Source organism: Gigantopelta aegis, chromosome 9 (assembly GCF_016097555.1).
Source record: "Gigantopelta aegis isolate Gae_Host chromosome 9, Gae_host_genome, whole genome shotgun sequence".
In the NCBI taxonomy this organism is placed as follows: Eukaryota; Metazoa; Mollusca; class Gastropoda; order Neomphalida; family Peltospiridae; genus Gigantopelta; species Gigantopelta aegis.
Window position 1 is genome coordinate 58,905,108 of NC_054707.1, and position 536,213 is coordinate 59,441,320.

General features: G+C 35.7%; 5 protein-coding genes and 1 long non-coding RNA gene across 10 annotated transcripts; 5 read left to right on the forward strand and 1 right to left on the reverse strand.

Annotated features, from left to right (window-relative positions):
• Positions 1 to 2,812: 2,812 nt before the first annotated feature.
• On the forward strand, positions 2,813 to 27,030 carry LOC121381099 (probable hydrolase PNKD). Its single transcript, XM_041510214.1, has 10 exons — positions 2,813 to 2,992; positions 11,579 to 11,697; positions 14,407 to 14,519; positions 16,808 to 16,866; positions 17,736 to 17,828; positions 19,168 to 19,331; positions 20,592 to 20,678; positions 23,095 to 23,162; positions 24,874 to 24,921; positions 26,002 to 27,030. Exons 1-10 carry the CDS (start codon positions 2,904 to 2,906, stop codon positions 26,191 to 26,193), a joined length of 1,032 nt encoding a protein of 343 aa, XP_041366148.1. The 5' UTR covers positions 2,813 to 2,903; the 3' UTR covers positions 26,194 to 27,030.
• Positions 27,031 to 35,053: 8,023 nt separating this feature from the next.
• LOC121381184 lies at positions 35,054 to 36,237 on the forward strand. The gene is made up of 2 exons (XR_005959061.1): positions 35,054 to 36,084; positions 36,115 to 36,237. It is a non-coding gene; the product is annotated as an uncharacterized LOC121381184 (long non-coding RNA).
• Positions 36,238 to 38,687: 2,450 nt separating this feature from the next.
• On the forward strand, positions 38,688 to 76,802 carry LOC121380457 (leucine-rich repeat flightless-interacting protein 1-like). 2 transcript variants are annotated; one of them, XM_041509276.1, is made up of 7 exons: positions 38,688 to 38,902; positions 59,903 to 59,989; positions 62,399 to 62,458; positions 63,136 to 63,216; positions 65,184 to 65,354; positions 67,509 to 67,601; positions 69,347 to 76,802. In XM_041509276.1, the coding sequence occupies exons 1-7, from the start codon at positions 38,864 to 38,866 to the stop codon at positions 72,845 to 72,847; spliced, it is 4,032 nt and encodes a 1,343-aa protein (XP_041365210.1). In that variant the 5' UTR covers positions 38,688 to 38,863; the 3' UTR covers positions 72,848 to 76,802. The 2 variants fall into 2 exon arrangements, with proteins under 2 accessions (XP_041365210.1, XP_041365209.1); XM_041509275.1 differs by lacking the exon at positions 38,688 to 38,902 and adding an exon at positions 42,223 to 42,623.
• Positions 76,803 to 105,283: 28,481 nt separating this feature from the next.
• Positions 105,284 to 121,940, reverse strand: LOC121380458 (glyoxal reductase-like). 2 transcript variants are annotated; one of them, XM_041509278.1, is made up of 8 exons: positions 121,774 to 121,908; positions 116,179 to 116,343; positions 111,700 to 111,780; positions 110,625 to 110,732; positions 109,253 to 109,441; positions 108,498 to 108,697; positions 106,580 to 106,673; positions 105,284 to 105,841 (listed from the first exon to the last, which is right to left on the reverse strand). In XM_041509278.1, exons 2-8 carry the CDS (start codon positions 116,180 to 116,182, stop codon positions 105,696 to 105,698), a joined length of 822 nt encoding a protein of 273 aa, XP_041365212.1. In that variant the 5' UTR covers positions 116,183 to 116,343; positions 121,774 to 121,908; the 3' UTR covers positions 105,284 to 105,695. The 2 variants fall into 2 exon arrangements, with proteins under 2 accessions (XP_041365212.1, XP_041365211.1); XM_041509277.1 differs by lacking the exon at positions 116,179 to 116,343 and having other exon boundaries at positions 121,774 to 121,940.
• Positions 121,941 to 134,471: 12,531 nt separating this feature from the next.
• On the forward strand, positions 134,472 to 435,207 carry LOC121382339 (receptor-type tyrosine-protein phosphatase N2-like). Its single transcript, XM_041511925.1, has 23 exons — positions 134,472 to 134,815; positions 175,093 to 175,140; positions 266,523 to 267,386; positions 269,530 to 269,613; positions 271,491 to 271,580; positions 279,529 to 279,648; positions 282,497 to 282,658; positions 287,451 to 287,526; positions 306,999 to 307,079; positions 331,700 to 331,776; positions 364,313 to 364,386; positions 380,495 to 380,683; positions 381,673 to 381,803; positions 400,886 to 400,940; positions 405,533 to 405,680; positions 410,434 to 410,507; positions 413,416 to 413,493; positions 414,233 to 414,352; positions 414,859 to 415,025; positions 425,678 to 425,731; positions 426,236 to 426,300; positions 428,587 to 428,660; positions 431,487 to 435,207. Exons 1-23 carry the CDS (start codon positions 134,704 to 134,706, stop codon positions 431,556 to 431,558), a joined length of 3,015 nt encoding a protein of 1,004 aa, XP_041367859.1. The 5' UTR covers positions 134,472 to 134,703; the 3' UTR covers positions 431,559 to 435,207.
• A 53,937-nt stretch (positions 435,208 to 489,144) lies between these two features.
• LOC121381011 lies at positions 489,145 to 530,075 on the forward strand. 3 transcript variants are annotated; one of them, XM_041510086.1, is made up of 9 exons: positions 499,714 to 499,841; positions 511,072 to 511,471; positions 513,643 to 513,848; positions 515,894 to 517,032; positions 520,325 to 520,936; positions 522,284 to 522,528; positions 523,153 to 523,260; positions 526,411 to 526,568; positions 529,184 to 530,075. In XM_041510086.1, exons 2-9 carry the CDS (start codon positions 511,209 to 511,211, stop codon positions 529,195 to 529,197), a joined length of 2,745 nt encoding a protein of 914 aa, XP_041366020.1. In that variant the 5' UTR covers positions 499,714 to 499,841; positions 511,072 to 511,208; the 3' UTR covers positions 529,198 to 530,075. The 3 variants fall into 3 exon arrangements, with proteins under 3 accessions (XP_041366019.1, XP_041366020.1, XP_041366018.1); XM_041510085.1 differs by lacking the exon at positions 499,714 to 499,841 and adding an exon at positions 489,145 to 489,323 and having other exon boundaries at positions 526,411 to 530,075; XM_041510084.1 differs by having other exon boundaries at positions 526,411 to 530,075.
• Positions 530,076 to 536,213: the final 6,138 nt, after the last annotated feature.

Consider the following 536,213-nt stretch of genomic DNA (forward strand, 5'->3'; position numbering starts at 1 on the left):
ATGTATTTTAAAGAAAATTATTATTGGCATGTATAAAAGTAGATCTTCAGAGGTAAAAAAACCCACTTCAGTTTTCTATTTTGATGGTACCAACTAAACTCATTCTGAACAATAAGGATGGAAACGTCAATGAGAATGCTTTTGTTTTCAGATTGAACAGGTACAGGCTAGTGGAAATCTTGAAATTCCTTCAAAGTTTCATTTATATTGTCTTTCAAACTATTGTCAATAGATGGCACTAGCTGACTATTTCACTTTCACCAAATGGAGGTAGAATGTAATCCTTTGCATTTAGTTCAATTTCTAAGTATCTTTACAGCTTTGGCCACATATACTTGGTAAGTTTGCAGCCCTATAATACATAGGTCATATATACATTATTCATAAACTGTGATCTGCAGTAATAAAATGTATCTTATCTTATTTTATCGTATACATCTAGTGCCACATCCACTTAGACTACTGTAACAACACTGCAGTTTTTTAGGGTCACAGGTTTGGTACTGCATATAGGAATGCAGGACTGGCTTTATCAAAAGACCACCCTACCCCTCTGGAGTAGATGCAATGTATTCATTCTGCCCACTGATGGATAGCAGGTTGAGCAATAGTGGGTGCATCCTAAGATGATGAAATGGTTTTAAAAACTTAACAGTGAAGAGCTGGAGTGTGGATCATATGCATATACTTTGGTGTAAGGCAAAGACACAGGTGTTAGGTAAAGGCACTGGTCACATCAGGGTAGCAGTTCCATGCACCCCGTGCAGTCCTTTTACCTTTTTTGCAAAGAAAGCAGGAGGAGTATTATATCCTGTTAAGCTATGGAAAAGAAGCAGAGACAAGTATGTATCTCTTCCAAGGATGTCATATATACTATTGATGTAATGATATGTAAAGAATTTACCTGTGCAACAGGCAAACCATATTCTCACATTTGTTTTTCCCAAGGTAAACAAATGATGGAACTTGCTAATTGGGACGACATATATATTTGTGTTAACAGTGCGCACATGATGGTTGGTACAGTCGTTCATAATAATGTTCTGTACATGAATTAAAAGTGTGATGTCTTATTCCTCATAGTCACATGGTAGCATTGAACAAACATTTGCTTGAAGAATAACTGTGGCACCAAACGTAATGGTTATTTCTCTCTGTCGTGGCAGTCTATGGTGGCAATATTGGTAGTGTGGAGTATTATTTAGCTCCTCTTTGTTGCCTGGATCACATAAAATGTCAGTCCAATTTCATAGAACCTTGTTTTTGTAAGTAACCTGATATTTCATGAGTATGCTAGCAACATCATTTTTTTTCTTTTGACATAAACATAATTATATGGATGATAATAAGATGAATGGTGAAACAACAGTACTTCTATTTCGGTATGGGACTATTGACAGCCGTGTCCCTTGTTCTCTGTCAGATGATCTCAGTATCACCCGAGTCCGGGATATACAAATCCTATAGTGTTTGTCGAGCAATCATTCCCATGCTGGGTCAAACATTCGGGGGAAAACCATAATTGCATCCAATACCGACCTCCTTGCGTTGGTATAGGACACATACATCATGAACAGTAATAAAAGCATCCACGGGAGAAAAGCAAAGAAAAAGTATTCAAGGAAGCAGGCATCCTGGCTAAAGTGAAATCCCTGGCCTTGCTGCTCATCAAACATCTTCAGAGGATGTTAACACTACTTTGCTTTGTTTTTTGGAAAAAAATAAATAGCCAGTCTGATATGCATGGAACTGCTACCCTATCGTTACCAATATGACACTCAACTCTTAGACCAAAGCAGACACAGATGGTCCATTATCTCCTGCTACTTAAACGCATTAATATAGGTGACATTTTGACCTCTTTAGGCCTGCTTCATGCTTCAGTTGTTCAAAAAAATACACAACTGCTTTGTAATAAACATTTTGTGAGACTTATTGTCATTATAGTATGATTTAAGGTTGATGTTGGTGTTAGTACTGATATGTCATAAAAGTATCAATTTCTGCAAAAACTTACCTTGGCTCGTTTGTTTCCGTTTCAATATTTTTTTACATGGCTGAACATGGATGCCTTTAAATTGTTGGAAATTCCTTCTGACACAATTTCCAGCAATTTCTAGGCCTGATTTTGGTAAATGTCCCAATAGATGATGAGGAAAAGTTGAAATCCGTAAATTTTGAGCTTAACCCAAAATCGGTGACCTTTTGACCTCTGATGACCTACTTTTGTGGTTCATTTGCATATTATGATATGTAATCGTTTGAGGGCTTCAAAACACAAGTTATTCCAAATTAAGTTTCCCCTACCCCAAAAATTTGCGTCAGATTTTTTTCCGCATATTATTCAGTTTTCAAGGTGAAAATGACTGAAAGCTACTCAATACTGAAGGCTATCACCTCATTTTATTATCTACTTGCATAGACATAGCAAAAAAAACCCTATGAGCCTTTGTACCTCTGGGTGGTACCAAATTCTGGTCTGGCCCATGGACTATTTAGGGGGATTATTGTTTTTATGGTGGGGGGTAAGTTAAATTTATTTATTAATTTTTCCATAGCAGATGAATTGCAATTAAGAGGACTGCAACTTCCTTTCTGGTTTATCGGGAACTAACTCACTCACACACACACACACACACACTCACACAAACACACACACACACACACACACACACACACACACACACACACACTATCTCTCTCCCCCACTCCCTCTCTCTCGTTTTGTTTATAATATATTTTTGTAGAATAGCAGGGGAGGTAATTAGTTATCTTTTCATGATATGTTAATGGGAAATAACTCCATTTAAGATCATGTTTATTTTGCAATGCATCGAACCGTGAAACTCTTGCATATCTCCTTGGTTTTGAATGCATTTGTTTTGTTATTTGATGTTGTGTAGATGTTGCCCTTTTCTTCGCTTTTCCAGTATTTGTTTGCCGTTAGCGCATTTCTGATGGCAAAAGCCGGAGGCTGTTTCTTTCAGATCGGGTAAGCCCAAGGGATGATTCCACAGGCAGTTGATGACAGGATAATTTAAATATTCTCAATATACTACAATATACCCCTCAAAAGAACCCTCTACGGCACGCACTAGCCTACATACAAACTCCTGAAAATATTGCTGTGGTCAAAGAGAAAGAAGAAAAAAATATATATATATATATATATAAAAAAATAATTCAAGTAGACTTGGTAGTATAATTGTATCATGAAATTTAAAATATGATTAATATTTGCAATAATATTAATTATCAGAAAGCTTGTTTTATTTCCATAAATTAGCATGCCAACCACTAACACGTAACCTATATTGTTACAAGGCTCAACAAGCGTTTTCCCGACACTGAACGCAAAAATATAAATTTGAAAACTGACTTGAAATAATTGAAAAATAATTAATTAATTTTTTTAAATCTCTAAACTGGTTTATGAAGTTGCAATAAAATGTCAAATGTAGATATTATACAAAGTAATTAAAAAACTTAATTTTCAAAGTCTGATATATAATATATGGTCCTGATGAAGTGTTTTTAATACCTGATTATATCAACGTCATACGGTATTTTTCAAGAAGCATATGATACAAATTAAGCTGTAAAAGGTTTTTTTAACTTATTTTTACCATGTAGTTTCTTGTTTTAAAATTTGCATTATGGGCGGGGTAAAATCCTCACTTCGTCCTGGCCGGGAATAAAACGTGAATCAAAATGCTTAGGATAGGGTGCTGTTAAAACAAAATAAAACAAAACAAAAATAGTACTGAATGTTTATTGGACATTGGGATTTCAATCACAGTGACTAACTCAATGCAGTAACCACCGTATCATGTACTAGTGTCATTGGGAAATGGTTTATTATCCTGTCATCATGTACCTATGGATGATTCATATCAATCATTGCCATTGGATGATTGGTTGTTCTTGGTACATCATCATTTCACATAATATCATTTAAACAACAGTTCCACCCATTCCCCCATAACAAATGTTTATATTCAAGATTATTGTACTCAATGGGTGTATATGTGTTGACTCCATACAGGTTAGAGTATTTAATGTGCACATTCCGAACAAACTGTTGTAGCCCACGTCTGTCCTGGGCACAGGTGCCGGATTCTCCGTCCAGGACAGGAAAGGGATGGTGTGATTTGGATGGTGGACCGCCTGCACTAGCTGGTGCAAGGAAGCACCAGCAGTCCGACCGGGGCCAGTAATAGGCAGAGGGTGGTATGATGCTATGGAATTTGGAAAGTCCCATAGGATTAAGCCAAAGAGAATGGGTGCACACTTTTGAGAAGGATATTAGATGTAATTTTGAACGGTCTGCCAAAAAAAATAAAACGAAGGGAGCTACATGTAGTTTTGGAAGATTAGTATGCCGAGTAACTCAGACTCTGACTCCATACCACATGCATGTCATTTTATATGATCCATATATGAAATAAATTATCGTTCGTGGCCCTGTTTCGGTGAGGGCCCTGTTTTGGTGTTTTCATCATTTGTGCTCAACCGTACGTACATTGAATAACAACTGTCTGTGTATAAATATTGATATGATTTAGAATCGAATGCTTATGCTCACCAAAACTGGTCCACCCATGATATTTGAATTGAATATAAAACTTTTTATAGTCTAGGCCTATAGATTAGAGTCTAAGTCTTAGATTAGAGTCTAAGTCAGTGTCTGATCAATGAATAGTGCTACCAGGCATTGTTGCTATATAATAGTAATGACAAACCATTAGCATATGAAAGCCTGCTGATTATTATCAATTGAAATGCATATTAAGGGATACACCCAACAGTTTACAATTTTTTTTATAAATTATGTTCTCAGATGAATGCATCACGCTATTCAGTTACACTTACGAACCACCAAGAGCTGTACCTAGTTCAAAATAACTGAGGGATGAGGAGTGGAAAGGAATTGAACCTGACATATAGAGCTCTCTCTGACTAAAAAAGGGCACAACAAGCCATTTTTCTAAATTTTCTGGAGGCATCTAGCTTCCCCTGCAATGTTTCTGCCAGAAAGAAATTGTTGGGTATTGTGTGAATGCAACCACAGTCAACAGGAGGTATAGGGGGCCTCCCTCAGAAAGAAAATGGGTTAAGTTTAGGGTTACGGTAAAAAAAATCATACAATAACAAAAACAATCTGGGTATGGAACCATATCCGTTTTACCCTCTGGCAGAAACCCTGCCCTGCAGCTCACTTGATATGACCCTGGCCATAAACAGTATTAAAAATAATAAAAGAAAAAACAGGGATCACACTGGAAATAATTTTGTTTCAAACAAAGTTTAGTACAATGTGTTTAGTTGAAGATTATTAAAAACTGGCGAATTTAAACAACATTTTATTAACCAAATACTAAATGTTGTAGCCAGTTTGTATAAAAAAAATAGCAATTTGGCAAAGGGCGAGGTGAACTCTGAAAAAGAATATAGAAATCTCATAGCACTTTACGAAAAATTAAATGTAAATAAATAGTAATTAAAGTAATACGTATATTATGGTGTTTGATCCACTTTCTGTGGGTGTTGTCTTTTCATAGTTAGGCAAGTAATACAACAATTTTGTAACCTTCAGTATACTTGAATTTTTACCAGTTCTCATTAATCCAACAATTCCACTTGTACACATAGCCATCAGTTCAACAATATATGAAGAGTTTCATCACAAAACGCGATAAACGCCATATTAAAAACCATTGTGCGAACACCACTCAGACACTGTTCATATATAGACAAACAAGTTCAAATTCTGTTTTCAGCAAAATGCGATATGATTGTTTAAAGATATATTGCAGATTGCAGAGAAACTGACAGTGTTTATGGTGTTTTGGAATAAAACGTTTCTAGGATTGGGTGTGTATAGTGGCGTTTATCGCGTTCTGCGATGAAACTCTTCATATGTTGATACACTCATGTGTTTCTGTGTATAGTCTGTATCATACATTTGGAATAAAAACAATGTATTCTGCTCTCCAGAGGCTCACATAATACAACTTTTATTTCTACTATGTGATATTGATGATACCAAAACCTATTCTGGTAATATGTGTGTATTCGTCTCTGACAAGGAATCTGTGACTGATTTAAGATCATTACAAGTAATCCAGTAGCTGGGGACAGAATTTGTTAAAATAAGTAAGTAGGTGTGCAATTGTTGTGATTGCCTAAAACAGTCATTTCACTTTTTGTAATTTGCTTGGATGTAACAACATATTTAAACAACAATGTATCAGGAAGGCCTACATATAATAATATTACCAAAACTCCTTTTAGTTAGTTTGATTAGTCATTGTAGGACTTTATAGATTTATATAAACATTTAATCTAAATTAGTTGTAGAAACTATTTGCTGGGTTTTTTTCTTCTATTTTGTTACCTTGTTTAAAGATAAAGCTGGTAATTATTCATGTCAACATGATTTCGTGATTAAGTTATAATCGTAAAAGGTGTTGCAAGTAAAAAATTAATGTTAATCTTTGACTGTAAAATGGTATTGTTCAAAGTGTGTTAGAAAGGAAGGAAGGAAATATTTTGTTTAACAGTGCACTCAACACATTTTATTTACGGTTATATGGTGTCGGACATATGGTTAAAGGAGACCGGACACCAAAAGACATGTAGTGTGTAATGGATTAAGTTAGCGTCAAAGTCTGCATTACTCTTAACGCCCGGCTCGCTGCGAGGCACCGGTCAGCGGGCGGGATTATGCATAGATCTGAACGAAAGCGAGGCAATACGTCATCGGTGAGAGTTACCAAGCAATACCGGTACACGTGTTCATTCTTTGGTTGTGCCTTTTAGTCGTCTTTTTTTTTCTGTCTCCAGGTTTATCGGAAATTTAATTTACAAGATAATTAGTGTTATTATATACTGTCGACGTAATTATATGATGGTTAACTGCGCAGTGTTTAACTGCAACAGTAACATCAATGCATCCCAAGAAACATCATGGTTTCGATTTCAAAAAAACCCCACGAAAGTTGTTTTAAAACATGGACGCATTATTGTCGTCGAATGGGCTTTACACCAACTAAATACAGCAGGTTATGGTACATTTACAATGTGAAAATTAAAACAAGTATGTACTTAAGATATACATTAAAATAAAGGTATTGCAATTTGTTCACATACGAATATTTAAACTTCACATTTATTTACCTATAATTACCAAATTAATTTTCACCGACTGCCCATAATGACTCCATACTAACGTCTTTTGATCTAGTTGGTTTGTTAACCTCATAACAAAACACCTTCAAAATGTAAATTATTACGTTAGTTAACAATGTTTATTGTCAGTTCAGTATATTGTCATTAAAATTAAAATGCTAACACTTTGGCAGGAACAACATAATATGTACTCTGGCCATGATGTTAAATAATTTTAAAAGCTATGTCGATTATTAAAGCATAATAAAATTGCTAACTTTTCAAACCCTGGAAGGGTGCAGGGTAAACATAATGTACTAAAAAATCTCAGAAATTCAAAAAAAAAGAAAAACGCAAAAGGGTACAAATGGGTGAGTATAACTCCGATTTTATGTTTCCTACCGCGTTCAACTGCTTTGTGAATATAAGGTCATGGTGCATGTCCAAAACACTGCCATTCAGGGTCTGGGGCTGTGGTTACGCTGTCCGGAGGCGTCGGTTCCAACTCGTCCCATAGATTCCAATTGGGTTCAAATCCGGTGATATCGATGGCCAAGGAAGGACATTAATGTTGTTGTTCTGTAGGAAAGCCGTTGTGAGACATTCCAATGTTGGAACACTGCGTTTGGCTAAAACGCAGCTACTGTACACCCTGCACGTGGACAGGTCAGTTCCAAAATGTGAATATTCGCAAAAACGCAGCCACGTGCAAACCATGTCACCACTGCACGTGCGTTGTCTGCACGTGCAACATGAACACCGACAGTATAAAAGTGCAGGGTGTTCGCTTGCCTGGCCTCTGTATCTGGCCGACAGTTGACAATCCAGGACATGCCACGTCTCAGTGAACCGCAGAGAAACAATGCCATCGGCCGACTAGACGCAGGCGAATCCAGAACGGCCGTTACCAGGGCATTCCATGTGTCCCCAAGCACCATCTCCAGACTGTGGGACCGTTACCAGCAACATGGATCAACACGTGACCTCCCTAGATCCGGTCGACCACGGGTCACTACCCCCGGGCAGGACCGCTACATCCGGGTACGCCACCTTCGGGAACGATTGACTACTGCCACCTCCACAGCCGCAGCAATACCAGGTTTGCGCAGGATATCCGACCAGACCGTACGGAACCGCCTACGTGAGGTAGGAATTCGTGCCAGACGTCCAGTTCGAGGTGTCATCTTAACACCACAAGACCGTCGACTCCGACTGCAGTGGTGCCAGATTCATCGACAAAGGCCTCAACTGCGATGGAGACAGGTGTGGTTCAGTGACGAGTCCCGATTTCTGCTCCGACGTCATGATGGAAGATGTCGCGTGTATAGGCGTCGTGGTGAACGTTATGCGGCAAACTGCATGCAGGAAGTGGACAGATTCGGCGGGGGTAGTGTCATGGTGTGGGCAGCCATCTCACACACTGGCAGAACTGACCTGGTCCACGTGCAGGGCAACCTGAATGCACAGGGCTACATTGACCAGATCCTCCGGCCACACATCGTTCCAGTTATGGCCAACGCCAACGCAGTGTTCCAACATGACAATGCCAGGCCTCACACAGCACGTCTCACAATGGCTTTCCTACAGAACAACAACATTAATGTCCTTCCTTAGCCATCGACATCACCGGATTTGAACCCAGTTGAGCATCTATGGGACGAGTTGGACCGACGCCTCCGACAGCGACAACCACAGCCCCAGACCCTGCCCGAGCTGGCAGCAGCCTTGCAGGCCGAGTGGGCCACCATCCCCCGGGACGTCATCCGTACTCTGGTTGCTTCAATGGGCAGGCGGTGCCAGGCAGTTGTCAACACACGCGGAGGCCACACCCGGTATTGACTCCAGATGACCTTGACCTTGGTGGTGTGTCCTATCACTTACTCACAATGGACTAGAGTGAATTGTGAACAATCCTGCAACATTTGGTAATTATTGGACTCACCATTCAATAATTAAATCAATTCTCCAAATGTTACGACAATGTGGTTTTGCGTTTCTTCTTTTGAAGAGTATATGTACTCTGGCCAGAAGGAATGATGGTTAAATAATTTTAAAGCTAATGTCGATTATTAAAGCATAATAAAATTGTACTTTTCAATGCTTTCTGTATGTCATATTAAAAATACTCTACACCAAATAATTATTTTAATACCTACCCTGGGTTTCTTCCAGAGGGTGCGGAGGGTAAACTTACATGTATGTACTAAAAAATCTCAGAAATTAATGTGTGTGTGTATATATATACACATGTGTATATATATATATATATATATATATATATATATATATATATATATATATATATATATATATATATATATATATATATATATATATATATATATATATATATATATATATATATATATATATATATATATATATATATATAATGTTTTATTTTTTCGATAGATTATAGTAACATAATTGCTGTTTAAAATTTATAAAAGTGCATGAAATAAAATGTTCAATCAAAAAAATCATTTCAAACCTATAACCACCCAATATACTCCTTTGAATATATTTAGTTTTTACAGGCCCGTAGGCACTGATGGACCGGATATAAACTCTACATCAGATTTTGGTTACAATGGTAAAAATTAATGTGATAAAGAAAAGCTCACAAGTGGGGGGCACACACACACACACCCCACCCCCCAGTTCCTACGGGCCTGTTTTATTACGTACCCTCAAATTATTTTCTCCACATCAGATTTTTCTCTACATCAGATTTTGGTTACAATGGCAAAAATTAGTGTGATAAAAAAGCGCACAAGTGTGTGTGTGTGGGGGGGGGGGGGGGGGCTGTTTTTTTACGTACCCTCAAATTATTTTCTGGCAGTAAACCTGGTACCTTTGGCAGAGGTTGAAACAATTGGTCGCCTAATTTTCGACTGTTGCCATAAAATAATATAATTAATCACTTTTGGCATCTAGCAATTTAAAGCAAATTAACAAGAGTTACCACATGGAATAAGCATCATATATTATTTTGTTTTACCTGTAATATATTTTCATCAGGACTTCCTTCTTCCTCCATGAATGATTAAAGAAAATAACACTGGATATATTGTAATTATTTTTATTTTATTCCAATATATAACAAATGTCAGTATGTGGAGCAAACTACCTGAAACAGTTGGTTTGAAATCATGATTACAAAATCCTAAAGATAAAAGGAACTGGCTCCTAACCTCACCCTCTACATATTATCAACATTTGTACAGGCCTGTAGGAACGATATTTGAAGTGTGTAGGGGGGTGGAGGGGATACAGTCTCTAGTGAGGGATACAAACTAGATTTTTATCTTTATATCATCTTTACTTATGCAGAGTAGTGAAAATTTAAAACATATATTTTTATCCTAGAGTGTGTGATGGAGAACAAGTCCCTAGGCCCGCCCCTGTTCCTACGGGCCTGTTGTATTTTATATTAAGAAATGCAAAGACTACATAATAATATTGTCGATAAGACATATTAGTTGTAAAGTGATTGTCAGTATGTGGCAACAGTATATTTTCTAACATTTCTGTGTTTCTGTACCCGGCTGTGGACAGTTTCGGCAGCTGATCAATTGTCGACAGTTTCTGGCAAAAATCGGAGATCGGAAAAGAAAAAAAAACCCAACCAAGACTGGCACGCTTAACTTAGTCAATAAGGGGAGCGCGGTAGTTGCGTGTTGTGGTTTATGACGGCAAACAATTCATTACGCCGTATATATGGTTTGGTGTCCGGTCTCCTTTAAGGACCACACAGATATTAAGAGAGGAAACCCGCTGTTGCCACTTCATGGACCACTCTTCTTCAACCAGCAGCAAGGGATCTTTTATATACACCATCCCACAGACAGGATAGTACATACCACAACCTTTGTAACACCAGTTGTGGAGCACTGGCTGGAAGTGTTTGAAAGTGTCTCTTATTCAGCAATTATGTAACACATAAATCTGACAATTTTTATACCCACATTTGTCATATTATATTTTCCAAACTCATCCTTTTACTCATGCCATAACGTACATATAACTGACCAACATCATTAGGTTTAGTGTTCTTATTTTTTATTTTTTTTAATAGTAATATTAGCTTGAAAATAAAATTAATTAATTAATCATCTTAAACTTGGCCATTTTAATAAATAAAATAAAACAAACCCAAAAGTAACACATTATGTAGTTGCTTTCTAGTTTTAATAAAATTATAGGGTACAGATTTTTAGACCATCAGATTTTATAAACTAGTATCCCAGCAGGCTAGTACTGAAAATGCTATGATCAAAGTCTGCATTTGAATACATTTTCCAATGCTATAGAACCATAAATAAAATGTGCTGAGTGCGTCGTTAAATAAAACATTTCGTTTGTTAAATAAATTTCTCATTTTATTACTTATTTATTTTATTTACAGCTATTTCTTGTACACACGGACACGGATTGGCTATTGGTACCACCAGAAGGAAATCAGTAGAGCAAGACAAAAGCTGGGTCATGCTGGACATTCCAAAACAGATGTCATCGAATATCAAGGTATGTAAATTGCATATCATTGGATATGATGTAGAAATATCCACATAGAAACACCTTGAATTATGAATTGATTGATGCAAATCAAAAATCCAACTGAAGCACATCATTTGTGGCATTAAGCTAAAATTCAATATATAGTTTTGGCAAGCATACATGGGTATGTATTTTGTTAGGATCCATATGTAGGATATACATATATATATATAGTAAGCAGTGTGTTTTCATCCTGTTTTCTTTATTTGTTTGATCCTGTCACCTAGATGATAATACTAAAAGCATTTACATAAGGAAGTTTACACATAAGAATCCCAAGTTTGTCTCATATCTAATATATAGGGAATAACTGGTTACCGTCTTAAGATATCGGCTTTATCCTGCGACGGTTAGAATGGCGAATGCAGTGAGGCCCTGCCGAGCTGCATTCGTTATTCGACCTGAGCAGGATAAAGCCGATATCTTAAGACAGTAACCAGTTATTTCTTTTATCCTGCAATACTACAGGAATATTTGGAAACTAATTATTTATTCCAGTTTTGTGTACGCAAATCGAGCACTGTCAACCTAGCAAGGCTTTTGCCGCATGACGTCATACAAGATGCATGACATCATTATTTGCAAGACGCTATAATTGTGTCACATTAAAAAAGCGTTTCTAAAATCTAATTCATAAATAAATATACAAGTTTTGTATTATTATCTCAAAACTAAAAGTTATTTGTATTTACTGCACTTCAACAAATGATTTAACGAGTATGTTTATTGAAAATCTACTCTGAAATACTAGAGTCGAGTCTGGCTTATGTCACGTGACCTATATTTTTGGTCAGTGACCGAAAATATAGAGATTTATCTAGTCATCATATCTTGCCAATGTATACAGTGATTGCTGGATAAATAATAATACATATCTGTTTTAACTATTTAAATAGTTTTCCCATATAACATCTATTTCAATTTCATTTCAACTTATTTTCATACTTACATCTAATTAAGGTTCAAGTATACTGTCCTGGGTAAACATGGCAGCTATCTGGACTGTCTGTCCAAGACAGTGGGTTAGTTGTTAGTGAGAGAAAAGAAGGTGTAGTGGTCTTACCCATTGAGTCGTTAAAAGTCGCTCTGGGTGGGAGCTGGTACCAGGCTGTGAACTCAGTACCTACCAGCCTTATGCCAATCTAATTAAAATTAGCTCCACTGGTTAATTACTATTACCTGTGGATCTAACAGCACCCTGTTGGAGCTCATGTCCAGTTGACCTTTCATTTGACCAATCAAAACCTTGCTTGCAAAATCATGCCAGTGATTTAAAAAGAATTTGAAAACATTCAGGATTAATAAAATCTGTTTATACTAGTATACAATCCAGAGTTTATAACTGCACTTTTTCCCCTGTTTTTTAATGTTGAAATAAACCAATAAATTCACCTATTGTATAGATAGTCTCGCCTAATATTTTTAGAATTTGTATGCTCGCCAATAATACGTATGCCTTAGTTATGTCCAATGGCTTAACCACGACACCACCGAGGCTGGTATAACATCTATAGTCCATCCAATGGGGAATGCCTTTTTTTCATGCTATGGTATTTATTACTAGTTATTTATTTTTCTGAGTCAATTTATTTTCTAAATTGGACACAAAAATTGTATTTTTTTGTTATTTCAAAAACACTTTTACTTTTCTTGTTATGTCAGACAAAACTGAAATTATTTACCAAAAAAAACCCCATTTTTGTAGGAGGATGAGACGGACTACAGAGCCCATGCTTATAAAACATTTTAGAGTCCAGACTTAATCTCCAGTGATGTCACATTCATACAATTTGTATGGCATTGTTATGACATTACTGTCTCAGACTATTAAGAGTCTTGAGTCTAGACTAAAAGTTTTGGCATGCGCTACAACAGCTTGCTCTGAATGTGCATGTAAAGCCCTATGACCTGACCTGCCTAAAAGTTTTATAAGCACCAGGCCTTGTCTACTAGGGCTGACACTGGAAAGTTTTTTTGGTTTAGCCAATTTTCATTTATAGTATAGTATAGTATAGTATTTCCTTGAAAACAATTAAAATTTGATTAATTTGAGGAATATTTTATTAGCCAAAGAATCCTAGTTTTATTAAACCCTTGTTAATCTGCTTTTGGCGCTTAATGTTAAGCAAATGTGATAGGGTGGGAATTGTCATGTTTTTGTTTTTTGTATCAAAGATCTATCGATTCTTCCAATTCCTATGTTGCTGGACATCACTGCATGTCATTTTTGTTTTTTGTATCAACGATCTATTGATTCTTCCAATTCCTATGTTGCTGGACATCACTGCATGTCATTTTTGTTTTTTGTATCAACGATCTATTGATTCTTCCAATTCCTATGTTGCTGGACATCACTGCATGTCATTTTTGTTTTTTGTATCAACGATCTATTGATTCTTCCAATTCCTATGTTGCTGGACATCACTACATGTCATGTTTTTGTTTTTTGTATCAACGATCTATTGATTCTTCCAATTCCTATGTTGCTGGACATCACTACATGTCATGTTTTTGTTTTTTCGTATCAAAGATCTATTGATTCTTCCAATTCCTATGTTGCTGGACATCACTACATGTCATGTTTTTGTTTTTTCGTATCAAAGATCTATTGATTCTTCCAATTCCTATGTTGCTGGACATCACTACATGTCATGTTTTTGTTTTTTCGTATCAAAGATCTATCGATTCTTCCAATTCCTATGTTGTTGGACAACTATGCCTACCTCATCACTGACAAGTCAACAAACACCTCTGTTATTATTGACCCCGGTGACCCAGAGCCAGTGCAGGTATAGCCATTTATCAAGTATTTCAGATAAGGCCGGGTTTCTAGAATAAGGTAGCCTGATGCCCATGGCAAGTGGGTTTTTTACAGTATTTAAAAAACCACAAAAAAAAAATCCCCAATCCCCAGCAGAAATACCGCCAGTTTTGTTCACGAATCTCAAATTAAAATTAAAATTATCATCAACATATACCATCTATTTCTAAGAAATACTGTAACCATATTGTTTATACTGGTACAAAATTATTTCATATTCTAAGTAACATATTGTAGGTATAATGCAAATGGTCACCAGTCAAGTACACCAAATTAATTTCCATTGCTAATAATGTTAACATTTTGTAATAAAACTGATCTATAAACAATGTATTGATCTTCTTGGGCAGTATATATAAAAAATGTGATACATTATATATATAATTGTCAGAGGTGCAGAAATGGAAAATATTTCACTAGCCCGCCGGACCAGAATCAATTAAAATGCATTAGTCCACCAGAATTTCTAGTAGTCCACTAGCCTGTTGAATAATATTTTGTTTGAACATAGTATAACATATATATTTTTAACAGAAACATTATTAAGGACACTTGGTACGTTGTTAAGTGATCAACAGCACGTGGCAAATGAAATCAAAGCCCCAAACATTCACTGACATTAAATCAATAAATTTTGAAATATTCTGGTAAAGACTAAGTTTTTCATATTTCTTTCATATATCCAGTCAGTTTTCAATAACTCAAGTTTGAAGGAGACAAGAAAATAGTTTGAGTTTCAGGGAGTTGAGTTTTCGAAATTAATATAGAACAGTTAAATTTTTAAACAGGAAGTAAATGATAAAAAGAAAGTTAATGTATTTTGCAGATGTCAAAATATGGCGGAACGTATCTAACAAATAAAACGCTGAACGCCGAATAACACTCAGTACATTTATTTTTCACAAAATTATTTTAGATTATTTTAATTATTTTAAATAAGAAAAATCATTCAAAAACACTAATGCAAACAGGAACTAAAATTTATTTTTAAAAAGAAGAAGAAGAAAAGAAACAGCGCTAACAATTATTACAGGTGCTCTTTGAAGTTAACCAGACTGTCTGTAATTATGTATTACGTAGCGAGGCTCTCGAGAGATTGTAGATGGAGTTATTGAAGTTTGACTGTATTTACAAAATCCAAGTGACATCCCACAAGTATTTAACAGAAAAACTAGCAACACACTTTCAACGTAAACAAGCCATTTCTAGGACGTATATATTCTGTTTCCATTTCTGGAATGTTGCGCTGTTTGGAACTCTGAAGTCATCTATTGTCAGTGAAGTACATTTATTGTTGTGTATTTCGTCATCATTCTGAATTGTTTGTTTGAATGGTAATTCTGGCATTGATTCGATGCTAAAAAAAATAAAATAAAAATAAAATGTCAGTCAGTCAGAATAAGTCAGATCGCCCGTCAGACTAGTAGTTTCATTTTTTAACTCACTTTTGCACCCCTGTATTATATTTTATTTACCTGCAAAAAATAGGATAGCACTTGGCATTTGAGATAATTAAATAATGTGTTTATTAGCAACCCCCAGTTTTGCAGACTGTAATTACTAAATAAAATATTAATATATTTTATTTAGTAATTATTTATTTGGAAACATTAATGCTATTTGCACTTGGAAATAAACATAATACAAATTGCATGTTAATTATTATTAATAGTGATTATAAAGTGCTTTGGATATGGGGTTGTTGTTGTTGTTTTTTTGGGGGGTTTTTTGGGGGTGGGGTACAAATTTGCATTACATACATAACTAGGGCTAGTAGATTTTTAACCATAGCTAGTGGATTATGAAAATCACTGATGATCTGATCCCATGGCTAGTGGAATATTCTAGAAGCCCTGGATAAGGACTATTTCATAAATGTTTAAATTGGGAATGGGGAGCAAGGTATTATTTGCATTGAAAAATATTCTTGCATCAGACTGTATATTTACCATTTTTCTTGAACAATGAAGTATTTTAAATTAGTAAGCATTTTGAAAAAAGAAAAGTCATTCTGTATAATAATGAATAAGTTACTTTTATTATTATATTTTTAAATTATATGCATGCTGTTTTTAAATATCAGAACAGGACAGAATCTAAACTGGATACCATTTAAAATGGAACTGTTTAGTTGGTTCTGTGAGTGTCCAGTTTATAGGGGTTTCACTGTATTTTGTAATATTTGTACATATAGACCTCTTGTCATGTACATATACATGAGCATTGCTAGCAAAAACATTGTCGTTTTTCTTTCAGCTAATTCTTGATGAAAAGGGAATAACTCCAGAAGCATTGATAATAACACACAAACATTGGTAAGTTGTCAGTTCAATGATACAGAGATTATTACAAATTATAGTTGATAACTTGTTATCTATAGTTAATTCAGTTCCTTTTCAATCATTCGAGCCTGAACTATCAAAGGTATGCTATGCTATTTATTCAGCTAATGAATTTATGTAAATTTTAAGATTTAAACTTACAATTAAAGTATTTTAAGATTTAAAGTTAAACATTTCTTTCTTTATTTATGCTTTTATAATATTTTATCTGCATTTTGTAATTTTAAAAATGTATAACAATGAAATTGGGATTAAGGAATTTTAGACAAACACTTTCCTCATTTAGACAGTCACTTTCCTCATTAATTTTGACCAGTTTTATTATTTTGGGGGATAATTTCACAAAGAAATTTATGAATTTTATTCTTTCTTGGACCATTTCCTCCCTTCTCTCTTGGACTACCGGGGCCAGGATTTAGCTCAGTTGGTTGAGTGCTCGCTTCAGGTGCTTGCATCAAAGGATTGAACCACCTCAGTGGATCCCTTCAACTGATTGGGGTTTTGTCTTTCCAATCAGTGCACCACAACTGGTCAAAGACCGTGATATGTGCTTTCCTGTCTGTGGGGAAGTGCATATAAAAGATCCCTTGCTGCATTAAGAAAATGTCTCGGGTTTCCTCTGATGACTACAAGTCAGAATTACCAAATGTTTGACATCCAATAGCCGATGTTTAATATATCAGTGTGCTCTAGTGGTGTCATTTAAAAAAAAAAAAAACTGTACTTTTACTTTCTTGGACTACCTTCAGTCTAATTATTTTTTATTAAAGTCTGGCTCTCTGTATAAATGTGGTTATATATAAAGATAATATGCTAATGCACATGTATTTTTGTCTCCCCAGGGATCACAGTGGGGGGAATGGAGTAATGAAGAACAGATATAGAAACTTAAGAATTTATGGAGGAGCTATGGATCATGTACCAAATATTACAAAGTATGTTGTTTGTTATATAATATTAATGAGGGATGTGTACATGCTGTATCATCAGATAGTCATTTTAAAAGCAGGGTCACATGGCATTTATCCCACTTATGGCAGATTGATTTCAACTGTATGACTTGTAATATACACTGTCTGCATGTTATTGTTCATTTACAATGCTCGTGACCAGGCTTTGAAGTTAGCAGGATTTCATGCTTCTGCAAATCCCAGATTTTAGGTCCAAAGCGTAACATTATGAGATGGAATTCCAAAATATAAACAACTATACTGTTAACTAACAATGAACAATGTTTTTTTTTTTAATAGCTACATAGTCGTAATATTACAAAGAATAAAGCATATTTCAGGTCATATTAATTATATATGTATATGTATATATATCTATTGAGGCAATATTTTATGGGACCATTTAGTACGTCAATCCAGGAAATTAAGAAAATGGCCACAGAAAAAAAAAATGCTATGGAAAAATGGTTTCCAAGGCAATTTTGCAATTAATGTGAAAGAGAGAAGTTTAATTTATCAGTAATATTTTAAAAAAAAAAGAAAAAAAAGGGAAGGTTTCACTGAAAAATAAATGCTGCAGAAAATTTAAAACACCATGGCAATCTCCAGGTTTGTGTACATTAACTGCAATGCAGCCCTTCATTTAAGTGGTATATGGTTTAGAATAAACATGCAAGACAGGATTCATTGTCAGATAAGGTTTCCAGTCTTCTGAGGACACTGACTAACAGATGATTTCTGAGCAGTATTTCCTCGTGTACATTCACCTTAAAAAAGTAACAAAGTTTTCTCCCTTTGTTTTCAGTAAATCCATTATTGTTGCTCCATCTTTGAATGTTACATGATATAAAGTGAAATGTGAAATAATAGCTGTATATAAATATAGTCTGTTTTTTTATTGCATAAATTTATGCATGCAGAGCAAGGACTGAGTAGGTAGAATATGTGCATGGTGATTTATTGAAATGTCACCTAATGAACTTAAAACAATCATTTTTGTTTCAAATGCCACTATTTTACTTTCTTCAAAATTTGTCTAAAAATCAATGAAACCTTTGTTTTAGATTGATACATGGATTTGTCATTTCATGTATTCAGTTAGTTTCAAAACTATCAGTCATCAAGTTCTATTTGCACTAGTAATATTAAATAATAATGATAAAATGTGTAGTATATTTTTCAAGTATTTTTGGTCTTATTTGGTAGAAGAATTAATCATTATTTAAAGATGACTGAATAATATTGTTGTCTGTTAAGATTTTGAATCCAGGTAATTTTGTTTTTAAATACATGCAATTCAGCAAAGTATTGAATTTCATTTCAGCCCTGTTGCAGATGGTGATATTTTGATGTTTGGCTCACTGAAGTTCCATGCCATGTTCACCCCAGGTCACACGGTCGGCCATATTGTATACCTCCTAGATGGCAGTCCCTTTGGTGTTCCTAATTCACTCTTCTCTGGAGATCATGTCTTCCTGTCTGGTTGTGGTAAGTACACTGTAAGGGGGAGACCATGTCTTCCTGTCTGGTAGTGGTAAATACACTGTCAGGGGCAGACCATGTCTTCTGTCTGGTTGTGGTAAGTACACTGTCAGGGGCAGACCATGTCTTCCTGTCTGGTTGTGGTAAGTGCACTGTCAGGGGCAGACCATGTCTTCCTGTCTGGTTGTGGTAAGTGCACTGTCAGGGGCAGACCATGTCTTCCTGTCTGGTTGTGGTAAGTGCACTTTCAGTGGCAGACCATGTCTTCCTGTCTGGTTGTGGTAAGTGCACTGTCAGGGGCAGACCATGTCTTCCTGTCTGGTTGTGGTAAGTGCACTGTCAGGGGGAGACCATGTCTTCCTGTCTGGTTGTGGTAAGTACACAGTCAGGGGCAGATGTAGGATTTTTCGGGGGGGGGGGTGCTACTTTTAAAAAAGGGAACCCATTAGACACAGATCTTGGATTTTTGTCTCACCTTGATGAGTCAAAAGGTGAGATGTAGGTATCACTTTTATTGTGCATTTAGCTTCATTTTTTACTATTAGACTAATAGACTCCATCATATGTAGACTAGATCACAGTGAAATTTGGTTTAAAATTCCATCTTTGAATGTTCCTCTCAATGTATGTTAAAATATAAAGATTACATTGACATTTTTTAAATAACTAAATAGCTTTGTATGTTGTGCAGTGCCTTGTCACTGGATTATTAATCCCTTACCGGTCTAACTGGAGGGGACTATAGGTTTCATCTCCATCTGTCTGTCTGTCTGTCCTTCTGTCCCAAATATACCATAGTTTCCTAGATTTTTTTTCTCAAAAAGCCTGGATATATTGAGCTGAAATTTGTGTATAGCTTTACCGTGTACTGTTACAGATCAAGTTTCACTTTCATGGTGAATTATCCATTTGTGACAGAGTTATGGCCCTTGAATTAAGAAGATAAAACAAATTGTTGGGGGACATGTATTGTTTCAGCAGTACTCTTAGAATGCTTCTTGTTTTTTAGAAAATAGCTTTTGTCTCCATCTTTCTGTTAGTCTGTCCCACATATACTTTTCCAGACCTTATTTTTTGGAATGGTTCAAGATATCAAACTGAGACTGTGTATAGTTTTGTCATGTTGAGTTACAGATCAAGTTTGACTGGGATTTGCCCATTTATTTAGAGATAGCTATTTTTTTTTTAGCCTTGTACGGGACATGTACTGTGTTAGCAGTACTCGCAGAATGCTTGTTTAGGAAAGGAATATATTTTCTTTTGCAGGTCGAATGTTTGAAGGTTCATCAAGCACTATGTTACGATCTCTAGACAGCATATGTAGCCTGGGGGATGATGTGTTAGTCTGGCCAGGTAAAACATGTTGGGCCGAATTTACAAAGCCTGTTTATGTCTAACACACGTCTAACTACATATATTTACAATGCTTAAAAATCAGCATTTAAAAAAAAAAAAAGGCTTTCATAAATTCGGCCCATTATGATTACAAGCTTCCAATGAGATGGTTTATGTAATATGTCGGGTGATTTATAAAAAAAACATACCACGTTTGGAAGTTAAGCGGCAAAAAGGTCTGCAAAATTAACCATTGACAATATGCACAAAATCATTTTATTATGTGGTTTATTGATGTGTCAAATGTTTTACTTTGATGTAAAGCATTCTATTACATTATACACAATTTAATGTAAAAAAAACCCACTGTACTACTGAGAAACTTCTCGACATCTACCACAACCAATAGTCCTCTTTTTTTCAGGATGCAATGCTCATCTGTACTTTTTCAAATTTTTTTTAGATTTCCCCCCAAAAAGTCAAGTTGTACTATGCTAATTTTGGGATGTGTAATTCCTTTTCAAATTTAAATTTATACCGGTATATCTTGATATGTTGATGTGTATGTATTTAATAATCTTAAATTTCTCGCTCCAGCCAGTGCACCACAACTGGTACATCAAACGCTGTGGTATGTGCTATCCTGTATGGGATGGTGTATATAAAAGATCCCTTGCTTCTAATCAAAAAGAGTAGCCCATGAAGTGGCGACAGCAGGTTTCCTCCCTCAATATCTGTGTGGTTCTTAACCATATGTCCGACACCATATAACTGTAAATAAAATGTGTTGAGTGCGTCATTAAACAAACCATTTCCTTCCTTTAATAATCTCAATAAAGGGTGGGTGGGACTTGTCAGTAAAATTATATACTGAACAAAATAAGAAACTTCCGCTAACTTTGCTTGAACATAACTTGATGAAAACAAACCGGGGGAATAATTGTTATATATGCGTTTAAAGAGTGTTCCATGATGCATCGTTTGGTGCAAAAATCATGGCCATAGGTTAACAGAAACTGGGAGAAATTTTGACCAAGTGTGGTAGGGGTTTTAAAAAACCCCACCAACTTAATAACGGGTATGACCACCTCTTGAATTGACCACTGCAGTGCATCGCAGGCGCATAGAATTGACTAAAATGTTGATTTCTGCCTGTGGAATATTGTTCCATTCCTGAATGAGCGCTTGACGAAGTTTGTTGACGTTGTTATGGAACAGAGGAATTACGTGATGAGCGAGAATGTCATCGCGGTAACGTTGAGCATTTAAATTGCCATCAATGACGACTAGTGGTGAACGATAACCATGGGCAATGGCTGCCCAGACCATGACACAACCCCCACACCCGAAACGATCTCGTTCAAGAACACAACAGTTCTTCTACGGTAAACGCGCCATCACCACGTTGTAAAGAAAATCTGGATTCATCCGAAAAAAGAACGGTATTCCAGCGTCGCCGTATCCAACGAGTGTGTACACGTGCCCAATTAAGACGATGATGTTGCGTTAAAACGCATCCGACATAAGGACGTCGTGCATGTAAACCGTTCTCCCGCAGACGATTACAAACAGTTTGCCCACTGATTCGGTTATTATGAAGCCCAGGTGTGTTAGCAGCAGTAGCAGTGGCAGTTTGGAATTGATTGCGCAAATGCGTGTTCATGATATAGCGGTCTTGACCACACGTTGTAAAACGCGGACGTCCACGACGTGGCAAGTCGTTGGTGCTTCCTGTCATTCGAATTCTTAAGCGAAGATTTCGTATCGCTCGACTAGAACTCCCAACATGCCTTGCAACGTCTTCTGTCGACATGCCAGCATCAAGCATGCCAATCGCCCGTTCGCGTAAATTATTGGGTATTCTTGGCATACTAAACATGCTACAATGTAAAAAACTTTAATGTTTTTAAAAATTTTGAAGCGTTTTCGTTCACTTGACAACATTGTCAGTAAGACAAGTAAAACAAATTGACCGAATACTACACGGGACATGTCGAACCATGCATGCACGTGTAAATTGAATTTCACTTTGTCGACGATTAACAGTGCCAAAATAATCGATAAAATTCATGAATCCTGATAATACAGCTCAAGGCTAATACTACCTATATAATTTCATTACACAATGAATTCTTTAACACAACAAGTACTATATGTACAAATCGGAAGTTTTTTTTTTGTTCAGTATATTTACAGTCTTAAAAATATACATTTGTTTAACAGTTGTAACTGTGGATTGATCAGGTGTTTATAAATTTTAGGTTGGAACAAAATCTTGTTTACATTATGACATGCAAAGCACTCTTTAAAACTGAATGTCTATACATAAATGTGTTAAACCATTGAATAGTGAGAATGCCATGGGTTAAGCACACATGACTAACCACTGATTTTATTTCTTTATGTATTATAATGTAGTATTTTCTATTTACAGGTCATGAGTATGCAAGTGACAACCTGGAATTTTCATTACACCTGGAGAAAGAAAACTGTGATGCTCAGGTAATTAATTAATTAATTAACTATACCTGGACAGGTATTTTAAATAATTAGAATTGAACAGGTATTTAAAATAAACAAACCTGCTGAGGCATTTTTGCTATTCACATTTTAAACATATTCACCTGGACTGATACTTTAAACATACACACCTTTAGATATAGTTTTATCACCTAGGGTTTTTCTAATTATTACTAGATTCATAGCAATATCAGCAAAGCAGGAAATATTTTAAATAGTTATATTTTGCTTTGTTTAATGATGCCACTGTTTGATTTATTAATCATCAGCTATTAATGTTAAACATTTGGAAATCTTCACTGGTAGTCTTCAGAGTTTTTCTGTTAGCCACAAGGGATCTTTTATAGGCACTTTTCCACAGACAGAACACCACATACAGTGGCATTTGATATACCAGTCATGGTGAACTGATTGGAGTCGGGAAACCCAATCAGAGAATGGTTTAACCGATGAGGTTCGGTCCTTTAACCAAAGCACCTAAGGCGACCACTTTACCGATGGAGTAAGATCCTGCCAACACTCTTGTTCTCAACTTGCAAACTTGTTTTCAGTAACAGTATCGTTTTTAAAAATTTTCCATAAAATGATAATGGGTATTAAACAGAATACCCAATTTGCTACTTGGCAATACCGTTTATCTTGCACACATGAATTGATGTGGGACAAGATCAATTAACTTGTGCAAGATAAACGGTATTGCCTCGTAGCTCATTGAGTATTTTCTAATGGTTATATGGTGTCACATATATGGTTAAGAACCACACAGATAATGAGAGAGAAAACAAACTACTGCCTCCATGGGTTACTCTTTTTGACAGCAGTAAGAGATATTTTATATTCCTCATCTCACAGACAGAATAGTACACACAACAGCCTTTGTTACACCAGCTGTGAAGCAGTGGCTGGAATGAGAAATGGTTCAATAAGCTCATCAGTGGGCATCAGTTGTGGATTGGGGGCGGGATTTAGCTCAGTCATTTGAGTACTTGCTTGAGGTGCTTGCGTTGCAGGATCGAATCACCTCGGTGGATCCATTCAACTGATTGGGTTTTTTCTTATTCTCATTTCTCATATGTGCTATATGTGGTATATCAAAGACCATGGTTTGTAGGATGTGTATATAAAAGATAATTTGTTATTAAAGGGGAAATGTAACCGGTTTCCTCTCTAAGACTATATGTAAAAATTACCAAATGTTTGACATCTAATAGCTGATGATTAATAAATCAATGTGCCCTAGTGGTGTCATTAAACAAAACTTTTAACATCCCACATATACCCACCCACTCCCACCCCTGGCAATAGCAACAAACTCTTAGAAAAATATTGCTTTTTAGTTACACATTACACAACAAATCAGTGTTTTGTTTTGCAGTTGGTGACAGAAATACACAAACAAAAAACAAATCCAGTTTATTCAAAACTTATTTATGAATCTTGAAAGAAATAGTTTTTAACTCAAGTTTTTAATTCTAAAATTTAATTTTCAGCCACATTAATGATAAAGTTATGAATAAATTTAAGTAAATTCCATTACTTTAATGAAAACTATTGTTTAGCTTTTTAATTTCAAGAAGTATCAACTTATGATTAAGACCTGTGATTAAATTTTATTTGTTAGTTTATGACAAGTTTTAATTAATGGCATACTGCTTGTTGCTATAGTAACTACATTTTAATTACTTACTCACAGGAAAAATATGAATGGGTGAAAAATCAACGAGACAACAACTTGCCAACAGTAAGTATTTTCTTATGTTTTCTGGTTAATTTGTGCATAGAAATAATAATTTAAAAGGATTTGGTATCCATTAAAGATATCTGTTCCCCTTACCTAACATAGTACAGTATTTGTGCATAACTACAACTTTTCTTTATTTTAATATTTCTGAACATCTTGTGTCGAATTTATAAAGCCTGTTTATGACTTACACGCATGTAACTACATATATTTACAATGCTTAAACACTTGCATTTAAGATAAACAGGCCCCTGTGGTGCAAGGGTGTAACATTATCTTTGAGAATGGGTAATACAGCACAAATTGAAATTTTGAGTAAAAGTCAGTATCTACATGTATCTGTGATATTTGTATTTTTGCACAGTTCTTTACACTGTTTTTATTTAAATCTTGAATTTTTATATTGATGTTGATCATCACCTTATTTGTTTGCATTACCATAGTTTGACACCCAATAGCCGATGTATTTTTCGTGCTGGGGTGTCGTTAAACATTCATTCAATCATTCATTCGTTCAAGATAAACAGGCTTCGTAATTTGGTAATTTGGTAATTTTTACATATACTAGTAGTCAGGAAACCCGCTACATTTTTCCATTAGTAGCAAGGGATCTTTTACATGCATCATTCCACAGACAGGTTAATGCATACCATGGCCTTTGATTTACCGTTCGTGGTTGGAACGAGAAATAGTCTGTGAGGAAGTGCATATAAAAGATCACTTGCTGCTATTTGGAAAGAGTAGCCTATGTCATGGCAGTGGGATATCTCTTATACTCTAGACCAATAAGAGTAGCTTCTGTTGTAGCAATAGGGTTCTTTTCTTACTCTGCGGGTCAAATGTCACAATTACCATATTTTAGAGCACATAACAGACACTGGATAAAAAGTCTCACTATAACAAACATTTCCCACTGTCCCTTTCCATTCTCTCCTTTGAATTCCATCTAATTTGTTCCCAATCTGGCAGCTTCTCCTGTCTTTCAACTTCTTTCACTGTCCACCTCTACATCCCAGTCCTTGTCTTTCCAACCACAACAGATGCTTGTCTCTTCTCACTTTAGATTTTTTTTTGTTCCAGTGTCCATCTACAATTGGTGAAGAAAAGAAGTATAACCCGTTTTTACGAACTGGCCAAGAATCTCTACTACATGCCATTGGACTTTGTGAAGGTGATAATTTTGAACATTCCACAGAACCAGGTTTTGAGATTCGAGCCCAAGCACTTGCAGAAGTGAGAAGCAGAAAAGACTTGTTCAAGTACAAACTCTGATGTTTTCATTAATGTTAGGGAGTGATGTGTTCTGTACCATGTAGAAGCAACCTCAGCTATCTGGACTGTCTGTCCAGGTCAGGGGTTAATGGTCCCCAGTAGTTACTAAGGTAATGCCACGTGATACGAGTGTTTTGTACGAGTGTCTCATAAATGACAATACGGACATTACGATGGAATCAGTTGCGATGCAGTCAGCTATTCCTGTATGAGACACCCATATTGTGTGGTGTTGTGTTTTGTGATTAGTAAGAGTTGGCGTAGTGTTTTTATATTGCTCCAATTAGCTGTTAAAAGTCACTCTGGGTGCAGCCCTGCAGGACACAATATTTCACGTGAACCGTCCTTCTGTTCTTGTCAACCACCAATGGGTTATGTGGTGTATTGAGACCTTCAAAAATTTAAAGTTCCAACCTTAATATCACTGTAATTTTATACACATATTCCAAATATTCAAATTGAAAGATGTACCAGCTCATGATAAAATAAAATATCTTAAAATACATTGTGAATGTCATTCAGAACCATAGTACCATGTTAGGATTAGGTAGCTCATCGATGTTGTAAATATAATGGATATAACCAAACAGTCGGTTACCTAGGTAAATGTTCTGGACAGGAGATCTGGTGCAAACAGAACTCGTGCCCAGTATGGACGTGCCTGAACCTTCAGTGCATATGGGCACGTTAATAGAGTTTTTCTTCCTCCTCCCTAGTGTTGTGTAAATCACATCCTCATTTTCTTAATTAGTTTATTAAAATTAAATACCCATTCTCAATCCGCTACATAAGCAGCACCAAATTTATAACAACTCAGAATGTGGTGGTGGGGGGGGGGGGGGGGTTTGGTGGTTTTTTTAAAAAGGAAGGGAGATAAAAAAACGTTGCTGTAGATAACGTGTTTTTTTTTTTATTTGTATTGTTTCTCCCACTGACTCATCCCCAGAGCAGTGAAAATCGATGGTCTAACATGGTGGAGATGCATAAAGGCATGGAGAATCGTTTGTTTGAACTTTAATGACAATTTTAATGAAACATTTTTGAGTTTTTGTGAATGTTACCAATTGAAAAACAATGGCGGCAAAACTTGTGGCAAAAGTTCCGAAACCACGCTACTTTTGCCGATAATAATTTCAACTTCAATCCATAATGCACAATGTTAATAACATTTCATGAACATTTAACGGTATGATATATGTGTTTTAATGTCGACTTGGCAAAATGTTGACGGGAATTACGATGATTTTATGGAAAATGACAATTTGTACGGTAGCCGTATTACCGGACAGTTTGGACTAAATAGCTTTTTGGATGATCCAGTGATTTCGTTACCATTCCTGAATCCAATCGATATTTTGGACATTCATATTTCAACACTATCACCATCACCAATAAAGAATTCTAGCAGAAAAGAATTTATAACTAGCAGTGACAGTGATTCTGATGATAATTGTATAATGACTGTCAAATTAAATATTAATAAATTTCATGGACTGAGTTCAGAGAGTTCATGTCCTATGCTACATTGAATAAGATTGCTTCTGATGATAGTGAAAGAGGACCTGCATTAACATGGTTTTTGTCTTTGCCTGTGAGACAAAGAGAGTTGTGGAACTCTGTGAAAGATGCTTTTCATGAAAAATATATTGACATTGACTCACAATGTAATCCAGCATTGTGGGCTGAAGCAGAATATTTTCAGAATTCCAAGCTAGCCCCGGGACAACCTATTGAAGAGTTCCACAGTAGTTTAATTGATAAAGCCACGCGTTTGCGAAAGTCACAGATGGACATCTTAGTCAAATTTATTGAGGGCTTGCCGGAGCAACTTGCCTTCTTTGTTCGTGCAGGATCGCATAAATCCCATTTAGATGCCATGGTATCAGCGAAAATGGGGGGAGCTTATGGCTATAGAGTTCACGTGCCTACACTGAGAGTGAATTTGACAAAACACTGTATTCAGGAGACCAATTCAGGCCAAGCTGGAGACATGGAATCAGCCAATCATAGAGAAGTTGAAGAACTTCGCGATAAAGTACGTTCATTAGAAAAGACTGTTAGTGCATTGTGCTTAAAGAAGCAGTCGTCGTCACAGAGTCGGCAGGATTCTAATTTTGAAGGTTCAGACTTCAATTGTTATGGCTGTAGGGGAGCGGGACATACGCGCCGAAATTGTAATCTTTCACCAAGAGGTAGGGCAAGGCCAGACATTAGATGTCAGATTTGCCATCAAAATGGACACACAGCTGATAGTTGCAAATTACTGCAGCCGGTAAATCTGGCTGATCACTCGGAAAACGGACAGACCCTCAGGAAGAATTAAAAAGTCAAGCACAGTTTTTTGGGGACATTGATTGTGATGCTTGCAATTTTGACAATATTCTAAAGTGTCCACAATGTTTTTGTTTTATGCATAAATGTGTTTGTTCTAATGATGATAGTGCTGATGTTTCTCATTTGGAGGACAGTTACACAGAATATGATTATGAGACTACACCTGTCAATCATGGGTTTATTTACATGCCAGTATCAATTGGATCAGTTAAAGTAGCAGCTTTATTAGATTCTGGTAGTGCAATTAATTTGGTCTCAGAACACTTTTACAGATCATTACCCAGTGACTGTTGTAGATATATACCAGATACTTCATGTAAAATTACAGTTGCAAATAATGTTGAGGTCCCTGTTCTTGGATTGGCTCAGCTTAAATTACAAACTCCAAATGGGAAACATGGTATAACTGTTTATGTGATGACGGATACAAGTCATCCTTTAATCTTGGGTACTACCTTTTTAGTTAAGAAGGGAATCTCATTAGATTTTCGGGATTGTAAGTTTCAAGTTCAGCAGTCAGGGGTCCGAATTCGTAAGAAGGTTACTATACCAGCCAATACAGAAATGGTGATATGGGCTAATGTTAGTTCTAAACTGTACCCTGGATTGCAGGGCGTCTGTATGCCAAATACTAGGCTGCACAGCATTAGTAATATTGTAATTGCAAAAACCCTCGTTACTATTGGTCATGATAGTAAAGTGCCTGTTAAAGTATGTAATCCCACTGGTGAGCCGATTACTCTTCCTAGAAGTATGATGTTGGCCAAGTTTAATAAGCTAGGGGAAAATGATGTTGTTCATGCTTATCCGGTAAACCAAACCAATGTGTGTGCTCATGTTCAGGTGAAAACAGGTACTAAAGTGCAGGAATTGGGTGTATCTGTAAGTGAATGTTTCAACGTAAACCAGAAAGATTTTGAAACGTTTTGTGACAATTTTGACTTTTCTGGAGATGAGTGTAATTTATCTCCTGAGCAAACTCTTCGTATGAAACAATGTTTGTATGCCAATAAACAATTATTTTTGACCAAGGAGAATCCTAATTTAGGTCACACTAATTTAGTAGAACATCATATTCATTTAAAGCCAGATGCACAGTCAAAGTATCAACGTCCGTACCGTCTTCCTCCTCATAAGCGTGAAGTGTTACGACATCAGCTGGAAGAACTTGTGAGACAGGGTATTATTGTTCCTGTTAGCGAGAAAGAAGACATTCCAATAAGTAGTCCTATTGTTCTTGTGGAAAAACGTAACAAAAAGAAAAATCTTCAGCCAAACACCAAGGAATTCAATTTGGCATCATATCGATTTTGTTGTGATTTCCAGTTTTTAAATTCTCAAACTCAGGATTTTAAATACCACATTCCGGATTTGCAAGAATTAACAGATTCTTTCAATGAAACATGTCCAAATTACATTTCCTCTCTCGACATGAGCTCAGGACTCTTCCAAATGTCCATTTCTGACGATTCCTCGAAATATACTGCCTTCATTACTTGTTTTGGGACATAAATTTTTTGAGGTTGCCGATGGGTTTGAAGACATTGCCAAGTTCATTTCAATTGTTAATGGATAAAGTGTTGAAAGGTTTGCCGTTTCGATCAGTATTGTGTTATATTGATAATGTTGTGATATTTTCTGAAACATTTGAACAGCATCTGATAGACTTGCAGACTGTGTTTGATCGGTTTAAAAGTGCAAATTGGGAGTTGGGTCCTAAAAAGTGTTCTTTTGCTCAACAAAAAATGTATTTTTCTAGGTCACGAGATCTCCAGAGATGGTATTCGACTGCCTCCTGATAGAGTTCAAGCTGTGAGAACATATCCAGTACCTCGAAATATTGGTGAATTGAGGCGCTTTATGGGATTAATGAATTGGTTCAAGAAATTCATTCCTAATTTTAGTTCATTTGCATCTGTGTTGAATGCCTTGTTAAGAAAGAACACACCTTTTATTTGGAATATGGAACATGATAAGGCTTTTGAAACTCTAAAAAGACATTTATCTGAATGTGAAGCTTTGGCTTTTCCGAGGTATAACTTGCCTTTCACTCTAGCAGTAGACACTTCCAGCCGTGGGATTGGGTATGTGTTGTATCAAGTGTATCCTGAATGTGAATTTCCAGTTGGAACTAAAGAACGGTTACGCACCAGAATTATACGGTTTGGTTCCAAATCATTAGCTAGCTATCAGCAGTCTTATGGACCTACAAAACTGGAACTGCTTGGTGTTGTTAACAGTATTTTGGATTGTGCAGGATATCTTCGAGGAACACATTTTACTGTAGAATGTGATCATCAAGCGTTACGTCCTTTATTTCAGAAGAAAATTAAAGGTGCGATCTATGAAAGGTGGATGGCAATCCTACAGCAATTTGATTTTGTAATTAAATATAAAGCGTGTACAGAAATGATTGTGCCCGATGCTTTTTCTCGGTGTCAACCCCCATATGTATTAGAAGATAGTCCGGATGAAGATGATCCATACTTTCCCTATGTTTTAGAGAAACCGTGTCAAATAGTAACAGAGGAGGGTGAAGTTTTGTTTTCATCGAAACTTATCCCTGTCACCGACCTTGAAGTAAATTGTTGTCATATTGACTGTCAACAAGACTTTAATGCTGGCACTTCTCTTAGAAAAAACCAACCTGAGTATGATGGAGACACTGACGAAGTGCCAGAGAAAACGTCTTAAGCGTGTTAAAAAGACTAAGCGTAAAAGGCGGGATAACTCAGCAAGACCTCTAAGTTCTAGTATGGGTGAGGATTCACAACTGCCCCATAAGACTCTGTCGGATTATGGTGCTACTACAGTCTCATCTGAACACTTATCTTGTGGTGGAAATGTTGCTGTCGATTTGGATTTGGTACATACAAGTGTCGAGGAATCGGATACTTACCTTAGTGTAGAGGACACAATTGCTCACCAACTGCAGAGTATTGATTTATTTAAAAATGGTGATTTTGATATGAACACAATGCGTGAACTCCAAAGAAAAGATTATACTTTGAGCAAATATATTCAATATTTAGAAAATAAGTGGCTTCCTGATTCACAAAAGGCTTCCAGAAAGTTGATTCTGCAGGCGTCCGACTTTATTGTTGTTGAAGGACTCCTTTTCCATAGTTTTGTACCGAAAAGAAAAAGAACAAAGTGTTTATCCCAATATCAATTGGCTATTCCAGAAGTTTTAATCAAAGAACTTTTGCAATTATATCATGATTCACCAATGGGAGGTCATGCCGGCATTAGAGACACTTTGGACAGAATTAGAGATTTGTATTACTTTGAACATTCATCCCAAAAAGTGAGTGACTACATAAAGTCTTGTGAACAATGCCAGAAGCATAAAGTTACCAAGTTACATACCAAATCAACCCCATCCGCTCCTTTTCAAGTGTTGTGGAAATTGATTTGTATGGACCCTTACCAGCTAGTAATCTTGGAAATACTTACTATATTTACAGCTGTTGATATGTTTAGTAAGTATCTGTATGTTAAACCTTTGGCAAACAAAGATGCCCCGACTGTGTCAGTTGCTTTGCTTGAACTGTTTACAATGTTTGGAGTTTGTCAAACTCGTCAGCGATCAAGGTTCTGAATTTGTAGCAAAAATCACTCGAGAAGTGTGCAGATTGTTACATGTGGCACAGCAATTCACACCTAGTTATGTTCATCACTGTTTGGGTGCTGTTGAGTGATCTCATAGAACATTAGCGGAAAGACTGACGCCGTATATTGATGACAATAAGCGAAATTGGGATGCTGTGGTTGGCGCTGTAGTTTTCTCGATGAACTCTTCATTGAACTCGAGTACTGGTTATTCACCTTTTGAGATTGTTTATGGTTGTAGACCACAATTTCCTCTCATAGATGTAAATTCAAGTATGAAGTTTGAAACCTTGCCTAATAATGTACATGGATATATCAAAAGTCATTATCAAAATATAGACTGTATCAGGAAACGTGCTGGAAAATGTGACAAAAGCAAAACAAGTAATGGTAGACGGAGCCAATGAGTCTGTAAACCCTCTATGTATAAATGTTGGAGATTATGTCTATATGTTGGAAGAACCAACTGGTGTTGAAAAGAAACTGCAAAATCGTTATGGGGGACCATATGTGGTTCAGGAGATTAAAAGTTCCCATCTAGTTAATGTATTGGATCCTAGCACAAGACGAACTTTGAATCAAAGTGTACATAAAGATAGGTTGAAGATGGCCTATGTGAGAGCACCGAATCCGTTACCCTATTTTCTGGATACAGTAACCACTACCAGTGGTGATATTACCAAAAAGGCTGAGAAAGTAGTCAAATGTGATGTTCAAACCCAAACCGATACTGTTGAGCAAAGTATTGTAGGTAATAGAGTAGTACCGAAACCAGAAGTGAGTCGTCCTAAAAGAATAAGTAAGAAACCAGCACGATACCGTGACCCAGACTATGTGGACCCTGATATTTTGTTTAGTGCATGCGACTCTGAAAATAGTGGATATCACAAGATCAGAAAAGTGCTTAGTCAAAAGCATACCCCAACTGGTGTGATGTATTTAGTACAGGTAGTTGGTGAGCCTGCTCAAAATGCAATATGGGTGAAAAGTAATTCATTGAATCAAAAAGCAAAGAATGCTTTGTTGACAAAGTCTCCCCCTATATTTTAGAGTAGCATAAAGTACTTGATATGTATTAAGTATAAGTAAATGTATTTCTATCATCTCAGTAACCCAACTGTATATATATATTGGTTCCAGTTAACTGAAATTACTATTTGTAATTTTTAAATAGTTGCATACAGTTTCTTGTTTGTTTGGGGTTTTTTTTTACATGTGTATGTAAACTCTTTTATAGTTATATCCTATTACTTGATAGGTAATTTGAGAATTTTTGAAAGCTAGAGTGGTGCACATACAGATGACATTATAAGACAAATGTTTGATAGGCTTGTGTTTATCTTGTATTGGTTATTAATGAATTCCTTGGAATCCAAGACTTGTGTGGATATTCATATGTCATTGTTTTTGTTGCTAAATAGACTCATGACCTATAAGCTATGGATGTGTGGATGTTTAAAAAAAAAATTACAAGTATCTCATGATTTATTGAAAGGAATGAAAGTTTACCATATACAATACTTCTTACAAGCTATTTTAGTTAACTGTAGTGTATACTATGTCTGTCCATTGTCACGCTTATACTTTTATCTCATTACTGTACCTGTAGTTACAGACATATACCTAGGTTTTGCTTTGATTTGTTTTTCAATTTAATTTCTATGTTTATTGTTAAATAAAATTTCAATTTGAAATTTTATTTGCAATGGCCGGAGATGTTGTGTGAATCACATCCTCATTTTCTTAATTAGTTTATTAAAATTAAATACCCATTCTCAATCTGCTACATAAGCAGTGCCAAATTTATAATCAACTCCGAATGTGTGTGGGGTTTTTGTGGGGGGGTTTTAAAAGGAAGGGAGATAAAAAAAAACGTTGCTGTAGATAACGTGTTGTTGTTTTTTATTTGTATTGTTTCTCCCACCGACTCATCCCCAGAGCAGTGAAAATCGATAGAGGATCGATGGTCTAACACTAGGTAAAAATGACTTCCGGCTTCTTAATATTTTGAAATATTAGACTAATGTTAACTAAACTCATAGGGTCAAATTGACAAAGCCTGTTTTAGTCTTATCTGCATGTAGCTGCATACATGTACAAGGCTTAAACACCTGCATTTAAGAAAAACAGGCTTCTTCATTCGGCCCATTGTCGTCTGTGTTATTTCGCACCCATCCCACCTCAAAATCATATACTATCCAGGTACTCGGTACTTTTTTCTCTCTCTCTTTTTTTAAATATTATGACACCTGGTTAATGTGTTTTATGAATGACACACCACCTAAGAGTGATTTGTTTTATTGGAATGTCATTGTCACCTTAATAGAAATTTCATTGAATTTTCATTAGATTTAATGGCATGATCTTTACTCGCTATGTTTTATATATCTGTTCCCTTCATATTTATTGTTTCTAAGATCTGGTTGTATGTGTTGTATAATTGTCAACTGAAAAAAAAAATTATGTGAATGTTTTATACACTTTTAATACACATTTTATGCTTGTACATAATTTTTTGAAATTTTTGGTACATATTGACACTTTAACAAATAAAAAACACATAATTGTAGAGTTAATAAAGAAACGTGATTATTCCTGCTAACTGGGGTCAGCCATTTTCTTTTGTTTTCAAGGCATCCAGCACTCTAGCTTGGGGCGAAATGACGTCAGCTCCGACTAAATCCTGTATGCACAGTGTAAACAAAAGCAGTAATTTATGACAAGGCGCTTCTCTTTGATCAACCTGACTTGTAAAACAACATAAATGATGTGATAATATAATAAACTATTTAACTAAATATATTTCAAGTTGCATTAATGGAACGAAATGGGGTTATAGTATTTTTCTTTGTTAAATAATCCAGAGGGAAAATGTACACTATTAGGCCTATTGGTATGCTACGTTAGAGCAAAAACGACAACCCACCCAAATGATAATTTTCTTTTCTTTGGGGCTACGTAATTGGTCAGTTCTGTGATTTTACATGGGAAAGTCTACTTAACAATAGTTTTACAGAACTATTTACAGTAATAAAACATGTCCATTACTATTTTAGGGGCGATAGGTTATTACACAATACCGGTATGTACTTTTGTGTCTAGACAGCGGTATTTAATTGGTTTGTCTGGTTACCTATCAAAAATACACCTGCTAATCAGGAATCACAGGTAGAAGCCACTAACAAAATAAACCATTTAACTAAGAAAACACTCCGTGGATCATTTTAGTATGTAGGTTAATGCATGGACAAAACGTGGTACAATTATTTTGACTTGGAAGTTAAGCCACTTTGACAATGGTGGTTTATTTTGTATTGAAAAATAATATATACTTATGGCTGGCTTACTGGGATGTATATTATTACAGAACATTGCATGCCTATTTTATCATCCCGCAAAAACCAGGTACAATTGTTTCTCAAGTTCTAAGACTCATTTCTGACATTAAACGTTAAGTATTACGTAACCACCAGCTCGCCAAAGGGTGTATTCACTGGAATGGAACAAAATGGCTGCACCCGTTATGTATAATAGCCATCACATTTAACCGTTTTATTAATTAACTATAATAATATACTTGTTGATATTAAACAATAATGTGCATTATATATCGTTGAATATACATACCAGTCCAAAGGCTTTGCGCGAATATTCTTTCAAAGACACACATATGTGCATACATACAAACACACACACACACACACACACACGAACTCCAAACACATACACACAGTGTATATGTTTTGTATATGTCCAAAATGTATAATTAGTTTTTAATATAGTAACAGTAGACAATTGGTATTTAAATTGGCAGCTGTTTAATTTTTTCTTATATTACTGAAATACGACTGGTTCTGTTTGATCTTGGGTACCATTGACAATTATCACCATATGCACAAACCGTAGGCATTGAATTTAATCTAGTGACTGGTAACCCATGAAAAGGTTGCTACAAGATACGAGCCTGGTATTAAGGTTACAATTCCTAGTATTTTTATTACAAAAGCCCTTCACAGACACACAAATTATCTTATTCAGTCATATCACTGTTTTTACTTTTAAATATTGATAATTGTTGAATAAAACAACTGATCCATGTGTGTTGTTCTTGATTTATTTCAATGTATGAAACTGTACATAAAAAGGCAGGCGTTTTCATGTTTTGTACACTTTTAAAACAACAGAAACCTTATTGGTGGATCCAAAGGGTGTTACTTAGGTCCCATGACCCCCACAACAAAATGTAAGGATCAACTTCAATAATCCACCTCCACAAACACACATATTCAAACATTAGACAAATATCACAACATAATTTTTTATTTTGTTTAATCTACAACTCGTTATCGAAATTAGGGCCCAACATTTGTTGCTTCATATTTTGTTTTGCCACCTTTGTGTATCAAACCATCCAAAATTGTATTCGATCTTGTGCATCTGAAGAAAGATGGCACAGATGCAGTTATTTATAAACAACATTTCATGGAAATCCAGGACAGATACTGTGATTACATTCCTGTTTACACGGATTACGGGATCCATCAGATAATAATTTCCACAAGATTGCCCGATTCGGCATGCATATTTACTTTACAAGACATTAAAGCCTTGGAAAAAAGTATGGATGCATGTGCATTCAAATATATTATTTCTCGCTCCAGCCATGACTGGTGTATCAAAAGCTGTGGTATGTGTTATCCTGTCTGTGGGATGGTGCATATAAAAGATCCCTTGCTGCTAATCTAAAAGAGTAGCTCATGAAGTGGCAACAGCGGGTTTCCTCTCTCAATATCTGTATGGTTGTTAACCATATGTCCGACGCCATATAACCGTAAATAAAATGTGTTGAATGCATTGTTAAATAAAACATTTCCTTCTTTCCAAATGTATTGTTTTTACTCACTTTCTTGTTTTCTTACTCACTTTCTTATCTCCAGGCATTACAGTATATGGAGCTGGAGCATCCCTTTGTTGGGATGATGATACGAAAGTGTGTCTTTTCATCTACTGCCAATAAAGATGTTATATTTTGTTGGGTACTCGGCCATGTTAGCATTAATGGTAATGTAAAGGCAGATTCTACTGCCAAGTCTGCTTTGAATTTTCCTCATGCCAGTGTTGGTGTACCCTACAGTGATTTTAAATATTATATTAACCAATATGTCCTTTCGAGTTGGCAAAGTGATTGGAACGATGCGCTCGCGAACAAGCTTCATTCTGTCTAGCCAGTCCTGTGAGTGGCAGTCCTCCTACAAGCGGTGCGGGAAGGATGAAGTGGTCTTGTGTCCTTTTGGCATCGGCCTATACCGAATATTTCTGTCTCTTTAAAGCTTTATTTCGTGTTTTATATTTTTTTATTATAAACTAGACAAATTATTTATTTAGTATCGGCCATACACATTTAACACGCTCATTTATTTTAAAGAAGAATCCTCGGTGTGACCACTGTTAGACAAAAAAACACCGTACATTTTCCTCCTACACAGGATCACACACACACACACACACACACGGGCCTCCTAACTCAAAGACCCGACTCTCATGTGTTAGTCTAAGTGCTATTCTCGATTCAACTAAAATGTTCGGGAATTAACGTATTACGCAACACGCATTACGTTAAGATAAAGCACTTCAATTGATTTCTACCGGCCTCGGTGGCGTCGTGGCAGGCCATCGGTCTACAGGCTGGTAGGTACTGGGTTCGGATCCCAGTCGAGGCATGGGATTTTTAATCCAGATACCGACTCCAAACCCTGAGTGAGTGCTCCGCAAGGCTCAATGGGTAGGTGTAAACCACTTGCACCGACCAGTGATCCATAACTGGTTCAACAAAGGCCATGGTTTGTGCTATCCTGCCTGTGGGAAGCGCAAATAAAAGATCCCTTGCTGCCTGTCGTAAAGAAGAGTAGCCTATGTGGCGACAGCGGGTTTCCTCTAAAAACAGTGTCAGAATGACCATATGTTTGACGTCCAATAGCCGATGATAAGATTAAAAATCAATGTGCTCTAGTGGCGTCGTTAAATAAAACAAACTTTTTTCAATTGATTTCTATATAAACTGTTGTTTACACAACCACGCACTACGCACCAGAGTCTGGAATTAAAATGCATAATGCTATTTTACTTTATTCTTTAGTCTCGTTATCATCTATCTAGTGTTAGTGTCGGGTAAGGGCCTACTCGGGTGCGGGTCGAGTTTCATCCTCGAGGCTTTACTACCTACATGGATATTCTGGCTTCGGGGTGCCCGATCATCGGTTCCTATCGCGCGTGAAAACAACGTCATCAACAATCATGTTATTTCGCGCGGACTAAAAGTTGTACACGTATTGACAAGCATTGTTCAATACAATAACAATCGTAATAACCACAAACAAATATGATTGCCATCACACTATTATCGATACATAACGAATATCGTGTGACGTAAACAACACTTGACAATGGTCATCTACGTCTGGACGACGCAACCAAGTAACCAATGAAAATATCGTTTTGCCGTCTAAGTACATTAAATGTGTCTAGACGATTTTTCGTGCACCTTTCTAAATTATATTAGTTGTTTGCAATGGAATCGGGAATCGGAGAAAATACAACACAACTGTCGGGTTGGTCCCCATGTCGGTAGAGTTGATAGCATGTCGTTGCATACATAACGTCACAATGAAATGACATCACGTAGCATAATTATATATAAAAACATTTTAATGCATATAAATTTAAAATGAATCTGGCAGAAAATCTGGAATGTGATAAGGAAATGGTAAATTATATTTTATTTTATTTTGAATGTTTTGTGATGTGACTGACATATTCTTCATGATATATTTGGCCGAGTGCATAAAGCGCCCTCAAACAAAAAGTACACAATTTACAATATTCCACCTCCACTGTGTTTTGAATAAGACCATGCACGCCGTGTATCACCCACGTGGTTTCTGTCCATATAGCCTAACAGTCGTCGGCCAATGGCAGCTGTTCCATCCATGCACGGAGTAAAACACAAGGGAAAGGAATGCTTGGTTAACGACACCTCAGCATACTTTAAGCTAGATATTTGGGTTTTAACATAGGATTATTTTGTGGTTTTGTATAAATAGTATTTACTGTTGGAAAACCAACTGCTATTGTATAGGCTACTCTCAACAAAATTACCAAATCTGCACGCTATACTAAGGGGCATAGGCACATTTTTTCTTCAGTTTTATATGTAGTAAGACGAAAACAAAGGGTGGGGGATGGGGGGTGGAGAAAGGATAGATTTAGGGTATCGCAGTTCTTCGGTTCTTGTGGTCATGCACAGTTATACTGGCAACTAGATTTGCTTATGATATCAATTATTTTGTCTGGCCAGAACCTTACCTAGCCTCACAGTTTGTCTCCTCCCCCCCCCCCCCCACACACACACACTTACAAAAAAATTCTGGATCCGCTCCTGAACATAGCAAACTTAAAGTTTTAATTGAATATAAGCACAAAATAAATAAATTAAATTATAAGATACAGAAATCATCTTATCAGACAATGTCAGACCATACTATTATTAGATCTACCGCTCATCGAACATATTTGGGGTATAAAGTGAAGGAGAAAGGAGAGGAACATTTGTTTAACAATGGTGTCTTAACATATTTCGACCATTGATTGAGATAAAAGAGGGAGACAGAGAGAAACTGAGAGAGAGAGAGAGAGAGAGAGAGAGAGAGAGAGAGAGAGAGAGAGAGAGAGAGAGAGAGAGAGAGAGAGAGAGAGAGAGATGTATATATATATATATATATATATATATATATATATATATACTAATTACCGAAACGCATCGAGGTATATTGTACATATGTACACTTTCACATATAGACAGGACAAAACATACTGGTGATCACTACCTTTGGTATACCAGTCGTGGAGCAGAGATGGTTGTATATAAATGGCAATCGATCCTAAGACCCATCGCCACGCCCTTTTTGCGCGAAGTACTACCATCCGCCGTGACTATATCTCCAGAACCGTTGGACATAGGAGGTTGCCTGACCACTCAAACAGTGCGGAATGGCCACATTATGGGGGGTCAGTAATACATTTTAATATTTTGTTACACCAGTTGTGGAGCACTGGCTGGAACGAGAAATAGCCTAATGGGTCCACCGACGGGGTTCGATCCTAGACCGACCGCGTATCAACTAACAGATAGCCCAGATAGCTGAGGTGTGCGTGTGTGTGTGTGTGTGTGTGTGTGTGTGTATGTGCCCAGGACAGCGTGCTTGAACATTAATTGGATATAAACACGAAAATAAGTTGGAAAATGATCGATTATAATCGGAAATTAGCTGTACCGATGTGATGATCGATTATAAAAATCCATAATCGATTGTGTGGGAAAATGTTAACTGTACAATTTTGTTTCTCCAGGTTATATAATGGAATTGATATAAATATGTTGTGGTCGGGTTTTGTTTGGTTTTGTTCTATTGTTTGTTGTTGGGGTTTTTAAACATGGATTGGACAAAAAAAGGTGGGTATATGTGGTGCTCCCCCCCCCCCCCCCCCCCATCTGCCTTTGTCCGTCCTCATTTGCCTTGGTACCCTGAATGTTTTTCTTTACTTTTTCCATATAGGCAAGGCAACTTTAATAATTTCGACTTTGCCACCAAATGGACCAAAACTGTCATTGTGCATCGCAATATGATTAGGTGACGCAGTTTACAAAAATAATTTGAAGGTGAAGGTGTTTATACATATCGGCAAAATACCTGCACCACCACCACCAACAACAATAATAAAATAAGTATAAATACACACGCGCGCACACACACACACACACACACACACACACACACACACACACACACACACACACACACACACCACAGTCTAACAAACAAGCAAACAAACAAATTTCTTCTTTTTCATTTAAAAAGCCTTAAACTGGATGACAAATCGTCATAAAATGCAACGTAGGCCTCCAGTAAATTTGTATAGGCAAAATAAATCAAAAGTATATTTTAAATTATATTTTTGTTACCTGTGGTTATTATTAAAATCAGTGTTGATATATTAAACTGCTTGTGGTACCTAGTCCAAGCTTTGAGGAAAGCAAATGAGTGTTTAGGTTCATAGCCACTGAGTTTTTAAAATCTAATTATTGATACGAGGACGTAGGCCTAGGTGCCTGCATGGTAAACTTGCAGGGTTTTTTGACAGAGGGTACGAAGTGTAAAAGTACACTATTAAAAAATTTAAAAAATCTATTAAAATCTTCGAAATTAATGAATATATTTTTATATTTTTTTTATAAAGATTATAGTAAGAGGACTGCTGTTTAAATTGTGTCAAAGTAAATAAAATGCAGTGTTGAATTTCAAAATATTTCAAATCAATGGGGCACTTAATTTATGGTCTGTTTTGTTTTTATTGCGTACCCTCAAATTATTTTCTTGCAGATAGCTTAACTTATAAGGCACTCTTAAACACTGGTTAAGGGCTGGTAAAAGGAGATTAAATGTAGTATTTAAACAACATACAATATAACAATTCTAATACATGCATGATAGATAATTATTAATAGGCCTACGCAAGATTATATTTTTAAAATAGAAGTATCTTGTGGACACTAGTGAAATCCCAGCCCAAGTCTTTCTACTGATCAAATGCACGCCGTAAACACTTAAATATAAATATAGCTATCCTAATCAGCACCAGTAGTCTTTATTTTAGTATAATTTTTTTTCTATTGTCATGTAAACCCTGAACGTAATTTCAGATACATCTTCATCTTATCAAAGGTGATATAATCATATATTATTTTTTTTTTGTCCATTATAAAAGCCCGGTAGTCATTTTCCAGCAAGTCAGGCAAAAGGCTACCAGTTTTGCAATGTTATAATTTACCAGTTTTGCAATGTTATAATTAAATTGCTTGCTGGAGTAATAAACATGCATATAAATATTAACCTATAAATTATAATATTACCGTAGGCTTGTTGCAATAAAAACATGTCAATGTACTCGGAGTTTTCCGGCGGAAGAAAACGATATTTCCCGAACATATTAATCCGGGTTCTCACAAAAAGGAATATGGCTGCCGCCAGCAAATGTAATGATGGATGTCACGATTTTAGTTTCAGTGTGTCTACTATGTGTGACTTAAAGTGACAGACATGTTTTTAGTATTTTGTTTGTGGCGCTAATTACACATTATTTTGGGTTTATCTCGTATTCCACAACTTTGTACCCCGAAATATGAACTTTGATTTACTAGCTTTTAAGGGGTGGATGCCAAATCCTGAATTCGTTCAGCATTTCAAATGACACTTTAACATTGTTAATGCGGCATCGGCACTACAGAAGAACCACATGTTATGAAATAGATTTCTTTTTGGATTATTGTCCATATTCCTGTCAACATGAATAGTAGTGACAGACGACGCCGAAGTAACAATCGGCAATATTCGGCAGAAGATCAAGCGCTAAATCAAATATCAAAAGAGGTGGGTACAAATCATTACTCTTAGATGATAAACACACAATAACAAACATTAACATATTGTAAATGGTTTATGTAGTAGCCTGATAAAAACATTATTCAGAGGCAGAAACAATATGGCAAGTTCTTAATTATAGAGCTCTGGTTATCACTACTAATTTTCATAAAAATTTATTATATTGATAAGACCCAAAACAAAAAGATGAAGGGTTGTTTTTAATGTTTTCCTGACCAAACCTATTTTACTGATTTTTTTTCCCCCCAAAAAAAGACAAAAAAATACTAAGGGACAAAACTCTTTGGCTACAACTTTAAAGGGAAAATCATTAGCACAATTTCTACTACATAACTTGTGTATACAAAAAGGGTCTGACACATACGCAGAGTTCGAACTGAACAACAACATTTGCCTCTGTAGGTTGGGAGAATCATTGACGGCACTTTTTTGTCATCGGCAAGGCTCCTAAATGATGACAAAATGTACAACATAGACCTAGAACATATTATCTGCCAGTATATAACATAAATTTGTACATTTGAAATATATGTCCACACACAGCAAAATAACCTTTCAGTCATGTTTATTTGTTTCAAAAATCACTTTTTAAAATTGCCATTTCACCGCATAGAAAGCAAATTCTTATGTCAAGTTCTGCATGTACTGTTGCTGTTGCCCTGACACTGGAATGCACAAAAGGAAGGAGCGGTGTTCATTACAATATATCAAGTGCACATTCACATGCCTGGAAATAATTGTTTTAGTGGTGACTGTCAAAGTGACCTATGTCAGTCAATTTGAGGCTGCAGCATGTCAAAATTGAAACTGTGCATGTCAATCAAATGTTCAAATAATGTTTTAAGAGTTAATATTGTTTTATATTAATCATGTACTATTATATATTATACTCATAGAACTACTATTCATGATGCAGTGAAACCCATGAAAACATTACATCCATGGGCCAAATTGAGCCCAATGTAAAAAGTATGGTTTCCATGGGTTTGGATTGAGGTAAAAGTCTGTTTTATTCTGTTCATTGTTAAATATAGAAAAGGTAATAAAATGAACAAATAACTACAATCAATTGTGGACAAAATTATGCACTTGGATTGTGGGTGGGGCATTTTGTTCATAATTAAACAAGTTGATGTTTCTGACATGCAATTTCAGCTGATATATTTCCATGAAGCCAAGTTGAAAAATTCATTTGGTTAAATATATATGTTACAAAAATTTACAACAGAAAATAAAATTCATGACTGCCCAGTCACTGCGATAAGGCCAACAATATGTCAACGAATTCCAATCACATTCGAAACTGAAATATCTTTGTATAACAAAGCACCTAATTAATATATTGGATACTATGTACTTATTTTAAAACAAATATATGTTTCCATTTAATTTTGATTACTTAATTGACATTCATAAAAACTACAACACAAGCTAACCCAGAGCATGTGCATATCACACTACCTATTTATTTGGCCAGTGTAAATAATGGCCACTACCCGCAGGACTATGTAGTTTCTGAGGTACAACTTACATTAAATAAACACAGTTGCACTAGATTATTCGTCCACTGTTCAGTTTAGACAGTTAAATTTCCATGTTAAAAGATTTGTTGGACGTGATACAATATGAAATGACCAACAGAATTTTGAAGACCATGAGTTATGACATCAGTCGTTGTAAAGCATGGGTTATGACGTCACACGTATGTAGAAATCGTCTAGCCCTTAGGTCAGACAGATTTATCTAGCCCTAGGATCAGGCAGATTTTTCTAGCACCATGCAAAAGCTGGATAACCCTGTCCAGTGGGCAAGACAAAATTGTTGCTAATATTAAGTTTGTGACTGTCGAAGCTTGACCGGCCACAGTCCTTGACTGGCCATTTATTTCCAGGCTTGATTAAGTAGTAGTAGTAGTACTGACTGTTTTCTATGAATTTCTGAATCCAGAAGTCAGAAACTATTTTAGTAATGAATGTCATCTGAGTATATAGTGTTAGAAAACCAAAATCTCATTTTCACTGTTGTTTGTCTTGTCTTAAACATCTTCCAAAGTCATGACACAGTCATTTGATGTGTAGATAGGAAAATAATTTTGCTGAAAAGTTATTGCAAAATAATAATAGAAATATCTATCACCGTTGTGAGGTATAGATAAGGCTATTTCATCCTGAGGGATAAAATGTTTTTTGTGAGGGCAGAGGTTTACCGAGGACCTTACAAAAACATTTTTCTCGAGGGTTGGAATTGCCGTATATCTATACCTCACAACAGTGATTGATTCTTTTTTTTGCCCATTAAATTACAGTAACAAAACATTAATTTTGTAAGTGAAGGTCTGTTTATTGTAAACGATTCGTATACTGCAAACTCATTCAATTATACACAGAAAAATATAGTCCACCTTATGCAAAGACATAAATATGTAATGTTCAGCTTACCAATAAATATAAAGTTAAAATATTAATTTGTTTATATATTTTTAAAACAATGATACAACGTGAAATGGCAAAGAGAATTTTGAAAACAATGAGTTATGACGTCAATCATCGTAAAACATGAGTTATGACATCACTACTATGTAGAAATCATCTAGCCCTCGGGTCAGACAGATTTATCTAGCCCTAGGGTCACACAGATTTTTCTAGCATCGTGCAAAAGCTGGATAACCCTGTCCAGTGGGCAAGAATCTTTATTACATACTCCTATTGCTACTTTCACTATTACTAGTCATTAATTTCAGCCCACATTGACATAGGCCTTGAATTGAATGGTGTTCATGCAGCAAATTCCTGCAGTGCCCTAGTGATATTCTCTGGACAGTGCCCTAAAAATAAACAATCTTACAGCCAACCCTGCCATATTTTGTATGCTACTAATTGGTCATCTTTCTTTCGCTAACGTATTTTCGTGCTTATATCCATTTAAGGTTCAAATGTGCTGTTCTGGACACACACCTCAGCTATCTGGGCTGTGTCTTCAGGACAGTGGGTTAGTTGTTGGTGGTTAGTGAGAGAGAAGAGGATGTAGAGGTCGATTTTGACCCTCACGCAACAACATTTAAAACAAATTATTTCCTGTGGTATGACGTCAATTTTTGAAAGGTATAAAACCACATTTGCAGCCAAAATGCCATCGTGCATGAACTAGGATGTGCATTCTGATTTCAGTTTAAGTATGTCCCTTATTTCGGTATCAAATTTTATATACCCACCATTTCTGTGCAATCCATGCTTTAAAAAAAAAAATTAAAAAGCAAAAAAGTGTTGCATCTCCGCACCAATTCTGGAAATTTGGTCTGACCGGAAACCAACTTTTTGGCAAAATGCTCCTAAGCAAATCTCCATTGGTCTAGACCAGATGGCCTTGCCCTTTAATTTCATAAATTTGAGTATGTCTTCCACAGTTTACCAACACACAACAATGCGCTAACCAAGCTCTCCCCCACCACCCACCCCTTTTTTTTTTTGCTTTGCTTTTCGTTTTATTGAGTTTTGAAGGGTGTGGTGCCGCGCAGCCGACCTCCTTTAATTTTCACCCAGCGAGAACACTGACATGACCCATTTTCAACTGAATTGTGCGTAAATATGTGGATGGCAATCATGTACACTTTTATACCCATGTTGAGAACGCATTGCACGGGCACAACATAAAGAATTTCAGGCATGGGTACATTGAGACAAGCCATTTATTGGGGAGATAGTAGGTACATGTGTTACAGTTTGCATAACTTTTACCATTTTGTTGTGGCCTCTAACCGGAAGTACCATTACTTGTATTGAAATCCAAATGCTACTTAGGAAACCTCACTATGGGACTAACCCACGAAGGCCATACATTCCTTCTTTCATAATTAGTGTGTAGGATGGGGGCATCATTAACATGTGTAATACTAACAATATGAGTGACCCTTCAATAGTGATGCTGAGTATATATATATATACACACATGCTTGTGTATTACCACATGTGCACAGCAGTCAGCCATGTAAAGGGCTTGGCCTTAACCTGGTGTGCTGCTTTCCAGTTTATTGGTTTCCTGTCGTTGATTAGCCAAGCCCTTTCAACCAGATGCAATTTTCTCAGTACAGAGTACAGCTACACCTACCTGGTTAGCTGTTGAATCTTTTTGTAGTTGCTTATTGTGGTGTATGTGTTTGTTATTGTTTATATGCGTGTGTGTGTGTGTGTGTGTGTATGTTATTGTTCATACTTGTAAGAATTCAGCTGTGCTGGGTGTTTTTTAAACAACATTAATCCCTCCCACACATTTGATCAAATACACATTCACACCATCCACTGTTTAAATAACCTACTTTTGTGCTTCCATATGTTCATTGATCATTAGGTCTCTGTGCCAGCTTTTACTTTCATCACAAATACCAAGCAGAGTGCTCATAAAATATTAAAGAATAAGAAAACGAACTTAATTTAACGATTCCCCAGCAGATGTGACTATTTGGTTTTTAACATAGTTATTGCAAATCATGGTTAGGATACTACATATTACTGCTAAAATGTCTGCCATGGATTTTTTAATATAAATTGACAAAACATACATGTACTAAAAAAAAAGTACAGTACTATATTTGGTTGGAGGAGTGGGAAAACTTAGGATCATCTAGGAACATGTTCAACCCACCACACCTCAAGCAAGCACCCTTCTACCTAGCTATAATGCAGCTTAGGTGTGGCACATATATTACTTTTCAGGCAGTTGATATTTGTAATATTTTGAAATAAATCTGTACATGAACATATATATATACAAATTTATGCATTGTAAAACTTGGGCAATCCTAGTCGTCAATATAACTTTAACTTGTTTAGTAAATGTTTTCTGGGGTTTTTTTCTGTATGATATTCATGAATGTATTTTTTTATTTGTTTTTATTTTTTATAAAGAAGCCTATTCAACAGCTGTTTTTAATGTTGCTGTAATGAAATGCTTTGCATTTTTGACAGCTACAGGTAATCTAGTCCCAGATTCTGTGTGCTTCATCTATCCTTGTCACTGTACTACACCTGTACGTGTACCTACTATACGGTGTACATACTTGAAAATGATATTTGTGTCCGATGTTACCAACATGTTTGCCAAGTTTCATGTTGCTTTAAAGTCCTATCAGTTTAAGTTCACCCGATGAAAGCTTGTATAACTGATCACCTGCCAGCTAGTTGTGTGTGGACAATATATAATTTGTAGTCTGTGCATTGTACATATAGTAATCTGATAGATGGATTAGAAAAACATGGATACACCTGTGGACTGCTCTTTAATATTGACCAATAGTGGCAATTCTCTTACTCGTGTACACTAAAATTACAAATGAATGTGACATTTTTGTTTGATGAACATTGGTGAAGTCTCAAGGCAAGATATCTATAGTCTGTACCATCCTCCTACAAAAATGTTTTTTTGGTGTAAATAATTCCAATTTGGTTTGACGTAAGAAAAAAAGTAAAATTGTTTAGGAAATAAAAAAAAACCAACAACCCACCTAGAGGCACTGATTTTCCGTGATCGCGGAAATACTTATCTGAAACGGAATTCCCGATTTTTTTCCAAAACATTATTTAACTTTAACTTAGCGCATTTGATTAATTAAAATTTATTTTTCGAGCTAGAAACTATGGACACCGACATCTGCCTGTGCTACGCTACGACACTAGTACCTTTGTATGTTACGCCAAATGTTTAATGTAGAGTATCTAGACGTTTTACCAGTCGTGTTTTCTTCACTTATTCCCGGTGATTTAACGGGAAAAACCGAACATTGTGAGCTAAAATTGTCTGATATTTACTCAAGTGAAAGATATATTATGTTATGTTTGCTTATTAATTTTTAACATTTGCGGCATTGCCATATTTCCGATTTCACAAAGGAATGCAGTAATTGCATATTGTATGCCAGGCTTTGTTCAAAATAAATTATACAAGGGAAGTGGTTTATAGTGACACTAGTGTGATCGTTTGTAATTATTTTCCCCGATCATATCTTAAAGAAAACCGAAAATGTCCTAAGTCTGTGTCGTGGCGTATTCGTGTTTAAATTTAAACCAAAAATAAATACAAACTACTGACATGGTTTGCCTCATTGCATATTTATTTTATACCAGCAATTAATTACGATGTGTGTGTGTGTGTGTGTGTGTGTGTGTGTGTGTGAAACAAAAACAGAATTTGTTTAATACTGAAACGGAAAAAAACTGAATTTGTAACATTATAAAACGGAAAAGGGAAAAATCTGAAATGGAAAATCAGTGCCTCTACCCACCAACAACATTTGTGTGCAATTTAGAAAACAATCGGCTCAAAAATAAATAACTTGAAATAAATTGCATACTATAAAAAAAGGCATTCTCTGTGGTAAGGAACATGTAGGTGTTAGTGTTACATTTTTTTTGCAATGATGTCAGATTGCACATTTACTGATTTAGCTCATTAAGTCTTGGGTTAGCTCTTTACTTCTTACAAACTATAAGTCCTTGATTATTATTACTCTTTATTATTTAAAAAAAAAATAGTTTGATAAAAAAACATTATGTACATAGTATACATGTAGTTGAGGTGTAGTATATCTAGGTGATTGAATCCTTGTTTGAGGTACAATATGATGATTTCTAGGGATGTGTGGTATTATTGGTTTCCTGATATATTATGATTCAAAGGGTAAAAATATGTATTATGATATTTGTAAGCTACCTGTGTCAATATACTCTGTAATTTTTATATTTTAAAGTTCATTGTCACTCGGAAACCCAAGATCTCTTAGATTTTACTGTTTTTGTATCTGTGTTCAAAGATAAAAGGAAGGGCCTGGCATATTATTAAGAAAGCTTTGTTACCGAAGCGATCCATGTAATTCATCTTTTGAATAAACTTCATCTTGCATCATGTATTTAAAAAATATTTTGTTATATGCTTTTATTAAAATTGATGGGGCGGAACGTAGCTCAGTGGTAAAGGTCTCATCTGATGAGTCAGTGGGCCTATTGAGCTATTTCTTATTCAAGCCAGTGCACCGTGACTGGTATATCAAAGGCAGTGGTATGTGCCAACCTGTCTGTGGGGTGGTGAATTAAAATATCCCTTGTTACTAATGGAAAATGTAGCGGGTTTCATCTAAGACTATATGTCATAATTACCAAATGTTTGGCATCCAATAGCTGATGATTCATAAATTGATGTACTCTAGTGGTGTCGTTAAATAAAACATAATTTAACTTTAAAATTGATTGATACTACTGTAAATAATATATTGTAATATGTATCGTGACACAGGAAACCAATATAAATAATAGTACCCAACCAGTCCTTGACAAATGGTGTGCCACTTGCCATGGTGTTTGCTGTATAGGTACATAATATAATATAGTGATAAACCAACTGTTACATAAAAAAACACCACTTCCTGCTACTTTGAAATAGTATGACCTATATACAAGGTGGCTGATTTAGATTCCAATAATAATATACAGATACTTTTAAAAATGATAGTTTTTATAATGAGACATTAGTTTGATAATGAAACATTAGTTTGATAAACATGTCAGCACAAAACATTTACTGTAGTACTTATCATTATGATCATCAGAGTGATAATTTCAGATACATGTATTACTAGTATTCAAAGTACAGGTACTTGTTTGACACCAAGACGACCTATGGCTTGTGTACATCATACATGTATTTGTTGAGCTTATCTAGGTGTGTACATCATCAGCAAAGGTCAACTGAGATGAAGTTAATTTTTTAACACCCATGTGGATTACATGTTTCTTCAAGACTTCTACATTCTAGCTTTTGGTGTGTATTTAGTGCATCTAATAGTAATTTGTTGTGTAAAATTTAACTTAAATTCATTTGAAAACTTAAGTGAAAATGAAGAGATAGTGATAGATAGCATGTATATATATATGTATTCCTACAATGTACCTGTAAAATTGTTATATATAGTAATACTTTAAATTGATGACAGTTGACTAACTTGACCATATTCATATCACAAAAATTAAATTTTTAGTATGTTTATATACTTAATATATATTATATATTGCTCGTTTACCACTTTAACATTTCAGCAGAGCAGTTGTTTTACATTCACATTTCCATGTGGGCATATTGCCCAGCATTTCCATTTTGTCTTTGTTATAGGTAATTACAAACATACATGTATGTATATGCTGTATGTATATGCAACTGTGGGTCTTAATCATTGTTGACAGGCACTTTTGCCATTTTACGATTTATTTAAACCATTTAGTACAAAAATATTGGTATTCCCCACCCAAAAGAACACTTCCTTTTTAGCTTTTTGCCCAACAGTTACATTTGTTGGGACACAACCCTGTTTATATAATTCCCCAGTGTTTTTATAAATATATTTGTGAGTGTTGGTGCGTCAACATTACGTCAAAGGTACACATGTGCAGGTAATACAACACATTGACATCCAATGGGTGTGAAAATTACATTCTGTGTGTGCAACTAGTTGACAAATCTTTGTAATTTACTTAGGAGAACTAGAACAAATTGATTTCATTTGCTAAGCATTGAAATTTAAAGAAAGAGGATTGTGTGTGTGTCTTTGCTTCTGTTTTTATTTATATTACTTGTAACCTCTCTGGTGGAGTTTTAGTACAGTAATGCCATTAGGACAATAGAAGTAACAAGTGAAAATTAAGTTATAGCCAATGATTACCATCTTCTAAGAAAGACACCATTTCATTGGTTTATAAAAAAAATATTGGCATACTATTTATACATTTAATCAGTGAATATTAACCAGTTAGGAACAAGCTTTCAAACACCTTAAGTAAATTTTGATTGTGTTGGGAAGGATTTATTTTTTGTGTGATTTTATAATAAACAAGAATGATTTTATTATAAGATGGCCCAAAATTGTCAGTGTATAATATACTATAATACAAGCACATTTTGATGTGTGTTCATGGCTTTGTAACATACATGTATCCATCTATCCATCCATCAGGCCCATAGGAATGATGTCTGAAATGGGGGGGGGGGGGGGGGGGGGAGAGGGCACGGACTCTAGTGGGCTGGCACAAGCCATATTTTTATCTTTATTTATATAGAGCATGACAAAAAACATACATTTTCATGGGTTCCATCCATTTGTTTAAAACTGAACTTTAAAAAAAATCTTTGGACACATTTGTTATTTTTTTTTAGAGTTAGTCTAATTCTTTCTCATTCTGTTTTGTTTCTTATTATCTCTAGCTGGCTTGCTGCCCGTGTGTGATGTGTGTGTGTGTGTGGACCTACCCTGTAATTTACTTGTATGTTTGTACATGTTTATGACTAATGGCAACACACAGATTACACAACTTGCTGTTATGGTTCCTGTTACATGATTGATAAGCCAACTTGATTGGGTGAGCCAGTATATGTATGAAGCTCCATACATCTCTTGATTACCAACAACTTTAACAGATGTTTTCACATCCACCAAGTCTGGAAATTAGTTCTGTTTGCCTTGAGAATGTCAACAGATCTGTATAATTTACTCTGGAGAGCTAAAACAAATTGATTTAATTTATTGAGCATTAAACAAGCTGTGGGTCTCCTTAAGATGTGCCTCCTGTTTATTGTACCAGGCAAACTTGTCAGGTCTGTGAATGTGTGCACAAATATCAACACAATAAATATTACTACAGTATGTGCACACGCATGCACAAGACAAAAAAAACAAAAACAAAAAAGGAGAAAAAGAAAGAAGTTAAATAAATACCATGCAGAAAATCTGAATTCTGCAGTAGAGAGTTACCAAATCCAAAACAATTAAAATCAATCAAAGTTGATGTATGGAAATTGTCTGGCACTCGCGACATTTGCCAATTGCAAATTTTAAAAAGAGTTGTTTGGTGAATTTTGTTTTAGTTTGGCGAAATAATTTCTTGTAATAATTGACATTTTTTAGAAAATAACTGACAATGTCTGCTGCAATTTTAGAAGTTTAATAGACAATTTGGCGAATTGTTTTGCTCACCCAGAGCTAACCCTGATTGTATGTATATAGGTGTAGTTGATACTTCAGATGCATCCAGGTGTCATGAGTATGACCTGTGCAAAAACAAATACAAATACAGGTAACCAGGGCTTTATATCTCCCTACTATATGGAGACTTTGTCTCTTTCTGTATGCAGAAAGGTCGTTTTAGTTCAATACTGTCATTAGCAGCTGCTGTAGAGTTAATATTCAGAAATACATTTCAAGTTATTTTAATGTAATGAAACAATATTTCAGTGTTTTTGACATCAGCATGTTTGTACATAATTTGGGCATATATGTATTTTGGGATGGCGGTTGTCTCAAGTCTTCCACATTGCTGTTGAAAGAATACACTACAAGTATAATGAGGAATCTTAATTTTGAAACTAAATTGTTTCTCACTGTCTAGCATTTCCTTCCAGCTTAAAATTTTAGCTCATTGGTAAAGAACTCGCCAGATGGTGGCCGATTGGGCTATTTCTTGTTCCAGCCAGTGCACCACAACTGGTATATCAAATGTCATGGTATGTGTTATCCTGTCTGTGGGATGGTGCTTATAAAAGATAGCTTGCTACTAATGGAAACATTTAGCGTGTTTCCTCTCTAAGATTAATTTTCAAAATTACCAAATGTTTGACATCCAATAGCCAATGATTAATAAATTAATGTGCTCTAGTGGTGTCATTAAACAAAACAAACATTAAATTTTCCCTAACAATCTCAGCATTTGTCACAACTGACGGGTACAGATCATAGTATGTGACATCACAGTGTTATTGTTGTCATTGTTATTAGGGGCAGGACGTAGCCCAGTGGTAAAGCATTTACCTAAGCTATGAGTTGTTTCACATTCCAGTCAGTTCTCCACAACTGGTGTAAGAATGTACATGTATGAACTATCCTGTCTGTGGGATGCTGCATGTAAAAGTTCTCTTGCTACTAATCGTAGTAATAGTCTATTGTGTGACGGCAGCAGTGTTTTTCTCATTATCTGTGTGGTCCGTAACCACAATATGTCTGACGCCATATAACCTCACATTGTAATTAAATTGTGCTTAATGTTTCGTTAAACAAAATATTCTTCCTTCCTTTATCTAAAGTATACATGTAATTATGTTTATTCTAAAGATAAAACTGTGTTTTAAAATGCTCTCACAATGCTAGTACATGTATATGGACACCAGTAGTTTCCTTCTGGGTGTTTTATTATCTCTACAAATCTGGCAAACTTTGTACACATGTACGTGTATGCAACTGTAGCAAGACAGATAGGTTTGCCAAAAATAAGTCTGTACTTGTAAGCATTTCTTTTGAGTGGAACACGTCAGATAGTCGGTGTACACATTTACATATATGTGAAATACATGTTTGAACTTCATGCCTGCATGCATGCGTATCTCACAAAGATGCAGGATTATTAAGGCTCTAGCCAGTGTTAAAGAACATACTGATTGGTGTAACCTGACAAACACGAACATGTAACACAGGCAGACATATTGTATTTCCAAGCTGTACGTGTAATCAGTAATGTCTGTGGTTCCTTTTTTTTTTTTCTCTCTCTCTCTCTCTCTTAAATAATCCCCACAAATTACCAACCAACATATATGCACATGTAAATCTGATGGGTTTTTCTTTAATTCTATGGGGTGGGATGTAGCCCATTGCTAAAGCTAGCCTGATGGACTTTCTCATTACAACTAGTGCATCATGACTGGTATACCAAAGGCTATAGTATGTGCTATCCTGTCTCTGAAATGGTGCATATAAGATCCCTTGCTACTAATGGAAAAATTTAATTTTGTTTATACTCTCTAAGACTACTGTATGTCAGAATTACCATATATGTTTGACATCTAGTAGCCGATGATTAATAAATCAATGTGCTCTAGTAGTGTCAATAAACTAAACATTTTTTTTTTAATTCTCTTATTTAACTATTAGAATTGGATCATACAGAACTTTACAACAGTACCCAATAGACTTTGATTACTTGTATGTGTTGGGCTGTCATTAAATAAATATTCCTTTTCCTTTGGTTCTGCTAGGCGTCTGTGTGTACAGGTACTTGTACCATGCTCTGTGTGTGTGTGTGTGTGTGTGTGTGTGTGTGTGTGTGTGACTGTACCTGATACTGTTTCAGAAGTACATGTAATGCATACCAAAGAGAGAGCAGTTAGCCTGTACTGAACAGAGAAGTAAGGTTACTGAACTATTTTTAGTAGTGTGATGACAAACTGGTTCCTCTTGAGAGTTTTATTTGATTAGTAATCCAGACAGTGCTGAGTATGGCAAAAACTGGATAATACATGAGAACAGCTGTCCTGCACTGTCTACTGTAATCGCTTCCTGCTAGTGATATATGGCTTTTGCAGTCTTGATTCATACATTATTTATTTCCGTTTGTTGAATGGGGATTGATCAACAGTTTAAAAGTCGAGATACACATCTACATGTATACACATGTGTTGAGATATCACTATGTATTGTGTCAACGCCAGTGAATGATATCTTTATGCAATATGTCTAGGTTGTTACATGTCTTTATTTCCAAGCATACTATATACATTTTATAATGGAATATTGTACTTCAGGTGCGGGACTTGAAACAGCTGCCTGCAAAAAACGAAAAATTAATATAAATTCACCTGCTACCTAGTTCTCTCAAATCACAGGTCATTTTGCAAGAGACAAAATTATGTGCGGTTATCTCATATTTAACTTGTGATATGCTATATTTTAATTCCAAACTGCTGTAAAGTGCATGTCAGAGGATCTAATTTTTCACACCATCCCCAAACCCTCCTCTCATCATGTTCTGTTAACAGCAGGAAATATTTTTAGGCCTGCTTTGTTAAAATAACAGCAGACCATATTTTATTTCTTATTTCAAGCCGTGAGGTATAATTTTTCAATTCCAAGGATGGGGATCATGACATATAATTCATTGGTAGAGCACTTGCCTGAGGTGCTGTGGGTCATATGATTGATTCTCATCTGTTAACCCAGTGGATATTTCCAATCCCAACCAATGTACCATCATGGGTATATCAAAGATTGTGGGGTGTGCTGTCCTGTCTGAGATATCTTGCTACTATTCAGTTGGAATTGCGTAAGATGTGGCAGGTTTCCATTCTCACTATTTAGACCCAGGTGTTCAGTTACCATGTACATGTATGTTAAACATCACATAGCCATAGTCTGAAAGTGTGCTGAGGTGTGTCATTAAACACGTATTCCCTTCCTTTCTTAAGATGCCGTCTCGAGGTGTTAATATTAGCTTTTATCCTTCTGATGTCCGGTTCTGTTTTCCGTCATGTTGACAGCTAATAAACCAGCATGCAGAAAGATAATTTTTGTTTCCAGTGATAAACTTTACTGTAGAATTTGCTTTATTATATTGGGTTACAAGAATCACTACTGCTGCATGTTAGTATATATAATGTACACATACAGTCCATAACCAGGTTGGCATACCGCCATGCTGCTTTGACTTGGCATCATCCTCATGATTTTCTACATCATGTTCACCATGCTTGCAAAATCTGATGGGGTTTTCTGTGTGTTTTAAATCTAGCTTTTTCTCAAATTTAAATTACACACAGTTTGTGTCCCAGAAGCCAGGGAATTGGATATACATACATATACATTGCTGCTCTCCTAAAACTCTACTGGCAATGACTGGACATCTGCATTAGTGTTGGGAATCGATGGGAGTTCCACTGATCATCGATTATAATTGGTTAACACCAGCCAATCAACTTCCATTTACACAATCGGTTAGAATTATATGAACATAAGAAGTATAATAATAATACTTAAGGACCATGCACCTAGTGTCATGTTTACTCGGAACTAGACCCTACAGATAGCTAATGTTACCTAAGTTAATAACCTTTCTTTTTCTGTATACTTGAAAACAAACACTGACCCCAACATATTTACATCAGCTGATGTTCATCATCTAAATTGGAGGAACAATGACAGTTAACAGTTTCCCCACACAATTGATTATGGATTTTTATAATTGCATGATCATCACATAATGGGTTACGTTTAGGGTTAGGGTTAAGAAAATCATACAGAAATGATAAGAGTAATTCATTTTGTTAAAACGTTAACTTAAAAAAACCCAATTCTGCGAAAACATTTGGGTATGGTGCCATACCCGTTTTACCCACTGGCAGAAACCCTGTAAGAAGAGCCAAACCGACCAATTTTCTATGATAATCAGTTATTGGAACATCGCTAATCTGTTTGCAGTTTGAAAAGTACAGCACACAGTATTCTGACCATGTTGCCAACTCTATTTAATGTATGCACATTTTATTTGTAATGATAGATCTACATGTATTGAAATTGCTTTGATGATTAAGTGGTACTACATTGTACTTGTTAGGCTGTTTGTTATATTGAGATCAAGCATACGTAGCTAACCAGACAAAAAGAGTTGTCAGTCAACACAATACTCCTGTGCATGCATGCCTTGCACTGTACATGTACCGTATATTATATACAGTATGTTGACAGGTGCCAGATAAGGCATGATTTAATGTCTGAATAATCTGTTGCATACTGAATGTACATGTACACATGCACATATGCATAATTAGGTATTCCTTCAGTTGTGAACATCATCTTGTATTTTGTGATCACACGAGCATTAAAATAACTGCTTTTATTTATTTTTAGTTTGCTAGCCAATATTGTACCAAAAATAAATAAAATAAAATTTCAGATAGGATATGTTACGCTGTTAAGTCTTTTGTTACTGATTTAGGATCTTATATTACTTTTTTTTTTTTTTTTTTGTGAAAAAAAGAAGTTTGTTTTGTTTAACGACACCACTAGAGCACATTATTTATTAATCATCGGCTATTGGATGTCAAACATATGGTCGGTTTGACAGTCTTAGAGACGAAACCCGCTACATTTGTTTTCCATTAGTAGCAAGGGATCTTTTATATGCACCATCCTACAGACAGAATAGCACATACCACGGCCTTTGATATACCAATCATGGTGCATTGGCTGGAACAAGAAATAGCCCAATGGGGCCCACCGATGGAGATCGATCCTAGACCAACCGCACATCAAGTGAGTGCTTTACCACTGGGCTACATCGTGCCCCTGTTTTGTTGTGAAGTGATTTTTGTTTTCTTATTTTATTTTATTTTCAATGTGACTGCAGATCATTTTAAATTAGGTTTGCTACATTTGTAAATGTCATCATGAATTGCAAGGAAGGTATGTAGGCATGTACAAGTACATGTATGTTGATGTCAAATTTAAATGCAAGTTGAAACTTATTACATGTTAATGTTTTATAAAGCACTTGCAATGTTCATATAATTTATAAACAGTGGTCAGTTGATATACATGTAGAAACATTTGTTGCATTCCTCACCATGAAAAGAATTGAGGAGACTCGGTGAGTAATTACCCCTAAATGATACCCTAATTTACAATGTAGATTATGGGGAGCCAGTTAAGAGTGTTACTGTGTACAACAAATGTTTGAGAAAGACACTAGCCTTTAGAGTATGTGCCCTATATACAGTGAAACCCCTCAAAGCTGGATCCTGTGTGAACCGGAATCCCCTTAAATATCTGTAAAGAAAAGAACCTCTCTAAACCGGATACCTCTAAAAACCCAGACTTTTTACTTTGTCCTGAGAGTGTCCGGTTTACAGGAGTTTCACTGTATATATTATAATTTACATGTATAGTAATACAGTTGATTATTTCTACTAGCCCAGACGAATAATTCACTAGCCGGGACCGGTGTTAATAGATTTGTCGAAGCCTGATATTAATATCGTATAAAATTAAATATACAATAAATATACATGCATAGGGGTGAAGGGGAGTTGGGGTGTATGTGAGGAATTACTCTCCATGAACTAGTCCCAAGATACTGACGGGGAAAAAAGAGTGATTCTGATAACTCCCCATGAATAGTAAAGTCTGTTGCATAATTTTGTTGCACTGTAAATCTTTAGTTCTGATCAGTTGCATCAGATCAGTATGCAAACATCATATAATGTGTACATTATTCCCAAATAATCTTTTCTGGTGTTTCCTTTTTATGTATTTATATTTATTTGTTACATGTAAATAAACAATTTTGTTAAGGGGCAGAAATTAAAAAGTTGAAAATGAAAATTATCATGCATCTACGGGTATATATATGTAGTTGGAAAGAGAGAGAGAGAGAGAGAGAGAGAGAGAGAGAGAGAGAGAGAGAGAGAGAGAGAGAGAGAGAGAGAGAGAGAGAGAGAGAGAGAGAGAGAGGGGGGGGGGGTATTGGGGTATAAAAATTAATCTTCAAACAACTTAGTCATCTTAATTATTACTGAGACATATTATGTGGAGAGACAGACAGACAGACAGACAGAAAGAGTGAGAGACAGAGTGAGAAAGATGTACACTATAAAAAGTGTTCTCATCTAAAAACAAGTTAAAGGTAATTTAATGCACATATTTCAGTGTGAATGAAAGCTTTATTACACGTGTCATGTTTGATTAACGATACTTTTGCTTGTCCATGACAACTGATTGATTTATATATAATGGTCACCTACATGTTCATGTACCTGTATATCTGTACACATGTCTCAAGAATCGTTAAGTAATTGAAAAAAAATCTACTTTTTTTATTGTTTAATTTTATGTTCAGATATATACATGTACATGTACATATATATAGGTACATAGACATGCACAGATACATTGATGACTCCACATCACATTATCACTGGCAATTATCATACTAGGTTAATTTTAAAATATTAACATGGTCTTGGCAATAGAGTTAATCTGTTAGTGTTATTGACATGAACGCTGCCAGAACAGGTAGACACGTCTTTCTGTGCTTCATGATTCTTATGTCTGTAATACTAATAGAGAACTTACATATATATACAAATAGCTCACGGTTTACATGTGTAAAAGGTAATAACCAATACCGAAGTGGACCACCAGGTATATAAACAGTTTTGGTATGTGCTGGCCTGTTTGTGAACATGTACATACATGTTCGTGTCTAAAAGACTTCCAGACCAGGATGTTTCAAAGTAATTAATTGTGTACTGTGGACAGGTTATAATTATTTTATTGCAAACGTAATAGCAACACTAAATTTCTTTCCTTTCTGTATGGAAATTTATAGCATGTAATATGACAAAGACCCTGGATAGTGGTTACATGTATATTGTACCTGGTACTCTATAGTTATTTATTATTTAATATTTTGCAGGCCGAGTCGAGATTAGCTGCTAAGCGAGCTGCCCGCGCTGAAGCTAGAGGAATTCGTCATCGAGAAATAGAAAAACAGCAAAGAGAAGTATACACACAATTTATAATACTTACTAGGGCTATTCTGGAATTGAACGTATGGGGGAAGGGGGGCAGGGGGAAACAATTTTTGTATGTACCCCTCACCGTTAAAATAAGATTTCATTTAAACAGTTACTTATGTGTGTATATCTAAGAATAAGACATTTAATGATAATTATACCTGTAATGCCTTTCACCCTACCCCATTGATCAACTCTGGACCAGCCCTTAATTACTTTTATTTTCTATTAGTTTTCACACTGATGTCTTTTTCGGGTTTTTTAAAATAGAGTATACAGTAACCAAATGTATAATATTGCAAGTTAAGACATTTATTTTCAATTCCTTTGTGTATATTTTAGTATGAACAGCAGTTGCCTAAATAATTTGTACATTCGTCATTTGAATTTTTTTTAATTAATGTTGATAGTACTGTATATTTACAGTACACATACTTTACTTTTGAAGACAAATGTGGTATGAGGTATCATGTCTTTCTATCAAGGAATATAAATAATTTCAGTAAAAAAAAAACCCATGCAAAGTAAAGCTTGCATATATTGACACAAAGAAGTTTTGAATAGCACACATTGAACAAACCCTGAATCAATATAATTATACTAGTATTCAAACACGAGTTGGCTGGGGTTAAAGCAGCATATTTTCAATAGTCTTATTCAACTTACCGTACTAGCACAACAACAATGCTATACGACCCTGAGTTTTTACCTCCACTGCAGATTTATCTCCCCTTGCCGGATGCATGACCTACATCCACGCATGGGTAGACTGTATATCCTCGTTTTTGATTCTGCAGTCCTCCATTGCAGCCGTGTTCGAGTTTTGCTCTAGTAAACATTTGTCAAATTGTTTATTAACTTGTAATTTTGTTTTATGTTTACTTACTCCGTCATACGAGGTCTTTTGGGGGTGGTTTACACAGGTGGTTTAATGTCTGACACGGCTTTCTCGGGCTCCATCTGGTTGGTTGTGTGTGCCAAGGGTGGGTGTCTTAAACGACTACCCCAGTTTGACAAGCATTTGTTGTGTCGGGCATGCCATTATGGTTCTTTTGAACGGCAGACAAGTTTTTTAAATATTCAGCGGGAGGTGCGCTGAAACAGTGTTTTAGGTGAACGATAAAAAAGCTTCTGAGATAAAATTAGGGCTAGTTTAAAGACAAAAGCACAATCACGTCTCTCATATGTGAATAACTGATGATGAATATGTGGTTTTCAACAAGAGATTTGGAAAGATACACTGGTGGCACCTAAGTCTGCGCACCTAAGCATTTGTGTTATATTTTAAAGTTAAAATATTTCTTTAAAAATATTTATTTCACCGCCACAGTACAATGGAGCAATAAACGTGTTACAACTAAAGTTATTTTACTTTTAATGTTTTTTAAACTCAAGTAATGAACGTATTTTTAGTGGGACCCCCCCCCCCCCTGCATTTACTGGCCTGCATGACGGCACATAAGTCTGCGCAGCAAACATTAAAACAACCACTTCTGTCGCTAATGTTTACATAAAACAGCAACAGACAATGGATCCGACTTTTTATAAGTTCTAAATAACAAACATTTCCTATTATAGTCTGTTTCAGAAACATTTAGATTGTGCAAATGAGATAAATATAAATGGTGTTCCATGCTCCTTAGTTTGAACAACACAAAATGACTATAAAAAAAAGCCAATGTAAAAAAAAATTGATCATTATTCAACAAAAATGGTCTGTTATTAACTGTGTAAATGACCACAAATAGTGTTCGTTAGACAGAAAGGACAATCAATGATAATTTTGAAACAGACTATAGCTGAAATAGCAATCTTCAAAGTCTGTGTGCAGCCATTTTGCATTGTGTCACTCGGAGGGAAATTTAAAGTATGCTTGGATGTTTACGTTAACAGATAAAATAAGACATTAATTTCATTTATGGATTCATAAATTACAATAAGGTATGTATTGAAGTTTCTATGTAAACTTGTGTAAGTTGATATACAAGGTTGATCATTACAATTTTGACAGACACGTGTTGACACTGACAGGTGATCGAAAAACACGATCGAGACTGGCAAAAGTATACTTATAGTGCATTAATTCAGAGGGTTTTTTTTCAATAAAATTGTTATCGACCAGTGTTATACATATATTCACAATCAAGATGTGTTGTTTTAACAATGGTTTTGTGAATTAAATTATCGTTGTTTGTTTGTTTACAAACATACCCCGACACTTGTTTCAAGACGTAATCTAACGTCATTAACACGCGCAGACTTTTGTGCCATGCAGACTAAGGTGACATGAGTGTAATTATATGAAGAATAGACAACTTACGAGGTGTCCACTATTTACAGGTGGCTGTTTATCAGAATCATCTGTATATTGTTTTATTATTTTGCCATTCTTTCAGGCTGAGAGAGAGCAGCAAGAGAAATCTAATGATGTTAGTGGAGATGCGCCTATCAGATCGGTAAGTGTTTAATTAACACATATTTGTAGACATTAATGCAATGTTTTGTACAAATGCATGTAAATCCTAGTGTACTTATTCCCAATTTATTATATCTTAAATTATATTTGATAAGAAATATATACACGGGTGTAATTTTTCAGCTTTTTAAAAAATATTTGCAAATATATTTTTGCAAATTAGATTAAAATGTTCTTTATTTCATTATGGTGTAGATTTTTCAGTTTTAAAACATAATTTCCTCGTTTATTTTTTAAGTAGGCATAACCTAATTATATATGCAACTGAAATTGATTTAAAATTACACATTCAATGTTGTTTCATTCATTAGTAACAGAATTATTTATTGAACATTTGACATAAAAGTTTATAACATTGTTCTGAATTCAGCACCTTCATCTTGGTGGTTTAACCACTGCGCCATTGATATGCTTCTTAACAGCTGTTCCAAAATTGATCGCCTTAATTATTATTTTGTGCCTCGTTGGTCCACACTGACCTGTTTTTTTCTCTATGTATACTTAATGTAAATAAAATGTTATTTTGTGGCTGGTGGGTATACAAAACAAAATGCCTCTCGCTTCGTCCATGTGATCAATTGTGGAACAACCCTAATTGGGTGTTTTATGGAATAACATTTTAAAAGTCTCAGTTTATTTTTTACTCTTCATTATTAGGCCGGCCGGCAGGATGGGTCTCGGAGAGGCAGTGATGACTCCACAGAAAGTTCTGAATCTAAACCAGATAGGAATTTCAAGGTTTGTCCTTATTTGAAGCAGTTTCTGACATCATATAATCGTAATTACAATAGTAGCAAACCACAGTTATTTGTGAATCTTCAGCAGAGATATATGCATACCAGCCCATGGCATCCTAAATGCCCACCTATCGTTTATAAATAAAGAAAGATACAGGTATTTTTAGTCTCGAGGAAATTACAAAAAGGGGACTTATTTTAAATACTTTTAGTTAAATGTTTGTGTTACTTTCATCATAATGTGTCTGAACTGCATGATTTTGTGTACAATTTTGTCAATATTCACACCCATACAAACCACACCCAAACGGGAGTTGGCGGATATCACACATATATTCATGAAGACTTTGCTCATCAAACCTTACAAAAAACCCTCATTTTAATAAATGTTTAGCTATTAAATTTTTCACAAAATCAGCTTGTTTGAAAATTACCCCAAAATTATCACGCCCCACTTTTGTCACAAGAAAAACCTGGTGTATGAATACCAAGCCTCGCCTCATTACAAACCATTTGCACTGCTGGTGACACCAATTATTATTTTAAAAAAGAATTCCTTCGCTATCACTAAGCTTAAGAATTTACTTTCTATTCCAAATGATTAGCCTTCAAACATTGATCTGTTCAAAACCAAGAAGCACCCGGGTACACAAGGGAGCTAACTATATACTGCTACCAATGTGTTAAGTGCATTGTTAAATAAAACACTTCTATCTTTTTTTCTTCTTTTTTTGTATTTGTAGTAGTCAAATCTTAACTCAATGTCAATCTTATACAGTCTGTGATATGGCAGTAACATATTCATGAAATCATTGGTATTTAGGTGGATTAGGAAGTGTTGAATGACAAAGTATTTGATGAAGATTTGTTGATACCAGCAGACAAGAATTTGAGGTTTTATCAAAATAAAACAATACAAGAGCATCACTAGTCTTTCCATTTAGTGATATTGTGCATGGTTGTCGGCTGCAGATCGTGCAAGTTTTATAATCACATTATAAAATTTTCTGAATTTTAGACATCAGCACAACCTGAAAACCCCTTATTTGTGCCTGCATATACTAATGAGTTTTAACCTTTAGACTACTGGATATTTTTTTTTTACAAAAACCACATTGATGGTTTATGATATTTTAGATCAGTTAATGTTGATTAAAATTAGGCAAAAGATTGAAAAAGTCACATTTGTGGCCAGCTGTCCAGTATTTATGTCTATTATTCCCAATAACAGTGGTTTTCTGACCAAAATAAAAAACAAAAACAACCCCAATATTTGGTGATTTTTGTTGTTGGTAAAATTATCAAATTTATTATCAAATTAGCTGTCACAATCAGCTATCTATCCCTGAAAATTGCCGCCATTGTTGTCAAGCGAAAATTCTTGCTGAAAACCACTTTTTTAACTCATAATTCCAAGGTATTTTGCATTGAAAAACCAAACTTTAAAGACATAGAAAACTGAGTTGTCTTCCATTTCCTGTTAATAAATTCTTTCTAGTGAGTGTCGTGTGCAAAATAGCAGGAAATATGAATTGGGAAATGCACAGTATATAGTGTACAGTATGTCGACTGACGTGACATCGGTTGAGATATCTTGCCTTTAGTAGTCAGAAAGTCAGAAGGTTAAGGTTGGATTTCTTTTTCTCCTCCATCCAAATTTCAATTCAGTAATGCATCATCAATCTCGGTCACTTAACTGTCTCCGTCTCTTCAGTTACAGTCACAGAAATTACTTGAAAAGTATAAGAAAGCTATGATGTACATGTGCCTGGGTTATCAGACATCACACTTATTTCAACTCCTGTGTTTTCATTATCCTTTCTTTACCCTTTTTTTTTCTTCTTTTGCCATACATCTTCTATAACTTACCATTTGTGACACCCAATAGCCGATGTGTATTTTTGTGCTGGGGTGATGTTAAACGTTATTCATTCATACATCTATAGATCTGTGTGATTTGTGTTTTAGGCCGAGTTACGGGAGCTGGATGAAAAGTATAAGAAGGCCATGATGACGTCTGCCCAGCTGGACAATGAGAAACAGACGCTGATTTACCAGGTGGAGCTCCTCAAGGATCAGCTGGAGGAGCAGGAGGAGAACTTCATAGAAATAAACAGAGAATATAAAGACAAAAGTAGGGTAAGTATACTATTATATAGAAATAAACAGAATATAAAGACAAATGTAGGGTAAGTATACTATAGAAATAAACAGAATATAAAGACAAATGTAGGGTAAGTATACTATAGAAATAAACAGAATATAAAGACAAATGTAGGGTAAGTATACTATAGAAATAAACAGAATATAAAGACAAAAGTAGGGTAAATGTACTGTAGAAATAAACAGAATTAAAAAGACAAAAGTAGTGTAAGTATGTTCAAGAGAACTTTATAGAAATAAACAGAGAATATAAAGACAAAAGTAGTGTAAGTATACTGTGGAAATAAACAGAATATAAAGACAAAAATAGAGTAAGTATGAACAAGAGAACTTTATAGAAATAAAGAGAATATAAAGACAAAAGTAGGGTAAGTATACTATTATATAGAAATAAACAATATAAAGAAAAATGTAGGGTAAGTATACTATAGAAATAAACAGAGAATATAAAGACAAATGTAGGGTAAGTATACTATAGAAATAAACAGAATATAAAGACAAAAGTAGGGTAAATGTACTGTAGAAATAAACAGAATATAAAGACAGAAGTAGGGTAAGTATACTATAGAAATAAACAGAGAATATAAAGACAAATGTAGGGGAAGTATACTATAGAAATAAACAGAGAATATAAAGACAAAAGTAGGGTAAGTATGTTCAAGAGAACTTTATAGAAATAAACAGAAAATATAAAAACAAAAGTAGTGTAAGTATACTATAGAAATAAAGAGAATATAAAGACAAAAGTAGGGTAAGTATACTATAGAAATAAGAGAATATAAAGACAAATGTAGGGTAAGTATACTATAGAAATAAACAGAGAATATAAAGACAAATGTAGGGTAAGTATACTATAGAAATAAACAGAGAATATAAAGACAAAAGTAGGGTAAGTATACTATAGAAATAAACAGAATATAAAGACAAAAGTAGGGTAAGTATACTATAGAAATAAACAGAATATAAAGACAAAAGTAGGGTAAGTATGTTCAAGAGAACTTTATAGAAATAAACAGAAAATATAAAAACAAAAGTAGTGTAAGTATACTATAGAAATAAAGAGAACATAAAGACAAAAGTAGGGTAAGTATACTATAGAAATAAGAGAATATAAAGACAAATGTAGGGTAAGTATACTATAGAAATAAACAGAGAATATAAAGACAAATGTAGGGTAAGTATACTATAGAAATAAACAGAGAATATAAAGACAAAAGTAGGGTAAGTATACTATAGAAATAAACAGAATATAAAGACAAAAGTAGGGTAAGTATACTATAGAAATAAACAGAATATAAAGACAAAAGTAGGGTAAGTATACTATAGAAATAAACAGAATATAAAGACAAAAGTAGGGTAAGTATGTTCAAGAGAACTTTATAGAAATAAACAGAATATAAAGACAAAAGTAGGGTAAGTATACTATAGAAATAAACAGAGAATATAAAGACAAAAGTAGGGTAAGTATACTATAGAAATAAACAGAGAATATAAAGACAAATGTAGGGTAAGTATACTATAGAAATAAACAGAGAATATAAAGACAAAAGTAGTGTAAGTATACTGTGGAAATAAAGAGAATATAAAGACAAAAGTAGGGTAAGTATACTATAGAAATAAACAGAGAATATAAAGACAAAAGTAGGGTAAGTATACTATAGAAATAAACAGAATATAAAGACAAAAGTAGGGTAAGTATACTATAGAAATAAACAGAATAAAGACAAAAGTAGGGTAAGTATACTATAGAAATAAACAGAATATAAAGACAAAAGTAGGGCAAGTATTGACTTAAGCAGAAAATATGGAGACAAAAGTAGGGAATGCATGACGCACCATTCTTTATGTTTATTTTGATGGCATTAGTAATTCAGGTCATATTAATGTGAAATTTTGGTGATAGTGAAGTTCTGAGGGTGGAACATGTATTACATGTTCAATTATACTTTGATTAATATGGCAACAAATCTTGTATGTAACATCAAGGCAAATGTTGGTACATGTTGACAGTGAAAACACAAGTTTATTAATACTGTAGTTAATATATTTTTATTTTACAACAGTAAATGATGACTTGAATTCCAGTTAATAACATAGATCACTAGCTTGATGCTAATTTTTATTTTTCAGGAATTAGAAATGAAGAAGAAATCCCACAAGGATTTAGAATATGAGAATGCTTGTCTGAAGGAACAGATGGCTTATAAAGATAGGTTAATAGAGGTGTGTGCTGGTTTTCACTGTAATACTTACAAAGGTTTGTCAGGGCTTGAAATATCAGCCTGCAAAAAAATGTCAGTTTTTAGCAGATAAAAGTAGTTTTTTAGCTTCAGGTCTGATTTAAGATTCTTGCATAAAATATTTTTACTAAGGAGACCTGATTTTATCCGAAATGCTGATAAATGACCATTATGTACAGTATATAGTTTTAAGTTTTTAAAAGATTATTTTAGCTTTTATTTTTATTCCTGATTGATCATCAAATAAAATATAGGTGTGATTTAGCTCAGTTGGTAGTGTGCTACCTTAGGTGTGATAAGTCACAGGATCGATTCTCAACAAGGGACTCCCTATCCCAGTCAGTGTCCCATGACTGGTACACCAAAGGCTGTTATATGTATTATCCTGTCTATTGGAAAGTGCATATAAAAGATCACTTTCTGCTTTACCAATGGGAGTAGTCTGTGTTAGCAGTGGGTTTTCTCTCAACAAAGTGTAAATAACCATATATTAAAACACCAAATAGTTGTAGTTTAAAAAATGTGCTGAGGTGTTGTCAAACAAATAAATATTCCATTTCCTGTAAAAGAGATGGTAAGTGGTTAACATGTGCTTTTATGTTCAGCCCATTTTTAAAAATGTCCTAGCAATATTAGTATGGATCATTTTATCAAAGTTTTATTGCTATTTTATTAGTGCTCTTATTTTGTAACATTTTTCTATGATCACAGAAATACAATCTCATTAGATAAATGCCCCTGCGTGTGCTGTAACCTCACCGTGGTGCAGGGGTGTAACATTCTCTTTGAGAATGGCCAATACAGCACAACATTGAAGTTTTTAGTAAAATTCAGTATCCGTAAAATTCTGTGATATTTGTGTTTTTGTACAGTTCTTTACACTGTTTTTCTTTAAGTCTTGAATTTTTATATTAATATTGATCATCACTTTATTTATTAGCATTACCATAGTTTGACACCCAATAGCCGATGTATTTTTCGTGCTGGGGTGTCGTTAAACATTCATTCATTCATTAGATAAATGTTGATTACATATATTGTACAGGGGTGGGAATTCTCCTCGAATCAGCTGTTTTCCTCTCATGGAACATTGCGTTTCCTCGCATTTTAATTGTCCTTTCCTCCAAAATGTGTCAGGTCTCACTACACAGATGTCATCTGCCATTGAAACCCATGTTAAAATGCCCAATTTCAAGCGAAGATTGCCCATAGAACGGGTTCTCGTTGGCACTAACAACATACACCATTGCGAACATACATTATATAAGCATTTATTTTCACTGCAAAATTGAGAACATTTCCGTCTCAGTTTTTTGCTATATGACCGCATCTGGCGCTGTAGTACCGGTCCGAACAGGTAGTTCATTAACCGATTCACTCCGGCTGTCACTTGCGCTATATACCCATGTCCCAAAAGGTCGATGCACAATATTACAAAATAACATGGGCAAAATACAGCCAGAAGGCTTACCATTAAACATACATGTTGTTTTAATTCTTCACCATTTCCTAGAAGTGAATATGTGAACCATAACATGTGTCACAATTAGGAACTATAGTGGACCATGATGAATGAACTCTCACCCGGAAGTGATCTGTGTAGTGAGACCTCAGATGGCAGAGATTTTAACCTAGGATTTCAAGAATTTCCGGGACTCCTCTAGATTTCCACTTTTTTTACAGTTCATCATTTCAGACCCCTGATTGTATGTTATATTTGTGTTCCAGGAAAGCGGTTTAGTGATAGTAACGGCAGGCGAGGATGGTAAATATATTCTCCAGAAGAGTGACACCTTGTCGAATGGGCCGGTTCCCAGCGGCAGCACAGCCCTCCTCAGTTCAGAGACCATCGACATCCTCCACAAGGCCGGAGAGGGATCACTAGGTACAGCTGGCATTGATCGTAGTTGTAGAACCGCGCATGCTAACAATAACATGGAGAATGTACAGGTAGCACCGTCAACACAGCATGTCCGTGGGGCCGATACTGTAAACCCACATGTAGAGTCAGATGAGCATAATGATAGCACGTCTGAAAGTGTAGAGTCAAGTGTTGATCCTGCACCTGTATGTGATGGTGTATCTGAGGGCAGAGAGGTTCTAAGGGGAATGGCTCAACAGGGCATGGAAAGTGAACATGATAAAATGCATGGAATAGGTGTTAGTGATGAACTTGACACAGGTGATAGAATTGAAGTTCAGAAATCTGAAAATGATGTTGAAGTTGTAAAGCATGTTGAGAAAGTTGATGAAAATCTTGCAGAAGCTGTAGCTTCTGCTGAAAAGAAACCAGAAAGTTTGGGTGATTCTTTCGCACACGAGTTGGATGTTAGTGGGACCACTGAGATGGGAATGTCCAGAGATGACTCGGGTATTTTCTCTCCTGGTGCACCCCCTAACATAATGGTCACAGGTAGTGATGGTAGCAAACTTTCACTGCAATCTAGTCAGTCGGATGATGATGTTGACGAGTTCTATGATGCAATTAGCTCCACTCCATCCCCTTATGAAAATAAACAATTTAATATGGTAGAAGTTAAAGATAACGAGAGTGGAAAAGTTTTTGATGATAAGTTTGACATGGAAGAAAAGAGTGAAAATGCTTCCTGTGGAATAACATCAGATTTTATTGATGATAAAAGTACAGTGGTTGTAAATAATGATATGAGCATGAGTGTACCAGAGACTGATAAACATGATAGTGATGAATGTGAGAAGTCAGAAAATGTTTCTGGGGGAGAATCAGAGGCTAACGCTGACGTGAATGAGATTGTGGGAAGTGAGCTGAACAAAGAAAATGTGGAGTTAAGGACAACAGTTAGTAACAAGTTTGTAAGCAGAGATGATGGCAAGGAAGAGGTTGATGTAAGCAAAGATGATGGTAAGGAAGACATTGGCATAAGCAAAGATGATGGTAAGGAAGAGGTTGATGTAAGCAGAGATGATGGCAAGGAAGAGGTTGATGTAAGCAAATATGATGGTAAGGAAGACATTGGCATAAGCAAAGATGATGGTAAGGAAGAGGTTGATATAAGCAAAGATGATGGTAAGGAAGAGGTTGATGTAAGCAAATATGATAATAAAGAAGAGATTGATGTGAGCAAAGATGATGGTAAGGAACAGGTTGATGTAATTAAAGATGATGGCAAGGAAAAGGTTGATGTAAGCAAAGATGATGGTAAGGAAGAGGTTGATGTAAGGAAAGATGATGGTAAGGAAGAGGTTGATGTGAGCAAAGATGATGGTAAGGAAGACATTGGCATAAGCAAAGATGATGGTAAGGAAGAGGTTGATGTTAGCAAAGATGATGGTAAGGAAGAGGTTGATGTGAGCAAAGATGATGGTAAAGAAGACATTGGCATAAGCAAAGATGATGGTAAGGAAGAGGTTGATGTAAGTAAAGATGATGGCAAGGAAAAGGTTGATGTAAGCATAGATGATGGTAAGGAAGAGGTTGATGTAAGCAAATATGATGGTAAGGAAGACATTGGCATAAGCAAAGATGATGGTAAGGAAGACATTGGCATAAGCAAAGATGATGGTAAGGAAGAGGTTGATGTTAGCAAAGATGATGGTAAGGAAGAGGTTGATGTAAGCAAAGATGATGGTAAGGAAGAGGTTGATGTGAGCAAAGATGATGGTAAAGAAGACATTGGCATAAGCAAAGATGATGGTAAGGAAGAGGTTGATGTGAGCAAAGATGATGGTAAGGAAGAGGTTGATGTAAGGAAAGATGATGGTAAGGAAGAGGTTGATGTGAGCAAAGATGATGATGGTAAGGAAGACATTGGCATAAGCAAAGATGATGGTAAGGAAGAGGTTGATGTGAGCAAAGATGATGGTAAGGAAGAGGTTGATGTGAGCAAAGATGATGGTAAAGAAGACATTGGCATAAGCAAAGATGATGGTAAGGAAGAGATTGGTGTAAGCAAAGATGATGGTAAGGAAGAGGTTGGTGTAAGCAAAGATGATGGTAAGGAAGACATTGGCATAAGCATATATGATGGTAAGGAAGAGATTGATGTGAGCAAAGATGATGGTAAGGAAGAGGTTGATGTAAGCAAAGATGATGGTAAGGAAGAAGTTGATGTGAGCAAAGATGATGATAAAGAAGACATTGGCATAAGCAAAGATGATGATAAGGAAGAGGTTGATGTGAGCAAAGATGATGGTAAGGAAGAGGTTGATGTAAGCAAAGATGATGGTAAGGAAGAGGTTGATGTGAGCAAAGATGATAATGGTAAGGAAGACATTGGCATAAGCAAAGATGATGGTAAGGAAGAGGTTGATGTGAGCAAAGATGATGGTAAGGAAGAGGTTGATGTGAGCAAAGATGATGGTAAAGAAAACATTGGCATAAGCAAAGATGATGATAAGGAAGAGGTTGATGTAAGCAAAGATGATGGTAAGGAAGATATTGATGTAAGCAAAGATGACGGTAAGGAAGAGATTGATGTGAGCAAAGATGATGGTAAGGAAGAGGTTGATGTAAGCAAAGATGATGGTAAGGAAGAGATTGGTGTAAGCAAAGATGATGGTAAGGAAGAGGTTGATGTAAGCAAAGATGATGGTAAGGAAGAGGTTGATGTAAGCAAAGATGATGGTAAGGAAGACATTGGCATAAGCATATATGATGGTAAGGAAGAGGTTGATGTAAGCAAAGATGATGGTAAGGAAGACATTGATGTAAGGAAGAAAGACACTGATGTTGGCAATGATACAGTTACAGCAGAAACAAGTATCAAAGATTTGCCTGAGGCTTTAGTTAAAGAAGAGCCAAACCCAAATGATGACAGTGATTCTAAAGATGATGTGAGAGAGTCAGAAAGAAGTAATACTGATGTTGATTCCAGTATTGATGTTAAAGAGAAAAGCCCCACCACTGAGATAGAGAGAGTCTCCAGTGCAACTTCTGATGATGTTGAGTACAATTTTGATGACATTGATGAGGTCTTAGATGATGATGATGCACACAAATCAAACACAGCAGTTGATAGTCATCCAAGAATCAAAATGGAAGATAGGTCTGATGAAGCATCTGGTGGGAAAGAGGATGTTGGTTCAGTATCAAACCCAGTTACTGGGAAGACTGAGGAAGATGATCTGGAAAGCCATCTGGAATCTCTTTCCTCTGGTACTATGGTGATCAAGGATGGTGTCAAAGACCGGCAGTCACACAATAGAAAGTCAAAGAAATTTGGGAAATTTTTCAAAAATATCTTTAAGTAGGCTTCATTTCTCGTGATATTCAAGTTTGGTTTGATGACTAGTAAGAATTGATACTATATTGAGGCTATTGAAGAAGAATATTTCACCTTAGTTAATAGGGAGTAACAAATATATCCACAAATCATGAGTATCACGTCTAAAGTGGTAATGCATTAGACAGCCAGGACACTTGACAGTTTACTTTATCCACATTTGACAAGTTTTGACTTCTCTGTCCTTTTACTATAGATACATATTCACCTGTGATATACTGTGATTTATATGTAGCTCATGGATTGAGCACAGTCCTTAATGATTCGTTGTCCTTGATTATAAGTGGTCTCCATATTGCATTGGTTTTATTTCTTTGGTACAATTGTAGCCACATGTATCCTTATTCACCAACATTGAAGAAGAATTTTTGACTTGGTATCCATTAAATCAAATTTTGTTTTCAAATGTATGTACATTTAATTAAAATGTGGTTTCAGTGCTAGTGGAAACGATTTTTTTTAAAGTTTTATAATTTCTAACAAGTTATCTCTCTTCCTCTGTTTTTTTCTTTTCTTCTGAATAATGTTTTGGTCAGTTTGTTTAAATCTCTATCTTGAGACACTGAAAATGCCTTGTTGAATTTTGTACATTACTTATTTTCCTGTTTAATCAAGAAAAGACTGTTAATCAAGAAATATAACATTTCTAATCACATATAACCCAAATAAATAAGTATTTTTGATGTTACAACATGTACTTATTTGAGATTAGTGATATCTAGAGAAATAACCACTTTTAATACAAACTTGACAAGATCTGATGATTAAATCTACCTTCAATGTTATTTTACTTCTTTAAAACTATTTGCTAGATGAGAAGGTGATGCCTTAATTGAGTGACATTTTTCAAAAGTTATGCAATTTGATAACAAAATGAAATCCGGAAAGTCTTTATTATGTTTAATATTTTTTACTAATCTTCTCAAATCTGTATAATTGTAGTTCATTTAGATTTGCAATTCCTTAGGTCTGAAGTGATCCCATACTGCTTTTGTTTTTTGTAGTTCTTAAAGTAAAATATTTTTTGTACTTTAAAAAATCTCAGAAATTTAGTTTAGGTGTTACTCTTTTCTCTTAAATGTTAGAAAGAAAAAAACTTAGGTTCAAAGTATAATGTTGTAGTGGTTTTGTTTTGTGTGTGGTTTGAATTGTGTCATTACTTAGTTTTTTCATAAAGTGTTATGATATTGTTTGGTTTAATTATCAGTTAGTTATACTTGGCAAAATTTCTAAAAGTTAAATTGGATTTAGCAGTAATCATTCAGATTAAATGATGCCTTTAATATTTGGATACGGTTTGCAATACATTAAAGAATGTTGGATCATTGTTTGATAGTTGTACATGACAACATTTGAACTCAAATGTTTTGTTTTGGATATATGCTCGATCTCACACAGCTACCATTAGTGTGTACCAAACAGTGTTATGTGCAACATTGGGATGTGTATATTTGGTAAAATGGTTTTCGTGGTCATGTTGGATATTCCAAACATTGTGTTCTAGTTGTGTCTTAAGATATTTCAGTAGTGAGTACTTTTGTACTTTCACTATTACTGAAATAATCTGTGTACATAGTTATGTGTAATGTTACTCAGAGAAAACATCGTAAAGTCTGTATTTGGTCATTGATGCAAAAACTTTTTTATTAAAATAAAAATAAACTGAAAAGTAAAATATTTACATATGTAATTACTGATAATTAATTATAATATAATTTACAACAAATTCATTGCATGTTTGTTATTTTAACAAAGGTGCAAAGTTATAATAGCATATTAATATAATCAAAACAATTTACTTTTTGCTGCTTATTTACTATTTATTGTGATATTTAATTTATATTAATAATAGTGCTAATGTATATAAATAAAAGTTACAAAGATTGTTATATTACTAACTACATATAGATCAAAATAGTCAATCAAAAGTTGCAAGTACCTACACATATTGATGAGCATTATAAGTACAAAATAAAAAAGTGTTGTAGAACTGACACAAAATGATGATATCTTTTGACCAAGTTTTCAATAATTCTTGCATTGTTTTACACTTGGGTTCAAATAGTTTTCAAATTGCTCTTGAATTTTAAAAAACTATTTGCTTTTTTATATATTGGATATCAATGAAAACAAGATTCATTAATAGTTGTACGTTATCTTGTAAATACATTTAGTTGTTGGTCATAATCTATATTTAAACTATAGAAAATAATATTTTAATATTTAAAATATTGTTGGAGATAAGAATTCTTAGGTTAACCCAAGGCTTGCCATGATTATTTCTGTAGGTATGTTTTTTTAATTTTTTAAAATAATACATTTCATTCTTAGTACAGTCATATTTGAAGTACTCGAATGATTTTTGTCTCATATTTTACATATACCGTAGTTGATTCTTGCAATTTTTTTTCTTACATGTTAAATTGTTTTGGCTGTTGGTGTTATTTTGTCTACAGTGTACATTGGGGTGGATTTAGTGGGGGTGACACAGCCCCAATCTCTTATTTAGCAGCAATCTGCACTGTTACATGTAATACTTTTCCTTCTCTTATTTATTATTGGGGGTAATATGTAGCTCAGTGGTAGAGCACTTTCCTGACGTGCAATGGGTTGCAGGATCAATAGACCTCGAAGGTCATGGGAGTTTTCCCTTCCCAACCAATGCTTCATGACTGGTACAATGAAGGCCAGGCATGTATTGTTCTGCCTATGGGAAAAAATATATAAAATTTCCCTTGTTGCTCTATTGGTAGAGGTAGACTATGTGGCATCAGCAGGTTTCTTCTCTTTCACTCTTGATCAATGTCAAAATAACCATGTGTTAGATATCAAATAGATAGACATTAAAATGTCCTCAGGTGTCATTAAAAAACACATTCCCTTCCTTTCCATTTTTTTTAAAAACAATTTTCCAGTCGCCCCATTCTAGCCCTCACCTTTACATTCACAGAATCCCATATCTGTCTCTCCTACAAGATTTTGACAATGTGCTGCATTCTCTGTCAGTCCTACTCTTATTGAAGACATTTTTAAAGCACCAAGTGTTTCAGTAATCAAAATCCCTCGTTTTAATTTTTAAAAATTTATTCTTGCCATTTTTATTATTACATTATGTGATACTCTGCAACATTTCCTATAGTATTTGAAGGCATTTTGTCTTAAATTTTGTGTATATACATGTAATCTTTCTTTCTAACATTTCTTAACTTCTACAATCTTGGTTATTGCATTTATCTTGTTTTGACCACGTTATTATCGACTGTTCTACATTCCCCCTTTATTCCCACTTATAATGCAGTTTCTTTTTATGGCAGCCATTTTCCCACTACTTTAATCTGTTTTATGTCTTGAGAGAGGGAGGGGATATTTTGTCTTTCTGATTTTTTCCCCCCTTTATTATTATTTTTGCCCAGTCTTATATTTGACATATGGTTGATTCTTGCCGTATTCCCCCCACACTGTGTATGTTACTTTGTTCTGGGTGTTGGTATTGTTTCCTGGTCTCCTCCATACTGGTATTGACACTTGTGCTCCGAGTCTTTTGATGTCTTAGTATTCCTGTCAGCTGCTGGACAGCTTAGCAAACAACAGTGTAGCTTAGATCTGTTTCTGTCCGGGATGTCTGGTCTTGGCACGGTGTTTGAGGTTCATGGTGGTTCATTATTGTAATGTTTTCTAGGGAGTGTTTTAGTTTTATTCTATGTGTCATACTTGGAGATAACGGCATACATATTCATAGATTATTTGAATGCAAGGCGTTATGGTCAAAGGCATTGTATTTACATTACAATGTGAGAATTGGAATGAATGAATGAATGAATGTTTAACAACACCCCAGCATGATGTGAGAATTGGAATGAATGAATGTTTAACAACACCCCAGCATGATGTGAGAATTGGAATGAATGAATGTATGAATGTTTAATAACACCCCAGCATGATGTGAGAATTGGAATGAATGAATGTGTGAATGTTTAACAACACCCAGCATGATGTGAGAATTGGAATGAATGAATGTTTAACAAGACACCAGCATGATGTGTGAATGTTTAACAACACCCCAGCATGATGTGAGAATTGGAATGAATGTATGAATGTATGAATGTTAACAACACCCAGCATGATGTGAGAATTGGAATGAATGAATGTATGAATGTTTAACAAGGCCCCAGCATGATGTGAGAATTGGAATGAATGAATGAATGAATGAATGAATGTTTAACAACACCCCAGCACAATGTGAGAATTGGAATGAATGAATGAATGAATGAATGAATGTATGTATGAATGTTTAACAACATCCCAGCACAATGTGAGAATTGGAATGAATGTATGAATGAATGAATGTATGAATGTTTGACAACACCCCAGCACAATGTGAGAATTGGATGCTGATGTGTTTGAAGCAGAACCAATATACTAAAAAATGTACGAAGTTCACTGTACAATCTGCAGTCATTTTCATGGCCAAGTTTTTGGAAATTCAATGAATTTGTATCACAGGAATGTATCAAGTACAGAATATACATGCATAAAACATACAGGTATAAGCACACACACATACATACACAAACATAAGACACACACACTCACAAAAGTGCACACCACACACACACATACCACACCCACACATACCACACCCATCAACACATTCATCCACAACACGCATACTTCTACCTGTGATATTTGTTATCATATTTACTGTTCTGTTTGTGAAGTGTTGACTCACATATAGATAACAGACATCAAAATTATATTTTGTCTTTGCTGTAAAAAAAAAAGGTGTGGCTTTAGTAAGCTTACAGTAATCAGCCAGATAGTAGTAGAGATTTACCAACATCAAACTTGGTTTTTCCGTAACTGGTCTAAATAAAGCAGGAGAGAAAAGACAATAATACATATAACTAATATATTGATATGTACATGTCGCTTAGAGTAATGCTTAGGTAGGTATACAATATGTGTGTGTGTGTGTCACTGTATATATTGGCAAGATACGATGATCAGATAAATCTCTATATTTTTTGTCACTGACCAAAAATATAGGTCACGTGACATTATCCTGACTCGACTCGAGAGTTGCTGACTAGATTTACAATAAACAGTTTTTAAATCATTTGTTTAAGTACAGTAAATACAAAATTTTGTGATAACAATACAAAACTTGTATATTTATTATGAATTAGAATTTAAAAATGCTTTTTGAATGTTGACAGAATGTAGCTAGTGTCTTACAAAAAATGAAGTCATGCATCTTGTATGACGTCATACGACGAAAGCATTGCTAGGTTGACAATATTCTATTTACTTACAAAAAAATGGAATAAATAATGATTTTCCGACTATTCCCGTAGTATTGTAGAATAAAGAAATTACGGGTTACCGTCTTAAGATATCGGCTTTATTCTGCTCAGATTGAATGGCGATATCTTGAGACAGTAACCAGTTATTCCCTATATATACTACACTCATCCCTTCAAATTACAGTATACACATTTAAAATGGTGGTGCATTCAAAGATACTTGTAACATATTACATCTTACATATAATAATTTTGGACTGTGGGGTGTTGATTTTATCATTTATAATTCATTCAGTAGCTATTTTTGTTTTGCCTTTAAGAAAAAGCAGGTGAGATATAGTTATTACTTTTCCGGCGACGGCATCAACATAACGTTGAACGTTAAAGTTTTGTGTTTATATCAGTTTCCCACAAACTATAAGTCCTAGGGCTTTGAAACTTGGTTTATAGTTGCACCTATGGATGTTCATCACAGTGCACTGAAAATGTTTATGATAGGCGAGACAGTTAATTAATAGAACTTAATTAAATATAGATAGCAGAACATCGATGAAGGGCATGCTGAAAAGAATAAGATTAATTTTAAATGATAAGATTAAAATCAGCAAATTAGTTGTTTTGCATCATGATCTGGTTTAAGCATGTGTTACAGTCTGTTCTTAGTGTTTGGTTTTTGTATATGTGTGGTGTGTTCACATGTTTGACTTGACATTACGAGAAGAATTTCAAACGCATGTAAATGGCCAGTTGTGTTGTTAAAAAGAATGTTTAAAGCATTAAAAATGATCATTTTGTTAAGTTAGAAGTAAGAAAAATTTTTATGACAAAAGTTTAAAAAGGAAATTGAATCAATGTTACTCGTATATTATTCTGACTTGTGGTGAAACAAATTTGAAGAAGATACATTGTATACAGTAATTTTCGACGTTTTCTGATTTACTGCATGGTGTTCAGTTTACCATTTTGTTAAAGCTTAGTGTTTGTTTTTTTGCTGTAACATGTTTTATATTCAGCTTCAGAATTCATATGCATTTTGAGAGACATTCCTGACTTATAGCCATTATAAGATGTTTTCAGTCGATAGAGCCATTGAACACATACTCATCCTAACTTTGTAGCAGTACAAACGAATTTTACCTCCCAGTAATTTCATATTTATTTAAGAATTATTAGGGAGGTGAAATCCTGTTTGAGCTGCTAAAAACATTCATTGTTTTGTTGTTGTTTTTGACTTTTTAAGGAAAAACCAACATGACATAAACTTTCCAAATATACATTTTGTAGCTGATCCGATTAAATTGATGTGCCTGTATGTCAAAGGCGTGTTAACTCTGTACTATGAGTGAATGTTAATGTAGATTGCCCACCAATCAGATGAAAGAATCAAATTGAAATCAGACTCCACCATTCAGACTCCCTGTGAGGTCTGAGCAAAGCTATCATTATCCCGTGTGACCCTTAATTGAACCAGTGAAAACACTTATAACATTGCTGGAATACATGTATAATTCTAGAAAATAATGCATTGGAAATGATGGTTCATGATAAAAGGTTACTTCACATGATACACATAATGACATGAAAACCTACAGTCATCATTGGGGCTATCAATTTTGTTTCATCAATATTTTTGCAGTCTGATACCATCTATATTAAATCAAGACATTTAATAAATGCCTGCTACATTTTGAGATAGAAAAAAAATATATAAAAAAAACTAAACATTTTATTTGATCTAGTTTAGGTTAAATTAAAGTTTATTCTCAATATTTTTCAAACAGTGTAATTTCCATGTAAGTGGAATGGCCATATCTATCTTTCACACTGAGGCCCTCAGTCGATTCATTGGGTGTTTACATTCCAACCAGTGCTCTACAACTAATATATCCACAGCATGTAGTATGTGCTAGTCCTTCTGAAAAGGGAGTGGGATTTAGCTGGTAAAGCGATTGACTGATGTGCTTCCGTCGCATGTTCGAACCTTCTTTGGTGGATCTTTTAGCTGATTAGCTACAAATGAAAAAATGTAGCAGGTTTCCTCTGAAGACTACACTTTTGTCAAAACTATCAATTATTTGACATCCAATAGCCTATGATTAATAAATCATGTGCTCTACTCTAGTGGTGTCATTAAACAAAACAAATTTTGACTTTATTTAGTATCATATGTGGTGTTAGTGCTCTGTTTCTTATCACACCATGTAGACCAGTGTTATTATATTAACCATACATGTCTTAGCATCAAATACATTTCTTACACTTTCCTTTTGTGAGAACACCATGCATTATTTCACACATGTTATCAATTAAAAGACATGGTGGACTGCTTTTGGGTGAGAACCTGGTCACCACAGCCATACCATCCAGTGAAATAAGCACAACTGAAATTGAGTATTCTATAATACAATGTATAGAGGTTAACCTGAAGCTGATTGCTCTGTGACGCATAATTGAACAAATTCAGGGCTCAAACTGAATGACGAGATATTAATTGCCATAGGTAGAGAACATCACCACAACAATGGTGAAATGTATACACCTGATGTACATTAACTGCCAATATTTAACATTTGCACATTTGAAATGTCTGCATATAACAAAATAACCTTTCAGTCATATTTATTTGCTGCAAATGTCACTTTAAAAAAAAAAAATGCCATAGGCATAGGGAGACAAATTCTTAAATTCAAGCCCTGCAAATTGTATCTAATGGCCACTCATGTAATATTACCTATGTTTTTTTTTTTAAGTGTTCTGTGGTGTCATTAAATATTCATTGTTGGTTTTTACTTTCTTTTGTTCTTTCTCTTCGTTGGATATTTAGCACTTGTTTATACATGTATGTACATGTTATGCATATGTAATTTGAACCCAGTCGAACCTGGCACCAATATATGAACTGCACTGCACAAATGTATAATTAAATATATGTCAGTGCACATTAATATTAAATATTAAGCAAGAGATGTTAGAAAAACAATACTGTGTATTGCTATGTATTGAGTTGTTGTTTTTTACTTTGATGTTACAATTTTTACATGTTATTAATATTTATGGGAACAAGCCAGAGTCATTGAAAATGATAAACTTGTTAGTGTTATGGCAGAAGTCTGTTTATGTAGCCCTTACATGTACATGGTGTTTCAAAGCATATCCCAGCTCAGTAATATTTTACACATATGTTATAATATAGTAATTTTTTATGTCTAGATTATTTTTCTTTATATAATATACATGTATGTATATGTATATTTTAAAACAGATTTATTTTCTTTCATCATAATACAGATATATCAAAAACATTAAAATTAGCATGTTTTATTCATACAGTTAGAGATTATATTTATCATAAAAAGCTGTGTGTAATATTATATTATTAGCTTTCAGAGTTTTGTATTATGTTTTTGCTATAAGTATATCATTTTGCTTTTGAAATAAAGGCATCATTTTTAAACGTAATGTCTATTGTTATCTGTTTAACTGTTTTTCATTATAACGAAACATTTCAGATATTTCTAAATCCTTTAAAGCTTTGAAAGTTTGGCTCTGGCTTGTTCCTCCCTCTTGCATTTTCTGTATGTGCATGGACTGTCATTTTAGTTTGCATTTTGTATGGACAGAGTTTTATTTAACTTATGTTAGGTTAGACGTATGAAAGGTTTCATCTGGTTCATTTCAGCAAAGTTGTGTCTGTTTTAGTCACAGACGTATTAAAACAAACCTAAAACTAAAAATGTGGTCATGTGATTTTGATTCATCTGCCTTTGTGCAGTTTAAAAAATTTAAATTATATATAAATATTCAATTATAAATCTACAGTTAGATGTAAGGAACAAGCCTACATGTAGTTCTGTATAATGTCTTAAACATTTAATGACGGGCCATGAAAAGGCTGCTTTTGCATTTTAGCTTAAAGTATCTGTGGTCAAATCTACTTGGTCTATGCCTCTGTTATCTAACTCAGAGTATCTGAAAACAATGTGGAGAATTTGTTAACCAACCTAGAGCCACTTTTATCTGTCCTAGAGCCTATGTTCTCCAACAAAATAGCCTCTCTTATTCAACCTGTGTATAACCTCATTCCGTCCAAGGCTGTGTTATTCAACCTAGAGGCCTTATTGTCTAGTCTTGAGCCTCAGTCAACCTAGAACATTTTAAAACCTTTGTTATCCAACCAAACACCTCTATAATCCAACCTAGAACCTCACTTAACTAACCTAGAGCCTCTCATCCACCCTAGAGCCTCTCTTATCCAAACTAGAGCCGTTTATCCAAAGAACATTGTAGAGCATGTTATTCAACCAAGAGCCCCTGGTCCTATTATTCACTAATTCCGCCTAGAGCCTGGTCCTATTATTCACTAATTCAGCTTAGAGCCTAGTCCTGTTATTCACTAATTCAGCCTAGAGCCTGGTCCTATTTTCAGCCTAATCAGCATAGAACTATGTTATTCAACCTGAAGCTTTACTTAATCAACACCGAGCCTCTGTTATTCAGGGTCTAGTAAACAGGTTTGAATGATTCAATCATTTATATGATGGGTCAGATTATAAATTGAGGAATAAGCATATGAGACAAGGAGTTGGTGGGGGGGGGGGGGGGGGGGTGTGTCAGTTTTGCATTCAGGCAAACACAGGAGATGTGTGGCCAAAATGAGCTAGTCTGAAAACTTTTCACCACGTATTTCCAGCATAGAACCCCATAATTATACATGTAGCTGTTTGGTAGTAATTTTTTGATATGATTCTAAAAGTCAAGTAGCTTCTTTCTACTTAAGTAAATTGCATATAGATAGGCAGACCATTTTTACATTTGAAGGAAACTGGTCATGTTTAAAAGTAAAAGACCTTTAATTTTGTGGCTTCTCCAGAAAAAAATCTGTTCTTAAAAATTAATTGCATCAAAAAATATATTTGAGGCTGTCAGTTGGATCAGCAGGAAACTGATCTTGCTCAGTTGGTAGAGTACTGTCTTGAGGTGCTTGTGTCATAGGAACCTGGCCTCGGTGGCGCAGTGGTTAAGCCATCGGACTACAGGCTGGTAGGTACAGGGTTTGCAGCCCAGTACCAACTCCAACTCAGAGCGAGTTCTTACGGGTTCAGTGGGTAGGTGTAAGGCCACTACACCCTCTTCTCTCTCACTAACCACTAACCAACTAACAACTAACCCACTGTCCTGGACAGACAGCCCAGATAGCTGAGGTGTGTGTCCAGGACAGCATGCTTGAACCTTAATTGGATATAAGCACGAAAATAAGTTGAAATGAATGTGTCATAGGATGAATCCACCTTGGTGAACCATTAGGTATTTTCCCATCATGTGGGCCCATTGCTGTGTTTGCTCTGTTTACTTGCTGCTGTGCCTCCAAAATTGGTCATTGTTGGTGTCAAGAAAAATCCTATGGTGCTCTACTCATACATGTAGGTTAAAATAATTTTGTCTGATAATACTGGATAGAAAGTAAGTTGCTTTTGTGCCCATCTTTTGAAGAAACGGTTTGCTTTGGTGGCCCACCAACTTACCTTGGTATTCCAATTTTTGTTATTAAACTGAAGACAACAATTGCCATTTCTCCTCTCTTCTTCTTCTCCCCCCCCCCCCCCCCCACCCAGTTCATTAAAATTCAACTCCTGCATGATCCCTTGCTGATAATGGAAATGTTAAGCTGGTTTCCTCTGAAGATTATTTGTCAGAATTGCCAAATGTTTGACATCCAATAGCCGATGATTGATTAAGCAATGTGCTCTAGTGGTGTTGTTAAACAAAATAAAACTTTTAACTTTGGACCAGCAGCCAGTACCTTGGGAACAATTTTCTATGTTCTTTTTGAACATATACATGTATGTTCAAATAAACTGGAAACAGTAATAATTAAAAAGAAGTTTATATTGAAAAGATTTGAACATACTGCACTGATGTGCATGACATTTGATAATCGATGCCATTAACCTCATTACTAAACAGCACATCCCACAAAAACAAATTCCAAATTAATTGTAGTTAAAATCAATAGTTAAAACACTTGGTTCAAACAGATTATTACTTGTATTTGGGGTTTTTAATTTGCATTTTCCAAATTAATTCTTCTAAATGTTTGCTGGTTTTATTTGTTAAAAAGAAATGAAAGAGGCAAAAAGTGGTCATCATATCAAGATGATTATTGTATTGTCAACTCGTTTAGTAAATGCTGTCTACCATACATGTAACTGTACACTTATGAACATGTATACCATGCACAATCAGTGACTTGTAGATAGTACATCAAATACTGGTATGTAAGTACTGCAAATGTCATCATTTAAGAGGAACTATCACTCTTGTTCCCCATCCCTCCCATAAAACTTGTTCAAGCAAAGTAATTTTTAACTCCCCTTAACATGTGAATTTATATGGTTTTAATATGGTAATATCTTAAATGGCATCGCACAATTTAACTTAGGGGAGCAAGTAATCACTAGCTGAAAACAAATTCACGGTGACTTCTGGAAGATGTCCGAAGAACCATGTTTATGAAAAATTCATACAAAAGATCCTTTGCTGTTTTTTGTTAAGAGTAGCCTATGTGGCCAGAGCAGGTTTATTCTTTTTTCATATGTTGAAAACCCCCACAGATTAAACCACAGTTTAAAATGTCCTTCAACAACATTCCTTTTTTTTTTTTTTACGACAGCAGTAGATACTTAAGAGCCTTTCTACCTCAGTAGTCCATGTACTGTGAAAATTACAAGTATAGTGCTTCATGCTGTTTACTCATTAATGGTCACAGTGTACCGGTCTCCATCTTTCTTAAAGATTTTTCTATTCATTTATCTCAGTTCCTCTCAACCGTGCAAGGTTTTCCTGTTAAAGGAAATGTCCTGGTGAAGGTTGTCTATATGCAGAAATACGGGAAGCATGTTGGGCTATCAGTAATGCATTCATTTATTGAACTGTTTATAATCGATTAGTGAACGTGTTAACCGAAAGAACCCAGCAAAAGTTGTCTGTATGCAAACATGCATGTAAGGGGCATGTTAAGCTTGCAGCAGTGCATTAATTTATTGAATCATTTATAATGAATTTGTGAAGGGTTAAAGGAAATGATCTTTGTGCAGTATGGGTGCAGCTTGAGCTAGCATTAATGTATTTGTTAACTGAAGCGAGTGCGATTGATTTGTGAATGGAGTAAAGTGCAGTGCATGTCAGATGTCTGAACACCTTCATGCTTTTAATGTTTACACAGTACTGAAAAATGTGAAGAGAGATTCACTGGAGAAAATCAATATTAAATACTGAAACAAATCTGGATAAAACCAATATATGTGACTGCATCTCAGTGCTTGAACTTCATGATGGCACTAACAGCAATTGCCACAGCTGTGATATGAATTATCAAAGGTCAGGGCTTTACCGAATGCAGTTTTTGCCCCTGGATAAAAGTATTACAGAGTTCGAAATAGGAAGTAAAATATAGCCTGCTATTATTATTTTAACCTAGAGAATGCCAAAATAAATATGTCGTACTAAAAAACAAAAAAATTACTGCTGGAAATATCACAGCACGAGGTGAGGGGAAGATTTGGGACAGTGTGTGAAACATTTAGGATCTCTGAGATGTATTTTAGAGTTTTATGGAATTAAAATGTAACAGAATCATGAGATAGAGAGCAGATGAAATAATTGTACATATATCTGCACCACGACTGGCATATCAAAGGCCGTGGTATGTACTACCCTGTCTATGGGATGGTGCATATAAAAGATCCCTTGCTGCTAATCAAAAAAGAGTAGCCCATGAAGTGGCAACAGCGGGTTTCCTCTCTGTATCTATGTGGTCCTTAACCATATGTCTGACGCCATATAACCATAAATAAAAGATGTTGAGTGCATCATTAAATAAAACATTTCCTTCCTTCCTTCCTTAAAAAATGGCCTGCAATTTTTGGGTGATTTTAGCAGGTGAGAGAACATTGTAATCTTATGTACAAAAGGTCGGAATGAGTATGTAAAACAAATGGGGGTGGGGTTGAGGAGGAATTCATATCTGATCACTCAGCCAGTCTTACTTTTCACCGAATCCACAAACATCATTCTAGCAAGCTGAAAGGTATGTTAACTATTTTCCTTTGATCTGTGGAAACTAGAAGGTCTGCACACCCTTGTTCTGTTTTAACAATGGGTCGTAACAATAGGTAGCACTACATGTATAACAAATAACATGTGGTCAGGTCAAAGCTTGAAGTAAAGCACCTACTATAAAAAGTCCTGTTAATACTACCAGTCCTGCCATTGGTGATGAAAGTGACTGTTTGTTGTCCAAAAACATGTTGTTTCTGGCAGTAAATGTATCTTGTTTTAAATCCAGTACCACCGTGTCAAGTAACCTTACGCTAAAAACATGTGGGATACCTGTAAAACTATAGTCCTTCCCACAGGGAACACCCTTTTTCATACTATGGAATTTACTACAAATTATTTATTTCTGAGCCAATTGTTTTCTGAATTGCACACAAAAATAGTATATTTTTGTTATTTCCAAAACACTTTTATCTTACTTTATACGTCAAACCAAACTGAAATTATATGCTAAAAACTTTTTTATAGGAGGATGGGATGGACTATAGGTGCTGCAATCTTGTATGAAACAACGTCTCATTGTATAAATATTATACCATGGCCTATGATATACCAGGTGTATAATACCCCAAGTGGATGCTTTGCTACTGAGCTATATATATTGTATGTCATATGTTCCTACAAACTGTTAAAAAAAACCCCATCTCATATGAAAAGTTTGTCAGCAACTAAATGAAAGATATATCATATCTTTAACGGAGCTGAATTTATTTTACATTTATCTGAAAATTCTAGATTTTGTTTATTGTCTATACAAGGTTTTCAGGGACTGTTTTTTTTTTTTTTTTTTTTGTCCCAAATTTGTCATATTCTTCATCCAAAACTTACAATATCGATTTGGCTGATGCTTTGCATATGCATTCTTTCTGGGGACTGCCATCTTATACCATTGTGCAACCCTAACCCTTGGGCCAATCTCAGTACCCACCAATATTAAATTTCTGGATTTGTTTTTCCATAACCCATTTTCATCTGTGCGTAAATACTCCAAAATTGTGAGGTATATTAGCTGTGGGAAATGGTTATATGATAATAGTGAATTAATTGGGCAAACATTACAACTGGTAGTTCAGTATTACAGTAGGTTTTATGACCACTAAAGGTCTTGAAAGACGATTGGGGTCAGAAGTCAAATTTGAAAGTTGACATTTTATTATCAGTAAATTGCAAATTCAAACAATAAAAATGACTAAGAACAAAACAATAACAACTATGATCAACAAAATGAAAACGATTGACAGAAATAATGTTCCACAGTGATTAATTGACCCTCCTGGAAATTGTCAAAATCGAGAATGATACCCCACGCCTGTGTACGGGGCAACTGCGTGATACATGTGCAAACTATGGAATGTGTTTCGGTGTGTTGATAAACAGACCTGAATGTTTTTTACTAGGATTTCTGAGGTCAAAACGTATGTTCTTTCTAACATTAATATTTCAGGTTCCCCTACTTTTTTTGAAGAGTATATATAATATGGGAATGGGATATATTGTATGGCAGAATGCTCAAGTTTTTCAGTTTATCTTTTGCATTATTTTATTTGCTGAGTCATGTCATTGCCTAACTGGATTTCTCTTGTTTTCAGATGATAAAATAAAGAGATTAGCTTCTGACAAGAAACAGTTATTAGATAAGGTAAGAGTTAAAGATAAAATAAGTAAAAAAAAATTATTGACATAAATTTAAAATATAATTCTATTCTTGGAAAGTCATTACGTTGAGAGGTTCTTTATAGCATTGTAAAGTTTAAATCTGTAATGGCTGTTCTTAACTCAGATTGGCAGACATTTGTGTTTCTGATGATTAATGTAATAAAACTATATATTGGAAGAAGATATCTAAAAATCCACATTTTATTGGTCTTTCCTCTATTACATAATATACTGGTGTCCAAAAGAAACTTTACATAATAAAATTCAATTCATTTTATCAATATTGTTGCTAATCTAAGTGCATTGTGTATTTAGATGTTGGAACTTCATGATACTTTCATATCCCACCATACCGTTTGTTCGTTTTCTATAAGACAAGCTTTATAAAGTTTCTTTTGGATGTCAGTACGATATATGAATACCACTACATTACTACGTTCATCTGAAGTAATGGTAAACCTGTTTTAATAATATTTTACCTGAAGTTTTTGTATTATGTTATGTGTTGAAATATAAGTTTTGTCTTCCAATTACAATTTCTGGAGTCCACATCTAGTCCTTCATTTTTATTATACAAAAGTATCCACGTACAGCTTCACTTATGTTCTGTTTCTAGTTTGATAGTTGCTTTGAAAGACTGGCTGTGGTGGTTTATATATATGTGCTTTCTATATGTGTGCTTTCTCCTTCTAGCTGAAGACGTTAGAAAGCCAAGTAGATGAAAGGTTGTCCGTTAAAAAAGATGATGCCTCGTCCAAAGTGCCAATGGTTAATGGGCCCGAAATGCAGTTGTACGAATTCCAAAGTATGGATGTTTTTGTTTATTTAATGTTGCACACTTTGTTATGGTTATTTTTGTTCAGACAAATGCTGTTAACAGGACTTCTAGATTATGGTAGCCCCACTCCCATGGCTAATGATATTCAATGTTGGGCTAGTAAATAACCACTATTGCCATGCCCGACGGTTGCAGGTAAGTCTATTTTGAAAATATAAATATCCTGCCCCCTCCCATCCCAACCCCCAGTGTTAGTGTTTTAGCTATATCTCTCTCTTTAGGTGAGATATCCAATTTTCACTATTATTTAGTAAAATTGTATTAACTTAAAGTAAAGTAGGGCTAGCAAATATTTAGTCGTGGCTAGCACATTTTTTAAATCACTGATCCCATTGTTAGTGGATTTTATAAAATTCTAGAAGCCCTACTGTTAAGGACTGTTATTTAAAAAATGACATCTCAAGACCATTGGCTTCTTAAAGCTATATGATCTCCTAAATATGTGGAAATCACAGTGTCGTCTTACTAAATCATCTTTATGATGAAAATATTTATTAATTTATTCACATGGAAAAAAAAAAAAAAAGACAAAATGTTACGCATGAATCATAATACAAATTAGATATGAAATTATATAAGATTTATATTAACTAAAATATACTAATGATTTTTGGGTGAAAATTACTTTTGCAAGAGTTCTATAGTAGAGGTTGTTGTTTTTTGCAATAATATCTTCTTTTTTTCCAGTGTCAATTATTTATTAGCTTTTCTTCCGAATGGATGTATATTTTTAGCAGTATATTATGTTGGTCACAAATTCACCAACAACATATTAAGTATATAATAATAAATCTACAACTATTACAGTTAATATATACTAATGTAAGTAATACATTATCATGTATTTCATTATACTAAGACACCCCCCCCCCCCCCAAAAAAAAAAAAAAAAAGAAAAAGTTATGCTAAATGTGCTTAAGAAAAGAAACTTCTTACTTCCAAAGTGAAATGAGACGCTGAATTTAAGTGATGCATGATTTGTCAGTATCATGAGAACTGTCACACCATTGAATGTAGCGTGGAGGTTAAATTGCAATGCATTAGTATTAAATTGTCTTAGTATATATAGCATTTCTGGAACAAGAAACAAAAAAAGTTTAGTTTTTTTAACGACACCACTAGAGCACATTGATTAATTAATCATCAGCTGTTGGATGTCAAACATTTGGTAATTCTTACTCGTAGTCATCAGAGGAAACCCGCTACATTTTTTCTTATGCAGCAAGGGATCTTTTATATGCATTTTCCCACAGACAAGAAAGCACATACTACGGCCTTTGACCAGTTGTGGTGCACTGGTTGGAACAAGAAAAAAAACCAATCGGTTGAATGGATCCACTGAGGTGGTTCAGTCCTGCAACGCAAGCACCTCAAACGAGCACTCAACCGACTGAGCTAAATCCCTCCCTAACAAGAAACAAATGAAGGACTAAAATCATACAGTGTTGACAGGCAAAATAATTTTCAAATACAAAATGTATATAATAAGTGAGAAATAATATCTTGTTACTTTCTCTTTTGAAGAAGTGAAAAATATTCAAGCTTATTTTGTTTTGTTTTGTTTTGCAGGAGAGGCTAGTAAAACAATTCATGAATATAAATTTAAACTACAGAAAGCAGAGCAAGATATTGCAACATTAGAAGGTTCGGTAAGTGAACCAATAACATTGAAATTTGTTTTGTTTTGCCTCAGGATTTATGTCCACTTGTACTAGTTATAGCACAAGGTAACAGAACATTTTTGCTATTAGTATTACAGTGGTATTTTGTATTTTAATTCCAATACTATGAGTACATTGTACACTAGAATACCTGTATTTTGTGTTCAGGTAACCCGGTTAGAATCCTGAATAAAATTGTGCACATGTAAATGTACTTTGTACAATAGTATACCTGTATTATGTGTATGTACATTGTACAATAGTATGCCTGTATTTTGTGGATGTACATTGTACAATAGTATACCTGTGTTTTGTGGATGTACATTGTGCAATAGTATACCTGTGTTTTGTGGATGTGCATTGTACACTAGTGTACGTGTATTATGTGGATGTACATTGTACTCTAGTGTACCTGTATTATGTGGATATATGTACGTTGTACAATAGTATACCTGTATTATGGGATGTACATTGTACACTAGTATACCTGTATTTTGTGGATGTACATTGTACACTAGTACACCTGTATTATGTGGATGTACATTGTACTCTAGTATACCTGTATTATGTGGATGTACATTGTACTCTAGTGTACATGTATTATGTGGATGTACATTGTACACTAGTGTGCGTGTATTATGTGGATGTACATTGTACACTAGTATACCTGTATTTTGTGGATGTACATTGTACAATAGTATACCTGTATTTTGTGGATGTACATTGTACACTAGTATACGTGTATTTTATGGATATACAGTACACTAGTATACGTGTATTTTGTGGATATACAGTGTACACTAGTATACCTGTATTTTGTGGATGTACATTGTACAATAGTATACCTGTATTTTGTGGATGTACATTGTACACTAGTATACGTGTATTTTGTGGATATACAGTACACTAGTATACATGTATTTCGTGGATATACAGTGTACACTAGTATACCTGTATTATGTGGATGTACATTGTACTCTAGTATACCTGTATTATGTGGATGTACATTGTACAACAGTATACCTGTATTATGTGGATGTACATTGTACGACAGTATACCTGTATTATGTGGATGTACATTGTACACTAGTATGCGTGTATTTTGTGGATGTACATTGTACATTAGTATGCCTGTATTTTGTGGACGTACATTGTATACCTGTATTATGTGGGTGTACATTGTACACTAGTATACCTGTATTTTGTGGATGTACATTGTACACTAGTATAACTGTATTTTGTGAATATACATTGTACACTAGTATACCTGTATTTTGTGGATGTACATTGTACAATAGTATGCCTGTATTTTGTGGATGTACATTGTACAATAGTATGCCTGTATTTTGTGGATGTACATTATACAATAGTATGCCTGTATTTTGTGGATATACATTGTACACTAGTATACCTGTATTTTGTGGATGTACGTTGTACAATAGTATGCCTGTATTATGTGGATGTACATTGTACACTAGTATGCCTGTATTATGTGGATGTACATTGTACACTAGTATGCCTGTATTATGTGGATGTACATTGTACACTAGTATACCTGTATTATGTGGATGTACGTTGTACATAGTATACCTGTATTATGTGGATGTACATTGTACACTAGTATATCTGTATTTTGTGGATGTACGTTGTACACTAGTATGCCTGTATTATGTGGATGTACATTGTACACTAGTATACCTGTATTATGTGGATGTACGTTGTACATAGTATACCTGTATTATGTGGATGTACATTGTACACTAGTATATCTGTATTTTGTGGATGTACGTTGTACACTAGTATACCTGTATTTTGTGGATGTACGTTGTACAATAGTATGCCTGTATTTTGTGGATGTACGTTGTACAATAGTATGCCTGTATTTTGTGGATGTACGTTGTACAATAGTATGCCTGTATTTTGTGGATGTACATTGTACACTAGTATGCCTGTATTTTGTGGATGTACATTGTACAATAGTATACCTGTATTTTGTGGATGTACATTGTACACTAGTATACCTGTATTATGTGGATGTACGTTGTACATAGTATACCTGTATTATGTGGATGTACATTGTACACTAGTATATCTGTATTTTGTGGATGTACGTTGTACACTAGTATACCTGTATTATGGGATGTACATTGTACACTAGTATACCTGTATTTTGTGGATGTACATTGTACACTAGTACACCTGTATTATGTGGATGTACATTGTACTCTAGTATACCTGTATTATGTGGATGTACATTGTACTCTAGTGTACATGTATTATGTGGATGTACATTGTACACTAGTGTGCGTGTATTATGTGGATGTACATTGTACACTAGTGTACGTGTATTATGTGGATGTACATTGTACTCTAGTGTACCTGTATTATGTGGATGTACATTGTACACTAGTATACCTGTATTTTGTGGATGTACATTGTACAATAGTATACCTGTATTTTGTGGATGTACATTGTACACTAGTATACGTGTATTTTATGGATATACAGTACACTAGTATACGTGTATTTTGTGGATATACAGTGTACACTAGTATACCTGTATTTTGTGGATGTACATTGTACAATAGTATACCTGTATTTTGTGGATGTACATTGTACACTAGTATACGTGTATTTTGTGGATATACAGTACACTAGTATACATGTATTTCGTGGATATACAGTGTACACTAGTATACCTGTATTATGTGGATGTACATTGTACTCTAGTATACCTGTATTATGTGGATGTACATTGTACAACAGTATACCTGTATTATGTGGATGTACATTGTACGACAGTATACCTGTATTATGTGGATGTACATTGTACACTAGTATGCGTGTATTTTGTGGATGTACATTGTACATTAGTATGCCTGTATTTTGTGGACGTACATTGTATACCTGTATTATGTGGGTGTACATTGTACACTAGTATACCTGTATTTTGTGGATGTACATTGTACACTAGTATAACTGTATTTTGTGAATATACATTGTACACTAGTATACCTGTATTTTGTGGATGTACATTGTACAATAGTATGCCTGTATTTTGTGGATGTACATTGTACAATAGTATGCCTGTATTTTGTGGATGTACATTATACAATAGTATGCCTGTATTTTGTGGATATACATTGTACACTAGTATACCTGTATTTTGTGGATGTACGTTGTACAATAGTATGCCTGTATTATGTGGATGTACATTGTACACTAGTATGCCTGTATTATGTGGATGTACATTGTACACTAGTATGCCTGTATTATGTGGATGTACATTGTACACTAGTATACCTGTATTATGTGGATGTACGTTGTACATAGTATACCTGTATTATGTGGATGTACATTGTACACTAGTATATCTGTATTTTGTGGATGTACGTTGTACACTAGTATGCCTGTATTATGTGGATGTACATTGTACACTAGTATACCTGTATTATGTGGATGTACGTTGTACATAGTATACCTGTATTATGTGGATGTACATTGTACACTAGTATATCTGTATTTTGTGGATGTACGTTGTACACTAGTATACCTGTATTTTGTGGATGTACGTTGTACAATAGTATGCCTGTATTTTGTGGATGTACGTTGTACAATAGTATGCCTGTATTTTGTGGATGTACGTTGTACAATAGTATGCCTGTATTTTGTGGATGTACATTGTACACTAGTATGCCTGTATTTTGTGGATGTACATTGTACAATAGTATACCTGTATTTTGTGGATGTACATTATACTCTAGTATGCCTGTATTTTGTGTTTAGGTAACCCGGTTAGAGTCCCAGGTGAAAAGGTACAAGTCTGATGCAGAAAGAGCAGAAGGAATGGAAGATGAACTGAAAGGAGAGAAGAGAAAATTACAGAGAGAAGTACGAACTTAAACGTTTTCTTTTTACTAATTGGGGTATTGTAATTTGTGTATTTGTTACATTTCTTGTTCAGCAAAGAGTTCCAATGGTAAGTTTAAGAGTTGCAAACATTCTTTATTTGAAAATGAAACTAATTAACTGCTGGATATTAGAAGAAGAAAAAATCATCAAGTATGCATAGTATTTTTGTTTTATTTTAGCAAACGTCATCTGGATTACATTTAGCTTTGTACTGTGGTATTGTGGAATTGTTATTAAATAATAAAGATTATTACACACCAGTGTAAGATATTGCTCATATCATAACAATCACTCAATATCTAACTAGTGTAATATTGGCATGACGTGAGCGTGACGTAGATCGCTTGCTGACCCAATTCGTAGAAAACTAACGTGTAGTAGAATGCGACATCTGCTTACTTCTGTGTTGCATTTTTTTTTTTTTTTGCAGTTGGTTTGTAATAAATAAAATACTAAACGAGCTTGCCTGTCATTTTTACGAAACTCGTCAACAGTGTTGGTATCAGATACCAAACTGTTCACTCATTTAATGAAAATGGTATGACAGGCAAGCTCGTTTAGTATTCTATATGTATATTATAGAGGCATGAAATAAATTAAATTTTGACACTAAAACTTTATGTCACTGTTTAACTGCATCTGTTCATTTTAGCTTTAATGAGTTGATTTTATAAATGTGGTATTAGTAATGTATCTTTGATTTCTATCTTTCAGCTGAGAGAAGCCCAGACCCAAATTGAAGAATTAACAAATCAGAACAAACATTTACATAAAAGAATGGAAAAAATTAAACAAACACGGATGGCCCTCGGTGTACAATGAGATTTTAATGTGTCCCCCATACAAGAGATTCAAGTGGTTCGTAAGAAGTCATTGGCAAGTTCGTGTTAATTTACAAATCTGACCAATCGGAAATCTGAAGACAGGAGTGCCTTGGGTGTCTTTTTCAGATGTGTTTACTTTATCTAAAATGGATGAAGAGATTTTAAAAATCTGTGTGTGCGTGTATGTTTGGATTTTTCCACTGATTCCCAAATTCTTGGTTTTACTTGCTTTGCCAAAGACATTTCCAGTGTACAGCCATTGAAGTTGTCTTCTTTGCAAAGTCTGGTTTCCTCTGAAGCCTGTAGTTACTTCCCTTGAGTGTTATCTGCTTGTTGGTTGGTGATCTCCTACCTGATTACATACATATCATTCTTTCAGCTGATAGCAATGTTTGCGTCATTACAGGAGGCATGCCATGTAACGTAGCGATATATACAAGTTATATTTTGGACCTGTATCTATGTATATGTCAGTTATAACACTCAGATGACTTGGCTGGCTGTTTTCCCCACAGTAGTTCAATATCTCTCACATTTTGAACATATTTAATAATTTATCAGTGTTATAATATTCATTATGGCTTTTTCTTTTTCTTTCTTTTTGGACTATTTTTATTGTCCATGATGTAATTATAGCAAGAATGACATAACCACAAACAGGTTCTTGATTAAGTTAGATTTTGTGCCTTGTTTAATAATCTTGTCTATTAAATTAATTAATTAAATAAATTTTACTTTTTTCTAACATGCATTTAAGATGAATATCTACAAGTGCAATAGTGACTTAAGTTTTATTGATTTGGGATTTTTAACGTTAATGAGAAATTATTAATTTGTGAATACTGTCTCCTTAGAAATGATGTACTTAATAATATGGAATAGATTATTTCCTGTTGATTACACCTCTTGAGGTCAATGCCAAAGACATGAATTTTGTTATATAATTATGTTGAAATAAGAATAAAACAACCCTTTAAAATATTTTTTTTAAATAATTGAAACTATCCTAGAATGTATCTCAGTGTATCGGTCCATCACAAACAATAAAAGCCCTTAGGAACTGAGTAGTTATCCATTGTACTTTGCACTCCCATCTTTCTACTATATACATATAAAGATAGAACGATAATAGTACTTCTGGACATTTATTGCTACCATGTTCTCAAGATGCAAGAAAACCACATTTAAATCCTAAGGATACAATGCCCCCACAGCATTCAAATGGCTTGGGACCACCACTTCAAAAATCATTCTTACGGAGCTAAAATAATGTTGTAAAATAAAATAAACACGGGTTATTAAATATTAAATGTTGCCATTTTTTTTTTTTTTTTTTTGTAAATTACTTTTTTAAAATGTTAAATGTGGCAGTTTGTTTTGCTTGCCCCAGGCATAGCAATGTACATTACATGTACATGTATGTGTATTTATAGATTTCTAGCTGTGGGAATATGTTGTTTGATTTAAGAATGAGTGTCGCTAAGTTGTTTAAAATGTATAGATATTTAATTACTTTGGGGATTCACAGAGCCTAATGACTACACCAGCACATGGGTATATCCAAACAAATGTGTGCTGTTTGTATTTTATTCTTAAATGCTTATAGAAGTATACCAGGCTAGTTATGAACTAATATTTTTTACATTACAAATCCGGCATTCCATTGAAGAAGGAAGCATATGATGAACTTTGGATGTTGATTTTAAATTAATATATTCTAGCAAAAGACTGTGGTTTCTATTTTTATGAATGTTTTATGTTATTGGGGTGGTATTGGATAATAATGCATTAAGATACTGGTAGCTGTTAGTATTATATATTCCAAGGGTTTTTATGGAATAAATAGTTTTGTTTTGTTCATCTGTTTGTGCGTGTATCCTGAAGTGAAATCAAAAGTGACAGATGGGTTTCTTTAACGCTGATTCGACTATTTATTTAAAGCAGGTGAGTACATGTATGCACCCAAAAAAAGAGAGAGAGGAGGAGAGAGAAAAAAGAATCATCATCCCTGATGTCTAACATAGTTGTTTTAACTCTCGGTCGGGAGAGAGAGCTGAAATTCACTGCCACAATGTATACTACTTACCGTATACCAGAAAGGAATCTTTTAAAATTTTATATGCACTATCCTATAACAGACAGAAGAACTAATACCACAGTAGGGTTTATGCTGGATGACAAACATTAATAGCAGTTTGGCAAATTTGATCAGCACATCTGTAGCCAAATTCACTTAACATTTAGCTAAACAAAATTATTTGTTTAAATATCTGTACACATACAAACAACACAGGGTTTTCGAATTAGCTTTTCGGCAGATTGTAAATAAAATATATTTGCCATATTCAGCTTTAAATCACATTTGGTGATTTGGGCAAAGATGGCGTAAAGCCTGCATAGCCTTTGATGGATCACTGATTGGAAAGGGAGGCCATTAATCCTATGACCCCTAACAAATCATTGCACTACCATTGAATCATCTGTCCTTACTGTTCTTAAACCACAAACAAATGTCTTTGGATATTTCATAACTATGAGCAAACAATACTGAATCTTCTTTAAACATGAGTTGACAATGAGCAAACATTGCAGGAATGGGTGGAACACAATTACATTCACAACTCAATAAGTCACTAGACTTAGAATTAATTGCATTGCAAACTTTTCCTGTTGGCCAACAAAATGTACTGATGGAAAGAAGTAAAGGAACACATGGTATCTGAGACCAGATTTAACTCTCTACCAGAACAGTTCTGTATAAAATACAGAGATTTAATATAGAAATGAATGTCAGTACTGTGTATATATCCAGTAAAGGTTTAGTCACGTCCATCCCTAAATTAACTGCCAATAACATGTTTGACTTCCTGATGTTTTGGTTTTGTTGCAGTAAATACAGTGTATTTGCTGCTACTATTTATGTGTTCCCTTAGTTTTTCCATCAGTATAAATAAAATATAATATTTTGTTATTTAAACTACTAATGTGGTGCAATGTATCACAGTTATTTTGGTTGGTTAATCCTCTGTTTTTAGTGGAAGTGATAACAGATAACAGTTTTGCCTATTTCCATCAAAATTCATGTACATATTAGTCCTCATTTCAACCTGTACATTTGGGATTGTAAAGAAATTCTTTCACTTTAATGTGTTATCAACAGCTCTCAATTTGTTTCAGCATTCAGTAATGCTGGTGTAAAGCTTACGTAAAATTGATTGATTCACATTAGCATTTTTTGGCCGAGGCAACTTTAGTTAAAGTTTGAACCAAAACCTACATGTATGATATGGTCAAACAATCTACAATAAAATTTGTGGTACATGTTTAATAGTACCAGTAGATTATCTTAAGACTTAAAAATCAGTGTTTTATTATTGTACAGAGCTATACATGTAGGGAGTTCAAACAGAAACAAATTGCATAGTGCATTTTACCTGAAGCAAATTATGTATTGTTGCCACTGCATCTGCTTTTGCCGAGTCCAATTTTTTTATTACAAGGGCTGTTCAGTAATGCTGCTGCTGTTGTAAATACATGTATCTGTTAAAATTGGTTCTTACAATTTTCAGTGCATTGCTTCTGCTCTTGCTCAGCAGCCATCTTTCCAAAAAAATATCCTTCAGGGATAAAAAATGTCAATGGAAAGAATATGTTGCAGGCTCTTGGAAAGTAGGAAGTTACTATTAAAATTTTATCATAGAATAGGAACAGGCCTAGTGCTTATAAAACTTTTAGAGTCTAGACTCAAGACTCTTAATAGAGTCTGAGACACTAACGTCATGACAATACCATACACATTGTATGCATGTGGTGTCATTAGAGATCATTGAGTCTGGACTCTAAAAGTTTTATAAACACAGGTCCTGGAGAAGTTTTCAGGTTTAGTCTGTGTCAAAAAGGAACCGATGAATTAGCATATAACTATATACTAAAATTCATACAAAAAGATATTATTAAACCATGACAACTCTCATGACATTTTTTACAAAGAATTTCTATGTAAACAAAAAAGTGTTTCTAAAAATAAATTACCGTAAAATTGTATAGATGAAATGTCATTTTTAAAACGGGAGAACACAAAATACTGGAACAATTAAAGTAGGCAGTTTCATGTGTATTGTTACATTGATAAAGCAGTACACAGAGGCTAAAAGCAGAATAATTGCTTTCCTTTGGCTGTTCCATCAGTTGCATTCATCCCTGCGTTGATAAAAGATTTAACCTATGTAATTTGACGATAACTTGTTGTGGACTTCTGTTGTGAACTATGATTTTTTTTTTTAAATGTCAGGTGAGTTGGTATGGATTTAAAACGTAAGAATTTATGTTTTTATTAAAAAACATAATTAACTTTATTCATTATAGAGTTACAATTCATTGGTTCCCTTTTGATGCAACTGGACTATAGTGAAAATCTGATCCTAACTTTTTTTTACCCCCAAATTTTCAGAGTTGGCTGAAGTATGCTGTACATGCATTTGCTTGTTGCTAACTGCAGTTACCGGTAATGTTTTTAATACCTGCATGCATTTTATTTGTCGGTAGCATTAGTTATACAGCTTCATAATTTGTCTTCATCCATTAATGTTAATGGAATTGGATTTCCTTAACACGGTGGAAGAGTATATGGCCATTTGATTGGCTGTTGGGTGTTCAAACCAGTCTGTTGTTTAGGGGTGAAAACAATCAAAGTTTTCTTAATTAACATTTTATTCATGTTTATTTATTAGACATTTATGTTACTTTCTGTGGTTGATCAAATAGTTTGCCATTTTACCTGTCTCTGTTTTATACATAGAGAATTCGTCAAGAGTGTTTTTTAACATGGAAAATATCAACCAAGTCTGTGTTAGTGGGCATTTCTCAAGGCTCTGCCGAGACAAATGGCAATTATCTAGACATGGTTGATATTTTACATATTAAAAATCATGAGTAACAAATTCTACTTACCTTATAACACTTCTAAAATAACATTTTAATTTGATATTTAGTAAATCAAAGTTCTAACGTCACCTCACCAGTCATCGCGATGAGCTCAAATGTAGTTTAACGTCACAAACTTCAACTAAATCTCACCAAAATGTTACTCTTAGACTGTCTTGTCTTGTTGGCTGTAAACAAATGACCCACTGACAGCAAAACATTATTAACAGAGTTAAATACCAAATAGGTTTATGACATGGATATTGTGGGTAAGTTATAGGATAAATACATGTATGACACAATATTATTAACTGCTACAGATTTTAAACTTGCCATCACCAGTGAAAATTTAAGAATATTAACGAAGAGAGTGTATTTTATTATACTTTCATTTCTTATCCTTTACCCGGCTGTTAATTGTTGACATGTAGTTACTTAAATTGATAACATGCACAACATCAGGCCTAATTTTAGCCAGCCCTTTTTCGCCAATCGTTTGCAAGCTATTATAACCGATTCCCATAATGGCCGTGTGGCATAAAAACCAGTGTATCGACAAACTGTTGGTTGAACTTGCCCCAATATTGTATTGTATTGTCTGGCTTGAATTCTTGTCCTGAATCCAGAATGAAGTGTACTCCTTTTTTTTTTCATCTTTTAAAACCTTTATTTTGCTTTTTTCTTTTCTTTAGTGTTCTTTGTATAATGTTCTTTAATATCTCCTTGTCTCAGTGTTTTTTGCTGTCAAGCAGTTTAGTATGTGTTCTCCAGTTATGCAACAGGGACTGTATATATGTACAGTGAAACCCCTCTAAATCTGACACCCTCGGGACCAAGTAAAATGTCCGGTTTTAAGAGGGATCCGGTTTAGAGAGGTTAAGTTATGTCCTGCTTTTTAGAAAGAGACTGTAAAATGTCTGGTTTTGAGGAAATTCCGGTTTACAGAGGGTCTGGTCTTGAGAGGTTTCACTGTAGTTATATACTGCAGCTTGTTTATACTCGTCAGTCTAAACTTATTTTTTTTATTTTTTTTTTATTAAAGAGAATCGGTCATGGGTTATTAGTGACAGAGTTATGGATTCTGTTATGCATCTAAAATGTAGCTTATACACAGTCTTCTTAAATATAGGTTAAATTGTGGATGTATTAATTGATATTGGGAACTGTATAAAACGGGTATATCTCAAATGAATGAAATATGTATTACCCCAGTGATATTTTTAGATTAAGCTAATCAAGAATAGAAGGATAGTTCATGTTCAAACATTTTTGGAGAAGGAAAAAGGAAACTTTAAATTTTAGTTGTTTATTTTTTTATTTTAATATTGATCGCATTGTCCATTACTCACTATTTTTATCTAAATATTGTATTTTTGCAATGTGGAACATTCCAGTGATATATATTACAATAAACCCAGCCATTCCATGTGCAAATTAGACTATATGCAGATAAATAAATTCAGTGCAATAAAAATAGTGTTAAAGGGTGGCAGTTAAAATAGTATTGGGTGGGAATGAGAGAAAAAACTAACTTTTCTTACTTGGCATTAACTTTTTATGGAAAAAACAAAAAAAAAAAAAAAAAAACACCTTGTAATGCAGTTACTCTCCATTAAAAAAAAAAATTTGAAGGTAGTGATCAATTGCTCCTCTAACTTACATTATGAGGATTACTTTAAAATATTATCATATTGATAACATATAAGTTGACATCCTAATGGGAGCTTAAACCTACTCTCCTTGAACTAGTCTCATGGTAGTGATGGAGAGTGATACATGTAGCTACCCTTAAATGGGAAGATCTGATGATGCAAAACAGAACCTATAAAGTTGTTACTAAAAACCTGTTCCCAAGTCTCTTTAAGCCACTTGTTTCACTGCTCAAATGTAGTCAGGAGGCCTTGTTGTCTCTCTTAGTTTCTTTATGGTGCTGTTCACCTAAGTGACTTTTTTTTTTTTTTTAACAGCTGGTGCTTTTTTTTCTCAGATGTTTCAATTGTCCAGTGACTGAAGAGTATTACAGTGTATTTTATTGTAAGCCAATGTTACATAAATTAGCAATATGCCAACAAGTCCAAGATTACTGTTACTGATTTTGAGTCCAAAGGTTTGTACCCATTCTGTTTTCTACAAATACCAGGACACCGAAACACAAATTGGATTTGCCAAAATTGATAATTTAAGCAAGAAGTTGCAAGTACTGTAAATCGTAGAATATAGCAAAAAATTTGCAAAATGTAAATAAGTGACACATTAGTGACATAAAACGTTAGTGAGGTTGTCATATCAAACACTAAAAAAAAATTTGAAACAAAACAATCGCACAAACATTTTTTGGAACAGTGTTGTCCATCTCTTTAAATTTAGCGACATGTCTTGAATGGCCTTGTTGAGTTCACTAAAATTTCATGCTTACTAACATTTCCTGATTTACAGTAGTTTGTCATTTCATGGTAGAAAAAACAATTGTAAAAATATTTTACACTGCATTTCAACTACCGTAGTCTTTGGAAATACTGTAAAAAAAAACACCCCTGAACTTAAATAGTTGTCTTGAGCTATGGTGTAGGTGTGTCATAAAATAGGGAGTGATTCAAACTTGACTGCTGATCTAAATGTAATAAGACATCTTCCATAGTACTTGATTTTCTGCTTTATTTTAAAAGTGCCAAATGTATGTTATATTCAGATTTGTTTAACAGGTGGAAATTCTCAGGGGAAATATAATTTTTAATCCCTTGTTTTTACACAACCCGTATGCCGAAAAAACCCTTCAATAGTGTTTATAAAAAGTAGAATATGGATTCCAGACTTGAAATAAATGGACTAAACTACATTTTTTGGTTTAAAAGGAATAGAATGTTTGTTTGGCACGACAGCACACTTTGAACTATGTCTGTTACTGTTAGGCTTCTCACAGTGTCTGGAGTGTAAAACTTGAAACTGCTCACAGTTGACAATGACCAGCAAGGGACTTTTATATGCACACTCCCATACAGGACAGCACATACCACTGCTTAGAGAAAAGTAACTCAGTAAATGTTTCGAAAGTGCAGGCGTCGATACAGACTTTTTTAACAATTCGATTTTTTTTTTCCTTTGTTTTATGTTACAGTAATAATTTAAAATTTGTTTTGTCTTCCAATAATGTTTTGTTTTTTAAAAATGACAACAATTCTGTTTACCAATTTGTGTGTGTATATATATATATATATATATATATAAAAGAGCTAGTCTAAACGGAATCTATATGAAATTATCATTATTCACTGCTGATTATTATTTATGGACTGAATTTTTACTTCGGTTTCAGCAGGCGTTGGTCGGAATGTTGAACTAAATTCAGCTTTTTGTGAAGTTTTAATTTTCTTCCAGTTTTGGCTCCCATGCAAAGCAAAATGTGAGTCAATAGAATGACTACATTGTAGTTCCACTTCTGCTTTGGCCCCCTTTGTTTACAAACAATATTCTAGAATATTTTTTAATACATTAGCAGGGCACGGTTATGGTCATTTACAAGTTTTCTTCAGTTGCCTTTAGTTTATGAATGCTTTAATTGATGATTTTCATATTGGGATGTTCATGAAGTGATTCTTTGATCTGCACCCCTACCGCCACCACATGAGGACATAATCATTTGGGACGGTTAAACATTTCTGAAATTGCTTTTAACTCTTAAAACATTTTGATGAATGGCTTCTATATTTGGTATACTTTTGTTCCCCAGAAGAGTTTCAGTAGCACACCTTCAATTCTGTAATTATGATGTGAAGGTCATTTGGAAATTGTTAGAATTTTTTCTCCAGTTAGTAAACCTTGTAATTCTTTTCAAGGCTGGCTTTCACATTCGGTACAAGTGTTCAGTAAGAGAGGCTTTTAGCCACACATCTCTCAGGTCTAAGAACCCGACCGATCCAATGTAATGTCATGGTCATTTTAAGTTTGTAATTGCCTATAACTTTCATGGACTGCTTTAATATTTGGTATACGTTTTCACCAAGTGATATTCTTCACACTTCATATTTCTGTGATCATAAATGTCATACCAGAGCAAGGTTGAAATTTGTTAACAAATATTATAAAGAAAGACATCCCTTGAATATGATTTCTGAAATAGTTTGTACATGTATACTAGTGATTTTAGAGAAAAACAAATTAACATTAAATTATAAGCAAGACATTTTATACAATATTTCTATCTGAAAGATGTCCATGGTTTAGAATAACGGAATGAAAATGTTGCATCAGGATAGCCAATCAAAATACACAGATTATCCATGTTATTTATTTTCTTAGGATATTGAACACGATCATTTGTAATTGTACGATGCTTATACACCAAGCCTATGCAAATAAGCGTGCTATTTACATGTTGTGAGCAGTTGGCTTATTTCTTTCACTCATTATTTTCAGCTTTATATCAGTTATTTTACATTAGAGGCTCCTCATTGTCCAGAGAACATGCAATGTATTTCTTGCTTCTTCTAAATGATCACTGTCTGTAGAAGTCTCATTATTCTCAAGAAACAGATTGGATGTAAAAATATGTAATATCTTGTGCATCAATGATTTTTTTCTTTCTGCTTTTCTTGGATGTTAATAATGCAAAGTCGTCACTCAACAGTTGTGGAGTCACGCTGTCAACTCAGCATGTCAAAAAAATATTAAATATTATGAATGCCGGTTTTGTGCAAAGTATTGCTTGCACAGAAATGTGATTTTGTGAATAACCCTCAAAGCTTGGTTGTTGAAAATAATAAAATATTACAAAGAGCATTGTGGTTTGGGTTTTTTGTTGCACTCATTTTAAAATTTATTTTAGCAGTCATGTTTACATGTACAGGTATTGTTATCAGTAGATCTACATTTGAATTATCAGCAGATTGAAAATAAATCTTCAAACGTTCGTTTGTGCATGTGTTTACTTCTGAATGGTAGGGTAAAATGGAAGTACATGTATCACATGAGCTTGTTTTACTGCATAAATGAACACCCATCATTTGAAAATGAAAACAAATGTGGTTACAGTTTCCCCCAGCATGTCTGTATTGTGCAATGAGAGAAAAAACAAATGAATGACCGTTTAATGACACCCCAACACAAACAAAATATCAACTTTTGGGTGTTGAACATTTAGATAAATAGTATGACAAAAAAAATGCATGACCAACATCAGTATAAATATTTAATAGCAAAAATAAAACTGCAAAGAGCTTGAAACCGAAAATAATGTTTCTTCTATCTGTTCTGTCAGATTAGTGGCAAATGATGGGCATCAATAGTCATCTTTGATCCGAGCTTTAAAGACCTCTGTTGAATACATTGTTCAGGTATCACACAACCTCTTTCAAAGACATGAAATATTTGGGTTTTTAAATATTGCTGAGCAACTACGATCTGAGAATGGTGTAGCTATCTCTGAAAGTTTGAAACTTGCATAGCAAATCGCAAAGTGATACCGAACGAACGGTTCCCTGCTTTGTCAATCTTGTCAAAATGCTGCCCAAAAACCTTTGTATCACAACTTCTGAGCAAACGTAAATGTCATATATCATTAAGAACAAAAACTGGTTGTAATTTTATGTCAGACTATGTTCACTGGATTCCATGCATAATGATGTTCACTGTTCAGTTTGTTTAAAGTATCCATGTCCTTTTCACTCAGTTCAAAGTCAAAGATGTCAATATTTTCCTTGATCCGAGCAGGATGAATTGACTTTGGCAAAACACCTAAATTGTGAAGAAAAAATGTATACTGATTAACATTTTATGAATGAGTAGTGCAAACTTTATCACAGTTCTGTCTATGATAAATTCTTAGATATAAAAAAATATAGGTTAAAGAAATAATTCTCTTTATTAGAATAGTAGTAAATATTATCTTCTTTTTTTAATTACTTTTTATTAAATATACACATAATATACCATATTGTTTAAGTTGTATTTTACTCATATTATTTATTAAAGGCATACATTACAAATATTTCTACCACTCAAAATGTGCTAATGTTCGCCTATTTATTCCAGAAGCATATCAAAACACATACCGGTATCTGCAAAACAATTTGGCTATCATGTCATTTTCTCCTATTTTGTGACAAATACCTTGAAATTAAATTTGACTTAATCTATACCAAATAAAGAGTTTTTAAATTGAAAAACGTCAAATTTAATGTATAATTATGTGTCCATTATAGAAATTAGTAAGTTTCAATTGCAATTTTGTATTGGAATTTTCCCGGCATTTTGAAGATGGAAATCATGCACCCAGTTTATTGTTATTGTAACGAGATGCAAAGTGACATCACTGTAATACTGATGTCATTCAAATTCAACAAGCTACCGGAGTATTGTCTCATATATGCGCGGCAGTTGTGTGCGTAAACAATACCCGAATATGCCTTTAAAACAACCTTTTTTTAACTAAAAAATGCTAATTGCTAATAACATTGAATGTACATGACCAACCATAGCCTTGTTGAATGGCCCATCTCAGTAAAACTTGAGCTGTAGATTTCTTGTACGATTCAGCAATACTCTGTATGACAGGCAGATCTATTAACTGAAAAATAAAATAAGAAAATGTGCAACATTCCCATGCTTCAGCTAAATATTTCTTCTGTTTTTTATTATCAAAGATAACAATTCAAAATATTGTGTTTATTACCACCCGAAAATAGAGCATTTGGGCAACCCAAATATAAATAAATGGATCCAAATAGATAAATTGAGCAACAGTGTACACTGGAACCAGATATACACGTCGAAAATATGCACATAAATCATCAATGAAAATATAGCAAAATCCAATTCAAATAAAATCCAAATAAATAAATAAATAAATAAACGGTACTGTTGTTGAGCGAGAAACTGACGGTTTGTTATATAGTAAATATGATTAAACAGTCTCATCCTCTTAATATAAAACAACACTCCAAAATGCCTTGTAGGCTGACCAAGAAACAACATGGAACTGGCTTCTTTTTTTCTTCTTTTTGTGTGTTTCATTTGTTTGTAAATACTAGGACCACACTTGAAATGTTTTACGTTTAAACTTTAAATAACTAACGTAAGTCATACCTCAATATGACGTCACTTATAACAATTGACAGCACACAAACCCAAATAATTTGTTATTTCCAGCCTCTGAATATGCATCTATTACAATAACTAAGTCAATAAAACAATTTAATTGGCAAATAATTATGTTGTTACTTTGATAACTTCATTTAATAGAAAGATTAAATGTTATTATTTTAGTTTTAAGCTTTAAATTTTGAGAAAAGGCAAGCACAAAAAGTCTGAAACTATATAGTGAAGCATTAATTTTTAACTTTGATAAAGTTTTAACAATACTTGGATGACAATAACACTTGAAAAGAAGCAGCATTGAATCAAACAGGAGTTGCAGAGGATGGTATTGTTCAAAGATAGGGGTGGTAAAGACCTAGCTTGATGCATGGTCGGTTTGGGATCGATCCCCAGCTGTGGGCTCATTGGGCTAAATCTCGTTCCAGCCAGGCTACCACGACTGGTATATCAAATGATGTGGTATGTGCTATCTTGTTTGTGGTATGGTACATATAAAAGATCCTTGCTACTTATGAAAAAATGTAGTGGGTTTCCTCTCTAATTCTATATGTCAAAATTACCAAATGTTTGACATCCAATAGCCAATGATTAATAAATCAATGCTCTAGTGGTGTCGTTAAACAAAACAAACTTTGAACTTTTGTTCAAAGCCACTTCTGGCTTCAGGGTATAGTCAGCTAATGAAAAGAACAACACACTAAGCTGACAAAACATTTTGCTCGTCTTATATGCAGTTTTCATAGGATAGAACATGCTAAGACATTTGGTGTACCAGCCATCTGGCCCTGGTTGGGACAGTCCTTCAAGGGCAATCAGTCCTAGCATGGATCACAACTCAGGCGAATGCTCTACTATTAGCTTTAGAAAAGGTAATGAAGAAACATGATGCTGCATCTACAAACGAAAGAAGGAAGACCTGTTTTATTTTACGACACATGTAACACATTTGGTTTTATGGCATTGGAAACACTGTCAATGATAACAAACATGATGATAGAAAACTCCACTGCTGCCACACCATGGGCTACTTTTTTTTGGGGGGGGGGGGGTATTGGCAGCAAGGGATCTTTATATATGCACCATCTCACAGACAGGATAATACATACCATGGCCTTTGTTACACCAGTAGTGGAGCACCAGCTGCAACAACAAAGAGCTCAATGAACCCACTGATGGCGATCAATCCTAGACTAACTGCGCATCAAACAAGTGCTTTACCACAGGGCTATATTCCTCCTCCACATAACAGTACCACACTTTATTGAATACCAATCACACATTTTATTGCACCAACCATGTTGTCTAGACCTCCTCCCAGTGATGAATAGGCCTGGAAGTGGATTCCGTGCGACTTGCACAATGCTGCGAGCTGTGCCTGGTTTGTGTGTGGGTGACACTCAATCTGCAAGGCGGCTGGTTTCACAGCAGCGTACCCCAGCAGCTCTCGTATGTGGTGCTCCACATAGTTTGAGATTCCAATGGAATGAAGTTTGCCTACAATTATTTAAAAAATATGCTTATATTTTAATAGAATTCATCAAAACATAAAGTTGCCGAGGCAATTTCATTCAAAAGTTTATCTGGGCCCGTGCTTATAAAACTTAAAGTCTAGACTTTAACGTAATGCTATTTGAATGGCGTTGCCATGACATTAGAGTCTGGACTTTATTAAAGTCTAGACTTTAAGGTTTATAAGCACGGGGCCTGGTCTTGTTGCCAAAATCTGAATCTGTTTATAAAAATGAATACATCTGAGATTTTCATTTTGAAAACACACAGATATGACTCATTTCTAAGTTTGCCACTAGTTATGGTTGAGGACACTCTTGAATTTACATCCAACTTTAGATGGAAGTTCGATTTACATTTCTGTAAGAATACCTCTTCTCAGTTGTAGATTTCTGTTTACATGCAACCCTAAACTTACACCTTTTCAAGAATATGGGCCAAGAATATGAAATTAAGGTTTTCTTGTATGTTCTTTATCAGCACCCTTTCCTCCCCCAATATTTCAATAAAATAACTTGTCTACTAATGTGTATTACCAACCTTCGTTGTACAGCTTCTCCATGTCATGCCAGCTCTGTTTGCGGAGATCGCGCTGCCTGACATCATCTGGCTTCATACTCTGGACACCCGGCCAGTGGATGAGGTAGAGATCCAGGTAATCCATCTGTAGTCTCCTCAGAGAATCCAGACACGCTTCATAGCAGGTCCCAGTCCCATGGTGACGAGGAGCTGGTAGCAAAAGTTAATCATGTCAGGACATATTTCTAAAATTAAGTAAAGTAATAAAGAAAAGGAAAGGATTTTTATTTAATGACACCTCAGCACATTTTATACTATGGTTATTTCGGTGGAAGAAAAAGAGAGAGAGACACACACAGCAGAGAGAGAGAGAGAGAGAGAGATACAGAGAGATACAGAGAGATATACAGAGAGAGAGATATACAGAGAGAGAGATATACAGAGAGACAGAGAGAGAGACAAAGAGAGAGACAGACAGACAGATAGAGATAGAGAGAGACAGAGGGAGAGTATACAAATTCTAAAAATATTGGGCGACATTATTTATGCAATAGGCGAACTTGTTGGTCTATTTCAACATTAAAAAAGCCGGGGGGAAAGTGCAGTAATAAACTCTGGATTGTATTCTAGTATAAAGAGATTTTATGGCTATGCCATCACAGGGTTTTTTTCCGTCTTGAAACAAATTTTATATAAAATTTTATATTGAAATTAGTTTCCGACATACTTCGTAATTCACCCGAATCATTTCGTATACCCTCGGCATAATTCTGAATGCAAGTAAGGTTTTGATTGGTCGAATGAAAGGTCAACTGGACATGAGCTCCAACTGGGTGCTGTTAGATCCACAGGTAATAGTAATTAACCGGTGGAGCTAATTTTAATTAGATTGCGTTCTTACAGGCCTGTAGATCAGGTTTTATTTTTAAATGGGTATCTCAATACAATTACATTTCTATTAATATTAATGATCTTTTTGCTTGAGGACACAAAAAATTACTGCCCTTCTATGGTCCTTCCCAGCAATGAACAACATTTTCTTACAATGGTATCTACTATAATTTTATGTATTTTCTCAACCGATTGTTTTTTAAATTGCACACAAAAATAATGTTTTTTTTGTTATTTCCAATACACTTTTACTTTTTTCTTACCATATACGTCAAAAATAAACTGAAATTATTTACAAATTTACAATGTCCATTTAGCTGGGAAGGACTATAGTTTAAATATGCTATTCTGGTTTAGCAAGAGAAAACTATATTACTGTAACCTAATAGTATTCTTTCTTTTTTTACTGCAATTTAATTCAGGCTAGCTATGTTCCTGATTAGGAAAAGATATCATACAGGGTAAGGCAGGTAAGATTTAGTTATCTAGCTAAACAACATACACAGTTTGGAGGTGACAAAGATATCTTCTCGCTTGAGTCCATGTTTAGGAAGCAGGTGTTTCAAGGACGCACCAATATCCTCTTCGTTCTTGTACACTGAAGCTGTATCTGTATTAAGAAAAACAAAACAATGTCAAAACTAAATTAATTAATTAATCACTTACACTGATGCCTTTTTGTATATAGGTATGTGTATGTATGTGTGAATCTATGTATGTACATCCCTGACACTGCTATGTTTGTGATCTGGGACAATTTAAAAAAAAATTAATTACCGATTAGTCCAACACATGCAACGCAGTTAAAGCCTATTACATCCTATTGATGGTTGAATAATAAACATTACAAAGCCTTCAAATGGAGTGTTCTTGACTGGGATTAAGAGGTCATTTACTGTTGTAAATGTCCAGGATGATGATGATGATGTAAATGTCCAGGAAGACGATGTTGTAAATGTCCAGGAAGATGATGACGTAAATGTCCAGGAAGATGATGATGTAAATGTCCAGGAAGATGATGACGTAAATGTCCAGGAAGATGATGATGTAAATGTCCAGGATGATGATGACGTAAATGTCCAGGAAGATGATGACGTAAATGTCCAGGAAGATGATGATGTAAATGTCCAGGAAGATGATGTGGTAAATGTCCAGGATGATGATGACGTAAATGTCTAGGATGATTATGTTGTAAATGTCCAGGATGATGATGTAAATGTCCAGGATGATGATGTTGTAAATGTCCAGGATGATGATGTTGTAAATGTCATGTGAACTGGTGCATTATAGGATCGAGTCCCGGCATCAGGATACATTTTATGTTTTTATTTTTATTTTTAGCATTTTCATTATAAATTTTGTGATGGAAAGATTTGTTTTTTTAATTAATGATTGTCCAAAGGGCTATCTTTGTAAAATCACATCTGCCCTTTACAAATACTAATTTTCAACCTGGTATTAAAATAATAAAATACAGTAACAGCCAAACACAAGAACAGAAATAAGAATTAGAATTCATGAAAATATTCTTATCAGTAACCAGCACAGCGAAAATATTTGTAGAAGAATAATCAAACCTATTGATCTGTAACCGGCAGACAGAGCTGTATCCAAACATTCTTGAACAGTGTTCGCTCCCTGTATCTTGTATGTTCCCACTGGGAAAAGAACACAAAAACATTCAGTAAATATTTAAGGCATATATAAAGTTTGATGGATTACGTTTATTTTTGTCCAATTATAGATTATATATTACATTGTTATGGCACACCCTGCATATTTTCATGTACAGCAGAGACAACTTTCTCAGCACATTTTAAAAGATTTTGAATATGTTATGTTCATGTCTTGAAATATATGTATAGAAATGCTAACACAAGTTATTGATTTGTTGTTGATACATTACTGGATCTTCCATTACATTGTCACATCAGTGCTCAAACTACCCATTATTATATTCTGATTAATGGTCATATAGCCAGTATGATCATATAGCCATAATTCCATTATTAATATTACATAGACTGAATACTGACAACGGTGGAATATGAATCCATATATTACAAGTGATTTTCTTGACAAATCAGTTATATGTGTTCAGTTAATACCTTGTTGATCCATTTGGTACCATAGGTTCAGTTGTCCATTATGGTACCATGCCTTTATGTCAATGTATTTGAGGTTGTTAGGGAAATGATTCTTAAAATTAAATGATGCACAAACAAAACTTACATTCTTTATTTATAACATGTCACTGCAATGTAGATAAATAAATTAAACATTCAATGTTAAATGTTAAATTAATAATCTCCCTGTGGAGTCTGTGATAAAGTTTATTAAATTCTAGTAGTACATGTATATATTATGGGAGATCTTGACCAACGGCCCTGGTACTAATGTACCAAGCCTGAATTTGTCATTTCATTTCAACTTATTTTCGTGCTTATATCCAATTAAAGTTCAAGCACGTTATCCTAGGCACACACCTCAGGTATCTGGGCTGTCTGTCCAGGACAGTGGGTTAGTGGTTGATTGGTAGTGGTTAGTGAGACAGAAGAAGGTGTAGTGGTCTTACACCTACCCATTAACTAATTAAAACTCACTCTGGGTGGGAGCGATACCGGGCTGCGAACTTTGTATGGTAACTACCAGCCGTATGTCCAATGGCTTAACCACGACACCACCGAGGCCAATTCAAGCCTGCAGATACTAATGTACCAGGCCTACAGATACTAATGTACCAGGCCTGCAGATACTAATGTACCAGGCCTGCAGATACTAATGTACCAGGCCTGCAGATACTAATGTACCAGGCCTGCAGATACTAATGTACCAGGCCTGCAGATACTAATGTACCAGGCCTGCAGATACTAATGTACCAGGCCTGCAGATACTAATGTACCAGGCCTGCAGATACTAATGTACCAGGCCTGCAGATACTAATGTACCAGGCCTGCAGATACTAATGTACCAGGCCTGCAGATACTAATGTACCAGGCCTGCAGATACTAATGTACCAGGCCTGCAGATACTAATGTACCAGGCCTGCAGATACTAATGTACCAGGCCTACAGATACAGATAATTTGTTATTAAAAGTAACAACAAATAATGTATATGATGACATGAAAAAAGATTCAAGTTTATATGGTTTTAAGTAATTTTGGAGATAAAACAAATAAACAAGAGTACCGGTGAGGTACATGATAAGCCCATTATTTGTATCACAGTAACTTAGTTATTGTATGTGACACACCACTATCCCAAGTTGTTCCTAATTGTGAGGTTTGATGGTCCTGTATGCATCTGTATGCAAGATATGATCCGGACAAGGAATGACTGTTATGTGCAGTAGACCATTAAATGTAGATCACAGTGACCTAGTAATAGTATGCGACATACCACCATCCCAAGTTGTTCCTAATTGTGAGGTTTGATGGTCCTGTATGCAAGATATGGTCTGGACAAGGATGGACTATTATGTGCAGTAGACCGTGAAATGTAGGTCACAGTGACCTAGTAATCGTACACGACACACCACCATCCCAAGTTGTTCCTACATGTGAGTTTTGACGGTCCTGTATGCATCTTATGCAAGATATGGTCTGGACAGGAAAACGTTAACAGATGCCATACCATAATACGACCCATCATAGTTGGGCGTATAAAAAGATTATGGGGTATTATGGATCGGCGGGCCTAGTTCAGAATCCCCATAATATATACTATTATTTCATTCATTCATTCATTTCAACTTATTTTTGTGCTTATATCCAATTAAGGTTCAAGCACACTGTCCTGGGCACATATCTCAGCCATCTCAGACAGTGGTTAGTTGTTAGTGAGAGAGAAGAGGGTCTTACAGCTACCTATTGAGTCATTAAAACTTGCTCTGGGTGGGAGCCGGACCCAGGTTGCAAACCCAGTATCTACCAGACTTAAGTGTGATGGCTTAATCATGACATCACGGAGGCCAGCTGCTATTTATTTAACTTTTTTCTGTTTTTATTCATCCTGCAGGTTTTCCTTTGAAAGGTGCATAGGGGTGATGTTGCGGTTGGGTTTGTGCAGAATATGATATGTGTTGCCCCTCCCAGTTGTTGAAAGGTGAAGAAAATAAGGATTTTACATGTTCATATACCACAAAGGTTTTGAACACGCCTGTCTTGGGCTTAACCTCTCACTTTGCCAGTGACCAAGTCCGAGACAGGAGGGGGGTAAGTATGAGGTGGGCGGAATTTGGAATAGAAATTTTGAAGTTAGGTCAGATACCTAAGACCAAATTTGACCTGATTCACTCTACTCATGTTTGGACACAAAAAACTTAAGTCAAAAAGTTAAAATTTAAAAAGTTTGGCCGAAAAGTTATTATGGTAATTTGAGCAATTTTGACAGGCTGTCAAAATAAAGTGTGTCGGACTATTTAAAAAAAAATAATCATAAAATTTTGAACTTCAGCCAAAACATTTAAAGTCCAACTAAGCCATTACCTGGAGGTGAAAGTTCGTCGAATGGTTGGTGCCTAAGATAACATAATGAACTGTCTGCCGCGCAACTGGGGTACAAGCTTCCTGTACCTGTGACGTAGCGGTTTTTTTAGCTAATTCGACGTACTGGGCACCACCGATGATCTTTAACACTCTGTGGATGGTGTTGCTATCCATGTCTCAAAAGAGCAACCCTTGTTTTTAGAGACCATCGTGACACAGCATCACCACGAGCAACCCTTGTCTTTAGAGACCATCGTGACACAGCATCACCACGAGCAACCCTTGTCTTTAGAGACCATCGTGACAGGACGTCACCACAAGACAGACAGTTCCATCACTTAGGTCCGTGCTGTGGATTGACAGCTCGCTACAGTCGGGGAAGCGTTTGAAATATCCCTCTTGAATACCGTCCGGCAATGAGTTCAAGTTGGTGATGTCCCCGACCAAGTACTTAAGAGTACTGGTGTTTGTTCTTGCTGGCCTGCAAGCTACAAGCGGCAAAGTCCCTGCCGTGGCCAGACGTAGAAGGCCTTGCCTTGGCTGGCTGATCACTCTGGGGAGTGACGACCTTCCTCTTTGCAATGCATCCAGTCCCAGACTCGACAGGTGTCAGTTGGGTCGAAGCTGGAGTGGGAGTAGCAGTCGGTTCCAACATCGCAGTGTTGAGATCCACTGCTGGTGACTTGGTCCTGGCAGGCTTGGCTGACTCGGTCCTCTTCACCTTAGGTCGGGCAGGGGGCAGCAATGCAGAAGGAGCCACCACTGGCAGTTTTGGCCCCCCTGTGCCACCCATGGCACATATTTCCTCTTCCTTTTCTTCCTTTTCACTGCGTCGCCATGCACCAAAGTCACGGAAACCCATGACTCAGTGTACACGACATGGAAATGTATTGATGAGTACCCCCAGTTGGGGGGGGGGGGGGGGCGGGCAACTCAAGTGCGCAGGACGATGTATCTAGTCTCATTGCGATACAACTTGGGAGTGACAATGTATTGAATAAATTTGAATGTTTTTGGCACCTTCTAACGTACCAGATTGCATTTCCATAGTTATCTTCTCTCAGTTTGACTTTGAATATATATAATAATATATATACATGAATTTTGTCAAAAACGTAACTCAACTCAGTCACTTTTGTTTTCCAGAAGACACACTGAATGTTTACATTGGACTGTAGCTTGGGCTTTCCTCTATACGTGTAATGAAGAATGTTATTACTAGTGCTGCAATGATAAACCGGTATACCGGTATACCACGATAATTGATCAGCTCGATACAAACCGCAGTACAGTTTTGCGTATTGAGATTTTTACATTCTATTTTTTCCTTGCATCTTATTTGACTTGAAATAGGCAAACAAACAAACAAACAAACAAAACCCCCATCATTTTATTAATTGGTGATAACAGGAAATGTAACAATCACATCAAGCGTAGTTGGCTTACATGTTGGCATACAAAGTGATAGGTCGGTTATACTTGGTTCTAACTTGTAAACAAAACGTGTTAAAAGTCCAATAAAAATAACCAGTTAACGATAATTACAAATAAATGTTTTGTTACTTACACATTATTATTCATTGTTCATTTACGTTGGAATACGGCTATGGCTACCATCTTCAAAGGAATAAACCAACAAGTGAGAATCAAACTTCGCTGTTTTTCCCTGAACTTGAAAAACTTCGATCGATCATTCAAAACACCTTGGCCAATAACCTCTGGTTCAGTCGAGCTGCCAAAATATTGCGACTCAATACATACATTTCCGTATCAAGCGAGCAGCAATTGTAAAGCCCAATAGTAAGGATTACTGAATGTGACAATTTATAAATAGTTTGACACCATCACACCGGTGTTCTAGTAGACTAGTATTGTGTTAAAAAATAAAAATGACCAAGAAGAACATTATGCTACTAATAAATGTTGTGGTTTATGTAATCATTTAGGTCTTGATGGAATCAATATTACATATATTTCGATTTATTTAGTTAGTATTATTTATTTAACTCAAACTAGCTATGTTAAGTTCTATGCACGAAAAACATGTGCAACAATTATTTAGCAACTGACCATCAAAGAAACAACGACGTGTTTGATGTTTATGATGATGCGTTTAGCCTGACAGCTGAAACTAATAAAGATCATTATAAAGTTTATGCCTTCTGCTTTCATTAAAACCCCCCATAAATATTAAATTTAAATAATGTGTAAAATGTATTATTACCCCACATCAATGATGGTGTGAAAATGTAAATACTGATGTATGTAAATATTGCATTTTGTCATAGGTGTATAAGTAAAACAGCTTAGTTCACACTAAAAATATATTGAGATTATGATCACATTTTGAGTGGATAAACACTCTTAATTTATTCATTTAGCTCTTAGAATTTGCATACAAAAAAAGATTTACAGTAAAATACTTTTTTTTCTCACAATTTAGTGTAAAACAAAACGGTACTATTGCCCAATTGAGATTTACTGTAAATTCCATTATGTGTTGTGCATGTCAGCTGGTGGTCAGCTATTATTTTTACCCTTTATGTTCTTTCGAAAAATGATTTTAAAGTGGAACTAATAATTAGGCCTATGCTCCTGTCTGTCTGTGTATCTGTCTGTCTGTCGGACTATTTTTCTTCTTTTTTTAAATTACTATTATTATCATTTCGCAAGTGTTTGTTTATGTACTATGTACGGTACTATTATGGTCTACTACATAACCCCCCAAAATATAATTAAAATATAATTTCAGGTCACATTTTTCAATGCCTTGGAAATGCCAATGGACTCATGAGGTTGCAATGTACCAAAGAAAGTTCTGTGTTAAAGTTGGAGGTGCACCGTCAAATATTTCAATGGCAAATGACATCTGTGTAGTGAAACCACCAGCAGGGAACATTTTTTTTTTTAAATATTTTATTAGCGATATTTCTAGTCCATTGAAAATTAATTAGCAACTACTATTTAATGTTTTCAAATTGTAGCGATCTCTAAAACTTGTGTAGCAAATGATGTTCCCTGACCAGTAAGTGTACCCCCAAACATACAAATGTAGAAAGTTCTGCAATTTTCAATAACAATTAGGGTTGCTAATAAAAACAACATTAATCAAATCTTGTAAATGGTACGTGACACCCTTTTTTCTTTCTGGCAGATTAAATATATTGGATTTATTGGTAAACGTTAACATTATGATTATTGACAATAGGAACTGATTGTGTATATTGGAAGATGACCAGTCATAACGTCCCCGTGTCAAATCGTCCCCGCATATGAAGGACCATAACATTTTAAATAAAGAAAGAAAGAAAGAAGTGTTTTATTTACGGTTATATGGCGTCATACATATGGTTAAGGACCACACATATTTTTTTAGAGGAAAACCGCTGTCGCCACATAGGCTACTCTTTTACGACAGGCAGCAAGGGATCTTTTATTTGCGCTTCCCACAGGCAGGACAGCACAAACCATGGCCTTTGTTGAACCAGTTATGGATCACTGGTCGGTGCAAGTGGTTTACACCTACCCATTGAGCCGTGCGGAGCACTCACTCAGGGTTTGGAGTTGGTATCTGGATTAAAAATTCCATGCCTCGACTGGGATCCGAACCCAGTACCTACCAGCCTGTAGACCGATGGCCTGCCACGACGCCACCGAGGCCGGTAGCATTTTAAATAATGCCCCGATGTGCTTTCTAGGATGTTAATTTGACTAAATTAAAGTTCAAATGTTACAGTACATTTCATCCCTGCATACAAAGGACCGACCATAACATCCCTGTGTGCTTTCTAAATGATTCTAGACGGTTAGTTTATTATGTTGTAAGGATATGCAGAATTATAGTTAAGTATACAGTATTAAAGCTGCATATGGTTCTTTGCATTTGGGAGGCTGTGCGTTAAATAAACAAGTGAACGGGGTAGGTGGAAACATCAAAGAATTAGCCTTATTGGGCATTAAATGTCTTGTCTCTGATGTTTGGTCCTCTACAAAGCAAGTTTAAAATTTACTCTTCCCTGGCCAGTAAAGTATAATATTTTAGTCGCCAGACACTTATATTTAGTAGCCAGTTAATATATACTTGTAATTAAATCGATTCATCTGCCATTTTACGGCACATTACTAATGCAATAATTGTTACTAGAACTGCATTCGAATGAACTCGTGAAGACGTGATTCCTAGTTGTTAAATAGCAATTACAAGTTACTGTTTGTGTCTGGTATCACTAAAACAGTGAACGACTATTAACTATTGTTATCAAATTCCATACCCAATAATTGTTTTAAACGAATTAAGTGAATTACTATTTTAATGGCACTGCTAAGATATGCATTTAAATTGCAGTACTCATTAAAAGTTAAATAAAACATTGTGATAATATCTACCAGGCTTCAATGTGTTACTAGTAGTTACCAATGAGCTACCTTACTTTTGGTTTAAATAATATTTATTTTCATCACATACTGCCTTGTAAATCCATAAATACTGTTTTGTAAATAGTTGTGTCTTTAAAGCCATCTAAAATCAGGGCTCACGCGACCAGGCGAAGTGAGCCCAAACTTCGCCTTGATCTCGCCAACTTCGCCCTGACCGTGTGTCTGGAGCGATATCGAAGTCGCCTTGTCAAAACAGAGGCCACATGCTTGGCAACATTCGTTCACGGGTGAATGAATGGAATGAATGTTTAACGACACCCCAGCACGAAAAATACCTTGGCTATTGGGTGTCAAACTATGGTAATGCAAACAAATAAGTCGTTCACGGGTGACTGACCAGGAATTTGGAGATGGTGACGTGCTTAATTAAGGATTAATTATCCCAGTCTTTGAAGATAATACAAAGGAAAATAAAAGAATGTACATGTCATCACATGAATCCGTAATTTGGTATTTAGGATCATATCGTCCATACAATTTGTTTCTTTGAAGTATAAACTAATAACTCGTAATCAGTGTCTGCAAAAAGGGGCTTCACGTGATTTAACATAAAAACGCAAGTAAATTACTAAAAATTCAAGTCTCCCTCTGGTTAAAAACTTCTCCCTCTCAAGGTCTGGAGAGAGAAGTCACTTTTCCCTAAAATTTAGACCTAGTTTGAGCCCTGTAAAATAGTCATGAAAATAGAAACATGTTTTCATCTTCCACTGGTGAACATGACTTCCGACATAATTAAAACGACATTCACGACTGGAGACGTCGTTATCGTGGAGGGAAGCATTATCACGATAAACACGAGATGATTGAAGCGCAGCATAACACATATACAAGTCGACATTTAAAATAATTAACGTCGGAGTTTTAAACAGACAAGTAAAGACATACAGTGGCTCAACAATCTCATTTTAATACATAAATAAAACCTGGCTCTAAATGGGATAGGACCGACTTGGTCCAAAACTGGACTGGGCTCAAATTATTTCCAAACGCTTGATATTCAAGTTAAGGGAGATAACATCATAACGAAGTATTACCTCCCCCTTAACGTCACCGTGTTTACTCTTGAATACTGGAAAATCTTTATTCATAGTCCGATTAACACGTTTCAAACTTTAATTTTTCAAACAAACTACTGATAGAAAATATGTTTTATGGAAGATAAATTGCTACTGGTCCACTGTGTTTTCCGATGTCCAGTTTTGTTTACAGATTAAAGTAAAATTATTGGACAATCGCCAACTGGAGAATGTGATTTTATTTTTTAGAAGCCAGGGAATGTTTTTAGTTGCCATGGCGAGTATTTTACTCGCTTTGTAGAGCACTGCATGGATATCTTTATTGGGCATTAAATCCTCAAAACAGACAACAATCAAATTCTAAATGTTTTGTCTCCGATGTTTGATGTTAATGAGTGGGATTATGAATTAGTTATTATAAGCAAGATTTAGTGGCCTCTTTGATTTAACATGGATAAATATAAACTATATAAACCCAGTGGGGATTCAAGAGAAAACACTAACAACTATGACTGATTTAAGACGAGACATCAGCATTTCCAGCCAGCGACCCGTGAGACTGAGACAAGAAGGTCTGAATTGTGATGGTTGCAGTCGTTGGCAACACTGCACATGCCAAATGGGCATTAGCCACGAAGAGTACAGAAGGGCTGTGGCAGAGGGGACTGACATCGAATGGTCATGCTTGACATGCCATCTTAACATCACCGGACCAGGGTCAACCCGTAGTTGAAAGTAGTCGCCTTTCAACAGAGGAGCTTGGAACAAAGAAATGTCAGTTGAAGATCATGATTACAGGGCAGACATCAAGATTGATCACGTTGATGAATCTGACGACGACCCCATCCTTGGAGATTTTGAAGTCCCACCTAATCTAGATGAATGGTCCATGGAAGACGACACCCCAATGGCACACAACCGCGAAGATGACAGACCCACCACTTACAAATAATCACAGATGGGTCGCAGAAAGGCAAAGAGAAGCTCGCTGATAGTAATGGGTACACGTATACCATGAAGACACGCCGGGCTAACAGGAACAAGACACGCAGTGTTCGAAATAAGAATGTATAAGACCCTGTATCCGACAACTCTCGATTTCGAAATAGACCCTATGTTTGTTCCAGACCAATTCCTCCGCGGTGACATCAAAGTCGACGATAAGCAACATCTGATTTTTGCTTCTGATAAGATGATAGTTGCTTTCGAATGCCAAAACGTGGTATATGGATGGAACATTCAAATTGGTCATGGAGCCATTCATGCAGTTAGTCACAATACATGGCTTTGTTCGCAGCAGTGATAATATAAAGCAAGTTCCACTAGATTTCGTCCTGATGTCGAGGAAAAGGAAACGAGATTACAAGAAAGTGTTGAAGGCCACACGTAGGATGTGTCCTGAAACAAAATTTGAAAAAATTGTCATAGACTTTAAAAGTTCGGTGTGGCATGCAATGATGCAATCCCTCTAGACTAGTGTTCGGAAACATTCATATCAACTATCAAAGGCTGTTCATTCCACTGGGCACAGTGTTTGTGGAGGAAAATTCATGAAATCGGTCTCAGGATATAAAAACTACGACAGCACTCATAGGTTTTTCAGGCAATTCTTGTCATTACATACAGATGACCACATAGTGACATACCTACAAATTGTCCAATTGAACAAGTTACAATGTTTGATTACCTCGCTCATCGATTTTACTTACATCCAATAATGGGCATTAGTTTTCCTGTGTTAAGACGTAGCAATCGTTCACAACCCATTATGAAGATATTTCACGACATAGATTATGTAAATAACTACTAACAAAAATACTAAAAGTCAATAGTTCGTTTTGCCAAATTTTGGCTTTCCGAATACTGTGTTCGGAAGAACAGAGTTATCTCCCTTAATTTAATTTCTACCCATTTTCGCTACACACGTTTACATACAATCTTTATTGCACCCTTTATGTTTTTATTTGTCACGGAGAAATTGTCTCATTAACAACAAACTATTATAATGATAGCAACAGATTTAATACACACACCTGTGTTCAAATGCCACATCATAATCTAGGCCCGCACACACACACATACACACACACAAGGAGAGTAAATTTTTTTAAGTACTGCAAAAGGATGAATTATAAATTTATCTTAAATCAGGCCCGTAAAAACAATATCTGCATGGAGTGGAGACCGTGGTGCACATACAATTGGAGGGGGGGGGGGGGCGGGAGAGGCACTGTCTATTTGAGAGGCACAAACCTGATATTTGTTTTTATTTAGAGTACGAAAAACAAAACGTACATTTTTGTCCGGGGGGGGGGGGGGCACATGATCCTCGCATCCACCCACCCCTCGGTTCCTACGGGTCTGTAAATATGGTAGGCCTAATATTTTAAATGGTTCCCCATAATATCTAAGTTAGATGCATAAACTGTACAGGGCCGTACCCTGATCAAAATTCTAGGGGAGGGCACTACTTTCTATAAACAAATGAAACACAGTACAAATTAAACCCTGAGATGTGCATGCTATTTTCTGGAGTAAAAAAAAAGGTGAGATTCTCAGGAGGGCAATTGCCCCCCCCCCAGGGTACGGCCCTGAAGTACGAGATAGGGAAAGAAGGGCAATAGCCCTCTCCCCGCCTCCACCCCCCCCCCCCCAGTGCTAGAGCAACTCCTGAAATTCGGGCAAAAACAACAGATTTGTATGGGGGCAAACTCAGCTGGCTTGAAACCTTTTCAACATGTATTTGCATCATTCTACCAACACTATTAATTAGTTGTAATACAAGTAAAAATGCGTACTGATTTGTTTGCAACTCTATATAGCTGTTTGGCTGTAATGCTTATGGGGGTAATTAATCACTCGACCCCCTCTATTTTTTTTTTTTTTTTTTTTTTTTTTACGAGGTGTTCAGACTGTAGACACAGATACCATTGTTGATGTATCGTGTACTCGAGGGCGTCTTCTGTTTATGATCATTTACATGACATTTACAGACAATGAACACGACAATACCAGAAAGGTTAATTGTGTTTGTGGGCAAATTATTATATTATATCAGCAAGAAGCGAAAAAAATATTGCCATCTAGGCCTACATGTACATTTAGATCAATCTAATAGTGACCATATATGTGTACAAGCGCGTATGCAAAGGGATGTCGAACCCCCATCCCACCTAGTCATGGCCGCCGGAACTGGGGTGGCAGGGGCGGCGGCCGCCGCTCAAATAATTTGATCAGTTGAGATCGCCGTCCAAAGAATTTTACCACTTTACAAAATTTTATTTGTATTACAAAACGGTCGGGGTCCGAATGAGTTTTGTCATTATTGAAAAACAACCAAAAAAAAGAAAGAAAAAAAAGGGTCATGGAAAGAGCGCCTATCAGTGGTGTGGCCTGAATGCATTTATAAACTTTCAAAAAAGTTTTTAAAATGTAACTAAACGCTCCTTAACGTTTTACTATATAATTTGCATTTCTTTTTATATAAAATAGCAATACATTTTATCACAATCAAATATTATTTATAATGTCCAGAGGCCATTAAAATCGTTTTTCCAGTATCTACATTTCAAAATTTTCCCGGGGAAACATGCTCCAGGACCCCCTAGCAAATTCGGTGCGCCACCCCAATGTCACAGTCGTTCCGGAGGCCCTGCAGGCTAGCTCAAAGCGGATGAGCATGTCTCGACTCCTCCCCCTGCATAATGTCCTGCACACGCGCAGAAGAAGAAAAAAAGGGGTTATTTTACGCACTTAAAACTAAGGATGATCACTTGCGAGGTCTTCGTTTTCAGAAAGACCATGTCACATAATTTCATAAATATTTCATTTAGCATGTGTACCGTACTACCGTGATGGAAAAAAAAAAATGCTTTAAATCTAATAACAGTGACCCACTCAAAACAATATACCCAGATAAAGAATTTTCAATAGGAAAACAATTTCTTTATGAAACATGTGGAAAATTAAAATATCAAAGCATGCATTTTCTCAATGTTCATTGAAAGGAACTGAGGACTACGGCATGTTAACTGTTTACGGTGTTCTATTCAAGCGTATTGAGACTGATAAATAACTATGGAACCAGGCGCGTGCGCGGGGGGTTGGGGTCGACTTCTTTGTTATTTGTTGGTTTTCTAAGCAGGTGCGTATGTAAAGGGTTTTTTGTTTGGTGCGAATCATTTTTTCTAGGGGAGCATGACCTGACACCCCCCACCCCCAAAAAACAAACTATATATAAAATAAAATAAAATAAACATAAAAATTAACTCGCCAGTCTAGACTCTCCTGCACAAATCTCTGCACATGCGCCTGCTAAAGGAAATGCAAGTATGAATGACAGAGAGCAACAACTGTTAATCAAAAAGACACTCTGATCCACAACAATCAGAAATAAATATTGCTGTACCATCAAGCAATACACTAGGAGCTGTTAACACTGATATTCAACAAGAATGTCAAGACCTGGTATAATCAAATCTTATCTTGTTATTATTGCAGAAAATAATTCCCAACGATATATACACTGTCTGTTGATCTACAGAAACTAAGCCCTGGTGAGTCAACTGTGATGTTGATATGTCGGGCTTTGAAAAAAAAAAAACAAGAAAGAAAATCCAGACACCAGTCTGAGTGTTCTGTGTCGAAAATGCTAAAACTGTTGTAAAGCATGCATCCGATATGAACATCACAGCTGTTAGAATGGATTCAAAGACATCATCACTTGCACGATTTTGGCATCAGCTTGACGTAAGATATTGAACGATATTTGAGAAATCGGAGTTAGACGACACACACTATATGTGTATATATATATATGTATCTGCATATATATCGTTATAAATTGATACAAAGGGAACATGGCACTCTTTCTCAATAGAATTCGGACATCTTTGCATCTGAAGCAAAGGTCTTGTATAAGAAATTGGCACAACTACTTTAATTGCATCGTAGTTGGTTTCAAAAGGTAAAATCAGACAATGCACTGAAAAGATTGTTGAACTTCAAACGCAAGACAACCTTTATTGGTTGGGCTGAACAGTAATATGGACAACGACCTCTGATTGATTACAACTTTACAAACAAAGGAGTTTACCATAGTTCAAACTCAGAGCTGAACAGCCATTAACAGACAGAACATCACAGGCCTACAAGGCATTTGGTCTGTAAAAACTGAAATCCCGAGTGAGCAGAATTATCTGATTCAACTAAAGCATTTATGCAGCATGGGGTATACAGTGATATTAACGCAGTGGCTACAAGCATGATGTCAAATGTGTTACCCATTTTCTACCCAGATCTCGTGTCCTTTGAAGAAGGCTGCTACTACACTCTTAGGGAAGCCGATATGTATATACTCTGTCAAAAAAAGAAACGCATAGGCGAAATATTCATGGAATTATCTCTTTAATACAAAATTATATAATTTCGTTATTTATGATCGCATCACAGTCAAATTTGACATGAGTATGTGACAATGTTCTTGCTATGGAATGACGGCAGTGGAGGCGTTTTCGTCACCAAACAGCGTCGCACGAGGGCGCTGAAATCAGTACCTTGTGTGGCCACCAGCAGCAGCAATCACTGCGCGACATCTCCTTGGCATAGACTGAATGAGTCATTGAATCAGGGCCCGTGGAATCCTAGCCCATTCTTCCTGCAGTGTATGTGACAGTTGCGGAAGCGTCTGAGGCTCCGGGTCACGCTGGCGTACACGTCTGTCCAGTTCGTCCCATAGATGTTCAGTGGGGTTGAGATCTTGTGATCCTGATGGCCATGGCAGCACATTAATGTTCTCATTCTGTAGGAAATCCATTGTTACACGTGCCGTATGCGGCCTGGCATTGTCCTGCTGAAAGAGTTCTTTCTGTCGATACAAAATGGGAAGCATGTGATGGCGAAGAATTTCATTCCGGTAGCGTACAGCTGTCAGGTTGCCTTGTACAAACACAAGTTCACTTCTGCCGGTGTATGAGATGGCTCCCCACATCATGACACTTCCTCCACCGAATCTGTCAACTTGGGCGACGCAGTTTTTGGCAAAACGTTCATTGCGGCGTCTGTAAACACGTTGTTGTCCATCATGTCGCTGTAGAAGGAAACGTGACTCGTCGCTGAACCATACTCGCCGCCAGTTTCCCAAGTTCTACTCCTGTACATTCGTGCACCAGCGAACACGTAAATCGATGTTGACGTCGCGGGACGGGGCCAACATACGGTCTCATAGCCCGTAAACCAGCTTCTCGAAGTCGGTTCCGAATGGTTTGTGCAGACACCCTTCTCAAACCAGGTATGCGTCCAGCAGTGTTCGTTGCTGTGGCAGTTCTGCTGTGTGCAGAACCCGGATGTAGCTATCTTGTGCTGCAGTTATTATGCGAGGTCTTCCACTTCTGGGACGGTCTTCAGCTGATTGAAACTGCTGGTACCTGTCCCAAAGATGTGAAATGGTGCTCTGATGGACGTTCATGTGGCGTGCGACTTCTGACTGCGATTCACCTAACTGGAGGCGGCCTATTGCCATGTTTCGATTTGGCAGGCATAGTCTTGGCATCTTGTAACTCGTCTACGTCGAAATGGAAATGAGGCATCATTGCGAGCATTGCAGCTTTAAATACCCATCACTACCCCAATCTTTTCCCCGAGTTTCGGGTGCATTCGCCAAAATCTTACCATTTCACGCCGATTTCCTGCAGTTGTTACACAACGTGCCACAACGTGCGTTAAATTTGTTTTAGGGTGCATTTGGGCATGCTGTCCAATTCCAGGAACATTAACAAACATGGTCATTCAACAACATTGTACAAACCCCCCAGATATTTTGTCAAATCAAACACTTTTCTTCTTTCCCTATCACCTATGCGTTTCTTTTTTGACAGAGTATATTTAAGTCCAGATTGCAGCTTGCGCAATGAAATAGGCCAAGTTGTCATGGGAATATAAATTTAATATCCTAATCCTCAAAACACGCCATGAGTCATGCATACTGTCCAGAGATATTACGTACCTCGGGTTCTGCTGGAAATGGAGGTTTTGAATGTTTCACCATGGTACTGTTATAGTCCCCCCCCCCCCCCCCCCCCCCCCGCCTCGTACGCTTATGAATACTAATCTGTTTGATGAAAACGCAATATTTGTATCCTGGGGCCTTAATCATAAAGCTCTCCTAGGCTCACTTAAACAACATCACATCGTATTTGCATGTCATTTTGTATTGCCCTGCGAGATCGCAAAGTTGCAAGGGTTTAGTGACTTAGGCCCCATTTCATTTTATTTCAACTTATTTTCGTGCTTATATCGAATTAAGGTCCAAGCACGCTGTCCTGGGCACATACCTCAGGTATCTGGGCTGTCTGTCCAGGACAGTGGGTTAGTTGTTATTTGGTTAGTGGTTAGTTGGTTAGTGGTTAGTGAGAGAGAAGATGGTGCAGTGGCCTTACACTTACCCACTGAGCCCTTAAGAACTCACTCTGGGTTGGAGCCGGTACCTGGCTGCTAACCATGTACCTACCAGCCTGTCTTAGGCCCCAGGGCCCCGTTCGACGAAGCAATCTTAGCGTATGCACTAATTGTGTTTGTGTGTGGAGGGGGAGGGCGGGGTGAACCCACACTATCTATCACTCGACAGGAGACAGGAAAATATAAAAGGTGGTGGGGGGAAAAGAGGCTTGATTGGGGTGGTTATGCACGGCCATAAAATGGATATCTAGTGGTCTAGAAATCAATTAAATAGATGAAACAAATCAATCAAAAACTAGGTCCATATTCTGGAGTGTTGTGTTCCATGTTTTGAAGAAGCTAAGAAGCCAGAGTCATTAAGAGCGTGTTACAATACAAATGTTACATTAGAAAACATTCATACCCTGTTCTCAACAACGGCTATATTAAACAGAAATACACTACTAAGACACATTTATTAACAAGCGCGGATCCAAGATTTTTCAATAGAGGGGGCCCAAAACCCGTTGTAGTTTTTTAAAATAGAATTTAAAGGTCCTTGACAAGTGGACGGGATAACTTTGCATTTTTGTGTATTATGTAATATATAATGTTTCAGCAAAAATAGAGGGGGGGGGGGCGGGCCCCTTGGGCCCCCGCCTGAATCCGCGCCTGATTAATTAATCATCGCCTATTGCCTATTGGGTATGAAACGGGGAACAACCTCAATGGGTTATCGAGGGGATTCTTCAACACAAACACCCCCAGACGAGCGTTCGATTCCCTGGGGATGCGGAACCGGGGTGGTGGATACAGCTCCCCACATTTTTCCCTGCTACTATGCCCAGAAGGCTGAAAATGCAGCATTTTTTAACGCTTGGAATTCAAAGTATGCCCTTGAACTCACTATAACAGGTTTGGGCCCTAAAATACACGTGTATTTTCATTCCCCAAATCATCCGTTTTCAAATAAACTCCGAAGGCCCTGATCCTGTTCCTGAATAAGAAGAGAAAGAAACCCAAAATTTGGCTACGGTAAAAGAACATTGTTGGCCAAATGATCCTCGGTTTTAGTATATGTACAGTAGCTGCGAAGTACTGTAGGTTCTCAATGACAGCATTTTGTGGCATACAATTTGTACCACGCGTCATTTTAAAGGTGAGGAGAATTTCACCACCAACCTTGTATATCACATAACAAGCTGGTTTTGAGCAACATTTCTGCATTGTATACTCTTTTCGCTATTCATCTTTGAGAAGTGGGACTCTTTTTTTTTAATCACCTTTTTATGTAATGATTCTGGAACAGGCCTCATTTAAGCTCTTTTCACCGCCGATCCCTAGTTCGATTACACTCGAACACAACCGTCGTGTTATTAAAGCGGGCATCTTTAAATAGTCGATGAGCTTACACCGCAAATACTCTACTACACAGACTTGTGTTCATTGATCAGAAAACACGTACGTCATTCTTATTACAGTGATCAATGGCAAACTGACAAATGATTGTCTGAATTACTACAGAGCTTGCACAATACGTGACGTCATCTGTCATTTAACATCGTAAAGGAGAAAATCCTACCCATTATGTACCATTTACACGCGCGTTGAACATGTTTTAGAATCCTAAGAAAGTTAAATTCCTGAGGGAGTATAATATATATGCATATATCTCAATCTTTTTTGCCCGAATTTGAAGATTTGCTCCAGCCCGGGGGGGGGGGGGGGGTGTGTGTGTGTTACCCCCTCCCATGCCTCCTGTCTCGTAAGCTTATGGGCTCGGGATGTATGTATGCATGTTTTGGTATGTATTTATTGATGTATGAATATTTATATATTGTATAGTCGGTGGTGACTATTGGACTCAACCACATGCATGGGGCCTACAATCTACGCGGTCGATCCCGCTTACGTGCATGAAACAGTGGGCAGACCTGGCACTGGCTAGTATGTTATGTGTCACGGGGATCCTATAATACCCGTAACTGAATGAAACACGATTATCAAAATATCTCTCCTAACTGTATATCTATTAGATCTCTCTGTAACGGGCGATTATACCCTAGTGTGGCTCGTCTAGGTATAATCAGAGATACGATCTTATATAAAGTATATGTAATATAGCACGTTTAGTTCACTAGAGAAAACAACAAAAACACAATACACTTTGGAATCTGTATTAACCTACGCTGACAAATGTACTGCCGCAGTAGTTAATTAGCAACAACAAATAATAACAACCCAGAACTGATCACTTAATTAGTTAATCTCTAGGTGTCTAGTTTACACAATATGCTAATCACTACACCGTGACACAACACCCACACGTGTGATAATTGAGAAACGCTTCCAGGGGAACTTAATTAATAAAGGAATTACAACTCTATTCCTAACTGGTTAATTTTTAATTAACCCTTACTACTCATTCAGTAACGTGTGATAATTGAGAAACGCTTCCAGGGGAACTTAATTAATAAAGGAATTACAACTCTATTCCTAACTGGTTAATTTTTAATTAACCCTTACTACTCATTCAGTAACGTGTGATAATTGAGAAACGCTTCCAGGGGAACTTAATTAATAAAGGAATTACAACTCTATTCCTAACTGGTTAATTTTTAATTAACCCTTAACTACTCATTCAGTAACCTTGTAACACAGAATTAATACTGGTACCTATCACAATAAAGACAATAACCTACAGTTTATCTAGGTCCTCTAGGATGACTGGTTAAGCTTTATATATATAGAACAGTGAGCCTACAGTTTACTGCGTCAGATGACCGGCAGCACCGTCTAAATAATATTGATATAATACAGTATAATTACCAAGTCCAAACGGACGCGATCCCTGGAAGCCTTCCAATATGTTTCTCCTCCGATATCTCTAAAACCCTAGCTATTTATTATAAAATCCCAGACTGGTCCGGAGACAGCACGCGGAACCGAATCTTATGATGTGTATATTTCCACAGTGACCAAGCGGTAATTTTCTCTTGGATCACCAGACTTGCTGACGCCTAGTCGCCAAAATCACGGCCGTAAACCCCGCACTCGCGGAGGTAGTACGTAACTACTGGCCACATGGCCTCCGCACTTGGGCTGGGTGTGTATTAGGCACAGCTCGACGACCGTCGCGCAGAGGTATTACGTAACAAAGTGCCCACCTGAGCTTAAGTGCATATTGGAACTGCACACGGCCCTCTAAAACAATTAATATCGCCACAGGCGAAAAGAATTAAGAGCATGTTCCGTCACATTATGATATATGAATATATATATATATATATATATTGTGTGTATGTCGAGGTTGACTGTTACATACATAGATATTATCGCACTGGCGCAGGGGATAATTAAATCCTTTCTGGCCTCACAAATTGTCCCATGCCGTTGCTGGGACTCGAACCTGTGGCACCGAATCGCCCGCAAATTGCAAGACTAACCACGATGCGCTCTGAGCTATCGAAGCATCCATTAAAAGGATGTTCTTTAACTCAACCACATGCATGGGGCCTACAATCTACGCGGTCATTCCCGCTTACGTGCGTGAAACAGTGGGTAGACCTGACACTGGCTAGTATGTATTGATGTATGAATATCTATATATTGTATGTATGTCGAGGTTGACTGTTACATACATAGATATTAACGCACTGGCGCAGGGGATAATTAAATCCTTTCTGGCCTCACAAATTGTCCCATGCCGTTGCTGTATGTATGTATGTATCAAGACTAGTTTTTATCAAAAAACAAACAAATAAAACAAACTAACTGATTATTCGTGTGTGGATATGAAAATATAGTCCTACCAATTTCGCATAAGAAAAAATGTCGATTAAGAACGACATCTGACCAAGCTAGGGGTGGTAGCTCAGTGGTAGAGCGCTCGTTTGATCGGTCGGTTTGGGATCGATCCCCGTTAGTGGACCCATTGAGCTATTTCTCGCTCCAGCCAGTGCACCACGACTGGTACATTAAAGGCCGTGGTATGTGCTATCCTGTCTATGGGATGGTGCATATAAAAGATCCCTTGCTGCTAATCGAAAAGAGTAGCCCATGAAGTGGCGACGGTAGGTTTCCGTAACCATATGCCCGACGCCATATAACCTTAAATAAAATGTGTTGAGTGCGTCGTTAAATAAACCATTTCCTTCCTTCCTTCTGAACCAGCTGGTAATTAATAGCCTATTTTCACAGGTTATGTGTAGATAGAATAATTTCGTTTCATAAAGTCGCATTTCAAATTGTTGATTTAAACAATATTAATTCAATAAAACATGCTTAGACTTCTCTATATATTACACACACACACCGTTAGAACACATTGATTTATTAATCATCGGCTATTAGATGCCAAACATTTGATTTTTTTTTTACGTAGTCTTAGAGAGGAAACCCGCTATAGTATACATTTTCCCATTTATATTCACCGCCCCACAGACAGGATGGCACATGACATTGTATGCCACGGCCTTTTTGTTATACCAGTCTGAAACGAGAAATAGCCAGATGGTGAAGAAGTATTTATGATGAATACAAAACTGTGCATTGATTGGGCTGATTTCTAAGAAATATATTATAACTGTTACCGTTATTATTTAGTAGCAATAATGAATTTTAAAGTATATATATATATATATATATATATATATATATATATATATATATATATATATATATATATATATATATGTATATATATATATGTGTGTATATATATGTATATATATATATATATATATATATATATATATATATATATATACTCTTCAAAAAAAGAAACGCAAAAGGGTACAAATGGGAATATAACTCCGATTTTATGTTTCCTACCGGTTCATGCTTTGTGAATATAAGGTCATTGCATGTCCCAAACACATTCCCACGGTTACATTCGATAAAACGCAGCTACTGTACAATAAAGTTCCAAAATGTGAATATTCGCAAAAACGCAGCCACGTGCAAACCATGTCACCACTGCACGTGCGTTGTCTGCACGTGCAACATGAACACCGACAGTATAAAAGTCATGGGCGGATCCAGGAAATATTTTTAGGGGGGGGACCAAAAAAGAAGGGCACATTGACTCGTCAAAAGGGCACCTTACTACAAGTTTTGATATTTACAATTAATATGAATTCCTATAGTTCTACGTCATAATATACTAGCAATAATGAAGTAAATTGGCGTCACTCGCGTTAGAACCTCAATGGGGCCCCATTGAGACTCAATAACACAGACACATATCTGCAAGCTTGCGCATGTACACGAAAATCTTGATTTCATTTATCTACAATATAATTATTGTTTACTTAAAAAAAAAAAATTCTACAAACAAAAAGGGCACTTGGACATTTTGAGGGCACTTGAACAATTTTTTGGGGGGACGCGTCCCCCTGGTCCCCCCCCCCCCCCTTGGATCCGCCCATGAAAGTGCAGGGTGTTCGCTTGCCTGGCCTCTGTATCTGGCCGACAGTTGACAATCCAGGACATGCCACGTCTCAGTGAACCGCAGAGAAACAATGCCGTTGCCAGGGTATTCCATGTGTCCCCAAGCACCATCTCCAGACTGTGGGACCGTTACCAGCAACATGGATCAACACGTGACCTCCCTAGATCCGGTCGACCACGGGTCACTACCCCCGGGCAGGACCGCTACATCCGGGTACGCCACCTTCGGGAACGATTGACTACTGCCACCTCCACAGCCGCAGCAATACCAGGTTTGCGCAGGATATCCGACCAGACCGTACGGAACCGCCTACGTGAGGTAGGAATTCGTGCCAGACGTCCAGTTCGAGATGTCATCTTAACACCACAACACCGTCGACTCCGACTGCAGTGGTGCCAGATTCATCGACAATGGCCTCAACTGCGATGGAGACAGGTGTGGTTCAGTGACGAGTCCCGATTTCTGCTCCGACGTCATGATGGAAGATGTCGCGTGTATAGGCGTCCTGGTGAACGTTATGCGGCAAACTGCGTGCAGGAAGTGGACAGATTCGGCGGGGGTAGTGTCATGGTGTGGGAAGCCATCTCACACACTGGCAGAACTGACCTGGTCCACGTGCAGGGCAACCTGAATGCACAGGGCTACATTGACCAGATCCTCCGGCCACACATCGTTCCAGTTATGGCCAACGCCAACGCAGTGTTCCAACATGACAACGCCAGGCCTCACACAGCACGTCTCACAACGGCTTTCCTACAGAACAACAACATTAATGTCCTTCCTTGGCCATCGATATCACCGGATTTGAACCCAAATAAGCATCTATGGGACGAGTTGGACCGACGCCTCCGACAGCGACAACCACAGCCCCAGACCCTGCCCGAGCTGGCAGCAGCCTTGCAGGCCGAGTGGGCCACCATCCCCCGGGACGTCATCCGTACTCTGGTTGCTTCAATGGGCAGGCGGTGCCAGGCAGTTGTCAACACACGCGGAGGCCACACCCGGTATTGACTCCAGATGACCTTGACATTGGTGGTGTGTCCTATCACTTACTCACAATGGACTAGAGTGAATTGTGAACAATCCTGCAACATTTGGTAATTATCGGACTCACCATTCAATAATTAAATCAATTCTCCAAATGCTACGACAATGTGGTTTTGCGTTTCTTCTTTTGAAGAGTATATATTCAAATTGTTAAATATACAGACAAACATATTCAGTAAGCATGTAATATTTAGTCATGTGCTTGTTGTCATAATTAATAACAATAACAACAACAATGGTGATAAAACATAATTATGTTTTATTTACAATGAGATAATTTGTCGTATTTATAATATAATATCAAATAGGTCTATTTTGGTTTGTAGAACTGTCTAATTAGCTGATCTTTCCTGAAGTAGGGATCGATCAAACGATTTTCCATTAGCCGATAACCCACGCACATATTATTTGGTAGGCTTTCTGGAAATTCTTATTTATCGTGCTTCTTCGGGCCAATATTCCACACACTGACGCCTAACGTTGTCCTTGCGGAGGTGATAACAACAGCGTCATAGGAACGTCACTTGCACCTGCATATTTTATTCACCTAGGACGTCACAGCCTCATTAATATTCATCAGCCACCTGCCATATTGGTATCTTTTCTTTCGCGTGCCAGATTTCCTATCTAAAACATGTCTCTATCATTGTGAAAAGGATTTTACCCGTTTACTTTTAAGTGGTAATGGAAAACATGCTCTGAAGAAATGAGGAAAATGTCCAGGCTGCTTTTTATTGCGGTCTTGGCGGTGTTCGGAGAACGAACAAGCTTGGGATTCGGAACTCCGTTACAATCGCTGTTTCCACTTGGAACTATAGGTAAGTCGCCATGTGGTTTCCTTGTTGACATACATTTGGTGTCGTCTGCTATTAAACTATACTACTTCCGCCGATTATAGAAAATGAAATAAAAACCGATCTGTTACCACGCGTATGCTTAGCAGTTCGCTATTCTTATTTTCATCTTTCCACCATTGATAAAACATACAATAACATGTTTATAATAATATGCAAATCAGGACATACACATATGACTATTCATTCACTCATCGATGGGTGACTGGCTAATAGGAATAAATATCTAAATGTATATGTGGGGAGGGTTTTCACTACCCTTGACCCAAAAAATAAAATCTGTACAAATTATAATTATGTTGTTATTGATTAAAATAAAAATATTTAAATTATTAGATGTTTACCCCTGCATCTAATGTAATAACAGATTATGGATGTATCCCAGTTGTAAAACACTTCCCGATGCCTGGTTGTTCTAGGATCAATTCCCATTGGTGGACTAATAGGGCTCTTTCTTTTTCCAGCCAGTGCTCCACATCTGGTGTAATAAATTGAAATGTCATGGTATGTACTATCTTGTCTGTGGGATGCTGCATATAAAATATTCCTTTCTGTTAATCAGAAAGAGCAGGCCATTGCTGTTGGCTGCAGGTTTGAATCTGTGTGAACCGTAATCATATGTTGGATGCCATATAACCATAATCATAAAATGTGTTGAATATATCATTATAAATAAAACATTTCTTCTTCAGATTAAGTACCCCCCCCCCCCCCACCCCCCACCCTGAAAGGCAAATTAATATGTAGCTACCATCTCCCAAGCCTACATGATACTATAGATCTACGTTCTTTCCCATAAATAGGATATCGCATACCAGGAAGGAAGGAAATGTTTTATTTATTTAACAACACACTCAACACATTTTATTTAGGGTTATATGGTGTCAGACATATGGTTAAGGACCGCACAGACATAGAGAGAGGAAACCCGCTGTCGCCTCTTCATGGGCTACTCTTTTCGATTAGCAGCACAGGATCTTTTATATGCACCATTCCACAGACAGGATAGTACATATCGTGGCCTTTGTTACACCAGTTGTGGTGCACTGGCTGGAACAAGAAATAGCCCAATGGGGCCACCGACTAGGATCGATCCTAAACCGACTTCACATCAAACAAGTGCTTTACCAGTGTACTACGTCCAGCCCCCATACCACAACAGATAAACATAGGTGTTGGAAGATGACTGTGACATGGAAGTCAGTAATATATTCATTTGATTTTCAAATGGGGATTGGGAGATGTATTATCATAAGACTTGTAGGGGTTTAATGCCTCCCAGACCCCAGTGTCTGCCTGTGGTATGATAGATTGTAACATTGATCGCCCTTGATGAATTAATTTTTTCCCATTCCAACCCGTGCCTTCTTTGGCTGGTATATCAAAGACAGTGATATCTACTTTTCTGTCTATGGAATAGTAAATATAAAAGTGGTCAAAACCCCCCGTTAACCCTTCTGAATTTGGAATTGGCTAAAAAGTATGGGGACTGTCATTTTTATATTTCGTACTTATCACTATAAAGATATTTGCCATATTTAATGAAAATCGTAGGCTTACAGGTTAAATATTGTTAAAATAGCAACAGATTCAAAATTGTAAGTAAAAAAATGTGACTTCAAAACTTAAGTAAAATTTTATTTACCTTAAAGTTTGTTTATGATATGACAGTGTTTACGGAGAATGAACTAAAGCCAAGGATAAAATAAGCGAGAAATGGGAAGAAATAAAAAAAAAAAAATTCTCAAGGTGAAAAACGTAGAGGGCAGACAGTGGACATTAACAACCTTTTCAAGTAAACAAAAGTAGATAAAATGTCACTTACCTTTTAGTGTCGTATTTTTTATTTTCGGTATTGAATCTTTTAACTATAGGCCTACAGTTTTCACTGAATGAAATATAGTAATGAGTGTGGAATATTAAAATTATAGTTCCCATACTTTTTAGACAATTCTATATTCAGTAGAGTTATCATTTGGGGGGGGGGGGGGGACCACTTCGCTTTTGGCATCACATTTGTTTACTTATAGTTTTGAATCTGTTGCTGTTTGAACAATATTTGACCTATAGGTCTAAAATTTCACTGAAGGTGGCAAATATCCATATCCATACAGTCTCCATACTTTTAAAATAATTATATATTCAGTAGGGTTATAATTTTTTTTTTATATATGGCTTTGGTGTGAAGCAGCCAATCAGATATCTTTAAACTGATATCAAACTTGTGTTTTATATATCACTATGTGATAACAAAAATGTCACGCAATGTTGTTCTGTTCAGCGGGTATGTAAAACAATACATGTATGATATTAAATTATTGATGAAATTGTAAAGAATATTCAATGATATATATGCACAAGCTATATATGCACAAGCTATCTCAAGAGATATATAATGTGATCAAAAAACATTGCAAAAATATGTAATAGTGTTGGTTATAAAGTGCTCCTGCTGGAAGTCAGATCACTGAAATAGCTCCAAAATTATTTTCGATGAACCGTTCTAAATTACGTGCCAAAAATTACGTCATGAAATTGTAAAAACTTTTTTATTTTTTGACTCAATCCTATGGCACATTTTAAAAATTCAATGGCACCACAAACATCCCTACTCACTATCAACCCTGGTCGGGCTGCTTGTGCTGTCATGCACTTGCCAAATGTCGTCAGTCTGTCCCCCCAATCCCTGTCGACATCTGTGCCCATGACAGGCGTGTTCTATAACAGCTTGTTCTGAATGTGCATGTTAAAACCTATGACCTGATCTGACCTGACCAGTGGCTAATGGCAATTTCCCTATTAGCTAAGTTGGTAGAGTGCTGGATTTTCAAACAGAGTCCATGGTTCGAATCCCTTCAGTGGAGGTTGATTTTTATCTGTTACAATTACATGTGTACTTGCACAAATAAAACTGGCCAGAATATGTGCCAGCTCAAACCATTGCAATGACAAATTCATGTACTGCAAAGTAACGGATTTTAAGGAAAAAAACAATTAATTAGGCGTACAATTTGTAGGTGTTTTATTTGCAAAAAAAGTCAGCAATTGGCCAGTTTGGGCTACTGTCAGAATAGAAGCTACGCAGCTATAGAACTTAATATTATGTGTGGGTGTAGATGGAACTGTGAGAATGGTAATTAAGTGAAACTCCCCTGGCCAGCTGAAAGGCATGATTGGATGTGCAAGCATAGAAATATATCATGAATGGTCTTTCGGGTTACCACCACCTAATTGTCAGAGGTGTAGGCTGTGTGGGGGGTGGGGGGGAGGGTGGATTCAGATGAATTCCCCTGCTTAGATTAGAACAAGTTACGTTTGTTTTATTTAGCAACACCACTAGAGCACATTGATTTGATAATCATCAGTATTAATCATTTGGTAAATTTGACATTTGGTCTTGGAGAGGAATCCTGCTACATTTTACCATTAGTAGCAAGGGATCTTTTATGCACCATCCCACAGATAGATATAGCACATGTGACAGCCTTTGGTATACCAGTTGTGGTGCACCAGCTGCAATGACAAATATGGTAGCTCAAATGGCCCACCGACTGGGATCGATCCTATACAGACCATACATCAGGCTTCCGCTTTACCACTGGGCTACGTCCCACCTCTCTTTACAGTTAAAGTGCCATGATAGGCTCTTCATATAGGTATCCAGGGAAAATAATAGGCTAACTTCATATAGATGTAGATAAAAGCGACCCCTGCAATTAAAAAAATATCCACGGCAATAAAACATGCCTTGAAAAACTATTTCTAATGTAGTCCACAGCCCATAACGAAAAAGTGCCCTGGAGAATTAAAAACTCCAGGGTAATCTCCACAGGGTTGTAAAAGGCAGGGAATTTTTTTTTCAGTATCGCATCGCGTTTCACTATACACAAGTTTCAGAGATCACTACACCATTTTAAAACATTACACAGTATTGATAACCAATTTTCAATTGAGTAGAAATATAACTAATCAACTTTCTGAAAGCATAACGTTTCCTGAAAGGGTCCACTAGTTTCATATTTGAACCACCTCCCCAGGTCTAGATCATGCTATGTCCCTGTGTCTGTTATTTACATTTTTACACAAGTGTCAGTAAAGTATCTACCTCAGGTCTGGACCATGCTATGTCCCTGTGTCTGTTATTTACATTTTTACACAAGTGTCAAGTATCTACTTTCAGGTCTAGACCATGCTATGTCCCTGTGTCTGTTATTTAAATTTTTACACAAGTGTCAAGTATCTACTTTCAGGTCTAGACCATGCTATGTCCCTGTGTCTGTTATTTACATTTTTACACAAGTGTCAAGTATCTACTTTCAGGTCTAGACCATGCTATGTCCCTGTGTCTGTTATTTAAATTTGTATACAAGTGTCAATAAAGTATCTACCCCAGGTCTAGATCATGCTATGTCCCTGTGTCTGTTATTTACATTTTTACACAAGTGTCAATAAAGTATCTACCCCAGGTCTAGATCATGCTATGTCCCTGTGTCTGTTATTTACATTTTTATACAAGTGTCAGTAAAGTATCTACCTCAGGTCTAGACCATGCTATGTCCCTGTGTCTGTTATTTAAATTTTTATACAAGTGTCAGTAAAGTATCTACCCCAGGTCTAGACCATGCTATGTCCCTGTGTCTGTTATTTACATTTTTATACAAGTGTCAGTAAAGTATCTACCTCAGGTCTAGATCATGCTATGTCCCTGTGTCTGTTATTTACATTTTTATATAAGTGTCAATAAAGTATCTACCCCAGGTCTAGACCATGCTATGTCCCTGTGTCTGTTATTTACATTTTTACACAAGTGTCAAGTATCTACTTTCAGGTCTAGATCATGCTATGTCCCTGTGTCTGTTATTTACATTTTTACACAAGTGTCAGTAAAGTATCTACCTCAGGTCTAGACCATGCTATGTCCCTGTGTCTGTTATTTAAATATTTATACAAGTGTCAGTAAAGTATCTACCTCAGGTCTAGACCATGCTATGTCCCTGTGTCTGTTATTTACATTTTTATACAAGTGTCAGTAAAGTATCTACCTCAGGTCTAGATCATGCTATGTCCCTGTGTCTGTTATTTAAATTTTTATACAAGTGTCAGTAAAGTATCTACCTCAGGTCTAGACCATGCTATGTCCCTGTGTCTGTTATTTACATTTTTATACAAGTGTCAGTAAAGTATCTACCTCAGGTCTAGACCATGCTATGTCCCTGTGTCTGTTATTTACATTTTTATACAAGTGTCAGTAAAGTATCTACCCCAGGTCTAGACCATGCTATGTCCCTGTGTCTGTTATTTACATTTTTACACAAGTGTCAGTAAAGTATCTACCTCAGGTCTAGACCATGCTATGTCCCTGTGTCTGTTATTTACATTTTTACACAAGTGTCAGTAAAGTATCTACCCCAGGTCTAGACCATGCTATGTCCCTGTGTCTGTTATTTACATTTTTACACAAGTGTCAGTAAAGTATCTACCCCAGGTCTAGATCATGCTATGTCCCTGTGTCTGTTATTTACATTTTTACACAAGTGTCAGTAAAGTATCTACCTCAGGTCTAGATCATGCTATGTCCCTGTGTCTGTTATTTACATTTTTACACAAGTGTCAGTAAAGTATCTACCTCAGGTCTAGATCATGCTATGTCCCTGTGTCTGTTATTTACATTTTTACACAAGTGTCAGTAAAGTATCTACCTCAGGTCTAGACCATGCTATGCCTCTATGTCTGTTATTTAAATTTGTATACAAGTGTCAGTAAAGTATCTACCTCAGGTCTAGATCATGCTATGTCCCTGTGTCTGTTATTTACATTTTTACACAAGTGTCAGTAAAGTATCTACCTCAGGTCTAGATCATGCTATGTCCCTGTGTCTGTTATTTACATTTTTACACAAGTGTCAGTAAAGTATCTACCTCAGGTCTAGATCATGCTATGTCCCTGTGTCTGTTATTTACATTTTTACACAAGTGTCAGTAAAGTATCTACCTCAGGTCTAGACCATGCTATGCCTCTATGTCTGTTATTTAAATATTTATATAAGTGTCAATAAAGTATCTATTCAAGATAGAGTACAACAAGGGATTGTATAGGAATAATGAAGAGAAAATATATTTGTTGTATGTAACCTATAGGTTACCAGACCATATTTTGTGGTAACCTGAACAAATGGGTTATCAGACACTGCTTATTTCGATGCCTGATGTTAAGTCTCTGAAAATTGTGAGATCTATCGCAGGCACGTGAGCAGGAAATTGTACTGTGGGGTCTAGACTCTGGCAAGCGAAAATATATTGAATTTTCTTTTTTAATTTGGAGCAGTGGGGAGTGTTTCGACCCTCCCGAAACCACAACCCCCACATACATTTATGTATTGCCCACACAAATCTAATATTGCATAACCTATTTTTCATTCACATAGTAAATTTAAGACTGCATTTGCATGGACATAATAGGATATTCACAAAGAAAATGGGTTATCTCAATTTATTTTTGGCAAATTTTCAATTCTTGGAGGCTTGTGATGTGCAACCAGAAGGTATACAGTGAAATCTGTGCTAATGAGTCACCTGAATTTCATCAGTCTTCAAAAATTATCTACTCGGACATCCAGCTTAATAAGGAACCAATTTTACAAAACATTATTTACATGTTCAGATAAATTCCAAATTAATTTCTCACTTTGCAGATTGTAAAAAAATTCCATGAAGAATAAATGAATTCAGATGGATTCCCCAAATATAAAGTAGTGGATAGCGAAATATATTCCAATAATGATCAAGGTTTACAGAATGTATACGTACAATATATTTAATCTCAGTTTTGTTATGTATTTTTACAAATGTAATCTTAAGGAATAATGATTTAATTTTTTAAACAAAGAAATAGAACAGAATTTCAGCCTTTGATATATCATCAGTGTGGGTAATGAATGTATGCACAAAAACATTAGTATGAATATTTGAAAGAAATGAGATGCAGTTAAATTTCTTTATGATGAATTTGTTTGCTTATTGATGTGATACCCAATAACCGATATATTTTAAGTGTTGGGTGGCATTAAACATTCATTCATTTTATTAATTCATTAAATTCACTGATGAAGTTCTGGCTAGATATATGGAATCCTGAATGTGGGATTTTGTCTCTACATTGGATTCTTCCTCAATGTGGGATTCCTCTTCAATAAGTAGTCTGGATATGGATTCTTTCAAGACAATAATGTTTTGCGTATGATATTTTTGCTGAATGTGGAATTGCATAATTGTGAACAAATCTTTAAATGTGATTCTTGCTGAACTGTAATGAATGTGGGATTTATGTGGAATCCAGACAAGTTCTAAATTTGTGATTATTATCCCTAGCGTTGTCATAAAGTGAATATAAAGTCCTGCCCATTTGTACATGCTACATGACATCACAATGTCAACACTCTGTGACGACTTCATTTCCCATCTGAATTTTATGAAACTACATATACAATGTAGGAATAGGATCATAATATTTTGAATGAGTTCACATTTCGCCTGTCTGTGTCAAAGGTTAATTTATTACTAAAAATAGAAATATGACCACTCTACTGACTTCATTTCTCATCCAATTTTTATGAAACTTCACGGATGGAAATAGGATCATATCTTGAATGAATTCATGTTTCGCCTCTTTATATTGAAGGTCAAGGTTGCTGTTACTAAAAATAAAAATATGTTACTGCTCTGACGACTTTATTTCTTATAAAATTTTCATGAAACCTCACATTTAGGAATAGCAGGGATCACCCTGGATCAAAAATACCTGTAGCCAAAATATTAGCCAAATGGAATTTTTATTAGCCATATTGAAAATGCTTTAACCAAATTTGTTTTACGCAGTACTGTATAGAGTATTTATATATGAATATGAAAATGTATCTTTTTCAGCTAATTGTGTACAAACTGGAATAAATAGGAATAACAAAACCTCAATGGGGGTAGGGGCAGTTAATATATTACTTTGATTTTTCAGCGGGAGTGGGGTGCAGTGGGGAAGGGGGTGATGCAATATCTTCAGAGTTTGAAACCAGTACCCCCTACACCTGCCCCACTTCTAAGGCCTATGACATTAAATTAACAAACATACAGAAATATGGGGGTGGGTGGATGTTTATTGAGGGTAGTTGTTTTTCTTTCTTCCTTTTTTCCCAAATAAAAATTTGAGAGCTTTTTTTATATAGAGCTCATTATTTCTTTAAATAGCAATCTTTATGTTAATTTGATTTTTTTTTTTTTTTTTTTTTTTTTTTTTTTTTAAAGTAACCCATCAATTCCCCACCCCAAACAATTTCATAATTTATGCCATGTTGTTGCTGTTGATTTCAGCATGTTAAATGCTTGTTGTGATTTCTGCTTGCAAAATACCTCGGCTAAGAATGCCGACTTCACAGTATACTCCATTTATTTAACCAAAACCCCCCCAAAAAACAACGTTAATAAAATTAAAATTTACGGTCTTTTTAAAATCCAGCTAACTTATTAAATGTCACCTCACAGTCTTACAAATTTATATCTAAAATTATCTCACAAATATGATTATTGTAAACTACTTTTATTCAGTGTACATTTAACTGCGATTTGCATAAATACTGCATGTTAATTTCCCGCGATAGTGATCTGCATGCATGCTCTTGACCATGGGTATGAAATTAACAAAGACAAAGGAATAAACAAAAACTGCAGTTAGGTATTCATTGATGCGAACAACTATTGTTTTTTCTACAAATTTACATCAAGATTTACTTTTGCGTAATCGTATTGTTTAATGTCCACAACGATTCTCTTGACACGTGGGTGTCGGCTGACTGAAGTGTGACGTATATTCGCACCGAGAGCTGTCCTCAGTTCAGCCAACGAACGTTCTTCCTAACATTCACGAACTATGTGATTGATGTTCGTCATGTCCATTTGGTTTAACGTGAAGCGCACAAACCAGTCTACCCCTGCGCGTGCTGTAACCTCACCGTGGTGCAGGTGTAACATTCTCTTTGAGAATGGCCAATACAGCACAAATTGAAGTTTAGAGTAAAATTCGGTGTCCGTAAAATTCTGTGATATTTGTATTTGTATTTTTGGCACAGTTCTTTACACTGTTTTTGTTTAAACCTTGAATTTTTATATTGATGTTGATCATCACTTTATTTATTTGCATTACCATAGTTTGACACCCAATAGCCGATGTATTTTTCGTGCTGGGGTGTCGTTAAACATTCATTCATTCATTCAAACCAGTCTAGCGAACGTTTTGTTTTCGCTCGGTCTGGCTGAACTCAGCCCTTGAGATAGCCTACATGTCTTTCGGCCCTGAACTGGCATGTGTATTAAAATTGACATGCTTTGTCGGGCTGTTTTTATTACTTTGGTTCAAAGATTTTACAAAGTAAAAATAACAAGTCACAGATCTTCCAGACATTGCTGTCATACATGTTGAATGCATGCTGTTAAAATTAATAACCGTGATTATTAAAATAAGCAAACATTATAAGGCCTACGCTGAATTCTGCATGACACCATTTTTTTGTTACCGGTCGCGAGATCGCTATTACGCTAATTGAATATTTGGTATTATTATTATGTTTGAAGTGTCGGATAGATTATGTAACTGTTTGTTCACATCAGAAGACAGAAAATGGCTTAGCCAAAATTTTAGCCACTTGCACATTTTATTAGCCATTTTTTTTAAAAATTAGCCAATGGCTAATTTGGCTACCAACAGCACGAGCCCTGGGAATAGGATCATGAAATCATGAACAAGGTTGTGCTTTACCACTGCATCAAAGGTCAAGGTCACTAACTAAAAATAGAAAGTATGACATCATCACTTCATAGTGACATTTTGTATCTTTTTTGCACCAAAAATTTTACATACAGGAATAGTATTGTGATGAATTCTCATTTCACCTCTGCAGTAAAGGTCAAGGTCACTTTTACTAGAAATAGAAATAGAATTTTGGCGCTCAGCAACTTCTTGACTTCTCATCCCATTTTCATTAAACTTCACATATACATTGTAGCAGTAGGGTCATAACATCTTGAATGACTGTGTTTTGCCTAATTTGCGAAATATAGAAATTACTACTTTAATCACTGCTTTACCAACTTCATTTCTCATCATATTTTAATGAAATTTAATAGACAGGAATAGGATCATACAATCACACAGGTATTTGCAGTGTTTCCAGTGCCTTGTTTATATGAGGAATTCTTTCTGGATGTAGAATTTTCTGATAAGCAAAGATTTTGTTCTATTTCTACACAATATACCTTTGTATGACACCCAAAAGCCAATTTTCTTGTTAATGCTAGATTGAAATTAACTAAATTTATTCTTTCTCCACCAAAGTGTGGCTAAAAGTGAATTCTTTAAAAAAAGAAGAATTCTTTCTAAATTGGTAACATTTTCTGGAGCAATAATTCTCTTTGTATGATGTTAATGGAATATTTTTTTTAACAAAACAATGCATTCTAATTTCTATTCAGAGAGAACTTTCTAATGGATATATTTCAGGACGTTCTATTGGAATAGAAAATCTTGTTTCAGAAATGAAATTCTTTTCTGGTTTTTTTTAAAATATAAATTTCGATTCCAGTGGAGAATTTTTTTCTAAACTTGGTGTTATGCTGGAAAAGAAAATGGACATTTAGCATTTCCGCACGTATAATGGTAATTGCAATGTCTTCTAGAGTTCTAAGAGAAGAAACCCACTGTCACCAGACACTGAGCCACTTCATTGAGCTGTGCACAATTCTTGCTGTGAGCCAAGGGCGAGATGTATATAACCCAGTGGTAATTGCTAGCTGAATGTATGATCAGTCTAGGATCAATCCCCATCGGTGGACCCATTGGACTATTTCTCGTTCTAGCCAGTGCCCCACAACCAGTATATCAAGTATATATACTACTCAAAAGAATTTAAGGGTCAAAAATTTATAACCAAATAAGTTTCAGAGTGTATTAGATTGATGATGTAAACTACACCAATTTTTTTTTTTATTGTTCCATATTTACAAAAAAACACAAATAAACGTCACTGTATACAAGAAAGTCACATGACATGCTGTCAAAGTTGAAGGTTGTCAAACATGGATTTTACACATTAGAACATTCGTTTAATAGTGTGTGAATCCACCCCTGGCGCGAATACACTCGACACATCGTTGCCTCATGCTGTTGATCAGACGTCTGAAGAACTCTTGGGAAATGGCCTGCCGCTCTGCCATAAGAAGTTGACCCAGATCATGAAGGTTGGCCGGAGGGGCATGGTTATCCCGAACTCTCCTGCCTAATTCGTCCCAGGCGTGCTCTATTGGGGCCAAGTCAGGCGAATATGCTGGCCAATCCATCCTGGCGATACCTTGTTGTCTGAGAAAGTCCGTTACCACCCTGGCGTGGTGGGGTCTGGCATTGTCATCCTGCAGAACTGCCCCGCCGCCAATCTGCTGAAGGCCTGGGAGAACCAACGGCTGGATAATCTCATTCAGATAGCGGGTCCTGTGGTGGATAGAGATGCCGCCCCACACCATGACGCTGCCACCACCGAACCGGCGACGTTGTCTAACGTTAACGTCAGCGAAGCGCTCCCCAGGACGTCTGTAGACACGAACCCGACCGTCGTTGAACTGGAGACTAAACCTGGACTCATCAGTGAACATCACTCAACCCCACTGAACACGTTGCCACTGCAGATGAAGCGTGCACCAGTGGTCTGGCCGTTCTGTGACGTGGTAAGAGTGGTGGTCGAACAGCCTGGCGACAGCAGCGTAGATTATTGGCTCTCAGACGATTGCATATGGTTTGATCAGACACTCGAGTTCCAGTCACAGTCCGCAGATTGTCACGTAATCGGCGTGCAGTGGTTGTGCGTTGACGTAGAGCCATATTGGTAATGTAGCGGTCCTCTCTATTTGTAGTGCTTCGGGGTCTTCCCGAACGTGGACGATTTCGAACAGAATTCGTTGCTTGGTACCGTTGCCACAGTCGGCCAACGACACTCTGACTGACACCAAGTCTCAGAGCAACATTTCTTTGCGTATTGCCATCCTGAAGCCAAGCAATAGCCCTTCCTCGATCTTCGATAGTCAGTTGAAGTCATACCATTGTCGAATTTGGAGTGTGCACTGTACACGAACGCAAGCTCCAATTATATGGAAATTCAGCATTGGGAACATAGAATACACGTGCAAAGCATGCAAATGAAGCGCTTAGTGAAAAAGCAAGTTATGGGCACTTAGCAGACCTTTTGCTTTCGCCCTAATTTACGTGCAAATGTAAGCATGTTTTCGCCATTAGAACTAGTCGACAGTGTCAATGACAGTGGATTTTAATTCATTTATGGGTTGCTTAGACCCACTTTCATCAAAATGGAACAATACCACGCGTGACATTATGGTCTAGCTAATATAATTGACATTCAGAAAATAATGTCGAAAATATCGTCTGACCCTTAAATTCTTTTGAGTAGTATACTATCCTGTCTGTGGCATGGTGCATATAAAAGATCCCTTGCTACAAATGAAAAAATATAGTGGGTTTTGTCTCTAAGACTATACGTCACAATTACCAAATGTTTGACATCCAGTAGCTGATGATTGATAAATCTAGTGGTGTCATTAAACAAACAAAAAGATGGTGTAAGCAAGCACTAGGAAATGAACACAGCACTGAAGCCTTGAAGGTGCTATCTCAAAGGTGGATAATGGCGGTAAAAATGATTTGTTAACTTTTGCTTTAACATGTAAGCATTATATATTCAGATAGATACCAGTCCTTCATGTTTCAAAATATTAGGTGACTGATTTGTGTTTCATAGGAAAGATATTGAGTAAAGTTTGCACATATTGACAAAAACAAGTTTTTAATAGCACATGTCAAACATTCACTTAATCAGTATAATGGTATTCAAAGTTATCAATCACCATCGGTAAGCCCATTGGGTTATTTCTTGTTCCAGCCAGTACACCATGACTGGTTTATCAAATGTCATGGTATGTGCTATCCTGTCTTTGGGATAGTGCATATAAAATATTCCATGCTACTAATTGAACAAAAATAGCGGGTTTCATCTCTTAATTATCAAATGTTTTGACATCCAATAGCCAATGATTAATAAATCAATGTGCTCTAGTGGTGTCTTTAAGTAAAACAAACTTTAACTCTTTCACGCCCTCTCACTCCCTCTTATTTTTTTCTCTCGCTTTTTCATTGTTTCTGTTTCTCTCATTCTAACTCTTGTTTCAGTGTCTCCCCCCCCCCCCCCAAGTGTCGAAATAACCCTAATTACATGTTGGGGCCCCAAATAGCCATAGTTAAAATCTGTGAAGGTGGTGTTAAACAAATATTTCTTTTTTTTCTCCTGTTAATTGGGTGGTCTCCACAGACGGTATTGGCATTTTCACTGGGGATTTGGTTAATTCTCATTCAGACATTTTACCCCTTACTGCGTCAGTGCTGCAGTTGATGTAGAGACAGACTGCCTGGCATTAAAGTTACAACGTATTGATCATGCATAAAGAATCACGAGTTACGTGCTTCGTTATTGTATCATATGCCAATCTCATCTTGCACAAAAGTTATGTGAATTATCTGAAACTGATTGATATAAAAATTGTTACAACACATCAGATTTATTTGGATTAGGTGGGCGACAACCTGATTTAAAATATACATATATTTATACAGTGAAACCCCTCTAAAACGGATACCCTCGAGACCAAGTAAAACGTCCAGTAATAGTACTAAAGCAAATAACTTCTGGCTGGGTAAAAGTTCGAGGTACACCCAACTTTTGATAGAGCAGTTAATACCAGTCATTGGTGATAAATGTGAGTGTGTTTGTTGTAAAAATTAGTTTCATCTGGGCAAAAAATGTATGCAATTGTATTTCATCTAATGCCACTCCATCAAGTAGCCTTGTGCATGTAGCATTTATGGGGTATTTGTAAAAAAAAAGTAAACAAATTTTATGTGAAACTAGGATAGTCGTAGAAGATATGCTACCTGTTATCTCAGAAATGAGCAGCTTGACCCCCAATTTGTTCTGATTCACTTTAAGGGTGAGAGGTGGCAGATTTATATCTGTGGCATTTATGTCGATTGATACGCTGCAGGTAGGAGTTTTAGCCACATATGTTACTATTTTTGTCTGTGGGATTTGATTTGGTGGCATACACCTTTTAGAGGTTCTGTTCTGTACCGATATTTAAAAAGGGATTGTGTAAAATGTCCGATTTTGAGGGAATTCCTGTTTATAAGGATTTCACATTATATTTAGTATAAATGTTGAAACAGCAGGTCATTTATAATAATAATAATAATAATAGTAATAGTAATAAATAGTAATAGTAATAATAGTAATAATAATAATAATAATAATAATAAATCTTTATTTAGTGAGGATAACACAGTTAGCAAAAGCTTACCCAAAATTTAGATATTTAACAGCTATCTTTTAAGATCTGTTACATATTAACCTTTATTATGCGGCCATTTCTTGGGGGGAAAAATGACTGTTAACAACACCTGGTCACATTTAAAACTATGGTTATTAGGTGTCTAACAACCTGTCTAGAGACAGTAAGAGAAAAACACTTATGCTGCATAGGCCACTCCTTGCAATCACTTTCCTAGTGTTGGGAAATGGTTGGAATATTATCATCAATCGTTGGTTATAATCGGAAGGCACAAACCAATCAACTTTCAATTACACAGTTGGTTAGAATTATATGAACATAAGAAGTATAATAATAATAATAATGACCATACTATCATGTTCACCGGGATCTAGACACTACAAATGGCTATAATGTTACCTTTAATAGCTTTAAAATATTTTTCTTTGTGTACACTTGAAAGTAAACCCCTACTCCAACATAGTTAATCAATTGCAGCATCTAAACTGGAGGAACAATTTCAGTTAATATTTTCCCACTCAATCGAATATGAATTTTTATAATCCATAATCGGATTGTTAGAGTAGAATCGATAATTGTTTTTATTGTATTCAGTCATTGGAGTATCACTACACTTCCCCATAGACAGGACGGCCACATACCTTTGATAATACCTGGGACATGTCCCAGTTATGAAACACTGGTTGGAAGAAAAGGAAAACCTACCCATCACACTTCCTGTCCTCTTCGTGGTCCATTCTTTGATATGGTGAGGGGGCTTGTATGTCTCAGATACCCAGAGAGTCATGGCAGTAGTAGCTTTGACTTCTGTTGGGGATACCCAAGCTGGATTGGTAGATGGATTGTTTAAAGTTAAAAGTTGTTTTTACAGCACATTGATTTATTAATCATCAGCTGTTGGATATCAAACATTTGGTCATTCTGTCACATATAGTCTTTGAAACGAAACATTTTTCCATTAGTAGCAAGGGATCTTTTCGTCCCATGGATGGGATAGCACATACCACAGCCTTTGATATATTGATCATGATGCATTGGCTGTAATGAGGACTGGCCCAGTGGATTTGCTGATGGGGATCAATATCAAGTGAGCGCTTTACCACTGGGCTATGTCCCGCTCCTCTTTGATGTGACGAGGGGACTTGTATGTCTCGGTGACCCAGAGAGTGATACCAGTAGGAGCTTTGACTTCTGTTAGGGACACCCAAGCCGGATTAGTAGATGGATAGTTTTTAGTTTTTATTTTGTTTAACAACACCACTAGAGCACATTGATTTAGATGGATATAGTCTAGAATTTTATGGACCATGGTAAGGTGAGAAAATCCTAACAGAAACCTTGCAAGGGTGGATCCAGAATTTTATAAAGGGGGCTTCACAAAATTCCCAAAAGGACAATTTGAGTTTGTAGAAGGCAAATGAACCAAGCTTCCAGGAGTGGGATCTGTAGGATGTTTGGGGCATGCTCCCCAAAATCTCTTGAAACAAAGATGCTCAGAGATATATTTTCAGTCGGTTGTATATTCTTGATGATGAATTTAATAAAACAATATGTCTTTCAAAAGGGCTCTTCAAAGCAAAGGAAGGTGTGTGTGTGTATTGTTACAGGATCGGCCAATGCCTTAAGTGTCAGAGGTATTGGACTACAAGACAAATTTTAATTATAGACCACAGTACCGTATGTCAACAGATATTATTACTGTACTTTTGAACAAAGCTTCGTGTGCATGTTGAGTCACCGAGCTATATTCTGACAGTCTAGCTCGTAGGAGGCTGTTTAACACAAATTAGTCTTTATATAATTATGAATAATTTGTCTGGACATGTTGGCTAACAGAAGCTAAAAACAGACTCCAAAATAGCATTTATTGTCCTATATTACAGAGCTTGAACTTAATGATGTCACCAACGGCAATTGCCATAGTTGCAGTATGATTTGCTGCTAGTCAGGGGCTTCACCAATGGCAGTTTTTTGCTGATGGATAAAATATTATTGCCGTTGGTTGAAGGGACTATTTTTGGTTTTTATATTTGTTGAAAAATTACCAATTTAAAATTGCCATCGGTGAATGTTTTACCTGTGGCAAAAATATTTCAAAATTTCCTTAGGTAACAAATTCTTAAGTTTGAGCCCTGTACAGAGCTTCAAGATTATTGTAGCCCACTCCCATGCCTAGTGATAATGAATGTTGGGCTAGTAAATAACTATTATTGCCATGCCTGACAGGGCTTCTCTATTATGGTAGCCCCACTCCCATGGCTAGTGATATTGAATGTTGGGCTAGTAAATAACTACTGTTGCCATGTCAGATGGCTAGTGAATTTTTTGGGGGGTTAAATGTTGCAGTTACGTCTATTTTGTAAACTTATATAAATATCCTGACTACACCCCAACCACCAATGTTAGTGTTTTTAAACTCTACTTCTTTACGTACGGGGACGGACGTAGCCAAGTGGTACAGCGCTCGCTCGATGCGCGGTCAGTCTAGGATTGATCCCCACAAGGGTGATCAATGTTACAATCTATCATACCACAGGCATACACTGGGGTCTGGGAGGCATTAAACCCCTACAAGTCTTATGATAATACATCTCCCAATCCCCGTTTGAAAATCAAATGAATATATTACTGACTTCCATGTCACAGTCATCTTCCAACACCTATGTTTATCTGTTGTGGTATGGGGGCTGGACGTAGTACACTGGTAAAGCACTTGTTTGATGTGAGGTCGGTTTAGGATCGATCCTAGTCGGTGGCCCCATTGGGCTATTTCTTGTTCCAGCCAGTGCACCACGACTGGTATATCAAAGGCCATGGTATGTGCTATCCTGTCTATGGGATGGTGCATATAAAAGATCCCTTGCTGCTACTCGAAAAGAGTAGCCCATATAGTGGCAACAGTGGGTTTCCTCCCTCTATATCTGTGTGGTCCTTAACCATATGTCCGACGCCATATAACTGTAAATAAAATGTGTTGAGTGCGTCGTTAAATAAAAGATTTTCATTACTTCTTTAGGTGAGATATCTGATTATTACTATTATTTAGTAAAATTGTATTATCTTAAAGTAAAGTAGAGCTAGTGAATTTTTAATCATGGCTAGTAAATTTTTAAAAATCACTGATCCCATGGCTAGTGGATTTAAAACAAATTCTATAAGTCCTGATGTATTATGTTTATTAGTCTAGAAAATATAAAATCTGAAACATTCAGCAAATTGAAAGCGTGATTACATTAACATTACATATTTCATGTAACATGTGTTTAAACTACAGTGAAACCTCTCTAAAACGGACACCCTTGGGACCAAGACAGATGTCCGGTTTTAAGAGGAATCCAGTTTAGAGAGGTTAAGTTCTGTCCTGGTTTTTAAAAGGGACTCTGTAAAACGTCCGGTTTTGAGAAAATTCCGGATTACAGAGTGTCCGGTCTTGAGATAATTCACTGTATATATACATATACCCATTATGAAACATTCCAGAAGGAAGGAAATGTTTTATTTAACAACACACTCAACACATTTTATTTTACGGTTATATGACATCAGACATATCATTAAGGACCACACAGACATTGTGATAGGAAACCCGCTGTCTCCACTTTATGGGCTACTCTTTTCGATTAGCAGCAAGGGATCTTTTATATGTACCATCCCATAGACAAGATAGCACATACCATAGTCTTTGATGTACCAGTTGTGGTGCACTGGCTGGAACGAGAAATAGCCCAATGGGCCCACCGATGGGGATAGATCCCATACCGACCACGCATCAAGCGAGCGCTGTACCACTGAGCTAAATTCCACTCCCGAAACATTCCATTTCCTTTCCACATTATATAGTGGCAGTGGAATTGCACACACACTATTTATCTCATAAACATTTTGGGCCAAATTTACAAAGCCTATTTTGGACTAAATGCATATAACTACATGTATTTACTATGCTTAAACACCTGCATTTAAGAAACACAGGCTTCGTAAAATCAGCCCTCTGTAATTTAAATATAATTCTAAATGACAATGCCTGCATTAGCAACTGCTTCAATACCATTATAGTTTAAACTAAAAAAAACTAAATGTCAAACCTTTTAATGTTGGCAAACTCACCAGATGTTGACCCAATTGAAAGTCTAACAACATGTACTTCAGTTGGATCTATCACATTTAACCACCTTTAAGCCAAGAACATGTACAAGTAGTTTACTAATAGTACTACTAATTATTTCCATGGTCAACAGGAGCCAGAATGCCTGTAAGAATGATATCTGAAGTGACAATCACTAGTGGGGGTGGGATGGGCACAAGCATTATCTTTATTTTTATAGAGTACTTATTGACAAAAAAAAAGAAGTACATTTTCATCTGCGAGTGGGCAGGCACAGGTCTCCCCTTCCCATCCTGGTTCCTGCAGGTCTGGCTAAGTAGGCAGATAATCTAAGTTTAATCCACTTGAACACCTACATACTTGAATTTATCACTGGTGCATCAACAGCCTTAAGGGAAGAACGTGTCCAAGTAATTTGCCAGCACTCATTGGTCCAACTGAAACCATGCTGTGATCATGCACATTGTAATTGGCATGTACAGTAAAACCTCTCTCTAGACAGGACCTTCTTTAAATGAGAAATCCCTCAAAACCAGATGATTTACAGAGTCTCTATTTAAAAACCAGGACAGAACGTAACCTCTCTAAACCGGATCCCTCTTAAAACCAGACATTTGTCTTGGTCCCAAAAGTGTCCAGTTTAGAGGGGTTTCACTGTATATCCCCAGATTACTTTGAACTGAGGTGGATGGCATCGAGTTAATCAGCTAATTATTTTTGGCTTCATCATTTTCTCTAGACATGTATTTCATCTTGTTTGGCTCAATACTAATTTTTGACATTGATCAGGTTTGCAGTGGACATGATCCTTTGACAATGTACATTAAGTGTAAAGCTTTAAGAAATGATACACTTTGGTCACAGCTTTGTGCACTTCTGTTGCTGTTTCATACTGCGATATATATCATTTTGAATATGATATTGGATTTGTCATTTTGATTCCACTGTTACTTTTAAAAAAGAAAAAAAAAAGGTTAAGATATATACTTTGTTCTTGTTCGACTGACTTGCCCAAAATGGGATACTTCAATGAAATTGGTTTTTGTTAGCCTATCCACATTTTTCTGTTCACATTTTTAGTTTTACAACTTTATGCAAGATCCTTAAAAGAGAAAAAGTTAAAGTTAATGTTCGTTTTGTTTAACAACATATCAGAGTTATTGAGTAGTGTGATATCAGGTACATAATATATGTTGTCATAGTAACTAACACCTAATCATTTTGTTTTTCGATTAATGATTTTTTTTTTTATATAGCAGAGTTTATGATATGACATTTAGTGAAATATATGAAAATGTTGCTATTTGGACTGTAGTGAAAATAATAAAAAATTATCTCAATAAAAAAAGTTTATTTTGTTTAACAACACCACTAGAGCACATTGATGTATTAATCTTTGGGTTTTGGATGTCAACATTGTTTTTTCATTAATAGCAAGGGATCTTTTATATGTACCATCCAACAAACAGGATATTACATACCACGTCCTTTGATATACCAGTCATGGTGCACTGATGTGAATGAGAAATAGCTCACTAAAAGGGATCGGTCCTAGACCAACTACGAATTATGCAAGCACTTTACCACTGGGCACTGGGCTATGCCCTGCCCACCATCCCTCCCCTAAAGAGAAGGAAAAACTCCAAACGAAATGTAACTAATATCCATCTTCAATGGTTTGGGAAAAACAAATGTAACTAATATCCATCTTCAGTGGTTTGGGAAAAACAAATGTAACTAATATCCATCTTCAATGGTTTGGGAAAAACAAATGTAACTAATATCCAACTTCAATGGTTTGGGAAAAACAAATGTCCTACATACTGACTCATCAAACTAACTATAAGATAAACATTTGGCAAACCAACATTCTGACTAGTAGATTGTAGGCAGGGATTCCAGAATTTTTATAAAATCCACTAGCCATGGCAACAGTGATTTTAAATATTTACTAGACATGATTAAAAATTCACTAGCTCTACTTTACTTAGTTAATACAATTTTACTAAATAATAGTAATTATCTGCTATGTCACCTAAAGAGGGAGATAGGACTTAAAAACACTAAAATTGGGGGTGGGGGGTGGGGGGGAGGGGTCAGGATATTCATATTTTCAAAATAGACTTAACTGCAACATTGACTAAAAAAAATTCACTAGCTGTCGGGCATGGCAATAGTAGTTATTGACTAGCCCAACACTGAATATGACTAGCCATGGGAGTGGGGCTACCATAATCTAGAAGCCCTGTTGTAGGTTCAAACGTTTGAGGATAAAATCCAGATTGAACTACTACAAACATTTGGTTAACCAAAAACACTGAATATACAGTTGTTGATATTTTAAGCAGAAAAAGTTGTCCAGTTGTTGTGTACTGGTTGGAACAAGAAAAAAACGGCCTCGGTGGTGTAGTGGTTATGCCATCGGACTTCTGGCTGGTAGGTACTGGGTTCGTATCCCACCTAAGGCAATGGGGGATTTTTCATGCCAGTACTGGCTCCAACCCAGAGTGAGTGCACCGCTAGGCTGATTGGGTAGGTATAAGGCCACATACACCGAGTTTCACCCACTTCACAGGTGCGATTATGGGTGTGTCTCCCGAGTGTATGACCCCACATGGGGGATGATTACCCAGCATGCACTGCAGGTTCTGTGTACCCTGGGCTCAGGTGATACCGAGAGAGCTCAACTGACAGCAAGCGTGGAGCACGGACCTGTCAAGTAGTCCCATACCAAAATGGAAATACTGCAGCTTCACCATTCATCTCATCATCATCCATGTCCAAAATACAAAAATGTCTCTGTGTTAAATGTTTGTGGTGTTTTTAAAAAATACCCAACAAAAAAATCCCAAACCCCAAAAAACAATCGGTTGAATGCATTTAAATCAGGGTCATTCGACAATTTTGTCAATGACCAGAGGTTATATGAAGTTCATTTATAGTCATAGTCCATAATAAAACTACTTGCACTGGTAATATAAGTCTAGATTATTCCAGATGATAGTTATTGCGTAATGTGGTATCAGGTACATATGGTGTCATAGTAACTAACACCTATGGTGTCATAGTAACTAACACCTAATCAAGAGATGTCATGGGTGATCTAACAGTTTGTTTTTCGATTCCTGAGTTTATGATGTGACATTTAGTGAAATATATGAAAATGTTGCTATTTGGCACTGTAGTGAAAATAATAACCAAAAATTATTATCTCAGTAAAAAAAGTTTGTTTTGTTTAATGACACCACTAGAGCACATGGATTTATTAATCATATTGGCTAGTGGATGTCAAACATTTGGTGATTTTGACATATAGTCTTAGAGAGGAAACCTGCTGCATGTTTCCATTTGTAATAAAGGATCTTTTTATATGCACCATCCCACAGGCCTTTAATATACCAGTTGTGGTGGAACGAGAAATAGCCTAACTGGCCCACCAATGGGGATCGATCCCAGACTGATCTCACACCATGTTTTACCACTGGGTTATGTCCTGCCCCAAATCATCATAGTAGAAACGGCTACTTCACTGAAAATGATATCACATGAAAATGATGTCAGGATCATCAAACCTCACATGTAGGAACAACTTGGGATGGCTGTGTGTCGCATTACAATTACTAGGTCTCTGTAATACAAATAAATCAAATAATTTGGCTATATTTTGAACATAATATGGTTTTCCATCAAACTCCTGACGGGCGTATCATGTATCTCACTGGTACTCTTGTTTGGTTTGGGTTTTTGGGAGTGGGGAAGGTGGGGGGAGGGGAGGGGCCAATTTTTATCAATATATAGATGAGAATAGTACATGCATAACATTTTATCTGAACCTGTAGGGGTGAATGTACCTTGTAGTTGAACAAAACAAAAAGAAAGAAAAAGCCAACCTTCCCTACTTAATTTATTTTGGCATTCTCCACGAAACACGTCTGGGTTTTTTTTTTTTAATGCCTAACTAATTGTGTAATCAAAACCGATGACTGATTCACAAATTCCCAACACTGGCCAACTGTATGTGTTAAACAGTTCACAAAATACGGTAATAATGTCAATGAAATCCACTATGATTATGAGGGTATACAAGTCAATAATTTTGCTCTACATTCAGGACATATAAAAATAGAACTATGGCACAATAATATACTAGACAAAAAAGGACACTTAAATTTTAAACTAGAAAGGGACATTTTAAAACTTAAAAGGAACACATTAAAATGTAAAATGGAACCAGTTTGTATTTTTGGAGATCAGTTGTCCTGTCCTGAAATATGCCATGGCATATTATAGGATATTAAACGAGCTTCAATTTCGTATCATGTTTATGTCCCTCATGAAATAATTTCCAGTTGTCACGAGCTTTAGTGAGTGACAATGAAAATTATTTCATGAGGGAATAACTATTTAATATTAGTTTTGGGGCATAGGTGATATACAATTTTAGCAACTGTATGTACAGTTAACATAATTTTGATTATCTAAAATAAAAAGAAACCCAAATGAACCAAACACAAACAAAAACATTTATTGCTTTCTTCAGTGTGGCTCTTTATTTTCATTGCATCGAATAGATGATGATTAATAAATCAATATGCTCTAGTGGTGTCATTAAACAAAACAAACCTTAAAGGGACATACCCTAGTTTTTAAACACTGAGGCATATTTTTGACTATTGGAGCAATTTTTGATAACTGAAATCATACTTTACTCAAATTTTATTGTTTAGATTATCCATTTCCGTACATTCGAAGTGCTTTTGGTCATCCCGGTGTTTTTAATCTCACAAAATGCATTTCCCATATTTTTAAAAACGCACGTGCATCTGAGAAGTAATAGTTATGGAGTCTTATTTTAGTCTAATTTTAGAGGGCATTTCACCATTTAAAAGTCACAGACTCATGTTTCACTCAATTGTAACTTTATCCAAATGTGTTACAGGTTTGTAGATTAACTAAACTTAGTGTTAATTTCCACGGGTTGAAACTAGGGTATGTCTCTTTAACTTTTAACTATTTTCACTGCCATTTGCACTTTGTTTGACTTAAATTTGTCCAATTTTAAATTTCCATATAGTGTTATTGAAAAAGCCCCAAAAACCAAACCCAGTTCTAAATACAGTCTTGTTTGTAAATATTTGTGTATTGTATTTAACTGAAATTATATCTAGTATTCACTATCAATACCACCAATTATCAAGTTTGTGTACATGTATGTACAGTTAACAATTTTATGGCATAAAATAGGACTTTTTCTAAAGAGCTGATTTCACCTACAAGCTGTATGTAGAGATATCATACATAACAAACAAATTTCTGGGAGTTTCTCTTTATTGATTTTTCTTGCGATGGGTTAACGAACTGAGGTCAATCAATAGTGCTTGGTGATATGATGGAAGTAGCATTGATTTGCTTTTAGTAATACTATAGAACCCCACCTGTGTTTTACATATATACTCTTCAAAAAAAGAAACGCAAAAGGGTACAAATGGGTTATAACTCTGATTTTATGTTTCCTACCGGTTCATGCTTTGTGAATATAAGGTCATTGCATGTCCCAAACACATTCCCACGGTTACATTCGATAAAACGCAGCTACTGTACAATAAAGTTCCAAAATGTGAATATTCGCAAAAACGCAGCCACGTGCAAACCATGTCACCACTGCACGTGCGTTGTCTGCACGTGCAACATGAACACCGACAGTATAAAAGTGCAGGGTGTTCGCTTGCCTGGCCTCTGTATCTGGCCGACAGTTGACAATCCAGGACATACCACGTCTCAGTGAACCTCAGAGAAACAATGCCATCGGCCGACTAGACGCAGGCGAATCCAGAACGGCCGTTGCCAGGGCATTCCATGTGTCCCCAAGCACCATCTCCAGACTGTGGGACCGATACCAGCAACATGGATCAACACGTGACCTCCCTAGATCCGGTCGACCACGGGTCACTACCCCCGGGCAGGACCGCTACATCCGGGTACGCCACCTTCGGGAACGATTGACTACTGCCACCTCCACAGCCGCAGCAATACCAGGTTTGCGCAGGATATCCGACCAGACCGTACGGAACCGCCTACGTGAGGTAGGAATTCGTGTCAGACGTCCAGTTCGAGGTGTCATCTTAACACCACAACACCGTCGACTCCGACTGCAGTGGTGCCAGATTCATCGACAATGGCCTCAACTGCGATGGAGACGGATGTGGTTCAGTGATGAGTCCCGATTTCTGCTCCGACATCATGATGGAAGATGTCGCGTGTATAGGCGTCGTGGTGAACGTTATGCGGCAAACTGCGTGCAGGAAGTGGACAGATTCGGCGGGGGTAGTGTCATGGTGTGGGCAGCCATCTCACACACTGGCAGAACTGACCTGGTCCACGTGCAGGGCAACCTGAATGCACAGGGCTACGTTGACCAGATCCTCCGGCCACACAATCCTGCAACATTTGGTAATTATCGGACTCACCTCACCATTCAATAATTAAATCAATTCTCCAAATGTTACGACAATGTGGTTTTGCGTTTCTTCTTTTGAAGAGTATATAAGAGAGTACCTACATTTTACATGCACGAGAATCTATATACATTTTACAGATACTCTGATAGTAATGTATTATATCGTTTCTTTGTGTGAAAACTGTTCCACAAATCATCAAATTCCAAAAACAACGGTACCGAGAGAAGAAGGTGAAATTATGCATGATGTATACGTGATGGAGGTCACATTTATTTGCTTTTACTCGACCATCATTTACATGTACAGTGAAAGTCACATATTTATTTATTATGCATGGTGATGTGATACATAGAGGTTATTACCAGAGTGTGTTCAGGTATAGTCAGTATCATATATTTGGAATAAAATGATGGAATGATACCAAAACACATGAGGGTAATAATCTCTTTGATATAAATCTTCAAGCTTAATACAGCATGTTTTTGTAAACTGTATAAACAACTTTAATTCCAGTCAGCCATTACGCGATATTCAAATGATTTAAGAATATGTGATGCAATGTCTTTTTGAATGGAAATTATGTCAAACTTTAATGATACCATTTTGGATATCTTTACATAAAAATAAATTAGTGCTTAACATTTTGTTTTCAATATGCTAGACAGCTTTCAGTGTAAAGTTGCTATTGAAATGTTTTTGTTTGATAACTATGAATGCATACGTCAACTATGGCGTGTTACAATAGTACGGTACATTTGCTTAAATGTCAGTAAACGTAGTGCCATGACCTCGATTAATTTACATCTAATTTGCAGTTATCAAATTCTGAAAGTATGTGATCTGAAAAAAATTACATACTTTGATTACACTAGATATGTTAGCTATTATATGATAAATTACAATATGTGCAATGCTTTTTCATAGACAAGGTAGCACATACCACAGCTTTTCAGTCAAGGAACAATACCAGTAACAAACCAAAACAGGTCTGGTAGTGCTAATTGTGGCACTGGCATAGCAGGGATGCCATTGTTCATGTACTGATTTGTATACGATTTAATTATCTTTAAATATTAATTATTACACTGATCAATGTTTTAAGTCTTGCAAGCTTGTCAGTAGTTCATTTTATATTTACAATGTGTCTGTAGTACACATACTTTGCAGATCATGTAAATAGAACATTGGGAATTAACAGATTCAATTTAATACATTTTCAAGCTAAACGGATGGTAAGCTTTTGTTTCTAGTATTAATTCTAGCACTCATCTAGAATTGATACCTGATGGTGGGTCCTTTGGGCTATTTCTCCTTCCAACCAGTGCACCATGACTGGTATATCAAAGGCTGTGGTATGTGCTATCCTATCTATGGGATGGTGCATATTAAAGATCCTTTGCTACTAATGCAAAAATGTGTCGGGGTTTCCTTTCTAAGACTATGTTAAAATAACCAATAGTTTGATATCCAATAGCTGATGATTAATAAATCGATGTGCTCTAGTGGTGTTGTTAAACAAAACAAACTTTAACTATTTCATCAGAGGTGATTGCTTTGTAGGATCCAATCCCCTTAGTGGACCCATTCTGATTGGGTTTTTTTTCCCCATTCCAAATCCATGCCTTATATCAAGCGCCATTGGTATGTGCTGTCTTGTCTGTGGGAAAGTGTCCCTTGCTGCTAAAGAAAAAATGTAACAAGTTTCCTCTAAGATGACCAAAATAACCAAATATTTCACATCCAATAGCTGATAATTAGTAAATCAATGTGCTCTAGTGGTGTCATTAAACAAAAACACAGTCATTCTAACCATGCAGTGGTATGCCTCTGGTATATCAAACACAATGGTATGTGCTGTCTGTTGACTAGTGCAGTTAAACTGTTCCTTTGCTGTTGATCTGTAAGAGTACCCTATGTGCTGTCATTAATTGATTTATTGTCTGTATCAAGTATCAGAGCTACGTAATACAGGTGTGGAAACTAACGCTCGAGTAAAGATCACTGGGGACAAGTACAGTTTAACTTGGAGCCAGTAATTCTGAGTAGATGTGACCCATAAGGCCGTTTTTCATGATACACTACTAGGTAATGTGTGTTCCTTAAAGGGATATCCCTAGTTTTTAAATACAAAGGCATATGTTTGACTATTATAGCCATTTTTGAAATCAAACTTTACTTAAAATCATACTTTACTTAAATTTTATGTTTTAGATTATCAATTTCCATACATTCGAAGTGTTTTTGGTCATCCTGGTGTTTTTAATATCACAAAGTGCATTTTTCATATTTTTAAAAACACGTGCTTCTAAGAAGTAACAGTTATGGGAGTCGAGTTTTAGTCTTATTTTTAGAGGGTATTTCATGGACTCATGTTTTACTCAATTGTAACTTTATCCATATGTGTTGCAGGTTTGTAGATTAACTAAACTTAGTATTAATTTTCACTGTTTGAAACTCGGGTCTGTCCCTTTAACTGTTTGCTAGAACCCACATAGATTTCAACTTCTTAGGATGTCCCAATAGTAGGACTAGTGGTTTTTCTTGGGAACTAGTAACCTTTCTAGGCTACTAGTCCCCCAGATCATTGAAAATATAATTAATTTCTGCCCCTGTCCCTCAGATCATTGAAAATATAATTAATTTCTACCCCTGTCCCCCAGATCATTGACAATATAATTAATTTCTACCCCTGTCCCCCAGATCATTGACAATATAATTAATTTCTACCCGTCCCTCAGATCATTGAAAATATAATTAATTTCTACTCGTCCCTCAGATCATTGAAAATATAATTAATTTCTACCCTTCCCTCAGATATTGAAAATATTTCTTAATTTTTATCCCTGTAATTAGCTGTTTAACCAGAATACTGGGGGGGGGGGGGGGGGGGGGGGGAGGAGGAAGGGATTATAGTGATCCAATTAATGAAGATCACCAAGCATTGCTCACTTCACCTGTTTGACAAATTAATCAAATACAACTTTTATAATCAAATTAAATGGACTAATGAATAAGTTCAGTCTGGCAACAAAGTATATATTTATACAAAAAATTGGAAAAATGAAACATGATTAAAAAAATATAAAGATTTTCATATATAAAATACATGTATATAAATATTTTCACATATAAAAAAATATAAATATTTTCATATTTAAAATATATAAACGTTTTCATAATTTTGTAAAATTTATAATAATTCATATGTAAAATTCATAATTTTGTCTAATGAAGCTCAAGACTTTTTCATTGAAGTCTCTTACATCTGTATTCATTAATTCACAGTTAAACAATCTATACCTTCAAAATGTTTAGCATAATGTAGCAAACAGATTCAAGTTCCCTAATGCATAATGTATATTTAATTCATTACTTATCGATTATTGGTCAGTTGGTGCTATCTGACGATCGATAACATCCTTTCATCTGTTTCACAACACTATAGGTGTCTTAAACATTCCCTTCACAATCCATTCAACTGATTGGGTTTTTTCTCATTCCAACAGCTGGTCAAAGGTCCTGGTATGTGCTTACCTGTCTGTGGGAAAGTGCATATAAAAACATCCCTTGCTGCATTAGGAAATATATTGTGGGTTTCTTCTGACGACTATGTGTCAGAATTACCAAATGTCTGATATCCATTAGCTGATGATTAATTAATTAATGTACTCGACCTAGTTGTGTCGCTAAATGAAATAAACAAACTTTTCCAGTCACAAAAAAAAATCTTGCTTTATACATAAAAACAAAACATTCCATCTACTGTAGGTCCACTGTTAAAAGAGTAATTTCTGAAGTTGTGCAAATCTTTAAAGGAGACCGGACACCAAACTATATATATGGCGTAATGAATTTGTTTGCCGTCATAAACCACAACACGCAACTACCGCGCTCCCCTTAATGACCAAGTTAAGCGTGCCAGTTTTGGTTGGGGGTTTTTTTCGCCGATCTCCAATGTTTGCCGGAAACTGTCGACAATTGATGAGCTAGACCCGTGACGTCATCGATGAGAGGAAAACTGAAGAAACTACCAAGCAGCATGGACGAATTTAGCGATTCGAGTGATGAAGAATTGTGTCCAGCTGGTGCTAATGGCATCAAACAGTGTCAGTTTGAACCACTTATCAGAGACTTTGTCCCTAATCCTGGAAATGTTGTATTAGACGAAAATTCGGATGAATCAACTGCCGACGAAGACGAGGAAGACGAGGAAGCCACACAGTCATAGACTAGCATACAAGCATTTTTTAAAACATAATTTTTTATGACTTTTTTAATGTAAACTGAAGCAAATGGACCTAATTATAAGAAAAACACAAAATGTAATAATATTTCATCATAAATCTTATTCAGCATGGATGTAAATATGACACGTCGGTGAATATTTCAGAGACCGATTTCGCAAATTTGCAAAAAGCATCCCCTCCTCACCAAAGCAAGATATAATAATTTAACAAAAAACTAAATTAGCACAATTGTCTTTGTTGGCTTAACTAGTTATGCTCCAAGTTTTAATGTGTTTGGTTAAACCGTGTATTTTTAATTATTAAGAAAATGTGTTACCAGTCTGCCGAAACTGTCCACAGTCGGGTACAGAAACACAGAAATGTTGGAAAATATTATACTGTTGCGACATACTGACAATCACTTTACAACTAATATGTCTTATCGACAATATTATTATGCAGTCTTTGCATTTATTAATATAAAATACAACAGGCCCGTAGGAACTGGGGAGGGCCAGGCCTAGGGTCTTGTTCTCCATCACACACTGTAGGATGAAAATGTATGTTTTAAATTTTCACTACTCTACATAAATAAAGATGATACAAAGATAAAAATCTAGATTGTATCCTTCACTTGTATTCCCCCTCCACCCCACACTTCAAATATTGTTCCTACAGGCCTGTACAAATGTAGATAATATGTAGAGGGTGAGGTTAGGAGCCAGTTCCTTTTATCTTTAGGATTTTGTAATCATGATTTCAAACCACATACTGACATAAAACACATTTGTTATATATTGGAATGAAATAAAAATAATAAAATATATCCAGTGTTATTTTCTTTAATCATTCATGGAGGAAGAAGGAAGTCCTGATGAAAATATATTACAGGTAAAACAAAATAATATATGATGCTTATTCCATGTGGTAACTCTTGTTAATTTGCTTTAAATTGCTAGATGCCAAAAGTGATTAATTATATTATTTTATGGCAACAGTCGAAAATTAGACGACCAATTGTTTCAACCTCTGCCAAAGGTACCAGGTTTACTGCCAGAAAATAATTTGAGGGTACGTAAAAAAACAGCCCCCCCCCCCCCCCACACACACACACTTGTGCGCTTTTTTATCACACTAATTTTTGCCATTGTAACCAAAATCTGATGTAGAGTTTATACCCGGTCTGTCAGTGCCCCCCCCCCCCCCCCCTCCACCACCTCCCAAAGTCATTCCTACGGGCCTGTAAAAACTAAATATATTCAAAGGAGTATATTGGGTAGTTAGAGGTTTGAAATGGTTTTTTAATGGACATTTTATTTCATGCACTTTTACAAATTTTAAACAGCAATTATGTTACTAAAATCTATCGAAAAAATAAAACATTATATATATATATATATATACACACACACACACACACATTAATTTCTGAGATTTTTTAGTACATACATGTAAGTTTACCCTTCGCACCCTCTGGCAGAAACCCAGGGTAGGTAAAACAATCATTTAGTGTAGAGTATTTTTAATATGACATACAGAAAGCATTGACAAATATAATTTTATTATGCTTTAATAATCGACATTAGCTTTAAAACTAATTAACCATCATTCCTTCTGGCCAGAGTATGTATGTTGTTATTGCCAAAGTGTTAGCATTTTAATTTGAATGACAATATACTGAACTGACGATAAACATTGTTAACTAATGTAATAATTCATGTTTTGAAGCTGTTTTGTTATGAGGTTAACAGACCAATGAAGTCAAGAGACGTTAGTATGGAGTCGTTATGGGCTGTCGGTGAAAATTAATTTGGTAATTATAGGTCAATAAATGTGAAGTTTAAATATTAGTATGTGAACAAATTGCAATAACTTTATTTACTGTATATCTTAAGTACATACTTGTTTTAATTTTCACATAATAAATGTACAATAACCTGCTGTATTTAGTTGGTGTTCGACGACAATAATGCGTCCATGTTTTAAAACAACTGTTTTGTTTTTTAAATCGAAACCACGATTTTGGCCGTTTTTGGGGATACATTGCTGTTACTGTTGCCGTTAAACACTGCGCAGTTAACCATCATATAATTACGTCGACAGTATATAATAACACTAATTATCTTGTAAATTAAATTTCTGATAAACCTGGAGACAAAAAAAAAAAAAAGACTACTAAACGGCACAACCAAAGAATCAACACGTATACCGGTATTGCTTGATAACTCTGACCGATGACGTATTGCCTCGCTTTCGTTCAGATCTATGCATAATCCCGCCCACTTCTGTTTTTACCCCAACCCTAAGACGCGCAGCTGACCAGTGACTCGCAGCGAGCCGTGCGTTCGAGTAATGCGGTCTTTGACGCTGACTTAATCCATTACACACTACATGTCTCTTGGTGTCCGGTCTCCTTTAATGAATGGTGTAAGATTATTATACAATGTCAGGCTTCTCTGTTTGGAAATAGCAGGAGAGCAAACAACAACTGCTCTCCTGATAATAACTTAAGGTGATAAATTTCAAATAAGGAGGGCCGTTCAACACATTAAAAAAATAAGTATTTGTAACAACACATCGCAGGATCGAATCACCTCGGTGGATTCATTCAGCTGATTGTTTTTTTTAAATTATCATTCTAACCAGTGCACCACAACTGGTCAAAGGCTGTGGCTATTATAGGAGCAGCCAGTAGTACATCCTTAAATTGATAACAATATGTTTGATAATGGTGTGTGTTATCATAAATATAAATGAATGGGGTTTCCACCAATGGGTGTGTAAGAAAAATAAATACATGTGTACTTATATATATATATTTTTTTTTTCTTCAATTGATTAACTCGCAATTGAAAACACATTAATGGAATGCAGGCCTAACACCTCCTTTGCGCTTCAACTATTGCTATGGAGAATGATTTTCAAATATTACAAATTTATTTATGTGAACCTACAGGTGTATTTCTAAATTGTCTAGACATTTTCATTCATTGTAGTAAAGTAATTACATAACATGTTAATCTGCATGAACAAAGGTATATCCATATCGATCGGTCGTGTTCATTATAGTCCCTAGTTAATTTACTTCCTTTTCATCATGGTTCAGAGGCGGATATTAAATGCAACACAGGTTTTGCTAAAAGTGGACAAAAGCCACATTCCATTTTAATTGTGGATCCATGATAACTGAATGAAAACATATCAGCATTGCATAAAATACATGATTATGTGACATCCATTGAAGTTTTTTTACTTCTGAGAAGCATGGTTTACATGGATTTTTACTTCTCAGAAGCATGATTTACATGCAGTGGTCTCCCCTGTTTTTATTCTAGCTAAATTTCACCATATGTTAAGTAACAGTCCTGAGATCTCTATAAAAATTACAATATATAATTATTGTGTCACATAGACCTGTAGACAAATTCTGTGGTTGCATTTATGGGGTCAAAATGTACAGAAAACCACCATTGGATCTGGCTTTACTGGTTGTAAATTGTAATAGCTGGGTTGTCTTAATACTAGAGGTTTTTTTTACTATAAAATATTCCTGTCTTTTAAATATTGGTCTTTAAAGTGGGGTGGTCTTAGAACCAGGGTGGTCGATCATCATCAAGTGGTGTTTTACTGTACATATGGTAAATGATTTTCAAATACCACTAGAAAGTAGAAAGGTATTGCTGTGAACATACAGGTGTGTTTCTTAATTGTCTTGTCACATTTTCATTCATTTATAACAAAATAATTACATAACTTGTTGACCTGCTTGAACAAAGGTATATCTGCATCGATCGACTGTGTTCATTAGTCTAGTTAATACACTTCCTTGTCACGATGGCTTCTGAGCCTGGAATTAATTGGTCTCACTAGTTTTGTTATTGTTGAACAAAAGCCACATTCCATTTTAATTGCAGAACCTTGCCTTGAAATCTTTATTTATGTGCCCATGTCCTATCAAGGTTCAGGCATATCCATTCCAAGCCAAGTCTCCAGCAGGGCTAGCGGTTAGGCTTGGCAAGAAGGGTATTTAGGGAACATTAAGTTCAGTATGGTGTCACAATTTTCTATGTAAATTTCACAGAACGCTACTTTAAATCATTAAACAGTAATTGCTAATCAAATTTCAATTGACTAGAAATGTTTTTAATAAATTTTGTTTTAAATAAAATGTTCCCATGTATTTATTTTAGAGTGACAATTTTGATAATTAAACAAAAAAGTGGAGAGGTATTAGTGCGCCAGTCAAAATATTTAATATTGTGGTAAATGTATAATAATTTATTATGGTGCAAAATTTAGATTGGGCGCTTTCTAAAAACATTTTTTAAAATTGATCTAATTTATTTCCAATAAAGTGCCATGGAGGGCTCAGTTTGGAAAGGTTTATGCCTTGTGCTGCAGAAAGAGTGCCATAATATAAGTTTGATGAATGCCAATCGTATTCAGAACATGAGTGTGACAGATGGGAGGCCATTCCAAACAAGCCTAAAGGACCATCCTATGGCCGAAACCGCCTACACACTAAACACCTAACTACTGACATCGATTTTCAATACTTAAAAAAAATTGAAATAGCTTTTATTGGAAATGAAAACAAACGTAATGTCAACTCCTGATACACTTGGCAAAACAATTTTTATCTGGTTTTATCTGATGTAGTATGTAGGAATATTTGTCTTCCGGTTTTATTCCGCATCATCATGCATTTAAAAGATTTAACAAATAAATGTGTTCTTGCAAAAGCAAACCACATTTTTTCTAAAAATGCCAGTGCAGTTAGTACAATGTATGTCATGGACATAAATACAAACTAATATGTAAAATAACACATAAAATAGCAAATTATTTCAATCGTTATAATAACCCAAACCCATGTTAACGCTTTCCAGATGGTTCATCCTCTGGACATTTTGTCCACAGACAATTTGTCCACCATACAATACGTCCACATACAATTCGTCCACCCACCTCGGACAGTTCGTCCACTCGATTACAACATTTAGACTAAAATGATATTTCTTAGCCATTGAAATGGTCAATTATTTTCGTTTTGTGGTAAACTACTAGTTTATAAAACAAACTAAATTTTAGTGGCACTATCAGCTTGTTATTATCTGTCTGTGTCCATTATGGCACTTTATTTGATATGTTGTTATTCAAATTGCTTTTTAATTACACCTATAATTCTGACATATTATTTTAGAAAACAAAGCTAGTAACTAAACTAAAATTTTGTCATTTATGTCAAAAATACTATAATGTGACATCATTCGAAGTAACCAACCAATAAACAACGATATTATCTCCATTCCACTACTAAGTTCCAGCCAAGTTCTAAATTTACTATAAAAATTATAGTCGACGAATTGTCCCAAGAACAATTTTTGGTTGTGGATGAATCGTCTTAAGCTCAACAGTGGACGAATCGTCTGTGGACGAAATGTCCAGAGGACGAATCATCTGCATCCCATGTTAACAACTCGTAAAATGTTGTAGCCTGCATAGCCAGTTTTATTGCAGAGAATCGTGTTGAGACGCTTTTTTTCATTGCCTTACTTTTTCATGGTGTTAATTGTCCATTAAATTTTTGTTAGTATTGAAGAAGACGTCTCTCTGATGATGAGCTGATTCATCAGTGTTGCTTCTTGATGAATATCTCATTGACCTTTAGCCTCATCTTCATTTGTCACAGTCGACACTTGTTGCTCACTTGTACAGACTGGAACCGTGGCACATAATTGCTAAGAATAGAGGGGGGTAAAAGAAAGAAAAAAACTGAAAGAAAGAAATGTTTTATTTAATGACACCCAAGACATTTTAACTGTGGTTATATATGGCATCAGAACTGAGAAAGGGAAGTTGTTAGTTGCTGAGAGTATCAAACTGTGTTAGGGGTGGAATGTAACTTAATTGGTAGAGTGCTCACCTGAGGAAGGAAGGGAACTCTATTTACATGCCCATATCCTGAGGGTTCAGGCATGCCCACTTCAGACCTAGCCTCTGACTAACGTACTTTGGTTACAGGATTGAAGCTCTAAATGGACCTATTTACTAAGTGGGTTTTCCTCTGTCCCAACCAAAACCGTTAGTTAGTTTTGTTTAAGGACAGCACTAGAGCACATTGATTTATTAATCATCTACTGTTAGATGTCAAGAAATTGGTAATTTTGACATATAGTCTTAGACCTGTTACATTTTTCCTTTAGTAACGAGGGACTTTTTCAGGGCTCACGCTGTCGTTAGCCAAATTAGCCATTGGCTAATTAAAAAAAAAAAGGCTAATAAAATTTGCAAGTGGCTAAAATTTTGGCTAGGCCATTTTCTGTCTTTTGATGTGAACAAACGGTTACATAATCTATCCGACACCTCAAACATAATAATACTACCAAATATTCAATTAGCGTAATAGTGATCTCGCGACCGGTAATGAGAAACAGTGTCATGCAGAATACAGCATAGGCCTTGTAATGTTTGCTTATTTTAATAATCACGGTTATTAATTTTAACGGCATGCATTCAACATGTATGACAGCAATGTCTTGGCAGATCAGTAACTTGCTATTTTTACTTTGTAAAATCTTTGAACCAAAGTAATAAAAACAGACCAACAATGCATGTCAATTTGAAGTACACATGCCAGTTCAGGGCTCAGTTCAGCCAGACCGAGCAAAAACAAAACGTTCGCTAGACTGGTTTGTGCACTTCGCGTTAAACCAAATGGACATGACAAACACCAATCAAATAGTTCGTGAACGTTAGGAAGAACGTTCGTTGGCTGAACTGAGGACAGCTCTCGGTGCATGCGAATATACGTCATACTTCAGAGTCAGCTGACACCCGCGTGTCAAGAGACATTGTTGCGGACATTAAACAATACGATTACGCAAAAGTAAATCTTGATGTAAATTTGTAGAAAAACAATAGTTCGCATCAATGAATACCTAACTGCAGTTTTTGTTTATTCCTTTGTCTTTGTTAATTTCGTACCCATGGTCGAGAGCATGCATGCAGATCGCGATCGCCGGAAATGAACATGCAGTATTTAAATTATACAAATTGCAGTTAAATCTACACTGAATAAAATTAGTTTACAATAATCATATTTGTTAGATAATTTTAGGTATGAATTTGTAACACTGTGAGGTGACATTTAATAGTTAGGTGTATTTTAAAATGACTGTACATTTTAATTGTATTAAAGATTGTTTTGTGTTTTTCTTTTTTTTAATAAATGGAATATACTGTGAAGTTGGCATTCTTAGCTGAGGTATTTCATAAGCAGAAATCACAAGCATTTAACACGACGCTGAAATCAACAGCAACAACATGGCAAAAATTATGAAATTGTTTGGGGTGGGGAATTGATGGGTCACTTGAAAAAAGAAAAAAGCAAAAAAAAAAAAAAAAAAAAGCAATTCAAACTAACAAAGATTGCTATTTAAAGAAATAATGAGCTCTATAAAAAAAAAAGCTCTCAAATTTTTATTTGGGAAAAAAGGAAAAAAGAAAAAACAACACCCTCCATAAACATCCACCCACCCCCATATTTCTGTATGTTTGTTAATTTAATGTCATAGGCCTTAGCAACTATATATATATATATATACTACTGAGGTCAAAGTATCAGACCAGTCTCATGTAGACCATATTGTGTAAAGACCAAAACATCATGCTGGCCATATTTTGTAAAGACCAAAGTTTTTAAGAAGGCCATATTTTGTAGAGGCTAGTATCTCATGCAGACCATATTTTGTAGAGGCCAATAACTCATGCAGGCCATATTTCATAGAGGCTAGTGTTTCACATAGGCCATATTGTGTAAAGGCCAATATCTCATGCAGGCCATATTTTGTAGAGACCCGTGTCTAATGCAGACCATATTTCATAGAGGCCAGTGTTTCATGTAGACCATATTTCATAGAGGCCAGTGTCTCATGTAGGCCATATTTCATAGAGGCCAGTGTCTCATGCAGGCCATAATTAGTAGAGGCCAGTGTCTCGTGCAGGCCATATTTCAGAGGCCAGTGTCTCATGCAGGCCATATTTTGTAGAGGCCAGTGTCTCATGCAGGCCATATTTCATAGAGGCCAGTGTCTCATGCAGGCCATTTTTCGTAGAGGCCAGTGTCTCGTGTAGGCCATATTTCGTAGAGGCCAGTGTCTCATGCAGGCCATATTTCATAGAGGCCAGTGTCTCATGCAGGCCATATTTCATAGAGGCCAGTGTCTCATGCAGGCCATATTTTGTAGAGGCCGTGTCTCATGCAGGCCATATTTCGTAGAGCCCAGTGTCTCATGCAGGCCATATTTCATAGAGGCCAGTGTCTCATGCAGGTCATATTTTGTAGAGACCAGTGTCTCATGTAGGCCATATTTCCTAGAGGCCAGTGTCTCATGCAGGCCAGTTTTCGTAGAGGCCAATGTCTCATGTAGGCCATATTTCATAGAGGCCAATGTCTCATGCAGGCCATATTTCGTAGAGGCCAGTGTCTCATGTAGGCCATATTTTGTAGAGACCAGTGTCTCATGCAGGCCATATTTCATAGAGGCCAGTGTCTCATGCAGGCCATATTTTGTAGAGACCAGTGTCTCATGCAGGCCATATTTCATAGAGGCCAGTGTCTCATGCAGGCCATACTTTGTAGAGGCCATTGTCTCATGCAGGCCATATTTTGTAGAGGCCAGTGTCTCATGCAGGCCATATTTCATAGAGGCCAGTGTCTCATGCAGGCCATATTTTGTAGAGGCCACTGTCTCATGCAGGCCATATTCCATGAGGCCAGTGTCTCATGCAGGCCATATTTCGTAGAGGCCAGTGTCTCACGCAGGCCATATTTTGTAGAGGCCAGTGTCTCATGCAGGCCATATTTCGTAGAGGCCAGTGTCTCATGCAGGCCATATTTTGAATCTTCTGAGAGACCTTTCTAGACCGCTTTCATATCACATATTGTTCTGGACACCACACTAGTAATATGTAATGTTACATTATGGTGACTTCATGGAAGATGTGGCTAGCTCAGCCATTAGAGAATTAGACTTGATAAAGTGTCTATCACACCTGACCTTTGTGGTTTCCACATGAATACTCCAAATAGTCATTACTGATATGCAATCTGAATCATATTTAGAGAATGCCAGGGTAAATAAAAGCTTCTGTTTTAAAGCCTGATCAAGTGACTTTATTTATTTAGTAGCCATAGGACTCATAAAGTCACTTGTTTTAACGACCAGTGTACAACATTTCTCAAGTTCTATTTATTTCTATTATGTACGAGTGTGGATGTAGCTCAGTAGACTTTTGGGATTCCAATTCCATCCAGTGCACATAACATATATCAAAAGCTTTACGTGGTATGCTATGACTAGGGGAAAGTCAACTCGACTTCAGCAAGGGTTATACCAAATATATGTCATGATAAACAATTTGTGCTCATCTTAGTGTTGTGCAACATCTAACCAATGACACCGTATGGTTTGGATGTTCCATACACCACCATAATACGGTAGTGCATGTTTACAGTTAGATATGTCATCCAACAATTACAATAAATGCAGTGCTTTTACTTCACTTGTCTTTTTCAAGTATCCCTAGTGAGAGTTGAGTAGTACATATAAGAGATGATTTGCTGCACTTCCATGGGAATAGCAGATGGTAGCAATTAGTTCCTCCTCTCACTCTGAACCAAGTGTCATAATAACCATATGTGACACATTCACCTAGTACCCTCACTTTAAAAACATGCTGAGGTGTCATTAAACGAATATTCATTATCTTTCCTTTGACTAAACGGAAAGTCGGTCAATGTTGTTTTTACTTCAAATTAACATGATCATTGTATTTTTATACATCCATCTATGGGTCGTATTATGGTATGGCATTGTCCATCCATACGTACGTCTGTCCGTATGTCCGTCTTTCCATATGTCCATATGTCCTTACGTCCATCTGTTAATCTTGCATACAGATGCATACAAGACCATCAAACCTCACCTGTAGTAACAACTTGCGATGGCTGTGTGTTGCGTTCTATTACTAGGTTATTGTGACCTACTTTTCAGTCTATGGCATATAACAGTAAATCCTTGTCCAGACCTTATCTTGCATACAGATGCATACAGGACCATTAAACCTCACATGTAGGAACACCTTGGGATGATGGTGTGTCGCATACTATTACTAGGTCACTATGACCTACTTTTCACGGTCTACTGCACATAACAGTAAATCCTTGTCCAGATCATATCTTGCATACAAATGCATACAGGACCATCAAACCATATGTAGGAACAACTTGGGGTGGTGGTTGGTTCAAAACAAAACTTTTCATCCATCACATTGCAAAAATTTCACAATTAAATTTGAATCATACCTGTAACATATTCATTAATATAGATATGGTTTTCCATCAAACTCCTGATGGATGTATTATGTACCTCACCGGTACTCTTGTTAAAATGTTATGTTTGAAATTATAATAATATAGAGGGTTAAAAAACATGAAGCAATATTTATGTATTGAAATAAATGGGATACTGAATTGGTCAGGTTTTAAAGAACTTTAGACCCATTTATAATATAATATGCAAGATCTTTTTAACAGTTTCTGTAATTTTAGATAGCTTCTTGTTTGATCAGCACTGCCAGCCTCCTTTTTTAATTGTACTTAACTGATAATCCACTTTGCAAGGATCTGTTTGCAACTGTACACACATCATGCTAAATATTGTGTACAAACATGAATTTCAAAAATACAACATCAGTGAATGCAGCCTTTAGTGACTCAACATAGAAGTGACTATATAAACGATGGCTATGCCTATAGACACAGCTACTGAGGGCTAGCTGTCTACAGTGATAAAAAAAATATTTGAACACTAACTAAACTTTCCTTTGCAAAGCATGGGCACATCCTGTATAATGTATTAATTTATTGCTACATGTAATTAATTTTTTTATCGCATTATTTTGTATGTAAATCTTACATGGGCTTTTTTTCTGTATCTTTTAGGATGTATGCTCAGTGATGTATGTAAGCCAGATCAAGTCTGTAAAGATGGTAAGTAGAATTTTTTATGCAGTATATGACAGATTTTGATGCATGACATGACCAAAGCTGGTGGCCATCTTGGTTATTTATGATCTCATATTTTTAGAATGCAAAATATATTTATCTCTGATATATAGTATGATACAGGAAATAAAAAATAAATATTTTTTGGATTGTTTTGTAATCTTGTATTTACACAATTACAAAATACATTAATCCTAACATGTGACTTAATGTAGATTTTAAAAAAAAGGTGATTTAATTGATTTCAGCTTATTTTCGTGCTTATATCCAATTAAGGTTCAAGCACGCTGTCCTGGGTACACACCTCCGCTATCTGGGCTGTCTGTCCAGGACAGTAGGTTTGTTGTTCGTTGTTTGTTACTGGTTAGTGACAAAGAAGAGGATGTAGTGGCCTTGCACCTACCCATTGAGCCCTTAAGAACTCACTCTGTGTTGGAGCTGATACCTACCAGCCTGTAGTCGATGGCTTAACCACTGCGCCACCAAGGCTGATAAAAAGGTTGATTGTTATATTCATTTTCCCGGTAACCATGTTGGTGAAAAACAAATATAAACATTTGTATTGATCATCCATAAAGTATATATACTGATGGAAACAAAGTAGGGAACATTAATTAATCTCATACCCGAGAACTGGCCAGACCAGAGATGGACTGTGAGATGGATGAGCCTGAACCATAACTAGAAAGAGGCACGTTAATAGAGTTTAAGAATAGGGAACACATAGTGTATTTGAGATCAAATTAATCTCATACCCGAGAACTGGCCAGACCAGAGATGGGCTGTGAGATGGATGTGCCTGAACCGTAACTAGAAAGAGGCACGTTAATAGAGTTTAAGAATAGGGAACACATAGTGTATTTGAGATCAAATTAATTCACTACCAGAGTAGTTATGCTATGAGTATTGTAAGATTGAACGTCAGTACTGTGGATTGATTTCCAGTAAAATGATTACCGTTAACATCCTGATGCTGTGGATGTGCAGTATGGTCACAGTCAATAAACACTATTACCATTTCTGTGTTCCTATATTTATTTCCATATACTGTAAAACGGTTAATATTCGTGTGGGTGTAATTTTCGCGTTTTTCGCTATTTTAATTTGACCGCGAAAATTAAACTCACGTGAATATTAATACTATTATCACCTTAAAAAACCCCACCCACAAACAAAAATAAGGTTAACACATTTCATTTACTTACAAATTTGTTTCAAAAATCAAAATCAACACTGGTAAGTATCCAATCAATAGCTGCGAGAATTAAAAAAATAATAATAATAAAAATAAAAAATTATCCAAATCAGTACTACTACTACTACTTCCGGTAGCAGCTGTATACACATTTCTTACTCTGTACTATTTTTTAGAAGACCAGCTTCACGAAAGCCACTCACAAGCCACTCTTTTCCGATTTGTTACAGAGTTTAACTTATCAACTGCATCATTTGCGGCCTGTGTACACTGAACATCTTCAATCGTTGAACATATTAAGGGGTCGGATAAACCGACAGTTTCAGGCTAACTAGTCATTCATTGTGCATGAGCCAAGCGGCCATCTCGAGATAAAATGCATGTGATTGTACCTCTTGGTTATCGGTCAAATACTATTAGGCTAAGTCAGTCACACTTCTTTTATCTTTGTGGATTAAAAAGTATGCAGTAGTATTACATTTGTTCTTTTTCCTTCTTTATTTCCTTCTTTTTTACTGACTTGAGAATTTTTTAATTTAAAAAACAAAAACAAAAAACAAACTACTCCGCGAAAATTACACACCGCGAAATGGCTATAATTGACTGGTCGCGAAAATTTACTCCCGCGAATATTACCTGTTTTACAGTTTGCTATTACTATTTCTGTGTTCCTATATTTATTTCCATCAGTATATATACATGAAATCTGTAATTTTAGAACCTCCTCCCCCATCCATGTATATGTTTTATTCATTTAATCAATACCTTCTCACCCATGTTTGGATCGATGTACTGAAAACAATATTGAAGACACTTAGGAACTGGAATTGCCTGCATTTTATACCATGACATTTAAGATATACATGCATTAATGATATTTTTGTTTGATGCTAGATGCTTTTTTAAACTATGATTCAATAGACTTTAAAGGCGCTAAATCACAGATTTAGTGGTCCTTATTTCTCTAAATATGGATTATAAATGACAATTACATTAATTTGGAATACCACACCTTGCTATTGTATCACCCAAAACATTTTAATTGAACCATGATTGAGGGAATCCTATGACAACATGTGAGCAGATTCATTTTTAAAAATTGGAACTCTTTTATTAGGAGTCTGAAACGTACGACAAAGACGAGTATTGACAGCCGTGTAAAGTACATTTGAATTGTATATACAGTGCACGGCTGCCATAGAGACTTCAAAATAATTTAAAATATATTATTTCTTGACACCCCCCCCCCCCCCCCCCCAAAAAAAAAACCCCAAAAAAACACCCAAAACAAACAAAAAACTGGCGAATATGCTGAAATAAAATAATAAATAGCTGGAACATAAATTCACGATTTTTGTTTATTATTACATGTGTGCAGGGATTTTAGCATGGAGAGGAGGTCTACACGGAGGCGAGCGATGTTTATGGTGAGGGGTCATGACATGTTCCCCGAAAAATGTATCACAAAAACAAAATTGCTTGTACAAGGAGATGGGTATGTGCCTGCACAGACAAAAAACATTGTGGCACAATCATTTTTGCTTAATACACAACATAATATCCTCTAACTGTACCGATGTGCGAAACTAGCTAAACTGGTAGTACTGTTACCGAATCATAGTTATTAATTATGCTTATCTGTAGCAATAATAGTACATTGGCGATTCGAAAACAGATAACACGTTTCCTTCCGACTGTTTCCAGTTACAAGCCCCCGCTGTTAGTTTGTGTACTGTCCGTAGTTGGTGTGTATTTTTTTTTTCCCCAGATAATCTCAGAAGCTGATAATTTTATTTATTTATATGTATTCATTCATCCATATAATAATAATAATAATAATTATTGTTATTGTTATTGTTATTGTTTTGTTATTATTGTTATTGTTATTATTATTATTATTATTATAGTACTGCAGAGGCAATATTACGCTATTCATATATGGTAGCAGGGTAGAATGGGCATGGCGCCATACCCACATTTTATTACAGATTTACATTTTTTAAGTTAACCATGACAACATTAATGACTTTATTATTACTGTGTGATTTTCATAACCCTAACCCAACACCTAACCCATATTATTTCTTGGGGAGGCCCCCATACCCCCTATCGACTACTGTTGCATTCAGCAAACACATTATAAATATTTAATTTCATAGCGCCATACCCAAAAATTTCTTTCCGGCAAAAACACTGGGTAGGTGTCTATGGAAAATATACACAAAAGTGTCCGCTAGATACATATTCAACCCCCATTCCCCTGTTTGTACTTAATATGTATTCATCTTGTTCCAAGTGGTTCGGCAATATGGATCAATCAAATACTTATTTACCGCCTATATACAGTGTTGCTGTGTTTATAGGTAGCCGTCGTTAGCAGAGGCCATGTACACAGCCCTCGTGTATATAGCCACTTGGTATATAAACACCATCTAGTCAATCTGATTAAAATTAGCTCTGCTGGGTCTACCCTGGTAGATCTAACAGCACTTCGTGGACTCCCATGTCCAGGTGACATTTCATCTATAAATAACAATTCAAATATCAACCAATTACTCTTCGCTGTTTGTAGCATTATTTGGGAGCATACAAATTCTAAAAATATCAGGCAAGACTATTTATGTAATAGGCGAACTTGTTGGTCTATTTCAACATTAAAAAAACAGGGGGGAAAGTGCAGTAATAAACTCTGGATTGTATACTAGTATAAACAGGTTTTATAGCTATACCATAGCGGGTTTTTTTTTCGTCTTGAAACTAATTTTATATAAAAAAAAATTATTGAAATTAGTTTCCGGAATACTTCGTAATTCACCTGAATCATATCGTATACCCTCGGCATAATCCTGAATGTTTTCAAATTCTTTTCACATGTAATAGTGGAGCTAATTTTAATTAGATTGCCATCTAGTTCACAGTATTCTTTAAAAATGTAGTAATTGCTATTCCAAGCCATTTGTAATTACCCATGGGGTTATGGCATATTTTATATAATAATAAATTTGACAAACTGAAAAATGAATGCGGTGTTTACGTGTTTAGATTTTTCCGCGAATAACAAACGATAAATTTATCTGTACATGCAAAGGCCTAACTAGTCGAATCGTCGCTGTTTAAAATCCTTCTGTTGCTAAAATAAATTAATGTATAAGCTTATTAACATTCAGTACATGTTTATATATCTTTTTATAACTTGTTTTCATTGTTTTTCTTTCGATTTAACCTACGTTGCAGAGGACGGTGAAGCGTTCTCGTTACACAAGCTGGGCAAATCGTTTTGACATTGCACTTATTCGGGGGTTGCCCATCACATAACTAGAAAAATAATACGTCACACCTCTTCGCTCCAAATAGCCGTTGTTTTTTCCTGAATTATGGACTGTTGACATAATTCATTTATTTTCACAAAATATCAGCAATTAGTGGGTTATGGTAGTTATGTAGATGGTTAAATAAAGTACTTTTAGCGACAAATCAAATGTATATATTTTAAGATAATACTTTGTTAGGTCATTAATTAGGTCAACCATCCGTGATAGAGCGCCTTTAATATACATGTATATATGAAGAGTCCAAGGGAATAACCTGTGTTAATTTTAACGATTACAACTCTGCAATGGTGGAATATTTATCCCTAACAAAATCTAATTTACCAACTACTTTTAATGGACAACCATAATTATAGGTTTTTAATTTAGTATGTCATTGTGACCTTGACATACACAACCATTGTAATACTGACTATCTGTTTGGACATCATAGGTTATTCCTGTGGACACTGGTAACACATTTTTTCTATGAGAAAAACCTAGATTCTCCTTTTCATTGTCGTTTTATGTGATTGATATCTACACAATTCTCCATGGATGTACATTATGTACTATGTCATAATTTATGAACAATGTCTAGCCTGTAACGTCTCCCTTGCATATGTTAACAAATCCTGGACTGTGTTTGTGTATTAATTCTCAACTCAATCATTTCAATCCCTAAACACACATTTTCAGTAGTTCTGAAATGACCGATACCATTCCACACAATTCTTTAACAGTCACATCCACTAACACTCTATCAACTTACAGGACAAGAATATCAAATGCAGTGAATATTCCCCTGAGGAGTTCATCCCAGAGTTGTTGGTTCATCAGTGGTATTTACTGGCGGCGTTGTAGTCCTCCTCTGTCTGACTCTTAGCCCAAAGTGAATATTCCCGAGGAGTTCATCCCAGAGTTGTTGGTTCATCAGTGGTATTTACTGGCGGCGTTGTAGTCCTCCTCTGTCTGACTCTTAGCCCAAAGGGCGGGACATGGCCCAGTGGTAAAGCACTCGTCTGATGCACAGTCTGTCTAGGATTGATTCCCGTCTGTGTGCCCATTGGGCTATTTCTAAGTATAGCCTGTACACCATGACTGATATATCAAAGGTCATAGTATGTGTTATCCTGTTTGTAAGATGGTGCATTTAACAGATCCTTTGGTACTAATGGAAAAATTAAGCAGGTTTCTTCTCTAAGACTACATGTCAAAATTACCAAATGTCTGACATCCAATTGCCGATGATTAATAAATCAATGTGCTCTAGTGGTGTCGTTAAAGAAAAAAGAAAAAGAAAAAAGACTCTTAACCTGAGAATGTATTAAGGGACTGTTCACAACTGTCAGCATTTTCACAAGTGTATGAAAAATATTCTTATTTGTCACCACTTAAAAATATTAGGGATATCACTATGTCACTATGATATCAGATTCACAGTGTTTTCCCAGTAAGATGTCAGAAGCTGACATTTAGGTAAAATGATATAACAATATGAAATCACGTGATAAAAGTGAAACACTGATTAAATACAGTTTTAATTTGGAAACACCACATCGTAGACATGGATATTGACATAAGCAAGCAGGCACGTGTTCTCGGTCTACTTTGAACACTGTTTTTCTTTGAAGGAAACAAATCGATATTAAAATAAATTAGGAATCGATACGTGATCAAAATATGAATCAATACACAAGCAATGGTATGGTATATCGTATCATCAGTAGTAGTATCGTGACACATTAGTATTTGTTTTTGTTTTTTAAATGTGTTGTTGTTCAAAGTGTAAGCTAGCATTATAATGCTTTCCCCTTACCTAGCATAAACTCTGTATACACATTTATGAACAGCCTCTGGTAAGACATTATACAGTATTTGACAGCAAAATATTAGTGTATACTCTGTCAAACCATTTTACTAGTGATTTGGACCATCACTCACTAACTTTGTTAATGAAGAAAATAGTTCATCTTGCATTCACTGAGTTTTATGCAGTGAAAATATATTGGTGTGCATTATAGAGTGGACTATGGTACATGGTATTACGTGTGTATTTGTTTTTTGCCTTGTTTTTGTTTGTTTAATTTTTGCCTTGCTTTTGTTTATCATTTTTTTTTTTTTATTTGCGTGTTTGTTTTGTGGTTTCCTGCTAGAAGTAACCAGTGTGTTGTTAATGGGTCTTGTGTAAACCTATAAACCCCTTAACCTTTGTGTCTTGAATGCATGGCCCATGCTGCTGTTGAATAACATGCCCAGAATAGCTTGACTGGATCATAATTGATGAACGTGGATATAAACACAACAATCACCATCATCGGCAATAGTGTTGTTTTGTTTCTCGGCAGTATGGTAATTAAGCTTCTGTCAATGTAGCCAAGTTGTAAGTCATTGATTGTTATTATCGTACTCCACCCCCACGTATTTATCAAATGCAGATATGTCAGAAATAGCCTCCATTTTTGGCGACTAATTTACTTTTATTTATAATTTGTTTTCACTGACAAAAATTTGCTTAAATTGGAAGCAAGTTTTTTTCTTTTTCTTTTTGTCCATCAATGAACTACTCAAACCAAATGACATTTATAACCTAGGGCTCATTTAATTTCCACACAAACTGGTTTTGGATGTGAACTGGTTAGCCAAACTTTCCATTTATTGCCAAATTGGTTTTTTTTTTTTTTGATTTTGTTTTTGTAACTGCATGGTTTGAGTTTTTGCATTTATTGTTAATGGCACGTGCTGTAACCTCATCGTGGTGCAGGGGTGTAACATTTTCTTTGAGAATGGCTAATACAGCACAAAACTGAAGTTTTGAGTAAAATTCAGTATCTATCTGTGATATTTGTGTTTTTGCACAGTTCTTTACACTTTTTTTGTTTAAATCTTAAATTTTTATATTGATGTTGATCATCACTTTATTTATTTGCATTACCATAGTGTGACACCCAATAGCCGATGTATTTTTCATGCTGGGGTGTCGTTAAACATTCAGTCATTCATTATTGTTAATGGAGGGATGGGATTTAGCTCAAACAGTAGAGTATTCATCTGAAGGGCTTGGGTTATAGGATCAAACCTCCCATTGGGTTTTTTTCTGTCCCAACCAGTGCCCTACGATGGGTACATCAAAGGTCATAATATGTGTTTTCCTTTCAGAGCATATAAAAGATCTCTTGCTGTTAATAGAAGTGTGTGGTGGCTTTTCTCTGAACACTGTCAGAATTATCAAATGTTTGACATCCAATAGCTAATGATTTATTAGTGTTATTAGCTTTAGTGGTGTTGTTAATTAACAAAACAAACTTTAACGTATTGTTAATGGTTTAAAACCACTTTCACAAATTGACCAAATTATATACATGAAGGCAGCTGACATATGTGGTACAGCCAACCATGTATTGGCAAAGGTTGTCTTATAAATACATGTATACTAAAGACATTTCCAGTCTTCTGTCTTAACTTTTTGGCTTGTTTTATATCCAAGGTAAGGGCTGCAAAATTCTAAATTTAGACAAATTAAATCAAGCTATTATTTATGTATTTATTATAAGGATGTAGATTTCATTTCTATGAACAAACATTTGATATTTTATTTCATTAATGGGGTGGCTTTTTGAATAATGGGGGGTGGGGGTGAGACATACCCCAGTAGTAAAGCGTTCGCTTTATGCGTGGTCGGTCTAGGATTGATCCCTGTCAGTGGACCCATTGGATTATTTCTCATTCCAGCCAATGCTTCACAGGTAGTGTAACAAAGGCCATGGTATGTACTATCCTGTCTGTTGGATGGTGCATATAAAAGATCCCTTGCTGCTAATCGAAAAGGATAGCTCATGAAATGGCGACAGTGGGTTTCCTCTCTCAGTATCTGTGTGGTCCTTAACCATATGTTTGATGCCATTTATAACTGTAAATAAAATGTGTTGAGTGTGTTGTTAAATAAAACATTTCCTTCCTTTTTGAATAATGAGACAGATTGCATAGTGAAATGTTTAACACTATTTTGATGCACAGCTTGTTAGAGAGATGATGCAATTTAACAGCACATTGTATTGTCACAAGAAAAAGGGTAAAGATCCCGACAAATAGGGGGAAAATATATTGCAATCCAGCTAGTCGATATCCAATTAAAGGTTTAATCATGGGCAAATGGTGGGAGAATCTTCAAAGTGCAGTGTTGATATGATGATTCACAAAAGGGTGAATAGTTTTCCATACAGGGAAGAGACAACTATTCAGAATTACATAAAACGTAATGGGGTCGGTACGTTTTGATCTTCGATCTTCAATTTAATGCATCTTGGAACTCGGTAGGATTTTATATGTAAATGGGATCACCTCTTAAAACTGTCAAATTTTGGGAAGGCTATTACCGTTGAATCAGGCTGCATTCCATAATCACTCCTTCGTAGAGAGCTGGTGAATTGTACAGAATCTTTTAAAGAAAGTAGACAGAATATACTTTGAAGAAATTTTATTTTTTAATAAATGAATCAGACATTGCCATAAAAAAAAAGTTGAAGGGAGTGATTAATTGTTCCTGTGTATTAACTTAAATTATGGAGTGCCATTGAAGATATTATCATATTGATAACATGTAAATTCACTTGCTAAGGGGAGTGGAAAATGATTCACCTTGAACTAGTCACAGGGAAGTGATCGGGAGAGAGAGAGAGTGATGGCTGCCCTCAAACTGTGATGTCTGATGAATAATTGAACAAAAGAATAAATGAATGAATTTCCAAGGTTTTATTGGACGAGGAAATAAACTGAGGTAGAGTGAAATCTGAGACATTTATTACATACATGTAAATATATATTCATCATTCATGCTGTTATATACATTTTTAACAATTTTCAAACAATTATGATGGAACATTGATCAAGAAGAAGGTCCTTATAGGTCCTTAGCATTTTCATACTGTTCAACAGGAAAGAAACAACATCTCAGCTTATATTAAACTACACTTATTTGGTGTCTGACATATGATTGAATCATCATGATTAACAAAGAAGAAGAAAAATCTACTGTCACCAGAAAAAAAAATCCCATTATTCATTGAGGATGGGTCATCTTACAAGTCTTTGTACATCAGGCGAGCACTCTACTACTGAGCTACATCTACCCTCAGTTAGTATGTTTAGGTGTATCCTTATTAATCTTAAATCATTTAAATCTTAAATTCTAAACAGTAAAATATTTTATATATTTCTTTAAAGATGACATGGTCAATGGATAGCTTTTTTCTATTCTCAAACTTGCCGTTTTTTTAGAAACAATAGTTCATCAAGTGGATGCAAAAGTGATTTACTGAATTCCTCATTCATGATTACGTTACACACCATATAATAAATGTGGAATAGATTTTTTAAATAATGCATTAAATTACAAACTGTATGGTATTCAATGTGGTATTGACTGCCATGGTATAAATAATATATTGTCTATTAGTAAGCAGCAATTGCCTTTGTTACCGGCCTCGGTGGCGTCGTGGCAGGCCATCGGTCTACAGGCTAGTAGGTACTGGGTTCGGATCCCAGTCGAGGCATGGGATTTTTAATCGAGATACCGACTCCAAACCCTGAGTGAGTGCTCCGCAAGGCTCAATGGGTAGGTGTAAACCACTTGCACCGACCAGTGATCCATAACTGGTTCAACAAAGGCCATGGTTTGTGCTATCCTGCCTGTGGGAAGCGCAAATAAAAGATCCCTTGCTGCCTGTCGTAAAAAGAGTAGCCTATGTGGCGACAGCGGGTTTCCTCTAAAAACAGTGTCAGAATGACCATATGTTTGACGTCCAATAGCCGATGATAAGATAAAAAATCAATGTGCTCTAGCGGCGTCGTTAAATAAAACAAACTTTACTTTTGCCTTTGTTAAAAATCAATTGATGCAGTAAAGCTGAAGAATTTTCTTCATGGTTGTGATTATATACAGTGGATTCTGTTCAAATTGAATTCTGTGTAATCCAGATTTCTGTGTAAACCAGCACAATCTCAAAGTCTCTAGTTAGGGTGAAGTCTGCCTAATCCAGTATCCTGTGTATACAGGGCACATTTCATCAGTCCCTCATGAATCTGGTTTAGACAGAGCCCACTGTATGTGTGTTTCTCAAGTTTATGACCCCACCGTCAGGACAAGTACTCAGCAGTCATTGTAGCTAGTTTCCATGCACAATGATTAAGCTTTTTAATCAATGAATTACACATAATTTCATGCTTAAAGCTTCACTTTTTGCAAGTACAGTGTGTTTCTGGTTATTCTTTAATGCCGTCACATGCATTCAATATGTCTGGCATTGTCATAACATTACTGTCTCAGACTCTTATTAGAGTTGGGGCAGGATGTAGCCCAGTGGTAAAGCGCTCGCTTGGTGTGTGGTCTGTGTGGGATCGATCCCCTCGGTGGGCCCATTGGTCTATTTCCCGTCCCAGCCAGTGCATGCCGATTGGCTATGGTATGTGCTATTCTGTCTGTGGGATGGTGCATATAAAAGATCCCTTGCTACTAATGAAACAAGGTAGCAGGTTTTATCTCTAAGAGTATACATGTGTATGTCAAAATTAACAAATATTTGACATCCAATAGCCGATGATTAATAAATCAGTGTGCTCTAGTGGTGTTGTTAAACAAAACAAACTATTAGTCTTGAGTCTAGACTAAATGTTTTATAAACATCAGGCCTAATGTTTTTAATAGCTCAAAATATATTTGATGCAAAACGAGAAAGGTGTGTACTTTGGTTATTAGGTCAGTAACTCTAAAGTCGTTGAATGAGGGTTAATGCATGAAGATGATATTTTGCATAGTCGAGGTGGATATACATCCAGACTAAATCACAGCAAAGCCCTTTTGTGGTGATACTACAGCAGTATGCAGTTACACACAGCCATAATATTTAGTTTTAGATGCACGGATCGTATGACATGTACAAAGGCTGCTAAGCACCTCAAGTTGATGTTCCCAGAGATCAAGATGGCTAAGCAGAGCAGACCACAGAAAATCCTTTTCTTAGTGACATCACAATAAATGTTCAATTTGTCACAGCTTGCTCACACGGCCATATGTAGCTATGGTTTTTCTTCACAAGGACTGAGAAACATACGGTATCAAGGAAATAGAAAATTAGCAATAAACATACTCTTTTTTTTTGATTAGCGCTTGGGGATTATGGTTGGTCTCTGCCTGCATAATATACAATGCTCTGTGGCTAAATGGAGAGGGGAATGTAGGTTAGTGGATTGAACATTCTTTTGAGGGGTCACTGGATCATGGTATTTTTCCCATTCTAACCCAGATTGGTATATCTGAGGCTGTGGTATGGTGCTTGTTTGGTGTATATAATAGAAGAAGGAAATGTTTTATTTAACCACGCACTCAACACATTTCATTTATGGTTATATGGCATCAGACATATGGTTAAGGACCACTCAGGTATAGAGAGAGGAAACCTGCTGTCGCCACTTGGGATACTCTTTTCGATTAGCAGCAAGGGATCTTTTACATGTGCCATCCCACAGACAGGCTAGTACATTCCACGGCCTTTATTACACCAGTTGTGGAGCACTGGCTAGAACAAGAAATAAAAACAAAATAGAATATGATAGAAATATGGATACTGATGGAAAAAAATACATAACAAAGGAACATATAACCTTTTAGATCAAATTTAATTACCGTATATTGCCGTGTATTAGCCGACTTTTGAAGTCTAAAAACACTTTCCAAAAGAAGAGAGTCGACTTATGCATGGAGGCAACAAATTGGAGCATAAAATTCCGATCGAAAATACTCCCGACTGTAACTTATAAATTTTGATCAGACCCTTAGCCTTTCACAGATTATGTAACAATAATTTGTGCACAGTATTATGTAATATTATGCAGTTTTTTGTTCTTGAATGCATTATAAGTTTGATGAATAATAATAAAAAAATTACTTATTTTATTGTCATTTCAATGGTAAAAATGTATTCTTTCCAACTGTCTGTCATCTTTGTTTGACCTGTGCTGGGACCAGTCTTTCATATAGCAAATTTAAGATATAAAACGGTGTTTTTTCTTCAAACATGTATTATATTTCTAATATTATTGTTTTGTTGGGAGGGTGCATTAAACTGTAAAGTAATGCCATAAATAAATTAAGCTCATTATTAACATTACCGACTGAAAAAACATAACATGAATTTTAGGACAATAATTACTCCCACTATTGTCACATGACCATACCATATACAGTGAACAGCTGCAGTCACCACCGCATGATCTTTTGTTTCTTTGTGTGTGGTGGGGGATTAAACATACCTCAATGATTTTAATTTTTGCTGTCCAGTGAATAAATTAATTACTTGTGTGCAGTGATATGTTGTTACAGCTTGAATTATTTATTTTTCTGTTATGCTTTATCAGTTCTAAATTATTTTTCACGGCATGGTAGATGTTAGCATTGCCGCGTTGATTGCGCTCGCAATTACTGTGTTTGTAATAATTAAAGTGAAAACAAATATTATGAACAAGAAAAGCACAATTCTATTTGTTGACAGTATTATTGAAATCGATACAACATACAGCTGAACAAAAGATGACTTCGGCTTATACACAAGGCCGATGATTTGTACTAGATATTTAGGGTCAAACTAAGAGGTCGGCTTATCCAAGGAGTCGGCTAATACACGGCAATATACGGTAATTACTAGCATATTTATGACGGTCTTAAATACAAAGGTATAATATGGGATTGAATGTCAGTCACATGGTTATAATTTTCTTTCACTGTATGGATATGGGTTTTATTTGCTGTTACTACATTTACTTGTGTGTTCCTTTAATGTTTGTAATCAGTATATAAGAATCCTCACTACTTGGCCCATTGGGCTATTTCTTGCTCCAAACAGTACACCACGACTGGTATATCAAAGGCTGTGGTATGTGCTATCCGTCTCTTGGATGGTGCATATAAAAGATCCCTTGCTCCCTGAAGTGGCAACATTGGGTTTCCTCCTTCAATATCTGTGTGGTCCTTAACCATATATCCGATGCCGTATAACCGTAAATAAAATGTGTTGAGTGCGTCGTTAAATAAAACATTTCCTTCCTTCCTACTACTGATTCACTAGTCACCATGACTTATATTAGCTGGTTAATTGGTTGGTTGGTAATTTCTCTCTTACCTTTGGAGCACTGCAGCATTTAATATTTGAGCATGCATACAAATCTAATCATTATATAAACTACAGTTATAATTAATTAAAGAAAATTTAAGCCACATTTGGTGTAGGTCATAATATTAATGCTATGATATGATTGCAGTGGATTTCTTGTGTCATTCTCTGTAGACTAAATGTTACATTTACCATTTGTTGGTAACCTAATAATAATATGTAGCTAGACAGCATTCAGCTTTGCATGGACCAATGAATATCTACATTACAATTAATGATGATCGCTTGTAACCATGGACCAATGAACATCTACATTACAATTAATGATGATCACTTGTAACCAGTCGTATAGGTTGACAATCTCTTCTGGCTTTTATCATTGAGCTATATGGGATATGTCTTATCTCTGCATGTCGTCTGCTAGTGTCTGTTAGTTTGATCGAGAATAACTCTTAATATCTGACACACAACAAAAAGCAATTTGTCATCTCTCATCTTGCGACATCGTAAGAGAATGCTTGACATCATAAGAGAATGCTTGACGGAGTAGATTTCTCATTGTTCTTCACAGAGAGGTTTTCCATTCCAGCCAAGCTGAATAATTAAATTGTACTTGCCTCTCATTAGATATAAGACGTTTGGGAACAAAATGGATGGAATGATCAATAAAATCTCGCCACGTAGTCATATTAGTAAGCTGAAGCAAGTGTGAGCTTCCAGCTAGGAATAGACTGATTAAACACCTGACCCAGGGGGCATTGGTCGTGGAGAGTTTTTTCAGTATAGGTGTTTGAATAATACATACACTTATGCGTGGGCAAGACCTATGGCTTCTTGCATGACAAATTGTGTGAAACCCTGTTGGTGTTGTCCATGTTAATATCTTCATTATTCTTTGGCTGTACAGGCTTTGGCTAAATATTGTGGAGAGTATAGGTGTTTGAATAATACATACACTTGTATGAGGGCAAGACCTATGGCTTCCTGCATGACAAATTGTATGAAGCCCTATAGGTGTTGTCCATGTTAATATCGTCATTATTTTTTGGCTGTACAGGCTTTGGCTAAATATTGCGGAGAGTATAATACATACACTTGTATGTGGGCAAGATCTATGGCTTCATGCATGACAAATTGTGTGAAGCCCTGTTGGTGTTGTCCATGTTAATATTGTCACCATTCTTTGGCTGTACAGGCTTTGGCTAAATATTGTGGAGAGTATAGGTGTTTGAATAATGCATACACTTATATGTGGGCAAGACCTATGGCTTCCTGCATGACAAATTGTGTGAAGCCCTGTTGGTGCTGTCCATGTTAATATCTTCACCATTCTTTGGCTGTACGGGCTTTGGCTAAATATTGTGTCTTCTGATGATTAGTCGATATTTTGACATTCATAAACGTGTATAATAATTTATGGCTCTGTGATTTGAAAATATCAAAGTCTGTGGTATGGTGTTGTCCAATCTGTAGGAAAGTGTATATAAATGATTCCATGCTGATCATGTAAAAATGTATCATTCTAATGGCTGTAAATATCTGGTTAAAGTCGTGTTACACATTGATCATATATACACTAATTTTTGGGTGTTTTTTTTTAATTGTTGATGGGTTTTTGGGTTTGTTTTTTTGGGGGGGGGGGGGGGGGGGATTTTTTTTGAGTTAGTGGGCCTGATTTTTAAAGATATGAATTTACAGAGTGAATTTTTCTTCACCTTGGTTAATGTTTACTTAAAACTTTCACCAAACATGAGCTTTTAGTATAGGCACATGTAATTTGATTGAATTCTTTATCAGTCAAGCAATCAATATTTATAAAACCTTAAAACATGTATGTTTTATTTATATGTATTTATTAATGTTAGAAAAAAAGTCTTCTATAAGAATTGATGTTATGGGGAGAAGTGCGATGAAAGCATAATAATTATGTTTATGTCTTGTGGGTCCGTGGTTTTGATTTCTCCGTATATATACATCATTTAAATAACATGTTGTTTAATGGATGCAGATGGGTATATGAAAAAGGTATTTCCTAATATGATAAATTCTAGAATGGTCTTGAAAAAAGAAAGAAAATGATAGATTATTATGGTGAAAGCTAAGGTTGTTGAACTGTAAAGCTAATCCTTTGATTATGATTATCACTAATGAAGGCACGAAAGAATATCATCTGGCCTTTCTGTATATTCAATAGTTACGCACTAAATGACATACATGTCTTATTCAAGTTGATCATTTTAAAAATAATTGTTCCGAAAGATTTACATTATAATCGATTGATGTCGGATTCGTTCCATTACGGAGACTTTGGTAATCAAATTGAGTAATCGGTTAAAACAGGTTACCTTGTTAAAACATGTTTCTTGATAGTGTGACCTGACGGGCCATTCATCTTCCATTCAGCTGCCAACACAAATGAAACCTTTTGGGTTTTGATGATGTAAATAACTGTCTGTAAAAGGAGTAAATGTAACATCAGTCTATTCTTTGATTGGTACCATTAGGAACATGTAATTGGAGATAATTGGCCCTTAACAACCTGATTCACTTAAATAGAGGATAATAAACGAATTACCAGTTATTAAATTTATGTCTCGAGTGAAATAATTCTCACTTGTCACAATCTTTATTGAATGACAAATGAAATTATCTGATGAGGGGACATAAATTTGATAATAATTGGTACCAATATATATATATATATATATATATATATATATATGTGTGGCTGCATGACAAAAGGTGCCACATGGTCAAAAAAAAGAAGGTGTTTTTGAAGGAATAAGATAAAGCACATTCTACAGAGCATAATTCTGTTTTAATTATGAAAATCTGATGAAAACTTTCCGAAATATTGAACTTTTTGTACAGACAATTATGATTTTTTTCAAAGGACCATCTTTGAGAAAATGAAGTCCGAAGTTTTACACAAAAAACCTGATTCATTATTGCTTGAAATCTTCATTAATAATAATAATAATATATGCCAACCAAGTTATTCTGTACTCTGTAACCATGTAATATTTGTTTTAACAGTATATGCCATTGACAAGAATTTATATTGAACCTCCATTATACATCCCCCCCCCCCCTTTAAAAAAAATAATAATAATAATAAAAAAATTAAATAAAAACAAAAACAAAAAAATGCACAATAGTATCCACCATCAATAAAATGAGAAACTATCAGTGCTCACACCAAATATGAATGCTATGATTAGACAGGAATATTTAGTCAAACATAAGTCAATAGTTCTCCAGCTTTGAACATACAGTAAGTTCTCACATACCAGGTTGTAACACGGCCAGAGTAATGAGCCCGATGACCACCTCGATTTCAGTAAATAGATTCGTTTGATTAGTTTGATTCGAAATCCGATTCCGACTCACTCTGATCCCTAATTACAAAGTAGTCCATAATAATGTCTTGTAACACATCGTCAGAAGCAATGTTTCTCATACTGGCATTGATGTTTAACAGCAAAATCAACTGGCGAGCCACCTCAGCTTCCTTTGTTATTACACATGCTGGTCTCACGGGCGCCGCCATTTTCTCAATTGATACCGTGAATCGAGCAGGCACTTGTTTTTTTACATGCTCATCTCGATTTAGCTCGATTTAAATACGTTTCACGTCTCGCATTACAACATATACAGTCTTAGTACTACTTCAAATGCATTTTTACTTCATAAATTGAACAGACGATCGCACGTTTTTCTTATTTCGTAGTTTGGGAAAAAGTAATTGTTGAATTTTGCCACGGAAATTGTCTCAATGCGCATTACTCATACATGACAAATATATCTGCGCACTTGCTATATTTAGAAAGTAGAGTTCACGACCTTTCCAGTGGCATGCAATACTTGGCGTTGAAAAGTCCAAGATTTTATAATAAACTCGGCCAAATAAGTGATTAATTCTTGCGTAATTAAAGACAATTAGAATTTGACAGGTTGTACACAATCACCAAATAACATGTTTTATTGTTTTATTTTAGGAAAAAAAACTATGTATTAGTATGAAAGTTAAGTTGTTTTAAAAACTGTTTGTGCTAAAAACGAAAAAAATATTTGTTTCATGTATTTTATTGTAATTGGCTGTTACGCGATATTACAATGCGCGACATCCGGCACCTTTTGTCGTGCAGCCACACATATATATATATATATATATATATATATATATATATATATATATATATATATATTAATTATATATATATATATATATATATATATTAATTTTATTAACCCCAGAAACACAAATATGGTATTACTATTGTCAAGAAACTGGTACAGTTTGTCATTCTAGTTTTGGCCTCAGCTTATAATATTTAACAATGAAAACAGATGGGTATCATTTTGTGTAATTACCAAATCGTGATGACTCAAATTTAGTCATTGGTTTGTAAGCACCAAATGTCCAATAATATTGTATGTTACACCAATCCATTTTTCTGCTTATACGTGCTTGCAGGGTTAAAATATGAGTCTAGTTCACAAAATTGTTAAATACAAAGTAAAAATGAATATAGCGACTATATTTCATAATTAATTTTCTAGATGACTTTAATGCCTACTGCTGGCAGTCTACACATCCACCCTGAATTAAGATGATTACAGCATTTTCTGTCTGGGTGTCTTTCTGTTCAATCTTAGGGCAGGGTGTAGCACAGTGGTAAATTGCTCGCTTGATGCGTGGTCAGTCTAGGATCGATCCCTGTCAGTGGGTCCATTAGGCTATGTCTCATCTCAATCAGTGCACCACAACTGATATATAAAAGGACATGGTATATGCTATCATGTCTGTGGGATGATGCATATAAAAGATCCTTTGCTACTAATGGAAAACATTTAACGGGTTTCCTCTCTAAGACTTAATGTCGAAATTAACAAATGTTTGACATCCAGTAGCCGATGATTAATAAATCAATGTGCTCTAGTGGTGTCGTTAACTAAACTAAACTTTCTGTCCAGTCTTCTAACTGATGACATATTAGTCAGGTTAAACTGTGATAATATATCCATTCGTTTTTATTGGGGTTTTTTTGTATCTCCCTCTCGCCTATATTTTTAAAGATATTCCAGTCAGTGCTTCACAAAAACTGGCATGTATTATACTGTCTGTGGGAAACTGCAAATAAAAGATCCCTTGCTGCTAATCAGAAACAGTAGCTTATTGTGTGACAGCAGCAGGTTTTTTTCTCTTATTTTCTGTGTGGACCTTAACCATATGTCAGTCGCCATATAACCATAAATAAAATGTGTTGAATGTATCGTTAAATAAAAATTCCATATTTTTAAAAACATCATTCTGGTTTATGTTGGATATATTACCCACTGGTAAAACACTTGCCTGATGCATGGTCGGTCCGGGATCGATCTCCATTGGTGGGCCCATTGGTCTATTTCTTGTTCCAGCCAGTGCACCACAGCTGGTATATACAAGGCTGTGGTATATGCTATCCTGTCTGTGGGATGATACATATAAAAGATCCCTTCCTACTAATGAAAAAGTGTAGCGGGTTCTCTAAAACTAATCGTCACAATTACCCAATGTTTGTCATCCAATAGCTGATGATTAATAATTCAATATGCTCTAGTGGTGTCATTATAAAAAAAAATACATATATATTTTGCATTTTTTTTTCCTGGGTAAAAAAAACTCATGTAAACAAATATTCAACTGTAATACTGCCAGAGATATCCAGTCTTCGTGCCTTGAATTGCCTGGAAGGCATTAAGTCTTTTATTTACATAAATCAGTTTCGTTTAGCAGATTTGTGATGTCTGCACTCTGTGTACAGAATGACCGTTAACCAGATCACACGAGATTGAAATACTTCTAAATAGATAAATTTCTTCAAGCAGTAAATTTAGTTTCACTACAGATAAATATAAATTATCAAGCTGTTGTTTTGGTTTGTAGTGATTTAAATGCAAAAATGGCTATGAACATCTCAAGGTCTTTGATGGTAATAAACATGTCCACCCATACAGCTAGCAGTCCATTAATTTATGGCTTACAGCTATGAATGAAAGATTTGTGACATCTATGCACTGTCTAAGATATTGATTTGCAAATGTGACATTTAAAACAAATGGTAAATAAAACATAGTCTGGAGCAGTAGAATAGGAAGTATTATTTCCAGTCTTGTCAGAATTAAGACTTTTCATTGGTTGTTTTGCAGGAAAGGGCGTGAATCTAGCCTTACCCTAGAGTAGTATTTTATTTGTTACCAGTAATTACAGCTATTTCTGCCTCTTTGTAAATATTTTATAGCTTGTGGTGGAAAAAAAAGCAAGAAGGTACAAGACAAGTTTTAAACCCATATATACTACTCAAAAGAATTTAAGGGTCAAAAATTTATAACCAAATAAGTTTCAGAGTGTATTAGATTGATGATGTAAACTACACCAAAAATTTAATTTATTGTTCCATATTTACAAAAACCCACAAATAAACGTCACTGTATACAAGAAAGTCACATGACATGCTGTCAAAGTTGAAGGTTGTCAAACATGGATTTTACACATTAGAACATTCGTTTAATAGTGTGTGAATCCACCCCTGGCGCGAATACACTCGACACATCGTTGCCTCATGCTGTTGATCAGACGTCTGAAGAACTCTTGGGGAATGGCCTGCCACTCTGCCATAAGAAGTTGACCCAGATCATGAAGGTTGGCCGGAGGGGCATGGTTATCCCGAACTCTCCTGCCTAATTCGTCCCAGGCATGCTCTATTGGGGCCAAGTCAGGCGAATATGCTGGCCAATTCATCCTGGCGATACCTTGTTGTCTGAGAAAGTCCGTTACCACCCTGGCGCGGTGGGGTCTGGCATTGTCATCCTGCAGAACTGCCCCGCCGCCAATCTGCTGAAGGCCTGGGAGAACCAACGGCCGGATAATCTCATTCAGATAGCGGATTCCATTCAGATTGCCATCCACCACATAGAGGGGGGTCCTGTGGTGGATAGAAATGCCGCCCCACACCATGACGCTGCCACCACCGAACCGGTGACGTTGTCTAACGTTAACGTCAGCGAAGCGCTCCCCAGGACGTCTGTAGACACGAACCCGACCGTCGTTGAACTGGAGACTAAACCTGGACTCATCAGTGAACATCACTCGAACCCACTGAACACGTTGCCACCGCAGATGAAGTGTGCACCAGTGACGTCTGGCCATTCTGTGACGTGGTAGGAGTGGTGGTCGAACAGCCTGGCGACGGCAGTGTAGATTATTGGCTCTCAGACGATTACGTATGGTTTGATCAGACACTCGAGTTCCAGTCGCAGTCCGCAGATTGTCACGTAATCGGCGTGCAGTGGTTGTGCGTTGACGTAGAGCCATATTGGTGATGTAGCGGTCCTCTCTATTTGTAGTGCTTCGGGGTCTTCCCGAACGTGGACGATTTCGAACAGAATTCGTTGCTTGGTACCGTTGCCACAGTCGGCCAACGACACTCTGACTGACACCAAGTCTCAGAGCAACATTTCTTTGCGTATTGCCATCCTGAAGCCAAGCAATAGCCCTTCCTCGATCTTCGATAGTCAGTTGACGTCGTACCATTGTCGAATTTGGAGTGTGCACCGTACACGAACGCAAGCTCCAATTATACGGAAATTCAGCATTGGGAACATGGAATACACGTGCAAAGCGTGCAAATGAAGCGCTTTGTGAAAAAGCAAGTTATGGGCACTTAGCAGACCTTTCGCTTTCGTCCTAATTTACGTGCAAATGTAAGCATGTTTTCGCCATTAGAACTAGTCGACAGTGTCAATGACAGTGGATTTTAATTCATTTATGGGTTGCTTAGACCCACTTTCGTCAAAATGGAACAATACCATACGTGACATTATGGTCTAGCTAATATAATTGACATTCAGAAAATAATGTCGAAAATATCGTCTGACCCTTAAATTCTTTTGAGTAGTATAATATGTGTGTATATATATATATCTGTGTACCATTATTTTTGTTTTGTATGTTTCCAAATAATTATTTTGTACTTAGTAAAAAGATAAAATATATAAAATAGAAGTTTGTTTCGTTTAACGAAACCACTAGAGCATTTGATGTATTAATCATTGGCTATTGGATATCAAACATATTGTCATTTTGACACGGTCATAGAGAGGAAACCCGCTAAATGTTTCTATTAGTAGCAAGGGATCTTTTATATGCACCATCCCAGACAGGATAGCACATATCATGGCCTTTGATATACAAGTCATGGTACATTGGCTGGAACGAGAAATAGCCCAATGGGTTCACCGACAGGGATCGATCCTAGACCAATCATGCATCAGGTAAGCACTTTACCACTGGGCTATGTCTCGCCCAGAGAAAATATAAGGTCAAGCAGAAACATATTGGATATATTATATATACAGACATTCATATTTTAAAGAAAATATTATACATTCACAGAGAATCAAAGATTTAAGAGCTTTGCTCCCAAAATGAGTGCAAGAAAATGTGATTACAGTTAATATGCAGTTTCAATGATTGAAATGTTTGTTAAATCTTAGACAAAAACATGTTGCACAGCCTACTTAACTCAGAAATGTCCCTTTAAATAAGCCAGTGGTTCCAGCAAGGAGTATTGATTCTGCATCACGCCTCAGGCAGATTTGACTGGAATAACGCTGTGTACATCTCTCCTAGACATTTTGTGAAAACAGTATGACGTGTTTCAGCAACATTTCAGGAATCTGAAACCTGTAATATTCTCTTAAATAAAAATCATGCCAATGATGTATCAATCTTTTAAGAAAAAACAACTTAAAAAAACAACAAACAAAACAAAGCAACTAAATAAAAACAAGTATCTATTCCAATATCCAGTACAGACGCAACATTTATCTGTTACAAAATTTCATTTATATTTCAAGATTTTATATTATTTATTACACATATTATCAAATTCTGAATTCTGGATTATCGTTGATTCCTGTGATGTAAATCTGTAGGAATCTAAATGGATACTGATAGAATTTGACAAATAATAAAGCCAATATACTTATTATGTTCATTTTTAATGGGTTAGTTTGTTTTGTTTAATGACACCACTAGAGCACATTGATTTATAATCATATGCTATTGGATGTCAAACATTTGGTAATTTTAACATATAGTCTCAGAGAGGAAACCCGCTACATTTTTCCATTAGTAGCAAGGGGTCTTTTATATGTACCATCTCACAGACAGGATAGCACATACCAGGTCCTGTGATATACCAGTCTTGGTGTACTGGCTTGAACAAGAAATAGCCCAATGGGCCCACCGACTGGGATCACATACCACTGCCTTTGATATACCAGTCATGGTGCACTGGCTGGAATGAGAAATAGCCCAATAGTCCCACCGACTGGGATCGATTCTAAACTGACTGCGCATCAAGTGAGCGCTTTTACCACTGGGCTATGTCACTCCCCTTTTTAATGGGATGGAGAATCAAATGGGATCTGGTAGAATTTGACAGAGAATGAAGCCTACATATATACATATTATATCCATCTCTATTGGGCTGGAGGATCAAATGGGGTCTGGTAGAATTTGACAGAGAATGAAGCCTACATATATACATATTATATCCATCTCTATTGGGCTGGAGGATCAATAGCCCTCAGTGGATGCTGTTTTCCCCCATTCCAACCAGTGTTCCATACTGATTTAAGGCCATTGAAGGCTATGATGTGCACTGTCCTATCTGTGGGAAAATGCATATATAAAATATCTTTTTTGGCGGCTTTGTCTCCTGTCCTGGACAGAGAGATCCGGCCAAGGCCGGTCCCTGTGCCCAGTATAGGCGTGCGCTACAACAGCTTGCTCTGAATGTGCATGTAAAGTCCTTTTAGCTGTTTTGTATAGCCTGGCTGTGTGACAGTGTCTAGTTTCTTGTAATTGCTTTGCCATATGTTTTTAAATAACCATGTTTTTTAGACACTAAATAGCTGAAATTAAAAAAACCCACACCATGTGTTGAGGTATCATTAAACCAAGATTTTTTTTTTTTTTTTTTTTTTTTTTTTTTTTTTTTTTTTTTTTTTTTTTTTTTTTTTTTTTTTTTTTTTTTTTTTGTGTTTGTTCAGTATGGTTCGTATATAGATGGACATGTGCTTGTGATGTATAGATGTTGTCAGTTGGTGAGCCTTGGACTTAATAATAGGTGTTATAATATAATAATGCCTCTAGGTCTGCCTTTTGTATTGCCATGGTAACATCAATAATAAGAAGCTGCTAAGTGATAACCTGTCCAATATGTGTCTGATCAGTTTACCTCGTGCACACAGTATATCATCTGCCACATTCCATATCTCTGGTAATTCACATCGTTTACTTCCTTCTTGTTTAGGGACAGCATGTGAATCGGAGATAGCGCTCTCGTCTGAGATGAAATTTGTCACAGAGTCAATTGCTTTCGCTCGCTCTCTCTTTCTCTCTCTCTCTATGGACAGTTTTCCCATTCCACTAAAATTGGTCATGAGTCAATTGCTCTCATTCTTTCTATGGACAGTTTTCCCATTCCACTCAGTTTCCCATGACTTAAGTATCAAAGGCTGGGGTATGTAGCATCCTGCCTAGTACATATAAAAGATCACTTGAGGTGCTTGCTTCATAGGATTGAACCACCTCTGTGGACCCTTTCTCTATTGGGGTTTTCACATCCAAACCAGTGCCCCATGACAGGTTTATCAAAGGCAGTATGTGCTGTTGAGTCTATGGGAAAGTGCATATAAAAGATCCCTTGATGCTAATGGAAAAAGACTGGCCTCGGTGGCATCATGGTTAGGCCATCGGTCTACAGGCTGGTAGGTACTGGGTTTAGATCCCAGTCTAGGCATGGGATTTTTAATCCAGATACCGACTTCAAACCTGAGTGAGTGCTCCGCAAGGCTCAATGGGTAGGTGTAAACCACTTGCACTGACCAGTGATCCATAACTGGTTCAACAAAGACCATGGTTTGTGCTGTCCTGCCTGTGGGAAGCGCAAATAATAGATCCCTTGCTGCTAATCTGAAAGAGTAGCCCATGTAGTGGCGACAGCGGGTTTCCTCTCAAAATCTGTGTGGTCCTTAACCATATGTCTGACGCCATATAACCGTAAATAAAATGTGTTGAGTGCGTCGTTAAATAAAACACTTCTTTCTTTCTTTTATACCAGAGTTACAACTAGAGGGTAGTAAAGTGGAGGGGAAACATTTGAAAAAATTGGGGGTTTTTGTTTGTTTTTTGGAAATATCCATTTTATATGAAAGCAAGCACAGTTAGCAACACATCATTAGGCCATGATAATTAGATGTTCAAAACAATGTTTGTGCAACACTGATCTCTTTTTAATGGTGATCCGTAGGTTAATGATCTGGCTTTGTTTATGTTCACCCTTGATGAATCTCAACCAAGTTATCTCCAGTATGAAGGCAGTCACTTTGAGATGGTCATTAGAGTCTTCATAGTGTTTTTGTTGTGTTTTTTCCTCAAAAAGCACTTATTGCTTAGAACAGGATCTTGTTCCATGGTAGGGCATTTATTTGGGTTGCTTGGGTCATAGGATCAAACCCTCTTGGTGGACCCATTGAGTTTGTGGGTTTTTTCATCCCAGGTCTTTAAAAGACATTGGTATGTACTGCCCTTCCTATAAAAGTATTCCTTACTGCTTTCTTTGTAGGAGCAACCTATGCAGAACAGAAAATAGTTTTTTGTTTTGTTTTTCTAGTGTTGAAATAACCATATTATATAATATAGGAAGAGTTCATTTCCAAAATGCTTTGTCCATTTGTATCAATTTGAGAGAGAAAAAACATGATTTTATTGCAACATGAAACAGTGTATATCACAAGAAGCATAGTTTTTACATCCTGTTCTAGGAGTGTAGGTAGTACTAAACCAAATAACTTCCGGCTGTGTCAAAGTTCGAGGTGCACCAAACTTTTGATAGAGAAGTGAACACCACAAGTCCAGTGATTGGTTATAAATGTGAGTGTTGGTTGTAAAACAAATTAGTTCCATCTGGCCTAAACATGTATGCAAGTTTATTTCATCTAGTACCACTGTGTCAAGTAGCCTTGTGCTTGGAACAGGTACGGTAAAAAAAAAAGTACTCAAATTTTGTGCGGAACTAAGGTAGTCATAGATGCTACCCGTTATCTTAGAAATGAGCAGCTTGACAACCAATTTTTTCTGATTGTATCTATATCCGTTGTGTTTATGTCAATTGATACGCTGCAGGTAGGAGTTTTACCCACATATGTTGCTATTGTTGTCTATGGGATTTGATTTGGTAGTATACACCCTGTAGGTTAATTAAGTTTTGATGGAAATTTTATTGTTGTGTTGTTGAGTTGTACTAATAACAAAATCAGGAAATTGGTGTATATCATGTTTTGGAGCTGTATTTTAAAAATGTGCTGAGGAGTCGTGAAACAAACATTCCTTTCCTCTCACATTGGTTTTATATAATGATAGTTGTCAGGATGAGCTTCAATTGACTCAGCGATGTAGTGCTTAAACTATCAGACTTAAAGTTAGTAGGTGCTGGATTCACATATTGGTGCCAGCTTCAACTGAAAATACGTTTCAATAACTCAGTGGGAAGGTATGTCAAAATAATCATATATCAGACACCATATATAGTTAAAAATGTGCTGAGGTGTCATTAAAACATATATTCTATTTTTCTTCTTTCATTTTGAGAACCTTATTTGAAAAGGCTTCTATTAAAGAAAGAAAGAAATGTTTTATTTAACGACACACTCAACACATTTTATTTACGGTTATATGGCGTCAGACATATGGTTAAGGACCACACACAGTTTTGAGAGGAAACCCGCTGTCGCCACTACATGGGCTACTCTTTCCGATTAGCAGCAAGGGATCTTTTATTTGCGCTTCCCACAGGCAGGATAGCACAAATCATGACCTTTGTTGAACCAGTTATGGATCACTGGTCAGTGCAAGTGGTTTAGACCTACCCATTGAGCCTTGCGGAGCACTCACTCAGGGTTTGGAGTCGTTATCTGGATTAAAAATCCCATGCCTCGACTGGGATCCGAACCCAGTACCTACCAGCATGTAGACTGATGGCCTAACCACGACGCCACTGAAGCCGGTTTAGGCTTCTGTTAAGACATTATGTAAATAAGGTTCACTTTGAAATAAATCATTAAGATGTAGCTCTTTTTTGGGGGGAGGGGTGGGGGAGTCTCTTTTTTTTTTCAGTTTCTTTCTTTCTTTCTTTTTTTTTTCTTTTTTTTTTTTTTACGGGTCTTTTTGGGGGGGGGGTCTTTTTTTGGTCTGTTTTTTTCTGTCTATCCATTAATATTTTATACGGAGTGAAATGAACCTTTTCTTCTTCATTGGCATTTTAAAAGTGTTTTGATTGTTTTGGAAAAAACCAAAAAACAAAACCTATCACATGAATGATTGAAGAGCGCTGATTGGTTAGTTCACCAAACTTGCACTTTTCATTTACAAGTACCTATCATGTGTCAGCGGTGACATGTAGTACGGTGTGGATAAGGCTGTCAAAAAATGTCAGACTAATCATGAATGAAAAATCTTACATGTTTGATATTAACAACTGGCTGATGACAAGCGCGATTGTGAGTGATTGTCAGTTTCGTATATATATTTTGATCAGGACGCATCATGTGATTGGTGATTGGTGATTGGTGGCCCGTTTGTCACTGGGCAGGTGATTTGGAGCAGGCCGCTGCATCTAATCGTCTAATGTGAATTGGCCTTTCGTAGCACAGTAGTTAATCTAGCCGACACTGTATGATTATTTCCCCTTGATTAGCTTCAGTTTTATCAATAATTTTTCACTCAACTGTGCTGTGATAAATTTTCCGCTGATCTGTTTGTGTCAGTTTGAGAGTTTATGATAAAACTGAAACTGTTTCCCATTGAAACAAATTCTGCGTTTTCACCACTCCACATGACACCACCACCACCACAACCCAAACACCCCCAAAAACCCAATTCACCAACACCCTGCCCCCACCCATTCCAACCAGTACATGTTCCAACATGTAATTAGTGGTCACATATGTTATTCAGTCTCAGATTTTTCGTTAAAAAACACAGTTCAGTTTTATGTTTTGTGTTGATGCATTGAAATTCTAAGCTGTTTTATGGGGTTATTTTTTGTGTTTCATCTGTATTTGTTTCCAGGCTGCACAAAAAACAATTCATGGAAACAAATTCAACGTCATTCACATGTGCTGAGCCACATTTTTATCAATAATTTTTCATTGAACTGAGCTGCGATAAATTATCTGCTGATCTGTTTGTGTCAGTACCAGAGTCAGTGATAATACTGCTTCTCACTGAAACAAAATGAGTGGGTTTTAGGTCTGTTAACAACCCTACTGCTATGAGAGCCAGTTTAAAGTGGAAGCAAAGGACAGTAAAGGTTGTTTATGACAATATTTGATCTGTTTGTGTCAGTACCAGAGTCTGTGATAATACTGCTTCTCACTGAAACAAAATGAGTGGGTTTTAGGTCTGTTAACAACCCTACTGCTATGAGAGCCAGTTTAAAGTGGAAGAAGCAAAGGACAGTAAAGACTGTTTATGACAATATTTGAGTGTGGGATGTAGCTCAGGTTTTTTTGTTAATGACACCACTAGAGCACACTGATTTATTAATTATCAGCTTTTGGATGTCAAACACTTGGTAATTTTGACATATAATCTTTGAGAGGAAACCTGCTAGGATAGCACATACCACGGCCTTTGATATACCAATCATGGTGCACTGACTGGAGTGGAAAATAGCCTAATGGGAGATGTAGCTTAGTGGTTATAGCACTTGCTTAAGGTGTGATGGATCACAGGACGTATCACCTTTGATGGACTAAGGTTTTCCCCATCCCAACCAGTGTCTTATTACATTAAAACAGTGGTATGTGTTATCATATCTATGGGAAGGTGCATATAAAAAAGCATTGCTGTTTTTCAGAAAGTGATAATACTTTTGTATAAGAAATATGTAATTTCCCCATATTGCCCCATGACTGGTATATTAAAATTGGTATGTGTTGTTCTGTCTATTTATATTGCCCCGTGACTGGTATATTAAAATTGGTATGTGCTGTCCTATCTATTTATATTGCCTCATGACTGGTATATTAAAATTGGTATGTGCTGTCCTATCTATTTATATTGCTCCGTGACTGGTATATTAAAACTGGTATGTGCTATGCTATCTATTTATATTGCCCCGTGACTTGTATATTAAAACTGGTATGTGCTGTCCTATCTATTGGAAGGTGCATATAAAATACTTTTTAGGAGCTGGTTTAATACACCTATCATACAAATAGACTCACAACTGATTGAAAAGCTACTCACTGACCTATAGGAATTAGTCTTTAAGGTTTGTAGTTGGCCTTTATATACAAGTGGTTATTACATTAAGTGCCATTTGTAGTAACCCCCCAAAAAGAGCCCTCCCTCAAAAAACAACAACAACAACAACACAAAAAACAACACAAAACAACAAAAACACAAAATAAAACCCCCCAAACCACCCTACAATAACAGCATCTGTGTTTTTTGTCCAAATATTTGATGTTTGCCTGTACATAAACTAATGGCTATATGCATCAATGATAGAGAGAAATTGATGTTGAGGCTTCAGTCTGAGTTGGAGTTGGTACTTGGATATGCAGTATCAACCTTAAAATCTGGTTGCTTAACAATGTACTACTACAGCACCAATGCCAAACACTGTACAACACCACACGGCCATCATGTTACTTAAACTTGCTGATTCTCTACACTCAACTATTGAGTATTTGTCTAAATTCTCCCTTGGTACCTTCAAAGGCCAGTGACATACTTGATCCAGCAATGGTGGTGTGAGCAAACTGCCATGTGTGAAATCCCTAGAGTTCTCTTTTTGTACGAACAATATAAACACAAGACACTCATCTCGGAAAACACCAGTATAATCCCATATTTAAGCCTTCAGTATCATCCTTGAGTTGCAAATATGGAAGCCTTGTCAAATAATATTGAGGGCTTTTTCACTCCAGAGAGGAAATAGTGTAATCCATTACTTGTTGGCCAAAGAACATGATCTGAACAGAGTTATAGAGTTAAAAAAAAAAAAAATATATATATTTTTTAAATGTAAAGTTACATGTTTTTGTGGAAAATTTACTATGACTTTTAGACACAAAACGGAAATAATGCATAGTAATGGCTTAATTTACTTTAATTTCAAAAATATAATACATGTATTTGTATACAATGAATTAAAATTCTAAGATTAATTATTATAGTCATGTCAAAAACAATTTTGGGGGCTCTTGCACAAAGACAACTCCACATTATATGTACAGAAAATGATTTAACCAGGAAAAAAATGTCTTTAAATTCTATCATTGTACAGATGTTTCAAAAAAGAATAGTTGAAGATAACAATTTGTTCAAAATCACACAAGCTGCATGTATAATAAATATCAAGAAAACAAAAAGCTACCTTTTTCATTATTGCAATAGATAGTGAGAAAAAAAACCCACCAGCTGCCACCACAGACTCAAGTTTATTGAACAGCAAGAGGTCTTTTTATATCTGTGGTACGCCAATCACTGGGTAGTGGGGCAGGACGTATCCCAGTGGTAAAGTGCTCACTCAATGCTTGGTCAGTCTGGGATTGATCCCCATCGGTGGGCCCATTGGGCTATTTCTCATTCCAGCCAGTGGACCACGACTGGCATATCAAAGGCTGAGGTATGTACTACCCTGTCTGTGGGATGGTGCATATAAAAGATTCCTTGCTGCTAAGCAAAAAGAATAACCCATGAAGTGGCGACAGCAGGTTTTCTCTCTCAATATCTGTGTGGTCCTTCATCATATGTCTGACGCCATATAACCATAAACAAAATGTGTTGAGTGTGTTGTTAAATAAAACATTTCCTTCTTCTTCTTCCAATCACTAGGTAGAGGTTAATTGTGAAGGGAATTATATGAACATAAAAGTTCCACCTACACAAATGCTGATTTAGACATATAGATTTTACACCAAACTTCCATGACCTGACTGCCAATCTTATGTTCTGCCAATCTTGTGTTCAAGTTCAGCATTTTAATAGCTGGCATGTGTAAATGCACCATCGCGTGTGGGCAGATGTCATTAGGATGCATTTCTTTGTTAGGGCTTCCTTGCAAATTGTTTAGTGAAATAAATGTTTTTAGAGCCTGCAATTACTGTTGCTGACACGTGTGACAGATAAGCTTTTTTGTATGGCTGAACCCTGAAGCCATCTAAATGGAGTAATAGTAGTTTGGTTTTAACTTGGTAACTTTCTGGTCTTGCCTTTATTTGAAGTAAAAAAGCGACATATAGGTATTGCTTTTTCGGCTGTAACGGCAGCAACTTTCACTTTTAACTACACTTTAACGGTTCAAGCTTAGCTTCATTCTCACATAATGTAAGTCCTACAAGTAAATCGATGAAACTTGGTTTATAGTTAATCTATGAATTTTCATTTCAGTGCATATTTAAAATTTTAAAAATTATTAAACTAAAATATATTTTTTTAAATTAAATTAAATTTTGTTTAACAGTTTACTAAAGAAAAGTAGACAATATTTGCATAAATAATCACTGTTTAGAAGAATCCGTCACTTTCTCTCTCCCCCCTGAGACTAGTTTTAGGAGAGTAATGTTTAGTTAATTTGTATGGTAGCAATAAATACAGTAAAGTACGCTTATAACGAACTGCAAGGGACCAGCTTCATTGGTTCGTTATAACAGTAGTTCGTTGTACACATTTGCAGAAGTTGGTAATTTTTATTCCGAAAGTCGGCCATTTTGAATTTTGAACTCAATATAATAGTAAAAAAAAATAAAAAATGCCTTGGTGATTATAAGACATTTATAAAAAATATATCATTTATTACAATCAATAAATACAACAAAACATTACTGAAAGATCACATCAAAAGAGTTTAGTGAATTACATGTACCTAATCACGTTTCGTCACGTAATCACTAATCGTGGTTTGTTTACTTAGCGTTGGACGCATAACTTCTAATGCCGAGTCAATGTCCGCAATGCTGTCAAATACTGGCAATCGAATATCTCCTTTGCTCTGAAAAAACAGTCTGACTGTCTCGAGTGCCTTGTGCGTTTCAACTGCTGTGGGCATTGGCTGTTCGGGTGGCTCCTGTGTACTGAGAGTGGATTTGGGAATCCCGAACTCGGCTGCTATGTCTTTCTTTGATTTTCGTCCGAGATCAACAGCTGCAACGATTTGAAATTTCACATCTAGATCGAGCGCTTTTCTTTTGCGTGATGTTTTCGTGTCCGTCATGATTGCATACTGAACGAAAAACTGACACGGATTTATAACAAACAAAGAGAATCCCATTAATTACCGCTGATTAATATCATTGTATATATATATTGAGTTGAACGTGTCAAACTGTTTTTGGAGTACGGTTGATCTCACGGCTCAGCTGTCCGTTAACACTGATTGGTTTGATATATAACGGTTCCGGTATAATTAGTGACTTAATCCCTTAATTGATACCTGTTCCCAAGTCCAGACAAACAAAAGTTATTTAGGCTGTTGTTTTAGTGCGGTCGTGCGGTCGATCCCACGGCTTTGCAGCCTTTTACACTGATTGGTTTGATACGTAATGCTTCCGGTATTCACGGTTCGTTATGTAAACACTTATTTACACTGGAATTAACTATTTGGGACCACAAAATTGGTTCGTTTGAACAGTTAATTCGCTATACATAGTTCGTTCTATACATTAAAATGTATTACTAATATATAGGGGAGAAAATCGGGACTTTACAATCAGTTCGTTCTAACCGGTAGTTTGTTATAAGCGTGTTCGTTCTAAACGTACTTTACTGTAGCTCTATAATCTATAAGTGAGTGATGAGGTGGGTTTTCACTACCCATGACACTCAGTTATTTTTCACAAATGATAATTATGTTGTTATTGATTAAAATTAAAATATTTAAATTATTAGGTGTATATGTCTCTGAATGCTATGTACCGTAATAACAGGCACTGTGGCCCCCCCCCCCACCCCACCCCCCATTTAAATTATATAGACATATCCCAGTTGTAGAAAAACTCTACTGATACGTGATTGGTCAAGGATCGATTCCTGTCGGTGACCCCACTAGACTATTTCTTGTTCCAGGCAGTGCTCCACAACTGGTGCAACAAAAGCCATGGTATGTACTATCCTGTCTGTGGGATGCTACATATAAAAGATCCCTTTCAAACACTATGTCTCATACCATAATAATTAAAATGTGTTTAGTGCATCATTAAATAAAAATGTTCTCTCCTTCCCCTCAAGTTTTTTTCACATCCAGGTCTGGTCCAGTGTAACAAATGGTACCAATCTGAGCTGGAGTTACTTTTACGGTAGTCATAGAAACTCTCTGATTAGGAAGAAACAACCTGCAATCCTGCCTCTGGCAGAAACACTGACACCGAACTCGGTCCCACTAAACAGATAAGAGTAATAGTTGAAATTGCAATTTGATGGCATTATAAGATTAACATTGTTGTTGTCTTGTAACGTGGGTCATGGCAGGGCACGGCCTAGGTTAATTAATTCTATCACCACCTTAGAAGTGGAATGGAAAAAAATACATGTCACAATGATTATATTATAGCTTGATAGCCCTATAACTATTTCACTAAATTGTTTTCCGAATCAGTGTTATTTTTTTTCTACATGTGTACATGATCATATTTTTAAAATAATACTATTTTTCTACATGAACACATTTTAAAAATAATCTGCTTATTCTTTTATTTAAAGTACTAAATACATCTATAGTAGCTATTACATATATACTGATGTAAAGAACTACTAGTAAGGGAACTTATGATATTGTAGACCAAGTTTAATTAATTCACGACTAAGGTCACTTTTCGTACACAATAAATAAAACATATACAATGATATATTTAATAAAAGGTACTTTTTTTTATTTCTTTCATCTTTTAAAACTTAAAATTAATATTTTGAACAGAATTATGAAAAAAAAAAAAAATACCAACCTGTAAATGGAGTTGTCTGCTGTTATAGAAATTTGACAGGGGTCAAGGTTAGTAGACCAGCTTTTATTTCAATGTGGCGAAGCATTGTAATAATATAGCTAATTTTGAATTTGAATAATGTCAGTATTCCAATGATGTCACTGAATTTCCTTACAATAACCATACACGTACATGACGTTTCCGTTTTAAGAATGCTGGAAAAATTCCAATGCAAAATTGCTACTGAACTTCTTTTTTTTGAACATTACTAATGGTACCTGAATGTGTTTGAAGAAAATCTTGTGATTATTTTTTTTTACCTTTTACCAAATATGGATTTCAAGTGAAATTACGGTAAGCTAATATGCTATATTTATTGTGTACGAAGCCAAACCAAGGGTGCGAAATGTGACTGTTGTCTACCTTAGTATAGTAATGTTTTAAAAAACAAAGATGTTATATGTGACTGAATGTCAGTAATGTGAGACTGAATGTCAGTAACACAGTAATAATTTCCTGATACTATGGATGAGAGTTTGGGTTGCAGTCAATATTTGTGCTGTTATTTATGTGTTCCATTATTTCTTTCAAATCATTACATTTACTTTTCAGTTGCAAGTGTTTATTAACAAAATCATATATATATTTTACTTTTTATAGTGATCAGTTTTGTTTGATTCCATCACCCACCAACCCACACAAAACAACAATCTGCCTGAAGTACTTGAAGAATAATAAATGAGTGGCTGTTAGATAACATTTATCTTATAATGAATTATTGTAAAATTAATCAAAAGGTAAAAGTCTTTGTGCCTCCAGTTAACTTGTGAGTCATGGAGTAATCAATTTTGACTCTGCTTTTTTCATTAGATGGTATGATTTTCATGATTCAGGAACAGCCAGTAGTATGTCTTTAAATCAATATTGTACTTATATGTGTTGTCAGTGTTTGTTATCATAAATAACGAATGGTGTTGTCACCAACTAGTGTCTAAGAAATATTGTTAACATCACTGTTGTGATATATTGAAGTATCTAGATTAATGTCCGATATTCTAATATTACAATTTTTATACATATATACATATTAAGCTGCAACTTTATATCAACTTCATTTAAAACTAATAAATATTGGATATTTATAGCAGGGAATCATTTTATTTTTGTGATTGTTTTTTTCCATCTGGAATACAACACTTGTGACTACATCATTAAGTAAATAAATAAATAAATAAATAAATATATATATATATATAATCTACACACATGAAACATGCCTAAACCAGACCCTAAACTAACTGGCCAAGTTTCATGGATAGAATTTTCTAAATTCTAAAATGTAACCCTCTTATCGCTGGATCCTGTCTAAATCAGATAAATATTAGGTCCTGACGTGATTCAGTTTAAACATGTTTCACTGAATGTAAGTTGTGTAAGTATAATATTCTAATATTATACTTTTGTACATTAAATGTTTTTTCTATCACTAATCAGCAGCTTTGTTACCGCCATCGCATTGTGTATTCAGCTCCGTAATTGGACCATGTTTCTTGTCACGTCCAGATCTATTGGACGTCCTACGCCTTGATTCTCATTATCGGAATAGCTAAAGATGTTTTTCCAATATTCCACAAGTCGATGTCTAACAGTTGGTAGCACTGGTAATCTGTTTATGATTTCTGTAGTAAAATCATTGTTGAGATCAATAGACGGTTTAGGCCACGGAGCAGATGCTTTTAATTAGAAATTTACATTTATTTATTCATCCATGCATTGATCGATCAGTTGATGGGCAGGCTAAGGCGTGTGTGTGGGTGGGAAAGCCGTTCCTTAAAAGTCTCGAGGGTTTTGAAATCAGTCTGGCTATAATAATAGTTGGTATTTTTATCACAACAGGTTGTTGGTTGTTTTTGTCCATTTAAGTCACGATCCTTTGTCATTCAGGTTTTTATATATTTATACATAACAAGATTTTTAAGCAACTTGATCCAGCCATATACATGTGTCCTGAATAATGACCAGATTGAATGTTTTTAGATGGTATGGATGTAGTTGGATAGGTGGGTGGGTAAGTGGGCGTATGGATGGATGGATGGATGGGTGGGTGGATGAGTGAGTGGGATTAGGGTGGCTGGGTGGGTTTAGAGTGTTTCGGTGCGTTTAGGATGGGTGGGTGGATGAATGAATGAGTGGGTGGAAAGATGGATGGATGGGTGGAACTATAGCTGTATGGGTGGTTGTGTGGATGAATAGATGGGTGAGTGGATGATGGGTGGATGGATAAATGGGTGAGTGGATGGATGGATGGATCTATAGATTTCTTAGTGTTTTATCAATTAAAACTGGTGTGTATACATGTATATGAGCATAAATATACTTGTATATATTGGTCATTAATATTTGTTTAAATATCTACCAAATCAAACATGCCTGTGAATACCAAACACGGGTATGATGTTTATTTTGATTTAGTGATGTTTTGTGTGTGTGTGCGTGTGTGTGCGCGCACGTGTGTGTGTGCGCACGTGTGTGTGTGTGTGTGCATGTGCATGTGTCTAAACCTACCTACAACCTCCCCCCATCTCCTAATGCCTCCCCTCATGCCATGTAATGATTTTTAGAATATTGAAATGTCTGACTCCAATTACAAAAGTGTTGACTTTGTAGAACCGATATTGATTGATTTATAAAGAAATCTTTATACAAATTATTTCCTCTGGTGTCTGTACAATTATTGTGAGGAAAATGATACTAAATTGGTGATATGGCTTCTGAGAAGAAAACGACACAAGCGCTATTTCAGTTTGTTCTAAGATTAGCTGCTAGTGAAATGCCAATGACACCAGCCTCCGCAGTAATAGCTTGTTTACTTCGACTGGCTGCTGAAAGTGTATAGATTCTGATATTCCCATTAACCATATATTCTGATTAGTTCAGATGAAAAAACAAACCCACTAAAAAGTAATTTGAAGGTGAGCTATAATCATAAATATTACCGTTACTGAAGTGTAAAATTAATATTTTTTTAACTGAAACTTTCAAAAGATGTTTCTATTTTTGTGAAATATAATAAATCTGTCAGATCTGTTTACGAGACAACTTTTTACAAAAGCAATCACTTTTATATATAGCCACTCAAATTACTGACCATAGTGGCATATAGTGGACTCTTCAACAGATTCAAGGCTGGTAGGTACTGGGTTCATGTCCTGCCTGAGGTAATAGGATTTTTTTTCATTCTAGTAGTGACCCCAACCCAGAATAAATATACTGAAAAACATGAAGTTAAATATATAAAGTTTCACCTTCATAATGGGTGTAATTATGGGGTTTATTTCCATCCATAATGTATCCATTCTTCATGGGTGAGATAATGATTACACTTTCAACTCTACAGATTCTGTACCCTGGTGTCGGGTGATATCAAATGAATACAGTGGAACCTGTCTAGACCAGAACCTGTTTAAACCAGATCCTGACAAAACCAGATTCCTGATATAACTGGCCGTGTTTCTTGGTCCTTAATTTTTTTTTTCCTTTAATAAATGGGAACCTGTCCATTCAGGAAGCTGGATCGATTTTTTGGCAAGAAAACATAGCAGATGTATGTCCCATACTGAAATAAAAATAGTGTAACTTCCACATTCATCTCATTCTATTAGGTTTGTGATCATGTCCTACGAAAAAGTATTTTATCTCTGTTACATATTTCTAGTGTTTAATTTAAAAAAAAAAAAAAAAATTAATATAGTACAAATGAAGCTGTAGGTGTATTAATAAAACAACCACTTGTACTATCCAGTCACATCTTGAAATAATGCAAGGTAGTTGTTAAAGGCAGCACCCCATATCATATTTGACTAATTAGCTAGATGGCCAAATGAAATATTGTCCGGAAATATAAATACAGACAAACCTGTGTTAAATTAAGCAAACACCAAAGGGAGTATCACAGCATGGCCTTTTAAGACAGATGGTTGCTATAGCAGGTTTGACTGTACAAATAATACAGGACAGTTTATACTATATTAGATGATTAAGAGGAATAAAATTGTGGCCTCTTAACACAGGTATCTTCTTAATACAGGTGGTTGCTATAGCAGGTTTGACTGTACATTTAATCGATCCTGGAAAATATTTTATTCAACCAGGTATAGTGTTAGCATATCACACTTGTTATTAATAGTCTGGTATGTACAACTGATTTATAGCTACATATAACCAATAATCAATACTTTTTCTTTGTTTTTTCTTTTTGGCTATTGCTAGCAGTTTAAAATGTTATAAAGATAGCTTAGTTGGTATTACACTTACATGTATTATACTTATGGGTGGTTGCAAATTATTTAGTTTTTTCTTTATGTGGTGAATAGATACATAAAAATCAAAGTGATCAACTGTTATTGTCTTTAAAGGGTCTAACCATTCCATGTAACAATCTTTTGTTCACTAAAACCACATAGTAAATAAATGTTCTTGTTTATAATACGACTGTCTGTATATCCAGTGCTAATCAGAAAGAGTAGCCCATGTAGTGGCGACAGCGGGTTTTGTCTCAAAATCTGTGTGGTCCTTAACCATATAACCGTAAATAAAATGTGTTGAGTGCATTGTTAAATAAAACATTTCTCTCTTTTTTTTTGTCAGTTGGGAATGTCTTACAATGGAAGCAAACTCAGGACATACATACACTTTAAAAAAAAAAATCTGTTTTTAAATACAATGTTGACTAATAACATTTCCACCTGCTATTACACTAACGTCAGACATCAATTTGGATAGGAAATTGCTCATCATTGGGAGTCTGCACCTTTTTGAACTTGCTGTGTTGAACTGTCTTCTTTATCTACTCTGTAGATTACATGCTTTATGTATGGTGCTTGTCCAATGGAATCTTCCATCCATGCAGACCTCAGCCAGAGATTTAATCTAATTCCACTAGATTTAACATTAATAAGTGAATACCTTTGTGTAGACTTTTAACCAAAGATCATGGTTGGAAATGTTTTACAGCTGAAAAGTGTTTTTACAAAACCTGCTATATATTATTCCACTGTTTATAACAATCATATTATGGCAGTCAGAGAGGTCTTGCAACTACGCCATTAGGGTTATAGATACCAATACTGATAGCTAAGCATAATGAGATGAATTTACAAAGCCTCATTATGTCTTACACAATGTCATGTGGGGATGGTACATATACAAAAATCCCTTGATTCTAATGGGAAAAATATGGCTCTTTTTTTTCCAAGACTGAGTCAAAAATACCAAATGTTTGGCATCCAATAGCCGATGATTAATAAATCAATGTACTCTAGTGGTGTTGTTAAACAAACAAACTTTTTAACATTACGCACGTTATTGATATGTTTTACTACAAACAAATAATTGGGTGATCAGGACAAGAAATAAGGAAATTTTTCATATGATGATAATGTAAAAAAAAAAAAAAAAAGAAATTAAAAAAACCCACCCCAAAACCCATATTTTTTAATAGCCATCCAGGCATATGACATTAACAAAAATGGTTACCTGGTTATCAAATGACATGTTACTGCACCACTGAACTCTGGAATTTTACATCCCAAAAGAGGATATTGCCTATGTTAGACTGATGGACTTTGTATGTTGTTCAAAGTTTAAACTATACCATTAGTTTTATTGTTATATAAAATTGTTAAACATAGAACTTTTTTTATGGGAGTCTGGTCAATGAATGTTTTGGTTAATTGTTGATCATATTTAAATGTTATAATTATAAGAAATTAAAGCTAAAATATCCAGTCTGAATTGCCTACATGTAACAAATGACTGTATATATATATAGCTGAAACATCAGGCTAAAATATAATGACAGATTTAAATACCCAAAACCAAAATATCCTACATTTGTTTGACTTCGTTTTCTTGTAAGGGACAGGACGTAGCCCAGTGGTAAAGCACTCGTTCCATGCGCAGTCGGTCTGGGATCCATCCCAGTTGGTGGACATATTAGGCTGTTTCTCCTTCCAGCCAGTGCACCATGACTGGCATATCAAAGGCTGTGGTATGTACTACCCTAAGTAGCCCATGAGGTGGCAACAGCCGGTTTTCTCTCTCAATACCTGTGTGGTTATTAACCATATGTCTCATACCATATAACCATAAATAAAATGTGTTGAGTGTGTCTTTAAATAAAACATTTCCTCCTTCTTCTTCTTCTTCATTTTCTTGTGAATGAAGTACATATCATTTGCAATTCCAAAACGTCAAAGTTTTCTTCTTTTTTTCCCCTCCACTATTGCCCTGGCAATCATTTGATAATCACAGCTTATGACGTATACCCATATCATGTCATCCTGACTTCTAAACGTGATTTAAAAAAAAGTTCCCTGTCAGTTCATATGCAAACAATCATTACTGAACAAATATTTAAAAAACCCACCAATATAAAATGCTGAGGTCCTCGGATCCTAAAAGTCATCAGTCATCGTTGTGACAATCTGTTTAATCTCTAAGTGCTGATTTGCAATGAAGTGATTGCATTGTTGGTGAGGAAGTGATGACAAATGCTTTATCGGGTGTGTTTCATTTTCTGTATTGATATTAGAAGATCTTGGCAGATCAATGCCCGATAGAGGATTCATTTCCGTGCCTTTCATTCAATCGCTGTCCTAGTCTTTTCTCAAATGGAACCCAATCAGGACAGACAACACTCCTATCAGAGCTTTGACTAGGAATTTTGGCATGATCCTGGTGTGTTGTGATGGCATGATGGGTTGTAATCTGAATATGAACACCCAAAGAACAGAATGTTTTTATAACACCCATCACTGAGTTAAAACTAGCACTGAAATATAAACCAGTAACCATTAGCCTTAAGCACAGAGTCGGGACTTGATCAATCTCTATCGGTGTACCCATTGGGTTATCTCTCATTCCAGCCAGTGCACCACAACTGGTATATCAAAGGCCATGGTATGTGCTATCTCTTTTTACTAATGAAAACATATATAGCGGGTTTCCTCTCCAAGACTACAGGTCAAAATTACCAAAAATGTTTGACATCCAATAGCTGATGATTAATAAATCAATTGCTCTAGTGGTGTCGTTAAATAAAACAAACTTTATAAATATTTACCATGCAATCAATTAGGAAAAGGGTATCCTCATAAAAACACAAAAAACAAAACAAGTATTTTGTCAAGTTGAAAGTGTGATATTACTGTGCCATGGTAGGTTTTTTTTTTACTGCTCCCTGTAAATAATTTATACTAGATATGGCCCTGAGTTATTAACATTATTTATTTATTAAACACATTGGCACCTTCAAGTGAGTACATTTCAACTCACCAGCGTACATATTACACCAATATGCATGAAAACAAATCAAACCCCTTGAGATTTCACATATATTGTATCATCCAGATAGATTTTATAATCAGTCATCACAGTCTGTTAATTTTCAGTTACAAATTTTGATTATCAAAACACCAATAATGTAAAGTGTGTATATCCATTACTGCAAAACCTATAATGATACATCAATGTGTGAGTTACTTTCCATATGGAATGACTTCTGTTATGACCATGCGCTGTCTGTATAGTGCCACTAAATATATACTCTTCAAAAAAAGAAACGCAAAAGGGTACAAATGGGTTATAACACCGATTTTATGTTTCCTACCGGTTCATGCTTTGTGAATATAAGGTCATTGCATGTCCCAAACACATTCCCACGGTTACATTCGATAAAACGCAGCTACTGTAAAATAAAATTTCAAAATGTGAATATTCGCAAAAACGCAGCCACGTGCAAACCATGTCACCACTGCATGTGCGTTGTCTGCACGTGCAACATGAACACCGACAGTATAAAAGTGCAGGGTGTTCGCTTGCCTGGCCTCTGTTTCTGGCCGACAGTTGACAATCCAGGACATGCCACGTCTCAGTGAACCGCAGAGAAACAATGCCATCGGCCGACTAGACGCAGGCGAATCCAGAACGGCCGTTGCCAGGGCATTCCATGTGTCCCCAAGCACCATCTCCAGACTGTGGGACCGTTACCAGCAACATGGATCAACACGTGACCTCCCTAGATCCGGTCGACCACGGGTCACTACCCCATGGCAGGACCGCTACATCCGGGTACGCCACCTTCGGGAACGATTGACTACTGCCACCTCCACAGCCGCAGCAATACCAGGTTTGCGCAGGATATCCGACCATACCGTACGGAACCGCCTACGTGAGGTAGGAATTCGTGCCAGACGTCCAGTTTGAGGTGTCATCTTAACACCACAACACCGTCGACTCCGACTGCAGTGGTGCCAGATTCATCGACAATGGCCTCAACTGCGATGGAGACAGGTGTGGTTCATTGACGAGTCCCGATTTCTGCTCCGACGTCATGATGGAAGATGTCGCGTGTATAGGCGTCGTGGTGAACGTTATGCGGCAAACTGCGTGCAGGAAGTGGACAGATTCGGCGGGGGTAGTGTCATGGTGTGGGCAGCCATCTCACACACTGGCAGAACTGACCTGGTCCACGTGCAGGGCAACCTGAATGCACAGGGCTACATTGACCAGATCCTCCGGCCACACATCGTTCCAGTTATGGCCAACGCCAACGCAGTGTTCCAACATGACAACGCCAGGCCTCACACAGCACGTCTCACAACGGCTTTCCTACAGAACAACAACATTAATGTCCTTCCTTGGCCATCGATATCACCGGATTTGAACCCAATTGAGCATCTATGGGACGAGTTGGACCGACGCCTCCTACAGCAACAACCACAGCCCCAGACCCTGCCCGAGCTGGCAGCAGCCTTGCAGGCCGAGTGGGCCACCATCCCCCGGGACGTCATCCGTACTCTGGTTGCTTCAATGGGCAGGCGGTGCCAGGCAGTTGTCAACACACGCGGAGGCCACACCCGGTATTGACTCCAGATGACCTTGACCTTGGTGGTGTGTCCTATCACTTACTCACAATGGACTAGAGTGAATTGTGAACAATCCTGCAACATTTGGTAATTATCGGACTCGCCATTCAATAATTAAATCAATTCTCCAAATGTTACGACAATGTGGTTTTGCGTTTCTTCTTTTGAAGAGTATATATATATAGTGTTCTGAGATATCAGTAAACAGGTTTTTTTTTCTTTTCTTTCTCTTCCCATACACTTTGAAGCTTAGATATATTTTAGAATTGTATCCTTTTGTTTGCATGGGGCAGGATGTAGCCTAGTGGTTAGGTGTACGGTCGGTGTGGGAATAATCCTCGTTGGTGGACCCATTGGTAGGCCCATTGGGCTAGTTCTCGTTCCAGCCAGTATACCACCACTGGTATATCTTTTATATGAACCATCCCACAGACAGGGTAGTACATACCACAACATTTGATATACCAGTCGTGGTGCACTGGCTGGAACGAGAAATAGCCCAATGGGCCCACTAACAGGAATCGATGACAGACCGACCGTGCATCGAGCGAGCGCTTTACCACTGGGCTACATCCCACCCCTTCATATTATAAGTTTAGTACAAATATGACGGCCAGCTACAGTTAAGTATGTCTTGTCATTTATACATAATCTTTTTTTTTGTGACTGCACTGTCCGCTATCTGGTGACTATTAACTGTTATAGCTGCTGTTCAGTCTTGTTATTGAACTGGCAGAAACATATTGGCAGTGTAATCTAATAAGGCTAGATTGCACACGATCTATAAACTAATACTCCGAGATTGAACCAAATTGTTAAAATATACAATGGAACATTATATCTAAGCAATTTGGCCAATACATAAATCAGTAAAATGTTAAGCAATTAAAAAGAAAAATTCTATGAGGATTCAAGCCTGAAGTGTGCACATGCATGTATTTTTAGCTAGAATGAACACATGAGACAAGTTAACAGAATGACGATTTCTATCCAGGTGTCTGGTTGGCTGGCCAGCCATCTGGCTTCCTGTCTGAAAGTCATCTATATGTCTTTAAAATCACTTCAAAGAATTTTTTTATTAGGTTGGAATTTTTGTGTTATAGATGATCTAAACTGTTGGATCATACTGTACAAATTAGCCTACATAAAAAAAAATAACCTTATACTTGACTATCATTCACTGATGATTGGTGTGAAGCATTTTATTTAAATTTTAAATGTAGCGGATTTCCTCTGTTGACTACGAGTCAGAATACCAAATGTCTGACATCCAATAGCCGATGATTAATTAATCGATGTGCTCCAGTGGTGTCAGTAAATAACTCAAACTTTCTTTCTTTTTTTAATTTAAATTTTGCACAATTTTGTGTCATGCAAACTAAAAATTCAATGAATGAATGTTTACCAACACATAAAAATATGCATTGACTATTGGGTGTCACAAAAGGTAAGTGTATGAAAATATTATTTATATAACCCTAACCCTAACCCTAAAAGTTTGTGGACAACATGCCCACATATCTCAGCTCTCTGAGCTGTCTGTCTAGGACCGTCAGTAATTCAGTTAGTGGTTAATGGTTAATAAAAGTGAATTTGGAGTAGTGGCTTTATACTGTTATGCCTTGAGGCATTTTTTTATGTGCACAGTTTTATATGCTTAGTTTTGTTACAGTGCACCTATATGGGTGCAGACTGTGGAAAACAAAACATATCAAAAATGGTTTCTGTGCAGTGTTTCTATGCTCTGTGTTCGGTAACAGTGATGATATCATTTAGAAAACAGCACATATGGAAAACAAAGTTGTACATGTACAGACTCTGTATTGGAGCCAGCAAGTAGTGGGATTTGAACTCAGAACTTTATGCCCCCTTCACATACACGGATTTTTCTTACGAGTCCTTACGGATCGCACAAATTCACGGATCCTTACGATTTGGCCACTTTTACAACCGATTTAAGAGTTGTTACGAGTTATTATGAGCTATTTACGGTTTATTACGAGTTATTACGATGTATTTACGGCAAAATTCCACGATAACTACGAGCAACTTAAGGGAATTTTACGAGCTTTTTACGGATTGTTACGATATATAAAATATATAAATCCTGCAAATCTCAATGTATCATCATTCGACAACTGACATCCAGAGAGACAACATGGCATATGAGGGAAACAGATACCTTTCCCCAAATCGTAAACAATACGTAAGAATACGTAAAGTATACGTATCTATTTGTAAAGTACTCGTAACTACACGTAAAATGCTCGTAATAACTCGTAACAATCCGTAAAGCCATCGTAACACGACCCGAATGAAATCGTAAAGAACACGTAAGCACTCGTAATAATCTGTAAATAATCCGTAAATAAATCGTAAACTAACCATAACAAATCGTACAAAAAATTGTTACGAGTCATTTACGGATTCTTGCGAGCAGTTTACGGATGGTTACAGATTGTTACGAGTTATTTACGGAAAAATCAATCCGTGGACAATCGTAAGAAGATTTTTGACATGTCAAAAAAATTGCCTCTCCTTTCACGGATCCTTAAGAGTGTCTGCTAGTTGTTGCGAGTTGTGACGAGTTATTTACGGATACCAGCGAGTTATTTATGGATGCTTGCGATTGACTACGAGGTGGCGATCCGTAAGGACTCGTAAGAAAAATCTGTGTATGTGAAGGGGGTATTAAGAGCCTTAAACAAAATGGCTTAACCACAGCACCATCAATGCTGACATCTGTCATAATGTTTTCAAATATGTCTTTCCTTTTGTGTTGATAGTTTGGTGTAGTATTGATTTGTTTATCATAGCTGCATGCACTGTTTCCATGGTATCACCGTAACAATTGTTTTGGTTGTTTTGAAGATTTTATTTTAGGTATGTTGTTGATATATACATCTTGGTATCTTTCATGAATGGGGGGCGGGATGTAGCCCAGTGGTACAGCACTCCTTGAGGTGTTGTCGGTCTGGGATCGATCCCCATCAGTGGGCCCATCGGCCTATTTCTTGTTTCAGCCAGTGCACCACGACTGGTATACCAAAGGCCATGGTATGTGCTATACTGTCTGTGGGATGGTGCTACTAATGGAAATTGTAGTAGGTTTCCTCTCTTAAGACTATATGTCAAAATTACCAAATGTTTGACATCCAATAGCCGATAATTAATAAAACAATGTGCTCTAGTGGTGTCATTAAACAAAACAAACTTTAACTTTTAACAAATAGCTTGAGCACTAAATAATATATACTGGACAACAAAAAACCCACAAATATTTTAATATATTTATTTTTTCATGATCCAATTACTTTGTTAAATAAACTGTCAAAATGGGCCTAAAATGTTCACAAAACATTGATAATTATAATAGACACAAAAAGAAAAGAAAGAAAACTAAATAATATTTTGCATTTCTTTTGTAGTTTAGTATAAAATGCCACCAAGTCCATTTATTCTAAACTGTACAGTGACCTGTAACAAGATAACTAAAATTTCAGATTTATGTGCTTCTATAATTAATTTAGTTGGTGTATAAAGAAGTAATTAATTACTGGCAATGTGATCATGATGATTGTCATTTATTTGCTTGTTTGGCAGGTTATAGAGTTAGGAGGTGTAGCTAACACAAATAATGTTTTATGTGGATTATATGGAGCTCAGAATTTAGCAAAGTATAGTGAAGTTCTTATCTCAATGTGCTGTGAGTTGTAGAATAAAACCCCATCTCTGTAAAGACCCATGGTGGGGGAGTATTCCAACCCAACTCACGGCTGAAACTTAAAGGTAGCACTGATGGAAATTGATGTAGCTGTAATATGAATTGCCGTAAGTCACCTCTTGCTGCTAGTAACAGTAGCATACATAATTAGTTATAGTAGATTTTTAAAAAATAATAATTTGAAACATGTATTGCATTTACCATGTGTTAGGCCAAGTGTAGTCAACTGAGATGCCATTAAGCATTTCTTAATTACCACTCCTTTTCTGCCATTCCATTCCTTTTACCATGTGTTAGGCCAAGTGTAGTCAACTGAGATGCCATTAAGCATTTCTTAATTACCACTCCTTTTCTGCCATTCCATTCCTTTTCTTTGTATTAGTATTATGTCTTATTCAACTTAACCTTTAGACTACTGGATTAATTTTTTTTACAAAAATAACATTTGGGGGTGCAAGTTTATAATTTTTACTCACATATATTCACTTAAATGTTTTATAAATACATAAAATAAGTCCCTGAAAATGACCGCGACATGCCGTCATTATTGTCAAGTGAAAATAGTTGCCAAAAACCAAGGTATAATCTATTGAAAAAAAAAAAATCTAAATAAACAGGAAGCTGACTTGTCTTCCATTTTCTGTTACTAAATCACTTCCAGTGAGTGTTGTGTGCAAAACTGAAAAATATGAACTGGGGAATGCACTGTATACAATGTACAGTATGTCGACTGGCGTGACATCGGGCGAGATATCTCTCCTACAGTAGTCAGAAGGTTAATGTGCTAGCAAAACCATATGCTATACCACCTGAGTTATAACCTCCACTGCAGAATTATCTTCCCTTGTCTTGTCAGATATGCAATGGTACATCTTCGCATGGGTAGACCATCAACCTGGTGTTCAATCCTGCAGTCCTCCATGACAGATGTAAACATTTTCAAATATATTTCAGTTATTTTGCTACAGAATTTTTTTAAAATAATGGTTTATTTAATGATGCACTCAACATATTTCATTTACAGTTATATGGTGTAAGACATATGGTTAAGAACCACACAGATAATGAGAGGGGTATTTCCTATGCATACTTTATACTATGTCCTTTATTACACCAGTTGTGGAGCACTGGCTGGAATAAGAAATAGCCCAGTGGGCCAACCAACAGGGATCGATCCTAGACCAACCGCGTATCAAGCAAGCACTTCGCCACTAGGCTACCTCCCACCTCATTTTGCTAGTGTTACCAAGATGCATTATTTGTGAGCACATCAATCCTTTAATAATTTTAAGGATTGTCAATCCGTTAATAGTTTTAAGGATTGTCTGTTATTCTTTTTAAGTTCCTTGGGGTGTGATAAAAAAAAGTGTGTGCAAACTGTATTAATTGGCAGAGCTGTTAACAAAAAAGCTTACCATGCTCTTTAAAAAAAAAAAAAAAATTGTATTCATACCTTAAAGAACTAAAAAGAAATAACAAACAATCCTTATATATATATATATATATAGTTATAATTAAATATGAAACATACTTAGTAATAAAAACACAAACAAGATCATATTTTTGGGAGAAAATGCTTGTCTTGAACAGTACAAACTACTGCTATAAACTGATGTCATCAAATGTGATGTTCCTGGACGTACCAATTAATTTTTATATTCATCGAGAGGTGAACAAACTCGACTTCACACTGGCTGGGCCAGTGGGATGTCTTTAAACTTTAAAGATTACAATAAGAAAATAATTATTGCAATATTGAGAAGTCTGTATAAATGTTTCATATGGAAAATATATACTTTAAAAATTATAATGTAAGATCAATATTCATCTGATAAGTACACATAAATGTCAATGCATCAGTAAGCACCTTTATTTCCTGACTTAATTCCACCATGTTAGACTCGAAGTTTGACTTGTTAATCTGTGGTCTTCTTTTCAGGACTGTGGTACGGTCTCATTGGGTTATGTTGGCTTTTAACATCAAGAATTTCCTTTGCTTCTGAATGGTCAATAATGTTCTTAGGTTTTATTACATAACTCTAAAAGGATTCCAGCCATTATGTAGGCTTAGAATGTAATTATGTTAGTGAATGCTTTGGGTAGCACGAATTAGGAATTTGTTATGCTTAAATTGTGAAAAGGAACCATTGGAAATTGGTAGCCTCTGAAATGTTAGTTAGTGCATCTGTTTGGGAAGTGTGTCGGATGTTTGAACAACAGCACTTTTAAATGTAGCAGGATGTTGTCCAGTAGTAAAGCTAGAGCTCACAGAAAATAACCCACAGTTTTATGTTCAGCCATTTTTGTTCCTCGTTTTAGGTAGCACCCTGTGACTAATAAATAAATAAATATATAAATATTAATTGTTTGTTTTTGCTTATAAACAACTTGGTACAACATTGGATCTAAAAACTCTAAATAGTATAAATGTACATCATTAAGCTAGTAAAGCTATGGATAGAAGGAAGGAAATGGTTTATTTAACAACAGACTCAACACATTTTATTTATGGTTATATGGCGTCGGAGACTATGGATGGTTTTTGTTTCATCCTAAAGCTGAGATATATAGGTACTGGAGGTGGTGGTCGTGCCAACAGATTTAACATTACGTTCTCATGTTTAGATCAGTTTCTCACAAACTATAAATCGTAGGTCAGTGACACTTCGTTTATAGTTTCATTATAGTCCATACATTCTTCTTTATTTGTCACTAATGATGGGTTTAGCAGAATTCATATTTAAAATTATTATTATTACTAGAGCACATTGATGTATTAATCATCAGCTATTGGATATCAAACATTTGATAATTTTGACACATGGTCTCGGAGGAAACTCGCCAAATTTTTCCATTAGCTGCAAGGGATCTTTTATGTGCTCTTTCCCACAGACAGGACATCACATACCACAGCCTTTGATAAACCATTTGTGGGGCACTGGTTGGGATGGAAAACAAAACAATCTGTGAATCCGAAGACACAAGCACCTCAGGTGAGCACTCTAATCCCTGTGCTAGATATTGAGAGAGGAAACCCACTGTCATCACTTCATGGGCTACTCCTTTTGATTAACAGTAAGGGATATTTTATATCCACCATCCCACAGATGGGGTAGTACATGCCACAGCCTTTGATATACCAGTCATGGTGCACTGGCTGGAATGAGACCTTAAATGGTGAGATCTGCTTCAAAATGCTGGAACCTTCCTGAAAAATTAGAGAACCTCATCATCTAGAAGACTTACCCTATTTGATCGGAAATAAGCCCAGGGGGCCAAGACAACTCATTGTGAGCTTAGCATGGGGGTGGGCTTATTCCCAGACAAGGGGCCAGTTTTGTTGGAAATTTGTTTAATAATAATAATTAAAATTTAATAATAATTAAATTAACTAGGAAAAAAAAAAAAAAACGTTCAGTAGCACATCTATTAATTAGTGTTCCATTTGTTATTAATAAATAATAGTTTATTAATTGAATTGAATTTTTTTACTAGTGTCTAATTATCAGAAACACATCTTCTATGTTATAATTACTTACCAGTGCTGTTTATTTACATCAGAAATTTAATGCTGAGAAGAGTTAAAACAAGAGCAATTAACAACAAACTCAATAGCCTATACACACGTTTCTGACACAGACAGCCAGCTTACACTACAAAGAATTGTCAATCTAGGTCAGTGTTCTTAGCCAATCAGAATAAGATATTTGCTTAATTAGCATTAACTGCGACCCAGTGTGGTGGTAAAAAAAGACATTGGTTTTAGTTCAGACTTGGGCTTGTATACTTCAAAGAAATACTGCAGGCATGAAATTGAAAACAATGTTACACACTATTACTGTTAGACTGCTAAATCTCACTGGTGGTAAAATATTGTGTTACATTTGTGTTTAATTATCTGCAGGAGGTATGACCTTTTAAATGAACTTTGAGCAAACTTGCAATTTCGTGTTATTTATAAGGTGACGAAGTTGGGGGTGGGCTTATTTACCAATGAAGGCCTAATTTCTTAAATGCTATCAAAACGGAGGGGGGCTTATTCAAAGACATGGGCTAATTTCCGGTCAAATATGGTATATGTTGAACCATCAACATGCTTGTTGTTGTCATTTTGACTGCACCAGAAGACCTATTTTCTGCTATTCATAGCAAATTTGCCACAATAGTAATGACCATGACCATGAGGTATTTACGTGCATATATACCACGAAGGCTTCATGCAAGCCTATCACGGGCTTAATCTCTGACTTTCGCCAGTGACTAAGTCCGGTCTAAAAGGTTTTAAGGTGATTTGAGCGATTGAACGGGCGCCAAAGTAAAGTGCGTTGGACTATTTATAAAAAAATAAACAAGAATTTTGAGCCGCGGCCAAATTTTTTAAAGTCCAACTAAGCCCAAAAAAGGAGGTTACCTGTCCTAGGTAAGGATGGTTTCTACTTCGGGGAGGCTGGAGATTCCCGGAGTGTCGGCAGCTGGTCTTGTCGCTGACGTAGTGTCTGAACTACACTGGAGTAGTCGGGGCCGCAGACTGCACTGATCATCTTGTGTATGGATCTGTTGTCGATCTTGGCGAACAAGATGCACTGTCTGTAGGTCTGGTCCCTCCGGTGCGTGACGACTACTCCACGTATTCCACGAAAGATCTCGTTGTGTAGCTCGTAGCTGCTGCCGTCATCCAGTGGTCTCCAGTCCGCGTTGAGGTATCCTCCCTGAAGTTGTTGTGGATCCCTCGTGTCCCCCTGCATATACTGGTGCAGTTGGCATCGAAGTCCGTTGATGGCAAGGACCCAGTTGGTGGCGTCAGGGGGCGGGGCTACTGGTGGCGGCTTGGTCTTGGCTGGTTGGGTGGTCGGTGATGTCGCCTTCCGCTTTGCCGCCGCAACAACAACATGTCCCTGCACCGACTCAATGGGAGTGGTCGTTATAATTGACCGCTGCACTGGAGTCGGCGTCCGTGGAGCGGAGGTCGGTGGTACCACCCATGGAGGCTGGCACATCGCGATGTCCAGGCTCGAATATGGTTGATCCGGGGATGCGGGCACCAATGGCTGTCGCGTCCTCTCCGGCGAACTCGGTGGGGGCGGCAACGCAGAAGGGACCGCTGCTGGCAGTTGAGCTGCCAGCTTTGTTTCTCCCCCCCCCCCCCCCCCCCCCCCCCCCGAGCCGTCTCTGGCACGGGTTTCTTCTTCCTCCTTCCTCTTCCAGTCCCTCCGTTCCTCTTCTTTGGAGGCGGGTCACCGTATACCAAAGACACGGTCACCCGTGTCCCAATATAAGTGACCCGGAACTCCAGTAGAGCCCCAAAGCTGGCTATCAGTCCCCCCAGGTGGGGGGCAACTCGAGAGCACATTGTGACGTCCGGTGGTATAGTTTGAGGTGAAGTGACATCAGCTCTGTCCAACTCCTCAATGCACACTGTAAACAAACGCTCTAATTTATGACAAGGCGCTTCGCTTTCATCAATCTGACTTGTGAAACAACATAAATGACTTGATAGTATAATAAACTATTTAACTAAATAGATTTCAATTTGCATCAATAGAACGAAATGGAGTTATAGTATTTTTATCTGCATATTAGTAGGCCTATTGGTAGGGTACGTTCGAGCAAAAACGACCACTCAGATACCCAAGTGATAATTTTCTTTTCTTTGGGACTATGTAATTGGTCAATTTTGTGATTTTAGATGGGAAAGTCTACTTAATCAAGGGTTTTACAGAATTACTTACAGTAATAAAGCAGGACCGCTGATAATGTCCATTACAATTTGAGGGGTGTCTGCGTGGTTATCACACAATATCCTGTGATCTTAATAAAAGAGGCACGTCTTTTTAGTTTGTCTAGACACAGTGTCTGGGGACTGTCTAAATATACACCTGCTAATCAGGAATCACAGGTCCAGACCATGGAAAGAAAAGACCATTTAACCAAGAAAACACTCTGATTAGTATTTCAGTATGTGGGTTAATTTATGTATGAAACATAATACACTTATTTCAACACTTTGACAATGGTGGTTTATTTTGTATTGAAAAATAATATATACATGTTGCTGGCTTACTGAGATGGATATAGAACATTGCGATGCATCCAAAAAAATCAGGTATGTACTGTTTCTTCAGTTCAAAGACTAATTCCTAACATGACATGTTAGGTATTACGTAACCACCAGCTCGCCAGAGGGCGTCTTCACTGGGATGGTACAAAATGGCTGCACCCATTATATATAATAGCTGTCACATTTAACCGTTTTATTAATTAACTATACGATTATACTTGTTGATATTAAGCAATAATGTGCATTATATATCGTTGACTATGCATACCAGGCCAAATGCCTTAATTGACCCTTCCTTTAATTGGCACTCTCTATGGCTTCTTCATGCTAGAACACATCATTCTTCTTCTAAAATTACTCTTTTGACTGTACCAGAAGATCTACGGTATACTGATGTGTGAACTTGTTACAAACCTCCATTGAAACCGATGATACTACATGTATTTACTATGATACAGACATAACAAGGGCAAGCAAGTTGGCAGCATGGCTTCCAACATAATTTGGTAAAAACCCTTTTGTTCAAAGCTTGAGCTTCATCGTTACCATTTTGACACAGGTTGTATGTATAAGTATAAGGAATGAATGCCACTTTAGTCAGGTTATAACATGTTACATAGAGGATACTCCCCAAGTGTCTTGTGATATCATAATTTATCAGCACCAGTTAATAAAAGTATGAAATCTTAGGCTTGCCGAGGATTTTTATACTTTTATCAACAAGTGCTGATAAATTATGATATCACAAGACACGAGGGGGATATTCTTTTCATCATCCATTATCATTATTTTCACTTGCGACAATTGTAAACAATGTCAGTAATGTGGATTGAATGTCACTATATTTGGAAGCAGTAGACTTGTTACCTAGCAGAACGACAGTGGCGTGACGTCAATAATGGTAAGTTTAGCGCTGAAACATACACAGTGACGTAACAAAAAGAAGCAATATCTCCTAGGAGAATATTGCAGGAGATATCACAAATTATAGTGTCAGCGATATCTCCTACAAAAGCCTTTAATGGATGGTCTTATCAAATTCATTTAACATTTTATGAACACACAAAACCAATGTAGCAAGCATTTCATAACAAAGCAGAATGCTCATTGTGAATTGAATACTGGGCTGTACTGATCATCTCTACAACACCCAGTCTTCTTTGACTTTGATATGTAGAAAAGTTATTCAATGTGGTATAACCATATCTTTATTTCCCTTGAAAATTCAAGGCAGTAACTGTGACTGAATTTAGATTGAGATGTCAAAGCCAGATATTTTTGTTTTTGAACCATTTTTCCAAGTGATATTATTCTGATATCCATGTTGTAGAATAACAAATTAATGGGTTCGTATTCATTGATGCTTTGGTGTTCTGTCTATAGATGGACAGCTCTGGAGCCCGTATACTATTTGGCCAGGATGCAGGAACAAAAGATGAAAGGATAATATAATTGAAAATGAAAGACAGAAAAGAACATGATCAGTGGTTGTTTGGTTTTTTATGCAAACTCGGCTAATCAAATAACACCAGATACCATCGATCTTCAATCCCCAATGAAATTAAACCTTTCATTCTCAGATCTTTATCCACCAATCAGATAAAGCCTTTCATCCATGTGCCTCCGCACAGTAGTTGGAGCTGACCGGTTGAAACCAATCTGTGAAACTATCCACAAAACCACTAATCTGTTGTGTTGACCCAAGTGAGACGGGCAATATTCTGTTAATGCTCATAAATCAATGAAGAGCTGGTTATTGCCGTTTCTTTCTGGCACTGTTGGTGCCAGGTCATAACTTTGCCATCGGACACCATCATAAGTAGACATGGAAAGAACATGGTGTTTGGGGTCTGTCATTACATCGATAATTACCCTGTCCAAGCCGGCTTGGGATCAGCTTATTGGTGTGCTCCCAATTATATGTGGGTCAATTGGTTGTGAACATCTCAACTTGGTCTGCTGATTACAGGCTCATGAGCTAGCTAGCTAGACATTAATAATGTGGTGGTGGTGTTGTTTTTCAAGATTGTTTTGTTTACTAGAAAAATAAAGTTATTTGTGATAAAATATTAATTTGATATACCAGTTGTGGAGCACTAGCTGGGGGAAATCAATTGTGTGACCCATCCCACCTCAGTCAAACACTCCACCAATGAGTTACATCCAACACCCTTTTTTATTCATATGGTTCAACATAACCAAGTTAATAAAAACCATACGAAGGACACCTGTAATAACATGTGTAATGACGTAAGTTTGCAGCAAGGCATCTTTTTTATTCAAATGGTTTAACATAACCAAGTCAATAAAAAAGACACGAAGCACACATGTGATAACAAGTGTAATGACGTAACTTTGGAAAGGGACCTCATAACATGACATCGCTTCACCAGTCCTCACTCAGACTGTGCGTGTGAAAATGTGACATCATATCATCACCTTCTAGTTGTGGTTGAAACATTTTGAGACGATCCTCATTATTCATTTTTTTAAACCGGCCTCGGTAGCATCATGGTTAGGCCATCGGTCAACTCCAAACTCTGAGTGAGTGCTCCGCAAGGCTCAATGGGTAGGTGTAAACCATTTGCACCAACTAGTGATCCATAACTGGTTCAACGAAGGCCATGGTTTGTGGGAAGCGCAAATAAAAGATCCCTTGCTGCTAATCGGAAAGAGTAGCCCATGAAGTGGCGACAGCGGGTTTCCTCTCAAAATCTGTGTGGTCCGTAACCATATGTCTGACGCCATATAACCGTAAATAAAATGTGTTGAGTACGTCGTTAAATAAAACATTGTTCTTTTTTTTTCTTTCTTTTTTTTAAGATTACAATAATAATATGGATAATAAAGAAATTATTACACTCACTTGTGAGTCATACTGATTTTACAAAACTCGTGTCTGGATTCATGTATTACCCTTGCTTTTGTTTGGGCAATACAAAAATCCTGACACTTGTTTCATAAAATCAGTACGACATACATAAGCTTATATAATAATCTCTGTATATTCACATTTGTTTGATGTAGACAGAAAAATCACATACAATGGTCAGTGATAATTATCTCATGGAGCACAGCAGTGTTTGACAAATATACTACTCAAAAGAATTTAAGGGTCAAAAATTTATAACCAAATAAGTTTCAGAGTGTATTAGATTGATGATGTAAACTACACCAAAAATTTAATTTATTGTTCCATATTTACAAAAAACCACAAATAAACGTCACTGTATACAAGAAAGTCACATGACATGCTGTCAAAGTTGAAGGTTGTCAAACATGGATTTTACACATTAGAACATTCGTTTAATAGTGTGTGAACCCACCCCTGGCGCGAATACACTCGACCACATCGTTGCCTCATGCTGTTGATCAGACGTCTGAAGAACTCTTGGGAAACGCTGCCATAAGAAGTTGACCCAGATCATGAAGGTTGGCCGGAGGGGCATCCCGAACTCTCTCCTGCCTAATTCGTCCCAGGCATGCTCTATTGGGGCCAAGTCAGGCGAATATGCTGGCCAATCCATCCTGGCGATACCTTGTTGTCTGAGAAAGTCCGTTACCACCCTGGCGCGGTGGGGTCTGGCATTGTCATCCTGCAGAACTGCCCCGCCGCCAATCTGCTGAAGGCCTGGGAGAACCAACGGCCGGATAATCTCATTCAGATAGCGGATTCCATTCAGATTGCCATCCACCACATAGAGGGGGGTCCTGTGGTGGATAGAGATGCCGCCCCACACCATGACGCTGCCACCACCAAACCGGTGACGTTGTCTAACGTTAACGTCAGCGAAGCGCTCCCCAGGACGTCTGTAGACACCAACCCGACCGTCGTTGAACTGGAGACTAAACCTGGACTCATCAGTGAACATCACTCGACCCCACTGAACACATTGCCACCGCAGATGAAGTGTGCACCAGTGACGTCTGGCCGTTCTGTGACGTGGTAGGAGTGGTGGTCGAACAGCCTGGCGACGGCAGCGTAGATTATTGGCTCTCAGACGATTGCGTATGGTTTGATCAGACACTCGAGTTCGCAGATTGTCATGTAATCGGCGTGCAGTGGTTGTGCATTGACGTAGAGCCATATTGGTGATGTAGCGGTCCTCTCTATTTGTAGTGCTTTGGGGTCTTCCCGAACGTGGACGATTTCGAACAGAATTCGTTGCTTGGTACCGTTGCCACAGTCGGCCAACGACACTCTGACTGACACCAAGTCTCAGAGCAACATTTCTTTGCGTATTGCCATCCTGAAGCCAAGCAATAGCCCTTCCTGGATCTTCGATGGTCAGTTGACGTCGTACCATTTTCGAATTTGGAGTGTGCACCGTACACGAACGCAAGCTCCAATTATACGGAAATTCAGCATTGGGAACATGGAATACGCGTGCAAAGCGTGCAAATGAAGCGCTTTGTGAAAAAGCAAGTTATGGGCACTTAGCAGACCTTTCGCTTTCGTCCTAATTTACGTGCAAATGTAAGCATGTTTTCGCCATTAGAACTAGTCGACAGTGTCAATGACAGTGGATTTTAATTCATTTATGGGTTGCTTAGACCCACTTTCGTCAAAATGGAACAATACCATGCGTGACATTATGGTCTAGCTAATATAATTGACATTCAGAAAATAATGTCGAAAATATCGTCTGACCCTTAAATTCTTTTGAGTAGTATATTTCAGAAAGTGACTAGCCCTCACAGAATCATTGGCTATGGTTCCCTATTTATTATACTAAATCATGTGAATTTTTTCCCAAACCAAAAATTCTCTAGCCTGTTCCAAGGGCTAGTGGATTTATCTAAATCTGAACTCTGGTTGAAATCAGAAATTACTGAGTTAAAGGAATCACAATTTCAACCAGTGCCAATGACTGATGCATCAAAGGCTGTGGTATGTGCTGTTCTGTCTGTGGGAAAGTGCATATGACTAAATATAGGCAATTTTTTTTTAAGAGAAACCGTCACATCAACAGGTTTCTTCTTATCTCTTAATAAAGTGTAAAAATAACTGTATGTTAGATACCAAATAGCCATCTTTACAATGTGCTGAGGTGTCATTAAACAAACTGAAAAACAAAAATAATTTTAATATATTTGTTTATATAAAAAAATGTGATATGCTACTAAGGTGATTATATTAACCTTTATTATTGACATTATTTTCTTAGGAGTAACGTATAACTCCATTGTAGAATGTGTGTGAGGTGTGAGGTGTGATAGGTAATTAGATCAATCCCCTTCAGTCGATAGATATGATCATGTGTGGGGTTTTTTTGTTGTTTTTTTGTTTTTTCATGTGGGTTTTTTTTTGGGGGGGGGGGGGTTGTGGGTTTTTGTTTTAACTCTTTGGATCGATACAGTGGTTATCATATATATATTACATTTCTAGCAGCTGTAGATTAGAAAAACTGCTGGGGTGTTGTTAAACAGACATTCCTTTCATTTAGCAGGGGACAATATTTCGAAATCTGAGGTAACCGGAAGACAGTTCACGTAGTTTTTATGTAGGTAACCAATTGTTCGGTTACGTGAATTATATTTGCGTAACCTGTGGATTACATGATCGGTTACCTCAAAGTTACGTTGAAATTATGTTTTAAATACATAATTTTTAGCTCAAACATAAAGTTAAAACAAAATACAAAAAATAAAAAACATTTTAGAAATATATAGTTTCTTTAATGCTTGCAAATCGAAAGAAGTGACTTGTAGATGTTTCTTTTGTTTTCGTACGATCGTATCATTGTAGATTTATTACTATTATTATTATTATTATTATTATTATTATTATTCACCACTTGCCATCGGGATCGCAAAAAGTAATTTTTAGTTGCCCGAATCTAAAAACCACTGTCCTCGGGCATCAGGCCACCTTATTCTAGAACCTCTGTGCCGCTTGCGGAAGTTAATACTAGTTATTGTAAAAGGACTAAATATCAGCCCAGTACTGAAACAAAATAGATACATTTGGAGGAAAAATGCCCATTCCCTGGTGCATGATTAGACTAATAATTTTATTTCATAAATAACAAATAAAGGCTACCATTTGTTACTGATATGTAAAATTTAGTATACAGCAGATTAAGAAAAGCCCACCAAAAACCCAAACAACAAATGTCCAATTCCTCTGAATTATAAAACAGGCTACTCATTGGTGCATGATTAGATTAATAAAAATAAATCTTATAATAACATAAAAAGAAAGATCACAATTTGACACTGGTATCAGGCCTCTCAGACCACAATTAATTTCGCTATATGTTTCTATATAGCCCCTTAGTGGCTATAACATTGTTATTAATATCAGCAGGTCCGTGGATTTTTGTATGTATCTTTGCCTGCCTGGGGGACACATACCCTGAAAAGGACGACCCCTGTTGTCCAGCTCTTTCTCCCAGCATATTGGTTTAAACAAACACACCCTCTAAACCAGGCCGGAGTACACCCATTTTACACAAAAAGCACTACTTTTGCATGGGCCGGAATTACCACAAACAAGTCTTCAATGTCAACAAGTTACACATATTTACAAACTACATGCTCTCCCCTGTCACTTCAATCAAATAGTTGCTACTTCATAGTTGTCTACCATGAAATAATCACAGTCAAACAGCAGTCTACTTGTGCGGACAAATTTCCAGATTTTGGACAACCAAATGGGAAGATAACTGTAATCTGAGGCCATATTTTGCGGTGGCGATGCTACTTTCACTTTATCGCTGGTACTTCTGTACTACAGTGACGTTCCAAATGTTTGTTATTTGAAGCTCATTATGCGATGTTAGTATTTTTGACATTTTTGCATTTTTGTTTACGTTAAAACCGTTTTCAACCTTTGTAAAATTATAGGCAATCCAATATTATGTCTACATATATTCCTTTAGAAATAGAATAGCAGCAGATAATTTAGGCGCCTTAGCGGTCCGTGCACATTTCTTTAAAACTTTTGGCTCAACTCTATATTGAGCACCGGCCTCGGTGGCGTCGTGGTTAGGCCATCGGTCTACAGGCTGGTAGGTACTGGGTTCGGATCCCAGTCGAGGCATGGGATTTTTAATCCAGATACCAACTCCAAACCCTGAGTGAGTGCTTCGCAAGGGCACAATGGGAACGTGTAAACCACTTGCACCGACCAGTGATCCATAAGTGGTTCAACAAAGGCCATGGTTTGTGCTATCCTACCTGTGGGAAGTGCAAATAAAAGATCCCTTGCTGCTAATCGGAAAGAGTAGCCCATGTAGTGGCGACAGCGGGTTTCCTCTCAAAATCTGTGTGGTCCTTAACCATATGTCTGACGCCATATAACCGTAAATAAAATGTGTTGAGTGCGTCGTTAAATAAAACATTTCTTTCTTTCTATACTGAGCCTTTGGTCGCAAGTTACAATCGTTGCAATATACCTTTGTCTACTGGTTTGCCACGCATCAAGTATCTAAAAATCAGTCTAAAACATTTGTCGGAATACTAGTAGTAAAAAAGAAAGAAATGTTTTATTTAACGACGCACTCAACACATTTTATTTACGGTTATATGGCGTCAAACATATGGTTAAGGACCACACAGATTTTGAGAGGAAACCCGCTGTCGCCACTACATGGGCTACTCTTCCGATTAGCATCAAGGGATCTTTTATTTGTGCTTCCCACAGGCAGGATAGCACAAACTATGGCCTTTGTTGAACCAGTTATGGATCACTGGTCGGTGCAAGTGGTTTACACCTACCCATTGAACCTTGCGGAGCACTCACTCAGGGTTTGGAGTCGGTATCTGGATTAAAAATCCCATGCCTCGACTGGGATCCGAACCCAGTACCTACCAGCCTGTAGACCGATGGCCTGCAACAACGCTACCGAGGCCGGTTACTAGTAGTATGTCTGCATGAATAAACTTACTGTAATCATGAAGTCTGCAAGTTTTAATTTCTGAACGTCTACAGGTCACGACGTAACTGATTTGCGGTTCGTGTAAATTTAATTTTGCATAACCAACACACGAACAGAATGGCAGTTTGCTTGAAATATTGTGTCCTGATTTAGTTTCTTCAATGTAGCAGCTGCTAAAGCTACATTATAAATATGGTTCTGTCCATTAGGTCATAGGGCTATATGTGCACATTCAGAGCAAGCTGTTGTAGCGCACGCCTCTGTCCATTAGGTCATAGGGCTATATGTGCACATTCAGAGCAAGCTGTTGTAGCGCACGCCTCTGTCCATTAGGTCCTAGGGCTATATGTGCACATTCAGAGCAAGCTGTTGTAGCGCACGCCTCTGTCCATTAGGTCATAGGGCTATATGTGCACATTCAGAGCAAGCTGTTGTAGCGCACGCCTCTGTCCATTAACATTAAAACTAATTTATACTACTCTTGTTGCTTTTATCTTGGTAGATGGAGGAAAAAAGTGGTTAAGTATTTTTTTATCATCATGTTTTCGTACAGTGTGTAGGAGTAAATCAACACAGTTTTCCATGGTAACTCGGACCATAGTGCTTTTGACATAAATCAATAAATAACTCTGTGTGGGTATTTTCGTCCTTTAAAGACGGTCTTTATGCTGTTTCTTTCTTCTTGAATTTTTGTTTATGTGTTCACTATTGTTTAGTTTACATCTTTCAAGTAATATAGGATGTGTGCATATTTTGTATTTCTTAAATATTCATTAAAGCACTGTCAGCTTGCCCAAGTCTAACGTCATGGCTCCTGTTTATGAAAGTTTAGTTTGTAGATTTCAAAGCTTTGTATTGTTTATCGACACCACTAGAGCACATTGATTAATTAATCATCGGCTATTGGATGTCAAACATTTGGTAATTCTGACTCGTCGTCATCAGAAGAAACTCATTACATTTTTCTGTTAGCAGCAAGGGATCTTTTATATGTATTTTCCCCACAGACAGGAAAGCACATACCAGTTGTACTTCACTGTTTGGAACAAGAAAACCCCCATTCAGTTCGATCGTGCGACACAAGCACATCAGGCGGGCGCTCATCCGACTGAGCTAAATCCTGCCCCCTTGTAATGGCGAAAGAAAGGAATGTTTTATTTAACGACGCACTCAACACATTGTATTTACGGTTATATGGCATCAGACATATGGTTAAGGACCACACAGATATTGAGATAGGAAATCCGCTGTTGCCACTTCATGGGCTACTCTTTTCGATTAGCAGCAAGGGATCTTTTATATGCACCATCCTACAGAAAGGGTAGTACATACCACATCCTTTGATATACCAGTCATGATTCACTGGCTGTAATGAGAAATAGCCCAATGGGGTCCACTGACAGGGATCAATCCCAGACCGACCGCGCATCGAGCAAGCGCTTTACCACTGGGCTAAATCCCGCCCCCTTGTAATGGCGAAGTCATGACACTACCAATAAGAACATGAGTTATTATGAAAGTGATACTATTGATCGGAGATTTTTCATGCATCGTACCATTGGATATTGATTTTCAGTGTTAACTGTTGATATTGGAAGACGGCTACCTGACATTTTTCCTGTGCAATGTGATCTTGAGTCTTCCTTGTAAACATTTACTACAAACAGTATGTGTACTCCCATTTAATGCATTGACAATAGAGAATTATTTTTATATTTTTTTAATGATTGCACATTGTTTGGTTAGCAGCTACAAGTAAAGAACTGGCGTAGCCCAGTGGTAAAGCACTCACTTGATGCATGGACAGTCCGGGATCTATCCCCATCAGTGGGCCCATTGAGTTATTTCTTGTTCCAACCAGTGCACGATGACTGGTATGTTCAATCCTGTCTGTGGTATGGTGCATATAAAAGATCCCTTTCTACTAATGAATAAAATATAGCAGACTTCCTCTCTAAGACTACAGGTCAAAATTACCAAATGATTGACATCCAATAGCTCATGATTAATAAATCAATGTGCTCTAGTGGTGTCATTAAACAAAACAAATAAAAACATTGTTTAATTAGCAGCTGCAAGGAAAGAACTGGCGTAGCTCAGTGGTAAAGCACTCACTTGATGCATGGTCGGTCTGGGATCGATCCCCGTCAGTGGGCCCATTGGCTTATTTCTCATTCCAGCCACTCCACAATGACTGGTAGATCCTGTCTGTGGGATGGTGCATATAAAGATCCCTTGGTACTAATGAATAAAATACAGATGTTTCCTCTTTAAGACTATATGTCAAAATTACCAAATGTTTTACATCCAATAGCGATGTGTGCTCTAGTGGTGTTGTTAAACAAAACAAACTTTAGCTTTAACTTTTCTAAGTCCAGAAAGTGAGTACACATTGGCCACTCTTATAAAACTGAGTCTAGACTCGAATCTTTAATGACGTCATATCGCATGAAATTTGTATGTGTTGCCATGACGATAAACTATCAGGATACTGTTAGAGACTGGAGACTAGATGCATGACACCTGCTGTAGCCCATCGCACTCTACCACTGAGCTACACCCCACCCATCAAGCTAGTACCTATAGGTGTCAGACTTTGGCTCCAAACGTAACCATTTATTTTAAACCAGCAATTTTAAACCAGTAACTTTTGTAACAAATATTTAAAAATGACCCTCCTTCAACTGATAGCAATAATTTGTATCTAGAAGTAAAAAAAACCCTGCCATTGGTAAAGCTCCTGACTTGTGACAATTCATATTGTAATTATGGCAATTGTTGTTGGTGCTGTTGTAAAGTTTGAGCCCAGCACACATTTCATAATTATACACGACTTATGTCTTAAAGACTGTTGTCTTGTCTAAGTGAAAAGTGCATATAAAAGGACAAGGACAAGCACAAGGACAAATTGTTTAATGTGCACATTCAGAACAAGCTGTTGTAGCGCACGCCTGTCCTGGGCACAAGTGCAGGACAGGAAAGGTTGGGGTGGGTGGAGGAGGGATCACCTGCACTGGCAGGTGCAAGGGAGCTAACGAACAGTATAACAAATATTCCTATCCATTTCTTCTGGTTTAAACGTATGTGATGTTAAAGTCAATTGAGAAACAAAATTATTCTAGTTCCAGTAATATGCCCATTAAAGTCTTTCAAAACACAGGGTCACTGCAATAAATGAGTTTTAAGGTAATTATTTATTGGAAATGAGAGACTCTGACTATGCATGCACACACTACATATACAACTAAGCATACACAACCAACCCATAGTATGTATCTTCAAGAGTAGTATTTTTATTTGTTATTTGTTTTAAATATGATACATTGCATTTGTATACACCTTTGCATAACACTGATGCTTCCTGAGGTGTACATTAAATCAGGTTGCACTGTAGGAACAACACTTACAATTATGTTGTCACATCATATCAGAACACAGAAGATAGTCATGAAAACACCCAATTGGACACTTTTTGAAAAATATATTTTTTTGATATAGGTTGCATAGTACCAAAGAAGAGAGTACCGTGTCAAGGTTCGACATGCACCATCAAATATTTACGGAGTAAAAGCAGCTGTGGGTGTGATTGGTAGTAATATGTGACATTGATTATTTGTGCAAATACTATTATCCGTTGACAATAAATAAATACACTTTTATTTGTCATACAGTTGTTATGCAGTATATACCAGAGGTTGAAACTAATGCGGAGTACCCCTAAAAATGGAACTGCAATTTTCAGCAAAAATGATGGTTGCTATTAAAAACATAAATTAAATCTCTTAAATGATACGTGACCCCCCATTTTCTTGCAGCTAGATTAGATGTGAGGTGCCACACTTTCTATTGCTGTACTTCCTGGGTGTGTTGAAACGCTGCTTATATCAGTTTTATTAGTAAACGTTAACATTATCGGCAATAGGAATTGATTTGGTCTAATGGAACCTGCAACAAAAATCAACATCAACAGTAACTCAGTCTTCATAAACATTTTGCTCTAAACATTAGGACTTAATTTGTGTAGACTATTTGTATTTTTAACAGGTAATGTAATTCAATGACTGAAGTACTGTGCCAGTTGTTATCCAAGTTTGATCATGGGTGGTGAGGGGTGGGGAGAGGGCAATATTTTATATACTGAGTCCCACAAAACACAATTTTATTTAAATCAAGGATACACAGGGAAAACATTGCAGCAGACCAATGAGGAATAAAATAATTATCATGTCTACCACCTCCCCCTTGTGATAATTATGGATCCACCCTAATCTGGTCTCTAGGGCCCCTGATTCAGTAATAACGAGAAAGATATATATGGCAATAATCTCTATTGATCTAGTTCATGTCTCTCTAAAATTAAAATAGAGCAGGGTATTGCCATGTAACAATACTTTGATGATGAAATAGACTGATTACATCAGTCACTTACTTGTATTAAAGCCATGTCTATGGGGAGGCTACTTTATAGTGATTAGCTTGTCCGTCTGCGAATATACACACATGTACATCTGATTAAGACTATTAATAGAAAAATTTGTTTCCTGTAATATGAAAATATTGGCCTTCATAGCCTAGTGGTAAAGCATTCGCCTGATGTGCAGTCGGTCTAGGATTGAACCTGTTAGTGAGTCCATTAGGCTATTTCTTGTTCTAGCTAATGCACCTGTCTCTAGTGGTGTTGTTAAACAAAACATTCGCCTGATGTGCAGTCGGTCTAGGATTGAACTGTTAGTGAGTCCATTAGGCTATTTCTTGTTCTAGCTAATGCACCTGTCTCTAGTGGTGTTGTTAAACAAAACATTCGCCTGATGTGCAGTCGGTCTAGGATTGAACCTGTTAGTGAGTCCATTAGGCTATTTCTTGTTCTAGCTAATGCACCTGTCTCTAGTGGTGTTGTTAAACAAAAACATTCGCCTGATGTGCAGTCGGTCTAGGATTGAACTGTTAGTGAGTCCATTAGGCTATTTCTTGTTCTAGCTAATGCACCTGTCTCTAGTGGTGTTGTTAAAACAAAACATTCGCCTGATGTGCAGTCGGTCTAGGATTGAACTGTTAGTGAGTCCATTAGGCTATTTCTTGTTCTAGCTAATGCACCTGTCTCTAGTGGTGTTGTTAAACAAAACATTCGCCTGATGTGCAGTCGGTCTAGGATTGAACCTGTTAGTGAGTCCATTAGGCTATTTCTTGTTCTAGCTAATGCACCTGTCTCTAGTGGTGTTGTTAAACAAAACATTCGCCTGATGTGCAGTCGGTCTAGGATTGAACTGTTAGTGAGTCCATTAGGCTATTTCTTGTTCTAGCTAATGCACCTGTCTCTAGTGGTGTTGTTAAACAAAACATTCGCCTGATGTGCAGTCGGTCTAGGATTGAACCTGTTAGTGAGTCCATTAGGCTATTTCTTGTTCTAGCTAATGCACCTGTCTCTAGTGGTGTTGTTAAACAAAACATTCGCCTGATGTGCAGTCGGTCTAGGATTGAACTGTTAGTGAGTCCATTAGGCTATTTCTTGTTCTAGCTAATGCACCTGTCTCTAGTGGTGTTGTTAAACAAAACATTCGCCTGATGTGCAGTCGGTCTAGGATTGAACCTGTTAGTGAGTCCATTAGGCTATTTCTTGTTCTAGCTAATGCACCTGTCTCTAGTGGTGTTGTTAAACAAAACATTCGCCTGATGTGCAGTCGGTCTAGGATTGAACTGTTAGTGAGTCCATTAGGCTATTTCTTGTTCTAGCTAATGCACCTGTCTCTAGTGGTGTTGTTAAACAAAACATTCGCCTGATGTGCAGTCGGTCTAGGATTGAACTGTTAGTGAGTCCATTAGGCTATTTCTTGTTCTAGCTAATGCACCTGTCTCTAGTGGTGTTGTTAAACAAAACATTCGCCTGATGTGCAGTCGGTCTAGGATTGAACCTGTTAGTGAGTCCATTAGGCTATTTCTTGTTCTAGCTAATGCACCTGTCTCTAGTGGTGTTGTTAAACAAAACATTCGCCTGATGTGCAGTCGGTCTAGGATTGAACTGTTAGTGAGTCCATTAGGCTATTTCTTGTTCTAGCTAATGCACCTGTCTCTAGTGGTGTTGTTAAACAAAACAAATTTTACTTCACTAGAAGTATAGGAAAGTAAATACAGGGCTTCTAGAATTTTTATAAAATCCACTAGCCATGGGATCAGTGATTTAAAATTTTTACTAGCCACGATTAAAATTCAATAGCCCTACTTTACATTAAGTTAATACAATTGTACTAAATAATAGTAATAATCAGATATTTCACCTAAAGAAGGAGATAGAGCTTAAAAACACTAACATTGGAGGGTTGGGGTGGGGGCAGGATATGCATATTTACAAAATAGACTTACCTGCAATATTTGACCATTTTATTTTTACTAGCTGTCGGGCGTGTCAATAGTAGATATTTACTAGCCCAATATTAAATATCACTAGCCATGGGAGTGGGGCTACCATAATCTAGAAGCCCTGAAATAGATATTTGTTTAAGGACATCTAGGAAGTTTGCCAAAAAACTAAAAGGGATTTTTTTTGCATGTACTATCCCATAGACAGGACAATATATATCATGGCCTTTGATGTACAAGTCTGATGGTGATGGGGGGGGGGGGGGGGGGGGGAGAGAACGTATTCATGACATTTATATTATTACCAATAGACAAAGTGGAGTTTAATAATATTACAAACATGTTCCACTAATTTGCGGAACAGAGCTCGTTTGACCCAGTTGACCAATTAATTGAGTACAACTTTCATGTTCGAGTACAACCAAGTACAGTACAGTACAGAAGAAGTTTATTTTGTTTAACAATACCAATAGAGCACAATCATCAGTTATTGGATGTCAAAGATTTGGTAATTTTGACATATAGTCTTAGAGAGGAAACCTGCTACATTTTTCCATTAATATTACAGGACTTTTTATATACACCATCCCACCGACAGGATAGCACATAGCCTTTGATATTCCAATCATGGTCCACTGGCTGGAGCAAGAAATAGCACAATGGGCCCAGTGAGCGCTTTACCACTGGGCTACGACCCACCCCAGTACAGTACAGAGTTGCTGCCCTTCTACTTCATAGATCCTAGGTACACTAACAACTACTGTTGTTAAATATAATTGTCATTTTTTATGTTGTCAGTGGGGTTTTGTGAGGGGTTGGGAGAGGAGGGGTTCTAAAGTCATTGACTAATAATAATATACTGAAATAAGAAAATAATGTCAAACACTTGGTATAAAAACCCATCCAGTGATGATAGGTCAAGATGACATCTTTGTATACCAGTATGTATTTCAGTTACCACCCCCACCCTACCAAAAATCTGGTTTAGACGAGTCCAATGTATATAAATCTACATGTATGTATGTATTTCTGGTGAACCTTTAATCTAGAACCTCTTCACTAACTAACAATAGTCTTATTCAACTTACTGTACTAGCACAACAACAAATGCTATACAGCCTGAGTCATCTCCTCCACTGCAGAATTGTCTTCCCTTGCCAGATATATATCCATATCCGCGCATGGGCAGACCATCGTCCTCGAGTTGACTCAGGTTGTATAGCATTATAATAATGAAAATTTTCTAATATTAGATCAAATAGGCTGATTTTTTCATTTTATTTTAAATTATTTTTGTGCTTATATCCAATTAAGGTTCAAGCATGCTGTCCTAGGCACACACCTCAGCTATCTGGGCTTTCTGTCTAGGACAATGGGTTAGTGTGAAAGAAGAGGGTGTAGTGGTTTTACACCCATTGAGTTGTTAAAACTCGCTCTGGGTGGGAGCCGGTACCGGGCTGCGAACCCTGTACCTACCAGCCTTATGACGGATGGCTTAACTACGACACCACCGAGGCCAGTTCCCACTGATTGAAACTGTCATGTCAGCTGGTCACATGCACTCGGTGGTCGCACATACTCCGTGGAGAGACCAGTGTACATGGTCTGCTAATTGCCTCCGTGGAGAGACAAGAGGTATATGCCCTACTAATTACTTCTGCCATCTTTAATAGACAAGCCTGCACCACACAGATCACAGGTCATCAAACTCCGGTTGACTGTCCATCTTTTCATCACTGGTTGACCTCGCAAGGGACCCATAATCACCAGATGAGTATGCTGGGCAGAGCACACTGTAAAGCTACTTATCAGTGGTCTACCGTATATCTTCGCCTATAAGTCGAATTTTTTTCACCCAAAAATTATTTTATAACTTGGGGGGTCGACTTATAAGAGGGTAAACAATACTAACTACCTGTTGCCTGAGTTTATTTTGAAATCTGGTCACTGGCATTAATGGTTGTTCAAACAATGTTTTGGCGGTGATTAACTTCATGAATATTACTGAGATTTCCCTTAAAATAGACTGATCTCTGCAGTTCACTATCTAGAGCAATAGGGACACACATCATTTGGTACAAAAACCAGTGTACTTTCCAGAGTTATCCTCCTTACATGTATTAATATGGCGGCAAAACGTGATACTTTCAGTTTTATCGTAGTGATCTGTTGGCAGTGTTTATAAATAAAGTTGTTGTCTGTGCACAAAACCATCTGTACAGTACCATACAGTAACAGTCAAACAGCTTTCACTCTCTACTAAGGGAATATTTCGTTTTGATGCTATGTAATAATGATAGTTTGATTGGAATAGTCTGATTATATTGCGATGTACAAAACGTGAAAACCGAAGTTTTTAAAATAATTTTCTTTTGTTCAAATATTGTACATTATTGTTCTCATGTGCAGAAAATAAGAAATATTTCAATATTTATAAGTTATTTTTCATGGGTCGACTTATAAACGGGTCAATAAAAAAATACGTTTTCAGGGCTTGAAATTAGGGACTCGACTTATAGCCGAGATCGACTTACAGGCGAAGATATATGGTAGTCATGGGAATGATGTGGAGCAAGAGTGATGGCTCCCCTTAAATGGCGAGGTCAGATGTAAATTTGTACTGTACTGTTAACAGTTTTTAGGACTATTTAGTCAGTAATTGTTTAGAAAATATAATGTATCAGGAATCATAATGTAGGGCTTTATATTTCTTAGTACTAGATCTATAGAGGGCAGGATGTAGCCCAGTGGTAAAAGTGCTTACTTGATGCACGATTTGTCTAGGATCGATCCCCATCAGTAGGCCCATTGTGCTATTTTTCATTCCAGTCAGTGAATCACAACTGGTATATCAAAGGCCATGGTATGTGCTATCCTGTCTGGAATGGTGCATTAAAAAAGGTTCTTCGCTACTAATGGAAAAATGTAGCGGGTTTCCTCTCTAAGATCATATGTCAAAATTACCAAACATTTGACATTCAATAGCCAATGATTAATAAATCAATGTGTTCTAGTGGTGTTGGTGTAAAGTTGTACTTCTGAAATCATGTAGGTTTCGCAGTGTGTAGCAATAATTGGTGATCAGTTAAACCACTGTACCTGATAATGGTACACATATTTGTATTTAAATCCACTTGCAATAAAACCATAAACAATTTTAATGTTGTCATCTCCATTGCATCCCTTTCTATTACCTCATCTCAACTCCTTTTTCCACCCCCTCCCCTTCCCTCTCGCCTCTCCTTCCCTCCCCACTCCTTCCCTCATCCCCTCCCATCTTCTCAATAAATGTTAATATATAAGCCACTGGTGTACTTTTGACCTCTGTTATTCAGTGCAAAACCATTACATTACATTCATCTAACTCATTACTTTCAGTACCTATTTTTCTCTTGTTTTTATGGTGCTGTACAAAATCTTTTTACTTTAATATTCCTGTCTTGTCATTTACAAAGTTAATCACTAATTACATTGAACACTCTGAAATATTTAATCAATAACTAATTTAACTATGGTAGTTGACATCTCTCAGTACAATAGATTGATTCGGTGTTCCAACCAGAAAATGATGCATGCATATCGAGCCTGCAGATTTATCAATATGTAATTGTTGTTGGTGAAATATGTGCACCATTATCAGACAGTGGTTCAACTGATCAATCTGGCTTGTTAATGGATTAGTACAGAATTTCCTACATTAAACACGGAGCTGATGAGAGTTATATGAAGATACATGCATGTACATGTATAGTCGCTCGTAGTTTCCATTAGGAATGGCTCATGAACTGTTACCTTAGATATATTTTGTTTACATAAAATTGTTAATAGTTATACATGTATTATGTACATGAAATAAAATTGCCTGTCAGTGTATACATTAAAGGAGAAAGAAAGAAATGTTTTATTTAATTTTATTTACGCTTATATGGCGTCAGACATATGATTAAGGACCATACTGATATTGAGAGAGGAAACCCACTGTCGCCACTTCATTGGCTACTCTTTTCAATTAGCAGCAAGGGATCTTTTATATGCACCATCCCACAGACAAGGTAGTACATACCACAGCCTTTGATATACCAGTCATGGTGCACTGGCTGGAACGAACATTAAAGAAGAGAGCACTCCCTCTCCCCTCCATACTCACCAGGAAAGATGAGTGCTCACTCCCTCTCCCCTCTATACTCACCAGGAAAGATGAGTGAACACTCCCTCTCCCCTCCATACTCACCAGGAAAGATGAGTGATCACTCCCTCTATCCTCCATACTCACAAGGAAAGATGAGCAATCATTCCCTATCCCCTCCATACACACCAGGAAAGATGAGCGCTCACTCCCTCTCCCCTCCATACTCACCAGGAAAGATGAGTGATCACTCCCTCTTCCCTCCATGCTCACCAGGAAAGATGAGTGATCACTCCCTCTACCCTCCATGCTCACCAGGAAAGATGAGTGAACACTCCCTCTACCCTCCATGCTCACCAGGAAAGATGAGTGAACACTCCCTCTCCCCTCCATACTCGCCAGGAAAGATGAGTGATCACTCCCTCTCCCCTCCATACTCGCCTGGAAAGATGAGTGATCACTCCCTCTCCCCTACATACTCACCAGGAAAGATGAGCGATCACTCCCTCTCCCCTACATACTCACCAGGAAAGATGAGCGATCACTCCCTCTCCCCACCATGCTCACCAGGAAAGATGAGCGATCACTCCCTCTCCCCTACATACTTGCCAGGAAAGATGAGCGATCACTCCCTCTCCCCTACATACTTGCCAGGAAAGCTACAATAGATCACCTTGCAATACATTTTTTTTTTAAACACATTTTATTTAAAACTTGTTATGATTGCTTGCCTAGCACTATTTTCAGAGGAGAGTTATCTTCAGCTCGCCTTGATTTTGCTCATGGTGAAGATGGACTGGAATTCTTAAATCCCCGTCGGTGGGCACATTGGGCTATTTATCTTTCTAACTAGTGCCCCACGACTGCTATATCAAAAGCTGTGATATGTGATATCCTGCTTGGGATGGTGCATATAAAAGATCCCTTGCTACTATAATGAAAAAATGTAGCAGGTTTCCTCTCTAATACTATACATGAAAATAACCAAATGTTTGACATTCAATAGCCGATGATTAATAAATCAATGTGTTTTATTGTTGTCGTTAAACAAAACAAATGCCATATAGCCAGAGTTTAAGTAGTGCTCAGATGTTGTTAAACAAACATTCAGGACTTTCCTTTTTGAACCATTTGTTATTGTCTGCAGTTACGACATTATGGTCCATGTCACTGGCTATAGTGTATTCCTTTCATTGGCAACCATTTGACATTTTGTTCAAAATCAGTGATTATAGTTTACCGGTATTGCTTTCCTTTGTGAATAATCTGCATAAAAATCTGGTTGTATGTCATTTATTAAATATTTATATGATGTAAAAGTGTTTTTATGTGCCCATAACTATGTTGCCTGGCCGCTTCTATAAAGTCTTGTATGTGGGTGTACGGTTTGTCGTCTTGTGATATTGAGAGACAGAGACAGAGAGTGTGTGTGTGTATGTGTGTGTGTGTGTGTGTGTGTGAGTGTGTGTGTGTGTGTGTGTGAGTGTGTGTGTGAGTGAGTGAGTGAGTGAGTGTGTGAGTGTACCTTTAACATGCCCATATACCTCTATGGTTTCAGGCATGACTGTCCCTGGCCCTGTCTCTGGATAGCCAGTGGCGTGGCTCGGGACAGTATGTGATATTGGGTTTCTTCATAGCAGGCATGAGTTGTTTCCCTTGCACCATTGCTGACTTGGTTTAGATCTTTTTGTGTTATCAGCAATGTGTTTCAAGACTGCTCAAATTAAAGTGAATATTTTTGGAAGAAAGGAATGTTTTGGGTTTTAGCTTTTTTTGTTCCTCAGCACATTCTATAATTGGTAGCTAATAGATGCCAAACATATATGCACTTTCCCATACAAATAGATAGTATATAGTACAGCTAGAGAAGAAATACCACTGCAGGCTGCAGCCACATACAGATCACTCGTCTCATCTATTTCAAAGCAACTATTGTGTCATAATAAATTTTCTTTAAAATATTACCACATCATATGTCACTGCCATTTTCTTAAGTACATATACTTGGTGCCTAGCTGGCATGTAAAAAAAAAAAATTAATATAGATTAAAAACATTACTAAGTGGCTCAACCTCAAGGCTGAACAGCATCTTATTTTTGCTACTATATAAACATATCCTAGTAGTGGCATACTACTTGCATGTACAGCAGTTATTAGTAGAAAAAATAACAAATACTGTTTTCATAATAGTGTTGTGGTCAATTTTGTATGTTATTTCTATATTTTATATAAATATTTTTTAAAGTGGATTATATTTAGATGCTTTAAAAAAAAAAGAAAAAAAAAAGTGGTAGTTACAGATTTACAGACCAGTATATGTTTCATATTGTATTGGTCCATGTAATCATGCCACCAAGTTTTAAATCTTTTCAATTGATTGTATAGTCAGTTTTTATTGCCGGTCTTGGTTTAGATACCATGTTGTTCCATAGTTTTGGTTTTTGTGCTCACTATTTTGTTTTAATATATATTTTCATGTAATTCATGGACTAGTGCAGTCAACAAATTTAAGAACAATGAAAATAGAATTCAAGCTTTTTTTCTTCTTTTTGTTGTTGTGCAAAACCATGAAACTGTAAGCCCCTAAAAATAAATGATTTCACAGTATGACACTGACCATATCTGTGGCACTATAGAACTGCAAGCCATTAAAATCATTTGCAGTGTCGATCTTGAGTTAACATTACAAGCATGGTACATTGCTAATTTTAAAGCATTCACATGATTTCTAATTGCATCAGTACATGATCATGCTCATGAAGTATACATACAAAAAATAAAAATGTTAGGTTAACTTGTCATCGTGGTTGACATAACTTGTGGGTAATTGCATTATAATTTGGTTCGTTTGTCCTGCTTTGGCCTGAGTGTACTGTCAAAAGGATGGCCTCAACATTACTCAGGTTTGCATTATGGACATGGTAGAGCTGAAAGACGTTCTCCTGGATGCATCAGGTGACTACAGGATGCCGTGTCTGCCTCACTGATCCCAAACAGAAAGCGAGACTCTCGGCCATCTTAGTGGTTGGAAACATGTTAATTGCTTCACTGGCTCCACGCCATCTTCCATGCAGGAGACTAAGTTTCTTCCACTTGGTAGACTTTCCTCAATTTACACAAGCCTTTAAGCCTTGCTGATGCTTCTTTGAACAGAACAGTTCTTGGAGTTGCTGACTGAAATATTAAAACAAAATATAGCTGAAATAAAAAAAAATTAAAAAACCCCAAAAAACCCCATACATATATATATATATATATATATACAGCAGTTTGTAATTTTTTTTAGATTTTCCTCAAATGTAGACAATACTTTAAGCCTTGCTGATGCTTCTTTGAACAGAACAGTTCTGGGAGTTGCTGACAGAAATAAAATATAAATATAGCTGGACAAAAATAAATATATATAGCAGTTTGTAAACTTGTGGTGATTTTATTAAATGTTTTCCTCAATTTAGACTATAATTTAAGCCTTGCCGATGCTTATTTGAACATAACAGTTCTGGGAGTTGCAAACAGAAATAAAACAAATATAGTTTAAATAAAAAGAAAATATTTAACAGGTTGTAAGACTTGTTAGAAAGAACTAAAGTGAAAACGTGTATTTAATGGTTACAGAATAGTGTAGAGTCAAGTTTTAAAGGTGTGAGTTGAAAAGAAGTAAAGCACAAAACTTTGTTTATAAGATGGCTATTCAATATTGTAGCATCATACTACAAAATGTGTACAAAAGATTTTATAACCTGTATTTTGTGAGTATATTGCTAAGAAAGTATTTCTGGATATGTGAACACTGACTGATTTTGAGGCATGGTAGAACCTATAATTAAGGTGCCAAAACCGAGGTCCTGGTGTCTTTAACCACTGTATTAATTGGTTTATCAAAACCCCAGTATCCATGCACATGCACAATTTGTCTGGCTCATATTGATTCTTTAGTACAGAATTCTTATAATAAAATTGTAAACGCATACAGGGTTTGCCACAAGTTTGTTTTTTCTTTTTCGTTTGTTTGAGGGTTGAGGGGGTTGTGGGGTTCTTTTTTTTTTTTTTGTTGTTATAATGTGAAAAATATCACGAGGTCGTGTTTAGCTGTGAATTTGGTCAGACTACCAGCAAGTATTAACCCACTGTCTTGGACATAGTTCAGATAGTTGAGGTGTGTTCCCATGACAGTATCCTTGAACTTTAATTAGTTATAAGCATGAAAATAAATTGAAATAAAATAAAGGTTTAAAGCCACTCCACTAACATTTTTCATTAACCACTATAACAACTAACTCCTATCCTAGACAATACACATAGCCAAGGTTTGTGCCCAGTGTGCTTGAACCGTATCTGAATATAAGCATAAAACCTCAACTTAACTGTAATCATTAAGGGTTAAGTGTAAAATATACACCTTCACATTAATGTAAGATTTCACAGGTTGTATGCATAACCATATTCTAATATTTTAGCAATGGTCAAACTTTCAGTTCTGATTTTCTAAAGTAAGATTATTTTTTAAATTCTCCACTTTTTTTTTCTTTTTGTATAACAAAAAATAATTCGAAAAATTATCAACAATATTTTAGTCAAATTCTTTGTGTTTTCAAAGAATGACCTTTCAGTAAACAAAATACAGACAATTCTTTTAAAATATATTTATAAATATGTTGCTGCTTGGTGTTTTTTCCTTCTGTAAAAGTGAATGATCTGATTACTACCATACTGCATTGGACGGTCTTCCCAGCCATATTTGTCAGCAATCTGATAGGGTGCAGTGTATCGCCTTGCTTTGACTTCGCTGACAATAATTGATTTTTAATACTCCACGACACTTTTTAAAGCTTTGACTTTCCGGATATGTTATCCGAGATAAAGACATATCGGAATAATATCATCTTTTCTGGATTCAACATCTCCCAGCCTCCGGTCTTCAAACACAGGAATCTTTGAAAACCATTCGCCTCAAAAATAAACTGAGCAGTAATTAGTGGAGTAGAAATCTGTCAGATGGGTCCGTAGCCATCGGGCTGTAATTTCCTCCAGCAATGAAGAGCTTCACTAAATTTTGCAGGCTTGCTGGCAAGAGAGAAGATGCTAGGAAAAAAAACATTAGGTGAAGAAAGCAGCCATTATTAAATATTTGATATTAAAAGAGCTGATGAAATTTATTATAAAAATGAAAATTCTGATCAATTTTGTTATGGTTTATATTGTTGAATGTTAGAAATTTGAACATTGGGTGAAAATTTTTACAGTATAAAAATCAATGTGGTGTCAAAAATGTTGTGTGGGTTTCTTTGGGTTGTTTGGGTTTTTCGGGGGGGGGGGTTTTGGGTGGAGGGTGTTCAAGCAAAGAAAGTCTTAAAGTTTGATGCAATAAATGTTTATTTTTTTATTTCTAAGTCTGATACGTACCATCAAATTACAAAAAAATTGCTGTCCTCATGCAATCTGTTAATAAAAAATAAATCACTACAGTTTTACTTCGAAATGGTGGCTTTTGACTTTTAGAACAAAGCAGGTCATCAGATCCAAATGTATATTTACCATTTTTAATGTGCAGCGTTCGAATGATTGAGACCAGCCTCGGTGGCGTCGTGGTAGGCCATCGGTCTACAGGCTGGTAGGTACTGGGTTCAGATCCCAGTAGAGGCATGGGATTTTTAATCCAGATACCGACTCCAAACCCTGAGTGAGTGCTCCACAAGGCTCAATGGGTAGGTGTAAACCACTTGCACCGACCAGTGATCCATAACTGGTTCAACAAAGGACATGGTTTGTGCTATCCTGCCTGTGGGAAGCGCAAATAAAAGATCCCTTGCTGCTAATCGGAAAGAGTAGCCCATGTAGTGGCGACATCGGGTTTCCTCTCAAAAATCTGTGTGGTCCGTAACCATATGTCTGATGCCATATAACCGTAAAATAAAATGTCTTGAGTGCGTCGTTAAATAAAACATTTCTTTCTTTCGAATGATTGAGATATTTTTTGTTGATATACATTTGTTTAATCCAGTTTGCTGTGTTGTAAACTGATACAATCTCAGAAGTCACCTTTCAGCAATGATTATTACATATTTCTAAAGGGCCACCTGTCATTAACAGTTATATATTATGTATTAAGATCTCCGTTGACACTGGAGCTGTTTATGTAGTAAATGACACTGTCTGTATACCCACACACATTTCAGTGCTTTAGGCAATGTCCATTTCTTCTTACATAAATTGCAACACAAGAAAAGTAAATTCTGTACAAGAACTATAGACTATAGAAATGTTGACAGGCATTATTAGTATACATATTGGTAAGACCATCGAGTTTACGACTGAGATATTTTGACTGGTGTTGATATTCATACTGGTTAGATCATCAAGTTTAAGGCTAAGACAATTTGACAGGCATTAGTATGCATAGTGGTTAGATCATTGAGTGGAGACATTTTGACTGACATATGACATTAATATTCATATTGGTTAGATCATTGAATTTAAGACTTGGATTAATATTCATTGTGGTTAGATAAAGGTCAGACATTTTGACTGACATTTTGTTTCAATATTCATAGTGGTTAGATCATTGAGTTTAAAGAAGAGAAAGTTTGACTGACATTTGGCATTAATATTCATAGTGGTAGGATCATTGAGTATAAGGCTGAGATTAATATTCATGATGGTTAGATGTTTGTGATTAAGACTCAAAACTGTTAACTGACATTTTGCATTAATATTAATATTGGAATTTAAGTCTGACATTTTTTGACTGGCATTAATATTCATCAGTGAGTTTACAGATGATAAATTTTGATGTGCATTAATATGCATAGTGGTTAGATCAATGAGTGTAAGGTTGAGTATTACATGTAGTGGTTAGATCAATGAGTGTAAGGTTGAGTATTACATGTAGTGGTTAGATCAGTGAGTGTAAGGTTGAGAATTACATGTAGTGGTTAGATCAATGAGTGTAAGGTTGAGTATTACATGTAGTGGTTAGATCAGTGAGTGTAAGGTTGAGTATTACATGTAGTGGTTAGATCAATGAGTGTAAGGTTGAGAATTACATGTAGTGGTTAGATCAATGAGTGTAAGGTTGAGTATTACATGTAGTGGTTAGATCAATGAGTGTAAGGTTGAGAATTACATGTAGTGGTTAGATCAGTGAGTGTAAGGTTGAGAATTACATGTAGTGGTTAGATCAATGAGTGTAAGGTTGAGAATTACATGTAGTGGTTAGATCAATGAGTGTAAGGTTGAGAATTACATGTAGTGGTTAGATCAATGAGTGTAAGGTTGAGTATTACATGTAGTGGTTAGATCAATGAGTGTAAGGTTGAGAATTACATGTAGTGGTTAGATCAATGAGTGTAAGGTTGAGAATTACATGTAGTGGTTAGATCAATGAGTGTAAGGTTGAGAATTACATGTAGTGGTTAGATCAATGAGTGTAAGGTTGAGTATTACATGTAGTGGTTAGATCAATGAGTGTAAGGTTGAGAATTACATGTAGTGGTTAGATCAGTGAGTGTAAGGTTGAGAATTACATGTAGTGGTTAGATCAATGAGTGTAAGGTTGAGAATTACATGTAGTGGTTAGATCAATGAGTGTAAGGTTGAGAATTACATGTAGTGGTTAGATCAATGAGTGTAAGGTTGAGTATTACATGTAGTGGTTAGATCAATGAGTGTAAGGTTGAGAATTACATGTAGTGGTTAGATCAATGAGTGTAAGGTTGAGAATTACATGTAGTGGTTAGATCAATGAGTGTAAGGTTGAGTATTACATGTAGTGGTTAGATCAATGAGTGTAAGGTTGAGAATTACATGTAGTGGTTAGATCAATGAGTGTAAGGTTGAGTATTACATGTAGTGGTTAGATCAATGAGTGTAAGGTTGAGTATTACATGTAGTGGTTAGATCAATGAGTGTAAGGTTGAGTATTACATGTAGTGGTTAGATCAGTGAGTGTAAGGTTGAGAATTACATGTAGTGGTTAGATCAATGAGTGTAAGGTTGAGTATTACATGTAGTGGTTAGATCAATGAGTGTAAGGTTGAGAATTACATGTAGTGGTTAGATCAATGAGTGTAAGGTTGAGAATTACATGTAGTGGTTAGATCAATGAGTGTAAGGTTGAGTATTACATGTAGTGGTTAGATCAATGAGTGTAAGGTTGAGAATTACATGTAGTGGTTAGATCAATGAGTGTAAGGTTGAGTATTACATGTAGTGGTTAGATCAATGAGTGTAAGGTTGAGAATTACATGTAGTGGTTAGATCAATGAGTGTAAGGTTGAGAATTACATGTAGTGGTTAGATCAATGAGTGTAAGGTTGAGTATTACATGTAGTGGTTAGATCAATGAGTGTAAGGTTGAGTATTACATGTAGTGGTTAGATCAATGAGTGTAAGGTTGAGAATTACATGTAGTGGTTAGATCAATGAGTGTAAGGTTGAGAATTACATGTAGTGGTTAGATCAATGAGTGTAAGGTTGAGAATTAAATGTGGTTAGATCAATGAGTGTAAGGTTGAGTATTACATGTAGTGGTTAGATCAATGAGTGTAAGGTTGAGTATTACATGTAGTGGTTAGATCAATGAGTGTAAGGTTGAGAATTACATGTAGTGGTTAGATCAATGAGTGTAAGGTTGAGAATTACATGTAGTGGTTAGATCAATGAGTGTAAGGTTGAGAATTACATGTAGTGGTTAGATCAGTGAGTGTAAGGTTGAGAATTACATGTAGTGGTTAGATCAATGAGTGTAAGGTTGAGAATTACATGTAGTGGTTAGATCAATGAGTGTAAGGTTGAGTATTACATGTAGTGGTTAGATCAATGAGTGTAAGGTTGAGAATTACATGTAGTGGTTAGATCAATGAGTGTAAGGTTGAGAATTACATGTAGTGGTTAGATCAATGAGTGTAAGGTTGAGAATTACATGTAGTGGTTAGATCAGTGAGTGTAAGGTTGAGAATTACATGTAGTGGTTAGATCAATGAGTGTAAGGTTGAGAATTACATGTAGTGGTTAGATCAATGAGTGTAAGGTTGAGTATTACATGTAGTGGTTAGATCAATGAGTGTAAGGTTGAGAATTACATGTAGTGGTTAGATCAATGAGTGTAAGGTTGAGAATTACATGTAGTGGTTAGATCAATGAGTGTAAGGTTGAGAATTAAATGTGGTTAGATCAATGAGTGTAAGGTTGAGAATTACATGTAGTGGTTAGATCAATGAGTGTAAGGTTGAGAATTAAATGTGGTTAGATCAATGAGTGTAAGGTTGAGAATTACATGTAGTGGTTAGATCAAAGTTGTACTACAGCCGGAGTGATATGATGGTGTAGTATCATATGAAAATACGAGGTCTACAATACAATAATTTTGGGCTTGAATCATAATACAGTCAAATCCGCTTATTTGGATGTGCCTCGTGCAACAAAAATATATTCAAATAAGCGGCATATTCAATAAACCGAAGGTACAGTTTCGACATACGATATACCCAATTAAGACCTCGTTGATTTATGCAAACCCTAATTACGATTCTCCCAATTTGGGCCTCATGACATGTGGAATTTTCGTCAAAAACCGGTAAGTATTTTGTGTTAATAAAATACCGATTCCAAGTTCCATATTGTGACTCTGTTGCCATTATCAAGTTTGTCTATAAACTTGATAAATACAAGAGACAACAGTTAATGCCGTTTGTACGCCTAGAAGCAGAAGTGACTAAACATCTAATGACCCAGATAAAACCACCGGAAGCTCAATTAGACTGGCCACAGTCAAATAATTAAAAGGCCGTTATTAACTTCTTGATAATTAAATGGCCATTATTAACTTCTTTGTACATTTGTAAATCAAGTGCAACAAGACCCCACCCCAACCACCCAATATAATCTTGAATAAGTAGTCATTTCCATGTTCTGTATTTTACCAGGACGTCTATCTGACTATTATCTGTGTGCATTTGTAACTGATTTGACAGGTAAACTAGACTGGCCAAAGTCAAATAAGTGAAAGGCCGTTATTCAATGTAACAGAAGGAAAAACACAAACACAAACGCTAATATTGGGCCCGATATTGGAATGTCTTTTTGTCTGGCGACGGAAAACCATTCTGATAAGGCCTTCTCCACATTGGCTGCTTTTCCTGTTCTCTGTCTTTTTCGTTCTGGGTTAGCATTGGCTAGATACTGGGCACATATCTCGTCGTATTTCTGAGCCAAAGATAAATCGTTTCCTTTCCGTTTATTTGCCATGTTGACATTGTGAAAAAAAAAGAGTTCTTGTCAATATTTATAGCCAAAAGATGATTAATCCAACTTGCTAAGAAAATCTCCTACAACTTACCTTTTGTCGGCATTTAACAATTTAAACAATAATCACCATAATCGGTCACCCCAAATGGGGCCTCACATTGTGAGCTGCAGAGGAAAAATCATGTGATCAAAAGATCCCGCTAAAAATAACACTAGTAGCAAACGGCTTTTGTTTGTTACTGTCACCGACAATTCATAGAGAAAAATATCTGACAAGTGTTTATTTATGGATTAAACATACACTGCTTCAAAAGTGGCCGACATGAGATTAAGGGATGCCTGCTTACGAAACGCACATGGCCGCCAACAAGGTGGGAATGACCGACTTTGATCCTTGATTGTCCTGCATTGTCTCGGCCATTGGGTCACATTTGAGATGAATCTCAGAGTTCATGGATTAATTACGATGTAATTAGGAAATGTATTGATTAATAACGAGTCATCCGAAATAATTTAAGAAACAAGAAAACAAGTTTGTTGTAAGTCTTTTTCCTTTTTTTAAACAATGAAATTAAATAAAATTAAAAGTATTCATTTTTGCATGTACGATAGTATGGTATTACGTACGATCATAAATTAAAAAAAAACACATCAAGTAACACAAACTTTCCTATGTTTTACGTGCAATTGCCATTCGGCAAGGATAATTTTATATTCAAATATCCGAAAACACGTTAAAAAACACATCCAATTAACCGTTGGATTTTGTATTGTCATAATGGCAAATGGTTCCGTGCAGGACAAACATATTCAAATATCCGAAATATTCAATAATCCGACATCCAATTAAGTGGATTTGACTGTATATGCAATACATAACATCCAAATTTGAGTAAAAAGGTTGACATAAAAATGTACAAACTTAAATTTCAAGAGAATTATTCCCAAGCATTTAAAGCATCTATATACAGTGAACCTTTCAAAACCGGACCCTCTGTAAACCGGAATTCTCTCAACCGGACGTTTTTCATGGCCCCTTTTTAAATATATGTACCTATCTAAACCGGATACCTTTCTAAAACCGGACTTTTTACTTGGTCCTGAGGGTGTCTGGTTAAGAGGGGTTTCACTGTAGTATATCAGTACTGTGTTAGTATTATGCCATGCAAATTATGTGTTCTTATATGAAATTTACTGAAAACCTAAACATGTTTATTTTGTTGTTGTATAATATAAAAAGTTGAGGATTGCGACCCGTCCATATTGTTTTACATCTATTGTGTTGGACCCTGCATGCAGTCCTGCATGAATTGTTGCATTTGTATGATTAGATTTCGTTATTCCAATATGACCGATTTTTCTAGGAAACACTAAAATGGAAAACAAAAGTTTATAACAAAGATTTTGTCATTGCCTAGCTAAGTTGCATTAATTTTTAAGATAATTTTTCTCAAGTGTTTGTTGCACATGTAAAATTATATTTCAAAATTGTGACAGTTATTTTTCATTGGCATTGACAGCTATGGACTATAAATCATACAAATTGTTTTACTTTTATAATTCTTCCATTTCCCATCTTTTTGTTTTTATCTCATTTGTTACTTGTATAAATATTTCAAAGTGGTGACAGTTAATGTTTAACAGTATTGATGGCTGGTGGGAATATGCAGTGAAACATATAAGACAACATGCCTGCAGAGCTTTGTGGATTTTTTCCATTGAAAGTGTTTTAATTCTATAATTTTTATGAGCCAATGCAAATGTCATTTGACTGACATGATGCCAGACAAACCTGTAGTTATCTGTATATTTGACCTTTGTAAACTAGATTTAATATGAAAAACCTGTAGTTATTTGTATATTTGACTTTTATAAATTGGATTTAATATGAAAAACCTGTAGTTATCTGTATATTGACCTTTATAAACTGGATTTAATATGAAAAACCTGTAGTTATCTGTATATTTTACCCTTCTAACTGGATTTAATATGAAAAACCTATAGTTATCTGTACATTTGATATTTATAAACTGGATTTTCTTGATACCAGCAATTAATCATCTATCAAGTAATGTGTTTATTTAAGTGGTTTTTTTTGTCTTTGTGCTAATTTTAGGCCTGAAACTCACTCTCCAATTTTCTTCTTTAACTTTATAGCTGAAATACGACTATGGCCAAACCTGATAATGTAAATATTACTTAAATGGACATTCCTGAGTTTGCTGCTTTGTAAGATGTTTCTGACTAATACAATATTTCTACGATTAAACTTACATATTAAATATATTTTCTTGTTTAGAATATCAATGTCTGTACATTCAATGTGTTTTTGGTCATCATAATATTTGTAAGTAGCCCAAACTGGATTTGGTATCCCAATAATATTTTATGTACAAAAAATATATATATATTAGGGAATAAAATTAAGTTTGACCTAGTACAACCGTACTATGATCAGAAACATGTTTAATATATAGTCACTGATATTTTATTTAGAAAAATATATTTAACATGTGATTACAGTTATTAAAAAGTCTGTGTTGATTCACATCAGCTTAACAATAGCCTAAAACTAAGGAATGTCCCTTTAAGGCAAGGATATTGGAAATCAAGGGATGTTTTATGTAATCTTCCTACTGACTAACACATTTGGCCAGGGCTAAAAAATTTGAGAATCTAAGTGGATTACCATGGAAGCAGTCCACGGGAATCCTCCGATTCTAAACATTTTCAGAGAACTTTATCAACAGTATTAGTATATAGAATTCTGTGTCATATGCTACTAACTGTATATGGATTTTAAAAAAACCTTATTATTTACTGGAAAGAACCAATTTGTCAGTAACAGTTTATCCAATTTTAAAGCAAAAAAAAAGAAAAAGAAAAAGGTTTTGTTTACTTGTTGGTTCCATTTTTTCTTTACAGTCAATGTGGGTTTTTTAAGGTGTCTTACAAGTCCCAAGTTCAGCCAGCAAACATTTCGCTAACGTTCGCTAACTATTTGATTGGTTTCCAGTGTGGCCATTTGGTTTACCGTGAACCGCACAAACCATTCTGTCGGACGTTTTTCTGGTCAGTCTGGCTGAACACAGCCCATTACTTTTTGAAGATTGCTTATTCGTAAACAGCGCATGGGATACTTTTGCCTATGTATTTTGTGTATTGGTTCAATGTTTGTATGGATATTACTGACACACATTTCCACAACAGACAAAAAGATGTATTGATTAAAAGAGCAGGTAATTCAAGGTTAGGAACATAATATCAGCGAACTAACATAGAAATGTTTGATGTATTACTAAATTTGGGAACACTTAATTACTGTCTATTGTTATTATGTAAGAACTGCACAAACATGTTCCTTTCGGGTCTCTTCATTGGCAGTTTGGTTCATAGAAATGGGCCAACCACCGCTTGGCTTCAGGCCAGACTAGTCTCAATAAACCACTATGTTTCGAATATACATGGATTCGAATGTATGCTATGCTTTTGAAGCCAGTTTAAACTGAAGTTTGATAACCAGACTATTTTTTATTTTATTTTATTTTATTTTGTTAATTCGGTAACGTTTTACTCACTGATTATTCAATTTAATTTTTTTTTAAATTGGGGGGGGGGGGGGATATTTCATGTGAATCCAAATAGATTTGGATGTTTTATGCTTGCGCGAATCCTGGCGCGAATCGGATTCGGAGATTTGCGTAAATGTTTAGCCCTGATGGCAGAAATACCTATGTGATATTTTCCATATTCCACAATGTGAAATATGTCTTTTGGTAGGTCATGACCTCTGATCGACTGTCACACACAGTATGACTGCGTACAGGGAACATTTTGTTCAGTATCACGTCGCGATTCACTACACATTTCAGAGATCGCTACACAATTTTAAAACATTAAACAGGTGTTGGTAATCAATTTTCAATTTACAATGTAACTAGAAATATCGCTAATCGTGATTTTGAAAACAAAATATTCCCTGGCATTGGTCATCATGCAAAAATTGTTCTTTTGAGTCATATTTTTATATAATTGTAAAAATACTACCTGTTAATTCTTATTATTAATAATAGAGCCACATAATTTAACAATATATATATATTTTTATAATTTTGTTTAGTTTATAGTATAATTTTTGTAAACTTCATTGATGTGTGTGGAATGCAAAGTTTTATGATGAATAGCTAAATCAGGTGACCACCACAAGACGTCATTTTGCTAATGTGTTGAGTGTGTCATTAAATAAAACATTTCCTTCCTTCTTCAGTTTGCTAAATTATGTCATTTCGATAAGCAACATCATGTTCCCCAGTCTTCTGTCTGTACATTTTTCATGTTATATGTAGTTATGTTGAAAGTAATTCTGTCCGATTTCATTGATATGTGGTGTAATAAATAGAATAACATACTGTACTCATTACCGAAAGAGATTGTTTATATTACAACTTGTGTGTTTTCGATCGTACATCACTTGCTTTCGCTTATGAACTACGATGGAAGATATACTCATTTTATTATAAATGGTATCTCTTGGGAACTCATTTAATATTCTTTATGTATATTCAAAATAACCTGGGGTTTTTTTTCTTTTTTTTTCTTTGAATTTATTTGTCATCCATTCATCTACTGGTACTTTCAAAAGCTGATACATGTATATCATAAAAAATAACCTAGCTATCCTGTATTTTGTCTTTGAATGTACTTTTTATACAGTTTTTTAAGGGAAGGAAAACGAAGTAAAAAACTCCCACAACCTAACAGTAATGGCTGCTGGTTGTCTGCGTGCGAATTGACTGTAGGAAATAATTTGGAGTACGGTTACCGCCTGCTACCATGGCTATTTGTGCCCATCATTAGGCAAGAGATGTGAGAAGATGTGTCTTGCTAATTGGAGCTGAAAGTTTAACATTGATTCCGTGCATTATCGGCCTCTTGACGTGTATGTGATAGTGTGCCCGCAGCCATCGCACTTGATAATCAAGGGAGAGTATCTGCCTTTAGCACACGCAGGGACTTTATATCAGACAATTACATCTTCTCCAACAGGTTTAGGTCGTATTGCAGTTGCTATTACCTTCGTCGTGAAACCAGCAGATTAATCTAATTACCCCTCTGTGCCTTTTCTACTTCCCAGATAGGTTGTTGTTGGTTTTCCTCCCCAGTAAATAGCATGTGGTGTATGATGCAGTCTTTTGTGTTTATTATAAAGCAGAATCTTGTTTGTGTCTGTAATTTGGAAATATTTTAAAAGCTTTGTTATATAGACTTGTTAGTAATACTGTTTTTTTTCTTAATAAATGAATACAGTGTTTTAAAATACCAGAACTTTGCATTCGTTCTATAGAACATGTTTATGAAAACTCAGATATATAACTCTTTTTCTTATTTTTCTTTTTTTTCAATAAATACATGCAAGGCAGATTTATGGTTTAAATACCTGTTTGCATTCAATCTTTAGAGCACATTTTAAAAGCTGATATACTGTTTTGTCTTCTTTTTTTTTTATTTGATTTCAATAAATACATGCAATGCAGATATATGTTTAAATTATACCTTTTTGAATTTTGACTTTAGAAAAATTTAAAAACTGAAAATACTTGCATTGCAGATTTGTGATTTCTGAACTTTGTATTCATTCTTTAACCTTTAGACTACTGGATTAATTTTTAACAAAAACCACGTTGAGTGGGTACAAGTTTATAATTTTTACTCAATATATTCACTTAAATGTTTCATAAATACATGAAATAAAGTTCATATATGAATCGGTAAGTATTATTTTCGTGCCTTTTTTTGTAATTTTTATTATTTTAGATCAGCTAATGGTGATTAAAATTAGCCACAAAATCGAAAAAGTTGTGTTTACTTACGGGCATTTGTGGCCAGCTGTCCAGTATTTATGTCCATTATTCCCGATAACAGTGGTTTTCTGACCAGAATTGTTTTTAAAACCCGAACTACGATTCATATTGCAATATTTGGTAATTTTCGTTGTTGGTAAAACGATCAAATTTATTATCAAATTAGCTGTTACAATCGGCTATCGATCCCTGAAAATTACCGCGACGTGCCGCCATTGTTGTCAAGCGAAAATACTTGCCGAAAACCACTTTTTGAGCTCAAAATTTCAAGGTATTTTTAATTGAAAAAATCAAAACAAAAACCACCATTTTGAAAAAAAATCTTTTTTCTTTAATTATATTTCCGTTTCCGGTGAGTGTCGTGTACAAAACGGCGGGAAATATGAATTGGGGAATGCACTGTATACAGTGTACAGTATATCGACTGACAGTAGTCAGAAGGTTAATTACAACAGATTTTAAGAACTCTAATAACGACTCAATAGTAGTTAATAGAAACCAGGTAAGGGGTTGTCTTATTCCGACTGTTGGTTTATAAAGTCTGTAGGAAAATGGATATATAAAAGGCCATTAGCTGCTATGGTTATAATTTTGAGCTGAAAAACATACATTTTCGTCCTGGAGTAGGTTCCTACGGGCCTGCTAATTTAAGTGATTAGCATGTAAAGTAAGGTTACATTTTATGGAACTTATTTTTCAGATCTACAGCTCAAATGTTATCAACATTATCTGAGCTTTCATACTAAATGTAAAACCATTATTTAAATTTTGACTGCTGGAAAATGACAGGTCTAATTCCATCATTTATCACATCTTAAGATGTTGTTGCTTTTTCAAGGGAGATAATTGCAGAACAGGAAATTATTATTTTTTTCAAGGAAACAGATGAACTAGAGAGAAAATTGCTTCTGACTCTGTGAGAAGGGAACATTTCCTGATGCAAGGCTTCTTAAAACCGATGATTTCCTTCGTGGACTTTCTCTAAACCTCCCATACTTCCTGCCATTGCCTGTCTGTGTGTCAACGCTAGATGTCATTAGACTGACAGCTGCACTGTTTTTGTCGTCCTATACCTTACGGCATGTCACTGTCAGCAAGTAAACACATTCCTCCCCAGTGTTGTGTGTTTGAGAGTCACATTTTTTTTTATTGGTTTTTGTTTGTTTTTTGTTTTGTTTATTCATTTTTTACTTTTTCTTTCAATTTTCTTTTCTTTCTTTTTTTTCTTTTTTTTTTCTTTTATTTCATTTGTTGTTTTAGCTAAGTTATATGTTTTGGGGGTTTTAAATTATTATTATTATTATTATAAAAAAAATTCATTTTTTACTTTTTTTCTTTCTTTCGTTTTTTCTTTTTTTTTCTTTTTCTTCTTGTTTTTTCTTTGTTGTTATAGCTTAAGTTAAATGTTTTGTTTTGTTTGTTTTATTATTATTATTTTTTTAAAGATGCATTATCATAGTTGTAGTTGACATTTATAACTAAAAATTAATCTCTCCCACGCATAATCCTTTTACAACTGAGTCAAGAACATCACAATAGTAATGTGCTACCACTGAGCATAATATTACTGGTTTCCCTATTTACCCTTGGCTGAAAATAGAAAGTATATGAAAAATCTACATCACATGTGTATCCAACAAAACAATATGGGGCGGGATGTAGCCCAGTGGTCGATCACCATCGGTGGGCCCATTGGGCTATTTCTCGTTCCAGCCACTGCGCCACGACTGGTATATCAAAGGCAGTGGTATGTGATATTCTGTCAGTGGGATGGTGCATATAAAAATCTTTTGCTACTAATTGAAAAATGTGGGTTTCTTCTTCAAGACTATATGTCATAATTACAAAATGTTTAACATCCAATAGTGTATTATTAATAAATCATTGTGCTCTAGTGGTGTCGTTAAACAAAACAAAACCATGAAAACGATATAGCCAGTGTTTTGTCAGTGTGGAGATATGATTCAAGTTCAAACTGTAATGTCACATGTCAACCATTTAATCATCTAGGAATTGTTCTGATAAGTTATTTTGTAAATATCCATGTAATATATTTGACCGGAAATAAGCATAGAAGACCAAGACAACTTGTGACCTTTTAAATGAAAATTGGAGCAAACTTGCATTTTCATTTTATTTACTGTAATAAGGGGACAAGATGGGGGTTTTGGGGGTGGGCTTATTTATGAATAAGGGCCTAATTTCTTAAATGCTATCAAAAAGGATGGGAACTTATTCAAAGACATGGGCTAATTTCCAGTCATATACAATAAATTAGATACCATATATATGTAGTTTATAAAATGCTGAAGTGTCATTGAATAAATATTCCTTTCCTTTCCGTGTTTGACTAGCATCCACCTGGACATGGGGTGGGACATAGCCCAGTGGTAAGGTGTTCACTTGATGCGTGGTCGGTCCAGGATCGATCCCCGTCAGTGGATCCATTGAGCTATTTCTCATTCCAGTCAGTGCTCCACAACTGGTGTAACAAAGGCTGTGGTATGTACTATCCTGTCTGTGGGATGGTGCATATAAAAGATCCTTTGCTGCTAATCAAAAAGAGTAGCCCATGAAGTGGTGTCAGCGGGTTTCCTCTCTCAATATATGTGTGGTCCTTAACCAATTGTCTGACGTCATATAACCATAAATAAAATGTGTTGAGTGCATTGTTAAAACATTTCCTTCCTTCCTTCCTTCTTTCCACCTGGACAATTCCAAAGAGTTACTGAACTGACCCAAACTCAGGACTTGTGGATTCCTAGCTGTCATGAAAAAATAATAAGGGAGTGTTGAATATTATTTTGACAATTCTTGCGAATTATTCATCTCATAATAATAATACACGCTAGTGAGTGATTTTTTTAAAATTCAAAATGATTTGCTCCCATTAAACACATGTAGAACAGTTCGCTCATGCAGTGCTAAATGTCTTGTGTCATGGATAATTTTGTTCGGTATCGTGTTGCGGCATACCATGCAAGTTTCAGAGATTGCTTCACAATTCTTAGAAGATAAAAAAAATACATGTAATCAGTTTTTAATTTATCAGCTATTGTACCTAATCAGAATTTTGATCAAAATGTTTTCTGTGTGTGTAAATTCATTCTTTTTTCTTCTTTTTGTTTACATGTGTCTTTTATCTTGCCATAACAATTGAGATAAAAAAAAATGTATTTCAAAAATGGATTAAAAAGAAAAGTTATGCTTAGATGTACATGTACATACATGTTTGACAGGCTTATTAATTATCATGTTTATCATTTAATTAATTAAACAGTCATAAAACTTCCAATACATCACAATACATGTAGCTATTTTATTCTGTAAGGAGTCCTAGAGTTTCTTATTTTATAGTTTACATTAAACTTCTATATCAAGTAAAATGGATTGAAATGGATGTTTTGTTTAGGGTTTTTTTTAAAGGGTGTTTTTTGTACCTTCATGTTCTGGTGGAAAGAAAGGAAATCCTACTCTCTATGCTCCTGGTCTAGTCATAATAAAAATATAATTATGAGAACAATGAAATGACATTGATCACACTTGGCTGAAACAAAAAAGTCATGTTATGTTTCATAGATACACATTGAAGTTCATGCCAGGCAGAATGGAGGCCTGTGAATTGCAAAAAGCAATTCCTTTTTAAAACCCATCAGGTGAAATAAAATTCAATTGCTAAAACCACAAAAATTTACAGGTAGTTTTTTAAGAGAGAGAGGAAGAGAGAGAGAGGAAGAGAGAATGAGAGAGAGATAATAAGAGAGAGCAAGAGAGAGAGAGAGAACGGACGAGAGAACAGGAGAGAGAGAATGGGAGAGAGAACGAGAGAGAGAACGAGAGAGAGAGAGAACGAGAGAGAGAGAACGGGAGAGAGAACGAGAGATAATGAGAGAGAGAGAGATAATAAGAAAGAGCAAGAAAATGAGAGAGAGAACGGGAGAGAGAACGAGACAGAGAGAATGAGAGAGAGAGAGATGTATACATGTACAGTTCTCTCATTTGCTATTTAGCTCATGATTCTGTTACATTTTAATTTCATAATTATCTAAAATGCATCTCAGAGGCCATATTTTTTTCTTAGCAGAGCATCTCTCTTTTTACTTGCTATTTAAACAATGGTATATAGTACATCTTGCAGTGATCATGGTTTAAACCATATCAAAGGTCATGATATGTGCTAGCCTGCCTGTAGGATGGTGCATATAAAATATCCCTTGTTACTAATGGAAAAAAGTTACTTGTTTCCTCCTAAGACTGATAGTAAAAATTAACAAATGTTTGATCTCCAATAGCCGATGACTAGTAAATCAATGTGCTCTAGTGATGTTATTAAACAAAACAAAGAAACTTTTTCTTGTGGTGTCATTAAACAAAACAAACTTTATCTTTTCCAGGCAGAATGGCATACATGTATATCTCGCAGTGGTCATGTTTTAATTTAGATTTGATGCCTTATTGAAACCATTTGTCTTTTTCAGATCAACTTTTTGGCTTTTGTAAGAACAATCAACGTAATGGTAGAGACCAAGCTGATGGTGAGAATGAATTCAACTTCCACCTTTCAAGCCAGGAGCTGGATCAGCTACAGGCTCAGATTGTGATCCTCATCCAGAGAGGCCTCACCTGGAAGGATGCCCTCACGCAGTGTGTTCTCCAGAACACCCTCGTCGCTTTCGCTTTCAAAAACTCCTTCAACCCAAACTCCTGTGAAGATGCCCTCCTGTCATTGTCTGATGATTATTCTAACGATGTGAAAGATGAAATTTCGTCAGTATTACAAAAGCTGCTTGCTTACCAAGGCGATGACGACGGCTATTCCAGTCCTGTGCTGAAGAAAAGCATGGATGATTTAGGCCTTGGTTTGGAGGATGGTCTGCAGACCAACTCCAACAAGCGGGATGAGTTTGTCCAGATTCACAAGTACTTCGACCAGTCGAAAGGTCAGTTCAAACGAGACCCATTCCTCACTGATGAGAACTCCCTCAACTACCTCAGCCCCTTTAATTCGCCCCGATCTGATGCTGATGTCCCTGTCCCAGATGACAGCTCCCAGTACGACAGTCGCATCAGAAGTTACGTGAACACGATAGAGCAACTCTCATCTCTGCAGAAGTTTGATGACCAGCCACCCATAGACTCCCAACTGATGGATGAGAAGAACTCCATTCTAGTTCAGAACGATGACCAAAACAGTGGCCGGTACACTGACCAGAACAGTGGCCGGTACACTGACCAGAACAGTGACCGGTACATTGACCAGATGTATCCAGTTGATGACTCCGAGGTTGAGGACTTCCTTCGCTCACAGATGTCGTCTAATTCTGTGTCTAATGATGATGAAGGTTAGTTGGTGATTGAGATTTAATTTCTGATGTACAAACTCTATGCTTTAAAATAAAATTAACCACTGAAGTGATACATTCCTTGCCTAGCTATTACAGGTCTTTTTCTAATTAAATGTTTACCATTACTATAAAATGTTAAATTATGTCTATGCATTGTTAGAAGAAGGCAACCAATTACATGTACTTTCTATTAAAAATCATCTTTTTAAAACAAATATCGAGACATAAATTCTTCTTATTTCTAGTTCGTTTTTTTTTTGTTATAAATATTAATTACTAAATATAAATTGCTACCAGCGCAAGGTTAAGATTTGTAATATTTGAAGCAAATAAAAAGGTAATATAAGCAATATGCACTTTTAATAATTAAAAACGTTCTTTTGACTACAAGGTCACAAATGTCCCTATTGTTTGTGGATTTCAAAGACTGTTGATTCCTGAGATTAGTGTACTGAATTAAAGTACATATATTATCAATACATCAGAAAAGAATACCATGTGCACTACAGAAATTATTCAGCTGAAGGTTTTTATGGAAAAAATATTGACATATCCACAATTAATCACTCCTTATCAACATGGATCAGGGAAGATTATCATGTTTAGCAAACTCAGTTTATTAAAAGTAGTTTTCACAATACATGATACATCAAACTGATACTTTTCTTGCTAGAATTAATACAGTCAGTAAAAATATAAGCTCTATATTCCATGATTTGTGGTAAAAGATTTGTCTACAAAAGATTAGAAATGGGAAATAAGGAACATTTTATCACTAAGATGTGCAAGTTAAATAGGAAATAGAAGAATATATAACCTTTAGCATGTTCTGGAAGGCGAGCATTTGTGAACAGTTTGACTGGGTTTTTTATCTTGTTCTTTCCAATCAAATGCAGTTTCGTAACTTAAAGAAAATCTTAAAAACGTTTTTAAATATATAATGGTTGCAAAATGTATTTCAGATCTTATATATTTCAAAATTTCCGAAGGGGGGGGGGGGGGGTAATGCCCCCGGACCTCCTAGGGTCTTGCGTCTCCTATGTTAATTCATTCCAAGAATCCTCTCCCCCCCCCCACACGCAAAGAGCGGGACATAGCCCAGTGGTAAAGCGCTCACTCGATACACGGTCTGTCTGGGATCGATCCCTATTGGTAGCCCCATTGGGCTATTTCTCGTTCCAGCCAGTGCACCACGACTGGTATAACAAAAGTTGTGGTATGTACTACCCTGTCTGTGGGATGATGCATATAAAAGATCTCTTGCTACTAATCGAAAAGGGTAGCCCATGAAGTGGCGATAGCGGGTTTCCTCTCTCAATATCTGTGTGGTCCTTAACCATATGTCTGACGCCATATAACCATAAATAAAATGTGTTGAGTGTGTCATTAAATAAAACATTTCCTTCTTCCCTCACACAAAAAATAGTAGCTAAGGCTCTGAAATGTATTTAATAATAATTGAGTAACTGCAAGTGCTCGACTTTCTCAACATGCAAGATCTAAGTCTTGAGATAACAAATCACTGTTTTGGTTTTTGCAAGCTTGGCTATATCTGGCTTTCATTTTAAAAACTACATGTAATTACCTTTTTTTTTAATTCTACTTCATTAACAATAAAGTTAATTCTAGAAATATGCTATTTTTATACTTGTTTATTGTATTGTATTATAAATTATAGTTTCATTTTGAGCACTGTGATTAATTTTGTACTTGAGCCATTAAATTTTAATTTTAAGATCTTGGATATAATGCACTTAATAAATGAGGGGATAAGTGATATTTTTCTGCAAAGCTTTGAAATATTTTTAAAATGGTCTGTCTGAGAGTTATTGATCTAATGGCCTCCATTGACAGGCCCAGTCATGTAATGTTCAGCCATTTACGGTGTATAATATAGCTGAAAATTCTCTGAATGCACTTCTCATCACTGGGTAATTTAAAGAGGCAAAGGTCCCTCTGGGTACTGCGCTCTTATGAGATAAAAACGAGATTGAAATAATTCTGCAATATTCAGAGAAAATAGTCTAAAAGATAGAGGCAGCATCCTCTAATTGAAGTAAATTACCACAGTTTTATCCATCTTTGCTTTCTCGGCCAAATTACATTTCCATTTCACCTTGTTTCTCGTGACAAATTACAGCTCTTAGTGGCCCAAGTGACCAGCTTCTTGACAGTATCGACATGACCGTGAAGAAGGATGAGAAGATAGATGCAGCACCACCAGGTACGGTCACCACCATGTAGTCACTCCAGCTAGTGCACCACGACTGGTACATCAAAGGCCATGGTATGTGCTGTCCTGTCTATGGGATGGTGCATATAAAAGATCCCTTGCTGCTAATCGAAAAGAGTAGCCCATGAAGTGGCGACAGAGGGTTTCGTCCCTCAATATCTGTCTGGTCCTTAACTATATGTCCGACGCCATATACCGTAAACAAATGTGTTGAGTGCGTTGTTAAATAAACCATTTCCTTCCTTCCACCATGTTGGGACCGGCAATGTCCACAACATGTCATTCACATGTTATTTCACATCTGTGATAATAAATCGTGATCAACCTTGAATCATGATGTATGTCATTCATACATTATTTTAGACCTATAATAAATGTAAGTAATTTAATTATGACATGTCATTCATATATTATTTCAGACGTATGATAATTTTCACATATTATTTTAGACCTACAGTAAATGTTAGTATTTTAAGGAGCCATCTGCCTTCAGTGCTAGACATCCTGAGATCAATCCTGCTAGAAAGTATCTCTCTAGTAGACTGTTTTTTCATCCTAGCCTGATTTTTCTAGTAACTACACGGATTAACCATTGCTATTCCAGTGGGTTATTTTCTAACATGGCTTGGCTGTGTGAAGTATTACGTCCTTCCATCCATCCATCCATCCATTCATCCATCCATCCATCCATCCCAACGGATGGGACGTAGCCCAGTGGTAAAGTGCCCGCCTGATGTGCGGTCAGTTTGGGATTGATCCCCTTCAGTGGGATCATTGGGCTATTTCTTGTTCCAGTCAGTGCACCACGTGATATGTGCTATTATGTCTGGGATGGTTCATATAAAAGGTCCCTTCCTACTAATGGATAAATGTAACGGGTTTATTCTCTAAGACTCTATGTTGAAATTACCAAATGATTGACATGCAATAGCTGATGATTAATAAATCAGTGTGCTCTAGTGGTGTCATTAAATAAAACAAACTTTAACCATTCTAACAAAGAGTTCATCTGTCTGTCTCAGGACTCGACCTTAGCAGTAGCCCGGGATGTTTTAGCTATCCATTTGTTGCTCGGGCTATCAGATGTCAAAACTCAGTAGTTTCGCCGGGCTACTAGATTTGTTTTGCACATCCAGTTACTCTGCAATCAACAAGATGTTTAAACACATTAAAAACCCCACCTAGAACAACATGTTTAAATAAAAGTAAATGAATTTGCTTTTTTCTCTTTTTTTTTAAATTTATTAAATTATGGGCTACCAATTTTTCCTGAGGACTACCAGATTTTATAACCTAGTATCCCAGTGGTCTACCTCTGAAAAACGTTAAGTTCAAGGCAAACAATTTTCAGGGGCTCTTTCTATAATAAGAATAGCTGAGATGCAAGTTAAATGTGCTGTATCAAGAACTTGCCCTGTAGTGGGGGCAGGACGTAGCCTAGTGGGGGCAGGATGTAGCCTAGTGGGGGCAGGATGTAGCCTAGTGGGGGCAGGATGTAGCCTAGTGGGGGCAGGACGTAGCTAAGTGGGAGGGTGGGATGTAGCCTAGTGGGAGGGCGGGACGTAGCCTAGTGGGAGGCGGGACGTAGCCTAGTCGGAAGGTGGGATGTAGCCTAGTGGGAGGGCGGGACGTAGCCTAGTCTGAGGGCGAGACGTAGCCTAGTGGGAGGGCGGGACGTAGCCTAGTGGGAGGGCAGGACGTATGATTAATCTCCATTTGGCCATTTCTCATTTCAGCCAGTGCTGCACAACTGGTGTAACAAAGGCTATTTATTTTGTCTGTCCTTTTATTAGTTAATTATTTATTTGTTTTTATTTATTTATTTATCATTAATTTGATTAATGAGTTTGAATGTTTTTGATTTTCAGCTGAAGTGAGAGATGAGTTGATAGAGTTGCCCGACGGCTACCTGTCCCTGTCCCCACCAGATGAGAGGACTCTCGAGGACCTCCTACAGGGTAAGCAACGTGTCATTTAACGATTGTCTCTTATTTCTTTTACGTTCCATCAGGGTATGAACAAAAACAATCATCGCAAACTCTGTGAATCGGCAAAGTGATGATGATCCTATATGATGTTCCCTGACAATGTAATTTTTTACGTTCATTAAGAAATAAACAAACTTGCATTGCTACACCTGGATTAAGGAGATGATGTTAAATTGTAATGAATGTAACAGAAATTTAATTATTTAACGACACACTCAAAACATTTTAATTACAGTTATATGGCATTGGACATATGGTTATGGCCTGCAGAGGTAATTAGAGAGGAAACCCGCCCTCCCACTAGGCTACGTCCCGCCCTCCCACTAGGCTACGTCCCGCCCTCCCACTAGGCTACGTTCCGCCCTCCCACTAGGATATGTCCCACCCCTCCCACTAGGCTATGTCCCACCGTCCCACTAGGCTATGTCCCGCCCCTCCCACTAGGCTATGTCCCGCCCCCTCCCACTAGGCTATGTCCCACCCTCCCACTAGCTATGTCCCTAAATATGTCCCACCCCTCTAGGCTACGTCCCACCCTCCCACTAGGCTATGTCCCACCCTCCCACTAGCTATGTCCCGCCCTCCCTCTAGGCTACGTCCCACCCTCCCACTAGGCTATGTCCCACCCTCCCACGTCCCGCCCTCCCTATAGGCCCCACCCTCCCACTAGGCTATGTCCCACCCTCCCACTAGGCTATGTCCCACCCTCCCACTAGGCTATGTCCCACCCTCCCTCTAGCTATGTCCCGCCCTCCCTCTAGGCTACGTCCCGCCCTCCCACTAGGCTACTTCCCGCCCTCCCACTAGGCTACGTTCCGCCCTCCCACTAGGCTATGTCCCGCCCCTCCCACTAGACTGTCCCACCCTCCCACTAGGCTATGTCCCACCCTCCCACTAGCTATGTCCCGCCCTCCCTCTAGGCTACGTCCCACCCTCCCACTAGGCTATGTCCCGCCCCTCCCACTAGACTATGTCCCACCCTCCCACTAGCTATGTCCCGCCCTCCCTCTAGGCTACATCCTGCCCTCCCTCTAGGCTACGTCCCACCCTCCCACTAGGCTAAGTTCCACTCTCCCACTAGGCTACGTCCCACCCTCCCACTAGGCTATGTCCTGCCCCCACTACAGGGCAAGTTCTTGATACAGCACATTTAGCTTGCATCTCAGCTATTCTTATTATAGGAAGAGCCATTGAAAATTGTTTAATTGGGGTTTTTCACTGTTTTGCAGACAAGTTGGCATTTACTTAACCCTCTTTTTTTAGCATTAAATTTAGGGCATCATTTTCATGGCCATAAAAAGTTTTGCATGGTAAAAAGGGTTACTTGATATGTTTTTTAGCATGGAGTATAATTTCAATTCTCCAAGGCCTGCTCTTTAATTAAACTTCCCATAGTTGACCTGTAAAATAGCTGAATATTACCTGAAAATAAATCAAATTGATTTATCTCAAAACATACTTGTGGTTTTACTCTATTCAGTTTACTATATTGTCATTAAATAGTTGATCCACAAAATTAGTCTTAACTGTATATAGGATCCATGAATTGAAAAATAATTGAAACGTACCCACAAGACATAAAATAATTAAGAGTATTGCCTGATGACTCTAATAGTGAACATTTCTTACTCACACAGTTGACAGCATGTCCCAAGTCCAAACAGTTTTATCATGCCCACATGCTTCAGGTATGACCAGTGACTTGGTCATGGGTGGAATGACTGCATGTACTAGGCACATGCTAGTTGGCATGATAATGGATATAAGTTGAACACAAAAGTTTTAGGTTTTTTTAGGCCATTTTTTTTTTTGGTCTACAATCAAACAACACGTATTTCTCATACTCTGTTTGACTTGGTCCAGAGTGGAAAGAAAAAGTTTGTTTGTTTAATGACACCACTAGAGCACATTGATTTATTAATCATCGGCTATTGAATGTCATACATATGGTCATTTTGACACAGTCATAGAGAGGAAACCCGCTACATTTTTTCCATTAGTAACAAGGGATCTTTTATATGCACCATCCCACAGACAGAATGGCACATACCACGACCTTTGATATACCAGTCCACCGATGATCCCAAACCGACCGCGTATCAAGCGAGCGCTAGAGTGGAAAGACTGCATGTACTAGCTGGCATGATAATGGATATATTTAAAAGACAAAAAGGTTAACCTTATCTTTTGTCTGAAATCCAAACTACCCTTATATTTCTCACACTCTGTTTTTAATGATTACTTTCCAGATTGAGAAACTGGATATCAGAATATGTAAGCTGATTAATCCAGCTTAATGAATAATTTCAGCAAGTGGAAATTAATTTTTTGTCATTCAGCTGTCCTCAAGATGGCCAGGCCTTCTGGATTTCTGGAGTTCAGATTAGTGGCTTCCTTGTACTTATTGGCTCACTTGGTAGTGGCATGATGAATTGTTACAACAGGGCTCGAAATGGCGGCCTGTGAAAAGCAGTAAGTTATTTTAGACCTAGCAGGTGAAATAAAAATTCACCAGCTAAAATTACCAAAAAATTGCAGATCATTCTTCAGGAGACAAATGTATGTACGATGATCTCATCTTTTATTTAGCTGATTTCATTTCAACTTATTTTTGTGCTTCAAGCACACCTCAGCTATCTGGGCTGTCTGTCCAGGACAGTGGGTTAGTGGTTAGTTGGTTAGTGGTTAGTGAGAGAGAAGGTGTAGTAGCCTTACACCTACCCATTGAGCCCGTAAGAACTTGCTCTGAGTTGGAGCCAGTACTGGGCTGCGAACCCTGTACCTACCAACCTTATTAATGGCTTAACCACCGAGGCCAGTTATTTAGCTGAAACTGAGCTCGAGATTCTGTATTAATTCTATAATGTTCTCCACACACTATCTCAAACCCTCCACTCATCCTATGCTGTCTTGTTTCCAGCAGGCCATAGTTGTTTCTTCACTGGTCGTATTTCATTTAAAAATAACAGCAGGCCATATTTTACTTCCTTTTTCGAGTCCTGTACCATTTAAAACAATAATCATATTTTTATTTTCTTATGGTTTTATCCATTTTTGACACTTATATATGTTGCAGGGGTTGGGTGTAACCAGTTTTTGTATCAAAACAAGTATCATTATCTTTAGTTTCTAAAATATTATTTACCTTTGATACATGGTAGTTCATTATTTTATCCCAATTTGGAAAATAGATAATAAAATTACATTCCTTTGCCCTAAAGGGGAAAGACAAATAGTGAGAAACTACCAATTAAATTCATATGACCTAAACTGGCTAATTTCGAATGTTCATTTGAGGATATCATTAAGAGAAAATGTTAGTTTTTGTTGAGATATGATATAAATTCAATTTGTGTTTCTTAAATCTGGCCCAAGGGATAGCCAGCCTACAGGATTGATGAAGTGTGTGAACGGTGCCAGTGAATTATTGATTTAATGTGCAAAATAAAAACAGTATTGAGAAATTCGATGCTTATTCTAATGAAATTAATTTCATTCATTGATGAATATCCCATGGGGCACTGAGCAATATAATTCATTTATATGTTTTATTAATTTCATGGAATTATCTTCTTTTTAACTTAAAATATTGTACGAAATGTCGAAAATTCTAATAATTTGTGATGGAGAATAAGAGTTCTATAAAAGAATGCATGAATGTTGTAAAAAAAAATACAATAATTATTAATAATAATATGGTTTTGTCTTCACACATAGAAAAACTCTTTAAAAGCCAATCATTTTCATTGACAGCAAAAGCTTCTCTTTTTTTTAACAGTAATGTTATTTTAAAGCAAACTACAAGTGACCAATAGATGCTTGGCATCACAATCATTGATGAAACTTAAAGCAACTATTAAAGTTGTTCAACAAACACCACTAGAGCACATTGATTTGTTAATCATTGGCTGTTGAATGTCAAACATTTAATAATTTTGACATATAGTCTTAGAGAGGAAACCAGCTACCTTTTTTCATTAGTAGCAATGGATCTTTTATATGCACCATCCCACAGACATGATAGCACATACCACGGCCTTTGATATACCAATCGTGGTGCATTGGATAGGGTGAGAAATAGCCCAATATGCCCCCCGGCGGGAATTGATTCGAAACGACCGTGCATCAAGCGAGCGCTTTTAACCACTGGGCTATGCCCTGCCCTAGTAACTATTAAAGCTGCAGACCTTAATTAGTTTAAACCTGCAAACGAATAGACACTAGGTTTTGTTAATCTGCAGACCTTAATTAGTTTAAACCTGCAAACGAATAGACACTAGGTTTTGTTAATCTGCAGACCTTAATTAGTTTAAACCTGCAAACGAATAGACACTAGGTTTTGTTAATCTACAAGCCTTAATTAGTTTAAACCTGCAAACGAATAGACACTAGGTTTTGTTAATCTACAAGCCTTAATTAGTTTAAACCTGCAAACGAATAGACACTAGGTTTTGTTAATCTACAAGCCTTAATTAGTTTAAACCTGCAAACGAATAGACACTAGGTTTTGTTAATCTGCAGACCTTAATTAGTTTAAACCTGCAAACGAATAGACACTAGGTTTTGTTAATCTGCAGACCTTAATTAGTTTAAACCTGCAAACGAATAGACACCAGGTTTTGTTAATCTGCAGACCTTAATTAGTTTAAACCTGCAAACGAATAGACACCAGGTTTTGTTAATCTGCAGACCTTAATTAGTTTAAACCTGCAAACGAATAGACACCAGGTTTTGTTAATCTGCAGACCTTAATTAGTTTAAACCTACAAACGAATAGACACTAGGTTTTGTTAATCTACAAACCTGCATCACATCTGAATAAAGTTGCAGTTGAGTGAAATAAGAGTCTGTGACATTTGAATGGGGAAATACTCTCTAAAAATAAATTAGAGCTCATCTTCATAACCTTTACTTCTCAGAGGTATGTGCATTTTTAGAATTATGAGAAAAAAAATGCATTCCATGGCATTACAAACAGCAGGATGATTATAAACACTTCAGTTGTATTGAAATGGATATTCTAAACATTGAAATATAAGTAATGTCTGAAATCTTCAATTATTGAAAAGGGCTCTAATAGTAAAAAAAATACACTGTATAGTGTTTAAAAACTAGGGTGTCACTTCAAAATACACTGTATAGTGTTTAAAAACTAGGGTGTCACTTTAAGTGTCAAATGTATGACAGGTTATCATTCTTGGTTTAAAGTATTAGAGGTAAGAAAAAACTCTTTCCATCACAGGGGGTTGTTCTTCTGGTTAGCAGCAAGTGATCTTTTATGTGATCCTTCTAGATAAGTGTTCAGTTTTTGATGAACAACTAGCCATGGACCACTAGTAGTAATAAGTAGGAAATATAATCCAATTGGTCCACAAAGGGGAATTGATCCCACAACCTATAGCATCCCAGGAATGCCTTTAATCCTAAACGACATCCTGCACCGATTAGATAAAAAAGAATGTAAGATAAACACAATGATTCATTTCTCTTTCTAAATGAGTTTTTGGGAACTCGATAAATCAAACACAAACAACTTGACAGATGACATATTCCTAGTTTGGCCACTAACCATTGTTGGCAGTGATTTCCACCAACAGTCTGACCTATTCCACAAATGTAATAAAAGTAATACTAATGACAAAGTACACGGCAGTATTTCTAAGAGACTAATTATCGTTTGTGTTTGTAAAGACCGTTGTACGCTGATTTTTGTCAATTGTGGGTCAAGGCAATGATATAAGGGCCATTACAATTGATGGTGGTGTTTTTCTTTTGTTTCTTTTTTTTATTTCAGGCAAACCGATTTAAAATCCATTTTGTCATCACATTAACTCATAACAAACTAATTATTAGATGTACTTTAAACAATTATTCAAAATTACAATGACATTGTGATTTTTTTGGTTTTAAATTATTATTTCTTTCTTTATTTGATTTTTTCCTAGAGAAAAGGAGGAAATTACATATGGCCTACAACAACCTGGTCATATAATCACCTTTTTTAGCAACGATATTTCTATTCTTCCCAATCATTTAATGTAGTAGATGAGACTGACTTGTTTTAAACAGTCACCTGTTTTAAGAGGTTACCTTACAGTTCTTCCAGAATTAAGTTAGTTGAAATTGACATTCTAAAGATACCCTTTTAATATTCCTTTGGTGGTTGCTTATCACCCTTTTAATATTCCTTTGGTGGTTGCTTATCACCCTTTTAATATTCCTTTGATGGTTGCTTATCACACTTTTAATATTGCTTTGATGGTTGCTTATCACACTTTTAATATTCCTTTGATGATTGCTTATCACACTTTTAATATTCCTTTGATGATTGCTTATCACACTTTTAATATTCCTTTGATGGTTGTTTATCACCCTTTTGACATTCAAGTTGCCATATTTTGTGAATTTGCCAAATTTCTAAAATGTGTTACAATATGACAGAGAGCTAATCTTACTAAACATGACTTTGTTTACACAGGATGCAAGCACATTACAATTTCAATATTCCCAAGTTATTTGTGCAAAGATTATATGTGGGATCAATTAATTTTAATAATAGCAAAACATGGTGTTTGTCACTGAGATATTGCACCTTTAAGGCTAGCCGTGAAAAATGGATTGTAACCCAACCACCTCTTTAAATGTAACACAACACACTTCTTCCGTTTTTCCCCCTTAATACTTTCATCTTCCTCTTTCAGTATAAATATTATTGGGTGGGTGGGTTTGTGGGGTTTTTTAAATGCCTGCAAAACATCTAAAGTTGTAGTAGGCTATTTGGCTTTTTAAAGCTGCAATCTTAAATATTTTTGTATTAAAATTGTACTTAACCATTCGGAATAGATTAGCCATATTATTTTTCTTATTATTTGTGTGATTCTAGGGCTAGTTCTGGGTGGTCAAATTTTTTTGCCAAATTATCTAAAAAATGCAAAACCTATAGTTATTTTCCAACAAAATATCAAATATTACACAAAATATGTTCGCCAAATTGAAATAAAATTTGCCAGTTCTTAAAATTTGCAGTTGGTGAATTTGGTGAATGGTAAATCTAGCCATGGATTCTTCTGTATCTTTAGCTATAGTTGCTAATCTAGGTCATGTAAAATTTCCTGTTTAATGCTGAAAACATGGGGTGCCTTTTTTTGTGTGTAACAATGTATGAAAAAAACCAGGGTAATAATTTTGCTGCACTCCTAAAACATTCCAGATGAGTATTATATGGAGGTGAGTGAGAGTGATCCACTCATTTCTCCTGGCAAAAACTGAATTGTGTGGACATGGTTGCAGCTTTGAAATAATAGTTGGGGAAGTGAAAATGCTGTTTTCAGAATGACTTTTGTTTTATTCAACGTAGCCCAGTGGTACAGCGCTCGCTCGAAGCGCGGTCGGTCTGGGATCAATCCCCGTCAGTGAACACATTGGACTATTTTTCATTCCAGTCAGTGCACCACGACTGGTAAATCAAAGACATGTACTACCCTGTCTGTGGGATGGTGCATATAAAAGATCCCTTGCTGCTAATCGAAAAGAGTAGCCCATGAAGTGGTGACAGCGGGTTTCCTCTCTCATAATCTGTGTGGTCTATAACCATATGTTTGACACCATATAACCGTAAATAAAATGTGTTGAGTGCGTTGTTTAATAAAACATTTCTTTCTTTAGTCTTATTCAACTTACTATGCTAGCATAATAACCAAATGCTATACAACCTCATATGCAGAATTGTTTTTCCTTGTCTGATGTATAGCACTACATCCGCACATGGGTAGATCATCAACCTCATCTTCAATTCTGCATTCCACCATCGCTGTGCTAGCATTAGGTAAGTATGAATAATAATGAAAATTATAAATAAATTTTCTAATAATAAAATATTTTCTTTTACCTGTATATTTTATTTGGGGTTTATTTGTAGGAAAAATTGCGCCCCGCAGTCTGGATGAGGACCAAATCAAGCGACTGACAAGATTTGTTGAACAGATGGTGACCACACTGGGGAAACAAGACTCAGTTGATGACAACATTCTCACGGAAGGTAATTGGCTTTTTTAAAGGAAGGGACAATTAAGGCATTTGGCCTGGTATGTATATTCAACAATATATAACGCACATTATTGTTTAATATCAACAAGTATAATCATATAGTTAATTAATAAAACGCTTAAATGTGACGGCTATTATATATAACGGGTGCAGCCATTTTGTACCATCCCAGTGAATACGCCCTCTGGCGAGCTGGTGGTTACGTAATACCTAACGTGTCACATCAGGAATTAGTCTTCAAACTGAAGAAACAAAACATACCTGATTTTTTGCAGATGCATCGCAATGTTCTGTAATAATATCCATCCCAGTAAGCCGGCAACATAATACAGTTATTTCAACACTTTGACAATGGTGGCTTATTTTGTATTGAAAAATAATATATACTTGTTTTGTACATAAATTAACCCACGTACTGAAATAATAATCGGAGTGTTTTCTTGGTTAATTGGTCTTTTCTTTCCATGGCCTGTACCTGTGGTTCCTGATTGGCAGGTGTATATTTAGACGGTCCCCAGACACTGTGTCTAGACACACTAAAAAGACATGTCAGTATGTGTTGGTGGTTCGGGTATGCATCTTTTCAACACATAAGGCTCTTGTTTGACTTAATGATCAACTATAATGGACAATGTAGGACAATAATTTCAGCAGTAAATAATCAAGTAATCAGTATAAGTTACTCAATTATTATATGACCATGTGCTAGTTTCTCTTTTTAAACTGGCCGTCAGTCACAACACTGAATATATAAACCGGTTTCTAAATGCAATATAATGGCATGATTTGGCATCCATGTTCAGCACTGAAATTAAGAAATGTAATGCTGTTTTACGTTATTCCTTAGTCTCATCATCATCTAGTTTAAGTGTCATGTATTCGGGTCCGAGTCGAGTTTGACCCTTGAGTACTTGAGTCAAATATTTGGGACTCATGGAGGCCCTATCAGCAATGGTTAGCTTCTTAACACTATGGATGATGGTTTTGGTTGCAGGCAATATTTGCTGTTAATACTTGTGTGTTCCAGTATTTCTTCCCACAATATAGCTTCTTGTTTACATTATTTATAATTTTTGGCATGGTGTTTGACTCGGCTCAAAATACATTTTATACATAACAAAAACGATATAATTACATCATAAGTCGGTGACTTTAATTTGTTAGCCAAATTCCTTCTTGTTTTTTAACAAACAAAATGTGTTGTTAATGAAACCAAATAATTGGGGGGTTTTGTTGAAAGCAGTATGTATATTTGCTAACTTAAATTGCATTTTGTATTTGGTTTATTTATAATTTTTCTGATATTAGTTTTTTACGCTGATGAAACTGAATATTTTAAATATTTTTATATAAATTTAATTTTAAGGTGGTTTTAGTGTAAAAAAAATTTTTAAATATTTGTTATCATTTGGAGATTTCACAAATCTTGTTTTTTTTATGAAAAGTGGTTTCTTCTCTTGTGGGAAGGGAGAATTAGACGAGATTTGAGTTCTTTTCACAAACATCATAGAAATTCAAGCATCATTATTCAGGTTTAATTGCATTGTGAATACCACCTGGTCACTGCAGAGAGTATTATTTATGACCACTTAGGAATTTGTAAAAAAAAATTAAAAGACACTACAAGCACATCCTAGACACCATAGTACTGGTGCTTGCTTTGTTGTAGTACACGTGAGGACAATCTTACTGACAATAGAAGATAGGAAGCCAGATGGGGCCAAGCAGAGAAATGTTAAAACATATGATTAGAAGCTAATTGAAATACTTGTGTGCATGCTGTAGTCTAGACTGATATGTAGTAGTTTGTTAAATTTTGTTGAAAAATGTGTAACAAAATTCATCTCAAAATGCAATGTTTTTAAGAGGTGTAAAATGAGCTAGTACTCCTAGTTATATTTGTGTTGAACATATGTGGCCATGTCTGTTAAAAAAAAATACAGATGTTTCATGATGTCATTTATAGAAAAACAGCAACTAAAATGACATATAGAATTTCAATGTGGAATATTATGTCCATTGTAAACTGAAACGTTTTTCTATGGAATTAACTGTATATTGAGTTTTTAGATATGCGGGTGTTATTGTCTATTTGATCCCGCAAGTGTCATTTTTGACCGAAGGCGGGTTTTTTCTATGGAACAAACTGTATATTTGGGGGTTTTTTTTAAATACATGGCTACAATCTAACTGTAGACCCTTGAACTGTCAACTTGGCCTGTTCCAATTGCTAATGATGTCACTTTCTAATGACATCATTAGCTTTCCAGGTGTTATTTTCATTTGACCCGGAAAAAGAATGTAATTAACCAACAACAATCACAATACAGAAGACCCTCGCCATCAATTTACAAATACCATTCGTGGGGCACTGGATGGGATGGAGAAAAAGGTAATTGGACCATATTTCCAGCCCACGCTGGCTTTGATAGTTTTGTGTTAATGTTAATTAAAGAAGCTGAAAGTCAAATATAAAAATTGTCAATTATTAAATTTTGATTATGAGCTTTGAGAAAAAGCCTCCAACATTGGCCTCATAATAGTTTGAAAACATTAATCAGTCTGTTATCTAACATGAACTGTTTTCTCTTTTGATGTCTGGTATAGTTAAGACAAAAAAATGCTAATGTTTTATTTGAATGTCTTCCTGTGAAACTATTTTAACACTGCTCATTTTGTGCTACTGAATGGTGGGCCACAGCGAGGAATATGTCACAGTTCAGTACTGAAATTAAATCTTTAGAATTTATTAGGAAAAAAAAGATCTCTTTGATTACATGCTCTTTCTGTGTTATTCACCCATGAGAAATAATGATTTCCTGTTCACTCTTTTTTCCCAGTGAAAACAGAAGAAGAGTTACATCCTGTGCAAGATAACTCTCCAGCAGCTGATGATCATCTTCTTACAGAGCCCATGAGCCAGTCACAAGATGAAGAAATTCTCTCACCAGGGGGCGACTCGCTCATCAGCAAAAAAAGTTCAAATAAAGAGCCTGAAAAAGGTATATTAATTTGTCAGTGTTATTCTGGCAAAGTACGGTGAACTATATTTAGTAAAAAAAAAAAAGAAGTGTTTTCGTAACAACATCCCAGCAAATTTAAATAGTAATTTGTTGTTCGTTTAAACAATATTTATTAGCAAATCAAATTTGGGATTGGCCAACAGGTCTTTCAATGGATGAAACTTAGGTTTGTTGTATGTCCTTCAGGCAGCTCACTACCATTCCCAAGGTGAAGACTATACTTGTAGCAGATTAATACTGTCAATTTAGGAAATGGGTATTTCTTTAAAAAGTATATAAAATACACAAATGCCTTTCCAAATCTTTTGTCTATAATTGCCAGTAGATTTACCTTTTTATTTAAATTATCCAGTGTTTTTAGGTTATTTGTGCATTTGATATGAGGTTATTGTTATGGAAAAACTGAGAAGTAATCTGGCTTAAGAGTGGGTAATTTAAAATGTTTGTGGTCAACTTATATTGATTTTATTTTATTTTTGCAGTGTTGGTTATCTGGTCAACCTATTTTGATTTTTTGTTTTTCAAAGTTGGTTATTAAATAACTGCATTATAAAAATGGCAGTTACATATTACTCTCACTATACATTGCCACATTTTTCACAGAATGTACTAACTGTATGCAAAAATGAATGTTGGCGTGCAGCCTTAATGATGGCTATTAGGGACAGTAGTTGTAACAGTTGATTTAGAGATGTTTAATGACATCAGCATTATTCTGGGGGCAGGACATAGCTCAGTGTTAAAGGGCTCACTTGGTGCGCAGTCGGTCCAGGATCGATCCCCATTGGTGGGCCCATTGGGCTATTTCTTGTTCCAGCCAGTGCATCACGACTTGTATATCAAAGGCCATGGTATGTACTACCCTGTCTGTAGGATGGTGCATATAAAAGAACCCTTGCTGCTAATCGAAAAGAGTAGCCCATGAAGTGGTGATAGCGGGTTTCTCTCTCAATATCTGTGTGGTCCTTAACCATACAACCGTAAATAAAATGTGTTAAGTGCATCGTTAAATAAAACATTTCTTTCTCAGCACATTCTTAACCTATAGGGCTATTTGGTGTCTACCATATGGTTATATCAACATTTTATTCAAAGACAGAGAGAAAAACCTTTGCTAAAACATATAAAGAGCAAAAGATATTTTATATCTCATGGACAGGACAGTACACCATGGTTTTTAATACTCACCCTTTTTAAAACATTTTTAAAAACATTCTTCAAGGTCAGTATAGAATAAAGTGGGGGTTTTAAAATCTAATCTCATCTGATATTGGAATAGTTGTTTCAAAGACTATTTTATCATGCATATAAATGTATTCTTTGCTCAGTTTATTATTAATAAAGAATATGAAAGCTCGACCAGTGTGTATGTATAAGCTCATAAATATCAATGCAACATCAATGAAAACATGCTGACATGCTGTCCATCAGAAACAAATTTCGTTAATTACATTAATGACCATCATAGTTAGCCTGCGTGACATGGATGCCATTGTACATTGACTTTTTGAACTTGCCTGACATCCTGGTGAGCAGATATTTGCTGTAGTTGCAAGTTAATATGTATCCATCAGTGAGAACTTTGAAAAATGACTACACAAATAGAAACATCAGTTGGCATAAAACAATTTCTTTGCCGTTATGCCAAGGTCTGCCATTTTTTTCTGGTCCAGTATTTTCATCTCGGAAGCAATTTTGTGGCCAAATTTCATGTAATTGTAAAATTTCATTTTATCATCTTCCTCTTGTTTCTTTTTGTGAAGACGTCTGTAATTTTGAAATGCAACATGATGGGGCTTGTGCAATTATGGCTATTACCATGTGATAGCTTGATGAAGGGAAGACATTAAAAGACGTGTGTCCTGTTGCATTTCTGGCAGAGGTGTACTTTTTCTATGTAATTACAACTAATAGTAATGGTTAGTCCAAGAACTTGACATATTCGGTGCAAACATCATGTGGAAGCCATTATTTGTCACAAAAGTACTTGTCATTATGTAGAAAAACATATTAAGAAAAACACATCAAACTATTGTATACACAGTAGTTTAAATTTGCTATATTTGGTTAGTAGTTTTTGTTCATCAGTTCCGTTTTGTCCTTCATTATTTGTCATTGAATAAAATAAACAATAATTTGTCAGTGGAAGTTACACATCATGTGATGAAATAATATGATGGACATGAGCAGAGACTGAGCAGATCCCAGGAGCCAGGGAGATTTAAGTAATACATTTCCATCATTTGGAGATTAGAAAGAAAGAAATGTTTTATTTAACAATGCACTCAACACATTTTATTTACAGTTATATGGCGTCAGACATATGGTTAAGGACCACACAGATTTTGAGAGGAAACCCGCTGTCGGCACTACTCTTTCCGATTAGCAGCAAGGGATCTTTTATTTGCGCTTCCCACAGGCAGGATAGCACAAACCATGGCCTTTGTTGAACCAGTTATGGATCACTGATTGGTGCAAGTAGTTTACACCTACCCATTGAACCTTGCGGAGCACTCACTCAGGGTTTGGAGTCGGTATCTGGATTAAAAATCCCATGCCTCGACTGGGATCCGAACCCAGTACCTACCAGCCTGTAGACCGATGGCCTAACCACTATGCCAAGGAGGCCGGTCATTTGGAGATTAGTACATGTACCTATCAATCAGGCTCTTTTTTTTTAAGTATCAGCAATTAAGGAATGTTTCTATGTTACATAAATAGTACAAGGACCACAATTCTAACATCCATGTTCGAAGAATCCATGGGAAGTTTTTGTTTGTTTGTTTAACAACACCACTAGAGCACATTGATTCATTTACCATCGGCTATTGGATGTCAAACATTTGGTAATTATGACTCATAGTCATCAGCGGAAATCCACAATATTTTTCCTAATGCAGCAAGCAATTTTTTCTATGCACTTTCCCACAGACAGGAAAGCACATACCACGGTCTTTGTCCAGTTGTGGCGTCGTGGCAGGCCATCGGTCTACAGGCTGGTGGGTACTGGGTTCGGATCCCAGTCGAGGCATGGGATTTTTAATCCAGATACCGACTCCAAACCCTGAGTGAGTGCTCCGAAAGGCTCAATGGGTAGGTGTAAACCACTTGTCCTGAGGTGGTTTTATCCTGTAACGCAAGCACCTCAAGCGAGCACTCAACTGACTGAGCTAAATCCTGCCCCTCATGGGAAAAAGATCTGAGTCATAATTTGGTGAAATTGAGATTTCTCCACTATCTTAATCTATCGACATCATAGTTTAATAGTATATTTGTGAAACTTGTTACGTTGTTATGTTGTTCTTCTAGTAAAACAATTCATTCTGCTAGTCTTCGTTGTTGACTTTCACTTTGAATTCACTTTCAGGAAATAATGATCAATGTCAATAAGACTCAATTGAAAAAAACGATAACATATTTTTTATTTTTTGTTTAAATAAAAGCAACAAAACCATTATATCTTATCGTGTATAACATCAATAACATGCCACAGCAGTAAAGTTTGCGGTGTAGTTCATGAACTTTGAATGTTAACATATTCAAGCAGCGTCATCATTTATAATCAATATTTATCTAAAACTGTAAAATCAGACACTGATTGTTTTTCCCATGGTCTCTTCATTTAATAGCAACTCCACATCAAAGAACACTTTTCCTAGGTGAATATTTTGGTAGATTCCAATTGTTTTTCAATATTTAACTTTATTCAAACTAAAATAAGCTCACCCAGTATAACGTTAAATTTAGGGCAGAGGTTATGCAACTTATAATCAGTTATGCACTGAACCATTACACATTCTGAACTTAAAAGATGTATATGTTTGAATATGCCTACGATGTAATTTCAAAGCAATTTTGAGCTAATCAATTAGTTTACGCAAATATAATTCACCCAACTGAATGTGGTATGTAAAACTCACGTGAACAGACTTCTTGTTAAATAAAAAACTAAAAAGAATTTAATATATTGTTCCCTGATATTATGATGATGATCAATACAAAAACAAATTCAATAATGAGTAATGGACAAAGTATTTCATTATTATCTTAATAAAACTAATTTTGAAGTAACTCTTTATTAAAGTAATGTTTTTTTTGTTTATGCTAATTGTTTGAAAGAAAATGCAGTATAAGCTGAATTCCTTGTAAAATAAAATGAGCTAATATATGAAACTTCTGCTGTCAATGTTTCATTGTCTGGATGTGTTTGACAAATCCCTGGCATATGTGTTAATTATACTTTAACATGTTTGTCTTTGGTTATGAAAGTACTTATTGATTTCTTTATTCCCACATTAAATGGTTGGTGTATAGATTTGACAGACACATTAAAATATCGTGCATGCAGTCTTAATAATAAATGCATGTACAATGAAACAAACTGAAATGGAGGTTTTGCAAAAAGAAAGAAAGAAATGTTTTATTTAATGACGCACTCAACACATTTTATTTACAGTTATATGGCGTCAAACATATGGTTAAGGACCACACAGATAATGAGAGAGGAAACCCGCTGTCGCCACTTCATGGGCTACTCTTTTCGATTGGCAGCAAGGGATCTTTTATATGCACCATCCCACAGACAGGGTAGTACATACCACGGCTTTTGATATACAAGTCATGGTGCACTGGCTGGAATGAGAAATAGCCCAATGAGCCCACCGACGGGGATCGATCCCAGACCGACCGCACTGGAGGTTTTGCATGCATTTTATAAAAGGAGATTCACATGACTAGTTTTTTACTGAGGTTTTGTTTTTGTTTTTTTCAGATGCCAAGCCGAAAGATTTGCCAAAGCCAGAAGATATTGTCAAAATTACTTACGCCAACATTCAGCTAGATCAAGAGTAAGTCTTTATATTGTTCTTTTCTTTACAAAGTCATTTAGATCATGAATAAATTAAGTTGTAGAATGTATATAAAATAATGCATTTTGGTAAGAGGCCTTTATCCAAAAAAAATTATTGGCCACAACAACATTTTTGGTTCTTATCAGCAGAACTGTTGTAAAAGTTGTTGGATTTATATTTTTTGTTTCTATTTTTTTAATTTTATATACATGTATAAAGGCCGATGTATTTTTTGTTTCCATTTTTCACTTCATGTGGAACATTTAGGGTAGATAAAGGTATCAAACTCATGCAGTAAATAAGAAGCAAAAACAATGTATAGGACATATCACATATACATGCATATAAATATTATTCTTTTGTCCAGCATGATTAAGTGTACATACAAAGTTTAGTTGACCTATATATATATATATATATGTATATTAGCTTTTTAAGAAGAGAGCTATAGACAATGTAGTGTATTACTTACTAAACTGAAACAAATGATACAATATAACCCATATGGTTAAAAATATATTGGCACATATCAAAGTGATATGTTCCACTTTGATGTCACACAATGATGTCATCAACTGGCGGACTATAACCTTTCAGGAATGCCGACCAAACGAGTTGAGTGATATAAATTAAGACCGATTATAGGTAATAAATAGGATATTAAACTCGCTACCATTTTAAATCATGTGTATGTCCCTCGTGACATAATTTTCATTGTCACTCGGGACATAAACATGATATGAAATGGAAACTCGTTTAATATCCTATATATACTATATCACCATAAGAAAAGTTATATCAATATTTCTCCTTTACAAATTAAGTTTAGTTGATATTCATTACTGTTTACAATTTGATGAGTTACACTTGTAAAGAATTATCAAGCTCATATTTATCTTAGCTAAATTGATCAAATAAAATAAAATGCAACCAAAATAAATAAAGAAAAGTGATTGTAAAAATGTCCTTATTGATGAGTTCTCCAGCCAGTGCACCACGACTGGTACATCAAAGGCCGTGGTATGTGCTAACCTGTCTATGGGATGTGCATATAAAAGATCCCTTGCTGCTATTCGAAAAGCGTAGCCTATGAAGTGGCGATAGCGGGTTTCCTCTCTCAATATCTGTGTGGTCCTTAGCGATATGTCCGACCCCATATAACCGTAAATAAAATGTGTTGAGTGTGTCATTAAATAAAACATTTCCTTCCTTATTGGTGAGTTCAGTTAACCTCGTAGCAATTTTCAAAAATGCAGCTTACCACTATATAGTGTGCAGTGTAAAATTAACAGGCAGAACATAAAATATCAAGGTCAAGAATAAATAATAAACAATTACCAGGTATCCATGTAAAATAATTTACAATTGTTCCAAAAAAAGAAAGAAATGTTTTATTTAACGACACACTCATCATATTTTATTTACGGTTATATGGCGTCAAACATATGGCGAGAGACCACAGATAATGAGAGAGAAAACCAGCTGTCGCCACTTCATGGGCTACTCTTTTCGATTAGCAGCAAGGGATCTTTTATATGCACCATCCCACAGACAGGGTAGTACATACCATGGCCTTTGATATACCAGTCGTGGTGCACTGGCTGGAACGAGAAATAGCCCAATGGGCCAACCGACGGGAATCAATCCCACACTGACGGCGCATCGAGCGAGCACTGTACCACTGGGCTACATTCCACCCCTCAATTGTTCCAAGTTTATAATAAAAAATGACTTCACCTTGGACATAAACTCGTTCTGATTTATTAGGGATTTTTATAACCTCGTTATTTTTAGTCTTTTTCTGAAAAAAGAAGAAAAAAGTTTGAAATTTATTGTTCAGTTTAGTTGTACTTCATCAAGTAACATGATATATTTACATTTGTGTGTGTTATTTTCTCAGTGAGAATTTTAAAAAAATTGTTTTGACTACAAAGTAACGACTAGCTAACATTTCCCATGATAGATGGATTTCCATTGTGACTCCAGTCTTGCAAGCAATCTGTAATCAAGTTAGTGAGATGAAAGACATTTAGTGTAATTACCATTATTTTCTCTTTAGGTACAGTCTAACATACAAATACATCGTGAAATACAAAAAGGGGTACTAGTGGCATTCAATCTATAAGGCCAACTTTAAACACAATATAATTAACAATAAGAGTGGGTTTACTGTAAGTTGACTGAGGTGTAAAACAAAGGGCAAATTCACTTTTAACTATAATATATCTTCCTCTTTTTCTTCTCACTTTTTTATTCTTTTGGAACAAAATAATACAAGAAAAAATAACTGCCTGACAAATGATCATTGCTGAAATGGTGATTGGGGTTTATTAGGCAAATCATTTTTTAATGACCCAAGCTGCTCACTCAAAGTGGGTTACTAATTGTTCCAAAGCTTGAGATTATTAATCATGTAAACTGCCCATTTGTCAGATTTACAGGTTTAGAAATTAAGAATAATTATACTATATAATTATATTACAATGCTAACCATATTTTAAAATCTACTTCAAGTCTAAAGATGATTTTGTTTATTATTATTTGCTGTGAACGTAACCTAGTTTTAAAAATAAAGTCAGTGAAGTTTGTATCAAAATCTTTAAATACTAGTAATTAGTCCATATGTCCTTTCGAAATGAGACTGACACCATGGATACATTTGGGTTTCAAGATTAAGCCTAATATATATTGAGCCTTTTGTTTCTCATTTGTGGTTATTCAAATCTCCCATGGATAGCTCATTAACCTGGTTTACATTGACTATATGTCATGCTATTTAAATCTAAACATCAGTTACACTGGCCATCTATAATATTTCAAGTTTCCAGATTTGTTGCTACACCAAATTGCTTGTGGCCATGTTACTTTAAGCAATACCATCATTTTGAGGAATGTACTTGTATAGGCAATACCGGCCTCAGCGGTGTCATGGTTAAGCCATCGGTCAAAAGGTATAGGGTTCGCAACCCAGTACCGGCTCCCACCCAGAGCACAATTTAACGACCACTACACCCTCTTCTCTCTCACTAACAACTAACCCACTGTCCTCGACAGACAGCACAGATAGCCGAGGTGTGTGCCCAGGACAGTGTGCTTGAACCTTAATTGGATATAATCAGAGTGAAAAGAAAAAGGGATCTGCATGCAGCCTCATATTTAGAGACATGCAAACAAGACAGCTTTCATATTACAGGATTGGTGTTTCTGTAACTGGCCTATTAATGGAGTTTTGAACGAAGTACAAATTGTGATGAATACTGTCTTCTAACAACTCAAATTGGTGGTTCTTTTATGTCTAGCTAGCTTCCACTGGAAAAAAGGTTACCATAATAATTAACAGTTTGGTTTATGTGCCTGTATGTATAATATTAGAATTATTAGCCCACTTTTTATCTCAAAGTACAAGACTTCTATTAAAATATTGCAAGAAGTGAAGAGAGTGGCTTCAAAGTCAGTTGTCCTGATGCATTAACAACATAAAAGAAACATACCATAAATATATGTATACCTTCTCTGTAATTTAATTAATAAATTAACTTTGCAGAATAACAGCTACACATGAAACCCTGTAGTATGAGAGATTTTAAAAAAAGTTAAATCCATTACCACCGTCTGGAGAAAATAGTTAAATATGTCTTGGCGAGATCTTTGATAGCAGTCGATGTAAAAGGTTGATTCTTCTTATCTTTTTCAGACTCCGTAGGATTGATTTCCTCTTGTCTAATTAATTTTTTAAAAGAAACAAATTTACGGATATTATTTGAATTAACTTCTTGTCTTATTTTTTATGTTTCAGAGAATGTATATATATATACCGGGACATATACACATACACATACACATACACATACACATACACATATACGCACATACACATACACATACACATACACATACACATGTACACGCATGCACATACACATACACATACATATACACATACACATACACATGTACACGCATGCACATACACATACACATATACATACACATACACATACACATACACATACACATACACATACACATACACATACACATATACATATACATACACATACACATACACATACACATATACACGCATGCACATACATATACATATACAGTGAAACCCCTCTAAACCAGACACCCTAGGGACCAAGTAAAATGTCCGGTTTTAAGTGTCTGGTTTAGAGGTTAAATTCTGTTTTAAAAAGGAACCATAAAAAAACATCCGGTTTTGAGGGAATTCTGGTTTTGAGAGGTTTTACTGTATATATAAAATACCTACATGTTGAAAAATTGTTTTAAAAACAAAACAAAAACAATTTCTATTATACTTTATATTTTGTATATAATTTACTTTCTAAAATGTGAACTTCATGTCTTTGTGTATATATGTACACATTTAAGCCTTTTGCCCATGCTGTTACAAATAAAAATCCAGCGAGACAAGCATGCATGTTCCGGCAGATTTTCTAGTCTACAGCTATCATGTTATATTGGTTATCAAGGACACATTGAATTCTGTTAGCTGCTGGCCATTTCAACCATGTCACTCAATTATCCAGAAATAAATTGCAATTTTTGTCTTATTCTAAAAGTAACCTTTTCACAGGAAAATGGCCACCTCTTTTGCACATGACTTGAATGTTCAGAGGGAGTCAATTGCATGGCTTATTTGTGTTTGTGTAGCCATTGTAAAGATAGTCGAACCCTTTATCACCAGTTCAACTGACCAGAAAGACTTGGACCCAGAATATGCTTCTTAATAAGAGACACAACGCTGTTTCCAATTTTTAGGTTGTTTTGTTTCTTAATTACCGTATTGAGGGTTGAATCTGCAGTAATTTATCAGCGGTCTGCTGCTAAGAAGGCTGTGTTTTCTTGCCGTGAACTCTTTGAATGCAGTGGCATATTCGAAGGAATTGAGTTGTTCGTTGCCAATCAGTTGGTAACCGTGTTGGCGATTAGGAATTCCATTCACATGCATGCCGTACAGAGTGTGGGCATGACTGGTCCCCAGATTGTCGTTGGGACTTAGTGTTGAGACTTTCATGCTGCATCCAAGCTGCTTCTTCAATTCTGCTCAAATACGGAGATTAACTCTCAACTAGCTCCCCATTGTTTTTAATTGCTGCATACCTCATACCGTCAGATGAGACCAGATATAAAACTTTTGTCTGCCATTTTGTCATCGCTCAGTGGTCCAACTTATCTAAATCAGCACCTGCAGTAACCAGCCACATTTATCCAGAGGTTAATATCTTCTATGTCTGAAAATTCAGTCATCTGGTAGAAAATTGTCCTGTATTAAGAAGCAAAAGCTAAACCAAACAGTAGTGGTTTAAAGTGTTGTTAAAGAAATATTTCCAGGGATCAAAGGTTTTTTGTTTTTTCAAGGGGATGGCAAGTATTGCCTTTATTTTAATAATAAAAATTAGGACATCGAGGTAAAATGGAGAGACACTGCAGTAAATTTGTTCTTCAAAAGATGGACACAAAGGCATCTTACTCTCTATCAAGTTTTCTCAGACAAAAATGATTTCACCCTATGGAAAGATCACAGTGGTAAACCTGTTGGAGCATCAGAGCATTTTTCTTGCCATCAACAGTGTCAGATTTTTTTTGGCACAACCATGTGTAAAGACAACCATATCACTTGCCATCTGTGCCTTGGTAAAATTCAAACCCTGTATTCTGTTCCTTTCCTATTGGCTACTCTTGTTTGCATGATCTCACACAGACTGATAACTGACATCTTGCAGTCATGGATTGTACATGGTAGAAGACATATTAAATTATCATGTAAAACACTTTAATCAATGATTGCTAATTGCTTTCTATTGTTAAACTGTCAGTAAAAAGAGTGACACTGACAAATTCAGATCAAGGTCAGAGCTTGTTTGTAAAACCATTAGGCTTGGTTTGCTTTTCTCTTTTAATAATATTTGTTAAATATTTTCATAATTTTTCTACTTGACTTAACAACAAGTGTATGCTTTTCTTGACTTTCAAAGTATTTTAATATTTTCATTAGATGTAATATTTTCATTAGATGTAATATGTTAACTCGTTTGATGTAAAGACTGTGGAAAAGGTTTTTGAAAGCATTTTTCTTTCAATTTGTCATTTATTAAATGGCTATATTATAATGATTTTAAAAATTAAATGTTTTATTTTATTTTGTACACCTGGAAATTGACTAAGCATCATCTAGTTTTAACCATGTGGCAAGTAAATGTGAACATTTTGTGAATTTAAAACACTGAAGTTCATGTTCTTTGTATTCAGAGAATATTGAAAAAGATTGACAGCAAGTGACACTGTCGTTAATCAAGGCCCACTATTTAATTTTTGGATGTAAAGTTCAAAATTGTCCGCTTAATTTTTTTCTGTCCTGGGACAAGCCTCTGGCTATTCAGAGAAAGGCCCCGGGACGGACATGCTCGAAACACTAGTGGTATATGAGCATGTAAACATTATTCGCACTCGCACTCGTATTCTAGGGGAAAAGCCAGAAACTAAATATACATGTAAATGTATGGTAATTAACTATGGAGCTGGAATCACACTGATGTGAGGGGTGGGACGTAGTCCAGTGGGAAAGCACTTGCTCGATGCGCAGTCTGTCTGGGATCGATCCCCGTCAGTGGGCCCATTGGGCTATTTCTCGCTCCAGCCAATGCACCACGACTGGTATATCAAAGGCCATGGTATGTACTACCCTGTCTGTGGGATGGTGCATATAAAAGATCCCTTGCTGCTAATCGAAAAGAGTAGCCCATGAAGTGGTGACAGCGGGTTTCCTCTCTCTATATCTGTGTGGTCCTTAACCATATGTCTGATGCCGTAAATAAAATGTGTTGAGTGCGTCGTTAAATAAAACATTTCTTTCTTTCTTTCTTTCACACTGATGTGCTTCTCATAAGTAGCTTATTCATGCCATTACCAGCCTCGGTGGCACAGTGGTTAAGCCATCGGACTACAGGCTGGTAGGTACAGGGTTCACAGCCCGGTACCAGCTCCAACCCAGAGTGAGTTCTTAAGGGCTCAGTGGGTACTACACCTTCTTCTCTCTCACTAACCAACTAACAACTAACCTACTGTCCTGGACAGACAATTGAGATAGCTGAGGTGTGTGCCCAGGACAGCGTGCTTGAACCTAACTTAGAGGCACTGATTTTCCGTTTCAGATTTTTCCCTTTTCCATTTCATAATGTTACAAATTCTGGGTTTTTCCGTTTCAGTATTAAACAAATTCTGTTTTTGTTTCACACAGACTTCGAACATTTTCGGTTTTCTTTACAATATGATCGAGAAAATAATTACAAACGATCACACTATAAACCACTTCCCTTATATAATTTATTTTGAACAAAGCCTGGCATACAATATGCAATTACTGCATTCCTTTGTGAGATCGGAAATATGGCAATGCCGCAAATGTTAAAAATTAATAAGCAAACATAACATAATATATCTTTCACTTAAGTAAATATCGGACAATTTTAGCTCACAATGTTCGGTTTTTCCCGTTAAATCGCCGGGAATAAGCGAAGAAATCACGACTGGTAAAACGTCTAGATACTCTACATCAAACATTTGGTGTAACATACAAAGGTACTAGTGTCGTAGCGTAGCACAGGCAGATGTCGGTGTCTGTAGTTTCTAGTTTGAAAAATAAATTTTAATTAATCAAATGCGCTATTTAAAGTTAAATAATGTTTTGGGAAAAAATCGGGAATTCCGTTTTAGATAGGCATTTCCGCGATTCCGTGATCGCGGAAAATCAGTGCATCTACTAAATTGGATATAAGCACGAAAATAAGTTGACATGCCCATCTTGATAAATATCCAGTAGATAAAGAATATGTCAAAATCTTTAATCTAATGTTTAATCATAGACAGCTATTTCTAAGAGCCTTTTTGGCTGCAATGCAATTTAGATGGTGCTTATTTAATTTTCAAGTGTATATAATGTGTATATAATATAATGTTTTTAGGTTTTATTTCAACAGTAGATCATCAACTTACAGTACAAGATTTACCCCCAGATCAGTGTGTTTGCTGATGGGGGTTATGAAAGATGCAGCCTCATGTCCATATCCTTTGACATCATGTAACAGTGTAAAGCACAAATACAAGCTTCTTTTCATCTACCATCCTGTAACATCATTTATCAAAGCAAAACACAAATAAATGTTCCGGTAAATATGAATAATAATAAAAATCAGAAATAGTATTAAAATTATATTTCAGAAATATTATACAGTAAAGCCCCTCTAAACCGGACACCCTTGGGATCAATAAAAATGTCCAGTATTAACAGGGATCCAGTTTAGAAAGGTTACATTCTGTACTGGTTTTAAAAATGGACTCGTCCAGTTTTGAGGGAATTCCAGTTTATAGAAGGTCCGGGTTTGAGAGGTTTCAATGTATATATTTTTTAAATGAAAGTGAAATTATGACTGAATCATGAAATGTTTTGGTACAGAAAAAGACTCATCTTTTAAAGTTCGCTTTAAGGTTTGTATTGAAACAAGTTAACAAAAAAAAAGCACATAAAAAACTTACTCAGAACAAAATGAAGGAATTCACTTTTAGTTTAAAAAAACAAAGAAGAAAAAGAAGAAAAAAGGAACAATGAATTGTGTTTTAAATTAAATTCTGTTGGTACTGTCACTAGAAGACCCAACTGGAAATGGTTAGCCTAATCAGTTGTCACTTCCGTCGTCTTGTACTGAATTAGCCAAATGAAGAAGGCTGGTTGCTGTCAGATTTAGTTTAAAATAATGCGTGATCTGGAGCCAGCCTGTTGGTTAATTAATAGAATTTTCCGTAATACACAGATCATAACTTAATGTGGCACAGACAATCCGAGAGTCGAATGTTCAGCATAAGCAACTTTTTGTGTGTGATTATGTCCAAGTATGAGCAGCATCAGCAGCCATATTGAATCATAAATGGTAAAACTGGAAAGTTATTTACCAGCTGTTAAAAAATACATAAATAGTTTCCAAACAAATTTCAAATGTAATTTATCAGTTATAACAGAACTGTGAAGTAATAGTACCACACACACACACACACACACACACACACACACATACACACACTTTCTCTTGCCCACTCTCTCCCTCCCTCCCTCCCTCTCTCTCTCTCTCTCTCTCTCTCTCTCTCTCTCTCTCTCTCTCTCTCTCTCTCTCTCTCTCTCTCTCTCTCTCTCTCTCTCTCTCTCTCTCTCTCATGTAGTGGTTTAAAGTATATAAGTGCTTGGTTGTCATCCTGGGCTCCGTTCCACGAAGTGATCATAGTGTTAAGATCACCATAAGTGCCTAAGGTACTTATGGACTTAAGTGATCTCAGCACCAAGATCATTTCGTGGAATGATGTCCATGCAGAGTTTTAACTGCTAAATGGCCACAACACTGACTTCTCTCTGAAAATGCACCAACAACTAGTAAAGGTGTCATCTCAGAGTTGCACCTAAATTAGTTATTAATTTTTGTTTTCAAATGTAAGCATTATACTTTAAACTATATACTCGTACTTGTTTTTAGATGAATAGTTTAATTTACTAGCAAGAAAAACATAGTCTTATTGGCAAACCTTTGGTGGATGACTGATGGAATTAGGCCCCTTTAGTTGAGGTGGACACCTATAAGATGCCAGGTGGATGTTGCCAACAAATGTGCTGTCTTCGTTAAACTCGTCTGTGTCTGACATCCCTATCCAGTTAACGTGCCAGATTTTATGGATTTGCCAGTTTCAGAAGATTTATTGTGATGTAAAAATCAAGATAGAAATCTTGTCATACTGAATGCAACTTTGTTTACACAGTGTGTAAGTGCATTACAATTTCAGTATTCCTGAGTTACTTGTGCAAAGATTGTGTGGTATTACAAATAAATGTGAAAATAGCAAAATATATGGCACTTGAAACTATGATATAGTACCTTTAACCCTTGTCCTGCCAGACAGCCCAGTTCAGGTGTGTACCCAGGACAGTGTGCTTGAACCATCACAGAATATAAGGGTGAAAGTAAATCAAGTGAATGTGTACTGCTTCAGGCAAGATATCTTTATACCGATTCCATCTCCATTTGGTGTTGTCTCTTGTGGGTGAGGATTATTAGCAGATATCCTTGTCCATCAAAATCTCAGTCTGTTGTCATGACAACCAAAAAAAATATAGTCTGGGTGCCTTTAAAATGAAGATGCATCATAATTGTGTTGTTTTGTTTTGTAAAGAGGGGTAGGGTGGGCTTGCAATATTACATATTTATACAGTTGAACCTAGAAGAAAGTCATATATGACAGCAACCTTTAACATGCAGATACAGAGATTTATCTTTGTATAATGGCCACCTACGTAAATAAACTATGGCTAGGGGGAGAAGAAAGTAACTAGGAGACACTTACAAAAAACAAATTGGGACACATGCAGTAATACAAAATTTTCTCTAGCTAAACAAAAAGGGAATTTTACAACTAAAATGGACATAATTTTCTGAGTGGTGATTGTCTCTTAGCCCCCCTCTCCCTCCAGTTCTGGCCCTGTTTTATACATATATTTTAGGTAGCTTATATAGTCAGGTTATGAACTGATAAATAAACCATGTTTACAATAATTTTGAGATAGTATTTATGTGCTAAAATGTTTAACATTTCTGCTTACACCTTAGAAAACAGCATGCAGGACTTAGACCTGTGGTATTTTTTTAATTTAAATTTTTAAACCATCTGCAGACATTTGAGAACTGTATATTTAGTATGCATTTTCTAAACAGCAATTCATTTTGTAATACGAAACAATAACAAAGAAAGAATCGTCTGCAGTGAAAACAAGTGTCAGTAATAATTGTGACCTCGTATTGTAAGTCGGAGAGAAAAGCAAAGCCTGATTTTCATTTATTTCTCGTTTGTTCACTGGAGCCAGAATGAATTATGTGGCAGAACGACCAAGGTAGTCAATCTTCTGACTGTTCAGTCTTGACAGAACGAGAAAGGATAATATCGCCATCAGTGTTTTGCTCATTGCACACATTTGTAGCTTAACATTTATGAGATTTTTTTTTCTATACAGTATGGTGACTGCATGGTAGCATTTTAGAAAGGAAAGTAAAGGGATGTTTGTTTAACATCACCTCAGCAAATGTTTTTACCGTAGACAAAAAGGACACTACTATATTAACTCTGCATGTTTTCCAGTGTTATACTTCTTCCTGAGCCATCCTCTAAGACTATATGTCAAAATTACCAAATGTTTGACGCCCAATAATTGATCATTAATAAATCAATGTGTTCTAGTGGTGTCGTTAAACAAAAAACCCACTAATTTTTAAAATCTTCCTGAACCATTGGCTGAAGGATTTGCTGTTTCATGGAAGCTCCTTTTTGCAATTCAGATTTAAACTAGTGTCTCTCCACTATCATACTAATACTGTAAATCATAAAATATTAACAATCTTAAAATTTTGAAAAAAATCCAAATAGTGACACATTAGTGCCAATAAAACTTTAGTGAGGTTAGCATTATCAGACATTTTACAAATTTAAGTTTAATTAAATTGTAGGATTGACTGAAAGAATACTTTTGGTATATTCTGATATTATATGCAGCTTACAGACAACTTAAATTTAGTACAAGACTGCCGTAATGTGTATGCTAGCCAACTATTGTTGGTTGCTATACTTACAGTTTAATCAATAGCATGGAACCTTTGTTGTGTGTTCAGTTAATCACCAACAAAGCAATCACAGAATTTTTCAGAACAGTCTGCTGTGTGTGTTCTTTAAATTTAGCATCATGAAATGTTAATGTTTTGTATAGCCTAACTAAATTTGCAAATATTTTATGCTCGCTAACATTTCCTAATTTACAGTAATTGAAATAATTGAAACCCATCCAAAACATTTTTTTTTAAATTTGCCAGTGGCAGGTGGGGTTTTTTTTTGGGGGTGGGGGAGGGGGTTTACCACCAGAATTAATTTGGCGCACGTTCATGTATTTTTTCAACCCTCCACACCCCCATTACTCCCTTCTAGCCCTGGTAGATAGTTATGAAAAGAAAAAGGAAAGAAATAATTGTTTGACAACATCTCAACACATTTTAATTTTTATTATTTTGGTGTGTAACATATATGGTTAATTTAACACTTGGTCAAGACAGAGAGAAGAAAAAAACCCTACTTTTTCTACATAGGTGGCTCGTACTATAAAAGCAACAAAGGATCTTTTATATTCACTTTTCCATAGACATAACATGCCTTTTGATATACCAGTCATTGGGATAGGGGGGATGCACACAAAGGCAATTAATGCTTTGACTGATGGCACTGATGTGAATTGAGTGTTTTTACCTACTAACATAATAGGGGTGGGTGGAGGAAGGGTGTGTGTGTGTGTGTGTGTGTGTGTGTGTGCGCGAGGAGCATTATGGCCAAGGTCACACTAATCACCTTTAACCACCACCTTTTATATTTGCCTGTAGCTTCATAAGTGTGAAAGTGGAAATTAACAGACTCAGACAGTTGTGGTTGGGACTACCCCCAACATGGGTAATCCCCCAATATAATATCTTAGATATACTGAGCTGGTACATCATGATGCATGTATGGTAACATATTGGAGGAATTTACTCAAAAGAATATGTAGGTGATTTTTATGAATTTTTTTTAAAATTTTTCCCCTCAAATCAAATGCGCATGTACCTGTATGTTAGCATTTAATGGAAAAAAAGATTTGTGGCTTCCAGTAATTAACTTGTATGATTCGTCTTTACTGTTAGTATTTTCTGAATTTGCTGAAGGAAGTGCATTTACTATTTCATCCTACTTGTGAAATATAATTATCTGAGCATATTCTGACATAAAAGGAATAACAGGGTTTTTTTTTTTTGAAGTTATGGTATTATTTCAAAGGAAAGTTTGGAAGTAAATATATTAACTAGCTATTTCTTGATTTTTGTTAAACAGGAGCCAATTTCACAAAACATCGTAAATTTACGTTTGCGACTAGCAGTTAAACCGGTCATACATTTACATGTGTTTGGAATCTATTTAACACAGAAAATGACATCATTAAGGGAGATGGAGTATTTTATTGACAAAAGACAAGAAATATGTGTATTTTAAACTATATTTGGTTTATTGTTAATATAGTAACAAGAACTGTGGTTTAGTCGAATATTTACGTTTACGTACAAAACTAGGCTTACGATGTTTTGTGAAATTGTGGCCAGGTCTTTTTTACCAACATACTAATTTAACTCTTAAGAAGAAGAACTATTTTTGCTTCATTTTTTATTTTTTATATTACTGACATTTTTTAGATTTTAAAATATGTTACATATATAATAGTAGTAATTTGGAAGACATTTCTCAAATTTATAGATTGTTTTTGCTTTTTGTTATATAAACTTTTTATTTTTAAAGAGTGAGAAAGAATTATACCTTTTTCATGAATTTCGTTTTTCATTTGTGGCTCAACTTCTAAGCAATTTTGTGTAATAAAGAGATGAAAATATTCCTGAATTCTGGATTTTAACACTGGCCAAAAACTGTCCTTGTTATTTTTCTTTTATGAAATGCTTACAAAAAAACCTGACATGTTATTTTTTTAATTGTTAAAGATATCATAAATATATTCATTCTAATATATTTTATCAAATAAAAAAACTTAAAAGACTAGCGTTTCATGCTTTAGGCCAACTATTAATTTTTATTATACCTAATGATTGCAATTGTGGGCATAACATTTTTTAATTATTCATAGCTCTGAAGTTTTTAAATGAAATAAATGTTGAATTAATTAGCCTTAAATGCATTTGACAATCTGTGCAAAGTGATTTTTTATTGTATATTTTCCCAGAAGACCTGTTCTAGATATGATCATGTGAAATGTGTTGTTGAGGGAGACGTCTCGGCTCTTATTGGTTGTGGGAATATGTTCAGTGCAAATATTGCCAATTTATTATCTTATGCACAATTGTGGGTGGGTGATAATCTGTAAAACGTCACTTCAAAATGTCCCAGTACACTTGTACATACATGGTCAAGACATTAATTAATTTTATCCTTATATTAAGCTAATGTCCAAGCATTCTGTTCTGGGAGTACAATCATCTGAGAGAAGAAGTACGTGTTCTCCTTCAAGGCTATCAGCAAAGGATTTTTAAATAGGCACAGACATGATGTTTTATTTTAGTAACATTTGATATATCAATAATCATATGGTTTATTAAATATGCAGACATGATGTTTTATTTTAGTAACATTTGATATATCAATAATCATATGGTTTATTAAATATGCAGACATGATGTTTTATTCCAGTAACATTTGATATATCAATAATCATATGGTTTATTAAATATGCAGACATGATGTTTTATTTTAGTAACATTTGATATATCAATAATCATATGGTTTATTAAATATGCAGACATGATGTTTTATTCCAGTAACATTTGATATATCAATAATCATATGGTTTATTAAATATGCAGACATGATGTTTTATTCCAGTAACATTTGATATATCAATAATCATATGGTTTATTAACTATGCACAGACATGTTTTATTCCAGTAACATTTGATATATCAATAATCATATGGTTTATTAACTATGCACAGACATGATGTTTTATTCCAGTAACATTTGATATATCAATAATTATATGGTTTATTAAATATGTCTAGACATGATGTTTTATTCCAGTAACATTTGATATATCAATAATCATGTGGTTTATTAAATATGCACAGACATGATGTTTTATTCCAGTAACATTTGATATATCAATAATTATATGGTTTATTAAATATGCACAGACAAGATGTTTTATTCCAGTAACATTTGATATATCAATAATCATATGGTTTATTAAATATGCACAGACAAGATGTTTTATTCCAGTAACATTTGATATATCAATAATCATATGGTTTATTAAATATGCACAGACATGATGTTTTATTCCAGTAACATTTGATATATCAATAATCATGTGGTTTATTAAATATGCACAGACATGATGTTTTATTCCAGTAACATTTGATATATCAATAATCATATGGTTTATTAAATATGCACAGACATGATGTTTTATTCCAGTAACATTTGATATATCAATAATTATATGGTTTATTAAATATGCACAGACAAGATGTTTTATTCCAGTAACATTTGATATATCAATAATCATATGGTTTATTAAATATGCACAGACAAGATGTTTTATTCCAGTAACATTTGATATATCAATAATCATATGGTTTATTAAATATGCACAGACATGATGTTTTATTCCAGTAACATTTGATATATCAATAATCATATGGTTTATTAAATATGCACAGACATGATGTTTTATTCCAGTAACATTTGATATATCAATAATCATATGGTTTATTAAATATGCACAGACAAGATGTTTTATTCCAGTAACATTTGATATATCAATAATCATATGGTTTATTAAATATGCACAGACATGATGTTTTATTCCAGTAACATTTGATATATCAATAATCATATGGTTTATTAAATATGCACAGACAAGATGTTTTATTCCAGTAACATTTGATATATCAATAATCATATGGTTTATTAAATATGCACAGACAAGATGTTTTATTCCAGTAACATTTGATATATCAATAATCATATGGTTTATTAAATATGCACAGACATGATGTTTTATTCCAGTAACTTTTGATATATCAATAATTATATGGTTTATTAAATATGTCTAGACATGATGTTTTATTCCAGTAAAATTTTATATATCAATAATTATATGGTTTATTAAATATGCACAGACATGATGTTTTATTCCAGTAACTTTTGATATATCAATAATTATATGGTTTATTAAATATGTCTAGACATGATGTTTTATTCCAGTAAAATTTTATATATCAATAATTATATGGTTTATTAAATATGCACAGACATGATGTTTTATTCCAGTAACTTTTGATATATCAATAATTATATGGTTTATTAAATATGTCTAGACATGATGTTTTATTCCAGTAAAATTTTATATATCAATAATTATATGGTTTATTAAATATGCACAGACATGATGTTTTATTCCAGTAACTTTTCATATATCAATAACCATATGGTTTATTAAATATGTCTAGACATGATGTTTTATTCCAGTAAAATTTGATATATCAATAATTATATGGTTTATTAAATATGCACAGACATGATGTTTTATTCCAGTAACATTTGATATATCAATAATTATATGGTTTATTAAATATGTCTAGACATGATGTTTTATTCCAGTAACTTTTCATATATCAATAATAATTATATGATATATTCAGGACGACTAGCGTAATGGAAATATTTTTCTGGAATATTTTTATATTTTAATTTTTAAGCCCACAAACACGAACAAAACAATAATTTAAAGTGTACGATCAAAAACACATTTTCCTAAAAAAAAAAATTTAAACAGTGAAAAAAATGCCATGTTTGACATAATCTGAAAAATAACAACAACCAAAGAGATACATAACAATACAAATTTGTATTATTTATTGGAATGTTATGTATTCAGTAGTAAAAATATAAATCAATCCACATTTGTGGTGGACTTTTTCTACTTCCTTTTTAGGCATTGGCCTACTTTATGGTTTGTCTAGTAAAACATACTAAATATATTCATCAGTGTAAATAAAGTTACTATACCAAGTACTGCAATAAACAGCACACACGCACGCATGCACGCACACACCCACACACACACACGCCACCACACACCACACTACACACCAAAAATCATCAACGACAAAAAACACAAAAACCTCCACCCTACCTTATTAGCAAATATTGTCTTTACAGTTTCACTCCCACCTACAGATTAGTAATAAAGTGACAAACAAATTTGGGACCAATGTTATTTCATCAGTGGTGGCGAACTGGTTTGGGGACGAAACATCTGGTACCTACCTTAAGACTGGCTACCATTCTGCATTACACTTACGTTATTATTAGAGTAACACTTTTGGGCTGCCATGCGGTGTGAAGAAAAAATTGCGGCATATTATGCTATTTTTAATATATTTGTTATAAAATTTAATCAATCCTACATATAATGTTTATATAATTAACTCAAGAATATCCAAATTGTGATGTGCAAGAATCCTTGGCAAAAACTGTGTGGTCCTTAACCATTTGTCTGACCGCATATAACCGTAAATAAAATGTGTTGAGTGCATCGTTAAATAAAACATTTCTTTCTTTCTTTCCTTGACAAAAAAATATAAAGTACATGGAAAAATTCATCCCTTAATTGATTACAATAGTTGCCAGTTCTTTGTCAATTTGGAGATGATGTCCAAATTCAAACTACGGTAATGTTGACATGTCAGTTACCTTTGCAACAGTTTTAAATAATATAAATAGTCAATGAAATTACTTGGATGTGTGTGTGCGTGTGCGTACATGTGCATATGTGTTTATGATTTAAGATTTAAAAAAAAAATATTTTACTTGAACATTTTGTAAATGTTTTTAGTGACTATTCAACTTTGAGACTTTCCCTTTTAATGAGCTTCCATTTCATTAAGTTTAATTAATATTTCATTGGTGACTTAAACTTGATATGAAATGGTAGCAGATTTAACATCCTTCTTGAATAATCATGTTTAAGCAATGTAATTGAGGGATATTGTTATGTGAAATGGAAATAGACAGTTTACATGTTGAAATCTGAATAATTAAATTTTCTTTGCGTCTATACACTTTACGGCAATCTGATTGGTCCAGAGGTGCTTACTTTTATTCGTTCATATCTCGATGAACCGAAAACATTTAAGCTATGCCTACTACCAAACCCACTGACTCGCACTACTTTTGTGCAACAAGCCGGATTATTTTGGCAATCATATTTAGATATTTTGAAGAAAATCCACGTGAAAGCTACCAAAAATGTATACGATAAATTAATGGAAAATGCTATAGCAGAGTAGACATGTAGATATATACGCATTGATTTAAAAAAAAACACCACCCAAAAACCTCTTCGCTAATCATGAGATGAGACTCGGTCGGTGGCCAAAGAAATCATGTAGGAAACATCACTTCTGTAACTTACTTGTAAGCGATGTTCTACAGCTGTTTGTGAAAATTAAACGGTTCCACCAAAAGCATAAATGTTAGACACGTTCTCTTTCATAAAATATAAACTAAACATGAATAGGACAATTTCTTCCAATATAACTAAACGATCTGTAAAAATGCACAGCAGCTAGAGGAAATGACATCATTTACAAAAAAATCACCAGATTCAAATGATAGTGAATGAACGTTCGCATTCTTACGCAACATAAGTATCAATGAAGTTTACACAAACAATACTAATAATAAAGCTAAACAAAATAAATTCAGTTAAGTATTGTTAAAGTATGCATATAAATTTAATTATAAGATTTGACCTCATTTATATTTTGGTTCATGCAAGTATGAACCGAAAAAATTATGTGCACACTTTTGTGCACATTGTTTTTTTGGTTCATACTTGCATGAACCAAAAAATAATTGCGGTCAAATCTTAATTAAAGTATGATGTGTATGACATGAACAGCTGTTGTGTGCTATCACTTACTAGTGTGACATACCATTTTGATGTGAATCAATATTTAAACTATGGGTCATAATACAATATATATTAATAAAGCATTGTCTTCGTACAGGTTCATTGTAATAGTAAATGATAAGAATAGAATTATGCCGTCACAAATCCTAGATTGATTGGTTCTAGGGTTTTGTAAAGGGATGATGACACTGAAATGACTCAGTGGCAGACGTCAAGTAGAAAATTACATGGGTCAGTATGATAGTTGGTGTATGGAAATATGAGTGGCAAACATTTCCAACTTGATGGAAATAGTCAATTAAAAAATATCAAGACAAATGTGTGTTTTTTTCATATTTAAAGTGTTTTGCTTTTTGTTTTTCTTACACACCACCTGTGTTATTTTAGTTCTGATTTAGTGAAATGGTTTTGTTGTATTTTTAGAGTTCGTCTTGAATTGGGTGAAGCTTTGTATTAAAATGTTTTTAAATTTTTTAACCCAAAACTTTTGTGTTACTGTAGTCCTGATTTAGTGAAATGGTTTTGTTGTATTTTTAGAGTTGGTCCTGAATTGGGTGAAGCTTTGTATTAAAATGTTTTTATATTTTTTTTTCAAAACTTCTGTTACTTTAGTGTTGATTATTTGAAATGGTTTTGTTGTTTTTTCAAAGTTCTGAATTGGGTGAAGCTTTGTATTAAAATGGTTTTTGGGTTTTTTCAAAAACATGTTTTACTTGAGTTCTGATTGTGTGCAATGTTTCTGTTGTATTTCAGAGTTAGTCCTGAATTGGGTGAAGCTTCGTATTAAAAAAAAAAAATTCTTTCAAAAACATGTTTTACTTGAGTTCTGATTGTGTGCAATGTTTCTGTTGTATTTCAGAGTTAGTCCTGAATTGGGTGAAGCTTTTCTTCTCATGCTTGCTGATCTTTTGGGTCTTGATGGGAAAGTGAACGATGTTCGGTAAGATAACTTCTCTTCTTTTTTTTTAAATTCAATGTTCAGTAAGATATCTTTTCTAGTTTATTAATTCAATGATCAGTAAGATATCTTCTTAATATGGTCAGATTAATCTATGATGATCATTTGGTGAGATTTTTCTAGTTTGTTAATTTTGTCGAATATTTTCTATTGTTAATTTGGGCAGATTGTTCAATTTCTTAATTTGGTCAAGTGTTTTTATTTTGTTAATTAAATAAGATATTTTCTGTTTTGTTAATATGGTCAGATTGTTTTGTTAATTTGGTAAGATATTGTTACTTGAATTAAATATTTTGTATTTTTCCTATTTTGTTAATTCAGCAAGTTATTTTTCATTTTGTTAAATACTGTAAAACGGGTGTTATTGGCAGCAGTAAATTTTCGCAACATTGAAAATACAGCCATCTTGCAGTTTTAAATTTTTACGGCAGGCAAAAATTAAAAAACAAATTGCCACATGTACAGAATTCTGTTTTGGTACATACGAGAGTATTAGTAGTCAAAAACTAATAGTATCTCATTCAGAACATCTCTCCAAACTTTATTTGTTTCATAGCTGTTGGCTGTGTTTTGTGTTTATTGTTTTACCATATTGGTAGTACAAATATTATGAGTAAATGTACTTTGTTGCGTTTGTCTTCTTGTGTGTTTTTTCTGGGGAGGGGTTCCTAGTAATTGGGCCTATTCGCATAAGCGTAATTTTGCAGTTAAATTAAAAAGGTGAAAAACACGAAAATTACAAACATGCGAAAAATACCCATTTTACAGTACCTAGTAAGTATTTTTTTTTTTTTTTTTTTACAACCATTATATGCTTTTGTATGTGCATGTTCACACAAGACTACATGTATTTTCACTGTGGAAATGCATACAAATTACCTTGTTTTTTGTTAATCAAAACATAATTATTTGTCATCGAAGTATATTTTTCTCATTATGTAAAACAAATCCTGCAACAATCTATTACTTGGACCAAAGGATGTGGTATGTGCTGTCCTATATGAGTGAAAATATATAAAGATCTTTTGCTAAAGCCGAATATGACAGCAAAACAGTTGTCTTCAAATAGTCTTTGTATTGTTTTAAAATGTGCCGAGGTGTCATTAAACAAAGATTCCTTTCCTTTTCCTAATAGCTGGTGATTAACCAGTGTGCTGGAGTGACATTATATAAACACATTTCTTACATCCTTTAATGGCAACGTGACTGCATGACAAAAAGAATTGGAAGCTGATGTCCTTACCATATATCACCACACACGAACTAGAGAGCATAAAAAGATATTCGTGTCGGCAGAGATGAAATATTAGCTACTGTTATACCCTAGTTTAATACCATCAAAAAATCAATACCAGTGGTAGATAAATGTCCATATATGTTCTCACATTGAGCTTGGTCATGATTTTATGATTAATATGAATATATTTGGACAATATGTTTGTTTGTCCTTGCTTTATATTCTACTCTGACACAGTCAAGTATCAGATATCATTGTTAATCATGCATCCAGCAGTGGCAGAAACCACAGTGGCAGAGTGTGCATATAATATTAACAGTAGATTAAAAAGAAAAAAGTTTAAATTTTTATATCTGTTTTTTATAACTGTAAGTCCTATAACTATAAGTCCTGTCCATCAATAAAACATGGTGTTAAATAAAAATAATTATTCATGAATATTACAACACAATTAAAACATTTATTTATTGGAATTGCCTAAACCGAATGTGAATAAAACAGGATTCCTGTTAAAACTGGCCAAATTTCTCAGTCATGAATAATTGCCTATGTGTTCAATAAATTAAAAACCTGAATAAACTGGAACCTGTCCACTCCAAAATGTTAGACTCCTAATCAATTAACCTGCAAAACCCCCAAACCCAGCTGAATAAACATGCCTTAAATGCTAGAGAGCCATTGAAAACAACAGATATTTCAGCACTTTTATCCCATGACTAGATAAATTAACAATACATTTTAATGTTTGATTGTTAATATGATATCAGTTTTATTCTCAAAGCAGTGTAGAGCCTGTTAGCTATATTGTTTTTTGTAAAAGTATAACTATTATATACGTAATTGACAGAAAATTTTCACAAATAATGCCATGTTAACTGTTAATAAAATCTAAATCCTGGTTGCACCGGATCCATCTCTTAAACCAGATCAATGTTGAACTGTCTAGGTGATCTTGTTTAACAGACTACATATCAATTTAGTTTGTGATAGGCAAGATATTAAACTGAGAAATAGTCTTTGTTTACAAAGAAAGAAGATTACTTGAAAGGTTTGTCATAACTGTCTTTTTACAAGTGTCTCAGGTCAGGTCACATTTGTTGTCTCGTCTGTAACAAAAGTCAAAGATTGTGTGACACTGAGTTTTTTCAGTCGTCTTCAATACATCAGTGTTGACTTTCTGTGTTTAATTCTGTTATTCAAAAGCTATAAGCAGGGCTCGAAATTAAGAATGTATTACCTACTACAATTTTGAAATGTTTTTGCTGCAGACAAAATGCTCATTAATGACAGTTTTAAGACTGCTTATAGGTCAATTTTATACCAAATGTAAAAACCAAAATTAGTCATTTCAACCAATGGCAATAATTTGTGTCCATTGGCAAAAAACTGCCCTCAGTAAAACCATATCGCATCATATTGCCATCAGTGTTTAGTTCTCTTATTCAAAAGACATAATCAGGACTTGAACTTTAAAATGTATTACCTACAGCAATTTTGAAATGTTTTTGGCATAGACAAAATACTCACGAATGGCAGTTTTAATTTAACTTTTATAACAATTGTAAAAATTAAAAGTAGTAATTTCAACCAACAGCAATAATTTTTGTCCATCAGCAAAAAACTGCCATTGGTCAAGCCCCTGACTGATAGCAATTCATATTGCAACGACGACAGTTGCCATCGGTGCCCTTGTTAAGTTTGAGATCTGTGTAAGTATACTCGCTCAGAATATCACTACCAGTAGTCACATACATGTCAAGTGTCAAGATCGTGACAGGTAACATATAAATCGCATGACAAGACAAATTGCCCTACATGTTGCAGTATGTGCACTTTACTGACCTTTTGTTTATTCATTCTATGTTAAGACTGCATGAAACTACAATATATTTATAATGACTGTATACCAATATGAATTATAGTGATGTCACGATTCCATAATACAAAAATATACTAAGTCATTTTTTAATGTCATTGGTGTACAAAAAGATTATTAATTTCAATATGTCAGGTTGTTTGTTATAATCCATGAAAGTAAGAAGTCTAGGTAGAGATTTATGTGTTTGTTCCGTGACACATGGCACTGTCGTCGTCCTCAGTTAAAAAGCAACAAATTCTTTGGTCACAAATTTGTTACACACTTTTTTTTTCTCTCTTTTTTTCTTCCTCTTCTATACCTTCCCTGCTGTAATAATGTAAAATTACTGTATTGAAATTCTCTCGACAAGTCTTACAGGGAGGTGATGTTGTGACCATATTAACAAAAGCTGACATAACCGCCGAGTGAGAGCAAAAGTTAATTTGCCTGGCCGCAGCTATGTCATTATCTCGTGACATTAATAAGGCTTGGAAGACTCTCAGTTTCCGACATGATCAAAAGCCAAACTATTGGAGAACATGGCTAGGGTTTCTTAATGGATACCATCCAGCTAGTGTATTAAAAGTTGATTGAGAATTGTTTTTGATTATATATTAGATGATAATTCCAACCTAGAAGCTTGTCATCTTCCTACCCAATTGGTCCTGTCCTAGATTTTGTCACAGAAAATGTTTTTTTAATGATCAGATCCGTAATTGGCCTGTTTTGCTGTCAGCTGTATACAAACAATACATTCTTTACAAATTGTGTTTCAATCAGATGTGTTTTATTGATCCAGCAGTAGAATTGACTTCAAAATAATTTATTTGTTTGTAGAAGGCAGTGACTCCAACATAGTTGAAAAATTATAGTTATTAAACTGCAAAAAAGGTACTTTTCATTGAACACTATACAGTCGAACCTGTCTATGATAGCCACTCAAGGGACCAGGCAAAAATGGCCGTTATATAAAGGTCTGATAGTTATCACTAAAAATCTAAAATTGTTGTGCTAGAACTGTTAAATATACCATATAAATGGGAAAATATCTCACTTAGAAACACAAACACAAATACTTAGCTACCTCCAATTTTAATTCTATTACATAAAAGAAATAATATTTCAGAAAACAATAAAAATAATGTAGCACTTCTGCAACTAAAGTCACTAATCAACAACATCCAATCATATCACCTATATATCTCTGGTAATTAATTATTCAAAAGGACTGCTTTACCAAAATATGACTCATTCAAAATGTTGTATATTTACACAAGCTTTATGGTAAGTAAATATGGAGAGGGAATAAAACAAAGTCAGCCCTTTAAATTCATGATGGCAATCAGCAGTCAGTGTTTCTGCCAGAAAGAAATTTTTGGGTATGGCACTATGGAATTGGATGCAACCACAGTCACCAGGGGGTGTGGGGGCCTCCCCCAGAAAGAAAATGGGTTACGTTTAGGGTTAGGGTTAAGAAAATCATACATTAATGAGTAATTAATTTTGTTAAAAGGTTAACTTTAAAAACAAAAATTGCAAACAAATCTGGTTATGGTGCTATACCCATTTTACCCTCTGGCAGAAACCCTGGCAGTGCTATCATTAAAAACAACCTGTTCCAAAATTGATCTGCAATGGCATTTTTATCATTATTGGGTATTTGCTTTGTTATTATTTGTATTAACTTGCAACAAGATGATTTGAATTTTGAGGGATAGAAGTGCTAATTAAAGTCATACATTTCCCATCACTAATGTGCGTGTGCTGACATGCATGAAAATATTAAAATTAATGTAATTTTTGCTGGTCGATCTATACACGAGTAAAAAAAATTATTACACGTACCTTCCCTAGTTTGTGGGTCACTGCTTATGTTGTCTGATATATATCAGAGATATTACACATTATATACCGTATTTGACAGAAAATTAGCCCATGTCTTTGAATAAGCCCCTCTCCCTTTTAATAGCATTTAAGAAATTAGGTCCTTATTCGTAAATAATCCCACCCCCAATTTTGTCACCTTATCACAGTAAATAAAACGAAAATGCAAGTCTGCTCAAAGTTCATTTAATTTTTTCATGTCAAGGTCTTAAACTAATTATGTTAATTAATATTTGTAAATAAGAATAAAATCTGAGGTTTAAGAACAAAAGACACCTCAGCACATTGTCTAATCGGATGATATTTTGGTGTCAAACTTGTGATATTTGCAACACTTGACTTTAAAAAATGAGAAAACACATTTTCAACAACATGACTACCAGCTATTCTGTCAGTTAACAGTAAAGAATCTTTTTATGCATTTTCCAGCATACATGATAACGAATCCCATGGTCTCAGATATTCTAGTGATGGCTAAAGCACTAGTTGGAATAGGAAAACCCAACCTGAGGGGGATCAGTTGTAGAACTCACAATTAAGACCTCATTTCAAACACCTATGAACTATATTCCACTCATGTATGATTCTATGAAGTTTATCCTGCCACTTTTTTTTTTTTTTGGTACACAAACATGTTTAAGAGATTTGCACTATAAGCCTGAGGTTTTGCTGTGAATCCTCTGGTCTGTTTTCGTGCTTAATAAGAATCCTTGAGATGACACTCTTCACTTGTTCATGTAGGACTGGTCTTTGAATGCTGCTTGAGATTTAGACAGGTTCCCATTTGGTATTAGAATAACAAGCCTCATCAGCTGCCTTCAGGGTACAGAGTTCACTTCTACATGTTGTTTTCTTTGAAACTTAGTCCCAATGCAGAGACTAAATATATATATATATATATATACTCTTCAAAAAAAGTAGGGGAACCTGAAATATTAATGTTAATATCAACTATTAGACCGAACATACGTTTTGACCACAGACATCCTAGTAAAGAATGTTCAGGTCTGTTTATCAACACACCGAAACACATTCCATAGTTTGCATGTGCATCACGCAGTTGCCCCGTACACATGTGTGGGGTGTCATTCTTGATTTTGACAATTTCCAGGAAGGTCAATTAATCACTGTGGAACATTATTTCTGTCAATCTTTTTCATTATGTTGATCATTATGTTGTTTTATTGTTTGAATTTGCAATTTACTGATTAAAAAATGTCAAATTTCACTTCTGACCGCAATCGTCCTTCAAGATCTTTGGTGGTCATAAAACCTACTGTAATACTAAACTACCGGTTGTAATGTTTGGCCAATTAATTCACTATTATCATATAACCATTATCATATAACCATAAAAATTATGTAAGGTTTTATATTAGATTTTCAGAGTTGTTTTCATCCCATGGTGTTTTGTTTGGAAGTTAGTCTCACCATAGAGTATATTTTAAAAATTATTTAAGGTTTTAAGATTTTCACATTTGCTTCCGATCATCCCATTGTGCAGCATTCGTAAATATATGTTCACAACTTTGGAGAGCTGGGCAGTTCACCCACATTTTTTTCAAAATTTTATTCACAGAATCCCTGTTACAAAAAACCTGTCTCCAACAAGGAATGAAATTAAATGGCAACTGGTCAACATGACCCTGTGTAATTAACCTTTTTAAAAACCTGGGATAGTTATAGTGTTCAATAAAGTTTGCTAAATTTTATATAAAATCAGGGCTCAAAATAGCATCCTGTTAAAAGCAGTTCATTCTAGGCCAAACAAAATACATTTCTGGTCTCTACTCAGCGTGCGCATTGATTTTGACCCTTACATGTCAACTTGTTTTAAAAATTATATCTTGGTTATGACGTCGATTTTTGCCGGGTTATTCTTGCTAAGATGTAAAAACTTCATTTGGAGCCAAAATGCCATCGCACATGAACTAGGACATTCATTCTGATTTCAATTTAAATATGCTCTTATTTCAGTATCAAATATACCCACCTTTTCTATGCTTTAAAAAAAAAAAATAGAAAAAAAGAAAGAAAAAAGCTGCATTGTGGCATCAGTTCTGGAACTTTGGTCTGACCAAAGACCAATGTTGTTGGGGTTTTTTGGGGTTTTTAGGGGGGGGGGGTTTAAGGGGGGTGGCCCTTACCTAGAAGGTAAAATTCTTCTCTCTGTTTTCAAGATACAGATGTATGTACAGTTATCTCATCTGCTCTGTTAGTTCATAGATATACAAACATTATAATTCTAGGTGGGTTTTTTAATTATAGTTTTTTTGTTACTGCTATGTTTCAGGACATCATTCTGGCAACGGATACATGTTTGTTCTGTTCTGTAATTAAGTTATAGAATTTTATTTAGTTTGAGCTTGATTAAGTCAGGTTAATATTTGTTTAAAGTTTATCTAATCACCTTTAGATCTTGACTCTTTCTGTCATAATTAAAAACTTTTTCTTTTTTTAAATACATTAATATTTTATCCCTATAAATTTACTGAATCATTTTTGCTTATCTTGACTCCATCCTCGATCCATCTGTTAATATGTCCATCGATTGTGAACCTTTGTACTTGGAAAAACATTGCACTGAGATAAAATATCATCACATTAGTATACCATTGTGACTCTTCAGATGTTCAAATAATGTATTATCTTCCCATCCGGGCAGGAAATGTAATAAGAGATATTCTTCATATTCATCATATAGATGGTGTTAATGTGATTTTACTTCTCTATCTTCACATCTAGAAACATCAAACACTATGTTAATGTTGTAAGACTTTGTTGAGGGTGTTTTGCCAGTTTTAAGCAGCATATGTACTCAACAATAAATAAAATAAGCAATTTATTATATAAATTCAGTGGATGCATGTTTGAACAAAAATTTAATATTGTTGTTTAGCTATCATGAAAACTGGCATTTATTTGAGGTTGGTTTTAAAAACATGCCTCTAATATAGGCTATATAATAAGACCTTCGTTTGAGGTCAGTTTTGATCCTTGAAGTTGCATGCCACCTTTTTTTTTTTTTGCCTGCATTTGATTACTATGTCAAAGTATAAAAATTTCACAATTCCAACATGGTCATTGCTATAATATATAATTACTTGGTACGTGTGTGTGTGTGTGTGGGGTGGGGGGGGGGTGTATGTGCACGTACATGCATGCGAGTGTTAATATGTGTCCTTTTGGGTCAATATAATGGAGGTAATCCCATCAGCTAAAAGAAAAACTAATTTATATACTTTTTTGCACAAAATATACTTAATCTATTAATATCAGCCTCAAAAGGGAACATTGATACATGTATATATGTAAATGGAGAAAGTTGGATATGGTGATGGTTCCGTATAATAACTTAAATTACTGTTTTTATCCAATAGTATTAGGACCATCTCCATTATTATCTTTATTAATATTATTACTACTGAAAACAGTCTTGCATCTGCTTATAGCTATTAATGGATATGTGGTGACTGTTCACTTCTTCTTTTTTTGTAATTTTTTTTATTTGCTATCAATATGATCAAGGGTTAGGAGACTCTAAGTGGCCTACATAGTTATTTTAATGTTTAATTTACTTCTTTGTTCTTTACTTTTCATTCCCTCTCTCTTATTTGTGATTCCTGTTTTTTACAAATCTTTCTCTCGCTGAATCTCTGCCTTGTTCAAAAGCAAGAGGGTATAAAAGTTACTTATTTCATTTCTGTCCTCTGAAAATTTCATTTTCAAGCAAGCTAGATACAACATCATTAAAATATACATACAATCATATTAACCAAAATGTAACATGTTATATTTACAAATCATGACATTGAACTGTCAGGGACTCGAAGATCCTGAGAAATCAAAAAATGTTTTGAACTATCTAAAATGCAAACACTTTGATATTTACTGCTTACAAGATACACACTTTACTCAGGATGTAGAACCTTATATAGAAGCTCAATGGGGATACAAATGTCTGTTTAACTCTTTCACTGGTAAAGCTAGGGGAGTTTCAATAATGTTAAATAATACATTCGAATACAAAATACATAAAATAAAAACAGATAATTCAGGAAACTTTATAGTACATAGTATAGGGTGAACAAAGAGCGAATAACACTTATTAATATATATGGACCAAATAACGATAACCCGGACTTGTTTTCTAAGATTTTACTAAATATAGAAGAATTTGATAATGAGTATTATATAATATGTGGTGATTTCAATTTAGTACTTAATCAAGATTTTGATACGAAAAACAATTTACATTGTAATCATCCTAAAGCACGTGAAAATCTCCTAGAAAATATAGAAGCATTTGATTTGAAAGATCCTTTTAGGGATTTATATCCAGTGCTAAGAAGATATACTTGGAGAAAATCAAACCGATTAAAATTGGCAAGACTAGAATTTTTTTCTCATTTCAAATACTGTAAATCATGAAATTAATGCGTCATGATATTATTGCGTCCGTATACGAGTGAACAAAAATGCATATTTTTATTAATGCGTCGGGCAAAAGTCTACATCACATAAAAAAAAACACAGTTGTGTTCTTATTATATTGTTTGGGCTTCATCTTTCATGTTAAAAGAAGTCAGTAGTTGTTTTGACAGCTACTACATAATCTGAAGCTAATCGCATGGTAGGTACACCAGGAAGCCCTAATTACTTAAAGTAGTGTAATTAGTATAACTACATCTTATTGTTAAGGGTATGCCTCGCACTTTTGTGTGGTGATTGCTTCTAATTAATCCACCAGTAGGAATAAAAAGTAAACGGGTCGCTATTGCAGGGCACAATATTTCACGCGAACGCAGACGTATTATTCTAACAAATGTTTTAGACTGATTTTATACACTTGATGCGCAGCACAGGAATAGACGTTAACAAATGCGATATATTGCAACAGTGACAACTTGCGACCAGTCTAACTTAAAATGGCATGTATAGAGTCGAGCCAAATGGTTTGAAGAAATATGCACGGATTGTTGGTTGCGGTTATATAATTTTCTACTGTTTCATTTTTAAAGGAATATATTTAGTAATAAAATTTGTTGATGATAATTTTACAAATGTTCAAAACAGTTTAAATGTATACAGTAATCCAGAAGTGTAAGAAAATTTGAAAAATACTCACATCGCAAAATGAACTTTTTAAAAACAAAACATTTGGAACATCACTGTATTATATAACCGCTATGATATTCCAGGAAAGTGAAAATAGAATGGCAACATCGAAACGAAAGAAAGATTCTTGAAGTATTCACAAAACGACATTTAACAATAATTGTTTTTGTATTTTGTTTCATCTTTATATTATAAAAGTTTTAATTTATTTAGAAGTATTATAGTAAAATCCTGCACATTTTTTGTATTGGGAATGAAACTAAACAAAATGCATCAAGTTATTATTGCGTCGATGTCTTCACCGCATTTTTCGCATTAATTACTTGCTCGCATTAATTTCATGATTTACAGTAATTTAATACCACATGTTGTAAAGGTTTTAACTGACAATAGCTACAGGGTTATGGAAATTTAACAATTCACTATTGACAGACAAAGATTATGTAAAAATTATTAAGGATGTAATAAATAATATAATTTCGCAATATGCTGTTTTAATTTATAATGCAGATAACTTAAACTCTATTCCAAAAGACGAAATACAGTTTGTAATAAATGAGCAACTTTTTCTTGAAACACTGCTGATGGAAATAAGAGGGAAAACAATATCCTTTTCGGCATTTAAAAAGAAAAAAACTAATGAGTTAGAAACTAAACTTTGTGAAGATATAAAAGAATTAGAAGACAACGATAACACTAACGTTAAAGTATTAGAAGAAAGAAAAAATGAATTAACAGAGCTAAGAAAAGAAAAACTCGAAGGACATTATATCCGAGCACGGGCAAAATGGATCAAAGACGGGGAAAAACCAACTAAATATTTTTGTAACATGGAGTCTAGAAATTACCATAGCAAGCTAATATCAAGATTAGAATTAAGTAATGGAACAGTAATAACAGACCAAAAAGATATTCTAACCGAAGTGTTTTTATCAAAAACTACATTCTGCGTCATCGGAACAACTACACACTAATATAGTGGAAGAGCTATCAGTTTATAATTTTAACAGGTTAACAAATGAAGAAGCACAAACTCTAGAAGGAAAAATAACATACTCTGAAGTTTTAAATATTCTTAAAAATATGAAGAATGAAATAAGTCCCGGCTCGGATGGATTTACAGCAGTTTTTCAAAACAATTTGGACAGACTTAGGACATTTTATAGTTCGGTCAATAAATTATAGTTATACTATTGAGGAAATGTCCGAAGTACAAAAACTAGGTATAATCACATGTATCCCCAAGCAAAATAAGCCTAAGCAATTTTTGAAAAATTGGCAACCCATAACTCTTTTGAACTGCACTTACAAAATGGCTTCTAGCTGCATTGCAAATAGAATTAAAACAGTCTTAGATAAAATAATAAATAAAGATCAAACAGGTTTTATTAAAGGAAGATATATTGGAGAAAACATACGATTGATACATGATATAATGCAATACACTGAAATATACAATATACCTGGTCTGTTAATACTTGTGGACTTGGAAAAAGCTTTTGATTCTGTATCTTGGTCCTTTATCGAAAAAGCATTAGATATTTTTAATTTTAAAAGTTCAATAATGAGCTGGATTAAAACATTTAACAAAAATTCAATGTCCAGTGTATTACAAAATGGTTATTTATCAGAAACTTTCAGATTAGAAAGAGGTTGCAGACAAGGTGACCCCCTGTCGCCATATATTTTTCTAATTTGTGCTGAAATTCTTGCAATTCTGGTTAGGAATAAAACAAATATCAAAGGCATTACTATTAATGGTGAAGAATATCTAATTTCTCAATATGCCGATAATACTACTTTCACTCTTGATGGATCTCCTGAGTCTCTGTATAATACAATGACATTACTTGATTACTATTCTGAGATCTCCGGTGTAAAAATAAATTACTCTAAGTCAAAAGCCATCTGGATAGGTAGCAAAAAATATTGTAAAGATGTTTATCACCATACACATTTGAAATTGGAATGGGGTGAAAACCAGTTTACTTTGCTCGGTATTAACTTTCCCATAAATTTAAAAAATATTATAGCATGTAATTTTGGCTCTAAGATCAAACAAATTCTGAACTTGATAAAACTGTGGTCATTTAGAAAACTGACTGTCCTAGGAAGAGTTACAATTGTTAACCTTTAGACTACTGGATTAATTTTTAACAAAAACCACGTTGAGTGGGTACAAGATTATAATTTTTACTCACATATATTCACTTAAATGTTTCATAAATACATGAAATAAAGTTCATATATGAATCGGTAAGTATTATTTTCGTGTCTTTTTTTGTAATTTTTATTATTTTAGATCGGCTAATGGTGATTAAAATTAGGCAAAAAATCGAAAAAGTTGCGTTTACTTACGGGCATTTGTGGCCAGCTGTCCAGTATTTATGTCCATTATTCCCGATAACAGTGGTTTTCTGACCAGAATGTTTTTTTAAAACCCGAACTACGATTCATATTGCAATATTTGGTAATTTTCGTTGTTGGTAAAACGATCATATTTATTATCAAATTAGCTGTTACAATCAGCTATCGATCCCTGAAAACGTGCCGCCATTGTTGTCAAGCGAAAATACTTGCCGAAAACCACTTTTTGAACTCAAAATTTCAAGGTATTTTCAATTGAAAAAATCAAAACAAAAACCACCATTTTGAAAACAAATCTTTTTTCTTTAATTATATTTCCATTTCCGGTGAGTGTCGTGTGCAAAACGGCGGGAAATATGAATTGGGGAATGCACTGTATACAGTGTACAGTATATCGACTGACGTGACGTCGGGCGAGATATCTCGCCTGCAGTAGTCAGAAGGTTAAAACTTTATTAATACCAAAAATTACGTATCTACTAATGTCATTACCAAATCCATCAAAAACAATTATAAATAATTTAAATAAAATATTTTTCCAATTTATTTGGCAAAATAAACCAGAAAAAATAAAACGAGAATTATTAACTCAAGATTATAAATATGGGGGTATAAAAATGCCAGATATACAACATGTAATGACATCCTTAAAAATATTATGGATAAGAAGACTTTTTCTAAATAATAATAAATGGGTCAACCTATTTCAATCTGCTACGGTTTAAGTACAAGGGACCTAATTATATATGGGGACTATTTCATTATATTTAAAAAAGAAAAGATCAAAAACAGTTTCTGGAAAGATGTATTATTCAGTTGGGTATTATTACAAGAAAAAGAAAGTAAAAAAACTACAGAAAATATACAAGGACTGAATATTTGGTATAATACCAACATCTTAAAAAGTTACAAAACGTTTCTATATAATAAATATATAAAAAAAAGGAATAATTTTTATAAATGACATACTCGACAATGAAGGGAATATTTTGGTATTTGAAACTTTTTAGAAGAAAATATGACATAAAAACTCATTTTTTAAATTATGCATCATTAGTAAATGCTGTAAAATCTTTCCTACGTTCATTAAACAATATTAATAACAAAACATTCACCTCTGTTAAAATTCCAATATTACCTTTCGAAATTAAAATTCTACTGAACACAAACGCAGAATATAAAGATCTGCACAATATGTTGAATAAAAAAAACATAACTCCAAAGTCACAGATAAAATATGCAAACAAAGTATTGACATACGACTGTTGTACGTGGGAAAAATACTATGCTCTACCTTTCTATTGTTTAGAAGATACAACTTTAAGGTGGTTTCAATACAGACTGTTACATAGAATTCTGGCTACTAATACTTTTCTTCATATGATACATTATGTTGATTCAAACAAATGCACTTTTTGTAATAATGAACCGGAGACATTGCAACACCTTTTTTACGATTGCATTGAAGTAAGAAACCTTTGGGAAGCAGTTAAAAAATGGATTTTTGAAAAAACTGGTCTTTGCATCCCACTAAGCAAAAATGTAGTTCTGTTTGGAATGACAGATGGTTATCTAAGATACGTAGTAAACTGGATAACTGTCAATATAAAATATTACATTTACAACATGAAAATACTTAAACAAAGTTTGCACAAAAAGGCCATTGAAAATATCCTGAAAACTAAATTCCAAATAGAAAGATGTATTTATTTAAAAAATTGCCAGTATGACAAATTTAATGAACATTGGGAGAAATGGTTGAATCTTTTTGCTTGAAAATCGGAGAATTAATTGATACTACTTTCTTCAATCTCATAACTGCACATTTTGTTAACCTAAAGGAAAATCTGGGCTTGCTTGGATATACAAAAAATTTAGTAAAACCAGAAAACCAATCTTAATCTACAATACGAGTAAATAATACATGCTTCGTTCTCTCTTTTTCAGTTTCTGTTTATCTTTCCTCTTTTTTTTCCTCCATTCATTTCATCTGTCCATTCTCTATCCCCTGTCCCCCTCAGATCAAAACCATTATTGTATTCATATTTATGTATTGTTTTTAAAAAATTCAAATGTATGTAACTTGAAGGTATGAATATATACATGTATTTTTGAAGGCAATGATTCAAGGCTCCCCAACCTTGACACTGTCAACTGATCTGGGGGCAATAAACTCATTAATAAAAAATTAAAAATTTAAAAAAAAAATAAAAAAAAAATAAAACTAATAATAATAATAATTACTAGGTAACTGACATGCAGTTAAATGGACAATGTAGGTTGACCTCAAAATGTTTGAAATACCTATATGTGTCATCAAGTCGGAGCAACATCTCCTTTTGCTGTCATATGATTGTGATTGATCGGCGATTTTTTGGAAATATTTTTTTTTTCGAAACCGCCGAGCTAATCGCCAAGCCAACCACCCAAAGTGCCACTTTGGTTGGTTCGCATACTGTACTTTAATTTCTAAATAACTACATACATACTTCATTTCCCATTGATTGTTGTATGTTATTTAACAATATATTGTCAATATAAGTTGTAGAAGCATCACGAGGGGTATATGGCTTTTTATGTACCCTCTGTGTGTTCTTTTACCCCGAGCCGAAGGGGTAAAAGAACACACAGAGGGTACATAAAAAGTCATATACCCCTCGTGATGCTTCTACAACTTATATTGACAATATATTGTTAAATAACATACAACAATCAATATTATAGACCGAATGTTGAAATAACCATACTATGTTACAAACCAAATAGTTATAGTTTAAAATGTGCTGACATGTTGATGTCAAAAAGCATTCTTATCCATTAATTTCTTAAAATAATTTTTCAGTCTGATGTTACAGTTCTGTTTATTTTACAGTTGAAAAAACAAACAAAAAAACATACTCATATTAAGCTCCACCAGTTTATTTTTTGGTAAAACACCTATTTTCATAGCATTCTGTGATTTTTACCTAGTTACTCTGTATACTTTCTCTTGGGACATCATTATTTAATTCTGTCACATTTACATCTCCCAATGTGCATTGTTTGCCAGTATACCTACTACTTAGGGATTGATTGAAGTAATTGTAATCAAATTGCTGCTTATTTACACAAAATTACTTAATTGTATTATTATAGTCTATAGCCAGTTTGTTGGAAGAAAAGTAACATAATCATTTTAAGCTACAACAGGTATTTACTGTCTAGCATGGTAATTTTTTTATACCTGGTTTGAAGTATATGGGGAAAACTTGTGGCCGCCACATATGTTACTATTTTATGTTCAACTGCATGGGATCTTCTATATGTACTTTCAAAATACCAGAAGTTAGCACATACTGTGTCATGTTGTAGTTTAGTCATGAAGCACTGTTTGGGATGAGATAAAAATCCTTCACTCCATCATACCTTAAGGAAGTTTGTTTTGTTTAATGACACCACTGGAACACATCGGCTATTGGATGTCAAATATTTGATAATTCTGACTCGTAGTCATCAGAGGAAACCCGCTACATTTTTCTAATGCAGCAAGGGATCTTTTATATGCACTTTCCCACAGACAGGAAAACACGTACCATGGCCTTTGTCCAGTTGTGGTGCACTGGTTAGAACGAGAAAAAAACCAATCAGCTGAATGGGTCTACCGATGTAATTCGATCCTGCGACATAAACACCTCAAGCGAGCACTTAACCAACTGAGCTAAATCTCCCCCCCCCCAATACCTTAAGGTGACACCACACAATATAAATGCCTCGTATAAGAATAGCTGATTGCATTGTAACCGATGAAATTGTAATGTCCATCTTGTCACAATCGACTATTTTCATAGAAGGCATTCGTATGATGTGACGTCGCCTTTATTTTATTGTTATTGTTATTGTTATTGTTATTATTATTATTATTAGTATGTGAGTTTAAATAAAAGAAAGAAAGAAAGAAGTGTTTTATTTAACGACGCACTTAAATAAAAGAAGACATGACAAGAAGGATAAAAATTAAAAGTTTGTTTTGTTTAATGACACCACTAGAGTGCATTGATTTATTAATCATCGGTTATTGGATATGAAACATTTGGTAATTCTGACATATATTCTTAGAGAGGAAGCCCGCTACATTTTCCCATTTGTAATATTAGCAAGGGATCTTTTATATGCACTATCACATAGACAATAACACATACCACAGCCTTTAATATACCAGTCGTGGTGCACTGGCTGAAATGAGAAATAGCCCATTGGCCCTACTGATGGGATCGATCAAAGACCGACCACACATCGAGAAAACATTTTATCACTGAGCTACCCTTTGACAAGAAGGCTAAGAAATTGTTAAAAAGGCCTTGTGTGTTATATTATAGACCAGATGTCGACCATGCTATGAACAGGGAAATTTAGATGGTGTGTAGTGGTCTTACACTGGGCTTTTCCAAAACAAATGTGTCCGCAGTGTAGTATTTCTTATGACACTCATTAGTTGAGGCCAGTGCTCCACAACTGGTGTAGCAAAGGCCATGGTATGTACTATCCTGTCTGTGGGATGGTGCATATAAAAGATCCCTTGCTGCTAATCGAAAAATGTAGCCCCATGAAGTGGCGACAGCGAGTTTCCTCTCTCTATATCTGTATGGTTCTTCTTAACCATATGTCTGATGCCATTTAACCGTAAATAAAATGTGTTGAGTGCATCGTTAAATAAAACATTTCCTCTTTTCCTTTCTTTTAGTTAAGGCCAATATAGCCACTTCTGTTTTAAGTATCAAATATGGCGACCTCCATTATGGTTGTATTAATGGCATTCTTCTTTATATACTTGATGTGTGTATGGTAGTTGAGTAGACTTGAGCACAAAAAGATCCTTGCGAAATGCGGCATCAGGTAAGCATACAAAGAAGGCTTTACAAATGAAAAGATGAAATGCGATCAGAGTGATGGGAAACTGTTGAAATGTCTGCAGATTTTGTTATAGATAGTATATGCTATCATTGTGATACATAATGTGTCTAAAACAGTTGTACTGTATTAAAATGTGAGTTCTTGAAGTTTTAAGATTAAACAAAGAATGATATATTGGGTCAGAATTGACTCATTGGTAGAGGGGGTTTGCACAAAGTAAATATTACGTTTTAAGAAGCATTGATCTATCAGTAGAATGTATCAGCACTGTGAGGTATTGATAAGGCATTTCCTACTCAAGAGAATTGGGTTGGGTTTTTTGTGAAGGCCGAGGTTTATTGAGGCCCTTACAAAAATATTTTGTTCTGAGAGTTAGAATTATACCTTACAAAGGTGATTGATCTTTTTCTTACAAAAGCAAAATATTTGTGTACTAAAAGCAATCTTTCATTCTTGACTCACTGTAAACATTGCACCTACAAACTCATTTAATCATACACACCATAAATATAGTCCTCAGTTGAACAAACAAAAAAGAGTAAAGTTTGTTTTATTTAACGAAGCCACTAGAGCACATTTATTTTTAATCTTATCATCGGCTATTGGACGTCAAACATATGGTCATTCTGACACTGTTTTTAGAGGAAACCCGCTGTCGCCACATAGGCTACTCTTTTACAACAGGCAGCAAGGGATCTTTTATTTGTGCTTCCCATATGTTTGGAAGTAATGGTGTTTTTAAAATGTGTAAAATTTGTATGTATTTAGGTGTGGGAAATATTGAACAAAGGATAATTTTTTTAAATTTTTTTTAATTGAATCTTCAAACTGGAAGATATGGTTTAAAAATCATAATTCTGTTTTCACCATTCAGATCAATTGCTTCAATCTGTTAATTCTATAAACATGTATTTTCTTCTCTAACAGATAATCATGGTTTTACAAAATTGCCTGTATCTGTAATCCCTTTTTGTACATGTCTATTGTCAATGTGTTTTTTTGTGTATGCAAAGTGAAAGAAAGAACTTGATTTAAACCTTAGTATACATCTAGTTCTAAAAGCCTCTCTTTGCTGCTTATTTTCACAGTATTCCTCCAAGCGCTATTAGAAAATGAAATTGTGGCATATTTTTTCGTCAGCCCGAGAAAGTGTCGTGGAGACTTCCTTTGATCAAATCTTGGTACGGCTGGCCCCGAGCCATCCCCAGCTTGAAGAAGATTATTCCTATCGTCCGCTAATTACTTTGACATTTTCATCCCAGTCCTGATAATACATAGCCCTCTAACGGCCATTGCAGTCTGCACTTATTAAAGTTGATATGGTATTAATTAGGAATATTGTATAAGTTATCCTGAGGATAAGCTTTTAGAAGCATGATTTTAGCAAGGCCTGCAGGTTCTAAGCTCGTTGGTCAGATTCGAGCTGCATACTGGTAATGTTCGGCATCAAGGTAATGGGAATCTGGCTTAAAATGGGAGATTTAATATACGTTTTCCCCATGGTCTTCATTGCTATCTTTGTCAAGCGTTAGTACTATATATTAGCATATCTCAGATCAGATTTGTGTTGATGCAGTTTTTAAATTCAGAATCTGTTTTCCATTTGGCACACTACAATTTCAACAGCAATTGTCTCTATCTTGATGAGTAATATAGTAGTTCAGTAAGAACATATGAAGAGTTCATTTCTGAAATGCGATATATCTATTTTTGAGAAAAACATGGTTTTGTTGCAACATGATGTTGGGTATAACACACAAAGCACAGTTTTAACATCCTGTACAGTGGACATAGATTGGAAGGAAATGTTTTATTTAACAACACACTCAACACATTTTTATTTTACAGTTATATGGCATCAGAGATATGGTTACGGATCACACAGATATTGAGAGAGGAAACCTGCTGTCGCCACTTCATGGGCTACTCTTTTTGATTAGCGGGGAGGGATCTTTTATATGCACCATCCCACAGACAGGGTAGGACATACCACGGCCTTTGATATACCAGTCGTGGTGCACTGGCTGGAACGAGAAATAGCCCAATGGGCTCACCAACGGGGATCGATCCCAGACCGACCATGCATCAAGCGGGCGCTTTACCATTGGGTTATATATTGTCATGTTGTCGAGTTGTACTAACGTCAGTATACCTTCACTGTTAACTCCCAACATCTGGAAACTGGCATATATCACATTTTGGAAATGAATTCTCCATGTATTAATTTACACAAATGACAAAATCATTATGTTGTTCAGTGGTAGTTTTTTTTAATGAAATATGTATTTGTTTTAAAGCATTACGGAGATTCAGATTTAGTGTACTCACTCTTTCTAATTAGGCGATAACCATATTGAGTTTTTAGATCTGTGAGTGTTATTGTCTATTTGATCCCACAAATATAATTTTTTGACCTAAGGCGTTTCTGTATAGTTGGTATTTTTTGAAAAAAATACCTGACTACAATCTAAATGTAAATCGTCAACTTTGCCTGTTTCAATTGCAAATGACGTCAATTTCTACTGACATCGATAGATTTTCGGGTGTTATTTTCATTTGATCTCGGAAAAAGAATGTAATTAACCAATCACAGTACAGAACACACTTGCCATCAGTTTACAATTCTTATTAGAGTTCAGTAAACTGTTCAGTAAATTGTTCAATTTTGCACAACCAATGACAGATCTGTAAATTCTCAATTGTTTGCCCAAGGTGGATGTGCCAAACATGCTGAAAAGAAGAGGCTGTTTATTTAAAGACACCTCAGCATATTGTTAACAACAGCTGTTAGGTGTCTTAACATTGGGTTATACAAATGTCAGAGTTTGTTGTACAATAATACCACTAGACCACGTTAATTAATTAGTCATTGGATTTTGGATATGAAACATAAGATGGTTGTCTTCAGAGGAAACTGGCTACATTATTCCATTAGCACAAAGGATCTTTTATATCCACTTCCCTATAGACGTGTTAGCACATACCATGGCCTTTGATATGCCAGTCATGAGGTACTGGTTGGCATGGGAAGAATGGGTCATCCGAAGAGGTTTGATCCTGCTATTGAAGCATCTCAGCTGGGCTTTCTTATGACTTAGCTCGATCTAGATCGGTCGTAAGAAAGCTCAGCTGAGATGCTTTAGTAGTAGGATCAGTCTTATGGGGCACTGGTTGGAAAGGGAAAAGAACAGTGTATATACTGATGGTAATTGATTCTATATAACCAAAATCCACATCAGACAAGCACTCTACCAATGAGCTATCATACCCCAGCCCTGAACATGCTGAATCGTTAATGTACAATAATTGATTATCCTCTTCCTACATGTGCAGCATGGTTGATATTTTCTCTTAGCATCTCTCATTCCTGTCTGCTCACCTTTTTTCTCCCCATTTTTTTGTTGATAATTCTCTATCTCCATGGACCCCACTACATGTTATGAAATCTGAAACTCTTCCAAAGAGAAGGAAGCAAAGTGTGTTGGACATGAGACCATAACTTAATTTGTCATGATATTTTACGTGTAGGCCGGGTGTGTGAAAACTCATTTAAGACTGGGTGTGAAAAAAGTATTGGTATTAATTATTAGTACCATATGTTCATTACCGCATGCCTGACATGCAGCAGAATGGGGAGTTATCGACAGTTGTTACGTGTTCATCTATAATTCCATAGCGTTGGCGTGGGTGATTATATTATCTTGCCGTCCAATATCATTGCGTAATTATATGAGCCTGATGCTTGAATCCAGGCAGCCATTGTCTGGCAAGTGCACAACATATCAAGTGTAAAATTTGTCTAAACTGATCCAATTACTTTTTCGTATGTGTTTTTTGTTTATGATATTACATCATGTACCTGAATTATTGACAGGCCAATCAATCAAGATTTTTCTCAGAGCAGTGCAAATATTACGTCAGGGTCATAACTAGAATGAATGGGTAGAGGTGGATTATATAAATCATCTTGTATCTAGGGAAATATTAACCATTACACTTCTCTTGAATAAATTAGATTTTACAGGTAGTAGTTTGCACTGGGAGACTGTGGCGATTGTGTGTTTGCAGCATCGGTAACCTAATTAATCCACCATATTGGAATTCAGCATATCGATATTTTTCCTTTTTTTCGGTTCTTGACAAACAATGGTTTTTTAAGGTTACGTCTACACAGTAACGTTACGCAGACTACATAAAGTTATAAAACTGCCATCTCATCAGATCTTAACATAAGACATAAAGAGGTTACAATGATTAAAAATATGGAGAACAGATTAAAATTAAAAATATATACTTCATTGAAAGCCTGCAGAGGTTATAGAATATGGTGGCCCAATACCTGAGGCCAGTTGTTTTTAGACTTGGGGGGTGGGGGGGGGGGGGGGGTGGGGGCAACAAAAAATTACTTTTTGTGAGCCCAATGGCAAGTGAATTTTTATTTTTAATTGTACGAAAACAAAACATCTACAAGTCAGTTCTTTTGATTTGCTTTCACATGCAACATTTTACTAAGAAATAGTTGGCCACCAGTAATCTTTGGCCCATCCTATACCTACCAAGTTATAAATTGTAAACACAAAACATTCCTTGCTTTTGCCGCAAATGTTTTCTTTTTACTGTGAACCCAAAGACTTGTTACTCTAATACTAATACTAATAGTAATACTGTGCAAAACAGTAACCAGTCATTTAAGGTTGCATGTCACCATTAATGTTTGCAAAACTTTAAATGTGTTAAAACAAAATTAATAATTAAAAAAATATCACATAAAAAAAATATATATATATAAGTAAAAAAAAAAAAATAAGTATAGTGTACACTACATCATGAAATAGCATAAATTTAACAAAGTACCTACATTAATTTTTTAAAAGATTCCACTTTTGTTTGTCACTTTATTTTCTAATTTGTGAGTTTTAAACTATAATACCAGGAATTTATCCAGGTGTCCTGTGGGTCCGAACATAGATCCCCTTCCCAAAAGAAAGTGGCACTGAAAATTCTCAGTTTCTCAACTACAAATTTCCAATATATATATATATATATATATATAATAATGTCTACAAGTTCAAATAAATTAATTTAACAGCAGTGCACTGCATTATTCAAGGGACTGAAAACTTACATGGAGCTCAAGTATGATTTACTAACACTATTTTCTCCAATCCCGTCAGACATGGACACAAGGTCACATCCCTACACATGGCATCACATACCACTGACCTCACCAATACTGGGTGCAACATGTTTTCTGTGGGGGATCGATCCTACAACATATCACATTTCTAGAGAACTAAATAAATGCTGTAGATCCTGAAATTAACGTGTCCCTAAATTAATGCGAGTGATGGTGGGCAGACTAAAATGTGACATGAAATTAATGCGAGTGACCTCCCTATGAAATATTACTTTCCTAACAAAACATGTCTGTGTACTTTTTGCTTAAATCTGAGTTACATGAGATCAACTCACCAGCATATAGGTGTACACATCAATTAACCTGTTTCATCCCTAGTGTTTTTCGTGAGATCAACTCACCAGCATATAGGTGTACACATCAATTAACCTGTTTCTTCCCTAGTGTTTTTCGTGAGATCAACTCACCAGCATATAGGTGTACACATCAATTAACCTGTTTCATCCCTAGTGTTTTTCGTGAGATCAACTCAAAGCATAATTTTGCAGCAATCATTTACGTAACATGTATAGTTACCTAAATCTGGCTAAACATTAGCATACATGTACCATTACAACTGTATCTTCCTTATCTATCAATGGCGATTTCAGTCATAATGAAAGAACAATTTACCCAGAGAAAGAGCAGATCTGTTTAATAAATCAGGGTTGAGAACATCAACAAATCAGCATAGAAAAGCTTGATGCAATGCTAATTTTGGAAAACAAAATAGAACATCCACATTCCACTTTTAGTTCGATTCAGTATAACTTTTGTTCATGGAAATTGGGCAACTGACTTCAAGTCAGACTATTTACCATAGTCTGACACCCAATAGCCGATGGATTTTCTGTTCTGGGGTGTCGTTAAAGATTCAATTATTCATTCATTCTTTCATTCATTCATTTATTCATTCAGGTCAGACTATAGTCTTGATAAACCAGTACATTTCCAATGCTCCCATTAGCGACACCCAGCTTCTGATGCCTGTGCAAGCATTGGTGTGTCCTTCATGTAAAATGAATTAAAGAAGGTTCTCCTTTGTAGTAGTGGATCAAGTGCATTAATTCACTTATAAATCTAAGGGTGGGGTGGGGTGGGATGGGGTGGGGTGGAGTGGGGTGGAGTGGGGTGGGGTGGAGATGTAGTACAGTGGTAGAGTGCTCATTAGGATATTTGAAGCCAGTTTAGACTAAATCTCAAGAATCAGACTATGGTATTTGTTTTATTATTGTTATTTGTTGAGTTCATTTAGCAACATTTTACTGGATTTATAATAAATTTTCTAAAATATTTCATGTGAATTCCTTGTAGATTTAGATGTTTAATCCTTGTGCAAATACTAATACAAAGCAGATTAAGATATTTATCCCTGTACCAATGTTCTTTTGTTTATTTTATACACCTAATAAAAGTTACTCTGTATCAGAACAACAAAAATTAGTTTTAAAACCTCACACTGACTTTATAATTAACGCTATACTTTGATGATGCTAGAAATCCAATAACAACCAAATATTTGGAAGACTAATCTGTTTTTGAATATTTTGGCAGACATTTTCCACATGACTATGATGAATATAATTTTGAATTCTTACATCCCAGTTGGTGAGAATATTCGTTATTTTTTATAACACATACTTGTTTACACATGTGTTACATGATACACGATTGGCTGCTCCTAGGTGATGACCAGGTCACCAATGCCATACATCCAATGAAAAAACCCAGCCCAATCAAGATTGATTACACTGTGATGTATAGTTAACCTGACAGTCATTTGTCTGTGATGTGTAAGTTAGCTACAAGTGCAAAGGCTGTAAATAACTTTTAGTCAAAAAGGATGTTAAAATTTGCTTAAAACCTGGTTTTTGAGGATATGTAAGAAATAGAATAATACATTTGTGTCCGTTAGATACCATTTATCTTGCAACTCATTGTTTAAAAACATATCAAACTTACTTTCGCTCATTAGATACATTTTAAAACATCCAATGGCCACTCGTGTATTATTCTCTATTTACATAGATAAATGGTTCTACTTATGTTTTTCTTTCTTTCGTTTTCTTCAGTGTTGATGGCACCAGAATCACCTTCCACGTCCTGCCCAATTCTAAACTGAATGCTACGATGGTGGCAGAAGAAGCAGGTATGTTTAGTTTAGATCTTAATCCTTATTGACCTCCCAGCAAATTCTTCACTTTTTAATCATAAATAAAAAAATTCTTCATGTATGTACAGTAAGATATGGTTAAGATTGTCTATGGTTAAGATTGCCCATGGTTAAGATTGTCTGTGGTTAAGATTGTCTGTGGTTAAGATTGCCTATGGTTAAGATTGCCAATGGTTAAGATTGTCCATAGTTAAGATTGCCTATGGTTAAGCTTGTTCATGGTTAAGATTGTTTATGGTTAAGATTGCCTATGGTTAAGCTTGTCCATGGTTAAGATTGTTAAGATTGTTTATGGTTAAGATTGCCTATGGTTAAGCTTGTCCATGGTTAAGATTGTCTATGGTTAAGATTGTCCAAACCAGAAGATTCAGAAGATGATACCAGCAGCTGGATGTGTTGGGGTGGGGAGGGGGAGGCTGTTATTAAATAATATTGGTAGAACAGACAATGTACTTAGTCTATCATGGAACTTTTTCTTTTCTTAAACATTTTGCATATAGGAACTGTTACAAATCACTAAACAAATTGATCACCAACTACTATTTAATGTTTTAAAATTAAGACGAGATCCAGCACATGTTCCCTGTGTTTATCAGAACTCATTACATTTTGCTCAAATCTGTTTTCACTGATCATTCTTGTTTAGATAGGTGGCCACGACATGTTAACTTCAAAATGTTGGTAAGCAGTAATTAACACTGGGTTTAAAGGTTTGCATGTTGAGATTAGCTGATTAAAAACATTTTGAAAGGTGGTGGTTTTGTTTACTAATCAAAATCCTGAAATACTTACGAACCAGTGTCAGAATATTTCAATAGCAATTTGTGTTTAGTTAGTAGATTTCATTATGTCGGCCTTAGACAAAATTTTATTTGGTTTGTTGTCATATAACAGTCCCTGTTGTTATTTAATAGAAATGTTTTAAAATTATCTTTTAAAGTTTTATTTAAAATAAGGAGAGGAAAAGAAAGTACAGTTGATAATGCTGAGCTTATCAGTGTTTAGATTTCCTGAGTTAATTTACAACTTAAAAATCTTTTTTTAAATTCTGATTTCTTTACATTTTTCTACTGTGCAATAAATATAAATAGTCTTATTCAACTTACCGTACTAGCACAGCAACAATGCTATACGACCCTGAGTTATAACCTCCACTGCAGAATTATCTCCCCTTGCCGGATGTATAACCTACACCCGTGCATGGGTAGACCGTATATCCTCATTTTTGATTCTGCAGTCCTCCATTGCAGTCGTGTTCGAGTTCTGTAGTAAAAAAATTGTCAAATTGTCAGATTGTTTATTAATTTGTAATTTTGTTTTACTCATACGAGGTCTTTTGGGTAATTTACACAGGGGGTTAATGTCTGACACGGCTTCCTCGGGCTCCAACCGGTTGGTTGTGTGTGCCGAGGGGGGTTGTCTTAAACGACTGCCCCAGTTTGATCAGCATTTGTTATGTCGTTCTTGTTGTTTTGAACGCCAGTGTCATATCTGTGTAAATTGGTCCCCCTCCACTTGTGGGAAGGCTAAGAAGCTGTATAAAAGACGCCGAGCGAAAGAGGATGATTAGACGTGAACGGGACGGGCGGAGCACAGTGGCAACCTCTGCGGTCGTGCTCCATACCGATTTGTCGGCGGTCTGCAAGTTGGTGTCTAGTTCAAAGAGCTCACGGACAAGTGGTAGGCGCAAGGGTGCCTCCTCATCTGTTCGCCATCTTCATGGTGATACCAGTAAACCCGAAGAGCCGCTTGGCGCGGAGTGGGCGCTGTTGCTCCCTGTTTCGGCTGAAGCAGGGAAGGTTTCTTCCAGGTCGGGTTCCGTTCGACCTGGGGGTTTGCTTTTACCTCCGTCGGTGGAAGCGGCGCCGGTTACGGTTGTAACGGGGGCGTCAGTCGGAGGGAGTGCAGTCGTGGCAGGAACGACTGTGTCTCTCAGTTCCGACTCCCATCTTGCTGATGGGGACAGGGTTATCGGTCCTTCTGTGGAGGGGTCGATTAGCTCTAGAATGAAGTTGGCTTCGCGGTGCCGTTTGGCTCACCAGATTTCTGGTGCAGGGTTGGTCATGGCGTCCGAGGGCGCCGTTTTGGCCAACGGGTCTTGAGGCGCTACTTCAGTGATCGAGCCACTTGGCGAAATCTTACAACGTTGTCTCGGTCACAGAGCCGGGTGGCGTTGTTTCGGGTGTGACGCCAGTAGGCGTCCCTTCTGTTGTTGGGGCGCCTGTACAGCGTCATCAACTTTTAGATCGTTCGCATGTGGCTACGTCAACTGGGTTGGCTAATCCACACGTGGTACGTTGGGTTCAGAATTCGGCGCAGGATTCGTACGTGTACGAATTTCCTGACGGTCCGGTTCAACCGACACCACCAGTCCCGTTGTCTGTTCAGCAGGGATCAGGGAAACTGCAGCTTTCTTGGGTGCGCCTGTGTCTACACCGATGGTCAATTCGGACCTGTCAGATCGGGGTAGAGGTTCCAGGCGTTATCCCTCGACTGCGTGGGCGGAACCTTTCATTCAGGGTCCGATGGTTTCGGGTCGCCCTCAGGGGCGGACTCGGGGGGACTATGTTTCTCTTTTTGAGGGGAATCGCCTCCACCAGTCCCTCCACCGCCGGGATTTCCAGCGAGACCGGGGTTGGACCAGTTTGCAGATTCGGCCGGTCCGCATCGTCCTGCCCATGCAGTTTCGTTTCCGTTACGGTCAGCGCATGGCGCGTCGTTTGAAAACATTTCTTCTTCGGAAGACGATTTTCCCTCCGAATCAGTGTGTGGTTCAGGGGAAGGGTCGGCACCAGATTCGGTGCTTGACGATATTCCCAACTTGGCCGATGGTACGCCAGACGGCGATTATGATTACCAGGCGGTTCTTGGTTTTGTACGGGAACAGGTCCGACTGGTGTGAGCGGATGCAATTCCGTCGGAGGAGGCTGTTCAGTCTTACAAGGGTGTTTCGTTTGGAAACCGGCCTTTAGCGATAGACGCTCCGCGGCAGGATTTTAGGCTTGCCGTTAGCGCACGAGGCGCATGAATCTCTTGCGGAGATTGATGCTTTGATTGCGGGTAGTGATCGTATTTTGGGGGCGGTGGTGGTTTTGTCCACGTCTTCGTATAAGACATTGGGAGCTACCTTCCTTTCGCATCCAGCGGTCGTTTCCGCTAGGGTGAAGGCAGACTGCCACCCATCTCCTAATGTCAGTGTGCCACTCACGGATTTAGAGACTTTGGAGAGGTTATCTAAACTTTTTTTTCAAGTCAATAACCATTTAGGTACGTTGCTATTTGGGTTAGATAAAGCAGTCACGGGTCTTCCGCCGATGGCTAAGGGTTGTTTGTTGGCGGCTTCTAAAGCCTCTCATCATGTCGCTCAGCTTGCTGGGCGTGTTTTTGCCAACAGTCTACTTCTGCGTCGGGATCACTACCTGGCGGGACTGAGAGCGACGGGTGTGGTTAAAACCTACTTCCGTAGTCGCTCAGTAAGGGAAACCTTACTTTTTGGGACCAATTTTAACTTGGTCATGGACCAAGAAGCGGCGAAATTCATCCCTGCTACTCCGTCCCGAACTGCTCGTAAGCGCCAGGCAGCGTCTACTTTTAAGCCTCCACCTGTTAAGAAATCGACTTTTCTTGACAGTTATCAGATCCCTGTGGTGTCTGATTCGGGCGTGCAGTCTGGTAATGACCGTGGTTCATCGAAACAGGGACGTTTTCGGGGGAAGCCGGCACGTTTTCGTGGTTCCGCTCGTTAGCAGATCTTCCTGTGGGGGGCAGATTGCGCCATTTTGTTCAAAGTTGGTGCGAACTGCCAGATCTGGACCCATGGGTTTTGTCGGTTGTCCGCAACGGATACAGAATTCCGTTTTCTTCACCCCCTCCACTGACATCCTCCCCCCGGTTACCTGCAGTACCGCATGTCGACAACCGAGTACTGGTGGAGAAGATGGTTGTCGAGTTTCTCGACAAGAAAGCCATCCAGGAGGTGGATTTGGGCACTCCGGGATTTTATTCCCATCTGTTCTTCGCCCAGAAGAAGAATGGCGAGTGGCAACCAATTCTAAACCTGAAGCCACTGAATTATTTCGTCGTTATTCCATCTATGAAGATGGAGACGGTTCAGTCTGTTCACGCTTTGCTTCAGGTGGGGGAATGGGCGGCGTCCATCGATTTGAAGGACGCTTACCTGCATGTTCCAATCCATCGGGATTTTTGGAAGTACTTGCGGTTCCTCTACGACGGCAGAGCTTACGAGTTTCAAGTTCTGCTGTTCGGATTGGCCACAAGCCCTCACGTCTTTACTCGGGTAGTAAAGGCAGTGGTGGGGCGTGTACATCTGTTGGGTATACGGATGAACAATTACCTGGACGATTGGTTAATTCCGGCGGCTTCACAGACGGCATGTCTCGTGGGTGTGGAGTTCGTGATCGACATGATTCTCCGATTGGGGTTTATTCACAATTGGGTCAAGTCGGAATTAGTACCAACGCAGGTTTTCACTTATCTCGGGGTGGTTTTCAACCTTGTGGAGGCGTCCGTTCTTCCAACGGATTCGCGACTTCACAATTTCAGGACGTTGGCGCAACGTCTTCTGGTGGAGCAAAGTGCGTCGTGTATTGATAGGCCATCTTGAATCGCTGGCGGCGCTGAATGTGCGGTTCAGATGGTTCAAGAGACTGCTTCAATGGCATTTGTCCCGAGTGTGGGATGGTCTCAGCTGGGATTTGGTGATACCATTGGGGCCTTGGTTCATTCTTCCGATCCAAGAGTGTCTAGTGGACAAGTGTATGTCCCAGGCCGTTCCTTTACACCCACTTTCTCCAGAGTTGGTCCTGTTTACCGATGCTTCCCTCGAGGGGTTCGGTGCACACCTTTTGGATCAACATCTGTCAGGGGTGTGGACTCCTTCAGAGAGGAGTCGTCACATCAACCTGTTGGAGATGGAAGCAGTGCGTCGCGCTTGTCTCCATTTCAGGACTGTTATTCGACATCGTCGGATTTTGTTGAGGTCGGACAACACGTCGGTTGTTCCTTCCTCAATCGGTGGGGAGGCACCAAATCCTGTCATTGAGTCTTGCGGCTTTGGAGATTCTGGAATGGTGCGACGATTGGGGAGTGGTGTTATCAGCCAAACACATTCCTTCGTCCGTGAACATCTTGGCAGACGCTTTGAGTCGTCGTTCCCCGGTTCAGACGGAGTGGATGTTGCACCGGACGGTGGCTTATCGAGTTCTTCAGTTGTGGGGGAGTCCTCAACTCGATATGTTTGCCACTCGCCTGAACAGTCAGTTGCCAGTGTTTGTATCGCCGGTACCAGACCCACTGGCACTGGAGTACAATGCGTTGAGCATGGACTGGACGGGACTGGATTTTTACGCCTTTCCCCCTCCGGTTCTGCTTGGCAAGGTTCTGGCAAAGATCAGACAGCAACCTTGTCGTGTCACTCTCGTAGCCCCGAGTTGGGCAGCTCAAGCCTGGTTTCCTCCGCTCCTGTCACTTTTAGTGCAGGAGCCGGTGCGGTTGCCGTTGATACCCGATCTGCTCAGTCAGAGACTGCGTCGGACAGAGTGGCATCCGAAGCCGGAGGTTTTCCGACTTCACGCATGGCGGTTGTCGGGGTTTCCCTCCGAAACCGAGGCTTTTCTAAACGGGTTGCTGAGCTCGTCTCCTCGTCGAAGCGCCAGTCTACGGAGAGGGTCTACCAGTGTCACTGGCGCGCTTGGGTTCGTTGGGCGACTGAGAGGGACGTGGATCCCTTGTCGCCTACTGTTAATGATTTAGCTGAGTACTTCCTGGCTCTTGTCCAAGAAAGACAGCTGAAGGTTCGAACAGTGAGAAGTCACCGGTCGTCCATTTTCACTACTCTGAGGCAGTGTGGACGTCAAGATTTCTCAACGAATCTCGTGTTTCATGACTTGCTTAAGTCGTTGCAAAACACGGTTGAGAAGCCTTCCATTTTGCCTAAATGGAATGTTTTTCTGGTTCTGCATGCACTCAAAGGCAAGCCCTACGAGCCTTTGAAATTCGCCAGTCTTCGTCATTTGACGTGGAAAACTTTGTTTCTGATCTCACTAGCGGCTTGCCGTCGTATTAGTGAGATTCATGCTTTTTTGCATGATTTGGTGGATTACAATACGGACGTGTCAGTTACATTACATACTGATCCTGTTTTCATGGCTAAGAACCAGGTGCCAGGGGAAGAGTTTCCTCCGGCCATTATTCAGTGTTTATCTCGTACGCTTTCTGCGGATAATTCTGATAGACTTCTTTGTCCGGTGCGGGCTTTGAAATTCTATTTGGAGCGTACTAGAAATCTCCGGCAAAACACTAAGAGACTGTTTATCTCTTTCACACGCCAACCAGGAGACATTACGAAGAATGCTTTGTCGAGATGGATTGCTGCAACCATCAAACTGGCATATGAGAAGGCGGGTGATCATGTTCTGCGGAATTTCTCCGTTCGACCTCATGAGATTCGGGCGATTTCTGCTTCCCTTAATTTCCATGATTCTTTGGACATTTTCAAGGTCATGAGTGCGGGATTTTGGAAAGGTTGACACACGTTTGACCGGTTTTATTTCCGTGATATGGCTGTTGGTCCGGACGGAACTCGGCGGATTCAGTCAGTCATTGCAGGGCAGCAACTCATTTCGGTGCGCAGGGCCACGAGTAGGGGGCGACCCTTATTTCGTCTGGTCGCTAGCGGCAGTCTTTCTGGGAGATAGTTCTCCACCTCCTGTTTGGAGAGTGGGGGGTGGATGGTTGACTATCTGGGGCAGTCGAGTGTCGTTAACCATTACTTGGTGTGCGGGTTTCCTCACCTTGTTAACTTGGTTTACTTTTAATTGGGGTTGTAGTTCTTCAATTTAAAAGTCACTTTGACATTTTATACCTCGTATGATGTGGGTTGCTTTTTCACTGTATCATTACTTGAGATGAACACTACTAGTTGAATGGGTAAGTCCTCCTTGTTTTCTTACCTCCTCCCTTTAATGTTAAATTCTCGTGCTTTAACGGTGTTATATCACGTCTGTTATAGCATTGTTGCTGTGCTAGTACGGTAAGTTGAATAAGACTATTAGAAAATTTGTTTCTAATTTTCATTATTATTCATACTTACCTAGTACTAGCACAACAACAACCATTACCTCCCACCCGCCCCGAGAGAGGTCTTTTTTTATTCAGTCATTCCGGACTTTGAATCGATAACGAGGATATACGGTCTACCCATGCGCGGGTGTAGGTTATACATCCGGCAAGGGGAGATAATTCTGCAGTGGAGGTTATAACTCAGGGTCGTATAGCATTGTTGTTGTGCTAGTACTAGGTAAGTATGAATAATAATGAAAATTAGAAACAAATTTTCTAAATATCCTATATAGTACTTACTGTTCAGTATGTTTAATATTCATTAGCATGTACTATTAAGTCAAAAGGCCTTTGGAAAGTGTATTTTTCCCTTTAAAATGCATGATGGTATTTTTTTAAAGTAATGGTGAAGGTAAACATATTGACAAAGTAGTACCATTGTATACATGTGATATCTTATGGTAATGGGATTTTCATTTTTTTTTTTTTTTGAACTTAAAAGGTTTCTAGATATTCCATTATATGTGTTATATCAGAGTACAGAGTTAAAATTCATTTAACTTTAAATTCTTGGTAATGCATTCATAAATGTCAATCTTTATAACAAGAAATACAATATTAGAATTTAGGACATCTTTAATTGTGTAGGCCATCGGTTTACAGGCTGGTAGGTACTGGGTTTGGATCCCAGTTGAGGCATGGGATTTTTAATCCAGATACCGCCTCCAAACCCTGAGTGAGTGCTTCGCAAGGCTCAATGGGTAGGTGTAAACCACTTGCACCGACCAGTGATCCATAACTGGTTCAACAAAGGCTATGGTTTGTGCTATCCTGCCTGTGGGAAGCGCAAATAAAAGATCCCTTGCTGCTAATCGGAAAGAGTAGCCCATGTAGTGGCGACAGCAGGTTTCCTCTTAAAATCTGTGTGGTCCTTAACCATATGTCTGACGCCATATAACCGTAAATAAAATGTGTTGAGTGCGTCGTTAAATAAAACATTTCTTTCTTTCTTTAATTGTGTTGCAACATGCTGGGTTTACAACAAGTAAAATAGAACAAATTCAGTTGTTTAGCCAAACAGAATGCTGCAGAATAAAGATTTGTTAAATATGCTAATTTTCAAATTAGCTTTTATGCAAATTTATTATAAAATATATTGACTAAATTGAATTTGTGTTTGGCAAATTTATTATGAAATATATTTTCTAAAAAAGTTAATTTGTGTTTGGCAAGCTGGCAAATGACAACTTAGCCCAGAATATGGCATAAATTAATTAGAAACACATTGAATGGCAGGCCCAATGACATTTAATCCTATAAAAAGCATACCAGAATGGTTCTTTCTTTTGTATTTGTTTTTTAAAACTACAAAGGTTTTAAGTTCAATTAAACAAAAACAAGAAAGAAAACAATTGTGTAACAGATATGCTTAGCATTTGACCACTACTGTCTAGAAGTTTTAAAATTTTATTAGTTCCAGATGCAAATAGATTTTTCAGGTTCATAATTTAAAACTTCTTGGAAGGTTGTGCAAATTTAAAGTAAATAAATTTAAGCATCTGTTGATTTACAAAGTGAAATATAATTTTTTATGCCAAGGTGTGTTTGTATGTGTGTGTGTGTGTCTATTTATATATATATATATATATATATATATATATATATTATATATATATAGTTAATGTCAAGACTTTTTACACGTAATATTAGACATGTTGAGACATTTTACATATTTTTTTATGTAGCAACTTATAATTACAGCATGTAATCTATATAGCCAAGATGTATATCTTTATCACATTGGTGGTCTTCTACTTACTAGTAAGACGCTAGATTCATGTTTGCGTCTACAGAACTACCAGCAAACACGTATTGTGTTTGCATGAAATCGGAGTCGTTCGTGAAACACCCACTAAGCCGAGCCTCACAAGACATTTCTTTAGCTGGAGGCTTTTTCCTAATGATGCACTGTCTAAGGCAGGAAAGGCAAGTGAGCCCGAGAGTCTCCTGTCCTTTGTACCGTAATGAGAGCCAATTTGGAAAGCAAGTCGTGATTTTCTCCAGGGAAGCAGGAAGCCTTAAGAAAGACGGCCAATTTTTGCCGCTATCTGAAGGAAGAAGAAACACCATAAGACTGCCTCTTGTGCAGGGTTTGCGTCTCATTGTGCGGTCTTTTTAGCGCTAAAAGCACCTGCTGTCAGCTTCCCGTGTTAATCAGGTTGCATTTTTACCCCACAGTATGTTTTCGTTGCCATGGAGAGCAATCCTTGTTATTCGCCAACTTTTGTCATCTTCCAACTGTGAAAGCTGAAGTCATTATTTTTTACTAGTTATTGTACTTCTTATTATTTTTGTTATTTTTTTACTAAAGATGATTCGTAACAAAAATGTCTTTTATCATTCAAGATGTTTCGAATAGCCAGCAGTCTTTAGGCTATAAAATATCTTTCAGAAAAAAAAATTGTATTGTTAGGTATTTTTTTCCATTTGATTTTTCTACTTTGTTTGATTTTTTTCTTGTTTTGATACAAGATAACATCGGACATTACAACGTTGTATTGTATTTCATATCTATTAATAATTAATACCTGTGTTTTTGCAAAATAACAGAGAAATACAATTTCAAGAAGATTATTATCCAGGCCTAGAAAAACAATTAAGATTTTTGTCAAGTGTCACAAAATAGCAAATGTCAAAGACAAATTGTTTTACAAAATAATGCTAATATTTGGAAAAACTCATAAAAATGTTTAGTGAAAAAAATTGTAAAAGCTAAACCTAATTTGAAATTCATTTGATTGGGAACAGAATATCAGTAAATTCAGTCATAAAAATATATCAGAACGAAATATCCATAGTTTTCAACCTGAAAATGCATCCACTTGATTTTTTATGTTTCATTGATTTTAAACAAAACTAAATCATATGTGTCATCCATCATAGTAATATCTGCCAGTATATAATGGCAGAAACTTTAGTTAACAAGTATTAACTAGATAATAATTTTATTTTATTAATTTTATAGCTACTTTGTGTACTTAGTGATATATAAATCTTCTATGTGTGTATATACATGTATTACATGTAACAAATTTAAAAGCACTTTTTTTCAAATAGATTTTTCATACTATGGGATTTACTACAAGTAATTTATTTCTGAGCCGATTGATTTCTAAATTGCACACAAAAATAGTATTGTTTTTGACATTTCAGAAACATTTTTACTTTTAATTTTACGTCAAACCAAATTGTTGGATCATGGGACGGACTATATAGATTAGTTATTGTCTGTATAAAGTTATTGTCTGTATAAAATATAGAGATGTCATGTGGGATTTGATGTTAGTACTGTGACACAGTTAACTTTCTGATATTTTGTATGATCAAGGCTTTTGGTTGCAGTCAGTATTTGTTGTCATTGTATGTGTATTCCTTTATTTTTTTCCATCAATTTTTACTTAACATGTTAAAGGTTTAGGTGGAATAATTATGTGTTTGTTAAATACTAGTACTACTGTGCAGGCACGGTGAAAGCAAGTAAACATTGGGTAGGGCTGATAGTGATTGGGGAGGGCTGATTGATATTGCAAAGCAAAGTTTTTAGGGGGTTCGGGGGTATGCTCCCCCATAAAATTTTAAAAACTAGATGTCCTGAAATGCATTTTCCTGCATTTTACAAGTAAAATTCATTTCTGTCTTAAGAGTCCCGAGTCAGGCCCTCTATCTTATTGAAGGTCGGACTCGGGATGGGTGTGTTCGAAACCCTAGTGGTATGTGAGCATGTTAAACTAGTCTATCTATCTATCTGCCTTAAGATTTACTACCAATAATCATTTTGATTCCTAATTATGGCACCATGCCTAATGAGACATTTGCATACATGCATTACACAAAACAAGTTAACAAAATGTGCTTTCCTGCCACTCGACTAGCTATTTTATATCGGCAACATTTAGTTATAGTCAAGTTAAAGTTTGGTTAAAATTTAATCACACTTTAATTTTCATCACATTTCAACTTGTCTCTTGGTCTAGTTTCATAGTCTGTGTAATTGTTCATCATTGTTTAACTACACATCCTCATCCAGCTCCAGTTTGGTTAAAATCTATCTAATTCCTTTTAGCTAGTGATTCTTTAAAGGACACCTGATGTTATCACTGTTTTGAGAGTGATTCATGGGTGCTTGTCATCACAGCTCTGCCCTGTGGTAGTTTTGATTTAGTAAACCAGTCTGGGAGGGGCAGTCCTCTTCATAGCAGAGCAAGAAGGATGAGATCTCCAGTGAAGGATCTCAGGAGTAGCTATCCTGTAGACAAGGCACTATAGACAGAGATTCGTGAAATCAACCACTATCTTGTCAAATGCCTATTTGACTATATGCATAATGCAAAGGTTCTGTCTTGATCATGTATTTCAGGTTTGTTGTTCAGATGTTATATTTGAGTGTGTGGTCAAGCTTCAACCATGTCATTTTTAAAACAAAAATTATCAATTGCTTATAACTCTTGAATCCTTTACAATTTGGTGTAAATTTCCACCAGATAATATTCTTTAAACTGCAGATGACTGACTGACTGACTGAATGAATGAATGAATGAATGAATGTTTTATGACACCTAAACAAAACAAAAAACATCACAAAGGTAGTATGAATTAATAAAATAGAAAATGTGACACTATACAGCATGGTAGAAATTTAGATTTTTTTTTTTTTTTTAAAGAAGAAAGGAACATTATTATTTACACCAGTTTAAGCTACTTGTGGAAGAGTTATTACAGAGTTCCCTTATTAAATTTCATGTTGTATATGTCCTTGCAGTAATTTATTTAATATGCTTTAGAGGGATGGTGTTAGTGGAGATTATATAATGCTTTCAACATTTTTTTTTAAACTACCCAGCTCTTATCTGACTTAATTTTAGCTATTATATATACATGAATAAATTGCACATTTTAAGAGTTTGGCTTTGTAAGTTTGTTTTTTGTAGAACAAATTGATATCACAGTTTTGACCATGTTGCCAATTTGAAAAACAATTGTAGGATGATTGGTTTCTTTGAAATACACATAGGACTCAACTTACACCTTTTTCAATAATTACTTTTAGAGACTTCGGCCTAATTAATGTGACACCTAAAGGATTTGCATTTGTTTATTTTTTTAAATTTAAATTGAAGGTTTGAAAGCCAATCTTCTTGTATTGATCAGATTGTTCTAAAATTTGGTACTATGATTGTCTGGGGAAGTTTCCACAACCTAATTGTCAGATATTTTGGAAATTTAAAAGTTTTTAAATCTTTATTAAATTTTTTTATTTTATATAGAAACTTAATATTTTCTCCTAGAGTTTCACAAATTCAAAATTCCACCAATATCTCTCTGTTTGTGAAGTCTGCCTCTGACACCACTGCTCTACTGACCCAACTTCATATATATGAATAGGATCATGAAACTCTGTGGGATTTGCAGCATTTCCAATGCTTTGTTATCTACTAGTGACAAAACTGAAAATTAAAAAGCATATATATATATATATATATATATATATATATATATATGACCGTAATGTGCCTACAAACTGTGAAGCATAAATGTGTACAGCCTTCCACATTGCAGTAAACAACTGAAACAAACAATATAATATACCATAACAATTCACATTGTAATTAGATTGATTAAAAATAAATAAATATAAATAAATAAATAAATATAAAATAAATAAAATAAATAAATAGACAGACAGACAGACAGACATTAAGATGAGTGGAATGTATAGGTGAAATAATGTTATATTATATTGGCATTGGCAGACATTCATGTGCAATTATCACCTCATCATTGGACTTCTACATGGTCATAATTTGTAGATTGCATTCATCCATTTTATGTCCAACATTTTGCACCTCCAATCAAAATCCATTAACGGTCTTGTCATTTGCAATGTGAACTTAGTAATTGTGCCCGAGTCTGCCGCCCTGTTAGACATGTCCATTTGCAAACAGGTCAATCATGCCTGACCACAGTTAGCATTTCCCTTGCTATTTGTTTGACATAAACGTCTACAATTTTCTCTTCATTTTCCTGAGCTCTGGTGAGAGGAGGTATGAATGTGATTTTGTGAACCCCACTTCCTGTCATGACCACCTGCTATTTTGAATTACTATGCTCAGGGCTAAATTAAATGGCATCTATTGATTGGTTGGATGCTGGAGATGTGAGATAGAAGTTTTTGCATTGGTTCACAGTTTATTCAAAAAAATATTTAAGTTTTCAGAATTTTTTATTTATTTGTTTTTTATTTGTTTGGTTTCATTTGTTTGTTTATTAAGTTTATATATACATACATACAAACAAACAAATATATATATTTGTTTGTTTGTTTAGTTTATACATACATACATACATACATACATAGGGACATACATACATACATACACACACACACACACACACATATATACATACATAGGCTACATACATATGTATATATATATATATACACACACACACACACACACACACACACACACACATCAAACTAGATCAATCGCTCTCAATGAGAAATCACCCCTGTAACTTGTCTCAAAACATTAAATCAAATACCATCACATTAAAAAAAAAAATCAATAAAATACCACTATACATTTTTCACTCAGTAATTCATTGCTACAATAAGATAGCCCATCAACATAATTACGGGCTAATCAGAAATTCTCTCTCTGGACAGGAGAAAAATGTTCTTATTAGTGAATCCTGATGAACTGCCCACCTGAATGAGTCAGTGAAAAGGATCTTGTTCAGTAATGTCTATTGTCAACTCCCAAAGACAGGAAATGAATGCACGTGTTGAGAATGGCCAGGTTCATTTAGTAGCAGGCATAATGATATGTTACCATGGTAACTTGTTTACCTAATGTGCGATCAGTATGCACGCTTTGGTCAGATACTGTCAATTATCAGGAAGTAAGGTGTATTGATCATCTGCTCTATGATTGTTATTGGCTTCGGATTATTGTCTCTATTTAAATTTTATGTCACGTCAACATTGAGTGTTTTATTTTATTTTATTATTATTATTATTATTATTATTTAATAATGTATCACTTTATTAAAAAATCAACATGCTAATTTTTAAAATTACCATCATTCAAATATAGCCGTTATTTAATGTATTGCTGTATCAAAAATCAACATGCTAATTTTTAAAATTACCATAATTCATATATAGCCATTATTTAATGTATTGCTGTATCAAAAATCAACATGCTAAATTTTTTGATTACCATCATTTAAATGTAACCGGTCCTAACATTTGCCAACATATGTTTAGCTGACAGGGTTAGTGGTATAGGCATAATGTTAGAGATATAGGGGGAGGGTTATTTCCATTTTGAGGCTGAGGGATTTTTTTTCCTGTATTGATAGTCCTTTTAAGAATGTTATGAAAAATTTTTAAATTTAAGAATTGAGTTTTAAAAAGAAGGTTGTAGCTCATTGATGTATAGTGAGTTAAAGTATCCGTCTGTTAGATTTGTTTTCATTTCAACCTGTAATTCCTAAACTGATATTTCAGTTTTAAGGTTGTGGCATGTTTTCTCTTGCATTAAACTAAGTATACATTGGTTGACACCAAAACTATTCTATTCCACAATTTATAGCTACAAACCATACTTTATAATAAATTACTATTGTAGAACTATTTTAATATGAAGTGAATGTTCAGTCTTTACACCAGCAATCATAACCGTTTTAAAATCTGATCCCTTTTGTTGTGATTTAATCAAGGAAATATATTACTTTCTGTTTGATCAATTTTCACGTTGCATAGTTTTAGTTTTGAAGCCTCTTAAAGCGACATACCCTAGTATTTAAACACTAAGGCATATGTTTTACTATTAGAGCTGTTTTTGTTAACTGAAGTCATTCTTTACTTAGATTTTATTGTTTAGATTATCCATTTCTATACATTCGAAGTGTTTTGGTCATCCTAGTGTTTTTAATATCACAAAATGCATTTCTCATTTTTAAAAACGCACATGGTCTGAGAAGTAACATATGTGGAGTACAGTTTTAATATATTTTTAGAGGGTATTTCGCCATTTCAAAGTCACATACTCATGTTTCACTTAGTTGTAACTTTATCCAAATGTGTTACAGGTTTGTAGATTAAATAAACTTAGTGTTAATTTTCACAGGTTAAAACTAAGGTATGTCCCTTTAATATAGGAGTATTACTATTAGTATTTCTGTTCTTGAAACATCCTTGGTTTAAAACAAATTTAAAAATCTTTTCCTCCTAAATTAAACCAATACTCTGAGATTCTGTTATTACTTATTTTTAAAAAAACCATTCCCTCCATCTGCATCTCATACAACTGTATTAATTATTAACATCTTCTGACAACAAATCTGCTCTTATAAATGTGTCGACTCATATAGCAGAGAACAGGAAATAATATTTCTTCTTTCTTTTTTTTTTCCTCATCATTTTGTAATTACCCTGCTAACAATGGCATTTGTTAAGGGACTTAATTGTAGCAAAGATGCGATGCAGTAATACCTGAGTGATAATTGGACTTGTCACAGTTATTTACACAGAACTGACGGAACCGTGTGGCTTTAATTAGGGATCTACCTGCTACAAGCTGTTCATCCCTGGATAATTATGAAGATAATAAACTCCTTGTTGTGTAATTCTCCAGGTGTCGGCGAAGTAATTAGAGTAATACCACCGATGAATGTGCTCTAAAGGAAGTCCATGTTGTAGTTAATGGAAAATAATCGGGAAGCACGGAGCGAAGAAACTGGTTTTTACCCTACATGTATATAATATCAGAATAGATGCACACGTGTTTCTTTCATTAGTAAGAGCCAATCCACATTTTTGTAGATTGGGGTTAAATTATGGTTCTGTAGTATGGCTTCATCCTAAAAAGCCAGGAGGTCATAGGTTCAATTCCCATATTACCTGATCCCTGTCTATTGGAAAATGAATATAAAAGATACCTAATTACTACTATTTAAGAATAGCATGTGCAGGATTAAAGCAGGAGCCTAAAAATTATTAGCAATTTGGTGAATTTGGTCCCAAACTCTGTAGCCACATTTTTACATTATAATTGGTCAAACCGCCAAAATGGCTGTAGATCTATAAAGGGAAGATAATTTTTAATTGGATTTTTAGTGATTTCTTAATTAAATATTTTCACCAAATTCAAATTTAATTCACATTTGGCGATTTGGTGAACAGGGGCAAAGTGAGTTTCTTCTTCAATATTGGAGACAAAGTATCAAAATTACCATATGTTTGACGCCTGATCATTTATGATATATATATATAGAATATCAGGTTACTACGTTTTGATATTGTGGTTATTTGGCTAGGTTTAGATAACGGTGTAACCAAGCCAAATAACCACCATATCAAAACATAGTAACCTGATATGTTTTATCATTCAACCTCTTCAAGTTATATTTTTGTAATATGTTTCAGCCAAAAGCGGTATAGAAACTTAGTTTTATCATGCAGAAGTCGAATAACAGCAGGTGCCTGAAAGTACCAATCAAAAAGTTATGTGTTTCCAAATTTTAAATAAAATACTTTGATTATATTTAAAAGTCTGGATGGGAGCAAATAATGGAGAATGGAAAAGTAAGAGGTAATTTAATGTTAATGGAAGTGTAAATGGTATATTTGTTTATGCAGTTCAATATTTATTGCTATAAATGGATGTTTGAAAAATTAGGAAATTACCTACCTGAAAATTGAGCAAACATCCGTCATGCACACAACTCATTTCCTAGTGACCTGATAACACATAGCAACGCCAAGGTTATCATGCTAGCAATGGAGGTGTATCGGGCAATGACATAATAACATTTCGAATAATCATGTAGGGGTTATCAGGTCACAGGAAGCATGGTTGCATGATAAATCAGTTTACTGAGATTTCATTATATATGCATTTATTTACTTTAAGGAATGAGATTTAGCATAGTCAGTTGAACGCTCACTTAAAATGTGTGGGTCATAGGATTAAACCTCATCAGCAGACCCATTTGTATTTTTTCAAAATACGTGGAATGTGCTTTTCTGTCTGTGGGAAAGTGAATATAAATGATCCCTTGCTGCTAATAAATGTTTTTAATGTTTTGGGGTTTTTTTCTATAGATTAGGTGTCAAAATTACCAAATGTTTCACATCCAGTAGCCAAATGATTAGTTAATCAGTGTGCTCTAGTGATGTCATTAAATGAAACAAACTTTAACTTTCCAGAAAGCCCATATCTCACCTACTTTGACTTGAGTACTATGCCTCAGGTGTCGGTTTAGGAAATAGATAAAGGTCTGAAGATGCCAGGTCATGCAGATGAATAAGAAGGGTGGAGAAGCAGCTAAAGCTATTCATATATTCATTTACTGGAGAAAGAGAAATTTGAATTTGTATGTTTTGTAACCGTGCTATACCTTGTGAAAACAGGTTTTTAAAGTATAGATATTACACTCAAAGTTCCTTAAAAATATATGTATTGAAAGGAACATATATTCTTTAATAATGTAAAACTTCACCCAGCTCTAGTTACTGGACAAATGTCACAAGCCAGTGAGAACAGGATATGAGGTGATAACCTCATATCCTGTTCTCCCTGGCTAGTGACATTTGTAATGGTTATCTTTACTAAAAGCTAATAATTTGTGTGAAGAAAACAGTAGCAATTGGGCTAGAAATTACCTTGCTTTAACAAAGTAGATTGGTGGTAGCACTTTTACAAATTTCCACCATCTCAGTTCTAGAGTCTATGCTATAGCTACAGACACATGTGCAGGACATTATGTAGGTAATTTGGTGGGGTCTAGACTGTGGCAACTGAAGTTTCTAGGAGGGTTTGAGTCATGCTCATCTGGAAAATGTATGTGAAAAAAAAGGAGAAAGTTTTCTTTGAAATCTCCCTCTCTGCACATATGCCTGAGCTACATATTTAAGTGAAACAGATGCACAAGTTTGAAGACAATGAATGCCCTGGATGTGAAAGATCACAAATGGTTTGGTAGAGATGGATTTTCCTGCTAATTGTGAGCATCATGTGTTCTTGAAGTTTGTGTGAAGCCATTGATGAAAGGAAACATTTTAAAGTTTTAAGTACCGTACTTGTGACAATTTCACTAGCGGCAGGAAGTGAAGTGGTTAATGAACTGGAGGTCCAGTTCAATGGTCATTAGTGCATGTCATGTCCCAGTCCATTCCTTTTGTTGTAGGCTTTCCGGGTACACTTTTGTAACCGTGGTTCTGATTGGATCTTTCTTCAACTCTGTAATGGTAGAACCACAGCAAATTCCAACAATGCAAATAGAATATAACCATAAACAAAATATTTAATAAAAGTATGATTTTTTCATTGTTCTTTGGTACCTCATCTGCAGAAACTCTATAAATATATGTATTAATGAATATAAAAGTAGGAGGGAAATCAGTTAAATATAACAAGATGATATGCATAAATACCAAAACAAATCATTTTAAAATATTTTTAAAATTAAGAACTCTCAATCTGTGTGTTGACATGCAGTTACTAAGCAGTATATTTTTCATATCCTAATAACTATATAAATCTAAATAAAATAATTATAAGTAATTAAAAGGACTGTTCTGACTTTGTATTTATTGTACAGCAACCGTTTTAAGTAATATGGCCGTTTCTAAGTAATACGTACATGTAGAATATCAATATATAGAGTCTATTTCATGTTGTTTTTTCAAATACGATTTTTATGTCAACGAGTGATGTGTGAAAATAATACATTCACGAATTGCAAAGCAATGAGTGAAATTATGTTTTTCACACATCACAAGTTGACATAAAAATCGTATTCGAAAAAACAGCATGAAATGGTCTATTTATTATATATATCTTTCCTAATTTTTAACAATATCTTTCACTTATCGAAAATATATATTTCTTTTTATGGAACTTTTCCTGAAAATTTACTTGACCATAGACATTTTAAAATATATTTATTTAGTTATTAAATTAACTTTTATTTAATAATACTGCTGTGCAAACATACCTGACAAAGTTGTCCTCCAAAAACAAAACGAATCAAACACCATTAAACTTAAATTCTTATACTTACACTCAATGACACTACATTGTGTCATAATTATTTGTGTGTCATTTGACTAAAAATAAATTCATAATTTCCAAATTAATAGTCCTCTATGTATTTATAAGTAAAACTGATATATAGAGAATACTACATGAGTGGCATTTGGATACTATTTATCATACAAGTTGTTTTAAAATGTATCTAATGAGTGAATTTGAATTGGATATATTTTTAAACAATGGGTTGTAAGGAAAATGGTATCTAACTGACCCTAATATAGTATTCTAATTCTTACATATCTTAAAAAGCAAGGTTTAAAATATACTTAAACATCTTTTCCAACTAAAACTTATTTACAGCCCTAGCGCTTGTAGTTAATGTATGTGTCGCACAGTAATTGATTTCGAATGTGCCTTTTTCATTTAATGGTATAGCAGTGGTGACATGGTCATCACCTAGGAGCAGACAGTCATATGTCTTTAAATTGTTATAATTTTTTTTTTTTTTTTAACTGTTTCCCATTAAACCACCTAAGTTAAAAGTATAATCTAAGTTTCATCAGTAAAAAAATCTACATATTCAGAAGAAATAAAACAATTTTTTTTAGAATTGTTAAATTGTTATCACACATATATGTGTTAAAAGTATGTATTATTAAAAATAACAAATGACATTCTCACTAATGGGTGTGTAAGAAATCATATTCATTATTTTGAATTTTACATTAAGCCTAAACTGTTTACTTCATGTAGTGTATTGCAGGAATCAAGCTAGGGGCAATTCAGGAAGAATAGTTGCCCTGTGCCACTGCACTTTGCATCATTTAAGCGCAGAGGTAAAATCTAATTCACCTTCAATTTCTCAGAATTAAATTTATTACATCATCAGTAATTGGTCACCACGAAGACAGACTACAACCATGTGTTTGCCAAACATTCGAAGTGACATTTCAGCAAGTAAATATTACCGCTGTGAAAGAAATCTAGTTATACATTTTTCCATTGTGCACATTATGAAACATGTAATTTAAAAGAAAAGTATTATTCTGCAAAACAAGACATTACAATCATTAACGAAAAATAAAAAGATGATTATTGATTTACATAGACTAGAAACTGTCAATTTTTTAATGTAACATGCAAAGATATTGTCAACATAAAGTAAAAAACTAATTAACAGTCGCTGAATTCAGAATAGAATATATGTGAATTAAGACTCCTGAATGTATAACCTGCGGACAGATTGATCAATTGATAAAAATGACGTGACAAGACAAGGTTTTTTTTTAATATACATGTATATATATATATTTTTTTTTTTTATGGAAAATACTCGGTAGACCTATAATTTTTATGTGATTTGAGACAAATAAAATGTATCATTAATGGCATATAATGCATATTAGTTTTTTAAAAGCAGAGAGAAACATATTTGAATTAATATTAATAGCTAAATAGTTGTTTATTCACAAGGTGTGAAATCCATTTGTGGAATGGGAAGCAATCTTTGCTTCTCAAATTTAAAGGGCGGGTCAACTCAAATATGAGCCTAATGTGTTGGAAAGATGCATACCTGGACGACCAACACTTTAAGAAATGAAACACGCATAATTTTAGAGTTAATAAAAAAACGTGATTATTCCTGCTAACTGGGGGCAGCCATTTTGTTTCGTTTTTGTGACGTCTGGTGGTATAGCTTGGGGGCAAAGTGACGTCAGCTCCGTCCAACTCCTCTATGCACAGTATAAACAAACGCTCTAATTTATGACAAGGCGCTTTGCTTTCATCAACCTGACTTGTAAAACAACATAAATGACTTGATAGTATAATAAACTAGTTAACTAAATACATTTCAGTTTGCATCAATAGAATGAAATGGAGTTAAAGTATTTTTCTCTTTTAAAAAATCCAAAGAAAAAATGCATATTATTGGGCCTATTGGTAGAGGGTATGTTCGAGCAAAAATTACCACTCACAATTCCCAAGTGATAATTTTCTTTTCTTTGGGACTACGTAATTGCTCAGTTTTGTGATTTTAGATGGGAAAGTCTACTTAATCAAAGGTTTTACAGAATTACTTACAGTAATAAAGCAGGATGGCTGATAATGTCCATTACGATTTGAGGGGTGTCCGCACGGTTATCACACTATATCCTGTGATCTTAATAAAAGAGGCACGTCTTTTTAGTGTGTCTAGAAAACAGTGTCTGGGGACTGTCAAAATATACACCTGCCTATCAGGAACCACAGGTACAGGCCACGGAAAGAAAAGACCAATTAACCAAGAAAACACTGATTATTATTTCAGTACGTGGGTTAATTTATGTACAACATATAATACAGTTATTTCAACACTTTGACAATGGTGGTTTATTTTGTATTGAAAAAATAATATATACTTGTTGCTGGCTTACTGGGATGGATATTATTACAGAACATTGCGATGCATCTGCAAAAATCAGGTATGTTTTGTTTCTTCAGTTCAAAGACTAATTTCTGACGTGACACGTTAGGTATTACATAACCACCAGTTCGCCAGAGGGCGTATTCACTGGGATGGTAAAAAATGGCTGCGCCCGTTATATATATAATAGCAGGCACGTTTAACCATTTCTATATCATTAACTATATGATTATACTTGTTGATATTAAGCAATAATGTGCATTATTTATAACTGAATATGCATACCAGGTAAAATGCCTTAATTGTCCCTTCCTTTAATGGAAAAATGTAGTGGGATTCCTCTCTAAGACTATATTATTATATATAAAAATTACCAAATATTTGACATCCAATAGCTGATGATTAATAAATCAATGTACTCTAGTGGTGTTGTAAAACATCTACTAAACAATATCAGTTGGCATTTGTATTGACAGTCAAACCAGTGGAAGCTAGCCATTTGTGTTAGTCGGTAGTAATTTCCTCCATCTCTTGTGCAGAGCACCACAGAAATGACAAGGTGTGGAGCTAACATAGTACATCTTCGTAGTATGAATAACAATTCGTGGACTGTTCATTTTGCTTGTCCAGAATGCATTTCTTTTACATTTGTGTTATCTTATTCATTACATGATTACCTTTTAATGACATAAAATAGCACTTTCATTCTAATAGTTGTTCTTGTTTGGTTGTTTCTTCTTCTTTTTTCTTGGTGGTGAGTCTGGTGACATAGGTTAAAATATAATGTATCAAGTAATTATACATTTTTTGCATTAATATCTTGTTTGCATTAATTTTATTATTTACAGTTATTACGTATCTTTCTTGAAAATGAGGAATTCACAATACATGTTAAATACTGTTAAGAATATGATGAAAAGTATTTAAGCTGCTTTTGAAACTCGCTACCAGAAAGTTTATTGTGTATTTTGAACAGCACTGTCTGTTCTCTGTCTGTTTTCAGCCTTGATGCATTGAAGCATTGAATTAATTTTTGAAAATAAAATAATAAATTAATTATATAAAAACTAATTAAACTGAGTAGTGTTCGTAATATAATAATTTTCAAAAACTAGATTTTTATGATTGACTGTCTTTCACAATTTATCCCTAAATTTCCTTATTTCTCCCTAAATTATCTGTTTTGTCAGCCTAGCTTGCATGAACCCTGGTATGTCTTATTTATTCTCTTAAGTGCTACCCTATATTTTATACCTATGTATTATATTAAATTGTGCTGCAGCTATATTGGATTTTAAAAACCTCTTACTTAATTCAGTTCCTTCAATACCACCTACCACCCCTTATACATTGAATAAAATGGTATATTCTGGATAAAATATATGTGTACTTCCATGTTAGTAAGAATTGACGGGAGATAAAAGGAGGTGACATATTGCTGTGACTGGCACTTTTGGACGTGCTATCACAGATTCTCAACCAGTGTCTTAATGATCCCCGACAGACTGTCATGCCTAATGGTATACTGGCTCGAAGCGCGGGCACCTAGGGATAAAACCTGATGAGGTTTTATGATGAATTACATTTGGATTTGATCACCAGGAGGGGTTTTGCAGCTGGCTACAGTAATTGTTTTAACAGAACCTGAGAGAAAAAAATTATTTACTTTTTGGCGATCATGGATGGTGCATCATTGTTTGAGAACATGCTGGTACTTTCACGGTGAGCTTGTTTGAAAGTAATTTTATGGTGCATTTTTATTTAAATTTTGTGTTATCTTTTAAAATTAGCTTAGTTAAAATGTAATGTATGTAAATATAGCATTTTTGTTTTGTTTTCTTATTAAAATTGTTTATTTGTCCAGTAAACATAAATAATTATTGTCTTAAATTATAGCAGCATTAATAATCTTAAGTAAAATTACAAAATTTATGATTATTAATTATGCATGTACAAACCTGCCATTTTAAATAGACATATACTAAACAATATAAATGGATTGTGTGTGTGTGTGTGTGTGTGTGTGTGTGGTGTGTGTGTGTGTGTGTGTGTGTGTGTGTGTGTATATTTAAAACAGATTTTAAAATATATTTGAAACTTATAAATGTATGCTGAATATAATAAACCAAGTTTAAAACTGAAAAAAACTATAATCAATTAATGAATATATGTAATTTGACTTAGTTATTCTTTGTAAATACACTTTTAAAAAACCTTAATATATTCTATAGTTAGTGACCTACATGTATGTTTATTTTAATAATATTTTGAAAATACAGTCCTTGGTTTCTTAAAGTACTGGTAATTGTACACTAACTGAAAATCTGAAATAGAGACTTAATGGAGTTTACTTATTTCAGTCTGCACATGTAGCTGAAACACTATGCTGGTGTGGCATTAATAAACACGCATCCTTGTTTTTACTCTTGGCATGTCTGCAAAACAAAATAAGAATGCATTATGTGTCTAAACCAAAAACTCAAATAATCAGTTACTCAGAATGCATCTCTCTCTCCTCCTCCCCCCCCCCCCCCCCCCCCCCCCCGTATTTTTCCACTGATCAGTAAAGACATGTAACTAATGATTTCCTTCCATTAGAACACCTGGCTTTAAAAACATGCTGATAATCAGATAATCAACAGTATCTGTGTTTGTTTTTATTACTTAGATTTTTCTCGCTTCGGTTGACGTGAGCCAAATGTATAGATAATTGATTTTACAATCAGCTTTTCACCTGCTGTTACAGTGCTGTGAAACGTGAGAGATTTTGTTTTAATCATTTGGAAGAACTGATTATTGATGTTCTGAAGAATTATGCAGGATTAGGTTGTTTAAGTCTGATCACCTGCAAGAATGTAATCATTTGTTCCAGTTAATTGTAATTTCGTTATTATCAAGTTTTATATATGGAAGTACAAATGTTTTTTTATTTTATCTTTTTATCTTGGTGTTAAATTTATTTAACAGTTCACTGTCTCTTTTGGTGCTTTTGTTTGGTAGTTCATGAAATGTAAATAAGTAAAATCACATTTGATATTGTGGAATTTTGATCTTATATTGTTACGTCGTCAAATAAAAGGTTGTGTGAAAAACGGAAATAAAATTTGTGCTAGCACACTCCACATACTATTGTCACAATAAAATAATAAAATCAGAGATTAGAGGAATTTCTATTTTATTCTTGAAACTAAAATGGCCTTATTCAAGAATTTGTTCAATATAATAACACAAAAATTCAATGAGATGTCTCTTGATTTTAACTTTAATTTTATTGTTACTTGTGGGTTTTCTAAATTTATTTATTTTGTTTTGTTTTATTTTCATGGATGAGGTGTACTTTATTTTAATACCAACAGTTTCTGATGGTTGGTAAAACCAGTGTGTGTCAGCAGTATAGTCATCCAGTCAAACTGCAGTCATCTTGACAGTTCCTTTTCATTTTGCAGAATATTTAGAATAGTTCCTAATAGTTCACTAGGCAAGATTTGCATACTTTGTGTTATAGGGTCACTCTTGAGTTACTTACAAAGTCATCCACATCTTTTATGTCAGCTTTTGCATTTAACTTGCATTCAGCTTCATTTCTCTCTAACTAAAAACGTTACATCAATGTATGAATCTTGGTTTGTAGTTGTATCTATCATTGTTCATATCAATGCATGTAGATAAACATGTATCAAAGCAACTGTGATTGAAACTCATTAGAGAGACATTAATTCCACAGAATTCATATTTATTTTTGTCAAAACTTTTATTCAAAACCCTTATTTTCATCCAAATTCCTCTTTTAATGATTAAATTCTTAATTTTTGTTATACAAAATGTTCATTGTTCATTATTTTTGTAAATTTAAATTGTACAATTTTCTCTATTATTTTGTTTATTGGTATTTGTTTTTCAGTTTCCAGTTTTCTTGTGTTTTGGTATCCAAATAATTTTTACATTACTCTTTCAGTTTATTACATTTAATCACAACAATACATTTTGTATATTTAATAAAGACTTTCGAATATTAATAATGACAAAATATGCCTTGGTAATTACAGATTCATGTATACGTGTAGGTCTTAACCACTAGAACATCCATAAATATTATCACCAAATTAGTGCAATACTTGGCACATATTATGTTCATACATCATGAAAAGAGTTTGCAAGTGAATTCATTGCTGTGTGGTTGGAGAAAAACAAACCTACTGATATATATGTTTCATATGTTTTAAATTTTAGGTGTAATTGAGAAATTTAGGTGTCTAGGGGGAAAAAAGGAAAGAAAAAAGTCAAATTAAGAGATGGATATTTTTTGTTAATTAGATCTTGAAGGTTTTTTTTAACTTTGTTTAAAATATTATACATGTGTGTATTTTTCATAGGTATAGAAACAAATGGAGATTTCTTTACCAAAATACTATATATACACCAGTTTCCAGATTTCGGAATTACAGCAGTGCAGGTGTACTGATATTAGTACAACGCAAGAATATGACAGTTTTTGTCAAAACGCAATCCATGCCCATTGAACAGTATTTTAAATCTGTGCTTCGTTTAATATACAAATTTACACTACGTCATGTTGCAGCAAAAATAAGTTTAAATTTTCTCAAAATAACGTAAATGGATCTATCACGTTTTGGAAATGAACTTTTTGTTTCATCATCAAGAAGTATAAGACTAATTCTATATTTTATGGTGGTGGCCAGATCATGTATTCAGTGTCAGTATGTTCCCTTTGGTTAACATCGAGGTATTTTAAAACACTTCTGATCTATGTAAATAGTATTTGTAGTTTATGAAATGATAGGTCAGACATTTTGCCATACCATGCTATCGTTATACTTGTTTCTTTTGGAGGGGAGGGGTGTTTTATTTTTTATTTATTTTTTAATTTATTTGAACATTTTGTTGGTGTTATTTTGGGGAATAGTTAATATAAATGTTTTATTAAAATAAAGGAAGTAAAGTATTTTGCCCATGCAACACGATGTACTATGATCTATTGATTCAAATGAAGTCTTTGTTTTAGACCTAAGGGGTTAAATATCACAAACATGTCTGTCAGTCTTTTTCTCCCACATGTTCAAAGCACAAAAAAGATGAAATTAAACTGTAATTAGATTACCCTATAATTTAATTTGCTTTCTGAGCCAATGGAACATATTCTTACATGAAGAATTGAAAGAAAATTACACACATCAAAGAATCTTTCAAAGACACCAAACTAATGTGGTATTGATATTTTCACAAGCAAACACATGATGTTTTTTCAATGTGAAAGTATAGTTAAGAAGTTAATTGAAAATGTTCTTAGATCTTAGTAAGGCATTATATAGGTCAGGCTTAATTAAAAAAAAAAAAGAAGAAGAAAAATATCAATAAAGCTTTATTATAAAAATTTTAGCCATGTGAATCAGAAACTCACCTGGTAGATGATGTGTTGCGGCATCATTCTGTTTACTTTGACCCTCAGGGTTTTTTTTCATCCCAACTAGTGTTCTACAACTGGTGTATTGTGGAGAAGTTCACATAAAAGGTCCTTGCTGTTGACTAACAGGAACAGCCTATGTGGAAGCTGCAAGTTTCTTGTTGCAGCCTCTGGACTACTTAATTGTCTCGTGAATTAGAAAACAACTTAAGAATTTGGACACTCATGCAAATCAAGATGTTTTTCAACTCTGTAGGTAATCATTCAATGTTTCCACAGGGCGAGACGTAGCCTAGTGGTAAAGTGCTCGCTTGATGCGCGGTCAGTTTGGGATCGATTAGGCTATTTCTTGCTCTATCTGGTACATCAAAGGCCATGGTATGTGATATCCTGTCTATGGGATGGTGCATATAAAAGATCCCTTGCTGCTAATCGAAAAGAGTAGCCCATGAAGTGGCGATAGCGGGTTTCCTATCTCAAGATATGTGTGGTCCTTCACCATATGTCTGATGCCATATAACCGTAAATAAAATGTGTTGAATGTGTCGTTAAATAAAACATTTTTTTCTTTCAATGTTTCCACATACATGACAATATATTTGAGCCCCCATTCTGTGCAGGCAATCCTTGTACATGTATATTCTGTGGGGGTTTTGTGTGGTGCATGCTTGTGTGTATTGTGTATGCACAAAAATGCATTAAGTACTCTTGTTAATCAGGAATAGTGACAAGTTTCTTCTCTGAACTTTAATAATTAGTTTTAAAAACAGATATCCTCTGACACACTTTCTATCTCTCTCTCTCTCTCTCTCTCTCTCTCTCTCTCTCTCTCTCTCTCTCTCTCTCTCTCTCTCTCTCTCTCTCTCTCTCTCTCTCTCTGTGTATGTGTGTGTGTGTGTATATTTATATTTCTCTGTCTGTGTGTCTCTCTCAATGAAATATATGACATATTATTGGTACTTATTTGTAATTTAATACATTAAAAAAAAAAATTGGGTTAAAAACTATTTTGAATTATTTATTATAATCCTTTACAAATGTAACAGATAGCATTTGGTTTTGGGGGTTTTTATATAAAAATGATACGATTGGAAATCTTTGGTGCTGTACAACTTTGTATCTCACTTCATAGAATATATGACATATTATTGGTACGTATTTGTAATTTAATACATTAAAATAAAAAATTGGGTTAAATTATAATCCTTTACAAATGTAACAGATAGCATTTGGTTTTGGGGTTTTTTTATATAAAAATTATACGATTGGAAATTTTTGGTGCTGTACAACTTTTTATCTCACTTCATAGAATATATGACATATTATTGGTACTTATTTGTAATTTAATACATTAAAACAAAAAATTTGTTTAAAAACTATTTTGAATTATTTATTATAATCCTTTACAAATGTAACAGATAGCATTTTGGGTTTTTTTTTTATATAAAAATGATTGGAAATCTTTGGTGCTGTACAACTTTACTTTATAGAATATAAATGATTTTCTTTTTTTTTAAATTCTGATAATGCTACTAAAGACATGAGTCATTTGCTTAGCACCTGAAACAGTCATTAGACAAAACCATTTGGTGTGGCTGCACAACTTTCATGCATTTTTTATATGTTGCAAAACAATACAACATAACATGACAAAGTGTCGATATTAAATATTGTTCCAGCATCGAGTTGCACTGTAGCAATTAAGAACTATTGAAATTTGACTAATGTGTTTTTAATTCATTTCTAGAATTACCATTTTAGTATTTTAACAAAAGACACAAGTATAAGATAACCTTGTTTTGGAAGATAATTCTTACAGAATAGCTGTTTTGGTTATGACACTGAAACTAATCATGTATTTTGTTACATTTATCATAATGGCATGATAATGGTTTTACTGTACTGGTATATTTAATATTTTGAACGAATATTTTGACAGTTTGAAGTGATCATGTTCAAGGTATTCAGTTTTACTCTATATATAGTAAAGTACTCTTACAACGAACTGGAAGGGACCATGATAGTGAGTTTGTTACAGCAGTAGTTTGTTGGTCATAGAGAAATAAAACGGGACTTTACGATCACTTCGTTCTGTGCAGCAGTTCATTCTAAGCATGTTTGTTACAAGTGTACTTTACTTTAAAATGATGTACTAATTTATGGACAAAATCACAAATGTAATACTCATGTGCATTTAGAAAATGCATGAGAAAAAAACCTATATGGTCTGTACCTAATTGACCTTGCAAAATGTTTGAAGTTAACAATGAAGAAAGATTGTGGCTATGCAGTGGAACTGGGTTTATTTTGTCATACTTTAAATTTCACCAAGTGTTAAAATTACCATATGTTAGATACCTAGTAGACCAGCCCTGATGGAACAGCTTGAGTATGTGATGTTAAACATTCATTTCTTTTTTATTTTGTACAAAATTTAATTTGCAGTATCATGCACAGTCTTAAAATAAAATGCTGGACATATGTACTAAGACTATTTTTCTTGAATTCCATAATCTGAAGCTCTTTTTTTTTGGTTGGTTCTTTTAACATTCCATGACAGAATAGCGCTATGCTACAGCTGCATCAGTAACATTTGTTGACCTTTTCATTAAAATGTACTCACACCATTATTTATGCTAAAATGTGAAAGGCGGTCCTTACGGTGTCCACCTAAACGAAACAGCACCAGCGGATGCTGATCTCATTTGGCTATGACTCAGCCTTATTTTTAACGAGACAACTTATTAGGCACCTTGCGAACAGCAATCAGCGTTGTCTTGCACACTGGAGCTGTAAGGAAATGCCCATTTGAAAACCTTTAATACGTCCATCCATTCTTGTAGCGATACATTCTGGCGGCATTGTTAACCATGACATTTCCTAACAGCAGCGTTCAGACAGCTGCTGGTGCCCGCTAATAGAAATAGTCCATAATAATCAAACCTGATGGAATCTTTATGAGTATTGACTTTCCATCTTTAGAGCTGACAGCATATTGAATAAAAAAGAATAAAGGCAGACGACTATCTTTATATGCATTTGACAGTACCTCGGTGGTGGGGATGAGAGGAGTACAAATTGTCCACGACTGCAGCCGGTGAACGTGTATCTTGGATCGGCTAGCTGTATGCATGCTTGCACTCTGGCTGGCTGGCCGGTGTAGCCGGGGTCTGCAGTCACTGACATCATGTACTGTGCTTCATAGCACTTCCGACAATCAACATTCGATCCCAATGGAAACATATTTCCCCACTGTTCATTAAATATGGATACTGTTAAGAGTATCGGGTCTGCTTTTCAAATCTGAGCTTGCACAGATTAGATGTGCATTGAAAGCAATATTTTCCCTCGAGATTTCACTCTATTGACCCTCAACATGCGGCAGCCATTTGTAAAGACAGCTGAGTCGCAGAAATGTCAAGGGACATTTTTTGATTGGCTGAGTTTAGACAAGGTTTGGTGTAAATTTGAAAAAGAGGAAATAAAAAAAAACTTTTATCTTATTGCTGCTGCTGAAGAGAAAGTATATAAATTTATCAGTTGCTTGTGCCAATTACTTGTGATTCTTTTCACTTGTTTTTCTTAATGAGAGCAGGTTACTGGGGTTGGCACCAAATTTATGGGCTCCATTCAATCGAGTCAAGTAGTTCAAATAATCCAATAGCATTTTTTTAAAGGCGATCATATTTCCTTTCTCTTTCAGTAGATCACTTTAGTAGCCACTGATTAAACAATGTGCCAGATTTTGACAGTGATTCATGAGTGCTTGCCACCACACCGATCAAACTTCACATCAGACTCTAGCTGTTTTGGGGTTTTTTTTATAAAGTACTGGTACAAAAGGATTAAATATCAATGCTCTATATAAATGGCACTGCTTTTAAAGACAGGAGGAAGTATATTATTGTATCATCCTGGGGAATAGTTGTCCCCTTGGATAAAATACAATACCTAACAGTGTTTCATGGGAGCAGCTTCCCACAATGATTTGTCAGAACATCCTTTGGACTCTGTCATTAAACCAACATTTCTTTCTTTCTTACAACTTTTTAAAAAACTTTTATAGTTGGTGATTCTTAAACCTTTAGCATACATTTGCATCGCATAAAGTATCCAAGATAAATTTTGGCCTATTGGTTATTGGTTCAATAGATCTATATTTTACGGTTTCCACATTTCTGGTTCAATAGATCTATATTACAAAGTTTCTAAATGTCACAGGAAAACCCGAGGTCACATGCACATTTATTGATGTCTTTGATTTTCCAATATGCCATTGTATACCTCTTGCAAATATTACAAGGAAAAAACGTGTGACTGTTAATGCTATTCATTCTTTGTGTGTGCAATAACTGTTAATAAATATGCTCTGGAGTGGAACATTCTTTTACAATTACATTAGCTATTTCATCCTTTACATTTAAGAGACAAATCAGTTCCTTGTTTTGTGTTATATATATTGTCAATATATAAACAATAGACTGTGTATTTTCATTCATTACTATATGTAGATAATATATAACAGAAACGTTGAGCAGCCATATGTACACCTATGTTAGGAGTGGTTCCTTGGAGGGTTTTTTTTGTGTGGGTTTGTTTTTTGGGGGGGGGGGTTGTATGGGTGGAGGTTGTGTGTTTGTGTTGTTGAACTATGTTTCTGTATTTGTGCTTAAAAATTATCTGAGAATTTTTTTTTTTTATGCTTAGTGGCAATATTTAAGGCACTACACCAACTTCTCTCTCACTAAGCATTGATAACGACACAATTAGCCCACTAGCTGTTGTGAACAGACATTCAACTTGATTGAAGTGTGTGCCCAGGACATTTTGCTTGAGACTTAATGATATCATGATGTTCATACCATAATTATGGATTTTTAAAATGTTTTTTAATATAATCTTCACATTTGTGAAAGATAAACTAACATGACATTGTATTTTGAAACTAAATAATAAAAATATGTATTAAAACATACATGTACTCTACTAACATGAATGCCAACCTAGTTTGCCCTACATATGTCATACATATCTCTTCTCCATATTCCACACATTTCTATGACAAATACAAGTATACACATGCACATTAAAAAATTATTTGTATCATAAGGATTCTTCTTATAACATGATGAATATAATGGATCCTGTCAATTAGAACAGTATCAGAATCTCTTTTTCTAAAGTACAGACAAAATATACAGGCCAGCAAAATAAGATATCTTTATTGTCTATAATGTTAGGCATATGTTTTTATACATTAGCACAGCACAATGTTTTAGCTAAGACTGTCAACAAATGGTCTGTCAAAACAGATGATAGGTTAGTTTGGACTGTATATATGGGGCCATTCATAATTATTAGTATATTTTGCTTGTTCATTGAAATATATGCTAGGCAATGTGAGGTTAGATTGACAGTCTTTTTTTGTTTAAACAGGTGTCTGCCCAACTGATTTGGCTACTTAATTTGACTGTATTTTTTCTTTTCTTTCTTTTTCTGTAGTGAAGCCCGATATTGTAGACCAACTGACCAAAGAATTTGGCATTACCTTGGTGACAGCTGGGATTGGCAAAGAGGTAAGAACTGTTTTATAATATATGTATTTGAAACACCCAGTTACCCCCATATCCACATTACTTTCCACTAAGACCAAACTCAAAGCAAGCTGAAGATCATTCTCCTGAAGATTTTGCTAGATGAGCGCAATCACATAATGTTTCAAATAAAAGTTATTTCAAATTGTATTGCAAGGCAAACTATTTGCCACTCTCCTAAAACATTCTAGGCTAGTGTGGAAGGGAGCATGAATGATCACTTGCTTTTCCTGTCAAACACTGACAGAAACTCATTATAAAATAATGCAAACGTTTCAATTTACGATTTATTTTGTGTAGAAATGTGTTCTATCGTGGTGGAGAAATGTTTTTTCTTGGGGTGACAAGATAAAACATTTCTCCACCATGATAGAACACATTTCTACACAAAGTTCGAACGAATTATGCAAGTTTTTTCACAACCGGAAGTCATGTTTTCAAAACCAGATATAATTAATGTTTTCATCTGTTGTAATTTCGTCCCTCAAAATTAAAGCATTAAGGAACACTCATCTATAGATTCAGATAGATTTCTGGTAGCAACCAATGTTTTATTGATGTAGACAGTATGTCAAGCAATAAATTGTTATTATTCTTTTGGTGGGAAAGTTAAGCTACAAAAGATATTTATGTTGTATCTTGGTGACAGGAATAGTCCTGTCTTCTGCCTGAGCTAATATTTTCTATATCATAAGCATTTAAGTCTCATAACACTCGCATTTCTTCGATCGTATTTTAAGGCCAGTTTTACTACCAGACTGCAATGGCAATAAATAAAGGTCTCTAGTTAGCCGTAGAAATGTTGTAAATCACGTCAGAAAGCCATATTGATCAGTATTTCATGGACGCATCAGATTTCACGGTTTATGACACCATATGCTGTGTTATCGCAGTATCACGCGCCCGACATATCTTATCAGAATTTTTCAGCTCGGCTCAGCTTGTAGAGGTAGTTTGATCACATGAATTTGGCACATTCAGTTTATGTCAAAAACTGAAAGTCACAAAATATGTTGACCAGATTATTATTAGAATTCAATTTTAACAAGATTATTATTAGAATTCAATTTTAACCGGTCTTGGAATCAGGGCTGGTAGGTATAGGGTTCATGTCTCACCAGAAGCAATGGGGGATTTTTTATTCTGGCACCAACTCTAATCTAGAGTGATTTCACCATTAGACTCATTGGGGAGGTATAAAGCCAAATACATAAGAGTTTTGTGGCCATGATTATTGTTGTGTCTCCAAGAATATGACCCAACATATACCGTATGGTAATGCAGGTTCCTGTATACCCCAGGCACGGGTGATACTGAGATAGGTTAACTGTCTACAACCATGAAGATCAGTCCTGCCTACCTCCTTTCCATATCAAATTGGAAATACTGTGGCTTCACCATTCATCTTATATTCATAAAATTATATTTGTGATGTTTCCATGTAAACAAAATAAAATTAAATAATAAAAACTTCAAAAAACTATTTCACCAACTTTTTATTATTTATTTTACAAGTTCTTTGTTTATTCAAAGTAAAAATAATAAAGAAAATAATTTTCCGAACTTACAGGTTGGTTTTATGGATGGATAGGGGTGGGATTTAGCTCAGTCGGTGGAGTGCTCGCTTGAGGTGCTTGCGTCACAGGATCGAACCACCATTCAACTGATTAGATTTTTCAGTGCACCACAACTGGTCAAAGGGACTCATTGGGCTATTTCTCATTCCAGCCAGTGTACCACAACTGGTATATCAAAGGCCATGATACGTGCTTTCCTGTCTCTGGGAAAGTGCAAAGATTCCTTGCTGCATTAGGAAAAACATTGCGGGTTTCCTCTGATGACTACGAGTCAGAATTACCAAATGTTTGACATCCAATAGCTGATGATTAATTAATCAGTGTGCTCCAGTGGTGTCATTAAACAAAACAAACTTTAACTTTATGGATGGACAGAAAGTTTGTTTTGTTTAATGACACCACTAGAGCACATGATTTATTAATCATCGGCTATTGGATGTCAAACATTTGGTAATTTTGACATATAGTCTTAGAAAGGAAAGCTGCTTTTTTTTGTTCCATTAGTAGCAAGGGATCTTTTATATGCACCATCCCACAGACATGATAGCACATACAATGGCCGTTGATATACCAGTCGTGGTGCACTGGCTGGAATGAGAAATAGCCCAATGAGTCCACCGATGGGGATCGATCCCAGACCAACTTGGGTATGGGATATAAAGGTCAGTGGTAAAGCACTCGCCTGTGGCACAGTGGCTTGTAGGATCAACTGTCCTTGATGGAGAAGTGGGAAAAATGCTTACAAAAAATACTTGTTTATTTGTTTGTAGAAATGGCCTAGTGTGTGTGATAATAGCAGGATGTAATGTAGATACAGATGTATTGGTACATGTATGGTAATGTTTAGCCAGATTTAGGTAACTATACACATTACGTAAATGATTGCTGCAAAAATATGCTTTGAGTTGATCTTACCAAAAACTCCAGGGACTACACAGGTTAATTGATGTGTACATAGACATGTTAGTGAGTTGATCTCATTGAAGACACCTAGAAATGTGATATGTTGTAGAATCGATCCCCCACCAGGGTTTCTGCCAGAGGATAAAATGGATATGGCAGATATTTTTTTTTTAAGTTAACCTTTTCACTAAATTAATGACTCTTTATGATTACTGTATGATTTTTTTAACCCTAAACCTAAAACATTTTTTTTCTGGGAGTCTGCAGGTGCATGCAGCACATACATTGTAAGTATTCCGTAGCGCCATACCCAAAAATGTCTTTCTGGCAGAAACACTGCATGCAAAAAACATGTTGAGTTAATTCCAATTGCACCTAGTATTGGTGAGGTCAGTGGTATGTGATGTCCTGTGTGGGACACAATTATTACATGTTCAATATCTAATAGCTCCTGACAATATATTGTTAAATAAACATTTCTTTCTTTTCCTCTTTTCTTTCCAGTTACTTTACTCTATTTCCCCATTCCTTTCCTTTTCAATCTAGTCCTTTTTCATCCTTTCCAGTATGTTGTATATGCTTGTTTACGTTTTTTTCCCATATTATTTAATTGCTACCTGATCAATATGGATGGCAGCCTGTAATGATAATAATGTACACGTCTATTGTTCTGTCAATTCCGAGTCAGTGCATGTTAGTATAATTACTACTGTCTTAATAACAGTTCCTAGCTTAGTTTACAAACTATGTTTTAGAAGGGCGGGACATAGCCCAGTGGTAAAGCGCTCGCTTTATCCGCAGTCGGTCTGGGATCGATCCCCATTGGTGGGCCCATTGGGCTAATTTCTTGTCATAGCCAGTGCACCACGACTGGTATATCAAAGGCCGTGGTATGTGCTATCCTGTCTGTGGGATGGTGAATATAAAAGATCTCTTGCTACTAATGAAAAAATGTAGTGGGTTTCCTCTCTGTGACTGTGACCTCCAATAGCCGATGATTAATAAATCAATGTGCTCTAGTGGTGTTCTTAAATGAAACAAACTAAATTTTGAGAATTCAATGTAGCTGGTTGTAGATCATCTGGAAGTAAAATTAAGATTTTGAATTGAATATAATTATATTAATAACAGAAACAACTGCCTACATTCTATACAATCAAACATCATTATTTCGACTAGGATCAATCCCTATCAGTGGGCCCATTCCAGCCAGTGCTCCACAACTGGTGTTACAAAGGTTGTGGTATGTACTATCCTGTCTTTGGGATGCTGCATATAAAAGATTCCTTGCTGCTAATCAGAAAGAGTAGCCTATGGAGTGGCGACAGCAGGTTTCCTCTCTCATTATTTGTCTGGTCCATAACCATGTCCGATGTGACATAACTAATTAAAATATGTTGAGTGCATCATTAAATAAAACATTCCTTTCTTCCTTCATTATCTCGACCTCTGTTACCTCATGAGCTCAGGGAATCGCCAGGTTGAGAAATGGATTCCATGCCATTATTTTCACTAACAACTATTAGGCTTATCTTGAGCATGTTGGTTCAGTCCCTTCTACATCAAGATAACAAGTTTTGACCAAATTGTAATTGTATGTTTATAGATTAAAAAAAACTTTCTGCAAACTGAGTCCTCAAGATAACCTGCCTCTCGTTGATTATATTTCCATAGCAACACTATCTGGCATTCAATATTCGGAGACTGCTAGTTAATATGCTGTTAAAGATTTTTTTGTGTGTCACAAGGGAAAAAGGTTTGGACCCTGTAGATTTTTATCATTGTGCAATTTCACAGTTCTTGCACATCATTAGGTCATTCTTCATTGGGAAGTAGCGGAAACCTGATGGAAATTATATGCACTGTTGAACTTTATTGATTCCTGATTTCAAGACTGAAGGAATGGTGTCTCAGACTATCAGGCAAAAGATAGTTTTTAATTAAACAGTTAATAGGCCCAATTGCCAACAAAGGAGTTTTAAAAATCAATTTTTTGTTCATTAGGACGATCCTAATTATTAATTTTTATGCATGTGCATGCATTTTAATGTAAAATATTTAATATCTGTGTTATTTTAAGTCAAAATTTTATCACATATATAAGGAAGGGGACAAAGTATTATTTGGAAGAAAGAAATTCCTAGAACTTAATTATTAGCAGAATGAATATTTACCAAACTAAAATATTTTTGTCATGCAACAGACAATAAAACTAGACACCCAAAATGTTGAAAGATTTATTTTTACATTAGATTTACAGTAACATTGGCTGGAATGGAAATAAATATCTGAATGCAGTTGATCTGTCTTCCCCATAGGTTTCCCTGTAGGTTTGTTTGTTAATGAAATTTTAAACTTAAACTTCTTTAAACAAAGTGTCAAGAAAATTAATATCTTTCAATCAGCAATAGATTAGCAACTGCATGTAAGATACTGCACTGTCACATTTACATGCAATTTTTGTTTGTTTTCATATTTCTTCAAATGAAATGTTCCATATATGAGGTCATGAGAATGATGTCTTTGTCTTAAAAATAAATAGCAACTTGGTACTGTAATAAAAGACTGAAGAACGCAGTCTGATAATAAATGTATTTTATAGCATTTATCACCCAGATGGCAGACCTTATCAAACTGAAAATTATGAATACAGGTTGTTAATTCTTAATAGTATTCTCCTTTCTTCTAGCTCAGAGTCGAGACAGCAGCCCCGTGCTGCAAATAAATAATCTTATCTTTCCTCCAGTGACTATATTTGTGCATATTAACTCTTTAATTTGCTACTGGACTCTGTTTTATGGTATTTCTTTGTCCATAAGTCAGTCAAGATCAGTTGTTTCCGTGGTTATAGTGTTTTGTCAGTAAAGCACGATCTGTTAAACTTCACTGAGAAATGGTCTTTGGTGTTGTTCTTGACAATGCTTAGTGTTTTGTTAAAGGGACACACCCTAGTTACGTTTATTTGTTAACCATTACGGCGTTGTTTTTCGCTATTAAACCCCATTTTTCACAAATAAAATTGCACTTTATTTACATTTTATTATTTAGAATACACATTTCCATTCACCTGAAGTGCTTTTTGGTAATCCTGATGTTTGTAAAACCACGAAATGCATTTTTTCATTTTTTCACAAGACGTGTTGTCGAGAAAAAACCGTTAAGCAAGCGAGGTCCAATCTATTTTTAGAGGGGATATTTGCATTTCAATGTCACAGACGTTGGTATATCACGTGACCGTTATCATTTTGGTTCGGTTTGTTTTCTCGTGCACGGTTCGCGCAAATCAACATCGATTTGTTGTTGTTCATTTGTGAGATTTTTCTTCGCAGTTCGTGAACATTTTCAGTAACAATAAAGTTCAGATAAGTAAGTGTCTCAATACAAAACATTACAAACCCTTAAAACCAATAATTTTTCTAAGTCTTACGATATCTGGAGAGGGGATACAACCAGGACAGAACAGTTGGAACATGTCCAGGAGAGGTGAAACGAACGCACCCCAAGTCTGTGAAATTTGTCGTGACATAGGCATTGTTGTGCTTCGAGCGACATCTACCGGTGACATCAGAATACCAACTTTCAAAATTATTTCAAGCAATTGGGACATGGGTATTCCTATGGTATTTATTGATATAAAACCTACTTTTTCACTCCATTTGATAAAAACGTGATCTAAGTGTGTTACAGGTTTGTAGATTAACCAAATTATAATTTATTTTCGCTGGATGGAACTAGGGTGTGCGGCTTTAAAGAACTATTTACACCATTACCTGTCAGTATAATTGTAAAGTATTTTTAATATTGGTTAACTCGCCTCAAATAACATTTTGCAGTAATTATAGTCTTGTTAAACATAACACCTGAATAGAGAGGGATGTAACTTAGAAATAAAACACCTGACAAAGGTATGATGATTCATAAGATTTCATGATCCTCCTGCTCTCGTGGACCCATTGGTATATATACTGCCCATTCCATCATTCTTCACTGTTGTAGCGAGTATTGTCCTTTCATTGGAAAGGAGAGTATGAAATATTTCTTGGTTGATACCGGTAACAAGAAAGTACCTATAAGACTAACAATATAGACCAGTTTTTAATAGTCGGAACGATGTTGGAATATGTAGTTAAATATACATTCCATTCCTTTCCTTTCTTTTTGCTTTATATAACTGAAGCTCAGTCTAAGTACCATATATCATGGAAAGGAATAGATCAAATGTAAAAATAATAATAAATTATATATATTTTTGCTGAAATATATATAATAAGAGTAATAATATACATCATTATAACACAATATATCAGTTATATAACATTGTTTATATTGTGATTTAAAAATAAATACATTTAGCTTTTATCTCTAATAATAATAATTTAAAAATAATAATTTAAAAATAATAATAATAATAACAACATTATAACACAATATATCAGTTGTATATCAGTTGTTTAGATTGTGATTTAAAAATAAATGATTTAGCTTTTATCTTTAATAATAATAATTTAAAACTAATAATAATTTTTTTAAATAATACTAACAACATTATAACACAATATATTAGTCGTAGAACATTGTCTAGATTGTGATTTTAAAAAAATAAAATTATCTAGATTTTTCTTTAAGCATTCTGAAAGTTTGCAGTAGCAACAAATGAAATGAGAAATCCTTCAAGTCATTTTGCAGGCATTACAGATCACGCTGCATAAATTTGTGTTTTAGTCACATCTCTCTCTTTTTCCATTGGAGGAATGTGGGATTTTAATGGGCTTTTTTCTTCTTTTAACACCATCCACCTTGTCACGTACCATACGTTTGGTTTGGTGACATTATTGATTGGGCGCTGGCCTGTAGTAGCTACAAAGCTGAGCACCGGGGCACCGATCAATACTCAGGAGAGGCTGTTTGGTTTTGTGAGAAATAAGGAAGATTCCAAGCACAGCTGGGTCTTGTTGCCACGACAACGAGGAAATCAGCTGCTTGTGCAGCTAACACTTACCAATCAATACTGTGGTCATAGAGATTGGCGTTTTCTTTTATGAAATCGGTGATCTGTCTTGCGAGGCGTGCGACACAGTGCATGTTCGGAGCGCGGTGCTGGTGAAGGCTGTTGTACGATTAACTCAATGGAATTCCGTCAGGAATGGACTTGTGTAGGTGTGTATTTTTGACCAGGTAATTTTTTTTTCTATGTCAGATTTTAAATGTTTTTTCTCCCCAAATCAGTGGTTAATATTCTGGGTGCATTACACATATATGTGGGGTTTTCTCACTGCTAGGTATAGTTTTGAAAGAAAGGCATTGCTTGTTTCATCAGATTTGCTTTTTCTGAGATTGAGCCAATTCGGTTTTATTTGTTTTGTCTAAAAAAACAAAAACATTTTTAAAGGCAAATTTTGTGGAAAATTCGAACTTATCTGTGGAAATTATAATTTTCAAGTTAATATTCAGGTTGCTTTGGTTCTAGAAAATCTGTGGCAATGATGGTTACTTATTGCTTCTTGTATCAGAATTTTTCTTAAGGTTTTGTCAGTAATTCAGACTTCATGCATGCATCTTACCTTTTTATCTAAATATTATTTTTATCAAGTATTTGTTGTCTCCATCAAATTTCAAAATGTTTAAAGTTAGCATTTTACATTTTGGTTGTGTTTTATTAGTTTTGGAATATATATTTTAAGGATGGATTGTACCATTTCTGTTACACATGCAGTTCTTGCTCTATCTTAGGAATTCGGATAGGCTTCTTACCTGGTTTTCAAAATATCTGTTATGGTTTAGTTCCTAAACTTAACATATATTACATCAGATTTGTAGCAAACTAGTAATTACATTTGCATTTTATATGTTATAGATTTAAAAAGATTTTAAAACTGATACGACATGATAATTGTAACTACATAAATTCCTTCTGCTTTAAAACTTTCCAGTAGTCAAGCGTTTTTGTACCCCTTTCCTGAAGCTGCTGTTGTAGGGTCAGATAACTCTGTTTGGTTTATCTTTATTTGATCAGCCTTTCTCTTTTACTGGCGAATATTTACCCTGCATTAATCTCAGTCATAAAATAAGCTGATTATTTCGTATTAGCGTTTGAATCAATAGAACAATCTGACAAGAAAACAACTTGATGGATAAGTGTTTGTATTTTTTAGGATAATCCCATGTTTCCTTTCATCTGGGGCTGCATTTGAAAAATGATTGGAAATGTTTTTCTTATTGATTAAAGCTTAGGTACTTTTATGAGGCTTCTATAAGTAACTACAATGAAATTTTATCATGTTACTTTCACTCTTTTTTTTCTCACTTCATTCGGTATTTCCATGGCTGGATTTGTTTTCTTCCAGTTTGATGGTTTTCTTTTCTTTCTTTTTGAAATTAACAGTCACTTTTAAATCAGAAAATGGTCAATCCTTCTTAGTAAGCTGTCAAAATTCTTCAGTTAGCTAAGATGTAATTTAGTTTTCTTATAGTGCTGTCTGAAAAATGGTTTTAGCATTAGATTCTTGCTCAATTGGCAGATTATTTTCGAGAAGGAAAAAAAATGGCTTCTTAATATGAAAGTGCAAAAAAAGAAGACGACATGCCAATGGGTTTGGGGTGGTGGTGTTTCAGTAATAATGTTTAACACTAACAACCATACTCAAAATTGTAGGGCATTCTGTATTTATATACATGTACAAATAATCTACTTTTATGCCTATGTCCAGATTTATCTATAACTTAGCAAATTCTGTAGTTTATGTTCTCATTAGATTGTATCTGTACCCAGGTGCGTGTGTATGGGGGTATCAGATTTTCAATTTTTTTCGACATATTTTCTGGGGAAGCGTGACTCGACCTCCCCCCCCCCCCCCATAACCTTCACTCGCCAGTCTAGACCTCAACCCCACCCCTCACTAAAATTCCTGCACAAATGTGCCTAGTACCTTTTTGTTTCTTTATCTGGACCAAGTGTTGTAATTTGCATTCGGTATCTGACCAAATTTGATTTATCGATCACCGGTAGTAGCAGAACATAGGTGGGTTTTAAGTGCCACTCCACAATACTAGAAGTGACCACTGAACACTCTACATAGCCGGACTAAACCCATTGCACTGTACAAGCACAGACTAAAAAGGAACCAAACCTATAATTGATTGTGTGTGTGTGGGGGGGGGGGGGGGGGGGGCGTCTATTTAAAAGAGCTGTCCTGAGTTTTCTGTCAGTGCTACGATGTTGTTGCCAAATAACGGGGATTTTTATCGACTATATGTAATTGCATATTAAATATACTTTTTTTCTGCATAACATATCAGTGTCTGTATATTAAATGTGTTACTAATCATCCTAGTGTTTGTACTAGGTCAAACTTCATTTTATTCCTTAATATATAGTTTTTTGTTTGTTTCCTATTTACAAAATTATTGGGAGTCCAAATCCAGTTTGGGCTATTTACCAAAGTAGGACAAATCAGAATTACATTGAATATAGACACTGATTTTTATTTATTTTTAATCTGTATTTAGTATGCAATTTTAGTCCTTACAAAATTGTATTAGTTAGGAACATCTTAAAATGGCAAAAAAATCAGGAAAGTCCCTTTAATAAACATTTTTGTTCAAATGATTTAGATGCTTGTTCCAGGGTTTCTGTTGGAGTGTAAAATAAATTATTAAAATATATCCGTTTTGGATATATTGGGTGGATATATTTTAATAACTTTTAGATAGATGATGTTAAGAGAACTGCTGTATAAAATTTGTCAAAGCACATGAAATGTGATGTCCAGTTTGATTCATTCCTAGTAGGGGCATTTACGGGATGTGTCGGTTTTTGTTTTTAATTATGTATCCTCAAATTGTTTTCTGGCAGAAATCCTGGCAGTCTTCCCATACTATTCAAATCCATGTACATTTCCAGAATTTATAATTTGAACATTTTATTATTTCATTTTGATCATAAACGGTTTTGGTCTTAGTTTAACCAATAAACTCAATCCTGGAGCACGTTTTAGACCTGCGCGATGTAGCAGTTTTAGTCTCATTAATTTAGATTGCTTTAAACTTCATCAAAGCCAAATACCAAGGTTATATTGTCCATAGCTACCACAACAGTGTCTACATTTAAATTTGGGTTTAGTTTAAATTAATTTTACCTAAGGATTTCTATTTGTTTGTAGCATCCTTGTTTAGTAAATTGTTTTGAACAACTTTATCCAATCATTTTTCTTTATAGTTTAAAAAGTGTTCCTTTTGTCTATGTGTGGGGAAAAAAATCTTATATCAGTGTGCTCAGAATCTTGTATTTCTTCCTCACCTGAATGGCTAAATCATCCTGATCTGTCATGACTGTTGTCAGTGACAATGGAACACTGTCATCAATGCAATTATCTTCAATGTTCTCACCTGAACAGCATACTTGATGGCTAATTAAAACACAATTTTAACATAACAAATCTGTACACAACTATGTGCCATAGAAATTAAAATCTTAATTCTTTGTCAAACCTAATGTGAAAAATAATTGATTATTATTAATATTTGTTTCACTTCCATTCTATTGAATGGTGGATGGAGGTTCTGTCAATGGTCTTCCATCAGGGGCAAATCCTTATGACTTAATGTCAACATTCGAGCATTTGCTTTAGTGTTTGCTTACGTGATGTGTAGAAAATCTGGTCGAGGTTTAACACTGTGTACTTTGGCGCATGGTACATCATTAAAGACGTTTGTCATATCAAAATGATCCACATTGCTGGCTCAATCAAGCAGCATGCTTAATGGATTAAACCAATCACAGGATGTAACTACACTTTTTCTCTAAGCATTGCCTAACCTAACAAACATTTTCATTTAAGATACCCATATGTATTATTAACATCAGTTCATTTTATTTTCTCTTGATTTTCATGTTTCTATCCAACAGAGGTTCAAGCATGCTGTCATGGGTGCACAACTGGGTTGTCTCTTCAGGACAGTGGGTTAATGGTTATAACTTATATATAGTGAGAGAGAAGTCATCATAGTGGTCATACACTTATGGTTGAGCTATTATAATTCACTCTAGGTGGGAGCCAGTATCAGGATGTAAACTCAGTACCTACCAGCCTTAAATCAAATGGTTTAACTACTACACCACCGAGTAATATTACCACTATTAGATGGGCTTGTCACTATGTCGGTGGACATTTTGCATCACAACTTTACCAATGCAATTGGTATTTTAATTTCTTCCATATGTATTGAAGCACAAATATTATTTATTTATATTTTGATGCCACCTTAAAGTGCATATAAATGACCTGTTTATTGTTAATGAAAACTGGAGTAGGGTTTAAATTGGCGGGAAAATTTCTGCCTGGATTTATCTCCAATGAGATTTTTTTCTCTCTCATTTTAACTTGTGTATCACAACTGGCATATCAAAAGCCTTCGCTGGTGGAATAGTGTATAAAAGATATTTTGTTATAAGTCCATAGGATTGTTAGTCTTGGATATGCCGTTTGGCTTAGCCAGATAATGTGCATAGTAAACATTCTTGTCTTAACCAAGGTCGAAGCATATAATAGAAGTCTATTCCCATATCTGGAGTTGGTAAAAATAGCCCATTTCATGGTAGCAGATTCAAACTTTTTTTGACTATTTTTTTAAGGTCAGGATTTAACTTATTGGGTAGGTGCTTGCTTTAAGTGCAATAGCCGGGGTTATTCCTACCCTGCCGCATCCATTGCCCTACGACTGGTTTATTAACACCTGTGGTATTGCTGTCATGTGTGTTGGAAAGTTCATATAAATTTTTTCTTGTAACTACATGTATTTGGAAGGAAGAGCGGGACATAGCCCAGTGGTTAAAACACCTGCCTGGTGCATGATCGATATGGGATTTATACCCATAAGTGGGCTAACTGGACTTTCATTCCAGCTAATGCTCCACAACTGGTATATAATAAACGTGATGGGATGTAGTATTCTGTCTGGGATGGTTCATGTAAAAGATCCCTTGCTACTGCTACTAATTGGGAAAAAAAGAATAGCCCATGGAGTGGCAGCAGTCAATTTCTTCTCTCATTATTTGTGTGGACTTTGACCATATGTTTCAGGTTATATAAAACCCTGTAGTCCTTCACACAGGGAACACCATTTTATTACTACAAGTTATTTATTTCTGAGCTGATTCTTTTATAAATTGCACACAAAAGTAGCACAAAAAAACATTGTTCATGGAGGCTGGGAAGGACTATAGATTAAAAATATGTTGAGGCATTGTTAAATAAAACATTTCTTTCTTTGTTTCTATTTGGTGGAAGTAGTTCATGTGACACAAAAACCTAGTTATTGATTGTGGGTCAGTGCACTGGATTGATTAACATTGAGAAAAAGGATTGATATTATTACTATTAATTACGGACTTATTACCGACTAAAAGCATCCTTGAAAGATCATGACAACTTTTAATATTACTGCAATGATCGCAGGAGAGTTTTATGCTTAATTAGAGGATCCACTGCATTGCCATGGCAACATATTAGGAAATAAATTGGATTTTTGTAAGAAATATGTGTTGTTATTAAATATTTCTAGCAGAATACGAGATACATGTTTGACGGGGCGCTTTAATAATTCCAAAATGAAATATTGTCAGATTTAATATTTGGGCGATTAACATTCTTTTACATCTGTTGACAGCAAATGAGTTTGGATTTGTGTTCTTTTTATTCCATTACGGTTACGTTCACTCCTGTCCGTCTGCGTCAGTTTGACAAATCAGCTCCGACTTCTGTACATGTTCCCATTCAAATCGAATTCCCTTACCCTCCTCTTCTCTGGCACGAGAAGGGAATGAGAAATTGCGTTTTAAAAAATCATTATTTTCTTCTGCGTTGAAAGAGTCGGCTATGCTAAAAGGCAGTGAGAAATTGCTATTTGAAATGCATATTAAAATAACAGTTACCATTTTAAAGGTACTTTACCTTCTTATGGCACAATATGTTTGTTGTTTTTTCACAATATTTTATTTTCACATCTAATTATTTGAAATTTATTTTCTGATGTATAATCACTTACAGATATTTGTAGATGGGTAAATGCTCGTTTGTGATTAGCAAAAGTGTTATTAATTGTCAAACATCTTAACAATTCAGTATGGTTATTTTTAAGAGGTATATATAATATTTACAATAAACAATATGAAAATTTGGATACATGCCACATGGTTTTGACCTTTTATAGACATTAAAATAATCAAGAAATCATGTGTTTAAGTAGACAGGTACAATCACATTCTATCATATTACATTCATTTAACATTAGGCTCAAAAACCAGTCTAGCGAGCAACCGCAAGCACTCATGTCTCAGATGTACAGTAGTGAATATTCTAAGCAAGAATTTTGTCTGGTTTTAAGAGGTGTCCAGTTTTCATGGATACAAAATTCTGGTTTAGAGAGGGTCTGGTCTTAAGGGGTTTCACTGTATATATAAATTTCAACTAAAAGTATCTACAATGTTGTAGAAGAACCAGGTATTTTTGAACACTTAATAGGTATATATCGATTAAACAGTGTATTTTCCCTTTCTTTTATAATTCACTGACAAAGCCATGCTCTCCCATCCACCCCATCCCCAATTACACCTCTCTCTCCTCTCCCCCCCCCCTCCCCCCCACCTATCATTTGTATGTAACTGTGACCCCATAACATGACTCAAAGACAGTGTAGGTGGTCCTCCCTCCCGATCTTGAATATAAAGTCCTGTTAACACCAATATTAGCAGTAAACCATACCTGTTCATGAGTGACAGCTGCACCACTTCACTTAAATGAATTTTCTTTGCATTTTTCTGCCATGTAATTCCTTGTTGCCAAGCACCACATAGTCTCCGAACGGTTTATTAGATAAACTTTTAATTCAATTGATTTGACATTTTTACACTTTCAGTCAGGGAAGTAATGTCACATGTCAATCAGCTTCCAAATTAAACACATCCAAACCAATTCCTTCTTAAATAATCTTTGCAGTTGTGTGTATAGGCAATGGTATAATTGTGAACAAATCCAATAACAAATTAAGTGTGTATATAATTGCTAGTGCCAGCCAATATGTCTAACATGGTCAATGGTTTTAATGTTTTCATATTTTTGCTAAAATGTACCAAGATAGAAATAGATTTTGGCATGGTATTTATAGCTCAGGTATAGCACCAGAATAGAAATAAATTGTGCTTTATTTGTCATAAAGATTAAAACAAATAATTTTTGACAACCTTTACTCTTTAAAGCTTTTATGGTTTTATAAAGACAAAAAAGTTGTGGGTTTTTTAAAGAATTAATAGCTTTAAGGGTAGTGCTCAGTAAAAATGAAGATGCTTTTTGGTGTTTAATATTTAATAATAGAAATAATAATATTTGCACTTGGTATTTTATATTTTGAATACTAATAACACACTAAACATTAACATAGAAATTTATGAGTCATTTCTGGCATTTTGGTTTTTAGAAGCAAGAACTTTATAATGCAATAAGAATGGCAAAAACAGATTTTTGGCCTTTATGTCTGGTATTTGGAGCAATGAGATGGTATTAAGACTGAAATAAAACAGGTTGACATTTAGTGTACAAGACTGTAAAATGGTTAAGGTATTGAATATTCCATTGTGATTGTCAAGTTAATTGAGTCACCAAAAGAAATTTTAAGACTAATTTATCATTTGCTTCATGTATATTTTAAGAAATGTTACACTTGTGTGGGGCCAAAATATTACTATTATTTATAATGTACTTTGATTGTCTACTGTTGAAGTAGAAATTTTAAAACTAAAATAAATGGATAATATTCATAGATTATAAAAACATGAAATGAAACCCAATTATTGCATGTATTAATTACATACCTGGCTGTTACATTAAATTTTCCTACATGTATCATAATTTGAAAAAGATTTGTTCATTGACTGCAATTACCTTCAGCTGTAGTCACCTCTGATACATTGATAGTGCTAATTTCACCAGCATACACATGTAGATCTCGTTGAGGTGTCATGTCACCAGTTTGCATGAGAGATCATTTTAAAAGCATGAAAATGACAAATGAAAAACCCTAAAATTTGCAAGGACTTGAGATGTAGGGGGTGTTATGAGCTTCTTTCTTTCTTTTTTTTTTGTCTTTTTTTTTTTGTCTTGCCTTTATGAAGAAAAATATGTGAGATATAGGTATTACTTTTCCCAACAGTAACAATGTCATGTTTAGATCAGTTTTTCCCAAACATCCTAGGTCATTGAAACTTGGTTTATGGTTGCATTGATGGATGTTCATCACATTGTACTGGAAATGTTTGTGGTAGACAAGACATTTAATTCCATGGAACTGTTTTATTAAAGTACAAGGACAGTTGGGATAAAAATGACACAGGACAGAAAAAAAAAGACAAAAATAAGGAAAACTTTGTAGGTTCTTAAAGAGTGGTGCATTACTTAGAACTTTCATCAATAAATGAAGTAAGGAACAATTTAATAAAACATTTTTATTCACAGATCCCCTGTTTACATATGTATCTCAACACATTTTCCCGTGGAGGAATCAAAGAAGTTATAGATATTAAGGAAACATTAAAGACGTTTTATATTTGTTTTTTTCAGACCCAGGTGGAGGTAAAGAAGCAGGACAACAAGTATGTTGTGTTGACGTTCATCTTTGTCGGCTGCACAGCCGGCGTCCTCCTCGCCGTGGTCGTCATCTATGTGGTTCGCAAGCACGCCAGATCCAAAGAGAAGCTGGCACAACTGTCTGCAACAGGGCAAGGAAACGAGGCATCAAAAGACTATCAGGTGTGTATACACAGATGTAAATTTTCAACAGGTTTAAACATGGCTGTACTTAAGATTGTATAAGCTTTTGCCATTAAATGTGTATAACAGATGTAAATTTTCAACAGGTTTAAACGTGGCTGTACTTACGATTGTATCAGCTTTTGCCATTAAGTGTGTATACACAGATGTAAATTTTCAACAGGTTTAAACATGGCTGTACTTAAGATTGTATAAGCTTTTGCCATTAAATGTGTATAACAGATGTAAATTTTCAACAGGTTTAAACATGACTGTACTTAAACAAGTGTATCAGCTTTTGCCATTAAGTGTGTATAATAGATGTAAATTTTAAACAAGTTTAAACAAGTGTATCAGCTTTTGCAACTAAAGGATGTATAGTGTATATAGTGTAATATTCTCCAGTCCTGTCTGATTGCGAATAATTTTTACATGCTCATATACCACTAGAGTTTCGAGCATGTCCGTCCAGGGGCTTGTCCCGGGACAGAAAAAAAATTAAGCTGCCAATTTTGAAATTTACATCCAAAAATTAAATAGTGGGCCTTTAAAATTTTGATACGCATCTCTAATATAATTAATAAAGAAGATTCTACTCGTTAAATTTGGTCACTAGATTAGATCGGGTGGTCAAAAAGAAATTAGATAAGATCGGTGGCCTGACTCGGGATGGAGTGGGGGTAGAGTTGAAAATGGGCAGAATTTTGAAAATAGCATCTTTGGAACTATTTCTAGATTTATATTATTATATTCCATTATTATTTTATAATTACGGTTGTTTTACCTTAAAAAAAAAAACTAAATTTTATATATACAGTACTGGTCATAAAAATTGGATAAATTTTGAAGTCCACTTAAATAGAGATAAAAATAGCATTGAAGGAAAACAAATCTAGAATACTTTGACGAATCTTCAAACGTTTAAAGTTCCTTTGAGCTTTGTGTCAAAGTTTTGTGGAATGACTTCATGCGAAAACCTTTCTCTTTAGGATTTGTGTCGTCAGCGCATGCAAAGCAAGTCTTCTGAGAAACCGGAGCCTCTCCATGCAGTTTCCCGTGTGAGCAGTGTCGGCGAGCCCAACGTGCGCAGTCCCTCGAGTCGAAGCAGCACCTCCTCTTGGTAAGATCTCTGCTTATATTCCTACACACAGACATGTCGAAGTAGCACCTCCTCCTGGTAAGATCTCTGCTTATATTCCTACACACAGACATATCGAAGTAGCACCTCCTCCTGGTAAGATTTCTGCTTATATTCCTACATACAGACATGTATCGTTATGTAGCTGGTAAATTAACACTCTGGGGTACATAGAAGCAGCACCTCCTCCTGGTAAGATTTCTACTTATATTCCTACATACAGACATGTATTTTTATGTAGCTGGTAAATTAACACTCTGGAGTACATAGAAGCAGCACCTCCTCCTGGTAAGATCTCTGCTTGTATTCCTACATACAGACATGTTTCGTTGTGTAGCTGGTAAATTAACACTCTGGGGTACATAGAAGCAGCACCTCCTCCTGGTAAGATCTCTGCTTGTATTCCTACATACAGACATGTATCGTTGTGTAGCTGGTAAATTAACACTCTGGGGTACATGGAGGCAGCATTTTCTGTGGGCATTTTCCATGCTGGGGTGTCATTAAAAATTCATTCATTCATTTTCTATGGTCCCTCGAGTCTTTAAGTAGAACCTCCTGGTAAGATTTCGTAGGAGAAATTGGAGTTTTTTATATTAAGATAATGAGAATGATAGACAGAGGGTGATAGATGAGAAAGATGAATGAATGATCTCTATATCCAAACATATCATTGTGTAGCTGGTGTAACTCTCAGGGTACATGGATGCAGCATTTTCTGTGATATAGTGTAACTGGAAAAGAGGACATGTACAATATTTCATGGTACACTAATATTACAGGAAATCTTTACCATTCAATAATTAAAATATTTATAGTAAAATTAATTATACTCATCCATTTTTAATTAATTATATTCATCCATTTTTGATTATATTCATCCAAGTTCAAGGTCTAGATGTTCATACTCCTAGCACTCCAAACGACCATGGTGGATCCATTCAAATGATTGGGTTTCTCGTTCCAGTCAAATGTGGTGGTATATGTGTTTTCCTATTTGTGGAAAAGAGTATATAAAAGATCCCTTGCTGCATTAGGAAAAATGTAGTGGGTTTCCTCTGATGACTACCAAATTTTTGACATTCAATAGCCGTTGATTAATTAATCAATGTGCTCTAGTAGTGTTATTAAACAAAACAAACTTTAACTTTTATTAAACACCAATACATGACACAGTCTAATAAAAAAAAATACTTAATTGCCTTATTTATACACCACTGATTAAAATAACAATAGGCTTTGAAAGATTTTAAAAATTCATGTTATAATTATCTCCCTTTAGAATACATTTCCAGCAGGTAAGTTACAATTAAAACCAGAAAAGCGAATAAGGAAATACATGTACATATATTCAGGTTATCATTGTGCTATTTTTAGCTCTCATGTCCCCAGTTCAAGAACTAGAAATGCATTGAAATAGATAATATGTTCACTGTACATGTATTTACGGTTTAATTATTATCTAAATATCAAGAACAACATCTATAAGACTTTGTATTGATTTTACTTGTTGGATCTTTGAGGAAACAGGGGCAGGATGTAGCCCAGTGGTACAGCGCTTACTCACTGTGTGGTCGGTCTGGGATCGATCCCCGTCAGTGGGCCCATTGGGCTATTTCTTGTTCCAGCCAGTGCACCATGACTGGTATATCAAAGGCTGTGGTATATACTACCCAGTCTGTGGGATGGTGCATATAAAAGATCCCTTGCTGCTAATCGAAAAGAGTAGCCCATGAAGTGGCGATGGCGTGATTCCTCTCTCATTATCTGTGTGGTCCTAAACCCTGTTTGACGCCATATAACTGTAAATAAAATGTGTTGAGAAACATTTCTTTCTTTCTTTGAGGAAACATTCTAATTTTGTAAGGGTAGGATATAGACCAGTGGTAAAACGCTCGCTTGATGTGCTATCGGTCTAGGATCAATCCCAGTCTGTGGGCCTATTAGGCTATTTTTCACTCTAGCCAGTGCACCACGACTGGTATATCAAAGGTCGTGGTATGTGCTATTCTGTCTTTGGGATGGTGCATATAAAAGATCCCTTGCTGCTAATTGAAAAGAGTAGCCCATGAAGTGGTATCATTTACCTTTCGACCGACCGTTCAAAATTGCGCCAAAATTACTCAACAAAATTGCGCACCTTTTCTCTTTGGTTAAATCGCTCCACTCAAAATTCCATAGCACCACCATCCCATCCGCCTGCTACCGATTCAATCGGACTGCTGGTGCTCCCTTGCACCTGCCAGTGCAGACGGTCCCTCCTCCTTCCCCCCCCCCCACCTTTCCTGTCTTGGACAGAGGCCGGCACCTGTGCCCACGACAGGCGTGCGCTACAACAGCTTGCTCTGAATGTGCACGTAAAACCCTTTGACCTTGACCTTGACCTTAATGGAAATATGTAGCGGGTTTCATCTCTATGATTGTGTCAAAATGTCCATATGTTTGACATCCAATAGCCGATGATTAATAAATCAATGTGCTCCAGTGGTGTCGTTAAACAAAACAAACTTCTTCTAATTTTGTATAACTATAAAAATATGTAGAGTTTTCACCGAATCTCTAAAACATATGACCTTTAACAATGCTGTTTGGAAATAAAAAACTTGATACATTGATTTATTTTCTTCACATTTAAAATTGATTCCTCAGTGCATTTTTGTGTGTGTGTGTGTGTGTCAATTTGAATTCAGTTGGAAGCTGATCATAAATTAGTAATTACCATCAGTAATCAGAAACATGTGAAGTGTAATTTAATATACCTAGAAATAGCCATACTGAGACAAGGAAGAAGTGCTTTATTTAACAACACACTAGCTCAACACATTATATTTACGGTTATATGGTGTTGGACATATGATTAAATACCACACAGATAATGAGAGAAGAAGCCTGCTTCCACCACGCCATAGGCTACTTTTTCTGATTAGCAGCAAGGGATCCTTTTATATGCACCATCCCAAAATAGTACATATCATGGCCTTTGTTATACCAATTGTGGAGCACTGGATGAAACAAAGGTCCATCTTACTGGATCAAATCACCCAGTTTTCCTGACTGGGATCAACTGTACAATTTTCCTGACTGGAACCCCTAATATTGAAATCTTAGGGTAGTTGGAAAGGTTTAGACCAAAAGTTATTTTCACTGAACACTTATACAGAAATAATTGTGTCCTAATAGGGGACTTGGAATTCTACCCAAAGTTAAGGTAAACAGGCCAAAAACAAAAATCCTTTCTGCCTCCAGAATAAAACCCAAGTGAAAAATACATCACGTAGTTAGATTGCCAGCTCAGTTCTCGGATTATTCTCTCCTGCATTCCGTTACAGAAAAGCAATTTCCCCATCTTGAGAGAACCATTATTCAAACTTCAATCACAATTAAAAGTTGACCATGGCATATTTTATTGAAAAAAGGACAAGAACTCTGCCATTAGTCATAACCCGGCATTTAATAATTATAAAAACCTCCCGCTGTGATTAAGCGGTGGACCCATTTATTCAATTCGTGGTGAACCCTCTAATGGCTTCATAGTTTCTTCTGCCCGGAATGTTATCAAACAGAGAATGAAAAAAGAAAGAAATTGATTCTTGCGAACTATTATCCAGCGCATATTGCATGGTTCATTGACAGCCGTTCGAATGGAAAAGAATATTAATCAGTTCCAGAAATAAGGTCATCTCTGTCGGCAGTGAGAGTTTTTGTTCCACATAATAATGCACATGGTTACATTGTAGGCTGTTTTCTAATAATAAAAAAAATATTAATGGTTACAGAGAAACTGAAAAAGCACTTTTGAATGAAATGTGTTTTCCATTTGTGTACAAACGATTAAAATAGATTGCTTGTTTAATGACACTACAGCAGTTTGTTTTGTAAAGTGCTATTAGTTGTCTAATAGTAGAACTTCATCTAGAGAATGAGAGAGGGAAAAAACTACATGGCTTTTGATATGCCAGTTGTGAAGCACTGGTTAGGACAAGAAATAATCTAATGGGATTATAAAGAGATAAGGAAAATGTAGGAAGTAATACACCAGATTAATAAATAATTTTTGTTATTGTGCCTTAATGCATGGTTAAGAGTTCATTTAAGGTGGATCTACACTAAAAAAAAGTGAATGTATAATGTAATAACTATTCACTTGTAATAAATCTTTGTGGTGCTCTTCGATGGATATGCTTAATAAAGATTTAATAAAACAATAAAGATTTTAGAATTGTTTCAATATTCTGAAGCAATACAGAACATGAAACCACATCATTCACTGAGTACACCTGTACCACACACACCTAGATCAATAATTATAGATTTAGTCTACCATGCAGTACTGCATGTGGTTTTCAGACAACCAAGTCCTCCTCTCATTTAGATATAGATCATTAAATTAATTCTACTTGTATATTGGCTGAAACAGTAAATATACAGAACTACATGCCACTTGTTTTTCCATGTTGTTTGTTGCACAAGTTTTATTATAGTGTGCAAGAATATAATACCATACAAAAATGCTATAAATACATTTGGGTTTGTTTTATAGTTTGGCTAAAATGATGTTAATAAACTACTAATGAACCTCGAGTTCATTTTAAAATATGGTCACTATGATCTAGGTTTGACTGCATAAAGGTTTTGATGAGATTACTCATTTCTGGTGATTAATATTACAATACCCATCGATTTCCTACAGATTTTGAGAACTCCACCCATTTGTTGGTTATGTCACAAGATGCTAAAATCAGATTTGCTCACTCAGAATTGTCTGAATACTACACATTGCTAACCTAGATACCATCTTCAAGGAAACATTTTTAGTGGTTATTAACTTCAATTTTTAACCTACATACTCGAAAGGGAAAAGTGACATCCTCAAACTGAACATTGCTTAACTCAGTAAGAAGGTAGCTAAAGAAGGTCATCGACTGTGTTAAGTAGTATTTTTATTTTTTTGTTGGTAATACTGATAAATGTGTGCCATATTGTTGGAAGACCCGATGAAAGAAAGCTATTGATTGGCTGCTCAGTGCGAAGATGTTTATTATCCACAAGTGTCTTCTCTGTCGTGGACATGTCAAACTCACAAGAATATTATTTGTTAAACACGACTTTATATCTTTGAATGACACTAAGTATGACAAATCTTGTCTGAGACGGCATCTTTTATACACATAGGGGAAAAAACGTTTCTATTTCTAGTTAAAAACATATTTTAATGGATTACATTTGCTTTCAGGAGCATATGCATTAGAGACCATTAGGGAAGTACAAATGTAGCAAATATTGTTTCTGTCACTTATTTTATATCACTTTATGATGGTGTGCAGAAGAATCTTGCAAAACAAAGAGGTACTGTTTTACTGAGTGCCACCAAAAAGATCTAATATTAAAAAGTGTTTGTAGCATCAATTCCATGAATGCTATTTTTAATGTGAATGAATAAAAAGCTTCTTAATATATATGGTCACTATGCACAGATGGCTATTTGAAGCTGTTTTACAATATTTTGTTTTATTCCAATGATACTTTTTTCAGTTTGCTTTAAAATGAGAGCAATTAACTTTCACAAAATGCATTATACATGCAAGGGCCAAAAAAACCTATCATTTTGTAATAACTGACAAAAACCACAATTTTGCAAGGTCCAACAAAGCCGCAATTTTGCAAACTAGCTAGGGCTTGCAAAAACTGCATTTAGAACCAAATGTTAGTCAGATGTAAGTTCACATGTACTGGATGTATGTATTCAATACAACATAAACAATTAAATACAACAACAAACAGTCTCAAGAACCATACATGGTGAATCTATATACAACAAACAGATTGAGAACCATTGAAATCCACAGTGAATTTTTACATGTACGAGCTCGTTAACACATCGACAGCCTTAATGCCATGACCGCTCTGCTCACAAACCCCTCATTTCCTCGTGGGCTTGGCAGGCACGGGATAAGAAATTCAATTTTCCTCTAAATCATCTATTACCATGCTGGTGCTCACTCAGCTAGCCAGACTTGGGCCAACTCCTCTTAGCGAAGCGGCAGCTGATTTCCCCAGCTTGTAATCCCCTCAGCACCGAGTGTGTGGACACCCTGAGGACCTAATTTACTCTGCAATTAAACCCAGTGAAACACATTCTCAGATCTGCTAATCCCAAAGTGACAGGCTGAATGGAGCAGTGACCAGCCCCTGACAGAACTCTCCGGCTTGATACATGAAAAAGGCAAATTATGGAGCCACTCGGATGTGGAAATACGTCTGTGTATATATAACAGTGTTGAGATGTGGAGGAGAAATGTGCACAGCCTCACCGATCTATATGTTTAGACACTGAAAGTGATATCATAATTTTTTTTTTTTTTTTTTAATAAAGTCAAAATAAATTAAATGATGTGAATATCCTGAAGTGAAGAAGTGGAGAAATGTGCACAGCCTCACAACTCCTCTCCACATGATTAGACACTTAATGTGATACCATCATTTTTTTCTTTTTTAAAGTTCAAGTTTGACAATGTATTTTATTTGAGTTATGTCGAAATAAATTAAATGGTGAGAACTTCCTGAAGTTTAGGCATTAGCATCCATTAAAAGTCACTTGGAGAATTCAGACTAATGGCAGCTTAGTGTTAAGTTGCAGCCTCACACATGCATGTATCGGCTTAAAATGTACTTAAAAGTTTGCATCAAATCTTTTTCCAGTGAGAAAAAGTACAGTATTTTTTAACCGAGAGATTTATCCCTAGTTTCAGTGAAAGAAAAGAAAAGGAATGAATGTTTGTTTAACAACATCTCAGCCTATTTTAAACTACGTCCATCTGTAATCCATATGTTACACCAAACAGCTAGAAATAGTTTAAAGTATGCTGAGATATGTCATTCAGCAAACATTCCTTTACCTTCCTTTTTCACAGAAACTAGGAATAAATCCCCTTCAGCATAGAATCATTAGTTTTCTGTTGTAATCTATAAAAGACTGTGTGCTGCCGATTAAGAGTATCCTGTCAGTGTTTCACAAATGCTTGAGAAAGTCACTAGCCCTCACAGAAGCTTTGGCTAGTGCCCTATGTATTATGACAATTCCCACTAGCCTAGACTAAAAATTCACTAGGCTGGACCAAGGATTCATTATTTTAGACCAAAAATTCACTAGCCTGGACAAAGGATTCATTATTTTAGACCAAAAATTCACTAGCCTGGACCAAGGATTCACTAGGATTCCAGAATCCCTGTGGTAAGAGGTTTCATTTGGATATTAATTTGACAATATGTCATAAAGACTATAATTATAGTTGGATTGTTGTTAAAGGTGCAACATCATGGTTGCCAGTGCCATATTTTGTGTTATTTTACAAATGTGATGTCCTCGCATATATAGAGTATACTAAATGTTTAAACCATTGTACACACAAACAAGACTGCAAAACCATGATCTTTGATATAATTAAAGTGTACTGGTATATGGGAAGTAAATCTTTGAGGCTAACCAGGGGAGTGGGCCTCTGACATGTTGCTATATCACTGAGGAAAGGAAATGTTTTATTTAACGACACACTCAACACTTCTATTTTCGGTTATATGGCGTCAGACATATGGTTAAGGACCACATATATAAAGAGTGGAAACTCGCTGTTGCCACTTCATGGGCTACTCTTTTCAATTAGCAGCAAGGGATCTTTCATATGCACCATCCCACAGACAGGATAGTACATACCACAGCCTTTGTTACACCAGTTGTGGAGCACTGGCTGGAATAAGAAATAGTCCAATGGGCCCACCAACGGGGATCTATCCTGAACCGACCACATATCAAGAGAGCGCTTTACCACTGGGTTACGTCCCGCCTCCCCCAACCCACCCCCCCATAGCACTGAGAGTATGACACTCATGGCTGGTATAGAACTAGTTGTATATTAAATGGTATCTAACTGACATGAAGATAATATTGTGTTTCTTGTATATTATTTCCAGCCAGTGCTCCACAACTGGTGTAACAAAGGCTGTGGTATGGTGCATATTCATGTATGCTGCTAATCAAAAAGAGTAGGCTATGAAGTGGCGACTGCGGGTTTTCTCTCTCAATATCTGTGTGGTCCTTAACCATATGTCTGACGCCATATAACCATAAATAAAATGTATTGAGTGTGTCGTTAAATAAAACATTTCCTTGTTATATATTCTCAAAAGCCACGTTTTAAAAAATATTTCAACATTTCCCTATTAAAAGGTATGGTATTAAATTTCATCATTAGAAATAGTTTGCAGGTGTTCATTTCACTGGACAGTTTGAATTTGACATCTAGAACATCGCCATGGAGAAGCCAATCGGATATTGCCATGTAATACAAAAAATCTTGTGCAGTTTTCTTACGTTATGCAGCATGCATCTACAGAATCAATCTTTTTAGATTTTTGGGTTGAGCAAATTCCAGTTTGTAGAGTTTCATCCTATCATTTCATTTGGTATATGAACATATTTGTTGAGTAATTATTACTGTGAAGACAACACAAAAGTCTTATTTCATGAGTATTTGGTTTTTAATTTGTTCCCAAGAACTCTTTACATGCAGTGTTCTGTTGCTGGTCAGACCTGTTAAAGTCGTTTAATTTGCACAAATTAACTTTATGTGAAAGGTTTTTTCGTGGACTGTAATTTTGCTACATTTTCTCATTTCGCCTCACAAATTGAGGCTCCCTAAGGAATGGTTAATGTACAAACCTAACCCCGAGCATTACAATCAAACTAGTGCTGAAAGATTTTTGAGGGCACCTTATAGTGAAGTGTCCTCGAATGGAAATCATTTCATGTATGTAGTGTGTGCAAAGTGAGGTTTAATTCATACCTATTTATCCATTGCTCGGAATCAATAGTTCGGACAATGCCAGATTTTCTGTGGGGAAGCATAAAAACATTTCTCTGGCTATTTCAGTTAACGTTAAACTACTATCGCCATCGTCCACTTTCACTATAACAGATAAAAATGTTACATTTCCCCTCTAATGTTCAGTGAATTTAACTAAATACTGGAGCTAGGGATAAAATGACAAGTGTTTCCATTACAAAATCAGTTTTATAGCTTTTATTGTTTAGAATGATTGCATTGATTTTTTTTTTCCTTTCAAGAATAAGCAAATAATTTGTTCACTAATAAAGCAAAGTGTACTGGTAAATAATAACAACTGTTACAATAGTGGAACGTAATGCAGCACTGATTCAGTTTGTGCAAGGAAAACAAATCAACATGCCTTTACCAAGTTGAATGGATGTATGCTATCTCACACTATCATGTCTAAATAGAGATGAGTCATCAGTATACATGTAGATTAACTGGGAAGGAGTGAGCCAAATGCATCAACCAGAACATTCCATGACTGGTACAAAGACTCTGGTATGTGTCATCCTGTTAACGAGCTACTCTGGATTCACTAATGTCAAAACCTATACTAGCTCTGCCATTTACTTTTTGACCGACCGTTCAAAATTGCACCAAATTTCCTCAATCAAAATTGCGCACCTTTTCTCTTTGGCATATAATTGCTCCATTCAAAATTCCATAGCACCACCACCACCACCACCCCCACCCACCCCCCCCCCCACCTGCTACTGACTTGGTCGGGCTGCTGGTGCTCCCTTGCACGTGCCAGTGCAGGTGGTCCCTCCTCTCCCCCCCCCCCCCCCACACCTTTCCTATCATGTCTTGTGCCCATGACAGGTGTGCACTACAACAGTTTGTTCTGAATGTGCACGTAAAATCCTATGACATGACATGACATCCTGTTGGTGCAAAAGTACACATTAAATATATCTTGCTGATCTATGGTAGGGCAGGTTTCTTGATGTTCTGTTATATGCCAGCTACATTTTAAAGTTTACCAGTATATTATATTATATGTTGTTTAGGACTTTGAATATGCTGTTTTTTGTTACATTATCACCACCATCAAATTGGTGTTTACACCTAGTATTGGTTCATTTAAATAATCAGCAAGGATATATATGTATATTCAGATCTTGTGTTTTACGGCAAATGATCGCTCACAGTCGCCATCACCCACCTAAAATTAATTGTACATGTGCTGGTAATCACCCGCCTACAAAAATGTATTGATAATGTGCAATGAGGCATAATAAACGGATCGTAGTCATAACGGCCCCAGTACTAAACGGCCTTAACAATAATTGGTCAAAGCGGCCCTAAAAAAAGTCAAAACGGCCAAAGTGAAAAAGTCAAAACGGCCCTTAACAAAAGTCAAAACGGCTAAAGTGAAAAAGTCATAACGGCCATAGATATAATACTTTAAAAATGTATTTCATCTACACAATTGTCAAGAAAGATAACTGTGCAAAGACAGTTTTTATAGTACAGTCTCATTACACAGATATTATCTGCGTCTTATTTATGTTTGAATAAACAAAGAGTTTAAAATCTACATATGTGGTTAGTGTACTAGTACATCTGTGTTAATATGTAGATTTTAAGTACAGGTAAGTTTTGGAGAAACATGAATAGTTATTATTATAACCATTCCAAACACATCTCCGAGGGGATGCGGTGAACTCGTATGGAAACTAACCTCGTATGAACGGAAAACTTGTATGGAAAACGAACTTGTATGTAAAAAAAAAAATGAACGTATAATGAGCTGTTGTGTGTGTGTATATTATTTTTAATATCGTATGCACTCACTCGGAGGGTCTATACGGTCCACTACCCCGTTTTTTCTTTTATTTATTAAAATAACTTGTGGGGTGGGCACAGACACACACACACACACACCGGTGAGCAGTGCCACTTGGAACTCGCCCAGCGATATGCACTTGTCCGGGGTGGGGGGGGGGGGGGGGGTTTTCAAATACAAGGTCAATTGGTGGTCTTAATTATATTAGTATATTGGGGGACAGTGCCGTTGTGGCCCCCGGGTGAGCAACGCCACTAGGAACTCGTTCAGACGATACGCACTCACCCGGAAAACCTAGATGGTCCACTAACCCTCCCCCCCCCCCCCCTTTCTGTGATTGAATTCAGTGTATATTGTGTTGTGTAGGCTAATAAATTGTTACCAGTGATTCCGTTGTTTTGGTTGTTTTTATATATTTTTTTTTGAACTGCCTGTGATATAGGCTATATTGATTACTAATTATTACTAATGGGAATTAATTTAATGTAATAGTACCTATTGGCCGTTCTGACCATTTCTTTTGGCCATTTCGACTTTTTCTTTTGGCTGTTTTGACCATTTTCTTTGGCTGTTTTGACTTTTTTCTTTGGCCGTTTTGACTTACATGTTCAGAGCCGTTTCATCATGGGGCCGTTTTGACTGCATACCTAATAAACCACTTGTTTTCCTCAAGCTGAAAATGAAACTACATTTTCAGTCCATTAAAGATGGGAACATTGGGGAGGCGGGGAGAGAAAAAAACAATCGGCTTGTCTAGTCCACAAAATCAAGGTGGGCTGTTTTTCACTCACATGCATATTTCAAAACACAAGTAAAAGCCTGTCATGTGTAACTGTTTGTTAAGAAAAAAAAATTAAAGCCACAATCCATAATTTTCAATCAAGGTACAAACCTTTTTTTGTTTTGCATCAAATGAAATTTTAGCTTTTACAAACACCAGAAATAATATTATGTTTGATTTGCCAAAGATGACGATTTGAGTAAAATGTTGTTGGTAATTGTAACGGTAAACCATCTATAATAAAAGCTACAACAATCGAGGATGTTTCACACTGCTCAGTAACCAGCATCAATGGCTTCAACATTGACTGTGTTGCGAATTCTAATAATGAGATGCTGCTGTGGATACATGTTAAACACTACCTGTATGTTATATGGGTCCGATAACTTTAGCCATTACAAAATATCAATAACCGTAAAACCATATATATATATATATATATAAAACTTGATTTACCGGTAATTCTGGGGGATTCCAGAAACATTTCATAATGGCTGCATGTCTGGCAGTTAATCAATAGTTTTATCCCGCATCTAGATGTAACCGAGGTATTCATGCACACATTATTTATTTCATTATTTTCATCTGGCATGGTTCACATGATTCAGACTTGAAAACTGCTAAAATTATTATTTCCATCCACTAGCACTCCCAGAAGTCCAGATTTGCTTCAAATTTATTAAAATAATTTACATGGTCATCTACATGTACATGCAAAACATTTTTTGTTTTTTTTAACCTGGAAATGTTTTAATGTCACAGAAATATGGGTTACACAAAAAATTAATTAAAGTAACCTATTTTATTTTTGCATAACCAGTTACATGTATGCTAATATCTCTTAAATTAACATGTAATGTGCAAATTACAAAATTAGATTTATGAGAGTGATAACTGGTAAAGATTTTTAAAAATTAGTATTAAATAACAAAAACTAATATATAACTCATTTACTCCATTCAAAATTACTCCATTCAAAACAAGTAGTTTATTATTTAAAAAAAAAAAAAAAACCCATTTAAGCAAACGGATGTTGCTAAACTTATTTTTCAAACTTTCATTATCTATTTAGTAAATAAAGTACTCCTGAGCCATTAGTGTCATATTATTATTGAATATTGAGGGGAATTTTTTTTTTTGGGGGGGGGGGGGGTTCTGTAATTTTTGACTAGGCCTCACAGAAACTTTGGCTAGTGTCCTATGCATTATAGACACATTATTACCTGTGGCCCAGATCAAAATTAATTAGGCAGGATCAAGTATTAGTGGGTTTGTAGAACCTTGCATTTTGTTACTGTGACAAACCTAACAAATAATAATTCAGAAAGATCTCCATCCACTCCATTTTTATGGCAGTCTAGGACAGGATTTGAACCCATAACCTTTGGTATGGTGCACTTTATTGTTAGAATGCTGTACTTTACCACTATATCATGCATTCACATTATTAACAAACATAATGAAATGATTGTCTTCAAAATTGAACAAAATGGTTTCCGTTTGTGTGACTAAAAATAGTCTACATTTTGCTAATTAAAGTATTTAAAACAAACAAACTATTACTAATAATAAAAGGAATGTTGTCAGCACTCAAATGAACACTGATTAATTATTTTTTTAAATGTAGTTTTAATGTGGGAGCGTTTGGTTGCATATATTACCATTGTTTTATGTCTGCTGGTATCAAAGCAAATCGGTGCCCCATATGTATTATGTATAAAGTGTTATCGGTAGTATTTTCATTCTTGGAGTAAATGTAATCCTGATTAAACAGGACAGAATTCCAGTCGACAATACCATTATGGGTACTTCTTGTCAATGATTCAATGTGTCAATACCAGTGTCGTCTATTAAGGGTTTTTTTATTATTTAAAAAAATTACAGATACAAATGTACATGGCACCTGTTCGTCCAAAAGGATGTAGAATGTGTGGTTCTTCTAAGAAAAGTATTGGCATAACGTGCCCCGCGCACTATAAATGTGGAAATAAAATGTAGATCAACAATTAGTTGTAATAGAATAGCATAGCAATGTTCGTATGGAAATTCCACTAACGTTGTATGAACGGAATATTTGGATTTTCATGCAAATGGAATTTTCCACGACATGGCAAAATTGCTGATCACGTGGGCAGTTTTTGGTAACAAACGTTCCTAAAAGAAATGACTGACATATATTGTGCAGTCTGTTTTTTCTTGCAACATCTGAACGGATTCCTATTTTTTCGGTCGAGCATGTTACCAATACCGTAATAGTGTAATTATTTTTATTCTTGACAAACGCCGACGGTGTTATTTCACATTGTTATGATTCTACTTTCTTTTTGATGCCGGAAGCGGAAATGTCTGGCATATGACCTTGACCCTTATTAAATATATCATAGCTTTTGAACGTCAAAATTAAAATTAAAATCATTGGTAGCAGTTCTCGCCATTTGTGACATTTTTTTAATTAAGTGAAAAGACAAAAATACAATAATTCATATATACAATTTGCGTCTGGAAATGCCGTTTCGAAGTTTTCACACATGTTAAAACATTAACTAATAATGTGCACGACACGGATATTTCTCGCACATTTTTCGAACAAGCGAATTGTGTAAGCTCGAATTAATATTAATTTTACTTAATTCCTATTAATGGCAGAAACCACAAATCGCAGTATTTGAATAACATTTTACACAATTCAAATCATTCCCAATTATGTACTTCTAATTGTGAGCCATTTTATATCAGACGTGTTTAGCGCACCGGTGCCCGAAACTTCATTGCACTCAGGTCTGTCAGGACAGCAAGACACGTTTTATTTTTTGCTTTGTTTGTACAATGTACTTCTTTCCGTGCTTATACCGTTCAAACACGCTGTTCTTTTTTAAAACTTTTTTATCCCAGGACTAAGTCACGGTAAGTGGCCGTCTCAACGTCACTGAATGTTCCAGTTAGAATTATGCTACCGATAATTATAATAAAACTTACAAAATAATACATTCTGTGTTGACTGACATTCTTATGTTTAAAATAATAATTATAAAGTAAATTTGGGGGGGGGGGGGGGGGGGGGGGTTTCAATGCAGAATAATTTCCATAAATAACAGTTATCTTTTTACCTCTGCTGTGAAGTTCATCATCGGAGGGAGTTTTGATTGGTTTGTTCTGAAACTTGGTATAATAATCACATATTTTTTATGTTTAATTTATTTTAAAAAAAATTAAATTAATTTTTTTAAATTAAAATTATTTTGTTTTTTTCATTTAAATTGAACATTTAAAGTCCTCTTTTTTTAAAGTTCATCTAGTGAGAATAGTTCTGAAACTTGGTACTATGATTCTCTGGGACAGTCAACAACTAATAGAGACATAGTTTTGAAATTTTAAAATTTTAAATATTTATTAAATTTTTTTTTTTTAAATAGCCTTAAAAAGGCTACCTTCTAGTGTTTTGGTTGGATAATTCTGAAACTTGGTACTCTGATTAGGGTGGTCTTCACAAATTACGGAAATATTTTGGAATTTTAAAATTTTAATTAAATTTTAAACAATTAAATACAAATTAAACATTGGAAATTTAAAAGGTTTTTCTAGAATTGTTTTGATTGGATAGTTCTGAAACTCAGTACATTGATTATCAGAAGTCTTCACAAACTTGGAATTTTTGAATTTGTGGATGTTTATTAAATTTTAAAAGAGTAAATAGAGAAATTATAGGCCTACATTGAAATTTTTTTCATTTTATTTTATTTTACTTATTTATTTTTATTATTAGTTTTTTAATTTACAAATTGTGTAAAATAACAGGATAGCACATACCACGGCCTTTGATATACCAGTCGTGGTGCACTGGCTGGAACAAGAAATAGCCCAATGGACCCACCAACGGGGGTTGATCCCAAACTAACTACACATCAAGTGAGTGCTTTAAATGAAACAAACTATTTCTGGGATTGCCACTCTCCATGTTGGCATTATTTCGTTACCAGAACAAAACTGCTGTGATAATTTTTTCACACTAATCATAATATGCATTATTGCAAATACTACATCATCACTTAACCAGGACAGGGTCAATCAATGATTTACAGCGTCAGATATGCCATGCTTAGCACAACCTGTTTATTCAATGATGTGGTGAGGTGATATTAAATCTTTTATTCCTGGCTGCATTGTCATGATTTTAGCTTGACTGCTTTTTATTTCCACGTACTATATAGCTTCGGAAACGTCATTGTCAACTGGAACACGTTTCTGCCATGTGCACAGAGTTAGTGAAGCATTCACAGAGCTACACACACATTTTCGCTGACTGTATAGCTAAAAATGTTTAAGGGACGACATACATCACAACGGAACAGGAACAATTATCGTTCATTATTTGGTTTGTTGTTGGCTACATTGTGTACAAGTGACCTTACACACCAGTAGGCCACTAACGCCCAATGTTGTGGTGGTAACGCACTCACTCTCCCACATGCAGATTGTCTTGTCAAAGATGATCATCCAGGTCTCATTTCCTCCCACATCGAGCGTGGCAGAAACATGCTGGATATATCCCAAGAGACATAATCTAGTGATCTGATAACATGTTTTAGTGCTGTGCCTTTTTCACTTCTAAACTCGTAGAGTTCTAGTTGTGCTTCAGAAGATCATACATATTTATAAAAGGCTGGTTTGTGGAATTGTTTTCTGTTGGAGTTCATGTTTGTGTATCACCGTAATAAAGTGCTGGATATATTCCAAGAGAAAAATCTAGGGATCTGATAACTTATTTTAAGTGCTGTGACTTTTTTTCTTCTAAAATCATATGGTTTTAGTTGTGGTTAAGAATGCCATACATGTACATGTTTTTATAGGCTGGTTTGTGGAATTTCTTTTCTGTTGGATTTCATTTTGTGTATTACCATATTAAAGTGCTGGATATATCCCAAGAGAAAAAATCTAGAGATCTCATAATATATTTTTGCATTGCTAGGTTGTGTCTTGTTTTCGGCTTTTCCTCCAACCATATGGTATTGAAATGGTCATAGTTGTGTTTCGTCATACATGTTTATATAAAGGCTTATTTAAAAAAACATCTGTTGGGAGTTCATATTTGTGTATCGTCATCCACTGAAGTTGGCTGGTTGAAGGAGTGATGTTTGGCATTCATTTGGCATACATATGCCAGCAGCGTCGGTTTCCGTGTTACTTGACGACAGAAACTCAGGGATGTGATTAGCAACAGGCAGGAGGCGATGTCTGAACTGCAGTGTGTGTGTGTGTGTGAGAGAGAGAGAGAGAGATCAATATTATGAACTGATTACCAATTCTCATTACTGGCAGTCAGTGCTGTTTGTTTTATAGACAGGTCTTCGTTTCTCGGCTAGCCTCTCCCTTAACCACTGTCAACCCAGGAAGTGCTGTCAATAATGTCTTCGGTTGGCAGACACTAGCTGTTTTCTTTCTTCCCTCCACCCCCCACCCCCTCCCCATCAAAACCGATAAGGATTTTTTTCTATGAAAGATAGTCCTGTGCATTTTTAGTGGTGGAAGTATTTAGCTATTAACTATTTGTAGCATCCAGGCATATCATATTTCTGTCGGTAGATCTCATTTGCATAATTTATGAATCATGTATGGTAGTAATGTTTTGGCTTAGATAAATAGTTTTACAGTTATCTCCCTTTGATATTGATATTACATCTTTTTGACATAAATGTATATATATATTGGAAAATAAGTTTAATGTACATGTGTCACTATTATAATATCAGTCATCTGAAATAATACTTATCTCGTTTGCACCTGTTACTTCCAACTCACCAGTTTAGTTTTAATAAACTGTATTCATGGAAAATTAATATTAATTTTTACAATTTGTAAAACTTTGCCTTGCAGTAAAGGTTGATAGTGTAAATGTAATCAGCATAATTAAATCAGTTTGTGTCTTTTCACTCTACTAATCCTATTAAAAATATGTATGACAAAGTTTCCCCTGAAACATATTGCTAATATATGTATGAAAATGGACTACTATAGTGTTTTATTCAGTATTTTTTGCATTGTAAATTGTAATTTTACCAGTTTTCAACTTCCATACAAATTTGTTTAAAATATATATCAAATTTAAATATGTACCGGAATATATATTTTTTTAATGATTGTTTGCATTAAATTATACCATGTGATTCATTTAATGTTACATTTCTCTAAGCAAGGGAAACATAATGGAAAGGTACCGATTTTAGTTTATGTATTAGTAGCATGTTGGATTGTCTTTAGTGTATCATTAGTGTAGGTGATAGTTCATTAAACAACATAGAAAAAACTCCAGACAAATGAAAAAACCAGACAGTGAGATTTAATGGTTATGTCTCCTAACTATAATGGATTTTGGGGATTCTTTTTGTATAAATGTGATTGATATAAGCAGTTACAGTAGCCAAATTACATTTTGTAGTTTAATGAGTTCTTTGTGAAAGTGATATAGCGGACAATGTTAGGTCTTGAGTATGCTCCCCAGGAACACATTGGTGTACAGTATTGATTTTCTGCATGAAAAAAAAAAAGAGTGTTTTTGTTATATATTGTTTTTAGGTAAGCAGTATTATTCATTATATACTGTGGCTGTTGGTGTTTATTCAGGAGTTTCAAACAAGTTGACAATTCAAATTGTATTCTTAATACCATTATTGTTAGTGGGGGGTTTTCTGGAAATTCAGACTGCATGTAAACAGTATTAACAATTATCTACTCGGTAATAATAATATACTGTTATTGTTGAATTTTAAAGTGAAATTCATCACCTACATTAAGCAGCCACCTCTGTTAAAAGACCACTTTTTTGGTATTTCCAAATCATCTAATATAGTACAAGCTGAACTGTATTAAGCAGCCACCTGTCCTAAAAGGTCATTTTTCAATACTCCCTTTGGTGGCTGCTTAACACAGGTTTGACTGTATACATTCATACATATTCATATACCTGGTAGTGGGGGCTGCTATTTCTACTGAAACAGTGTTGCGGATAATGTACACTGGTTCTTGGAGTTTCTTCTTCCCATTTTATATTAAAAAATCATCAAATTCTGTCATCAGTTACCTATGCTGATATGCTTAATATGTCACTTGTATCGGTAGTCAAGGTTGAATATTCACAAATTGCAGGAGTTTCAAATTTGTTGTCCGAAATATTACTGACTGACAATGTGATTTACACATGAAGAAAACGTCCTGATGCTGGTTATTGTGCTTCACCATAGTTGAGCTGATATGAAAACAAAATTTAACAATTGTACTTTGCAAAGACATCGGTTCCGATTGCCATGAAGAGAAAGATTATAACACAGGATGGAACTGTTTGTGGTTTAAACAGACTAATAAAACTATTGAAAATAATGCAGTTTAGCTGACATATACCCAACTTGTTTTGATCTGACTTTTGACTTTGATCTGTTGCCGATTATCATCCCAGTCCTCTCTTCCATCAATCTGTGATAACTTGTCGCCTATGCAAAATGTGTGATGATGATGACGACAAGGACAAGACGTTTGAGCACATTAAAGATTGGTGTTGTGTGTACGATGTCAGCCCATGTTGTAGGACTGAGATTATTTACTTGCCTTCTTGCAGGAGTGAGGAGCCAGTCGCTTCCAACATGGACATCTCCACGGGACACATCGTTCTGGTGAGTATAGCTTTCACTATTCAGGGCTCGATCTCCCTGTCCATTCAGGCTTTCTGCCAGAGGGTAAAACGGGTATGGCCCCATACACAAAAAAATTGGCATATTTAATTTTTTTAAGTTTACCTTATTGATAAAATTAAAATACTCTTGTCATTACTGTATGATTTTCTTAACCGTAACCCTAAACTTAACCAATTGTTTTTGGGGGGGGAGCCTCCCCTCCATACCTCCTGTTGACTGTGGTTGCATTCAATTCCCTAGCGCCATGATACCAAGAAATTTCTTTCTGGCAGAATCACTGCCATTACCAAACTAGCCAGTTCATATTTTTTCAATACCGAAGTGGCTACGACATTAATTTTTTGACTAATAAAATATTCCTCCAATAAACCACATTTGAGTAATTTTCAAGGAAATACTCTACATATTTGAAAATTGGCTCAACCAAATTTGTTCCATTGTGAGTCGTGACTATTTAAATCTGTTAATTTTACTAACTGCTTCGGAATGTGTCTTACAATTAGTCATTGTAGTTTGTGAGCTAAGGTGTCGTTAAAATTCATTCATTTATTTTGATCATGCAGTTGATCTTACTAAGAATTGATGGAATCAACCACCCTCTCATTCACTCTTTCCTTTTAGATCGGTTTAAATATTATTAACAGATATTGCCAGGGTTTATGTGGGTTGTTAAACACCCACCCACCAGCCACAATTGTTCATCAATATTACATGAAATGACATCTATGCAGTCTTCCTGTTAAAGGGTTTCAGCCAGAAGGTAGGAAGGGTAAAGTTATGTACCCTAAAATCTTGGAAATTAATGGATACATTGTAAAAATATTTTAGAAAGAGAACTTCTGTTTAAAACTGTTCAAAGTACATGAAATGCTGTGTCCAATTTTAAAGATTACAAACCCACAACCACCTTAATTATTTTCTGGCACAAAGCCTCAGTTTCATACTTGATATCATGATGATGATATTCTTATTTTATGCTCCTTATTTAAGACTATAAATCATGACCTGTAATAAATTATCTACACTAATTAAAAAGAGTTAAAAGCTCCCAAGTTAAAGATGTTTGCAGTACAGCTTGTTCACAAAGGGGTAATGATCTCATGACCTTTTTCACACACTTATAACACCATTCCATACTTCACTCACTCCTACACTGGAAATTTAATATGAAAATTACTAGCTGCAGGATATCAGTACATTATGTAATTACATTTTAATATGTTCAGAAATCCTTCTAAAAGTGATTGGAATTTTCCCTCCCTCAAGAATGGGGTGGGTATTAAGTATTTACAGAAACACTTGGCTACCAAAGAATCACACCATGATGTGTGTCGATTCCTCTGTGACATGGCCATTATACCAGTGCATTTGATTTACATGGTGAAAAAACATAATATGAATAATTGATTCCTCAATACACAGTGGATGTTTCTTTTTCCCCCAAGTCTATACATTTCTCTTTTGTCTGACTGCCTCGCTTCCAGTGAATCCATCTTTTAATGGATCTCAGCATTATTGGATTTTGAAAATAATTTCTGCTTATAATGCAGCAGATAATGTTGTTAGTGTTCTAGCCATTAAGTATTGTGATGACTACTAAACTTCATTTAGATCAGCGTTATGCGTCTAAACACCATATTCAAGGAAAAAGGAATTATAAATATATTTGCAAATATTACTTTGACCCCCTTTCGGATTATGCTTTTTATGTCATTAACATTGTTGGTTTTTTAGATCATCAGAGCTGAAGTATTGGTTATGTGAACTTCAGTAACTGAAATTTGTCTAATAGCTGTTTTGTTTTCTTATTCAAATCTATTCTAATGTTTATTCTTATTAAGTATCAAACAAGCTATAGAAATTTATTCATCAAATGTCATCTTAATATAGATATGGCTTCATGTAATTCTAGAAGTACAAAGGTAGGTTGGTTGGCAGACGTTAAGAACAAACATAATACTGCTTTAAAAAGAGGAAGGTAAAATAGAAGAAAAACACATTGTGTCTGGAAAGTAAAATGAGTCAGAGCTGACTTCTGAGAGTTAGTTAAGTGAAAGCATTTCTTTGTTTGTTAGTTGAAATTCCAGATTTTTATCTCTGCCAGACGGTTGGGTTATTTTTAGGTTGTAATGCAGGGTATTCTCAGATTTTTGCAAATCCTAAATGCTTATATCTTTTTAAACAGCATTATATTTAAAAATGTGAGCCCTATTTAGTAAACTAACTTATGGTGCTCATTTTACTGCTGTTCTAAATGTAGTTGTTTCACGACCATGTAGAACCCTTCTTCACATTTGCAATTGGTCACCATCACAACTGTAATTGGTTATCAGAATCATTTATCACATCCACCAGAATCATTCATCACATTTGAAATTGGTCACCAGAATCATTCATCACATCTTAAATTGGTGGCCAGAATTTACCTTCATCACATCTGTAATTGGTCATCAGAATCATTCATCACATCTGCAATTGGTCACCAGAATCATTCATCACGTCTTAAATTGGTCACCAGAATTTTCCTTGATCACATCTGTAATTGGTCACTAGAATAATTTTCACATGTGTAATTGGTCACCAGAACCCTTCATCAGGTGTGAGTGATAACCAGACCCCTTCACCAGGTGTAATTGGTCACCAGAACCCTTCACCACATCTGTAATTGGTCACTGCTGTTCTAAATGTAGATGTTTGACAAATAGAACCAACCCTTCATCACATGTAATTGGTTATCAGAATGTTTCATCACACGTGTAACTGATAACTAGAACCCTTCATCACACGTGTAACTGATAACTAGAACCCTTCATCACATGTGTAACTGATAACTAGAACCCTTCATAACATGTAATTGGTTACCAGAACCCTTTATCACATGTGTAACTGATAAGTAGAACCCTTCATCACATGTAATTGGTTACCAGAACCCTTCATCACATGTGTAACTGTTAACTAGAACCCTTCATCACATGCAATTGGTTACCAGAATCCTTCATCACATGTGTAACTGATAACTTGAACTTTTCATCACATGTAAATCATTACCAGAACTCTTTATCCCATGTGTAACTGATAACTAGAACCCTTCATGACATGTAATTGATCACAAGAACTCTCCATCACATATAACTGATAACTAGAACCCTTCATCATATGTAAATCATTATCAGAAATGTTTCAACGCATGTGTAACTAATAACTAGAACCCTTCCTCACATGTAAATCATTATCAGAACTCTTTTTATCCCATGTGTAACTGATAACTAGAACCCTTCATCACATGTAATTGATCACAAGAACATTTCATCCCATGTGTAACTGATAACTAGAATCCTTCATCAGATGTAATTGGTCACCGGAACCCTTCATCATGTGTAACTGATAACTAAAACCCTTCATCACATGTAATTGGTCACCAGAACCCTTCATCATGTGTGTATGCATGGTAACTGGTATTGCAATGCTGCCTGTACTTGTTTCACATGTGTAATTGGTCACCGCTGTACTGCTGGTGGTTTTGCTGTTGAGAGCCCCCGCTGGTACAGTGAGAATTTCCATGTTGACAGATGAGTGGTGTCCAGGGATTTGTCAACTGGCAGAGATAAATCATTTTTGCACAAAGCCACCTCACTGCATGTCCTCATGCTGCATTGTAATGAGTCTGCAGACACTGGCCGGCTGTCAGAAAGAGTCTGAATAAAACATGCAACACACCGTATACCCAGGCTGCGCAGAGAGTGTGGCCACAATTGCTTGCTCATCATTCTTTTTAGTGACAACAACGTTTTCTTAACCCGTTGCTCTCATAGATTTCTGCTGTCTTAATTGTACTGTTCCATTTGGTCACCCAGGCCCAGAGTACTAGTAGTTTGTATGAGTGAATACACATACTATGGTAAACTGGATTAATATTGTGACATGGGTTGTTGTGGGGGTTTTTTTTTTTGGGGGGGGGGAGGTTGCAAATACACACCTTAATGTATGTCTGCAACTTGTAAATTTTGTGAACAACTGTTGGTATCTGCAATTATATAATAATTAAATAATATATTTCATGACTTGAGGCTGGGTGTAGACAGCATTAAATTTATATGAATACATTACACGCACACACACACACACACACACACACACACACACACACACACACACACACACACACACACACACATACAGACACACACATGCACAGACACACACACGCACACACACACCAGGTTTACAGTACCAATAATTAAAATGGTTAAGTACTGCCAGTAATTGAACTTTGACACATGGAGTGGCCATGCTTGAACCTTAATTGGATATAAGCATGAAAATAAGTTGAAATCAATCTAGCTCTCCCAGTTGGCACACCCAGAATAAAAAAAAACACCTTAAATTCAACTGACTTTAGTAGTCTTGTATGGAACAGTTGTAACATTACAGTTGGTAAGTTTGAAGAGCGCTTGTTTTTGAAGCATCGTGGGAAGAATAATTTGGATGAAAAAAAATTGTTGTAATGTCCTATTGTTTTCAGTCCTACATGGAGTGGCCTGTATATATTAAAGTCTGTCCTATTGTTTTAGTCCTACATGGAGGATCACCTGAAGAACCAGGATCGGCTAGACCAGGAGTGGGAGGCGCTGTGTGCATATGAAGCTGATCCATCCAGCACCAAGATCGCCAATGACCCAGCCAACATGCGCAAGAATCGCTACGGAGACATACTGCCATGTACGTAGTCCACATTTATTATTATAGTCCGTCCGACAGGGAACGCCTTTTTTATGCTATGGAATTTACTACAAGTTATTTATTTCTTAGTCGATTGTGTTCTAAATAGGACATTTTTTTTAAATTATTATTATTTCCAAAACACAAAACAAAACAAACTTTTTTACTAGCCTAAGGCAGGAGCTAGTGATAGTTTCTATCTCTGGTTTTTGTGCTAGGTTTGCTTCTTTTTTGTTATACAAGTTAGTTTTGCTCAGTATAATGACAAGCGAGAAGCTGTAATATTGCACATCAGTCCTGGCTGGCATGTCTCACTGTTTATGGACTAGTTTATTACAAATTACCAGTATTGATCCCTCACTGTCTGCAACATGTCGACGCCAAGCAACAAAAATATACGCAGAATTCATCCATTATGAAACAACGCTGCTGAAATATGTATTGTACGTGTGCTGTTACCCATCGGAACTGTGTACTGACTCATTCTTTTCATTGTTATGTTTTTCTCTTAAGGTTTTTTTTTCTGTTTTATTTTTTTCTCAAATATTTTCAAAGTAATTAACAATATAGATGTATTGTGTGCAGAACTGTACACCAGTTTATTCTTTTCAGCGATATATTTTATTTTCTCATAGGTTTTTTAAACATATTTTTCAAAGCAAATGAAATAAAAAGAGCAATATGCTGCAAAATATGTTACCTATGTTATTTAGCAATTTTGAAAAACAATATCAGTTAGGTTAATACAGTCTTCACACAAGTCCACCTGAAATTTCTCATTTATACATTGTAGCTGCCACTATGAATCTTGAACATTTCAGGATTTTTGTAAACAAAAATTACTGATACATATTTGCTGTTTGGTTGTAAATTTTCTTTAAATTTCTGCCATAAAAGCAAGTAGCTTGTTAGAATCTAGTATGAGGATACTAAATAAATATCATTATACTGTGCAAGCTTACGTATTTAAAATCCAAGTGCCGTACTTGTTAGAAACTAGTATGAGGATAATAAATAAATATTGTTATACTGTGCAAGCACACATATTTAAAATCCAAGTGCCGTACTTGTTAGAAACTAGTATGAGGATAATAAATAAATATCGTTATACTGTGCAAGCACACATATTTAAAATCCATGTACTTGATAGAAACTAGTATGAGGATAATAAATAAATATCATTATACTGTGCAAGCACACGTATTTAAAATCCAAGTGCCGTATTTGTTAGAAACTAGTATGAGGATAATAAATAAATATCATTATACTGTGCAAGCACACATATTTAAAATCCATGTACTTGTTAGAAACTAGTATGAGGATAATAAATACCTGTAATTGTTATTATGCTCTGCAAATAGTGTACTGATACATGTTTTATATTGATTTTAAAATGTTTAATTCATTCCATAAAACCCAATTACATGTACTTGTTAGAAACTGGTATGAGGATAATAAATAAGTACGATTATGTAACATGTAATTTTGTACTGATATAATTATGTTGGTATTGCTTTAAAATTTTCTTTAAATATCTGTCAAGAAAGCCAGTGGCTGTGGTGTGAGGATAAGAAAAACGTAATGATGTATTGATCTCATTCTCTTGGTTCTAGTGTTCAAGACGTGTGTCGATGAAAAACCAGCAGCATTCAAAACAAGGCTTAATTCTCAATCCTGCAGCTCTCTAAATGTTTCCTTCATTATACCTTCAAAAACAATCAATACAGAATTAATAGGCAGTATGAATATTTTATTTTATTTACCCTGTCTGTTTGCCCGAATATCAAATTATAACCTTGACAGTGTCTGTATTGTGACTGCTGTAATAATGCACGACTGTGGTCCTTTTCTTCGGAAACTGCCACAGAGCATGAGCCAGGCATGAATTATCAAAAACCTAAGCAGTAATGACAAACTTGGTTGATGGTTTCAAGCATCCAGGGTCGATGTTAGCTAGATATTGCATCCTATATCATTGAGGAGTGATACTGGATGTGAAATTAGATTGTGATAGCAGCTGTCATCTTCCTATAATTTTTAATGCTAGACATGTTGGTTTTGATGAATAATATTCTTCATATTCTTGCTTTTCATTTATATGGATGGTTTTTTCTTCATTTGATGGTTATTGGTAAAACTCACTGTAGCTGAAGAACTGTTTTAAAAAGAAATTGAGAATTTATTGAGTCTTAAATCAGTTATAGCAGTATTTTTAGTTGTAAAGTGCTTTAAAATTGTGCCTGTTATAATGTTAGATGTAGGCAATGTAAATTTTTTTTTTTTTTTAAACCCTAGAAAAGTTGGCAATCTCTTCACAATCAGTAAGCCATCCCCCAGTCAGATTTTTAGAGGTTAAATGATTTCATAAAATGATCTCTCACAAAAAAACAAAAAAAAACCACTCATAAGGGGGTGAATTCTTCTTAAGCTAGCATTACCCTCAGTGTTATGATTATGCAACAAAACCAAAAGTTCAAAAGTACTCAATTTTTAGTTGTACTGCTGTAAATGTACAATACTGGAAGCATATAGGGTCAATTTTTACCCATCCACAAATATTTAAAAAATTTGTGTGTGGGGGGGGGGGGGGGGTAAATTAATTTCCAAGAATTTAGGGTACGTAATTTTACCCTTCATACCCTCTGGTAGAAACAATATATATATACAATGTATATACATGATGCCTTTTAAACCAGGTACAACCGTAACTGACAAATTCAAAAAAAAAAAAAAAAATTGCTGTAGATCCAAATCATAAATAGTCATTGAGTGTGTTATGTGAACAAGAGGAAAACACAGTGACCACTTTCCACAGAATTTAGCCAAGTGAGCCTGATTGATGGCATTTATATACCACCTCCGCCGGAGCCCATGGTCACTGCCCGCACAGACAGTTGGAGACAGTTAATATCCTGTTGCTCGCTGGGCCTTGGTGGACGCATGCATTCGCTACCGGGTCACACTGGCCAGTTTCCATACTCCAGTGCTCTTGCCAAATGAATCTGACCGCAACTTGGTCCAAGGTGAACTTTGGCTGACAGAGCTGTCGGCTGATTGGATGTAGATGACTTGTTGCAGCATTGTTATGTCACACCTGATTGGTTTCAGCTGAAAGGAAGTTTTGTTAGACATGTGCGATTAGTTGATGAGTTGACTTGTTGTGTTATAGTTTTTGTGCTAACAGATGGCCATTCATTGAAAAATCTTAAGCATTTGTCATTATTCGCTTATCTACTACATGTAGTATTATTTAAATGTAATAATGGAGGTACATGTAAAAAAAAATCTCTTCTTTTTCTTTTCTGTGTCCTTTTTTGGAACTTTTAAAACATATATTTTAATGTAATCTACAAGTCTTGAAATGATTAAAAGTGAAATTTTATGTAAAATTTTACAAATCAGAAAAGAGACCTATATTTATAATGGTATTTTTTATAAATTTAATCTGCTAAATTGCATCTAAATATTTATGATAATAAAGACACAAATGTTTCGTTACCTTAACTTAAACTGTGTACAAAAGGAACTAAAACCCCGAAACATTTTATCTGTTAAAAGGATTGCATGAAGTTGAAGTTCATAGTCAAAGAAATTCATGGAGTTCTTGCTTCGATTTGGATGTCTCCTCTGCCCTGTGTTCCATTGAGATAACAAATCACAGGAGATTATATTGGATAATGGAAATGGCTTTTCTCTGCTTGGGCAGGTTTTTCTGGCGTATCATATTAGGAATATTAAATAAATGGCACCAGCTTATTTGTTCATTGAGGATGCAGGTTGTCTGCATATCACTGTCTCATCCTGTTGGCCATTGTGGTGGGTGGCGCTAGGTGTTTTCCTTGAGAATCTTCATTAAAAAAATTCTCAGCTCATTGCAAATAACAGCATGATCTTGCAGCCAGCCTGTTGTCAGCAGGAGATAATGACTTCATTGACAGTTTAAGGTCTGTTGTCATAGCACCATCCACATTTGTTTGTGTTAACTGTGTTCGAGTCCAATTCCATCTCTTCCTGTTCGTGGTATGGATGGATGATATCTCCACATAGATTTTCGATTTGTTCTTGTACAAGGAGGTGTCGGGGTGTAACAATACATGATTCAATAATGGGTTGTTTTGTTGTTTTTACACAAAATGGATGTGAAACGGTAAGATGTTGTTTTTTTTTACCAGTGTGATATTTTAAGATTAATTTTTCTAGGTACTGTACTAAACAACTTTTTAGATTTTTTTGTTTTTTTTTGTTTACAGATCTATGATTATCTCCTTATGACATACATTGTCAGGGTGTAAGCTAGTCAAAAAATACTGGAAGTAATTTGCCATAAACAACAACAAACAAACAAACAAAGAACAAAATAAGCAAACAGAAAAACAGTAAGGAGTATTCATTTAATGATGCCCGAGCACATTTTAAACTAGGTGTGTTTTTAGTAAGTACTACAGTGTATTATCTAAAATATGGTTTTCTTTCAACCCATGGAGTGTGAGGCAAGAAACCCACATGCTAACAAATATATACTATTCCAAGGGAATACAGCATGCAGCAAGGGTCAGTTTGCAAAGAGTCCACTAGAGTTCAGATTTAGTGAAGACATTTTGATGCCTGCACTGTGTCCTCTGTCGTGGATCCAGTCTCTGGCTATCCAGGGGTGGGACCCGGGATGGACATGCTCGAAACCGTAGTGGTATATGAGTATGATAAAATTATCCGCTCTGCACTGTGTCCTGTATGTTTGTGTTTCTAATTACAGACGACCACTCCCGAGTTGTACTGTCTACCTCGACAAACGTATCCGGATCTGACTACATCAATGCAAGCTTTATTGTGAGTTGTTTTTATCTTTATAACATGTTCTTTATTTCAACTACATACTTTGCAGTTTTGGGAGCATCGCTTTCTTGCATTGTATGGTTACTGTGCTTAAAAAAAAAATGACCAACCAACAAGGGCAAAAATGTGTATTCCGTTAAAGGTTTTGTCTGTAAATATTAAAAATAATTTGTTCTGTCATTTTAACTTTCGGGGCGGGACCTAATCCTGTGTTTAAAGCGCTAGCCTGATGTGCGGTCAGTCTGGGATCTGATTTGTCATTCCAGCAAGTGCACCATGATTGGTATGTCAAAGGCCATGGTATGTGTTACTCCGTCTGTTGAATGGTGCATATAAAAGATCCCTTGCTACTAACAGGTATCCTTTGAAAGACTGTATGTCCAAATTATTAAGGGCCAAATTTACGAAGCCTGTTTTTCTGAAACGCAGGTGTTTAAGCATAGTAAATGTATGTAGTTACACATGTGTATGTCTGAAACGAGCTTTGTAAATTAGGCTCCTGATGTTTGACATTGATTAATAAATCAATGTGCTCTAGTGGTGGTGTTAAGCAAAACAAAAGTTTTAACTTTCTGCTCTATTACACATACCTTCTGAAGGAGACTTAATTACTGTAGCAAATTGTGTGAGAAATGTTTGTCACTCTAGTACAGAAAGGAATTTTGTGTAAATCACACATGAGCACATTGCTTTTGGTTATAAGTCCTATAATTGTGATACCTGGTACCAAAGTTTGTTTTGTTTAATGCACTAGAGTGCATTGATTTATTAATCATCGGCTATTTATTGGTCAAACATTTAGTAATTCTGACATATAGTCTTAGAGAGAAAACCTGCTACATTTTTCCATAAGTAGCAAGGGATATTTTTAATACACCATCTCACAGACAGAATAGCACATACCATAACCTTTGATATACTACTTGTGGTTACCTGGTATCAAGTATTAAAGGAAAACCCACTGTTGCAAAATACACCCATGAACAGCAGGAAGGAATCTGTTGTGTTTATTTTCACAGACTCGGAACAGCATGTTCCAAGGACTTTCATATGACAGTCGTAGGTCTCTGGTTGAAATTAGCAAGAAAATCCATTGCGATTAAATTGCTAATGGGAATTAAATCTTTAAAATACATCTGTGCAAGAAAAGCCGTTCAGTAATGGACACTTTTTTGTTGTTGTTCAAAAGTAATGTACATTTGTCTAAACAAACATTGTAAAGTGTAACTTACATTGAAAACCTCCAGTTTTTGTCTTGTCTTTACAAAATGAAAAGGTGAGATATAGGTATTACATTTCTGATGATAGCGGCTACATTAAACTTCTGCATTAAAGTTTAACATTAAATTTTCACGTTTTTGTCAGTTTCTCACAAACTAAGTCCTAGGTCAGTGAAACTTGGTTTATAGTTGCACCAATGGATGTTTTGGGGTTGTTGTTTTTTCTCTTTATTTGGGGTGGGGGGTTCAAATTATTATTCCCAGAAAATAAGTCATGTCAGTGTTGGGGAGCCCTGAATCATCACCTTACAATAGTCTTCCTTTATAAGTCTCACCAACACTGGGAATAGAAGATTTGCACCAACGTTAATGGTAGGCAAGACATTTAATTCCATGGAATTGTTAGTACAGTGAAATCTGAACAAACTGGAATTCTGTCAAAACCAGCCAAGTTTCATGGTTCTGAATTTTTTTTATTCTATAATGTGACTCTCTTAAACACTGAATTCTGTCTAAATTGGATGATTATTTGGTCCTCCACACAGGCTTTCTGCCAGAAAATAATTTGAGGGTACGTAATAAAAACAAAACAGACCATAAGTGCCCTTACTAGGCAGTTTTCAAACTGGACACCGGATTTCATGTGCTTTGACAAATTTTAAACAGTAGCTTTCTTACTATCTAAACATTATTAAAATATATCCATTAATTTCTAAGATGTTAGTGTTTGTAATTTTACCCTTCGTACCCTCTGGCAGAAACCCTGCCACATGATCCACTGTATTGTTAAATATAACTTTAAATGTGGACATTCTCCAGCCCATACATCACATGTCAGGTAAAGTAACCCAACCACTGACCTATATCCTCCCATACACACACACAGTCACGTAGTACAACCACATTAACTGGGACCAGACAATGTGACTCATTTGCCAGTGTTAAGTATCTGTTAGTACAAAAACGATCACGGCCATAGATGCAGTCTATCGATCATGTACAATAGTGGGTTTTGTTTTTCGTCATTGTGTTTTTTAATCACTGTGGCTGATGTCATTGTGGCCAAATTCTCCAGATACACGAGGTGAATGATTGTCTTAAAAATGACAGCTCATGTGTGAAATAGTTTCAGCACCCTTGAGACTGGGGCAAATAAATCTTTGGTGCGGGAGGTTGAAAAAACTATTGCATTACACTGAAGCCTGTCCAGTGAGATAAGGAGATGAACTGTTGTTTGTGGAATTCTCCCGGGGGTGATTTTGTCTTCCAAACCAATCTGCATGTGCCTGGTGTGGCAGCTCGGGTTGGAGGTGTTGTCATGGTATTTTAAAGCCCCCCAAAATGATGCTGACATGTATGTCTATGATTTGTGTTATAAAAACAAAAGAAGTGGTGGTGATCATCATTACAGCTGTCTATCTTGGGTGCTAAACAATATTTTCCCCACTATTTTTTGTTGTTGTAAAATTGGGCCCTATATGTCTAATATATATTGTTCTTAAATGAGTACATGTATAACACAATTAATATATTTGTGTTTTTTGGTGACTCAGTTTGTGATAATTCTTTACAGTATTAATAACCACAGAGAAATGCATAGATCACTGTTTGCCTATAGCTGGAAAATTACTATTGGAATGATGGGTCAGATTATATTTACGTAATTGGCTTGTTCTTTGTAGACGGACCATGATCCCCGGAATCCAGCATTTATTGCAACACAAGGACCACTACCCCACACAGTGGCTGACTTCTGGCAGGTATGGCAGAATGGGAGAACTATATATCTATAGGCGTCTACATGTAGTTCACTTTTTCATTGTTGGAGTACCGTTGAATTAATACACCAAATACTTAAATTTGAATGCTGTTGGCATGTATTCACTGAACCATGATTATGAGAATTTATATTTGTTTTCAGTCTCTATAACTGTAAGATATGAGTGTCATATACGTATATGTATCGGGTATTGGAATACTTGTATATCAATAAATGAGCTGCATTGTGTACATGACTGAGGTCAAGATAGGATTACTTTGGCTATAATCAACTGTCAGCTAGCTACTTCTGCCAACTAGTGATTCCGGTAGTCGGCTGTAGCCCAGGAATAAACATTGTTATTAGTGTTACCTTTAAAAACGTAACTTAACTTTTCAAAGCAGCGTATAAACTATGTTGTTTTATTGCTGTTTTATTTACTTTTATTAACGTGCATGGGGATCTAGACTTTACAGTGATACTGGAATTCACGGCTAGCCTTGCAACTTGTCCAATTCGTTAATTGTAAATTTTTAAGTACAATTGACAAAATTAATTTTAATTTGGTGAAGAAAATTGGTGCAATGATTGATATTTTTTTGAAAATAAGTATACGTTTTGCATTTTTTGAAATAATTTGACCAAATTTCCTAATCCTGTCTTACTAACATGATTTATAATATTTTCAGGTGAATGTTATTGTGTATTTTGTTTTACTAACCTGGTTATCCGACTTTCAGATGGTTTGGGAACAAGGCAGCGTGGTGATTGTCATGCTAACCAAGTTGACGGAAAACGGCTCGGCAATGTGTCACCGATACTGGCCAGAGGAAGGCAGCGATCTCTACCACATCTACGAGGTAAGTGCTGTACTGCATGTCTTCTGCTGTTCTTCGATTTAAAGTTAAATGTTAAAGTTCAGAAATATACTGCAAAATATACTTCAAATATCAAGGAGCATGCTTAACACCATCCGTTGCAGATTGTTTCACCTCAAACTGAAATTTGTTTTTATAAATTCTGGCTACCATTTTTTGTGAAGATTTTTTAGGTGGGGTGGCTTTTTTTGGTAAGGAGGGGTTGTATTTTTTTATTGGAATAATGTCTGGTAGTTCAGGTTTTCATTCTATTTTAAATTACTGTTTGTTTATCGTCCTTGATCTCTTGACATGTTGAAGTGTAAGACGAAATTATCTTCATGTCTTAGGTGTTATTATCCATTAAGAATAAAAAAAAATTTTTAATATAGACTACAAGACATATGCATTGTAGCAGATGGTGATCATAACTTTATCTATCTCTCTTATCTTCTCTGTGTGTGGTGTATGTGTGTAACAATAATATATTTCTCTTTGATGATCGACAGGTTCACCTTGTGTCTGAGCACATCTGGTGTGATGACTACCTGGTGCGCAGCTTCTACCTGAAGAACCTGCAGACTAACGAGACCCGCACCGTGACCCAGTTCCACTTCCTCACCTGGCCACACCTCGGTGTCCCCAACTCCATCAAGGCCCTGCTAGACTTCCGAAGGTCAGTAGTTAATGGCTATGTTGGTTTTTAACCACTATCGAGCACCTTTCAATTACAGTTGAATCCTATTTGCTCGAACCCCGTCGGTGCTTGAGAAAGTGTTCAACCCACCGGATAGGTCGACCTAACCATTCGGTCAACATTGTGTAAGTGTAACTCGGGACTTCGTTTTTGGTATGAGCGTTGCGGTGTATTTGACCCTTCCGAGGTTGACCCAACGAGATTCTACTGTACTGTTAACAAGTCTTGTTTGATGTGTTCTGTTGATGTTTTCGCTACTTAATGGTGGTTTACAAGCTTAGTGTCTTGCTACCCCTGGAATAAATTTGAAATTTAGATATGCTGTGTGCATTTTCAGACATTTTTAAATGCATATTACTTGAGAGTTGTGGTGAAATAGATACTACCGAATCCTGTCTCAAACAGCCCTGGTTTAAAATTGCAAGTAGACTTAGATATATATGTCTACAAAAGAGCTAACCGTGCATGGCTGTTATCAGAAGGATTTTTGTATGTAGAGATGAAATACACCTTTGTGTTCAGAAGGGGATACAAACAATATGCCCTTTATGAACAGGTGATTATAAACAGGGTGCTATTTATAATAGGCAGGATTCGACATGTAATCAGGTGCTGGAGAAGTAAAAGTATATAGCTTTTAGGTTTGTTTTGGGGTGGGTTTTTTTAAATGTGTAATATTAAAGTAAATCAGTCAGGAATTTCTGCACTATATTTCTCGTTAAACTGAATGGTTCAGTGCCATATTTGAATGGGAATTTCAGTGTTAAATGTTAGTATCACAGATCAGTAAACTACGGTAGGTCACAGAGTTTTGTATGACATTTTGGTGATGTGCAGTCATCTCAGACCAACAAGAAAGCATATATTTGAAAGACAAAATCTGGTGAAATAGTTTATTTTCCACTCAGAATTAATTTTAATAGGTTTGGAACGCAATGGTTTTTTAATGCACAATTTGGGAGACAAGAAGTGATACTTGTATTGTCACACCTGTTTATACTGATTTCATTTAACTATTGATATATTCACCTTGGCTTGACATCCAATAGCCAATTAATTTGTCCTGCTGGGGTGTATAATTTAATATTCATTAATTTATTCATATTCTGTATTACATCTGCTCATACACACATGCACATATACTAGTTACATACACACACAGTATTTCTTTTACCTACATATTACATATGTATTATGTTTGTGCATATGTGTGCATACCAAGATAATTACATTTACCTGTAATATATTGGCATGTAATAATATAACAATTATTAATCAAATACGATACTACCAGTATGTTATCATTTCCTAACCCTTTTGAAAAATATACACATGTATCTATATTAGCTTGCTAGAATGCTTTTGCCAAATAGTAATTAACCATTATTTCTAACACCTGTTACAATTAATATTTGGTAATGGATTAAACACATTTTAAATGTATTCCTTTAAATATATTTAAGCCTGAATCATTTTGTTCTTTAATATAGTTTTTACACACAAATGTTAAATAAACTGAAAAATTGTTAAGTGCACTTAAATTATGTGAAAATTAAATTAGTATATATATAGAGAGAGAGGGAGAGAGAGAGAGGGAGAGAGAGAGAGAGAGCGGGAGGGAGGGAGAGAGAAGGGGAGGGAGACAGAGAAGTGTATCTGAAAACTATAACTATATATATATATAGAGAGAGAGAGACAGAGATAGAGAGAGAGAGAGAGAGAGAGAGACGGAGAGAGAAAGAAGGGGGTAGGGAGAGAAAGAAGTGTATCTAAAAGTTATAATGCATCAAAACTATTGGTTCAGATTTCAGTTGTTTAATTGTTTTGTTATTTTAACACTTTAACAGTTCTTTAACAATGGTTGAATTGTTTGGGATTTTTTCACTGATCACCAGTAGAGTTCTGCTTGCTGTTTCTCTTCACTGACTAGTTTGGTCACTGACTTGCTACTAACTCTTGCCAGCTACCCAGGCAGCTTTTGTGATTTAGCAATTGTACATTAGACAAATTGCATAGTCACAAAAGTGATCGGGGAGATGGCCTGCCTACTAACTGCTTGGTTTTGGGAATGTTTGCCTCACTGCTTGTTCAGAGTCTTCCAAAATGATGCCTGATATTTGTTTCACAGCATTTGAACTTATTCACAACATCCAGGTTTATTAGAATTGTTCACACACTGATGCCATGATGGACTTTTATCAACTGTATAGATCAACAAAGATTTGTGTATCCAGTTTTGTCTATTGTCAGTTTTATTCACAGAGTTTTATGTGTGCTAATAATTCTTTCACAACATCTGAAATGATTTGTGACAATTTTCTAGTTTTGTAAGAATGTTTCTCAAATGGATGCACCGTGGAATATGACAGTTAAATTAATTCTCAAAGGTTTCTCTCCTGCATTCATGTTTCACAGCATTTAAAATGATTCACGTTTTCCAAGTCTCTTAAAATTGTCACATATATGTGTCTTATGGACATTGGCATCTGTATAAGATTTGTGTATCCTATCTGTTTGTATCTAGCCCGCTTCTTTCACAGCATTTCAAATGATTCACAACATTTTCTAGCTTTTAAAAAATTGTCACACATTGCAAAAGTTTAACGATTGTCCAGAAAGGATTTAAGATATAAAAAGGTATGAGTCTTTCCTCAAGTTTATATTTGCAGTGCTTTTGTTTGGGAATGTTTTTGTTTGAGAATGTTTGCCTATAACCTAGCTGCATTTTTCACAGTGTTGGAATGATATATAGAATTTAATATTTAGTGCTGTTCCTATACAGGTAACATATAGTTGAGTTGGATTTTTCAGATTTGGAATGATCAATTGAAGTGGTTTGCCTCAGTTACTGGAGGTTTTTTATTATTATTTTGAACTGCTGTTTAATTAACATTGGAACTATGTTTCTGATAATTGACAACCTTGCATTGTGACTGACGTAATTTTATAATTTAATTGTTTGAGATTTTCATGGGTTCTCGCCTCCATGTGACCTTCCCAATGCACACACAGCCCAAAAGACTCCATCCTTTGGTATTCCTCGAATCCCATCTTTTTCCTGCATTATCAACGTCTTTTGCCATCCAATTCCACATAACAGTACTTGTCTCTCCAGCCATGACAGGTGTTTACTTGTTCCTGCAATTTCTGGTCAGCCATGAATTATGCATTAGCATGTCTGAAGATGACTGTTGGTTCTGTTAGGGGCACATTCAACAATCCACTGTTCGTGATAATTAATTGGAAGCATGGAGTAGGCCAGCGTTGTAACTTCAGAGGATGTAGAATCCCAATGGGTGTAAGGAAATACACAAAGAAGACAGAGACAGAGGAGAAGAAATCTACTGTGGTGACTGGAAAAGGTGAAAAGAAGATGTATGTTATATTGATGAGCGGGATAGGTAGAGAGTGGTATAGTAAAAGATGAGGACCCGACCTTGATGGGATTTCAATCATAGTCTTCAGTTTAAGAGTCCAGTGTCGTGACTGTTATTGTTTGTTTGCTGAGGTTTGGAATGCATTGGGATTTGTAGTTTGTAAAAATTAAGTATATCACATACTACAGAAGTTGTAATCTTTAAGAAATAAGTACAGTAAAGTGTTTAAGAAATTATTTCAGTAAAATTTAAATAAACTGAGTTATCTGAACTCTTATTCCCGTTAATGTCTTAAATCAAAATCTTGAAACATATACTAAAAAAAATTGTTTTTCTTTTTTACATTTTATTGTATGAAAAAAAAGAAGAGTTTATATTTAGCGTATGACTTTTATGTGTGATAATGATATATAACATGGATAAAATTAACTATATTGCTGTAATAACATTATTTTAAATTTTATCATTATAATTAGTCATGCAGTATTCTTCATCCATTCAGTTTCAATGACATTTCACATATAATAGTTTGACTGATGTTCTATGAATGATAAGGTTACTAGCAATTTTAGGCAGATTTCATATAAAGATATTTCACATTTGATAGGGTTACTGACATTCTGACTGATATTTCACATATGATAAGGGAAAAAAGGAAAAGTTTTATTTAACAACGCACACAAGACATTTTATTTATGGTTATATGGCATCGGACATATTGTTAAGGATGAAACACGTATTGAGATACGAAAACACTGTCGCCACTTCATGGGCTACTCTTTTCAATTAGCAGCAAGGGATCTTTTATATGCACCATCCCACAGACAGGATAACACATATGATAACAATTTGACTGATATTTCACATATGATAAGGGTTACTAACAATTTGACTGACATTTCACATATGATAAGGGTTAATGACAATCAGATTGATATTTCATATCAGACTGATATATATATTTCATATCTGATAGGGTTACTGACATTCTGACTGAAATTTCACATATTATAATAGGCCTCACGTGAAGTCAAAATCATAGAGCGAAGTCACTTCTCTCTCAAACTTTAGAGAGGGCGAAGTTTTTAACAACAGGGAGACTTGAATTTTTAATTAAAAACAAGAAGTTATCTTAATACAGGTGCAACTTTTACAATCTTTTAGTTTAGTTTTTTTTGTTTGTTTGTTTGGTGATTTTTTTTGGTTTTTTACCGTCTGTACTGCTAATTGATGGATAATTGCTCTATAGTTGTTGTTTGTTTTGGGGGTTTTTTTGGGGGGAGGGTTTAATCACCTTTCCATCTTTAGAAATAATGAAATGTAATTGAAAAGCACCAATTTAACCGTTTAGAATTCATTCTCTTACAAGTCTGTCTTCTCATTTCATTTAATACCTACTCCATGCAGATCATTGTCTTAGTAATCTACCACGGTCAAGCTTAGATTACCCAGAGGCAATTAAATGCGTTCCACAGTCACAGTTTCTTAATTAATACACTGTGGAGTTGTCAGACGGAATGGGTACTAGTATCCGTGAAGGTGTGAACATTGCTTATCTGCAGCACCTTGTCACTGTTGTTTACAATAAAAAAATGTTTAAAGAATTTACAGTGGCCGCTTACACAGACACTTTAGCGACTTGGGGATGCAGTTTAAGTTGCTGCTGGGAATGTTGGACAGGTCACCGCTATTTTATAATTTTGACATCTGTTTAGTATGTTGAATTTATTCATTATGACAAAGTCTACGTAAAACTAGTTAATTACTCCAACTATTAGTGCCAGACACGGGGGTTGTCTGAGCTAGACCGTCTATCTATGAGCCTGTCGCATAATTTTTTGGCGCCAGTCTCTCTTCAAACTCTCAGGCCATTCACACTTAATTATTATCTATGAATAGGTGTTCCTCAAGTTCTTCACCGTTCATCCGTGATTGTGTATCTTACAAGTGATGGCTATATTTAAAAAGGAGACACAGATTTCGCCTTACGATGACTGGCACGGCGAAGTCAGGCTGGTCAGAGCGAAGTTTGGGCTCACTTCGCCTGGTCTTGTGAGCCCTGTGATAAGGGTTACTGACATGTTACTAACATTTCACATATGGTAAGATTATTGACAATCTCGACTGATATTTCACACATGATAGCTTGGGTTACTGACAATCTGACCAATATTTCACATAATTATGACAGTGCTACTGACACTTTGACTGATATTGCACATATGATGGGAGTACCAACTTCCATGGTTATCAGGAGATGAATTACCCATTAACAGATGATCAGGCGAAGAAGAAGAGAAACCTTGCTAGACACATCATACATGCCTTGGTTGGCCGTCTGTCGTAGTAATGGCCTGTTGAAAACCATGACAAACTGGGCTAGTGGAATAAATTGACACTTTTCTTGCCCTAAATGAAGACCGGTCTCCCTGCTTATTTTACTTGTGTCTGCTGTCCTCTAATTGAGATTGATGGCACGCGGGGATGCTGATTGCAATGGATCGCGAGTAACTGGCCCAGCAGAATGTGAAGAGTACAGTGCCGCTTGACACCCTCGATCAATTATTATCTATCATCATGTTTGTGAATGGAGACAGCACTAAGCTCATGTTTTAAATCGGCTACCGAGTGCCAGCAGGGTGCATTGATTCCTGCTAGAAAATCACATGATTGAAATTTTACACAAATTCGCCAACAATTTTTTTTTTTTTTAAATTACACATTTGATAATTAACCATTTTTATATAATACCATTGAAGATCATTGCATTTCATTTCCAGTATCTGAAAACTGTTAGAATTTTTAATTTTTTTTGAGGGGATTGTAATTTCCTTATGCTGCATTGGTGTATTAAGTGTCAGACAAAAGCAGCATACTGGAAATGGGACTAATATTTATCTATAATCCTAAACTTTCACATAATAGATATAGAATTATAGAGCTTTTGAAATAAAGATGTGTATATTAAGGTTATTACCATAGTGTGTTTTAGTATCATCAATATCATATATATATATATCTTTTTGGGACAATATTACTTATTCTTTATTACATATATCCATTAAATTTTGTTAGGCAAATGAGGATCATAAAATGTAAATAAATACATTAATATTCTGCAGTTGGAAACCATGTCACAAGGTTAATGGGAATACAAATATTGGCTATGGGGTCTAGCAACTATGTTTACTTTGAAGGCTGCAACTGTATTTGCTGTGGAGCTTGGCAACTGTGGCAAGATAGGTTTCTCTCCTTGGGACCACACTGTTACTTGATGCTTATGGTGAAAGGAATTTATTCTAAACAGAATTTACTATCTGTCTCTTCACATGACATATTTATCAGTGACATGAGCATGGGCTAATGCACTTCCAGTCCAATGCATACTCAAGGCATTCATAGAACACAAAGTTCAGTTTCGGAAGTTCCAGCATCAAGATCACTCTCTGAATAGGCCGACTTCATTAGCATCTCCAAGATGTGTTCTTCCGTATTCGTCGGATGCTGTGGCTGGTTCAAAAACTGGCATCACCAATCAATTATCATTTATCATTGTTTGTGAACCGAGATGTATCTTATCTGGCTTTCAGTAGCGGCCAGTAATGACTTGTCACTTTAATGGCTTGTCTTTCAGCCAGGCACCACAAAGACGGGACACCAGTGAAATACGCGTGTCAGAATGGGACATCTTAGTTTTAATTAGCAGAATATATTTAACAGTCAAGTCTGTGATTGATTAAGACTAATTTCAAATGATTTTATTATTTCGAATTTGTTTTTGGGGGTTTTTTTAACTAATTTTTTCAGTATTATTTTTGGCAAGAAAGTCTAGACTTACATTGCTAATACGTTGATAAGGACGCCATGTGGTGTTAGCAGATTTCTTATCTTTCTTCGAGATTACAATTACCGTATGACATTTAATAGCTGCTATGTAAACAATATACAGGCCTGCCATTAAACATACTTTTTCTCTCGTTCTCTCTCTTTTTTCTTTTTTTAATTATTATTTTCTTATTTTATCATTCTTCTCATTTCATTTCAGTATGTAATGATTTGTAATGTACTTACAATAAAAAAAAACATTGTATATCTAAGATTTTGTAAACTACCCTTTTTTTTTAAGCCCTAAAGTCAATTTTTCTCTTCTTTTTTTCTTCTCATTCTGTTGATTTCATGTCAGTATGTAATAATTTGTAATGTGCTTATCACAAAAATCATTGCTTTAAGTCTGAGATTTTGTAAAGCGCTGACTCTCAATGAGCCCTAGCTATTAAATCTTTGTGCGTATGTGAAAAGCTCTGATGATGGTGAACTGCGTTTAATGAAACCCAGTCTTCACTGATGATAGCGTAGATGTCTTGCAGAGCATTAGTGTGGTATTAGTCACTGGGGTTTCCTCATCTTTAGCCGATTTAGGCAGTTTGTCTGGGTCACACTAGCATGTGATATTCATTATGCTTCAAACAAAATTAATACTGGTCAGAATAAATCGGGGTAGATAACTGTTGTTGGATATGACACTTCCTTGGTGCAGTATAAACTGTCTTAATAATAGGCTTATCCCATTCATTTTATATGTCAAGCATTATTTTTAGTTAATATTTTAAAAGAAAGAAAAAAATGGTAATCACTATTTATTTTAAATGTTATGGTGAGTGGGATTCTCATAAGAGTTTATGTAGTTAGTGGTATGTATATTTATATCTTTCAGTAAACTTTCTACCACATATTTGCTTGTTGACTGTTACATTTGAATTTTTTTAAATGTACTGGTTATGGTATATTGTCTGCAGCAAATCAGTCATTTCCAACAATGATAATCTGTCAACAAATTCAGAAATAAGCCCCATCCTCTACGTTTGCCTTTGAAGAACATGTACTGTATGGTTCATACATAGATATTTGAAAAGTGATTGAATTTGAGTGGGCCTAATGAAAAGGCCTTGGAACGTGTTTTAATTTGAGAAAATCATCATGAAAAAGTGATTAAATTGCATATTTTCACTGAAAAATAGATTAAAATTTACTTTCCTTAAAGGTTGTTTTCTTCATGAGCATAGGAAGGTGCCAAAAAAAGTGGAGGGGGCACACTTATATTTACACACTTTTACACTCCCCCCCCCCTCACTTCCTACACCAGTGTTCTTGTAATTCCAAATTGTGAATGAACCTTGCATGGACTATTACCATTATGGTGGCATACATAATTAAATTTCAAAAATTCAAATTGCTAACCATTGTTTTCTGACTTTAATTCTGTAACCTTAATGTGATTGTCTGACATGAATATACATGCGTTTCTACGACAGTAAATCACAGGGCACAAATTATTTGTTACTGGACCAGAAGAAAAAAAAGTTTTACGATATTCTTTACAACAGTCCTCCCCAAGAAAATAAAACCATTAAAAAACAGTTGCTTTTAATTCTACACTTGTAGCTGATGTCTGTGAATTGTGAATCCTGCAATCAATTCTATTTCTGGAGGTAACTGTCTGGGGGTTTTTCTCCAGTTTTTTTTTTCCTTCCCAGACAGGAAATTCTTCTGCCAGTCGTCATCCTAGCAATTGTACGTTCTTGTAAATTGGGCTTGATTTTTCCAGATTTTCGATTTCTGTCAACTAATGAGGACATTTTTATCTAGACTCCATATTGACCAAGTACACTTTGCTGCAAAAACAAGTTGAAGGTGAAAAAAAATATACGTGTGTGTTTTATCTTTTAAAGGATAGCATCTGAAGACTTTGATAAACAGGATTTAATTTCTGGATCAGAGTATTGAAATATTGCAGATTGAATTTAAGGCATATTGAGTGGTGTGTTTTTGTTATTGGTTGAATCCCGTGTTTAATATGCATGTAGCTCAGCAGTATATGGAGCACTTTGCCTGTGCTTTCTTTGGCTATTTATACAATCAGTATTCATCAGTAGATGGACCCATTCATTTTTTTTCCTGCTTCACAACTGGCATAAGCTGACAGTTGATAGTAACCAGTGGCAGCTCTCAGGGGAGACCCTGGCCCCCTCTAAATTTTTCTATAGTTTTTGTTGTTGTTTTTTTATGTTGGAGAATCCAGGGAATCCATTCAGGAACATTTGTGGACTTTGGCCATTTGTCATTGATATACACACACACACACACCAAAAAAGAGGATTTTCTGGACACTTAAATAGCCACTGGTTAAACAAAATGTCTATTTTATGAGTAAAGCTAAAATTGTAAAGCCACTAGTTATACAGACTTTTCTCTCACCAACCACTAAAGTCTTAATCAGTAACTGATAAAGCCTAGTCCATTGGAAAAGTTGTACTCTTCTTCATTTGTTTTTTAAAAAAGCAATTAAATAAGTTTCAATCACTACACACACACACACACACACACACACACACACACACACACACCCTGTTCTGGTCAGACAGTCTAGATACCTAGGGACTAAGGTGTGTGTCAAGAATGACAGTATGCTTGAACCTTAATTGGATTTAAGTACAAAAGAACCAAATTGTTCTTGATACAACACGACATTGTGACTACACAACACATCACAGGACTTGTGATTTATTATTGCATATTGATTTACACTCCCCATTGATTGCGGCCATATTGGGTTCACTATGAATCTGTGTAATATCCAAATACACATTTATTTTATTCCAAAGAAGGAAGGAAACTTGAGTTAATGAATCCATATACATTTGTAGCTAAGAGACAGACAATCTGTCTTCTCCTGCTGTCAACTGAACTCGGGTTATAGTTTCTTTGTCTTTTCCTTTGCAGCGTTTAGTTTTTAGTGTAAAAAGAACCCAGCAAATAAATTGAATATTTCAAAACGGTTACAGTTTCTTTGTATTTTGTATTGCTATTAGTAAAGACTGATTTTTGGTCTTAAAATTGTCTTAAAATAAAATGTTAAAAAGTTCCAAAATTCAATAATATGTTCATGTATTTTCAAAGGGTTTTTTGAAATATAAATAATGTCTGATTTCAGTTATCAAAAATAAGCCGTTGTGTTTAAAAACTAGGGTCTGTTACTTTAACAAAGATAATATTAATTACTGCATATTTCATATCTATTATTTTGACAATGTTCGTTGAATATGTTTTCAAAAGAAAAACCAACACCTGAAAACAGAGTAGTGATTATTTTTCTGCATTAAAAAAAAAATACTATATCTTTTTATTTTTACTTATCAAGATTGTTATTTATTAGTACGTTCTTAATTTTTTTTTTTCTTTAATGTTTTATTTCAGGAAAGTGAACAAGTCGTACCGTGGACGATCCTGCCCCATTGTGGTTCACTGCAGGTTTGAGATTTATTTCTAATAATACAGATTTTCTTAACAGTTTTTTTCTTTTCTTCATTTTTCTTCTTTTTTATTTTCTATTTGTTGATTATTATTTTTTTAATACAACTAGCTTACTTGTGAATTTTACAATATAAATTGGGCAGATTTGGCCAATAACTGTATGCTTAATTGGTCTACCATGTATTTCAATTTGAAAACTCATAAAACAATGCTAATTGTAAAACCAGAATTATATTTTTTATAAATACTGTGGTTACTACACACATTGTGCATATAATCCATATTTTATACATCAGTGATTCCTTTCAAATTATAACTGTTCTGCTACAGATTCTGTTAACAAATTAATTGCTCTTTTTTTCCATGATGGTTGTGATTTTGTCAACAAATTGATTACCGTTTTTGTCCATGATGGTTGTGATTTTGTTAACAAATTAATTGCCGTTTTTGTCCATGATGGTTGTGATTTTGTTAATAAATTGATTACTTTTTTTTTTTAAGTGATGGATGTGGCCGAACTGGTACTTACTGCCTGATTGACATGGTCCTCAACAGAATGGCTAAGGGTGTGTATTGCTGTGTTTATTGTTGCCGTACATGTACAATTCTGATCAGGGCTAAAAATTCGCGAGAATCTCCGAATCCAATTCGCACAAGCATAAAACATTCGAATCTATTTGGATTCGAGTGAAATATTTACGTTACCGACTTAACAAAATAAAATAAAATAAAAATTAGTCTGGTTATCAAGCTTCAGTTTAAATTGGATTCAAAAGCATAGCATACATTCGAATCTGTGCATGTTCGAAACTTAGTGGTTTATCTGGGTGGTTGGCCCATTTCTATGAACCAAATTGCCAACGAAGAGAACCGAAATGAACATGTTTGTTCAGTTTTTACATAATAAAAATAGACAGTAATAAAGTGTTCCCAAATTTAGTAATACATCAAACATTTCTATGTTAGTTCGCTGATATTATGTTCCTAACCTTGAATTACCTGCTCTTTTAATCAATACATCTTTTGGTTGGTTGTGGAAATGTGCTTCAGTAATATCCATACAAACATTGAATCAATGCGCAAAATACATCGGCAAAAGTATCCCATGCGCTGTTTACGAATAAGCAATCTTCGAAAAGTAATCGGCTGCGTTCAGCCAGACCAAGCAGAAAAACGTCCACCAGACTGGTTTGTGCGGTTCATGGTAAACCAAATGGCCACATTGGAAACCAATCAAATAGTTCACGAACGTTAGCAAAACATTTGCTGGCTGAACTTGGGACTGGTAAGACACCTAAAAAAGCACTGACTGTAAAGAAAAAATGGAACCAACAACTAAAAAAACCTGTTTGTTTGTTTGTTGTTGTTTTTGGGGGGGGGGGTGGTTGGGGTTTTTTGCTTTAAAATTGGATAAACTGTTACTGACAAATTTGTTATTCTTTGCAGTAAATAGTAAGGGTTGTTTGTTTTTTCAATCCATATACAGCATATGACACAGAATTCTATATACACTGTTGATAAAGTTATGTGAAAATGTTTAGAATCGGCTGATGCTCTTTGATAAGCATTTCCTGCAAGCTTGAAATACAGAAGGAAAGCTGTAATCATAAAACATGCAAAACTACGTGTAACAATCCAAAAAGGGTCGAGTGGTTTTTTTTAGCTTGCATACCTATTTTCATTTATGATGCTAATAAAACGTAAATGGATCCATAGCGAATAAAGTATTTTACTACTAAAAGACTTAATGGTAGGATGGTGGGTTGGATGATAGTTGTTACTCTGTGATAGATAGATAGATAGATAGAGAGATAGAGAGACAGACGGACATAGCGAATAAAGTATTTTACTACTAAAAGACTTAATGGTAGGATGGTGGGTTGGATGATAGTTGTTACTCTGTGATAGATAGATAGATAGATAGAGAGATAGAGAGACAGACGGACATAGCGAATAAAGTATTTTACTACTAAAAGACTTAATGGTAGGATGGTGGGTTGGATGATAGTTGTTACTCTGTGATAGATAGAGAGATAGAGAGACAGACGGACATAGCGAATAAAGTATTTTACTGCAAAAAGACTTAATGGTAGGATGGTGGGTTGGATGTTAATTGTTACTCTGTGATAGATAGTTAGATAGATAGATAGATCATTTCTGAGGCGATTGATTTGTAAATTGCACACAAAAATAGTATTTTTTGTTATTATTTCCAAAACACTTTACTTTTCTTCTTACATCAAACCAAACTGAAATTATTTACAAATTTTTTTTAAATATAAAATGATGGGACAGACTATAGGTATTTATTATCCTGCAACTCATCTCATTGGTTGCATCAAGCATTAACTGTGTCTAGTTTTTCTTTACAAAATATTTTCTAATGTTACATGAACATTAAGGAGGTTATTAATATGCTTTAGATGTTGTGTTTCTTAGTATGTTACAGACTTTGATTTTTTTAATATATTTTTTTAAATCAAGGACAGAAAAAAAAGGCACTTTCTTCAAAATAATTGGGGATGAATCACACCACTGAACGTGATTAAGTGTCTTCCATGATACTGACTTTTAACGTACATATGTAAGGAAGTCGTTTTAATCATGGCAAATTAGATACAGTAAATTAAAATGAAGATGTAAATAATTAAGATTCTGGTTTATTCAAAGTGGAGTTGCAGTATTTTACACCCTCAGGTTAAATTCACGGGGTGGGTGGGTGGGGGGGGGGGGGGGTGGATGACAATGGTCGTATTCGCATCCCTCTAAAATGAAAGTCTGATATTATTCATCTGATGATTATATATTAGTACTGCATTAACAAGTGGTGTTATATTATTCTTTATCTTCAGGAGCCAAAGAGATTGACATGGCTGCCACACTGGAACACATTCGGGACCAGAGAATGGCAATGGCAAAGACAAAGGTATACATAAATCAACACTTTTGTGTATATAAATATTTAATATTCCCACAAGTTAATAATAATTAAACAAATCATTTTATAACAGCAGTACATAAATTAAATCATTTTAAGAATATAATTAACCTACATTGAAAGTTAGATGAATCCAATGTCACAACATTGATTTGTATAAAAAACATTTTTATTTTTATTATTATTATTTTTTAACCCTTCCTCATCTAATAATTTAAAATGGGAAGAAGTTCAAGAAGGAAATGAAAGTTGAATATATAAATAATTAAAATCAGCAGTAATTTCCTTTTCTATATTGTTACTTAGCTTTCATAGTCTGGTGTGTAAAGATGAAGGAAGAGTTAATTCCCTTGGCTTATCTGTTCATCATCTTGGTTGACTAGCATCTTAGTGGCCATTTAATTGTGAACATTTTTACAACTGAACAAAGAATATTCATTTTACTCCACACCCTCCCCCTTCCTTCTAAAAGTGTACATCAAAATTTTTAATTTTGAATGGGCAGTATTAGACCTTGTCTTTTAAGGGGAATTATCACTGAGACTAGCTCAAGGAGAGTAATTTTTATTATATACATAGCAATGAAATATATAGATATACAGAAACCATAAAAGTGATATCCAGTGAAAAATCATATTTTGTCTCTAATTTAGTTACACTAAAAATAGTATTTACTTTTTTGTGAAAGTTCATGATTAAATTATCTCCCTTTGTCTCGATTCTTCGTATTTAAGTTTGATGATTACCAATGCATCTGATCATATTTGAAAAATAAAAAAATGTAATTTAATCAACTGTATCTATAAAAAAGGGATATGAAGTGCAATTACGATAAAATATCTAAAATTAATTGAATATGAAACTAAATAATTATACAGTGTCATGTCATTGAGTATAAGTTAAATTTTAACAGCGTTCAATTCGTTTTGGTCTTGTGGGGTTGGGATTTTTTTAGGATCGCATTGTCAGGTATGTTTGCATAATAAATAAAGATAATTTTAATTCAAATTCCTTTTAAAAAGTCTGGTCAAGTAAATTTTCTGGAAAAGTTCCATTGGAATAAATATATCATGGCATTACGTGTTTTTGATAGGAAAAGTGAAACATATTAACAAAAAGCAAAAGATTGGAAACTTAGATAAATAAATTTCATTGTGTTTTCTGGAATACAATTTTTTTGGTCAACAAGTGATGTGTGAAAACCATATTTTCACTCGTTGGTTCGCAATTCACACATCACTCGTTGACATAACAATCGTATTTGAAAAAAACCCATGAAATAGCCTCTATTTATCTCCCATTAGCATCTGAATTTATATGGTATTAATATGGTAATAGTTTAAATGGCTTCTCATATTGTAAGTCTGGGGAACAATTAATCACTCCTATCAAAATTTTTCCTGGTGGTCTGCTGCATTTATCGACTGTTTTTTGGGGGTGAGTTTGGTTGTTTTTTAGGGGGGTTTGGGGGTGGGGGGGTTAAAGGTGAATGTTGACAGTAATCCCCTGTCCCTTACCCCATTTTTAAAAATATATATATAGTCGAACCTGGTCTAATGGTCACCTGACTATAATGGCCACTATAAATCCCCCCAATGCATTTCCTTCCTTATTTGACCTGTACATAACGGTCACCTGTCCATAATGGCCAGCAGTCACTATTTTTCACCCAAAATCACAGGTTGAACCTGCTATAACGGTCACAAGATTATCGTCATGAAGACGTTTTTTGGGTTATTTTTTGTCCCTGGTTATGTCTACTTTTTCAATCATCTTAAAAATTATAAATTAGATGTGTTTATATGGCCATGTCTGTAGCTTTGGGTTTATTTTCCGTCAAAGTAAAATTCCATTGTAATTCTCTGATCGTAATTGAAAATCAAACGGGCACTCAATAAGTTCCGTGACACGTAGTTACTGGTGGTGTAATTCGATTTGGTTCTCAGCATCCTCACTGAACAGTAGACGACTTCCCATTGGCTGTACATAATGTCATCTGTATGTATGGTCATTCTATTGAGTCTTGAGAAACAAAACAAATGAGGTGTTATGTTAAGTGTCTGGTTGTTTCTAGCCAGACATGATTGGTAAATAAACATGAACTGCTGAAGGCGGCAGTCATTAAAGATGCCCCGTGTTAGGATTATTTAATGACTCATGATCTTATTCAGCTGTAATCAACGGTTATACTCCACTGAAGGATTAGCGGTGACATGAAACAAACAAATGAGTTAAACATGCCACATGGGTATTAACCTTCAATTAAACAAAATATCTCATGCAAGTCGATGTCAGTGTTTACGAAATGTATTAACGAATACGTTTGCATGCAAAATGCCACCAAATAATTGTACTGCTTTAACGTTAGAACAGAGAATCGACGTTATTAACAAATCTGAGAAAGGTAATTTAAGTGTGTGAAAGATCGCCGATCATTGGTGTAGGACGTTCTCAGATTAATTCTATTTTAAAAAGGAAAGCTGGTGTTCTGGCCGATTTTGACAATAATGTTTCAGCCGAAAGAAAAAGGCAGAAGAAAGCAACAGGCAATGATGACATAAACAAGCTAGTTTTAAAATGCGACAGTTGTGATATGTTTTAATATATGGGCTCTAATTCTGAACCTGTATATAAGGGTCACCTGTCTATAACAGCCACTTTTTTCATGTCCCTTGGGTGGCCGTTATATACAGGTTTGACTATATCCATATTGGTCATAATTCCCTATAATTGCACCTTAAATGTTTTATTAAGTCAGCACTTCACTGTAAGTCACCAGTTACTCACATGGCTGAATTTTCTTTATTACTCCAGGAGCAGTTCCAGTTCTCTCTGGCAGCCGTCGCCGAGGAGGTGCATGCAATTCTGAAGGCACTGCCCCAGTGAACAGTCCGCTAGTGGTGACACGACACTTGAAGACGACTTATCATCCGAGACTGGAAATTACCTAGAGGAAATAAAAAACACACAAAAATACCCATGTTGCTAGGGCTACTACTATAGTTCATTTAATGAGTGAGGGAAGATGGACTGTACGCTACGGAGACAAATACAATTTAATAGGTGGAAATTATATGTTTAACTAATGAGGTGGGCAAACTTATAATGGTGGTAAAAGTAATATTTATTTTTGTCATGGTGACCAGCAATGTTTTTTTCCAGAATGAAGAAAATTTAAATTGTATGTATCTGCTCATAGATAACAAATAAGTAACAGTTATATATAGTTACATATATGCCACGGGAAATTTGTGTAATTCATAAATTACTTATTTAAGCTGAAATTGTTCTAGATTAGATACCATTATTGAATGAATTTATCGTTGCCACTAAGTTTCATTTTCTTTTAATTTTATTTGCAAAAAAAATAAATATATATATATGGCAATATGTTTTAAAATATCAATACAATAAACTAAAATGTCTGATATTTTGGAAAATATCTTCGATTGGTCGCCGTTTTTCTGTTGCTGTCAGTTTTTTTGTCTGTTGTTGAGGGTAAGAATAACTTGGCATGCTTCAGTCTGGTTTAGATCATGCGTTTGGAATCAAGAAGGTGAATCGGTCTTTCATTTGAAATGTCTTGCATAGGAGCATGATCAAACTGAATGTTTTAAGAGTGGTGTTTAACTTCACTTGCCAGACAGTGTCGTGACTGGAAACTCAAACCCTGGCCACCCCTTATGTAGAGATGTTTTTGAATATTGTTAGTCTATTGTTGAATGTGTTCCATATATACATGTATATTTAAGTGGACTTTAGCTTTGTAATGTCAAGTGTTCATTCTAACTTTGTTGTTTAGCTATTCTCTCACTCGTTAAAACAAAAAGGCTGGATAACCATATTTATTTGAAGGTAAAATAAAATAAATAATGAACTTGTCATAAACATTTTGACTGCATTACACTTTTTTTCTCTCTTTATCATTCTTTCTACTTCCTCCCATTTTTTAAATGTTGATTTTATCCAGGATAATTAAAAACAATTTTAAATTATGATCTTATTTTAATTTTTTTAATACATTTAAATCAAATTGGAAAGTAATCTATATATAAAGGGTATATTTGGTTTGTTGTCTTTTGGAAGGGGTTTCTTTCTTTCCTTAGGATTTTGAAGACAAAGTGTACTTTACTTTTGATGGTAGTATCGGTGACTAACGTTTTGTTGGAAATACTATGTGCAATCCGTTTGTTTAAAAATGTGCAATATATTAATTTTTCTTGTATTAATAAAAAAATGTACTAGTTTAAAGAAGTGATTTAGCAGTGCTGTCATTATGAATAGAATATGAATACGAAATTATTATGATGGACTGTCATCTAGCTGTCTGCTCATCTAAATGTCATGTCATACAGAAGCCCTAGAAGGAAGCAATTGGACTGGTTTTTCTTAAATATTGACATGAAGTTTTAAGTCTCGGTCAATCGGGAACAAGTTTTCAAGCACACAGGACATTTGGTGGAAAGCATTCTTTGGAAATCTATACCCATCAAACATTTATTAAGTACTAGTGTTATTTCACTCTTACTACTTGACAATAAATAATTCAGTACTGATATTTATGAGATGAATTGTATTCCTTTTCAATACTGGATATTGTGGGTAAGTTCTAAGCACTGTAAGTTCTTCCAAGAGATAACATAATAAGTGTTACCACATTAAAAAATGTGTTTGATAAATAATCTGCCAAGATGGGTTTTAAGATGTTGACATTGTTTTTGTTTTCAAGTATCAAAATGCAACACGTAAAATCAGAACCACTGGTTTAGTTTTCTGTTAAAATGAAGGCCATATATGTCTTTGTTTTGTTAGACAAAGTTTATCCAAGTTTTAATGAAATCTCTTCAAAGTGTTCACTTTGATCTCACATTCCTCCATTAAAAAATTCCACAGAATCGCAATCAGTCATTAATACTTTGTAATAATCTTATTTTGCTTAAAATAGGCACTGGATAGAAACATTTTTTATCAGTATGGCAGCTTTTGAAATTTATTTTACTGATGCTCCCAAAATAGTCACATATGTTAACAAAATTTAATATTGAAGATTTGTTTTATATTTGTTATAATTTTAATTTGATTCTTTTATTGCTAAGAGTTATTTACTTCGGACCTTTTATCTATTATATACGCAGGCTTTATTTTACTGAAATAAATTAAAAGTTGTTTCTTGTGTCATCAAAAACTGTTTCATGAAAATTACATAAATGCTTTTCAAATTTCTACCTTAGAGTTTGTATTTGGGTTTATGATTAGGTCACAGTATACTTTTTGACCCAGTCTTTTTAGGGGTTTTCTATCATAACAGTCATTAAAAAAGTGTAATATTATAAAGTTGAACTGGTATGTGGTAATGTTCAGAATACTTTTTTATTCAAAAGTGAATATGAGAAACCCCTGCTAACAAGTGCTAGTGTAAGGTAAATGGTTTGAGTAGTTCATATCGTCTGTATTCTACACATGCAAAGATTCATATAGAATTTATTTCATTCAGTTTTTTTGTGATATTTCAAAACATCAGTGCTTAGCTAAATGTTTAAAAAATTTATTGGCGGAATTTTTAAACAGTAATATTAATAAAATAAAGATTATTTTTGCCAAAAGACAAAAAAGGTCACACTTTTCTTTTTTAATTTTTGGTGTCATAAAGACATGTTTTAACTTGTATGTATTAAAGAAATTATAATTACATTTAATATACATTGAATGAATTCTATTCAGATAAACATGCGTGATAATTAACATTTACTATCTTGTTTAAATTTTAAAATATTTTTTTATATATAGCACAACAGTAACAAAAATTCTAGTCATGTTTTCTTGACATTTTTGTTATATTAACATTACTTTAACAATGTTTGAGATTTCATGATCCATACACATTTTCTACAGTTTTTCTTGAACTGGTCTTCAAAAATCTTCACAGACATAACTATCAAAATATTGTTTTTATGTAGAGATTCATACATTGGCACTTTTTTATTTATTCCAAAAGGGATGGGCATAAATATGTAACAAGTTGATGTAATGTTTGTTTTTTGGGGATTTTAAACTTGTTGTAGTCACAAGAAAATTTTAAACAGACCAATTAAATTATGTGTAGATTGTTTATTTTCTTTATTAAAGATCAACAGAATCATGTGTCTCGGTATTCAGCTTATTTTCGGAAATTAACAAATAATTTTCAGTCATCATATCCAATCGTAGTTGGTCTCTAATTGTAATCCCTATTTTCTCATGTTGTTTGTCTCGTAACAGCATTATGCTTTCACAAACTGTTACATATTTAACTGTTGGTTATATTTTTGAATTGTGATATATGTATATATACATATACATACATATATATATTTATTGTTCAGCATTCCTGGACTTTCTGTTGATTTTGAAAATGAAATTTAGGTTTATTGTGTTACATTTGAATTCCAGAATGGACAAATTCTATTTCTCAGTGTTAAATGTTGTGTGTTATATAACAGTTCTGTGTAGACTTATGTTGTCTCGAATAAAATGCCTACCTGTTGCAAACCTTCAACAGTTGTTATTGTTGTTATTCTTATGAAAATATATTCGGATGACATGAAAACTATTTTAAATGAGTACATAAATACTTTTATTACCCCAGCAGGCACTTATAACGAGGAAAATAAAAACCATCATTTCTCATGCATTGCTTTAATGTACACTACTAATGGACGATTTGATGCCAACAAACCAATCACCTTGTTGGTATAAATATGACGTCATCACGATTTGGCAAAGCACACACATTGACGTCACATAGTTTAAAGCGTTTGCATTTACGTCTTTCTGGTTTCAGTGTTAAACTTGTAATAAAATGTAATTTAATGCAATGCATTGTAGATTTTTTTTTACAGAATATATAGAACTTTGGGGTAATAAATAGAATAACAAACTCGGTACCAGTTATTATCAAATTTATGTCCCTCGTGAAATAATTTTTCACTCTGGACATAAATTTTATAATAACTGGTAACTTGTTTATCCTCCTCTACATAATTATATATATTTAAATTCCAATAAAAATGCACCACACAACTTTCAGTTGTTTATGTCGTCAAGTGTGAGATTGCTATAAAGCACAAAATAACTGTAACCCTTGTGTTATTGAATTTATTCCCCATCGGAATACATCCAGTTCTATAAAAATCAGTTAAATATATTACGGTATGTTTTCTTCTCGTATGCCTTTTACAAAGTACTACTCCTAACTGGTGCTTTTTCAGTTAAGTTCAGTATACATGTATATATATATTTTTTTATATATATATATATATATACTCTTCAAAAAAAGAAACGCAAAAGGGTACAAATGGGTTATAACTCCGATTTTATGTTTCCTACCGGTTCATGCTTTGTGAATATAAGGTCATTGCATGTCCCAAACACATTCCCACGGTTACATTCGATAAAACGCAGCTACTGTACAATAAAGTTCCAAAATGTGAATATTCGCAAAAACGCAGCCACAGTGCAAACCATGTCACCACTGCACGTGCGTTGTCTGCACGTGCAACATGAACACCGACAGTATAAAAGTGCAGGGTGTTCGCTTGCCTGGCCTCTGTATCTGGCCGACAGTTGACAATCCAGGACATGCCACGTCTCAGTGAACCGCAGAGAAACAATGCCATAGGCCAACTAGACGCAGGCGAATCCAGAACGGCCGTTGCCAGGGCATTCCATGTGTCCCCAAGCACCATCTCCAGACTGTGGGACCGTTACCAGCAACATGGATCAACACGTGACCTCCCTAGATCCGGTCGACCACAGGTCACTACCCCCGGGCAGGACCGCTACATCCGGGTACGCCACCTTCGGGAACGATTGACTACTGCCACCTCCACAGCCGCAGCAATACCAGGTTTCTGCAGGATATCCGACCAGACCGTTCGGAACCGCCTACGTGAGGTAGGAATTCGTGCCAGACGTCCAGTTCGAGGTGTCATCTTAACACCACAACACCGTCGACTCCGACTGCAGTAGTGCCAGATTCATCGACAATGGCCTCGACTGCGATGGAGACAGGTGTGGTTCAGTGACGAGTCCCGATTTCTGCTCCGACGTCATGATGGAAGATGTCGCGTGTATAGGCGTCGTGGTGAACGTTATGCGGCAAACTGCGTGCAGGAAGTGGACCGATTCGGCGGGGGTAGTGTCATGGTGTGGGCAGCCATCTCACACACTGGCAGAACTGACCTGGTCCACGTGCAGGGCAACCTGAATGCACAGGGCTACATTGACCAGATCCTCCGGCCACACATCGTTCCAGTTATGGCCAACGCCAACGCAGTGTTCCAACATGACAACGCCAGGCCTCACACAGCACGTCTCACAACGGCTTTCCTACAGAACAACAACATTAATGTCCTTCCTTGGCCATCGACATCACCGGATTTGAACCCAATTGAGCATCTATGGGACGAGTTGGACCGATGCCTCCGACAGCGACAACCACAGCCCCAGACCCTGCCCGAGCTGGCAGCAGCCTTGCAGGCCACCATCCCCCGGGACGTCATCTGTACTCTGGTTGCTTCAATGGGCAGGCGGTGCCAGGCAGTTGTCAACACACGCGGAGGCCACACCCGGTATTGACTCCAGATGACCTTGACCTTGGTGGTGTGTCCTATCACTTACTCACAATGGACTAGAGTGAATTGTGAACAATCCTGCAACATTTGGTAATTATCGGACTCACCATTCAATAATTAAATCAATTCTCCAAATGTTACGACAATGTGGTTTTGCGTTTCTTCTTTTGAAGAGTATATATATAATCTATATATATACATACATACATACATACATACATACATACATACATACATACATACATACATACATACATATATATATACATACATAATACATACATACATTACATACATAAAGTACATACATAAAGTATATACATACGTATATATACATAAACACACACACACCATTAAATTCCTCGCCCACTGAAATGTGACCATTTTAGTGGCACCAGTTTCAGGAAGCTGCTTGAAATGATTAATATATGAAAAAGGCTGCAAGTTTCTTAGAGGGTCACCAGAGCCATGGTGTCCTATTAAATTCATGAGTCATGGATGCTTTTGGGCATATTCACAAATTCTGTAAATCGGTTATTTACTAGTAATTATTGTCATTGAGATGGTCGGTTTTCTGGGTTAATATGTAATATAGTAATCAAATAATGCCACCAATACTACTGCAGAAAACAAAATTGATCAAATAATGCCTCTCCATTTACCAGGGAAATTTTGTTTCAGAATGTTGGAAATCAGTCTGAAAATTGATTAGCCACTAATTAATGTTTTAGAATTGTGTACGGTAGTGATCAGCTTGTATTGTGAATCACAGTGTGATACTTTACAAAATATTCTGTTGCAGAGAATAAAAGTCTTGTAAACTGCAGTTGGCCAATTGCCCCCACCCGCTACTGATTCTAGTCGGGCTGCTAGTGCTCCCTTGCACTTGCCAGTGTGGGTGGTCCTCTCTTCCACTCACCCCAACCCTTTTCCTGTCCTGGACGTAGGAGCCAGTCGAGGCCGGTACCTGCACCCAGGACAGGTGTGCGCTACAACCGCTTGCTCTGAATGTGCATATAAAACCCTATGACATGATGGTTGGCCAATATTAACAATTATCAGTATTACAGAAGTACTGATACTGATGGTTGACTGAAAGATTTTCACACAACTAGGAAAGGAATAAGTTAGACTAATAAAACCTTGCATGTAGTAATTTTGAACACAAGAAACCTATCCATTGTAACTAACTAAATACACAAGCTGATTAATTTATTTTCCAATTAAAGCAGTGGAAGCTATTGTTCTCTCCCAAGTGCAAAGAAAATGAGAATTGTTCTATCAGAAGGCAAGGTCATGGCTTCAGTCTGTGGGGCTTTCAAGGAACAATTGCTGCTGACTACCTTCCAAAAGACCAAATGATAACCTGTAAATGTTATATGCTAGCCTGCTATGCTATGTCTGTGGGATGCTAGTCAAACATCACAGAAAAACTGTGAAAGGTGAGTATGCTGCTCCATGAGACAAAAGTTGGACTTTGAAAAGACAAGTGTTTTCAATGCTTTTATTGAAAATATATGAATCAGCTAGTGTATTTAGTTCACATACATTTGGTAACTTTCTAAAGTGTTCAACTCATCATATGCAAATGTTTATTATCATAACTTGTTCTCTTCCTATTATCAGGCTAATAACTTTTCAGCCCCCCCTCCCCCCGCGTATATGTTCAACTTATGCAAAGTTTTATTATCAAAGAAAGAAAGAAATGTTTTATTTAACGATGCACTCAACACATTTTATTTACGGTTATATGGCATCAGACATGATTAAGGACCGCACAGATTTTGAGAGGAAACCCGCTGTCACTACTACATGGGCTACTCTTTCCGATTAGCAGCAAGGGATCTTTTATTTGCACTTCCCACAGGCAGGACAGCACAAACCATGGCCTTTGTTGAACCAGTTATGGATCACTGGTCAGTGCAAGTGGTTTACACCTACCCATTGAGCATTGTGGAGCACTCACTCAGGGTTTGGAGTCGGTATCTGGATTAAAAATCCCATGCCTTGACTGGGATCCGAACCCAGTACCTACCAGCCTGTAGACCAATGGCCTAACCACTACGCCACCAAGGGCAGTAGTTTTATTATCATAACTTGTTCCCTTCCTGTAGTCGGGCCAAGAACTTTTCAGTCGCCCCCTTGTATATACTTTATGCTGCAATGTGATGCTCCAGACCCAGCAGATTTTTATGAATGGCCACAAGGAGTCCAGCATTGCTTCTCAAGAAGCCTGATACTAATAGGAAAGAAAAAGAAAGAAATGTGTTATTTAACAATGCACTCAACACATTTTAATTACGGTTGTATGATGTCCAACATAAGGTAAAGGATAACAGGGATAATTGGAGAAGAAACCCACTGCTGCCACTCCATAGGCTACTCTTCTTGATTAATTAGCAGCAAGGGATCTTTTATATGCACTATCCCACTAGTTGAAGCAAGAAATAGCCCGATGGGCCCACCGATGGGGATCAATCCTAGACTGGTCAGGCATCAGATGAGTGCTTTAAATTACCACTGAGCTATGTCTTGTTTCTGTCATGCTTAGAACACCACGTTCCATACATTTCACTGTTTGAAATCCTCCTTGGTTCTGTGCAGTCTTTGTCATCATAATGTAATTGATGATATTGAGTCACATATTTAAAACTCTCAGGAAACTAGCTATCAAAAATGTCAGTCAGAATTATCCAGTATAAACTAAAGACATTTTTCTGTCTATAAATTCAGTTTTAAAACGTACAGAAACGTATGACTTTCCAAATATATATTAAAATATGTATTGTATTACATTCATGTGCACATATCGCATCACAACACGAAAACAAATTGCAATACCCAACCCTAGAAGAATTAATAAATTGATGTTTAACAACATCCCAGCACAAAAATACACATCAGCTTTTGGGTGTCATCTGCTATTGGGTGTCAAACATTTGGTAATTTTGACATAGTCTTAGAGAGGAAACCTGCTACATTTTTCCATTTAGTAGCAAGGGGTCTTTTAAATGCACCATCCCAGACAGCACATACCATGGTCTTTGATATACCAGTTGTGGCGCACTGGCTGGAACAAGAAATAGCCCAATGGGCCCACCAACTGGGATCAATCCCCGATCCCAAACCGATCGTACATCAAGTGAGTGCTTTACCACTGGGCTACATCCCACCTCTGTGACAAACATAGGTCAACCTTAGAAGAAATACAATTCCTGAAATGTAAGCAAATGAGACCCACACAAATTCTTGTAATATACAAAATTGTTTAATTCCAGAGAAAGTACCAACTGAGTACTATTCCACATTTATGAATTATCATGTTTTTGCCAAATATATTGGGGGGAATACTTAACATGCTGTCATAAGTCACCATACAGGAAGGAAATGTTTTATTTAACGACGCTCTCAACACATTTTGGAGTTAGCAGTAAAAAGAGTTTCTGTTAGAAGTGCTATTTACATCCATTAAACAGAATCCTAAAACTATGTCACGTTTGAATAAAAACATATTTTTCTCAAAATGAGTGAAAAATGGATTTATCACATTTTGGAAATGAACTTTTCATATACATGTAAAACAAACTAACAGTGTTTAACAGACACTGCAGAAATATGTTTATTCATGTTTTAATTACAATGTTTCTTAGTAGCATGTCCTTAACAAAATAGAAACACATTGTAAAATCAATAGATGAGATAGAGTTCACTTGTTTGTGTAGCTACCACCTTCAGGTGCTAATTAAAATAACATTTACAACATGGTCTTATGTTACCAAACTAAAATATGTCCTCACAGAATGAACCAATAAGAGAACACTTCCGTGTAGCTGTAACTTTTACGTGCAACCTTCAGTAGTATATATCATACAATTATTGATTATCCATATGGTTTACAGCAAGCAGTTACATAATTATTGTACTATTACATTCTATCTGTATGGAATGTTGTTATAACAAATATTGTTATGATCCACTTCTGACACCACTGACTTTTACAGTACAGACTGAAAGTTTCAAGCTGTTGATGTCATCTGTGTAACTTTGATATAGCAACTTGTATTCAATAATGAAAACATATTTTAAAAATTGATTTATATAGAATACTACATGACTTTCAGTTCAATGAAAAAGTACATTAGAAAATGGTATTTAGCAAGCGAAAGTGAGCTAGATACCATTTTCTAATATACTTGTTCATAAAAATGGTATTAAACTGAAAGTCGTGTACATGTAGTATTTTATTTAATACCTATTATTGCTTAGAATTAGAATTATTGCCAATCTGATTAAAATTATATCTACTGGTCTATCAGTAGATCTAACAGCATTGTGTGGATCCCATGTCCAGGTGACATTTCATCTATAAATAATAATTTAAATATCAACCAATTACACTTCACCTTTTATAGCGTTATTTGGGAGCATACACATTCTAGAAATATCGTGAGAGACTATTTATACAATAGGCGAACTTGCTGGTCTATTTCAACATTAAAAAACAGAGGGAAAAGTGCAGTAATAAACTCTGGATTGAATTCTAGCTTAAACAGATTTTATGGCTATACCATCACGTTTTTTTTCCATCTTGAAACAAATTTTATATAAAATTTTATATTGAAATTAGTTTCCAGCATACTTCGTAATTCACCCGAATCATTTCGTATACCCTCAGCATAATCCCAAATGTTTTCAAATTCTTTTCAAATGATTGGTATGATTTTGCAAGTAAGGTTTTGATTGAAAGGTCAACTGGACATGAGCTCCAACGGGCTGCTGTTAGATCCATATGTAATAGTGGAGCTAATTTTAATTAGATTGAATTATTGCTTAGAATTTATCAAAACATAATGCATGATGTTCTCACCCGTTGGTGAGAACATCATGCGTTATTTTTGATAACACATGGTTGTTTACAAACATATGTGTGTTCACATTTTCAAGACATACGACTGGCTGCTCCAAGGTGATGACCAGGTCACCAGTGTCATACAGTCAATGAAAAACAACACGATGGAAATTGATTACACTGTAATGTATAGTTAACCTGACAATCATATATCTGTGATGCATAAGTTAGTTACAAGTGCAACGGCTGTAAATAACTTTTAGTCAAAAACTATATTAAAATTTGCTTAAAACCTGGTTTTTGAGGATATGTAAGAAATAGAATAGTGGAACTCTTGCTTACGACTTTAGCACTAAAGGAGCACTGAAGACTGGTTGTTGTGGCTAAGGTAAACGAGGTGAAAGAGACAGTGGCAAATTTTGAAAGTTCTCAGAAGGAGAATTAAGTCCAAAAGTTGAAGTAATTTTTTGTGTTTTGTCCGAAACATTTCTGGTGATTGAACGCTAATTTTGAATGGTTCAGCCAAAAGTGAAAGTTTGTCTGAGTTTTAAGATTAGCCTAAACATATCGATGCTATATGAACCTAAGGGTAGCCTTAAAGGAATGCTTAAGTAAGGCTTTTGCACTGGTATGCATATTCATAATGCACATTATTGCTTAATATCAACAAGTAGAATCTTATATTTAATTAATAAAATGGTTAAATGTGACAGCTATTATATATAATGGTGCAGCCATTTTGTACCATTCCAGTGAATACACCCTCTGGCTAGCTGGCAGTTACATCCATTGCAGTGTTCTGTAATAATATACATCCCAGTAAGCCAACAATAAGTATATATTATTTTTCAATACAAAATAAACCACCATTGATATAAAAGTGGTTACATAACAACTCGAAATAATTGTACCATGTTTTGTCCATGCATTAACATACATACTGAAATGAAACATGGAGTATTTTCTTAGTTAATTGGTCTTCTATTCTGTTAGTTGCCTCTACCTGTGATTCTTGATTGGCAGGTGTGTATTTGACAGCTAACCAGACAAGCCAATTAATTACCGCTGTCTAGACACAAACATACATACTGGTGTAGTGTAATAACCTGTCACCCTTAAAATGGTACTGGACATGGTTTATTACTGTAAATAGTTCTGTAAAACTATTGATTAACTAGACTTTTCCATCTAAAATCACAGAACTGACCAATTACATAATCCCAAAGAAAAGAAAATTATTACTTGGGTATCGAAGGTGGTCATTTTTGCTCAAACGTAGCATACCAATAGGCTTAATAGTGTAAATTTTTCCTTTGAATTGTTTAACTGAGAAAAATACTGTAACCCCATTTTGTTCCGTTAATGCAACTTGAAATATATTTCATTAAATAGTTTATTATATTATCACGTCATTTATGTTGTTTTACAATTCAGGTTGATCAAAGAGAAGCGCCTTGTTGTAAATTACTGCTTTTGTTTACACTGTGCATACAGGAGTTGGTAGGACCTGACGTCACTTTGCCCCAAGCTAGAGTACCGGACACCTCGAAAACAAAAAGAAAATGGCTGCCCCCCAGTTATCAGGAATAATCATGTTTTTTATTAACTCTCAAATTACGCATTTTTAATTTGTTAAAGTGTCAGTATGTGTTGGTGGTCCTGGTATGCATCTTTCCAACACATAAGTCTCATGTCTGAGTTTATTCTCCCTTTAAGGGCTAGGGTGGTGGTGTCCAGGTGTCGAAGCTGGTTATGTGACTCAGCTCCTGCTGGTATCTGTTGACAACATCCCCTTAGTGCTGGGCAGCATGTTGTGGGTTTGATGGTTTGTGGAGCTTTCCCCCACGTATGCCTGCTTGTAGACACCATCATGTTCCATCGTCAGCATGGTGCTCCACTCTCCAGCATGGAATTCCATGGTGTAAATGCGAAAGCTGCCACGATGGCCGTTGTACCGGTGTGGGCTCTGCAATTCTGTCTGTGGGATGGTGTATAAGAAAGATCCCTTACTACTAATGGAAAAATGTAGTTGATTTCCTCTCTAAGACTATATGTCAAAATTTTAAATGTGATTAATAAATCAATGTGCTCTAGTGATGTTGTTAAACAAAACAAACTTTAACTTTTTAGCATCTTTGTAAGTGACTGTTTTTAGAGTGATCCAAGAGTGTATGTCATCACAGCTGTATTTATTCCAATGAGCTCTGTTCTGTGCTAGTATTGATTTAGTCGCACATGAGTCTGGGAGTGGCAGTCCTCTTTGAGCAGTGCAGGAAAGGTGTATGTACTGTCCGGTAAAGGATCTCCTTGGGAGTGGCTGTCTTCCTGCCTACAAGGCACCAGATAGAGATTAATGGAGTCAACCACTATTGTTCCAAATGCTGATTTAATGGGTTGTGTAGAGATATGGCCTTCATCAAGAATACTGATCTTGTGGTTTAGATTGGTTGCCTGTATAAGTATAACATCAACTGCTTGGTGAACACAGTCATACTTAAAGTGGCAGACTTTGTTGTAGGGGGGGGGGGGGCATGTAGTCCAGTGGTAAAGTGCTCCACTGATGTGCAGTCAGTTTAGGGTCAATCCCCATCAGTGGGCCCATTGAGTAGTTTCTCATTCCATCCAGTGCACCACGACTGGTATAACAAAGACCATGCTATGTCTGTGGGATGCTGCATATAAAAGATCCCTTGCTGCTAATTAGAAAGAGTAGCCCACTGCAGGGTGGCGGCGGGTTCCCTCTCTCATTATCTGTGTGGTCCTTAGTGGTCTGACACCATATAACCATAACTGAAATGTCGAGCTAGCTAGTACATCATTAAATAAAACTTTCCATACTTCCGATTCTGTGTATCATTAAATAAAACATTCCATACTTCCGATTCTGTGTATCATTAAATAAAACATTCCATACTTCCGATTCTGTGTATCATTAAATAAAACATTCCATACTTCCGATTCTGTGTATCATTAAATAAAACATTCCATACTTCCGATTCTGTGTATCATTAAATAAAACATTCCTTACTTCCGATTCTGTGTATCATTAAATAAAACATTCCTTACTTCCGATTCTGTGTATCATTAAATAAAACATTCCTTACTTCCGATTCTGTGTATCATTAAATAAAACATTCCTTACTTCCAATTCTGTTGTAACTTTATCCAACTGTGTTACACTTTTCTAAATTAACCAAACATAAGTGTCCATTTTCACTGGTTAAAACAAAGGTTTTCAAATTGAATGTTCGTCACAGATAATATAATTTATAAATTATCTCACTTGCATAAGTCCCAGACAGTTTATGGACCTTGCTTGCTCAAGGAATAAAAGAATTGTTAAACTCATTCCATAAATGTTGTATGACACTCCTACTTACACAATAACCTATATATATCTACCCTGCAACCTCAGGTATTAGGCCGCCAGCCAGTCGATTCTTGCAGTCGATTCTTGCAGTCGATTCTTGCATTCCAATCATTTATCTCGATGACGACGGACGTTAGCCCTTGCTCTCTCGATCTGCCCCCCCACCTGGGGGGACTGATGAATACCTATGGAATGCTGATTGAATACCGGGTCTCGTACACCGGGTCACGGGCAACCGTGACCTTGGTGTACGGAGACCGGATTCAGAAGAAAGGAAGGTGGAGGAAGAGGAGATGTGTGCCAGCGGCGGCGCAGGGGGGGTCAAAACCGGTGGCTAAACCGCCGGCGGCGACTCCTTCTGTTAGACCGCCGAACACCGCTCACCAGAGGAAGACGACCCAGATGGAAGAGGTTCCGGCCCCGGCTGTCTCGGCTACCATCCCACTGGAAGAAGACGAATTGGACGAGCCTGACACAGCCATCTGTGTCGCCTCCGACACCTACTCCTACTCAAGCGCCTCCGGACGTATCGCCGACTCTACCGACGACACCCGTTGAGGCGCAGGCCCGGAAGGAGCCAGTTGTGAAGAGGAGGAAGGTGAACACTCCCCCGAGTTCAACACCACCCAAGCCAACTCGCCCCTCTAAACCGCCGCAGCCGAGGACAGAACCAGAGGGATGGTGGTCACTGCAGGCCGGCCGTCTCCAACAGCGTTACCAGCAGCTGGTGAAGACTAACCTCTCAGATGTACGCCACCTGATTAGCCGCCCTAAAGAGCAGGCATATCAACCTCTACCCGACGGACTCAACGAGGGGGAATTCGCGGTGCACCGGCTCAAGATGCGGGAGGGACAGAACGCAGTGTGCGTAACCATCCGCCGGAACAGGAAGTTTAATCAAGGTCTGCTACTACAGGAGATGGACAACCCGACATTACATCGTGTCCTAAAAACCGTCGCGGGTCCACACTACCGTCCAATCACCAGGTCGCTAGCAGACTCCGATTACCGGCAGTTCCTCCCGCACCTTGACATCCACGACTACATCGGAACCCCCTAAATAACAACCTTTACCTCCGTGAGTACCAACCTCTTTTTTGGGCTAGTTAGACTTTAAACGTTTTGGAAGCAGTTCAAAATTCTTATGTTTATTTTTTTATAAGTAGTCTAACGCATTTTATTTTGGCGCCCGTTCAATTGCTCAAAATCACCTTAAAAACCTTTTGGCTGAGCAGTCTTAACTATTTTTGGTTAAATTTTAGAGTCCGGACATGTTTTGGATGCAGTTACTCTTTGTAGACTTAGGCTTCACTGAGGAATCGAAATTCAGCCAATCAGAGCACGGCTCCCACTCGGTGTACTTCAAGTTTACGAAGTGTCTGCTATTTGGTCCGCGCTCGCGTCGACCTTACTAAATGGCTTTATTCCAAATTCCGCCCACCTCAAACTTACCCCCCCCCTCCTGCTCCGGAGTTAGTCACTGGCGAAGTCAGAGGCTAAATCCGTGGTGGGCGTGCCTGAACCTTTGTGGATAGGGGCACGTAAAAAGAGTTTCCCAGTCCCAGTCCCAGGCCGCCAGCCTCTAAGTCACTGACCCTAGTCTGAAAGATATGTTTGTCTATTGCATATTGCCATGAGATGTACTTGGAGCTACATGTACAGCAAATAGAAAGATAACAGCAAATATAGGATTCGCCAAAAGAAGCAAGAATCTGTAAGTAATGTGTCATTTAATGGTAAAATATTGTTGTAATAGCACAGAATCTTTTACACAGATTAATCATTAGGGTTATCGTAATAACATTTTTCTAGAATATTCTTCTGAAAATCTTAAGCTGTCTATAGAATACACCAACATACCAAGATGTACTTGGAGCTACGTGTACAGCAAATAGAAAGATAACAGCAAATATAGGATTCGCCAAAAGAAGCAAGAATCTGTAAGTAATGTGTCATTTAACGGTAAAATATTGTTGTAATAGCTCAGAATCTTTTACACAGATTAATCATTAGGGTTATCGTAATAACATTTTTCTAGAATATTCTTCTGAAAATCTTAAGCTGTCTATAGAATACACCAACATACCAAGATGTACTTGGAGCTACGTGTACAGCAAATAGAAAGATAACAGCAAATATAGGATTCGCCAAAAGAAGCAAGAATCTGTAAGTAATGTGTCATTTAATTGTAAACATTTTTTGTTATAGCTAAAAATCTGTTACAGTTTAATCATTAGGGTTAACTTAATAAAAAAATTCAAGAATATGCTTCTGAAATCCTTAAGCTGTCTATAGAATACATCAACGCACAGTATGAACAAAAAGTTAAAGTTTGTTTTATTTAATGACTCCACTAGAGCACATGGATATATTATTGAAATACAAGAATAACAGAAAATATTCAATTTGCCAAAAGAAGCAAAAAGCTGTAAGTAATGTGTCATTTAATAGTAAAACAAATAATTAATAGCTCAGAATATTTTACACAGCCTAGTAACTAGGGTTATTGTCCTGTATAATGTTACTAGAATGTGCTTCAAAAAATCTTTTCTATAGAATCCGCCAACACAGTATGAAGAAAACGTTAATAATTTGTCTTAGTTAACCACTCCACCAGAGCACATTGATATATTATCAATGAAATACAAAAATAACAAAAAATATTGGATTTGCCAAAAGAAGCAAGAATGTTTAGGTAATGTGTCATTTAATAGTAAAAAAATGTTTTAATAACTGAAAAATTTAACTAGGGTTATTGTCTAATGATATTATTAGAATATGCTTCAGAAAATCTTGTCTATAGAATCCACTAACACACAATATGAACACAAAGTTTGTTTAACGACACCACCAGAACACAATGACACTACATTATCATCAGCTATGGGATATGTCAAACATTTGGTAATTTGAAAATATTGTTAGAGGAAACCTGCTACATTTTTCCAGTAGCATCAAGGGATCTTTTATATGCACTGTCCCAGTCAGGACAGCACATGACATGGCCTTTACATTTACCAGTCATGGGGCACTGGTTGAGATGAAGCCTTAAATAACTATAGTCATGCAGTAAAAGCAATCAGCATTATAGGGTTCTATCAAAAGGACATTTCTATAAAGGGCATTTCTATAAAGGACATTTCTATAAAGGGCATTTCTAAACCAAAAAGGACTCTTTTCATATTTATTTCAGGTCAGTTGCTCTCCAAGCATGACACAACTGTTGTTGAACATTACATTGCATGTATTTTTGAGATTTTCCTGTATATAGTTTTTATAGTCTAGTCAAAATATCTTTCAATCTAGACAAAATTGGTATAAAAACTATGTACCAAATATGTAGAATTTTGTCCTCTATGATGTTTTTGGCATACAAGAAGATAGAGTCTGTTTTTATTTCATATTGCCTACATGTAGATTTACTGCACTTCAACCTTTTCTTTGTCTTCTTTGAGGTCCAAGTTATATCTCCAATGTCCACCTCCACATCCAAGTCCTTGTCCTTTCAGCCACCATAGATTCGTCTCTCCTGTCCTAGTTACAGAGTTTTTCCACTGGATCAAAGTGAAAACTTTGTCAATAATTGTAGTGTTCAATGAAAACAATGAGGTTGTGCATTTGTACACATTTTAACTTCTGGAATATATTTAACTAGATGCTACCTGTGCTTTTCAAGGGAAGGTTTGCATAGGGTGTGGTGGTCTTACCTCCAAACTAAATATGACTGCCATGTATAGATGTATAGATAGTGAGCCTCATTAGCCAAAGCTACATGTATATGTGCTACACAGCTGCTGTGTATATATCCACTTGTGTGTTAAAGATGGCTGCACCTATGGAGGTTTTATTTATGGAATTCATTTTTTTATGCAATGTTGATGGGACATGAGCACAAACAGATCTTTGTAAGATATGGCACCAGGTAAATATAGATATCTTTATTGGCAGTGCAGATCAAAAGAAGACATATTATAAAAAGGATCGGAAAGTGTTACAAACACTATGCGTAGTATATTTTGTAGATGACACTGGCCACATGAGGTTATTCTCTGTGAACTTTATTACCTCAGCTGAGACTGTTTATACCTGCAGCAGATGTCATCCTGGACAGGTATACCAGACATATACAGACAGTTAAGTGGAATGCCACAGACAGCATACCTTTCTCAGATATATAAAATATAAAATTATATTTTCATCATCATCAGCATCATCACCATTATCATTACCATCATCATTATCATAATCATCATGACCATTATCATCATCATCATTATTATAATTAACACCACAATCATTATCATATCACCATTATCATCATCATCATCACCACCATTATTATCATCATCATCATCACTATTATCATCATCATCATCACCATTATCATCATCATCATCACCATTATCATCATCATCATCATCACCATTATCATCATCATCATCACCACCATTATTATCATCATCATCATCACTATTATCATCATCATCATCACCATTATCATCATCATCATCACCATTATCATTATTATCATCATCATTATTATAATTAACACCACAATCATTATCATATCACCATTATCATCATTACCATCATCATCACCATTATCATCATCATCATCATCATCACCATTATCATTATCATCATTATTATAATTAACACCACAATCATTATCATATTACCATTATCATCATCATCATCATCACCATTATCATCATCATCATCATCATCATCATCACCATCATCATCACCATTATCATCATCATCATTATTATAATTAACACCACAATCATTATCATATCACCATTATCATCATTACCATCATTATCACCATTATCATTATCATCATCATCATCATCATCACCATTATCATTATCATCATCATCATTATTATAATTAACACCACAATCATAATCATATCACCATTATCATCATTACCATCATCATCATCATCACCATTATCATCATCATCATCATCATCACCATTATCATCATCATCATCATCATCACCATTATCATTATCATCATTATTATAATTAACACCACAATCATTATCATATCACCATTATCATCATTACCATCATTATCACCATGATCATTATCATCATCATCATCATCACCATTATCATTATCATCATCATCATTATTATAATTAACACCACAATCATCATATCACCATTATCATCATTACCATCACCATTATCATTATCATCATTATTATAATTAACACCACAATCATTATCATATCACCATTATCATCATTACCATCATTATCATCATCATCAGCATCACCATTATCATCATTACCATTATTATCATCATCATCACCATTATCATCATCATCATCATCATCATCACCATTATCATTTTCACCATCATCACAGAATATTAATTTATTTTTTAATTTTGTTTAAACATATCAAGTCAGAAGACATTGGCTATTCAGCTACTAATATGTGTAAAAGTTGACTGGCTGTAATGAGCTGTAATTCACAAGGTGATCATTGTAGAAAAACAGGATGTCAGACTCATTAGCTACTGTACAGGGAAGTAGTGTCTCATTGGTTAATTTCTATGATCTCCCTATCTTGATTGTGTCCAATTACCATAGATAATGGCAATGATTCGATTGGTAGTGCTCCTACATCCCCGTCCCTCCCTAAATACACGACAATGGAATTCCACATACATATCACTGACAGTTTTCAGTTTTAAATTTTGTAACTGATTGAAAACATATACATATCACTGGCAGTTTTCAGTTTTAAATTTTGTAACTGTCTTAAAACATATATATATATATATAATTATATATATATATATATATATATATATATATATATATATATATATATATAGTAGAAACTCATTGGCTCGAAAGCCCAACGGTCGAACCTACCGGTATTCTCGAACCAAGAACAATGTCCAGATTTTTTCTCTCTATTAAACACTTTTATTTTGGTGCTGATTGGTCGAATACCCCTAGGGTCGAACAGAAGCTTTCTCTCGAACCAGTTTATTGGTCCTAACTGTAAACTTAAACATATTTAGCTCGAACGACTAAGTCTATCCGAAGAAATACAAAAAATATTTATGTACGAATTTTTTTATCGACCCTTTTATGTCGGTCTCAAAGTAAGTTATTATAAATTTGAAAGTGGAACGAATTAATCCTAGATCATATTATGCCGGCTTATCATGTGGTTTATTTAGCACCTATCGGTAATTATCTTTCTAGTACAAACAATTGTAGTACGACAATCATTAGCTGATTGAACCTTGCCTGTAACACCAATCATTTGGTGAGCCTAGCCAGGCCTCGCCGGTTTACTTTAATCATTTTAATCGCTACTCTACGCCTGAGCGTCGACATATTCTGTTTTTAACTTGAAATACAGGAGAGATCATTGTAATGTAGTGATTGCAACAATAATAGGTAAAGGCCCCCCGCCTGTGCTTCATGCATTAATTTTTTTTCTCAACGTAGAAATAAATATTTATAAATAGAGTGTGTTTGTTATTTGTTTATTTAACGGTGATAAATAATAGTTACAAATATGTATCTCATCCGACATTTGATGACGACTTCGTTACTCATGAGTCAATCGGACCATCTCACCCAAGCCAGTTTTACGGAAGTATGCGAGGTGTTCCAAGCACCCGACAACGGCCGAATGCATGGTTCGAACTACCCGATGGGTCGAACAGACTTTGATGCACCGACAGTGTTCGAGCCGATGAGATTCTACTGTATATATATCACTGGCAGTTTTCAGTTTAAAAAAATATAAAACACACAAATGTAATACAAATGTACATCACATTGGTGCTTAAATTAACTATCAAATTTCTTATTTACTACCATAGGATCAAATCAAATCTCATAAATAACAATAAAACATATATAGCTAAAGCTGTTAAATATATGCAACCCTTCTATCAACATATATACATTGTGTATACACAACATATATAAATACTGCATCCTTAATGCAAATTGTTTAAATGGGAGACTATGCTGATAGTTTTAGATACAACAAGAATTGTCTTTCATAACACTATTATAGTCCCACACAAACATTGTCATTCTACTTGTTTTAAAATCACACATGTCTCAAGCACAGTTTACCGTAAGACTTGGTTTACTGTTACCACAGTATAGATGAAATAGGTCAAAATAAAGTACAGAAATGTACTGGCCAGATAAAATAACATATCGTATAACAACAAGTTCATGTATCTCAGCACATAATCACAAGCTTGCCCTATTTCATGCTTCATTTAAAGTTCAAACTTTAACCTGGTTAGACACTATTTTTTTTCTATTTTTTTTATAGCCATAATTGTGGGGTTTTTTTGCTGAAGCAACTTTATTGAAAATGTCAACCAAAACCTATGATAATTTATCAGTCAAATGATCTACATGTTGGAGATGTAGATCATGTACCATACATATTCTGTTCTTTTTTTAATCATTTGTTTGTAACATAATAGTTTGTTAGTACCAGTAGTTCTTTTCTGAACCATTGTTTGTAAGGTAATATATTTCCAGGTACTGGTTATACTTTGTTTAACTATTTGTTTGTAACGTAATATATTTCCAGATACTGGTTGTACTTTGTCAAACAATTAGTTTGTAAATTTAAGTAATATATTTCCAGGTACTTGTTATATATTGTTGAACCATTTGTTTGAAAGGAGATATATTTCCAGCTACTCACTGTACATTGTTGAACCATTTGTTTGTTAACTGTCTGAGAATATCTCTTCTTGAATATGTCATTTATGTATATGATTATACAAATATGATTGTTTTGAAGAAAAATTAAAAGATGTTTCTTCATTCAAGGATTGTGGGATGTAGCCCAGTGGTAAAGCATTCGCTTGATATGTGTTATTTCTGGGATCGATCCCTGTTGGTGAGCCCACTGGGCTATTTCTCATTCCAGCCAGTGGTACATATATATCAAAGGCTGTGGCATGTGCTATCCTGTCTGTGGGATAGTGCATATAAAACATCCCTTGCTACTAACTGGCCTCGGTGGCGTCGTGGTTAGGCCATCGGTCTACAGGCTGGTAGGTACTGGGTTCGGATCCCAGTCGAGGCATGGGATTTTTAATCCAGATACCGACTCCAAACCCTGAGTGAGTGCTCCGCAAGGCTCAGTGGGTAGGTGTAAACCACTTGCACCGACCAGTGATCCATAACTGATTCAACAAAGGTCATGGTTTGTGCTATCCTGCCTGTGGGAAGCGCAAATAAAAGATCCCTTGCTGCCTGTCTTAAAAGAGTAGCCTATGTGGCGACAGCGGGTTTCCTCTAAAAACAGTGTCAGAATGACCATATGTTTGACGTCCAATAGCCGATGATAAGATAAAAAAATCAACGTGCTCTAGTAGCGTCGTTAAATAAAACAAACTTTACTTTTTTTTACCCTTGCTACTAATTGAAAAATGTACCAAGTTTCCTCTCTAAGACTACAGGTCAACATTGCTGATGATGAATAAATCAATATGTTCTAGTTGTGTCATTAAACAAAACAAACTTTAACTTTTTTCATTCAAGGAAGATTGTGGTTGGTGAGTCATTAAAAACTTTAGGTTTTTATCTGTAACACTAATAATTAAAGCCAACAAATTTATTTAGGACAGCATAATATGACTGCAATCAGTATTTATTTTCAACAACAGTATCGTTAGAAAATCTTCCATAAAATGATAAATATTAAAAATGGGTAACAAAAAGAATACCCAACTCGCTACTAGGCAATACTGTTTATGTTGCATGAGTGAATTGATGTTGTCCTTCCCAAGCCTTTGACGAGGAAAGGACAACATCAGTTCACTCGTACAAGATAAACAGTATTACCAAGTACTTCATTGAGTATTCTTTAAATGTGCCTTATCTAAACACTAGCATAAGCATTCTTAGCACAAGAAAGTTTGGATACGGTGTGGTGGCCTAACACAGGGTTTCCTCAAACAAGGAAATGTTTTATTTAACGATGCACTCAACACATTTTATTTACGGTTATATGGCGTTGGATTCCTCAAACAAATACAATTGCCATGTACAGGTATATAGAGCCAGTTAGCCACCATATAATTAACCACTTCAATGTTAAATCATGTGATCCTAAAGATGGCTACACCCATAGGGGCTTTTGTTATGGAATTAAGGATTGTTTGTTATTTCTTTTACATTCATCGGGGTATGAAAAAAAATTATGGAATGCTTTAGAAGTATGTTTAGAAATTAGGTCTTTTCAAATGTAGCTGAGGCATTCTTGATGGTGAAAACACTTCCAGAGCCTTCACTCCTCCTGGCTTTATCAATGACTCTATCACCATACAAATTATCAACTGTTCAGAAAATCCACAATGTCTACTGCAATCCGTGACAGCGTGTTTCAAGTGGAGTATGTCCTGCCCAGTATTTGACAATTACCCAAATGGTATCAAAGCTTCGTCTTTAGGGTGACCAAGATAGCAAACCATCAATAGTGTTATGTGTTTGTCTGCATTCAACCACAACTCGGGAATATGCTTCATGCTTGGATGAAAAATTGTATATATATAGCTGTGTCATAATTTCCTATCTGGTTGAATGTGCCATTTTTGGATCCTCAACCATCTCCAATGATGAGCCTATACTTACAAACTATTAATGTAACCCCATCTTCCATAGAATATTGAATAGAAAACAAAAAACATTGTTACTCTGATTCTGATAAACTGGGATAATACTTGTGGCAAGGGAATGCTACGTAGAGTGATAATTTGTAGACTGACCGTTTTCTTACCTTACATCTTTCATGGTTATGCTCTGATCTATGCATTAAACAAAGCAATTGCAAACACATCTGTCAAGATAGTTTTGGGAAATATTGATGGTTCCACCAGAAAAGATGATATTATCTTTGACACTCATATTGAGAAACAATACATAAAGGAGTAGGAAAGAAAAAGGTAGATTTTGTAAAATTATAGATGTGACATTCATTTGACACAAGTCAATTATTAATGAAACCAACAGTGTTCTTGCCATTCTTAAAGAGTAGACCTCCTAAACTGAGGTATATTTATGTTGCGTGTTTGGAGCTACTGAATCAGATGTTGGTATTGATACTCAGGTTAAGGATATTAAAAAACCAACCCAGAAGTTCTGAAATACTTCCATCTAGCAAGGATGCCACTGAGTTATATGTGGAAGACATATCCAACCATACATATTGGTACATGTAAAGATTCTACAAATTGATAGTGGTCTAAAACCTGCATTCAGATTTTTTGGGAAGAATGTGTCACATGAAATAAATATTGTCAAATAAACACCTACCCTCACCATAAACCAAACCCTGTATAGACCTCAGTAAGCATTGGTATCCATTTCTAACAAACCATGCCCCAAAATGTGGACATAACATTTTCCTAAACATCTCCCCCTTTCGTTAAATTATGGATCTGCCCCTGAAATTTCAATCAGGAAGCACCCCTACTAGATGTGTAATGGATATATGTATAAACCAAAGTCATAATATGAACATTATTGATCAATATTATTTGAAAGAATTAAAAAACCCCAATGATTTGTGTCATTTATAGCATATTATATATTCAGAAACAATGACCTTCATTTGACCTTCAAAATGTAGGTCAAATTGACCAATTATGAAAATACAGCAAATCAAAATGGAAAGTTTGGATATTTAGCATCACAAAAAACATTTTTAAAGAGTTTAATCTCCCCTATAACAGAAATTTTTTATTTGTCCCGTGGACTGTTGTTTTTAGGTAGCAGCAGATTGAACAAAAATTGACCTTGACGTACCATCAAAAGTATGCAAATTCCCAATTAACGTACAGGTTTAGGCAAGTAAGAGTTGCAGATCTGAAATCTACACATATGTTTACATAAGAATCAATGTTCCAACCTTCCTGACTCTCCGACATAGATAAATCGACCTGGCTCACATACTATATGTAGTACATACAATAAATAATTATGCATTTTTCATTAAGGTCTACTACTATTTAATATACAAATACTGTCAAAATTCCAGATTACTTGAAATTGTTATTAGTTTGAAAAAAACACATCATTCACCCTGGGCCATGTAGACCAACTGTCTCTTTTTTTTTCCCCTGTATTGGGGCAGTTATATAATTGTAAACAGGGTATCTGTGAATAATAAAAAAGAAAAAAGAAAAAAAAAAGGTGTTCAATAAATAAATAAATACCCTAAATGTAGTAGTATCGGTATAAAGTGCTCCTAATGGCAGTACATAGCTAGTGGGAATTTTCCTATTACCTCAATTGGTAAAGCACTGGATTATCAGACTGTGGGTCCCTGGTTCGAATCCCCTTAGTGGAAGTTGATTTTTCTGTAACATTTGTATAGAAGCTGACATAAGAACTCGGTGTGTTCTTAACACAAGAATACAATTATAACAGCTCCGGGATGTAGCTTCACTAAGGGAGGGAGTATGTAGTTGTGTTGGTATAAAGTGCTCCTTCTGGCAGTAGCTAGTGAAAACCAATTTGTGAAATGTTGCAGTTAAGTCTATTTAGTAAATATGAATATCCTGACCCCACCCCAATCCCTAGTGTTAGTATTTTTAAGTTCTATCTCCCTCTTTAGGTGACATATATAATTATTACTACTATTTAGTAAAATTATATTAACTAAAAATAAAGTAGGGCTAGTGAACTTTTAATCATGGCTAGTACATTTTTAACATCACTGATCCCATAGTTGATTTTTTTTTTAATTCTAGAAGCCCTGATAGCTGACCTGATAATTTTCCTATTTTAATGACATAAATCCTGAAGAGAAATTTAATAACTGAACATGCTGCTATCCCCCCCCCCCCCCACTCTGTGGTTAATGTTTGTCATTAAACTATTGATATAGCCAATTTTTTTAAATGTAAAGTATTTCCTTGAAATTTATTAAAATGTGATTAATTTAAGCAAAATTGTATTAGCCAAACACTTAATTTTGTAGCCGTTGTGTATAAAAATTAGCAATAGCCTCTATTAGAAACATACTTATCAGCTAATTAGGCAATGAACTGTGTGAGCCCTGCATTTGTACCTATATGACCGGCCTCGGTGGCGTCGTGGCAGGCCATCGGTCTACAGGCTGGTAGGTACTGGGTTCGGATCCCAGTCGAGGCATGGGATTTTTAATCCAGATACCGACTCCAAACCCTGAGTGAGTGCTCCGCAAGGCTCAATGGGTAGGTGTAAACCACTTGCACCGACCAGTGATCCATAACTGGTTCAACAAAGGCCATGGTTTGTGCTATCCTGCCTGTGGGAAGCGCAAATAAAAGATCCCTTGCTGCCTGTCGTAAAAAGAGTAGCCTATGTGGCGACAGCGGGTTTCCTCTAAAAACAGTGTCAGAATGACCATATGTTTGACGTCCAATAGCCGATGATAAGATAAAAAAATCAATGTGCTCTAGCGGCGTTATTAAATAAAACAAACTTTACTTTTTTTGTACCTATATATATATATATATATATAACATACTTGATAAATTTCCTGTTTTTAAGGACAAATAAATCACAAGAGAAATAAACTGGTCTAGGTTGGGCTTTTTTTCTTTCAGGAAATCTATGGTTGATATATCATTAAAATAGTCATATTGCATGCACATCTATACATTTGTAGGTATCTATACCTGTATATGCATATAAATGCCATACAGGTAAGCTTCCTGTTTTAAGAAGTGATAAATTCTTTAGAAAAATGACAGGCCATGTTTTACATTCACGGAAATCTCTGTGTGGTATGTGGAGCTATTTCTTAGAACCTCCTGTGAATGTGACACACATTTTAACTGCAAATAAAGTAACAGGGTGTATAATACTGTAGTAGCTGGTACATATTTACTTACCTGTGTGCATGGGCCTTTGATATAAACGTTGTGAGTTAAGGTAGGTGTGTAATGTGTCAGTTTTATAGGTTCTTTACATTTAACATATAACTGGGTAATGTATAGTTTTATTTTGTTTAATTGTATACATTTACACATGTGTGTATGTATGTATGTACATGTATGTATGTATGTATGTATGTATGTATGTATGTGTGTGTGTGTATGTGTGTATGTGTGTGTGTGTGTGTGTGTGTGTCTGTGTGTGTGTGTGTGTATGTATGTGTGTATGTGTGTGTGTATGTGTGTGTGTATGTATGTATGTATGTATGTGATTGAATGTAGGTATCTGTGTGTGTGGATGGATGGGTGGATGTGGTGGGTTGGTTATAGTGTGTGTTTGTATGGGTGTGGTGATTGTGTGTGTTTTGGTGTGTCATTGTCTTTATAGCTGTTTCGTTCTGTCACTCTGTCTCCCTTGCCTCTCTTTCTCGTTCTCTCCAACTCTTTCTCCCTTTCACACTATCTTTCTCTGTTGCTATCTTTCTTTTCCTTTCTCATTCTCTCCGACTCTTTCTCCCTTTCGCACTATCTTTCTCTGTTGCTGTCTTTCTTTTCCTTTCTCACACTCTCCCTTTTTCTACTTTTGTCAGTCTCTCTCCTTTATCTCTCCATTTCTATATCTTTCTATCTCTGTCTGCCTCTCCCTTTCTCCCCATCTCTGTGTTTATGTGTATATTTAATGACACTGTGGTACTAATATATCATGCAGTTAAATAACAAATCTCTGTGTTTATGTGTATATTTAATGACACTGTGGTACTAATATATCATGCAGTTAAATAACAAATGGCAATTTATTCATGTAATTTTTTTTTTTTTTTGCACCAAATGAACTCCAAATAAAACATTGTAACAGTTTTATTTTCAATTAGTTGCCACTTTTATGACAGATTTTATCAGTAAATCAACTAGAATAAACTTAGAGTAGCCTAAAGGAAACAATGTTTTATTATTGCTGTGTTAATTTTACCTGTAATAATTTGCCAACATCTGCTCTCTTTCTGTACCCTTCACAAACAAACTCCAATCTGATGTACAGTTATTTTCCTGTCTGAAATTTTTCAGACTCATTTTCAAAATAAGACTTTTGTCTTATTTTGAAAATGAGTCTGATTTTTTTTTTTAAATATTTAAAAATCTATTGCTTGTTTCAACATATGTTGTGAATACCTTCTTTAGTAAAAGCTTACCATATACTAAATCACATGTCCAAATAAAGGTCTGTTTTTTTTGTGATTTGACGTTTAAAAAGCTATAGATAATCTCAGACTACACAACCAGTGTTCTAGCTAGCAATAAATAGAGGGGCGCTGCGCCCTGCCCCCGTTTTGTGCCGCCCTGCCGTATTTATTTCCGCACTGCCCCAGATTATCGCCGCCCTACCCTAATTCATTGTCAAACAAAAATACAAAATCTTGCTTTCCTCTCAAAGCATGTACAGTGTTGTTACGAGTCTGAATTCCCAAATAAAAAATGTTTGACAATACATTGTTTGGCCACAGTTGTGAAAGCCGACAGCAGTAACGTGATATGTTTTTTTCTTTTCTATTGTTAGTCGATATGACTGCAAACAAGCGGACAGGCAGTCTTACAAAGCTTGAATGCGAAGTAATCCTCACACCGTCATGCACATAACCACACACCACCTAGAAAACACCTAGTTGAAAGTAGACCATCATGATAAACTTTGACAGAACGTCAAACGTGAATGTACTGTTTCATCAAACATCCAAATTTAAGAATAATAAATTTGGGTTTAGAAATTGATTGTCCTCCTCCCTCCAAAAACGTTTTGTAAATTAAAACCAGCAGATATTCCTACATATATGATATTTATGAATGTAAAAACTTCGATCATATCCAGCACTTGCCTCAAAAATAAGATTTTCGCGTTAAAAATTCCCTACAATTAAATTAGCGCCCTGCCCCATCAAAATCCTAGCTAGGACACTGCACAACCATGCACATACAGTAATATTTTTGTAAATGTAAATAGCATTCTCTATCTACAACAAAACAAGGTGTCAAAAACAGAGAGAAAAAAAACAAAAGAAGAGAAAATTGTTTAAAGTTAATTAAAATAACTAAACTTTGAACATTTTAAATGATAAACTGTATATAAAATCTGTAGGGGATGAATTGGGCTTGTTTTCATGCCTGAGTAAAAAAACCCAAAGCAGGTGTTAAAGGTAATTAAAGGTCACATGCAGGGTATTAAACAAGAAGTAGTTGCATCCGATTTCAGCTTTAACGATATATTATTTTACTTGTAAACACCGGATTTCAAATAACAGTGCAGCCACTTGACATCGGCTTAGATCCACCAAAGATTCAAATTTCATGCACAAGATCTATTCAAGATATAATTTGCAAATACTTCTTCTTTTATTACATAAAACCCCAAAATCTCATATTAACAAGGTGTTCCATTTTGTTTCATTTGTAAAGATCAGATTTAATTTCACAATGCAGTCATTGTATTTTCATTTCCATTCTATAAACGCCCAGTTTCAATTTCAAAATATGCATATTCTATTTCTATTTCCATTTACAATCTCGGCAATTACGTGTAACTGGATGCGTCCTTACAAAGAAAAACTGTAAACATTGTTTAGAAAGATTTACATGGAAAATACACAAAAAAAGCATACTAGAATATCCCATAATGACTAATCAGGGCTGCATTCAATACTCTCTAGGGATAATCACATATTCTGTGTGTATTCAAGCTTGTCCTTGATCGTTATGTTAGCAACGAATGATCCAACCAAAATTCTTGTTTAGAAATCATCATATTCTATCCCAAATACAATGCAACAAGAAATGTATTAATTTTATTAGTAACCATAATGGGGCACATTTCAATACTTTCTTAGATGGCTTATGATGTACTTACAGAAAGTTTAGGTTAAATCCAATAGCAGATTTATGGATGGGTATACTGGGGGTGCAAAACTCATCCGTTGAGCTTCAAAGTGACCCATAAATCCAGTGTTTAGCCTCTGAATAGTAACCAACCTCGGTGGTGTAGTGGTTAAGGCATCAGACAAAAGGCTGGTAGATATTGACATTTTAATATGGTATCCAATCTTATCCTATTGATAGCACATTTGTTAGTCCCATACCATTTCAATCAGGTGGAACTATAGGTTTTGTCTCCCTTGTCTGTCTGTTGTCCATCTGTCTTTCTGTCTATTCATGTGTTTTTCCATACATGTCCATCTGTATGTCTGTCCATTTGTCCCATATATATTTTACCGAACTTTTTTTCAAAATGCCTCAATGGAGCTGAAATTTTTTTTACAGCTTTATCATGTAGTGTTACTGGTCAGGTTTGGCTTTCAAGGGGAGTAACCCAATTTTGAAAATATAAAAATATGTTGGGCCAATAGGGCACATGTATTGATTTAGCAGTACTTTCTAAATACTTGTTTATTTTTAGTAGGGAAGATGTAATATTTTGACTGACCTGGTTTATCTGAAGAAAGACTGTCTCTATATAATGTAATTTCTATGATATTCCACAGGTGTTCTGTCTTTATATAGTGTATGTTGGTGTAATTTGGAATACACTAAGTACGCTTTTATTTTGACGTTTCACCCAGTTCTTAGAAAAATCTTGCAGTCACACCTAAAATCTTCAAAAATAAATTTCATATATCAGAATGAAGGAAAAACCCATCCCAAACAATGATGAAATTAATTTATTCTGTCGTTAGTAAGTAATATCTTGAATGCCATAAAGACATTACCTCTTGAATAAATAAGCAAAATACACATGTAGGAAATTACACAAATTACAGATTACACAACCACCTGAGTTAAAAGATAACTTTACTGTTCATACAAATGTTGTAATCAAGAATAAATTTGATCTGTATTAAACTACCACTCTTGAGTTTTCACATTTAGATATTTCTACAGGTGGGTGGTAAGACAAATTTCATTATAAATAGAAAGCATGTACATGATTGTTAAATTGTCTGGGTACACCGATATATATACTCACGGGAAAATGTTTCTGTGCACTACATAAATGTACACAGAATTACATTTACTTGAAATTTGGTCATGAAAATTAAAAAATATTACTGGGTAATTTAACTTCCCTATGATATTCCAGAAGTGTTTCGTCAATTTGTGCAATTGAAATTCAAATTTTATGCACATAGCTTGCGTTATACACATTTCATATCACATGCTCCTGTTTGACATCAGTTTTTTTATCAAAACAATTTTATGGCTTCTCATCAGTCAGAAAAACATTTTTGTAGGAATCTGATTGTCATCAACATAATGTCAGGCCTCTCTTTGAGTGATTGTATGCTTGAAGTTGAAATGGAACAAAATATTGCTGCTAGATGTTGTGGTGTTTATTAGTGTTTATCAGACAATCTAATTAAAATTAGCCCCACTAGTTAATTACTATTACCTGTGGATCTAACAGTACTCCATTGGAACTCATGTCCAGTTGACCTTTCATTCGACCAATCAAAACCTTACTTGCAAAATCATGCCAGTGATTTGAAAAGAATTTGAAAACATTCAGGATTATGCTGAGGGTATACAAAATGATTCGGGTGAATTACAAAATATGCCGGAAACTAATTTGAATATCAAATTTTATATAAAATTTGTTTCAAGACGAAAAAAAACCCGCATGATGGTATAGTCATAAAATCTGTTTATACTAGTATAAAATTATTACTACACTTTTCCCCCTGTTTTTTAACGTTGAAATAGACCAACAAGTTCGCCTATTGCATAAATAGTCTCGCCCGATATTTTTAGAATTTGTATGCTCCCGAATAATGCTATAAAAGGCAAAGTGTAATTGGTCAATATTTAAATTGTTATTTATAGATGAAATGTCACCTGGACATGGGAGTCCACACAATGCTGTTAGACCAGTAGAGCTAATTTTAATCAGATTGTTTATCAAAACACCATACAGTGTCTGGCAAATTAGGAGTATTATAGAGATCTTGTACATGTGACATCACGTTTGAAAAATGCATATACCAAGCTAGTACACCTACAGAATCATTTGGAAAGAACAAGTCTGACATGCAGAAACTTCCCTGAATTAAGGCCAATTAGCGGAAGAACTGTATGCAAACAGTCACGTGATTACAAAAAACAACCATGACTGTTCAGCAATACGTTGTCCTACTACGTCATCGACAATGTTCCACCCATCGTGTAGACTGCACGTTAGGTTCAGAAGTCACATCTGGTCCACCGTACTTTTATCAGATAAATAATACATTCACAGCAAACAAAAGGTTTTGATTTATTTAAAAATATAAGTGTTACTGAGATTTTAATGATGCACAGGAACTTTTTCCCATGAGTATATATTTAAAAAAAAACAAAAAATAATAATAAGTTTTTTGTGGTTTTTTCAATGTGTGTCAGCAGGTAATAACTCAGATGTGAAACTAATCTTGTTTGTGTGCATGTGTGTGTGTGTGTGTGTGTGTGTGTGTGTGTGTGTGTGTGTGTGTGTGTGTGTGTGTGTGCATGTGTGTCTGTGTCTGTGTTTGAATATGTACCAAGAAGTAATAATTCAGATGTAGAAATCTCGTTTCAGTGTGTACCTGCCAGGTAATCTAATCAATCCTCAGTATAACTAGGTGTGTGTATTTCCTTCAGTGTATGGTAGCTAGTGCATGGACATACGTGTCACTAAACAAACATAATACCTTTTCTACTTGGAGTCTATAGGGTGTATAAAACCAAATGAAATTCCACAGACAACATATAGTAACATAAGTGGCTAAAGCTACTATATGCAATATTATATATTATAGAATGATGTAAATACTACAACACTTCACCCTTAAAGTAAATCAGAACAAAATGGAGGATTATGCTAATATGTTTATCTATATAGTTCCAATTATAAGAATAAAACAACATAAATGCAGCTATCATTTACTTATGTAATTATTCAATTAAAAAACCTAAATTCAATTACTGAATGCAAATTACAATGTCAGTGCATACAGAGTTGATACAGGTATTACAAAAGTTTTGCCTACACTAGATGAGATTGTGATACATGTATTAATTAAATTTTGATCGGTTTGTCATGATTTATTTAGAACTTAACAAAAGTACAGTGAGTATAATGCTTCGTACTAACAGAAAATTATGGTCATATTGTTAATGTATATTGTATTGTTGTAGTATAAAAAAAAAAGGTAAAAAACATAATCATAAAAAAATAAATGAAAAAGTTAACAACAAAAAAACATTATTGTGTATGCCATTTAGATAATAAGAATATGGTGCATGTGGTTAGCTGTCACTTGAATATGGAACCAAATGAGATGATTTTCTAACTTAATAAGGGTGAGTATATAACTAATAGTACAGTAAAATCCCTCAAAAATGGAAACGTAAGAAAACTGGAATTCTCTCAAAACCAAACATTTATCATAGTCCCTTTTTAAATATCAGTATGAAACATAGCCTCTCTGGTCAGGTCAGAGAATTTAACGTGCACATTCAGAGCAAGCTGTTGTAGTGCATGCCTGTCCTGGGCCTCATCCAGCTCCTTCATCCAGGGCTTATAGCCTCTCTAAACCAGATACCCCTTAAAATCAGATATTTTACTTGGTCCCAATGGTGTCTGGTTTAGATGACTTTCACTGTCCTTGTATTTTTTATAAAAACGACAGTCACATATAGTTTTCTCAGTCTTGAAACTTTGTAAAATATTTATTCTAACATATACTGATTGTCTTAAAATACAGGTTTTAAGTTGTCGTTCGACAAATTTCTAAATGCAAATTAATTAATATATTTTATTGTTAATTTGCAAAACAACCTAAATCAAAAAATTTATTTTGCCAAATCTCAAAATTAAAATTTATTAATATATTTGATTATTAATTTGTGAAAAAGCCAAAATTAAAATTTGTAGTTTGCCAAATCTCAAAATGTAAATTGATAAATAATATATGTTTCATTATTAAATTGCAAAAAAAGAAAATCTAAATCAAATTTGAAGTTTCCATTTATTTTTGTCTGCTAATTTTTGCCAGTTGTATCTCTTTGCCCTTATTTTCATTGTAGTACTTTTATATGTGAATTATCAGCTAAGGTTTTCCAATTATGTTTTTGCATAATGTTAAAGGTAATAAGTTCTGACTGAGTGTAATGAAAATCTATTCAGAATACCTTGGTGTTTAACACATTAAATGAATGAATGAATGAATGAATGAATGAATGAATGTTTAACGACACCCCAGCACGAAAAATACATCGGCTATTGGGTGTCAAACTATGGTAATGCAAATAAATAAAGTGATGATCAACATCAACATAAAAATTCAAGGTTTAAACAAAAACAGTGTAAAGAACTGTGCAAACATACAAATACAAATATCACAGAATTTTACGGACACCGAATTTTACTCTAAACTTCAATTTGTGCTGTATTGGCCATTCTCAAAGAGAATGTTACACCCCTGCACCACGGTGAGGTTACAGCACACGCAGGGAACACATTAAAAGAACATGGTACCCATGAACACTCCATGATTGGAAAGAGATGCCTCATAAATTTCTTTAAAGATTTAAATTAATTAGCTTTAATTTTGTTATATTTGGCTTGGTTAGTTGAAACTTGAATTTGATTATAAAATTTTGTTCATCAATATGCATGAATGTTCTTAGTTGTATTGTACAGCATGTCCTCAATAACAGAAGCCAGAATTCAAATGATATCTGGATGTTGAATTACACAGTAGGCCAACTCAAGGTATAACCATCTACCTGAAAGAAACAGAAGACTTGTAATCAAGTACAAGTATTTACTGTATGGGTGGGATGGGACGTAGCCTAGTGGTACAGCATTCGATTGATGCGCGGTCGGTGTGGGATCGATCCCCGGTAGGGGGCCCAATGGGCTATTTTTCATTCCAGCCAGTACATCACTACTGGTATATCAAAGGCTGTGGTATGTACCCACCTGTCTGTGGGATGGTGCATATAAAAGATCCCTTGCTGCTAATCAGAAAGAGTAGCCCATGAAGTGACGACAGCGGATTTCCTCTCTCAATATCTGTGTGGTCCTTAACCATATGTCTGATGTCATATAACCATCAATAAAATGTGTTGAGTGTGTCGTTAAATAAAACATGTCTTTCTTTCTTTCTTTTACTGTATAGCTATTTTGTGTCTTACATATACACAACTTCACATACGTTGTTTTCACTTCCTATTTATTGCACAAATTTATTTTGCGCAAGAATATATACCACGAGACTGCGTAGCGGTCTCATGGTATGTTCTTTCGCATAATAAACGAGTGCAATAAATAGGAAGTGAAAACAACATATATGAAGTTCTGTATTTATTATATACCTTCTTTTATGTTTTACAAAAATTGCTTTTAATTTAACGTCATAACAACACTTTGTTAAATCTATAATCAAAACTCCTTTCATGGATTTTCTTAGCATTAAGAATCATACTCTGTGGCAGCCTTGTGTAATGTTTCAAATATAATGTGATGTCATTTGTAAATCATATATGACATCAGTAAATAAAAGGCGCTAACTGCAGTAAAAATAAAAAGGGAATTCCCCATTTAAAAGTTCTGGTCCAGATCACACATATGTGCGATACAAGATAAATTTATTACACTGTTTCAAAATGTCTTTATCACTATAGTAAGATTGAATAGGTATGTAATAAATATGGTTATTGAGACAAAATTAAATGAGAAAAAGTTAAAAGTATGTTTTGTTTAAAGACACCACATGAGCACAGTGATTAATCAATCATTGGCTATTGGATGTCAAACATTTGGTCATTCTGAATATATATAGCCTTCAGAAGAAACCTGCTAAAAATTTTGTCATTCTGATAATACAATCTTCAGAACAAACATGCTAAAAAAAATTCCATTGACAGTAAAGGCTCTTTTATATACCGTATACACTTCCCTATAGACATGACAGCACATACCAGTGGCTTTGCTATACTAGTTGAGATAGGTAAAAGCCCAATCAGAGAGTAGGTTCACCAATGTGGTTTGATCTTTCAACCCAATCATCTTGTAGTCCGCCCCACAGGGAACGCCTTTTTTCATACTATGGAATTTACTACAAGTTATTTATTTTTGAGCCGATTGTTTTCTAAATTACATATAAAAATGGTATGTTTTTGTTATTTTTAAAACACTTTTACTTTTCTTCTTATGTCATCAAACAAAACTGAAATTATTTACAAATAATATTTTTGTAAGAGGATGGGATGGATTCAACTGACTAAGGGGACGAGACGTAGCCCAGTGGTAAAGCACTCACTTGATGTGCGGTCTTGTTTAGGATCGATCCCTGTCGGTGGACCCATTGGGCTATTTCTCATTCCAGCCAGTGCTCCACAACTGGTGTAACAAAAGCCGTGGTATGTACTATCCTGTCTGTAGGATGGTGCATATAAAATATCCCTTGCTGTTAATCAAAAAGAGTAGCCCATGAAATGGCGACAGCAGGTTTCCTCTCTTTATATCTGTGTGGTCCTTAACCATATGTCTGATGCCATGTAACCATAAATAAAATGTGTTGAGTGTGTCGTTAAATAACACATTTTCTTCCTTCAGTTGACTAAGCTACATGTAGATCCCAAGCCCAGATAATGAGAAAGGAAATCTGCTCCTGCCTGGCATATAAACTATTCGTTCTGAAAACAAGCAAGAGATTTTTATATGACAGGACATGAAACTTTCTTGTACTAATTGTAAGGCACTAGTTGGAACAGGACAAAAAGCAGAATCCACTGGAAACAGTTGATCCACTGAACCTTAATGAGCACTCTACCACTTGGCTACATCCTACTTATTTTTTATACAGCCATCTATGATGAGTTGTTTTATGGTATGGCGTTGTCCATCCGTATGTCTGTCTGTTAACTTTTTCTTGTCCAGACCATATCTTCCATACAGATGTATACAGGACCATCAAACCTCACATATAGGAACAACTGGGATGGCGGTGTGTCATGTACTATTACTAGGTCACTGTCACTTACCTTTTATGGTCTACTGCACATAACAGTAAATCGTTGTCTAGACCATATCTTGCATACAGATGCATACATGACCATCAAACCACATGAAGGAACAACCTGGGATGGTGGTTGGTCCAAAACAAACTGTTCATCCATCCCATTGCAAATATTTCACATAATTAGACTTGAATCATACCCATAACATATTCATTAATATAGATATGGTTTTCCATCAAACTCCTGATGGGTGTATCATATATATATCACCGGTACTCTTGTTAGCTATAGCTACAGATGTAATATTACTGCATAATGATTCACTAATTAACAATATTTAGTTTACTGGGTAATCATAGACAAATAACTTCAGTCATTTGTCATAGAGCTAAGTTACGTAGAAATTATCTGGTCTGTTTTTGTCTTACAAATGTGTAACTAGTAACTACAGTTATTATTCATATGGTTCAACATAACCGAGTTAATAATAATCATATGAAGCACATGTTTTAATAACAAGTGTAATGTGTAACTAGTAACTACAGTTATTATTCATATGGTTCAACATAACCGAGTTAATAATAATCATATGAAGCACATGTTTTAATAACAAGTGTAATGTGTAACTAGTAACTACAGTTATTATTCATATGGTTCAACATAACCGAGTTAATAATAATCATATGAAGCACATGTTTTAATAACAAGTGTAATGACATAATTTTGGGAAGCGACGTCATATGATGATGTTGCTTCACCAGTCTTAGCTCAGACTGTGCAATTAAAATATGACGTCATTTCGTTGTTTCCTTTAAGTTGTGGCTGAAACATTTTGAGTTGGGTCTTGTTATTCATAAAACAACAATAATAATATGGATAATAAAGAAATTATTATACTCGTGTGTGTGTCACACTGGTTTTATGAAATTCATGTCAGGATTTATGTATTACCCTCGCTCTCACTCGGGCAATACAAAAATCCTGACACTTGTTTCGTAAAATCAGTACAACACACAAAAAGTAAAGTTTGTTTTATTTAACGACGCCACTAGAGCACATTGATTTTTAATCTTATCATCGGCTATTGGACGTCAAACATATGGTCATTCTGACACTGTTTTTAGAGGAAACCCGCTGTCGCCACATAGGCTACTCTTTTTTACGACAGGCAGCAAGGGATCTTTTATTTGCGCTTCCCACAGGCAGGATAGCACAAACCATGGCCTTTGTTGAACCAGTTATGGATCACTGGTCGGTGCAAGTGGTTTACACCTACCCACTGAGCCTTGCGGAGCACTCACTCAGGGTTTGGAGTCGGTATCTGGATTAAAAATCCCATGTCTCGACTGGGATCTGAACCCAGTACCTACCAGCCTGTAGACCGATGGCCTGCCACGACGCCACCGAGGCCGGTATATACAACACACAAGGTCGTATAATAACCTCTATGTATTTACAATGCTTAAACATTACAAGGCTTTGTAAATTTGGCCCCAGATGTCTACATGTTCTATATCTTACTGTACTGACTCAGTGTGTTTACTTAATGGGTTGGCTTACTTGCTTTCATCTTACATTTGCATAGAATGTCTTTACATTTATGGCTGCTATGTCAATAGAAGTAATGTTGGTATAGTAATATACATATACTACAGGTCACACACACACACACACACATACATACACACATGCATACACATACGCACACACATACGCACACACACATACACACACACAGACACACACAGAGACACACACACACACAAACACACACAGAGACACACACACATACACACACACATACACATATACACACACACATACACACACACACACACACACACATACACACACACACATACACACACACACACATACATACACACATACACACACATAAAAACACACACACACACACACACAGATATATATATATACAGTTGAATCTCGTTGGCTTGAACCCCATCGGTGCTCAAGAAAGTGTTCGACCCATCAGGTAGTTTGACCAAACCATTCAGTCAACATCGGATATTTCTGTAACATCAGTTAGAAAGGTGAATTAAATACATATTATTTTGGTAACTGAAAATTAAAAATTTCGTCAATGTGTTATATAGCAAAATATCTGAATGAAAGAACTTATTAGAAATTACGCCGATTGTGTGATGCAGAAGCCCTTGACGGTATTAAGTATTAAGTTCATTTCAACTTATTTTCATGCTTATATCTAGTTACGGTTCAAGTGTGCTGTCCTCGGCACACACCTCAACTATCTGGGTTATCTGTCCAGGATAGTGGGTTAGTTGTTAGATTTTAGTGAGAGAGAAAAGGGTACAGTGGTCTTACACCTACCCACTGAGTCATTAAAACTAGCTCTGGGTGGGAGCCGGTACCAGGCTGTGAACCCTGTACGTACCAGCCTTGGCTTAACCACGACACCACCATATTAATGTGTGATTGCTGAAGTGATCATAGCTGATTAACTCACCCATTGTTTCATTTAAAACTGGTCTTGCAGACATGTTCAAAGTAACACTTCATGCCGAGGCCTGTTTGTGCACGAATTGTTTGATTGGTATCACAGTTCATCTATCCGTTACTATAACACTAGCTGTACTTGAAAGATCATTACCGATAGCTGCTTAACAAACAACATAAAGAAAGGAATGCATGACTATTGTTGCGATTCCCTGATTCATCTAAGGTTACTGCACAAGTGCAGCAATAGTTGATCCTTTTCGACGGTTTCAGATTTAATATTTAATGGATCACCAGTTCGAGGGAAATATAGCTAATAACACAGATGGGACCAATAATTTAGTTTGAGTGAAGGCTTATAGTCGACCCTGGATGTGTTCGACCCATCAGCAGTTAATATAAGGATTTACCGAACAAAAAACTCGGAACTTCGTTTTTGGTACGAGTGTTGCAGTGTGTTCGACCTTTTTGAGGTTGAGCCAACGAGATTCTATTGTATATACAATGTACATACATATATGTATATATACATACATATATATGCACACACATGAACATGTTCACACACACATAAACACATATACATACACAAACATAGATAAGCACACACCCATATGTATTTGCACACACAAATGCAAACATGCACACACACACACACACGCATGCATGCATGCATGCACACACACATACATGCACACACACATGTACACACACATATACACACAAACACACACACATGCATGCACACACACACACATGCACACAAACACATACACATACACATGCACATGCACAAACACACACACACACATGCACACAAACACATACACACACATGCACACAAACACAGACACACACACATCTGCATGCACACACAAACACACACACACGTGCACACAAACACAGACACACACACATCTGCATGCACACACAAACACACACACACACGTGCACACAAACACGGACACACACACACACACATGCATGCACACACAAACACACACATACACATAGATGCACACACACTGAGATAAATATGCACACATTATACACAATTTTCAGCAATACTAAGTCATCTGCTTTGTTAAGTGTGTCTTATTTTTAAAGATTTATTTTCATTTCTAAACTCCCATTCCTACTTTTAAAAGGAAACATCCAAAAAATGTCACAATAAAAATTTCCTGTTTAATATATATGAGACAGTTGTTAAGTTGAAGTAGGATTTCCTTGAACCTCTCCTGTTCACACTTGTTGATTTATGGCAGCTGTGCACGAATATTAATAGCATCATGTCAGGAAATGCAAAATGTGAATATTAAAGTGTTCATAATATACAATATCTTCTTATTTATTAAATGTTTTAAAGTATTTTTGGTTAATAGTTTATTCTAATGAATAATTCAACCTTTTTTTTTTAATATATATACTTTATTTTGTTTCTTCCATTTTCCAACATATAATAAGAACAGTGGACTGTCTAAACTAGGCCAGGGTGATACACAGTCGGTCTAGGATCGATCTCTGTCAGTAGCCTATTGGGCTATTTCTCATTTCCGCCAATGCACCACGACTGGTATATCAAAGGCTATGGTATGTACTATCTTGTCTGTGCATATAAAAGATCCCTTGCTGTTAATGGCAAAAATGTAATGGGTTTCCTTCCTAACACTACATGTGTATGTCATAATTACCAAATATTTGACATCCAATAGTCGATGATTAGTAACTCAATGTGCTCTAGTGGTCTCATTAAACAAAATACCGGCCTCGGTGGCGTCGTGGTTAGGCCATCGGTCTATAGGCTGGTAGGTACTGTCGTAAAAGAGTAACCTATGTGGCAACAGCAGGTTTCCTCTAAAAAACAGTGTCAGAATAACCATATGTTTGACGTCCAATAGCCAATGATAATATAAAAAATCAATGTGCTCTAGTGGCGTCATTAAATAAAACAAACTTTACTTTTTACTTTCATTAAATAAAACAAACTTCTTCTTTTTTTTTACCTGTTTAAACTGTCTTCAAGGGAGACTAATGAAATATGTTGGTATACACATAATTGATTTAGAAAGATTTTATCCAAGCTATTGTGGTGCTAAAAAAAATAAAAAGACAATACTTTTTTTTTATTTTGTACACAAATTTTTGTTTTTTAAGTTCATAGCAGACAATTTAATATAATATTTTATGTTAAGCAGTCACATGACCATATTCTTCAGCTTATCAGACAGCAGAAGAGCTCGTTTTTTAAAGATGATATGAACAAAATTACAGACTCCAGACTTTTTGTTGTAAATGTCATTTATTAAAATGTCTACACCATTAGTGTGTTTTTTTCTGACATTTTTCAATGACTAAAACCTAAAGTAAACAAATGTGACACATTGCTGTCTTCCAACAAAAAGTCATAAAATATATACACGTACAAGCATCCAACAATGAAGGACAAAGCATATAATGGAAAAAAGGTGGTGTATAAAAAGGGCCAACGTGTTACACATTTGAAACTTGGACAAAACAAACTCTGAACAAAAACAAAGCTACACTAGGGATCTGTCTGAGGTAGTACCCTGCTGTGTGTAGCGACTTCTACAAGATAATCACCATGGATCTGTCTCAGGTAGTACCCTGCTGTGTGTAGCGACTTCTACAAGATAATCACCATGGATCTGTCTCAGGTAGTACCCTGCTGTGTGTAGCGACTTCTACAAGATAATCACCATGGATCTGTCTGAGGTAGTACCCTGCTGTGTGTAGCGACTTCTACAAGATAATCGCCATGGATCTGTCTGAGGTAGTACCCTGCTGTGTGTAGCGACTTCTACAAGATAATCGCCATGGATCTGTCTGAGGTAGTACCCTGCTGTGTGTAGCGACTTCTACAAGATAATCGCCATGGATCTGTCTGAGGTAGTACCCTGCTGTGTGTAGCGACTTCTACAAGATAATCACCATGGATCTGTCTGAGGTAGTACCCTGCTGTGTGTAGTGACTTCTACAAAATAATCACCATGGATCTGTCTGAGGTAGTACCCTGCTGTGTGTAGTGACTTCTACAAGATAATCGCCATGGATCTGTCTGAGGTAGTACCCTGCTGTGTGTAGTGACTTCTACAAGATAATCGCCATGGATCTGTCTGAGGTAGTACCCTGCTGTGTGTAGTGACTTCTACAAGATAATTGCCATGGATCTGTCTGAGGTAGTACCCTGCTGTGTGTAGTGACTTCTACAAGATAATCGCCATGGATCTGTCTGAGGTAGTACCCTGCTGTGTGTAGTGACTTCTACAAGATAATCGCCATGGATCTGTCTGAGGTAGTACCCTGCTGTGTGTAGTGACTTCTACAAGATAATCGCCATGGATCTGTCTGAGGTAGTACCCTGCTGTTTGTAGTGACTTCTACAAGATAATCGCCATGGATCTGTCTGAGGTAGTACCCTGCTGTGTGTAGTGACTTCTACAAGATAATCGCCATGGATCTGTCTGAGGTAGTACCCTGCTGTGTGTAGTGACTTCTACAAGATAATCGCCATGGATCTGTCTGAGGTAGTACCCTGACCTAGCAATAGAATTGTAAAATATGAAAAAACAACAACATACAATTAACATATTAACTTACTAGAATTGCATGTAAGACACCAGATTAACTTATTAAAATTGTATGTAGGACATTACCGATTCCTGGCTACCTAGATATCAATACAATAATCATTGTGGTGAAATGGGTGGAGATAGGATTTTGTAAATTACCTTGAGCAACGTGAAGTTTTTGTCTCCAGAAAAATGGCTAGCGGGCACCTCAGTTGAGGACGCATCTCAAATATACAAAAGTGTTCTAGCACATGCCTCAGTTGAGGGTGCATCTCAAATATACAAAAGTGTGCTATTTTACGACATCAGCCATTGTTTTCGTAAAATACTCAATGTATTTAAAGTAAGTTCAGTTAACATAAATGCAATCATTTTTTAATAATTATGTTTGATATGTATTTTCCAGGCCCATAGGAACAATATTTGTAGTGGTGAAGGCACAGGCTATTTAGCAAGGTGCAAGGGCATGCTCCCCTGCAAAATGTTTATTATTGGATACTCTAAAGCACAACTTCCTACCGTTATTTTCAGCTATTTTCAAGGGAAATATTTTAGATGGTAATTTTCAGTTGTTTAAAAGAAAAATGTTTTGGATGGTAATTTTCAGTTGTTTATACAATGGGAATGTTTTAGCTGTTTATACAAGGGAAATGTTTTAGATGCTAATTTTCAGCTGTCTACTAAGAAAATGTTTTGGATGGTAATTTTCAGCTGTTTACTAGGAAAATGTTTTGGATGGTAATTTTCAGCTGTCTACTAGAAAAATGTTTTAGATGGTAATTTTCAGCTATTTACTAGGAAAATGTTTTGGATGGTAATTTTCAGCTGTTTGAAAGGGAAATATTGTGGATGATAATTTTAAGCTGTTTACAAAGAAATAGTTTGGATGTTTAAACAAAGGAAATGTTTTGGATGGTATTTTTCAGCTATGTAAAAGGAGCCCAGTTAACACAGAATATTCAGCTGCATTGTTATGCATCTTCAAGAGTTATATACAGATAGAAAGATTAATAATGAAACATCTACTTTGTAACACAAGGGACACTCCTCCTCACCTATTAGTTATATTTGATTCCATCCAGAACTTTTATTACAATTTTTACGTGATACTGACTTTTATTTTAAATTTTAATTTGATCTATCTGTGATACTTGTATTTATTCACAGTTCTTTATACTGTGTTTTTATTTAACTGTTGAATTTTTATCTTGATGATGTTCATCACTTAAGTTTTGCCGATGTATTTTTCGTGCTGGGTTGCCGTTAAAAATCTATTCTATTCTATTCTATTCTATTCTATTCTATTCTATTCTATATTCTAAAGTCATGTTTAACAACTCAATGGTTAGGTGTAAAAATTAAGGCTACTACACTGACTTCAGTTGTCACCATATGTAGCCCACTGGTAAAGCGGTAAAGCATTCGCTTGATGCACGGTTGGTCTAGGATCGATCCCCGTTGGTGGACCCATTGGGCTATTTCTTGTTCCAGCCAGTGCTCCACACCTGGGTTAACAAAGGCTGTGGTATATACTATCCTGTCTGTGGGATGGTGCATATAAAAGAGCTCATGAAGTGGTGACAGCAGGTTTCCTCTGGCTGGAATGAGAAATCGCCCATTGGGCCCACTAACAGTAATGGATCCTAGATTGATCGTGCATCAGGCAAGCACTGAACCACTGAGCTACGTCCCACCCCACTTTGAAATATTAAAGTGAATATGCAAAGTAGTACTGGTATGTTTACTTCTGTGCACAATAAATGAGTGGAATATTTACTAAATGATGTCTATATGTTTTCTATGGGAAGGTTATCTATGTAGTATGTAGTTAAGAGAAGATAATAGAGTATTTCTGTTGATAACCCAGTAGTGTCAGTATATTAACTACAAAAACATTCCTGTTTGCGCCTTTGAAATCACATCCTGGATCATATATTATGTGTGTACAATTTGTACAGGATATTGCATTGAATGCGTACTTTTTTTTCTTTTTTTTTTTACAGGATGTTGAATTAATTGCCTTTTTAATTTGTCTGTCCTTTTTCCATTTATCTATGAATGCTGTCCTAATAGTGGCATACACATGTAGTTGCTAAGGTTGCAATGAATCAATTAATCAGAAACTTCCATGTCATAGTCCAAGGATTGTTTAATAAAACAGTAACACCAACTGCTGCCCTGATTAGTACATGTAGTAATATGTGATTAAAAAACAAAAACAACTGGGGGTGGGGTGGGGTGGGGTCAAATACTATTATATATTCCAAATAAATTAATGTACTTTTATTCAATAAACAGTTGTTATGCAGTACTTAGAAGTATATTCTCTAATAAAAAAAGTAATATTGCAATGTTCAATTTTATTAGAAAATGTTAACATCAGCAATGGTAAATGATTTGGTCATGAAGCAAAATAAGACTTACAGAATAATATAAAAAAAACCTCCATTAAATTGGTGAAAGTTAATGATTTTTAATGATGGGGATGTGTAAGACCAAAGTTAAAGTTTGTTTTGTTTAACAACATCACTAGAGCACATTGATTTATTTATCATTGAATGTTGGATTATAAAATTTAGTAATTTATGACCTGTAGTCTCTGAGGTAACCTGTTGCAATGGGTATGGGAACTCTTTTATGTTCCCCGATCCAAAAGTAGGTTCAGGCATGCCCATCCCCGATCCGACCTCTGACATCGCCAGGGGCCGGTTTCGGGACAGGAGGGTGTTGTAATGTTTTCATTAGCAGCCAGGGATCTTTTATATGCAGACAGGACAGCATGTACCACAGCCTGGCTTTGATATATCAGTCGTGGAGCACTGGCTGAGACAGTAAATGCCCAATCAGAGAAGCCCACTGAAGTGGTTCAATTCTATGATGTAATTTAAGCACCTCGGGTGAGTGCACTACCAAAGGAGTAGATCCTGCTCCTGAATTGGTCAAATTTCATATAACACACCTTTTTTTACATATACCATTTGGGCATGTAAAACAATTCACAAATATATTATTTATGTAATAAACATTTTTGTTTTTTATAATACATAAAAAAAATTATGCAGTAAAGTACGGTAATAAACAATTTAGTGTTTTTTACTTATTATTTTTCTTTTCTTTGACAGTCTGTTATGTATAAAACAATTTTAAAAGAAACAATTAGGGAGAGATTTTATTTTGTTATTTTTTAAATTATTTTTTTATTTATTTATAAACCATACATTTTCTTATACCAGCTGGTTATGAAGGACAATATCTTATAATAGTATTTACATTTTGTTTGTATTTTCATATTGACTTGAGTTGACACTTTACAAATGTCACTGACCGAAAGTGGACTCCCTGACAGCTATAGTCATTTGTTATACACCCATTAACAGGATAGCAGCAGGATGGGTACTTAGTTGTCATGGTAACATATCTGTTCATGGGTATGCATTGTCATTGATTTTGAGAACATGCTTGTACTTTTGCATAGCATGATTTTTGACAGTCACATATACACAGTATGTAAAGTTAGGTGTGTAATACATCCTGCATACAATGTACTGTTCGACCTGCTTCAAACACGTTCACACCATTTCTCTTCCGGGTAGATTCAATGACCTAAATTGTCACGGTCCATGTTATAACTTGTAAAAATAAATAACAGAAAGGATTATAGTGTTAGTAAAGTAGGGTTTTTTTATGGAATTTTTTTTTTTGTAGATAAGGAGCTGTTGAAAATTATTAATATATTCCTGGGTGTACAAAGAATATGCTGGTAGAGCTGGGTGAAATCAAGCATACACTTTTTAACTTTAAAAAAATAAATAATAGCATTCCTTACAGAATGAACATACACTCTCAGGAGAGGGTGTGTGTTAAGTTCTAAGATTACTACCCATCTGACACCATCAGACAACCAAAGAGACCAAGTGAAAACTGATTTTATTTCTAACTTCAGCAATATATAAAACAAGCAACGAAAACAATATGCAAATTAAGGTGATCTGACCAGGTCAGCCCTGCTCCCTGGTGCCAACAATTAACCATAAACACTCTCTTATCTCAGCACTGAGACAGACACTCAGGTTTGTTAATTACACAAAGCCGGACCAGTATCTCCCCTCCCAAGTAGAAACTACTAATTTAAAGTTAACCCATATAGTCTAACAATGATTAACACCTTATATCCCAACAGTGGATAGAAATTTTTTTGTTACTTGTGAACAATCCTTAAATTAAAATTTGTGTTGTTTAACAACACCACTAGAGCACATTAATTTATTAATCATTTGCTGTTGGATGTCAAACAACTGGTAATTTTCTCATATAATCTTAGAATGGAAAGCCGCTACAGTTTTCCAATAGTAGCAAGGGATCTTTTATATGCACCATCCCACAGACAGGATAGCACATGCCACAACCTTTGATATACCAGTCATGGTGCATATGACTGAAACAAGAAATAGCAGTCCTTAAGACACAGGATACATCTTAGAGGAGATTGCATCGTCTGACTCTATGACAGGTTGATACAGTAATTATAAAACTTAACTGACAATGTCAGAAAGTAAATTTTATGCTGCCTCGATCCACAACTTCTATCAAACAGAGAAGCGGGATGTAGCCCAGTGGTAGAGCACTCACTTGATGTGTGGTCAGTTTGGGATCGAGCCCCGTCAGTGGGCCCCTCGTTCCAGCCAGTGCACCATGACTGGTATATTAAAGGCTGTGGTATGTGCCTTCCTGTCCTATCCTGGGATATGCACCATCCCACAGACAAGATAGTACATACCACGGTCTTTGTTACACCAGTTGTGGAGCACTGGCTGGAACGAGAAATAGCTCATTGGGCCCACTGACGGGATCGATCCACCGAAGGGAGTATCAAAAAGTGGCATTTTAAGACAGGTGGCTGCTTAATATAGGTTACTTTATAGGTTACTATACTGGCCTTGGTGGCGTCATGGCAGGCCATCGGTCTACAGGCTGGCAGGTACTGGGTTCGGATCCCAGTCGAGGCATGGGATTTTTAATCCAGATACCGACTCCAAACCCTGAGTGAGTGCTCCGCAAGGCTCAATGGGTAGGTGTAAACCACTTGCACCGACCAGTGATCCATAACTGGTTCAACAAAGGCCATGGTTTGTGCTATCCTGCCTGTGGGAAGCGCAAATAAAAGATCCCTTGCTGCCAATCGGAAGAGTAGCCCATGTAGTGGCGACAGCGGGTTTCCTCTCAAAATCTGTGTGGTCCTTAACCATATGTCTGACGCCATATAACCGTAAATAAAATGTGTTGAGTGCGTCGTTAAATAAAACATTTCTTTCTTTCTTTCTTATAGGTTACTATATTAAATGATTTGGGAGAAAAATATATGGCCTCTTACTATTAGCACAGGTGGATGTTCAATACAAGTGTTCACTAGAGCAGATTAATAGCTAGGGATCTTTTATATACACCTTCTCACACTATAAGCAGTATGTGTATACCACAGCCTATAATATACCTGTTGTCAAAAAGAGGTTGGATTGGGAATAATAATGCTTCTGGTTTACTGAGGGGAATGATTCCGAAACTGATCTCATACATGTACCATTGAAGTCCATCCTAGACAATTTGTTGAATGTCAATAATTGATAAGATAACCAATCAAATTAACTTCCTGATACATAAGTAGATTTTTTATTTTTTTATTTTATCGAACATTATCTTATGATGTAGTCATCTTTTGACATAGCTACTCTCATTCTCTCCTCCCCCAGACTTTTGAAATGTCATTGTGTATCATGTGACCAACACTAGTCACAGGGCTATAGTTACTCTGGTTTATGGAATTCATCCCTTTATACCGAAGAGGAGAAAGCATAGGAAGCAGTGTTCATCAGGGGTGGCACAAGGGGGACCAAAACGGGTGACTTCACTGCCAGTGAAGATCCCTGAAACTGCTATGCCAGCCACATTTTGCCTTGCCAAGCAAGTTGTTGAAGACATATGACACATCGAGCCACCTGCCAGCCCAAAGCCATCTCCTCCTACTCTACCACCTCCACCACCTCCTATATGCCACCATATTCTGCCTCCACAGGCATTGACAGTGATACTGAGCAGGTGGCTCAGAAGGAACTGAAGAGGAGGAAGCTCCAGCACTGGAAGACCCCACCACCAGCTGGATGTTGAATCTATGGAAGATCCAAGCCAAGTATCGTCCTCTGGTCAGTCACAGATCACCAACACTGACGTTCTCACCACTGACCCGAGAGGCGGGAAGTAGTCCAGTGGTAATGTCTGGGATCAATCCCTATTGGTGGGCCCATTACGTGATTTCATGTCACAGCCAGTGCACCACGACTGGTATATCAAAGGCCATGGTATGTGCTATCCTGTCTGTGGGATGGTGCATATAAAAGATCTCTTGCCACTAATGGAAACGTAGTGGGTTACCTCTCTATGACTATGTCAAACTGACCATATGTTTGACATCCAATAGCCAATGATTAATAAATCAATGTGCTCTAGTGATGTCATTAAACAAAACAAACTTCTCACCACTGACCCAGATCAACCCAAATTCAACCGGATTCAGCTCGAATGGGAATTTCTTTTTTCCGAAACAGATGCTTTTTGCCAATACAATGTAGGTGGTGCTGATTCCAGAGATGGATAAAGCTGCCATCAGATCTTGGATATGTTTTACATGACAGACAACCAGGTGATCACTTGGTTGAGTACAATGACCAACTGCTTACCAAACTTCAAGAACCAGCCTGCCATAATGTTGCCATAGGACACCTCAAGGGACGTGTTTTACATGACAGACAGCCAGGTGATCACTTGGTTGAGTACAATGACCAACTGTTTACCAAACTTCAAGAACCAGCCTGCCTTAATGTTGCCATAGGACACCTCAAGGGATGTGTTTTACATGACAGACAGCCAGGTGATCACTTGGTTGAGTACAATGACCAACTGTTTACCAAACTTCAAGAACCAGCCTGCCTTAATGTTGCCATAGGACACCTCAAGGGATGTGTTTTACATGACAGACAACCAGGTGATCACTTGGTTGAGTACAATGACCAACTGTTTACCAAACTTCAAGAACCAGCCTGCCTTAATGTTGCCATAGGACACCTCAAGGGATGTGTTTTCTCCATAGGGCTATCAGACTTTAAATGTTGACCACCGTTCACAAACCTGAGGTGGGTTTTTTAAATAAATGGTCTGATACACTTGATTTTAATAGGTCTTCTAAATTTCCCAAATCGTCTTCTACTTTTTGGCTGAGCAGTCTGTTTTTATTTGCTGGCCTCTAATTTTCTCTGAATCTGTGCAGCATAAATTTGATTATTAATTTATATTCCAAATTCCATCCACCTCAAATCCACATGCCACTTCTATCCCAGATACAGTCCCTTGCCAAGTTAGAGATTGTAAGTCCCTCAAAAACCAAACATTTCATTCATTTCATTATTTCATTATAGTTATTTTCATGCTTATATCCAATTAAGTTTCAAACACGCTGTTCTGGGCACACACACACCTCAGCTGTCTGAACTGTCTGTCCTGGACAGTGTGTTAATGGGTACCTGGACAGTGTGTTAATGGGTACCTGGACAGTGTGTTAATAGGTACCTGGACAGTGTGTTAATGGGTACCTGGACAGTGTGTTAATGGGTACCACAGTTGTTAGTTGTTAGCAAACCACACATTTGTTGCTGTTTCTTTTTAAATATCAGTCACAGAACATAACCTTTCTAAACCATATACCCCTAATATCCAGCCTTTTTAAAGGGTTTGGTGGGTGTCAAGTTTAGAGGGGTTTCACTGTACCTGTATTATATTACTCTTGACAGTGGATTATGTGTCTTCCATGTCATACCCTCCATTGAGTTGTATCTTAACATCCATGAATTTAAAGTGAGACTGACAGACTGATAACCAACCTGACGTATTTCTTACATGCACACTCAAGCGGTATCTCACCAAGTGGATGGAGGTCATTCAGGTCAGGATAATCTTTGATCACAGTGCAAACATCCAGTTAGGATTAGCGATTATTTAAAAAAAAAAAGCAACTTGTATATCAGGAAGCTAATTTGATTGGTTCTTCTACTGACCAATAAATTATTACATCTTACAATTAATTACTGATTGTAAACCCAATTAGGCTTACAAGTATACAGGAGTCGGATTTCATGTTACACATGGTAACGCCTCTGTTATCTTTTCATTACGTAAAGAGAACTTTGCTTTCATTTATACCATACTCAGCTGAAATTGTTTCAGACATTTGTAGTTATTTGATCTATATAGGTAACAAGTAATTTAAACAAAATAAAATTGAATTGTGTTGTTTTCGGTGATGATGTCAAAATGGTTAACCCACTGGCTTTAAAGTGACTGTCTTGAGTTGGTTGCCATAGTAAGATGTTCAGACTAATGAAATATTTTAATGATTTAAATTACATACTAAATATTGTTTCCTCTTTAGAATATAGGTGTCTGTATATTCAGTGTTTTTTGTTGTCCTATTATTTGTATGTAGCCCAAACTGGATTTGGTCTCCCAACAATTTTGTACATACAAAAAATATATATACTCTTCAAAAAAAGTAGGGGAACCTGAAATATTAATTTTAATATCAACTATTAGACCGAATATACGTTTTAACCACAGAAATCCTAGTAAAGAACATTCAGGTCTGTTTATCAACACACCGAAACACATTCCATAGTTTGCACATGCATCACGCAGTTTCCCTGTACATGTGTGTGGAGTGTCATTCTCGATTTTGACAATTTTCAGGAAGGTTCATTAATCATTGTGGAACATTATTTCTGTCAATCTTTTTCATTCTGTTGATCATACAGTTGTTATTGTTTTGTTTTTAGTCATTTTTATTGTTTGAATTTGCAATTTACTGATAAAAAAAAAGTCAACTTTCAAATTTCACTTCTCAACCCAATCGTCCTTCAAGATCTTTGATGGTCATAAAACCTACTGTAATACTGAACTACCGGTTGTAATGTTTGCCCAATTAATTCACTATTATCATATAACCATTTTCCACAGCTAATATATTTACCTTACAATTTTGGCAATTGTAAATTCTTATTAGAGTTCCCCTACTTTTTATTAAGAATATATATTGGGAAACGAAATGAAGTTTCAGTTAGTACAATACTGGGACAATCAGAAACACATTTAAATATACAGACACTGATATTTTATGCAGGAAAATGTATATAGTTGAAATGTGTTGTCCTTGAAATGTTTCTGGTAGTCTGCAACATCTTAACAATGGCAACAAACTCAGGACTGTCCCTTTAAGGCTTCAAAGTATTGAATTTAAAACTCCCACAGTCAACCAAAGTTAGTGTTTTTTATCGATCATTGTAGAGGTGAAAGGCCACTACACTAACCACAAACAACTAAACTATTAACCCATGCATTGGACAGAGCAGCCCAAATAACTGGAATAGTGTCATGAATCTTAAATTTTGGATATAAGCAAAAAAAAAAAGAAAAAAAAAAATTCAAATCAAGATAAAATGAGTTGTTTTGTAAGTACATGCTCCTTTGAAAGGACTTAACTTTTAACAGCCCAAGTATGTGTACAGGACAACATGCTTGAACAGTAATTGGTTGAAGATAAAATGGAATATGCACTTTGTCCCAGACAGGATAACATATACCATGATTCAGAACATACATCCATAAACATGCAACTCACTGAAACATTGTTGAATATCTGTCACCAATGTGTATAAGATCGATTCATCACTAGTTGGGATGGGAAATCACCCAATGGTCCCACCGAGAAGGTTCAGTACAACTCAGGCAAGGATTCTACTGTTTGAGGTAGCTACCCCCCCCCCCAAACCTGATATAAGTGAGACTGTTGGATATCTTTTTTATTTTATTTTATTTTTGTGCTTATATCCTGGGCTATCAGACTTTATATGTTTTGGCCACCCTTAAAAAATTATCTTGTTTTTCTTTGAATAAATGGTTTTATTTCAACTTATTTTCATGCTTAAGGTTCAGCCATGCTGTTCTGGGCACACATCAGCTCTCTTGGTTGTCTGTTCAGTACAGTGGTTAGTCAGAGAGAAGTGGTTTTACACCTCCACATTGAGTGTTACAACCACTGATGTAGCCAGGGTTTTATGAGGAGGGCTATCCACACGAGTTGAATTTTGGGATGACAGGCTAATATAAAATGTGGTGTTGTGTGTGTGGGGGGGGGGGGGGGTGGGGGGTGGTGGCTCACCCACACTGTCTAAGAATTGAGTTGTAGGGTGACAGGCTAATATAAAATGTGATGTTGTGTGTGTGTGTGGAGGGGGGGGGGAGGAGGGCTGACCCACACTATGAGTTGAGTTGTGGGGTGACAGGCTAATATAAAAGTTGGTGGGGGGGAGAGTTCACCCACACTGTCTATGAGTTGAGTTGTGGGGTAACAGGCTAATATAAAAGGTGGTGGGGGAGAGCTCACCCAAACTGTCTATGAGATGAGTTGTGGGGTGACAGGCTAATATAAAAGGTGGTGTTGTGTGTGTGTGTGGAGGGTGGGGGGGAGGGCTCATCCACACTGTCTATGAGTTGAGTTGTGGGGTGACAGGCTAATATAAAAATTGGTGGGGGGAGAGCTCACCCACACTGTCTATGAGTTGAGTTGTGGGGTAACAGGCTAATATAAAAATTGGTGGGGGGAGAGCTCACCCACACTGTCTATGAGTTGAGTTGTGGGGTGACAGGCTAATATAAAAATTGGTGGGGGGAGAGCTCACCCACACTGTCTATGAGTTGAGTTGTGGGGTGACAGGCTAATATAAAAATTGGTGGGGGGAGAGCTCACCCACACTGTCTATGAGTTGAGTTGTGGGGTGACAGGCTAATATAAAAATTGGTGGGGGGAGAGCTCACCCACACTGTCTATGAGTTGAGTTGTGGGGTAACAGGCTAATATAAAAGGTGGTGGTGTGGGGCTCACCCACACTGTCTATGAGTTGTTGGGTGACAGGATAATATAAAAATTAAAAGGTAGTGGGGGAAGGGAACAAAAAAGAGGTGTGATTGGAGGGAAGCCATGACTCCCCTGGCTAAGCCAGTAGTTCAAACTTACTCTGAACAGAGGCCTGGACCAGGATGTGAACCGAGTACCTACCAGCCATAACGCTGATTGCTCAACCACTACACCACAGAGAACAGGTTGGTGAATGTCTGATGGCCATCCAGTGATAAATGTGTTGTACACCTGTCATGAGAATAATATAGTGTGACACGTACACGGTACTATTAAATTTCTTTAACGGTCCTGTAGTTAAAAATATCTCCAGTAATTTATTCCAAGCGTTGCAGGGCTCCCAGTTACCTTCAGGCAAAATAAGAATTGCCAAAACATAGACCCACCTTTAGAGTGAATTTTTTAATTGGACAGGGTGTGGGGGGAGTCCGGGGGAGGGAGGGGAGAGGAGGAAATAAATATAAATAATAATCACACTTGGTAAGGGAACAAGTAGCCATGGTGAAACCATGTGCCTTAATACTGGTTGGATATACTAATAAGTTTACATTCCAGTGGCAGTATCAGCTGAGTTTTAACTCACTAGTGGGGAGGTGTAAGACTACCACACTGAGGTCTCTCGCACTAACCATTAATCTGCTGTTCTGAATGATAGTTCAACAGCTAGGGGTTTGTGTACAGGACAGCTAGAATTAATAAATGGATGGATGGATATGATGAATGGATAGAAGAATGGGTGGGTGGTTGAAAGTGTTTGGGTGGATGGATGGATGGATGGATTTTAGGTGGGTGTCTTTTTGATGAATGGGTTGATGGATGGATGGATGCATGGGTGAGTTGGTGGGTGGGGTTTTTGTGTGGGTGGGGTTTTTGTGTGGGTGGGTGGGTTTTGTGTGGGTGGTAGATGGATGGGTGGGTGGGTGTCTTTTTGATGAATGGGTTGATGGATGGATGGATGCATGGGTGAGTTGGTGGGTGGGGTTTTTGTGTGGGTGGGTGGGTTTTGTGTGGGTGGTAGATGGATGGGTGGGTGGGTGGGTGAATCTGGTGGGTTTGGTTTTGGGTAGAGTGGGTGGATTTTGTGTGTTTTGGATGGATTCATTGATGGATGGATTGATTGATTGAGGGATAAAGTTATAATCTAACTCTGCTTAAGAGAAACTTGGCATGCTTTCTCTGCTTTTATAGGGTTTTAAATCATAGCAGCTCTTAAACTGTTCTAATATTTTAATATTACATACATTGAGCAAAGGTGGCCCCTAGCACTATGGAACAGAATGTAGCTTGAGATGCAAGATTGATCTCTCTCAGTGGACTTAGTTTTCTCAACCCCATGATTGGTACATCAAATAGCATGGTATGTACTATCCTGCAAAACTTTGCTGCTTTTTTGGTAGCCTCAGCCTATATGACAAGTTATGTGTCAGCAACAGGTTTCCCCTCACCATCTTTCTCTCTCGTTTTTATCGTTCTCTATCTCTTTCTCTCTTTCTGTCTCTGCCTAACTCTCTTTCTCTGTCTCAATCCCCATAGCTCTCTGACTGTCTGTGTGTCTCTCTCTCTCTCTCTCTCTCTCTCTCTCTCTCTCTCTCTCTCTCTCTCTCTCTCTCTCTCTCTCTCTCTCTCTCTCTCTCTCTCTCTCTCTCTCTGTGTGTGTGTGTGTGTGTGTCTATCTCTGTTTCTTTTTATTTTTCGCACATAAATTTTAATTCATTGAAGTCAATAAAATGGCTAATTATGCAATCATTGCAATGTAGATTTTTCTGTTCATTATACCAAAGATTCTTTTGGAAACCACTGTTTGTGCTGAGTTGAACATTACAACATTGAAATTTGTTCAGTTAATTACAAATGTTATGTGTGGGATCGATTAATGTGCAATTATGTGCCACACATAAATATGAAAATAATGGGATGTGGTTCTGGCAACTACAATAATGCACCTTTTTAAGTTTCTGAACATGCAAACTTTCTCGCAAACGTGTTAGCCCATGAGGCAAAACATCTGCATCATCAAATAAGCACGTAATTTAATCATTATAACCCTAATACTTATGAAAGTAATATATTCTGGTGAAACACAGAGATGAAACTAAATCGGAAACTAGAAATTACACGTTTAGCATGTGTATTATGCTTAATGATAAAATAAAGTCTGTCTAAAAACCACAATTAAAAATCTCAAGTTAAATAGCTCAATGTTTCGTCAGCTAAATGCTGACATCCTCAGGAGCAAAGTAAACATAACCAGGAGTTCAGCATTAAGAACTGGTGAATAGAAATAGTTCAAGTGAAAATCTCAAGTTAAATAGCTCAACGTTTCGTCAGCTAAATGCTGACATCCTCAGGAGCAAAGTAAACATAACCAGGAGTTCAGCATTAAGAACTGGTGAATAGAAATAGTTCAAGTGAAAATGTCAAGTTAAAAGACTAAAAAAATCACAGAATAAGCCGACTGGGGGAAAGTAACAAAAGATTATGTTTAATGCCAGCCAGTCACTGCTGAGAATTTCCTGACTGAATCATTCAGGTTAGGTCCAAAAAGGATCCTATCATTTTAGGTTATTAGTTTTGTAAATATTCTTTGCCATTTTAGCCAATATTTAAATTTAAAAAGATAAAATAGAAGTTAATTTAGCAATCATGTAATTTACTTTAATGAATAATGGATTAAGCTGGAAAATGCACTCGGAATTGTAGATTCATGAAAAATAATTAACTCACACTTCAGGGCTCATGAATTATTTTTACGGATTTACACCCCCTCGTACATTCTCCATTATATAAATTGGAGGTGAAAACCCCTACAACTGAATACAAATTAATTTCACTTGATACATGCATCGTGGTTAGGCCATCGGTCTACAGGCTGGTAGGTACTGGGTTCGGATCCCAGTCGAGGCATGGGATTTTTAATCCAGATACCGACTCCAAACCCTGAGTGAGTGCTCCGCAAGGCTCAATGGGTAGGTGTAAACCACTTGCACCGACCAGTGATCCATAACTGGTTCAACAAAGGGCATGGTTTGTGCTATCCTGCCTGTGGGAAGCGCAAATAAAAGATCCCTTGCTGCCTGTTGTAAAAGAGTAGCCTATGTGGCAACAGCGGGTTTCCTAAAAAAACAGTGTCAGAATGACCATATGTTTGATGTCCAATAGCCGATGATAGATAAAAAATCAATGTGCTCTAGTGATGTCATTAAATAAAACAAACTAAATTTTTTCCTACCTTCAAAAGTTCTTTGCTTTTTAAAGATTATCTTTTTCTTTTTTTTATATCATGGTGTTATATAGCTATTTTTAACATACATATTTGTGTATATTAATGTACATTTACAAAGATTTATCTTTGGAAGATATATGACATTTTCTTTTACTACTCTGTGTGAGACATGTGTTAAGTCACACGCAGACATATCAACAATGAGGAAATGAATTACGGTAAACCATTGTTACTATTAGGACATAAGCTTCTCTTTATGTAGGTTAACTATGGTATATCAGTATCCAATAGAATCACTGAGTCTATCAACATATTGGATTCCCCACTTCCTAGTTGGTGTTGGGCCCAGATGCATAAATAATACTTTTACTATAGTGGTAGTGTTATATTGGATGGAAACCCACACACATTCTTATTCCTGCCTGTTGTTAAGATGCGGTGCGTATTGCTGACTGTCTGGGAACATCAGGTTTTGTAGACACTGCCAGTAACCCATGACTGGTATATCAAACACTGTGGTATGTGCTGACCTGTCTGCTACTAATTGGTAAGAATAGTTTATCACATACCTTTTATGACACCTAATAGCTGATGTGTATTTTTGTGCTGGGGTGTCGTTAAACATTTAAACATTCATTTAAAAATTAATTCAGAATAGTTAGGTTTTTTTTCTTTGCCCTGACAACTGATCCAGAAGTCGGTGGGCCCATTGGGCTAATTCTCGTTCCAGCCAGTACACCACGACTGGTATATCAAAGGCTGTGGTATGTACTACCCTGTCTGTGGGATGGTGCATATAAAAGATCCCTTGCTGTTAATCGAAAAGAGTAGGCCATGAAGTGGCGACAGCGGGTTTCCTCTCTCAATATCTGTGTGGTCCTTAACCATATGTCTGACGCCATATAACCATAAATAAAATGTGTTGAGTGCATCATTAAATAAATCATTTCCTTCCTTCATGATCCAGAATTAATCATAGGTCTATGGGGCAGGGGTGGGGTGGCTGTGCTGGTGAAGCACTGTAATTATATTTATGTTCAGTAAGCCTGTCAAATATTTCCCACTGTGGCTGAATCTAGCTTAGCCCCTCTCTGCTTATTTTTTTCCCATCCCAACCAATATTCTAAGACTGGTATATCATAAACCCATGGTATGTGCTGTCCTGTCTGTGGGAAGAACCCTTGCTGCTAATGCAAGACTATACATGTATGTATCAGAATTACCAAATGTTTGACATTCAAAAACTGATGATTAATTAATCAATGTGGTTTAGTAATGATTAAACAAAGCTTTAACTGTGGATGATTTTCTAATTGGAGGAAATAGACATCCTCGATGTATTGCATTATTTATGTACGATGTGTGATCATGGTTTTTAGTTTTATTATACATAGACAGAACCACATATTAGTACCAGTTGTTTTTCCATGTTATTTATTGCATGAGTTTATAGTGCACATGGAATTATACCACAGGCCGCATAGCAGTTGAGTGGTATAATTTAAATCTTGCACACTATAAATGATGGCAATAAGCAATATGGCAAAACAACTGGTATGTGGTTCTGTGTTAACTACATACCACCTTTCTATATTATGATTAACAGTAGTTTAACTAAATAACACAATTTACTTTGTCTGGAAAGTTTGTTGAATTTTATGGAATTAACAGAACACTAAGTGTCCTGGCTAGAAACATGACATCATTCCTGGCTAGGGACATGATGTCATTCCTGGCTTAGGGACATGACATCACTCCTGGCTGGGAACATAACATCATTTGAGTGAACATGTACTAGGCATGTGACATTTTGTATCACAGATATGTTCAATAAAATATTTTGTTATTGCATGGACAGAATTGTCTTTATTACTATAATAAGATTAAATGGGTATGTAATAAATGTTTTTATAAATAGGTTTGTTAGGTTTTGCATGTACATTGTTTGAAATTCCCTTTAAAAGGTGTATTGGTGGGGGGGAGGGGAGAGTGCAAAAAATGGGTCCTATGAGGATGAACTGTCCCCCTCACCAACACACAAACCATTGTTGATTGTCTGTCTGTCTAGCTGTCTGTCCAACTGTCTGTCTGTTTCTCAATATATCCATACATTCACCTGTCCATCCACCTATCCTGTCCATTCACTTGTCTGTCCATCTATTCTGTCCATTCACCTTTATTTCTTTATGTCTGTCTTTCTGTTTCTCTGTTCTTAGGAGGGGCGGGTGGTAGTCCAGTGGTAATGCACTTGTTTGATGCACAGTTGGTTTGGGATTGATCATCGTCGGTAGGCCCATTGAGCTGTCTCGTTCCAGCCAGTGCACCATGACTGGTATATCAAAAGCCATGGTATGTGCAATTCTATCTGTGGGATAGTGCATATAAAAGATCCCTTTCTACTAATGGAAAAATGTAGAAGTTTTCCTCTCTAAGACTATAAGTCAGAATTACCAAATGTCTGACATCAAATAGCCGATGATTAATAAATCAATTTGCTCTAGTTATTAAACAAAAGAAACAAACAAACAAACTCTGTTCTTAGCAAATGTCTATGGTATAACAATCTAAATATACTCTTCAAAAGAAGAAACGCAAAACCACATTGTCGTAACATTTGGAGAATTGATTTAATTATTGAATGGTGAGTCCGATAATTACCAAATGTTGCAGGATTGTTCACAATTCACTCTAGTCCATTGTGAGTAAGTGATAGGACACACCACCAAGGTCAAGGTCATCTGGAGTCAATACCGGGTGTGGCATCCGCGTGTGTTGACAACTGCCTGGCACCGCCTGCCCATTGAAGCAACCAGAGTACGGATGACGTCCCGGGGGATGGTGGCCCACTCGGCCTGCAAGGCTGCTGCCAGCTCGGGCAGGGTCTGGGGCTGTGGTTGTCGCTGTCGGAGGCGTCGGTCCAACTCGTCCCATAGATGCTCAATTGGGTTCAAATCCGGTGATGTCGATGGCCAAGGAAGGACATTAATGTTGTTGTTCTGTAGGAAAGCCGTTGTGAGACGTGCTGTGTGAGGCCTGGCGTTGTCATGTTGGAACACTGCGTTGGCGTTGGCCATAACTGGAACGATGTGTGGCCGGAGGATCTGGTCAATGTAGCCCTGTGCATTCAGGTTGCCCTGCATGTGGACCAGGTCAGTTCTGCCAGTGTGTGAGATGGCTGCCCACACCATGACACTACCCCCGCCGAATCTGTCCACTTCCTGCACGCAGTTTGCCGCATAACGTTCACCACGACGCCTATACACGCGACATCTTCCATCATGACGTCGGAGCAGAAATCGGGACTCGTCACTGAACCACACCTGTCTCCATCGCAGTTGAGGCCATTGTCGATGAATCTGGCACCACTGCAGTCGGAGTCGACGGTGTTGTGGTGTTAAGATGACACCTCGAACTGGACGTCTGGCACGAATTCCTACCTCACATAGGCGGTTCCGTACGGTCTGGTCGGATATCCTGCGCAAACCTGGTATTGCTGCGGCTGTGGAGGTGGCAGTAGTCAATCGTTCCCGAATGTGGCGTACCCGGATGTAGCGGTCCTGCCCGGGGGTAGTGACCCGTGGTCGACCGGATCTAGGGAGGTCACGTGTTGATCCATGTTGCTGGTAACGGTCCCACAGTCTGGAGATGGTGCTTGGGGACACATGGAATGCCTGGCAACGGCCGTTCTGGATTCGCCTGCGTCTAGTCGGCCGATGGCATTGTTTCTCTGCGGTTCACTGAGACGTGGCATGTCCTGGATTGTCAACTGTCGGCCAGATACAGAGGCCAGGCAAGCGAACACCCTGCACTTTTATACTGTCGGTGTTCATGTTGCACGTGCAGACAACGCACGTGCAGTGGTGACATGGTTTACACATGGCTGCGTTTTTGCGAATATTCACATTTTGGAACTTTATTGTACAGTAGCTGCGTTTTATCGAATGTAACCGTGGGAATGTGTTTGGGACATGCAATGACCTTATATTCACAAAGCATGAACCGGTAGGAAACATAAAATCGGAGTTATAACCCATTTGTACCCTTTTGCGTTTCTTTTTTTGAAGAGTATATGATATGGTAACTGTCACATTGGTGTTAGCCAATTTGTATAGCCTTTCCTGTTTGTTAACTCTGCATGTATGCCTTGACAACCAGGTATATTTATACCATATTCCAAGCTTGCATGTGCATGCAGCCTTAAAGTTAGGTAGCAGGAAGTTGTTTAAAATAGTGAGGCTCTTTCTTGTCAGCAATTAAGCCAGCTAAAGGTTGCCTTGAACTAAACAAGGAACTTGTATGTCATAGCTTTAGGTGCACCATTCCAACAGAAGCAACTGCTATTTTGTTTGATAGTAATATGTGAAACTTTTGTTTTGTGCAAATATTTTTATGTATTTTCAATAAATCATTTTATCATCCATTAAAGGCTTTTGTAGGAGATATCGCTGGCACTATAATTTGTGATATCTCTTATAATCTTGATTGGTCAAATTTTAATCACAAGACAATGTTTTGCTACGTCACTGTGTTTGTTTCAGCGCTAAACCTACTATTAGTGAAGTCACGCCACTGCCGTTCTGCTTACTGACTGTCGCAAATTAAAAGAATGATAATGGATGATAAAAAGAATACCCCCCTCGTGTCTTGTGATATCATAATTTATCAGCACTTGTTGATAAATTATGATACGAGGGGAGTATCCTCTATATACCCTACATTTTTTTATGGACAGAAAAGTTATTGTGCAATATTCACTAGAGGTTCAAAGCAGTGTACTGGTAAGTACGAACACATATGTAACTTTGATTTTCTGCAATGACAAAGGTTACTGACAAATATTCTTTAAAATGTTTTAAATGTCAAGTGACATACTATATACATGTACTTGCAGATACTTTTAATGGAAAGTGTCATACTTTTCAAACAAGTCTTATTTGGATGGATGGATATAAATTTTTAGGGGCTACAAGTCAAGGGGGACTGAAAGTGGCCCTCACATTTGAGCACTTGAAATTCAAAATTTTCTTTAAAACTGCCTTCAAAGTTTAAACCCTTCCTAACAGGTTTGAGCTCTTTGGGCTTTCAAATCGCCCCCCCCCCCCCCCCCCCCCCCCCCCCCCACCCCCACTTAGAACTACATTGACTTCCAAAAGATATTTTACATACATAAAATTTGAATAATTTGACAAGAACTAATTTAGAAACCACCTTATATAAACACTTTGCATGTATCACAAAGTGCACTGGGATGTTTAGATGTTGAATTTCATGATGCTTTCATATCCCACCATATGATCTTCTATAATACAATTTCAGGCCTTGTAAAGTTTCAGTACATATTAGCAATGGGATCTGATATAGTGTAACGGATTCTCATAATATGATGACAGTCTATAATGATTCTGTTAATTATCTGAAATAAAAGTTGAAGTTTGTTTTGTTTAATGACACATTAATATATTGAAGTCAAGCATTTGATAATTCTAGCAAATAGTGTTAGAGAATGCCGGCTACTTTTTTCCATTAGCAGCAAGGGATTCTTTATATGCACTTTGCCACAAAGAGGACAACACATACCATGGTCTTTGATAACCCAGTCGTGCTTCTGTGAAATAATGCTTTCTTTATATCTATTGTCCGTCCCACAGGGAATGCTTTTTTTTCATGCTATGGAATTAGTTAATTATTTCTGAGTCGACTGGTTTCTAAATTGGACACAAAAATTGTTGGTTTTTTAAATTCAAACAAAACTATTAATCATCAAACGGACTATAGTAATGTGAAATTTATTTCTAAGTGCAATGAAAACCCTCAAGACCGGACTCTCTCTAAACCAGAATTCTCTCAAAACTGGATGTTTTTCACAGTCTTATGTTTTAAGTATCTTTTAATACTAAAGTTAACCTCTCTAAACCAGAAACCTCTCTAAACTGAACACTGGATGAATAATTCAGTACCAAACTCTTTATTTAGTGCAAATTGTACCTGACAATCAGACCGTTATCAGTCATGATGGCCCCACTAATTGTTTCATTATTGTCACTGTGCTGTCTTCAGATGGATTACATGACTTTGAACATGGCACATGCTATATGCACTTGCTTAGGTTAGCCATTAGATATGTAAGTACCATTACATATGACTGGATAAGTTGACAAATAACAATTCAGCAATTACAGATCAAGTAGATATCCTTCACAAACATGTTTATGGTTTGCTTAAAGGTTCAACAAAATAACAATGACTTTATTCCACTGTCTTCTTGTTATTTGAATTTGAATTTGTTTTAAAACCGTTTATTTAGCAAAATGAAGAGTAGGCAAAAGTAATGTAGCCACTGATATGTCAAAAAGATGTCCAGCTAATCGTCATCATATTGAACTATCACTGGATGATAAACTTAAAATCATTAAGTTTTAAAAATATATTAGCAAACAAGTCGAAGGTTCTTTAATGGATATTATCTGTTGGATACATCTTCAATACATATTATAAGGCCAAATATAAATAGGACACCAGCAGAAACAAAGATCAGACTACAAGAAATGCTTTTATATTAATGAAAAAACCTAAAAACCAGACAAAATATTTGGTCCCTTGGATGTCCAGTTTAGATGGGTTTCACTATATATGCCATAATGCAAACACTGAAATACTGAAAGGGCTATGGACATTGGCAATATCAAAGCAGCTATTGTTGTACCATATTTCTTTTGAGAATTCACTGCTAAGAGTAAGAAAATAAATAGACAGACAGACATAGTGACAGTGAGAGGCAGAAAGAAAGTGCAAGAGAAAGAGACAGAAAGAAGTGTTTTATTTAACGACGCACTCAACACATTTTATTTACGGTTATATGGCGTCAGACATATGGTTAAGGACCACACAGATTTTTTTTTAGAGGAAACCTGCTGTCGCCACATAGGCTACTCTTTTACGACAGGCAGCAAGGGATCTTTTATTCCCACAGACAGGATAGCACAAACCATGGCCTTTGTTGAACCAGTTATGGATCACTGGTCGGTGTAAGTGGTTTACACCTACCCATTGAGCCTTGCGGGGGCACTCACTCAGGGTTTGGAGTCGGTATCTGGATTAAAAATTCCATGCCTCGACTGGGATCCGAACCCAGTACCTACCAGCCTGTAGACCGATGGCCTGCCACGACGCCACTGAGGCCGGTCAGAAAGAAAGAGTCAGAGACAGAGAGTGAGAGAGAGAGAGAGAAAGAGAGAAAATGAGAGAGAGAACAGACAGATGAATTGATGGATGGATGGATGGATAGTTGGATGGATAGATTAGAAAGGGAATGTTTGTTTAATAACTCAACACATTGTAAATTACAGCAACACATGCATTTGGTGTCTGATATAGTTATTGAAATGAAAGAGAAAAGAAACCTGTCACCCAGCAAAAAAACATCATCTAATAGTTTATAAGCTCTTTCCCATTGTACAGAACATACCACAGCTTTTGATCTGTGTATGGCGATTAATCCTATTGGTCCTCAGGAACACACTCTACCACTTTGTTATATTCTGCTGCAGTCTTACAAGGAAGACTTTATGATGAACAATTTCATTATTTAACCATTTATCAGCATGCAGTTATGCTAGAATACATTAAATATCTATTTATTCATCTGCAGGCAAATAAGCTAATAGTATTATGCTTTGAAATCAAATAATTGACCAGGTAGAAGGAAGACTTCATTGTGTAGCGGTACATATATACCTGTATTTTATAGCTATCATACAAGTGAAGTAGGCCATGTGATATAACTGAATATAAAACTAGTGAAATGTCTGTGAAAACTGACTCCACTCATAGCAAAACCATTTTACAGTTACTCCTACATTAAGGTAAGTATTTTATATTCTGAACAATGAACAAAATATATATTTTTATAAAATTAATTTAATAAATAACTGTCAAAATAGGCTTTTAATGAACACAAGATATAAGGTAAGGATATTATGTACTGAGCAACAAAAGAAATATTTTTTTATTTTAAAATTAATTCAATAAATAAACTGTCAAAATGGGTTTAAAATGTTCACAATACATTGATACTTTTAATAGATACAACAAATTATGCAGTGTCTAAAAAAATTGGTTAAAAAAAAAAGTGTCATAAGGACTCTCCATTTGCAAATTTTTAGAGTCCTCCACCAACCCAGTGAGCTCTGCCATGCATCTCCAGTAGAACAGAAGATACACTAAATATTTTGCATGAAACCATGGAAAAGATTGCTATTCAAGACTGTGGTTTCCCAGGATTTTGAGATATATGTTGACTGTGTCATTTCAAAGAATCAATGTAATTTATACAAATAATTTTTACAAGCCATACAGGCTCATATGCTAGCCAAGCTAGAGAGTCCCATATGATTTTTGCCTCAAAATTGCACACGGTAATGGGATTGAGTTTGAATTAAAAAGAACTAAATTAATACATGTATTTGCAAGTAATCTTTGTTCATTTTGCAAAAGTGAGCCTAAAACCTAAGACAATTTTAAATTTGTTTTGTGAATGTGCTTTGGTTAAGAAAGTTTGGAATGTTATTTTTAAATTGTTGATTGACAAATGTTCTCACATCCATAATTTGTCCCTGAATCCTAAATTCATTGTAATTATACGACAAAATAACATAAGAACTGATGATGTGTGGGTTTTTTTAGTGTTTTTTTTATTATTAATTTTTATATATATATATTCAAATGTAAGGTATTAATATTCTAAGCAGGAAAATATAAGTAATTATAATTTTAATAGTGGCTACAATCTCAGGATAATCTATTTAATATAGCAGGATATTTGGTTTCTTATAATGTCTTTTGACTATACAAAGAATTGGAAATGTGTTACTAGCAATCCAGCATCACCTATTCAACAGACATTTATAACCAAATCATTTTGTACTTTATGCCATAGAAACAAAAATGCATAAAAATTCATGTTATAAAATTCTAAAATGTAATGTTTACCTTTTTAGAAGAGTTCATCCTCATTACTTTTGTTACCATCACATATCATTCTCAGTATTCTTTGGTTATATTCACCAATCTAAAAAGGTTTGTTTAAAGAGACATTCCTGAGTTTGCTGCATTGTGTTTCCAAAAAATAAAATATTTTTACGATTAAACTTACATATTAAATATATTTTCTTGTTTAGAATATCAGTGTCTTTTCAATGTGTTTCTGGTCATCTTAATATTTGTAAGAAGCCCAAACTGGATTTTGTCTTTAAATAATTTTGTACGTCCAAAAAAAGTTATTTTAGGAAATAAAATGAAATTTAACCTAGTACAAATAGTAGAATGATCAGAAACACATTTAATATGCAGCCATTAATATTTTATGCAGAAAAATATATCTCATATATAATTACAATCGTTAAAAAGTCTCTGTTGGGCAATAACATCTTAAATATTGCAGCAAACTCAAGAATGTCCCTTTAATGACACTACTAGAGCACGTTGATTAATTAACTATTGGCTATTATATGTCAAACATTTGATAATTCTGACCATAGTCTGCAAAGAAAATCTGCTACATTTTTCCATTAGCAGCAAGGGATCTGTTATGCATTTTCCCCACAAACAGGACAGCACAAACCATAGTCTTTAATATACCACATTTAATAGTAAAAACAAATTTAAGAGTCTGTTTTGAGTATGCAGTTATAAATATGCAGCTGCTAAAACAGACAGTGGGTTGATGTATTCAGATGTAACACACCAATTGTATGTCTAATTCAATAACACACATGTGTTACTATACGTGTCATGTCGTGCAGTGTCATAAATAACACATCATGTTATTACCACCGGGTTTGTAAGAAACAAAATAATGATTCCCTTTTTCTTACGATGGACTTCAAACAAAACCATAACAAGAGTGAAATGACACTTTTGGTTGTCAGTGTGTTTGTCGCTTGCATCATTTTACCTCATTATGACCTAATGATCAGTATTTTTGGAAACACACTAAACACCCTGCACACTAAAATCTACAAAAGTGCTTTAAAATTTAAAGTACTATAAAATACATACATTTGAGATTTCCTTCAACCCAGTTATTTCAAATTTTGTTTAGCAGTTAGAAACCCCCCCCCCCCCCCCAACAAAAAAACCCCTAACAAAACAAACAGCAAAACACATTTTTAAAAACATGGTCCCTGGACACTAAAACCTACAAAAATGCTTTAAAATTTAAAGTACAAAAATATACATACATTTGGGATTTCCTTCAACCCAGTTATTTCAGTTTTGTTCGGCAGTTGGAAAAACAAAACAAAATGACAAAAAAACAAACAAAAACAAACAAACAACCAAAACAACAACAAACAAACAAATTTAAAAAACCCACAAATCAAGAACACCCCCACCCCCCACCCCCCGTCCCCCCCCAAAAAAAAACCCCAACAAGACAAAACAAAATGTAAAGACTAAACCTCAAGATATGATTAAACAAATAATAAAATAATAATAATAATAATCCCACATCCAAAATAATGATTTTGATATCAAGAAAACATTGATTTAAAAAAAAAAAAATCCTTCTTCTTTCTTTCTTGCCTTTTTTTTCTTTCTTACCTTCTTTTTTTTTCTCCCTCTCTCTTCTTTCTTTCTTTCCTTCTTTTTTTCTTTCTCCCTCTCTCTTCTTTCTTCCTTTCTTTTTTCTTTTCCATTACAATAGCGAAGTTAATTTACATTCAACGCAGTAGCAATGCCTAGACTATAGTCACTATATATACCTCGCACGCTAAAATTAGTCATGTTTATGCGACCGGGCCCAGAGTTAGCAAGGGCATTTCAGCGTCTCTGCCAATCACAATGTCAGAGCAGAAAATAGGTTGGATCTAATGAGAAATTTACTTCCTGGTTCAGTCAGAGAGGTGATGACTGTCCATGAATATGTGTAGCTAGACCCAGAGAACTCGTGTGAAGTGGAATACTGTTGTGAACATTGTTTTAGGGGAAGATATTGTGTTTGTGTTGTTCAGTAAGAATAAAAGGATAGAAGAAAATGAAACCGAAACTGAAATACTGAAAGACCAAAGTACGTATGGTTTTTAAAATTAGATAAAAAATATTTATAGTATTGTCTTTGTATGTTAGTCCATGATGTGTGTGTGTGTGTGTGTGTGTGTGTGTGTCTCTCTCTCTGTGTCTCTCTCTCTCTCTCTCTCTCTGTCTCTCTCTCTGTCTCTCTCTCTCTCTCTCTCTCTCTCTCTCTCTCTCTCTCTCTCTCTCTCTCTCTCTCTCTCTATATATATATATATATATATATATATATATATATATATATATATATACACAGACAAGGCAAACACGTTTACTGTTATTTATTTTCATTTTAAAACAAGTAGATGTAAACTGACCAAATGGATTATTATTATCATTAATAACCACCAGCATTTCCAAATGAATATTTATTCCTTTTCAAAACTTTTTCTTTCATCATTGTACATTATATAAAAAGGATATATGAGAAGCCATCCTGGGGCGGGACGCAGCCCAGTGGTAAAGTAGTGTTTGCTTGATGTGGGGTTGGTCTAGGATTGATGTTTCTCCTTCCAGCCAGTGCATCACGAATGGTATATCAAAGGCTGTGGTATGTGCAACAATGTTTGTGGGATGGTGCATATGAAAGATTCCTTGCTACTAATAGAAAAATGTAGCGAGTTTCCTCTCTAAGATTAATATATGTAAAAATTACCAAATGTTTGACATCTAATAACCGATGATTAATAAATCAATATGCTCTAGTGGTGTTGTTAAACAGAACAAACTAACTTTAACCATCCATTTCCACACTGATCTGTGTGTGCTCAGGCCAGTAGGAATGGGATGGGGAGTGGGTTGAATGGTGTGTGTGTGTGTGTGTGTGTGTGTGTGTGTGTGTGTGTGTGTGTGTGTGTGTGTGTGTGTGTGTGTGTATGTGTGTGTGTGTGTGTGTATGGGGTGGTGGTGGAGGATACCCTCAGGGCCTCACTTGAGGGGAAAAAAAGTAATTTGTTTTCCTAATCTATATAAATAAAGATTAAAATCTTGCTTGTGCCACCTCCACTAGAAACCGTGCCCTCTCATTAAAAATTTAGTTCCCCGAGTCGAAATGTTTTTATTTAATGTTTTTACTTATGGGTTTCTGATTTGTTGTTTGTGTGCAGTTATTCTGTTTCTCAATTCCATCCCCATTTCCACAATATTTTTTTTATATTATTACTTCAGGCTTGTAAGAACAGTTAGGGGGAGGGGGGTGGGGTGGGGAAGGCCAGAGTGGCACAGGTCCCCCCACTCAAAAACAAAAATGTATGTTTCTTTTCCTACTCTATATTTAAATTAATATAAAAATATGGCTTGGATGTGTGCCCCCCCTCCCCCTCCCCCTCCCCCCTCCCCCTCCACCCCCTTCTCCTCCACCCCCTTCTCCATCCAGACAACGTTCCACCAAGCCTGTACTTCACATGTACTTCATAAAATATGTCACATTTTTAGTATCACAAGACATGTTATATCTTACTGTGAATTCTTTTCCGTTGTGAAATGTAAATTTAGTGCCTTTTATAATTAAATCATATATTCCACACAGAGGTGTCCATAATTTTTTTTAACAAAGATATTATACAAGGGACTGTCAATTTTTATTGAAAAAAATATGTTTTAGATTCTTTTTAGTATTGCAAAATATGTTACATCTTATTGTGAATTGTTTTTCATTTTAAAATATAAATTTAGTGCCGTCTATAATTAAATCACATGTTCCACACTCAGGTATCCCTCATTTCTTGACTAAAGATATTACACCAGGCTTTGTAAATTTTATGGAAAAAGATTTTGTTTTAGATTCTATCCTTGTCTCTAGTGATTAATAATCTTAGAATATGATATTATTAATTTTTTAAATTTCATTTTGTGTGATCCTGGGCCCAGTTGTTGAAAGCATAGTTAAATTAACCCTGGTTTAGTGTTATATTTTCCTTTTAATAATTTTTTCAGAAATAAAAATAAACTTTAGATTTGATTATATATGGATATTAATTTTATACCAAAACTCTTCCCTCCCCCTCCTCCCCCCTCCCCCCTAAAAAAAGCCCCTTAGAAATTAGTTCCTGAAACTAAAATTAGCTCTGTTAGTAATAATATATTTTATGGTTAAACTATTTTATACAAAGGTCTGCTGTAGAACTAATGATTGAAGAGGGCCACAGAGTCAGGCTTGTGGTTAAGAATTTGTTACATATGGTAAAGGTGTAAATGTGTAAAATTTGAGTGTGCATGCCTACAGCAGTTTTGAACAAGTAACTTTTGTATTAATTAATACATGTGTATGAATAAACACAAAATTTAAAACCAGAAATTATCCCTTCAAGTTCAAATGATGGCAATACTTTTTATCCAGCAGTAAAAAAACAAATACTATCAATTTACAATTCCCATAATCATTCCTTGACAAACATGCTATCAAACCATTTGTAAAAGTTTGTTTTGTTTAATGACACCACTAGAGCACATTAATATATTAATCATCTGCTATTGGATCATCCAATGTCAAACATTTGATAATTTTTAACACAAAGTTTTAGAGAAAACCTGCTAAATTTTTTCATTGGAAGCAAGGGATCTTTTATATGCACCACTCCATAGACAGGATAGCACATACTACAGCCTTTGATACCAGTCGTGGTGCATTGTCTGGAATGAGAAATAGCCCAATGGGCCCATTGATGAGGATCGATCCCAGACCAACCACGCATCAGGCGGACGCTTTACCTCTGAGCTATGTCCTGTCCCTAATGTATTTTGTTAGTCTTACATATCACTGTTCTTCTTATACTATTACTTGTGTGTGTAATTTATATTTAAACAGCATACAACTGATAAAAAGTTAGGTGGTCGTATTTTTGTTTTAAATATATGTAGAGAACGAAATACCGTACTCAAACATTCTTGACATATGGTAATCTCCTGATAACCAGAATGACCATTCTCGACTTCTTTTGATTCCTGCAGTAAAGCCCCTAACCTACAGCAACTGTAGGTTCGAGACCTGACTGATGCAATTTTATAGTATACCCACCAGCCACAGAATAAAATTTTAATACTGCATTCATCAAGGTCATAGAAATCCTGGAAAATCATGGAATTTAGAAATATCTTTTTCTAGGCACTTAATCATTGCTTGACACTCAATAGCTGAGGTGTCGTTAAACATTCATTCATTAGTTTTGTAGGCATGGAGTTGCAGAAAATAAAAATTGATTTTTTTTTTCTTTCTTATTTTCAATAATGAAAAAATTGGTAGTTTGCATTAGAGCATTGTAACTTTATTAAATTATATTGATGATTGCAAAATAATCCTTGAACATTTAAAAAAAAGGTAATGAAAAATGCCTTCAAAAAGTAATGGAATCTTGTTGGTAACAAATTGTATGCACCGAGAGGTTTGTATAGGAAACAAATCTGAATGACAAAACAGTATTCCATGATCAAAATCATATCTCTGCACAAGGAAATGATGTTAGGGAAAGTCTAGATTGCTGCCATGATCCACTATCAGGTGTTCATTCTTAGGAGGACTGCCACTCCCCTAGGAGATCTGTAACAGGATGTTTCATCCCTCCTGCATCACCTGTAGAACTGCCACTCCCAAAACTAGCTTAGAAAACACAAACTTGTGCAGGACAGAGCTCAATGGACAGTATACAGATGTGATGGCATACACCTGTGAATCACTGTGAAAACAGTGATCTGATATCAGGGGTTTACAGATCCAGGATTAAAAAAAAAATTGGAGTGGGGACTTAAGGAAAAAGGACACATGGGCCAACTCATGAAAAGGACAACCCAATGAAAATTGCTCAAAAAGCCAGGAAAAAAGGCACTTGAATATATTTAGGGGAGACGGGTCCCCTTGTCCCCACCTTGGAATAGCTTCTGAAAATTGCAGCAGTTCTAGATAATTGTGGTGCCACCCACCTCCCCCATGGGATCATTTCTGGAATACAGGGTACACTATTTCACAAATAGTATGGTTTTATTTACTTGTCAGTTATGCAGCTTTTAAATTCACACAAACCACCTATTTGTTACAAAGCTTTTTGTGTTCTAAAATTAAAAGTTGAAAACTTCAAGATCCCTGAAACTTTTTCCACATAATATTTTGAAAATTAATGTATTATAAAAAGGTATGGTATGTACTATCCTGTCTGTGGGATGCTGCATATAAAAGATCCTTTGCTACTAATCAGAAAGAATAGCCTATTGTGTAGTGGCAGCAGGTTTCCTCTTTCATCTGTGTGGTACTTAACCATATGTCTGACATGAGTGACATCATATAAGCATAATTAAAATGTGTTGAATGTACCGTTTAATAAAACATTGCTTAATTCCTTCTTTATTTGGTTACACAAATATTTTTCACATAACCAAACAATGGGTTACTTATGTTAAAATCATGTGAACATATTTCCAGTTAGCTAAGATTTAGAAATTTTGTTTCTTGGGAATAACCCTAATTGGACAATTAAAAAAACAGGAGGAAATTTTCTATTATTGTTAATGGATTTTATTTTCTTCTCTCAACCTGCCACCACATCCCCACTCATGCCCCACCCCACACATCCACCCCATGGAGAGAAATCTGTGGCCACAACAGGGCTTGTGTTGAAGAAGGGTGTGTGTAAAGTTCTAAACCTTTGGATTAATAACTGTAAACAGTATGAAGAGATTAGAATAGCCAGCTACTGACCAGGTACCAGCTGTTGTTTACATGCAGATAGACTCATGCTGAGTACTTGTTTTCTGGAACAGTTTCCGACTAGATGTATCCAGAACATTTGGCAATCCAGAACATTTGGAAAGAGGGCATCTTTGTTAGTTTCACCTTTTGGGTTTGGTACATTTTCAGGATATTCCACAAAAAGTGGTGTGTATATAATTGTGTGTATGTTCTGGGAATCCCTCTGAATTGGCCAGTGTATATTGTACATATGTCATTTTATTATTTTTTTTTTTTTTAAACAAGATGAATCTCCCTGGTTTTGTAAGATGTGGATCAGTGATTGAGCATGTTATAACTCCGTGATTGAGCATGTTATAACTCTGTGATTGAGCAGTTTATAACTGTTATTGAGCATGTTATAACACTGTGATTGAGCATGTTATAACTCCGTGATTGAGCATGTTATAACTCCGTGATTGAGCATGTTATAACTCCGTGATTGAGCATTTTATAACTCTGTGATTCAGCATTTTATAACTCCGTGATTCAGCATTTTATAACTCCGTGATTGAGCATGTTATAACTCCGTGATTGAGCATGTTATAACTCCGTGATTGAGCATGTTATAACTCCGTGATTGAGCATGTTATAACTCCGTGATTGAGCATTTTATAACTCCGTTATTGAGCATGTTATAACTCCGTGATTCAGCATGTTATAACTCCGTGATTCAGCATGTTATAACTCCGTGATTCAGCATGTTATAACTCCGTGATTGAGCATGTTATAACTCCGTGATTGAGCATGTTATAACTCCGTGATTGAGCTTGATATAACTCAGTGGATGAGCTTGATATAACCCTGTGATTGAGCTTGATATAACTCTGTGATTGAGCATGCTATAACTCTGTGATTGAGCATGCTATAACTCTGTGATTGAGCATGTTATAACTGTGATTGAGCATGTTATAACTGTGATTGAGCATGTTATAACTCCGTGATTGAGCATGTTATAACTCAGTGGATGAGCTTGATAAAGTTCAGTGGTTGAGCAAGATGGAGCAATTCAATTCAATTCAATAATTTATTTCTGTATATGAATTATACAGACATGAACAATAATATCAACATCAAGAAAAGAATAAAACAATACATGCTATAATGGTTACAATGGCTCTGCTGCAGAATAAGATACAACTCTGGCTGAGCATAAGAAATGTCTGTAGTTGAGCAAGATCTATCTATGTGGTTGAGTGAAATACAGTTAATTGATTGAGCAACATACAACTCAGTGGTTGAGCAAAATACAGCTCAGTGGTTGAGCAAGATGTAACTGTGGTTGAGCAACGTACAACTCTGTGGTTGAGCATGATACAGGTCTGATTGAAATTGATACAGCTGATTTAAGCATATTTATTGTAATAATAAACAGTTTTGGGATTGGCCAACAGGTTGCAGCATTTTACAAAATACAATATTTCTAGTCAGCAAGATACAGCTCAATGGTTGAACAAAATACAGCTCAGTGGTTGAACTAGATACAGCTATGTGGTTGAGCAAGATACAGTTCAGTGGTTGAGCAAGATACAGCTCAGTGGTTGAGCAAGATACAGCTCAGTGGTTGAGCAAGGTACATCTCAGTAGTTGAGCAAGATATAGCTGAGTGGTTGAGCAAGATGCAGTGTAGTGGTTGAGTAAGACACAGTTCAGTGGTTGAGCAAGATACAGCTCAGTGGTTGAACAAAATACAGCTCAATGGTTGAACTAGATACAGCTCAGTGGTTGCACTAGATACAGCTCAGTGGTTGAACTAGATACTGCTCAGTGGTTGAACTAGATACAGCTCATTGGTTGAGCAAAATACAGCTCAGTGGTTAAGGAAGATACAGCTCAGTGGTTGAACAAAATACAGCTCAATGGTTGAACTAGATACAGCTCAGTGGTTGAACTAGATACAGCTCAGTGGTTGAACTAGATACTGCTTAGTGGTTGAACTAGATACAGCTCAGTGGTTGAACTAGATACAGCTTAGTGGTTGAACTAGATACAGCTCATTGGTTGAGCAAAATACAGCTCAGTGGTTAAGGAAGATATAGCTCAGTGGTTGAACAAAATACAGCTCAATGGTTGAACTAGATACAGCTCAGTGGTTGAACAAAATACAGCTCAATGGTTGAACTAGATACAGCTCAGTGGTTGAACTAGATACAGTGGTTGAACTAGATACAGCTCAGTGGTTGAACTAGATACTGCTTAGTGGTTGAACTAGATACAGCTTAGTGGCTGAACTAAATACAGCTCAGTGGTTGAACTAGATACAGCTCAGTGGTTGAACTAGATACAGCTCAGTGGTTGAACTAGATACAGCTTAGTGGTTGAACTAGATACAGCTCATTGGTTGAGCAAAATACAGCTCAGTGGTTAAGGAAGATACAGCTCAGTGGTTGAATAAAATACAGCTGAATGGTTGAACTAGATACAGCTCAGTGGTTGAACTAGATATAGCTCAGTGAGCTCAGTGGTTGAACTAGATACTGCTTAGTGGTTGAACTAGATACAGCTTAGTGGTTGAACTAGATACAGCTCAATGGTTGAATTAGATACAGCTCAGTGGTTGAACTAGATACAGCTTAGTGGTTGAACTAGATACAGCTCATTGGTTGAGCAAAATACAGCTCAGTGGTTAAGGAAGATACAGCTCAGTGGTTGAATAAAATACAGCTCAATGGTTGAACTAGATACAGCTCAGTGGTTGAACTAGATACAGCTCATTGGTTGAGCAAAATACAGCTCAGTGGTTGAACTAGATACAGCTCAGTGGTTGAACTAGATACAGCTCAGTGGTTGAACTAGATACTGCTTAGTGGTTGAACTAGATACAGCTCATTGGTTGAGCAAAATACAGCTCAGTGGTTAAGGAAGATACAGCTCAGTGGTTGAATAAAATACAGCTACCACTGTATAGATCGATCCCCGTCAGTGGACCCATTGGGCTATTTCTCGTTCCAGCCAGTGCTCCACAACTGGTGTAACAAAGGCTGGGGTATGTACTATCCTGTCTGTGGGGTGGTGCATATAAAAGATCCCTTGCTGCTAATCAAAGAGAGTAGCCCATGAAGTGACGACAGCGGTTTTCCTCTCTCAATATCTGTGTGGTCCTTAACGATATGTCTGACGCCATATAACTGTAAATAAAATGTGTTGAGTGTGTCGTTAAATAAAACATTTCCTTCGTTATGGTTGAACAAGATATATATAATGTAGCTCATTATAACAGCATACAACTCACTGGGTGAGCAAAATGCATCTCAGTGATTGCACAAGATACAGTTTGGGTTTAAAACACAAATTCAATTCGGACAGATAATCAGTAACTCTTTATATAATAATTTGATAGTTATTCACTAATTTATGTACATTTGTTAACACGTTTTTGGCTATTGATATTCAAACAACAGAAATGTTTTGTTTGTGCTCATCCCAGTATAGTGTTCTGTGTGTGTATGGACATGTACAGTTGTATATTTGAATACTGCCAAATGATATTTTCCCCATTGGTGCAGTGTATATGTGTGTGTATGGTATGTGTGGTGTCCTATTCACAGGTAGATATGTAACATTTGGATATAAATAGTATGTGGTTTTGGGTGAGCATTGTTTGGTTTGCCAGTGTGATTGTGACTCATGTACTTGATCCTTATCAATGTGATTTACTGGTTCTAGTTAATGTGAGTTTTTCAATGGATCAACCAGGAACTTAAATACTAGTATACAATAAAACCAGTTTTATGCAGACACCCAAGGAAAGAAAAGTTATTTTAATGACACCTAAGGATATTTTAAACGATGGCAGTTTGATATTTAATGTATTATATAGATGTGTATGATTCTTTTGGACACCTAAGTGAGTATTATTGAATACCTCTTTTTATTTAGTTATTTATTATTTTATTTTATTTTATTTTATTTTATTTCATGTCATTTCATTTTATTTTTGTTAATATTATTCAGAAATACTCTGTTACAAGTAACTATCAATCCAGGAAAAGAGAATTCTAATTAATTAAGGATTGTCTGTTATTTCTTTTAAGTTCATCTGGGTAAAACAAATCATCCGCTAACTGTGTGAATTGATGAAGCCGTTCACACATAATTTGCCAGACTATACTTATAATTAAATTTAAAATATAGGTACTAATAATAATGTTTTGGTTCTGAACCATTAATGCTCAATTAGACAAAATACCAATATACAGTGACATCATCAGATATGACATTCCCTGATGATGTTATTTTTACGTTCATCGAGATATGAACAATCTTATGTTGCCACGGCTGGACCAACGACATGGTGTTGTATTGTAATGAATGTAACAGAAATTTAATTATTACACATTGTATTAATAAAATATTCATAGCAATTGGTCGATTTTATTCCAAAACATATGGGGCCGAATTTACACAGCCTGTTTACATCTTACACATGTGTAACTACACACATTTACAATGATTAAACACCTGTTTACATCTTACACATGTGTAACTACACACATTTACAATGATTAAACACCTGTTCACATCTTACACATGTGTAACTACACACATTTACAATGATTAAACACATGTATTTAAGATAAACAGGCTTTGTAAATTCTATCAATATATTTGATTCCTTGTGCCAGCATGTTAATACAATGTATCTATGTTTGTACCATTCAAACCTGACATACATACACTATATAAATACATCATGTATATTCATACATATATATCTACTTGCCAGTACCAGGTTTGCTTACAAATTCATGTATGTTGAGGGGTGGACAGCAGTTTGTCTATTGTCATTAACTTTATCGTTCTTTTTAAACATGACTCGGAGAGGCCAAAAAATAGTTTTATTACATCCACTCACCCACACATAATACACACACACACACACACACACACACACACACACATGCATGCACACGTGCGCACACACATGCACGCACACATGAATGCACACATGCAAACGCACACACACACACACACACACAAATAACCAAAATATATGTTTGTAAGTGTATTCAATATAATATGTATTGCTTTAATGCCAAAAGAATTGAAATCCTGGCTGCTATGTTGCCAAGTACAAATGGTACCTGGTCCACACCTCTATACACAATTGTTAGCATTAAGTTTCTGATGCATGGTCACAGTGTGTGTAGCAATGAATGTATCTTGTCAGGTGTCTATATTGAAGAAAAAACCCACCCCCCAAAATATTGTTTCTAAAACACTTGTGTATTTTTCCATAATGAAAAAAAAAAAGATGAAAAAGTTTAAAGTGATTAATCAGGGTTCCCCATCCCTGACATCTCCTATATTTTGGGAGATATAATAAACAATTGAAAGAAAAAGAAGTTCCTAAGCATACAATATCATATTACTTGTTTCCTGTGAAACCCCATGATGTTGACTCATTATGACATACCAGCTGTATTTTGGTCATCCAGGTGATACAGCGAGTCACTGTACAACCCACGTTTAAAATGGTGCTGTCTCATGTCAAAATGTAAAGACATACATGCCGAATTAGAAATGATAGGAAAACATCACTTCAACAGGTTTTTCTGTTACTATATATACACATTGACAAACCGATGACAACTTGAGAAATTAGTCCATGTGTTTTCCCCACCCAAGTATATAAAGACCGCTTATTATTACCCTTGACTACATTTGGGTATTTCTCCTTCTTTGTACTTTCAGTTTCACTTTAAAGGAAAGATTTGTGAATATACCTTTACAAATTGAGAAGGAGTTGAGAAATTAGGCTGTTTATTTCCCTCAAGTAAAAGTCACACAGTCACCTGTATTTAGAGGCCACCTTTTGGTGCATTATCAAGTGACTGCTTAACACAGGTCAGACTGCACATTTAGTAAAATTCACTTGATCAAATAATAGTATGTAGAACAGTTATGTTATTTGTATATTATAGTGCTGCACAAAAAAACATTTCATGGTATGTAAATATTTAAACAGTTCTTCTGTCTCAAATTTCATCATTGCTTCTTAGATTTTAACCAGGAAGCAAATGCTAAAAACTGAGAAGCAATTCTAGTACATGTATGTATATAGACCACAAGTGTTGAGCTAATCTTTATGCCACTGATAAGACACTGGTGTAGATTATTTTAGGTAAATGGATCAAGTTCAGGCATCAACAGGGCAGCTAGACACCGGCCTTGGTGGTGTTGTGGTTAAAACCATCGGACATAAGGCTGGTAGGTACTGGGTTCACAGCCCGGTACCAGCTACCAGCCAAAGTGAGTTTTAACGATTCAGTGGGTAGGTTTAAGACCACTACACCGACTTCTCTTCTCTACCACTAATACATTGTAACTAACCACTAACTGACTGACCTGGACAAACAACCCCGATAGCTGAGGTGTGTGCCCAGGACAGTGTGCTTGAACCTTAATTGAATACAAGTTTGAAAATATAAATTGAAGTGAATGAATGAAGGGCAGCATTGGAAGCAACACTAATATTTGAACTTTATTTTTTAAAAATATTTTACAGACACCTGAAGATGTTTCCTAAAGATGTGATGCTTCAAGGAACCAACAGTAGAAAATGTCCTTAAAAACAAGAAATCAAGTGACGTCAGGTGTAATGACGATGTCACACAGGGTCCATTAAGCATCAGTGATGTTAAAATGTCTGATCTCATTTCTGCAGCCAAGAATGGTTACAGTAGACATGTGGAGACCTTCCTAGAGTCTGGCAGTTCCGTGAACGTCACTGACAAGGACAACGCCACAGCTCTGTACTGGGCTGCGTGCCTCGGACATCAGCAAATCTGCGAAACGCTGCTGAAGGCGCGGTGTAATGTGAATGCGCAGGTCAAGTGGGGGTCAACTGCACTGCATGCCGCTTGTGACAGAGGGCATGCTGACTGCGTCAGGTTGCTCATTAACTGGTAAGGATATTAACTCTTGCATCAAAAATAGGTTTTGTCGGTGTACTATTTATTTGATTGAGAAAGTCTGGTTCAAAGTGGTTCTCAGGGTAGAAAGGGTTTAAGCAAATGTTTTTTGTGAATTTCTTTGTAGTATATCTATTTTACACTTTTTGTCAAATTAACATACTTGTTTTTGAATATAAATACTGGGCATAATTAACAATATGAACTTGCAAAGTTTGACTAATAGTTGAAGATATATGGCAAAGTGGAATAGGGTTGAGAATCAGATAACGTTTTTTATCAATCATCAAATCTACACTACCATAGCTACACTATTGATATCTAGATTAAAATGTACATTTTGCTTTGGGGTACAAAATCTGCTACTGCCAAACAGGCTGGAGGTGTAGGTTTTGTTTCTTATAGCTGGGGTGTAGGTTTTGTTTCTTGTAGCTGGGGGTGTAGGCTTTCTTTCTTGTAGCTGGGGGTGTAGGTTTTGTTTCTTGTAGCTGGGGTGTAGGTTTTGTTTCTTGTAGCTGGGGGTGTAGGTTTTGTTTCTTGTAGCTGGGGGTGTAGGTTTTGTTTCTTGTAGCTGGGGGTGTAGGTTTTGTTTCTTATAGCTGGGGGTGTAGGTTTTGTTTCTTTTAGCTGGAGGTGTAGGTTTTGTTTCTTGTAGCTGGAGGTGTAGGTTTTGTTTCTTGTAGCTGGGGGTGTAGGTTTTGTTTCTTGTAGCTGGGGTGTAGGTTTTGTTTCTTGTAGCTGGGGGTGTAGGTTTTGTTTCTTGTAGCTGGGGTGTAGGTTTTGTTTCTTTAGCTGGGGTGTAGGTTTTGTTTCTTGTAGCTGGGGGTGTAGGTTTTGTTTCTTGTAGCTGGGGGTGTAGGTTTTTGTTTCTTGTAGCTGGGGGTGTAGGTTTTGTTTCTTGTAGCTGGGGGTGTAGGTTTTGTTTCTTGTAGCTGGAGGTGTAGGTTTTGTTTCTTGTAGCTGGAGGTGTAGGTTTTCTTTCTTGTAGCTGGAGGTGTAGTTTTTCTTTCTTGTAGCTGGGAGTGTAGGTTTTCTTTCTTGTAGCTGGGGGTGTAGGTTTTGTTTCTTGTAGCTGGGGTGTAGGTTTTGTTTCTTGTAGCTGGGGGTGTAGGTTTTGTTTCTTGTAGCTGGGGGTGTAGGTTTTGTTTCTTGTAGCTGGGGGTGTAGGTTTTGTTTCTTGTAGCTGGGGGTGTAGGTTTTGTTTCTTGTAGCTGGAGGTGTAGGTTTTGTTTCTAGTAGCTGGGGGAGTAGGTTTTTGTTTCTTGTAGCTGGGGGTGTAGGTTTTGTTTCTTATAGCTGGGGATGTAGGTTTTGTTTCTTTTAGCTGGAGGTGTAGGTTTTGTTTCTTGTAGCTGGAGGTGTAGGTTTTGTTTCTTGTAGCTGGGAGTGTAGGTTTTGTTTCTTGTAGCTGGGGGTGTAGGTTTTGTTTCTTATAGCTGGGGGTGTAGGTTTTGTTTCTTATAGCTGGGGATGTAGGTTTTGTTTCTTTTAGCTGGAGGTGTAGGTTTTGTTTCCTGTAGCTGGAGGTGTAGGTTTTGTTTCTTGTAGCTGGGGTGTAGGTTTTGTTTCTTGTAGCTGGAGGTGTAGATTTTGTTTCTTTTAACTGGAGGTGTAGGTTTTGTTTCTTTTACTTCAGTGGAATAAAACATTATGCTTCAAATTTAACTCTAAAATAGTACAGTATAAACACCTAGGTGAAATTGCAATGGAGATACAGCTGTTTAAAGTTATGTCAAGCTAGTAAAGAATAAGTTAACCCATATCTCTAAAAAATAATTTTCAGAAAGAGGTGTAATCTGGGTTCTACAATGTATAAATATATCAAATTATGTCAATCTTTGAAAAGAAAATTGGTGATGATGATGTGAGTTGAATTGACATGGAATTACCCATATACTAAATTTGTGACCGTCATAAAATTCCCCAATGATGAAAATAATTATTATAATTTAAAAACAGTATGAATATAGTTTGAAATGTGCAAATATAACGTTCTTTAATCCCTGTTGTGATTTGTCTTCAATAATGTCACCTTTTTTTTAAAATTGTATTTTATTGAAGTATCTGACATCGACTGTCATACAATCTAAATACCGGGTATAATAAATCATATATAACAGCTCAAAGTTTATCGACTTATTTTTGTCATTAACTTTAATTTTCAGGAAAGCACAGCTTGACATACAGAACAAGAGAGGGGATACTCCACTCCATCTTGGTGCATACCGAGGATTCCTAGATATCGTTGACATTTTGTTGAAGGCTTGTGCTGACCCGTTAATCAAAAACAGCTCAAGCAAAACACCACTGCAGGAGGCTTTGTCTAGAGGTCATACACAGATTGCAAATCTCCTTAACAAATACACTAATGGTAAGTACATTTATTACATACCTATTCAGTCTTATTTTAGTGATAAAGACATTTTCAAACCGTTTTATAAATTTATCTTGTATCGAAACTTTTGAATGGAAAATCTTTTTTTAATTTTTATACAAGTATCTTACTGAATTAATCTAGAACATGGTGAAACATAACAAAAAATGTACAAATAAATGTTCACTTCATCTATTTTTTTATCAAACTTTTCCCCCTTCTTTTGGGAATGGAGAAGTCACTTCCATTTTTTCAATTCTAGATTAGGGCTCTTTGCACTGGAAGCTACTCCCACTAGCAGGTCCTACCATTTGCAGCTTCTCCCATTCTAGCACATCCTAGCTTCCACTGACTAGTAGATCCTCCTACTTGCAGCTCCTTCCACTCTAGTAGATCCTTCTACTTGTAGCTCCTCTCACTCTAGTAGATCCTCCTACTTGTAGCTCCTCTCACTCTAGTAGATCCTTCTACTTGTAGCTCCTCTCACTCTAGTAGATCCTCATACTTGTAGCTCCTCTCACTCAAGTAGATCCTCATACTTGTAGCTCCTCTCACTCTAGTAAATCCTCCTACTGACAGCTCCTCTCACTCTAGTAGATCCTCATACTTGTAGCTCCTCTCACTCAAGTAGATCCTCATACTTGTAGCTCTTTCCACTAGTAGATCCTTCTACTTGTAGCTCCTCTCACTCAAGTAGATCCTCCTACTTGTAGCTCCTCTCACTCAAGTAGATCCTCCTACTTGCAGCTCCTTCCACTCTAGTAAATTAGGGCTCTTTGCACTAGCAGGTCCTCCCATTTGCAGCTCTTCCCATTCTAGCACATCCTAGCTTCCACTGACTAGTAGATCCTCCTACTTGCAGCTCTTTCCACTAGTAGATCCTTCTACTTGTAGCTCCTCTCACTCAAGTAGATCCTCCTACTTGTAGCTCCTCTCACTCAAGTAGATCCTCCTACTTGCAGCTCCTTCCACTCTAGTAAATTAGGGCTCTTTGCACTAGCAGGTCCTCCCATTTGCAGCTCTTCCCATTCTAGCACATCCTAGCTTCCACTGACTAGTAGATCCTCCTACTTGCAGCTCCTTCCACTCTAGTAGATCCTTCTACTTGTAGCTCCTCTCACTCAAGTAGATCCTCCTACTTGCAGCTCCTTCCACTCTAGTACATTAGGGCTCTTTGCACTAGCAGGTCCTCCCATTTGCAGCTCCTCCCATTCTAGCACATCCTAGCTTCTACTGACTAGTAGATCCTCCTACTTGCAGCTCCTTCCACTCTAGTAGATCCTTCTACTTGTAGCTCCTCTCACTCTAGTAGATCCTCCTACTTGCAGCTCCTCTCACTCTAGTAGATTCTCCTACTTGTAGCTCCTCTCACTCTAGTAGATCCTCCTACTTGTAGCTCCTCTCACTCTAGTAGATCCTCCTACTTGCAGCTCCTCTCACTCTAGTAGATCCTCCTATTTGTAGCTCCTCTCACTCTAGTAGATCCTCCTATTTGTAGTTCCTCTCACTCTAGTAGATCCTCCTACTTGTAGCTCCTCTCACTCTAGTAGATCCTCCTATTTGTAGCTCCTCTCACTCTAGTACATCCTCCTACTTGTAGCTCCTCTCACTCTAGTACATCCTCCTACTTGTAGCTCCTCTCACTCTAGTAGATCCTCCTACTTGCAACTCCTCCCACTCTAGTAGATCCTCCTACTTGCAGCTTTTCCCACTCTAGTAGATCCTCCTACTTGCAGCTTCTCCCACTCTAGTAGATCCTCCTACTTGCAGCTTCTCCCACTCTAGTAGATCCTCCTATTTGCAGCTCCTTCCACTCTGGTAGATCCTCTTAGTTGCAGCTCCTCTCACTCTGGTAGATCCTTCCACTGGCAGCTCCTCTCACTCTAGTAGATCTTCTTACTTGCAGCTCCTCCCATCTGACTGCTTCCCCACTCTTGCAGACCATCCTGTCTTTCAGCTATCTTCACGGTCTTACTCCACATCACTGGTGTATCTTTTACTCTCTATCATGTTGATAATGATTTGTTTTATTTCTTGTATAGATTTTCAGCAGTTCTCATCACTTCCCGAAATAAAGCCATCTTCTGGGTTAGTGGACTCGACCAGTCATTCACCATTAACCTCCTGGCCTCAGTGTTGTAAATCAGTGGATAGCTCTTTCGTTCCTAATATATATGTTGGCTCAAATGACATTCACAGTTCCGTGCTTCAGAAAAACACAGCTATTACCAAACAGGACCGAAATCGACACCCCGTCAACAGTCCAAATCCTTTAAGCTGTGTCTGTGATAACTATGGTAAAATAATGGAGCAACAAGAAAGTTTTGAGGACGAAAGTGTTGTGCACAATGGTAACGTTTCCAATAAAGAAAATCTTGATGAAGTAGATGGACCTGTTTTACGGAGCTCTGTTGTAGATAGGTCTAATGGAATACCGTCTACTCTCTATCCCTTGGCAGGTTGTGGTTATTCATACAATAATGAGTCTCTGTCAGTACCTTTGGCTTTCCATCAAGGTTTGGACTCGCAACAGATTCAGATCAGACCCTCAGACATGATGGTCACCCATAACCATCCGGTTCCTCAGAGAACAATAAATCAGTCTAGTGAAGCTATTGAAAATTACGCCGAGAGTCTTCAGCTGGAACTGGTTAAATACCACGAAATTGTTACCAATATTGAAAAGGAAAAATGTAAACTGGAACACCAGATCTCAGAGCTGATTCATTTGTTACAAATGAAGGAGAAGGAAATTCAAAATGTGAAGCAACTCTTGATGAAGGAAAGGTTGCTACGGCAACAGCAGTATCGTAAGCATATACAGAATGAGGAACAGAGACAGCAGCTGTCGCTCGCTGTGATGAGTCGAGGTCAGACTAGTGTCGGAGGAAATGGTGTCACGCATGAACATCTGAGGAAATTTGTTAACCTATTGTATCAAAATAGCAATCGGTGTGATACGGGCAAAATGGTCGCTTCACTGCAAATGCAGTTGAAGGAACTGTGGATGAATTCTGGTGCTAACGTAAAGCTGGATGCAGACAATGAAGAATGGATTATGGGAAAAGATTACGAGTTGATCTGTGATCATCCCATCAATCAAATATCGGAAGGGATTCGCAATGGTTCCTGCTCATTAATATTTCAAATAAAGAGACGTGGAAAGCCATATATTCTAAAGGTGAGCATAATTTAAGTTAATGAGAGAGAGAGAGAGAGAGAGAGAGAGAGAGAGAGAGAGAGAGAGAGAGAGAGAGAGAGAGAGAGAGACAGACAGACAGACAGACAGACAGACAGACAGACAGACAGACAGACAGACAGCCAGCCAGCCAGCCAGACAGCCAGCCAGACAGCCAGCCAGCCAGCCAGCCAGCCAGCCAGCCTGCACGACTGTACAATAATTCCTAGAAGGTGTTGGTATCAGGTTTAAACAGATGTAATGTGTAAACATAACCTGTGCAATGATAAATACTTTTACTTGCTTTGTATAAAATTGCTTGGGATTTTGTGCTCATTTCAAAATAAGCAGACCTGAACATAAAACAAATTGAGAAGAATGATTAATCACTCACCTAACTTAGATTATGGGGAGCCATTTAAGATATTACCATACAGTGATGTAGCCTGGGGCAAGGCAAGTATTGCGCCCCCTAACCAGTGGACTGTTAGCACTCCCCGAGTCCCTTCCACCAGTCCAGAATTTTGCGCCCAGGACAACTGCCCCGGTGGCCCCGCCCACCCTACGCCACTGTTGCCATATTAATACCATATAAGGGGAGCTAAAACTTACTCTCCTAAAACTTGTTTCAGGGGATGTGATGGGGACGAATGAGAGTGATAGCTATGCTCCCCTTAAATGGCTAGATCTAAATAAGAGGTTGGGGTTTTGTCGGATAGGGTTTTATCCATTGGAATTTTGCCCTTGCACCAGTTAATGTCCAAATGGCAATTGTCTGAGATCCCTATTAATATTTATTTTAAAATGTAAAAATTATACCTTCAACTACATGTCTATAAAAAATTAGAAGCAAATAATTTGATGTACTAGAAGAATTTATTTTGAAAATCTGTAGATGATGTACAACCTGTAGGTTAAATGTATGACATCACACAATTAAACTCAAATTATATATGCTTCCTATATATGGTTTACCCATGATTTGTGGCAGTCAATTGAACAAAAAAGAAGACAAAAAGAAGCCTATATATCAAAAGTATTTATGAGATGGAAAAATTTGAATACCACCATGGATTCAGCCAGAAAATATGACATAGTTTTTATGGATTTATTTTTATTATTGTTGTTTTGGGGTGTTATTTTCAGCCAAACATTCTTAATTAGGGAAACCACTGTTTATGCCCAGTAGCAGCATTTAAAAATATTTTCGAGTTAATTATGCAAAGATTATGAATTCATTTATTAGCAATTAATATTTATCACAACTGTGTGTAAAAATAACAAAATATGGAACTCGTAACTATGATAAAGGACCTTTAATGCAGTGCACTAAATTGTACAAGATTATGAATTAATTTATTTGCAGTTAATATTTATCACAACTGTGTAAAAATAATAAAATATGTAAAAAATATGTAACTTGTAACTATGATAATGGACCTTTAATGCTGTGCACTAAATTGTATAAGTAACACATGATCTTTGACATCTGAAAGCTGCATTTTACACTACTGTTGAATGAACAATAAAACAATCCCACACAAAGATCATATTTTGGTGGACTTCAGATCAGCCCTTCAAAGCAGGATTGGATGACAGATGACCTGCTACTAGTACTACATGTAAATAGCTTAACATTAATAATATATCACCCGAAAATATATAGCCTATAATACCATCATTCTATAAAAATGTTTTTTGTAAATAACTTCAGTTTGGTTTGATTTAAGAAGAAAATTAAAAGTGTTTTGGAAATAATAAACAAATACTATTTTTGTGTGCAATTTACAAATCAATCGGCTCAGAAATAAATTACTTGTAGTAAATACTATAGTATGAAAAAAGGTGTTTGCTGTGGGATGGACTATAATTGTTTTATTGATCCTGAAAAGTACTTTATTGAAGAAGTCATCAGATCCTTCTGGTTGAAATGTTGGTACATAATTGAATAACTACATGTACATACTAGTACATGTAGTTCTAAATCAGAAAAATAACATTTATTTTTTTCTGTTTAAGATTTTTACAACACAGTTTATGATAGCGAGCATTAACTGAAGAGGGGGCAGAATTTAGCTAAGTCGGTTGAGTGCTCGGTTGAGGTTCTTGCGTTGCAGGATCGAACCACCTCGGTGGATCCATTCAGCTGATTGGGTTTTTTCTTATTCCAACCAATGCACCACAACTGGACAAAGGCTGTGGTATGTATTTTCCTGTCTGTGGGAAAGTGCATATAAAAAAGATCCCTTGCTGCATTAGAAAACATGTAACGGGTTTCCTCTGATGACTACGAGTCAGAATTACCAAATGTTTGACATCCAATAGCTGATGATTAAATAATCGATGTGCTCCAGTGGTGTCGTTAAACAAAACAAACTTCTTCTTCTTCATTAACTGAAAAGGAACATACACACATTTATTACTGCACTAGGCACTCATAAGGCCTGAAAAGGAACATACACACATTTATTACTGCACTAGGCACTCATAAGGCCTGAAAAGGAACATACACACATTTATTACTGCACTAGGCACTCATAAGGCCTGAAAAGGAACATACACACATTTATTACTGCACTAGGCACTCATAAGGCCTTAAAAGGAACATACACACATTTATTACTGCACTAGGCACTCATAAGGCCTTAAAAATTGTATTTCCAGGAATGTGCAGAAAAAAATTAGGTATAGGGAAGATTGACTTTTAAAAAGAATTTATTACCTCATCATTAGGCACTTATAAGGCCTTACAAAAAAAACTTTTCTGGGGATGTGTTGAAAAAAAATAATTAGGTAGGGTAGGTCAACTTTTTTATTATTATTTTTTTTTATTATTACTACAATCACCCTATAGGTCCAGAAAAAATCTTATATATGTAACTTTTTCACCTTCATATTATTATTACACGTATATATATATATCAGGTTCCTAAAATTCACAATATTTTTTTAGACTAACTATTTTTCATTTGATACACACTAAATCTCATGACAAATAGAAATGATTTCACTTGGGACAATAACCGACAATAACTGACTGTTAATAACATGTTTATTATCCTCTATATATAGTGTATATTTCAAGGAATGTAACCTGTGCGACTATACCTTTTGTAGATAAACCTTTTTTTTAAAAACCTTTATTACCCCAAATCATTGGTAACGTGAAAGTTGAGGTGTCTTGAATCATTATCTTACAATGTACTACACTAATAAAAAAATTAATGAAAGAAAAAAAGGAAACAAACCTGCCTTTAAAAAACCAAAACCAAATACCTTTCTTTTTGTCCGACAGATGATGATCAACCTAATAAACATGGACTTTGACCAGCACAGTGATGGCTACAGCCTGGACGGTCACCTGATACGCAACTTCGGCATGGAGTACCACGTTCCTCTCCTCCTCGACAAATACCCGAACATCATCAAGGTCCTTCATCACTACCAGGGCTCGACGGAGAACTTCCTTCAGTTCCAGAACCTTCTGATACCACACAACCTGGATGTTCCAATCGAGATGGCTCGACGCACCACGTTCATTGTCATGGAGACATTCCCTCAGACTTTGCAGTCGTTCATGGTGACCCAGCGGACCGCGTGTCCGGAGCCAAGTTTCGGTCTTCCTGACTTGTTTCTGCTGAATCTGCTGTACCAGTTGTTGGAGGTGTTGTGTGTTTTACAAGACATGCGGATAGTGCACCGGGACATCAAGGGAGATAATGTGTTTCTTGATAAGTGTCTCAGGCCCGTGTTGGGTGATTTTGGTTTTGCGCGGTCGTTACGGAACCGTGATGGCGGCAACTTGCCCTTCTCGGACCATTCCCAGGCCTGTGCTGGCAATGCTCATGCGTGGGCGCCAGAAGTGTCTCGGTTCAATAGAACTCTTCCAGGATCTTTACCTTACTCAGTAAGTGATAATGTTTGACATCCAGTAGCTGATGATTAATAAATCAATGTGCTCTAGTTGTGTCATTAAACAAAACAAAATTTTTTTAGTAAGTGATATTAGATCAAGGAACAATTTTACAAAGGTTACTTTTTCCTTGTAGTCAGTTGTATTAAATTTCTATATTTAAGTGTTTAACCTGAATCAGACAAATTTTATTTTGTCCTCTTATCAGACATGCATGCAATCTAATTAAAATTAGCTCCACTATTACATGTGGATCTAACAGCAGTCAGTTGGAGCTCATGTCCACCAATCAAAACCTTACTTGCAGAATCATGCCAGTGATTTAAAAATAATTTGAAAACATTCCGAATTTTCCTGAGGGTATACATGTTTCGTGTGAATTACGAATGCCTTCAAACATGTTTTATTTTATAAAATAAATAATTTGTAATGTAAAACTGAAGACTAATTTAGTTTTTTTTTATATATATATAAATAAATAAATAATTTTTAATGTAAAATTGAAGACTGATAACCCATCTCGTACGTATTGGTATGGTTCGCTGTACTGCGGCCACTAAAATAGACTCGCCCGATATTTTTAGAATTTGTATGCTCCCAAATAACGTTATAAAAGGCGAAATATGATTGGTCAATATTTAAATTATTATTTACAGACGAAATGTTACCTGGACATTGGAGACTACGCAGTGTTGTTAGCAATCTGATTAAAATTAGTTCCGCTAGTCTAAATAAGGCATTCGTAATTCACATGAAACATATCGTATACCCTCAGGATAATTCGGAATGTTTTCAAATTATTTTTAAATCACTGGCATGATTCTGCAAGTAAGGTTTTGATTGGTGGACATGAGCTCCAACTGGCTGCTGTTAGATCCACATGTAATAGTGGAGCTAATTTTAATTAGATTACATGCATGCAACTCAGTTAAATGCAGGATATCACCTTTCGGTCTATGATGTAAAGTGAATGAAAAAGCCCCACATTTACACTACTTGGAAACAGAATAAAAATAAAGATTTAAAATAACTGAACATTTAAATGGTTTGAGGTTTTGAAACCAACTATTTTATTAAAGAAAACAATTGTAAATGCTTAATGCAATATTTAAAAAAAAAAAATTCTGAAAATGTTTGGTTTGTAAGTTTTGAAATTTGTGTTATGTTTCTTACCCAAAATGTGTAAATGAAATACACATTTACCTCAATTTTGTGACCATATCATCACTTTGTTTACAATATATCCCAAGGATACAACTTTAGATATAATATTGTGATTTTTAACTACCACTTGTCTATATAACCACAGGTTTTTCTTATGAGGTATTCTTTTTCTTGTAGGTTTCATTGGACCAGATTTATTTGAAATCCGACATATTTGCTGTGGGGCGAATGTTCTACGCTTTATTATCTCCTGTGATTGATGACAATTCCTTCCCACATTCCTCTGTTGACCAGCCTCACTATGAGGAATCTGCAATCCCGGAACTTCCATCGGTGTTAGGTGTGGGGTTGAGGTACATCTTGAAACAGATGGTGCTGGATGAGCCGGAGAATAGACCAACACCAAGACAGGCATTGCTGAGGTAGGATCTCCCTCACAGTACATGGGATCGATGGATGGATGGACGGACGGACGGACGAACGGATGGACGGACCGACGGATTGATTGATTGATGGATGGATGGATGGATGGATGGGTGGGTGGATGGGTGGATGGGTGGGTGGGTGAGTTCTATGGATGGATGGATGGGTACGGGTGGGTGGATGGGTGGGTGGGTGGATAGGTTTTGGGTGGGTGGGTGTATTTGGGAGAGTAAAAAATTAACAAACAAAAAAGATAAATATACAATAATTCCAAAATGTTTTAACAAAATTATCTTATCTAAAATAGATTGTCTCACAATACATGGAATTAACTAATGAATGAATCACTCTCCCTCACTCCTTTATCTCCCTACCTCACCCTCTCTCATCCTCACTCCCTCCCTCTCTCTCTCTCCCTCTCTGTCTCTGTCTCTCTCTGTCTCTCTCTCTCTCACCCTCTCACCCCTCTCTCGTTGTCTCTGTCTGTCTCTATCTGTCTCTGTCTTTCTTTATCTGTCTCTCTCATTCTCTCTGTCTTTCCCTCTCTCTCTCTTTCCCTCTCTCTGTCTCTGTCTCTCTCAACAAAGGAGAGAAACGTGTATGTATTTTGTTTACTCTTTCAGAGTTGGAATGCTCATAATCAATCCAGCTGGAGAAGAACTTTTATCTAGTGATGACGTGGTGCCATATTGTCAAGCCCGAATGCTTAAACTTCTAGCGTTATGTCCATGGTTTGTGTCTTTTTTCTCTTACTTTGATGGAGACAAAAGGTGTTACTTTTTAGACAGCTACAGCATCAAAATTGGCAAATATGTATGTTCATTTCAATGCATGTTCAAAAAGTTTTAAATTTATATATTGAAATTTGTTTAGTTTCTAATTATTTTAGTTTTTTAAAGAACATGAATGTTACATCCCAAATTATTTCTGTATTCTCCGAATCCGTACACAAGATACTTAATTCTGCAGAATTCTTCTTTAAACTATTATTTTGTTTCAGTGTATATATTATGGAATATTTATGACGGATTAATGGTCTGCTATTTGTTTGATGGGATGTACTGTATGCTTTACTTTAAAATCATAATATTTGGTGACATGAAGGAAAAAGAACTCCATAAAGAAATGTGTTGTCATGTCAACAGTTGAGATTGCATAGTTTCATTTTTAGATTCCTCAACTTAAAATGGTATGGTTTTTTTAAAACTTACAATACAAAGTTACCTGTATGAAGTAACTAACCAATCTTAAACTCTAGGCCATTTCCCAATAATCTAACATGGAACAAATTGACCTATATTAAACAATTGCCTATGGTTTTCAAGGTATGTATCTTTAATGTGTTCAAGGTATGTACCTTTGATGTGTTCAAGGTATGTACCTTTAATGTTTTCAAGATATGTATCTTTAATGTGTTCAAGGTATGTACCTTTAATGTTTTCAAGATATGTACCTTTGATGTGTTCAAGGTATGTACCTTTAATGTTTTCAAGATCTGTACCTTTAATGTGTTCAAGATATGTACCTTTAATGTTTTCAAGATATGTACCTTTAATGTGTTCAAGGTATGTACCTTTAATGTTTTCAAGATCTGTACCTTTGATGTGTTCAAGGTATGTACCTTTAATGTTTTCAAGGTATGTATCTTTAATGTGTTCAAGGTATGTACCTTTGATGTGTTCAAGGTATGTACCTTTAATGTTTTCAAGATCTGTACCTTTGATGTGTTCAAGGTATGTACCTTTAATGTGTTCAAGATATGTACCTTTGATGTGTTCAAGGTATGTACCTTTAATGTGTTCAAGGTATGTACCTTTAATGTTTTCAAGATATGTACCTTTGATGTGTTCAAGGTATGTACCTTTAATGTTTTCAAGATATGTATCTTTGATGTGTTCAAGGTATGTACCTTTAATGTTTTCAAGATATGTACCTTTAATGTTTTCAAGGTATGTACCTTTGATGTGTTCAAGGTATGTACCTTTAATGTGTTCAAGGTATGTACCTTTAATGTTTTCAAGATATGTACCTTTGATGTGTTCAAGGTATGTACCTTTAATGTTTTCAAGATATGTATCTTTGATGTGTTCAAGGTATGTACCTTTAATGTTTTCAAGATATGTACCTTTAATGTGTTCAAGGTATGTACCTTTAATGTTTTCAAGATATGTACCTTTAATGTTTTTAAGGTATGTACCTTTAATGTTTTCAAGATATGTACCTTTGATGTGTTCAAGGTATGTACCTTTAATGTTTTCAAGATATGTATCTTTGATGTGTTCAAGGTATGTACCTTTAATGTTTTCAAGATATTTATCTTTGATGTGTTCAAGGTATGTACCGTTAATGTTTTCAAGATATGTACCTTTAATGTTTTCAAGATATGTACCTTTAATGTGTTCAAGATATGTACCTTTAATGTTTTCAAGATATTTATCTTTGATGTGTTCAAGGTATGTACCTTTAATGTTTTCAAGATATGTACCTTTAATGTTTTCAAGATATGTACCTTTAATGTTTTCAAGATATGTACCTTTAATGTTTTCAAGATATGTACCTTTAATGTTTTCAAGATATGTACCTTTGATGTGTTCAAGATATGTACCTTTAATGTTTTCAAGGTATGTACCTTTAATGTTTTCAAGATATGTACCTTTAATGTTTTTAAGGTATGTACCTTTAATGTTTTCAAGATATGTACCTTTAATGTTTTCAAGATATGTACCTTTAATGTTTTTAAGGTATGTACCTTTAATGTTTTCAAGATATGTACCTTTGATGTGTTCAAGGTATGTACCTTTAATGTTTTCAAGATATGTACCTTTAATGTTTTTAAGGTATGTACCTTTAATGTTTTCAAGATATGTACCTTTGATGTGTTCAAGATATGTACCTTTAATGTGTTCAAGGTATGTACCTTTAATGTGTTCAAGATATGTATCGTTGATGTGTTTAAGGTATGTACCTTTAATGTGTTCAAGATATGTACCTTTAATGTTTTTAAGGTATGTACCTTTAATGTTTTCAAGATATGTACCTTTGATGTGTTCAAGGTATGTACCTTTAATGTTTTCAAGATATGTATCTTTGATGTGTTCAAGGTATGTACCTTTAATGTTTTCAAGATATTTATCTTTGATGTGTTCAAGGTATGTACCTTTAATGTTTTCAAGATATGTACCTTTAATGTTTTCAAGATATGTACCTTTAATGTGTTCAAGGTATGTACCTTTAATGTGTTCAAGGTATGTACCTTTGATGTGTTCAAGGTATGTACCTTTGATGTGTTCAAGATATTTATCTTTGATGTGTTCAAGATATGTACCTTTAATGTTTTCAAGATATTTATCTTTGATGTGTTCAAGATATGTACCTTTAATGTTTTCAAGATATTTATCTTTGATGTGTTCAAGATATGTACCTTTAATGTTTTCAAGATATGTACCTTTAATGTTTTCAAGGTATGTACCTTTAATGTTTTCAAGATATGTACCTTTAATGTTTTTAAGGTATGTACCTTTAATGTTTTCAAGATATGTACCTTTAATGTTTTTAAGGTATGTACCTTTAATGTTTTGTCATAAAATGAATTTAGAGCCACTACAAACTCAAGCATGACCAAAATACATTGGATTTTCCATAATTGATAATTTAACCAAGCAAGAAATTGCAAATACTGTATAATTTAGTGGTACAAAAATGCAGTAATATTATTTTGCACTAGCTAATATTCTCATAAAATAGATAAATAAAAATAATCTAACTTGGTTGTGCTACGTCTACTTATTAATATTAGTTATTTTTGTGCTTACATCCAATTAAGGTTCAAGGCTGAGGCTGGTTTGTGCTACATCTAAACATTGCCTTTCTTTCATTTCCAGGAAGTCAAGTGTTCCCGAGAATGTATTGACAATAGATGAGAGTGTTCGCTGGATCAGTCCAGAGACAGAAGCCAGCTTCTTTGTGAATATATCACCAACGGAATTCTGGGACACTTTAGTTGACCTTCGACGAGCAAATCTGTTGCCAAAAGCAGAAGGTGAAAGAATATTGGAAAATGATTAAACATGAATAGATAGCTTTTAGGAGCTTTTAGATTGTATGCTAGTCAAAAAGGTTTTAGAGAACACCAGAATTTGTACACCATGACTTTGTGTGAATACGAGACTGGGTGACATTTTACAGCAATCAAAGTCAGCTTGCTAGCTCATGTAAGGGTCAAGAACTGTGAAGATAAACCTTGACAGTAACGTATATCAAGGATGCAAACATGAAATCACTTCGGATGTAGACACATTTTGGATGTAAACACATTTCAGTATAAACCCATAGAAGTAATTGTGAGCATTTTACTTTGCTTTATTATGGCTACTTCAGCACTTAATAAGATACAGAAACATGACAGGTTTGTTGTCAGTGTCAAAGAGCTGTCAGTGTCAAATAACTGGTGTCAGTTCGAGTCAGTTCAGATAGACATAGTCTGTGGTAGAGAGCTGGTGTCAGAATCTGGGAGCTGGTGTCAAAATCAGGAACATGATGTCAATGTCATATAGATGATGTTAATGTCAGACAGATGATGTTAATGTCAGAGAGCTGGTTTCAGTGTCAGTGTCATGCAGTTAATGTCAGCATCAGAGAGCTGATATCAGTTTTGGGGAGCTGATATCAGTGTCATAGAGCTGGTGTCAGTGTCAGAGAGCTGGTGTCAGTGTCAGAGAGCTAATATCAGTGTCAGAGAGCTGTTGTCAGTGTCAGAGAGCTGGTGTCAGTGTCAGAGAGCTGGTGTCAGTGTCAGAGAGCTGATATCAGTGCCACAGAGCTGGTGTCAGTGTCAGAGCTGATGTCAGTGTCAGAGAGTTAGTTGATGTCAGTGTCAGAGAGTTGATATCAGTGTTAGAGAGCTGATGTCAATGTCAGAGAGTTGATGTCAGTGTTAGAGAGCTGGTGTCAGTGTCAGAGAGCTGATGTCAATGTCAGAGCATTGATGTCAGTGTCAGAGAGTTGATGTCAGTGTCAGAGAACCATTGTCTGTATCGAAGAACTTTTAATTTAATATCATAAAGCAGATTCAGAGAAATGTCAGCGGCAAGGATCAGGTTTAATTCTTTTTCCCATGTGAATACATGGATGAGACTATTAGCCTACACACAGTGCTTCTCTTGGAGAATGTGTTCTTGAACAGTTCTTCAAGACATTAATGCCAAACTACAATAAGCCAGTGTTGTGAAAGACATAATGCATATATAATCCTTTCTTTTTTTAACTGCTATTGGTAGGCAAAATATATACCTATTTGGTGGTCAAGCTGACATGTTAAATTATCATTTATTGTGTTTACTAAATTGTTTTGATCAGTGTGTTAAATTTGAGAGAATACATACTTATATTCTATTGGTTTTTTAAAATTTAGTTTCTGTGATACTATTAACTAGACACCAATTCTTGATTGTCTGCAACATGTATATTATGATAAGCAAATGGACCCTTGTGATATGTTATACCAAGGTTAGTTAATAGGAAGACATTGCATGTAGATGAAACTGTGCCATATATTTATGGTATTACGAAGTATTTGCACTATGCATTGTTGACATTATAACATTGAAAAAGAAAATTGGGAAAAATTTTATGGCAAGCGCTTGTATACCAAATATGTTTAATAAGAAACATATTCTACTTGTTAAAAAAATAAATATGGATAAAATGTTGGGGTCCTCTTAAAACATTGTATGTGTAAATCTTAGCTTGAAATAGTTTTTAAATTTTAAAATTTAAATTGATAAGAACAGCCAATTGGTTATATGGTAAAGCATTACACTTTATAAAAGTAAAAGTTGCAAACTTCAAAAGATAATGAAGATGAATGGAAGTCCAGGTCTGGATTTTAAAAGACCTATGTCATCACTGGCATAAATGAAAATGTGCTGGTCTCCAAACTTTAAAAAATATGTTACTGTTGTCCTTTATTAATCATGTACATTTCTGTACACATAGTTACCTGATACAGTGATTGAATACCGAGGTAATTGATTACGTTACAGAAATATAATTCAGCTAACGGAGTTAACAAGATAAAAATCATGTGAAGGGACTATCTCACATTTTGTTCCCTGATAGAATGTACACACCATTAGATTAAAGGAAATTGGGCACAACTCAACATACCTGGACAAATGCATGTACAGTGAAACATTTCCAAACTGGATTATGCTGGGGATCTAATATATATCCAATTCAGACAGGATTTAGTGTTTAGAGGGTCTAGTTTTAGAATTTTTTAAATTCGGGACCATGAAATTTGACCAGTTTTGATAGAATTCCAGTTTGTTCAGGGTCTGGTTTAGACAGATGTCACAGTACTAACTGTTATAGACACTTGGGGGGTGGGGGGTAGGGGGTATTTGGTCAGCTTGATCTTTATAATCATGATATAAATGACATTTGTATCAGTTTTTGTTGTATCTGTAAGCAGAAGTTTTGTTGTATTTGTAATCAAGAGCATGTAGTTAAATTTATGGTCAACTTGTTATAAAAAATATTTCAGTTAATTTCTGGTTGTGAAATAGGCACCTGTATGAATTGTGATAAAGAGACTAATTGTTTTTTAAACAGTATGTTTTCCTTTTAAGTGATACAATATTCCTTCTGTTCCAGTATTTGGCATCTAAATGGCACAACTTCCAAGATGCATCAAAATCTTCATCTGACTCTCTTTTTCGGAAATGTTATTTTAGACTTATTTCTTTGTTTTTATCTCTTTAATGAAGTCAAGACAAGTTCAAGTATTGTTTAGGCTTATCTATAATCTATAGAAATACTTTGATCTTCAAGTTTTGTGAATCAAATATCTAACACAGGTGTCACAGGCCTTTTGCATTAAACCCTCAAATGGGTTTTTAAGTGTGGTTGGATAAACAGTTAAATATACGAAGGAAGTGTTTTTTTGTTAGAACCTAGGTATTTCATTCAAACATAAAATGATATTTCCATATATTATTAAACACAGAGGTATAAATAACAAAGGTATAAAGACCAAATCATGACTGCATGCTTATCAACTCTTCTTATAAGCCAGCTGTGAAGTGAGGTCAAGATACCTGATAAATGTATTGAATCCATGTTATAAAACACCTAAAACGTTCCGCTTGGTCACCCATGTTCTATAAGAGTCCTTAGATAAGCTTTATGAGAATTTTCTTGACTTCTAGCCATTATGGTACATGACAGGAGGATCAGCAGGTAATATATGGGCAGTCATCTGGTGCTCAGTGGGTTGTATATCAGCATCAACAGGTGACACATCACTCATCTGGCCTCACCCGCCATGGAATTGTGGACTGGGGATGCCAGAAGATGGATCCATGGTGGGCATGCCTGAACCATTTTTGGATAGGGGCACAAGAAAATAGTTCCGATCCGATCTGGCCTCAGTGGTGTAGTGGTTAAACCAATGGACTACAGGCTGGTAGGTATAGGGTTCGCAGCCCAGTACCGGCTCCAACCCAGAGTGAGTTCTTACGGGCTCAGTGGGTAGGTGTAAGGCCTCTACATCCTCTTCTCTCTCACTAACCACTAACCAACTAACAACTAACCCACTGTCCTGGACAGAGCCCAGATAGCTGAGGTGTGTTCCCAGGACAGCATGCTTAAACCTTAATTGGATATAAGCACGAAAATAACTTGAAATGAAAACATATTGCTCAGTGGTAGAGAAGTTACCTGAAGAGCAGTGGGTCATACATCATGGTATTTTTCATCACAACCAATGCCTCGTGACTGGTATATCGGTGGTAGTGGTATGTACTGTCCTGTCTGAAAACTTGTATATAAAAGATCCCTTGCTGCAGTGCATGTGGTAATTGCAGGTTTCTTTTTGTCACTATAGACAGATCTCATGTTTAAAGAGACTATCCTGACTTTGCTGTCATTATAACTTGTTTTCGACATACAGAGCTGCTTCGATGACTAGAATAATTACACATTAAAGATATTTTCTTGTTTAGGATGTGAATGTCTGCAATTTCATCATCAATCATTGGTTATAATTGGTTGGCACCAAGTGATCAACTTTCGATTACACAATCAGTTAGAAATTTATGAACACAAGAATGGTTTGAATTACAAGGACCGTGTACCAAGACGCTACAAATGCTAATTTTACCTTTATTAACTATTTAACATCTTGTTTCTTCATGTACACATGAACCCCCCACAAACCCAACATATTCACATCAATTTTATCATCTAAACTAGGGGAGCATTTACAGTTAAAATTTTCCCACACAATCAGTTATGGATTTTTACAATTGGTCCTCAAATCAGTAGAGCCAAACCAATTAATTTTCGATTATAATAGATCATCTGAACATCACTAGTCTCTATAAACAATGTTTGTAGCAGCTGGAACTGGATTTTACTTACTGATAATTTTATACATAGGGGAAAAAAAAGAGAGTAAATTATGAAGTAAAATGAAAAATGACTGCTATGACCACAAACACATTGGATATACAAACAATGGTATTCTAAACAACTAAAATGTATTTAATATGTAATTTTAGTTGCAGAAAGACTGTTGGTCTAGAACATCTTACAAAGGCTACAAACTCGGGATAATCTCTTTAATCATATGTTAGATACAAGATAGCCATAGTTTAAAATGTGCTGAGGTGTCCAAAACAAATTGTTTTTTGTTGGGATGATCTCGCTTGAATGACCATTAGGACGGTTCTAGAATTGACAACATAGTGGTGGTCAGTAGTGTTAAATTGTTTGGGATTTTTTAGTTTAGTGATTAATTATATATTAGTCATTGGCTGTTGCTTGTCAAATATATGGTAATTGTGACACAAAGTCTTCACAGGAAATCTGCTATTTTTACATTAGCAACAAGGGATCTTTTATATATATTTATTCACAGGCAGCTCAGCACATACCAAGACCTTTAATTTAATAGGCATCATAATTATTAATTGTTTGCTTGGTAATTCTGCCACTTTGTGTGTCTCATATGCATAGATCGTTTCTATAAAAAAAAATTGTGGATGGGAATATATACCGTACATGTATATATACACACTGTTGGTTTGAAGATTTTTATCAAGTAGCAAACTTCCATTCATACAAACATTTACCATTCTCTTTCCCAAACACCACCACCACCACCACCACCATCCTCTAACACCTATGATTATGTAAGATAATAAAAAATAATTTCAGTCCATTTTCAACAATCTTCATACATCTGAACTAACCTCATTGAAAGCTAACCTATAGTTACATTATTTATATCACGGGTATGTTTTAAAACCATATTTATATAATTTGGTTTTGTGTGAAGATGGGCATTTCAAAAATTTAAATTATACGTGCCAATTCAAGTGGTTTGTCATGCACATTCAAAGCAAGCTGTTGTAGTGCAAGCCTGTCATGAGTGCATATACTAAAAACCTGCCAACTCCACCGTACAATACAGGAAATATGTGCCAACCTGTGTTAATGAGTTTATAATTCCATGCTCGATTGTTCTTATGGTTACATATTTAATTTGTAATTTTTTAATCCTATTTTAATATGCATGTACAATACTGTTTGACTCCATAAATTAACATATATTCATTTGTATTAATTATAGATACAGCCTTATCACATATTTAAAACACATTGCAATACAATGGCAAACACACACACACATGCACACACACACACACATGCACACGAACATGCACACGCACACACATGCACACACAACACACACACACACACATGCAAACACACACACACACACACACATGCAAACACACACACACACACATGCAAACACACACACACGCACACATGCAAACACACACACACACACATGCAAACACACACACACACACACACATACATGCAAACACACACACACACACATGCAAACACACACACACACACACACATGCAAACACACACACGCACACGCACAAACACACACACACACACACACACAAACACACACACACACGCAGGGCTAGCCCTGGCAAGTACTTGCCAAATTTGCCAATTGCGAATTTTAAACACATCTGGCGAATTTTATTTTAATTTGGCAAAATAATTTTATGTAATGATTCATATTTTGTTGAAAATAATAGTGGGTTTCTGCAGTTTTTGAAATTTAATAGATAATTTAGTTAAATTTTGTACACACCCAGAGCCAGCCCTGACACGCACCCACACCCAATTAAAAAAACCTATACAGTATATGTCCTTGATCTTTGATTAAAACCCATAACTGCATTACTTTTTAAAACACTGCAAGGTGGGGTTTTATTATTAAAAAAAAAAATTCCAGAACATTCTTATCTGTGTATATCAAAATTATAGCCTCCTGCATCAGGTTCTACAATAAGCCGGTATAAACATTTCTGTATGAACCCCTAGCTATAGGTGAAAAATGGTCAATTAGGTGACAATCTGGTGAACATAATGTGCCAAGAAGATAAGCTTTTTGTTTTCTTTATGCTTTGTTTTAAAATGTAGACATGTTTTTATGTGGTTTTTAGTGTACATGCAGTTCACTGGTATGATTGTTACCTGTAAATATGACAAATGTATCAGGCATTTCGATTTTATGTGGTTTTTAGTGTACCTGCAGTTCACTGGTATGATTGTTACCTGTAAATATGACAAATGTATCAGGCATTTCGATTTTATATAATTTTCCCCAATATCTTGCTCAAGTGTTGTTTTATTAACTTAATTTTAAAAAATTGTTATACAAAATATGTAAATGAAATGTCTGGTTTGTTGTTAGTAATATCCTCAAAGCTTACACTAAGACCTCATAATATGTGATATGTAAAGTCTTATATTTATGTAATACATGTATGTTTGAGTAATATGTTATATTTATGTAATACACATGTACATGTTAATCTGTGTAATACATGTATATTTGTGTAATACATGTTAAATTTGTGTAATACATGTTAAATTTGTGTAATACATGTTTGTGTAATACATGATATTTATGTAATACATGTTACACATGTATCAGTATAATAAATGTATTATGTTATATTTGTTAAAATAAATCCCTCCAAGAAATTAAATTCTTTGTTTTATATCAACTTAATTGAACTTGTCAGTAAAGGTCACTAAAGGATTATGAAATATTGTAATCTGATGGTGAGTGTGTTCTCTATTGTTATTGGTTAATTACATTCTTTTTTCGGGATCAAATGAAAATAACACCTGGAAAGCTAATGACATCATTAGAATGTAACATCATTAGCAATTAGTCCAGTCAAAATAAGGTTTGACCTAGAACAAATTGGAACAGAAATGAACCCTACCTGAACAACATATCAAAAATGTACATTGATGTAGGTGGGGCAAATATGCTCATTTGCATAATTTCAAAATGGCCACCATAACATAGATGCAAACACAATGGCAAACTATTCTTAAAAATTCAGTGGACAAATACATGGAATTATCAGTGCTCTGACTTTAAAAATTCATTCAGAGATATATGGATGAAAAGGAAAATTCAAGATGGCCACCTTTGTTCAAAATGGGTACAAATACTCCCCCAAAATCGCACATAAATGTAAATATATACAACAATGTACTTTTGTTAGTGTTACTAATATTGCCAAAGAAAGCCTGTAAATATAAACTAATTATTTAGTAAGTTACAAAAGTGACATAAATGATATATTAAGCCCACTGTTAGCTTTGGATTGTATTGACTTAAGTTGTCCCACTGATGAAAAGCTTGGGCAAATAAATATTTTGTTCTAATTATAATTATGCCCTGTCATTTGTATGGCACTTTTGATCAATAAACACAAATCTGGTGGAATATTTTGTTTACGACCACTTTTTAAGACCAGAACTTTTAATTTATTAAAAATGGTGGCCACATATTGTTGCTTTTAGATCAAATACCCTCATGTAATATATCAATATATGGGTTCTATGAGTCAGCCAGGACAAAAATGACACTTTTAGATAGCATAGACATCATAAAGAGGTCCTTCCTACATTTTGTGCTCTAAAATACGATTTTTCCCAATATATATAGGTTATCATGGTATTTCACTATTTTGTCAGCATGTGCAGCTTGTATGAACAATTTGTAACTAGAACACATGTAATATTGAAACAAATCTACCTCTTTACTGTTGAAAAATTATGACATAATCCTATAAACCATCTTGTGAACAAACTGTAAATTCAATGATAAATATGAACCAGAATTAGAATTAGAGTAAGCATGACTGAAAATGATAAAAACGTTTACTTGAATACCGGCCATTGACCATATAAATCAACATTAATTACTCCCTTTGTTCTTACACCTGATCCTTTAATTGGCATAGGAAGAAAATATGTGAAGATATTACAAATGTATGCCATCAAAACCCACAGAGTTCTGTCTAGTGCAGGTTTAACCAGTCGAGAAGGATACAATGCACATGACTGCTTCATGGTAGCAGTATGACCATATCCAATTTCCTTTTGACTGCTTACAGATTACAGTACATGTGTAGGCCTACATTTGACTGTTTTAAGAGTATAGTACACATGTACATATTAAAGGAAATAAACAGGGTTTGTGGGAGGGTGTAGGTTATAAGAAGATCATCAGGAGGTCGAGATATGCCCTAGCTGCAACGAACAATGGCCGTTTCTGTGTCAGCATGTGCTGTTGTGAATGGTGTAATGCCAAAACTCAAAAAAGGTTTATGAAACAAGTGATATAACACAAGTTAGACAAAAGACAAAATAAGAAAGACAAATTTGCAAGACAGATTGGAAACCACCAAATGCATCAAATCTGTGCTATACCTTGGTATATACATAGACATTCAAACCGACATTGGCATTCAGTCTATGTATAAGATAAAAGGGACGACTTCAGCTTTCCAGAAGCAATTTGTCTTCTGTTTTACCTTTTGGCAGTACCCCAGAAATGTGAAATGTGCAATATTACACATAAACAGTATTTATGTATGTTTGTATTATTTGGCATACACATATGATATTGGCACCACTGGCAAGGAGTTTATATTATTTGGCATACAAGTATGTTATTGGCACCACTGGCAAGGAGTTTGCATTATTTGGCATACAAGTATGTTATTGGCACCACTGGCAAGGAGTTTGTATTATTTGGCATACATGTGTTTTATTGGCACCACTGGCAGGCAGTTTGTATTATTTGGCATACATGTGTTTTATTGGCACCACTGGCAGGCAGTTTGTATTATTTGGCACACATGTATGTTATTGGCACCACAGGCAGGGAGTTGTATTATTTGGCATACAAGTCTGTTATTGGCACCACTGGCAAGGAGTTTGTATTATTTGGCATACATGTGTGTTATTGGCACCACTGGCAGGCAGTTTGTATTATTTGGCACACATGTGTTATTGGCACCACTGGCAGGCAGTTTGTATTATTTGGCACACATGTGTGTTATTGGTACCACTGGCAGGCAGTTTGTATTATTTGGCACCACTGGCAGGCAGTTTGTATTATTTGGCACACATGTCTGTTATTGGCACCACTGGCAGGCAGTTTGTATTATTTGGCACACATGTGTGTTATTGGCACCTCTGACAGGCAGTTTGTATTATTTGGCACCTCTGACAGGCAGTTTGTATTATTTGGCACACATGTGTTATTGGCACCACT

Excerpts from the sequence above, each read along its gene's own strand:
- LOC121380457 (XM_041509275.1), top strand. The coding sequence starts at position 42,540 with ATGAATAGTAGTGACAGACGACGCCGAAGTAACAATCGGCAATATTCG. Across the intron at positions 63,217-65,183 it reads AACCAGATAGGAATTTCAAG|GCCGAGTTACGGGAGCTGGA; the intron begins GTTTGTCCTTAT and ends TTTGTGTTTTAG. Across the intron at positions 65,355-67,508 it reads AATATAAAGACAAAAGTAGG|GAATTAGAAATGAAGAAGAA; the intron begins GTAAGTATACTA and ends TTTATTTTTCAG.
- LOC121380458 (XM_041509277.1), bottom strand. The coding sequence starts at position 121,831 with ATGGGTTGTGAACGATTGCTACGTCTTAACACAGGAAAACTAATGCCC. Across the intron at positions 111,781-121,773 it reads ACTAATGCCCATTATTGGAT|TGGGAACATACAAGATACAG; the intron begins GTAAGTAAAATC and ends TTCTTTTCCCAG. Across the intron at positions 106,674-108,497 it reads GAGGAGGTCTAGACAACATG|TTAATAGATCTGCCTGTCAT; the intron begins GTTGGTGCAATA and ends TTTATTTTTCAG.
- LOC121381011 (XM_041510085.1), top strand. The coding sequence starts at position 511,209 with ATGTCTGATCTCATTTCTGCAGCCAAGAATGGTTACAGTAGACATGTG. Across the intron at positions 517,033-520,324 it reads GAAAGCCATATATTCTAAAG|ATGATGATCAACCTAATAAA; the intron begins GTGAGCATAATT and ends TTTGTCCGACAG. Across the intron at positions 522,529-523,152 it reads CCAAGACAGGCATTGCTGAG|AGTTGGAATGCTCATAATCA; the intron begins GTAGGATCTCCC and ends TTACTCTTTCAG.
- LOC121381099 (XM_041510214.1), top strand. The coding sequence starts at position 2,904 with ATGTTGCCCTTTTCTTCGCTTTTCCAGTATTTGTTTGCCGTTAGCGCA. Across the intron at positions 14,520-16,807 it reads GTGACCCAGAGCCAGTGCAG|CTAATTCTTGATGAAAAGGG; the intron begins GTATAGCCATTT and ends TTTTTCTTTCAG. Across the intron at positions 23,163-24,873 it reads AAGAAAACTGTGATGCTCAG|GAAAAATATGAATGGGTGAA; the intron begins GTAATTAATTAA and ends ACTTACTCACAG.
- LOC121382339 (XM_041511925.1), top strand. The coding sequence starts at position 134,704 with ATGAGGAAAATGTCCAGGCTGCTTTTTATTGCGGTCTTGGCGGTGTTC. Across the intron at positions 175,141-266,522 it reads AGATCAAGTCTGTAAAGATG|ATCAACTTTTTGGCTTTTGT; the intron begins GTAAGTAGAATT and ends TGTCTTTTTCAG. Across the intron at positions 415,026-425,677 it reads GCCCTGCTAGACTTCCGAAG|GAAAGTGAACAAGTCGTACC; the intron begins GTCAGTAGTTAA and ends GTTTTATTTCAG.